Genomic DNA, 576,716 nt, shown 5'->3' on the forward strand with positions numbered 1-576,716 from the left:
AATCCCGGGTCGGGAATTCCCGACCAGAAACTCTAGTTCGCACACATTCTTCTTTCGACATACAGAAACAGGCTGTTAATATATCCCGTTCGGCAATGTTTAATCTTTACAAAGTTTTTCACAGTTTTGAATAAATCAAGCAGGAATTCTATGACAGTCAAACTTACTCAAATATAATAAATTCCAATATGTTGCATATTATCAGGCGCTATTATTATTTGATACATATTAAGTACTCACGAACGGTGTTGCCAGCTGCATGTCACAACATTGGTGTTTGTTTAGCAACTGCTTAATGTTGACGTGGCTTGTTATTCACGATTTAGTTACTCTCAGACTTTTGTGTGGTTCTTTTCTAGCAGTTGTTTTGCCGTCGGTTCTGTTAAAAATAGTTGTTAAGCTTCTTAAAGTAATAATATAAGAAAAAGGTATGTTAAAACACTCACAACAATATAAGAATAATAACGTATATAATTTTAAGTAAAGCAATGCAATTAAATTTGATATTTGTTATACAGACGAAAAAATTGTCTTTGTATAAATGCTGGGGCGGTACGAGAGAAGATGGCTACATGTTGATAGAATGAAACTGATGTTATAGGAAAGAAAGAAAAAATAATGACAGGGGTTGCCAAGTCATCTTCTATAAGGAACGATCAGAGATGCAGTTTTCTCTAAAATGGAACACTTTTTTAAATTGCAATCAGGGCTACTAGATGATTTTTTATAAAAATCGTCATATCTATTTAAAACAAGTGAGCCAAGGCTATAGTCGGGTCGGGGCCGACTATGTGATACCCTGCACCACTACCCCTGTGCATAAGCTTTTGACTAGTAAAATTCAAAATATTATAATTGGGATAGATTATCGCTTTCGCTCTGAATGTCTTCATTAATACAGGTCAAATAAAAAAATGGAAAAGTGGGATGTACGCCAACCATCAATTCAAGAAAGATATTTCTTTTATAAATAAATATGTAAATAAGCATTTCGACATTTATTAAATCATTAATTTTGTATTTAAATATTGGACTTTATAATTTTCAACATGGCGGAATTATGGGAAAGGAACGAAAATTAATGGCAGGGGTTGTTAAGTCGTTTTTTTTAAATAATAAGTAGTGCGATTCTCTAACTCATTTTTTGAATTACCGACAATTGTCGGTAAAATTAAAATGATTCTGATTTCGGTAATGAACGATATTTTTCGGTAAGTTGGCGACCAAGAGAAAGTAGTCGTAAAGTTCTACCGATAGCAAAAGTGTTGTCAACTTTTATTTGAACTTTTCATTCATAATTTTGTGTTTTAATTTTACCGACATTTGTCGTTAACTGAAAAAATGAGTTAGTGAATCGCACTACAGATATGCAATTTTGTCCAAAATGGAAAAACTTTTAAATTGTAGTCAGGGCTGCCAAATGACTTTTTATGAAAATTTTTCCCAATGAAATAAAATAGAAATCGTCAAATTCATTTTTTACAAATAAATGTGTGAATAAACATTTCGTCATTAATGAAATCATCAATTTTGTAAATAAATATTGGGGGTTATCGTTTTTATCAAGTCAGGTTTCTCCAGTTATCTGTTATTTCTTTCACTCACCACTTTTGTACCCCCCACGAAGACTGAGTACCAAATTTCAGCTATTTCGGTTGGATATTTAGGCCACAAACTTCGAAATACCAAAAATCCGGACATATATAAGTTTATGACGCTGAAACCGAATACAGAAAATATGAGGCTATAAGAAGAAGTGAACGTATAACGACACATTTCTGCTGGAAAGTTTTATATAGCCATCGAAGACTAAATACAAAATTTCAGCCATTTCGGTGGGATATTGAGAGTACAACCATAGACTAATGAAAACATAGACGACGGAATGCTCTCACCGAGTATGTTCGAATTGAGTGTGCTGAAAAAGAAACTCAAAATAAAATGCCAAAAAACACAAGTTAATAAATATTTTGTTCCGGCAAAAGGCTACATGGGGTTAGTTTTTGATGGGAACAATATCCTTAGACAAAAATATCCAAGAAAATATTGTAATTTTCCCCAAAAAACGTCTTCGAACTTTTTTGAGTTTTCGGATTTGAGTAGCGCAACAGCGGCAACATTGAGTATTTCTTCGTCTATAAATTTATTTGTCTACAACCTCCAAAATGCCGAAAATCGGGAGGGCTATATAAAGACATATATACAGTTAAATTTCTGGTGGAAAGTTTTATACATCCAACGAAGACTAAATCCCAATTCGTTGGGATATTGAGGGCTATAAGAAGACGTGGGACGATATAGCATATTTTCAATACCATATATCCTAGGAGTAATAGAAACTTCTATACAAAATTTTAAAGCTCTATCTTAAATATAGAGAGCTGTATTTTAATTTCAAAATCAGACGGACGGATAGACGGACATGGTTATACGGGCTTAGAATTTTTGCTGATCAAAAATATATATGTATATACTTTATAGGGCCTCCGACGTATATTTTGATGTTTGATATTATGAAAGGCATAAAACGATATAAATAAAAATTGTGAACATTTTTTCGGTAACACACGAGACAGAACTTTTAAATGGAGTAGTGTCAATTTTGAAATCTAAACTGGTGATGGAAACGCAATATAAAAATTTTTTTGAATGAGAAATCAAAATCAGGTGCTCTTGTTCAAAATGGAGAGCGGAGGAAGTAAAATCAGTTGTGATTTAATGGACACTTCATAATTTGTGCTATGTAATAAAATTTTCAATATTCCTTGTTATACAAATAATATATAAATTTTATTTATTCTGGGATATTTTGCAATACCTTTCATTTTTATTGCTTCTAAAGGCTGATTAAAAATACATTCCGAAGAATGCCTTTAATTACAATCCAAAGCACCACATCAAAAAAGACGAGCTGGGGATACAAAAGGACTCCATTCTTGTTGCGTGCTTTGGAAGCAAAATGGAAAGAAAACTAGCCGTGCGCTCTCTTTTAAAATTCCTTAGTGAATTCGTAGAATAACCCCCATTATTATAAGTCTTCTTTTGTTATAATTTGGTTTTACCGAACAGATTTATAGCGTTTCCGTTAACTTAAAGTTGAAAGTGATCATTAAATTTCATGGAGGACCTTTTAGGCATTAACTTTTAACTTTATATATTTAAGTCCTCCAAATTGGTTTATTTTGCATTTTAAAATCTATCCGATAGTAAAAGAACACATATAATAATGGCCCTAAGATGTATTGCAGCGGTACTTGTACTAGAGATTAAACTGCATGGTTGCAAACTTTTTGCTGGGTATAGTTTGTTAAAATGTTATTCTGTTGCTTCAACAATAAGGGGTTGCATAACTTAAGGTGCTAAACTAATTGTATACATGTTTAGTATTGAACAATGAAGTTTGCCAGCATGAAACTATTATATGTTGCCACATCCAAGTTAAAATGTATAGGCAACATTTTGGTTATTCTTTATTCAGTAGCTCTCATACTGTCGTGTGTTAATCGTATCGTTGAACTTTATTTTAACATCGTTTGTTCGTTTTGTTTCTGCGAGCTTTATCAAAGTAATAACATAAGAGAAGACGGTTCGTATGTAAATAAGACACATATAAATAACAAATATGTATACGAATATGATATATAAAAAGTACATATGTAATATTAGATCAATGTACATTTCTATGCAACACATATTGAATCATTTACTCAACAAACAGGGTGGGTGGCACGAAAAGAGATAACAAAGAAATAAACAAATATGAGAAAGAGAAGAAGCATTAAAAGACAGTGTTGCCACGTCTATAATTAACAATTCAACAGAGGTGTCATTATTTAAAGAAATAACTTTGGTTACATACAAGACAAGAGCTGTAATGGTATCTCTTTTTGGAAGGCGGTTTGTTCAGTCTATACTCTAAGTGTTATGGCTAATAATATGGACAACAAATATAGTCTACATTTTTATGGAAATCCAAGTACATATATAGTTCTATTTCCTATTCCTAATAAACAAAATTAAATGCAACAAAAGTTTATTGCGTAATACAAACAACGGTAAATTCTATAAAAATTAAAAAAATAATAGGGAAAAAATGTACATGCACCCCAGGGACATATGGATATTACTATAAACTTTATGGAATAAACAATAAAAATTTTATATTTTATTGTTTTGGCGAATGTCCCGGGTTGTCCATGAAATTTTTCTTTTTAAAAAATGTGCGTTAGTAAAGTTTAAATTCTAAATTTAGTCAACGATTTTATAAATATTTGAGTTACGGTAATTTTGAATTTTAATTTAGAAAATTTTATATTTTTTGCTCATATATTAATTAAATAAATGATAAAAGAATAAATAAATGATAATAAAAACATATTTGTTGGTTAATTGTCGCTATTTAAGTTCACACTTTGCTGATAGCTCGTTAAGTGGACCCTTGCAGATTTCTTTGAGTTTTTCTAAAAAACACAGTGAATCTGAAGATTTTGATATCCAACAGCGCTTTGAAGAATCCTTGTGAAGTATATATTCTCCTTCTCTACATGTACGATTTCCTGAGTTTTCCCTAAAGGAAACACGTGTATTACAGCGTGTTCTTGTAAAAAGTTTTTGCCCATTCGTTCGTCGATTTCATGAACGAAGACACAATTTGGTTTTCATATCGGTTGACGTTTGTATTCGTGTGGCAAACAAATGAAAGCTTTTTATTTTCGTAATTTTTTGGTTTTCGTAACAAAATCAGATGAACGAATACGTCAAAAATAAACGAATGGAAAAGACCCATCGTTTTGAATGAAAATTAATTAATTTGAGTAATAAATGGCACAAAACACACGAAAACTGGAAGGGAATGCAATTTTATTAATTTCCATAGAAGCACACGCGTATATGTACATCCGTTTCTTCATATTATTACAATTATTTTTGAACAAATTTGATTACATTTTTTTCTTATTTTTTGTTTGTCATCTGTTTATCGGGGTTGCCATCAAGTAACACATTTTACGTGCAGATGGCTATGCAAAATTCACAAAATGAGTATCATGGAAACCCTGAAATATAAAAGCTTTTATGAAATAGACGAAAGCTTTTAGATAAAAACGAATGGTTCGTAAAATTTTACAAGAACCCAAATTTTGAACGTATACGTTTTAGTACGAACGGTTCGTGTGACAGGCAAGGATTTTTACAAAAACACGCTGTTATTTTTAATTAACAGTAGAGTTGATTTTAAATTACATTGCCCAAGGTCAATTTTGAGTAATTGATGTATCTTACCTGTGACCATTTATGGTATGACGAGGTCTAATGTTATACCGAGGTATGACAATAATCAAAATAATCGATTAAAAAGTACCAAATTGTTCTCTCATTAGTGTCCCTTTGTAGGCAATTTTTCGGGGATAGCTATTCTCAATGTTTAGATCTACATATCTTGTTTAATCATCTTTCTCACATTTAAGGTTAATTTAAAGTAAAAATAGTACCATGCTCACAGATGGACATACCGAAAATATTATTATCTATGTATCTACGCAAATAACATCGAAAACGTAATTGAGCGATCACAAATGTCTTAAAAATTCTAAACCACCCCTCCTCTATTTTTTTCCAGACTAGTTTTGAGCTTATTACCTCGATCATGAAATTATTATGCATATAATATAAAATAACCAACTCTTTTAAATATATTTCTTAATATACTGAAGTGTAAAAATGATGTAAAAATTTTTTAAATCAGAGATTAATGGAATTAAAAACAATTAATAAAAAAACAATAATTATTCTGTATGTTTAATTAGTATAGAATCAATGTAGCGCGCCTTAATACTTTGCGTCATGTCTGCATTTAAGCTTTTTAGAGGGTTAACCCACTTTATGAGGATCTATTTGAAGTATACGCAATGAATCCGCTGGGTCAGTTTTGAATAAATCAAGCCGGAATTCTATGACAGTCAAACATACTCAAATATAAATACCAATATGTTGCATATTATCAGGCGCATTCATTATTTGATACATGTTGAGTATTCACGAACGGTGTTGCCAGTTGCATGTCACCACAATTGTATGTTGTTTAACAACCGCTTAATGTTGACATGGCTTGTTATTCACGATTTAGTTACTCTCAGACTTTTGTGTGGTTGTTTTCCGGCAGTTCTTTCGCCGTCGGTTGTGTTAAAAAATTGTTAAGCTTGTTGAAGTAATAATATACGAAAGAGGTATGTTAAAACATTTTTAACAATATAAGAATAATAATAACGTATATAATTTTAAGTAAAGCAATGCAATTGAATTTGATATGTGTTATACAGACGAAAAAATTGTCTTCATATAAATGCTAGGAAGGCAAGAGAGAGAATGGCAACATTTTGATAGAATGAAACAGATGTTATAGGAAAGAAAGAAAGAAAAAATAATGACAGGGGTTGCCAAGTAATTTTCTTTTATGAATGATGGGAGATCATGGAACATTTGTTAAATTGTAGTCAGAGATGATTATAAATATATACACTCTGTTTCATGTCAATAGCACATTTCAAATTGCGTTTTATTTCCAGGCCGAATTCAGTCACACATTCCAAATATCATTGAAATCGAACTTATATATCGTGTTTGGAGCAGAAAATACACGAAATCGGCCGACAATATATATGGGTGCTATATCCAAATCTGAACCGATTTCGATATAATTTGGCACATTTATTTCTAGACTAAATTCAGTCACACATTCCAAATTTCATCGAAATCGGAAATATATAGCGTGTTTGGTACAGAAAATACGTGAAATCGGCCGTAAAAATATATGGGAGCTATATCCAAATCTGAACCGATTTTCAGCAAAAGCAATAGCGTTCTTCCTATGGCTAAAAAAGTTGTAGTCCCCAATTTTCAGCTGAATCGGACAAAAAATGCGACCTGTATGTTGCGAACAAAAACACATGGACAGACGGACATACAGACAGACGGACGGACACGCATAAATCGACTCAGAAAGTGATTATATGTATATCCCCAAAAGGAACTGTGGGCTATTTCGTTTCCTTTTGTATGTTACATACAAATGCACAAAGACATAATACCCCTTACCACTGTGTGGTGTAGGGTATAATAATTTGAGTAAAAATGTAAATTTTTAATGCTACTGTTACGATTCTTTAAAATTGGAATAAATAAAAGCTATTTCAAGTTTAAAACGCTAAAATTGATCGAACTATGACTTTAATACCAGGGAAATAAGACCTTATGAAAGCTGTGGACTTTAATTGTCTATAATACGTTAAGAATTTGGCATAAATTGACAGTTTCTTCTTAGTTTTATAAAAAACTAGCAGACCCCGGTCCGCGTTGCTGGCCCGTCGTAATGAGTTTTACTGACAACTTTTTATCGACTTTATGTTTGACAATTCAAAAATAGGTATTTTCTACCTCGCTTCTTCGTCGATTGTCAAACCGAGAAGGATTTTTATCAACAGATTTTGTCTGTAAACTTTCTTTTCTTTTACGGACTTTGTCGGATTTTTTCGCCAATTTGTGCCTTTTAGGATTTATTATCGTCCATGTCCCTGTCTTTATCCTAAAGCGATCTAATTATAAAAGTTAAAAAAATAAATGGACTTATATGTTTTATCTTTTCATGGCTGATGGACCGTTGAACCTCACCATTTAAGTACATTTGTAAATATATAGTTTTTCTTGATCGGGGGAGCTACCACCGTTGTCTCGAAAACTAATTTGCAACCTGATGCACTCGGACCACGGGACATTCCTGAACATTTTCTGAAAATTAGGTTCAGTAGTTTTGGAAAAAATAATGTTTTGAAAAGAGTGGGCCTGGTCCGGTATTTTGTCTCCTAGGGTGCACACAACTTCATTGCCTACCAAGATGCATGCCGAAATCGATATAATCATAAGTTTGGCTAATACAAATAGCGTTTAACAGAAAGGCATGGGGAAGGTACCCCACCTCTTCCGAAAATCATAAAATATACATAACGACGGCAAACTTTGAGCGTTTATGGAAATTTTATGGAAATCCCTTCAGTAGTATTGGAGTTATGACCTATTAAAAAAACAGGCGTGGTCGGGCCTATAGGCCCCCAAGAAGTACCTAGATTGTAGATTAATCCGTAAATTTTTAATCCGATACTTACATAATTTTTGCAATTGTAACGTTTTTTTTTAAAGTATCGCATAGGGGAGGTACCCCGCCCCCTCTGGAATTCAATAAAATATGTAACATGTTTTCGGGGCGTGGTAAACTTTTTTTTCCAAAAAACCTAAGGTGGGTTATGACAGCATTTGATTTTCATTCATAAAGGTTAAGCGTTTTTTTTTTTTAAATATGCCCCATTCAAAATTCAAGACAATATGCCCGTAGATTCCCTGACATTTTCAGGAAAATCGGTTCAGTAGTTTTGTAGATGTAAGTTATTTTAAAAAGTGGGTGTGGTGAAGTATTTGGTTCCTAAAAAAGTAGGTAAGGTCGGAGACACAACCACAATTTTCTCGCAAATTAACTTCCAAATAGATACATTCGTAATTATTGTAAATATAGGGTATAGGGGAAGTACCCCACCCTTTCCGAAATTCAACTGAATTTGTAGCCTATTTTTAGCGGGGGCCATCTCTGTACATTCCCTGGCAGTTTGAGGAAAATCGGTTCAGTATTTTTTGTAGAAATGATAAAAATTGTAAAAAAAAATTGTGGGCGTAAAAGTGGGCATGGTCAAATTTTCTTTGCATAAAAACCCAAGTCGAAATCGGTCCAGCCGTCCTCAACTGATGCCATTACCAACGAACGATATTTGATTTTCATTTATAAAGATTTAAAAGTTTAGACAAATCGCGATTTTCTTGAAAATCCCTTTAGTAGTTTTGTAGTTCGCGTGGTCGGATCTTAAGTCCCAAAATAAGTACGTAAGGTTGGAGACACAATCGCCATTGACTCGCAAATAAATTCCCAAACCGATACATTCGTATTTGTTGCAAATATTGCATTTTTACAAAAATAGGGCATAGGGGAGGTACCCACCCGATCCGAAAGTCAAAAAATATGTAGCCTATTTTTATCGGGGACCAACCCTGTACATTCGCTGAAAGTTTCAGGAAAATCGATTCAGTAGTTTCGTAGATATAACATATTTAAAAAAGTGGGCGTTGTCCAGTCTTAATGCCCCAAATAAGCACGCAAGGGCGGAGACGCAATAGCCATTGACTTGGAAATTAATTTTCAAAGCGATACATTTGTTATTGTTGCAAATATTGCATTTTTACAAAAATAGGGCATGGGGGAGGTACCCCGCCCGATCCGAAATTCAACCAAATATGTAGCCTATTTCAACCGGGGGCATCACTCTACGTTCCCTGAAAATTTCAGGAAAATCTATTGAGCAGCTTCGTAGATATAACATATTTATAAAAGTGGGCGGAAAAGTGGGCGTGGCCAATTTTTCTTTGCATAAAAACCTAAACTGGACTATGACTAACATTTTCACAAAAAATTATCCAAATCGCTCCAGCCGTTTTCAACTGATTCAATTACCAACAAACGACAATTGAGTTTTATATATAAAGACTAAAGAAAAACGAAGGAATGAAAAGAGATGGTGTCTATGTATAAACTTTAAATTCTACTGAAAATTGGGTATTTATGATCGAGAAACTTCAAATTCCTACGACTTCTATTCCATAATACAGGGCAATGATGGCATTAAGATAAATTAATCATTAAAATATCAGGTGATTGTTATTGCTCTGAGTCTGAGCCAACTTACTATAAAGAAAAAACGAGATCCTTCCCATACACAGAGAGAAAATAGGTTAAATTTCTTACACAGACATAAACTGGAGATAACCTTAAATTTTGTACCGCAATGTTTTGTACTTTCCGATTGCATGAGGCGGTCACCTCGGCAATACAGATGGTCTATTAAGTTCTTCTCTTCCAGGAGAACCAGGAAGTGAAAGTTTCTGCCATCGAGAACCTGCAAATAATGTTATTTTGCCTCGGGAAATGTCTAGTGGTTTTTCCTTATAATATTCATTATACCTGCCACAGAAATTCCACCTATTTTCTTTCTGTGTATGGGAAGGATCTCGTTTTTTCTTTATAATATGTTGGCTCAAACTCAGAGCAATAACAATCACCTGATATTTTAATGATTAACTGATATTTTAAAGAATCGTAACAGTAGCATTCAAAATTTACATTTTTACACAAGTTATTAAAAAATGTGCTATTCCGATGAAACAATTTAAACCGTACAACTTTTGGCATTTTTGAAAGAAACTTAAAAAAAATTATAACGGTACGTTATCGAAGCCAAACTTTCTGTTGAAAGATACTTCATAAAATTACAATCCAAGATATATGTATATACTTTCCCGAGGTTATTCCACGGATATCGACTAAACTGAAGTAACAAAAATCAATTTGAAATGTGCTATTGACATGAAACAGAGTTTATTTTTATTGAAAGAAACATAAACAGATACTCAAGTTGGTAAACATGTTTTTACTTCAAATAAGCATTTCGACATTTATTAAATCATTCATTTTGTATATAAATATTGGTGTTTATAATTTATAACAAGTCGGGTTTATGGGAAAGAAACGAATATGAATGACAGGAGTTGATAAGTCATTTTCTTTTAGGAATCATCAGATATGCAATTTTCTCAAAAAATGTAATATTTTTTTTAATTTATAGTCAGGACTGCCAGAACGGGAGGTACAGTTCTATGAGGGCTATATGAAGACGTGGGCCGATATAGCATATTTTCAATACCATATATCCTAGGAGTAATAGAAACTTCTATACAAAATTGTAAAGCTCTATCTTAAATATAGAGAACTGTATTTTAATTTCAAAGACAGACGGACGGATAGATAGACATGGTTATATCGGTTTAGAATTTTTTGCTGATCAGAAATATATATATATATATGTATATACTCCTATATATGTATATATCCTCCGACGAATATAATTATGTTTGATATTATGAAGGGTATAAAACGATATAAATAAAAACACACGAGACAGAACTTTTAATCTGAACTGGTGATGGAAACGCAATATAAAAAATCTTTTGAATGATAAATCAAAATCAGGTGCGCTTATACAAAATGGAGATCGGAGGAAGAAAAATCAGTTGTGATTTAATGGAAACTTCATAATTTGTGCTGTGTAATAAAGTTCTCAATATTCCTATTTATACAAATAATAAATTAATTTTATTTTTTCTGGGATATTTTGCAATGGCTTGCATTTTTATTGCATCTATAGGCACATTCCGAAGAATGCTTTTAAATACAATCCAAAGCACCACATCAAAATAGGTGCTGTGGATACAAAAGGACTCCATTCTGGTTGCGTGCTTTGGAAGCAAAATGGTAAGAAAAGAAGCCGCGCGCTCTCTTTTAAAATGCCTCAGTGAATTCATAGAATAAGATATATTGCAGCGGTACTTGTACTAGGGATTAAACTGCATATATCGTTGCAAACTTTTTGCTGGATATAGTTTGTTAAAATGTAATTCTGTTGCTTCAACAATAAGGTGTTGCATAACTTAAGGTGCCAGATTAAATATATACATGTTGAGTATTGTACAATAATGTTGCCAGCTGCAAATTATTTTTTGTTGTCGCATCCAAATTAAAATGTATAGGCAACATTTTGGTTATTCTTCATTCAGTAGCTCTCATACTGTCGTGTGTTAATCGTGTCGTCGGATTTTATTGTAACATCGTTTGTTCGTTTTGATTCACATATAAATAACAAATAGGTATACGACAGAGCTGAGCAAAATCGAGAGAAAGGCAAATTTAAGGAAGAATTAATATTTAATTTTTCTTGATGTTTCATTACTTATTTCAAAATTTTTTAAACATTAATGTTGTCTAAAATCGTCCACAATGCAAATTGTTAAAAAATATAAATAAAAAATTGCATTAACATTTAATTGTTTATGGTTCACAAAAAACTAAGAGTACGTTTTCACAATTTGCCTGTGTGCTAGCACATAGGCGAGCTCACCCTAGTATACGAATATGATATATAAAAAATACATATGTAATATTAGATCAATGTACATTTTTATACAACACATCTTTAATCATTTACTCAAAAAACAGGGTGGGTGGCACGAAAAGAGATAAAATAAAGAAATAAAAAAATATGAGAAAGAGAAGAAGCATTGACAGACAGTGTTGCCACGTCTATAATTAACAATTCAACAGAGTTGTCATTATTTCAAAAAATAACTTTGGTAACTTACAACATTGGTGCTCGCTTCCTTACGGTAGCGTAAAAACAAACCACACGTATTCTCCCTTTATTTCTGATTTGCCATTGCTTAGCAATGGGGAGAGTGTCTTACCACTACTAATATACAAACTAATCTGAGCACCCCTGACTTACAAGACAAGAGCTGTAATGGTATCTCTTTTTGGAAGGCGTTTGTTCAGTCCATATTCTTAGTGTTATAGTACGTTTATATATAACCGGATTTAACAAACCCACTGGGTTTCAAATGTCAATTCCATTGCTCATATTTCAAATGAATCCTCATAAAGAAGGTTAACCCTGCAAAAGGCTATAATATAAACATGGCCTTATGGCTAATAATAATATGGACAACAAATATAGTCTACATTTTTATGGAAATCCAAGTACATAGTTCTATTTCATAGGGATAAAATTAAATACAACAAAAGTTTATTGCATAATACAACCAACTGTAAATTCTATAAAAATTAAAAAAATAATAGGGAAAAAATTTTCATGCACCCCAGTGACATATGCACACAGATAAAATGGTCTCTCTAACAAACAAATAAAAATTTGGGTGCAAACAAATTAAATTGTGGGTGCAATCAAATTATATGTTTGGGTGCAAACAAATACAAACCCAAAAGCAAAAAAAAAAAAAAACAAACACATGCACCAGTGGGCGCTTTCTGAGAGCAAGTGAGCGTAAATGTCAATGTGAAACACATTGAAATGTATGCACTTATTTTTGTATAGATGGTTTTTGTTAATAGTTTTCCTTCAGACACATTAAGATGTATTATATGTATAGCTGCCTTTTTAATTTTGTTAATATAATGCTTTAGATATCGACGCCTCCAAACAATAGTATGCTAAGTCGACTTAGCATGTTTTCAAGTTCTTTACATTTTTACATTTTACGTCCTTTAACCTAAATTCTGTCAAATTTTGGTAATGATCGGTCAATCCGAACAGAACTTATAAACAAATGTTTACTCAGAATAGTAGTGACGGTCAAAGAAAACTGTAAACTTTGAGAGCTTCTCCTGCAAAACTCACTTTTCAGACTTAGCATACTATTATTTGGAGGTGTCGATATAAGGCATCGCCACATCTGTGCAATGATGTATAGAATATAAGACGAATTGTACAAATAATAACTATTTAATAAAGAATGAATGAATGAAAATGTATGCACTTGCTCTCAGCACATTTATAAATGGTGGTGTTTCATTGAAAGGCATAGATAAAACAAAAGCACAGCAGACACATAGGTACATTAAAAATTCCAAAGAAAGACAAAACAGAATTTAATAAAAGCAAAAAAAAAATGAATGAAATAACTTATAAAAAGTCGCGCTTTTAAAAAGAAAAAAATTTATAAAAACATCGTTGAACGCTTCTCTTTACTTGTGATATAAAACACATTTTCTTCAAAGTTCAAATCATCAGCGGAAAATCGGCATTTGGAATCAAATGATTCTATAATGTAATAAATAGGTACATCCATATCCAAATATACATATGTATGTATATGAAAAATGTATTAATGTAATTACCAATATTAAATACGATTTCTTCCTTGCCCAATACAATATTTCCATTCACCTTTTTGATTCAATTATAAAATGTATTGAACATTTAATTTACTAAAAATCACAATTTCATTAAGAAAAGACAAAACACTGATTTATTCACTGACTTCACCGTCTTTAATCAACGATTGTCTCTAGAACACTGAAGAAAAAAGATTAATACCATTTTTTTCTTTTCCTCTTCGCTTGCTACGTTGGTTAACAACAACAAAGCACGAAACATACGTGTTTGGCCACATCGTCTCCTATTACACCATGCACATAGCTCTTTATTATAAAACAGCATTCCGCAGTCGCGAGAGCCCTGGTGTTACTCTCTTTGACAAACATCCTCTCTCCACCCATGAAAAATATGTTCGAATATAAAAAATATGTGGGTACCCAAACATACATAAGTATTTTGACATAAGTATTTTGACAAGTCATAATTTTGTTAATTTTGGTACTTAATCGTACCTTTTGGTACCGAAATGATTTGCTTTAGCTAAATTATTAACATTTAAGTAAAAACATACTTGACAGTACTAGATTTTAAATTAAAATAGGGAATGCTGGTGTCAAATGTTGTAACGAAATTTAAAATTACAGTTTCGGTGATAAATGTATGTAATATTTAGATATTGTTGCAGTTATCTGTTTGTTTTGTAAGGAATAAATATCAAAATACTAAAAGCGTTGTAAATATGCACGATCTTGGCAGAAAATGTGAAATTACAGAAGTTACTCTACGCTAAATAAAGCAGATTTACAAATCTAATCTTATTTATGCACACAAATCGTCATCTTCTGAGCAATTTAAATGTCAAAATAAATTCTCTGTTAAGACTAGAACCTCTAGACATTAGAACTAATATTAATTTGAAGTCATATTTTGATATTCCACTCGGTTCATAAGGCATAGATACAAGCATTTTCAATTAGATTTTCAATAAAAATCATTTACCCCCCATAATCATTGTGGCAGAGCATATTGTGGACTGATAAAAAAGGTTTAAACATAATTCATCTTAAAATACCCTTTTCACATACCCACAAAAAAGTTGGGTATCTTTGTGAAATAAATGTAATTGTGATGCTATTTCCGTGTCCAAATGCTGCCAGGCATCAGAATAGTCTAATCCACCGTTTAAAATACTGCGATATTTAATTTTTATCGTTAATGATGTGGACTATAATTAATATTTTGGCATTTTGAACCATCTTTCATAACAACATGGTAGAAAACTGATCGAAATGTTATGTATTCATTGACAGAACACTGCTACTTGGTTAGGCTGGATTTTGTGGAGCACGTTTGGAGCGCATATTCTTACTCTCATAAAAAGGTCAAAATCCGCAAAATATTCCGAGAAAGCCATCGAAAATATTGTTTAATGATAAATCTCTTAAATATCCCTTTATCCTTGAAATATAGATCCGTAAATGGGTCCACAATGGTACAGATGTGTGTGAAATATATTAACCCAGATAAAGCCACTGGTCGTTTAAACGCCACAAAAAATGGTTGCAAAATTTACGTAAAACTCTGGTTTTTTCGAATATTTTTGTGGGGGTTTTTGCATTTTGTTATAGTATTGTCTGTTATCTGTCATTTCACGCTTATAACGCTTCATTTGACCTACGCATTTCCAAGCAATCGACCTAAAACCCAAGCTATTCAAAAAAATCGACTTTTTTGTAATTTTCGACTTTTGATGAAAAATTTAAATATGCGATAAAAATTTAAACATAAATGTTAGAATTATATAGGGTCAGGGATTTGTTAGGAATATAGTAAGAGTACTTTCTCAATCAAAAACCAAGGGATTGGCATGTAAGGATACACCAATATCACCCTCCAAAGTTTTTGGCACTTTTAAAAGAAGGCCCGATTGCAGAAAAACTTTACGTTTTAGAGAAAAAAGTTATTTAATAAAAAATGCTTAAAAAGTCTCGAAAATAAAATTTTCATAAACAATTTCAAGTTTTCTCGGAAAAAAATTCTCGGCGCTAAGTGGGTTAATTTTACTGTTACTAATAATCAAAAATATAGATAAGACATTTTTAATTTTTGAGGTCTAAAAATCAATAGAACAATTTTGTCAAAATACTTATGCCACGCAGTGTAATTTTATTTCCATTTCAAAAGTGGAAGGGTATATTTGAATTGATTAAATTTATTACTGATTTTAAGAACTCTAGTAAAGGATTAGCCAGAATATTTTTCATATTTTTGTAGAAGACTAATAGGGCAAAAAAAAAACAAACACATTTTTTTTTCAAACTTGTCAAAATAATTATACCAGGCATTGTATAAAAAAGGAAATGACGTTAGTTACTACGCCAATTCGGAATGGTATCATAGCAGAAAAGGATAAAACCTAAAAAAAAAACTCGAAAATCTGCCAAAAAATTGCAAAAATAAGGTTGAAGGCGGTTTCCATCGTTTTGAGGAAAAGTACAAAATCCACAAAAAGATATCCCCACTGAAAAGAGTATGAATTCAATCAGTTTAGTTCCCGCAGAGCTGGAAGTCAATTACAACTGGCCAAATACATACATATGTATGTATATGTATCGAAAAAGTATGATTCAAAATTGGAAAGAAAAAGCAAGAAATTGGAGGTACTGGAGTGTTTTTGGTCGAATTATGTGTCAAATGTTCTGTATCGGGCGACATAAGGAAGTAAATACCTTTTAAACGATAATTAGTTTGTGATATTAATCTGACTATGTTATTTACACTTCTGCGAGCCAGAAGTTTTTTTTTTTTTTTGCACAAAAGCCGTAGTGTAACATGAACTCGATATTAAATACAGTGTGGTCAAGTAATCGCATTAGAACAGTAACATGTTAGTGTGACCAGACTTCAAGCATCTCCTTGTTACTGGTACTGGATTGTGCAGTCTCATTGAAAATACAATTACCGCAGTTGTCCGTGTTACCAGAGCAAACTCAAATTTAAATGAGACCCAACCCAAAAAATTACACATTTTCTCTTTCATTGCTTTTTGCTACTTACATGATATGTTTTTTACATATATTTTGTCACTTTTACATATGTGTTATCACATATACACAAAGTGACGACACATATATAATTTTCTATACATAGCGATTATGAATCTTCACGTAGGGAGCTACTCACAAGTGAGTTGCAGTTCACTTTCACCAGTAGTGCGATTCTCTATCTCATTTTTTTAGTTACCGACAATTGTCGGTAAAATTAAAATGCTTATAATTACGGTAATTAACGATGTTTGTCGGTAAGTTAACGACGAATAAATAGTAGTCGTAAAGTTCTACCGATAGCAAGAGTGTTGTCAACTTTTATTTGAACTTTTAATTTATAATTTTGCGTTTTAATTTTACCGATTTTTGTCGGTAACTCAAAAAATGGGTTAGAGAATCGCACTACTGCTCGAGCTATTACGATTGGGCAGGGAGGAGCACAAAAAGTGAACAAGGGTTGACAAGTCGGAAAATGGAAAATAATGGCGCGACTTGTGAACCCTTGAAATAATAATTTGTGTTACCATACCGTCATTTTTTGCACAAATAACTTTGGGATTATTAAATTCTTATTTTTTGCATAAAAAGTAAATAAATTTTCAAATTAATAAACATTTCTAGCAAGAAAAATGTCGGTTATTAAAAATCCACAGTAAAAGAACATGAATATTGGTAAAAGAAAATACAACATTGAAACAACATGGCAACATCTGTAACAGCTGTACTTTTGTTTTGACAGATAAGTGAAAATTGTTTATTTACACTGAAGAATTCGTGAAATTTATTGGAAAATCGTAAAAAAGTGAACAAATGTCGTTTAAAAACGTCATTAAATGGCTACAATAAGTAAATAATAAGTAAATGTTTAATGTTGCATTTTGGGTGATAACAGAAATGGCAAGTTCTGAGGAATACCAAGGAAATGGAGTGGAAGCTGTACCAGCGATGTTAGGACATCACAGGAGATCAATGATTGGTTCAAATGAGGTTCAGCATTTAGCCAATTCCAAGAATTGTAAATACAATTCGTGAAACATCCGATATTATCTCCAGTATAAGAACCAATTCTGTGAATGCTAAGTATAATTCCTAATGCTTTCTTCAACACTTAAACCAATTTAATGAATTTTAAATACAATTTCAATAAATTTCAATTGTAATTCCAATTTTTTTTGTTCATGTCATATAACAACCGGTACTTAAAATACTATTCCAGGAAATTGCTTGGTGTAGATACCATTCCACTGGGTTATCGACGATGACGTGATTAAGATCTCAAAATGGTTTGGATCTTTTTGGGGCAACGGTCTGGACTTATATTCCATCAAAATATTTGATTCTATTCAAGCTTGAGGGCAAGTTATTGGACATGTCATCTTTTTAGCACCAGCACCCATTTTTTCCAAGACTGCGACCCCAAAAGTTCCAAATCGTGTACATTACTCTCTCTAGGAACAACAATCGCAGACATGGGTTGCTCCAGATTGGGTCCTTGTATATTTGTGAACCGCTTTATACAGTATGCACCTTTTTGACCTGTCCACACCTGAAAACGGGGAATGCTTTAGTTACAGTACTTGCTTGGGCGTTACCGTGAGAGCCATCCCAATCACCATCTAGTAGGTTGGCCCGACACACTAGGTCCATCAAGAATGATCTTCACTTTCTAGAGAGGAAAGCCCAACGATACAGGAGAGAACCCCTTGCTCAACAAGCATTTCAAGTAGGTTTGTATAGCTTTCACATAGTCGCAGTTTCTAATGTAAACAAATATAGTGTGAATAAAGTCCACCACAAACCAGAGTAGTTTTTGCTCAACTATACTCGGGATATTGCAGTCGTCTAAATTCTTATAGGGCAAATGTTGATAGCACCATGCATAGCACTCTTCGTCTTTTAAAGGTGCGATGCCAAACCTAGTCATTTAACTTCAGTGGATAGTTACATCCCATTCTTGGAACTGAAGTTAGACCCAATTTTCCAAATTCTGAAAGAATTCAGAGATTCAGACCGAATTCGTAAAGAACTCTGAAAAAATGTTAGCGGTAAATGTCCTAATATTTGTTTTTGTCGAAAACATATTGCGATTAAAAATATAAAGAAACTCTTATCACAATAAGGTAGAATCTATTCCATTTCCAATATTTCAACCATCTTTGATGGTCATCCTCAGGGATTGGCTTTCAAAAACAAGAACATTTGTTTTATGCAACTATAAACAATATGGTAGAAATTTATAATAACAATGATATTTCTTTCTTTTTATAAGAATAAAAACAAAAAAATTTTAATTCTTAAGTTGACCTCAAGCCAAAATTAAAACCAAAGAAAAGAGCGTCCAAAGGTCAACAATAACCTCAAACAAGTAAAAAAGAATCAGTCGGCTTTGCCGACAGAGATATACCCTCAACCTATGTGAATGTAAATATTAATCTACGTACAGATCGAATGTATTTCGGGTCTTTTTAGAATTTTGTGGCCATTTTGTACCTTTGAACTTGCCGACGATAATGTGGATTAGGATTAAAGTTTTGCGGAGGGGCTACTTAAATGAATAGACGACATAGGAAGTGGATAAGATTTTGAGAGGCATATCTTTTTGATATATATTGATCACACTAGTTATTTCAGTGCATCATCTTATAACTTTTGGACCAGTATGCCAGGAAGCATGGACTTGTCCACGGAAAACATAATATGACTGTTAACAGCAGGACCACAATGAACAGCATCGGCATTCATTTCCAAAGCATCTTCGAAAAGACCCTAAACTGCATTTCGACACGAATGTTGAACTTTTGTGGGGGAGGTACCTTAAGGAGAAGAAGAAGTTTTCGTGTTCTCCAGCGACTACACATAGGGGTTTTTACACCTTTCGGGCTGTTTCCTCAAGAAGTACGGACTTGCCCCTGAAAAAAGATTTATCGTCGTAATTGTAGTAGCGAATGCAAGTTGCTTCAACAGAAATCAAAGTGTCTCGAGAGCAGGTCTTAAAGTGAACCTATCCGAAATCTTGTGTCGGAGGTACCCGAGGGAGTGGACAAATATAGTCCATATTTAAACCTGATCTATATCTGGTAGATGTATTAAGATGTGTAAAGTATGGACCAAATCGTTCACTCCCTTCAAGAGTTATCGTGCGCACAATTTTTCCGATCATTTATGAACTTTTGTGGGGGAGGTACCTGAAGGAATGGACCAATTTGGATTATCTTCGAACATAAACTATGTTTGGACAAAATATTACGAAAGCCAAATTTTGTACTGAATCGGCAGATCCGTTCGAGAGTTATTTGCGCTCAAACCATTACATACGGTGTCATAAGGGTTTTTGCACCTTTCAGGCTATTTTCTCAGGAAACATGGACTTCCTCCAGATGAAACTTGCACCGTCGTATAAAGGGCACTGAATATAAGTTGCTACAACCAAAATCAAAGCGATTCAAGACCAGGCCCTAAACCGAACTTTTCCGAAATTTTGTGTGGGAGGTACCCGACGGAGTGAACCTATTGAGACCATATTGGAACCTCATATTACCCTGGTAGAAAGTTTACGCTATACAAAGTATGGACCAAATCGGTCTCTTCCTTCAAGAGTTATCGTGTGCACAAACTTTCCGAACAATTTCGAACTTTTGTGGGGTAGGTACCGGAAGGAGTGGACCGATATAACCCATCTTCGAACTTAAATTAAGTTTGGGCAAAATATTACGAAAGCCAAAATTTGAACCGAATCGGTTCATCCGTTCGAGAGTTATCGTGCGCTCCAGCCAGCAGGACAGACAGACAGACGGACGGACATGGCTAGATCGACTCCAAATTGTCTGAATCACATTTCGTCCAAACATACTTGGGGTCTAAAACCATTATTTCGATGAGGCACATTTTCATCGTATCAAAGTGTATATACCCTCCTTAGCCTAAAGGCTGAGGGTATAAACATAAAAAATTTCTAATTATTTTTTGTTGCTTTCAACCTAAAATACAATTAATTATCATTACAGATACAAAATATTCGTATTTTTTTAAATAAATGACCACACTTAAATTTTTTGGTTCAACTCACTTTGATTTCGGTAGTGAGAAATTTCAGCACAAATTTGCCTCTTTTTCTCACTTTTTTTACATTTGTAATAGCTAATTTTTTCACGAACGTGAGTTTTGCTTACCCTCTTGTTGTTTATAATAAGGGAAGAGTGAGAACATAACAGCACTCACGGCGATATGATGTTTGTAATAGGGGAGGAGGCGAGAAAGAGAAAACTCACGGTGAGATGCCGTTCATAATTGGGCTGATAATTTTTATCACAATAATAAATTATCAAATTATAAGAAATCATCAACTGACTTAAATTGGAGAAGGCATTGCAAATTATGATTGACGCAAATTTAACTTAAACAACATCAATTTAGTTCTTCATCTTCTTTAGATTATAGAAAATTTTTGATTCAAAAACTTTAAATGACACAATCTAATACAACGCTTTTCGAATTTAACCAATTCGCTCATTCCTTTCTTCATATTCAATTGCTTGAGTGGTGAAAACGAGGATTTCAGAAAACCATCGATTAGGGAACGAATAGAAGAGTTATGATATTAGCTGTGTTCCTTTACTTACCTGAGGTTACCATTTGTTACCATTTTTAACCTGCAAAGCGTTCCTTAACCCCGGCAAAACTGGAAGCAATTTTTAAGAGAGTGAGAGAGTCAAAATGGCTTTCTCTTCTACCACAGGCTACCAGACAAATTTCTGCAGTTAAAAAATGCCAGAACTGACTTTTGTTTGAGGATTATTTCACAATGAAGAAGAAAATGGACGAAAAACAGAAGAAAAAGTCGAACGCTGACAAAACTAAATTAAAAACTGTGAAATAAAAGACGAAAATTAATTTTTTTTTTATGTTTCTTTTTGACATTGCGGCCAGATCTACCATTTTTCCGTTCCTTTACTTTTCTGGTAACAATGTTCATGAGAATTTTGTGCAATTTTGACACTTTTCTCTTTTACCACTCTTACCATTAAAAAAGTAAAGGAACAAAGCTATTACTTAGCTTCAACTGTGTTACCGAATATTTTATTTACATCGCAAAATGTGTTATTTGCTTAAAAAACGTCTTAGTCCCTATTAACATTGCCTAATTTTCTCGCGGATTTTATCAGTTTATAGTATGGAGAGAGTCGAAGAAAATAGAAACACTTTGCCTCTCAGCACCCTCTCTCAATGACAAACTGAAATTGGTATAATATGTGTACATTTGCTTCAAAGATCGTCCTAACCAGTTCAAAACAAAGAAATATTTGCAATTGAACTCTACAAGGTGATAGCAATAATAGTATTATAGGTTTGAACCAAATACATCAAGTTCAGTACCTAACAGAGTGCGAGACGAAGTTCGCCGGGACCCCTAGTATAATATATAATAACTAACTCTTTTACATATATTTCTTAATATACTGAAGTGATCTTTCATTATTTAAAATTTTTTTAAATCAGGGATTAATGGAATTAAAAACAATTAATAAAAAAACTAATAATTGTTTTGTATGTTTAATTAGTATAGAATCAATGTAGCGCGCCTTAATACTTTGACGTCATGTTTGCACTTAAGCTTTTTGGAGGGTTAACCCACTTTATGAGGATCTATTTGAAGTATACGCAATGAATCCGCTGGGTCAGTTTTGAATAAATCAAGCCGGAATTCTATGACAGTCAAAAATATACTCAAACATAAATACCAATATGTTGCATATTATCAGGCGCATTCATTATTTGATACATGTTGAGTATTCACGAACGGCGTTGCCAGTTGCATGTCACCACAATTGTATGTTGTTTAACAATCGCTTAATGTTGACATGGCTTGTTATTCACGATTTAGTTACTCTCAAACTTTTGTGGGGTTCTTTTCTAGCACTGCTTTCGCCGTCGGTTGTGTTAAAAAATTGTTGAGCTTGTTAAAGTAATAATATACGAAAAAGGTATGTTAAAACATTTTCAACAATATAAGAATAATAATAACGTATATAATTTTAAGTAAAGCAATGCAATTGAATTTGATATTTTTTATACAGACGAAAACATTTCCTTCGTATAAATGCTAGGAAGGCAAGAGAGAGAGAATGACAACATTTTGATAGAATGAAACAGATGTTATAGGAAAGAAACAAAAGGGGTTGCCAAGTCATTTTCTTTTAGGAATGATCAGAGACGCATTTTTCTCCCAAATGGAACATTTGTTAAATTGTAGTCAGGGATGCCAGATGATTTTTATGAAAAATCGTCAAATTTATTTAAAAAAAAAAAAAATTATTGCAATAACAAAATAACATAATTATTTTCGTATTAGTAAAATAACTAAAAAATACGCATATGTTTAAAAATATATTTTTATTAAAAGAAACATAAAATAGATGCTCAAGTTATCAAACAAGTTTTAACTTCAAATAAGTAAATTAAACAAAAAGTTATTTCTTTTATAAATAAGTATGTAAATAAGCATTTCGGCTTTACCCTTTTCAAGAAGGTGGGTTTATGGGAAAGGAACGAAAATGAATGGCAGGGGTTCATAAGTCCTTTTCTTTTAGGAATGATCAGAGATGCAATTTTTTTCTAAAATGGAATATTTTCTTATTCTAGTCAGGGCTGCCATATGATTTTTTATGAACAATTTTCACAATGACGATAAATAAAATAGAAATCGTCAAATCCATCTATTACAAATAAAAGTATGAGTAAACATTTTGTCATTAATTAAATCATCAAATTTGTATAAATATTGGAGTTTATAATTTTTATCGAGTCACTCGCCACTTTTATACGCCCGACGAAGACTAAATACCAAATTTCAGCCATTTCGGTTGGATATTAATGCCGGACGTATCTTTATATGAGACTATATGAAAACGTGCACTTATACTGATAACTCTTTTCTGGAATGTTCAATATCAGCATTAATGAAATACCGAAATTCCGGACGTATCTTTATATGAGACTATATGAAAACGTGCACTTATACTGATAACTCTTTTCTGGAATGTTTAATATCAGCATTAATGACTAAATACCAAATTTCATCAATTTCGATTTGATGACGCTATAACCAAATACAGAAAATATGAAACAAAATACAGAAAATATGAGGGCTATAAGAAGACTTGAACCTATACCGACAAATTTCTTGTGGAAAGTCTTATATCCCCAACGAAGACTAAATACTAAATTTCAGCCATTTTGGTGGGATATTGGGGCCACAACCTCCAAAATGCCGAAAATCGGGAGAGGCCGTTTTCTGGGAGGGCTATATGAAGATGTGGGCCTATACAGATAAATTTCTGGTGGAAAGTTTTAAACATCCAACGAAGACTAAATACCAAATCGGTTGGATATTGAACCACAACCTTAAAGATACCGAAAATCGGGATGTACAGTTCTATGAGAGCTATACGAAGACGTGGGCCGATATAGCATATTTTCAATACCATATATCGTAGGAGTAATAGAAACTTCTATACAAAATTGTAAAGCGATATCTTAAATATAGAGAGCTCTATCTCAATTTCATAGACAGACGGACCGATAGACAGACATGGTTTAGAATTTTTGCTGATCAAAAAAAAAATATATGTATATATGTATATTTATATATTAGGCCGGGGCGATTTGAAAACCTTAATGAGCCCTTCGCGTTTCTGATTCCTGGGATTGAAATGAGCAAAAAAGTCCACTGGACCATATATCTACCGTGAAAATCGAGCCTCCCGATTTTGACTTTAAGTTTTTTATTGACGTTTTTTGGATATTTTGGCATATAACAGCCAAACCATTGAGATTTTCGATTCAACACAATGACAAAAATTGTAGCCAAGACAGTAATTGAAAACTATCTAATACATCGCAAAAGACTAAGTTATAGTGGTTTAGGTCTGAAAACCCCCTAAAAAACTATAACTGAATTTCTCATAATTTTCAAAAATATAATGTTTTTTGTTTTGTTCAATAATTATTTTCAAAATTATGAGAAATTCAATTATAGTTTTTTGAGGGGGTTTTCAGACTTAAACCACTATAACTTAGCCATTTGTTAACCGATTTAAACAAATAATAACTTGTTCCAAAGATATTATTCACTCCTTTAAAAGGAAGAAGGATCACTAGAAATCCGTTGTGAAAAAAGAAGATATATCCGTTTAAATTTGAAAATGTAACAAACCCAGATTTTCACTACTTTCACCGTTATAAAAAATAAAACGAAGTGACCCCAACGAACTAAAGGCATTGTCGTTGTCCATGGATCCCAACACGATATAATTTTGCATCAGAACACTTGAATATTTTTCTGGTCAACTTTTGTAGCACAGTGTCATTTATCGACATTTTTCAAAAACTTTGCACCTTCTCAAAGCCAAAACTGCCTGGTTTGGCTGTTATATGCCAACATATCCAAAAAACGTCAATAAAAAACTTAAATCGGTAGGCTCGATTTTCACGGTAGATATATGGTCCAGTGGACTTTTTTGCTCAGTTCAATCCCAAGAATCAGAAACGCGAAGGGCTCATTAAGGTTTTTTCCTTCCACACAAATCGCCCCACCCTAATATATATATATATATTGTAGTATAGTGTATTACTCTCTAAGTCATCTCTGCTAGCACACAGCCAGATTGTGAAAACGTACTCTTAGTTTTTTGTGAACCATAAACAATTAAAAGTTTATGAAATTTTTTATTTATATTTATACCCTCAGCATTTATGCTAACGAGGGTATATACACTTTCATACGGGCAAAATGTGCCTCATCGAAATAATGGTTTTAGACCCCAAGTATGTTTGGACGAAACGTGTTTCAGACAATTTGGAGTCGATCTAGCAATGTCCGTCCGTCTGTCTGTCTGTCTGGCTGGTGCGCACGATAACTCTCGAACGGGTGAACCGATTCGGTTCAAATTTTGGCTTTCGTGATATTTTGTCCAAACTTAGTTTAAGTTCGAAGATGAGCTATATCGGTCCACTCCTTCCGGTATCTCCCCCACAAAAGTTCCAAAATGTTCGGAAAATTTGTGGGCATGATAACTCTTGAAGGGAGTAACCGATTTGGGCCATACTTTGCACATCGTGAAATTTCTACCAGACTTAGAAGAGGTTCCAATATGGACTCAATCGGCCCACTCCTTCGGATACCTCCCACGCAAAATTTCGGATAAGTTCAGTTTAGGACCTGCTCTCGAATCGCTTTGATTTTTGTTGCAACAACTTGTATTCACTTCCCCCCATACGACGGTATAAGTTTCATCAGGGGTAAGTCCATGCTTCCTGAGAAAATGGCCGGAAAGTTGCAAAAAGCCCCTAGGACACCTTGTGTAGTGGTTGAAGCGCAAGATAAATCTCGAACGGATCTGTCGATGCGGTCCAAATTTTGGACTTCGTAATATTTTATCAAAACATAGTTTAAATTCGAAGATGGGCTCTATCGGTCCACTCCTTCAGGTACCTCCCCCAAAAAACTTCAAAAATGTTCGGAAAAATTCTGCGCACGATAACTCTTGAAGGGAATGACCGATGATTTTTGTTGAAGCGATTTTCATTCGCTAACTCCATTACGACGGTAAATGTTTTTTCAGCTGCAAGTCCATATTTCTTGGGGAAACAGCCCGAATGTTGTAAAAAACCCCTATGGCACAATATGTAGTGGCTGGAGAGCTCGAACCGAATACTGTGTTCGTTCACGCTTTGGATATTGTAATATTTCTTCGAATATTAGATGAAATTCGAAGGAGGTGCATATAGGTCCGCTCCTTTCGGTACCTCCCCCACAAAAGTTCGAAAATATTCGCTAAAATGATAGGTCGATTTCTCATAGACGTAGCAACCGATTTGGTCCAAACTTTGGATCTCTAAATATTGTCGAAACTTAGTTTATGTTCAAATTTGGGCCCTATCTGTCCAATCCTTGTGGTACCACCCACACAAATGTTCAAAATGTTTGTGTTGTTCGAGGATCCTTTGAACATTTTTACCGAAGCTGTTTACAGCGATATTCAGCTTTTCGTAGGCTAGTGTGATAAAAAATATCCCCCTAAATACATAAGTTTTTTGGGGAAAAAAGTATTTCAATTCACACAGGCTGAGGGTATATCTCTGTCGGCAAAGCCGACTGATGCTTTTTTACTTGTTTTTAATAATTTTGCCACCGCTGAAAAATGTTTGATGTTCCCTGGCCGGGGAATCGAACCCACGACCTTCAGCGTGCAAGGCGGGTGTGCATACCATTGCACCACGGTGGCACCCTAAATTAATAAAATACAGAATAATATGGAAATCAACTGCTTCTGTGTTTTATTTATTACAACAAATAGAGACGCCAGTCGTTTCTACTACAATATGTATATACTTTATAGGGTCTCCCACGAATATTTTGGTGTTTGATATTATGAAGGGTATACAACGATATAAATAAAATTGCGAACATTTTTTCGGTAACACACGAGACAGAAGTTTTTAATGGAGTAGAGTCAATTTAGAAATCTGAACTGGTGATGGAAACGCAATGTAAAATATCTTTTGAATGACAAATCAAAATCCAGTTGTGATTTAATGGACACTTCATAATTTGTGATATGTAATAAAGTTTTCAATATTCCTTGTTATACAAATAATAAATAAATTTTATTTATTCTGGGATATTTTGCAATACCTTTCATTTTTATTGCTTCTAAAGGCTGATTAAAAATACATTCCGAAGAATGCCTTTAATTACAATCCAAAGCACCACATCAAAAAAGACGTGCTGTGGATACAAAAGGACTCAATTCTTGCTGCGTGCTTTGGAAGCAAAATAGAAAGAAAAATAGCCGCGCACTCTCTTTTAAAATGCCTTAGTGAATTCATAGAATAACCCCCATTATTATAAGTCTTCTTTTGTTATAATTTGGTTTTACCGAACAGATTTATAGCGTTTCCGTTAACTTAAAGTTAAAAGTGATCATTAAATTTCATGGAGGACCTTTTAGGCATTAACTTTTAACTTTATATTTTTAATTCCTCCAAATTGGTTTATTTTGCGTTTTAAAATCCATCCGATAGTAAAAGAACATATATATATATATATATATATATATATATATATATATATATATATATATATTTATTTATATATAATAATGGCCCTAAGATGTATTGCATACATGGTTGCAAACATTTTGCTGGGTATAGTTTGTTAAAATGTTATTCTGTTGCTTCAACAATAAGGTGTTGCATAACTTAAGGTGCTACACTAATTGTATACATGTTGAGTATTGTACAATAATGTTGCCAGTTGGAAATTATTATTTGTTGCACATCCAAATTAAAATGTATAGGCAACATTTTGGTTATTCTTCATTCAGTAGCTTTCATACTGTCGTGTGTTAATCGTATCATCGGGTTTTATTTTAACATCGTTTGTTCGTTTTGTTTCTTCGAGCGTCATCAAAGTAATAACATAAGAGAAGAAGGTTCGTATGTAAATAAGACACATATAAATAACAAATATGTATACGAATATGATATATAAAATATACATATGTAATATTAGATCAATGTACATTTCTATGCAACACATATTGAATCATTTACTCAACAAACAGTGTGGGTGGCATGAAAAGAGATAACATAAAGAAATTAAGTGCTGTTTTACATTTAAGCGACTTGTCTTACGATTTTTTGTCTCCTCTTTGTGGTGGTTATTCTTGTTAGGCAGAGTTGCAAAACATAGTAAGAGAAATTGAAACAAAATTTAGTTTTGCAATGAATTTTGTGCATAAAAAATCATTTAAAGCATAAAATGATTTTTTGTTATAAGCATTTTAAAATTTGTATAACATATTTTTATAAAATACCTTCTTTTTACATTAAGTATTTTTAACAAAATGTACACTTGGTACCATGTTACAAAAAAATGCAACCCTGTGTGTGAAATTTACGAAGATGAGCAAAGAGGAGACAAAAAATCGTAAGACAAGTCGCTTAAATGTAAAACAGCACTAAAAAAATATATGAGAAAGAAAAAACATTAAAAGTCAGTGTTGCCACGTCTATAATTAACAATTCAACAGAGACTAGAGTTGTACAATCTAGTTCATTTGAAAGATCTAGTTCAATAGTTCAGCTCTTTTAACTGAACTAGTTCAGTAATCTAGTTCATAGTTCACTATCCAGTTCATTCATTCGGATCATAACCGTTCAATCAAACGCATACATACACCAAATAGAAACAAACAATAGCAAAAATCTTATGTTGTGTGTGTGTAGAAACTGTCAATGCGAAAAAGCTTTGGCACAAGGCACATTCAATATGGGAATATGTGGAATTTGTTGTGTTTTTGAAGAAATCTTCATTTTCGAACAGCTATTCATTGTACCTTGATTCAAAACGTAAACAAACTCATCACATTACGAAGGCATCACTTAACACTGACGACGGCGTAACTTTATGTATATGTGAACGACGTGTTGAACTAGATTGTGAATCGTTCGTTCGTTTATCGTACGGTCGCCGACTGATTATAGTTCACTGAACTATTGAACTGTAATGAACTATATCGACTGATCTAGTTCATACGCTCTATTCAATGAATCGTTCAATTGAACTAGTTCGTTCATGAACTATACAACTCTAACAGAGACGTCATTGTGTGTGTTCGTTTACTCAAAATTTTTACAAATTGTTACTGGATGTTGTTCGTTTACTCTACAGCAAGTATCGGCACCATTACAAATGCATTGTTTGCGGCCTCACGCATACGACTCTCTCTAGCTCTCTCCACAAACCGCGTGTGCGTTAATGCATTGCTAAAATTAAAAATCATTGAAACAACCGATAACAGAACCTTCTTCATTGACTTCTGAACGAAGACTGAGTGGTGGTTGTTCTGTTGTTATTCTCATCAAGGGCACGTGTGCCCCTTTTTGCCGGATGCTGCTCTACAGTACAATGCAAAAGAGCTTAGCCGATTACAAGAAGTTACTGAACTTGTACAAATTGTTGAGTAAACGAACACACCTATTATTTAAAGCAGGGCTGAGCTCGCATGTGTGCTAGGTTAGAGCTGGCAAAAAATGTATAGCACTATCGATAATATCGATTATTTTTTAAAAACACAATATCGATAGATAGTTTTGTCTATCGATATTATCGGATTAAAAACCTTTAACCTAAAATTCATTGAAATTAATAGAAATTCGCGGCTTTTCGGTTTTGTGGATGTAAGAAAGTACACGTACACGTACAAATTTTTCGAAAAAGTAAAATGTATTTTTATCAAATAAAAGCAATTGTTTTCTTTTCTCCTTTTTGATTTCTGTCAACTATTTGTGCAAAATGTCAACAAAAGCGCAGACATTTCCGCCATTTTCATTTCCAAATTAATGGTGGTGACAAATTAACGATAATATCGATAGCAATAGATTTTTTAAACTATTATATCGAAAATATCTAATGTTGGGAATATCGATGGTTTGCCAGCTCTAGTGCTAGCACACGCCGAATTATGGAAACGTACTCTTAACTTTTGTGAACCATGAATAATTAAATATTTATGCAATTTTTTTATGTATATATTTTAATAATTTGCATTGTGGACGATTTTAGACAGCATTAATGTTTAAAAAATGTTGAAATAAGCAATGAAACATCAAGAAAAAATAAATATTAATTCTCCCAAAAAATTTCCCTCTCTCTCCATTTTGCTCAGCCCTGATTTAAAGAAATAACCTTGTAACATGGTAATTTTATTATCTTCGTGCCATTACATTAGAACTGTTTACCGAGCTAAACTCCTGTCTGAGGATTTATTTCACCTATATGCAATGTAATTGACAATTGAACCTCACTGGATTTACTAAATCCAGTACAATGTACAACAAATTGCGTTCATACGTTTATCTTATAAAATTATACCATGATTATTGGTCTGTTCCAGAACTGCAAGAATCTACTAATTTTTACTATTTTTCCGATAACATGAAGGACAAAATGTTATCGTAGTAAATAATAGTAACTTCTTGCAGGTTCTGGAACAGAGCATGCAGTGAGTGTCAAAAATATTCGGTTTTCAATTTTAATAATAATAACACCTCAGTATTTTAGAAGTCCACACCCAATAACCAAAAAACAAAATACTTAAAAAAAATTTGTTCCTGTGGCAATTAAAAAAAGTATATAACATGGATCCATGGCAACTCTATAAGCGAGAATAACTTGTAACTTTTGTTAAATATTTTGCCAAATACAATCAGTATCGAACTTTTTCTGCAATATTAGTATGCATTTTAATAATTGCGAACCGAATCTTTGTTCCTGTGTGTAAAAATATTATATTTTATAGCAAACTATATAAATTTAGCGCTAACTATATAAAAAAAGCTATCCTACACGGAGGAAAAAAGGGCTATCTAACATATCGCACCTGTTCAACAAAAGGGTAGTAACTCAAAAATTTTGAAATTTTCACTTTTCATCAAAAAACGATACACAATAATAAACTCCACATACTGTAAAAATCACCTACTGTTTTATCTACTCTTTCATCAAAAAATACCATTAAGTAACTCTTCAGGTCTTCAGAGCAAAGACATAGAACATAAAGACTAGAAAAGATGCATAATGCAAAAATGTTTATGAAACAATGTATATAAGCATTTTATCAATAACAGGGGTATGTTAATGTTAAAACCCCCATTAAAGTGCAATTCGGCTCATACAAATTGTAGGTAAGCAAAGATTTGGGCTCTGGATTTTATTCCATAGCAGTTTCCAGTTCATTGAGTATGAACTTAGTGGTTAAAATCGCCTGAAGTGGTGAACTACTTAACAAATGTTGTTATGATATCATAACAACAGAGCTTAACGCCATCTATTGACAAATGTTAACAATTGAGTTTTCCAATCTTAATGTATTTAAGTTTAGAACACAGTCAGATCTTAGCTTAATTTGCCTGCTTAGCTTATTTCTTCACTAGGCCGCTTATTTCTTGGTATCACACATCGAAGCGTAGAATTCATGAGCGCTATAAACATAATTATTTCAATATATCAAATAAAATTCAATTTTTTAATATGAATTCTTCGTAAATAATTAGTACCGATCATAACAATTACAGCCAAATTCTATTTTTCAGATTGAACACGTGTTTATATCAAATTGAATGTCGAAACGAAATGTCAAAAATGAAGCCAGGCGAAGAATTCAAAAGTTGAACAAATTTTAACTTTGTGGCCTGAAGCCTCGCTTCATTGTGGCCTTTCCTATTGAAAACAGTACAATTTCACATTTGCGCTTTGAACGAGGCCGAAAAAATAAGCAACAAAAATCCATTGTGTTCTCACCTTTACATCTTTGTTCAGAGTAACTTCTGTGTGTCAACAAAAGAGACGTATTTCTAGTTGCGCCTACGTGTTTCAGGCATTTACATCGCCATTTTTTTCAACAAAAGAGTAGTATTTCGAATTGTTCCCTCTTTCTGTTATCAATCGACGCCAATTTTTTCAGTTAAAAGGGCGTAAGTCGAAATAATATCTCTACTAAAACAAAGAATTTCATCAACAAAATGGTAGTAACTCGAAAAATTGTTAGAAATATAACAAAAAACTTAACGAAAAAAAAAGAAATCCAGTGCTGTAGTGTAGTGGATAATATATCTTTACTATGGCATAGATTTTTTTGTATAATATGTATACCTTTAACATTAATATAAAAATTGTTTTGCCTCTACTGAAAAATAAGAAATTTTGAGTTACTACCCTTTTGTTGAACAGGTGCGATATGTCTCAAACAATTTTGCAGTTTGCAACCAGTCCCAAACATAACATATTTTTGGGTCCTGCAAACAACTATATGTTTGGGCGCAAACAAATATTTGTTTAGATGAAATATTAATACAAACCCAAAATCCACAAAAACACATACACGAGAGCAAGGCAATGGGTCTCCGGTGAGCGTAAATTTACTCTCGCTCACAACCTGTGTAGACTCTAACTCAGTCCTCGGCATACCAATACATACATCTTTTGTAATTGAGTTTGTTTCAAAAAAAAACAAAAATATTTATAGTTACCTAACACACCTTTCATGTCTAATTAATGAAAATAGCAAAAATAATATTTATAAGTTCCTTCTATAGATACAAGGATCGCTTAGAATAATAGTACACATTTAAAATTTTTCAAATGGTCGCGTTTCCATTGTTCTACATTTGTTTCAAAAGCATTTAAAAACTTTTTATAATATTTTCTCATGTAATTTTGGTACGTTGGGTTGTCATTTGTCAAAGAATGAGTAAACAAATTTGTTTATTCTCTTCGTTTATTATATTTGTATTGTATATTTTCACACATATTACTACAAAAGGGGCTCCCATCGCCTAGGCCTGCTCTAACTGGTTGTGACCGAGAGTAAATTTACGCTCACCGGAGACCCATTGTCTTACTCCGACATACACACATTTATAAACGGTGGTGGTTTTTTATTGCAATGTATAGAAATACCAAACACAAAGCAACAACAGATGTGTAGATACATAAAAAATTGTCACAATTTTAGAAAGTAAAACAAATAAAAACAGTTAGTTATAAAATATAGAAACATCGTGGAACGCGTCTCGTTAGTTGTATTACGAGGACAGTTCGGAAACTTCTTAGCCTAACACAAAAAGCGCGGTATAAACAGAAAAAAGTTAAGTGTTTTGGAAACTTCCATCTCTGTTATGAACACATGTTAAATTTTGTTTCGATCTGGCAACTCCTTCATATAGAAACAGGTGTTCAAAAAAGACGCATCCGCAATTTTTTTACAATGGAAAAATTAGAAATGCGTGCTGTCATTAAAATTTACATAAAAAAGGTTTATCGGGACAAGAAATTCATAATGATATGGTGAATGTGTGAGGTGAAAGTGCTCCTTCATATGCAACAGTAAAAAATTGGGTTGCTGAATTTAAAAGTGGTCGTACAAGCATTGAAGATGAACCACGTAATGGACGTCCAAAAATAGCAACACAACAGAAATTGTAGCCAAAGTGCATGATATGGTATGTATTAAATGATCGACGAATAAAAGTGCGTGAAATTGCTAATATCATGGGCATCTCAAATGATCGAGCCCATTTAATTTTGCATGAAGAACTACAGATGAAAAAGCTTTCTGCAAGATGGGTGCCGCATTTGTTAACAGTCGATCAATAACGCATAAGAATGAACATTTCTCAAGCTTGTTTGGATCGTTTTAAGCGAAATAAAATGAATTTTAAGCGTCGTTTCATAACTGTTGATGAGACATGGATCCACCACTATACTCCAGAGACAAAAGAACAATCCAAACAATGGACTGAAGCTGAAGGAAGTGTCCCAAAGAAGACAAAAACAATTCAATCGGCTGGTAAGGTTATTGCAACGGTTTTTGGGACTTTAAAGGTATTTTATTGATTGAATATCTGCAAAAGGGTAAAACAATAAATTCAGAGTGCTATTTGGATCAATTAAATGTACAAATTCGAGAAAAACGTCCTGGCTTACAACAAAAAAAATAATTTTTCAACAAGACAACGCACCAGCGCACAAGAGTGTTTTAACAATGGCTAAAATCAACGAATTAAAGTACGAGTTGCTTGACCACCCACCTTATTCTCCTGATTTAGCTCCCAGTGACTTTTACTTGTTCCCAAATCTAAAAAAATTACTTGCTGGCAAGCGTATATGCATGTATATTAAAAATTTATTAATGTTATTACCAATATTAAATGCGATTTCTTCCTTGTCCAATAAAATATTTCCATTCACCTTTTTGATTCAATTATAAAATTTCCAATTATAAAATGTATTGAGCATTTAACTTACTAAAAAGCGCAATTTCTTTAATAAAACACAAAACACTGATTTATTCACTCACTTTACCGTCTTTACTCAACGATTTTATTTAGAAAACTGAGGAAAAAAGAACAGCATAATTCATACCATTTTCATAGACTAATGAAAACATAGACGAAGGAATACTCAATTTTGCGCCGTCAAGCTACTCAAACTCAAAAAAGTTCGAAGACGATTTTTGCAGAAAATGGCAATATTTTGATGGATATTTTTGTCTGAGGATATTGTTCCCATCAAAAACTAACCCCAAGTTGCCTTTTGCCAGAACAAAATATTTATTAACTTGTATTTTTTGGCATTTTATTTTGAGTTGCTTTTTCAGCACACTCAATTCAAACATACTCGGTGAGAGCATTCCGTCGTCTATCTTTCCATTAGTCTATGCCATTTTTTTTTCCCCTTCGCTTGCTACGTTGGTTAACAATTTTAGAAAGTAAAACAAATAAAAACAGTTAGTTATAAAATATAGAAACATCGTGGAACGCGTCTCGTTAGTTGTATTACGAGGACAGTTCGGAAACTTCTTAGCCTAACACAAAAAGCGCGGTATAAACAGAAAAAAGTTAAGTGTTTTGGAAACTTCCATCTCTGTTATGAACACATGTTAAATTTTGTTTCGATCTGGCAACTCCTTCATATAGAAACAGGTGTTCAAAAAAGACGCATCCGCAATTTTTTTACAATGGAAAAATTAGAAATGCGTGCTGTCATTAAATATTTACATAAAAAAGGTTTATCGGGACAAGAAATTCATAATGATATGGTGAATGTGTGAGGTGAAAGTGCTCCTTCATATGCAACAGTAAAAAATTGGGTTGCTGAATTTAAAAGTGGTCGTACAAGCATTGAAGATGAACCACGTAATGGACGTCCAAAAATAGCAACACAACAGAAATTGTAGCCAAAGTGCATGATATGGTATGTATTAAATGATCGACGAATAAAAGTGCGTGAAATTGCTAATATCATGGGCATCTCAAATGATCGAGCCCATTTAATTTTGCATGAAGAACTACAGATGAAAAAGCTTTCTGCAAGATGGGTGCCGCATTTGTTAACAGTCGATCAATAACGCATAAGAATGAACATTTCTCAAGCTTGTTTGGATCGTTTTAAGCGAAATAAAATGAATTTTAAGCGTCGTTTCATAACTGTTGATGAGACATGGATCCACCACTATACTCCAGAGACAAAAGAACAATCCAAACAATGGACTGAAGCTGAAGGAAGTGTCCCAAAGAAGACAAAAACAATTCAATCGGCTGGTAAGGTTATTGCAACGGTTTTTGGGACTTTAAAGGTATTTTATTGATTGAATATCTGCAAAAGGGTAAAACAATAAATTCAGAGTGCTATTTGGATCAATTAAATGTACAAATTCGAGAAAAACGTCCTGGCTTACAACAAAAAAAATAATTTTTCAACAAGACAACGCACCAGCGCACAAGAGTGTTTTAACAATGGCTAAAATCAACGAATTAAAGTACGAGTTGCTTGACCACCCACCTTATTCTCCTGATTTAGCTCCCAGTGACTTTTACTTGTTCCCAAATCTAAAAAAATTACTTGCTGGCAAGCGTATATGCATGTATATTAAAAATTTATTAATGTTATTACCAATATTAAATGCGATTTCTTCCTTGTCCAATAAAATATTTCCATTCACCTTTTTGATTCAATTATAAAATTTCCAATTATAAAATGTATTGAGCATTTAACTTACTAAAAAGCGCAATTTCTTTAATAAAACACAAAACACTGATTTATTCACTCACTTTACCGTCTTTACTCAACGATTGTATTTAGAAAACTGAGGAAAAAAGAACAGCATAATTCATACCATTTTCATAGACTAATGAAAACATAGACGAAGGAATACTCAATTTTGCGCCGTCAAGCTACTCAAACTCAAAAAAGTTCGAAGACGATTTTTGCAGAAAATGACAATATTTTGATGGATATTTTTGTCTGAGGATATTGTTCCCATCAAAAACTAACCCCAAGTTGCCTTTTGCCAGAACAAAATATTTATTAACTTGTATTTTTTGGCATTTTATTTTGAGTTGCTTTTTCAGCACACTCAATTCGAACATACTCGGTGAGAGCATTCCGTCGTCTATCTTTCCATTAGTCTATGCCATTTTTTTCTTTTCCCCTTCGCTTGCTACGTTGGTTAACAACAACAAAGCACGAAACACTCGTGTTTGGCCGCATACACACAGCCAAAGCTCTGAACTAGCAAAGTTTTTTACCTTCCCTTCATCGCTTCTGCATCGTCTATTACACCATACACACAGCTCTTTATTATAAAACAGCATTCCGCAGCCGCGAGAGCCCTGTTGTTACTCACTTCTACAAAAATCCTCTCACCTCCCATAAAAAATATGTTCCAACATAAAATACCCGAACAAATAAAATTGAGATATGTTACAAAATGTTGCAAACATATATTTTTTAAGTATTTGGTTTTTGGATTATTGGATATGATTTTCTAAATTAAATTTGAAAACCGAACATGAACAAAAACAAAATATGTGAACGGAAAACAAAAAAGAAATCGTTGATTTTCATTCATAATTTTACAACTGTTTTTGCAGTTGTCGGGACGCCTACGTCACACAGGCAAGTTTTGGGATTTTGAAAATCAATACATGAACTCAACTGTCCTGTCATGTGTAAACGCAGGGTTATTCACCGCACAAGTTGAATACATGTATTTCATATAACAGCCATACCTAACATACGACGCGACTTATTGTACGTTCATTCATCTTCCTTCAAAATACTTGAAATCGAGGGATTGCGTTATATGGGGGCTATACCACAACATGGTTCTATACAATCCACCTTCGAACTTGTTCTGCGAATTGAAATTTGACTTCCCAACTTAAAAAAATATTACACCAAAAATAAAATAACTATTTGGACCATATTTTGCAAAGAGCTAGTCAATTACCAAAGTTAAATTTCTTTGCAAGATCAAGCATGACTTGAAGTGTTTTAGTGCTTCATAAACTCAAAAATCTTTTTTGTTTAATTATGCCAAACCCGTAGTAAATGAGCTGTAACTAGTTGAGTTTTAGAAATATCAGCATGGAAATTTGTATTAGAAAAAATAGAAATTGCTAACTCAGAAAACGCATTTTTTTATTTATGCCACTCTTTGAGTGAACGAGCGATATGATTTGTTTTTAATGTCAACTTTTTGTGGATTTAACTTTGTTCTTATTTTGAGTTCGCGAATCATGTTTTATTTGCTAAATCCAGCCAAAATCTACCAGATTTCCCATACAAAAATAAATCCTCGTATTGAGTGGATTTGTTTTAAATCTGACATAAATCCTCGTATACAACTCTGTTTTTGCAGCATGTTGCTAGAAAATACAAAAAGTTGCAAGCTGGCACAAGATACAAGGTAGATGCATCGGTGAATTGCTACACTACAAATAATTTAAAATGTACAAATTTGTAAACAAGGCGGAAAAATTAAATTTGTTTTGTTGTACAAAGTTGATTTTAATCAACCAAGACTAATATTTACGATTGCTCTGTTCCAGAACCTGCAAGAAGCTACTACTTTTTACTACGATAACATTTTTTCCTTTATGTTATCGGAAAATATAGTAAAAATTAGTAGATTCTTGCAGTACTGGAACAGACCAGATGTCTAAAGATAAAATAATTCATTTATTTATTTTAGATGGGCAAACGGCGATAAAATAATTCTTTATTTGCTCTTTAGTTAGCATTAGTAGCATAATGTGCTAACATTTTCAGTATTAAACAATAAATTTGTAATTTGACGTATGTTTTTTGAGACGAATTCAATTGAGACGAATCCAAATGTATATCTAAATCAATGGTGAGCAAAATAGGAAAAGAGAAAATTTAAGAGAGAATTAATATTAAATTTTTCTTATTGTTTCATTACATCTTTAGACATTTTTAAGCACTAATGTTACCTAAAATCGTGCTACAAATGAATTATTAAAGAATTATTACTAGAAATACTTAAACGCCCACGTGTTGTTGAATTAATTAAATTAAGAGTATTTTACAGAAACCACCAGTGGATGGCCGTGCACACCATTGATCTAAATGCAATGAGATTTGTACTGGATTTATTAAATCCAGTCGAGGATTTATGACTAGTCTAAATAAGCTATAATGGCATAAGAATGATAAACATCACTGCAGCAAAAAATGTATCAGATTTAAAAATTGACGAGGGTGTCTGGGATAACCTAAACTTATACAAGATCAACCTATTTAAGAACATTTAAATGTGTTTTATATTGAAATTTACGCTCACTTGCTCTCAGTAAGCGCCCACTGGATATCTCTGCATTTGAGGTACTTTTCAGTCATATGTGTTTTTGTATGGTGAATGCCGTAAAATTCATTGAGTTTAAGCAAATAAATGACGCAACCGTCCTAAAACCCAATTTTTTTATTTAAAGTACTTATATTATAGTCCAGTCAAAATAGACATTGAAATGGCAAAAATTCCCACAAAGCTGAATTTTGGTGGAGAGCTAGGGTTTGCCATTAGAAGCAATGTCCTAAAAGTCCCCATCGATCCCATGTGTGCAAAAAAAATTATTCTGGGTCAAAGGTCAAAATTTAAGGGTTTTTAGGTTTTCGGATTTATTTTTTGAAAACGGTTGATCTAATCAAAAAGTGACTAAAGTAAATATTGTAGACAGAAAAATTATTTAAATTACAATTACAATTAAATTACAAGTTTGACCCTTACAATTTTTTTCTTATAAGGAACCATTCTTGAGATATAGCGGTTCTAAAAACAAAATCGGAGTCTGTTTAGTAGAGTTATTCAATGTTAGAGTCATTTTATGCAAAAATAGCCCATTTAACCCACATGTATAATCGAAAGCCCAACGGGAACGACCCCAACGAAAACTCTCCGATTTTTTTCAAGTTTTGTCCGAAGATAGGGTTTGTTGAGCTGATTACGGAAATGTATAATTTTCAACGGTTGCGGATCCGGTTCGCCGGTTATTAGACCCGAAAGGCCAAATTTAAAAACCGGGTTAGACCCGGTTCTACTGAACCGATTACTGTAAAGTGGATATCGTTTGAAAGCTTGCGGAAGTATCTAACACATAGTGTCGTTACTTTAACCGGTTCGCCTCATAATGTACTTACGCGGCTAATTTTTTATTTGACCTTTAGATCGAGATATCTCGAAAATGGTAAGTCTTTTTTAAGAATCATAAAGACCAATCTTGTAGACAATTATTGAATGTACAACTTTTACTTTAGCGGGCTTTTGCTAAGTATTACCGTTTTTGAGAAAAATTAAAAAAACTGAATAATGCCTCAAAAAATGACTTTTGACCCCGAATAACTTGTTTTGCACACATGGGATCGATGGGGACTTTTAGGACGTTGCTTCTAATGGCCAACCCTAGCTCTCCACTAAAATTCAGCTTTGTAGGAATTTTTGCTATTTCCCCCTTATACGCATGTCTATTTTGACCGGACTATTAGCAATATCTATTATTGGACAACCTTATTTTCATAACATTTGCAAGATCGACGTTGTCTATTAATTAAGGCCTTTTATTAAGGTTTTTACTATCTTCTAATACATATGAACTCAACTCTTATGTATTTCATAAAATGTTGCGCAGCTATAGGCGCTAGAATGATTTATACATGCTGACTATGAACGATGTTGCCAGGTGGAAATTACGATTTTATTCAATGTTGATGTTGCTTAAAATGTTGCTGTCCATTTTGGTATTGACTTATTTACTCTCAGACTATCGTGTCGCTCTTTTGTTAGTATTTTAACACTGCCTGTTCATTTTTTGGGAGCTTCATTATATTAATTAATAAGATATTTAAAAAGGTATGCTGAACACATTAGAATAAATAAAAAATTATTTTAATATTAGTTAAATATATCGGTGTCATTATTTTTATTTATACAATCTCATTTCCACATGCATACATGCATATACAAGCTCATTTACTGAATCATTTAAAAGGGGGTGGGTCGGTGGGTTTTACGACAAGAGATAACAAACAGAATAAAACAAATGAAATGAGATTGAGAAAAATTTAAAAGAAAGTGTTACCGTGTCTACTAAGTCAGGAGTGCTCAGAATAGTTGGTGTATTAGTAGTGGTAAGACACTCTCCCCATTGCTAAGCAATGGCAAATCAGAAATAAAGAGAGAACACGTGTGGTTTGTTTTTACGCTACCGTAAGGAAGCGAGTACTAAGTGTCAATTCCCCAGTGTTACCATTTCTTTATGAAAATACATTTGTTTTGCAATAACTAATATTACGTTTAGATTTTTAGAAATCCACTCGATTTCAAATGTCAATTCCATAACGTATATGTTAAATAAATCCTAGCTATAATCCACAGGATTGTATTTGACGTTTCTATGGAATTATTATTTGAAATCGAGTGGATTTCGTAGCAAATTAGACTAAAGTGGGGTACACACGATCAGTTTTGACTGTCAGTTTTGCTCAAATAATCGGTTGCTTGTCAGTGTGGTCAGTCATCAGGCAACCACAAAATATTTTGTGGTTGCTGGACAGTTTGACATTTATCTATATTTCCGAAAAATCGAAAGTCAAAACTGATCGTGTGTACCCCGCTTAACAGCGTGTTTTTGTAAAAATGATTGCCTGTCACATGTCTATTTTATAAAAGCTTTTATATTTCAGGGTTTCCATGATACTTATTTTGTGAATTTTGCATAGGCATCTGCACGTAAAATGTGTTATTTGATGGCAACCTCGATAAACAGATGACAAACAAAAAGTAAGAAAAAAAAAATGTAATCTGAGTCCATATTTACATTAGGCAATTTTCCTTGCGGCAATTGTCAGTTTGTCGGTGAGAGAGGGTATTGAGGGGCAAAGGGTTACCATATGCCTCACCTCTCTCTCCAACAGACTGACAATTGCCGCAAGGAAAATTGCCTAATGTAAATATGGACAAATTTGTCCAAAAATAAAAAAATAATTGTGATAATAGGTCTGTTCGATAACTTCGCAAGTAAAAAGTATTCGTAAGTACTTGCAACTACTTCTGGTTTCTCTTTTATTGAACAAGTTTGTTATCGAACAGCATTTTTTAAAAGTCTGTACAAATTTGTACAAACTTTTGTGTTATCGAACAGACCTAATATGAAGAAACGGATGTACATATACGCGTGTGCTTCTATGGAAATAAATAAAATTGCATTCCCTTCCAGTTTTTGTGTGTTTTGTGCCATTTATTATTCAAGTTATTTAATTTCCATTCAAAACGATGGGTCTTTTCCATTCGTTTACTTTTGACGTATTCGTTCGTCTGATTTTGATACGAAAACCAAAAAAATTACGGAAATAAAAAGCTTTCATTTGTTTGTCACACGAATACAAACGTCAACCGCTATGAAAACCAAATTGTGTCTTCGTTCATGAAATCGACGAACGAAAAACAAAAACAGGCTGTAACTAAGTCGATGGTCAGACTAGCAAGGTTTCTTGAAACCAATTTCGTTAAAGTTTCTTTTCACGTTTCGTTAGTGTCCACACACGTTAACGTGAAATTAAAGATTTTTGCGTGTCCTCTTTATTTTACCATTCGCGTTTGTTGTGTTTCTCATACCAATAAAAACAAAACAAAAATAAATAAACTAAAAAACAACACAAAATAATTGACATTAATATTTAAATTAATAGTTAAATTTTCACTATTTCGTTAATTAAATGTTTTTATTAAATAATTTTATGCAAGAAAAAATCTTGCAACGAATGACAAGAAGAGGCAACACAACAAACACAGAAAACAATGTACATGGGTTTCACTACTTCATACCCCTCACCTATAAACTTGAGGTCGCCATGTTGAAATCGTGCTAGTCTGAAAATCGACTAATGAACAAATTAAGAATTATTTTAGCTCTGTTCCAGAACTAAAAACTTTTTACAATTTTTACCACTTTTACACATTTTGCGTTCCCGTACACAAAATTTATATGAAAATCGTTTACGACTTTTACAACTTTTACGACTTTTACCACTTTATAAAGTACGGGAACAGGCCATTTATTATTTGATTAGAATCCAAAGCAGGCCTCGGCATTTTTCTATGATAACATTTTTTTCTTTATTGGTCTGTTCCAGTACTGCAAGAATCTACTATTTTCTACTATTTTTGCCGATAACATAAGGGAAAAAATGTTATCGTACTAAAAAATAGTAGCTTCTTGCAGGTTCTGGAACAGAGCATGTGTTATCGGAAAAAATAGTAAAAATTAGTAGATTCTTGCAGTACTGGAACAGACCATGTGTTTGTTTCAAAGTTTCAGCCAAAAGACAAAAAACTAATTGATATGAACCTAAAAAATATTTGTCCTTCTAACAGATATCTATTCAATATTAAATTATATAATTTTCATTCATGTTTTGTATTTCTTCTCAAAAATTTGGTGTTTTCAGTAAAAGCCTGTTCCAGAACCTGCAAGAATCTACAATTTTTACTACGATAACATTTTTCCTCTATGTTTTCGAATAAATTAGTAAAAATTAGTAGATGCTTGCAGTAATGGAACAGACCATATATTTTCAAATTTGTCTATTTTACAGCTATACCTAACTTACGTCGTGACGTACAAATATATTCACCTACCTACCACAACAATGCTCTCTGAGCGTCCGTATTACCCAAATACGTTGAATCCGAAATCCCATTTAAAACATAAAAACCGCGACAGAAGCTTTTTAAATGTTTTCATTCGTAAAACAAACAATTTTCCTTTGAAATAAATTGTAGCTCTGTTCCTTTACGTTCAAGAATCTTAAAGTTTTACCACTTTTTACTCGAAAAGCGTTCCTTTACTTCAGACACCATACAATTCATATCGGAGCAGTTTACAACTTTTGCTACTTTTGCCGGTTTTGCCATTTTCAAAAGTAAAGGAACAGACCATGTATTTCATGTTTTGCTGGGCTTTTGTTTTCAAAATACAAAACACACACATACATACATACATACATACAATAACATATCGTACGTTCTGTCAAAGTTGAATTTTTTCAACTTGAAATAAAATACGCTCGACGTATTTCGGTAGCATTCGTAAGAATACATGTGTGCAGTGAAAGACAAGACAAAAAATTTGCTATGATTTGAATGTATACTAGTAGTTAAACAGTTTACTTTTCATTCTTATTTTGCAGTTTTTCTAAAAAGGTTTGGATTTTTAATACATTTTTAATTTTTTATTTTTCCTGTCATAATTAGTTTATTTCGAGAAATTCTCTCATTTGTTAGAGATGGGAGAGTTATTTAAATTAAACAATGTTGTTCGTTCTCAAAATTTTGTATGGGAAATGAAGTCATTATAAAGTAATTTGGGTTCGAACAACGAATATAGAGCGAATTAGCCTTAGTATGCACAAGGCATAAGAATATTCTACAATAATAGCCCGTTTCCACGGTACGTCGTTCGTTCTCTATTCGTTATTCGACCAATAACTACGAATAAATTACTTACATTTTTCCCCACACAAAATTCTATGAACGAACGACGATTTTTCTACGTTGTTCGATTAGAAATACTCTCTGAACGACGAATAAGTATGTCCCATCCCTAACAAATGAGAGAATTTATCGAAAAAATTAATTATGACATGTCTAAATTCAAAATTGAAAAATTTGTTGAAAACACAAAAATGATTAGAAAAAAGGAAAAAGATGAATGAAAATTAATGAACTAATCATTTTATATAGATGCAGAAGGAAGATGGTTGCGTTTCCTTCTTAATTCCACACACATTTCTTGTCCATTAGTTCAAAATCGCGTAAAAAATCAGAAACAAAAAGGAAGAAAATAACTGAAAGTCTGTATACACAAACATAGTTTTGTGATGTGTCTCTCTCTCTTTAATTTTGAAAATAGAAACATATAAAAATATATTGAAATACAGAATTATTCAGAATTTATGGAAAAAATGAATGAAATGTGTGTAGTTAAATATAGCAGATATATTTGAAGGAAAGTCTATTGCTTTTCCCATTCATTTAATGTATATTTTATGTGTTTTCGGTTCAAATTTTCGTGAAAACGAGGAAACAAAAATTATGGAAAAAATATGGAAAGTCTATTGCTTTTCCTATTCATTTAATGTATATTTTATGTGTTTTCGGTTCAAATTTTCGTGAAAACAAGGAAACAAAAATTATGGAAATTTTGTTTATGTTTCTGTTAATTACGAATGGTGTCGTGGAAACTGGTTAATTCGTGTACGTCGTTCGACATGCGAACAACGTAATTGAAACGCTAGTATGAACATGACATAATGGTATATTGAGTTTGTTTTTCAGGACAAAACCTAAAACTTTGCGTGTTGCGTGTGCGTTAAAAAAAAAAGAAAATACATGTATTTCAAATTGAAATACATACGTGTATTTTGTTTTTTATATACACATGCAACACGCAAAGTTGTAGGGCTTGGCCATAGACTAATGAAAACAGACGACGGAATACTCTCACGGAGTATGTTCGAATTGATTGTGCTAAAAAAGAAACTCAAAATAAAATGCCAAAAAACAAAAGTTAATAAAAATTTCGTCTATAAATTTATTTGTCTATGGCTTGGCCTAAAAAAAAATAAATAAAAATGAATTCATTGTTTGAAAATTACATTTGGGAAACAAACGTTCTCTTTTTTATTGTCGGTGTGAAAAATGTTTACATACACTACTACAAAAGGGGGCTCCATCGCCGAGGCCTGACTCAAAGTGATTTATATAAGAAAGCGATTTTTTTAATTTGTTTACAAATTTTGACGTTTGCAATTACTTTCTGTTGTAGCAGTTCGCTGATTCATCTCCCATGGTAATTATAGCATGGACCGGACATTTAATGATAAAATATTTGGTCTGTTCCTTTATGTGCAAGAATTTTCAAGTTGTACCACTTTATACCATAAAAGCGTTCCATTACTTCAGATACCATACGATTCATATGAGTGCTGTTCACAACTTTTACTACAGGAAGGACCAATTATAAGGAAGTTGGTGGGTTTCCCACTTCTTGTGGTGATTTTTGACGTACAAATGCCACTGTTTAAACAGGGAAGCGATTTTTACCACGGAACAGTTGACATCCCTAGTTTATACCATTATGTTTTATTCAAATATAGGTCACAAATGTAAATAAAAGTTGTGTTCCTTTACGTGTCTGAGGCTACGATTTTGACCATTTTTAACGTTTTTTTAACTCCAAAAAATGGCAACACTGGAAGAAATTTTTAAGAGAGAGAGAGAGGGAACCTTCTGCCAGAGGATACCAGACAAATTTCTCCGGATAGAAAAGGTAGAGTTGTGTAGTATCCGAAACTGGAACGACGACGTACGAGCCTTTCAACACAACTGTACCCAAATCATTTAAAATACAAAACAGGATGGCAACCCTACACATGGAAAAATCCCTAACTTAAAAATGGCAAATCTGCAGTCTTGTCTAACAAAATAAGCTACTCGTGGCCATTGAGTATTTTTTCTCTCTACAATATCTTAATTACTGGCAATCCTGCAGATTATAAAACCTATTAAAGCATAACGGCAACCCTTCGTATAATTTTATATTCAACACAACTGTACTCAAGTAATTAAAACTTCAATAAATAGCTATGGCAACCCTAGACACTTGTTCCTACATCGCAAAGTATTCCAAGAAAAAAATCCAATGTTAAGAATGGCAATACTACAGCTCTCACCTAACAAAATAAGTTACTCGCGATTATTGAGTATCTCTTTTTTCTCTACCTGATGTTTTGCATCCGAATTCTATGTGTGCGTGTGCACGTTTGTATTCTCTAAATATGTTGCTTGAACATGTTGCGGATACATCCAACAGAATTGCCATATAAAACTAAAACACATTGCCCTGTTATACTCAATGCCAACACTCAGTGAGTTCGCTCACCTTCAGTTACTCTCCATCGGCTGCGTCGTTTGGTTGTGTGTTAATAACATTCCTATTTAGTTTATGCGGCTACTTTATTTTTCATACGACATAAACAACAACAGCAACAAAGACGATCCATTGAAATAATTATACAGTGAATAGTGGTGGAATAGTTGAAAACAACAATAAAAGTGCGCCAAAAAATTTGTGAAATAAAAAGTTACAAAAATATCTACAAATGTAAGTTGTGGTTAATGCAAATGCTGTCATTTTTTAGTTGTGTTAACATTTGCTTCTTTGTTTGATGGTCTGCTTACGAAAGTGTAGCACAAAACGTAAACGAGAATAACAGCAACAACTGTTAGGTATTATAACAACTGAACGAGAGCTTGTGTGTGTATGTGAAACATATGAGAGGGAAAATGAAATTAAGGGAGGGAATAATAAATGTGTAGCATACGGACGGATGAATGAATAATGAAGGAGAGTACGAGAAAGGTTTTTGTCTTTGAAATAATGATAAATAAGAGTTGCCACTTTGGGGCCATAGTTAAGGTTTGTGCATGAAATATTTTTTTTATGAAATAATGAATGTGATAACTGATTTTATGATGAGAAAGAGATAGGCATAATGATTCTTGTGGGGGGAGGGGGTGTGGGATTGAGCTGATTGTACTTGGTTTATTGTTGTTATAACCTCGATTATTTTTTATCATAGGTTCTAAATTGACTTCGCACAATTAAGAACTATTATTATAAGCTTCCGGAGTTTAAATGAAGGGCGATCTCGGATTATTTATAGGTATTTAACTTAATTGTCAAAATCTAAACCAACATTTTTTTCTATTTCATAGCAATTTCTATTTACTTTAGTTAACTGTGTGAGAGAGATAGAGCAAGTGTGTGCGTTAAACATATGAGAGCGTAAAAATGAAGGATAGAAAATGTAAAATGAACATGTGAATTATAACAAGTTTTAAGGTATGAATTTTAAATAATAAGTTGCCATTCTGGCTGTCACTATTCCGTACTTAAAAACTTGGAAAACTTTTCAAATGTCGAAAATAGTAGGGTTTGGAACAGACAAATTATTGTTTGTATATGAAACGTTTTTGAAACAATGAAATGGAAAATAGAAGAAAGAAAATTTTTAAAAATTTTGGGTATTGTTTTTACAGAGATATCAAATTCGATTTCAAATGTTTTTAACGACTATTTATTTAAAATGTAATCCTAAGTAATATTTTTATAATTTTTGTTTTGTTTTTTATGCTTATATGTGCAGTGCTGCTCAAAACATTTGCAACTGACATTGGTATACACCGCACATTTTTTGCTATACTGAAAAAAGGTATAAACCAAATGTTTTTTTGTGATTTTTATTCTTTATTAATCCATTTTTCAAAATTAAAAGTAATAATTCATATATGCACATTGGTCTTTAATATATAAGGAAAAATAGTAAAAAAGTCACATTTTGTCATGCTCAAAACATATTCAACTACTGCCAATTATATAATAAACTTGTTTTCATATTTTTCTCAATATTGTATGCTTAAATTTTTTTCAAATTACATCTCAAAATCTTTTTTGAGCATCGACTGTATTAAATTATCAATTGTATCATTTGTAATCTTGTGTCACTGCTCCTGCAGGGCCAAGTAGAAATCCGCAAGTTTTGCGAACATTTTTTTTCTTTTCGTTTGAGAATTTCCCAGAGGTTCTCTATCGGGTTTAAATCGAGAGACTGGGGCGGCCAATCATGTAAACGCAAATATTGGCATTTTGTCCATCCCTTTTCCACCTTAGGCGTGTGTTTGGGGTCATTATCGTGTTTACACAATTAATCCGGAGATGCGTGTGGTAGCATAACAGAACTCAAAACGTTTTTGTAGTCATCGGTCTTCATAATTCCTTCGATCTTTTGTATTGGACCGATTGTGTATCCAGAAAAACACACCCATACCATAATGTTTTACTGTAGCTTTTGTATATCGAGAGTGTGGACTTTCTCCCTTTGGCCTTCACAAAAACATCGTCCTTCCTAGCATGAAGTATGAATGAATGTGTTTTTTCAGAAAATACCCTCTAGAAATTTGCATTTCCTGTGTTGCACAGTGTAATTAAACGGAATAGTTCTTGGCCGTCAATGAAGGCTAGACTAAAATTATCAGAAAGAGAGAATTTCGGTTAAAAAATGCTACCAATAAAGTGAGCTATTTCTCTCACCTAATGAAATGGTTGATGATTTGCTGCCTGCGAAATTTTCAGTACCATGTCTATAACGAAATTGGAACAATCCTGCTTATTGAGCTGTTGGACATTAAACTCAATCACTTGAACGATTTATGATCTATTGTCCGATCGCGTATTTCCTCTCTGGCACAAAATTTTATTTTCAAAGACGCCATTTCGATTGGGTTTAACATTGGCGAATATATCGGTAAAATCCTCAAATTACACCAGCTCGATTCTACAATTACTTTGGTGTCTTGTCTTTTATGAATTTTTGCATTGTCCATGATTAAAAATGAATTTTCTAAAACGCCTTCAATAAGGGCTTTAAATTAAAAGGTATTGACTGTGGAATTAGAAATAATCTTATGACATACAAACCCTCCGTTGTTAATTGGCGCTATGAGGTCACCCTCGGTCTCTAACGGTAGGCAAAATTATTTTGGCTCTTGTGCCATGCGTGATCGTGCTTGTGTTCTACGTAGGTGGAGATTGAATCTGCACTCATCGATGAAAATTAATTTTCCCCTTTGTTGAGGTCCACATCAGCAGTCAACTCTAAGCCCCAGAATCTGTAATGTTTTAGAACATTGAAACATTCTACTACATGTTTGAAACATTCTACTTTAGGGACGACGGTTTTGGCTTCTAGTATGGATGTGGTCTTGACCGTTTAGATTCATTGACGTGGAGCTCATACTCAGGGTGGAGCTGTCGGATCTCTTTGGACTGATCCTGGATATTTTGCCATATTTATCTAGCTTAATATGCTCTTTTATATCGGACAGAGCGTGTGGAATTCTAGATTACGCCTCTACCGGTGGAACCACCGTTGTAATTTGAATGTGTAACTCCTTATTCAAATCCGGTTTGCCTCATAGCTTCTTCCTCTTCCAAATTTTTAAACGCATGTATCTCGTTTATTTTTTTAATGTTATTCCTTTCGAGCCAAAAACCTTCCATTTGAAGATGAAATTGGGATATTCTTTAGTGGGCAGCGATACGTTTTGTGTTTTAGTAAGCCAAATTCGTGAACTAAATTGGTAAACATTTTTACTGAATGTCGTTCGATAACAAAATTGTTCAGTAGAAAAGAGCGATCAATTCAGAGAATAAAATTCAATCCCACAGCGGCGGATTCTTTTATACAGGATTGGCCCAAGACCATTTTGTTTCGCCAGCGGCTGCCAACCCAGCATCAATCCTATGCTTCTACGCATGTAGGTTTCATGCTACTAGAACTAATACTACTACAACAACTGAAGTTTACTGAGTAAATGACTGCGGGGAAAGTTATCGTACATACATATGTACATACCTAATGTTTCGCATCTTAAAACGAAGCAGTTTTTGTTTTTACGGGAAGTCATTTTTCGACAATATCTTGAATATTTTCTCATTGTTCTTTTGATATCGTTTGTCATTTATATTGAATACGCTATATATAATATCCCTGACTGTCGATGATAAAATTGGATGCTTCGTAAAAAATATATTAGAAATTCCAATACATTCCCACTTAAGAATTACTGTATGTTTGTTGGTTTGCATGCCGTCCATTAGATCAGAATCATCTGCAGCAGCAACAAGAGATTAGCTAGCAGCAGCGCTTTGAGCTCCGAATGGCTGGTGGTTGTTTATGGCGCAGATTTACAACAACTGTTACTGTAAAAGAGAAGAGAGGCAAACAGCCAACATGTTTGATTGAATGTGTGTTTAAATCAGGGACGAGCTTCTTTGCTTAGATCGTATAGTGAGGGCGCCCACTGAGTTGTTTTTGCATTTGCCTCTCTCTCTCACGTACAGTGTAAATTAATGAAAACAAACAAAAACATAATGTGGTTGTTGCTTTTTTCACTCATACGTTCATACATGTCTTCGCTTTGGTTGTATTTCTGTGGTCATCGCTGGTTTAAATCGTTATATTAAGTACCTGCCACCATTTGGAAGTGAGTTTTTCACTCCCTCGCCTAGGAAGTCACTCCGGAGTCACGCCAAGGAAGATCGTTGGTGAATTACACAATTTCAATAGTCTTATTGTGATTACCTTTTATCGCGTTTGCCGATACTTCGGAGTGACTTCAATGGCGATTGTTTACATTTAGTTAATGATTCAACACATTTGAACAAATATAGAAGATTTTTCTATCTGATGATTATATCAGCGGTGCAGTGGTAAGCATACTCGCATTGCACTCTGAATGTCCGGGTTCGCTTCCCAACTCAGGCAACAAAACATCACATTTTTAAAATGACAAAATTAATGTAGGCGGAAATTGCAAAGAATAATTTCTCTAAAACAGAAGAGAAATAAAAGTAGAAAAATAAATAAAAATAAAAAATTTAAATAAAATACATAAATAGAAAAAAAATATTGTTTTTTAATTCCAAGAACTATCGCGGAAATGATCTTCTAGAAGTGTCGCTGGAGTGACTTCCAAGACGACACGCCGGCGTGGTTTATTTCTACACAACGGACTACAGGGTGGCTTCCGCGACTGTTTTCATCGCCCTGGGCGAAACGCCTAAGTCACTTCCGCGATAGTTTTTGCTTGCAGGGGTATAAAATGTAAGCGGATAGGCGGTTACAACTTGTTGCTAAACAAAGCATATGGCGTTCTTTTCATTTGCTTTTGCAGATATTCTGTATGCTTATTTCTAAGGAATTGCCAAACTGAAATCTATTAGTTCGTCATATGTGATGATGACAGTGTTGCCAAAGTGTAACTATTGTTAAAAATGAGAAAATGATAATTATGCTAATTTCAGATGCAATAATTTGAAACTGAAATAAACACTTTTTCTTGGAATTAGAATTTAACATGAATGGTGTAGACCTGTTAATTTTCCAATTGTAACTCCTGAAATTCATTTCTAAATTGCCATATTCCATTTGACAATCCAATTATTCCATATGTAATTCGAATTTTTCCATTAAAAATAGAATTTTTCGTCTCGAAGTAACACCACAATGACGTTATAGTTACAGACGAATTTAATTCGAATGTACTTGTCAATCATTCATTGGTAAATAATTTATGAATCCTAACCATAGACAAATAAATTTATAGACGAAGAAATACTCAATGTTGCCGCTGTCAAGTTACTCAAATCCGAAAACTCAAAAAAGTTCGAAGACGTTTTTTGGGGAAAATGACAATATTTTCTTGGATATTTTTATCTGAGGATATTTTCCCATCAAAAACTGTTTTTGGCATTTTATTTTGAGTTTCTTTTTCAGCACACTCAATTCGAACATACTCGGTGAGAGCATTCCGTTGTCTATGGTTTCATTAGTCTATGATCCTAACCATATCTCTCTCATCCACTATGTACAATAAAGATGTTTGCCTTGTACAATTTTTAGGCAGCAACTCATTAGTGTTTAGCAGAAGTTAGTTTTTTTACATTTTTTGTAATGGGTTATTTGGCTCATGTGGCTCCAAATTCTTGCAATATAGTCCGAAAACGAAACCTGAACTTATGAGAAACCAATTTAAAATAGGAGAAGAATTAAACTCATTTGAGAGCAGAGAAAACAAATCGAGATGGAAGAATTATTGGACGTTCCTATGGAAAAGCTGACGACCAAGCCGTGATTATTAACCAAGTTCGTGGACGATATGCATATTTAGCATAATCAGAAAATCTAAAATACATTAAAGATATTGAACTCATTCGACAAGAACATCCTTATTCAAACACATGAAATAGATAAACATAATAAGCTACCATACTTAGACGAGATGGTAATACGACGAGTCAACGGACTTAAACAGATGAAGAGTAAAGGTTTTAAATATAAGTGACAAGCAATTCCACTAATTATTCAAAACCCAGACAAATAATAGTAACGGATGATCTATTATATATATAAAAATGGTGTAAAAAATGTATAGTAATTCATAAAATGAGAACGGCTAGGCCGATTTCTGTAAATTTTTTTGTCAGTTATTCGTATTTTCGAGGAGAAGGTCTTTACGGAAGACAATTTTGGAAAATCTCTCTGGAAAAGTCGGAAAATTGGAAAAATCGAAAATTGAGTTTTTGTATGAAATTTTATTCCTTAATAGCGAGACGTAGGGGATGGAAGATACCAAGGAACGGTCCTGACCGGTTTTAACATGGCAAAGCCCAGGATTTATCTTGGTCCCTCTTTCATCCCAAGTGGACACTGACCTCCCCGTGGTGTCACCTGGGGAACTGCCTTTAACACCCGTTAAAGGTAGTGAGCTAACATGTGCCGCGCGTTCACCCATAAGAACGTTAAAAACTTGGGTTTGGGCGTCGGGTTAGTAACCCTCCCCTAGAAAAAACAGCCTACTATGAAAAAACGAAAGAAAAGAAAAACAAACCCCTCTAAAGTTGACGAACCCCGCAAACGTTTTAAGGACCATGATCTGCGAATCTGCACCTGGAATGTTCGCACTCTTTATAGAGAAGGTGCAGTCTTCGCATTGGCAGACGTACTTGAAAAGTACAAGACCGATATTACTGCCATACAGGAAATACGATGGATTGGGAAAGGCGTCACAACAACACCTAAAGGTGACGCACTGTATTATAGCTGCCATGACGTAAAGCATGAGTTTGGTTGTGGATTCGTAGTTAGTCGGAGACTAAAACATCTTGTATCCAGCTTCACTCCTGTGAATGAAAGACTTGCTGCAATTCGAATAAAAGCTAAATTCTTCAACATCAGCTTTATTTGCGCTCATGCTCCCACTGAAGAAAAGGACGAACAGACCAAAGATATATTTTACGAGTGCTTAGAAGAAACATATGACCGTTGCCCTGCCCATGACATTAAAATCATTCTAGGCGATTTTAATGCCAAAATTGGAAAGGAGAATATCTTTGGCCCAACAGTCGGGAAATTCAGTCTCCACAGTGAAACATCTGACAATGGTATGAGACTGATAGACTTTGCAGCTGCAAAAAACATGGTAGTTAGCAGTACCAGATTTAATCATCTCGATATTCATAAGGGCACCTGGCTGTCTCCAGATCAGAAAACAAGAAACCAAATTGATCATGTTGTGATAGATGGAAGACATTCATCGAGCGTGTTGGATGTACGATCGTTCCGAGGCGCAAACATTGATTCGGACCACTACCTTGTTGCAGCAAAGGTACGCACCCGCTTAAACGTAGCAAACAAAGTACGAGCAGACACAACACGAAAGTTAGACATCGGTAAGCTGCAATCACAACAGATAGCCACAGCATATTCCACTCAACTAGCCCAATTGCTTAATCAAAGCCCTCCTCATCCCGATAACATATCAGCGCAATGGCAAAGCATTGCCCACTCCATGCAAACAGCCGCAAAATCCATACTTGGATACCAGAGACCTCCACCAAGGAATCCATGGTATGATGAGGAGTGTCGTGCTGCCACCGAAGAGAAAAATGCGGCATATAAGGCTACTTTACAATCCGTAGCAACGCGTAGCGCACGAGAGAGATACAGGGAGAAAAGGAGAGAGGAGAAACGTCTTTTCCGCAGGAAAAAGAGAGAGATGGAAAAGCGGGAGTGTGAAAAAATCGAGATGTACAGGAGCCAGAATGAAGTCCGAAAATTCTACCAAAGAGTCAAGCATCAAACTGATGGCTTTGGTACAGGCACATCCTCCTGTAGAGACCAGCAAGGTAATTTGGTAACTGATACAGATAGTATACTCAGGATATGGAAAGAACATTTTTCAAATCTGTTGGTATCCAATAGCAGCGAAGAAGACGAAGATACCACAGTCCCAATCCCAGAAGATGGTATTGAATGTATACTGCCCAGCCAAGATGAGGTAAAGACAGCAATAAATCGGCTGAAGAATAATAAGGCAGCAGGGGCCGATGGCTTACCAGCCGAGCTGTTCAAAACCGGAGGCGACACGCTGATAAGGTGTATTCATCAGCTAGTTAGCACCATCTGGCAGGAAGAACGAGTACCCGACGATTGGAACCTGAGTATCCTGTGCCCCGTCCACAAGAAGGGAGATAAGACTGTATGCTCTAACTATAGGGGCATAAGTCTACTCCCTATTGCCTACAAGATCGTGTCAGGGATATTGTGCGAACGACTAAAGCCAATGGTCAACGAGATTATTGGACCATACCAATGCGGCTTTAGACCTGGCAAGTCCACCATTGACCAGATATTTACCCTGCGGCAAATCCTGGAGAAGACCCAAGAGATGCAGATCGACACCTACCACCTTTTTGTCGATTATAAAGCAGCCTTCGACAGTCCGCTGCGCTCAAAGGTATTCCAAGCCATGTCTGAATTTGGTATTCCCGCAAAGCTCATCCGGCTTTGTAAAATGACTTTAACTGACACGAGGTCCTCAGTTAAAATAGGAAAGAACCTCTCCGAAGAGTTTGGTACCAAAAGAGGTTTCAGACAAGGAGACAGCCTTTCGTGTGACCTCTTCAACATCCTGCTAGAAAAGGTTATACGAGAGGCAAACGTCAAAAGAAGTGGCACAATCTACACCAATAGTCACATGTTACTTGCTTATGCTGATGATATAGACATCATGGGTCGATCAGTAAAAGAAGTAACTGATACCTTTATAAAGGTCGAAGGAGAATCTGCTAAAGTGGGTCTGGCGGTAAACGGTGAGAAGACCAAGTTGATGGTGTCGACGCGCAATGCGTCCATTGAGCTCGGACCGACTGTGGAAGTTGGTTCCTATAATATTGAGGTAGTAAAAGACTTCGTCTACCTCGGCACCTCCGTCAACACAACAAACGACATCAGTTGTGAAATAAAAAGAAGAATTGTATTGGCCAACAGATGCTACTTTGGATTAAGTAAGCAGTTTAAAAACAAAGCCACATCTCGTCAAACAAAAATAACGCTCTACAAAACACTGATACTACCCGTGCTGATGTATGGCTCCGAAGCCTGGGTACTTGCGCAAGCAGACATGGCAGTGCTTGGTGTGTTTGAGAGAAAAATTCTTCGAAAGATCTACGGACCAATCTGCGTTGACGGTGAATATCGACGTCGCATGAACCACGAGCTGTATCTGCTATACAACGACATGAATATTGTTAAACGTATCGAGATGCAGCGATTGCGTTGGCTAGGCCATATCATAAGAATGAGCGATGATGAACCCGCTAAAAAGGCGTATGAATACATGCCACATGGCGGTGCACGCAGAATTGGCAGGCCAAGGAATAGATGGCGCAAACAAGTGGATGTTGAGATGAAAAGGCGCGGTATTCCAGAGAGCAAAGCAACAAATAGAGAGGAATGGAGATCTCTTCTTAGTTCGGCCTATAGAACAAATGTTCTGTAATGGGCCAGCTAAGTAAGTAAGTAAGTAAGCGAGACGAAGTTCGCCGGGTCCGCTAGTTTTTCATAATTATAACTGACGAACTATTAAAACGTACCAAAAAAAAAAAAAACTTCTCAAATTGGAAATTCTTCTCTTATATAAAGCTGTAACATATATCAGGATTTTCAGAGAGATTTTATAGTTTGGACGATTATTATAAAGACAAAAATCAGCTAGCTTTATGAACCAATAATAATTTTGACAATATGTTTAGCAAAACAAAATCTAAGACAAAAAAAGAAGACAAATGCAATGTTATTTATGCCATAGCTTGTAACGGCAATGAAAACAATGTATGCCAAGAGGTATATATTGGCACGACAAAAACCAACTGTCTTGTAAGAGTAAGGGTTATCGGAGTAGTCTTAATTTTCGTATCACAAGGCTATACACTTTAAAGTCTCGTATTGATTCCGCCTCACAGGAAATCCAGACGGACCAACTGGGAGGAATACCTGAACCTCATACAGCGCACAAAGTTGACAAACAAGTTGAAGATCTCACAGGTGTTGCTATTAACATATCCATGTAGGGGACATCAACCAGTTTGGTGGAAAGAACTGGCAATCCTCAGAAAGGTCAGGAGGAGGAGGGTCGTGTTATACACACAGATTGGGAGCTTTACAATGATAGTTTCAATAAGTAGGTAGGTGTGGGTGGCGTCATTCTGACGATGCCTCAAAACACACCGCCTGTCTTCATCAACATACTAAAGGAAATTTTTAGGGCTTGTCTGATATTGATGCCCGTAGAGCTACTATGCAAAGAGGTATCTTCCCAAGGCTCTAAAGACCTGCGTACATAAGCTTCCTTGCCTGATTGCCTTACTTTCCTGCTTCATTTCTGACATAACAAAAATAAAAGAGTAAAGAGGGCCGAGCAAATTTCGAACTGGGTTGCCTTTTTATTTCTTTTTTATTCTTTTATCAGAAGCAAGCAAGGTAAGCAGGCAAGGCAGCTTATGTACGCACCCCTTATAGGCAAGTCACTGATTATCGAAGGACTAACATGTTTTCTACTGAAAACATTAGAAAGGGTGTTTGACTAGGAAATACAAAATTCGCAACATGTTTACGTCAAGGGGAAATCAAAAGAAACAGCGTTACAAGAGGTTATAAGCTGTATAGAAGAGAGTATGGATGACTCAAATTGTACCTGGACTAACAATATGAAACCCGAGCCCATATATTCGGCCCTAGAGCTAGTGATTGTTCTCTATATTCTAACTAACTGGATTGATGGAATGCTGGAAAATTAGCCACCAGGACCCCACAGTGAGGAGTTGTATCGACTTTGCTTTGGCTTATAGTAGTGAACGGGATACTCAAGGATTTTAACACGTAATCATTATAAACAGTGGGAAATTGTTGTGTGCGCTGTCTGAACTGATGCAGTAGTAAAGCTCTCTCGCTGGGCTCATCATAATGGCTTCGGTGTGAATCCAGCAAAAGCAGAGCTGTTGCAATTCAGCAGGAAAGATAAGCTACTATATAACGAGCCGAGTCAGTTCTCACTACCGTTCTACTGCGGGTAGGTTCCTGATTGGGCCAAGTGACAGGGCGGTCAACATACAACATTTAGCAAACTCCGGTACTGTGAAGAACTGAACATCAGACGCTAGTGTAAAGTTAAGGGCGTCTGCATAGTTTTTCGGGCAGAAGTCTGCAATGTTGGGAACCTTAGAACTTCAAGTGTGAATTGTGTTAAGCTACCGCATTGCTTCTCAAACTCGGTATGCTCTTTACAGAGAAAACCATAAAAATTTAGCAAGACGTACTTTGTTGTAAGGTATCGAAGTCGATCTGGCCCGCAATCTCAGTACCTAGAACTGCGTTCCTTATGTCAATTCTCAAATCAGAGATCAGACTTTGTATGTGGTCAAGCAAGCGTTCTACAGTGGATAGGTTCCAGATTGGACTAGGTGAGAGGGCGGTGAAACCGACTACATTTCTGGCCTTTAACACAGCTGAGGTAGAAATTCCCGATATGGGATAGACCACGCCACTTCCTAATAGTCTACCCATCTTCACTGACAGCAAATTTAACGCAACTGCAATGTTTTTCTGGCATAAGTCTTTGCAGTGCTGAAAGCCTTGGAACTACTAGTGGAAAAGTCAGACTTTGCAGATAGAATAGTTAGTCAGAACTTAATAAGCTCTACGCAGAGAAATCCGTAAAGATATGGAAGGACAGACCTGAATGCAAGGTATCGAAAGTCGATCTGGCCGCCAATCTCAGGTCGAAGAACTGTGTCCCTTATCTCACTTCGCAAATCAGAGATCAGACTTGTAACTGGTCATTGCGGCTGTTTGGAGTCCATGACATTGTATCTCCCTCTCTTACTTCTCTTCCATAGATCCTGTGACCCTGTTCACATATTGCAGGACCCTTAAGTGGATATGGAGCAGGTCATCCTAGATTCAATAAGTTCAATTAATCTCATTTATCCTCCTTACCTATCTGTTTTATCACCTCCCACCTTTCTCTTGTCCTCCCCCTCCTATACATTTTATCTCTTGAGAATTAGCACAATTACTAATAGCACCGCTTACTAATCTTCGAGTGCTGCTTACATGTCGGGTTCAGCCTATTCTTTTCATTGAAATTTAAATGAATCAGTACATAAGCAATTTATTTAATTTTGTCTTAATATTCAAGACTTAATAGAAGCAGGATTTTCCAACGAGTAATTAAAATTAATTTGTATGGTTATCTTGTGTTGAAAAGTTGTTGTATAGTGGCTCCTAATTTCGATTCAAATTAACATTTTCTGTTTTATAATTTTATCTTTTAGATGGATTGTATTGTCCTGGACGAAGATGATGAAGTTATGATAGCTGAAACTGAAACTTCTAACAAGGACGACGATAAAGAAAAATCCTCAAAATTATTTGAAAAACGGCTAATACGACAAGTTCGGAAACATCGCATACTCTATGATAACAGAAATAAATTATTTTCGAATTTGGAGAAAAAGGAGGCTGTTTGGCAAGGAATTGCCAAAAAATTAAAAAGTGATGGTAAGTGAAAAAACAAAGAGTTTCGAGAGGTCTACCATGCGATATAACATAAACAACTTTCCCTCTCTTTTGATTGCAGTTGATACATGTAAAACAACATGGATTGAGTTGCGTCACAAATATCAAAGTTATGTTCGACGTTTGCGCAAGTACTTTGTTAACGGTGCAAAAAAGAATGGCGCCAGACCCACCATGGAATTCGATTCTGATTTAATATATCTTTTTCGTTTTATTGAGAATCGTAAATACTGTGACATACCATATGATATTCCTGAACCTATTCGCAAAACGGAAAAATCAAAAACACAACAAACTAAAATCGATGATGATTTGATATTAATTGAACAGCCGGTAGAGTTGATTGTCATTGATGAGGATGATGACGCTAGACAGGGTGAAAAGCAATTCAAAGTGACAAATGAAATGCGTAATTTGATTGCTGAAATTAAAAAATATCCTGAGCTGTATGATACAACACGTAGTGATTTCAACGATTACACACGGAAGAGTGTGTTGTGGAATTCCATTGCGGTACAGCTGGGAGACAAAGGTAGGGATGAAGATGAAAACTGGTAAGAGCATTAATTAATCGTATTTTTATTTAGCCACCAAATTAATGAAGTGCTGGATCTTAATGGTAACCCGTTATGAATGGGAAATTTCGAAGACACCACAAGGTACGGATGTGGCCAAATGTCAAACTGAATTACAAAAGGAAATGGAATTTTTTGAACCCTATATTTTAACAAAGTATGTGAAAATTCGTTAATCTATGATACGTATTTCTAGTAAATTCTTAAAACTGCCTACTTTTTTATTTCCAGTCCCGAAACTGTGTATAAACATTCATATTATTTGAAAAAATGTTGGTGTGAACCCATGGATTACTTTAAAGAGATCTACACATTTATACTGCGTTTGAAGAAAATACCCGATGTTGTCTTTTTAACCGATACCCTATTGAAGAATCCCGAAAAGACGAAACAATTTTTCACCTTATGGGGTGATGTGTCTAAAATGAAAGGTAAGTGTGGGATTGGAATGAAATGAAGTTATGTCAATTAAGTGACCCAATATCGTGGTACCGTTGTACAATGCTCATATCACCATTTGGACTCGGTGACAAAAAACAGTTCCATATCATTGAGTTAAGAATAAAATCGAAAAGTCTTCTTGTCTCTTCTGGCATAATGGTAAATTGCTATAATCGCACAATCCCATGGCGGGCGGTTCGGTGCACCGGATTGACTCGGAGTAATCTTCGTATATTTTTTCACCATGGCATCGGCAATATATCCCGGAATGCCTGCTCCGAGCTCTTTTGGTCCGTGCCGGAACTATGGATCTGTTCCGTTTGCCGTGGGACCACACGGAAGTTTCTTAAAATTTGTACACCGAAACTCGTGGCGATTCTTAGAGGTACTAAAGATAAAGTCATGTGGCAAGTTCAGAAACAGGAAAACAGAATTATCTCTCAGGGAGTTTGTGATTGGAGCAGACTTTTCACATCATATTATTTCATCCAGTCATGATCAGGTTGGAATATGGGCTATGGTCCACTCCTTCGTGTACCTCCCACACAAAATTCGAAAAAGTGAAATTTAAGAGCTCCTTTCGCATCGTTTAGATTCTTTTTTCAGTAGGTTGTTCTAGCGGCCTCATTTTAAACGGTACAATCTTTTTCCGGAATAAGTCAATACTTCGTGAGATAATGGTCCAAGCTCCAAAACCCTGCCGATACATACTCAAGTAGCTATCGTGCAATATAACTCTTGAACTTTTTCAAAATGTCTTCCCAACTTTGTCTAATGTATTTTAATATCTCGAGGCCTTTATGAAGAAATTTGGTTACTAAAAATGTTTGGTATGTCAATGATTTGGTATAGCCCCACATTACGTTACATACAGATTTTAAAGCAAACTCGTGATACAAAATCAATATATATGTGTTTGGTTTTGTTTTTTAGTTTGGGTCAGTAGCTGAGGGTATATTTCTGTCAGCACAGTTGACTGATACTTTCTCACTTGTGTGGAACATAATCTATTTTTTATTTCTAGGTAATTCACCCGGAGAATGTGAGACCACATGGCTAATAATGCGTTTATTCTATTGGGAGTTGATGAATATGCGGCAACACAGCTATCAATTGACCGATAAATGGTATTTCGAAGTGATTATTACGGAACTCTATGAAATGGCCAAGGTTTCGCCATTGGCCAAACAAGCAGAACAACAAAAGCGTCAAGAAGCACAAAAACAAACTGCTCAACAACAACCACAACAACAGAAGACAAATCAAAGTCACAATAATGCTCCCGCAAACGCTTCAAAGGCTGCTGCAAATACATCAGCCACAAATACAGTAATGCCAGCAACAAGTCCTCAAATGCCACCACAATCAACGCCAGCAGCAGCAGCACATCAAGCACCGTTGCCAAAAATAACATCGGCAATAAGTTTAGCGCCACAAGTTCTTCAAGGAAGTGGCCTTAATTCTGGATTGCAAATTCGACCCATTGGGACACCACTGGTTTCGAATGCCGCCGCCTCCACAATATTGCCACCCAAACCTGCTACAGTATTAAATGGATCTTTAATTCCTGGAAATAGTATACAATTAGCCTATAGCTTGCCGGAGAGTACACAGGTGTCAACAATTAATAAATCTTCCTTGGTTAGTTCCACACCGAATACAATTCTAAACGGTCAAATGTCAAGTATGCGAACAGCAATGTCAAATGCTGCCAACAACGTAAACACAGCGAATTTCAATAATCATTTGGTTAACCCTTCGTGTCAAGTTGATTTGGCTCCCATGGTTCGTATAAATACAGCTATAAAATCCACTACGGTTAGCTCTGTCAACAATTATAAAACGGCAAAAACTCCACCAGCTCCCAATGCTGACACTATGAAAACCATTACCACAAAACAAATGACTCTACCCACAACACCAGTTGCCGCCATATCGACACCACCACCATCACAAACAGCCGCAGGACCATTGCCTAAAATTAGTAATGCCGTCTCATTGCTTAATCCAAATGAAATTCTAATCGAATTAATATCTTCTCCCAATGGTAACCTGTTGGTAATAAATGGAGCATCTTTGAGTGAAAAATATCAATTGACAATGCCCACTGCTGCCAAATTTATACGTGAAGTCATGGCCATACCGTTACTGCACTATAAGAAAGCACATACTCAACATAATCTTGTATATTCTTATTGGGAATATATATCCAATACATTCAATATGCCAAGTAAGTAGAGGCTTTTTGCGGGTCGTATGTGTATACGGATTGAACTAATGTGGATTTTTGTTGTTTACTTCTAGCACACATTTGCAAAGCATGCTGGCATTTCTTGCTGGAAAATTTCAATCATTTTCCACAAATTGCACCTTTAGAAGACCTAATGAAACCATTCACAACTTCAATTCGGGTATGGACAGAAACTACGGCACTCTTTGATTTATTCGATAAGGAAGCTAGTAAGTGATTTTCATTGTTCAAAATGTTTTAATTTTTTTTAAATGTAATATAGTTTATAACATGCGAATTGTTGTTGTAGAAGCATGAAACCTACATAGGGAAGCTTTCCTCAATAACGTCCATATTATGGGAGGGAATAATTAACTTTGTCATTCCGTAATATTCTTGATCAGCATAAAATTCTAAGTCGTTATAACCATCTATGCCTGTCCATACGGTATAGAAATTTATTCTACTTCTAGGATGTTTAGTATTAAAAATGTGCTATATCGATCCACGTTTTGATATAGTCTTCATAGATCGGTACCTTCCGACTTTCGGTATTTTAAAGGTTTCAGCAACATTATCTTACCAAAATTGCTGAACTTTTGTATTTATTCTTCTTTGGTGCTACGAAACTTTCTCCCCGGTATTTGTCAGTATAGGTCCACGTGTTGATATAGCCCCCATAGAACGGTATCCCCGATATCAGACCTAATTGACTGAAATTGGTATTTAGTCTTCGTTGGGGTTATAACATTTTTTGAAGGTTTTAGCCTCATTGTCTTACCGAAGCGGCTGAAATTTTGAAATTTGGTGTTTGATATTATTTGGAACTACAAAACTATCCTCCAAATATTTGTCAGTATAGATCAGTGTTCACCAGCGAGCTGCTACTGAGAGAAAATTATCGTAACTTTCAATCCAAAACACACGGTAATGTATGCTCAGTTGCTCTCAGTACGGGCTCGCTGGTGAACACTGGTATAGATCATTGATGGGCAAAAACACACATTTGCAGATTATACATTGCGATGTGTGAGTATAAAACAAGTAAAAAAGCATTAAGTTCGGCCGGGCCGAACTTTTCATACCCTACACCATAAAATATTCTGAACTAAAATGGAATAATTACTTTTCATTCCTGTCCCCAACTTTAAGTGGATACGTTAAAATGTCAGATAATGTTTATGTACATTTATGCTTCATTCGGGAGGCCCTTTTTTATGGTGCCTATATCTAACTATGTATGTTGACAATTTTTGGTGTGCTAGAAATTGGGAGGTACTGTTATATAGAAGTTATAATAAAACATGGACCTATGTTGACAGTTTTTGATGGGAGCCTATAATGTCAAATAACTCCTAATTCGGTTAAAAAATTTAGCTAGAATCTTCAAAATATCGAAAATCGGTACATAAAGTGGGAACTTCAAATGTCATTAACAGCTAGTTCGGAGGTATCTGGGCTATACGAAAATATGAACTTAAATGAACCGTTATATTGGGGCTATAACAAAACGTGGACCTATGTCCACAAGTTTTGTCAAATAAGTTTATTGACATTTAAGAACTTTAAATGTCAAATTATAGCTACATCGGTCTGAAAATGTAGCTACAAACGTCAAAACACCGCAAATCGGGGGTACCGTTAAATGGGGGCTATACCAAAACGTGGACCTATGTCCACAACTTTTGTTATATAAGTTTATTGACATTTAAGAACCCTAAATGTCAAATTATAGCTACATCGGTCTGAAAATGTAGCTAAAAACGTCAAAATACCGCAAATCGGAGGGTACCGTTATATGGGGGCTATACCAAAACGTGGACCCATGTCCACAACTTTTGTTATATAAGTTTATTGACACTTAAGAACCCTAAATGTCAAATTATAGCTATATCGGTCTGAAAATGTAGCTAAAAACATCAAAACACCGTAAATCGGGGGGCACCGTTATATGGGGGCTATACCAAAACGGGGACCTATGTCCACAACTTTTGTTATGTAAGTTTATTGACACTTAAGAACCCTAAATGTTAAATTATAGCTACATCGTTCTGAAAATGTAGCTAAAAACGTCAAAATACCGTAAATTGGGGGGTACCGTTATATGGGGGCTATACCAAAACGTGGACCTATGTCCACAACTTTTGTTATATAAGTTTATTGATACTTAAGAACCCTAAATGTCAAGTTATAGCTAAATCGGTCTGAAAATGTAGCTAGAAACGTCAAAATACCGCAAATCGGGGGGTACCGTTATATGGGGGCTATACCAAAACGTGGACCTATGTCCACAAGTTTTGTTATATATGTTTATTGACACTTAAGAACCCTAAATGTCAAATTATAGCCAAATCGGTCCGAAAATGTAGCTGAAAACGTCAAAATACCGTAAATCGGGGGGTACCGTTATATGGGGGCTATACCAAAACGTGGACCGATATATCCCATCTTCGAACTTGATCTTCCGACGGCTAAAAAAATGGTATTCCCCAATTTTCAGCGAAATCGGTCAACAAATGCGACCTGTATGTTGCGAACGGACGGACGGACGGACGGACATGCATAAATCGACTCAGAAAGTGATTCTATGTATATCCCTAGAAGGAACTATGGGTCTATCTCGCTTCCTTTTGTATGTTACATACAAATGCACTAACACATAATACCCCTTACCACATAGTGGTGTAGGGTATAAAAAATCCGAACGACCAACATTAGTATTACACTAACAAACCAACGTTCTTCTCATTGACTGATTTGCTAAATGTGAACAACACACCATCCTAACGAAGATTTTTACTCTATACGTGTGAGTACGATCACTTTGCCTATGCCCGCCGACATAGGACATTTTTTGTTGCTGTCCATCTCTGGTATAGATCCACTTGTTGATATAGCCCCCATAGAACCAACCGATTTCAGTATTTTGAGTGTTTCGACATAAAACCAAAATGGGAACAAAAAAAATTGGTGGTTGGTCTTCTTTGGGGCTATAGAATTATCCTCCAAAAATTTGTCAGTATAGGTGCACGTTTTGATATGGCCACTTAGAACTGTACCTTCCCAATTTTTGGTATTTTGAAGGTTTTAGCCGCCATATCCTACATGAATGAGTAAAATGAGTTGGGTATTGTGCCATCAATTCGGGCCCAATATGAATTGAAGAGGCTGCATTGTCTGGGCTAAAAATCACTTGTGTTTGCCTTGGCGTTCTTCCGCTTCGATGGATGATAAGTGATGGACTGTACCTTTGTACTGCCTGCGCAACTGCATTAGTATGAATGCTATTCAAGACTGCCTGATTGACTCGTTGTTCTAGAGATTCTCATTTCTACTTTTGAACCTCTATCTTCAGATAATGAAGATGTCTCCTGACGTGCCTGGGTGGGGGCCTGTCCACTAGATCGTGAAAGGAATGCTCAAGGCGGTAACACTCAAGCAGGTACTGCATCGGCAACATCTTGTTGTGTTAATGTACCGGTGAAATCGTCGTCTCCTCAGGAGGGGGCACCCTCTTGCAGTCCTTATGGCGGCATTCTGTAGTGGGATTCTCTAAGGCATTTTTTGGTTATTTATAAAAATCGGTAAATTTAAAACATAAAATTATGCATGAAAATTACCAATAAAAGTTGACAACACTGTTACTATCGGTAGTACCTAGCGACTACTTTATTTTGGTCGCTAACTTACTGGCAAATTTCGTTAATTACCGAAATTGTAAGCATTTTATTAATTCTCTTTCGAGTTGATCTGTAATTTTATCGTTTTAATTTTATCGATTTTTGTCGGTAATCAAAAAATGCGTTAGAGAATCCCACTCCTGGCAGGTTTGAATATTCAACCATTGCGTGGCGCTAACATTTGCATACCACACTGGCGCGACATGGCTTACCACAGACCGGCCCTATTACTTTATAAGCGGGCAACAAGGTTTCTTTGCCAGCACCCAAAGTGCTGTCGGCTATCGACTTGAAAACCTTGTTCTTATTTCTGATCTTGCCGCAAATAGTTGCGGCTTACGCGAAGGACTTAAACATGCTGTCGGAACCTTACACGCAATATCTTGGGATAGTTAGTGATCGGAATCAGACACCATCTACCAATAAGTGGGAGCCTCATTTCAACAGTCCAGGTGGTGAACATTGTAGCAGTGGAATTGGCGGTGGGTATTTTCATATTCCTCGGATGGAAGAACTGCACTATGTCAGCTATGTAGATATTTAACCTTTCACATGCACACATATGTCATCGACGATACGACCCGGCGACAAGATCGTACAGTCATCCGCATACATTTCGATCTCCATGCCGTCTGAAAAGTGTGGAATATCAGTAAGGTAGAGGTTAAACAGTTCCGGAGATATCACACCGCCCTAGGGAACTCCCTGTTTCACTCTAGGTTTCTTGGACATCTTATTTCTGAATTTTACAACCGACTGGCGTCCACACATATAGTTGATTATCCAAGGTTTCAAACACGGCTGGAAGTTTTCTCATCGGCATGATTGACGGTATTAAAGGCCTTCAATAAGTCAAGAGCCACCATAACTGTTCAGTCGCACGACCTGTTCTGGTTTAGCCGTCGACTGATATGTGTGGATATGACGCGTAATGCTAATGCTGTGTATTTTCCGGGAACCATGCACGGTGCGCCTTAACTAAATTTAAATGGGGCCACACAGTCAGTACATTGTCCCAATTTTAACTTCTATATCTCAAAAATGGTAAAACCTACGAAAATATCATTGAAGTCAATCTTGTGGAGAATTTTCATTGCTACAACATTTCCTTCCAAGCAAAATTGTGAAAACCTTAAAAGGCCCTAAAAATGTGAACTTTGATCGCGATTTATTTGAAAATCCCTCCGCCGATTTTTTGATTTTTCTCATATGTATATGAACATTGTAGTTTCGGAATCCGCAAAAACTTCCCAGGTGTAAGCACCTTTCATTTAAATTTAGTTAAGGCGCACCGTGCATGCTGATGCTGGGCAACTGGGAAACTTCTTCTTATCATGGGGAGAAGTAGTATCTCTAGAATCTTGACTTAATTCGAGACAATCCGTTATAGAGAGACAAAAGACAATCTTTTACAGAGAGTTATTTGTTATGGGGACTTCGTTATAGAGAAGTTCGTCGGTATTACTTAAACCAGATAAAGCCACTGGTCGTTTAAACGCCACAAAAAAATGGTTGCAAAAATTGACGAAAAACTCTGTTTTTCGAATATTTTTGTGGGTTTTTTGCATTTTGTTATAGTATTGTCTGTTATGTCATTTCACGCTTAGAAGGCTCCATTTTCCTTACGCGTTTCCACGCAATTGGCCTTAAACCCAAGCTATTGAAAAAAATCGACTTATTTTTAATTTTCGACTTATGATGAAAAACTTACATATGCGATAAAAGTCATAAATGTTAGAATCGTATAAAGTCGGGGATTAGTTAGGAATATATTAAGAGTATTTTCTCAATCAAAAACTAAGAGATTGACATATGAGAATACACCTATATTACGCTCCAAATTTTTGGCACTTTTAAAATAAGGTCCGATTGCAGGAAAGCTATACTTTTAGAGAAAATGTTATTTATTAAAAAATGCTTAAACAAAAACAATTCTAAGTTTAATGTTAGAATCGTATAAAGTCGGGGATTAGTTAGGAATATATTAAGAGTATTTTCTCAATCAAAAACTAAGAGATTGACATATGAGAATACACCGATATTACGCTCCAAATTTTTGGCACTTTTAAAATAAGGTCCGATTGCAGGAAAGCTATACTTTTAGAGAAAAAGTTATTTATTAAAAAATGCTTAAACAAAAACAATTCTAAGTTTTCTCGCAAAAAAAATTCTCGGCGTTAAGTGGGTTAATTAAATTGTTGTTCTAAAAATTTCAACATACCCTTAACAATTTCTGTTTCTTTTTCGTTTTCATTGCAGCTGCCAATGGCTGGTTAGCCTACAGTTCCACTCTTCCTGAAATTGTTGATTCCATTGGTACATATAATCAACTTTATAAAGATGTAATTCAAAGTGGCAAAGACTCAATGCCAGCATCATATAATGACATGGAGGCTTTATGTGTATATCGTACCCTTAATTTAAGATTTCCGAATATAAGTAAGTATAAATCCCAGCGCCTCGCTATAATTTTTTATTCGATTTGTAATCTTCCGCTTTTATTGCAGAAAATATCAATTCCATATGGGAAGCATTGAAGAAAGCCTTTTGCCAATATATGGAAAATATTGAAATGGGTATTCATAACAGATGGCATCTAAACTGGTGGCGTATTTTAGCTCGAATGAAATTTCTGGTTGAGGCACGATATTCGACAAAAGAACCCTATTATTATATTGTTAGCAATAAAATGATGGAAGAAATAGATCGTTGTGCGACGATTGAAATGAGAGCTCGTATTGTCAAGATGGGTAGGTGTAGAATTTTTAGTATGCAATTGTATTATCAACAAACAGCGATTTATGCATTACTTTTACAGCAGAGGCGAAAGCATCCACATCGAAGGGACCATTTGAAACGTTAAGCGATACTCCCAGAAAACATGTGGAAACCGTGACCCTACTGACTGCCATAGAAAAATATCCAATAATTTATGGGAAAGGGGATTGTCTGAGCAAATTAGAGGCTTGGGAAAATGTTGCAAAGGATTTACAAATGGATCGTAAGTATAAAAACAAAAAAAATCTTGTGTAAAGATAAACTCAAAAACTATCGTAACATCCCTTTTAATCTCTATTTTACACAGTCACCGTTTGTCTACTGGCCTTTAGACGTGCCTGTCAAAAATACTGTCACTTCAAGAAGCAGGACACCTTAAGTCGTTGCCACTTAAATTTCAAATATTACAATCGTTTCGAAAACATATTTCGTAATGTCAAATCGAATAATCTTCGTAAAATCAACATTAGAACACCATCGGAATTAAATCAAAGTCTTGACGAAGAGAACAATAAAAATTTTAAAAATTTTGTTTTTCCCGAACGCTATATAAGCGATATAAATATGTCCACATGTGAGAGTGATTTAGTTGTCAAGAATTGGATATATGCATTTGGAAATCTTTCGCCATCAGTTGCCGAAGAATGCCATAACAAATTGGAAGCTATTTTAGAAAAATATATTCCATCATAAAGCACAAAATCACAAAATAATAATACTAAGTATTGTTGTGTGGTGTTTGTTAGTCTTAGCGATATTTATTTTAAGAGTTTTAGCTATATTAGATTTTAAATTAATACATACATTTTTGAAATAAGTCCTCATTGTTATTCAATATTTTTTTTTATTTAGGCATTTTTTATTTGAGTAAAAATAAACTTAATATACAATGCATGTTTGAAGATATATTTTGTGCTTAATTAAATGTTCTAAAGCTAATTTCAACAAACGCATGGTTTGATTCAAGTGCTGGCTTGTAGAGTTATGTCAATCCAGTTTAATTGAAAGCTCTTGCTCATTACGTAGTTCCAATCGATCGCATCGTTTGTTTGAAAATAGGACAGTGAACAAGGAAGTAGATTGCCCAACTCTACTGGCAATAATTATAATTGAATTTGAATACGTTTAGGAACTAGGACAGTTAACTAGGAACTAGATTGCCCAACTCTACTGGCTATAAATATAATTCAATTTGAAACTTGAAGAGTAACGTTTAAAGTGAAACCAGTGATAAGATAATTTCAAAGTTCGTGGGTGGCGTCGGAGAATTCAACATTAGGGCTATAACAGAAAAATACCACTCCAGTAACGATTTGCTATCAAAATAGAAGAACTAATAGAAATAACTGCAATGGAAAAATTGAATGCAATCGGTGTGGAAACTTTGTTGACGGTAGAGAAAAATTGATAACGCATTTATTTATATATTATTTTTTATTTATTTTTTGATATTTGAAAAAAAAATGGAAAAATGTTATAACCCTAATGTGCATATTTGAAACAGCACTAATCGTCTTTATGCCTCGCCAGCCTAACTTAGTTGGCCTTCTATAGGATATTTGTCCATTACGACGAACTCGTTCTTATAACATGGCCTAGTCAACGCAATCGTTGTAACTTGATACGTTTAAATATACACCTATTCTGAACATTCCCATGGGATCAAAATTTCCCATTCCCACGATTTCCATATTCTCAACGACGTGGGAGCAGCAAAACATGGGAGAAAATTTTTCAGAATTAGTTAACACAAATTATTATAGCATACTTTTGGGGGTGGAACTTTGTTTTACAATACAAAATGCATATTTGCATTGAATGCACGGTTTTTGAATTAGCTAAGCAAACGCACAACAACCGTGCATTAATTTATGGATTTTTAAGTCAAACGTGAATTTTTTAATTGTTAAGCAACAAAAAATTTTGTGAAGATTGTATCTATATATATAAAAATGGTGTAAAAAATGTATAGTAATTCATAAAATGAGAACGGCTAGGCCGATTTCTGTAAAATTTTTTGTCAGTTATTCGTATTTTCGAGGAGAAGGTCTTTACGGAAGAAAATTTTGGAAAATCTCTCTGGAAAAGTCGCAAAATTGGAAAAATCAAAAATTGAGTTTTTGTATGAAATTTTATTCCTTAATAGCGAGACGAAGTTCGCCGGGTCCGCTAGTATATTATAGTTATTTTGCAATATATTTTAATAATTATTGCTTAAAATTCTTTTGAAATTGATTTGTTTTTATTTGCTGTGCTGTGTTTATAGAAATAGCCATGACACTTTTTTGTATATCAGTGCATAAAAAACAAATGGGCTGACTTCCGTATCATCATTTGCTTTGTGTTGTTTAAACTTCGTCAAAATATTTCAGTTGCACACTCATGAATTGTTCCTCTAAAATGCAACTAAATGCATCAGAAGTAAAAATGATACATGTTTGCATTTTACCTGCGTTAAAAAAGTGTGTTTTTGAAGTTTTGAAACACGTTGCTTCGCAGTTGTTAAGTACTATGGCATTAAAAAACATACAGGGCAATCATGAATAAAATATTGATTTTAAAAGAATTTCACTTTTTAAAATTATTTTCCGTGCGGAAAATTCCGAGGAATATATTCATGATTGCCCTGATAATAACCCGCACATTTGAAGACATTTGTTAAGCGACGGACGATACGGAAATCAGCCATGCTCTTTTTAACCCAAGAAATCCGTCCATTTCCATCTAATAAGAATATGCAAAATCCGAAGTCTACTATTGACATTTTTAGAGTACATTTCTATGATTTTATTAAGCAAAAGCATGTCGTTTATAAATATTTGCAATAATTTTGTAGATGTCTTAAATATGAAATTTCATAAGAATATAAAATTTCTTGAAACATTTTTTTCAAACTCCCATGCTGTTTGCTGGGGAGATTTTTCCCACAAAAAGACACCAAATTCTCCCACAATTCAATATAGAGAATGCATCCTTTTTCCCATGGGAACAAATTCCCAATTCGAATTTCATTCAGAATGAGAGGAGATGGGAAATGAGAAAAAACTCCCACAAAAATTTTATTCAGAATACGAAAATGTGGGAATGGGAAAAAATTCCCAACTCCCATGAGTTCAGAATAGGGCTGATAATTATGTCGTTGTATGGCCAATACAGCTCGTGGTTCCTACGATGTCGATATTCACGTCAACGTATATTGGCGTGTAGATCTTTCGAAGATTTTTATACCCTCCACCATAGTATGGAGGGTATATTAATGGGCCGATTCCGTACAGCGAGGCGAGTCATGTCGCGTCGTCTATCGTCTCTGTGACAAAATTTAAAAAATGCACTACGTACAGCGATAGAAAATAATCGTCGATAACAAGTTATTTTTATTTTTTTTTTATTTTATTTTTATTCGTTAGTAAAAATGTATGGCGACAGCTAATTTGTTGTCGCCGGAAAATGAACATTTCGGCGACAAAATTTGACGACGTCAGGCGATATTGCCATACGGAATCGAAAAATTGCATTTGACAACGCGACACGACTCGCCTCGCTGTACGGAATCGGCCCATAAGTTTGTTTTTCCGTTTGTAACGCATTGAAATACTCATTTGCGACCCTATAAAGTATATATATACTTGATCAGGGTAAAATTCTGAGTCGATCTGTGCATGTCCGTCCGTCCGTCTGTGGTAATCACTCTAGCATCCACAAAAATGGAGTTAGAACGCTGAAATTTTGGGAAAATGCCTCTTTTGTTTGCAGGCAGGTCAAGTTCGATGATGGGCTATATCGGTCCACGTTTTGGTATAGCCCCCATATAACGGTACCCCCCGATTTACGGTATTTTGACGGTTTTAGCTACATTTTTAGACCGATTCAGCTATAATTTGACATTTAGGGTTCCTAATTGTCAATAAACCTATATAACAAAACTTATGGACATAGGTCCACGTTTTGGTGTAGCTCCCATATAACGGTACCCCCCGATTTACGGTATTTTGACGTTTTTAGCTAAATTTTCAGACCGATTCAGCTATAATTTGACATTTAGGGTTCCTAAGTGTCAATAAACTTATATAACAAAACTTGTGGACATAGGTCCACGTTTTGGTGTAGCCCCCATATAACGGTACCCCCCGATTTACGGTATTTTGACGTTTTTAGCTAAATTTTCAGACCGATGCAGCTATAATTTGACATTTAGGGTTCTTAAGTGTCAATAAACTTATATAACAAAAGTTGTGGACATGGGTCCACGTTTTGGTATAGCCCCCATATAACGGTACCCCCCGATTTACGGTATTTTGACGTTTTTAGCTAAAATTTCAGACCGATTCAGCTATAATTTGGCATTTAGGGTTCCTAAGTGTCAATAAACTTATATAACAAAACTTGTGGACATAGGTCCACGTTTTGGTATAACCCCCGTATAACGGTACCCCCTGATTTACGGTATTTTGACGTTTTTAGCTACATTTTCAGACCGATTCAGCTATAATTTGACATTTAGGGTTCCTAAGTGTCAATAAACTGATATAACAAAACTTGTGGACATAAGAGTCCACGTTTTGGTATAGCCCCCATATAACGGTACCCCCGATTTACGGTATTTTGACGTTTTTAGCTACATTTTCAGACCGATTCAGGTATAATTTGACATTTAGGGTTCCTAAGTGTCAATAAACTTATAAAACAAAACTTGTGGACATAGGTCCACCTTTTGGTATAGCCTTCATATAACGGTACGTTTTAAGTCACATTTGTAGACCGAATTAACTATAATTTGATATTGAGAGTTCTTAGTGACCAAAAAACTTATATTCGAAAAAATTATGAACATAGGTCCATGTTTTGGTATAGCCCCATATAACGGTAACTCCCGATTTTCGGTATTTTGAGAATTTCAGCTGTAACTTGAACATTTGACATTTGAAGTTCTTAGTGGTCACCACACCTCTCCACCAACAATTGTCATGAAAGGTCCATGTATGGATAAAGCCCCCATATAACGGTACCTCCCGATTTTCAGTAATTTGATGATTTTAACTACAATATTAAACCGAACTAGCAGTAATTTGACATTAGAAGTTCTTGGTGGTCAAAACACCTCTCCATCAAAAATTGTCAACATAGGTCCATGTTTGCATATAGTTCCCATATAAAGGTACCTCCCGATGTTCAGTAATTTGGCAATTTTAGCTACAATTTTGAACCGAACTAACTGTAACTTGACATTTGAAGGTTGTAGTGGTCACCACACATCTGCATCAACAATTTTCAACATATCCCCAAGATAACGATACCTGCCGATTTTCGGTACTTTGAGGATTTTACTTAAAATGTTTAACCGAACGTAGGTCCATGTTTTGGTATAGCCCCAAAACAAACCTCCCGATTTTCCGTACCTCGGCTTTAGTTTTTGGACGAACTTTCTGTAATTTGAAATTTAAGAGCCAACAAGAATTCTGCAACAAAAATTGTTCATTTAAGTTCATATTTTTGTATAACTCACATATAGGGGTACCTCCGAACTAGCTGTTAATGACATTTGAAGTTCCCAGTTATGTGCCGTTTTTCGGTATTTTGAGGATTTTAGCTACAATATTTAACCGAATTAGGAGTTATTTGACTTTAAAGGCTCCCATCAAAAACTGTCAACATAGGTCCATGTTTTATTATAACCCCTATATAACGGTATCTCCCAATTTCTAGCCCACCAAAAATTGTCAACATATTTAGTTAGATATAGGCACCATAAAAAAGGGCCTCCCGAATGAAGCATTTTATGTACATTATCTGACATTTTAAGTTATTCCATTTTAGTTCAGAATATTTTATGGTGGAGGGTATGAAAAGTTCGGCCCGGCCGAACTTAACGCTTTTTTACTTGTTTTCTCTCAAACACTAGCTCACTTTCGAAACGCCAGTTGCTTTGTTGTTATGAAATAAATCTCATGAAATTAGGTGTTCTTAAATTGGGTTCCATACTAGAGTAATTTTATGAAATTGCAGTAGTGGGGAACTCGATCTAAGAACGCCTAATTTCGTGAGATTTGTTTCATGACAAAGCAACTGACCTTTCAGAAGTCAACCACACCAAGCACTGGCTTCGGAACCATAAATTAACAAGGGTAGTATACCCATGAGAAGCTGAACTGAGTTATGGGAGACCGGGAAGCATTCAATCTGAAAGAAGCTCTCGCTGAGTCATAAAACCAAATCAACATATGTGCACTGAGGTGGCAGAGAGTTAACTCAAACTGATGTAGTGTGTGATTGATGGTGCAAGGATGATACCGAGCAAAACATCTGCCCAGCATGCGGTACACGTCCATAAGACACACTGCGCCTTTCCAACTGTCCGTCCAAACCTACTCAACTTACTCCAGTAGTTTTGTGCTTACAACACATCGACAACAACAATCAAATTAACATAATTCCTCTATTTGCTATCCATATGCAGAGTTGCGAAAGGATAGCATAGTCAAAGTTGCAGCATAAGGAAAGGCGGCCAAACCCGATTTTTTGATTTTCTTGGAGGTCAATAGATAACTAAAGTCTATAACAGGACACAAACCCCCTGACATCATATCCTCTGACAGACGTTTGCATTTCAAAGCAGTTTATCGGGTATGTTCTGGCATTCACCTCTACACCATCTACGTGTATCGAACACACCTAAAGCTGTTCTGCAACACACTTTACACGTAGTTAGGGTGTATTTCTCACACTGAAATTTTAATGGCGAGAGCTGAGTGAATCCCTATTTTTTAAAGAAAATAATTGAAAATTTCTACAAAAACTGCATAGAACTAAAATACAATTTGTTTTCTATGAGCATTTAAAAAAATATTTAAGTTTCTTAACAAAATATGATTTAAAAATGTATTTTTTTCTTGAAGTACTAAATTCAACATGTACGCGCTCTTGTAAGAGTTCATTTCTTTGTTTACGTCTCTTTAGTAAACAATCAAAAGAATAATGCGTACATACCCACACACGCATGTGTATTCGTTGATGCGCCAACACAGACTGATATTTTTCATTGTTAATGATAAAATTTAAAAGCTCTAATAAAGTTTTCCAAAGTTCTTTCGTGAAATATAATAGCTCTTTTCACGTGAAATACAGAACAGCAATGGCTTTCACAAGTTTTTTTTTTTTTTTTTTTTTTTTTATTTATTCTTTTTATTTGCAATCTATTTACAAGAAACATTCAGCAAATTTAATAATTACTACAATATAACAGAATTGTTAAACCCCAGTGGATTTAACAATAAATACATATTACAATTTTAATTTCAGATTACATATTTTATGAAACTCATTAAATAAATGGGAGGTCTAAAACATGTCTTCGTTTTAGTCTTCTAATTTCATCTGTGTCATCTAATAGATTAATTGCTAACACATTCGAATGGTTACTTAATCTGTTAAGATACGTAGTACTAATTTTTTTAATTTCATCTGTAATTTTATTTATGTTTAAATCTCTATGAATCGCGTTATTATTAAGAAACCAAGGAGCACCCGTAATCAATCTAAGCGTCTTTGATTGATATCGTTGAAGTATCTCAATATTAGAATTGCTGGCTGTTCCCCATAGTTGTACTCCATATGTCCAAATAGGCTTTAGAATGGTCTTATACAGTAGTAATTTGTTATTCAGGCTCAGTTTTGATTTTGGACCAAGAAGCCAGAACATTCTTTTAGTCTTCAGATCTAGTTGCTGTCTCTTATATGTTATATGATTTTTCCAGTTAAGTTTTCTATCAAGGTGCAGACCGAGATATTTAACACAATCCGCAGAAGGAATTGTAAGTCCATTCAATTTTGGAGAAGGACAGTTTCCTTTCCTTAAGGAAAATGTAACATGCACAGATTTTTCAGTATTGACTCCAATATTCCAGTTATTAAACCATTTCTCGATATCATTCAGATGTGTTTGGAGTAAGTCAGTAGCTGAAGAAGGATCATCTTTAATAGCAAGAACGGCAGTATCATCTGCATAAGTAGCAATCATAGTCTCATTTCTTACGGGCATATCTGCTGTATAAAGCGTATATAAAACAGGACCTAAAACACTACCTTGTGGTACACCAGCTTTAATGACGCCAAAATTAGATTCTTTATCATTGATGTGTACATAAAATGTTCTTCCATTCAGATATGAATTTAAAAGTAAATAAATAGGAGCAGGTAATAACATTTTTAGTTTATATAACAAGCCTTGATGCCAAACCCTATCAAACGCCTGTTTGATATCCAGAAAGGCTGCAGAACAGAACTGCTTACATTCCAAACAATCTCTTATAACCTTCACCAGTCTATGACACTGCTCAGGTGTTCCGTGATTTTCTCTGAATCCAAACTGATGATCTGGCATAATATTTATATTATTTAAAATCGGAAGAAGTCGCTTTCGAAACAATTTTTCGAACAGTTTAGAAAATATGGATAATAAACTTATAGGCCTATACGATGATAACAGGTTTTCAGGTTTGCCAGGTTTTGGTATCATAATTATTTTAGCACATTTCCATTGCACTGGAAAATGGGACAGCCTCATAATAGAATTATAAATTGTCGTTAGGAACACCAAACCCTTCTTTGGAAGCAATCTTATGACTTTGTGATCAACTAAGTCTGACCCTGGTGTTTTTTTCTTTAGATTTTTAATTTCCTTACAAACTTCACTAAACGTAAAATGTTTAATAGGGCGACTCATTTGGCATGGAACATCCAAAAAATCGGAAATTAATTTATTTTGTTGGGGACTACATAAATCAAAAGGTGTAAAGGAATTCACCAAGTGGTCTTTAAACGCCTCAGCTTTGTCCTTGTTTGACCTACACCAATTTCCATTTGAATGTTTTATAGGCACATTTCTCTTTTGAGGTCTCTTAAGATATTTTGTTGCTCTCCATAAACTGTGCTCGTTACTTTCATCTGGGCTTAAATTACTTAAGAAGCTTCCAATTGATTGGTTTTTGTAGTCACTTAGAAGGGTTTTAAGCCGATTTGAAGCTCTGTTTAAATTTGTTTTGTCCATTGGGTGTCTCGAATTTTGCCAAATTCTGCGCAATCGTCTCTTTTCTCTTATCATTGATCGTATTTCAGCCGTAACATAAAAGTTTGTGGAATTTAGATCAATTTTATCGGGAGTGTATAGATTTGTAGCATTGTGTATGACTTGTGTTAAATGTTCTATAGCATTTTCCAATTCCTTTCCGGATTTAATCGGGATATTTAAATTTAGGTGTTGTTCAATGTGATGTTGTACCATAGGTATATTGGTTTTTGATGTAATTAATGTTTTATGTTTATGTTTATGAACATTTCTTGTACTAAAGTTAAGAATAATTGGACTGTGATCTGAGTCTAAATCATAACATGCGTTTATACTTAGCATTGACTGGCATATTCCTGAGTAGATGAAAAAATCTATTAGATCGGGAATTTTATTTGGGTCTGCAGGCCAATATGTAGGACTACCAGTTGACAAAACTTCGTAATGGTTTAAAGCGATGCATTTATACAGTTCTCTTCCTTTGGGGTTTGATAGCCGAGATCCCCACCAAGTATGTTTGGCATTGAAATCGCCACCGACGATGAATTTGTTTCCAAGATTTTTGAAGAAATTTTCATATTGTATACATTTTAAATTAAATCGAGGAGGAAGATAAACGGAGTAAATAGATACTTTTGAATTTTCGCATATTATATTAACACCAGCTGCCTGCATAAAAGATTCTAAGATTGGCTCCGCTTCTTCGTATATAATTTTAGATTTAATAATTATAGCTGCACCTCCATGGGCTCGGTTATCTGGATGATTCGCTGTTATAATGTCATAATCTTTAATTCTGAAGTATGATTTGCTTGTAAAATGAGTTTCAGAAATAAGTAGAATATCTATAAAATTTTTATGAAGGAATAATTCTATTTCATTTCTATGATTTGAAATGCCATTGGCATTCCACTCAGCAATGATCAAATCTACTTGCATAATTTTGACATTAGCAATGTCATCATATTCATTAAAGAATTTGTCATTTCTATTTGTTTCGTTAGCAAAGATTCTATCTTGCTTAACAAATTTATTTCTCCCGTGCTTTGACCTTTTACGGCTTGGGCATATGACACAAAGTTATCTGAAGTCTGGTTGGGCATGGTGTTATCTTCATAAGCAGTTTCGTTACGTTTAGAATACACGGGAGCAGACTTCTTTTGAACCAGTTTTTGGTAAATCGGGCATCCTTTGTAACTAGCTGTATGGGTGTTCAAGCAGTGCAAACATTTAGGTGCGGTATTTTCTGGTTTATTACATTCTAATGTGGGATGACCTAAACCACATTTAACGCACCTAAAAGGTTTACGGCAGTATGATTTTGTGTGTCCAAATTCTTGACATCTAAAGCATTGCACTAAGTCGTCAAATTTTCTTGGGGGTTCAATAGTAACAATGTTATTGAATATGCCAGTAATATTATAAATCTCTTTATTGTTACTTTTGGGGTCCAAATCAACGAAGAACATGGGTAAAGGCTCCTTGGTTTTTCTGCTAATTACGTTACGTACGCTCCTTACATCGTGACCTTTACTCATTAAAAAGGCTTTTATATCCGATACATCGGTGGTGTAATGTAAATTTTTAATTACTACCCTGTAAGCTCTTTCCGTTTTCAGTTGATAAGTATGATAGCATATATTGTTACTATCAAAGTGCTTAATTACTTTTCTGTACGAATCAACATTTTTTATCATTAGACGAACTTCACCTTTCAGAAGAGATTTAAAATTAAAATCTTCAACTGGAATCATTTTATTTATACTATCCAACATTTTAGTAACATTCTTGACGTCCGGAATAAAAATTGGTGGCGGTTTTGGTACAGCTTGATTTGGTTCTGGTTGATTCGGTTCAGCTTGATCTGCTTCATTTTCCATAGTTGATAACACACTAAATCTGTTGGATGTGGACGGCTGGTTGTCATCAACCACTTGCTTCCTTTTTGGCGAATTACCTAAAGGTGGGGACATAGTTATTTTTCTTTTAGTCGACACTTCCTGCCACTTTTCTTCTTGATGATCAATGCAATCAGTTGCATTACTTTTTGTTGTAACACTCATTGCGGCTATTTTTTTAATTATTGTTATTTTTTGCGTTGTGGTTAATTCAGGTTTTGCAAGCAATGCAATTAATGCACGCATGCAAAAAATTGGAACACTGCAAGACAGTGCACTGTCTCTTTTTTTTTTTAAATTAAAGAACAAAAAAATAAATAAACCGTTGCAATTTTTTATGAAATTGTTGTTAACGAAATATTGCCGTTTTAAGCAGTAACACGTCTGTCTAGTAGCAAAGTTAAACAACGACTATGCTTTCACAAGTTAAGTACATGTGTGATGTGAAATGGATGATGAATTCCAGAACATGCCTGTATAGTTAGGGACCGATGAGGCAGGAAGACGTAAAAGAGCCCTGCCCGGAGTTGAGTATTTAACAAGCGTCCTCATCTCACCTCATACTGAAACCAGACAATGATTCCCCTTCTGTCACCGGTAGGGAAGATATTTGAGACATTACTCCTCCCCATGATGAGAAGCAGTTCCCTATTTGTCCCTATGGAATCTGTGAAGTTCTGTCGTTCATGACATTTTTGATAGGTTAATTGTCTACATATGTGACGCCCCCTGAACAAATAGCTAGATGGCGCCCAAGTTGTGATCACGTTCGACAGATGTCAACATCGGTCATATGTAATGGATGTAGGAATGGGCGCACTTACGAGACTTCCCTGGACTTAGCCGCTCTCAGGACTACTGCAATATGATTTTGCTTGCTGCGCAGAAAATCTCCCAGCGTCTCCCAAAACAAAAAAAAAAACAGTATCTAAAACCACATGTTGCATCGTTCCTGCAATTCTGTTGCAACGGCCTCCCCAACAAAGTCAGCGAAACTGCAGACTTTATGAGTCGGTGAAACATTATGGTCGCCGCGATCCAGGAAACAAATGTGCCTCGCGATATATTCCTGATATTAGTTCACCGTCTGGTGCTGGGAGCCTTTAATGCTCATCATGAGCTTTGGCATTCTATCCTAGGCAATGACCAGAGGGGTGCAGCGCTGGTGCCGCTACTGAAGCCAAGCAAGAATGCCAGCAAAGGCGAATCGTACAGGCCGATCTGCCTCTTGTCGCTAGTAACAAAGATTCTAGAGGCACTACTCCTTTTCCCATTTGCCTAACATCAGCATGGATTCCGGAAAATGCACAGCATCACAACAGCATTAAACGCAATATCCACACATATCAGTTGAGGACTGAAATGGAACGGGCCTTCGATACCGTCAGCAATGAATGTAAACAAACAAAACGATTCCCGTACCAATCACACAACGCCACAAACTGTTCAGCTTCTCTGAATCGTTTCATTCTCACAACAAAAACAAAACCACAAACTTTTCAATGTAAAAATATGAAAACCGTACGATTCCTCAAATGTACTTCGGCTATGCTTTGCCGAGTTGTTTCATTCACCACCGAAACAAAAAGATTTTTTGGCAAACGTTTGCCGTGCGTTATGGCAATGACACACACAGGCACACACACACATGTGATTGCATAACAACCCTATAAACCAACATCAACATACCACAGTGAATATTTTATCAACCATCAAACGTTCTTGATTTATTCACATGTGTTTAGTACTATTTAGTTTTTTATCTGCTCTTGTGGAGTTGAGTACTTTTCGCTAATCGTTTTGTTCGCACTCGCGAATGTAAACAAAACGAAACTAAACAGCGAACTCCGCCAGCGTGGGTTATGTTTCGTTTTGTATTGTTCCTATGGAAACGAATGGAAATGTCATTTAAAGTATTTTTACGTACGCTGACCGTCAGCCATGCCAATCTGTTCGAAGAGGACTTTCCTCTAGCATTCTGAAATTCCACATCCTCCAGACGGCATAGATATCGTGATGTATGCGGCTAGTTGTACGATCTTGGTATCGGGTCCTATCGTCGATGACGTAAGTAATATGTTAAATACCTACATATCGGACGTGCAGCTATTCCATCTGAAGAATGTGAAAATATCTGCCGCTTAATCCACTGCTACACTGTTAACAACTTCGACGAGGCCCCCTGAACATATTTGTCAATTCATATTGGGTGTAACGTTCGACAGAATGTTTAAGTCGTCCGCGCAATTCACAGTTATTTGCGACAAGAACGGAAGTAGGAACAAGGTTCTCAAGTCGCTGGCTTGCAGCACTTCGGTTGCTGACAAAGAAGCTTAGTTGACTAAGCAAATAGGTAGTATGTTATTTTGTCGATGCATTTCCTGGTTGAGTGTTATCGCCGTGAGCATCCCTGTCACGATCTAAGAGACGGACTTCCTACCCCCAAGCACGTCTTCAAGATCAGGAGAGAGAGGTCCAAATGTACGAGCGAGAACCTCCATTTATAGTCCGGTCAAAATAGACATGCGTATAAGGGGGAAATAGCAAAAATTCCCACAAAGCTGAATTTTGGTGGAGAGCTAGGGTTGACCATTAGAAGCAACGTCCTAAAAGTCCGCATCGATCCCATGTGTGCAAAAGAAGTTATTCGGGGTCAAAGGTCATTTTTGGAGGCATTATTCAGTTTTTTTAATTTTTCTCAAAAACGGTAATACTTAGCAAAAGCCCGCTAAAGTAAAAGTTGTAGATTAAATAATTGACTACAAGATTGGTCCTTATGCTTTTTAAAAAAGACTTACCGTTTTCGAGATATCTCGATCTAAAGGTCAAATAAAAAATTAGTCGCGTAAGTACATTATGAGGCGAACCGGTTAAAGTAACGACACTATGTGTTAGATACTTCCGCAAGCTTTCAAACGATATCCACTTTACAGTAATCGGTTCAGTAGAACCGGGTCTAACCCGGTTTTTAAATTTGGCCTTTCGGATCTAATAATCGGCGAACCGGATCCGCAACCGTTGAAAATTATACATTTCCGTAATCAGCGCAACAAACCCTACCTTCGGACAAAACTTGAAAAAAATCGGAGAGTTTTCGTTGGGGTCGTTCCCGTTGGGCTTTCGATTATACATGTGGGTTAAATGGGCTATTTTTGCATAAAATGACTCTAACATTGAATAACTCTACTAAACAGACTCCGATTTTGTTGGAATTTTTTTTAAAAGATAGCTATAATTTCGCTCTTCAAGAAAATATATATATTTTTGGGGGACAGACCCGATTACTTCGCTTATTTTAGCCGGTTCGTCTGAATATGTGCATATTTCCCTTATAAGTGCATAAAAATCATGTGTTTTTTAGAACAGCTATATCTCAAGAATGGTTCCTTATAAGAAAAAAATTGTAAGGGTCAAACTTGTAGATAATTTTTCTGTCTACAATATTTACTTTAGTCACTTTTTGATTAGATCAACCGTTTTCAAAAAATAAATCCGAAAACCTAAAAACCCTTAAATTTTGACCTTTGACCCAGAATAATTTTTTTTGCACACATGGGATCGATGGGGACTTTTAGGACGTTGCTTCTAATGGCAAACCCTAGCTCTCCACCAAAATTCAGCTTTGTGGGAATTTTTGCTATTTCAATGTCTATTTTGACCGGACTACAGGCTTGATGATACTCCTGAACATATAGCTCGATGGCGCCTAAGTTGTGATCACGTTCGACAGCTTATATAAGTCATCCACGGAAGACTTAAGTGGCTGAAGTCGCTAACCGGCAGAATTTGGGAAACTGACGACAATGTAGTGAGAGCAATACTGTAGAATAATTTTCAAACTGGCCAGAACGTCGCAAAATGTACTGTAACATGGTGCCTTAAACCCAAGGCGGTCGGTTCTATGCATCGGATTGACTCGATGGAATCTTCGACAAGGAGACTTATCTCAACAATTTGATCAATAAATTCCCAAATGCCTGGTCCGAGTTTTTTTTACCGTGCCGGGATATAGAAGAACCCCGTGTCAACATCGGTGAGATGTAATCGATGTACGAAATGGGCCATTCCCGTGGCAGCACTGGTTACAGAACATCTCTCAGTGTGTCTCCAACATTATCGTTGAAATACGAGACACCTCCGGGGTCTCCCCAACAACAATAAACGCAGCATCTTATTCCACATATTGCTGTTCAGCGCCCCGGAAATGCATCGTTCCTGTAAAATGGAATAATGCAAAATCGCCATGTTATATACCGTGAGATAGAGGCATCCTTGGGCATTTCACCAACCAACTAAGATTTGATATTGCATGAACACCTCGCTAGATCTAGCAAAATTGGTCAATCGCTCAAAAAAGGCTTTGTGGATTTGTGCAAAAAAATGTGAACAAAAACAATCGCGGTGCTTCATACGACATTTATAAGATCGTCACAGACGAATATTGGATCTATGCTTATGAGCCCGAACAAAACAAGAATCGACCATGTGGCGACTATACGGCTTGAGAAATGTAGAACGGTTAATTCTGAGTATTACACTACAATTTGTTTGCCTGAAGGCTCCTGAGGAATTCGAAAAACGAATAAGAGAAGACGAATCGTTCTGCATCATGACAATGCGAGCTCTCACACATCGATTCAAATCAGCGCGTATTTGACCAGACAAAACGTGGAATTGATGGGTTATGCGCCGTACAGCCCTGACTGGGAATCCAATGATTTCATTTGATTGCAGCACATCAAGAAAAAAGGCATGGTCAACAATTTTCGTCGCCTGAAGATGCTGTAAAAGCGTTCAAAAACTATGTTTTGGAGGTGTGTCAATCAAGCTACTGAAAACAACCCAACACATGGTCACATGTCAAACTGTCCTGAGTACTCTTATGCTATAAACTGTCAAACTTTCCAAAACAAATGTCAAAAGACGCCTGGCGACACCGCATGTTGCCTAGGCTAGAAGGTTTTCTAGTGCCCCTCGTAGTTGCTTAATTTGTACATACCGCGGATGAATATCTGTTCCTTGGGTTATATGGCCGATAAAAGTTTACTATTGGAGGCCAGTAACCTGTCAGTTGCTAGGGGACTTCAAGGAGCATCAAGAGCTTTGACATTCCGACCTAGGTAATGACCAGTAGTGGGATTCTTTAACGCATTTTTTTGTTATCGACAAAAATTGGTAAAATTAAACTGCTTATAGTTTCGGTAATAACCGATATTATTCGGTAAGTTAGCGACCAATAAAAAGTAGCCGCAAAGTTCTACCGATAGCAACAGTGATGTCAACTTTTATTTGAACTTTTCATTCATAATTTTGCGTTTTAATTTATCCGATTTTTGTCGGTAATCAAAAAATGCCCTAGATAATCCCACTACAGAGGGATACAGCGCTGGCCGAGCAAATTGACAGCTCCACATTTTGTGAATGGAGATGCTCCTAGGAGGATAAGAAGGAGATTGCCACTGTTCGCCAGACATCACCATTGTGGCACCCGGTCTGATAAATGACATGACTTGGCAAACGTAATTTCCCTTGGCTCAGACCACCTTCTTATCATCGTCTCCGTAAACAGACCACTCGACTTCATAACCTTTCACCCAGTACTTTTCTGAACCATGGAAAATCTGATTAGCAAGGATTCAGAGAATTGACCAATCACCGCTTCAAAGAGATACCCATACCCTCAGACCCTCGGAAAGCTGCAGCCGCTAGCTACATATGTACCTGCTGGTCAAATACCCTAAATCAAACCAAATTTCCCAGCAGAGCCGACGTGACTAGCAAATGAGCGTGATGAGCTTTGTCGTACGAACCCTGAAGACTCAATGGTTAGGGGAGATAATCTAGAAGTCAACGGGCTAGTAGACTAGAACAGGCGGAAAATGGCTAGACCATCTGAAGCAATGCAACATTGGAATAGGATTACGTAAGTTGTGAGCAACGGTTAAATCACTCTGGAATCCGGGAATGAAGGATGATAGAACGACTGTTACTTTCGAAGGCGTGACAGTAACATAGAGGTGCGCGTGTTATTTTAATCGGTAGCTTATATTATAATGCTAAAGCCACTGGACGAACCCGGGGTTGAGTACTTAACAAGTGTCCTCAATCTAAAGCTACAGAAGCCAGACTAGGATGCCAGTAAAGGTGAATCGTACAGACGGATCTCCCTCTTGTCGCCAGTACCAAAGATTACATAGATTACATTACACGCCATATCCACACATATCAGTTGAGGACTGAACCAGAGCAGACCGTGCGACCGAACAGTTGTGGTGGCTCTTGACGTCTCGAAGCCATCGATAGCACCAACCGTGCCTAGCTATTCCAAGGCATAGGCGTGCTTGAATCGTTGGATAACCAACTATATGCGTGGATGCCAGTTGTTCCCCAAGGCAGGATGATATCTCCGGAACTGATGAATATGAAAATATCCGCCGCTAAATCCACAGCCACTCTGTTCATCACCTGGACGACTGAAATGAGACTCCCTCTGATACCTACCACTAACTACTCAAAGATATTGGGTATAATGTTCGTCATTATGTTCAAGTCGTTCGCGCAAGCCACAGATATTTGAGACACTGTCACTGGCTGGCAGCACTTGGGGTGCTGACAAAGAAACCATGTTGACCTCTTATAGAGCAATAGGCTGGTCTGTCGTAAACTATGAGGTGCCAGTGTGGTCATGGGGAGACGAAGATTTTACCGGTACATCAACACAACAAGATGTTGTCGATGCAGCACCTGTCGAGTTTTTCAGAATCGTTTTTCCTGGTCAAAACTCTGTAACTTTTGAACGGATAGAGATATTTTCATGATTTTTTTGTTCGACATACAACTCTAACAGGTTTGCGATGCATGATACTCTGTCTAGTAGTTGCAGAGGAATTCAAGGTCAAAGTCGAATTTTTGTATTTTTTCAGATTTTGCATTAAAATATGAATGCTTTGAGTTTTTTATATGTTCCAATCTATTAAAAAAGGTCGAACACCAATAAACAAACCATAAAAATAAAATTTTTACATAACTTTTTCAAAAAATGTTTTCAAAAAAATTTAAATTTTTTAAAAAAAATTAAAAAAGCTCATTGTTTCCTTGGTTTCCTTTACTATCGCATCCCATATAGAAATTAACAATCGGTGACGACAAAAATTGAGATTTTGCCAACGAGAATCGATTTCTGAACCACTGTGCGCCGTGAACATCCCTGCTAATATCTAGTGGAAAGGTTTAACCCATCCAGGCACGTCAAGAGAGCTCTTCATGACCAGGGTTTCGGAGTCGAGGTATTTTGGGCTCGACTCCGACTCCACACGATTTTTTTACGACTCCGGCTCCGAGTCCGACTCCGGGTCGACTCTAAGAGTGAATTCCTACACCAATAAAAATTAATAAAATGTGCACAAATTTTTAGGTTTTTCCTATATTATGGCCTATATAGGCTAATGTGTTAGTTTTTCCTTACATATTCATTAGAAAGGACATTCTTTCGAATACATTGAAATATATCAATATTGTTTCTGCCGAATCTTACATTGAAAAATAGGAAATTCAGAAAGTTTTTGTCGGTTTTCCTTTTTTTACTCGACGGAATTCTTCTACGTGAGATAATCTTTAAGCTTTCAAAGGGCAAAGGAACAATACAAATTACAAGTACTACTACATACAAGCCAACAATTTAGTGTGCTTAGGAGGAGACCCCTACACGCAGAAAAATTTATGTTAGAAATATGTTTGGATCCAAACAAATATATGTTTGGGACCGGTTGCAAACAAATTAATGTTTGGATCCAAACATAATATGTTTGGGTCCAAACAAATATATGTTTGCAACATTTTGTAACATATCTCAATTTGATATGTTTGGGTACCAACATATTTTTTATGTTAGAACATTTTTTTCATGGGTGGAGAGAGGATGTTTGTCAACGAGAGTAATAACTAGACATCGGATTTTTGCATGTTTTTTATTTCTCAACTGATTGGACTCAAATTTTGGATATAGGCGTTTTAAGGGTCAACTTTTCGATATTTGGGGTCATATCAAAAACATGCAAAAAATATGCAAAAAATATGCAAAATATATGCAAAAAAAATGCCAAAAAATATGCAAAATATGCAAAAAATATGCAAAATATGCAAAAAATATGCAAAATATGCAAAAAATATGCAAAATATGCAAAAAATATGCAGAATATGCAAAAAATATGCAAAATATGCAAACAGTTTTTGAGCGAAAATCGTCATAAAAGTCGTAAAATTTACAATTAAAGTTGGAAAGAATCATCAAAAACACTTTAAAGTGTCCTAAATTAAGACTGTTGGCCATTTAACGTCGATTTTTTGCAGATTATTATGTTATTGATACCTCTTACGACGGTGTGGTGTAGGGTATATGGTATTGTAATACTATTTTTTATTGTTAAACTATGCAAAAATATAAAATTTGATAAAATATCAATCATTTTATGTAAATTCAATATTTTCTTTGTCTTAATTTGTAGCTTTAGGCTGGTTTTAACTCAAAGGGGAGAAATCGATGTGGGATTTTTTTAGGCGGGGGTGCCGCCTAAACTGTTTACTTAGATTAGATTTTAGATAGATTTAAGATTAAGATTGCCAATTGAGCACCATTGGAATAAGTTAACAACACGTGCTACTGGAGCCTCGAAGTTATGAAAATCTCGTCTCTCTCGGCGACCCATATCTGTGGAACGGTTAAAGCTATTTGCCCGTATTATTCATTAAATTAAAAGCCATTCTGTTTATTTTATATTCAAAAACAAAATACGTAAGTATTACTGAATTCGAGATAGAAAGCCAGTGTCCCGATTATCGTGACCACGTACGCCTTAGGGCGAAAATGGAGCCTATCTTGGTATAGCCGACTACTTGGAGAACGCATTGTTTTAGTTGTTAGTCCTTTGTAATTAATTGGTTGTAATCTGTGGTGAGCTCGACTCGGAGTTAATGTGATTTTTTATGAATTTCGAACAGTTGTTCTTTCGTAAGTTTGGGTCGAATATTTCCGGAGAAGTATCCATCTTCGCTTTGTTAAGATTTTTGTCGCCATTTGACTCTTTACGGTGTTTTGCACTGTCAGATCAAACAATACCAAGCCAACAAGTTCAGGACTAAGATACCACAGGTGATTTATCATCCTTTTTCTGTCTATGTTTTCGTATTTCAATGGATTTTCAGTGAGGTCTAGGTCTTCTTTTGGTGCTAAACGCTTCGTAGAATCTGAAGAACCATCTGTCCCGAAAATAATCAAGCGCAGCTTCAACAAAAACTCCTAACCATGAAATTGTCATTGCTGCTGGATCCCTGTAAAGTGTCCTATAGGAACGTTAGTCGTATCATTTTATCTACAGTAGAAGCTCTCGGAGATGACCCCAACAAATATATGATCTTTAGAAGCTTTATCCGTTTATTACGGAGAATAAACAGTGAAAAATACTAGCAACAACTTCAAGGAAGATACCCTAAAACAAGGCTATTTGCGTGCACTGGCATGGAAAACTATTACCAGGTATTCCCAAAACAGTGCAGGAAGAACGGGTTGCTGTTCTGGTATCATCTGGTATGGGGGTAAAGAACAACTCCTGGGCGTTCCTGAAACTGACAGTAGCTCAGGGGAGAAACAAGACTTAGCAGTGTACGGATGCCTAGAATAATGGGGTCTTACCAGCTTGAGCAGATGTTAAGTCGAGAGCTTCTGTACCTGCGTACATATTTTTAAGAAGTATTGTTGAGAGGGATTTTTGACTGCAAGTTTGGCAGCACATCCGGACATCAACCAAACATGTTCACGCGATTTCTATAAGAATAGTCTGCGACAAATCCAAGTTCGATGTAGGCGAGAATGTTTTAAAACTACTTCCCAGCACTTTGTGTTTTCATATTTCGAGCCTGGTTTAACGCGCCCAGAACGTTTCTTATTTTAGCATTGAAGATTTATTAAAATACGAAACCAATATCAGATAAAGGAAATAACAAATCATCTGTGGTATCTTAGTCCTGAACTTGTTGGCCTGACCTGATAGTTCAAACCACCATAAAGAGCCAAATGCGACAAAAATCTTAACAAAGCAAGCAGAAGAAGATGGAAAAAACCAAACTAATAGTACGGTTACACTAGAGTTTTTTTGCCGGGTTAACCCACTTCGAGAGGATTTAGTTGACGTTTGCGCTATGGAATTGACATTTGAAATCCAAACCCACTGGGTTAATCCGGCTAAGTGTAACCGGGGTATAACAAAAGAACAACTGCCGCAATTTCCAGAAAAAGTCTACAAGGCGTAATTACCGAGTATACTTACTTGTTGTTAAAGAGATTAAGCATTAACTCCGAATTTCTTGAAAAACATGCAGTAACTTGACCGCAGAACATTAATTACCAGGAAGGGTAAAGGATGTTAAACAACTTGAAAGTTGTGAACGACATAGCAGAACAAGGAGTCGAGTTTATCACCAAGTAGTCATCTTTACCCAGATGTCTCCAAAATCACATTATGTCAGTCACTAAAATAAATTTAAATATGAACAAAATGTAAAAGACATTTGTTTTCATTCCCAAAAATTGATAATATGAGAAGAAATAAAAAATAATTTAAAAAATTAAGTTACAATATTTTATTTATTAAAACACTTAAAACTAGAACATAATTTTTAACGATGGATTCCCTCAAATAAAACCCTGGTGGCCGTTTAATATTGCCACAATTTTTAATTCAAATGCAAGCGTTTTGTTTGAGAGATTTAATCATTAAAATTATTTTCTAGTTTTATGTGCTTTTGTAAATAAAACACTGTAACTTATTTTTTTTAACTATTTTTTATTTTTAACTTTTCAGCATTTAATTTTTTTGACCAGTGGGAACCTCATAACAAAATTATAGCCAATTTAGGCCGAAAATTTAGATAAAAACTTTAAAATACCTGAAATCGTGTTGTACCGCTATATAGGGGCTATACCAAAACCTTGACCTCAGTCCAACATTTTTAGTGAGGAAGTTTCTGTACCATTGGGAACCCCAAATGCCAAGTTATAGCCAATTCGGCTTAAAAATTTAAACAGAATCCTTAAAATACTTTAAATCGGGTGGTACCGCTATATGGGGGCTCTAAGAAAAAATGGACCCATATTGGTTTTGGTTTCATATTCATGTATTGTCATCCAAGTCTGAAAAGTATGCAAAGTTTTAGTTCGAGTGGTCAACTACAACTATGTGGAAAATAAGTTACTACATTTGAACTAAACAGACACAAAAGCAAGTAAAATTAAACACTGTAAAAAGGGTTTTTTCACAATAGACTCCATTTTCACCCTAAGGAGTTTTCGGGTCATTGGCTTTATTATCTTGAATTCAGTACTACTTACGCATTTTGTTGTTCGACAAGAAATATTAAGAATATTATGGCATTTAATTTAATGCATAACACGGGCAAATAGTTTTAACCGTTTCATAGATATGGGTAGCTGAAGTCGTCAAATAGCCAAAATATCGAGATTTTCATAACTACGAGGACCCAGTGGCATGTGTTAACATATTCCAATTGTGCTCAAACTTTAACAATCTTAAAATCTAACCAAACTAAACACTTTAGGGGAGTGCCGCATAAAAAATCCGATATCGATGTTTTCCCTTTGAGTTAAAACCAGACTAATACAACAAATTAAGACAAAGAAAATATTGAATTTTAAATAAAATATTTGATAATTTAACAAATTTTATATTTTTTAATAGGTAAATAATAAAAAAATTGTATTACAATATACATATAACCATATTTTTATATCCACACTGTGTTTAAGGCATAATAATCTGCTAAAAAGCGACGTTAAACGGCCAACAAGTTTAATTTAGGACACTTTGATGATTTTTCCCAACTTTAATTGTCAATTCTACGACTTTTATGACGATTTTCGTCCAAAAACTGTTTGCATATTTTGCATATTTTTTGCATATTCTGCATATTTTTTGCATATTTTGCATATTTTTTGCATATTTTGCATATTTTTTGCATATTTTGCATATTTTTTGCATATTTTGTGCATATGCAAAATATACAAATATGCAAAATAAATACAAAATATGACCCTGCCATTGAATTTAGATTTCTTTGAAACGAATTTTGGTCCAATCAGAATCTTAGTATCTTTAATATTAAAAAATATGCAAATATGCAAAATCCGATGTCTAGTAATAACAGTGCTCTCGCGGCTGTGGATTGCTGTTTTATAATGAAGAGTTGTGTGTATTGTATAATAGAAGACGTAGATGCGAAGAAAGGGGCTTTGGTGGCGTGTATGCTACAAACTCGTGTGTTTCTTGTTTTGTTGTTGTTAACCAACTTAGGAGGAGAAGAAGAAAAGAAGAAATGATATGAATTATATTTTATTTCTTTCTTCAGTGTTTTAGATGCCTTTGTAGAGTCAAGACGGTAAAGTGAGTGAATAAATCAGTGTTTTGTGTTTTCTTAAAGAAATTGTGCTTTTTAGTAAATTAAATGCCCAATACATTTTATAATTGAATCGGAAAGTTGAATGGAATTATTTTATTGGACAAGGAAGAAATCGCAGTTAATATTGGTAATTACATACATACTAATGTGTATCTGAAATATGGCATATCCATATTTATTTATTACATTACATATTCATATGTTTGGGACTGTTGCAAACATATATATGTTTGCTGCAAAATATGTTTGGGACATATGTTAGAGAGGCCGATTTTTTTTTGCGTGTAGTTGTAAAGCTCAATACCCATTTTTTATGATTTTTTTTTCGTGGAAACTGTGTAACTTTTTGGCAGATTTTGTCTTTATGAGAAAGAGAAAAATATTAAGAAGTTTTGAGCTCGTCTACGAAACTCTGTTTTTATTAAAGCACTTTGCGATGCCAACTCCAGCTCGAAAACCAATAAACCGATTGTCATATATTTTTGTAGCCGATTTCGAGAAAAACACAGTTTATATGCTGCATACAAAATAAAATAAGTTGTTCCCATCCAACGCACATACTAAGGCTATTGTTCCTTAAAAATTTTACCACATACTCTATGCTTTATTATACTTACTACTTTTTTCTGAAATTTATAAGTAGGGATCACCCCTTAAACTAAAACTCAACGCTCACATTTCGAACTTTGGTGTGGTGTGTTTTATATAGGTAATCTATTAATTATATATGAAATTCGGATGGTTACGCTTCTGAATTACGGCATCATAAATTCGTTGTTGGTCAAAGACAGATTCATCCCGCCATAATTCAGAAGTCTGACAAACGGCGAATCTTTTTTCTAGGATTCATTATATACTCAATGAGGGATTTGATGTAGACATTCAAATAACCGGATCTGTCCGCCAGAAACAGATATAATTCATGTGTATCCGAGCACGAAATTTACCGAAATACATAAACATACGTTTTTTTTTTTTGAGAAAGTAACGGGTAAAACTGATAAATGACGATGAAAACGTGACAATATCGATTTCTTCTTCGATGGAAGATTTTTGTAGAAAATTTCATTTTGTTTTACTTTTTCAATTCAAGAACAAAAAGGACATGGAAGGAACTGTGCTAGAAGGGCAGCATATTCGACAGAAAGGTCCCTCATTATATTTAACTGAAAACATGTCATCTAAAATTGATGAAACTATATCTCCAAACAGAGATATATCAATGATTGATGGGGGTCAATCAAAAATTCAAACTCAGAAATTGCAGCTATGGGATCCTTTGGGTTCTCGATTGGGGCTTTCATTCTGAAAAGGAATTTTTCCACCCCCACGATCTTGACTTCCATTTTGTATCACATGGTATTCAGTAAGATTTCCCATAGAGACCACAATGTCTTTAATATAAGACAACGATGACTTCTCATAAAAAATATGAGAATACTAATAGACCTTTGTGAGAAGACTAGTGGTCGTTCTGACGAAAGACGTTAAACGTCCAATCATAATTCGATTATCATAGAACTTTACTTTTGTTTGCAAAAATTTAAAGAATCACTTCAGAGGATAGTAAATATCCTGTGACTTGTCCTTTAACTTAGTATACAGTTCGCATATATGTTTTATTATTAAAATATAATAATAAATAATGATTTTAAAAAAATGTTCTTGTTCCAAATTTAATGTTATATTTCTATAACGTGGAAAAAATTTTGCCCGGGGTCGGAGTCGAGTTATTTTTTTCGACTCAGACTCCGACTCCAGCAAAATTGCTCGACTCCGACTCGTAGACTCCGACTCCGAAACCCTGTTCATGACACAGTATTTGGGGTTCATCTTCCCATCCATCGTAGCAGAAGAACTCCAGCTACCAAGGCAGCTGCCAGTATTAGCCCAGTTAAGAGCCGCCTAAAAACGTCTTTTCCCCAGGAAAAAGGGAGAAGTGGAAAAGTTGGAGTGTGAAAGTATCGAGATGTACAGAAGGCAGCATGAAGTCCGAAAATTATACCAATGAGTGAAACATCATTCTGAAGGCTTTGATACGGGTACATCCTCCTGTAGAAACGAGCAAGGTATAGGATATAGAATGAGCATTTTACCTAACTGTTGGTATCGAATACTACTACCACAGATCAAATCCCAGAAGATATTGAATGAATACCGCCCAGCCAAGATGATGTAAAGACAGCAATAAACCGACTTCAAAATCGGAGCCGTAAGCATCTTATGTCCCGCCCACAAGAAAGGAAATAAGACTGTGTACTCAAATTATAGAGGCATAAGTCTGCTCCCTATTGCTTATAAGAGAGGGTCAGGGATAATTGGTAATAATTGGGCCATACCGATGCGACTTTACACCTGGCAAATCCAGCTTTAACCAGATATTTACCCTGCGGCAAGCCTTGGAAAATATCAAAGAGATGCAGATCGACACTTTCCATCTTTTGTTCGATTATAGAGGAGCCTTCGACAGCTCCATACATTGAAAGATATTCCAATCCATCTCTGTATTTGGTATCCCCACAAAACTCATTCGGCTTTGTAAGATGACTCTAACTGATACTCGGTCCTTAGTTAAAATAGGAAAGAACCTCTTCGAACAGTTCAGTACCAAAAGAGGTTTTAGATAATGCGACAGTCATTCGTGTGACCTATTCAACATTCTGGTGGAAAAGGTTATAAGAAATGCAAAAGTAAAAGGAAGAAGAATAGTATTGTATATAGCACCAAATACCTCAAATCGGGAGAAAATATATATAGAAGCTATATCCAAATCAGAACCGATTTCAATTTCAGTATTGATAATGGCTAAATCGATCCTTCGACCCTTATATTTGATGCTGTCAATATTGATTAATAATATCCCAAGATTATAAATATCATTTCTCAAAAAGTGTAAGTATATAAACGTTGGGTCCCACATAGATATCCATCTCCTAATGTATTAACTAAATACCAACGTTTCAAACTCTGCTGGATGGCAGTTAAAAGAAGTTTGGATGTAAAAATCATCATTCGTTAGTTGTCTTTTGCTTAATTTTATGACCGTTTAAAGGTAATTGTTATTCCAAGTGCAACACCAACCACAATCACAAATGCAGCAGCATTTCACTTTACTGACTGCTGTTTCTGTGACTGTTGTTTCTTGCAACAACTACTGGTCATCCGTCCATTCCTCCATCCATACACCAGAATAAGAAAACATCAGCTCACCACAATAACTCTGTGTCAGTGTTAGTGCCAATCGATCTTTGATGACTTTTCGTGATAAATATTTTCCATTTCTGTCTGTAGTTTTTGGAGGCTTGGAGAAGAGAAGCTTCTGATATCTGAGCCTTCTTCTTTTTCTTCTTCGTTTGTGGCATGAATGCTTTATGTTCTGGTATCATTTGGTTAAATATTTCTGTGTCGTCGCTACCTTTTTGGATGCGTGATTGGTGGAAAATTTATCACCATTCATTAGAATTCTGTGGCCATCCTTCGTCAATTCAAGATGGTCACGAAAGGTAATGTCAGTTAGTTAGCCTTTGTAAACATTTCGTCTCTCTCTCTTGAATTGAAAGAATGAAAAGAAAGGAAGGTTAAATTGTGAGGCATCGATCACGAGTTGATTTTTTGTTTTGTTTGGTGGGTATAGATTTAAAAGTATGTGAAATATGGAATTTATGTTGCGGATCTTATGTAAGATGCGAAGCATGACATGATTTAAGAAAAATATAAATAAAATATAAGTAATAAAATATAAGTAATAAAATCTAACAATGAAACCAAACCTTTATAAAAGAGTTGGGATGTGTCTGTTATGCAAAACAAAAAAAAAAAATTGCACATTTTTTTTAATTAAGGACAATGTGCAACGAAATATGGAGTTATATTTTGAAATATTTTTTCAAAGGATCCCTTGTAGATACTAAGTAACACTATTTGTGTATATTGTTTCATTGCTTTAAACTTTTGGATATCGCATAACCTTTTACAAAGAGATGTTGAAAATGTCACACAAAAAGCTCTCTCCTTGTCTGAATCCCATGATGACTCAGGACCTGGTATCAGTTATTGTCATCTTACAAAGCCTAATAAGCTTTGCGACAATACCAAATTCGAAGGCTGCTTTATAACACTGTGCAACATTGTTAAGGTGATCTTGTGCAAACAATTCAAACTGAGGATTTTTTGAAAGTACAGAACCAAACGACAAGAAACCCTAGTTTGGTTTTGTTGTGTCAGATCCAGCTCGGATTTTATGGCCCCATCTAAACACGTTTAAATATTGAGTTTTTAAAGAAATTCGGGGATATGTCTCTGAATTCAATGCGAATCTTCTTTTGACCTCTGAAGCAAATTTGTAGATAAGGACAAGAATAATATATTTGGAGAAATAATGAACTCGAAAAACCACATTTATTGCCTCAAATTTCAAAATATATGCAAAAATTCCACAATTTTTATACATTTCGCACCGTATCTCCAAAACCGTTAATTTTTTCTTTGGGAAAAATATTCCCCAGAATGTAATACACAACTCTTCAGAACATGTCATTGTTGTAAAATGCCTCTATGCCGTTGTTGTCAGTAAATTTTTCAACGACGATTTATTAAAAATGTCAATAATGTAGTGAAATCCGAAATGCGAGAAAAAACTGTTGGTGTGAGCTGAAACAACATGAAGTAAGCATTTTAGAGTTTCAAAATGTTCTAAAAAATTTTTGAGAACTTTATTTGGAACATTTTTACAAAAGGTTAGTTTAATTAAAATTGTCTATATTTTATAGATTTTGATGCCCTATATGGAGTTTTTCTTATGTGGGTTTTTCAAAAGATAAGTTCTACTAGTTTAGGTCTACAATATTGTTAAAGACAGCAAGGCCAAATTCCTATTCGTTTCTGAGATAAAGGCCTGATAAATTCAAAAAAGTGTAGATTTAGCCCGGTTTAGATGAGGCCATAAAATCCGAACTGGATCTGACAGGACAAAACCCTACTAGGGTTTTTGTAGTCTAAATATGTACTTTCAAAAAATGCATACTAGGAGTTGTTTGCATTTTCAGTGTTGCATAGTGTAATCGACAAAAAGAAGTTAGGTGTCGATCTGTAAATAACTGATCAATGGTGGATTTACCAGGTCTAAAGCCGCACAGGTATAGCCCTATTATTTAATTGGCTATATTTCTGAGTCTAGATTCAGGGATTCTCCCAAGCAGGCACTGCATCGACAACATCTTCTTGTGCAGATGCCGTTAAAAATCTTTGTTTCACTATAGAGATGGTCCATTGGTGCCATGAGGAGGCGCCTTATCTCAGTCTTCAGGGCGGCATTCTGGTAGGTTTGAATATTGTTCTACTGCGTAGCGCTAACATTTGCATATCACACTGGCGTCACATACGTTACCACAGACCGGCCTATTTATTTCTAAGAGCTCAACAAGGTTTTGGTGTCATATTTAACCTATCACAAATAGGACCCAACGCGAAGGTCGTACAATCATCCGCATACATTACGATCTCTATGCCATCTGGAGGGTATGGAAATGCAAAAATATAGAGGTTAAACCGTTCCGGAGATATCACAACGCCTTAGGGAATTCCACAAGCGACTGGTGTCCACACATACATATGTATGTAGTTGACGCGGCTAGGGGGAGGCCCGGACCTCTCACGAAATGGTAATTTTTAGATTTTTTTTTGTATATTTTACTCACAAAACATCAAATTTTGTCGCCTCTGTTGACACCCTTGTCTGGCTTCAGTAGCGGGCCACCCTGCCAATTTTTCAGACTTCTATTGCATTCTATCTATGGGTGGCTAACGAAAAATTGAGGATACTTGTTTGTTCATTCAGTTTCTTAAGCATTACCACATCTGCAACATCGCTCATCGTAAATTGGGGTGGTACCTCCTACTGACCAAAATATTGAAAGTTCATGTTAGCAACCATTTCATATTTAGCTATAATGTAAACCTTATTTTATACTTATACTAGCTGACCCGGTTCCGCGTTGCTGGCCCATTTTTTGGGTCTCCATGTTAGCCTTAGTAATCTATCTACAATGTATGTATCTAATTTTCCTCTAGATTTTCGAATCAAATAGGCTATAAATCAGGTCCTTAATCAATGGAATCTTCAGATGAAAGATAAGATGAAAGTATAAGATGAAAGTATAAATAACTTTATGATTCTGTTTGTAACACTTCGGATTATTCGTCGGAGAACCTATGAAGTATATTTACATTCGTGATCAACATAAAAAATAAGTTGATATAAAGATGTCCGTCTACCTGTTGAAGTGAAGATAAGGCTCGCGATATTTCAAAATGAGCTTTTCAATGTGGTACAGTAGTTTCTATTTATTACTTTGTTATTGAAAATTAGTTATATCAGTCCACATTTTGATATAGCCCCATAGAACTGACTGACGCTGGAATATCCAAGCGAATTTACAATAATTTAGTATTTAGTCTATCTTAGAGGTACAAAGCATTTTAGCAAAGAATTATTGGATGTGAACTTACGTTTTGATAGAGCTACTATAGAACAGTACCTCCCGCGATTCGATATTTTGGAGGTTTCAGATTCATTATCCCACCGAAAACATAGTATTTCACGTTTATAGCCACATTATTCATACGAAATGGCTATAATTGGTACTTAGTCTTCCTTGGGGATATAAAACATTACTGCAGAGAATTATCGGCATAGGGTCACGTTCTCATACAGCTACCATGGGGCGGTAAATCCCGAGTTTCGATATTTTCGAAGTTTTAGTCTTATCATCCCAACGAAATAGCTGCAATTTGGCATATCTTCATTGTGGATATAAAACATTTCCGCATAGAATATGCGATAGAAGTTTTATTTGTAGCCTCCATTGAACGATACTTCCGATTTTCTGTATTTTCAAGGTTTTAGCGGCGTTATTCAATTTAAATGGCTATATTTGGTATTTAGTCCACCTTGGAGATATCAAATATTTTAGCAGACAATTGTGGGCATAAATCAACGCGTTCATGTAGCCCCGCATAAAACGATACCTACGATTTTTGGGGATGAAGTCCTACACGATTCTCGCCTTGACGGCTTTAAGCATGGTGCACCATATACAAATGATACAATGCGCCGGCCATCGCCCCTTTGGAATTACCCAGAGTTCTCTTCGAGAGTGGTAGCTCTCCACAAAGTCCCCAAGTCTATCCTGCAGGTACCGATTCGAACATCCACAATTGTGAGCTTCACTTCCCTCTTGGTAAGGAGTTGGGGCCTATCTTACACCTCCGCTGCTCTATGGGTCACATCACCCGGTTGATAATGCAACTCCACATGGAGCCGAAGCTCTACGTGCTATTTGGGTCCAAGCCAAAACCACCGCGTTGCAACCAATGGATGTCTCTCCATAGTCAGGCTAGATCAACAGATCTAAGGGCTCCTGACTACCGCGGTTTCAGAGGATATTTTGTGGATTTTGAATGTTTTAGCACATTATTGAACCGAAATAGCTGAATAGCTGATTTCGGGCCGGTGGAAGTTAACGTCGTTTTAACTTGTTGTTAACAAAGTGCTGTTTCATTGAACACGTTATTATTTTATTCAATAAAGTGGTCTTAATCGAATTATTCCAACCACTGAAGTCAATGTTCTTGGCGTGTTTGCTGTCCCACCTACTAAATTTGTAAATTCAATCGGTAAGAATAAAGTTTTCAAAAATTGGACATAATCGCGGTATTCTGCTTCCAAAACACCCATTAATGACAGAAGCCACAATTGCTAATAATCTAATCTAATAATAATCTCTGAGATTTCGCGATTTGTTAAAAAGCGTTGTGGGGAGGTCCCCAACCCAATCCATTTTCGGTATTCTCCCACCTTATTAATCTACACACAAAATTTCAAATCCTCTTATTGAAGCCAGTGTTTAGGTGTCTTTGTAGTCACGCCTATTAAAATTAAAGACATTATCTAAACTTATACATTCTTGAAAAATTGGGCTGACCGCGATATTCCACATTCGAGATGACCATTTAGGATCAAGACATTTATTACCATAGTATGGCAAGCATTTCAAATTGCTTGCCATACTATGGTAATAACTATACAATACGTTCAAAAATATCTCTGATCTCTGATGCGGGGAGGTACCGTGGTCACTCCATTGACCAAGCTAAAAACCTACTCATAGACCTAAAAACTCCAAATACCAAATTTCGATCGATTTTTGGAATTTTGGTGAAGCGACATTATCGAGGTTGTACTGTATTCCAAAATGTGGGGTTGATAGCGCTTTCCCACTTATTGAAGCCAGTATTTATAGCGTTTTTGTTCTCAAGCTTACTAAAATTAAGGATATTATCTATAATAATACATTTTTGAAAAATTGGGCTGACCGCGATATTCCACATCCGAGATGACCATTCAGGATCTAGGCAGTATTTACCATAGTATTGCAAGAAAATTTTAAACAATACATTCAAAAATATCCTTAATTTAACGTTTTCTTAAAAAATTTTGTGGGGGAGGTACCCTGGTCACTACACTGACCAGTATAAAAAATAGCTAAAAACCTATTCTCAGACCTAAAAACTCCACATACAAAATTTTATCGAATTCGGTCCAGCCGTTTCGGAGGAGTTTAATTTCGAACATCATGGCAGACTCGAAGAATTTTATATATATATAGATAATACATTTTTGAAAAATTGGGCTGACCGTGATATTCCACTTCAGAGATGACCATTCAGGATCGAGGCAGTATTTACCATAGTATTGCAAGTAATTTTTAAACAATACGTTCAAAAAATCCTTAATTTCACGTTTTCTTAAAAAATTTTGTGGGGGAGGTACCCTGGTCACTCCACTGACCAGTATGAAAAATAGCTAAAAACCTATTCTCAGACCTAAAAACTCCACATACAAAATTTCATCGAATTCAGTCCAGCCGTTTCGGAGGAGTTTAATTTCGAACATCATGGCAGACTCGAAGAATTTTATATATATATAGATTACTGATGAAATAATTTTCCTTACTATTTTTTAATTAAAATGACGTAAGACTTCTTGGCCAATTTCCCCTTGTTTTCAGAACATGTTTGACAACATATCAGAGTTAATTTATGTTCAAACAATAGATATATAAATAGTCGCATATACTTTCGGGTGTATCATTTCTCAAATAACTCACAACTACAGTGAATGTTATGTAATTCAGTGATATCACTTTGGTAAGACCAAAAGAAAGAATGTACAACCGGAAAACCTTAGAAATATCTTAACCTTTCCTTTTATCAGGCTGCGGTGTCAGAATAGGGTCAGTTTTTCAATTTCGGAAATTCAGGTGTCCAATCTTTGTTAATGTTACTGTCATTGAAGTTATTCCCTAAAGATATTTTGGTGTCCAATCGTAGATCTTATCACAAAGAATTTCTGAAGGCCGATATTGGTTTTCTTGATAGACAACTAATGCTGAGCAATAGTGAGTCATATCCATGATGAACTTCTAGCACCCAATCGTGGGTATGTAATGACAAATTCTGTCGCCCAATCGGACATCTGTCAATAGACTATTTTGGCGTCCAATCGTCGGACTTCACACATAGAAATTCTTGTTTCCTATCGTGGATTTTCTCAAAAATTGATCAGGAACCAAGAAAACTCTAGTCTTGGCAGTCTTGAATACTTTTAAAATGAAATTCGGGAGCCCAGAATTTTAGTAAAAATCCATGAACACAATTTTTCCCAATCTACATTTTTTATACTCTGAGCCTTTAGTCAAAATGTGCCTCATCGAAATAATGGTTTTAGGGCCAAAGTGTGTTTGGAAGAAATCTGTTTCAGAAAATTTGGAGTCGACTTAGCTATGTTCGTCTGGTTGGGTGGCTGTAATGCTTCCTCCAAATCTATATATCACCAATATTTTTGAAAATTTAACATAGTTGAAGCCAAGGTTTACCCTTTTAGAACACGCGACTTGTGATTGTATATTATAAAAATTAAATATTTTTGGATAAAATGAAATGTTTTTGGACGTGGCAAAAAAATATTGGCCTTAAAAAATAATTTGCGTGGAAGCTGTGGCTATATTTATGTTAAAAAATGGGTAAAAATGGGTTGAAGCCAACATGTCTTTTTTGTTTTCTCTCGATTTTTGAGTAAACCACACTTCTCTCGATTTTCTTGTCAAAGTAGAGGTAGAAGCAAACTAAATAAGGATCATCTCACTAATGTATTACTTTTCAAAATTTAAAGTGCTTCTACCATTAAATGATGCTGATATTTTGAAGCCAGATTTACAGTGTTTTTTGAAATTCTCTTCTAATTTCATTCCGCAAACAGGGTTTTCAAAAAATCATATATAGGATTGTAGCACTTGCGATTCTGAGTTATTTGATACGCATATTGTGAATGTAGTCTGCACAGGTTCATAGAAATCTGCATCCAAATGCGGAAATTTTGTGCGAACATTTTTCTAAAAATCATATTTTTCGGGTCTAATATTTGCAATTGTCTCTAGAATACCTCGTACTCCATTGTACATTTTAGTTTTTTACGTTCCGGATCCAATAAATCATTCCTCGTGAAAATCCATCTACTAAAACGCGAGTTACGATAAATTCCAATACGACAAATTCCAAAAATCACCTAAAATTGTTTTTGAAAATATCGCATATTTTATCGCGTTTTCTGCGGATCGTTTTCACTGCAATGAAAAAAACTAGTGCAGCATCTTCGTTTTAGCAGAAACAGAGATTTGAAAACTTCACTGATAAGGAAGCTACATTCATTTTATCCAAAAAAAAGTGTGTGATGATACATCCACGGTTCTTGATTGATCGCCTTCAAATAGATACATATATCGATGTAGATTTTCATGGTGGACACTGAAATCGGATGCGGACAGAAATTGTATTGACTTTGCGCAAGTTAGCGATATTTTATAGGCTTTTTAATGCTAAGATGCAGCCGATGCTACATCTTAGAGTCCAAATTATATTTCGAAAAATATATACTCGTACAACTTAATAGATATGGTCTTGCTGTACATGAAAATCACATGCGGACAAAATGATTTTGATAATTACGAGATTTACACGTATTTTAAAATGCATATAAATTAAAATGCGTTATTTGACCTCTATTTCCATTTCAGAAGCTTTGAGATATATCCTCATCAACACCATTACCTTTCCTAATGGGAAAGCTTTAATATGAATGTTTAATAAAGCAAAATACGTTTTATTATATATTTGTACAATATTTTCTACTACATAATGCATGTGAAAAAATATTTTTTCAAACAAAAAATTCTTTTTTTGACCAAAATATTTGTTTATTTTGGCTGTAGCATCGAAACTATAACTCCAATCTGTATGATTGTAGTCTCATTCGATTCGCCGTGAAGTTTTGATCCACAACAAATTTTTATGTAATTTTATGACCACTAAATGGGCCTTAATTTTGAAAAATTTTTAATTTATTAATTTTATGTACATTCCATGAATTCTTTGTAACATTTGGCAGGTATTATGCAATCTACTCGCTGAAGTCCCTTCGAGAGAACTTTTTTGTAACAATTGTGCTCATAAAAATAATTAGCGTTTTTATAATATTTTCTTTCTTAAAAAGCGAAATAAAAGCGCCATAACTTTTGTCCGCATCAACCAAAAATTGGCTCGCGACCAAATTCGTCATGGGAATTTTTTTCTTAACCGTTGATGTATCGCGAAAAAACCTATCCTTTTTTCTGAAATGGAATATGAAATAATTGACAATATTTGTGATATACATACATACATATATATAAAGTAGAAAAATGTTTGTACATTTGTTTGGTTTTTTTAAGTTTATGGGCTCAAAAACTGCTGAAAATTTCCTGAAAATTTCAGAGCATATCAATCACTACATGCCCTGAAAGTAACATAGGCTATAAAAATTTCTGAAATTCCGCGTTGATCCGGAAATTGGAAGTACCTCCAACAAATATCTATAGAATAGTAACAGATAATGTCTCCAAATTTTAGATGTGTGAAGGAATTTGGTCTAGAAATAAATTTTTCAAATTATATTGAAGATGGTTCAGATTTGGATGTAGCTCCCATATATATTTTCGGTAGATTTCATGTACTTTTTTTTAATTAAACACGCTATGTATGTCCAATTTCAATGAAAATTGGAGGGTGTGACGGAATTGGACCTAGAAATAAATTTGCCAAAATATAAATATATTGAAATCGGTTCAGATTTGGATATAGCTTCCATATATATTTTCGTCCGATTTCATGTATTTGATGCACCAAACACGCTATATATGTATACCCGATTTTAATGAAAGTTGGAATGTGTGACGAAAATTGGCCTACAAATCTTTTTCTTATATATAAGACAATGTGTGTATGTTAGTATGTTTGTATGTTCCGTATAGACTCAAAAACGGCTGAACCGATTTTCTTGAAAATTTCATAGAATGTACAGGGAGCACCGGTGGTGAAAATAGGCTACATATTTTTTTGTATTTCGGATGGGGGCGGGGTACCTCCCCTATGCCCTATTTTTTAAAAACGCTATTTTAGCAAAACTGAACAACGTATCGGAGAGAAAATTTATTTGCGAGACAATGGTTGTTGTTTCTACGATCCTAGGTACTAATTTGTGGCCTTAAGACCCAATCACGCCCACTTTTTTAAATAGCTTAGATATCAAAAACTGCTTAACCGATTTTCTTGAAAATTTCAGAGAATCTACTGAGAGGACCCGTGGTGAAAATAGGGTATATATTTTGTTGAATTTCGGAGGCGGTGGGAACCTCCACCATGCCCTATTTTTTAAAAGCGATATTTTAACAAAATTGACGAACGTATCGAAAAGAAAATTAATTTTCGAGACAATGGTTTTTGTGTCTCCGACCCTAGGTACTGATGTGGGGCCTAAAGACCAGACCACGCCCACTTTTTAAATAGCTTATATATCAAAAACTGCTTAACCGATTTTCTTAAAAATTTCAGAGAACCTACTGGGAGGACCCGTGGCGAAAAAAGATTATACATATATTTTGTTGAATTACTATTTCTTTGAAAACGATAATTTAACAAAACTGAAGAATGTTTCGGAGAGAAAATTAATTTGGGAGACAATGGTTGCTGTGTCTCCGACCCTAGGTACTATTTGGGACCTAAATACCCGACCACGCCCACTTTTTTAAATAGCTTATATATCAAAAACTGCTTAACCGATTTTCTTGAAAATTTCAGAGAACCTACTGGGAGGACCCATGGGGGGGCTGGGAACCTCCCAATTCCCAAGAAGCTTTAGAACGATTCCCAAAGGATTTAAGAGCAATTCACGTTTAGATTTCAGACAAACCATGCCATTTATACTATTCCAGCAGATGAAATAAATGCAAGCCTCAAGGCATCAGTTAACATACCACCAAAATTTCATATAGACACCAACATTTTTGAAGATGTCTTATTTATAGTCACTTGCAGTTCCCGACTATTTTGCGACACAAGAAAAATATAATTTACTTAAGAAAAGGTAACATAACACTGTTTCTCCGACCCTAGGTACTGATGTGGGGCCTAAAGACCAGACCACGCCCACTTTTTAAATAGCTTATATATCAAAAACTGCTTAACCGATTTTCCCGTGGCGAAAAAAGATTATACATATATTTTGTTGAATTACTATTTCTTTGAAAACGATAATTTAACAAAACTGAAGAATGTTTCGGAGAGAAAATTAATTTGGGAGACAATGGTTGCTGTGTCTCCGACCCTAGGTACTATTTGGGACCTAAATACCCGACCACGCCCACTTTTTTAAATAGCTTATATATCAAAAACTGCTTAACCGATTTTCTTGAAAATTTCAGAGAACCTACTGGGAGGACCCATGGGGAGCTTTAGAACGATTCCCAAAGGATTTAAGAGCAATTCACGTTTAGATTTCAGACAAACCATGCCATTTATACTATTCCAGCAGATGAAATAAATGCAAGCCTCAAGGCATCAGTTAACATACCACCAAAATTTCATATAGACACCAACATTTTTGAAGATGTCTTATTTATAGTCACTTGCAGTTCCCGACTATTTTGCGACACAAGAAAAATATAATTTACTTAAGAAAAGGTAACATAACACTGTTTCAAGGGCCAGCAACGTGGACCGGGCCGGCTAGTTCTTATATAAAAACAATGTATGTATGTTAGTATGTTTGTTTGTTTGTATGTTCCGTATAGACTCAAAAACGGCTGAACCCGTGGTGAAAATAGGCTATATATATATTTTGTTGAATTTTGGAGAGGGCGAGGTACCTTCTCCTCTGCCTTGTTTTTATACCCTCCACCATATGGAGGGTATAATTAAATTTGTCATTCCGTTTGTAACACATCGAAATATTCGTCGGAGACCCTATAAAGTATATATATTATTGATCAGCATAAAATTCTATGTCGATTTGACCATGTCCGTCTGTCCGTCCGTCCGTCAGTCCGTCCGTCTGTCTGTTGAAATCAAGATACAGCTCGCAATTTTAAAGATAGAGAGTCAAAATTTGGTACAGAAATTTTTATTACTTGCAGGATGGTTGGTATTGAAAATGGGATATATCGGTCCACGTTTTGATATAGCCCCCATAGAACGGTACCTCCCGATTTTCGGTATTTTTAAGGTTTTAGCTTCAGTATCCTACCAAAATGGCTGAAATTTGGTACGTTGTCTTCTTTGGGGGTATAAAACTTACCTCCAGAATTTTGTTGGTATCGGTCCACACCTTCATATAACCCCCATAGAACGGTACCTCCCGATTTTCGGTATTTTTAAGGTTTTAGCTTCAGTATCCTACCAAAATGGCTGAAATTTGGTACGTTGTCTTCTTTGGGGGTATAAAACTTTCCTCCAGAATTTTGTTGGTATCGGTCCACACCTTCATATAACCCCCATAGAACGGTACCTCCCGATTTTCGGTATTTTTAAGGTTTTAGCTTCATTATCCTACCAAAATGGCTGAAATTTGGTACGTTGTCTTCTTTGGAAGTATAAAACTTTCCCCCAGAATTTTGTCGGTATCGGTCCACACCTTCATATAGCCCCCATAGAACGGTACCTCCCGATTTTCGGTATTTTGAAGGTTTCAGATTCATTATCACATCGAAATGGCTGAAATTTGGTACTTAGTCTACGTTGGTGGTATAAAACTTTCCCCCAGAACTTTGTCGGTATCGGTCCATGCCTTCATATAGCCCCCATAGAACGGTACCTCCCGATTTTCGGTATTTTTAAGGTTTTAGCTTCAGTATCCTACCAAAATGGCTGAAATTTGGTACGTTGTCTTCTTTGGGGGTATAAAACTTTCCCCCAGAATTTTGTTGGTATCGGTCCACACCTTCATATAACCCCCATAGAAAGGTACCTCCCGATTTTCGGTATTTTGAAGGTTTTAGCTTCATTATCACACCGAAATGGCTGAAATTTGGTACTTAGTCTACGTTGGTGGTATAAAACTTTCCCCCAGAACTTTGTCGGTATCGGTCCATGCCTTCATATAGCCCCCATAGAACGGTACCTCCCGATTTTCGGTATTTTGAAAGTTTCAGATTCATTATCACACCGAAATGGCTGAAATTTGGTACTTAATCTACGTTGGTGGTATAAAACTTTCCCCCAGAACTTTGTCGGTATCGGTCCATGCCTTCATATAGCCCCCATAGAACGGTACCTCCCGATTTTCGGTATTTTGAACGTTCTAGCCTCAATATTCCACCGAAATATAAAATATTCCAGAAGAGTATTATCAGTATAGGTCCACGTCTTTCTATATCCCCAAAGAAGAGTACTTCTTGATTTTCGGTATTTTTTAAGTTTTAGCCACATTCTCTTACCGAAATATAGGAAATTTGGTATTTAGTCCTCTTTGAGCCTAAAAACTTTCCGTCAGAAATTTGTCGGTATAGATCGACGTTTTGAAATAGCCCCCATAGAATGGTGCCTCACATTGTTTTACCGAAATTGCTGAAATTTAGTATGAAGTCTTCTTCATACACGAAAGGAAACAAATTATTCCATTTTACTTCAATACAACTTGTGGTGGAGGGTATAACAAGTTCGGCCCGGCCGAACTTAACGCCGTTCTTACTTGTTTAAAAACGCTATTTTAGCACGCCCACAGTTAATTTGCGAGGCAATAGTGGTTATGTCTCCGACCCTAGGTACTCTTTTTGGGGCATAAAGGCACGACAACGGCCACTTTTTTAATATGTTATATCTTTGAAACTACTGAGCCGATTTTCATAAAACTTTCAGAGAATGTAGCGGGATATTCCTGGTGAAAATAGGCTGCATATATATCCCCTGATGACAATAAGCTATATAATTTGGGGAATTTCGGCGGAGCGGGGTTTGAAAATTAATTCGATATTCAATGGTGGTTGTGTCTCCGAACCGAGGCACTTATTTGTGGCCTTAAGACTCGACCACGCCCACTTTTTTAAATATGTTATATCTTTAAAACTACTAAACCCATTTCCATGTCATTTTCAGATGGTGTCATCCCTTGGTGGAAAAAGACTATATATTTTGTTCAATTTCGGAGGTGCGGGTTATGCCCTATTTTGTAAAATGCGCAACATATTTAAAACTTACGAACCATAAGACCAACCGCTCCCACTTTCTTAAATATGTTACAAATCATTGAAAATACCAGATGTTCTTCAGAACGATGCTTTGGTCTTTTTGGAAAGCAAATATTTAAATTGGAAGGCAACATATCGATAGATATAGATAGCTTCATCGCTGTACAGTCATTTGAATGAAGGGCACACATGCAATATTAAATAGAAGTTATCATCTGAAACGAATGTACGATGGCACAAACAAATTCCCTAGAAGCTTTAGATCGATTCTTGAAGGATTTAAGAAGCAAATCACGTTTAGATTTCAGACAAGCACTTCCAGTTATACTATTGCAGCGGATCAGTTTTTGGTGGTATGTTAAAATTGCATATCGACACCAACATTTCTGAAAATTTTTTATTTATAGTCTCTAATTAGCGATGCAATAAAAATATAATTGATGATTTAATAAAAGGTAACATAAAACATGGGCCAGCAACGCGGACCGGGTCTGCTAGTAAATTTATAAAAATATATTTTTTTGTTTAAAGAGTAGTGAACATTTTACACATTGTTTGTGTACGGGAACGGATTTTCGGGTAAAATGTGTAAAAGTGGTAAAAATCGTAAAAACTTTTTAGTTCTGGAACAATGCTATAGTTATAATCATCACCAAATAACCAGAGGTTTCAGAGCAAGAGGCCTTTTTCACATTGCAATTAATCGCCGGATTAATTAATCATTAACATTGACATGGCGAATCACGATTTGTATGATGCCTGTCATTATATCTGCTTTCTCCAAAATCCACAAATGGCGAACCTTTAAAAGTTTCAATAATTTCTGACTTACCGACCAAAGAATCAGCAGACAATTAATTCGTTAATTCAAGTGATTTCTTCTCCTACTACTTATGCCGATTTAACGATCATCATCACATCATGCAGTATCATGATGAATTTTTAATAAGTTTCCACATAAAAATCTTTGTGTCTTTGGCCTAAACTCTGGCGGGCGGACAGTGTTCACCGTCTATGTTGTCAGTCAGCATATTGTGTGAAGGCAGGCGGCCCATTATGATTAAATTGGTTGGACGGATGGATAGATGAGTGGACAACGACGAGACGATGGTTAAGTAGCCGCTGCCAAAGAGACATGCTGGAATGTCTTCGTCATACTTTCATATAAACGGTACAAAATAGGTACGCACATATTTGGTGTCTCTCATCCGTTTGTTCGATGTCGTTTTTTGTCCAATTTTTTGGATGGGTTTCAATCAAATCTATGTTTGTTTACTTTTTTCTGTTTTGTTTTGCGATGGATAGACAAACTATTGCTGATTTCTCCAAAAAATGCTAATTAATTACATGAATGAATGTTTAATACAAAGTTGTTAACGCATCTCATAATGATATGTAGTCTTCTTCAACAGGGGTCTCCTCGATATTCAATTTGCCAGTCATCCTCCATTGTTTACCACGACTGAACATCAGAAGTCACATTTGATCGATTTTATTGTGAAATATGATTGCAAGTGACAACTATGCGTCTATCACGTCCATTTTAGCTATTATAGTTACACTGTGAGGTATAATTGATCGTAATTTCAAACTATTTGCAGTTCTCTATAATCTATGGACACATTGAATGACGGCTACGCAATAGAGCTGGCAAACTATCTATAGTCAGATTATTGTTTTGATCACTGCCGTAAAGCTTTGTTTATATCGAACACCTAGGCAATTATGTTTTAAATAATTCCCGAAAAATAACCCAATTTTGAACAATTTAACATTTTCAATAATTTTTCTGAAAAATCAAGGTGCCAATTGCTTTTTGGTTAGCCATTCAGTATAAGAAACGGTAACACATATGGGAAGAACGTATTAGACGGATTTTGCGTGATTCCTCCAATTCAATGGATACTCCAAATGATAGATATGTAAGAAAAGGTAGATGAAATTTTCGTTTTAATATGGAGATACTTTCAGCTTTGTAGGATACTATAAACTAAACAAGTAAGAAAGGGCTATAGTCGGACGCTGCCGATCATGAGATACCCTACACCACTGCACCATGAGGCTGAGGCAAACTACTTTACAAAAATGCACGTTATGATAAGATGACTTGGGAATCGTTTGTAAATGTTATGGATCGGAAAATACATTACAGCATTCAAATGTCAAACTCTGTAAGAACCACCCATGAAAATTTAAGATATTTTTCCTGGCAAGACCTTTAGTGAATATGGTGTCCTAAGTAAGTCACTGAAGCTATGCAATACGTTAGTTATAAGTTATGCTGGTTATTAGAATAATACTAATGTCATTATTTATCTGTAGTGGAATTCTGTAAATCATTTTTTGAGTTACCGACAAAAATCGGTAACTCAATCGAAATTAAAATGCTTAATTTTGAATGAAAAGTATCAATAAAGGTGGACAACACTGTTGCTATAGGTAGAATTTAGCTACAACTTTATTTTGTTTGCTAACTTAACAAAAAATTTTAATAATTTTAATCTTAACGATTTTTGTCGTTTATACGAAAAATGAGTTACAGAATTCCACTACCGTTGTTTGGTTTATTTATTAATTTTTTTAAATGATGTTTATTATGATATTGACCAGATCAAAAGAATCCAATATGATAGACAGCGACATTACCAAACACAAAATCGTATATTCTCATTGTACACCAACATTGGAATCATAATAATTACTTTAGGTTGTTGCTATGCAAATGTTGGCCACAAATCTTGGATGTGGTACTGTACCGTTATATGTGGGAGATCGGTGGAGCATACAGTCGGTTCTCGATAACTACAAGTTGCTTTATTGCAAATTGTTGGATAAATGCAAATTACTATGCAAAACAATAAAGTCATATCGAATATTAATAATATTGGTTAATTTATATATTAGGCACTGATTTGGTTTTTGTAAGCCGACTTGTTTAATGAATTTAAAAACAATTTTTTTTTTCATTTCATAGATATAATAGATACTATTTTCTTAAATTTGTGTGAAGTTTGTATTCTATACAAAGAAATATTTATCCGCATTATTCTTAAAAAATTACAAAGTTAAATTGATTTTGTTAAAAAATATTAAATGGTTTTCAATTAAGCGGATTTGACTGTACTGGGGAACACTAAGTACAGATCAGGTCAGTTTGCATTTTGCAGTGAAAGTGTAAAGTAGTATAAAAAGTGATAATGATTCTGTTTAATTAAAAAAGCAATAAGATGCCGAGAACCTCGAGACAGAGCAATTCCCGACGACGAGAACTTGTTAGAAATAGAGTTCGACATTTAAGATCTAATGAGAACAGAGACCCACTTAAAGGTGCTGTGAACAGGGAAATTGAAAGGGGTAATAATGCTCGGCCAGCTTATAATTCTCAATGTAGAGCTCGCCGACGTCAAAATGCTGAGTTTCGCTCCCAGGAGCGTGAAAACGGTTCAACTAGTCAACGTGAGCAAACCGAAAATACAAGAGCCCACAGATGGAGGCGTTTAAATGAGGTAACGCGAACCAATGAACGAATGCGTGATAGGTCCCAACATAAGAGAAGACGGACAAGTATCCAGTATCGTCGAGTGGAACAAATAAGGAACAATACTGAACATCAGAGAAGGCGCTCAAACCGTTTGAATCGGCAGGTAGATCAGGCTAGGAATACTGAAGAACACCGAGATAGACGCGAACATTTAGTATATAGATTATATGAACAGGTAAGAAATACAAGAGAGCACCAACGTAGGCGTACTCGATCATCATACCGACAGCGGGAGCAATTTCGAAATACAGTACAACACCAACGAAGACGTGGTGAAAATATAATAGATCGGAGAGAAGAGCAGAACAGAAACACATCGACGTAGGCGTAGAGATTAATCGTATCGTGTTGAGGAGTGACAAGGAATAGTAGAGAACATAGAAGAAGAAATACCATATATGGCATGGTAGAATAAGAAAAGGTAGCAGCAATACACAGCTGACTGAACTGGGTTGTAACGTTAGTGTCAAATTTCATATGACATTTTATACATTTATTTCCATTTCGATGTACATTAGGGACATATATTTTTTGAGAAAAAAAAATATATCATTCGGAAAAAAACATTTCCCAGAAAGACTTCTTCATATCAATGATATGTAACCTACTCCAAGTTCGAACGATAAGCTGCGCAGTAAATCCCCGCTTGTAGAGGCGATACAAAATTTGTTAATATGTGAGGTATTTTGTTAAAATTTAAACAAAACAAAGCCCTAATAAACATGTGCTTCTTTGATTTCTAAAATAAAACATTGAAACAGCTTCTCCTTTTTCTATGAATTTCCAGCGACCCCAAACTTTTCTGCAAGAATTCTACTTTCTGCGAGAATTTATGCATTTAGTGGAATGATGTGGAAACATAAAAATTGAAAATGTAACGAATTTTCATTCATGTTTTCCAAAATATTCAACCAAATGTGAAAAATTATTAGTTTTTTAAATTCCAATAATTTATAGACATTTCCTTGTTTTGTTTACAAATACAACTGGCAGTAACGTTACAAACAAAAACAAATTCCTTTGTGATTGTTGTTCGAGTTGTATTTGTTGTAGTATTAACTTTACCTTATATTTGTTCTACCACGCATATATGGGGCCATAGAACAGTCTAGAAATACACGTAAACGCCAACAAAGGCGACAAGATTCATTGAGTCGGGAAAATGAACAGGACAGGAATACTATCTGACGTGCTGAAAGGCGTTCTGATATATCACACCGCAACGAAGAACAAGGTAGAAATACTTCTGTTCGCCGTCGAAGAAGACAAAATCCACAAATCAGGAAAAGACCAATTGCCGACAGATAGAAATTAGATAATTAAGTATAAGGAGGCTATAAAGAAGGGGCCCAACAATAATATGCATTTGTTGTGGTGGGTTATGGTTTCCGCACCAAGTTGAAAACATCAATAAAAACCAAATAAATGCAAGTTCTGACTACATATCGGAAGTTTTTTGTCTGGTAGATACATTTCCTAGCTCGGATAATGAATACCAGTTTTGTCGAACGTGTAGCAGAGCTATAAAAAACACAAGAAAACCAAACATTCGTTTAACAAATGGTCTACAATTTCCTAATATCCCTGATAGTTTGATTGACTTAACATCTATTGAAGAAAGACTGGTAACTGCCAGATTACCATTTATGTTCAGCATTTCACTGGGTTTCGAAAGACAAAGCGCCTTAGGATGCGCTGTATTAAATGTGACTATTAGTGCGAATGACACTGTAAATTCGCTCGCCAAGACGTTTGATCGGCTCTGGTTATACATCTTCATTTAAAACGGCGAATGTCGTATCAGCACGATTACATGACAGAGACTATAAGACCTGCTAGGGTATTGGAAGCAGCTAGGTATCTCGTTACCACAGATCTGTATAGGAAACATGCAATTAATATTGATGAATCTTGGTTGAATCATTTACATTTAATCACAAGAAGACGTGCCGTTTATTGCAGATAAGCAAGATACAGATGGAATAAAAGGTATATTTAACGCCCAAACAATAAGGAACGGCAATAATAATATTGAAGAAGATGTAGGCTATAATGATAGTAATATTGAATCCTAGAGGACATGAGACATTATTAGTAAACGTTCCACTAGTGAATCAACCCTTAGAAAGAATCGTCATATCACCCGGCGAAGGTCAACGTCCTCTTCACATGATACGAGACAAAGATTCGGAAGAGCTTTCGTTTGCCTCAATATATTGTGGAGTAAAACGGACATGTCCAGAAACATATAGCAAAATTATTCGATCGGAACTTCGTCGATATGACAGGAGAGCATGTAGAATCGATAAAATTTTGTATAGTTATAAGTAGACAGCGGAATTTTATGCAACCCCTATATTTGGTCCGATTAATGTCAAATTTTGCAATCGAAACATATGACATATGCAAAATGCATACATTTTTGCATATACAAAATTTATGCATTTTACATATTTTCTTATGCAACAAATGTTTGTGTGTACAATATATCTGTTTAAAATTCTCTTCATACAACACGCAGAGAAAAAAATATGATTGATCCAACAATATTCGAAGAGCAAAATATGTATTGTGAAGATATTGTTAAATTCCAAATGTAGTATTGTGATTCCAACAATTGGGTTTTGTTAAATCCAAAAAGAGTTTTTGTCAACTGGACAATAGTTCTCTCTTTTCTTCGACAATTTTTTCTCTTCTCTCGCTATACGATGCCGTGTTGAAAAAAACAATTATGGTGAGTTTTGTTTGTATGACAGATGCCTTTATCTTTGTTTTTGTGTGTATGTATACGAACAATGGGACTCTTGTTTTTATTTGTTTCTGTTTTGTTTCATTCTTCTATCTTCATTGTGCTTTGAGGTTTGGTGTTATACCGGAGTTTGTTATGGTGTTTAATTATTCCTTATGTTGTGGTGGGTGCTTGTGGCTTTTTGTTTGTCTTTGTTGTCAGCCAATGCAGCAAACCATGTATTGTGTTCATCAATGATTGCAATATTATACGCGACATTTACATATATCCAAGTTATGTGAAAAGTGTATATGAGAAGTATATACACTCAAATCAAAAATTTCTGGGCTGGTTTTCTGGGTTGACAATACTTTTTGTAAACAAAATTAGATTATGATAGTTCCTACAATCGGTACTGTTAACGATTTTTACAATATTGCGGAAATTCGAAAGTTGTTTTTGTTTTCTATGTTTGGAACAAAAGATGGTATTTTTGGATTTGGATTACAATGTTTGAACAAAACAAATACATTTTTGGAACCAAAACAAATATTTTTGTTCCAACAAAAGCGACAAATATTTTTTCTCTGTGTGAAGTCAATAAAATAGGGGCTATATGAAGGCCTGAACCTAAACCAGTGGTGTGCACGGCCATCCACTTGTGGTTTCTGTAAAATACTCTTAATTTAATTACTTCAACAACACTTGGGCGTTTAACCCCCTGTTTTTGTAAAAGTTTTTATTCTTCTCACACGAATTGTCAAATTTTGTAGATCGATTTACTCGCCTCAGCGCTAATGTAGAGCTCTGATTTTTAAAAGAGGAATTCTTAACTATATATGGAACGCGTCTACGAAAAATTAGGTCCGTGTGTCATCTGGCGGCTGAGCTATGGATGCCTAAATTATTACGAATGTAGACGAACGAACAGAAAATAGTTACAAAAACTGGGGGTAAGTATTTTTAGTAATAATTCATTTGTAGCACGATTTTAGGTAACATTAGTGCTTAAAAATGTTTAAATATGTAATGAAACAACAAGAAAAATTAAATATTAATTCTCCCTTAAATTTTCTGTTTTCCTATTTTGCTCACCATTGACCTAAACCGACAAATTTCAGGTGGAAAGTTTACTACCCCAACGAAGACTTAATACCAAATTTCAGCCATTTCTGAGGGATATTGAGGACACAAACTTCAAAATACCAGAAATCCGGAGGTACCGTTCTATGGGAGTTATATGAAGACGTGGACCTATACCGACAAATTTCAGGTTGAATGTTTTATACCCACAACGAAGACAAAATGCCAAATTTCAGTCACTTCGGTGGGATATTGAGGCCACAACCTTCAAAATACCGAAAATCTGGAGGGACCATTCTATGGGGGCTATATGAAGATGTGGACCTATACCGACAAATTTGAGGTGGAAAGTTTTATACCCACAACGAAGACAAAATGCCAAAATTCGGTCATTTTGGTGGGATATTGAGGCCACAACCTTCAAAATACCGAAAATCGGGAGGTACCATTCAATGGTGGCTATATGAAGAAGTGGACCTATGCCGACAAATTTCAGGCGGAAGACTAAGTACCAATTGTCAGTCATTTCGGTGGGATATTGAGGCTACAACTTTCAAAATACCGTATATCGGTAGGTACCGTTCTATGGGGGCTATGTGGAAACGTGGACCTATGCGGATAAATTTCAGTTGTAAAGTTGCATACCCCTAATGAAGACTTAATACCAAATTTCAGCCATTTCGGTAGACCACAAATCTTTGAATATTTGTTTGCATATGCTCATTTTATGCAGATATGTAAAAATATGCACGATATACAAAATATGCAAAAATTTCTGGGCCTAATTCGTTTTATTTCGTAATAAAACGAGTTTCTGTATAATCAGATTTTCTCTACGACCATCCTAACCATATATGCATTTGCATAGGATTCCGCTATCTAGTTATAAGAAATTGGAGCTTATACCAATAAGAAATGCAACATCAATTGCATTAAGAAAGCATTAAAGAAATAGAAGTGTCACTGTTACTAATGCATTAAATGACAATTCTATAAACAATAGAATAAAGCACGACGATGGTTTTAAAATTCTAAGAGGTGTTCATTCTTCTCCTGCCCATTGGGAAGCAGAGAAGAAAAAAGTTGTGGCTATGATTAGGCAATTTGGACTCCCGACTTTATTTTTAACATTTTCGGCGGCAGAAACTAGATGGCCAGAGCTATTGGAAATTTTGTCAAAAACAGTTGATAATTTGGAAATATCTAAAGAGTAAGCGTCCAATTTATCATTTTCTGAAAATGCTAGACTCATAAGAAAGGATTCCGTAAAATGTGCAAGCTATTTTGATTATAGGTTTAGGCAGTTGTTTTCTCTATTAAGAATAGAAAATGGAATTTTTGATAACCACAACGTAGAAAAGTATTATTGGAGGGTAGAATTCCAATAAAGGGGATCACCACATGTACACGGAATGTACTGGCTGAAGAACGCACCTCGTATAGATTTAAATGATCCTTGAACTTTCCCTCCAGTAATAGACATCATAGATAAGTATATATGTAGTACAGAAAGCACAAATCAACATGTTTCAGAATACATAAGTTATCAATTTCACAATCATAATCGCTCGTGTATTAGAGAACATAAAAGGGAAAAATTTTGTCGATACGGAATGCCATACCCCCCTATCCTCCAAACGAAAATTCTTCTACCTTTTACAGAAGATATGGGAGACGTATCATTACATAAATCTGCGTATGATCGCATTCTAAGCGTTTTAACATTTTACATCAAATGACGACATTTTATATCAAATGGACAATTTTCAAACATTGTTGAGCAGTGAAAATATCAATATGACTTACGATAAATATATGTTAGCTTTAAGGTCGTCAATAAAAAACCAAAGATATTTTTGCGAAGAAATTTTTCGGATCAAATGGTAAATGCTTTTAATCCGAACATATTAGAATTGCACAGAGCTAATATGGATATCCAGTACATGTTGAACGCATGTGCTTGCTGTAGCTATGTTACAAATTATATAAATAAATCGAGTAGAGGTGTTTCAAGAATTTTAAGAGATGCTGCCGAGGAAATTACGGCAGGAAATTATACTTTAAAACAAAAGTTACAGCACATAGGACATACATTTATTTCCGGATCAGCTCAAGAGGCTGTGTATTGTTGTCTGGGAATGCATCTCTCCGAAGGTAGTAACTCTGATGTATTCATTAATACTGGTAGATCCGAGGAAAGGGTTTCAATTCTAAAACCTCGAGAACAGTTATTGGCTTTACCTTCTAATTCAACTGACATTTTTACATCCGGCTTGTTGGGTTATTATATACAAAGACCAGATGAGTTAGAAGAGTTATGTCTTGTCAATTATAGTCGATCTTCTCGAAGACATATTAGTGAAAATGCCTACGATGAACGGGAGGAAGATGACCTTGAATTGCCGGGAAACGTACTTATACTGAAGAACAATTCGGGGTTCATTAGAAAGCGAAGAACGCCCCTTGTTATTAGAATTAGAAGGTACAATGTAAACACCCACCGGAATGACTTCCTTAGGCACATTTTCGAAAGTAATAATGCGCTTCAGTTACTTCAAGAGCTATGTGTCACAGTGAAATCGAAGAAGAAATGGACTTATGGAAAAATTTAATGAATCACCGACTATTGCGTTATCTCTGTTTTTACCGCATACGCCAACCTGTAAATGTGAGATTTTCTACTTTTATTGTCAGCATTTGCTTTTGGAAGGAAACCAGACAAAGCTGTGATATTTGTCATTACAATGAAATCCAAACAATGAAAACTTGGGCTGGATTAGCGACTATTGCGATATCTCCGTTGTTTGACCACCGACGCTAACCCACTTGACATTGTTGTAACGCTGAAGTTTCCCCACCTTCTTTATCAGGCTTTGCTAATAGAAGCGGAAATATTCATATTAGTATAAAACCTTGACTTTTTGTCCACATACGTTTTTTGCCCATTTCAACCACTGAATATGATCTGACAATTACCAAAATCGATGGACGTCTTCACCTCCGGTAAGCCCATTAACCACTAAAATTTCGTGACGAGCAGATCTAATTCAACTGACATTTTTACATCCGGCTTGTTGGGTTATTATATACAAAGACCAGATGAGTTAGAAGAGTTATGTCTTGTCAATTATAGTCGATCTTCTCGAAGACATATTAGTGAAAATGCCTACGATGAACGGGAGGAAGATGACCTTGAATTGCCGGGAAACGTACTTATACTGAAGAACAATTCGGGGTTCATTAGAAAGCGAAGAACGCCCCTTGTTATTAGAATTAGAAGGTACAATGTAAACACCCACCGGAATGACTTCCTTAGGCACATTTTCGAAAGTAATAATGCGCTTCAGTTACTTCAAGAGCTATGTGTCACAGTGAAATCGAAGAAGAAATGGACTTATGGAAAAATTTAATGAATCACCGACTATTGCGTTATCTCTGTTTTTACCGCATACGCCAACCTGTAAATGTGAGATTTTCTACTTTTATTGTCAGCATTTGCTTTTGGAAGGAAACCAGACAAAGCTGTGATATTTGTCATTACAATGAAATCCATACAATGAAAACTTGGGCTGGATTAGCGACTATTGCGATATCTCCGTTGTTTGACCACCGACGCTAACCCACTTGACATTGTTGTAACGCTGAAGTTTCCCCACCTTCTTTATCAGGCTTTGCTAATAGAAGCGGAAATATTCATATTAGTATAAAACCTTGACTTTTTGTCCACATACGTTTTTTGCCCATTTCAACCACTGAATATGATCTGACAATTACCAAAATCGATGGACGTCTTCACCTCCGGTAAGCCCATTAACCACTAAAATTTCGTGACGATCAGATCAAAATTGTGATCTGTAGCATGATTACAAAAAAGGAAAATGGGATGCATTACCGACTATTACGATATATTCGTTGTTTGACCATCTACGATAACCTACTTTATATCGTTAGAAAGGTGATATTTTCTACTTTCACTGCTTATAGACACTGAGATATTTGCTTTGGAATAAAACCTTGACTTTTTCTCCTAATAAGTTTTTTGACCATTCCGACCCATGAATATTTTCTGGCCATCACCAAAATCGGTAATCTTCTTCCCCTCTGGGACCCCCATTAACGCCCAAAATTTCGTGACGATCCGATCAAAATTGCGACCTGTAGCGTGATTTCAAAAATATGGAAAAATTGGATGTATTACCGACTATTGCGATATCTCCGTTGTTTGCCACCTACGCCAACCCACTTTGCATCATTGTAAGAATGACATTTTCTACTTTTACAGCCAGGTTTTGCTTTTGGAAAGTCCCCAAGCAAATCTGTGATATTCGTCATTATAATTAAAATCGCAAAACTCAAAAGCTGGCATTTATTTGCGAGTATTGTAATATCTTTGTTGTTTGAGCACCTACGACAATCTACTTTACATGGTTAGATAGGCGATATTTTCTACTTTCATTGATATTTTCTACTTTCATTTTTGGTATACCCTTTATAGAAGATGAGATATTCGCTTTGGAAAAAACGTTGAATTTTTGCCCAAATAAGTTTTTGTCCATTCCGACACCCTAATATTTTCCGACCATCACCAAAATCCGGGACACCCATCAACACCCAGAATTTGGTGACGATCCGATTTGGACAGACGGAGGAAGAAAACACAAAGCCAGATCGACCATTATTATTTCGATGCCTTAAAAACTTTTTGGCCAAAACCAACATATAATACCCTACCCACATACTGGTGTATGGTATGTATAATATGGAAAGGCTGTCATGATTCATACTACAAAGAATTGTATAATTGTCGAGGTAACTGATGGTTTCTTGGTAATAGATGCGGATTAGATGACACCTTATAGAAACCACAAGTCAAGTACCAATCAACATCGATTGTAGAAACGACACAGTTCAGCTCGAAGTAATATAGAAAAGACTATAGGCAATTTGAAAAACCGTTTCAGATGTTTGCAAATGACACTTCTTTATGAACTAGTCAAGGTATCCAAAATAGCTAATATATGCTGCGGTTTGCATATAATTATAATATTTGCATAATATTATAATAATTGTTCCACAAACATTCCATGCGGGACAAGGGAGACTTCTCTCATATCAAAGAGTGTACCCCGATTCATATTAGCTCAATGATACGGATCCTACTATTTATTGCTGAGTCCTAACGGCGTGTCTTAAGACACCACTTGTAGAGAAGTTTTACATGGCTGAAATACTCAGGAAATGTCGCCAACATTACTTAGGGTTATTTTTCCACCGTTCAAATTTTTTATGTTGCCTGGCCGGGGAATCGAACCCACGACCTTCAATGTGCAAGGCGGGTGTGCATACCATTGCACCACGGTGGCGCCCACCGCTCTGCATAATATTTAAAAAAATTCAATTTGCACATGGATGTGCAAGTTCTACCATCACCAGACGAATCTAAAGAAATACAAACAGTGTCGATAGAGCTAGAGTAAGAGATACAATTTGTCGCTCATCATAACAAAACAAAATTTCGCTTTTATTAATAAAAAAATGTAAGTACAATGGTTAAAAACTAAAATGTATGTATGTATGTATGTATATTTATTGTGTGTATAAATTCATAGTGTACAATAATTTAACATTTCTATGTAAGAGTTTAGTTTTTACAAACTTTTCTTCTTAATCATATAAACGAATAATAATAAAAAAATACATGAGTATAACAATTACAGTTAAAGGGAAAAATTTACAAAAAAACCCGTAAATTACCTAACACTAGAGTTGTCTTTTTTTTAAAAACGTAAATCCTAAGGATATAGATTACGAATATGTTCAAAGGATGAATTGGAACATTTATCAATAAATTTTTCGGTTATAAAATTAACTTTATCTTTAACTAAAGGTAACATAAAGAGCAAGTGTAAACTTGATGTTGAAAAGCGATACGGCAAATTACCCATCATTTTCAAAACTTTATTTTGTTTAGTTTGCAGACGTTTGATATGTGAATTTGCAACTTCGTGCCAGACCGGAGCGGCATAAAATATAATTGCTTGAAAGATTACTTTAAAGAGGATTAATTTATTATCCATGTTTAGTTCCGATTTCCTATTGATAAAAGGATATACAATTTTGGTGGTAATATTGACTTTGTTTATGATATAACTTATGTGCATATTAAAAAGCATTTTTTTGTCGAGTATAACGCCCAAATATTTTACGTTTTCTTCCCAAGGAATACTCACGCCGTTAAATATTAAATTTGATGATGGTAAGAAACATTGTTTGCGCTTCCTGGAAAAGTAGATGGCTTGTGTTTTGTTAGAGTTTATTAAAATTTTCCACTTCACGAAATAATTAAGTACAACATCCAAAGAGTGTTGAAGATTGGAAATAACATTTTGTGAAAGTGTATGAGTACTTAATATAGCTGTGTCATCCGCGAAAATTGAAGAATCACAACCCTCTAAAATTGGAAAATCATAAGTGTAAATGTTATACAATATAGGTGACAGGCATGAGCCTTGGGGACAGCCTGCTGGTATGTTGAAAATATTTGAGACATCTTGACCAACATGAACACGGTATGTTCTGTTTGACAAAAAACTGTTTATTAATTTAACTGTTGCAGTATCTAAGCCAATAGTAACTAATTTATATATAAGTCCCTTATGCCAAACGGAATCGAACGCGGATTTGACATCTAACAAAACCATAGCAGTAGATTTGCCCTCGTTAAAGAACTTTGTAACCAAATTCTTTATGCGAATGAGAGGCTGTACAGTATTATGTTCGGCACGAAAACCGAATTGCTGGATCGGTAATACGTTTTTATCATTAATGTAGGTAACGACTTTGTCCTTAATTACTTTTTCTAATACTTTACTCATGCTACACAATAAGCTAATTGGCCTATAAGAACATGGATCTGAAGGATCCTTTCCCGGTTTTGAAATTGGAATAATTTTAGAACTTTTCCAAGACAATGGAAAATAACAGAATTTAATGCATGCATTGTAAATATTAGTTAATAACTGTAAACCAACTTGGGGGAGGGCTTTTAAGCATTTATTAGATATTTTGTCAGAGCCAGAACTCTTTTTATTCTTTAGTGACATTATTATTGATTTAACATTTTCGAAAGTTGTCAATTGCGAAGTAAATTGCTGTTCATTGCTGAAAGAATCGTACACACCAGACACTAAATCCATTGTGTGCTGATCACTTAAATTGTTGGATAAGTGGTGGTTTGCATAAAATTTCTGACTCAGTAACTCAGCTTTTTCAAAATTTGAAGTAAATAGCTTGTCGTTTTCTTTAAGACATGGGATATGATTCTTCTTTTTCTTCAAAATTTTAGAAATATTCCAAAAAGTTGAAGAAGATTTTCTTAAAGACTTTAAAGTATTAGACCAAGTTTTGTTTCTATGTTGTACTATAGCATCGTTAACTAATCTATTAAGAAACTTGACTTCATGCTTAAAATGAGGCAAACGATACCTTATCCAATTTCTTCTGCTGCTATTTCGTAATGTGATTAAATTCATAATGCGTCTAGGGAGACGTTTTACATAGTCAGTGTTAGTGGCTTTTTTTGGGATCGATTCTTCCATAGCATCCAAAATTAAAGTAGTGGTATTCTCTACAAGTCTATCAATATCGCTAATGTTGTTTATTGGGGCATTTAAGAGGGATGCGCTATTCTGAGTAATGAAACGTCGAAATACATTCCAATTGGCGTTTTTGAAGTCAAACATCAGATTTTCAGATAGTATAGGGTTTTTGTTAAAAGTGGTTAACACCGGAAGGTGATCCGAGCCTAAATTATTTTGAGTTAAAGCCGCAGATAGATTCTGAGGTACATTTGTAATAAAAAAATCGAGAGTAGATGGATTGCAGTTACTATTAGTTGGCACCAAGGTTGGTTCTGGAGGATAGATAATTTGAAACGTATTCGACGACAGCAAATCTAAAATAATATTTCCCCAGCAATTAGAGCGGAGGCAACCCCATTCACGACTTCTTGAGTTAAAGTCGCCGCCTAAAATGAAGTTACCCTGTATCCTAGAGAGTTTTCTCAGATCATTTTTAAAAAGTTGTTTGCGAATATTTGAAGGCCCTGCGGAACCTCCAGGAAAGTAGCAACTGAAAAAGATTATATCAAAACCATCACTTAAAAATACTTTGACGCCAATATTTTCAATTAAAGAGCAATCAACCTTAGGAATTACAGCGTGGGAAATGTTATTTTTTAACACAATGGCCACTCCTCCTCCTCTGCTGGAGGTTCTATCGCAACGATAACAACAAAATTTAGGGTGGTTCATTCTAATATCGCTTTTCAGCCACGTTTCATTTATCATTGCAATATCTATATCCTTACGAATTAAGAAATCAAAAAATTCAACCAATTTGTTGCGAATTCCTCTAGAATTCCATATCATAATTTTCAAGTTGCAGATATTCATGATAAGAATTTTAATGCTAATGCAGTAATTACATTAAATTGTTCGGTCTTGTTTTTGCAAGACTTAAGGTTATTGATCAATTCTACAGAAATCGACATTAACTCTTCAGCAGAAAAAAGATCATTGCTAGTAATATTTTGAGAGTTTATATTATTATGAATATTATTATTGTTGAATAGTGGGTTTGTCCAACTATTTTGTGTTTCTGTTGATGGTCGAGCATGCGACACATGATGAACAGCTCTGGGCAGCGCTTTCGGCTTCATATATCGGCTCTTAATTTGTAGATATGCCATTCTACTTGGGCAATTTAAATCAGTGGAAGAGGCAAACGATACCTTATCCAATTTCTTCTGCTGCTATTTCGTAATGTGATTAAATTCATAATGCGTCTAGGGAGACGTTTTACATAGTCAGTGTTAGTGGCTTTTTTTGGGATCGATTCTTCCATAGCATCCAAAATTAAAGTAGTGGTATTCTCTACAAGTCTATCAATATCGCTAATGTTGTTTATTGGGGCATTTAAGAGGGATGCGCTATTCTGAGTAATGAAACGTCGAAATACATTCCAATTGGCGTTTTTGAAGTCAAACATCAGATTTTCAGATAGTATAGGGTTTTTGTTAAAAGTGGTTAACACCGGAAGGTGATCCGAGCCTAAATTATTTTGAGTTAAAGCCGCAGATAGATTCTGAGGTACATTTGTAATAAAAAAATCGAGAGTAGATGGATTGCAGTTACTATTAGTTGGCACCAAGGTTGGTTCTGGAGGATAGATAATTTGAAACGTATTCGACGACAGCAAATCTAAAATAATATTTCCCCAGCAATTAGAGCGGAGGCAACCCCATTCACGACTTCTTGAGTTAAAGTCGCCGCCTAAAATGAAGTTACCCTGTATCCTAGAGAGTTTTCTCAGATCATTTTTAAAAAGTTGTTTGCGAATATTTGAAGGCCCTGCGGAACCTCCAGGAAAGTAGCAACTGAAAAAGTTTATATCAAAACCATCACTTAAAAATACTTTGACGCCAATATTTTCAATTAAAGAGCAATCAACCTTAGGAATTACAGCGTGGGAAATGTTATTTTTTAACACAATGGCCACTCCTCCTCCTCTGCTGGAGGTTCTATCGCAACGATAACAACAAAATTTAGGGTGGTTCATTCTAATATCGCTTTTCAGCCACGTTTCATTTATCATTGCAATATCTATATCCTTACGAATTAAGAAATCAAAAAATTCAACCAATTTGTTGCGAATTCCTCTAGAATTCCATATCATAATTTTCAAGTTGCAGATATTCATGATAAGAATTTTAATGCTAATGCAGTAATTACATTAAATTGTTCGGTCTTGTTTTTGCAAGACTTAAGGTTATTGATCAATTCTACAGAAATCGACATTAACTCTTCAGCAGAAAAAAGATCATTGCTAGTAATATTTTGAGAGTTTATATTATTATGAATATTATTATTGTTGAATAGTGGGTTTGTCCAACTATTTTGTGTTTCTGTTGATGGTCGAGCATGCGACACATGATGAACAGCTCTGGGCAGCGCTTTCGGCTTCATATATCGGCTCTTAATTTGTAGATATGCCATTCTACTTGGGCAATTTAAATCAGTAGAAGTGTGAGTACCATTGCAGTTTGCACACTTAACATCGCTAGATTTACATTCTGCTGTGAGATGAGGTCCCGAACATTTGGAACAAAAGGTTTTTACGTTGCAGTATTCAGATCCATGGCCATACATCTGACACTTGTAACATTGAGTGACTTTGTTAGTTCTCTTTGATTGATAATTCCATTTAGCTCGTACTGAGTTAACATAGCGGTATTTTTCTCTTAAATCTTGAAGAGTTATTGTGCCTTTCTTTAGGTATACGATGTAGAGTATAATTTCTCTATTAAATTGGCCTTTTTTAAATACAGGCTTAATATTTAGGACTTGAAGACCAGCCATCTGAAGTTCAGATTTAAGAGCGTTGACGTCAACTTTGTCGAGACCAGAGAGGACGACTTTATAAGGTCTGTTATTTTTTGATGAAAAAGAGAAGAACTCAAAATTGCTCTTTTTCAAATAATCAATCATAGAATTGTAATCATACTCAATCTCACAAAAGAGTTTATGACCAATCGAAATTTTAGTTATTCCGTATTTTGTAACTAAAGCTTCTTTACATGCTTTATGAATCGCATCCGTAGTAGATTTCAATATTGTTATTGGTGGAATATGCTTCTTAACAGGTGTTGTTGGATTTTCACTATCCATATCATCATTCTGCTCTCCGTCGTTGATCAGAGATTGCAGTGGTTGGAAACATGGCTGCCAGATTTGACGATTTATCGTCATTTTGACGATTTTTTGGTCAAAAAATGGTAAATGACGATTTGACGATTTTTACCCAAAAAATGACGATTTTTGGATATTGTGCTAATGCGGTCATAAAATATGAATTTGTAAAAACTTAGTTGATTTTAAAAAATAATTGTTAAACAATAATCACAATAATCGTTATTTTTCAACGTAGAAGATTGAAATTTTGCTAGAACAAGTATTTTAGCTTTATGTATCAGATTTCATCAATGGTGACGATATGTTTGGGTGCATATGCAAATGAATTTTTAACTAGAACCAAACTGAATTCAATGGAAACAAGCAAAATATATAATTGCACTACTCCAGAACCTGCAACAATCTCCTATTTTTTGGTAAATTTATAAAGGAACAAAAAGTCAAAAGCTTTGTGCAGAAGTTTTAAAACATTAATAGATTTGATCTTGAAAATAGTTTAATTGATTTTTCAACATCCTTAACAAATTTTCACATTTTGTCAACAAGAAGGAAAAGCAACAGAATTTCGTGAACTAAAGCTTTTGGACTTTGAGGAAATGTTTGAAAATAATGAAACGGATTTATTTCGTTCATATGTTCATATGTTTTTCCTATAATAACAACATTTTAAAAGAAAATAATGATAGGTTTTGCCACATTCGCCAGCAAATATTAAACGTGTTTTCAGCCAAGTTAATCTTCACAAAACGAAATATGTATCGAAATTCTTTTCATAAGGATTCAATGTAGAGTATACTTAACAAAAAAATTGTTTGCACATTGATTAAACACGACTTGTTAAGAATGCTAACTCAAATATTTATTTACAAAATCGTTTAATTAATCATTTAATTTAATACTAATTTGAAGTAAAAATATGTTTACTAACTCGAATAGCCATTTAATGTTTATTTTAATTAAAAATATATTTAAATATAACTAAATATTACCATTTTAATTTTTGACGATTTTGTAAAATAGATTTGACGATTTTAATTTTAAAAATCGTCATTTTGACGATTTTCCATAAAAATAATCTGGCAGCCCTGGTTGGAAATAATTTGTGGATGATTGCTTCACCGGTCCAACATTATCTTTTACTTCTTCCACTATTTTTCGTTTTTTCACTTTCGCATTCATGTTTGGAGGAGAGCAAAAGTCTCACTCCCCGATTTATGAGTGCAATGCACAGACGAAAAACAAATATGTTTTAATATATTGTTGTTGCAGATTTTAACGGTGCATACGTTGTTTATGAACAAAGTACGAATGAACAAAAACTCCGCTGTTATGTGTTGACACTCTGAATGCACGACAGAGACTGAAAAAAAAACTAAAAATATTTCATAAAAATTAATTTTATTTATTTATTCGGTACTTGGATATTTCTTGAGATCAGGTGATACAAACACATTTTGTTTAATTTCTGGCAGCCAATATATCGATTTTATGTTGCTAGAACTAAATTGCTTTTAACTTCAACTTATTTCTTGTTAGTAAATCTTTCTCAATTTGAAAATTGTGTCTTCCCGTATTTCTTCCTTTTTCAATGACACTAATTGGTCAAGCTTATTTTCTATTTTTTGCAGACACAGTGGAATGTCCATCAAATACTTTCGATCAGTCACTGCTTCCCCGCGAAGGCTTATTATTTCCTTAGCAACACTTTTCAAATGTTTGCCTTCTTCTTGCATTAAAAATGCTACATCCAGACCAGTTTTCTTCTTTTTTGGAGTGGGTATTTCCAAGTTAACGGACGACGATATTGATTGATTCGACGTTGGTGAATTACGTTGCTCTAAAAACAATCTCTGCCGACCATTTTGCAGCAGACCTGGAAGATGTACAATCATCTTTCGTCGTTTCACTTAGCGAGTTTGGCGAAAGTTCTTCAATATTTTCTTTTTGGAATTTCCAAAAGTTGTACTGTTTATACCTCCCACAGTGGAGTATAGCCCACAAAGAGCGAAATTGTGTTCCTCCTGTAGGGTGATAAAATATTTGATATGTTGTCTCCTTTCGTTGTTTTACATTCTAGTTTGTTGTGTGCAAGTTTGTTCTTCACATAACGTCTCCAATCGGTCAGCTGTTTTGAACAAGTGCGAACATATTTAACAGAATTAAAGTACTTCAAAGAAAATAGATTTTTTATACAAAATTTACTTATTTTTGATAATGTAAATATATGTATATAAGAAGATATGTTTTGCTATAGATGGATTCTACCCGGTATTTGCCCAAAACATGGGAAAATACCAGGTAAATACCCGTTAAATTTGTTTTTTGGGTGATTATTTGGATAAATAAAATTTTATTTTGAAATCAAACAGAATACCAGATAAAAGGTATAACCACGCGGAGTAAACGTTTTATATGTCAAATCGGTTGTTGGAGTTGCTTGTGCGAAAAATTTAACGAGGAATGCAAAAATTATAGCTTTGTCGAGGAGGACTTAAATCTCAAGATAATCCACTGAAATCGTGGCTTAATCCATCTGATATATTATAAAGTTTGGATCTCGATCCAGCGTTTATGTTTTTTTTCCTCATGGACAACTACAACAAAGCGCTCTAAAAGCTCCCAAATGTCAAAAATAAGCTGTGACAATATACATATGAGAGATTTAGCAAAATATGGACAAAAATTGGCCATATTTTAACTTGCTTCGTATCCAAAAAAGGTAATTTTACTCACAGCCAGTTAAAATTTGGTAAAACACTGCGTTTTCGCATCTCATTGGATGATTTTAGTTTCTGTAGTTTATACCCATATATTGGGTAAATACCTGGGTATTTACCCATTTGTACCCATTTAAATGTGTATTTACCATTTGGGTATTTACCCATTTCCCATCCCTAGGCTTTGTCGTATGTTTTTGTGGCTGCTTCCTTTAGGGTACTCTAGAATTGTTTCCATAAGTCCTCAAGATTTTGGACTGGTTCTGTTTTCGGGGATCGTTCTGTCCATTGCTACAAGATAGTGGTCACTACCTATTTCCGGTACTCTCATTGCCTTTGCATCCCAACATCTTTGGAAGTCCTGTCGCCTTACAATTATGTAGTCTATCACCGACATTTCTTTCCTTTTTGGTTCCTCTCTGGTAAAGCGGTGAATATTCTTGTGAGGGAACATTGTATTGGTTACAACTAAGTCGTTGTAGAAGTCTTATGCCGTTATCGATTATGCATTCTTCAACGTATTGTCCTATTGTTCGTTTAAAACATCTCGCGGTTTATTCCCAACTCTTCCATTTAGGTGTCCAAGAATTATCATACTGATGGCGTCAACTGTGGCCTGAAGCTTTTCAAAAAACTCATTTTAGGTTTCAGTGTTCTCATTGTCATTTGGTGCATATGTTGCAACGAGAACTACATTATTTTCAGAATCTTTTATAGTCAGGGTCATTCTTCTTTCGTTAATGAACTCCCAATCTATGACATTTGCTACTTCTTCCTTACGTATCCAAAAACCTACTCCTGCTCTTAGGTCTCTTGATACTCCAGAATTTCACAGCATCGATCCATCGTTCAGTTCTTCTTTATTTTGTTTTTTTTTTCTTGGTTTCTGTTATTGCTAGATGTTTCACTTTTGTTTTCATTATCTCCTCCTTGAGTTCGACTTCCTTTCCGTTTAAGCTACGTACGTTCCATGTTGCGTAAATCATTGCCCTATTTCTTCGCCAGGTCTTTGATCGAGTTAGATTGTTTGGGTTTTTCCTTTGCATTGTTTCACATTTAATCTATAAGTTTCAGGAATATGAGTGATTGACCCATGGGTTTGCCTCCTTAGGGTTTCCTGGCCAACTCCTCTGCCGCCGATTCAGGATACGACGAAAACACATTGTGTAGCGAAACGCTTGATTCTCGCTGTGTAATCGCCGTTTGTGAGCTGGGCTCTTGCGCCGATTGTGTTTTCTATGGTTGTCGTACCGGTTGATTCAGCCTCCGCCATCCAATGATATTAAGAAGCCAGCTGCCGCTCCTTATGCTAAGATTTTGGTCACCCCAGGTATTTTATTTCCCTGGTACCCTACTTATTTGTTAAAATAAGTCGAGTTTCCCCAATTCGCCAATGGGAGGGTTGCGATGGGGGATCTAGCTTAACCCCGCACGGGTATTTTTAAGAAAATTATTAAAATGCAGCTTCCTGCCACAAAATCTTTAAGTATTGCCGGTGTTACTAGGGTTCAATATCAAAGTGCATTAGCGCAAAATACTGATGCCGATTCAATCCTTATTATATTACATTTCGGAAGACGACCTGTATTCTGTAACTCATTTTTGCTGTTACCGGCAAAAATCGGTAAAATTAAATCGCAAAATTATGAACTAAAAATATAAAGAAAAGTTGGCATCACTGTTTGTGTCGGTAGAGGCTAGCGACTTCTTTTTATTTATCGTTAACTTACCGAAAATTTTCGTTAATTATCGAAATTATAAGCATTTTAAAAATGAGTTACAGAAGCCCACTACTGGATGCCAAAAAGTTGACACATTCACATTAGCCAGAGCGGTTTCCACCACCAAAGGTCCTGTCTTCCGTCTAATACATTATTCATTATTGTATTTATAACATTCCCTTATTACCGTTGCCGTGTCATTTTATTAATGTCATCAAAATTTTCGAGAAATTAGACTCGCTTGTATTTTCTGATTCATATACTCTCTCCATTTGCTAACTACAGCTTCATATTCCACATTTTTTTTACAAGCTTTACACTTCTTCCTCCGGATACCTCTTTCATGTGCCACACACGTGTGCTATTTACTATAAGATGAACAAGAAGTTTTCATCAAAATTGTGGTGAAATAATTATTACTTCTGAGGTGATTATTGATGTTAGCTCACTTTTAACCACAGCATTTTCGCCCATCAGTGTACAAAACGTGCGTAGTGTCATACTGAGAATGCTAATCAAAAAATCATTCAAAAACCTAAGAAATGAAATTTAGGGTCTCTTTGATGTGATATTTGTCGCATGCGTGAATATTTATGGTAATGAGAAGTGCTGCTTTATTCAAACTCCGTCTGTCCGATCGACGCTGATTGTTCGTTTATCCAACCGATGTTTTTCGTCTCCCTTTAATAGTTTCTTGTTATTGTTTGTCACAAAAATATTTTGTTTTTTTTTGTGGCTATTTTATTAAAGTGTTTTGTTGTTGTTGTAATTTTATTGTAACATTATATTTTCGTTAATTCGTTGTGTGCTGAATTGTTAATGTCTGCGGCTGGCGAGCGTTTAACATTTGCTATTTTCTTGATTTGGATTGTCACATTAAGTGGTTTTGTTGTTGCTTTTCGTTCTCTGCAAAAGATATTCAACGATTGTCATCATAATTTGCAATTAATGTCAAATTGAGTTAATGGCGTAAATGATGTAAATAAAAACATTGACTGCTACTTGAAATTCGGTGTTAAGGTGCTACCGAACGATGGAATACATTACGAATCATTGTCTCTGTATATGCATGAATCGTCTAAAGATTTACATCACCAATATAGCCAATGGTTTCACAGCACTGTTACATGTCGCTTTGTATGCGACTTTGAGGTTATTCTGAGAAGTACACAAGGTTTCTTATTTGTTGGCTCAGTTCACATATGTGACTCAAGATCAATTTACTTAATGAGTTTTGGGAGCTCCATAATCTACATAACGCAATGTTTCACTTATTCGTGTTAGAAATTTTATATTTCACACACATTAGAAAAGTGGTCTTAAGTTCGATCACGAGAAATGTTTGGATACATTTTAAATCGAGTGGATTTGAGTGGCTAAGCCAGAGCGAATTCAACGTTGGAAGATGACGTTGGCTGGTACACGATTCGTAGGAGGTATCTGCAAGATTTATCTTGGAGCTTAATGTATGTTTGGAAGTAATAGTATGATGCCCGAAATCTAAAAATTGGGCTGGGTGATCCCGTTGCTTAAGTCAGGACAAGGATGACAGCAATGGTGAATCGCACGCCAAGTATGATTATATGACAAATTTTGAAATTGCACACTCTGCTGACAGCAATATGTATGTTCTTTTAATTAAAATTTCTACAAATTGTTGCTGGATTGTGTTCCTTTCCTCTATAGTACAATGCATAAGACCTTTGTCATTTAAAATAAGTTACTGGACTCTTCTGGTGGTAACAAATAGGTGGTAACAAATTGTCAAAAATCTAAGCCGCTGCTTATTGGCAATGTTGAACCCAACCTCAAGCTTACAAGTTCTTCCCGAATTTATATTTTTTTGATGCAGTATTTCGTTTGAACATAGAAAGTTATTCAGAACAATCAATTCATCTATTTTTATAAAATCTGTAAATTAGTCCAACTTTTGATGAAATTGCATACTCGCGCACATGTAATATTTTCTTCTCATTGATTCCATACTTACTCTTTATAAGGGCACGTTAATTTATTCCGTCCGGTCAAATAATTGTTCAGCTTCACTTTCTTGTACTGTTTTTCATCGACCGAAACATCCATTCCACACGGTCGGTCGAAAATGAACACCTAAAATACCCAGCAAAAAAGTTTGGAAGTTGTGCATGTGGAGTTATGATTTCACAACATCCTTCGATGCAGTCCACACGGAGTTATGAAAAATGCACTCCGTTGGATACAATTTATAAGCAGTTGCTTTAGAGATCCCTACAAACAAAAACAGTTGGTTGATCCCTACCCGCCGCTGGCGAATACATTTATTCTAAAAATAAGAGAGAGTGTATACATTTCTAAGAATTTGTTATAAAATAAAGAAATAAAAATTTAAGTCTCGAACATTTTTGCTGTAATTCACGAGACGGAAATTTTTAATGGAGTGGAGTCCAGTTGGAGTCCATGTCGAAAGCTGAACTAGTGCTGGCAACATAAAAAACCTTTAGGATGATGAAGCGAAATCAGATGCGCTTGGATTAAATGGAGAACGGAGGAAGTAAACTCACAGCAGAACATTGCACAACTTGCACTCCATACAATCCTTGAATACAGCGGCTGGATTCTTGTTCTATGAAAATTTTAAATAAAAAATATTTTCTTTGTAATTTGACATTTCTTTCCTTTATAATTTTTGTTCATTTCACATTTTCATAAAACAAGAATTGATACCTAGATTTGGTTTTTACTTGTTTAAATCTTTCTTTTCCAATTTTTTTACGACAAGTGTAATTTTTCTTGCAAAATTCTTTACCAGCAAAAAGACATTTAAATATTTCCCTCAAGATTCAATTTCAAGTGATTTACATAATCTTTATTATCGACCAATAATTGGATGTCTAATATAAATAAAGAATATTTTAAAAACTTTAGTTCATGGGTTTGCTCTGTTTGAAATAGTTTTAAAACCCCCCATGATCTCTTCACGAAGTTAGAAAAATCTTTAAAGGCAGCGACCTTTACAGATTCATCTAACTTTCGTGCAGAGTAACAAATATCCGTATTGAGCGTTTATTTCATCCAAAAATTTACGGTGATTCAAAGAGTTATGACCACCACGGATTTTGTTGATAATTTTAACTACAGCTTCCATTTTATTCACCATCTGGGTTTTTTGTTGGTGAATGGCGCAGTGAAATATCATGACATTAAATATATGTATTTTTGAGTAAGTCGAAGGTCACACTAGAGTGTTTCATTTAAACAATTTCATGAAAACAAGGGCTCCTAGGTCGAGTTTCACAGTAGGGTGATATCATAAAGTTGCTGTAGTGGGGAACTCGATCTATAAATACCTAAAAGTTTCAATGAAATCACTCTAGTGTGACCTTCGACTCAGTGTCCAATAGAACCATTCTTATGATCTGTTATGAAGTTTGCCTGGAAAATGTATACGCAGACAAATTTGTTTTTGTCGGCAAAATCAAAAATCACATCTTGGACAAAGGTGTAAACACATGGTCTGTTCCAGTACTGCAAGAATCTACTAATTTTTACTATTTTTTCCGATAACATAAAGGAAAAAATTATATCGTAGTAAAAAATAGTAGCTTCTTGCAGGTTCTGGAACAGGCATACAGTCTATACAGTCGGACAATAAGCCCAGCTGATTGTTATGTTTGTTGTCAAAAACATTAGGTCTGTACGATAACCCAAAAATTTGTACAAATTCGTACAAATTTTTACTGAATGCTGTTCGATAACAAAATTCTGTGACTGAGAACTTGCAAATTTTTGCTGGGAAAATTTGTCTCGCAAAATTTTAGGTGTGTACGATAACTTTCCCAGCAATAATTACTCAGTCAGTTCCAGCAACCTCTCTCAGTGAACTTTAATTTCTCAAGCAAGAAAAATTGCAGAAAATTATCGAACAACATTTTTCAAAAACTTGCAAGAAAGTCAGCTGTTTCCGAAAATGTATGAAATTTGTTGTTGTTTCTTTTGATATTTTAAAACAAACGGAACAAAAACATACATTTTAAAATTGCATTTTACTTATTTAATGCTTTAATACTATCCACAATGCTTTAGAATCTAAAAAGTTGCAATTGTGAAATTTTCTTGGTCAAAAAAGTTAAAATTTTGAGTTGTTTACATTGAACAGGTGATTAAAAGTCAGCTGATCAGACTTGCAAATTTTTGCAGGACAAATTTTCCCAGCAAAAATTTGCAAGTTCTTAGTCACAAAACTCTCCAAAAATCTTTCCAAACTCGCTCTCTCGCTATTTTTTCCGATAACATAAAGGAAAAAAATGCTATCGTAGTAAAAAATAGTAGCTTCTCGCAGGTTCTGGGAACAGAGCATAAGTTAATAAATTGTGTATAAAAAAGGGTTATGACTTTTCGACTTTGTTATCAAAATTGTTTTCCTCTAGCAGGAATGAATGAACTATATTTTTTAGCATTCAAAATGCTTTTCTAGCAGAAATATGTGAGTGGTTTTGCCATGTTAAAGACAATTCCAAGGCTTTTGACTTATTTTACAACTACCACGATATTGTGTGGTTTTTCTAAATTATGTCATTTTGCACTAATCATTGGGTGTTCTTCATTTTGCTTATTATTCATCGCGGATGGGTAAAACAATAATCCATTACTTTTCGCCGAGGAGTGAACATTTCCCAATTCTGCATTAAGCGGTTGTATGCGTACAATATATATCGATATTATAAAATTATGTATTTTAGTGCATTAAACTAAAACCATGTCATCAATATTAAAGCGGCAGTTAAAGCATTTTTCCAAAGAAGCGTTCTGACCACAAATAACAAAAATTGCCAATTTATGCCTCTATATACTGAATAAAGGACTAAACACTATAAAATATATTCAAATATAATATGAGGATATTCAAAACGTATACTTCTAATTATACACCATTTTCAACTGTAATTCAGAAAATACCAGTTGTAATTCAGACATTTTATTTGAAATTCAGATGTTTTATTTGTAATTCAGACATTCTATTTGTAATTCAGATATTCGGTTTCAAATTCAGAATACTTCATTTGAATTTCAGATTTTCCATTTGAATATCAGAAATTACATTTGAAATTCAGAATAGTGCAATTGATATTCAGATATTCCATTTGAAATTCGGAATTTCCATTTGATATTCAGAATTTTTCTATTGATATTCCGAATTTCCATTTGAAATTCAGGAATTCCATTTAAAATTCAGATATTCCATTTTAAATTCAGAACACGTCAATTGAAATTCAGATTTTTCATTTGAAATTCAGAAATTCCATTTGAAATTCAGAATACATCAATTGAAATTCAGAAATTTTCAATTGAAATTCAGAAATATTCAATTGAAATTCAGAAAATAATCTATTAAACATATTTTTAATAATATATTGAGTTTTATTTACATTAACAAGAAAAACAGCGAACGACTAAAGTGATGATAAGATTATAAATAAAATGGCGGAAAATTAAGAATGCATAACAATGACAATACAACGCATATAATCAATATACTATGTAAATACATAGTGTTAACAGTTAAAAACAAATATTAAATAATCTATCGTCCCACCGGTATATCTTCCAGAGATAGGGCTTCTTCGCGGAATGTTGAGGAGTGTTGAATGGCTCGACTGCAGTCGCCGACACTATTAGTTAACAAAGCTTCGTCTATTGCAGATTCCAAATATTGCAACCTCTGCTGACCGATGTTTGTTGGTGTCACGGTTGCAATGACCAAATTCCCTTTAACATAAGTTTATATTTTACCCCATATAATTTCGATTAGGTTTAATTGAGGAGAATAAGGGGGATTGCAAAAATATTTCCTCCAATCTATTGCGACATGGAGCGCAAGAACGAGTTCCGACAATTGGTTCCCCATTTCCACCCACTTGGACAAAACCGACTGGACCCACTCTTTTGCATCGTTTCCTCTGAATGCTCCATGGCGTCGATCGATTTTTATTATGCCGCACGCGCCTATTGCTCCAATGAGATGAACATTTGGACCTCTGGACGTTGGGAGAATTTGCACTGCCTTAGTACCAGTGCGTGACCATCCGTGGCTCCTTTTGCAAAAAAGGTTAAAATTGGTTTCGTCCATAAAAATTACCTGCTTTCCCTCTCGTATATATTCATTTATGTACTTTTCATCGACTTCTGCTCCTGATAGTATATTTGGTTTTTTACCACCACGTGGTTTTGGCTCTTCATACATTCGAAGACTAAAAATCCTATGGACACTATGTTCTTAGGAATTATGTGAAGTTAATTTTAATTTGTTATTAGTATTCTGAATTGTAAATGAAATGTTCTGAATTTCAATTGAAATATTCTGAATTTCAAATGGAATATCTGAATTTCAAATGAAAATTCTGAATTTCAATTGACGTGTTCTGAATTTAAAATGGATATTCTGAATTTCAACTGATATTTTCTGAATTTAAAGTGGAAACTCCGAATTTCAATTGATATTTTCTGAATTTAAAGTGGAAAATCTGAATTTCAAATGGAATTTATGAATATCAATTGAAATTTTCTGAAATTTAAATGAATTATCTGAATTTAAAATGGAATTTCTGAATTTAAATTGACGAGTTCCGAATTTCAAATACAATTTCTGAATTTCAAATGGAATATCTGAATTCCAAATATAATGTCTGAATTACAAATAAAACATCTGAATTTCAAATAAAATGTCTGAATTACAACTGGTATTTTCTGAATTACAGTTGAAAATGGTGTAGTTATATTCCAGAACCTGGAATCGTAAATGGTACTCTAGTACTTTTTCCCATTTTGTGCTAAAAACGAACCCTTTTTCCAAAAACTAGAAAACTTGCGCTTTTATCTAAACAAAAATAGCGATGACTAACTCTAGCTCCTTTGTTTTTCTGCTAGACAATTTTGGCCGATTAGAAACTATCACCATATTTGGACAAGTTGATTTTGACATTTCTGATTGAGTTTTTGAAATTTTTCCATTATCTGTCTACATTTGTAAAGGAAATTACAAATTATGTTGTAATAGGAATGCTGGGTTATTTGACATTTTCTCACCTTATGAAAACTGATTTGAGTCTTATTAGTGCAGATTTATTGCTGAGGCGGAATATGTGGAGTCTCAATAACATTATAATCTGCACAAAACGGCGTTAAACGAAAAAACTTAATTTAGAACGCTTTTTGATGATTTTCCAAATTTAATTGACGATTTTCGTCAAAAAAAACCTAGCATATGTAGCATATGTTTTGCATATTTACCATATTGTTTGCATATTTTGTGCAAATGGATGGAGCTTAAACCTGGGAAGTTTTTGCGGATTCTGAAACTACGATGTTCATAGATGGGAAAAACCAAAAAAACAAAACAAAAATCGCAGGAGGGATTTTTAAATATGTAAATCGCGATCATAGTTCGCATTTTTAGGATTTCACAATTTTGCTTGGAAACCGCAAGTCTGATCGAAATGAGATTAAAGAAAATGTTGTAGCAGTGAAAATTCTCTACAAGATTAACCTTCAAGATATTCTCGTAGGTTTTACCGTTTTTGAGATATTGAAGTTCAAATTGGGACAATGCACTGACTGTATCGCCTCCTTAAGTACAGTACACATTGTCAGTTTTGAATGAAGATTTTTTGCAATTATCGATAACTGTCCAAACACAATATTTTGTGGTTGCATGATGAATGACAAAAATGAACGGCCACACTAGCAAGCAACAACAAAGCTGTCATTCAAAACTGACAATGTGTACCCAGCTTTATAAAACAATGTCATGCAGGGTGCGCCTTAACTAACTTTTAATGAAAATCGCTTACACCTGGTAAATTTTGTTTATTTTGGTAATCTTCATTTATTTCCTAATGAAACGTTTGAAGGGCCTAATATTTGCTGGATTTTAATTCGCCACTAAATACTTAAAAAAGTTAAATTTGTACCTTATGGGTATAATATCTCTATGTCGGTGTAATAATGCAATCAAAAAAACTTTGAGAGGTGTAAACTTTATTTTGACGGTCACTGTATGTTTTGGGTAAACAAAAAGGTTTTTTTAATTTAAAATGAAAATAAGCAATAGAGTTGTTAAATCTAGTGAACTAGTTCAGTACTATAGTTCGTTTGCGTATGATTTATTTCATTAAAACAAAGAGATAATATAACTCATTCGCAGTTCGTTCATGGAAACAACCGGTGTCCACTGAACTATATTTTGAACTAGGTCGTTCAAACGAACTAGATTTTAACAACTCTAATAAGCAAGTCACCGCCAATTATTAGGTGTGTTCGTTTACTCAATAATTTGAACAAATTTGTACAAGTCCAGTAACTTCTTGCAAACGACTAAGGTCTTTTGCATTGTACTGTAGAATAAACGAACAACATCCAGTGACAATTTGTATAAATTATGAGTAAACGAACACACCAATTGTTGTTAAAATTGATTGTGTTGTGTCAAATGAACTGTCAAAATGAAATGTCAAATATCCAAAATTAAACAATTTTTAACTTCGGCGCCTGAAATCTAGCTTCGTTGTGGGCTGTTCTATTGAAAACAGTATAATTTCTCGCTTTCACGCCAAGCAAGTGGAGCAAGCAACAAAAATCCACTGTATTTCTAGCTTTACTTTCTATAAAATTTGTTATGGGAGAGCAATTTTATTTTTGCTACTTTTGTCATTAACAAAGCAAAGAAACACAGATATTTATTCTAGCATTACCTTAATTTTGGCGTTACAATCATGAGAATTTCACTGCCGCATGTTGATTCTTTTCTTACTACGATAACAATTTTTCCTTTTTGTTATCGAAAAAATAGCAAATATTAGTAGATTCTTGCAGTTCTGGAACATACCATATGTATTGGTCTATTCCTTTATTTTAAAAAATGGTAACAGTGTCAAAAAATGGTAAAAGTGGTGAACTGGTCTCATATCAATTGTATGCTTGTTAAAGTAAAGGAACGCTTTGCAGGTTACAAATGGTAAGAAATGGTAACCTCAGGCAGGTAAAGGAACAAAGCTTATGTTAGTTAAATTTACAGTCGACATTCATTGGTTTTTGATTCGAAACTCAGTAGTTTAGTTTTTGCCAATTTATTTTAATTTTACTTTTTATTTAAAATATATTTTTTCGATGAATCAATTGAGTTGAAACCCCCGCTTAAATTAAGGGTAGGGGTGTCTTACTGTTATTCAAATGGACCAAATAACAAAACAAAGACTAAAAAGTTGCGGTAAGATCTAACGACACACTTTTAGAGTCTGCAAATTTTAATTCCTGCAAATAATAGCTATATTACATTACGTGTATTTCATGTGTATGTTTTGAATTTGTTTGTCCTCGTGTAATTCTTTGTGTGTGCGAAAAATTACATTTTACATATGATTTATAATTTTTGCTATTACACCAGTATATGTTTTTTTGTGTGACATAACCTATAAATGTAAACAAATTCTTTATCAAATCGATTTATTTAAGTTTTTTTAAGAAATTATTTCTTTAAGCAAATTTTGCAAATTTCTGCTTTCATCAAAACAAACAAAACAGCTGTTTTCTATTTATTGTACATACAAAAATAGTCCATATTTACATTAGGCGATTTTCCTTGCGGCAATTGTCAGTTTGTCGGTGAGAGTGGGTGTTGAGAGGCAGAGGGTTACCATATGCCTCACCTCTCTCTCCTACAAATTGACAATTGCCGCAAGGAAAATTGCCTAATGTAAATATGGACATAGGAAGGGCTCTAAAACGAAAAGTTACACATGGGTTCACACATCATTATGATAGATGAAATTTTTTATATGGATCACACTATGTGTACAACATTAGATGTAAAAAATGCAAAACATACACATAAAATACACGTAATGTAATATAGCTATAATGAAAGTAACAAAATTGACGAACTGCTCTAGAATTATGCCGCTATTTGGAGAAATTTTTGAGGATTCTTACTCGTAATAGATCAAACAAACTAAGTACAGGAAGACAGTTCACGAGTAAAGTACCTCAACTTATTTCGAAAAAACACCTGTTTTCTTGGTGATCTTTTGCGAATTCATACATATTTAACGAATTTAAAAAATTCAGAATGTTAACATGATGTTGGATCTTCTCGTTTCGAAGAATTTATAATTTATGTATTTATTATACATCTACAGCCGCTAGCGAATGTGCAAAATAAATTTTGCAAATTTTAAATGAAATTGAAAATTAAGTTATTCTGCTTTCACTCTACGAATGAATTTCAAATATTTTTAATTTTTTTTTTGACTGACGTTTACATCTGCCATTTGCTTATAACTAATGCCAGTTGGTTATTTTTACAGACACTATTTTTTGTAAATATTAATTAAGTATTACTGGTCACTTTCAGTTTCTATGTTCCAAGTAAACCATTAACGGACAGAAGATGGTTGACCTTTAAAGTGACGCAAAGAAACAGCTTTTAGTAAATACGCCACAATGTTTCTAATTTTAGTAAATACTTTAATATGTAGTGTTACAAAGTTCGAGGAACATAATTTAGCAACAGTATGTAACAGTAGTAAAAGATATGTATGCAAAAAATCTTTTTTAATGATTTTTCCATTTGAATTTTCTACAGTAAATTCTGGATATTTCTTACACTTTCTCCCATTTATGAAATAAAGAAAACCGTCAGCATCATCATCTACGTCTAAGCATGTAATTATGTTTTTGGGCAACCAATTTAATAATTATCTGATTTGTTATTAACATAACTTCACGACTAATGACTTTGGGGGTCTATCAACAAATGAAATGGAATCAAAAATTTCGATTTCACGTGAGCTTGAAAGATGATATTTGAAAACATCCCGCTTCTTTGTTTGGCGAAAAAAATTAATATGTTTGCTTTATCTTTAATCCGGCCCTTTGCGGTACTTTACACACGGATTTGTTTATTAGTGCTATTTTTTTGGTTTTGAATCAAAATACCTATCACTATTGTTATTATAATTTATATCACCACAAAAAGGTCAGAGAAAATAATAGGAACACTGAATAGCATTTAAATTAATGTTGTTCATATTTAAAGAATTATTCCGGAAAGGTTAACTTATTGTGTACGGGATGGTGAGAAGTAAATTTAATGCAAAATATTCGAACAAAATGTTAACCTATTTTGTTATTTGAAACAGTGGATCAAAAAACGAAAAAAAGAAGAAGAAAATAAAATTGTATTTTAACATTTCTACTATCAACATATGTACAGCATGGTACACCTCTAAAAAATTAATAAAATCGTTATTAATTCCATATTTGATATGCAAATACGAAACAATTGATGGGGATTACTATAACGATGAAAGATTTAAAAATAGCCAAACAAATTTTTAATTTTTTTCGTCATTTAGGTATAGATGGCGCATATGTTGGTGGCAAAATTCGTATTCGTACACATAGAAATACTATATATTTGTTTTATTAAAGGATTTTAAGCAGAATACCACCAAATTTTGTTATTTGTTTGCTATTTAGTTTTCGAGCTAAAGTTGGCACCGCAAAACCCTTTAATAAAAACTGGTAGACGGTCAATTGCCACAAAACAACTTAATATTTTTCAACAAGAAAAATTCAGAAAGTAGTTTAAGATGTGTTCTGTTCTCTGTTGGGGTCACCTCTTAAGGGACATTAACTTGGAAACTTTTTCACGAACATAATAATAAATATTGGACATTTACCTCACAAGATAAAAGTAGCAATTTAAATGACAAATGAGAAATTATGATTAGGTAATTCTTTGAATATTCCGAAAGTAGTTTTAAAGTTAAATTTTGAATGTTTGAACGTTGCTGAAATGACAAGGTAGAGAATTCCACAACTTTTTTCACCGAATCGACTTAAAACCACGTTTTAGTTATCAGGATAAAATTCCTTACATGGTGCTGCTCTGGTACTGGTCAGGTATTTTTTTGGTTACAACCCTAATACACATGTTTATATTTGTATCGTTTTTTTTTTGGTTATAACCCTAATACACATGTTTATATTTGTATCGTTTTTCAGTGTTAGGAGCAGCATATCCTGCTCCGGATTATTTTGTTCCGTGCCGGGCGGAGAAAACCCCAGGACCAATTTATTTGGGCTCAGTTTGTCACATCCGCATCAACCACACTCAAATTTCGGTGAAATGCAATAGATGTCGGGAGTGGGTGCATCTCAGGGGTTGTTATTTACTCGTCCATACGAGGAACTATGTGTTGCCGCGTGATCACAATCCCCAGTGAGTCGTCGTTATTAGAAGGCGTGACACCACCGCCCCCCCAACTGTAGCCGCATGCGCACTTAACACCAGTCGTTTTGTTCCAATCACTGAAAGTGCACCCTTTTGACAATTTAATTGCAATGGTCTCCGAGGTAAGATCTTGGAAATAGTGGATTCCATGAGTCGGACGAATATCAAGGTCGCAGCGGTGCAGGAAACCAAGCTCAACAACAACTGCAGCTTAGAGCGTTCTGGTGGTTACAACGTACAGAGGAGGGATCACACCAGAGGAGGGATGCACCAGTCCGTTCAATACATACCTATCTCGCTTGAGCCTAGCTCTAATGACCCGTACATGGAATGTGTGGGGGTAGCAGTCGGATGTGGAACTGGCATTCGGTCCTAGGTAATGACCAGAAGGGTTTAGCGCTGGCTGAGCAGATTGATAGCTCAACGTTTTCCACCGTCAATTTCGACGGCCCTACCATATCACCTGATCTGACAAATGACGTCAACTGGCAACCCGTTGTTTCTATGGGATCATACCATCTCCCCATAATTTCCTCCATCAGCAGACCCCCCGGTTTCAACACCTCGCAACGCCACACTTTCATCAATAATGGGAAAGCCAATTGACCGAGTTTCAAAGAATTCACTAGGCACCGCTTCAGAGACCTGTCTAACCCTTTTGATGTTCGGGAAGCATGCAGCCGCTTGCCATATACCTTCTGGTCGAATACCCGAAGTGAGACCAAACTTCCGGCTGAGGCGACGAGATTAGAAAATGAGCGTAATGAGCTTCGTCGTACCAACCCCAGTAACCCCTGAGTCAGGGAGCTGACAGTGGAACTTAACAGGTTGGTCGGTGAGCATAAACGGAACAAGTGGTTAAATCATCTGAAGAGTTGTAACATCGGAGCCGGAATAAGAGAATTGTGGACAACGGTTAAGTCATTCTCAAACCCTGGAAAGAAGAAAGATAGGGCCGCAGTCATGTTTGGCGATGTTACACTGACTAATAAGAAGAGGTGCGCAAGTTTTTTCAATCGACAGTTTGTCGAGCACCCTGGGAGTGAGAGGGCGAGGAGAAGTGGACTACGTCGCCTTTGATACTGTTCCACAAGGTGGGGGTGAATGTCATGGTCGAGGGTAGCAGAATTCTGACCACAAACTACCCCGAAATTCTAGGGGTCACATTCGACAGCATGTTCATGCCTCCGCGCATGCCACAGCTATCTGCGACAAGCTGAGATGTAGGAACAGAGTCCTCAAGTACCTAGATAAGATACCTAGATAAAGAAACCTTGTTGGCCACATATAACGCGATAGATCGTCTGTGATAAGCTATGCGGTGCATGTTTGATCCGCGTATATGTATAAGTACAACACGATGGAAAAATATTCAAACCTGTCACAATGCTGCCATGAGAACAATGGCATGACTACGGTGCAGTACTTGCTCGGGTGTTACCGCGAGAACCATCCTATGAACCCCACACTCAGGCATGTCAGGATAATCTTCATGCAGTCACAGATGCCATAAACAGCTATCGTGTGAATGCGGTCCTCGGAGAACATCCCCCATCTATCGCAGCTGAGGAGCCTAGGCTGCCACGACAAACTAGATTAGTTATGTATTAATTTCTCGTTGATGTCGATCTTAATGACCTATGATTTTTTGCAAGTGAAAAAAGAAAACCGAAGATTCGAACCTACACAACCACCATTATGTGACCGGTTTCGCTGTTGGTAGCAATTCGTCAGACATATCGGCTGTGGAGTGGCTTTTCTGTCATCGAACTTTTTCATTCCTCAACCTGTATGGAAAAAGCTCATCAATAAACTGTGAAAAAACAACTTGCATTTAGGAAATGAAAATGTTCGATGACAGAGATGCCACTCTACAGCCGATATGTCTGATGAGCGAAACCGGTGGTTATGTGGGTTTTTCACTTGTAAAACATCTTAGGTCATTAAGCTCGACTCCAACGAGAAATTAATTAAAATTAGTATTAATATGATCTTCGCCCTAAGAGCAAAATTTTCAAATTAATTAAGTTTGGTTCAGCTACGCTCGGGATAGTGCAGCCGTCTGAACTCCTATAGGGCAAGGATCGATGACACCGTGCAAGGGAAAATAAAAAATGTTGTTCTTTTTTCTTCAGTTTCCTAAATACAAAATTTGATTATCGTTGAGGAAAGACGGTGAAGTGAGTGAATAAATCAGTGTTTTGTGTTTTCTTTAAGAAATGGTGCTATTTGGTAAATTAAATGGCCAATACATTGTATAATTGGAAATTTTATAATTGAATCAAAAAGGTGAATGGGAATATTTTATTTGACAAGGAAGAAATCGCATTTAATATTGGTAATTACATAAATATATTTTTCATATACATACATGTGTATATTTGAAATATGGGTGTACCTATTTATTACAATATATAATCATTTGATTCCACTTTTTAAAATTTTTTGTAGGATTACTTGTTTAGCCACTACAAAGAACTGGTAAACTGTTTTTATCCATTGGCCTGTAGAGCGATTTCTTTAAAATTCGACTTTGCCCCATACAAATTTGTATGGGACCAAAGGCGAATTTTCACAAAATCAATTTACATACCACATTTATTGTCCAATCGATGAAAAAGGTTTACCAGTTCATTGTAGTGGCTAAACAACAAGTAAGCCTACAAAAATGTTGAAAATCGGGTCAGATTTTAATATTAGCTATGTAAACATGTTAACATATTCCGATTGAGCTCAAATTTTGGCAATCTTAATTTTTAACAAAACTAGGAGGGTGCCGCATAAAAAAATCCGACATCGATTTTTTAAAACCACTCTAGTGTATAAGTTGGAGATAGCCAGTGAGCGCTTACTGTGAGCAAGTGAGCATACATTTCAATGTGTTTTACATTGAAATTTACGCTCCCTTGCTCTCAGTAAGCGCCCACTGGTGCGTGTGTTTTTTTGGTTGCTTTTGCGTTTGTATTTATATTATATCTAAACAAATATTTGTTTGCACCCAAACATAAATTTGATTGCACCCAAACAAATATTTGTTTTTCACCCAAACAAAAATTTGTATTGGAACTGATTGCAAACAAATATATGTTTGTTACAAAATATGTTTGGGACATATGTTAGAGAGGCCTTTTATTCTCCATGCATTTAAAAACTTGTTTGTATATTTTACTCGGAAAAAAATTCAAAGCGGGCTCCCCGAAATGGTTTCGAGATATATTTCTAGGTGCATCGGTGGTGTAAACAATCTACATCAATTTGGCTATAGTTCTGACCATTGAGCAGATACACGGAGGACAAAAAGGCCTCTCTAACATCAGCAATGAGTCCCAAACATAACATATTTTTGGGTCCTGCAAACAAATTTATGTTTGGGCGCAAACAAATATTAGTTTGGGTGCAAACAAATTTATGTTTGGGTGCCAACAAATATTTGTTTAGATATAATATAAATACAAACCCAAAAGCCACAAAAAAAACAAACACATGCACCAGTGGGCGCTTTGTTTGGACGCAAACAAATTATGTTTTGATCCAAACATATATAGGTCTGTAATCAGTCCCAAACAAATATTTGTTTGGATCCAAACATATTTCTAACATATATTTTTCTGCGTGTACTTATTTAGCTATACGTTCAAAGGTATTCCAATCCATACGAAAAATTGGCATTCCCGAAAAGCTTTGAAAGATGACAATTGAAGACCGGGTAATTAAAACTGCATCGTTTAGTGCCAAAAGCTGACTGAGACAAAAATACACCTTTTCGTATAATTGTTCAACAGCCTGCTGGAAAAGGTTACATGAGTTGCAAAAGTTAAAATGCGGAATAAAAGAAGTTACAGATATTTTAAAAGAAGTCGAAACAGAATCGGATCAATTGTGGACGTTTGTAATTAAAATTTTGGTGACATTTGGCATTCGTTAATTTCCATTGTATCCTCCACCTGAATATAGCTTTGCAAAGGGTTTTGTTTTGTTTTCGAAACACACATTATGTATTGAATTAAATATAAACATACAAATCTGTGTCATAGGTTGTTGGTCGCTAAAAGGTTGACCCATGTCGGCAACTGGCAAGTGATGTTTTTGGTGTTGTTGGTTGGAGATGGCACACATCTAATCTATTCATCAATGGCCAAATATAGTGACTGCGGATGCTTTCTCGTACACAAACACTTTAGAATGAAATTATCATAACCAGTTTTTTAGGAATAATTTTGCTTGTTAGCCAAATTTAGTTTGTTGTTGTTGACTTTTATTCATAACCTTTGTTTGGCCGTTAACCCAAAGAAACATGAGCAGTGGCAACCGCAGATCGATTTTGAGAGTTCGTTTGTAAATTCTTGTGAAGAAGAAAGTTAGATGTGTTTTTTTGATTTGGAAGTTATGAATTGTTGTTGTTGCTGTTTTGGTGATAGTTGTGTTTTGTTGTTGTTTCCTCTTTATAATGAATTAACTCGTTAAGACATACGATCTTCAATTTGTGGAAGATTCTATTTTGTTTCGGGTCACGGAAATTAACAACAACAAATATTTGCAAATTTATGCTGATGTTTAACTTTTGCCGTTTTAAATTATGCTGCCATCCGAAGCCATAAAAGATGGGTCATCAGCTATATCGCCGTTTAGTTTGTTTTCTAAGTTCAAGAGTTAAGATCTATTTTCCACTCCGAAGCTGCCGTACAAATCGAGTGGATAAAAAAGAATGGGCAGGAAGTTTTTGTTGCTGTTCCTGGCCTTGTGTCTGGCCATAGTATTTGTGAAATGTAATTAAAACTACTTTAAATGAATAGAGACACTGAGAAAAAGAAAATTGACAAACTGTAATGAGAATCATGTTACCTATTCAAATATAGAAAGTGTTGTGTCGAAATGATTATTAAAATAAAAAAATGGCTGGTGTTACATACAAAATTTTAAAATTTACATATTTCGAATAAATAGTGCCAGTTTGTTTTTATGGAGCTAAAGTCGAAAATTGACAAAGCTGGAATATTTCTTCGTGTATGATCAGTTAAATCTGTGCAAATTGAGCGGTCACACCATAAATCTTTGCATAAACTTGAAGCTATAAAGGCGACATCAACATTTTTATTGTTAAAAATTGAGTTTAAATATGAAATCGCGAAAATTGCATACAACGCCACTGTGCAAAATTTTTTCATATTTTTGTTATATAGCTGATAAAACAACAAAAAATACAAAAAATATTTTTTCAATTTGGACCAATATTGAAGGGTATTTCTTTGCATATAGTTTTTACAGAATTCAAACTACTGTTGTAGTTATTGTAACAGTTTGTTAATGTTTGTTTGGATCTGGGTCTACCTTCAGTTCTAGGAATGTGGCTGCTTCGATGGGCTGTAAGCACAGATCTATTGGAGTTAGTTGAGTAGATTGACAGACTGTTGAAAAGATGGAGTGTCTCCAGTGGGCCTGTGCCGCACGGTGTAATCGACCATTGCATTTTACTACTCTGGTTTGTCATGTCAGCTGACGCTCCTCTGCAATTCAGCTTGTCGCAGATAGTTGTGGCATGCGCGGACGACATGAACATGCTGTGACCTCTAAAATCTTGGGGTAGTTGGTGGTCGGAATTCGGCTGCCATTGACCAGGAAATTCAGCTCTGTGCTCACCTGTGAAGTTCATGTTGTGAACAGAGTGGCCGTAGATTTAGTGGCAGATATCCACATATTCCTCTCGTAGAAAAAAGTGATATTAGCAGTCAGGGGCGTAGGCGGAAATGCATCTCGACACCATTTCGGGGGTGGGGGTGTCCAGCTAACAAAATGTGAACTTTTGCATGAAAAACGACAAAAAATTACAATTTCGGCCTACCTCGGTGAGATCAGTCAGTCAGGTACCTGACGCCAAGATCGTACAATGGCAATGTCATCTGGAGGAGGTGGAATACAGGAGAAGTAAAGGTGAAACATTTCCGAAAATATCAACCAACCTTGGGGAAGTTCCGGCTTCACTCTACAGGGCTTCGACTTCTTGTTCCTAAATTCCTGTAGTGCGATTCTCTAACTCATTGAGTTACCGACAAAAGCCGGCAAAAGTAAAATGCTTATAATTTCGGTAATTAACGATATTAGGCCATGCTTATATTATAGCTTTTTGCAGGGTTAACCTTATTTTAAGAGGATTTATTTGAAATATAAGCAATGAAATTGACATTTGAAACCCAGTCGGTTTGTTAAATCCAGTTATATATAGACGTACTATTATTCGGTAAGTTAGCGACCAATATAAAATAGACTTCGGGTACGATTTGGGTGATTAGTGACAGATTGAGAACTCGGTTGAGAGATATTAAACACCCGGCTCATCCAGCTGTTTCATCATTACTATTGAGATTCCATCAGGGTTCAACGCTCAGTATTCCTGATGGCATTCGAAAAATGATCCACTGTAATTTGTGGCAGTTCATCCCAGGGTGGGTTTGTTAAATCCATTTATATATAGACGTACTATTATTCGGTAAGTTAGCGACCAATATAAAATAGACTTCGGGTACGATTTGGGTGGTTAGTGACAGATTGAGAACTCGGTTGAGAGATATTAAACACCCGGCTCATCCAGCTGTTTCATCATTACAATTGAAATTCCATCAGGGTCCAATGCTCAGTATTCCTGATGGCATTCGCAACATGATCCACTGTAAATTGTGGCAGTTCATCCCAGGGTGATCGACAAATTGTTAATTGAAGTATGCAACTCTTCAGATAATTTTGCCAGTTGTTCCGTTAATGCTCACCGACCAACCCATTAATCCCGGCGTCTCTGCTGGGAAATTTGGATTCAATTCGGGTCTCGGAACGTCCTCTCTGAAGTGGTGATTAGTGAACTCTCTGAAACTAGGTCAATTAGCTGATTAGAAAGTGCCGCGTCCAGAGGTGATGGAAACGGGAGGTCTGCTGATGGAGACAATTATGGGAGATGGCCTGACCCATTAAAAACGACGGGTTGTCGGGTGACGTCCTTTCTCATACCAGGCGAACCTCATTAACCGTGCAAAACGTATAGCTATAAATCTGATCAGCCAGCATTGGCCGTGCAAAACGTAGAGCAATCAATCTGCACAATACCCCTGGTCATTGCCGAATGCCAGAACTTATGATGAGCATTAAAGTCCCCCAAGACCAGTCGGCTATGACCTTCCAAAAGCGGACTAATGTTGGTCCTATAACCTGGAGTATAGCTATTTATCTGTATGTACTCGTATACGTTAAGCAACTCAACGTCGGCAGTTACACACTTGGCTGCTACCCCCATACATTCCATGAACAAGTTATTAAAGCCAGGCTAAAGAATTGAACAGACCGGTGCAATAGGAAAGCTAATCCCCCACCTCCACATCTGGTGCGATGTTTCCTCAGTACGTCGTAACCATCACAACGCTGTAAGTTGCAGTTGTTGTTGATATTCTTCCGTCTCATAAAATCCACGATTTCCTCGATCTAACCTCGGAGTCCAATGCAATTAAATTGCAAAAAGGTTGCATTTTCAGGGATTGGAGCAACAACGGCAGACTTACCCAGTTGGAAATTGAATCTGCGATGACCATTTCATCAACGAAAAATTTCAAAATTGTCTTTAAGCAAGGTGGTGTCACCGAATTTGTCACTCTTCCATGTGCGATGCGTGACGTTCTGAACGAAAATGTCTTGCAATGTGCCTTGGTACAAGTTAATGTTCATTCTATCGTCCGTGAAGACTACTTCGCTTACCTTGTCACTCAACTGGTCGTACACGAGTTTTGCGACATTTGTGTGAAAATGTCGTCGATGATCGCAAAGGGCTGTCATCGAGCCGTCTTCAATGGATTGGGGACAACTTTGAAGACACATAGCAGACAACTTCCAACTGGGTATGTGCCTAAAGCAGGCATGAACGCATCTTTACGAAAAAGTTAACTAAAACACATACGAACACTTACGCATAGTTGTTTAGTCGTTGTTGAGAAGGCAACGGTTTAACATGCACAAGGATGTACACATTATTTGCTTTGATATTTATTAAAATTACTGCTTTTCATTAAAATTACAACTTTTAACAAATAGTTTTTTATTTAAATTACATTGTTGGACCTTTCAGTATTTATTTAACAATGAAAAAACTAATAAAAACCATAACTTAAAATATTTTAATTACTCTTAGAAAAATTCGGTTCTCTTTCCCATGTAATTACCCAGAATAGCATTCTCTTCGTGTGCACCCCTGGCCTAAAGTTACAAGTGAATGAGAATTTCACGGTACATTGTAAAACAATTCTCTTTGGGTTTAAACCAGCGACCAAATGATGTTTTTGTTTGTTTTTGTTCACGCACAGTGTACGTGAAGGAGAAAAGCAAATTCAAAGACAACGCAGTGGGATCGCTGAGTATACTATCTTTGCAAAAGAAGAGCATCTCTGTTTTAAAACTTTCTATAAAATAATATTTAACTCTTCATTAATTTCTTTCTTTTCCAAATTTCAGCTGAATCATGGACAGAAGTCGACGAAAATGGTGATGAATATGAATTGAAAAAGTTCACCATTCAGGGAAGACAATTGGATGGTGGCCGCTCACAGTGTGTTGTGACGCGGCGCAAAAGAGCCGCAGTTGCAGTACTCCCTGTAGAAGCGCGAGACCAAGAAGATGACGATGATGAGGAGGATGAAGATGTTAGCGAAAATAAAGGCTATGCTGCCGGTTCAGCGATGCAGCAACATGCTGTACTTTTCTACTCCCCTCCAACCGATGATGATGACGACGATGATATGGATGGTAATCCAGAAGATGAAGATGGCAATGAATATGAGAATTTAGATAATAATGGCAACGCTATGGCCCACGTTGTCGTTAAAGCCGATACAGTAATTGTGGCCACAGATGCTAATCAAAATGGAAGTGTTAATCACAACAACAAGGCGCAGGATAACGATGATGAAGATGAAGACGATGTAGATATGGCAGATGCACCTGCGGATACTATTGAGTTGGTACATGTACCACAGGTACCCATAATTGGCCAACTTCAAAGTGAAGGCCAATCATTGGCTGCCATTGCTGCAACTGCCCCAGCTGCTGTTCTCAATGAAACAGAGAGCGATAGTGCTGTTATTGTAGAGGCTGAAAAGCCACCAAAGGTCGATCCAAATACTCATGCGGTTTTTGAATTGGTGCCCGTCAAACCAAGCAACAGCGACGAAGACGTAGATGATGATGAGGAAGGTGATGATTTGGAGCTGAAAGGTGATGGTTCCATTCAGGTGGCTCAGATTGGCCATGTAGCAAATGGTGTTCATATCATTAACCTCGGTGAATTGGAGGGTGATGATGAAGATGATGAAGATTTCCATTACAATGAGGAATTAAGTCCTGTCACCACAACTGCTATTTGGTCCACAGGTGCTGATGATGATATTTCCCAACTTTTGCAAATTAAAAACCCCCAACAGGCGAATAAAAACAAAAAGAATCGCCGTAAGAATCAAGTTGGCAATAGAAGACCAATTCGCCGCAACAAATACAAGAATAAAAATAAACTTTCCCAAGTCAGTGGAAATAAGAGAAGGCCCTTGAGAAGACCCAATCGGGGTGAGGTCAGCACTTACACCAATAAGAACAAAGAAAAGGATACAAAGAAGAAAACAACTGTAAAGAGAACCGGAACAAAGAAAACTACCAAAACCAAGAAAAAGAAGACTTCAAGCAAAAAGAAGGTAACGACAAAGAAGAAGACTTCCACCAAAAAGAAGACTAGCAGCAAAAAGAAGAAAACTTCAGTAAAGAAGAAGAAGACTTCAAGCAAAAAGAAGACCAAGAAAACCAAGAGCAAAAACAAGAAGACGAAGAAGAGCAAAAAATCTAAGAACAAGAAGACCGGCGTGAAGGGGTCCAACAAAGACAAGAAGAAGAACAAGACCCCCATTGTTCATTCACCAACAACAAGTTCGGAATATTCACCAACTTCTTATAGTTCACCCACCACCACTAGTACAACTCCCACTCGTTTGTCTTTGAAAGATGGAAAACAAAAGAAAAAGAACAAGAACCGTAGAAACCGTAGAAAAAACAAAGGCAATTCTCAACGCCAATTCAACAACAACGACAACAAGATAAAGGGTACTGCTGATGAGGACATTTACAGCCAAACAGTAACAGAAACTGATGAACCCGACAACGGTTTAGTCAACTGCATTTACATACGCAAGGATACACCAACAACTACAACTACCACACCCAGACCCTTCTGGAATCTCTTGGGTCGCATTGCTGGAACTCGGGCGCCCCAAGCATCAGGACGTTATGGCATGCGTAAGCGTGTCAATAATTTACGTCGCTTAGCCTAAGATTAGTATTATAGATATGTATTAACCAAAAACGAAACAAAAACAAGAAATATAATATTACAAGAATTATTTATTAAATCTGCAGTATTTTACTTAAGGGGACCTTTTATAGATTTTGGGTTCTAGTTCACAAAATCAAACACATTGTCAAGTAAAGAAAAAAGGAAATTTTGGTTAGTGAAATGTAAAGAGCGAACTAGTAAGAAAGTATCAGCCAGCTGTGCTGACGGAGATACACCCTCAGCCACTAAAATCTGCAGGTACCGTAATGTGGGTCTATACCAAATCGACATATAACAAACATTTTTTGTAACCAAACTTCTTCATAAGGGACTCGAAATATTAAATTACGCTGCCTTTCAAACCTTTCAAAAATTTTGAAAAATTATACTGTTATACAAAAGTTGAAAAAAAAATGTTGCAGATGATCTGATGTATCATTTTTATACCCTACACTACTATGTGGGGAGGGTATTATAAGTTGGTTTTCACCAAAAAGTTTGTAACGCATCGAAATACTGGTCGTAGACCCATACTTATATATACCAAAATGAATGTCTTGACGAGCTGAGTCGATCTGGCTATGTGTGTCCGTCCGTCCTTCCGTCTGTCCGCCTAAACCTTGTAATCACGCTACAGGTCGCAGTTTTGATCGGATCGCCACCAAATTTGTGGTGTTGATGAGGTTCCAGGAGGGGAAGAAGCCTATTGATTTTGGTGATGGTCGGATAATATTCAGGGGTCGGAATGTACAAAAAACTTATTTGGATAAAAAGTCAACGTTTTCTCAGAGCAGATATCTCTGATTCCATAAGGGGTATACCAAAGCAACCGGACAATGAAAGTAGAAAATATCACCTTTCTAACGATGTAAAGTAGGTTGTCGTAGGTGGTCAAACAACGAAGATGTCGTAATAGTCGCTAATACAACCAAACTTTTCATTTTTGCGATTTTAGTAATAATGACGAATATCACAGCTTTGGTTGGGAAGCTTCCAAAAGCAAAGCCTGACTATGAAAGTAGAATATCCCACCTTTACAATGATGCAAAGTAGGTTGGCGTAGGCGGCTAAATAACGAAGATATAGCAACAGTCGGTAATACATCCAAGTTTTCAATTTTTTCGAAATCGTGCTACCGGTCGCAATTTTCAATCATTAACGCCCATAAAATTTCGGGTTCGGAATGGGCAAAAACTTATTTGGAGGAAAGGTCAACGTTTTATTTCAAAGCCAATAGCTCTGCTTCTTTAAGAGGTATATCAAAAGAAAAACCTGGCAAGGAAAGTAGAAAATATCACCTTTACAACGATGTAAATTAGGCTGTCATAGGTAGAGTTACTGGTCGGGAATTCCCGGCCCGGAATTTCCCGGGAATTCCCGAAATTTTTTGAACGGGATTTTCCGGGAAATTTTTTTTGAAATTCTGAAATTCGCCTTCATATAGCCCCCATAGAACGGTTCCTCCTGATTTTCGTAATTCTGAATGTTGTGACGTCAATATCCCACCGAAATGACTGACATTTGTTATTTAGTCTTCTCTGGGGTTATAAAATATTCCAGAAAAGAATTATTAGTATTGGTCCACGTCTTCCTATATCCCCCATGGAAGCATACCTCTTGATTTTTGGTATTTTTTAGGTTTTAGCCATATTATCTTACAGAAATATTGGTATTTATCTTCTTCATATACCAAAGGAAACTAATTGTTCCATTTTGCTTCAATACAACTCGTGGTGGAGGGTATAACAAGTTCGCCCAGCCGAACTTAACGCCGTTCTTACTTGTTTGCCTTATAGTTATTTAATATTGGCAATATAGAGGAGTCGCGATAATTCGTGCCCCGAAATCGCGGTAATTCGTATAAAATATATACATTTTGCTCCTCTCGATAATTGGTGTTTTTCTTTGGAATTCGAACCTCACATAATTCTATATTTTTAGTTGATTTCGACAAAGAATAGAAGCATTCTGAACTTTTTGAAGCCATTTCCTTGTCGTTCTAGTCTATATTTTTATTGATGGCGTTCTTGAAGGATATTAATTTGCTAAGATACGAGTATAAAAGCTGTGATCTGCTGTATTCTCCAACATTATTGTATGCAATATTAAAAACTGTATAATCCCAGCGAAAAGTTTGCCTCCAAAGAGGCAGTTAAATGATATGTACAAGTGATTTGGAAGTGCATCAAATTATGCATTTTCACTCATGATTTTTACAAGGGAGTGACCCCGGAAAGAGGCACTCCATTGCACCGCATTTTACTGACCCTTTGGCATTGCATTTTAACTGAACCTTTGGCACTGCATTTTAACTGACCCTTTGGCATTGCATTTTAACTGACCCTTTGGGGTAGAATAGGAGGCAGTCCAGAGCACGTGTTTTGAATAACAAAATAAAATGCATTTATTATTTGTGTAAAACAAAAATATTAATAACTTTATTAAATTAACAAAAATTATGAAAATTCTCCATTGAATTCAATCGCAAACATGTGTGTTTCCTCCGCTCATCATTTAATCCAAGCTTAAGTGCTTTTGCTTCATCTGCTAAATAGGTTTCATATTGTCTTCCTATCACAAGTTAAGATTTCGACATGTACTCCAACAGCACTCCATTGGGAAATTTTCTTCTCGTGAGTTACCGGAAAAATGTTCACAAATTAAATATTATTTAGTTTGTATGAACAAATGTTTGGAAATGTTAATACGATTATCTCTTTTTGGAAATGTATTCCGCTGCCTGTAGAGATGTACAAACTGATTTATGTACATGTAGGGATCTCTAACAACTGCTAATAAAATGTAGTGAACAGAGTGCCTTTTTCACGACGCCGTTTGCACTGCATCCGGATGCTGTTAAATTGTGAGGAATTGGAGTGCCTTTTTCACGACTCCGTTGAACTGCCTCCGGATGTTGTTAAAATGTGACAAATGGATGTGATTCTTTGGATTGCATCCAAATGCGGTAAAAATGTGAGGAATGGAGTGCCTTTTTCACGACTCCGTTTGAACTGCATAAAAACATGCCGTGAAAGAACTAGTCTACATTGCACTACTTCCAATTTATTTTGCTGGGATGTTTAAGTGGCGAATGGAGAATATTGTGATTGGAAGCCAGTAACAACTTTGGTATGAATGTTCATATAAGTACGCCTCTAATCATTGGTGCCACCGTGTAGCAATTGTGAAGTCGTGTACTCAAAAGGTCAGCCGTATAAAAATTCGCTATAAACGGATTTTTTCTATGATTAACACGATGTTCGAACCATAAGAACAACATACCATATCGTTGACTTTAAAAATATAATCGGATAGCACTCTTTGATATCAAGGAAGCTTTGCTAGGATGGTAGTGCGAAACATATATTTTATATAACCTCCGCAAATTAGTCAGGAATAATTGGATTTTGATATTTAACAGCTGCCATATACCGCATATGATTCGTTGGTTCTTTCAATTTTTCCATTTTTTGTAATCACGCTACAGGTTGGAATTTTGATTTTGGTGATAGTCGGATAATATTTAAGGGTCGGAATGGGGAAAAACTCATATGGAGACAAATTCAAAGTTTTATTTTTTGTGAATATAACGTTTTCTAGTATGGGTATTTCAACGGCAAGGCCTGCCAATGGAAGAAGAAAATATTACCTTTAAATTGGTGTAAAGTATGTTGGCGAAGGTGGTCAAATAAGGGAAATACCACGATAGTCGGTAATGCATCCAATTATTCCATTTTTTTGCAATCACGCTAACGGTCGCAATTTTGATCGGATGGTCACGAAATTTTGGTTGCTTAAGGGGGTCCCAGAGAGAAAGAGGCATATTATGTTTGGAGGTAGTCGGATTGTATTCCCTAAAAAATGTTTACCAGTGAAAAGCTTATGTACAGGGGTAGTGGTGTAGGGTATCACATGGTCGGCCCCGTCCCGACTATAGCCTTTGCTCACTTGTTAATAAACTACGTTTAAACGTTTCGTCCGCCGTTGTTTACCAAAAGGAAATACTCTCTCAGGGAGGCTAATGCAAAAAACACCAAATTCTTATCATTCAATGTATTGTTCAACAAATTCCACAAATATTAACTTTTTTCATTCATAGTTTTGTTTTTTTAGTTTTTGGTTTCAAATAAACACATTTTTTTGGCATCTACCCATGGTGTAAGAAAGAAGGTGATACAATAATAGCAACCTATGTCTTCATTTGCTGTCAAAACATATTTTTAATCAAAAATAAATAACAAATATTTCGCTTCTATAAAAAATATCTGTGTACAACATCTTTGTTTAAGCTTCTTCTTCTTCTTCTAACTTTTGTGGATATTTCACGCAAAAAAATTTGACAGCAAATGAAGACTACAACCTAACGTCAACTATTGGATCACCTTGTTAAATTCGCCTTGGCATCTACCTTTATAATATTCCCTAAAGAACACATAGGTTTTCATGCTCCGCGAAAAATGGCCCCAAAAGGCATTGTGAAAAATGACCCCAAATTTGGGGTGAAACTGTATAATGAATTTTGACCCCAATATACCTCGAACAATTTCGCCCCAAAATAATGCAATATTGCCCCAACAATAAAATGAAAAATTGCCCCAAGTTTGGGGTAATTTTGCCTAATGAAGTTTTAGCCCAAAATAAAAAATGCAATTTCGGCCCAAAAATTTTATAATTTTTATTGTAAGATAAAAACAACTCACCATAGTAGCGTTTACTATGCAGTAAGGACAAAGAAAATGTTTCGATTTAGCCAATGTTGAACAACACTTTAAGTGTTTGCAAGAAAGCATCACAATAATTTAACAATTGTCTTTTATAATAAAAATCTCGAAATCTAAATATATCGAACAATTAAAACATATACAAATGAAATAACTTGTAAGTAACTGGAAAAGTAGAATCTATTTAAATATAAAATAATTAAGCGGGGGAAAGATTGTATGATTAATAAATCGAAGAAGCCACTAGAGAAAATTAAAAAGTTTTCCCATAGTTATTTCACATAAAACAGATTTAATACACTATTTGAACTCGATTTGTATTTGTAATACTTGTGAAGGAGCAGTGGTGAAATTGTTTTAAAAATTTTTGTTTTAAAAAATGATTTCAAACTTGTGAATGAGCATTGGCGAGATTGTTTTAAAAATCTCGCGATTTTTTAAACAATCTCACCAATGCTCATTCAAAGTATTACAAATAAAAATCGGGTTCAAACAGTTATAAGCATCGCGCGATTTTTTAAACAATCTCACCAATGCTCCTTCACAAGTATTACAAAGAAAAATCGATTTTAAACAGTTCATATTATTTGATTTATTTTGTTTTTAAAATTGATTTCAAACTTGTGAATGAGCATTGGCGAGATTGTTTTAAAAATCGCGCGATTTTTTAAACAATCTCACCAATGCACATTCACAAGTTTGAAATGGATTTTTATTTGTAATACTTTTGAAGTAGCACTGGTGAGAAAAAATCGCGCGATTTTTAAAACAATCTCACCAATGCTTCTTTACAAGTATTACAAAGAATTGAATTGAATTTTAATTGATTTCAAATTTGTGAACGAGCATTGGCGAGATTGTTTTAAAAATCGCGCGATTTTTTAAACAATCTCACCAGTGCTACTTCAAAAGTATTACAAATAAAAATCCATTTCAAACTTGTGAATGTGCATTGGTGAGATTGTTTAAAAAATCGCGCGATTTTTAAAACAATCTCACCAATGCACATTCACAAGTTTGAAATCAATTTTTAAACAAAATAAAACAAATATTATGAACTTTTTAAAATCGATTTTTCTTTGTAATACTTGTGAAGGAGCATTGTTGAGATTGTTTTAAAAATCGCGCGATTTTTTAAACAATCTCACCAATGCTTATCAACTGTTTGAACTCGATTTTTATTTGTAATACTTTTGAAGGAGCACTGGTGAGATTGTTTAAAAAATCGCGCGATTTTTAAAACAATCTCGCCAATGCTCATTCACAAGTTTGAAATCTATTTTAAAAACAAAATAAATCAAATAGTATGAACTGTTTAAAACCGATTTTTATTTGTAATACTTGTGAAGGGGCATTGGTGAGATTGTTTTAAAAATCGCGCGATTTTTTAAACAATCTCACCAATGCTCATTCACAAGATTGAAATCGAAGAAGCATTGGTGAAAATGTTTGAAGTCGATATTTATTTGAAATACTTGTGAATGAGACTGTTTTAGAAATCGCGCGATTTTTAAAACAGTCTCACCAATTCTTCTTCACAAGTATTACAAATAAAAATCGATTTCAAACAGATCATAATATCTGTTTTTTATTATATTTCAGTTGTTTTATAAACATACTAACATCTATTGCTCTCCAGTACGCACTCTATAGTTTTTCTTTCATTTCTTAATTACAAATTCGAACTTCTTACGACTTCCACAGAACATCTAAGAATGAATGGTTTGAAAAGTTGATTATTTTGCGACGGAGTAACACGTAAATTGCTATTGTACTATTATATAAAACAAATTTAGTAAAATTTAATTTTCATTTTTGAAATAATCTCAGAAAAGCAAAATGCCCCAAACATCGACAGAAAATAATTTTGGGGCTTTTTCGCATTTTTAATGTTTGGGGTCATGTTTCATTTTTATTGAAATGCAATTATACCCCAATTTTTTGGTGCAAAAATACCCCAAAAATTTGTGAAAAATTGCCCCAAATTGCGTGTTGTTGTAATGTACACAATTTTTTGGGGTCATTTTGCACATTTGCTTTGGGGCAATTTTGCATTGGGGTCATTTTTCGCGGAGCCAGGTTTTCATAGTTCGATTACCGGTTACTCTCGAAACATTCGATCAACGATTTCGATCGAATCTCGTTATGCCGCTTTTTTAATGTGTCGAAATCTTTTTCACGAGCAAATACTCGTTCGAATCGAATCACGTAATTAGGCCCTAGAATTTCCCAAATATTCTTTATGGGGTAACAAATGATTATTTCAAGGTGTTACAAACGGAAAAACAAACTTTATATACCCTCTATACTATGGTGGAGGGTATAAAAATTCCAATAATGAGGTACACCTAGATTTAAAGAGCATTTATTAAAACGATTAGCTTCTAAAAAAGTTTCATTGTTGTCAAATCGTCGGTGTCATGCTTAAGTGTTCCATACGCCATTTGCCTGATTCGAGAAAAACACAAGTTAATGTTTAAGGCCATACAGGATAAAAATGGTGCAATACTTTAAGAGCTCAGTTCTACTTAACTAAACTCATAGAATATATCAGTAGTTTATTTTAGTCAGATATATGTGATAGTCTAGAAGTTATGGCCAATTGTAATAATTGCAAAAAGTTGCTAAATTGTTCCATGGAATCTTTTTTTCATGTTTTTGGCAGTTTGTGTCACATGGAACATGTTTTGTCACATTTCAACCAAAGCACTTTTTGTCAATCATGTTCCAACTCCTTTATATGAAGTGCTACTGTGGAGTTGAAAAATCAGGACTTTAATGAAACATTTATTTTTCTCATATAAATACAGTAAGGACCATTATTATAGGTTTCCTTAACATTTATTTAAGGTATTGCCTCCACTTATCACTATTGTTTTGTGGTAAAAATTTCGAACGGATTGATTTTTTGAATTTCTAAGGTAACATAAAACATTTTTCCTTATAATAACATTTTTGTAGTCGGTTTCCATACTAGCTTCAAGTCGAATGAATGTTTTTGCGTATATTTTTGTAGACTTACATCAAAATTTTGTCTTTAAACTAGGGATATTTTGTTTAAATGATTGAGTAATTTTCGTTTTCATATAACAATACAATATTCAAAAATATTTGGATTTAGAAACTATAATTCTTCAGTTTTTAAACCAAGTCCTTTAAAACAATTTGTTCCATACGCCACATTATTCGTAACTTGGCAAAAATGGGCAATTTTTTGTTCCAAACGCCATCATTTTTGGTGCGGAACAATTCGTTATTGTCTCTTTTTGTTCCATACGCCAAACGACATGGATATGGAACTAAAAAGTTCAAAGTTGTTTTGTTCCATACGCCAGGCTTTATGGATATGGAACAAAACGACAAGATTTTTTGAGTCACAAAGCGGATATGGAACAAATTGGCATCTGAATATCTCAGAAACTATAAGAGATAGAGAAAAACCGACCAAAACATCTGAAAGAGCATGGTTCAAAACCTTGTAAGGTACCTTTATCTCAAAATGTCAAAAATTGCGTATGGAACACTTAAGCATGACACCGACGAAATATGTTATAATGTGTAATGAACACCATACACCGCCATCTATTGTTATATATTCACATTAGATCTTACCTAATTAGAATTATGAGATCACACCAGCATTTAATAACATAGTGTCGATAAATACCACCAGATGGTGTTATCAAGAAACTTAGATTAGTTAGATTAATCATATTAACGTATGTTTACAGACGTTTATTTGACATATTGATAACTGATATGGAGAGTTTTACTAAAACCAATTGGATGTAAACATGATCTTTTATAAAACGAGTTTTAGTAAAACTAGTCATTTAAATTGCCCATTCCATTCAATACATCAAATTAAATGAATTTTGCTAAATCAAATGTTTTAGACTCCGCTGTAAACGTAGCTTTACCATTCAAGAAAAAAAAACAGCTGCACGAAAATAAGAGCAACCAACCACTACCCCAAAGAAAATACGGATTACAAAAAAATATATTTTATATCCTTAAAGTCGTCAAAATGATCGACTTTCTAATTGACCACATTTCACCCCATAAAACATAATTCCACCCATACCTGTGGTTGAAGGAAGTTCGGAAATATGGCTGGTAGAATAATTAAAATTAATAAGGACCGCATTTCCTTGCCCTTTTTCTATGTGAAGAGTAGGCACGTGGTTGAATTGTGTGGTTTTATGTCAAAAAGAATGCCATCTTTCACCACCACCTTCAACCAAAAAGATCCTTATATTCTTATGCAAGTTGCCTTATGACATTTGTTCTGAAGTAATTTTTCTATTTACTTCGTGCATTTTCTTCATGCAAGGTTGACAACTCAAAGGAACACCTTCTTATTTTTTTTTTTGTCGCTAAGAAAACATCTTTGACAGTGCACATTAGGGGAGGGGAAATGTGACTTGTGTTGCAAATTGCACACATGCACACACCACATATCCTTTGGTCCCCTGCATGACCTGTCTCCTGCCAGTCACAATGCAATTTCATTGCATAAACGATCTATAAATTTCCCTCAAAGAAAAACAACTGCAGCAATAAACAACTGGAAGTGCAATTCACTGCCTTTTGATCGTGACATCTACAATCCATCAAACTTCATTAGTTTACAACTCTGCAGATGCAACTGCAATTAGCTCGTGCTACAATAAACTAACCAGGCCAGACCCTGTTTTTATTATGGGTCAATGTAAGTGCCTCAAATAACGACATTGCACTTTTTTTCTTAAGAAAATGAACAAGAAGAGGGTGCTACCCGACTTATGTCTGAATATTGATGTAATGCATGAGTGGTGATTCTTACGATTTGTGTACGGAAGACAATTGCAGTTGGGATGACAGTTGTAAGAAAAAAAAAACTGGTAACAAAAAACATTTACTGACGGCAGATGTACTTTGTCCGAATATACTTTGTTTATAATTACGATCCTAAATTAGATCGATTTGAAGAAAATGAAAATTGCGTTTTTTGTAATTATAGGAACCTATGAAACCATTTGAGGTCCTACTTTAAGACCATAGGTCATTATTACATGTTGATTGTTGCTATTGGTTGAATTATAAGAAAATAAAAAACATAATAAACACATTTGATCAGAATATCCTCAAATATTACTTTAACACACTTTAATTGACTAGCCGAAAAGTCTAGAAAAAAAGAAAATGTATAATTTACCCCGAATGTTGACAATACACGCGTCTATGTCTCAACCGAAAACAAATCATCTGATCGAAGGCAATTTTACGAGCGCTTTTCAAGGATATTTTAATGCAAAAATGGAAAGGAGGAAATCTTTGGCTCAACTGTCCTAAAATTTAGCCATCGCACATCAAACAACGGAATTAGGCGGCAACATACAGACATCGCTAGCACTGCTAGATTTAAAAACCTCGATATACACTTAGCAGTCACCATATAAGCCCACATATTGGCAATTCGATCATCTTCGACGTGTTGGACGTACAATATATTCAATGAGAAATTCATGCACATTCACATTTCTTATAAAGTTTTCATATCTGCATTTTCATTAAAAAATATTAACTTCAAATTCGATGACATTCTCACGTTGATAAACAATATTTAAATAGAATTTTTATCAAAGCCCTCATTGTGAAGTACAAATCTTCCCAGGCTCAAATGTTAATGGCAACTTCAGTGCTACTTTCTTTTCACATTCGAAAATAATTTTTAATTTCCCAACAAATTTACAACTTGAACGTCTGTCTGCTCTAATCAAAGTGTTTAACGAAGCTTAACGACTGACTGATAAAGACATTGGTGGTGGCATTTGTCGCTTAAAAGTTGAAACAACTGTCAAATAGGCTCCTACTAGGAAGCACATAAGAAAACGTTACAACAATTTTGCGATAAAAGCCAAACCAAACCGAAAATGGCACAAGACCGATATAAGCCATATGCGACGTATTCGTAGCAAGTCAAGCATGCGCAACCCTTCCTTCATGTGTGGCAATAAATGTTGAAGGTGTTGTTGATATGACGAGGTACACTACCTTCTGCTCTTCTTCTTCTTCTTATGGTAAATATTCCGCCAACGTTTTTCATTACAGAGTTACTTTTTTCTTATCACTGCCAAGTAACAACATGCTGTGTGGCCCAGCTGGTGTAAGAGGTCGATGGGAACGTACGTTTGTTGACATGGTAGCATGGCGTTGTCTTTATACAACATCTTTACATAGTGCTTTATCTCCTACCATGGAGAATTTCGACGCTGGTCTGAAATGTAGAACTCGTATTAATATGTCCCATACACCAGTAATGAAAGTATGTACTTTGTTCAACTTCCACGTCAAGGTTTATCCCTTGGAGGAGTCAAACTGTGATACTACACTAGTTACTACACTAACCCCCTGTTTTTATACCAGGGACGTACTCAGGGGTGGGGGGGGCACGGGGTGCCCGGGCCCCCCCCCCCCCGAAATGGTTTGGTCGAACAAAATTTGTTAAGCTACTGTAACTACTTATTATATTTTTTTCTCATAAAAATGTTTGTATGTTTGAAGATTTCAAATTAAAATTTATACTTTGCTTAAGTTTCTGAACAGAAAATGTTCATCATTAACAAGTTTTGTAAGAAAATATTTGAAAATGTTTTGTTTGTATGCTGTTTTTGAGAGAAACTTCCAATGAATTATGCGAATTCCATAATGAATATACTCCAACTTTATGTCATATTCGAACTATATATAGCTCTCGAAGCTTAAAACTCATTCTGTAACAACAAAAATAACGAGTTGAGTATTGTGGGAATGGAAGTGTATGAAAAAATTTCTATTTGATAAAATGTATGAAGAGTCGGTCCTTCGTGGACTACATCATGAAAGCCATTTAGAAATTTGTTTTACTAGCATCACCAAAATTTTGTTATCCTATTTTAGACAAATTAGCTGCTAAACAGTATGTGAAAATAATGAAGACAAATGAATTTTTGTGCGTCACTTCATTTTTTTCTTTATCATCACCGAAGTATAATTGTAGCCTCAGACTTTAAGGTTATGAGATTATATACACTAGGATACGAAACAAATAGGTCTCATCAAAATAATGATTTTAGACTCCACATATGTTTGGACGATATTCGTTTCAGACAAGATGGAAGTACTTACCACCGTCCGTCCGTCTGTATCTCTGTTTGTCTGGCAGGTTGGAACTCATGATAACTCTCGAACGGATCAACCGATTTGGTCCAAGATATGGATCTCGTAATGTTTTGTCCAAATTAAATTTAAGTTATATCGGTACCTCTGCCATAAAAGTTAAAAAATTTTAACTTAAATGGTCGAAGGGACTAACCGATTCAGTCTAAAATCGAACCTGGTATGGACTACCTAGTTCCACTCGCAAATTAACTTCCAAAAGTACATCATGTTTCAAGAGAATTTTTTGACAACATCTTCAGGTCCCTCATACAAGTCTAACATAATTGCAGTTTAAAGACTGTTCGAGGATCCTTTGGACATTTTGTAGTCTTGTTTACACGATATCCTATTTTTCGTGGACAAGTTCATGCTTCCTAACAAAAATGTAAATACTACGGTGACCAACTAAAATAGCTTATGGGCGCGGTAACTATCGAGTCTCTCAAAATAAAATCCGTTTCCAAAATTAATTATCTTATTATAAGCGAATAATTATGTGGGGTTCAATAATGATCGATTGTTATTTGTCAAAACTATATAGAACTAAGTCCATCAAAGTATTTGTCATCGAGTCCAAAACTTTTAATCGTACAATTAAGAAGAACAAAATTATAACGCTTCTTTTGTAACATTATATTAAAAGTAACACGTGAGAAAAGGCTGTAGTCGGTACGGGGCCGACTATGTGATACCCTACACCACTACCTCTGTGAATAATCTTTTCACTCGAAAACATTTCTTTTATGGAGATACGAAAGTTTTCACCTATCTGGCTTTTATACCAAATGACTTAAGGCGAACTGAACCAAAATAATTAATATTTAATTTTATATTTGACTACTGTCGACATCACCAACATCAATAGGCTTCTATGTCTGTGAGAAAATTTCGTGATGATCCGATCAAAATTCCGACCTGTAGTGTGATTGCAGAAAAGGTGGAAAAAAGGGATGCATTAACGACTATTGCGATATCTCTATTATTTGACTACCTACGCCAACTCGGGGCTATGAAAATCTTCTTCTGACTTCTGAAGCAAATTTGTAGATAAGGGCCAGACCAAGGCAAATTTATATAAGGTATATGGAAGAATTACAACAACTAAAAAATTTACAAAAACAACATTTTTGTTATTGAAAATTAATTGTTAAAAATAAATATTGAATGATAGGGTCGTTCCAAAATTTTTTTCAGGAAAGACATAAATACATTTTGAAAATCCTCTAAAATTGAACACATTTGAATCAAAATGTAAATATAAAGCATACAGAACTGTCGTAATTCATTGTTATTACACGTTTACGGTGAAAAGAATAATTTTATGGTAGCCAATTTCGAAGTTTCAAAATTCATGAGTAGACCCTATTACATTTTGAAAACTAAATTTACAAAAAAAGTAAGAATACAGCAGGTTGTCACTTCTACCTTGTATAAATATGCCCAGGGCCAGACTAAAATATTTGGAGAAATAATGAACTGGAAGTACATTTATTGCCTCAAATGTTATACTATATCTAAAAATAATTTGTATACATTTCGCACCATATTTCCAAAACTGTTAAATTTTTCTTAATGTTTTCATTTGGAAACATATCAACGACAGACGATATTCTTAAAAATTAAGCTAAGATCATCGAAATAGTGAAAATCTTGCTATAGCAGAGATAACGGCAATTCTTTGTGTTTGTATGATTATATTCTATTTTCAATTCTAAATATCCTACTCTGTAAATATTTAAAATTGTATCCTAAATATTATGAACTCTTTCTATTTAATTTATATGCTATGTATCAATATTTCATATAAAATTCGAAAAATCTAATTTTTTTGGCTCAATTTAAAGTACATGTAGAATAGAATATGGGTCAAAATCTCCAGTCCATCGGACAAAAATTTACCGAGATATGAGATTTCGATGGGAAACATTTATTGTGTTTTGTATCTAGCATGGAAACTAAAAAAGTCTTTTCCTCGAAGAGGCACTATTGAAAGCGGTGCCCACTGTAGCTCGAAAACGGATGCTCCGGTCTTTATATGTTTTTGTAGGACTATTACACACATAAAGCATGTGATTAACCGATAGAGTCTTTAAAAAACTGCTGACGGAGTCCAACAAAAATATAAAATTTTTACAGTTTTTTATTTTTGTTAAAATCGAAATTTCGATTTTAACTTTTCAAAATTTTTAAAAATTGTTTTTTTTTTTTTAATTCCATTTCGATAATGGACAAGATTATTAGGTTCGTAATGATCCCACAAAAATATATGCTGATCGGTTTATTTCTCTTCAAACTACAGTGGGTACCGTGAACTGCTTTAGTAAAAACAGTGCTTTATAGGCGGGCATTTGTCAGAAAGATTTTTTCAAAAAAATAAAAAATAAAAAAATAGAAGTTAACTCAAGGTTTAATAGATTTCTTAAACAAATGCATGAAAATGGATTCTTATAAGTGGCCATAACCCATTAAAAGGTACACAACATTTTTTAATTTCATGATTTTTGGTCAAGTTGGGCCCCCCCCCGAAATGAAATCCTGCGTATGTCCCTGTTTTATACCCACACCACACAGTGGTAAGGGGTATTATGTTTTTGTGCATTTGTATGTAACATACAAAAGGAAACGAAATAGACCCATAGTTCCCTTTGGGGAATTTATACATGTCCGTCGATTTATGCATGTCCGTCCGTCTGTCCATGTATTTTTGTTCGCAACGTACAGGTCGCATTTTTTGTCCGATTCAGCTGAAAATTGGGGACTATAATTTTTTCAGCCATAGGAAGAACGCTATTGCTTTTGGTGAAAATCGGTTCAGTTTTGGATATAGCTCCCATATATATTTTCACCCCATTTCACGTATTTGCTGCACCAAACACGATATATACGTCTCATTTTGATGAAATTGTTAGTGTGTGACTCAATTCGGTCTAGAAATAAGTGTGTCAAATTATATCGAAATCGGTTCAGATTTGGATATAGCTCCCATATATATTTTCGGCCGATTTCACGTATTTTCTGTACCAAACACGCTATATATGTCCGATTTCAATGAAATTTGGAATGTTTGACTGAATTTGGTCTAGAAATAAATGTGCCAAATTATATCGAAATCGGTTCAGATTTGGATATAGCTCCCATATATATTTTCAGCCGATTTCGCGTATTTGCTGCACCAAACACGCTATATAAGCCCGATTTCAATGATTTTTGGAATGTCCGGTCCGGAAATAAATGTGCGAAATTATATCGAATATATTTATTTTATTTTACATATTCACAGTGGAGTAGGGTATCATATAGTCGGCCCCGTCCGACTTTGATCCTTTCCTTACTGGTTGTAACTTATTTTTGTTCGTTCGTCTATATTCATAATAATTTAGGCATCCACAGCTCAGTCTCCAGATGACATACTGACCTAATTTTTCGTAGACGCGTTCCATATATAGTTAAGAATTCCTCTTTTGCAAATCAGAGCTCTACATATGCGCTAAGGCGAGTAAATCGATCTATAAAATTTGACAATTCGTGTGAGAAAAACAAATATTTTTACAAAAACAGGGGGTAAGTAACATTTGGTTCAATATGTATGTTCCGATTATTTATACTTATAACGTTATTGTCATAAAATATTCCGACATAGCCTGTTTGGATCTATAAATATATACGAGACGTATATCCGAATCCGAACTGATTTCAATATAATTTTGAAAACTATTTATAGACCACATTCTGTCACATGCCATTACATCCTGGAAAGGTTTGAATATGACGGTAGGAATATTCCAAGGTTATTCCTTTTTGAATTGAGGATAAAGATGAAGAAGTTTCCGGGATATTGCAAGTTGAGTGGTTATTTTATGATAGGTGCTTGGGAAAGTATCTATCGCGTATCTACCCAGTCGGTGTCTTTTTGTGTGCTACAAGGAGTACCTGCAAAGTGGATGTTCGACTCCCTACGTCTTCACATAATCTACAGTAATCGATGCCACTGCCCTTCTATCTTGACGTTAGATACATAACTCTACAATGACCCATAATAAGTTCCACAATGATTCTATTTCCTCATTCATCTAGTGGGAGAAGTGAGGTGTTCAACGTTTAGAGATCACAGGTTAGATGGTTTTGGATGTCCTGCATCCACCGATCAACTTACTCGTACGGTAACACATGCGAGGTTATATGCTTTTAAGTTCCCCTTTATATCGCTATGACCTGAAACTCAGCAAAGTTTACCGATATTTCGTGTATCATGCAGGGCCTTTCTGCAATCAAGGACAGTTCGAGAGTTTATGGTCCGTGACTTGCAAGCCTTAAGGACTGATTTCAAGTACTTTAATTCAGCTTCTTTCATGATAGCTATCATTAAGTTTAAATGAGTGCTTGATTAATTGGGGGAAGTCTACCATAGGCTATGATGGACCGAACCAAGGTTACATACAGCCAATAAGACCGTTCTTCGACCGCCCCTCAGTAATACTTTTCCATGTCAATCGATGCCCCGGGTCATTTAGCTTCTGGAAAAAGCTCCGTACGAGTTTCTATGTTCTCCGCGTTGACTCCAAGACTATTGTTATGGGCCTAGTTGTACCAGAGTACCTTACATAATAACCCAGTCAAAATAGATATGCGTATAAGCGGAGCTAGGGTTTGCCATTATAAGTAATATCCCGAAAGTCCCCATTGATCCAACTAGTGCAAAAACAGTTATTCGGTTACAAAGGTCAATTTTTGAGGTCTTATTGAAATGCAGCTATAGTGAAGGTTGCGGGTTTAAAAATTGTCTACTACAATGGTCTTAATGGCTTTCAGAAAGCAGCTAACAATATTGAGATATCACGCTCGAAGGGTCAAATAACACAGTTAGAAAAATAAGAGGGAAACCGCCTAAAATAACCACGGTAGTCTCCCAAAAAATATATGTCCCCATATTAAAAAATCCATACTCCCCTTATAGGTGCATATAAATAATAGCTTTGTTCCTTTACTTTTTTAATGGTAAGAGTGGTAAAAGAGAAAAGTGTCAAAATTGTTCAAAATTGCTCTCTCATGAACATTTTTACCAGAAAAGTAAAGGAACGGAATAATGGTAGATCCGGCAGCAATGTCAGAAAAAAACACAAAAAAATCAATTTTCGTCTTTTATTATTATTTTATTTTATTTTATTAATAGATTGTATTACATTATATCTTAATTAAAATCTTAATAATAACATAAATGTATATTAATGTACATCTATAATTGGCATAGCTATTTTGCTGTTAGCCATTTTATACGTAGACATATTATAAAATGTTTTATAATTTATGTAAATTCATTTACTATGAGATTTCTGTATTTAACACAGGATGTTATATATTTAAACAATGAAAGATAATTCGTACCATTTAAAGCATCAATTACTTCACTTTCTGAGAGGGTATGTTTTCCAAAGTATATACTCCTAAATTCTGCATAAATAGGGCATACTCCAATGAGATGGAAAGTATTTTCTTGTTCGTTCATATTGCAAATTGTACATAACATATTACTACTACTGTTTCTTACAAAAGGATTGGAATTCAAATGAAGTAAGCCACCTCTAGCTTTAATAATCCAACTCGTAGCATATGCTGACAAATTTTGTGTAAGATTATAAGTTTGATTGTACTCTAAGCGTGGATATAGGTCGTGAACTGGGAATTCAGAGCAGTGCTGAAAAAGTTAGTTCGCTCTGTGTTATTCAATGCATCAATAATGTCCTTCCAATAATTACTTTTAGGTATGTTATTATTGGAGGGAAAAAATTGTACCCTTTCGCATATATTTGACCACTCTTTTGCCCAATAAATTTCCTTTTCAATTACTTTTTCTGCTAAAATTTTCGGTAGTCTGTTTGGGTTCAGACGCAATACCCGGTTTATGTAGGAAAAGTGCATTCTTAGAGTATGGGAGTATAATGTAGGAAGCCCAGTTTCTATGTGTAGCATATAATTTGGTGTATTGTTAGGAAGGTATAACATTTTTTTAACAAAAAATCTAAATAATTTTTCAACCGATTCGTACTTTTCGAACCCCCATATTTGCGCAGCATAGAACATAATGGACTTAGAGCAAGCATTGAAGATTTTTAATTTATTAAATTTAGATATTTTAGGGTGATTTAAGTACTTAGACCATGTTGAGTTTACAGCCATTTTCGAAGAGCTGAGTTTTTTCTTTAGGTGACTATTGAAAGATAAATTATATGTTAATTCGACTCCAAGGTATGTGTAACTGTTAACTATTTCGATTTCTTGGTTTTCGTAATACCATTTTAGATTTGCAGATATTCTACCAGATTTGCGAAAAACCATTACTTTTGATTTGGACAAATTGACTTTAAGACGCCACTTAAAACAATAAATTTGTAAAGAATTGATCATTTTCTGTAAGCCGGAAGACGAATCTGAAAGTATGACGATATCATCGGCATAGAGTAAAACTTTTATATTTGTATCCGCTACAACGATTCCACCTGGTAATTCATCCGGTAAATCATTTATATATAACGAAAAAAGTGTAGGGCTTAATATACAACCCTGTTTGACGCCAGAATTCACAGAGAAGGATTTTGAATAGCTGTTGCCATCCCAGACTTTAGTTGTTGTATTTTCGTATATACCTTCCAATATTCTTATCAACTTGGTTGATAGGCCCATACTAGAAAGTTTATAGAATAAACTATTTCGTGGGATCAAATCAAATGCAGTTGAAAAATCAACAAAAAAGGCATATGTGTGCATGCCATTAGTTCTATTAAGGGTGATGGCATTAGTAAGATTGAATATGTTGTCAACCGTTGAATAATCTTTTCTAAAGCCAGCCTGAAATTCATTGAGAACATTTTTTCGTGTTAGCCAGTGAGTAATGCGGTTTAACAAAATACTATTGAAAATTTTGGATATTGTGTCCATAAGTGATAAGCCTCTAACGAGTGATTTGTTAAGAGCTTGATAACTTTTTTTTAAAAAAAAACGCATAAAATTTGCAAAATCTCATCGGTTCTTTATTTGAAACGTTAGATTGGTCCATGACATTTACTTTTTGAAGATAATTTCATTTAAATGTTGACCGCGGCTGCGTCTTAGGTGGTCCATTCGGAAAGTCCAATTTTGGGCAACTTTTTCGAGCATTTCGGCCGGAATAGCCCGAATTTCTTCGGAAATGTTGTCTTCCAAAGCTGGAATAGTTGCTGGCTTATTTCTGTAGACTTTAGACTTGACGTAGCCCCACAAAAAATAGTCTAAAGGCGTCAAATCGCATGATCTTGGTGGCCAACTTACCGGTCCATTTCTTGAGATGAATTGTTCTCCGAAGTTTTCCCTCAAAATGGCCATAGAATCGCGAGCTGTGTGGCATGTAGCGACATCTTGTTGAAACCACATGTCAACCAAGTTCAGTTCTTCCATTTTTGGCAACAAAAAGTTTGTTAGCATCGAACGATAGCGATCGCCATTCACCGTAACGTTGCGTCCAACAGCATCTTTGAAAAAATACGGTCCAATGATTCCACCAGCGTACAAACCACACCAAACAGTGCATTTTTCGGGATGCATGGGCAGTTCTTGAACGGCTTCTGGTTGCTCTTCACTCCAAATGCGGCAATTTTGCTTATTTACGTAGCCATTCAACCAGAAATGAGCCTCATCGCTGAACAAAAAGCGCGAAACACATTTCGAACCGAACACTGATTTTGGTAATAAAATTCAATGATTTGCAAGCGTTGCTCGTTAGTAAGTCTATTCATGATGAAATGTCAAAGCATACTGAGCATCTTTCTCTTTGACACCATGTCTGAAATCCCACGTGATCTGTCAAATACTAATGCATGAAAATCCTAACCTCAAAAAAATCACCCGTTATAATTTGCCGCAATGTTCGGGTCACCTTTTTTGTACAAAGGTATCAAAATAGACTGTGTAAAACACGTTGGAATTTTTTCAGTTAAAAATATTGTATTAAAGACACGCAAAATCTGTTTCAAAAAAATTTGGGGAGCATTTTTATAAAATTCGTACGAAATACCATCTTGACCTGGAGATTTATTGGTCTTTAGTTTGTTTAGAACATTCTTTAATTCAAAAAATTCGAAAGGCGAATCTAGAAAAGGATCTACTAAATAAGGTTTACACCAACTAATGTATAGATCGTCTAGATTGGATTGCATATACTCAAAATGTTTTCTGAACTGTTCTGCAGGTAGATTGCCTCTGTGCGGTTGAACTCGTTTTTTTTTAAAGATTTTGATATTGACCACCAATCTTTACTGCATTTAATAGTATCTAGTTTCTTAAGATTGGCACTAAACAAAGCCAGTTTCTTCCGTGAGCACAACGATCTAAATTTTGCTCGTGATAAGAAATAACGATTTTTATTTATTAGCGTATGCGATTTTCTGTACTTTTTTAAGTGTCTCATCATGTTTGATCTAGAACGGTAGCATTGCCAATCAAACCATTTTTGTTTTGGTTCAAAAACAGCTTTGTTACACCTTATGTCGTTGGCTTGCTTTATTTTCATTATGATTGATTCTATCATAGCATCTACTGAAGAGTTTTGTGAAAAGTAAGATGTTGAAAGTGTGGACAAATTTCGTGTATATTGACTCTTGTATTCGTTTTTCCAGTGAAGTTTTTGCATCGATGGCTGACTATTTTCGTCACTTTTCCCACAACTACTCGGAACTTTGAGTTGCAAGTGAAGTGGCATATGGTCTGAGAAGGCTTTCAGATCTACACTTAGATTAGAAACAAACTGTAAAAAGCTATACGAACATATACAATAGTCAATTACGGAATTTCCCATTACGCCACAAAATGTGTAATTACCCAGTGTATCACCTGTTGTTCTACCATTCAGAACAATACCACCAATATCTTCAACAATGTTTAATAACTTTCTACCATTTGTGTTAATAGATTTATCTTTAGATTGACGGATTTCGCTTATAACTGAAAAGTCTTGTGTAATGCTCTCATCTAGAAACTGTTCTTCTCCAATCCTTGCATTTAAATCACCCAAAATGCAGAAATTTTCCGGCGACAATTCTTTTAAAAAGTGTTCAAAATGTTCAGCATCTGTCTTCCATTTAGTGCAATTTAAATACGAAGGAATCATGTAGAAAATACATCCATTCAAATTGGAGGATAAAATTGTAGAGTTGTTTATATTAATGAATTCTAATTTCAACTTGTTAACAATGCATTTTTTAAAGCCATAAAGGCAACCGCCAATAGCACGGCCGGCTCTATTTGTTTTTGTAGCCTCTATCCACTGTAGATTGTAATTTTTAAAGAAGCAAGAGAAGTTTGGTATCTTATTGTATTCCACATGTGTTTCGAATAAAAAGAAAATATCAAATTCGTTTATGTATTTTAAAAAATTGCCAAAATTAATTGAATTTTGTAGATTTGCAACATTGTATGACAATAAATGGTACGTTTCAAATTGCTATTGTGATGCAGGGAAATTAGTACTATTAGGTTTATTGTAATTAGCTTTAGGAACAATTTCATATAAATTGCCAGCGATTTGGCTTAAAAATATGGCGTCAGCCTGCGTTTGAGCGATTATTTTACCATGGGACCAATAGAATCGCTTATCGTTGATGTAAATTGCAAATTCTGCCATACGAACACTGACATCACTCCTTTTCTTCAAAATTTCATTCTTGAGTTTGCGGATATTGAATCTTATACTCTGCTCTGTCTCCGTATAGTCGCGTTGAACAAAAATATTCTTTCCATATAAACTCCTCTTTGCTGTCAGAATTCTTTGTGCTTGACTACATGATCCCAAACTAAACACACAGAGTCTTCCCGAAGCGATCATTCTGGTGCCAATAATATCTGCATCCACTTTTAAAACATTGGTACATAAGTTTATAAACTCGTTTTTGGCTGCAGTAGATGAAGTAGTAGACAATCCGCTTACGACAACATTAGATGATCGGGATTTTCGATCTACAATCTCCAAACGGGATGTTAACTTTTGTATGTCGTCTTTCAACTTTTCATTTTCTTGTTTTAAATCCGCAATTTCAGTTCTCATTTTCTCTATGTCCTCTTTTTTAGCGACATCGTTTAACTTTTCATCAAGCAATTCGCGTAATTTGTTCCATGAAAAGACGTCTTGGGTAGATGGATTCATTTTGAATTGTTGTATACGCTTCTGTCGAGTGTTATCTGTTAATTCAGGCGATGTTGCTGTTAGATTTCGTTTTGCACTCATTTGCTCAGAAGTCTTAGCATACTTTTAGGCATAACTTATATTCGACCCCAGGGTTGTAGCACGTACCGTGAGTTAATCGATAACACAGTTTTTATACTCAGCTGTTCGAAGTGTTATCGATGTATCGTATCGTCTTTTATTTCACAGTTTTTAATTTAGTGTTGTCAGTGTTCGACTTTTTCTTCGGTTTTTCGTCCATTTTGTGAAATAATGGTCAAACAAAAGTCGAAAAATCAGTTCTGCCATTTTCTACCTGCAGAAATTTTGCTGGTAGCCTGTGGTAGAAGAAAGCTCTCTCTCCCCTCTCACTCTCTTAAAAATTGCTTCCAGTTTTGCCACTTTTCGGGGTTAAGGAACGCTTTGCAGGTTAAAAATGGTAACAAATGGTTAAAATGGTAACCTCAGTTAAGTAAAGGAACACAGCTAATGGGTCTTTTGGAACAGCTATAACTCAAGAATGGTTCGTTCTAGAAAAAATCGTGATGGCCAAACTTGTAGAGAATATTTCCGTCTACAACATTTTCTCCATACTTTTGAAGAAAAAATCCGAAACCCTTAAAAATTTACTCCGAATAACTTTTTTGCACTCATAGGATCGATGGAAACTTTTAGGACATTGCTTCTAATGGCAAACCCTATGTCAATTTTGTAGTAATACTAAACTCAGACCTGGTTTGAAACACCTTGGATCTTATTGGGCTATCGAAGGCTGCTTTATAGTCGACCTTCTTTAGGATTTTGCGTAGAGTGAAGAGTTGCTATACTGTAGATTTCCCAGGCCTAAAACCACATTGGTATGACCCGATTATTCCATTGACCATATGTTTTTGCCTTTCACACAATACCCTCGACAGCACTTTATATGCGATGAGTGACTTATTCCTCTGTAGTTGGCACAACTGTCTTGTCTCCTTTCATGTGCAAGGGGCATACATAACAAGCTGAAGTTCCGGGTATATATTCCCCCCAGCCATACCCCTTATCAGTATGTCGCAACCGTTCTTAAACAGTTCGGCAGGCAGCCCATAAGCTCCTGCTGCATTATTGTTTTCCAGCTGTCGAGACCTCATTTTGGCAAAAACATGTTTTGTGGAAGCCCTTGGTTGGTAGGTATAAGTGGTGGCTTTGATCTTCATAACCTCAATTAGTATGTAAAAATACCGTTTTGAAGAACCACGCCACTCGTACACTGATTGCTGTTTCGTTGTAGTGTATTTGCAATTAAAACCAGACTGATATACCTGAAGAAATGGATCGACATAGTCCATTTTGTGAAGTGGATCTTATTTTAGGAGTATTTTATTTTCGTATAATTCAGAGCTTTTGGATCACTATGTCAGGAAGCATGGACTTGCCCACGAAAAACATAATATCGCTGTAAACGGGACCACAACGAACAGCATCAATATACATTTCCAAAGGATCTTCGAACAGACCCTAAACTGCACATAGGCACAAATGTTGAACTTTTGTATGGGAGATACCCTAAGGAGAAGATCGATATTGGCCATGTTAGAAGTTAAACTAAATTTTGACAAAATATTAGGAAATCCAAAGGTGGGACAAATTTGTTGCCTCTTCAAGAGAAACTGTGCATACCATTTTAGTGACATTTTTAAATATTGAGGGGAAGAACTGGAAGTTGTTGCCCATCTTCGAACTGAAACTTAGTTTGGACAAAATACGACGAAGGCCAAATTTGGACCAAATATATTGATCAGTTCGAGAGTTATCGTGCTCTCCAGACACTACATATGGTGTCATAGCTGTTTTCTCAAAAACTTTTACCGTCGTAATTGAGGCTGCGAATGCTAGTTGCTTCAACAAAAACCAACGTGATTCGAGAGCAGGTCTTAAAGTGAATTTATCCGAAATGTTGTGTGGGATGTGTTGTGTACATAGTATAGTCCATATTCGAACTTAATCTATATCTGGTAGATATATTAAGATGTGTAAAGTATGGACCATATCGATCACTCCCTTCAAGACTTGCCGTGCTCCCAATTCTTCCGAATATGTTTGAAATTTTGTGGGGGAAGTACCTGAAGGAGTGAACCGATATGACTTATACTCGAACTTAAACTAAGTTTGGACAAAATATTACGAAGGCCAAATTTTGGACCGAATCGGCAGTTCCGTTCCAGAGTTATCTTGCGCTCCAACCATTACACAGAGTGTCATAGGGGTTTTTTTGCAACTTTTTGGCTTTTTTCTCAGCATGTATGGATTTGCCCCTGATGAAACTTGTATAAACGGTTCGAGAGCAGTTCTTAAACTGAACTTTTCCGAAATTTTGTGTGAGAGGTACCCGAAAGTGTGGACTGATTGAGTCCATATTGAAACCTCATTTAAGTCTCGTAGAAATTTCACGATATGCAAAGTATGGATCAAATCGGTTGCTCCCTTCAAGAGTTATTGTGCGCACAAATTTTTCGAACATTTTCGAACTTTTGTGGGGGGGGTACCGGAAGGAGTGGACCGATATTACCCATCTTCGAACTTAAACTAAGTTTGGACAACATATTACGAAAGCCAAATTTTGGACCGAATCGGTTGATCCCTTCGAGAGTTATCGTGTGCTCCAGCCAGCCAGACAGACAGACGGACGGACATGGTTAAATCAACTCCAAATTGTCTGAAACGGGTCTAAAACCATTATTTCGATGAGGCACATTTTGCCCGTATGAAAGTGTGTCTACCCTCATTAGCATAAATGCTGAGGGTATAAAAATCCTTCGACGGCCAACAAAAATGGCTGGTTGGCACAATTACTGTCGAAAGGGATGACTCCCAAATTTCGAGCCAGTTGGACTATGTTGGTCCATTGCTTCAGATAACTCCTCCGAAAAATTAAACGCTTTTGTGTTTTAATTCAGTTTAATGCTACTTTTCGTGTTGAAATGTTAATAGCGGGTAGTCGATGCGATCGCGACTACTACAATTTTTTCCGAATATTGCTGATATATGGGCCCCAAAATGACTCAAAATTTGAGGACACTCCTTAATATACATTGGGTACCTTAACAATTACACACAATACGTCCCCGATTACTTGGGTTTCTTTTCTATCAGGTACTAACCTGTATCTCACTTTTGGATTAGACCGACATTTAATTCCCTTTGAACATAAAAATTATCAAGAAGTATTTGTTTGTGTGTTTTAAATTTATTACATTTATTTAATATTTTTATACCCGCTGACGATCACCCCGTTTCTGTTCTTCATAGTGAATCATCCATCACATTCACCTTCGAAATAGAATTCGCAAATAATCCACTATGATAATAATTCCACTATGAAGTATGCCCCATCATAAAATTAAATTTCGCAATCAATGATTTCCTTTGTTTTTCTTCATAAAAATCTACAGTGTGGTTCCCGTAATTGCATTGTTAATTATTAACCTTCGTTCTGCTTCAAAAGTGATTGTGGACAAACAAATTCTATGTTATTTACCAAAATGACACCTTACACAACTTATGAGTCATTGACCAGAGCAACAAAACAACCAAACCCACAAAAAACAAGTATTGAAATTCGATTAGAAGATCTTCAAGGCAGCAGGTGCGATTGATGTTCAAATTAAAGATCTCTTGTCTGTAGCATCTTCACGGGCAACAACAAAACGGCACCAGACACACATCCTTGCAACAATAGTCAGCAGCACAACACATGTCACTTCATCAAGATCTTCTCCTGTTTATACATTGTCTGGATGCATGCGGCATGGCACTTGCCATCGAGATGAAAAATGAATCCCCAAAGGATAACCAACAATAAAACGGTTTCATTTGTTTTCATGTTGTGTTTTCGCTTTCGTTCCTTTTTTTCTTAAATTCTCTCTTCACTGTTTTGACGATTACCGAACAATTATCCAAAGGTAGCAAACTCAGGCTAAATAAACATCGTCTTGTGCAGATCATGCCGTTGAGATAAATTCCCTATTGCGCAAAAACTTTATACACGCGCTCCCATTTGAATGATGTGGTGATGGAACACAACGAAAGCCAGCCGTCAGGTATCTGAAAATAACAGTCCTCTTAAATACTGTTCAGCGTCAATAAAACATTTCAAATTACCCGCTAAGGCTGTGCAAGCTGCATTTGTCGGCGCATCATCGAAGAAGCCAAAGAAAAAGAAAACAATGCATTTCATTTGAGGGGGGACATTATCCTTGGGCTACGGGGCGATTACGGTGCGAGAGTGCGACTGTGCGAGAGAGATCAACGGTTTATGCTGCAGTTGCTGTAGTCATCAGTTATGTTGTTTAAAGGACACGAGCCAAATACGTCAATTTAGAAAATACATTAATTAAATTGCTGTATTTTTGTGTTGTTGCTGATTAAGATTAAGGATGTTGCGAACAATTGGCTGGGATGGGCAACATTAATAACCGAATCTTTCTGGAGAGTACTCGGAAACATTTTTCCCTAGATAATCTTGACTTATTGGGAACGATGGTCCGTGCCGGGACCGAGGAAAACACAGGACTAATTTGGATATGCTCGGTTTGTCACATCCACATCCATCATGCTCAAACTTCACATTATAGGCCCAATGGCAAGTTACTGAGGCAAAAAGTCTATTTTTCAAGTCATATATTTTATTTAATAAGGTAGTAACGGGATAGATTCTTGACACTTTTAACCACTTAATAAGGAAACATTTCAACCTGACAACGCTTCATGATCACATACAGGACTTTCAAAGATATTACATCTAATATTGTAAAATTTCATAATATTTAATCAAAAGAAGAACAATTAAACACAGTTAACATAATTAATGCTTTTTTAAAATGAAAAATACGTGGAAACGTGAGCTAGTAAGATTGTGATTAAGAATTAGAAAAAGTTAGACGCGATAAAGGATTGTTGGCGTAGACATGTGAGTAGTTTTTATTGTAGTTTATATGTTCTGTTTTTCAAATTTATATGTTCTTTGGACTAGAACTCACGGTATCGCCGCGTATCCGCGAAACCATATATTTGCGGTAGAAGGTAATGGTGAGTACTACATGAGTAGAAAAATTTATCCGCGTATGGCCGCCTAAACTTATAGAAACGTATTTATAGATAGTGTGACACATACAAATTTGAATATGATACAAGTAGCCAAATTTGATAGTTATCTTAATCGAGTTATACCAAGCATTCAAATTTTTATGTTCAAGATCTCTTAATTTAGTAACTGGGACTATAAACACCTACTAAATTTAAAAATCTTAAGCTGTAATTATAAAGTTTTCAAAAAATCGGACGCGATCGCTGTATTTTGCTTCCAAATCATCTATTAATGAAGGAGGTCACAATTACTATTGTTTTGTATACCAATACGTCTAATAATCTCTGAGATTTCGCATTTGGCTAAAACCCGTTGTTGGGGAGTCCCCCGCCCCTCCATTTTTCGGTATAAAAACTACCGTACGATCTTTTCTAAGACCTAAAGAATCTACAGTCAAAGTTTTATCAAATTCGGTCCAGCCATTGCAGAGGATTTATATTTCGAACATCATGGCAGACCTGAAAAATTTTCTATATATATCTAGATATATATGTATACCTGAACCGATCAGAACCAATTTTTCCGGACGTGATTCTAAATTGAACAGGATTAACCATATCAAATTTTAAAGCGATCGGATGCAAATTGTGACCTTACTGCCGCTTAAATATAAAATCGGTTGAAACATATATAAGCTATATCTATATCTGAACTGATTCCTTCCAAATTTTGCATATGTATTTTTATGCTCATTATAAACATCGGGACGAAATTTTAAAGGTCCAGCAGCAGTGACTTGTTGCCTCAGAAACCTGTCTTTGGGCCCATAGTGTTTCGGTAAGATACAATAGATGTCGGGAGTGGGTGCATTTCTGTGGTTGCTCGGGTCTCGTCCATGTGAAGGACTACAACAAGGACTGTTGCTGCATGCAAAATTAGACCTATTTCACTTGGGGTTGGCTCTAATGACCCCTAAATGGTATATGGGTAGCAGTAATATGTGAAACAGCCGAGGTAGAGTTGCTTAATGTATACATCCAGCCGATTAATATATCGAGGTTATAGGCCCAACATTAACCCCCTTTTGGAAGGTCATAACTGACTGGTCTTAGGGAAAGTTAATGCTCATTATGAGTTGTGTCATTCATATAGCACTGTTTCAGCAGATTAATAGCTCTACGTTTACACGGTCAATGAGGATGCTTCTACCAGAATTAACGAAGAGTGCCATAGTTCGCCAGACATAACCACCGTGTCACCTGGTCTGACAAATGACTGGCATCCAGTCGTTTCCTTCGGTCAGAGCAGCAACATTGGGACCGGAATTATTGAGTTGTGGGAAAAGGTCATGTCATTTTCGAGCCCTGGAAAGATGTAAAATTGGACCTCCGTAACGTTTGGCAACGTTACGCCGACTGAAGACGTGTGCAAGTCATTTTAATCAACAATTTTCGAGCATCCCGTGAGTGACGGGGCGAAGAGTACTGCGTCGCATTAAATCTCTTCCTGCCGAAGAGGAACCGCCACAATTGGCCAGTCTGTCGTAAGCTAAGCGGCACCAGAGTGGTTCGCAAACATAAGTGCAACGCGATGGAATAGTTTCAAACCTGTCAGAACGGCGTCCTGAGAACTGTAGAAGTGTGTCTCCTCATTTCATCTGTAAAACATCTACATGAGGCGTCGAAGATTTTTTCCAGTACGGCAACAAAATGGCATCCTCATGTTGCAGTAGTTCCTCTGGAGTTAATGTGAAAGTCATCCTAAACACCATATGATGCATAGGACTTTCCCACTCAGGCATTCCAGGAAGGATCTTCATTAAATAGTGATTTGTGGTCAATGGTTAAGTCACTCTCGAACCCTGGAAAGAAGAAAGAAAGGAGCTCGGTCAAGGTTAGCGACGTTACGCAGACTGGACCAAACAGGTGCGCAAGTTATTTTAACCGACAATTTGTATAGCACCCCGGGAGTGATAGGGAGAAGAGCATATCTCTTAATGCCGAGGAGGAGCCACCACAATTTACAATGGATTAAGTTGAAAATTCCGCTATATAATCATCAGAATTGAGAATGTTTTTACCTTTTGCTAGCCACCCACATCGTGCTCGAAGTCTGAATAATGGACAGGTGGTCCCGCTCCTTAAGCTAGGCAAACACGCCAGCAAAGGAGAATCGTGCAGACCGATTTCGCCCATGCCAAAGTCTCCTAAGGCTTTACTCCTTCCTAACTTCAGAAATATCAATCCATATTCGCATCATCAGCACAGCACTACAACAGCGTTGTACGCCATCTTTCAACGTATTAGTCCAGGACTCAAATAGAACAAGCCTTGCGATAGGACAGTGTTGGTGGCGCTGGACTTATGAAAAGCCTTTGATGCTATCACTAGCACTCCACGCTGTTCAATAACATCGAGCATACTACCCTCCCGTCAAATGTGAAACGTCGAATAATCAGTTATATGTGGAATTCAGGAAGAAAAAGTCGAAGCTCCGTAAAGTGATAAAGCGATTTCCCCAAGGTGGGGTGATATCTCCGGAACTGCTTAAACTCTTCCATTCCTGTATACGGTCACTCTCGTCACCACATGGACTTTGGAGATGAATGTCCTGGTCGATGGGAGCTGCACCCAGGCATGTCACGAAAGATATTCATGATCTAGAGCAGCGTCGCCCAAGAATTTCCACCAATGTTTCAGTATTTGTGTATGTATGAGTGAAGAAAACAACAACCACATGATGTTTTTTGTTTGTTAAAATCCACTCAGTGGGCGCCCTCACTAGAGAGATAGAGGCCCAACGATATAGTAGAGAATCCCGTCAGATTTTGAATTCCGTCCTCGGAGTACACCTATCTGTCGCAGCTGAACAACGTCAGCTGCCACGACAAACCAGAGTAATTTTGGCTCAACTACGTTCAGGATAGTGCAGCCGTCTAAATTTATATAGGGAAGGATTGATAACACCGCGCCAAACATCTGCCCGGCATGCGACACAGGCCCGCAATGCAAACTGTATCTTTTGCCAAATCTACGCAACCAACTCCAGTAGCTCTATGGCAGAAACCGATTTATGCAGTCACATTTCTAGACCTGTATAGTAGCAAATCTTAAAAAATCTACCAAACCTACATCAAATTCAAAGAAGGTCAATATCGGATAACACCTACTGGTACCTTCCTTACAAAAGTTCGAAATTTTCTCGAAAGTGCAGTTTATGTATATATACCCTTAGTCTTTAGGCTACATGGGGTGTATGCTAGGGTTATAACCAAAAAAATACCACGCCAGTACCATGTGCCGAATACTGTCCTGATAACGAAAACGCGTGTTTTAGTTCTATTCGGTGAAAAAAGTTTCCGCACCGACTGCGATTACTAAAGACCTTTTGATATTGTTTTTCATTTAAAAATTTAAATTTGCTTTGTTTGAATAAACATATACAATTCTCACAGGCAAATTCATTAAAAACAGTCTGTAACTTTCGCGAATTCATTGCAAATGACCACATATTCTCTTGTCCGATAGTTACAATATTTATAAACATAAATTTATAAAGAAAAACAAAAAATTTCAATATTGTCAAAAGTGCATTAAATGCTTAATAAGTTAATACGAAAAGCGTATATCAGCAAAAATGTCTAAAATCGTCTTTTCCATTTCAAAAAAATCAAAAAAAAATTTTGATACTACATCTATGATTTTCGGTACATAGATTAAGAAAAAATTCGTCATTCCAAATCTGTTTTCGTTACCAACTTTGATTGTTGCGCGCAAAAGAAATGACCGTTTTAATTATGCTAATTAGAAAAAAATCTAAAAAAATCGCGGCTTAATATAGTAAGCTGTTATATCCAATTGTCGTTAACTGAATTCGCACCCTTTGAGAATATGCAAAAAAAAAATTCAAAAAGTTTCAATGGATTCGCGAAAAATTAAATTTGTTAAATAATTTCACGTATTTACAAACATATTTTTGAAACAATAGCGCTTATACTTACAAAAAAATATATAAAAAAATTATAGCAGCATCCAGACATTGTGAGGAATAAAATGAAACCTAAGTCGTGAAGTTTGGAGCTATAGTATTCGTGTTATTTGCAAAAATACAATGGAAATGTGACGAAAAAAATAAAAATTATGTTATTCTAATTTTATTTTTTTATTGTTTTATAGGAAATGCTGAAGAAAAAATGATTGAGTTCTTCGTCATTTTCGTCCAAATTTCACGCAATAATGAAGATATTCCGTTGCAACAACTTTTTCACTTATAGTTTTCCTATTGGCGAATATTTTTAGAACATTATATTAAATCACAAGGAATTCCAATTGTGGCATAACATTAAAATAATGTTATATTGAATATTACAATATTTGAAACTCATAGAAACCGCGTAATAGTGGAAATCACAAGATGCGCATCCGATTTTCAAAAACAGCGAATCAATCCCTCTTATTTGATATACACTTTGTGAAATTCCATTTGACGACCACGATGTAGCATCAGTTGCATGTTAGGGTGCAAAAAACAGTAAAATGCACATAATTTCCACGAAGTACATTTGCATTTTATGCACATCCGATTTCAATGATCACCATTAAAAAATACATCATCCTATGTCATTTCAATGCGATCCATCAAGAACCGTGGATGTAGCATCGCACTCAGTTTTTAGAAAAAATCTATTATATCTCCGGATTCGCGAACGTTTTTCAAAATCTGTTTTCGCACATTTTAAATATGCGTTTCGCTCTATTTATCTAAGTAGGAATAACACATCTGAAACGCGTCTAAATACGCGATATTTTCAAAAATATTTTTTGCATATTTTCGAAATTTGAGGGGTATCATATCCGCCGATCTAGTGGATGGATTTAGACGCGCAAAGGCTTGTTAGATTCAGAACGTAAAATTCACGCGGGTTTCCACTGAAATCGAAAGGCATTTGTAAGTTTTGAATCCAAAAAACTGGTTTTTAAAAAAAAAATTACGCACAAAAATTTCGACATTAAGCTGAGATTGTTGTGAACCTTCGAAGGCTACACGCCCGAGTTATACATCAAAAAAATGCGTAATCGCGAGTACTACAATCTCATAATCAGTTTTTAAACGAGTACAGTTGCGCGTTCCGATTAGAGCAAAAATTCAAAAAACCCAATTTTTCAGTCTTCAATATGTCAGCATCCGTTTGAGATTGATGCGGTGGTTATATTAAAAAATCATACATTAGAAACTTCATCTCTGAAGTGTATTCTTTAACTTCTTCTTTGAACATTATACTCTACATTGTATTGTAAAGCCACTAATTGAAAATTGACTTAAAAAAAACTCGTTTCCTTCAACGATTTTTTTCTATTTTTTTACATTAATATGACCACAGCTTCCGCTCAAATTATAATTTTAAGAAATCCATCGGTGAATCGTGCTAAAACAGATTATTTTACCTAAATGCGTTCAAAAGTTATGGTATATTACAACAATTCGCGAGATACAATACCCCATACCTCAGTTTCACCAGAAGTAAATTTTCTACAAAAAGGCCGATATGTCATTATAACAAATACAATTAAATAATGCATTACTGAACTTCAATGCATTTGGTGCGGAAACTTTCTTCGCGATAGAGAAAAAATTATTCAGCATTTTACAGTAGTTTTTCTTGCTCTACCCGGCTATGCGGTGGTATTTTTGATATTTGCAAAAAAGTTACCCTAGTGTATACACTTTCATACGGTTAAAATGTGCATCATCAAAGTACCTGTTCTAGACCCCAAGTATGTTTGGAAGAAATCCGTTGCAGACAACTTGGATTTGATTTCGCAATGTCCGTCCGCCTGTCTTTCTGGCTGGAGCGCACGATAAGGGATCAACCTATTCGGTCCAAAATTTGGCCATAGTAATATCGAAGATGGGCCATATCGGCCCACTTTTTCCGGTACCTCCCCCACAAAAGTTAAAAAATTGTCGCTAAAATGGTACGCACGATAACTATATGAGACAATAACCGATTTGGTCCAAATGCCCAGTGTTAGCCATAATATTAGGGTCGATAAAGTAGAAAGGTCATTGAAAATATTTTGTGTTTTGGCTAATGTTTCATTATCATGTCGTAAAAGTCGTTTTTACGTTATTTATCGTCGATAGACATTTTTCCAGGCCGATTTTCGAGATTTTGTGATACATGTGGTGAACTGTGGTGCAGTTATGAGCATGATAATGAAACATAAGCCAAAACACCAAATATTTTGGCCTTTGTACTTTATCGACCCTAATATTATGGCTAGTACTTGGTATTTGCTCTCAGATAATTTTAGAAGGTCTTACGAAATCTAAAAGTCATTTAAAGTGGGTTTATAAAAACTTTTTGTTGAAATATTTCTTTATTTTATATGAAAGATCATGGTAACTTTTTTAGGTTGAAATTTTACTAAATTAAAGCAAAAAAATGGGAAACATTTTTTCAATTTTATTTTGAGCACTTTTTTGGTACATTTTTATTATAACAGGGATATTTTCCGAATATATGGAACATCGTTATGATGTTTCTGGCATAGTATAGGACTCTCAAAACAATATAGTACGGATCTGTAATCAAAACACAGCTTAAGATACCTTAACATATACAAAGATAAGGATAAGGTCTACCCGGTATTGCCCACTTTTATGAAATTCGATGTTTCGTTTTTGTCAAATTTCGTAACCGATATGGCTGTATTTTAATATTGTGAATTGCCAGAGGATACAAAAGCTCAATTCGGAAAATTAATAATATTGGTCCATGTTTTGGAAAGAACAACGATGACGGCCCATTATGACTCAGCACCTTTCCTTTCGTCTTACGCCGACCTTACTTATCTAAATATATTTTTGTTGGCAAGTTCATACGTCCAAAACGGGCCACAAAATCTGAAAACACCCTAATACGTAATTATTGGGGAAAAGTATTTCGGTTGCGTAGCAGGTATTCGATATTGTCAAAGCGTGAAAGTTTCAATTTACACAGACTGCGAGTATATGTATTTGATATTTTTTATTTGTTTTTAAACAAAAAAAAAAAAAAAACATTGTTCCACAACATCCCATACGGGACGAGGGAGACTTCTCTCATATCAATGAGTGCACCCCGATTCATATTTAGCTCAATGATATGGGACCTACTGTTTATCGCCGAGTCCGAACGGCGTGTCCTAAGACACCACTTATAGAGAAGTTTTTCAAGGCTGAAATACTCAGGAAATGTCGCCAACATTACTGAGGGGTATTTTGCCACCGTTGAAAAATGTTTGGTGTTGCCTGGCCGGGGAATCGAACCACCGACCTTCTGCGTGCAAGGCGGGCGTGCATACCATTGCACCACGGTGGCACCCTATTTGTTTTTAGGTTTAAAAATGTCTGGCAACAGCGATGTGGAATCGAAATTAATTCGAAGAACCGAAGTGAATTATTGAATTGAACAACGAAGCAGCTGGATATAGTTCCGTTAGATCATTTCTCTATTTCTAGTGCAGGTGCCAACTTCAGCACAGACCGGAAACAAAGCAATTGCCAGACAATAAGGGAGCATCTTAGCTCGTGCCACATTGCCGCTGTTGTCTGTTATTACGTTACTTTTAATTGGGATGCCGACGAAAGGATGTTGTTGTGCGGCCATAGGGATGCCTAACAAGTGTATCACATGGTCATGTTGGTGTGCAGCAGTAGCTGATGTAACAATAACAGTTGGTAAATGAAGGAAAAAGGCGCGAAGATAAAGTGGTATCTTTATAAAAATTAAAAGAAAAGAATAAAATAACTTATGAGATGTAAATTTTTCTTTGATTTTATTTCAAATCAATAAATATTTCATTACAAAATGTTTATTTCTTCCTTTAAATTTCGAATATTACCTTTTGCCTTCTTTTAGGTGGTGGTATCAACATCTGACTAACAGCTGATTAAAAGACATAAAAAAGACTTCAGCCATCGTTTTTTTATCCTTAAATGATATTTACGACTTTACATCGCTCATATGTTGCTTGAACCCTACGCGTTCGAAATGAACAGAAGAAGAAAAAAATAATGATGAGCCTGTGCATTCCTGTATCATCTGACATTGATCTTTGAACGAGAAGGACCAAGTGTTACTGTTAACGTTTGTTACTTCTTTTGTAGTGTTGCTGTTGCATATGAGCGTAAAAAAAGAAAACGGCGCCGTTATCCCTATCAAAGAAAAGACGTAACAGGGAATCTACAGTTGAATGAACGGTCAATGGCATGTGCCACACAATATGATATGTGGCAATATGGACAAAAGATTTTGTGCGCGAATTTTGTGTCGAGTCATTGTTTCAGTTTATCTTGAACTAACGTCTTTATTTTTAGCAAGGGCTAAGGAACATTGCAGTAATCTTTTTAAAAACTTCCAATCGGAAGGCAATGTTATATAGAGTCTTCACATCTAAGAACGTGTATTTAGATTGACAATTTTCTGGATGTAAACTCACTAGAATAATAGCCTAGACAGACGGCAGTCTTAATTTGCATTAACAGTCTTAATTCAAATTAATTTGAACATTATCCCCAATTTTATACCCTCAGCATTTATGCTAACGAGGGTATATGAAGCGCTCAGCGCCAAAACGGCCTAACTTACATGCCCAAAAAAATCAAATAGACTATAAAGATCTAACCAGAATGTTTTGAAATAACTACTAAAAAATTCCATACCGCATTGAATAACACTAGGTAATAAATACTACTTCCTAAAATAATGCAATATGGAATTTTCTAAAATTTATTTCAAAAGGTTTCAGTTAAATCTTTACAGTCAGTTTGAGGCAAAATGTGCCTCATCGAAATAATGGTTTTAGATCCCAAGTATGTTTGGACGAAATGTGTTTCAGAAAATTGGAGTTGATTAAGCCATGTCCGTCCGTCTGTCTGGCTGGAGCGCAGGATAACTGCCGAACGGATCAACCGATTCGGTCCTAAATTTGGCTTTCGTAATATTTCGTCCAAACTTAGTTTAAGTTCGGAGATGGGTTATTTCGGTCCACTCCTTGAAGGGAGTAACCGATTTGGTCCCTATTTTGCACATCTTGAAATTTCTACTAGACTTAGATGAGGTTCCAATATGGACCCAATCCGTCCACTTCTTCGGGTACCTCCCACACAAAATTTCGGAAAAGTTTAGTTTAGGACCTGCTCTCGAATCGCTTTGATTTTTGTTGTAGCAACTTCTATTCACTGTCCTCTATACGACAGTACAAGTTTCATCAGGGGCAAGCCCATACTTCCTGAAGAAAATAGCGTGAAAGTTGCTAAAAACCCCTATGACATAGTGTCTAGTGGTTGGAGCGCAAGATAAATCTTGAACGGATCTGCCGATTCGGTCCGAAATTTGGCCTTCGAAATATTGTGTCCAAATTTAGTATAAGTTTGAAGATAAGCCATATTAGTCCACTCCTTCAGGTACCTTCCCCCCAAGAGTTCAAAAATGTTCGGAAAAATTGTGCGCATGATAACTCTTGATGGTAGTGACCGATTTGGTCCATACTTTACACATCCCAATATATCTACCAAATATATATCGAATATTCGAATATGGAGTATATGTATAAGAAAATAAACATTTCTTTCCTATTTTGTCTTCTTAATGTTGGTTTACTATAAGACAATTTGATGAAAGTGAGAAATTTCCACTAATGTATTACTTGCCTATGGGTTGGTAGCATGCTAAATCACTTGCACCCATGTTCGAATAGAACGTTTGGCATTGAACATTTGCTGGGTATCGGCCAACTTCTTCGGGTAGCTCCCACACAACATTTCTAAGAATTAAGGACACGTCTCAAATCTTTCGTGGGTTCTCCACGAGCTCCTGTATACCGGTACAATATTTTCGGGGCAAGTCCATATATCCTGTAACAATGAAAGAAATGCTTTTAAAAATCTTTGCCGGCACTAACTAAAATGACAACGATAACTTACGAGAAAAGTTTACAAAGATATAAAGTTTTTAATGGCAAGTACAGGCATCCTGACATAATTGTCCGAAAGGAGTGACTGACTTATTTCTCATACACACAGCCGTTGTTAAATATATTTAAGCATATTTAAAAGCGGACAAGGGACAAATTGAAAACTCACCAAGCTGTCGGAATTATCTGTAATTTGAACCTGGGCTAGATACTTTCCTCCTGATTACAAAAATGTAAAGTTCTTTGGGGGAAGTCCAAACTTCCCGAGATATAGGCTTTTGAATTTTCGAAATTTCCATTGTTTATTACTTCGCCATTTGTGAACGGATAATGATAATATGTATACCATTCTAAAGCTTACGGAGTTCACTATCATATATATGAAGAAAAGACAAAATTTTTTAGTTTTTCATCGAAAAAAAATTAAAAAATTTTTTTAAAGCTACATGAATGATTTTTGGTACACGGCTTGAAAAAAAATTCCCATTCTCAAATCTGTTCGAGATACTAATTTCGGTTATTGCGCGCAAAAGTTATGGCGGTTTCAATTTTGATAATAAGAAAAAAATCTTTAAAAATCACTACTCATTATATTGAGAAAAACTGTTAACTAATGGCTTCCTACGTACTATATGATTATTGAAGTGCTATAACATTAGTAAAAATTGTTTGTTTTGTTTTAGTTGAAGATTCAATCATATGATTGTCTAAGTCTGGAGTTTCCCCCATTGGCTTAACTTCATCACTTTCCTCTTTGCAGAGAAAAATGTTTACAAAAACGCACTGACAGCTTGCAAAATGTTTACTGATCGCTACCAATATCATGATTTCATCCCGGCGAAAGGAATTATCAATTGGCTTTTCAGTTTTTGAAATGATGATTTTTTAGTGAAAACCTGAACTCTTTAAGCATCGAGTATTCTCATGTTAATGAGAATGATGCTCACTTTTCGGCTTTCCCAAAAAACACCAGAACAAAATATTTGCAAGCTGACAGCACGATTCAACTAAGAAATCATCGATTTCTGTTAAGTTGAAATAACATCAACACAGTTACCTGTGAGTATGTCGGTGGAATTTTATTTACAAAATTCCGTTTTGCGCGAGCCTTCGCTGTTTTTTGTTTGTTTTGTTTTAGTTGAAGATTCAATCATATGATTGTCTAAGTCTGGAGTTTCCCCCATTGGCTTAACTTCATCACTTTCCTCTTTGCAGAGAAAAATGTTTACAAAAACGCACTGACAGCTTGCAAAATGTTTACTGACCGCTACCAATATCATGATTTCATCCCGGCGAAAGGAATTATCAATTGGCTTTTCAGTTTTTGAAATGATGATTTTTTAGTGAAAACCTGAACTCTTTAAGCATCGAGTATTCTCATGTTAATGAGAATGATGCTCACTTTTCGGCTTTCCCAAAAAACACCAGAACAAAATATTTGCAAGCTGACAGCACGATTCAACTAAGAAATCATCGATTTCTGTTAAGTTGAAATAACATCAACACAGTTACCTGTGAGTATGTCGGTGGAATTTTATTTACAAAATTCCGTTTTGCGCGAGCCTTCGCTGTTTTTTGTTTGTTTTGATGAAGTTAAGCCAATGGGGGAAACTCCAGACTTAGACAATCATATGATTGAATCTTCAACTAAAACAAAACAAACAAAAAACAGCGAAGGCTCGCGCAAAACGGAATTTTGTAAATAAAATTCCACCGACATACTCACAGGTAACTGTGTTGATGTTATTTCAACTTAACAGAAATCGATGATTTCTTAGTTGAATCGTGCTGTCAGCTTGCAAATATTTTGTTCTGGTGTTTTTTGGGAAAGCCGAAAAGTGAGCATCATTCTCATTAACATGAGAATACTCGATGCTTAAAGAGTTCAGGGGCTCAATTCTGTTTCTATGAAAATATGAAATGAAAACTTTTATAAAGGAAACAACTGCCAAATGAAAAAAATTATAAAGGAAATATTTTTCATTAAAATTTTTCATAGAACAAGAATCCAGCCCCAGGTTTTCACTAAAAAATCATCATTTCAAAAACTGAAAAGCCAATTGATAATTCCTTTCGCCGGGATGAAATCATGATATTGGTAGCGATCAGTAAACATTTTGCAAGCTGTCAGTGCGTTTTTGTAAACATTTTTCTCTGCAAAGAGGAAAGTGATGAAGTTAAGCCAATGGGGGAAACTCCAGACTTAGACAATCATATGATTGAATCTTCAACTAAAACAAAACAAACAAAAAACAGCGAAGGCTCGCGCAAAACGGAATTTTGTAAATAAAATTCCACCGACATACTCACAGGTAACTGTGTTGATGTTATTTCAACTTAACAGAAATCGATGATTTCTTAGTTGAATCGTGCTGTCAGCTTGCAAATATTTTGTTCTGGTGTTTTTTGGGAAAGCCGAAAAGTGAGCATCATTCTCATTAACATGAGAATACTCGATGCTTAAAGAGTTCAGGTTTTCACTAAAAAATCATCATTTCAAAAACTGAAAAGCCAATTGATAATTCCTTTCGCCGGGATGAAATCATGATATTGGTAGCGATCAGTAAACATTTTGCAAGCTGTCAGTGCGTTTTTGTAAACATTTTTCTCTGCAAAGAGGAAAGTGATGAAGTTAAGCCAATGGGGGAAACTCCAGACTTAGACAATCATATGATTGAATCTTCAACTAAAACAAAACAAACAAAAAACAGCGAAGGCTCGCGCAAAACGGAATTTTGTAAATAAAATTCCACCGACATACTCACAGGTAACTGTGTTGATGTTATTTCAACTTAACAGAAATCGATGATTTCTTAGTTGAATCGTGCTGTCAGCTTGCAAATATTTTGTTCTGGTGTTTTTTGGGAAAGCCGAAAAGTGAGCATCATTCTCATTAACATGAGAATACTCGATGCTTAAAGAGTTCAGGTTTTCACTAAAAAATCATCATTTCAAAAACTGAAAAGCCAATTGATAATTCCTTTCGCCGGGATGAAATCATGATATTGGTAGCGATCAGTAAACATTTTGCAAGCTGTCAGTGCGTTTTTGTAAACATTTTTCTCTGCAAAGAGGAAAGTGATGAAGTTAAGCCAATGGGGGAAACTCCAGACTTAGACAATCATTAGTAAAAATTTTGTAAATTTTCGCGGAAAATAAGAAAGAATTAAAAAAAATTTAGTTTGCAATATGTTTTAATAGAATTCAAGCTGTTTATGCATCCTAAAAATATTTTAAAAATATGTGCGTAATGTAAACATCACGAGTATTCAAATGAAACCAAAACTTTACAAATTTATTTAGCGGTTCGCATATTATAACAAAAACAAAAATTATATTGAGCAAATTCAAAAAAGAAAAAAATATTTTTCAAATTTATTTTATGAAATAGTTGAAGAAAATATAGGAAAAATAGGTTGGAGTTCTTTATCTATTTTAGGTACAATTCACGCGAAAAGGCACATTTATTATTGTAATCACTTCAGTACACACGCTTACACCTTGAGGAAGATATGGAAGACCTTCAAATAAATGATGGGTTCCCTTAAATAGGGAATAATTTTGAAGGAAAACTGTATCAGGTAATATACATTTTGAAATGCGTGAAAATAGCGAAATCCTCAAAATTAGTTGATGCGCATGCGGTTTCCCGATACAAGGAATTGTTTTCTTTTCGTTTGTATACTTTTAACAAGATTTACTTTGGCGGCTGCGATGTAGCATCGTCTACAGTTTAGTGTGCCAAAAACTGTATAATGCTCATAATTTGCACAAAGTGCATACACTTTTTATGCGCATCCGATTTCACTATCAACCGTGAAAAAATACATCGATCTAAACATATTTCAATAAAATCCATCAAGAAGCGTGGATGTAGCATCACACAGTATTTTTTGGATAAATCGGATACAGCTCCCATGCCACTAAATTTTTTAAGCCGCTGTTTTCGAACAAACGCGAGTGATGATTCAGTTTCTTCATTGAAATGGAAACGGTCCACATAAAACGCGAATTAGTCAGCAATATTTTGAAAAACATTTTTCGCAAATTTTTCAATTTTTGCAGTAGCCATTTCCGCCGTTCTAGTAGATGGATTTTTACGATCTGTGATTCATATGATCCGGATCGTCGAAAAACTAAAATATCGCGGGGTACCAGCACACTCAAAACGATATTGTAAATACTGTACCCAAAAAATAAGTTTTTTAGAAAAAATATCGCACTCAATTTTGGCCTTTGGCAGTAGATTACTCTGCTGCTGTGTGGGCTACATACTCAATATACATATCAGATTATGCGAAATCGCGAGTTCTTTAATCCTATTATTGGTTTTTCGAAATATCCGAATGCGCGTCCCAGTTACATAAATAATACAAAAAACACCTGAAATCCGGCTTCAAAATGTCAGCATCCATAAAAGGTGGATGCAGTGGAAATTTTGAAAAGTGATACATTAGAAGTGTAATCTTCATTTTGTATACTCCTACTTTTACTTTGGACAGATGTCCGTCATTTGAATGGTTTAATCAGAAATCGAATAGCAACGTAAAAAACCAGTTTGGCTTCAACGTGTTTTTACCTATGTTTTTTCCTTTACGCGGTCGTAACTACCACGTAAATCAATTTTTTTTGCTAAATTTTTGAGCTTTGTACAAAAACATCTAACTTAATCCAGTAATAGTCATAGTTACTGGTAAACTACAATAGTTCGCGTATTATAATAGTGCAAACCTTGGCTTCATGGAAACTAAAAAATTTTGACTTTTCCTCATATATATATACAACGTATCTCTTAATAGACGGCCTTAATAGACGGCCTTCGGCGGCCTTTTATATTGTCAATTTTTTCCAGGTTTTCGGGAACTTCACAGGACCATATCTCGGGAAGTATGAACTTCTTTATATTTATATTTTTGTAATCAGGACGAAAAGATCTCCGAAAAGATTTGAATTTTGCGAAAACACATATTTTATTCGTTGAAAATTAAAAACACTTATTTAGAAATTGTCATCATATATGTAAGTTTGTTTACATACACAATACACATACATACATACAAGGTGTGTCGAAATCGTTTTGACAATGAAGTTACGTCAAGGCTTAGTCTAAAAACTGTCAAACTTTAAAAAAAATGTCAAATGACACCTGGCGACACCGCTTGTGGCCTAGGCCAGAAAGTTTTCTAGTTCCTCTCGTATGTATAGAAAGCGACTGCTAAACCCGGAATTTAATTACAGTAAACCGAACATTTGCAGAGTCGAGCAGTTCTTTAAAGCAATGATTAGTGAGCTCTCCGAAGCTAGGGCAATTAGCTTTCCCATAAAAGTGAGACGTTCAGAGGTGATGAAGTCTGGCGGTCAGCTGATGGAGACGAACTGTGGTACCTTCCTCTTATTTTTGTAGGGACGTCCTCGTTTACCGTGCAAAACGTGGAGGTATACCCCTCTTGTCATTTCGCCTAAGACCAGACTTTCCAAAAGGGGGGCTAATATTGGGCAAATAACCCTGCGTACAGCTATTTATCGGTGGAGGTATACCTTAAGCAGCACTACCTCGGCAGTTCCCCATCTGACTGCTACCACATATGTACATACCATGTACGGGTCATTAGAGACTACACCCTTTTCTGATTTAATTCGAAACATTTTAGTTGTAATTCGTAACATTTCATTTGTAATTCGAGAATTATATTTGTAATTCGTAATATTTCATTTGTAATTCGAATTATTCCATTTGAAATTCGAATTATTCCATTTGTAATTCGAATTCTTCCATTAGTAATTCGAATTATTTTATTTGAAATTACACATGAAATCATTGGAATTACAAATGGAATAATTCGAATTTCAAATGAAATAATTCAAATTTCAAATGGAATAATTCAAATTACAAATGGAATATTTCGAATTACAAATGAAATAATTCGAATTACAAATGGAATAATTCGAATTACATCTGAAAAAGGTGTAGTAAACACCATCACTTCTGGTGCGACCCTTCTTCAGTACCAGCACAACGCTGTAAGATGTATTTGTTGTCGAGCATGGTTTCATGTACGGGCACAAGTGAGATGGGTCTGTATTTAATATTGCAAAGGGAAAGCTATTCCCCCACCACCACTTTTGGTAATTCCTCACATGGAAGACTACAGAGCTACCCCTGAAATGCTCCGGCTCCCTACATCTATTGCATCTCACCTAAGCTTGAGCGTGGAGGATGCGGATGTGACAAACCGAACACATACATATTGGTTTTGGTTTCCCTCTGCCCCGGCACGGACCAGAAAAATCCGAGGTAACATTAGGGGATACGCTACAGAGAAAAGGTACTGTACTGTGGCCCCCACATTACGGAACCCCGTGAATTCAAGAATTTGGATGGTTATGGAAAGTGGAAGTTAAAGAGGGACAGCATCCACTACCACGGAAGCGGCGATGAGGATTAGATTTTACGAAGAACAAAACACTGCTAAACTATCTAAGAATAAAAAGAGCCTCCCACATTCAAATGTGCCGTCATCCTACACTGAGGATGCTGTCCCGAATATTCTTTAGAGAGCGACAAAGTGAACTCGGACGTCAAATAGGGTGAGCCCGACCACTGAATCTTCTGAATAAAAAAAAATTTTGACTTTTCCTCATATATATATACAACGTATCTCTTAATAGACGGCCTTCGGCGGCCTTTTATATTGTCAATTTTTTCCAGGTTTTCGGGAACTTCACAGGACCATATCTCGGGAAGTATGGACTTCTTTATATTTATATTTTTGTAATCAGGACGAAAAGATCTCCGAAAAGATTTGAATTTTGCGAAAACACATATTTTATTCGTTGAAAATTAAAAACACTTATTTAGAAATTGTCATCATATATGTAAGTTTGTTTACATACACAATACACATACATACATACAAGGTGTGTCGAAATCGTTTTGACAATGAAGTTACGTCAAGGCTTAGTCTAAAAACTGTCAAACTTTAAAAAAAATGTCAAATGACACCTGGCGACACCGCGTGTGGCCTAGGCCAGAAAGTTTTCTAGTTCCCCTCGTATGTATAGAAAGCGACTGCTAAACCCGGAATTTAATTACAGTAAACCGAACATTTGCAGAGTCGAGCAGTTCTTTAAAGCAATGATTAGTGAGCTCTCCGAAGCTAGGGCAATTAGCTTTCCCATAAAAGTGAGACGTTCAGAGGTGATGAAGTCTGGCGGTCAGCTGATGGAGACGAACTGTGGTACCTTCCTCTTATTTTTGTAGGGACGTCCTCGTTTACCGTGCAAAACGTGGAGGTATACCCCTCTTGTCATTTCGCCTAAGACCAGACTTTCCAAAAGGGGGGCTAATATTAGGCAAATAACCCTGCGTACAGCTATTTATCGGTGGAGGTATACCTTAAGCAGCACTACCTCGGCAGTTCCCCATCTGACTGCTACCACATATGTACATACCATGTACGGGTCATTAGAGACTACACCCTTTTCTGATTTAATTCGAAACATTTTAGCTGTAATTCGTAACATTTCATTTGTAATTCGAGAATTATATTTGTAATTCGTAACATTTCATTTGTAATTCGAATTATTCCATTTGAAATTCGAATTATTCCATTTGTAATTCGAATTCTTCCATTTGTAATTCGAATTATTTTATTTGAAATTACACATGAAATCATTCGAATTACAAATGGAATAATTCGAATTTCAAATGAAATAATTCAAATTTCAAATGGAATAATTCAAATTACAAATGGAATATTTCGAATTGCAAATGAAATAATTCGAATTACAAATGGAATAATTCGAATTACATCTGAAAAAGGTGTAGTAAACACCATCACTTCTGGTGCGACCCTTCTTCAGTACCAGCACAACGCCGTAAGATGTATTTGTTGTCGAGCATGGTTTCATGTACGGGCACAAGTGAGATGGGTCTGTATTTAATATTGCAAAAGGAAAGCTATTCCCCCACCACCACTTTTGGTAATTCCTCACATGGAAGACTACAGAGCTACCCCTGAAATGCTCCAGCTCCCTACATCTATTGCATCTCACCTAAGCTTGAGCGTGGAGGATGCGGATGTGACAAACCGAACACATACATATTGGTTTTGGTTTCCCTCTGCCCCGGCACGGACCAGAAAAATCCGAGGTAACATTAGGGGATACGCTACAGAGAAAAGGTACTGTACTGTGGCCCCCACATTACGGAACCCCGTGAATTCAAGAATTTGGATGGTTATGGAAAGTGGAAGTTAAAGAGGGACAGCATCCACTACCACGGAAGCGGCGATGAGGATTAGATTTTACGAAGAACAAAACACTGCTAAACTATCTAAGAATAAAAAGAGCCTCCCACATTCAAATGTGCCGTCATCCTACACTGAGGATGCTGTCCCGAATATTCTTTAGAGAGCGACAAAGTGAACTCGGACGTCAAATAGGGTGAGCCCGACCACTGAATCTTCTGAATAAAGTAGGGACTTCGAAAGGAAATCCTTCTAGAAGAGGATGATGGCCGTGGAGACTAGAAAGGAACCGCCATCAACTTAATTTAAAGTAGCCAAAAGGTACTACAGGGACGAGCTGTGCTATGCGGTGATCGATACCAGTACAGGGTCCAGGAGGCTACCCAAAGATCATCAGGAAGCCAACGAAAAAATTGTCAACGACAAATTGTTGGATAACATCTTTCAAGGGCTTTGACCAACAAAAGTAGTCAGCAGTATAGCAACTCGTTGGGAAGTTGGCAATCTGAAGTTGGTGAGGAGTACGAAATCCCTCTCATGGTTCCATTTAGGTCATCTGAATAAACCTCCATCGGAGTGAGAGTAAAGAAAAAAGTCTTTGGACTAAACCATATAACTGCCACTAAAACTTATGCTTTCTCTTCTTTCCAGAGTTGTTAACGTCGGACGCCACTATTGGTTGATTTACGTAGTGGTTATAAACTTCATAGCCCCAAATAGTAGTGTACGAGTACCGTTTTGAAAACATCGCCACCAGGGACGTACGCAGGGGGGGGGGCATCATTAACAAGTTTTGTAAGAAAATATTTGAAAATGTTTTGTTTGTATGCTGTTTTTGAGAGAAACTTCCAATGAAATCTGAATTACTTCTTCATGTCATATCATTCCACTATCAAATGCGAATTCCATAATGAATATACTCCAACTTTATGTCATATTCGAACTATATATAGCTCTCGAAGCTTAAAACTCATTCTGTAACAACAAAAATAACGAGTTGAGTATTGTGGGAATGGAAGTGTATGAAAATATTTCTATTTGATAAAATGTATGAAGAGTCGGTCCTTCGTGGACTACATCATGAAAGCCATTTAGAAATTTGTTTTACTAGCATCGCCAAAATTTTGTTATCCTATTTTAGACAAATTAGCTGCTAAACAGTATGTGAAAATAATGAAGACAAATGAATTTTTGTGCGTCACTTCATTTTTTTTCTTTATCATCACCGAAGTATAATTGTAGCCTCAGACTTTAAGGTTATGAGATTATATACACTAGGATACGAAACAAATAGGTCTCATCAAAATAATGATTTTAGACTCCACATATGTTTGGACGATATTCGTTTCAGACAAGATGGAAGTACTTACCACCGTCCGTCCGTCTGTATCTCTGTTTGTCTGGCAGGTTGGAACTCATGATAACTCTCGAACGGATCAACCGATTTGGTCCAAGATATGGATCTCGTAATGTTTTGTCCAAATTAAATTTAAGTTATATCGGTACCTCTGCCATAAAAGTTAAAAAATTTTAACTTAAATGGTCGAAGGGACTAACCGATTCAGTCTAAAATCGAACCTGGTATGGACTACCTAGTTCCACTCGCAAATTAACTTCCAAAAGTACATCATGTTTCAAGAGAATTTTTTGACAACATCTTCAGGTCCCTCATACAAGTCTAACATAATTGCAGTTTAAAGACTGTTCGAGGATCCTTTGGACATTTTGTAGTCTTGTTTACACGATATCCTATTTTTCGTGGACAAGTTCATGCTTCCTAACAAAAATGTAAATACTACGGTGACCAACTAAAATAGCTTATGGGCGCGGTAACTATCGAGTCTCTCAAAATAAAATCCGTTTCCAAAATTAATTATCTTATTATAAGCGAATAATTATGTGGGGTTCAATAATGATCGATTGTTATTTGTCAAAACTATATAGAACTAAGTCCATCAAAGTATTTGTCATCGAGTCCAAAACTTTTAATCGTACAATTAAGAAGAACAAAATTATAACGCTTCTTTTGTAACATTATATTAAAAGTAACACGTGAGAAAAGGCTGTAGTCGGTACGGGGCCGACTATGTGATACCCTACACCACTACCTCTGTGAATAATCTTTTCACTCGAAAACATTTCTTTTATGGAGATACGAAAGTTTTCACCTATCTGGCTTTTATACCAAATGACTTAAGGCGAACTGAACCAAAATAATTAATATTTAATTTTATATTTGACTACTGTCGACATCACCAACATCAATAGGCTTCTATCTCTGTGAGAAAATTTCGTGATGATCCGATCAAAATTCCGACCTGTAGTGTGATTGCAGAAAAGGTGGAAAAAAGGGATGCATTAACGACTATTGCGATATCTCTATTATTTGACTACCTACGCCAACCCGGGGCTATGAAAATTTTCTTCTGACTTCTGAAGCAAATTTGTAGATAAGGGCCAGACCAAGGCAAATTTATATAAGGTATATGGAAGAATTACAACAACTAAAAAAATTACAAAAACAACATTGTTGTTATTGAAAATTAATTGTTAAAAATAAATATTGAATGATAGGGTCGTTCCAAAATTTTTTTCAGGAAAGACATAAATACATTTTGAAAATCCTCTAAAATTGAACACATTTGAATCAAAATGTAAATATAAAGCATACAGAACTGTCGTAATTCATTGTTATTACACGTTTACGGTGAAAAGAATAATTTTATGGTAGCCAATTTCGAAGTTTCAAAATTCATGAGTAGACCCTATTACATTTTGAAAACTAAATTTACAAAAAAAGTAAGAATACAGCAGGTTGTCACTTCTACCTTGTATAAATATGCCTAGGGCCAGACTAAAATATTTGGAGAAATAATGAACTGGAAGTACATTTATTGCCTCAAATGTTATACTATATCTAAAAATAATTTATATACATTTCGCACCATATTTCCAAAACTGTTAAATTTTTCTTAATGTTTTCATTTGGAAACATATCAACGACAGACGATATTCTTAAAAATTAAGCTAAGATCATCGAAATAGTGAAAATCTTGCTATAGCAGAGATAACGGCAATTCTTTGTGTTTGTATGATTATATTCTATTTTCAATTCTAAATATCCTACTCTGTAAATATTTAAAATTGTATCCTAAATATTATGAACTCTTTCTATTTAATTTATATGCTATGTATCAATATTTCATATAAAATTCGAAAAATCTAATTTTTTTGGCTCAATTTAAAGTACATGTAGAATAGAATATGGGTCAAAATCTCCAGTCCATCGGACAAAAATTTACCGAGATATGAGATTTCGATGGGAAACATTTATTGTGTTTTGTATCTAGCATGGAAACTAAAAAAGTCTTTTCCTCGAAGAGGCACTATTGAAAGCGGTGCCCACTGTAGCTCGAAAACGGATGCTCCGGTCTTTATATGTTTTTGTAGGACTATTACACACATAAAGCATGTGATTAACCGATAGAGTCTTTAAAAAACTGCTGACGGAGTCCAACAAAAATATAAAATTTTTACAGTTTTTTATTTTTGTTAAAATCGAAATTTCGATTTTAACTTTTCAAAATTTTTAAAAATTGTTTTTTTTTTTTAATTCCATTTCGATAATGGACAAGATTATTAGGTTCGTAATGATCCCACAAAAATATATGCTGATCGGTTTATTTCTCTTCAAACTACAGTGGGTACCGTGAACGGCTTTAGTAAAAACAGTGCTTTATAGGCGGGCATTTGTCAGAAAGATTTTTTCAAAAAAATAAAAAATAAAAAAATAGAAGTTAACTCAAGGTTTAATAGATTTCTTAAACAAATGCATGAAAATGGATTCTTATAAGTGGCCATAACCCATTAAAATGACTTTACGTAACGGTACACAACATTTTTTAATTTCATGATTTTTGGTCAAGTTGGGCCCCCCCCGAAATGAAATCCTGCGTACGTCCCTGATCGCCACTATACTCAAACAAGGGAATGTGAACATACATGGTATATTTGGCAGCATAAGTTTGAGATTTAAAACAGATGTATTCTGATATGCTCCAAACACTTTTTACGTATTTTTAAAATCGGTTCGTTATGTGGATATCAACCCAGCAAACACAACGTCGGACGTCCGACGCGTCTTCTCAAAGTCGGAAGTTGTTTCCGACGCGTCTGACCGACTTCGGTCCGAACTCTGTCCGGTTAGTCTGACGAACTTTTTTCTCTCTCTCTCTCTCTCTCTCTCTCTTTGAAGGGATTTTTTCTATTTTCTCTTGTGCTGCTTTGGCAATATTCATTATAAATAAGCAGAGAGAAAAGAATTGTACATGTTTTGCGCTCGCACATTGTGGACAAATTGTAAATGTGTAACTGCCCAGCAAAATGTTCGATGCCAAGGATGGTATTGAATCATGGGTGCAAGTGATCTGGCATGTCTTCTTTTTAGCATTTTTACTCATGAATTTTATATGAGCGTGGCCACCATAAGATGACATTCATTTTCTGATCTTAAGATGACATTCATTGTCGGATCCTAAGCATGTCATTTTGACCAATGCTTTAACATGTCATTTTCACCAACCCTTTGGCATGACATTTTCATGTCTTGTTTGGAAAATGGAAAATTCTGTATTGAAATATGATTTTCATGACAAACCAAACTCGTTATTATTTCAAACTAATTCATGAAATAACTAGAACTAATTTATCATCATAAAATTTACACCCAAAATTACAATTTAATCACCGCCGCTGCACCGCAACAGAGTTTACTTCGTCCACTCTCAGCCACTGATTTTGTTTCATCTTACAAAAGCTTTTCTATTATCTTCTCATCACCAGTTCAGATTTCGACATGGACTCCAACAGCACTCCTTTAAGAAATTCTAGTTCGTGAACATACATTTAGTTTGTAATTTTGTTATTCTATAACAAAAATGTTGGAAATATATACTCTTTTGTTTTGCTAAGAAATGATAACGCTACTTGTAGAGATGTATAAATCGACTTGTATGTTTGTAGTGATCTGTACAAATGATTCAAATACTGATGAAAAGATCAGATGTTTCACGACTTCCTTTGAATGGGTTTAAATGCTAATGAAAAGATCGGATCTTTCACGACTTGCTTTGAACCAATGCGAAAGATGCCATGAAGTAAAGATTTTCTTCGTCAAGCTTCAACACTTCCGTGAAAAGTCATATGTTTTATATATATTGCCAAAGTTAAGTTTCTTAATACTTTTATTATTAATAACAATTGTTTTACATATTTAACAGATCCTGTTGATGAATTTTTTGTTTACCACCGTTGGTTTTTTCTAAGTGGCGCACGAAAATTTAACAGCCTAAGTGATATTAAAACCTTTAATATTAAAACCTTTAATATGTGAAAAACATTTACCTTTTTTGTTTTAGCATTTTTAGATAATAAAAACCAATTCTGTTCGAATGCTGGTAAGTAAATCAGAAATTCATACGATAGTTCATCAGACTTTGGACCGAATTCGATCCGAAATTCGTCCAAAACTTCCGAATTTCATAAGATTTTACTTCCGAATTCGGACCGACATCTGTCCGAACGTCGGTTAATAAATCAGAAATTCATACGATAGTTCATCAGAATTCGGTCCGAAAGTCTGCAAAAACGTCCGATTTTCATCCGAATTTCGGTCAGAGAACACGTCAACCACGCCATATGACTTTCGGTCAGAGTTCGAACCGAACTCGCATCCGAACTCGGATGTTTCCTTCGACTTTGGTTTGCTGGGAAGGTGTCAATGTTCCTTAAGTATTCACAATATATGGGTTGCTCTGACTAGCCGTTAGCTTTCACAAAGGTGAACTCATACGCTGTATGTGTGCTTCATCGTTTGTTACCTTAGCAATGAAATGCTCTTGAAATCGAGGGCAGATTGTTTTTTATTTCTCTCTGCTGTTGCTGCTGCTGTTATTTTTCTGTGTTGGTGGCAGATGTTTTGTTGCTCTCGTTTTCATTGCTGTTGTGTTGTTGTAGTTTTGTATCTGCTGATTATCCTTTGCCAGGAGAGAAGCACCAGCAACGTTACGCAATGATTTAAAGTATTTTTCGTCGGGTTGTTTTTTATATTTGTTGTGTGTTAGTGTGTTTTTGCTGTCCGTGGTAAAGGCGTGGGCGCGTTACTATGGCACGCTTCGTAGTTAATGGGGGGGAGAGGGTAGCATTTGTCGGTGTTTTTGTCTGTTTCGTTGCGGTTATAGGTGTGTCCGTATTTGTTCTTAATTGTCTGGCTTGTCTTAGACGTTAAATATCCACATCATCTTTTTAACCAACGAAACGAAAGGTGTTGAAAGCCGACTGTTTAAAAAAAGAAGATTGAGGTAGAAGGAGCGAAAAGTCCATTTAATTGTATGTTTTGATATGGTCAACAACATCTGGACCATATTTCAATTAGGGCATGTCAAAAAGATGTTTATTAAGCAGCGTTTATACAGTTGTATGGATAATTTGTAGAGATAAGGTGGAAATAATTGAATTTAATAGCCATTTGATTGAGATTCTTTAAAAGAGTGGAGTCTTAATTAGGGTTCTTGAGTTGTTGATATCCTAAATTAAATTTGTTTTGAACTGTGTAACTCTCGAATGGAGTACCTGGTTTTTATCCACAATGTACACATGTCAAATTTGCATAATATTCAAAGATGGGTTATATCATCAGTCCATTCAATCTGGTACTCCTCCCACGAACGTAAAAATTGTGCTTGAATAGATTTAAAGGCAATTTTTCTTAAAATGTTTAGAACAGTTGCTGTTGTCGTAGTAACAATATTTGATATCACTGTGCAACACGAAAATTATTAACCCTATTCTGACACCGCAGCGTGATAAAATACCAAAAAAGAGAGGACACGTGTCTCGCCGTTTTTTCGTATCTCATCAACTTTCGCGGTTATAGGTCTCCAAAAGTTTGAGGCTTTGATGTAAAAAGGGTCATTTAGTCAGGACTATATCTTCCAAACCGTTAGGAAATTTTAATTCATCTCAGAGGCAAAGTTGTAGCTCTTGTGTTAAAGAACAAAAATTGTGAACACATATAATCCACCAAACTTCATCTGCAAGGTCAAAATCGCCATGGTCAAATTTCTTTTAAAATTTTGTCTCATGTTTTGTTATACAGTTATCAAACCGATCAAACTTGAAGCAATTAACCAACTACAAAAAAACATCATTCAAGAAAACAATCAACCACAATATTGTAGCAAAGGCATCAATAAACAACTTTCTGGAACATACGAAATGTCTATGAACGGTTCATAATGGTAAAAATACCAAAATCTTTTGAAAATATCCAATTTTTATACTTTTTTCTCTGACTCTGGTCCAAAGATACGCAACCGCCCAAAAATTAAGGATACAGTCAACTACAAACATGTACCTTAGATTTCAACAAACAAGTTTCTAGAACAAATGAACCAATGAACAATGGCACCATTTGTAGTGGCTGGAGAGCACGATAACTCTCGAACTGATCAACTAATTTGGTCCAAAATTTGGCCTTCGTCATATCTTGTCCAAACTTTGTTTCAGTTCGAATGCTGGTCGACAACTTCCAGTACTTCCTCCCAATATTTAAGAAATTTCACTAAAATGGTATGCACGATATCTCTTGAATGGGGCAACTAATTTGGTCCAAACTTTGGATCTCCTAATATTTTGACCAAATTTAGTTTAACTTCTAAAATGGCCCACATCGATCCTCTCCTTAGGTACCTCACCCACAAAAGTTCAACATTTGTGTCTAAGTGCAGATTAGGGTCTGTTGGAAGATCCTTTGGAAATGTATACTGATGCTGTTCGTTGTGGTCCTGTTTACAGCGATATTGTGTTTTACGTGGACAGGTCCATGCTTCCTGGCGTACCGATCCAAAAGTTATACTATACCCACAGAAATAACTTGTGGGCGCGATATCTATTGAAAAGATATGACGCCTAAAATAAGATCCACTTCCTTAATGGAATATGTCGGTCTATTCCTTTAAGTACCTCCTCCGCAACACTTTTGAACTTTAATCCTAATCCACAATTTTGTCGGCAAGTTCAAATATCCAAAAAGGGCCACACAATTCTGAAAATACCGTAAATACATTCGATCTGTGCGTAGATGAAAGTTTCATTCACATTGGCTGAGGGTATATCTCTGTCGGCAAAGACGACTGACAATTTTTTTACTTCCCAGCAAAAATTTGGTAAGCACATGTCATTACTTTCTGCATTACCAGGTAATGAGTACTTATTACCCTCCGCATGATCAGACAGTACATATATAACAGTTAACACATAACTAGTTACATCCTTAATTACTACTTACTTACTAAGGAATAAGTACGGTGCACAGGGCTAGTGTGTCTGACTACAAATCCTAGGTTTGTGTGTTCACAGCACACCGTTGGCATGGGAGATTTTTGTTGACAAAATTACGAAGAAATGTTGATGTACATGGATGCTTTTAAATAACCTTTACTATTTGTATGGGTGGCCTAGTATGTATTGTGTTTGACTACAAATCAGAAGTTCGTGTGTTCGACATACATATGATAAAAATCGAACATATGCTTTTTAGCTTTTTTCGACTGCCGGTATGTGGTTAAGTATGTACTTAAAAAACATATTTAAGGAAGTACTTCCTTCCTATGACATCCCCATGTAAAAATAATGACTTTTACGGTCAATTAGTAAGTAGTTACAACTGCCAAATTTTACTGAATATAGTGATTACTTGGTAATGACTTTTTTTGCAGGGTTGTTATCTTTTTCTTTCATAGACAGATGATATATTTTTGTCGACAATAATCGATTGACCATCTTTAGTTGTTTTACTTATTTCCAATAGTTTCAATATTGCTCTCAATAATTATAAATGATGTTTTTTGTTGATGCCTTAGAAAGTATATAATTAATGTTCAAATGTGTGAAAATATGTTATGATTGATTTTCTTCTACTTTGATAGTTTATAGGAGAAAATGACAGCCCCTCAGCCGGCACTAATGACGCTACACTTTAATAAATCAAATAAAACTACACTAATAAACATCAGTTAAATATGTATGTGGGTGGAGGCATAACTTGTCAAATGGAAAAGAAATCCGAATACATCATAAAAAGGAAATATGTTAACCATCAGCGAAAGCATATTCTGTAGCTGTTACATACATAGATAATATGTATGTATGTGCCAAGCCATGAAATGAGGCCACAAACAAATCACCTTTCTAACACACACACATGCAGACAGAAACCCATACACACATTCCACCCCCTCAAATGTAAAAATAAGGATTTGGGTGGAGGTAAGTGACACTGGTGACAAGAAATAAGGATTCACGTCTGACGCCTAAACAATCTCCTCATTTGTCTATCCTGTTGTCGTCATCGTCAGTCATCAGGATGAAAGGTAAACTAAATGAGTGTTGGGTTGGAGGGTCATATGTACATTTTTTCTTTATGTGGTATGGGGAGGGGTATACCCACAAGTTTATGTACATATGCATGCTTTTTCTTATCCTCAGGAGACATGTAATGCTCTCGTAAAGTTCACAAATAAAACAGAAAAAAACTTTACAGGGATAAAAACTGGGTGGTAGTTTTTTTTATTGTTGGTTTGTGTATACATATGAATGTAAGCGTTGTTGGGGTACTACAACAACGAATGAAGCCAAAGCAAATCCCAAATGCAGGTGAGATACATAGTGAGATAAAATACAAAAACTAATGTGTATATTAGGGTTATGACTTTTTGACATTTTTCCTCAAAAATGATTTCCTGTAGCAGGGATGAATGAACTTTTGCCTATTAATCACTATGCTATCGTTTATTCCATTGAAATATAAAAAAAGTTCACGCACAAATCGATTTAAAAAAAAATAATTTTTTGAAAAAAATATATGAAATGAAAACAAATGTCTTCAAAAAATTATTTTTTGTTGCACGAATGAATAAATATAAGCCTACTAATAACTATAATAACGTTTATTTCATTCAAATATTAAAAAAGTCGCGAAAAAAGTCACTTTGACAAAATTTAAAATTTTTTGTTTTTTTTTTGTTAAAAAATTGTATTTTTGAATAAAAGCGTTTACGACATTTTTACGATTCTCAGAATTGAAGAAAAATAGTGAGAAATAAATTGTATGTCATTTTAATTATCTCATGTGGCTCTAAAGTTTATTTTCAATTATATATCTGTTTTCAGTGACTTCAAAAAATTGTCCATAATTTTGATAATTTTAAAATCATTTTGTGCGTGAGGTTTTTTCGCCGAATCACCTTATAATTAAGATTTTATTTAATCTTATGGCAAAGCTCATCACGCTATGATACAGGGATATGAGGTTGTAAAAAAGTCATAACCCTTGTGTATATGTGGGATATATCCTACTTTAACAATAACCTACGTATACATACATGTAGGTATGTAACTTTTATATGTGTGTATTTATTTCATATTCGCATAAATGTAAATGATGGGAAACACTAAAGTTGTATAGAATAGCAATTCTTAGAAAATAAATGTCGAAGATTTTAAAGAGCGAATACGTATCGGAAAGCACCAAAGTCATCATGAGTTTCCCACGATACAATGCTTTACTTCTGAGGGAAATTTACTATAATTCGTCCAGGCGCTCTTAATTAAACGCTTGATTTATACTCGCTTACATTTCAATGGCCTGGCAGGAGGCAACACTATTTTCAAACCCGGCAAGGCAAGTTACGCAGTATCAAAATCTTATCGCGCAATAAGTTTACCCTCATTCTTACTCATGACTAGACAGCGGATTTTAGCATGTTTTTTATTTCTTATCCGATTGGACTCAAATTTTGTATCTAGGCGTTTTGAGGGTCAATTTTTCGATATTTGGGGTCATATCAAAAATATGCAAAAAATATGCAAAATATATGCAAAAAATATGCAAAATATGCAAAAAATATGCTAAATATGCAAGTGTTTTTTTGACAAAAATCGTCAATTAAATTTGGAAAATCATCAAAAAAGCATTCTAAATTAAGTTTTTTGACATTTCACATAGTTTTTTGCAGATTATTATGTTATTGAGACTCTCCAGATTTTCCGCCACAGCAATAAATCTAGACTAACAAGACTTAAATCAGTTTTCACAAGGTGAGAAAATGTCAAATAACCCAGCATTCCTATTGCAACATAAAATGTCAAATAACCCAGCATTCCTATTGCAACATAATTTGTAATTTCCTTTACAAATGTAGACAGATAATGGAAAAATTTCAAAAACTCAATCAGAAATGTCAAAATCAACTTGTCCAAATATGGTGATAGTTTCTAATCGGCCAAAATTGTCTAGCAGAAAAACAAAGGAGCTAGAGTTAGTCATCGCTATTTTTGTTTAGATAAAAGCGCAATTTTTTCTAGTTTTTGGAAAAGGGCAAAATTGGAAAAAGTACTAAAGTACCATTTACGATTCCAGGTTCTCGAATATAACTATAATTAGAAGTATACGGTTTGAATATCTACATATTAGATTTGAATATATTTTATAGTGTTTAGTCCTTTATTCAGTATATACATAAATTAGCAATTTTTGTTCTTTGTGGTCAAAAAGCTTCTTTGGAAAAATCCTCTACCTGCCGCTTTAATATTGATGACATGGTTTTAGTTTAATGCACTAAAAATACATAATTTTATAATATCGATATATTCCAATTCTGCATTAAGCGGTTGGATGCGTACAATAAACAACCGCTTAATGTAGAATTGGAAAATGTTCACTCCTCGGCGAAAAGTAATGCATTATTGTTATACCCATCCACGATGAATAATAAGCAAAATGAAGAACGCCCAATGATTAGTGCAAAATGACATCACTTAGAAAAACCACACAATAGAGTGGTAGTGGTAAAATAAGTCAAAAACCTTGGAATTGACTTTAAAATGGCAAAACCACTCACATATTTCTGCTAGAAAAGTATTTGGAATGCTAAAAATATAGTTCATTCATTCCTGCTACAGGAAAACAATTTTGATAACACAGTCGAAAAGTCATAACCCTTTTGTATACACAATTGTTTAATTTATACCTGTCCGTGTACTCGATAATTTGTACTAATTATAACCAATGCTTCGAATTTTGACAGTTGTTTAATGGAGAAGTTGGTAAAAAATTGTTTCAGCAACATTTAGCAAAAATTATCGAGTACAAGGACAAACCTTTCATGACACATTAGTCTTGTTGTATAGGATATAAATAAATATATTAAGAAAAAAATTCGCCGCAATATTGTCATTAAAGTTGCCAAATGCACTATACACCCAAAAGGCAAAGATTTCAAGGAATATTTATTTACAAAACGATGAAATTCCACATCTGTCTCTAGGTTTGCTTATGGGTACTTTACACGATATGTTTTTTACATATGGGTTTTCACTTTGCATATACATTTTGTATTTAAAAAGTGACAATCCATATGTTAAAAACATATCGTGTAAAGTACCCATTACATCCTGATGTAAACTTTAAAAACGCTAGAAATATGGCGCTACTTTCACAATCTGATTGGTCTTTTCTTTTTCTTTTTCCGGATTGTCAAGTAGAAAAATCTCACTATTTTTTACCCGTAGAGCACTTTCATTTTAGTGTTCGTTATTAGCAATTACAATTTAGTATTATTATATAACTTCCACGAGTGATTTAATCATATAAAATAATTTATTTTCCTTACAATTCGTCAATCCGAACAATTTGATAATTCGGACACCGCCGAAACCTGTGGTGTATGGATTATTAATCCGAATGTACTGTATATATGGGAGCAATATCCAAATCTGAATCGATTCTTACCAAAATAGGGATCGCCCTAGGGCCTAAAAATCTCCAATTTTTATGCGAATTGGTCTATAAATGTGACCTGTGCTTTGTTTTCAAAAAGACATGGCCAGATGGATAAGTGCGAATCTATGCAGATCATCAAAAGGAACTGTGGGTCTATTTCGTTTCATTTTGCATTTTGCAAACTCATTCACTAAGACATAGTGCCCTTAGGGTATTAAAATATAGCTATCATTGCAATCATGAATAAAAATTCCGTGCAGAATTTGTTTCCTTCCAATTTACAATTTTTGATTTCCATATTTATGTCCAAAAAGGGAATATTTTTGTCGATTCGACTAGAATACGGCATAATGAAGCGAATCTAGTAGTTTTCAACTTTTAACAAATATTGATTTTAAAAGAATTTCACTTTTTAAAATTATTTTCCGTGTGGAAAATTCAGAGGGAAATATTCATGATGGCACCGTATATATTTTTTATATGCATTTAATAAAATATGAAAGATTTATGTAATATTCAATATTTTCTTAGTCTTAATTTCTAGCTCATTTGTTATTCTGTCAGACAATTTTGGCCGAGCAGAAACTATCAACATATTTGAATACGTACATTTTGACAATTCTGATTGAGTTTTTGAACAAATTTGTATTAGAAAGCAACTTATGTTGTAATAAGAAGGCTGGGTTATAAGAATTTTTTCAGTCTTTTAGTCCAGATTTATTGCTGTGGCGGAATAATAATTAATAACATCATAATCGACGTTTAACGGCAATAAACTTAATTTAGAACACTTTTTGATGACTTTTCAAATTTAATTTGATGATTTTTGTCAAAAAAAATTACTTGCATATTTTGCATATTTTTTGCATATTCTGCATATTTTTTGCATATTTTGCATATTTTGTATATTTTTTGCATATTTTGTGCATATTTTGTGCATATGCAAAATATGCAAATATGCAAAAAAATAAAAAATATGAGCCTATCATTGCATTCAGTTTTCTTCAAAACGAATTTTGGTCCAATCAGAATTTTCGTATCTTTATTAATAAAAAACATGCAAATATGCAAAATCCGATGTCTACTCATGACAATAGAACGCACAGTCGACACCTCCGGCTCCGACTCCAGAACAATTTTTAGCTTTGTAAGCCAACATTTTTGAGTTATTCGAGAGACTCAGGGTGTGCGGTGACCCCAGTTGAAAAGCCCAATAAAATTTTTTTCATGCATTTTGTCCAAGAATGCAACAAAACTTTTGTGATAGATTTTTTCCTTCATCTGAAAGAGAATAATATTATCTGCTTTCAAAATTTTTTGCTGAAAAATATTAAGAAGTTTTGTGGGAAATGACCGTCTACGAAACACTGTTTTTATTAAAGCGTTTTGTGGTGCCAACTCTACCTCGAAAACTAAAAATCCTAAACTTAAAAACCTAGGACGTTAAAACCTATCAAGGACAATAAAACCTAGTTGATTTTACGGAAGTGATGGACAGAAAAAATTAATATTTAAATTTTTGTCTTAAAAAAATGGCGTTTATGGTCATAAAATGTTTTTTGCCCATTTTATGACTAATTAGAAAAATAAAATCGATCGATGAATTATTAGATGATGTTGTTACTAAAATTTTCGAAGGAACATTTTTGTAGGATTTTTTCATGTAGAAAATCTGATCTTGTGTTACTTTTTCAGTTCATGAACACAAAAGACATGGACGGAACTGAGCTAGAAGGACAAAGTAATCTACAAAAATATTCTTCATTCTATTTACCTGAAAACATGGACCCTTAAAATGATGAAGCAATATCGCCAAACAAAGATATAAAGCTATTTTTTCAAGCATTATTGGGATCAATCAAAAAACATTACATAATTACATAGAAACTTCAGCTATGGGATCCTTTGGAGTTCTTAATATACCCAATAGGGGCTTTCATTACCAAAGGGAATTTTTCTTTAATAGGAGTCCAACGGGTCTTTTTATAGAAGGCAGAGCTCACAAAAGACAAGCTGAGAAGACTAGTAAACCTTTGTGAGAAGACCAGTAAGTAGCGCTTATATAGAAAACGTTATGTGTCCAATTATAATTCGATAGTGATAAAACATTTCTTTTGCTTGCAAAAAAAATAAAGGATCAATTGGACCAAAAAATATTCTGGACATACATAGACTTTAAAGGATAGTAAAAATTGGTGTCTTGAATTGAATGTTATATTTATATTTTGCACTATGGGCCCAATTACAGTTTTTTGATGTCTCGAATTGAATATTATATTTATATATTGCACTTTGGGCCCAATGACAGTTTTTTGAGGCAATAAATCACTGGAAGCGGCTGGACCTTTTAAAATTTCGCCCCGATGTTTATAATGAGAATAAAAATTAATTTTCAACATTTGGAAGTAATCGGTTCAGATATAGATATAGGTTTCATATATATGTTACAACCGATTTTATCCGATTTTATATTTAAGCCGGTCACAATTTGCATCCGATCGTCTTAAAGTTTGTTATGATAAATCCTGTTCAATTTAGAGTCACGTCCGCAAAATTTGGTTCTGATCGGTTCAGGTATATACATATATCTACATATTTATGTATAGAAAATTATTCAGGTCTGCCTGATGTTCGAAATAAAATCCTCTGAAATGGCTGGACCGAATTTGGATAAACTTTGACTGTAGTATCATTAGGTCTTAGAATAGATGGTAAGGTAGTTTTTATACCGAAAAATGAAGGGGGCGGGGAACTTCCACCACAACGGGTTTTAGCCAAATGCGAAATCTCAGAGATTATTAGACGTATTGGCATACAATACATTAGTAATTGTGACCTCCATCATTAATTGATGATTTGGAATGCTGCAATCTCGTCCGATTTTGGAATACTTTATAATTCCAGGTTAAGATTTTTAAATTTAGAAGGTGTTTGTAGTCCCAGTTTGATAGGTTTCTATAAGTTTACGCGACCATACGCGGATAAATTTTTCTACACATGTAGTACCCACTATTACCTTCTACCACATATATATGGTTTCGCGGATACGTCGCGATACCGAGAGTTCTACTCCGAAGAACATATAAACTACAATAAAACCTACCCAAAAAACTCATCCCATGTCTACGACACATAGAGCGCACATTCGACAATAACTTCAGCATTGAAACGCTGATCCAATCCCTAGACGAATTTCAGATTGACCGGAACCCGAGCAATTAGAAAAACCATATGTTAAGGATTAAAAGGATAAACTGCACGCTACATCACGTAACAATAAGAGACAAAGTTGGCCAAGGGACGCCACAAGGGGGATCTTATCACCTCTACTGTGGGTTACTTACCCACTTAGTTGGCCCTCTACAGAACATTTGTTCTATAATACCCTAGACAGACGGCAGAGTTAATTTGCATTAAAAATTTCTTAATTTGAATTAATTTTTCACCCTGACAGACGATAGTTTCTGCATTTATGAAACAGCTGTTTGTGTTGTTTGTTTGTACCCAGCAGACCATTTCATAAAGCTTTACAAAAGTTCGCCAAAATATGCGAAACAAATACACTTTCTACTATTGACATTTTTACCACGATGAGGCAAAAATAAATTTAATTTATTCGCGATATTTTTGAGTCTTTTTAATATTATAAAAATATTGCAAAACTTTAAAAAACATTTGAAGAAGATATAATTTTCGATAGAATTGGTATGGTGGGCAATGAAATTTTTTGTGAAAATAAAAATTTTAAAAAGAAATTTGTTAGAAGGTTTTAAAAACTATTAGCTGCTATTCTACTGGCGAAAGACCACTACTTATTTTGAAGAAACGCGAAAATTATTGATTTGCTTTCCTTTTTTATTTTCTTAAACATGGAAATTTGACAAAAGACAATTGATTTTCAACAGCATTGCCATATTGAAATTGCTAAATTCGGTTTAAATTTCCTTTGATTTTGTGCATTAAGAATGTGGATAATGCACAAATTAATTTGAATTAAGGCAGTTAATGCAAATTAACGCTGCCGTCTGTCTAGGGTATAAGGCAAACTTAAAATAGATTTCCATTCCTCTCATCGAATCTTTGACCTTCAAGTTCTGTTGCTACCGCCACGCGGCCCTTATTTTTGCGCATTTATAGTTTGTTCATCGTCGCTCATTCTTATGATATGGCCTAGCCAACGCAATCGTTATATCTCGTTATATATGGTCAATTGCGGATTTGCCAGGTATAAAACCGCATGGGTATGACTCATTTATTTCGTTGACCAAAGTCTTTAGTCGTTCAAACAATATGCCTGACACTATTTTATAAGTAATAGGGAGCAGACTTATGCCTCTATAGGTAGAGCACACAGCTTTATCTAATTTCTTGTGGACGGGGAACTGAATGCTCAGGTTCCAATCCTCGGGTACGCATTCTTCTTCCCAGTTGGTGCTAACTAACTACATCCACCTTATCAGAGTGTCGCCTCCGATTTTAAACAGTTCGGCTTGTAAGCCATCGGCTCCTGCTGCATTTTTATTCTTCAGCCGGTTTACTGCTGTAATTTCTCCCTTTTTCTGTCGAAAGGACTCCTCTCCCCTTTTCGCCCGATAACTCTCTCGATCATACCATGGGTTCCTTGGTGGAGGTCTCTGGTATCCATGTATGGATTATGCGGTTGTTTGCATAGAGTGGGCAATACTTTGCCACTGTGTAGATACATACGTTATCGGAACTAGGAGTGCCAGTTGAGTGGAATATCTGTGGATATCTGTTGTGATTGCAGCTTACAGATGTCCAACTTTCGTGTTGTGTCTATTCACTCTTTATTTGCCATGTTTATTCGGGTACCTTTGTTTTTTCATATCATGTTGCTTTATTGATGGATGGGTTACTAGCCCAACCAAAGTTTTTAACGTTCTTGTGGGTGAACGGGGGTTAAAATAAGTCCTGGTCTTTGCCATGTTAAACCGGTCAGGCCCGTTGCGGATATGTTTCATCCCTACGTAGGTATTTCCATATGGTTGTATCAGAACGCCGCCATATGCTTATTGAATCCAATCCTTGCTTTAAGAATCAAGTTCTACATTATCGCTCACAGCTGTGTTTCCAAACGAAACACACAGCAATGAACTTTTTTCCAACATACAAAAGGAGCTGCAGAAGACTCAATCGGAAATATGACGCTGTATACGTTGTTTTCTTACGGGATATATTGAGTAAACAAAGTATCCTTTGCTTTCTAGAGCTTTGATACAAAATAAGGGCGGATGGTAGTAAAATTTGGTTGTTAGCAAACTTCAACATGATGAATAGGTGACAAACAAAAATACACACGAAAAACTTTTCGTAAAGAAATCAAACAATATAAACCCGACAAACATAAAACTCAGTCTAATACATGTGCGAGCAGTATATGTCAGCATTTTATCCACGTTAGGATATACAATATTACTAACATTATAATGGGTAAAATCCTAACGAAAACTACAATGAAACGGAAATACTGCAGAGGCACACATCAAACGGATGCCACAAACATCATACGAAATGATCTCACCTTAGTATAAACCAAACTTTTGGGAATGATGTAGGATATAAGAAATTACCCCCAAAATTTCATAAAATTTGTTTCAAAGCTATTTCATAATTCTTATATCACGGTGCGCCTTAACTAACTTTAAATGAAAGGTGCTTACACCTGGGAAATTTTTATGGATTATGTAGTGCGATTCTCTAACACATTTTTTGAGTTACCGACAAATGTCGGTAGTACTGAAATGCTTATAATTTCGGCAATTAACGACATTTTTCGTTAAGTTAAGAACCAAAAGTAAGTTGTTGCTAAGTCCTACCGAAAACAACAGTGTTGTTCATTCATAATTTTGCGTTTTTGTTTTACAGATTTGTATCGGTAACTCAGTAAATCAGTTATAGAATTCCACTACTGAAACTACAATGTTCATAGATGGGAAAAATCAAAATAAAAAAATCGCTGGAAGTATTTTTTAAGTAAATCGCGGTCAAAGTTCACATTGTTGGGGCTTGTTTATGTTTTCACGATTTTGCGTAGAAACCGCAAGTCTTATCGGAATAAGATTAAACAAAATTGAAAATTCTCTACAAGTTTGACCTTTATGATATTTTTGTAGGTCTTATCATTTTTGAGATAAAGAAGTTCAAATTGGGACAATGCACTGACTGTATCGCATCCTCATAAAACATGAAAACCGCTTACACCTGGGAAATGAAACAGCAATTTTCATAGATGAGAAAAATCCTAAAACAAGAAAAAATCGCCGGAGAGCTGTTTAAATAAATCGCGGTTAAAGTTCACATCTTTAGAGTTTTTTTTTCGGTTTTCATGATTTTGCTTTGAAACGGCAAGTCTTATCAAAATGGGACTAAAGAAAATATTGTAGAGCATCTTTACTGCGACAACATTTTCTTCGTTCCCATTTCGATAGAATTTGCGGTTTCCAAGCAAAATCATGAAAACTTAAAAAAACTCTAAACATGTGAACTTTGACCGCGATTTTTTAAAAGCGCTCCAGCGATTGTTTTGTTTTTGAATTTTTCTCATCTATGAACATTGTAGTTTCAGAATCCGAAAAAAACTTCCCAGGTGTAAGCACATTTCATTTAAAGTTAGTTAATGCGCACCGTGATATATTTTCATAGGAGTTTTTCTGCCCAAAAATTGGATATAAAATTTTAAGATGTCCTAGATATTGCTCTCTTTTCAAAATGAACCTTTAGTAAGTTCTTATTAAAATAATTATACTCTCAGCTTTTAGCCAGTTAAAGTTAGTTAATGCGCACCGTGATATATTTTCATAGGAGTTTTTCTGCCCAAAAATTGGATATAAATTTTCAAGATGTCCTAGATATTGCTCTTTTCAAAATGAACCTTTAGTAAGTTCTTATTGAAATAATTGTACTCTCAGCCTTTAGCCAGAATGTGCCTCATCGAAATAACGCCTTTTGACCCCAAGTATGTTTGGACGAAATTTGTTTCAGACAATTTGAAGTCGATTTAGCCATTTCCGTCCGTCTGTCTGGCTGGCTGGTGCGCACGATAACTCTCGAATGGATCAACCGATTTGAACCAAATTTTGGGTATGGTAATAGTTTGTCCAAACTTAGTTTAAGTTCGAAGATGGGCCATATCGGTCCTTCCGGTACCTCCCTCAAAGAAGTTCAAAATTTTTCTGTAAAATGGTGTGAACGATAACTCTCGAAGGGAGCAATCGATTTGGTCCAAACTTTGCAGATCGTATTATTCCTTCCAGATATAGATCGGGTTCCAATATGGATTTCCATCGGGTACCTCCCACACAAAATTTGGATAAAGTGAAGTTTAGAAACTCCTCTCGGATCGTTTCGAAATTTTTCAGTAGGTTGTCCTTGCGGATCCCCTTACGACGGTACAATTTTTTTCTTGCGCAAGTCCATACTTCCTGAGATATTGGCCTCCGAGAAACCCTGACGGCACCAACCAAAATCCAACAAATCCGCAAGATAATTCTCACAGGTAGTTTCTGATTGGTGCAGACTTTGCACATCGTATTATTTCATCCAGTTATATATCAGGTTAGAATACAGATAGGGTTTTGGGTTGGGAAATCCCGCACCGGGAATTCCCGGGAATTCTCGTTTTTTTGGTTACGGGATTTTCCCGGGAAATCGGGAAATATATTTTTACGTTTATCACAACTAGTATTGAATGAATGAATAAACTAGAATCAGAATTTGATTAGATTTTACAGACAAACAGTTATTAGAGCCGCACCAAAAACATAGACTATAACGACGGATTTTTATTACGTTCCATTTTAGTGCGAAATGATATTTTCGGTTTTAAAGTCACATTTTTATACCCTCAGTCATTGGGCTAAAGAGGGTCCGGCTGGCTGGCTGGTGCGCACGATAACTCTCGAACGACGCCACCGTCAGGTCAAAAATTGGCATTCGAGATTTTTTTCAAACTTAGTTTAGGCTCGAAGATGGACCATATCGGTGGTCCACTACTTCCGGTACCTTCCCCACAAAAGTTCAACAATTATCACTAAAATGGTGCGCACGACTACACTCGAAGGGAGTAACAGAATCGGTCATAATTTTGCATATGGTAATATTAGTTCCAGGCATAGAACAAGTTTCACACAAAATTCGGAAAAAGTGAAGTTTAAGAGCTCCTCTCGGATCGATTTGGCATTTTTTCAGCAGTTTGTCTTTACGGCCCCCTTTACGACGGTACACATTTTGCAGGGGGCAAGTCCATACTTCCTGAGATAATGTCGTAAAAGCTCCAAGAAACCTTAACGGCAGCAACTAAAATGGAAAATTGGCAAGATAACTCCCGCAGGAAGTTGGTTCAAACTTTGCGCATCGTATTATTTCATCTAGTCATGTATCAGGTTGGAATATGGATATAGACAGCATGGTGCCCTTGTTGAATGATGATTGAGATGTTTTATTCTGGTGCTGCTAACTACCATGTTTTTTGGCGCTTTCGAATCTATCAGGCCCACCCATTCCATTGTCAGACGTTTTCCTGCGGAGACTGAATTTCACGGCCGTTGGGCCAAATATTTTCTCCTTTATTATTGGCATTAAAATCGCCATTGGGCAGGGTTTCGGAGTCGAGCAATTGTTGAATCGACTCCGAGTCCAGACTCCGGAGTCGTTATTCTTCCGACTTTTTTTTTGTAATTTGTTCCTATATGTTTGTTAGAATATAATACTCAACCACATTGTTTCTGCTTTATCTTACAGCGAAAGGATCAAAACTTACAAATTAGAATTTTTCAGTCATTAATTTGATAAATTTAAAATTGTCTGCCCTGAGTCGGAGTCGAGTTATTTTTTCGACTCAGACTTAAGGCCTGCGTACATAAGCTACCTTGCCTGATTGCCTTGCTTTGCTGCTTCATTTCTGACATAATAAAAATAAAAGAATAAATAAGGCCGAGCAAATTTCGAACTGGGTTGCCCTTTTCTTTTTTATTCTTTTATCAAAAGTAAGCAAGGTAAGCAGGCAAGGCAGCTTATGTACGCCGGCCTTTAGCTTTTATCGCAATTGTAGCAAGTGTTTCATTTACTGGGGTGAAGGTGGAGAGCAGATGTTTTAATTTCCGACTAATTACAAATTAGCTACCAAACTAGTAATATGTGTCTACCGATAATATCGATAGTGTTATCGATTGTTTGCAATCTCTAGCACACGTTCCAATCATTGGGTATTTCTATATTCTGCCAGAAGTTGCTAACTAGCTGATACACATTGCAAGCGTGTCCCCTCCTGTCTTGAACAGCCGTTTTCCTGGATTGGATCTGTGGTATTTTCGTCGTTTTCGTCAGCATTTCATACAATTTGGAAAAATATTCTTACCAAAACCTGATCATGCTCTTCGTAGCTGTTACCAGATTTCATTCTTCGTCTCTACTTTTCTTCCCATACCACTCGTTGATTCTGATTGTAGAGTCGCCATATATGCCGCATTCTTTTCTTCGGCAACAGCACAACTCTCCTGGTCATATCATGGGTTCTTTGGTGGGGGCCACTGTGCTGATATGTTATCGGAACGAGGATGGCTTTCGTTAAGAAATTGGGCCAGTTGAATAGAATATGTCGTGATTGCATCTTACCGATGTAAAACTTCCGTGTTGTATTTGTATGAACTTTAATTGCTGCGCTTAACAGAGTACACATGTACCATTGCAGCAATAAGACAGGTGTTGTTGTAACAGCGTTTATTATTATGTTTGTATGTTCATTCTTCTGCTCACTCTGGCTCTGGGTCTATCTCCAGTTCCAGGAAAGTGGCTGCTTCAATGGGATGTAAACACAGATCCACTGGAGTTAGATGAGTAGGTTTGGCGGGACCTAAGCTGCGATAGATGGAGGATGTACACCGAGAATTTTATTCACACCATATTTGCTTATGACCTTAGCAACTGCATCCGTGTGAATACTATTTAAACCTGCTTGAAATGCCTGTTGATTTAGGGGTTCTCTCCTATATTGTTGGACCTCCCTCTCTAGAGCATGAATATTCTTCCTGAAATGCCTCAATGTGTCAGGCCTAGCCAGCAGATGGTAATTGGGATGGCTTTCACGGTAACACCCAAGAAGGTACTGCAACGAAAGCATCTCATTGTGTTGCTTTACTGGAAGAATCTTTGCCTCCTCGTGTATATGGTCCACTGAAGACTTAAGGAGGCACCCTGTTGCTGTTCTCAGTGCGGCATTCCGACAGGTTTGAATCTTTTTCCTATTCGTATCACATAATCCCTGGGACCAAACTGGCGCCACACAGCTTACTACATACCGACCTATCGCGTTATATGTGGTCAACAAGGTTTCTTTATCTGCACCCCAAGTTCTGCCGGTTATGAACTTGAGGACCTTGTTCCTACTTTTCAGTTTGTCGCAGATGTGGCTTGAAAGTAGTGTCGAATGTGACCCCTACGGCCTGTACGATTCACTTTTGCTGGCATCCTTGTCTGCCTTTCGTAGCGGGACCACCCTGCCCATTTTCCAGACTTCGGGAATAATGAGGGTTGCTAGCGACAAGTTGAGAACTTTAGTGAGATACTCCACTCCCAGCTCATCCAGCTGCTTCAGCATTACCATGGAGATTCCATCAGGACACAACGCTTTGGATGGTTTAGCGTTCCTGATGGCATTCGCAACATCATCCATTGTAAACTGTGGTGGTTCATCCTCGGCAGGGAGAGATCTGATGCCACATAATACTCTCCTCTTCGCTCTGTCACTCTCGCGGTGCTCGACAAACTGTCGATTGAAATAAAATGCGCGCGTAACTTCGTCAAACGGGACAGAGGTTCTATCTTCCTTCTTTCAAGGGTTCGAGAGTGACGTAATTGTTGCTCACAATACACTTATTCCGGCTCCAATGTTGCAACTATTCAGATGATTTAACCATTTGTTCCGCTTGTGCTCACCGACCAGCCTGTTAACTTCCAGTGTTAGCTCCCTGACTCTGGGGTCGCCTTTGCTGGTCGGGTATTCGACCAGCAGGTATATGGTGTCTCGAAACGTCCTTTTTGCTACCCGAGCATCAGAAGGTTTAAGGAGGTCTTTCAAGCGGTGATTGGTGAACTCTCTGAAACTCTGCCAATCAGCTTTCCTATGATTGACGAAGTGCGGCGTTCAGAGGTGATGAAATCGGGAGGTCTGCTGATGGAGACAACTATGAGGAGATGGGCTGACTTAGGGGACGTGATTTGTCAGACCAGCTCACACGTCTTTGACACTCTCCACTAAATCTGGTAGGGGCGTCCTCATTGACCGTGCAATACGTGGGGCTACCAATTTATTGCGGGGGAGTTTCATAATCAGACGACGAGGGAGTTTCGTAATCTGATGACGACTCACTGGGAACTGTGTCCACGTAGCATGCAGCAACATAGTCCCTGTCGTCGTCCCTCATGTGGACAAGTCCAGAGCAACCCCTTAGATGCACCCACTCCTGACATCTATTGCATCTCACCGAAGGTTGCATATGGTGATGCGAATGTGACAAACTGAGCACAAATAAATTGGTCCTGGGTTTTTCTCCGTCTCGGCACGGACCAAAAGAATCCGGAGCAGGCATTCCGGGACATGCTGCTCCCAACACAGAAAAACGAAACAAATACAAACACATGTACACTGAAGTGGCAGCCGCTGGCCGGAACGCTGATGTTGTGTGGTTCCGGGTCAACCCGGTACGGAAGAACCCAATGCCGTGGGATACAATAAGATAGTGATGCGAGTCGATGTTGTATACTGATTAAGATTCCTAAATAATTCCGACACATGTTAGCTCGCTGCCTTTAAGGGGTGTTAAAGCCAACTCCTCAGAGGACACCACAAGGAGATCATTGTTCACATGAGATGAAAGAGCAACTAGGATAAGTCATGTGGTTTGCTATATTAAAGTCGGTCAGGACCGTTTTTTGGTAACGTTCATCCCCTACGTCATCCAAGTGGCTTCAAGAACAGATGTTCTAAAATTTTAATTCAAATCACCGAAAGACCAAACTCAACATTTTCGAAGGATATATAAACGGAATATTATAACGTATTACCTACCATATAATATAGTTTTCTCCGATGTTGTTAGTCTGCAATTTCTTAGCTGGTTATAATAATTTTCCCTTAATCTTCAACGGCTTGACATTTATTCGAGGAAAATAGCAGATAATGTGTGAGTGAATTTCATTTCATAATTTAATTACTTAATTTCACGCACAATACTCCAAAGTCATCCACAGCGCCGGCAGCAGCGTTATCCACACCTTTAGAACAGTTAACTGAAATTCTATTTGCTTTGCAGTCTCTTTTGGACTCTTTGTTTACCTTTTGATGGCAGCAGGATAATCATCACCACGAGACTAAAAATGAGTTTGACTTTCATCATCACCATCATCATCGTCAGCGATGTGGCACGCATCCAATGCTAACAATGCGTAACAAATGGCTGGCGAGGACCACTCCTGTTTTTTTTTTCAAATGGGGGAGGAAAAAAAGAAATCTATTAAAAAAGCGAAGAACAAAACTGGGTGAGGCTTTATCCTCTCGGTGCAAAGGTGTTGTTTGCTACATTGCGGGCGATGGTTATGGTGATGGTTGATACAATTTCTGTCGTGTATCCTTGTGGCCACAGCAATATTTTAAGTTGTTCGTGTAAATGTGTTTGTTCACGAAGTTCAGCATCATCATCATCACCAACGTCGTCGTTTGCTAAGAAAGTTAGCAAACAAATGGTCTCAAATTGACTCATTCTAAGGTTGATGTTCGTAATGGGGGAGTTTTCTATGGCTTTTACGTCAGATAAAAAATAAGGTGTGCCATTTTGTGTGATAAATACAAGGGATGCCTTATTGTTTAGCTGCTAGGTGTACTCCCTGTGGTAGTGGCATTTAAAGATACCATAACTTGTTTTGTTATTTGGTGCTATTTTATATTCATCTTAAAATGACATTTAACATATTACATCTTAAAGGGCTTTTTGAAATTATATATCATGTTTTGAAACTTTAAACTTGTATTTCTAAAGAAAAGTGATTAGGGAAGAGGGGAGGATAAAGGAAAGACAAATTACATTTTATTTTTGTGAAGTATATATCAGTGAATTGCAGCATTATGGAATTGCAAAAGTATGGATTACCTCTGTTGTGCACTCATTACTTTTTAGTTTTTCTATTTATTTATAAAAAAACTATATCGATTGGATTTAACATGGAAACGCCCAGGACCTATTCAAATTCGCTATCGTCTTACTGAAACAGGTCAGTAGTTCCACGAAGATCTGTATCGGACAACACCTTCTGCTACCTTCCACATAACAGTTCAATATTAAACTTAAGTGGAGTTTTAAGAATGTTCGTGGATCGTTTTAAAATGTGTATCGAAATTAAACATTGTGGTCCTGTTTAAAGCAATATAATATGTGTCCATGCGTTGTGACAATTTTTTTTTTAACTTTTGGGCACTGTCGAAAAGAGTCACTGAAATTGGTCCATATTTTCACATTTAATTCTGGTAAGGGCGTCCTCATTGATCGTGCAGAATGTAGAGCTATTAATCTGTTCAGTCAGCGCTATACTCCTTCAGTCATTATCTTAGATGGAATGTCACAACTCATGATGAGCATTAAAGACCACTAAGACCAGCCGCTTATGACATTCCAAAAGCGGGCTAATGTTGGGTCTCGGCAGTTCTACACCCGACTGCTAACTTCATACATACAATGCTAGTGTCATTAGAGCTAGGCTCTAGTGAGATAGGTCTGCATTGAACAGACTGGTGCAATAGGAAAGCTAAAGCTAAATCAAGTTTGAAGATGGACTATACAATTCACAAAAGTTTAACATTTTCTCATTAGTGCTGTTTAAGAACTGTTCGTGTTTTTATAATCTCCGCCATAGTATCGAGGGTATATTAACTTTGTTTTTTTGTTTGTAATGCATTGAAGTAATAACTCTGAGTCGATATAGCCCTGTCCGTCTGTTCTTCTGTTGTAATCACTTTTAGTGTCCACAATAATTGAACTAGAACTCTCTATTTTGTTGCAATATTTTTGCCACAGGCAGGTCAAGTTCAAAGATGAGCTATATCGGCCCATGTTTTGATGTAGCCTCCATATAACGGTGCCTCCCGGTTTTCCGTATTTTTTTAACCAAACTAGCTGTAATTTGGCATTGAAGGTTCTTAGTGGTCACAACATATCTCCACCAGTAATTGTCTGTATAAATTTATGTTTTTGGTACAAAACTTCTCCACCAAAAATCGTCAACATAGTTCCATTATATAACAGTACCTCCCGATTTTCGGTATTTCGAGGATTTTAGCTAAAATTTTTAGCCGAACTAGCTGTAATTTGACTTTTGAGGTTCTTAGTGGTGACAAAACTTCTTCACTAAAAATAGTCAGCATTATTCCATTTTTAGTATAGCCCCCATATAACTGTACCTCCAAATTTTCGGTACGTTGCACAGTGCGAAATTTGGGAAGTTTAGTGGAACTTTAAGGGATTTTCAAAGAAATGAAATTAATTAAACTTTTATTGAATTCGTTAGCTAAGTACTCCACTGCAAATGGTCCATACTCAGTTTGCCGATTTACTCCACGAAACGACTTAAAAATGCACTTAAAGCTGAACTTTTGTTAAATATTTTTTTTGTAAGAAATGTATTTTTGATTCATTAAAAAAATGGAGTGGCGCGGACAAATGGTAAGTCAGTATGCCATGATTTATTTTTCTTAATATTTTACAAAAAAATTATGATATTTTACACTTTAAACAAATGCAAAAAATCCTTATTATTTTCGTGCAATTTTAGTCGGAAAGAAGTGATTTTTATAAGTTTTCAAAATTATAATTTTTTATTTTCCCTGGACATTTCAAATGTGAGTTCCGTACATTCACGTATTGAGATATATATAATCTGAAAGATTGGATTCAAGATTTTCTAAAAAAACTCCGGTAATTTCATTCTTTTGCATTTTGCAAAAGTGGAAGGTAAACGCGACAATGAACGCCATTGTTGACTGTGTTTTGAAGAAATGGACTCACTAACAATGATAATTTCTGTAAAATTAAGAAACCTCTCGCAATTTTTCACAGTTTTGACCTCTAAATATTGGCGATTTACATATAGTGCAACATTTTTAGATGCTGCGGTGCATATACCAAAATACGTTAAAAATTGTAATGAATTGCAGACCTGAACTTGATCAGAAAGACATTATTAATAAAATTAATGGTGCAGTCCTGCTGAATGGTCCAATAAACATTATAGATACAAATGAAAACAATAAATATTGACATTTTACTCCTTAATAGATGTGTAGGGTTGTGGGGCTTCACCCAGAAGTGGACCTATGTTGACAGCTTTTGTGTGAGGAGGTTTTTTTTTTCTTTAACCTTTAAAATACCCAATATGAGGGAATCCGGCATGTGGGGCCTATTCCAAAACGCGAACCTATATTGAAAATATTTTGTACATAAGTTTTCTATCCGCTGAAATCTCAATATGTATACCAATTTGCATCAAAATCGATTGAAAAATGAATGTAAAACGTAAAAACGGCAGCCACCGTTACATGAGCGCTACAGGAAACCGCGGGCCCAATTTGAGCCCCACACTGTCCACTAATATAAGAAACATTTGTGCAAAATTTTAGGAATCTACACCTTTTCCTTTAAAAGTTATTAGCAAAGTTCCGCTAAAGTGTTCGTATTTTGCGCTGTGGGTTGAGGTTTTTAGCTATAATTTGTAACCGAACTATCTGTAATTTTACATTCTCTGTGGTCACGACAGTTATCAACCAAAAATCACCAATATAGAGGTCCATGTTTTAATATAGCCCCCATATAACGGTACCTCCTGATTTTCGGTATTTTGAGGTCTTTAGCTTAATTTTTACCGAACTAGCTCTAATTTGACATTTGAGGTTCTCAATGGTCACAAAACTTCTTCACAAAGAATCGTGAACATAGGTCCATATTTTGGTATAGCCCCCATATAACGGTACCTCCCAATTTTCAGTATTTTGAGGATTTTAGCTAAATTTTTAACCGAACTAGCTGTAATTTGACATGTGAGGTTCTCAGTGGTGACGAAACTACTTCAATAAAAATAGTCAGAATAGATCCATGTTTTGGTATAGCCCCCATATAACAGTATCTCCCGATTTTCGGTATCCTGAGGGTTTTAGCTAAAATGTTTAACCGAACTAGCTTTAATTTGACATTTGAGGTTCTCAATGGTTAAAAAATTCTTCACTAAAATCGTCAACATAGGTCCTTGTTTTGGTGTAGCCCCCATATAGCTGTACCTCCGGATTTTCGGTATTTTGAGGATTTTAGCTAAAATATTTAAGCGAACTTACTGTAATTTGACGTTTTAGGTTCTCAGTGCACAGTGGTCGCTGCCATTGGCCAAAATTAAAAAAAATGAAAGTCCAATTTTTGGTACCAAATGTGTTCATATTTACCCCTAACATGTTAAATTTCTCTAAAATAAATTTGTTAGGGATTAGTTCTTACTGTACTCCTTGAGAATACCAGCAAAAAAGACAAATTTTAACAGGTTGGATTTCGAGGTGAATTTAATGCAAAAGTTAGGGGAAAGTAAAATATTAATATCAAACTAAATTAACTCTATATTGACCAAATTTAATTCGCATATTGAAAAACAATGTATTAACCTGATTTTTATGTAGTTTTTTGTTTGTTAATTTTTGGGATTCATTATTGAATACGCGTGTTGACGGAAGGACTTTTGTAATGTAATTTTTCAGTCTAACTAAATTTCATGTTAAGTTTTAGTTATGTTCCCCCTCTTTCCCCTCAACGAATTTTTTTTAAAAGATGAGTGTTAGTCTAAATATTCTATTTTCAAAATATCAGCTGCATCTTTTTGCACCTTTGGAACTTGTTCACAATATACCAAGGGTACCTTTCAGGGTGTTTTTGTCATTTTTTCAAATGTTCAGGTGATATATTTCAGTTTTTTAAATATATTGAAGAGACATTGTGCGGTTATATTATATGAAGGATACGTCAAAATGTAGTCCTCAATGTAAAATTTGGAAAATCAGCCATTTTGATTGATTATTACGGCTAGAACACTAAAACTACCGAATATTGGGCGATACCTATTTATGGGGACAACATCAAAGGGACCTACATTAATCGACAATTTTCTGGGGGTAACCTACCCCCAGGAAAGATTAAGTGGCATTTGGCCATTTCGAATTAATAACTTATATAAAATCTTCAAAATTCCGAAAATCGGGCGGTACCATTATATGTGGACCCTATCAAAACGTGGACCCAATTCAAATATTTTTTGCATGAAGGTTTTCTAACAGGGAATAGCCATATCCAGATTGTAGCCAATTTCATTGAAAGATGTGGTCAAGACCCCCAAAATGCCAGAAATCAGGGGGTATCGTTCTATGGGGGCTATACCTAAATTTGGACCTATGTTGAATTTTTTTTGCTTCGTTTTATTTGTGTTGCTAAACTAGCCTTTACTGAAATTTTCGTGTTGATATCTGCTCAGGAAGTATTTTTGGCCGCTCTTCCCATACAAGTTCGACCACAGTGCAGTGGTGACGAAACTTCTTCACTAAAAATCGTCAACATAGATCCATGTTTTGGTATAGTTCCCATATAACGGTACCTCCACATGTTTGGTATTTTGAGGGTTTTAGTTAGCTACATTTTTGGACGGAATTACCACATAACGGCTCATTCTGATTTTCGGTACGTTGAGGTTTTTAGCTAGAATTTTTAACCGAACTAGCTGTAATTTTACATTCTCTGTGGTTACGACAGTTATCAACCAAAAATCACCAATATACTTCCATGTTTTAATATAGCCCCCATATAACGGTACCTCCCGATTTTCTGTATTTTGAGGACTATCTGTAATATGACATTTGAGGTTAGAAAATTTTTCCATTAAAAATTGTAAGTCCATTTGATTGAATACATTTTTATACCCTACACCACTATGTGGGGAGGGTATTATAAGTTGGTTTTGGCCATAAAGTTTGTAACGCATCGAAATAATGGTCATAGACCCATACATATGTATACCAAAATGAATGTCTCGACTATGGCTATGTGTGTCCGTCCGTCTGTCCATCTAAACCTTGGAATCACGCTACAGGTCGCAATTTTAATCAGAATGTTACCAAATTTTGGTTGTTGATGAAGGTCCCGGAGGAGAAGAAGCCTTTTAGTGATGGTCGGAAAATATTCAAGGGCCGGAATGGGAAAAAAACGTATTTGGAGAAAAATTCAAAATTTTATTTCAAAGCAAATATCTCCGCTTCTATATGGGGTATATCAGAAGCAATACCTGCTAATGAAAGTAGAAAATATCACCTTTTCAAAGATATAACGGATGTTGTCGTAGGTTGTCAAACAACGAAGATATCGCAATAGGCGCTAATAGAACCCAAATTTTCATTTTTGCGATTTTAATAATACTGACGAATATCACAGCTTTGGTTGGAGTCCTTCCAAAAACAAAGTCTGACTATGAAAGTTGAAAATCCCATCTTTACAATGATGCAAAGTAGGTTGGCATAGGTGGCCAAATGACGGAGATATCGCAATAGACGGTAATACATCCCATCTTACCATTTTTTGTAATCACGCTACAGGTCGCAATTTTGATCGGATCACCTATTGATTTTGGTGATGGTCGAGTAATATTCAAGGTCCGGAATGGTCAAAAAACTTTATTTCAAAGCGAATATCTCCGTTTCTATAAAGGGTATATCAAAAGCAAAATCTGCTAATGTAAGTAGAAAATATCACCTTTACAACGCTGTAAAGTAGGTTTTCGTAGAGGATTAAGCAACGGCGATATCGCAATAGTCGGTTATGCATCCAATTTTTCCATTTTTTTTAAATCACAATACATACAGTAGGGCTATAACCAAAAAAATACCACCACATAGCCGTGTAGAGCATGAAAAACTATTATGAAATGTGGTGTCAATTTTTCTCTACCGCGAAAAAAGTTTCCGCACCAAATGCATTGAAGTTCTGTAATGCATTTTTTAATTTTATCTGTGATAACAACATATTTGCTTTTCATTAAAATTTTTATTTTTTTGTAATCTAATTTAAAATCATTATCAAAGCGTTCTGGACTAATTTGTTCTAAAATCGCGCCATTTCGGACCATATTAAGATTTTTTGACACTATTGCAATTTTTTGTTTTTCTTTATAAACTCGTGAATTTTATGTTTCTATTTTTTTCACATATCGGACCAGGGAATATGGGGTCATTTGCAACGAATTCGCGAAAGTTACAGGCTGTTTTTGTTGACTTTGCTTGTGAGAATCGTATTGGTTTTCTACAAAAATACAACACCAGTACCATGTGGGAAATTTTGTCCTAATAATGAAAACGCGTTTCTAAGATCGATTCGGTGAAAAAGTCTCCGCACCAACTTTGATTACTAAAACCCTTTTGATGCTTTTTCTACTTATAATTTTAAATTTGCTTTGTTTGAATAAATATTTATAGAAAAAAATACAATTCTCACAGGCAAAGTCAACAAAAACAGCCTGTAACTTTCACGATTTAGTTGCAAATGACTCCATATTCTCTTGTCCGATAGGTTAAAAAAATATAAACATAAAATTCACGAGTTTATAAAGAAAAACCAAAAATTGCAATAGTGTCAAAAAATCTTAATATGGTCCGAAATGGCGCGATTTTAGAACAAATTGGTCCAGAACGCTTTGATAATGATTTTAAATTAGATTACAAAAAAATAAAAATTTTAATGAAAGGCAAATATGTTGTTATCACAGATAAAATTAAAAAATGCATTACAGAACTTCAATGCATTTGGTGCGGAAACTTTTTTCGCGGTAGAGAAAAAATTACACCTTATTTCATAATAGTTTTTCATGCTCTACACGGCTATGTGGTGGTATTTTTGATATTTGCAAAAAAGTGCAAAAAGTTATATCCCTAACATACAGGTCGCAATTTGGATCGCCATGAAATTTTGAGAGTTGATACGGTTCCCACAGAGGAAGAATCCCTATGTTTGGTGATGGTCAGATAATATTCAGGGGTCGGAATGGGCAAAATACTTATGTTGGGAAAATTCAACGTCTTATTCTTATGCGAATATATCAGCTTCTAGTAGGAGTATTCCAACGGCAAAGCCTGTAAATGGATTAAAGTAAAATAGGCAGGTGAAGGTGGTCAAACAATGGAGCTATCACAATAGTCGTTAATGCATTCAATTTTTCCATTTTTTGTAATCACGCTACAGGTTGCAATTTTGATCGTATCGTCAGGGAATTTTGTTGGTTAATGGGGGACCCAGAGAGGAATGAGCATATTGAGTTTGGTGGTAGTCAGATAATGTTCCGTAAAAGAAATGTTTACCAGTGAAAATCATATGCATAGGGGTAGTGGTGTAGGGTATCACATAGTCGGCTCCGTCCCGACTATAGCCTTTGCTCACTTGTTTAGATTAGATTAGATAATTTAGGCATCTGGGTATCCGTGGTCGAAAAATGTAGGGTATAACAAGTAATTATTTAATTTTAGGTCAGAATATGGTAGAGGGTATTAAAAGTTCGGCCCGGTAGACCTTAATGTTTGCTTTACTTGTTAAAAATACTGCAGCAAATTCAGTTCTATGACAGTATAAAAACATTTTCTATTTCCAATACCTTCAAATCTTTGTCAATCTAATCGTTTCACTCTGTTGATATTTGCATCACATCATTCCATAACTGTTTAAATTAATTTTTCGCACATTATATATTAAATTTAAATTTTATAACTTATATCCAATTCCCTTTGCTTTGTTTTGAATGCTATATCCACACAATTGACAAAATAGATTGCTCACCTGAATAAATATTGTCGGCGGCAAATATTACAAAGGCAAGGAAATCGAAAGTGACGTTTTACCAGTTATAGCGTCATTTATTCATGTTAAGTGTATCTGACTGCGATTATCGAGTGGCGGGAGGGGTCAAGTATTCATTATTTCATTGTTAATGGTGGAAAAACAAACGTGGTAGACGACAGACAATATACGAGTATTGTACAACAACAAAACACAGAAAAATAAAAGCGAAAAACGTAAAATATTCGCACATTTATAATATTGGATATTAAGGTGGGTGGTGGGGAGATATGTTGTTGAGATATGACATTTCATGGTTACTGCAATAAGTCTGATATTTTTGAAAGACTCACTTATTTAGCTAGGTATTGTTTAAATAACATCCAAGATTAATAACCAATACATTTCGATTTTCGATCGATAACTCTATTTTAATGTTTTCTTGAATTTCACGGATAAAAGGAAGTCTTTTGTCCAGTTTCAATGAGATATCTACCAAACTTCTGTTATTGAAACATCTTAAAAAACATTTTATATCCTATATGTGCTTTGGAAAATACTCTTGTTAACCCCCACCCTTCCTAAGCTGCTTTTAATTAACTTTACTTTTTCCTTTAAAAACCATTTCCCCTTTTTAGAAATTGCCAATATTTTTATTCTTTGCCCACTCTATTATATGCAAACACACATATGAATGCACTCGCGCCAATTAAATAAACAATTTTGTATTTGAGTAGCATTTTTAAAGCGCGCCTTTTCTTGAATTCTCACAAAGCAAAATACTTGGCTAATAACTGTAATTACCAACACGTTATAAATGCTAACACACACAATAATGTCTCTACCCCCCTCTACTCCTTTAGTTCCAAAAACAACGAATAGCAACATTTTGAATCGAAAAAAGCTTCTGTTTCTGCTTCTACAAACAGATGAAGACAAATCATCAGCTGTTGATGGAACTGAACAAAAAACTACAGAGGGAAATGCTACAACAGTTAATAAAAATTATTTAATATTTTGTAATAATACTCTGTTGTGGTTTTCTAATTTTTGAGAGGTAACCATAAATCTTTTATATTACTTGTAGTGTTACACAAATCTTTGCACAGTGGAATGAGATAATAATAGTAAGTTTTTTTAAAGAATCTAAATGATATTTTAGTATAACCTCCATCACAATATGGAGGGTATAATTAAATTTGTCATTCCATTTGTAACACATCGAAATCGTCATCGAAGACCCTGTAAAGTATATATATTCTTGATCAGCGTAAAATTCTAAGTCGATATAACCATGTCTGTCTTTCCGTCCGTCTGTTGATATCAAGATAAAGCAAATCAAGATACATTTTTAAGATAGAGCTTTGTAATTTGGTATAGAAATTTATATTATGTACTACTAGGTTGTTTAGTATTGCAAATGGGCTATATAGGTCCACGTGTTGATATAACCCCCATAGAACGGTACCACCCGATTTTCGGTATTTTTAAAGTTTGATACTTAGTCTTCGGTAGGGGTATAAAACTCTCCCCCAGAAATGTTTCCGTATAGGTCCACACCTTCCGATTTGTGGTATTTTGAAGGCTGTGGCCACAATAACCCACCGAAATGGCTGACATTTGGTATTTCGTCTTCATTTGGGATATAAAACTTTAAACGAATCTCATATCGTCGGGATAGGTCCATGCATTCATATAGCCTCTATAGAACGGTACCCCTCGATTTTCGGTATTTTGAAGGTTGTAGCCTCAATATTCCTCCGAAATGGCTGAAATTTGGAATTTAGTCTTCCTTGGGGGTATTCAACTTTCTTCCCTACATTTTCGGTACAGGTCGACGCCTTCATATAGCCCCCATAGAAAGGTACCTACCAATTTTCGATATTTTGAAGGTTGTGGCCTCAATGGCTAAAGAACGGCAGATTCGAATATGCGCCCAGGTTATTTTATAGACAATTTGTCGAACCACCACAATATATAATAGATGATGTTGCGAATGCAAAATCATCCAAAGCGTTAGGACCTGATGAAACTTCCAAGGTAATCCTAAACAAGTAAGAACGGCGTTAAGTTCGGCCGGGTCGAACTTGTTATACCCTCCACCACAAGTTGTATTGAAGTAAAATGGAATAATTAGTTTCCTTTCGTGTATGAAGAAGACTTAATACTAAATTTCAGCAATTTCGGTAAAACATTGTGAGGCACAATTCTATGGGGGCTATTTCAAAACGTCGATCTATACCGACAAATTTCTGACGGAAAGTTTTTAGGCTCAAAGAAGACTAAATACCAAATTTCCTATATTTCGGTAAGAGAATGTGGCTAAAACTTAAAAAATACCGAAAATCAAGAAGTACGCTTCTATGGGGATAGAGAAAGACGTGGACCTATACTGATAATACTCTTCTGGAATATTTTATAACACTTGGAAGACGAAATAACGAACTTCAGCCATTTCGGTCGGGAGGTACCGTTCTATGGGGGCTATATCGAAACGTGGACCTATACCGACGAATTTTAGTCAGAAATGGGGCAATATGAAAGCGTGGACCTGTGCAGACAAATTTAAAGGGGATGTTTGAATACCCCCAACGAAGTCTAAATACCAAATTGCAGCCATTTCGGTGGAATATTGAGGGCACAACGTTCAAAATACCGAAAATCGGGAGGTACCGTTCTATGGGGGCTATATGAAGGCATGGACCGATACCGACAATGTTCTGGGGGAAAGTTTTATACCACCAACGTAGACTAAGTTCCAAATTTCAGCCATTTTGGTAGGATAATGAAGCTAAAACCTTCGAAATACCGAAAATCGGGAGGTACCGTTCTATGGGGGCTATATGAACTTGTGGACCGATACCGACAAAATTCTGGGGCAAAGTTTTACACCCCTAAAGAAGACTACGTACCAAATTTCAGCCATTTTGGTAGGATAATGAAGCTAAAACCTTCAAAATACCGAAAATCGGGAGGTACCGTTCTATGGGGGCTATATGAAGTTGTGGACCGATACCGACAAAATTCTGGGGCAAAGTTTTATACCCCTAAAGAAGACTACGTACCAAATTTCAGCCATTTTGGTAGGGTAATGAAGCTAAAACCTTAAAAATACCGAAAATCGGAAGGTACCGTTCTATGGGGGCTATATGAAGGTGTGGACCGATGCCGACCAAATTCTGGGGGAAAGTTTTATACCCCTAAGTAAGACTTTGTACCAAATTTCAGCCATTTTGGTAGGATTATGAAGCTAACACCTTAAAAATACCGAAAATCGGGAGGTACCGTTCTATGGGGGCTATATCAAAACGTGGACCGATATATCCCATTTTCAATACCAACCATCCTGCAAGTAATAAAAACTTCTGTACCAATTTGTGACTCTCTATCTTTAAAATTACGAGCTGTATCTTGATTTCAACAGACAGACAGACGGACGGACGGACGGACAGACGGACATGGTCAAATCGACATAGAATTTTATGCTGATCAATAATATATATACTTTATAGGGTCTCCGACGAATATTTCGATGTGTTACAAACGGAATGACAAATTTAATTATACCCTCCATATGGTGGAGGGTATAAAAATGGATGAGCCTGAGGTTGAGTATCTCACCGAAGTTATCAACCTGTTGCTAGCCATTCACATCGTACCCGTAGTCTTAAAAATGGGCAGGGTAGTCAGACCGAGTTAGCTTTTGTCGCCCGTAGCAAAGACTCGTGAGGTTTTACTCCTCCCCAGTATCAGAAATAGAAAAACAGCACAGCTCTACATCAACGCTGCACACCAGCTCCACACATATTAGTCTAGGAGGGAGGACAGTGTTGGTGGAGCTCGTCTTATCAAAAACCGTTGATACTGTCAAGCACTCCAAACTCTTTGAGGACATTGAGCAGATTCGTCTAAACTTGAAACGTTAGATAATCAATTATATGTATGTGTGGACGCCAGTCGTACGTGGAATTCAGGAACAAGAAGTCCAAGCCCCGTAGAGTAAACTAGGGAGTTTTCCAAGGAGGGGTGATATCTCCGGAACTGTTTAACCTCTACCTCTACTGTATTCTACACCTTCCAGACGGCATTGAGATTGTAATGTATGCTGATGATTGCACGATCTTGGCTTTAGGCACTTTTCCTGATGTCATTTGTGAAAGGCTGAACACATACTTTACTGATCTTACCACATTTTCTACGCGAGGAATATGCAAATATACGCCACAAAATCTACGGCCACTCTGTTCACCAAACGGACTTCGGACAAAGCTGTCAAAATTTCGGGACTTCATAATGACATGTTCTTTTGGTAGTATTTGCTCGGGTGTTACTTTGAGAGCCATCCAAATGACCATATGGACGATGATCTAGAAAGGGAGGTCCAACGGTGCAAGAGAGAACTCCTAGATCAGAAAGCCCTGAATGGCATTCACAGCGATACAGATGCGATATTCAACTATCGTGTGAATGCGGTCCTTGGAGTACATCCCCCATCTATCGCAGCTGAGGAGCATTAGCTTCTCCAAAAAACTATGGTAGTATGCAGCCATCTAAATTCCTAAAAGGCAGGCCCGCACGATTCACTCCATCTTTTCAACTACCCTGTCAAACCTACTCAACTTATTTCAGTAGTTTTGTGGTTACATACGATGGAAGCAGTCACATCCCTAGAACTGGAGATAGACCCGCCCAAAGCCAGGTAAGGAGAAATGCTGATCCCAATGGTCATCCATCCAATCACCAAACGAACATCAGTATAATTAAAATACACGAGAGAGAGAGAGAGAGAGTTCCAAGCTGCCGGTCTTTCTTTTAGACAGCCCATCAATGGTATACTTGAAAACGAGTGAATAACGTAGAAATCGGCACTCCTGACAGACTATAGTCTGTCTTTCCGCAATCAGTCAACACCATCGTGGAAAGGATTGCAAATCACATGTCTACGGATTTTTTTTCGATAAATGATGGGGCTCTATGGCATGATGACGGGTTACCTGATCCAGAGATGGTCGGATCATCTATTCCAAGGCGGATATCGCTAATGAAAGCAGTAGACATCGTCATTCTTTTTCTCACTGTCCTGTTTAAAAACAGCCTTGAAAGAAGCACTAGCGGTACTAATCCTGAAGCCTGTGTGGAAGCCAATTTCCTTAGCAGGTCGTCGAGACAACGGTGATTCTGATTTTGAATTTTAAGATAAACACTCAACAACCCATTTAGTAACAGCCTTCTCCGCTTACGTAACCGAGGGACTTAAAACGAAAATGAGGACCTTCGATACGTTATGGCAGCACGGCATTTTAAACATAAAATACAATCATTTGGATTCGACAGGCAAACATGTCGCGTGTTGGCGAGGTTTGGAGACTCGAGCCTTTCGCGTGAGAGTTGACGATAAGATGTCAGAGCAACTCCCGGCCAAGGTAGGAGAGCCTCGACTGCATTTAATATACCGATGATGCACTGCTGGCGCTACAAGGTCGCTTTTGAATCAATGTAGAGAGAAAGTGGATACACTTCATAACTATTTCAACAAATGCGGACCCAAACTAAATGTTGGGAAAGTGGGTAGCGGTTGTTTCCAAGGGCAATCCCAAGTTCACAGCGTAGATCTTCCGAAGATACATTCTCACCATCAAAGTTGGTGATGAGATAATTGGATTATCAGACAGAACGAAGTACCAGAGCACGGTAGAACACATTAAGGTTAGCAAAAATTAGGTCCATTGTGAGAGTGGCGGGTGAAAGTAGAGGGTGAATTAGAAGAATTTGTTCTACAGTGTTATCTTACATGACAAAATTCGACTTATGCAGTCACATGAACTACATGTTGGAGAAAGCCAAAAATATGAACATTCTTTTCAAACGGTTCACTTAATGAAGTTGGGATTTTCGTTTTTGTTTACATTGTTTCACACCATAGAAAACTCAAACATTTTATTAAAATAAATCTTAAGACATTAAACCACTGTACAATCTTAAAAAAAACAAATAAACTGCAATTGATATTACATTGAATGGCATCACACTTCTGATAACCTCTCTCCCCCACTCTATAGAAACATAAATATTACCCAAAAAATTCAAAAGTTAACACATCACAAAGCGTAACTCACATCAGATACAAGCGTAATTCTGCCGGTCTAAATTTCATATCTTTTTTGGATGCAATTGCATCGTAAATTCCGTAACAAGGTAAAATCGTTCGCTCACTCGCCTCCATGCAATAACCATCATCCATCCAAGTTGCAACTGCAGCCAGTCAACGATAAATCATAATTGTTTACATTTGCAATGTACACAACACTTTAAAATCGAGTTGTATTGTTGCAGATTTTGTTGTTGCTGTTGTTTTTTCTTCTTCTTCAGAATGATTTTCAGCCAACCAGCAAAGACTGAAGAAACCAAGATACAATGTGCAAAAAAGCACGCTCCTCGAATCAAGACAAACAGCAGCCAGCCATTATTCGATTACACGATCAACAGACCACAATACTGATGATGATGATGACTGCACACGATCACAACAATCGAATATCGGATTGGATCATTTAACATCAGAAGCAAAAAATACATACAGTTAGTCAACTTAATTATTGCAAAACCAAAATTATTACAAAATTTTAAATAAAACATAATTTTATTGGTATAAATAAATATCATTATTAATATTTTTGTTAACAATACAATTCTTACACATGTTTATTAATATAATAAAATAAAAAGTAGCTAAATTTCACTAAACATTTTCTTAAAATTAACAAAAATGAGTACAACTCATTATTTGCACTGTCAACTAAAGAATTGCAAAATTCACAATTTTTCAGTCTTTCAAGGTATTTTTCGAAAAGTTGGTTCTATTATTTCGTATGCCCACATTTGGCATCAAAAACAGCTTGTAAACGTATCTGAATTTAATAAATAAGTTTCGGAATGTCATATTCCAATGATATTTTTAGCCATTTTTCTTTATTGCATTTTATTTAGTCCCCCAGGTTAGTGGGCGACCTATTCCCGACTTTTTCCTTGAGGTTTACCTATGAATTTTCGATGGGGTTAATATCTAGACACTGGAACGGGGTGTAAATGACTTTGGTACAGTTGTATAACATCCAAGTCCTACATAAATTAGATTCATGCTTAGGGTCGTTGTCTTGGTAGTACTCACATTGTAATTTGTTTGAATTTTCACGGCCAACAGGCCCAAATTTCTTGACGCTTTTGGTTAAATCTTTTCTTAAAACATCTAAATAAACCTCCTATGTCATTGTTTCTTCCAAAATCAGGATTTTACCAACGCCACTGCTTGGTATACAACCCCATACCATTACTGACAATTTTCCGAACTTTACGGTATGTATTAAATTTTTGTTTTCCATGAATTTCAAGGGTTTTCCCAATACCTTTTGAGTTCCATTGTGATAGTACAACATAATTTTAGTCTCATCAGAAAATATAACGCCATCCCAATACTAAAGGTGGCGTGAAAAGTTGTCTATAACAAGTCTGAATAGTCTCTATATATTGTGATTGCAGGGCAATGGTTTTGACCTAGTTACTCGTGATGAGTGCTTGTTATTATGTAGCACTTTTCTGACTTTCCCATGTGACACACTTACTCCAAAATCATTTTTAATTAGAAAAAGCAATTTTCTGGTGCTGCTTTGGGCTATTCCGTTAATTTCTTTAATCATTCTACAGTCAATTCGTGTGGTTACTATTTTGGACCTACCATGTAACGCCCTCAGTTTGAGCCTGGCTTCTTTCTTGGTGCGGTATATGATGTTTTATATACTTCTCAGCTTACGAGAGGTGATTTTAGGCATTTCTCTTTCGGATTTACCATTATAATAATTGGAATAGACTAAAAGTAGCATATTTTCCAAAACCGTTTATCTGACTTTCTCTTTTTCTGAATATACCGTCTATGTTACACACATAAAAATTAATTTATGATCAAAAATTATGGATCTACATGTCCATTCCTTAAATGCAATAAAATCGCGGGGGAAACCACACGATTTTTTTGCAAATTAATTAATTTTGCAATTATTTAGTTGACACCACAAAAACCAGGTACCCATCATTATTGAAAGAATTTCTTGTAGTAACTCATCGTTTGCAATAATATAGTTGACTAACTGTAACACTCATGGCGGTGACGAACACTCATGGCGGGTAATGTACATATATAGGGATGTATCGATTTAAATTCTATGTTATACTGATTTATACAAATGGATAGATTGATTCGACCACAGTGAAGACTTGGGAATCCGAATTACCGTGTGGATTCATACAGGGAAAAGGATGTCTTCACTTATATGTATATTGCCAAACATGACAGCACATCTAAAGAGGAACAGATTTTACCTTAAAAAATGTAAACAAATGTTCACGTTAAGTCTGACTTTGTGATGTATCATTTATTGTTGTGTCGTGTAAAAGATTTTTTATTTTGTTCTAACATCAATACTGAAAATCTATTCAATTTAAAAATCGATATAACCTTGTGCACAATTGGTGTGCATGAATGCATTTGGAATGGCTGCATACGGGCATCCATTTGCCAATTACAAATCGTTTCATAATACTTATCACGTCTGCTCGAGGTCAAACACACAGAAGCTCATTCGCCAATTGGCTTTCATATTGTCACTGAGCTCAGTAAATATGATTGTTTGAATGAGAGGAATAAATAAATCACTTCTGCGGTTTCAGTTTTTCTTTAATGATGTACGCTTCAGATTTAATATATGGAAAACTGTAAAATTGGGTCTTTTCATATTTTTTATGAAAACTGCTTTAGCGGATATATGAGAGATATGAGGGAGGGTGTCAAAATGCAGGCCGAAATTCTACTAAAGAGGAAAAGATCAAACATTATCTCAAGAAGTAAGGACTTGTCCCCGAAAAGCATGTACCGTCGTAATGGGAAAAGAGAATACAATTTGTTACAACGGAAATCAAAAGGATTCGTTTAGACCGAGTCGGCTGATCCATTCGAGGGTATCGTGCGCTCCAGCCGCTACACATGGTGTCATAGGGGTTTTTACAGCTATCGGACCATTTTTTCAGAAGTAATGGGCGCAGCAAATGCAAATTGCTACAAAAAGAACCAAAATGATCCGAGAGCAGGCCTTAAACTGCACTTTTCCCAATTTTTGTGTGGGAGGTACTCGAAGGAGTGAACCTCTATAGTCCATGTTCGAGCCTGATCCATGCTCCGTATGGATATTACGATATGAATAGTAAGGTCCAAATCGGTTACTGCCGTTGAGAGTTGTCGTGCGCACCAATTAACCGAAAAGTTTTGAACTTCAGTGGACCGATATGGCTTATCTGCGAACTTAAAATAAGTTTGTACACAATATTACGAAGGCCAAACTTTGGACCGAATCGGCAGATCCGTTCGAGAGTTATATTGCACTCCAACCATTACACACGGTGTCATAGGGTTTTTTTTGCAACTTTCTGGCTATTTTCTCAGGAAGTATGGAAGTATGAAATTTGTACCGTCGTATGGGGGCAGCGAATTCAAGTTGCTACAACAAAAATCAAAGCGATTCGAGATCAGGTCCTAAACTTAACTTTTCCGAAATTTTGTGTGGGAGGTAACGAAAGGAGTAGACTGATTAAGTCCATATTGGAACCTTATCTAAGTCTGGTAGAAATTTCACGGTTACTACCTTAAAAGTTATCATGCGCATAAAATTTCCGACAATTTTTGAACTTTTGTGGGGGAGGTACCGGAAGGAGTGGACCCATATAATCCATCTTCGAACTTCAACTAAGTTTGGACAAAATATTACGAAAGCCAAATTTTGGATCGAATCGGTTGATCCGTTCGAGAGTTATCGGAGCGCACGATAGCCGGCCAGACGGACAGACAGATGGACGAACAGGGCTAAATCAACTCCAAATTGTCTGAAACGGATTTCGTCAAAACATATTTGGGGTCTAAAACCATTATTTCGATGAGGCACATTTTGCCCGTTTGAAAGTGTATATACCCTCGTTAGCATAAATGCTGAGGGTACACGCAGAAAAATATATGTATGTTAGAAATATGTTTGGGTCCAAAAAAATATTTGTTTGAGACTGGTTGCAAACAAATATATGTTTGGATCAAAACATAATTTGTTTTTGTCCAAACAAATATATGTTTGCAACAATTTGTAACATATCTCAATTTTATTTGTTAGGGTACCAACATATTTTTTACGTTAGAACATATTTTTATGGGTGGAGAGAGGATTTTTGTCAAAGAGAGTAACAACAGGGCTCTCGCGGTTGCGGAATGCTGTTTTATAACAAAGAGCTGTGTTTATGGCGGTGATGTTCAACATATTTTGTGCATTAGTCTCTCTGAGCGAGTCTTTCCTTTGCTAAACCACGATAGATGAGAATAAAGAGAACATATGTTGTTGTTGCAGTAACGTTAACGTATATGGGTGATCTTGGCTGGTGTGTGGTGTAATAGGAGACGCAGAAGCTTCGGCCAACCACAAATGTTCGTGCTTTGTTGTTGTTAACCAACGTAGCAAGCGAAGAGGAAAAGACAAAAATTAATTATGTTGTTCTTTTTTTCAGTTGTCTAAATAAAATCGTTGAGTAAACACGGTAATATGAGTGAATAAATCAGTGTTTTCTTAAAGAAATGGTGCTTTTTAGTAAATTAAGTGCCCAATACATTTTATAATTTGACATTTTATAATTGAATCAAAAAGGTAAATGGAAATATTTTATTGGACAAGGAAATCGCATTTATATTGGTAATTACATCAATACATTTTTCATATACATACATATGTATGTTTGAAATATGGATGAACCTATTTATTACATTTATAATCATTTAATTCCAGATGCCGATATCCCACTGATGATTTCAACTTTTAGGAAATTGTGTTTTATTTCACAACTAAAGAGAAGCGTTCATCGATGTTTCTATATACTTATTTCTTTTTAAAAGTGTAACTTTTTATAAATTATTTCATTCCGTTTTTCTTTTATTAAAGTCTGTTATGTATTTCTTTGGAATTTTTTATGTACCTATGTGTCTGTTGTTGCTTATTTCCAAGCGTTTCAATAAACAACCACCATTTTTTATAAATGTGTGTATATGTTACCATGGCATAATAAGAAAGGTAAAGTCAGGCAAACATATGATTACAATTTTTTTAAAAATTTGTCTTTGACAACACTCAACTTTCAAATGAAATGAAAACATGCAATTGTCAAATGTGGCAAATAGTATTTATGTATACATACTTTTATGACAGTTACCTTTAAAATTAATTTGAATTTACAAATTGTGATTTCAAACGAAATATTTTCAATTTTTCAAAATGAGATCCTGCTTTCTGTGTGAAAAAAAGGACTGTGGAAGAAATAGTTCCTTCTTCCACATCCCAACAGATGAGGTAATGCGCTTGAAGTGGTCAGAAGCATGTGGGATTAATTTCAGTGGTAAAGAATTTATATGCGGAGACCACTTTTTGCCATCTGATATTTTAAAGATTTCCAGAGGATGTTATTTATTACCAACTGCCGTACCATTTGTTGTTACATCCGGATATGACGTGCTTGAGTAAGATTACAAATATTTCAAGAAAAGAAATAATTAAACGAGAATTTTTTGGTATTAGTGAATGTCTTATGGCCGTAGATGAAGAACGTGAAATCTTGGAAAGTACTGAAAATTTTATGGGCTCAGATGATGAACTTGAATTCTTGGAAAATACGGAATGTTTTATGGGTATGAATGGGGAACGTGAATTCTTGGAAAATAATGATGCCGTTGACTCAATTGAAAATGGGTAAATATTTATTTAAAACATGATTATTTAAGTCGATGACATTGTCTTCATCGAAACAAACTAAGTCACTATGGCGTATACTAAAATTATATTTCTGCGACTAGTCTTTATTATTTGTTTTCATACCCTCCACCATAGTATGGAGGGTATATTAAAGCTCTGTTCCTTTACGTGCAAGAATCTTCAAGTTTTACAACTTTTTACTCGAAAAGCGTTCCTTTACTTCAGACACCATACAATTCATATGGAAGCAGATTACAACTTTTGCTACTTTTGCCGGTTTTACCACTTTCAAAAGTAAAGGAACAGACCATAAGTTTGTTTTTCCGTTTGTAACGCATTGAAATATTCATTTGCGACCCTATAAAATTAATTTATGTACGTCCGTCTGTGGTAATCACTCTAGCATCCTCAAAAATGGAGATAGGACGCTGAAATTTTGGGAAAATGTCTCTTTTGTTTGCAGGCAGGTCAAGTTCGATGAGGGGTTTTTTCGGTCCACGTTTTGGTATAGCCCCCATATAACGGTATCTCACGATTTTCGGTATTTTGAGGATTTAACTACAATTTTTAACCAAACGTTCTGTAATTTTCAGTATTTTGAGAATTTCAGCCACAATTTTGTCTATTCAAAAATAATCGTCAATATAGGTACATGTTTTGGTATATCCCCCATATAACCGTACCTTCGTCAACATGGGTCCATTTTCGAGGGTCTACATTATTTTGATGAAGCTACCCTCAATTTGACTCTTGATGTTCCCTGCAACTATAAAACTTTTCCGCCAAAAATATTAAAGATAGGTTTACTCTTTTATGTAGCCCCTTAGGTGTCACCTTTCGCCTAGCTGAACACATTTTTTAGATTAGATTAGTTAACACTGTCCAACAAAATGGAGGTAAACGTGGGGGGCACGGAAAATTATTGGGGAAAAAAGACCGTGGTGAGTATATTACGAACCCCGAAGGACAGATCCGCCTTGTGGCGAACTTCCAAATTATTCCATTTTAATTAAGACTATTTTATGGTGGAGGGTATAAAAAGTTTGGCCCAGCCGAACTTAACGACTTTTTACTTGTTTTTTTTTCAATTTGGTGAATGTTACAGAAACTGACATTACAATCAATTGAGATGCATATTGTATATGCAGCTGTTGTGAAAAGTGACTGGAAATAAACACACTGAACATTGATGGTAATGTTAGACTCTCAAAATCACCATACATGTACGTTAAAATGTGATCCCTTTGAAATGCACGTGGGTCATTCAAAACATTACAATATGCACTTTAAATCGGGACCACAAAGCCTTTACTCTGTACAAATCTGTGATATTTAAGGATGTATATTAGAAGTATAGCTGTAGTGTTTTAATTTGTCGGTATCGACGACTTAATCAAATAGTCTCTATTTCTGCTCTTGAATAACATTCATATATTTATGTTTGCGATTGATTATTTTCAGATTATTTCAATATGAAATAAAAGTAGAGAACAAAGAAGTTCAAACAGAGTAAGATAAGTAACGTTAATTATAGATATGACATTAAAATTATTTTTTTAGACCTATACAACTTTATTGTGAAATGCAAAAAGAACTGAAGAAATATAAAGAACTTAGCAAGAAGTTACAGCAAGAACTAACAGAAGTAAAAATTCAATTGGAACAAGCGAATAAAGTAGTGCAATGCATGAGATCAGTATTTACCGAAGGTCAAATAAATAACTTCGCCAAAAGGCGTTCACTGGACACTGAATGATATATCACATGCCATTTGTTTGCATGCCGCCGGGCCACGCGCCTATAATCACATGTATGCTAAGGGGTTCCCTTTACCTTCAATATCCACTTTGCAACGCTGGTGTGGTAAAATAGAAATCAATGATGGTGTGATACATGTTGCGATTAATTTCTTGAAGCATGCTACAAATATGTCCAAAGAAGACAAAATATGCATTTTGGCATTCGATGAGATGAGTGTGTGTCAAATGCACGAGTACGATAATTGCGGAGATTTTGTAAGGGAACCAGCGAAACATGTCCAACTTGTAATGGCTAGAGGGCTATGGAAATCTTGGAAGGAACCAATCTATTACGGCTTTGACAGCCCCATGACCCCTACCATATTACATTCTTTAATAGAAGAACTAGACAACGCTGGCTACATTGTAGTTGGCATAGTTAGCGACATGGGTGGAACAAATCGGGCGCTATGGAAGCAATTACGCGTCACTCCAGGTTTGATCTGTATATAACTAATGTATAGCTCGTAATTACGCTGATGATCAATATTTTTACATAAAGATAAGTTTTTAGTGAAAGTTTATTATTTTATTATATATGTAACACTGTGAACCGAAATTTTGGGGGTGGAAAATTAATTTTGGGGATGAAAACCCTTGGTGAGTATGTATAGAATCCAGAAGGACAGATCCGCCGTGAGTCGAACTTTTAAGATATGGCGTGATGAATGTTTTGCTGAAAACCTTATATATTAGCGTTATATCTTTTTTCGCTGTTGTTTTATCTTATTTCTGATATGACATGTCTTCAGTCAAATCGAATGAGGATTATTTTCGTAGGGCACTTCGACCCTCTAACTCGCTTCCTTCAATGTCCTTTTCGTCCTTTATTTCAAGAACTGCATTGAAAGTATCACAAGATGACATTTTTCAGCTCCAGAATATTCTGCAAAAATGTCGCTCAAGAAATTTTAGGTAGGGCTCTAATTGACAACTAATCGATTTTGTCGCGTAAACAAAGATATAACGCTAATTCCTGATACCTCACAGAGTCTCTAGCAAAAACTTCATCACGCCATACCGCGGAAGTTCGACTCACGGCGGATCTGTCCTTCTGGGTTCTGTATATACTCACCAAGGGCTTTCATCTCCAAAAGGAATTTTTCACCCCCCAGACTTCGAGCTCCATTTTGCTGCACAGTGTAATACCCTGCAAAATGTTGGAAGCCAAACATAAGTCAAGTAAAATGGAATGCATATCGCCAGCCATTTTAAATGGTTGCCATAATATTTAGAGAAAACATAGACGTAGCGCCGAAAAGGTGTACCACGTAATAGGGACTCGAGAACAAAACAATTGAGATTTGTCTTTAAATTATATTTTTACCAAAAATTGTGTGTGGGAGGTGCCCGAAAGTGATATGGTAAAGTTTGGACCAAATCGGTTCGTTCGAGAGTTACCGTGCATTCCAGACGAAAAACGCACTTCAAATTCAATTCCAAATTACTTGAAACAGATTTCGTCATATGTGGGCTATTATTTCGATAAGGTACATTTTATATACCCAGGTTAGCTTTAAGGAGGAGGATATAATGAACTTTAACCATTTGTTACTTTTTACTTTTATATGTTGTTATATGTTTTTAAATAGAGCTTATTTATTCTTCAGAACGGCCTTGGTTTCAAAACCCTATACATTCAGATGACAAGGTGTTTGTATTTGCTGATGCTCCCCATCTTTTAAAGTTAGTAAGGAATCATTATTTAGACTCTGGGTTTATAATCAAGGATAGCCACATAACAACCAGAACTATAGCTGATTTATTACAACACATATCTAAAAGTGATATGTCGATTGCCCACAAAATTACCATCGAACACATAACCCTGTCCGGTCCCGGTATGTAAAGTGATGCTGTTGTTAAGTTTAGTTATTAATGCTATGCAAACACTCTACAAATGAGCCTTACTATGTCATTCTTAGTCGCTATTACTGATTCGAAGTTGCAGATTTTTCATTCGCTGGTACCGTTATTGTTTCGTCAAAATTGAATCTGTTAAAATGTTACAAGGATAGTGACTAAGTCCCGGTCCACACTAGAGCGATTTCAATGAAATCATTTAATGAAATTAGTCGTTCATAGATCGAGTTTCAGACTAAAGTCAATTTATGAAATTGCTGGAGTGGGGAACTCTATCTATTAACGACTAGTTTCATTAAATTTTCTAATGAAATTCGCGCTAGTCTGGACCGGAAATAAGAAGCAACAGTAATAAGGCTGGTTAAATCAATTGACAACGACTATGATAACAGTAATAACATTTATAAAACTTCTTGTAGCACGTCAAAAAGTTAAAACAGCAGCACAATTATTTTCCAAGACCGTAGCAAATGCAATAAGGCGTTGCAGTGAACATGGATTTGATATATATAATCCTGAGGAGACGGCGGAATTTATCGAACTGGTTAATGATTGGTTCGATATTTTCAATTCAAATATGAATACATACAATTATCAAGGAAAGGTAATCACCATGGTACAATCATTACAAGGTAGGACACAGCGAACATATGATTACAATTTTTTCTTGAGGTCCGCCTATTGTGTCAAAACAGTTTTGACAAAGGTTGACAAACAACAAAATAAATGTATTGAATTCAAATATTTATTGAATTTATGTAAACAGATTTTGTTGTTTTTATATAAAACTTGATAATTCACAAACTAAATTCAATGCTTTATCTCCACTTGGTGGGAAAAATACATTTGTCGTGTGTTTTATATCCGAGCTATGGCAAACGTAAAGTTTGAAAAAATGTTTTGGACGAATCCAGTGCCACAATTTTAGATGTCTTGGAGGAAGAATATGCTGCTTTATTAGGAGCATCTGACGAAAAGGAATGCACCTATACACAGTGTGCCGTTAAAGGACAAGCATTGTATTCATGTCTGACTTGCTGCCCAAAAAAGCCGTGATGATTTGTCCAAATGTGCTGGTGTCAGCTTGGCATGTACTTATCAATGCCACAAAAACCTTGAATTGGGTTGAATTATATACCAAAATAAATTTTCGCTGCGATTGTATAACTGAACCTATGGGTAACTCTAACAGATGTATATAAATCCTAGCGTGAAACAGGTTGTGGCAGCAAATCGTAATAATTTGTATAATTAATATTTCCAGGAACTTTATTGCAATTGTCATAAACCCTACACAGATCCAGATCGTACATCAGAAGGAATTGTGTTGCAATGTGGAATTTGCAACAATTGGTTTCATTTCAATGATGATGAAATACTTTATAGTGGGTGCATGGCCAAACACGAATTCCTCATGAATTATTCAAAACTTTCCTTGACATCAGTGTATAAATTGAACTAGTCAATGACCGATGGAAATGTAACCATCGCTGGCAAAGTATCATTGTATGAGGATGATGATAAGTTGAAAAGTGATCTTGACAAGTGCATTTCGGAAATAATGAGTATGGGAGAATGTGATGGCAAGCCGGCTGCTGAGAGCCCTGATTCAAAAAAGCCTAAACTGGACAATGATAATAACGAACCAAAGTCGAAATGTACTGAAAAGGGGACCTACGTTAAAGGGCCAACATTTTGGGATGCAGATTGGAGAAATTCACTTTGTCATTGTCCATCTTACATATTGATTTATAAACAAGTAAGAAAGTATCAGTCGGCTTTGCCGACAGAGATATACCCTCAGCCTGTGTATACTGAAACAAATTTTTTCCAAAATACGTATGTATTTAGGGGGTTTTAAAAATTTTGGGCGTTTGAACCGACGAAAATGTTGATTAGGATTAAAGATCAAAAGCTTTGCGAAGGAGATACTAAAAGGAATGGATCGACATTGACCGTTATGGAAGTGGATCTCCAGCCACAACATGTGGTGCCATAGGGGGTTTTTACGCTCTTCGGGCTGTTTGCTCAAGAAGTATGGACTTGCCACTAAAAAAACTTTTGCCATCGTAATTGAGGCAGCGAATGCAAGTAGCTTGAACAAAAATCGAAGTGATTCGATATCAGTTCTTAAAGTGAACTTATCCGAAATTTTGTGTGGGAGGTACCTGAAGGAGTGGACCTATTGAGACCATATTGGAAGCTCATATTGTTCTGGTAGAAAGTTTACGCTATACAAAGTATGCACCAAATCGGTCACTCCCTTCAAGAGTAATCGTGCGCACAAAATTTTCGAACATTTTCGAACTTTTGTAGGGGAGGTACCGGAAGGAGTGGACCGATGTAGCTCATCTTCCAACTTAAACTAAGTTTGGGCAAAATATTACGAAAGCCAAAATTTTAACCGAAACGGTTCATCCGTTCGAGAGTTATCGTGCGCTCCAGCCAGCAGGACAGACAGACGGACGGACATGGCTAGATCGACTCCAAATTGTCTGAAACACATTTCGTCCAAACATACTTGGGGTCTAAAACCATTATTTCGATGAGGCACATTTTCATCGTATCAAAGTGTATATACCCTCCTTAGCCTAAAGGCTGAGGGTATAAAAAGAAGAAAGTTCGATATCTTCTCGATTCCGAGGATTTGGCTAAAAGTTGCGAAGAACGTAGAATGCAAAAAACATGAACATCCGAATACAACCGGATGAAGGATAGACTAAATGACTACTTGTAGACAATTATTCCTAGTAAAAAATTACATAAATAAATGGCTTCCAATCTGGTTGATTGGACAGGCGAAACCACAAAAGACTTTGTCTATGTCTTCATAAATGCTTTAACCTGGTTTACCAACTACATCGCATTCATGCCATTATCACAGCACTATACTAGGCAATCCTTATATATGTCAATCGTCTGTTCATCTTTCTCTTCGGTCGGGCCTTATATCTCCAACAGATATAGGTACCGAGATACCAAATTTTACCCATTTCTCTTGAATGATGAACCTTAAAAACACCGAGGTACGGGAGGTACGGCTCTATGGGGGCTATATCAAAACGCAAACCGATATAACCATTTTTAAGGGCAAACATGAGTGGTGAAAATGAGTGGTTCCCATTTTAACAGCCAATCGCTCCCAGTCACAATCGCCTTCTTCAGAGTGCGAAGCATGTTTTGCTCTCAAGTCCAAAGGTGTTACAAAGACATTTCAATGGAACCAACACCAGGAACCTGACGTGGTTCAATTACCAAGTTACGTGCGACATACAATGCTTAGATGTACCTTTCAACAGAATGGTACACATCTTGGGACTTCATCTACACTTGGTAATGTAGCTGAAGTATTCATAACCAACATTCTTATTTTCAAATAGACCAGCCTGAGAAAGAGACCAAAGAGAGAGAGAGCCTGCGGTACTGAGACTCGGAAAATATATATGTATTTAAATCATTAGTCTTACGCAAGTGTCTAATGACAATAACATATTAACCCCCTGTTTTTGTAACTATTTTTTGTTTGTTCTTCTATATTTGTAATAATTTGGGCATTCATAGCTCAGCCCCTCGATGACATACAGATCTAATTCTTCGTATACACGTTCTATATATAGTTAAGAATTCCTCATTCAAAAATCAGCGATCCACATTTGAGCTTAGGCGAGTAAATCGATCTACAAATTTTGACAATTCGTGTGAGAACATAATTTTTTTTACAAAAACAGGGGGTAAGTCAAACAAAATAAAATAAACAAAATATAAACAATACAAACTTTGACAACATTTCAAATGAACAACACTTGTTGCATTTGTTATTATTAATTTTGAAGTTTTAAGCAAACTGGCTTCAGAGTTGTTTTCTAAAAATTTTATCAACCTGCCCAACCTTCTAATAATTGAACCATGGGTAATCACAACATCTTGTACAACGACACATTTTATAATATCTACTTTCAGGAACCGTTTGGGAGAAATATTTCATACCAAAAGGATATTTTAGCAAAAATGAAAAATATAATGAGAGGACGTATTTTGCCCAATAAAAATTCACTTGAATGTTTCCAAAAGGGAATCATTATGTCATGCAATGCCCTTGAAATGATGTATTCATATATGAAAGAAAGATTCAACATGCAATATATATGTACTTACCGATTAAATCAAGATGTAATAGAGAATTTCTTTAGCGCTATACGTAGCAAAGGTGGTTTTAATGACCATCCTTCTCCTAAAGAATTTAAGTACAGGCTACGGAAATATATCCTAGGCAAGTTCTGATGCTTACATTTAACTCCACTGTTAGTCATACCCTGCACCACTACTTGGAGAGTATGTTTTAGGACCCATATTCATAAGCAACTCGTAGTTACTGAACTACATACATCTAATAGTGTTAGACTTGGCTCTATGATTTCACGACTTCATAAATAATCGTTTTATGTAAAAGAAGACATGAAATAATGGTCCATAGTGGTGTAGGTTATCAAATAATCGGCCCGCCTGATTGTGTACCATTACACTTGTTTATTATAATACATCATTCGTCATTTATTATTCCAGCTCGAAATACAGAAATTCTTCAAGAAACTAAAAATGTTAAAAATGACCCCACTGAATTTATGGTTTTAGGATCCAATGATCAGATCAACCAGAGTATAATGAATTCCTCTAATTTGAAAGAGCCTGAAAACGAAGGCGTGGTTTTATCTTCAAATAATCAGGTCAATCCGATTGCAATTGATCCCTTGAATTTCGAAGAGGTTGAAAATGAAGATGTTGCTTTATGTTTCAATGATCAGATGAATACTAGTGAAATTGATCCCTTGCTTTGTGAAAGTTCTGAAAACGAGCTGGTGGCTTTAGAATCCAATGTTCAGATCAATCCCAGTACAGTTGATCCATTTATTTTCGAAGGTATTGAAAACGAAATGTTGGGCTTTGAAGATGTACAAAGAGAACCAGTTGAAGATGTCGGGCAACTCCAGGGAGACGCTCTCGAAAAAATGGCTGGGTACGTTATTTGGAAACTGAATTTGAATGATCATGGGTGGATCAAATTTCTTTGGGCTTCCTTAAAAAACCTAATCAAGAGTTCTTAAAATATATTACAAGTCTTGAATACGTCTTTGCATCTATTAATGGCTCAAAAATAGATCATAATAACAATTTACAGCGTAGACTTTTGCAACTTAGCAATCAAGTAAATTTACCAGAGAAGGTAAAAAAATTCTTTTTTAAATGCCGAATGCATTTTAGAATTAGACATTTAAATAACAATTTAGGAATAGTGAAAGCAAAAAGCAAATTGAAAGGATATTCAAAATTGGCAAAAATGAAACTATAATCGTTATTAAATTTATCTTCAAACTACTAAAACTTTTCAAATGTACGGTTTAGGATTTTAAGTTGTCATCTAACGCATAAACTATACAAATATCCGATATGAAATACTGTTGAAAATTAAATAAAAATATATTGTTCTAAAATGTTATATGTACATAAAAAACAAAAATTTTTCTGTTGGTATTCATTTTAAAATAATCTAAGAAGAGGTACGTGCGTTTGATAATGGTGTCACGCGGTATTAATTTTAAATACATGTATTTTGTCGAATTTTCATCTACCAAGAAATATTCAGACTTCCATTTACACCATACATGTTCGGACATATGGCCTACAGACGTTCTATACCCCCACCATTGAATTAAACTAGTTCTACGAAGATATTTTTATTGAAGTCTCATATAACAGCATATCCATGACAATACCTTGTGTCAAATGTGATTTAAATTTTCAACGTATCGCTCATTCACTCAGTGAGTTTCTTATTTGAAGGTTTTCGAAAATCATCATAAAGAATCGTCAAACAATGCTTAATCTTCTATATATTTAGCACTCATGTCTATTTAGTTGTATGCCATTGATGGCCTGAGTTTGTAAAAGCGAAGTTGTTGTGTACATTAAAACTATAACAAAATACTCTTTCTAGCTCGTTTTCACGTTACCGACATAAACTGGTAAAATTAAACGCTTATAACTACGGTAATTGAGCAAATTCAATACTCTCCAGCTGGAGCTTTTCATCCTAATTACAAAAATATAAAGTTCGTCGAATGAAATAATCCCATGCTTCCCGGGATATGGGCCTTTCAAGTTCAGAAAATTCTCTTGTTTATAACTTCGCAATTTTTCAATGGATCGTGATAATATGATTACCATCGTAAACTTTAAGGAATATCATACACAGTATAATGTATATCTATATTGTCGGGCTTCGGTCCGGGATGTAAGACTTTCTCCTATGGACAGGTGCAAATCTGGGACATGAGAACAAACTTTTCTATTCCAAGTAAACAACGGAATTTTCGGAACTTCAGAGGCACATATCTCGGGACGTATGGATGGAGTTTTTTATTGTTTCATTGTCGCAGTTATCAACCCAATAGAGCTACAAACGAAATTATTAAAAATTCAGACTTAAATGCACTAGATTGACTTCAATTACAAACATCTTACCCCCTAAATAGGTAGAATACCAGAATACCACACATTGCTCATTGTTTATCGCCAAACTTATTCGGTGCAAAAATATCTTTGTTTGTTGCAAAAAAAAATTTACTTTCAACGTTATATGACTTGAGCCCCAACAATTTTTATTATTACACACCATTGAAGTACTTGGAGCCAATTTCATACATGATTACATTAGAAATTATTTCTGCCAGTATTTTGTTTATTTACAATTGGATGTTGTTTTTGTCATTTCTTGTCATATCTGAAAACGATGACGCATATACGCATGGCTGTATTTGTATTTTTTTTGATTGATGAGTTACAGATTTACAGAGTTGTATTGTCATTATTCTAATGACTTTACCTATATTATTATGCCATGATATGTTACAGATATCCAGTGAGCGCTTATTGAAAGCAAGTGAGCATACATTTCAATATGTTTTACATAGAAATTTACGCTCCCTTGCTCTCAGTAAGCGCCCACTGGTGCATGTGTTTGTTTTTTTTTGTGGCTTTTTGATTTGTAATTGTTTGCACCCAAACATATATTTGTTTGCAGGACCCAAACATATGTTATGTTTGGGACTGGTTGCAAACAAATATATGTTTGCTGCAAAATATGTTTGGGACATATGTTAGAGAGGCCATTTTTCTGTGTGTATAAAAATTAAATACTAAAAATTCCTTGAAACATCCAGCGTTTTTTTTTCAAATTATTTATGTAGTGCAACACTTCCCGAAATTTTAAAATCCTAGCTTTGTAAGATATTTTTTAATAAATATATACATGAAATTCTTCAAAAAAAAAAAAAAAAAAAAAAATCCTAAATATATCACTGTGCGGCTGGAACAAAATCAAAAAAAAAAAACACATACAAACCATATTCTGACAACGCAGCTTTATAAAAGACCAAAATGTATTTTCAAACCGAATTAAGTATAATTTGCATTTTTGGGGTTACTACTGATCACAAAATTTATCTACAAAAATTTGTGAAATAGAACCCAGGTTTTTGTATATTCCCCATATAACGGTACCTCTTGATTTCATGTAATTTAACGTTTTTAACTACATTTTCAGACCGATTATATCTACATTTTCAGACCGAAGTAGCTATAATTTGGAATAGCCCCATATCGAGAGTTTTTGATCGGAAATAGTCAAAAACAAAAAATATATATAAAATATACAACCCACAGCAATAAATCTAACCCAAACTCACTTAAATACAGCTTTCAGAAGATGATAATTATGCCTAAGGTTATCGAGCTTGCAGTAATGCGCAAGGTAAAGCTGGGTACTCTTTGTCAATTTTGAATGACAGTTTATAGCTCAAATACCGCTTGTTTGACAGTGTGACCGTCCATGTTTGTCGGTACACGTATATTTTAGTTGCTGGACAGTCGGAAATCGCTTAAATACAGCTTTCAGAAGATGATAATTTTCCCTAAGGTTATCGAGTTTGCAGTAATGCGGCAAGGTAAAGCTGGGTACTCTTTGCCAATTTTGATTGACAGTTTATAGCTCAAATACCGCTTGTTTGACAGTGTGACCGTCCATGTTTGTCACTACACGTATATTTTAGTTGTTTGACAGTCGGAAATCGATAAAAACTGTCATTCAAAACTGACTTACCGCTTTAAGGGGGCATTAGTAGGAAGTATTTTATCTTGAAAACTTTTCAAGGAAGATTTTCATCCATTAATAATCCTAAACCCATAAAACGGTACCCCCGACGCTCAGTTTTTGCCTGTAAAGAGTTCCTTTACTGAAAAAGCATACAATTTATATGAAAACAGTTCACCACTTCTACCATTTTTTAAAACTGTTACCATTTTTAAAAGTAAAGCAATCGACCCCTAAAAATTTGGTGTTCGGGGTTTCCAGTTGTCAAAAACGCATCCCTCTAAAGTTATGGGCATTAGTACTTTAGTAATTTAATATATCAAGGAAAAACATGTTATGTTGGTCGATCTTAACTTTGTTTTTCGACAACAATCAAAACTAGTTGTCATACTGCAACCGAGGGACTTTGTTTTAGAGCTTGATTGTTTAATTGGTATTTTTAAAAGTGTATGTCAAAGGTTTATAGCCTGTTTCTATATGTCGAAACGAAAATCTGTGCGAATGAAATACATGACAATCCCTTGGGTTTTGATTGGGAAAATAGTCTTCCTACATTCCTAACAAATCCCTGAATTTATATGAATGTAACAATTATGATTAAATTTACATTGCATTTTTAAATTTTTCATCAAAAGTCAAAAATTAGGCCAAATTAAACTTTATAAGTGTAGAATTAAAGATAACAGACAATACTATAAAAAACTGAAAGAGATTTATGTCAATTTTTGCAACCACTTTTTTGTGGCGTTTAAACGTCCAGTTGGTTAATGTGGAATAGTCAGTAACCCTCCTCTTTTCTTAGTCGGGCTTGGTACCGGCTACGACGGAGTTAAAAAACTGACATTATATCAATAACTTTTTATTATTTCGGTTGCAATATTTCCAATTTAATGTTCTAAAAGTTGTACACACATACTTGATCAACTATTCATGAGGAGGGGGGCATAATTTCGTGATTAAGCAAAATTTACCATGATTTCGCACACAAAAGTGAAATCATCTCATTTTGTGATTTCAGCAAAATTAACATTGAAATCACTACACTCAAGATATACAACGCTGTTTTTGGTTAAAAAAGTACCAAAAGTTGCAACACTTTTCACGTAGCACAATAAAAAAACGAAGATGGTGAATTGCTACAACAAAGAAATTTTAATATCAAAATTTGTAAATTTCTAAATTCATTGTTCATAAATTCATTATACCCTCAGCATTTATGCTAACGAGGGTATATGGTAATATTCAAAAAAGTTTTTGAAGTTGAGGTTCACCATTTAATAAGTCGCGAACTGTTAATATATTTTATAAAATATGAATATATTTATATTAATTGAAGCTGCGTTGGTGGTAATATAAAAAAATGGGAAAAATGTGTTGAAGTAAACAAGTTTTTTTGTGTTCTTTCTTGATTTCTGGCCAAACCACGCAAAACTCAAACCTGTGCTTAAAGAGAGAACTAAAGAATACCCCTTGGGCAACAAATAATATCGATGCTGACATTTTGAAGTTTTGATTTCAGTGTTTTTCGAATTTTTCTTATAATTAGAGGGTGCAACTAGATAATAATCGAAACTAGTATATAGGATTGTAGAACTCGCGATTCCACGTCGTTCGATGTATATCTCATGAGTGTGATCCGTACAGCTTCCTAGTAATAGGAGTCCACAGGCGAAAATTTGGTGCGTAAATTTTCTGAAAAAACTATTTTTTGGCTTTAAAATGTACAACTGTCGTACAGGTACCCCTGAACCCCGCGTGATTTTAGTTTTTTTACGTGCCGGATCTAATAAGCCCTTCCGCGTTCGAATCCACCCACTAAAACGCCGGATATAGATACCTTGAAAGTAGGAAAATGTGCAAAAATATATATTGACAATTCCGCGAATTGAACCACGATTTTCTTTGATTATTTTTACATAAATGTAATCCTTTATACGCGATTATTGTATTTGCCAAAAAGGTGTGTCACAAATTACAAAGATTCGGGAGTAATATCCTTATCTTCTTGACGAATCTGTCTAAAATAATTTATATTGACGTATTTTTAACAGACGGCCATTGAAATCGGATGCACCTTATAATCATATGCACATCGCGTAATTTTTGCCCACTTGAAGGTTTTTTGAATAGTAAGATGCAACTGATGGCACACTTTGGCCGCTGAATAAAACATGGGAAAATCCATGCATATTGATAGACATGGACTCCCTGTATCCGAAAAGCACGTGCACCTCAACTGATTTAAAACTAATAACTCCCAAAAATATTTCTCCAATTTTTCGCATTAAACCAAAATATATATTTTTGAAATAAATTTCAACAATAAGTTTTCGTCTTTTGTTGCTGCTGTAATATGCATGCAATGAACCCAATCTTTATAATTTTGGTCTCACATTTGTCTATGCGTTGTCTAGATTCTGTACGTATTTTTAATTTATTTTTTAGATAGGACTCTGAATTAGAATAAATAAAATTTACCCCAAGATTTCTTCATTATTTTTTATTTTCCGCGAAAATAAAAATAAATTTTGCAAATATTTTAGCATCTACGGATAGATATCAAATTCTGTTAACGATTTATGTATACATTTTTTTCTTAACGTAAGTACCAAAAATCGCTGAAGTGCTCGCAAAAAAAAATTAAATTTTTTATTCAATGGTATTGAAAAGGAAATTTGAAATTTACCATATACACTTTCATACGGGCATGTCCGTCCGTCTGTCTGGCTGGCTGGAGCGCACGATAACTCTCGAACGGATCAACCGATTCGGTCCAAATTTTGGCTTTCGTAATATTTTGTATAAACTTAGTTTAAGTTCGAAGATGGGTTATATCGGTCCACTCTTTCCGTTACTTCCCCCACAAAAGTTCGAAAATGTTGGGAAAATTTGTGCGTACTATAACTCTTGAAGGGAGTAACCGATGTGGTCCATACTTTGCACATCATGAAATTTCTTCTAGACTTAGATAAGGTTCCAATATGGACTCAATCGGTCCACTCTTTCAGGTACCTCCCACAGAAAATTTCGGATAAGTTCAGTGCAGGACCTGCTCTAGAATCACATTGATTTTTGTTGTAACAACATGTTTTTACTGCTTCCCATTCGACGGGGCAAGTCCATAATTCCTGAGAAAATAGCCTGAAATGTGCAAAAAACCCTAGGACACCGTGTTTAGTGGTTGGAGCGCAAGATAACTCTCGAACGGATCTGCTGATTCCATTCAAAATTTGGCATTCGAAATATTTTTTCCAAACTTACTTTAAGTTTAAACAAAAGCCATATCGGTCCAGTCCTTCAGGTACCTCCCCCACAAAAGTTCAAAAATGTTGGGAAAATTTGTGCGTACGATAACTCTTGAAGTTAGTAACCGATTTGGTCCATACTTTACACATCCTAATATATCTAGCAGATGTATATCAGGTTTAAATATAGACTATATTTGTCCACTCCTTCGGGTACCTCCCACACAAAATTTCGGAAAAGTTCAGTTTAGGACCTGCTCTCGAATCGCTTTGATTTTGTTGTAACAACTTCTATTGGCCGCCTTCATTACGGCAGTACAACCTTTATCAGGGGCAACTCCACATACTTCCTGAGGAAATCGCCCGAATTTGTAAAAATCCCCTATGGCACCAAGTGTTGTATTTGGAGCACACGACAACTCTCGAACGGGTCTGCAGATTGGGAACAAAATTTGTTCATCGTAATAATTTAAGTTCGAAGATAAGGCACATCTGTCCACTCCTTTAGGTACCTCCCCCACAAAAGTTTAAAACTTTTCACTAAAATGATGCACACGATAACTTTCGAATTAGTAACCGATTTAGTCCATACTTTGCACTTCATTATATTTCTACGAGACATAGATCAGGTTCAAAACTCGGCTATATATGTCAAATCCTTCGGGTACCTCTCACACAAAATTTCGCAACAATGCAATTTAAGGCCTGCTGTCGAATCGCTTTGATCTTTGTTGTAACAACTTTTATTCGCTGCCATTACGACGGTACAAGTTTTTTCAGGGGCAAGTCCATACTTCCTGAGAAAATAGACCGAAAGCTGTAAAAACGCTCGATATTATGTTTTCCGTGGGCAAGTCCACGCTTTCATAGCAACTGAAATGTCTGGTGGGCAAAATATCTATCAAAAATAATGACTCCCCAAACAAACTTCCAAAATGGACTATGTCGGTCCATCCCTTCAAGTACATCCTCCGCAACACTTTTGAGTTTCAAACCAAATATATTTTTTATCAGTAAATTCCAAAAAGGGCCATAAAATCCGTAATCCGTAGGTTCTCTATTGTCAATAGATGGACGTTTCAATTGACACAGGCTGAGGGTATATATGTGTCGGCAAAGCCGACTGATACTTTTTTACTTGTTTTTCATTGGGTTTCTGTTAGGTTAGGTTGAAAAGAGGGGCGCAAGTCGCCACATGTCCAATGGACATACACTTAAGCCAGAATAGGCCTGTTGTGCGCTCTAGACTAATTGAAGAAAGGGTCGTATTTGGTCTCTTAATTATTTTAGGAATTCTGTGCCCTTAACAAAATCCCTTAACTGTTTAACATCATTTACCGTTATCTGATTAAGTCCCGGTATAGTGTCGGTCCCTAAAGACTGGGACCTGATAATTGCGAAAGCTGGGCATAGGCAAAGAAAGTGTTCCAACGTTTCGTCGTCCTCTCATTGCATGCCCTGCATAAGCTGTTATCTGCGCATTTAATTTTATGCAGATGAGCTTGTAGGCACAAGTGACCAGTAAGGATACCTGCTAGCCTACTAATGTCTGCCTTACCTAATAATAGTAAGTTTTTAGTTTTATCCTCGTTTGGGTCCCCCCAGAGAATCTTAGTGGTTTTCCCTATCTCCTCTCTATTCCATAGGGATGTATGGGCCTGTTTTGCCCAATTTTTTAACTCTAGACGTGACGCATTTAGAGGCTTTGCGCTGTCTAAGTTTATTGTTGCTAATTCCCTGCCATTTTTTGCCAGAGAATTTGCTCTTTCATTACCTTTAATCCCCGCATGGCCTGGTACCCATATAATGCGCACTGTTCCTTGCTGGCAATAATTGTTTATCGTATTTATGCAGTCCAGTACAGTTTTCGATTTTACTGTCTTGGATGTTATTGCATTCCAGGAGGCTTTTCAGCTAGAGTCCCGCCGATCCACGAATCTTTGTTAGGTATTAATGTTTCACACGAGGTAACTACAATCGTTTCAGGTATACGGTCCGAATTAACGTTATCCATTGATTCCCCCGTTGTTACCTGTAGAATTTTTTGATGGTATGTTACGTGGTCCTTTGCGATCAACTCGTCTGTCGCCTTCAGCCTTATGGCTGCGACGGCAGCTTCATACCTTATCTGAATTTCTATTGGGTGTACGTATAGAATAGTTTCTAGTGCCCTCGTTGGTGTTGTCCTCATAGCACCACTTACTCCTAGGCAGCACATTCTTTGAACTTTTTGTAAAATTTTTATATTACATTTTTTATCCATCGCTGTCCACCAGACTACTGACGCGTATGTTAGGATAGGTCTAACTACGCTTTTGTATAGCCAGTGTGTCATCTTTGGATTGAGACCCCATTTAAAGCCTATGGCTCTTCTACAGGTTGATCAACATCTGTATGCTTTGTTGGCTCGTTCTTGGATATGATCCTTCCATTTAAGTTTCCTATCCAGGATTACTCCCAGATATTTGACCTTATTGGAAATCTTAATAGTCTTGGTAAGGAAAACAGGTTCCTCGATGTGACCCAGTTTTGTTTTCCTAGTGAAAAGACATATTTCTGCTTTTTCCGGGTTTACGTTTAGACCTCTTGGTCTAGCCCAGTTATATGCAAGTTTTAGAGCCGATTCGGCCCTTCTGCATAACAAATTAGGGTTCTTTCCCCTAACATAACAGACTGGTTAAAATCCCTCTTTGGTTAAAGTCCTTAGTAGGCTATTTATGGTAGTAACCCACAGGAGAGGTGACAAAATCCCCCCTTGTGGCGTTCCCTGACCAACTTTATCCCGTTTCTTATCCACCTATTCCTTAGCGTATTGCTTACCAAGTTCCTAAGGGATTGGATAAGGGTTTCAGTGCTGACGTTATTGAAAGCACCCTCGATGCCAATACATACTGCCAGTGTATACATCTTCTTGTCGAAGGTGTTTTCGATGTGGTGTACTACCTCTTGTAAAGCGGTTTCCACTGATCTGCCTTAAACGTATGAATGTTGTTTATATTTAAGCATATCGTTTGGGATCTTGCTCTTAATCATGGTATCGACTATACGTTCCATGGTTTTGAGTAAGAAAGAAGTTAGACTTATCGGGTGATAAGACTTAGGAATAGCGTAGCTAGCCTTTCCAGGTTTGGGGATAAACACTACCCTCGCCTCATGCCAGGCTTTAGGGGTATACGCAAATTTTAAACATGCGTTGAAGATACCAGCTAATTTACTTTTGGAGTATGGCCGGAAAGACCTGGTCTGGTCCCGCTGCTTTAAAAGGTTTGAAACTGTTGATGGCATCTTTAACCATTGTTTCATCAATGTTTGGTGCTTCGTCCGTAGCATTTTCCCCATCTGCCGATATCCCTACATTTGCGTAGTGCTCGGCAGGAAATGCGTATTCATCAAAAGCCCCAACGTGTCCTCATTGTTTCCATCTTATTATTCAAGTAATCTAAAAGGGCTTGGCCCCTTTTGTTAGTATTAGTACTTCCCCACTTGACGTGGTGTGAGTTAACGTCGCTACCCGCTTGTTCCAAGGACTAGTTACGAACTAGCTATTTCTCTGGTCTTTTGGTAACCACCACTAGTTACCCTCAAATCTACTCGCAATGCTTTGAACTGTAGAATTTAACATGGGGATGTCATTGGAGGTAGACAATTGTCTACTCTCTGCATTACCAATAGCCCGACGTAGCATACCACATAACTAGAATTTTGTGATAGGTGAAATATCTAGTCCGAAGTATCATTCTAAATAACTAGTGAGCAGTATCCAGTAAAATAACTACTTACGTGTATGTAGTGAAATTTATAGTCCATTTTTTAGATTTATAATATGGATACATAGTATACTTTTTATATTTATAAAACTAAATTGTAATAATAATAAAAGTAAATAATTTCATGTTCAGTTTGGTTACCTAAAAATATTAATTCATTTTGAAAAAAGGATTAACAAACATTTTAATTTTTGTTTGCTGATTTTTAAACACTATTTCTTTTGAATACACGCTTCTTTTGCCTCTGCATTGATTTGCGTATTTGGTCTTCCCCAGAACCACTCGAGTTTTCATGCCGCGAAACAACTTCTCAAATGGAATATGTAAACATTAAAAGATTTTTTATTATGTAGTAAAAATTGAATTTCAATGATATGAACTTACCTAATATGACATCGTAAATGTTCTGAAGTTGTTTTAAACTTTTTTTGCCATGTATCCCATCGACATTATATTCCGAGAAACTCTATGTTTAATACTCCACTCTTTTTATTTCACAAACCATTTCTTCCGAATCGTCCACATTTATTTTTTCTGCAGTTTTCACATTTGTTGTTTGAAAAACAACATTTTCTTCGCTTTGTGGCATATTATACAGGTTCTCGGGCGAGACCCTGTATTAGCATAAAAAAGTTGGTAATTTATATGCTTTAGTCCAGAGACCTTGTTCAGAATAGTCCATGGTTCCTGGATCAAACCGATGTGTACTTTACCTGTGTTAATTTGCTCCATCAGTGCATTGTTTGCAAACAAATAGCAGAAATGTCAAAATCAACGTATCAGCCAATCAGATGCTAGCGAACATACTGCTAAACGGGTAGCTACACTTTGATACGGCCAAAAATGTGCCTCATCGAAATAACAGTATGTTTGGACGAAATTCGTTTCAGACAATTTGGAGTCGATTTAGCCATGTTCTTCCGTCTGTCCGTCTGTGTGGCTGGTGCACACGATAACTCTCGAACAGATCAACTGATTCGGACCAAATTTTGGGTATCGTAATATTTTGTCCAAACTTAGTTAAAGTTCCAAGATGGGCCATATCGGTCCACTTCTTCGGGTACCTTCGCCACAAAAGTTCAAAATTTGTCTGTAGAATGGTGTGAACGATAACTCTCAAAAGGAGCAATCGATTTGGTCCAAACTTTGCACATCGTATTATTCATTCTAGATGTAGATCGGGTTCGAATATGGAGTATATTGGTCCACTGCTTGGGGTACCTCCCACACAAAATTCGGTTAAAGTGAAGTTTAAGAGCTTCTTTCGCATCGTTTATATTCTTTTTGCGCTGTTCTGGCATCGTTTAGATTCTTTTCAGTGGGTTGTTCTAGTGGCGTCATTTAAAACGGAAAAAAAGTCAATAATTCCTAGCTCCAAAACCCTGCCGATAAATACTCAAATAGCTAACGTGCAAGATAACTCTAAAACTTTTTCAAAAATTTCTTCCAAACTTAGTTTAACGTAATTTAATATTTCGAGTTCTTTATGAAGAAGTTTGGTTACTAAAAATGTTTGGTATATATCAATGATTTGGTATAGCCCCACATTACGGTACATAAAGTTTTTGAAACATAATTATTGTGTTTGGTTTTGTTTTATACCCTCCACCATAATATGGAGGGTATAATTAAATTTGTCATTCCGTTTGTAACACATCGAAATATTCATCAGAGACCCTATAAAGTATATATTCTTGATCAGGGTAAAATTCTAAGTAGATCGAACCATGCCCGTCAGTCCGTCTGTTGAAATCAAGATAATTTTTAAGATAGAGTTTTGTATTACGGTGAGTTTGTGCATTAAGAATGTGGATAATACCCTAGACAGACGGCAGCGTTAATTTGCATTAATTAATGCATTAATTAATTCGTGCATTATCCACATTCTTAAAGCACAAACTCAAACAGAATTTAAAGGACTTTTAGGTATTTCAATATGGCAATACCGTAGAAGAGAACCCATATTCATATGAGGGAGAGAGCATATTCATGCTCTGAGACACAAGGAAAACAAAAAATACAGTGCAAACAACAACAAAACAGCAATCAGCTGTTTCGTAAATGCAGAAACTGTCGTCTGTCAGGCTAAAATTAAATGCATATCTTAATGCAAATTAACGCTGCCGTCTGTCTGGGGTATAATGTACGAATTAATTTGAATTAAGGCAGTTAATGCAAATTAACTGTGCCGTCTGTCTAGGGTATTATCCACTAACATCTTCCCTTTGCTTTATATCTTTGATAAAGATGTTTATATAAAATTTAATTTTGTTCGGTATTAATTTTGTAATTTTATTTTTTTTTTTTGCAGTAAAATATTTGTCTGTTATTAGCAAATGCATTTATAGGTATGTTCAGACATTTGCCCGGTTTGCCCTAATTTACTCTCTTTCTGTGTGCCAAAAGAGGAAATCATTGTTGGGGAAAGAAAATATGCTTGCATCGCTTGTTTAAACACCCCACTAACATGAAGTGTTTTTTCTGCAGATAAGGAAATGGGAAATGAATTCACTTGAAACACTCACACGAGAGGGATTAAAATGCTTTTGAAATGCCGTTGTGTTTATAAATGAATTTTGCACTTCACCACAGTGCTGAACATTTTAAGATTTTTTGAATGACTTTGTATTTACTTCATTGGAGAAAAATCAAAAAACCTTTTGAATGGCAATTTAATGATAGAAAGTCATGACTTGGCTGCGGGTTATTATCAAATACTTTTTATATAATAACAGAACAAAATCACGTGTGTAAAATAAAGTTATAACAGCCATACCTATTGGTCTTGGAGAAAACGTTCCAGAATATAAATTGTCAAATATATTACGGACACCCAATAGGCCGAATGTGACTTGTTATTGTTAGATTGTAAAAAATAAGTATTGGAATATTTGTTTGAGCATTTTCCTATCTCTATAATTATGGCAATATATATTTAATAACTTCATTACTTCTAGTATCCAGGTGTTAATGGGTCATAAGCGATTTCATTTACCTTGTGATAAAATCTAGAAAGGTGCTATCATTGTCCGTGTTTTCATCCCAATTGCATTTGTTCCATTCCCCAAGATAAAATTAAATCAATATTGATTTAAAAGCAAGGCGACATGTTTTCATATCCCAATACGTATTATTGTCACTGTGAATATCTGAATCTCAACATTTTCACTTAATGTTTGGACGTTTATTTTTCTTATCTCTCGCTAACACAAATCAATCATAAAGAGTTGATGAGCATGATACCATCACACCATCCCATCTTCAGCGACGGGGATCCTGAGTCACATATCCTCTTGCTAGCAACAGCACGTCGCAACATAGCCTCCCAAACAAATCACACAAAAAATTCCCAAGTCCATATGACACACATACTCATACTCGTTCGTTCTATGTAAACACAACACTCTAATAAACAATTCGAATACGTATCATATTTTTTGTTGTGATCTTTAAGCAATTAAATAAAACAAACTGAACAGAACCGAACGAAATGCGGAATATCTGCTGTTGGGGAATAACTCTTGACTTACTCTCGTAGGGGCATCGCAGCACGTAGGCAGGCACTCAATCCATTTCTAGAGTAAATGATTCAGCCAATATCTGTGAGTTATCTACAAGTATCTGTGCCGTAACCATTATTACCTACTTGACTCAGATATCATCATCGATGCTTGGATTTACGTGCAATCGAGTTTAAGCATTGAGAAGAGTACAGTGGGCATATACAGGGCAGGAATGATAGCTCTTTTGGGAAGAAAATATAGCTGAAACATTCAAAATATCTGGACTTATAACTTACAGTAAAGGCGTTTAATATTTTGCTTAACGTTCTGCTCAGTAGGTTAGAACCGGGCTTTAAATACAGGTGTAGGTAGGAGACATATTGGTTGTACTTTGTATTCATAGGTACCACGAAAAGAACCAGACGGATAAAATAGTTCAGGAAAAGGTCAAATAGTTCAAGGAAAAGGTTCTTTAAGACATAGCTTAAGTAGTCGTAAGTACCTATAAATAGAACATAATATCCGCATTTATTCCACTGTACCTCCTCTAACATATTGAATGATGTTGTTATACGATTTACAATCAACTCACAATAAACATCTTCATTGACGGACCTGGTTTGAATTTGTTTTTGAAGTGTATCAACTTACGAGAATGGTGGGTATCGGTCGGTGGAGCCTCTTAGCGATTGCAGTTGCAACCAATCTGTTGGCTGGTTCACTATGAGATAAATAAATATTAGATGTTATAAATACTTTACCATTACCCAACCTTAGGTTTCCTGGTGATCGGCTTTATCTTATCAATTTGCCATAATATGCATTTATGGATGTTAAACACATCTGTTCTCTCACAGGCCTGGTGGGCTGAGCAAAAAAGGTGGAAAGGAACGAAAACCAATGACAAATATTTAATCATATATTTTTTTCAAAAGGTGAGATTCCCATGATAAATCACACACACATATAAGCATATTTATATTTCTAATCTAAGATATTTCAGATCGAAGTTGTTGTGTGAAGAGTTGATTTTTTGTTGTGTTTTGTTTTTTGAGCTAAAAAGTGTTGCTGTACATGCCGTTTTGTTTACAATCATAGAAAAAAGGGTTGTCAATTACATCGTTTGTTATTGTCATTTTGTGATGACTTCATTACATTGGCATCTTTCCATCCATGCCATGCAAAGAAAGACCCCCGGACACAGACGTCACTCAATGGGCAGACAGAAAGCTAACCATAGATAAAAGTGTCTTGCAAATTTGTCTTCCGTGTCTGCATGGTTTTTTGTTGGTTAGTTACATAGCTGGATTGAAGGTATTGGTTTCATAAAAATATTGGAAAAGTTTTTGCTGTTCTCAGGGGATAAGGTAGTCTAATATCTCAGAGGTATCAGGAGGTTGTATATTTATAAAAAAAAACAACGTTGTTTCGATTAACGGATGAAGAAGGCTGTGGAAAGTGGAATTACTAGTAACAAGTAAAGAAGTACCAGTCGGCTTGGCCGATCGGATGTAAAGAAGAGAAGTAACACACAATACTTCTGACGTTTATATAAACGATATACAACATTTGGACCAAATAGGTTTCTCTCTTCGAGGGTTATTTTTCGTAGTACTCAGTATAGTTGGTGCCGGAAGGCTTTTTGAAGCTTTTGGGCTATTATCTCAAGAAGTAACGACTTGCCCTGAAAGAACATGTACCGACGTAATGGGGAAAGCAAATACTAGTTGTTACAACAAAAACCAAAGGGATTCGAAGTCCAAATTTTGGACCGATTCGGTGCCATGGTGCCATACAGATTTTTTTACAGCTTTCGGACTATTTACCCAGGAAGTATGGAGGCAGCGAATACAAGTGGTCACAAAAAGAAGCAAAACGATTCGATAGCAGGACTTAAACTGCACTTTTTCCAAATTTTGTGTGGGAGGTAGTCGAAGAAGTGGACCTATATAGTCCATATTCGAACCTAATCTATGTCCCGTAGAGATATCACGATATGAAAAGTATGGACTAAATCGGTTACTGCTTTCGAGAATTATCGTGGGGAGGTACCGGTAGGAGTGGACCGATATGATACATCTTCGAGCTTAAACTAAATTTGGACAAAATCGCCAAAATTTGGACCAAATCGCCTTATCCGTTCGAAAATTATCGTGCGCTCCAACCACCACACATGGTGCCATAAGGTTTTTTAACCTTTCGGACTATTTTCTCGGGAAGCATGGTCTTGCCCCTGATAAAACTTGTACCATCGTAAGGGGACAGCGAATATAACTTGTTACAACAAAAAACAAACTGAATTTTTGTGTGGGAGGTTCCCAAAGGAGTTGACCTATAGAGTCCATATTAGAACCTCATCTATGTCTGCTAGAAATGTCACGATGACCAAAATATATACCAAATCGGTTTCTTCCTTCAAGAGTTATAGTGCGCACAATTTTTCCGAACATTTTCTTTTGTGGGTGAGGTACTTGAAGGTGTGGACCGATATGGCTCATCTTCGAACTTAAACTAAGTTTGGAAAAAATATTACGAAAGCCAAATTTTGGACGAAATCGGATCATCCGTTCGAGAGTTATCTTGCACACAAGCTAGCCAGACGGACGGACATTGCTAAATCGACTGCAAATTGTCTAAAACGGACTTCGTCCAAACATACTTAGGGTCTAAAACCATTATTTAGATGAGGCATATTTCGCCCGTATGAAAGTGTATATCACGAATATTGTCAATTATTTCATATTCCATTTACAAAAAGTTGAATTTTTTCACGCTACATCAAAGATTTTTGGTACATAGGTTAAGAAAAAATTCCCCAGTACGAATCTGCTCGCGAGCCAATTTTTGGTTGTTGCGGACAAAAGTTACGACGTTTTTATTTCATCTTTTAAGAAAAAAATATTATAAAACCGCTAATTATTTTTGTGAGCACAATTGTTACTAAAAATTTCTCTCGAAGTGGCTTCATCGATTAGATTCCATAATAAATGTAAAATGTTACACAGAAATCGCGGAATGTACATAAAATTGATAACTCATTGTTTTATTATAACCTTAAAAATAATATTTTTCTAATATAATACTACATTATAAACGATAGTTGCTTTTATCTATTTTTTTATACCCTCCACCAAAGGATGGGGTATATTAAGTTTGTCATTCTGTTTGTAACTACTCGAAATAATCATTGTAGACCCCACAAAGTTTATATATTCTTGATCAGTGTGCAATTCTACATCGATATAGCCATGTCCGTCCTTCTGTGGAAATCACTCTAGCGTCCGAACGGATTGACGTAGGTGGATAAAATTTTGGGAAAATCTATTATTTGTACGTGGGAATTTTGGTAATGAAAGCGGGCTATGTTGGTCCACGCGTTCGTATAGCCCCCGTACAAAATGACGCGTCGTCGTTTTAAGGAATTTTTAAGATATTTGTCCCATTTTACCACCGAATTGGTTGTAATTTGGTATTTTGTGTCTCCAGAGGCCAAAAAACATTCCTACCAAAGTTGGTTTATATAGGTCCACGTTTTGGTATACGCGTCAGTACGCGTCATTTTAATATATTTTGAATGTATTCGTTCCATTTGACAACAGAATCGGTTGTAACTTTGTATTTTGTGTTTCCAGAGGCTAAGAAATATTTCTACCATAAAATGTTTATGTAGGTCCTCGTTTTGATATAGCCCCCATAGGATGACATCTCCCGATTTTCGGTATTTTGAAGGTTTTGGCCTCATTATCACACCGAGATGGCTGAAATTTGGTATTAAGTCTTCGTTGGGGGTATAGAACTTTCCCCCAGAAATTTGTAGGTATAGGTCCACGCCATCATATAGCCCCCATAGAACGGTACCTTCCGATTTTCGGTATTTTGAAGGTTGTGGCCACATTAATCCACCGAAATGGCTGAAATTTGTGGTGGAGGGTATAAAAAGTTCGGCCCGACCGAACTTAACGCTTTTCCTACTTGTTCAAATATAGTATGGCTTAAAACAACGAATTTATAGTTGTTTTTATATACATACATACAGTGGCGTGCACAAATGAATACATGTTTACTACTTTTAACGTATTTTGTAAATAATAACACAGTGAAACACGAACAAATTAACCATATTCTGACACTGCAACGTGATAGATGGCTAAAAAAGAGAAGATATGTTTTTGATTTTCTCTCAAAGGCAAAAAGTTGCCTCTTGCCATTGTTTATTGATACTTTACGAACATTTTTTTACTTTGTTGTATCATTTAATTTTGAATTTTGTACAATTTGGTATCTATAGATCAAAACCAAAAGAAACAATTATGAAACAAAAGTATAATACCCTAGACAGGCGGCAGAGTTAATTTGCATTAAAAATTCTTTAATTTTAATTAATTTTTCACCCTGACAGGCAGACCACTACATAAAGTTTTACAAAAGTTCGCCAAAATATGCGAAACAAATATACTTTCTACCATTGACTTTTTCACCACGATAACGCAAAAATAAATTTAATTTATTCGCGATATTTAATATTATAAAAATGTCGCAAAACTGAAAAGAAACATTTGAAGAAGATATTATTTTCGATAGTATTGGTATGGTAGGTAATGAAATGTTTGTGAAAATAAAAATGTTAAAAAATAGATTTTATGGAAGGCGGGAAAAACGATTACCTATTCGCGAAAGACCACCACTTATTTGAAAGAATCGCGAAAATTGCTGATTTGTTTTCCTTTTTTATTTTCATAAAAATGGACATTTGACAAAAGACGATTGATTTACAACAGCATTGCCATATTCATATTGCTAAATTCAATATAAATTCAAATGAGGATAATGTTTAAATTAATTTGAATTAAGGCTGTTAATGCAAATTAAGACTGTCCGTCCGTCTAGGCTATAAGTATGACTTTCGAAGCATTGCACGAGAAGCCACTCCACAGCCGATATGTCTAATGAGCTGCCTAACTAACAGCGAAACCAGTCACATTATTTAATCGCTGTGTGGGTTCGAATCTTCGACGTTCCTTTTTCACTTGCAAAAAAAAAAAAACTACGATCATTCAGCTCAACTCCAGCGTGAAATTAATTAAAAACAAATATGAGATTTTTGTTCTTTATGGCAAGAGCTACAACTATGCATTTAAGAGTAAATCGAAATTCTTAATGGGTTGAAAATAATATTCCTCTTGATATCAAGGCCTCAAGTCTTTCGGGGCCAACAAAAAGTTTTAAATTTCAAAAAATTACTTTTTTTTGGATATTATATGTTCGCAATTTTTGTTCTTTATGCCATTGAGCGTTACAAATAAATAGGGTATAATAAATATTCTTTTGATAAATGTAGAAAAAAGTTTTTCCTGGCAAAGATTTACTCTTGTATGAGTGACGGCTATACCGGAACTTTGGCCTATGTCGACCTATTTTTGAAAAGGTGGTTTAATAGGAACTGGGAGCCATATTTACCAAAATACAGGTGATTTGGTTGGAAATGTGGTTAAAAGTGGTTAAAATTTTCAATGTTTTTATATAAAGTACTAGCAAACCCGGGTCCAAGTTGCTGGCCCGTCGTTTTGTTTTTCAATGGCAATTTTTATGCATTTTATACTTTACAAATCAAAAATACATATTTTCTACATTATTTCTTCGAGTCCATTGCCAAATCACGTTTTTCATTGAGTATTTGAAATTTAACGAATTTTATCTGTAATATTTCCCATCTCTAACGTACTTTGTTGGATTTTTCGGCCCAATGCATTGCAATGATGCTGTTTAGAATTGATAACACTGGTCAACAAAATTAAAAAAATTGAATGTTTTTTTTTATTTTTATTTTTTTTTGTGTTTCCAACTGAAATCGGCGAGTTATTTTTGAATCCGGTCACGGTTTTTCTCCATCGGCTCTTGTTTTTGAGAGATATAGCTCAAAATCGTTTTTTATACCCTCCACCATAGTATGGGGGGTATATTAAGTTTGTTTTTCCGTTTGTAACGTATTGAAATAATAATTTGCGACCCTATGAAGTATATATATATATATATATGTTCTTTAGTCGATCTAGCTATGTATGTCTGTTGTAATTAGACCATATTTATATTAGGCAATTTTGAATGAGAGAGAGGTGAGGCATATGGTAACCCTTTGCCTCTCAACACCCTCTCTCATCGACAAACTGAAAATAACCGCAAGCAAAATTGCCTAATGTAAATATGGACTTACTCTAGCGTCCGCAAAAATTGAGCTAGAGCGCTAGATTTATACACCCAACTATCTTTTTTCGGTATTTTGAGGGTTTTAGCTACGATTCTTAACCGAACTAGCTGTAATTTGCCATTTAAGGTTTTTAGGTGTCACAACACTATTTCACCAACAATTTTCAACATACGTCCATGTTTAGGTATAGCCTCTATATAACGGTACCTCCCGATTTTCGGTATTTTGAGGATTTTGGCTAAAATTGTTATCCAAACTAGCTATAATTTCACATTTGAGGTTCTTAGGCGTCACATCACTTCTTCGCCAAAAATTGTCAACATGAGTTCATGATTAGTTGTAGCCCCCATATAACGGTACCTCCAGATCTTCGGTATTTTCAGGGTTTTAGCTACATGTATTGACTGAATTATCCGTAACTTGACATTTGAGATTCCCTGCGTCCACGAAATTTCTTCACCAAAAATTGTCAACATTGCTCAATGGTTTGGAATAGCCCCCATATAACCGTACGTACCGATTTTTGGAATTTATAGGGTTTAGCTAAAATTTTTAGCCGAACTAACTGTAATTTGACATTTGAGGTTCTTAGGGGTCACAACACATCTTCATCAAAAATTGTCAACATAGGTCCAAGTTTAGTTGTAGCCCCATATAACGGTACCTCACGATTTTCGGTATTTCCAGGGTTTTAGCTACATTTTTCTGACTAAATCTGACATTTGAGCTTTCCTGCAGTCAAGAATCTTCTCCACTTAAAATTGTCGACAGTAGTTTAGTAGATGTAGCATATTTAAAAAATGGGCGTGGTCAAATTTTCTTTCCGTGTAAACCTATGTGGGAATATATTTCAAATAAAAAAGAAGACATATTTAATTATTATTACCAACGAACATTAGATTTTTATTTATAAAGACTGGCAGACCCCGTTCACGGTTGCTGGCCCGTCGTAATGAATTTTAATGAAAACTTTTTATGGACTTTATGCTTGACAATTCAAAAATAGGTATTTTCTACCTCACTTCATCGGTCCGTTTTCAAACCGGGGAGGATTTTAAATTTATCAACAGATTTTGTCCGTAACATTTCATTTCTCTTACGGACTTTGTCGGATTTTTTCGCTCATTGATGCTGTTTAGGATTTATTATAGTCAATGTCTTTATCCCAGCAAAATAAATTGGAAGTAGTGCAATGTGGACTAGTTCTGTCACGGCATGTTTTGATGCAGTTCAACCGGAGTCGTGAAAAAGGCACTCCAGTCCTCACATTTTAACCGCATTTGGATGCAATCCAAAGAATCACATGCACTTGTCACATTTTAACAACATCCGGATGCAGTTCAGCGGAGTCGTGAAAAAGGCACTCCAATTCCTCATAATTTAACAGCATCCGGATGCAGTCCAAACGGAGTCGTGAAAAAGGCACTCCGTTCGCTACATATTATTAGCTGTTGTTAGAGATTCCTACATGTACATTAATCAGTTTGTACATCTCTACAGGCAGGGGTATACATTTTCCAATAAGAGATAAGCGTGTTAACATTTTCAAACTAAATAATATTTCATTTGTGAACATTTTTCCGGTAACTCAAGAGAAGAAAATTTCCGAATGGAGTGCTGTTGGAGTACATGTCGAAATCTTAACTGGTGATGGGAAGACAATCCATTTAGCAAATGAAGCAAAAACAGTTCAGCTTGGAACAAATGGAGAGCGGAGGAAACAAGCATGTTTGCGATTAAATTCAATGGAGGATTTTCATAATTTGTGTTAATGTAATAAAGTTCTTAATATTTTTGTTTTACACAAATAATGCATTTTATTTGTTCTGACATATTTTGTAATGGCTTGCACAATTTCCGCAGAATGCCTGTATCAAAACCCGTGCTTTGGACTGCCTCCTATTCTACCCCAAAAGGTTAGTTAAAATGCAATGACAAAGGGTCAGTTAAAATGCAGTGCCAGAGGGTCAGTTAAAATGCAGTGCCAAAGGGTCAGTTAAAATGCAGTGCAATGGAGTGTCTCTTTCCGTAGTCACGCTCTTGTAAAAATCATGAGTGAAAATGCATAATTTGATGCACTTCCTGATCACTTGTACATATCATTTAACTGCCTCTTTGGAGGCAAACTTTTTGCTGGGATCCTAAAGCGATCTAAATATAAATGTTAAAAATATGGTCGAATTCTCCCGCTTATTGAGATTTATATGTTTTAGTTTTTCATGGCTGATGGACGGTTGAATCTCACCATTTAATTTTCTTGATCAGGGCGCAACCACCGTTGTTAAGTTTATCAAATATAGCGATTATAAAACAATAGGCCCCCGAAATTCGCCTACAAATATATAGCATTTTGGACCTGAACATTTTCTGAAAATTGCATGAAATTAGGTTCAGTAGTATTGGAAAAACAATGTATGTTTAAACAAGTAAGAAAGTATCGTGCTGACAGAGATATACCCTCAGCCACTAACCCAAAAAACACAAAACAAAAAACAAAACCAAACACAATAATTATGCCGTATATCAAATATATTGATTTTGTTTAACGAGTTTGCTTTGAAATCTGTATGTACCGTAATGTGGGCCTATACCAGATCTTTGACATATAGGAAACATTTTTGGTATCCAAACTTCTTCATAAAGGACTCGAAATAATAAATTACGTTAAAATAAATTTGGAAGAAATGTTTGAAAAAGTTTTAGAGTTATCTTGCACGATAGCTGTTTGAGTATGTACCGGCAGGGTTTTGGAGCTTGGACCATTATCTCAGGAATTATTAACTTATTCCGAAAAAAATTGAACCGTTTTAAATTAGGCCGCTAGAACAACCTACTGAAAAAAGAATCTAAACAATGCGAGAGGAGCTCTTAAACTTCACTTTTTTCGAATTTTGTGTGGGAGTACCCGAAGGAGTGGACCATAGCCCATATTCCAACCTGATACATGACCGGATGAAATAATATGATGTGTGTCTTTAGGCCCCAAAGAAGTACCGGAATTGTAGATTAATTCGTAAATTTTTAAACCGATACATTCGTAATATTTGTAAATATAGCGTTTTTCAAAATATCGCATAGCCTGTTTCGGGGGCCATCCCTGTACATTCCCTGACAATTTCAAGAAAATCGGTTCAGTGTTTTGGGAGATGTAACATATATTAAAACGTGGGCGTGGTCAAATAAGTAGGTAAGGTCGGAGACACAACCACAATTGTCTCGCAAATGAATTTCCAAACCGATACATTCAAAATTTCTGTAAATATTATCATTTTTTAGGATATAGGGTATAGCTCCCCCTCCGAAATTCAACTAATTATGTAGAATATTTTCACCCGGGCTATCTCTGTACATTCCCTGACAAATTCAGGAAAATCAGTTCAGTAGTTTATTAGAAAAGATTAAAATTGAAAATTAAAAAAACGGGCGTGTTAAAAGTTTCTTTCCATAAAAACGTTGGGTTATAACGAACAACTCAACTTTTTATTTATAAAGATTTATTATTTGTTTGTTTGTATAATGTTTGAAATACAAACGGAAAGTTGGAATGTTAACATTTCTGGTAGATCTTCTATGTATTTAGGACTTCTAACTATAGAAAGACAATAGATCGAAGTTCTTCTAGTTTCATATTTGAACCCATATAAGCTTTATTATCTATAATTTGACAATAAAATGTCGTTTATTTATGATAGCAAATCTTCTCGATTTAGAAGACTTATTTTCCATAGTTCGTCATCATAAATATTCTCAATCTTTAAACACTTCAGCAACTTATTTGTTCTACATATTAAATTAATTTAAAACATTCCGTTATGTGAAGCTTATAAAAAATAATAATTAATAAAATTTATACATAAATATAAAACGTTGATTTCTTATCATATACCCCTGACATCAATGTTTGATTGCTCTTTTGACAGCTAATGTATGAAAGAAAAAACCTTCATTGCATGTTTCTGTTGCTGGTAAAGTATGGAGCCCAAGTGCAATGGAACATCCTGTTAATGTTAGTTGTCGATGGCGGCCAATGTCAAAGAAATCTATGGCCATGATAGATATTAACAACCTCGAACACCCACCGTCTTTGGTGACCCTGGTTGGTAATTAAGATGTATTTAGACTGTGCGTGTCTGCGTTTTTTTCATAATTGCTCATAAATGAGTCGCTAATGCCATCGTGTTTGGTTGGTAGTGCTTAGAGCAGTTATTGGCTTCAAATCAATGTTGCAACTATTAGACCGCTTAATTAACAGCGTGTTCACCTTTTTCAGCCAATTGAAGTCATTGCTAAACGGTTAGAATGCATGTTAAATCAATGTCAGAAAATCAGAAATCCATCCAATTGAAGAAGTACATCAATGTATGGCAATTTGAACTGTAATATGGAATGACGCGAACCGGAATTGGTAACAACAAACCAAAGAATTATCTAAAGTATATTCGTATTTCTGTTGTCTTAGTATTAATATTATTGTAACAGATTTATTTTGTTAATAACGAATTCCAATACTTATTTCAATTCATTTGATTTACTTTAAAACAACCACTTCAGGTCACATACGCATAAATTAGCTTCCTCAAAATATGTGTTACAGCCACAAATGCACACAATTCTATTACCACAAAGTGATTGTAACTGAGAAGGCACTACTAGTAAAAAGTGTTTCCTGTTTACAATGGAGTAGTGTACAGTTGATTTGACCTCAAAGACGTTTTACTATTTGTCATTTGGTTTTTAGTGGGGAAATGACATGTTCTCCTCCCTCGCATAGACACAACACAAAGAGCTGTCCATCGCTTGTTTAGCTGCACTTATCATGCATCCAACAAACTATCCATTCAGCCATTCTCTTCCGTCTCCGTCGCAAAGCGATTCTTGGGTTTATGCATCCGTCGTCCCCATTCAATCAGTTGATCAGAGGAGACTCATAAACATGGCTTCAATGAATTTGTAAGCGCACAACGTCGAGTACAAAATTATTATCCAGGTTTTTTCTTTGACTTCGTTTATTCTTGCGGAGTTCTGGTGACACCTCTTCATTTCATTTGTTTTTATTTCTTTAGATTTTTTCTTCGTCTTTCTCAATTTCTTTAATATCAGAATATGTGTTTGGCATAACAATGACGATTTGAATTTCAAACCACACCACCATCATAGTTTGTTCCGTTTGCTGGGTCAAACTGTTGCATTATCGTCAATACAGTGTCCAACCAAAACTTTTAACTTATTAAACAGTTTCCAGTAATGGCTGATTCGATCTTTATGACATCCTTGATGTGATTTTTTTTATAAAAACAGTAGACTTTCTCAATAGTCCTTCAAAAGGTCTTCTCTTAGAAGACAATTAAATACTATGGTCTCTTAAGACCATTTTTTAAAAGAAAGAAATCCAGTAGGTTTTCTCATAGGAAATCCAAATTGCTTCTATATATGACCATCGCACAGTGGTTCAGAATCGTTTTTTCGTGGTAAAATTTCTGTAATTTTTGAACAGATAGATTTATTTCATGTTTCTTCCTTTTTGTTGGACAGATAACACAATCAGCTTTCAGGTGCATAAAAACCAGTCGAATTAGGTCTAGTAGTTGGAGAGGAATTCAAGGCCAAAGTGAAACTTTTGACATTTTTAACTATTTTTCATCAAAATATGAGTGTTTTGTGTTTTTTATACTTTCCTATATTTTAACAGGTAAAAAACGATAAGTGCGGCCAGGCCGAACTTTTTATACCCTCCACCATAAAATAATCTTAAATAAAATCGAATAATTAGTTTTCTTTCACAATTTTTGGTGGAAACATTTTTCGACCATGGATACCCCAAATGCCTAAATTATCTAATCTAAAAAATGTGTTCAGCCAGGCGAAAAGTACCACCTATCTACCTACCTTTACAATTTTGGTGGAAAAGTTTTATTACTGCAGTCAAATTACGAGTAGTTCCGTCAAACAATGTAAAATACCGAAAATCGGGAAGGTACCATTCTATGGCAGCTATACCCAAATATGGACATATGTTCAAATGTCAAATTACGGCTAGTTCGATTTTCGATGGAGAAGTTTCGTGATTACTGAGAACCTCAAATGTCAAATTACAGCTAGTTTCGTTAAAAATTGCAGCTAAAATCCTAAAAATACCGAAAATTGGGAGGTACCGTTATATAGGGGCTATACCAAAACATGGACCCATGTTGAAGACTTTTGGTGGAGAAGTTTCGAGGCTACTGACAGCCTCAAATGTCAGATTATAGCTAGTTGGGTTAAAACTAGTAGCTAAAATTCTCAAAATACCGAAAATCGGGAGGTATCGTTATATGGGGGCTATACCAAAACATGGACCTATGCCATACATTTTTGAAATATAAGTATGTTGATCACTAGGAACCCTAAATGTCAAATTAAAGCTCATTCGGGTTGAAAATGTGACTAAAACGTCAAAAAACCTGAAATCGTGTGGTACCGTTATATTGGGGCTATACCAAAACGTGGACCGATATAGCTCATCATCGAACTTGTCCTGCCAGCAAACAAAAGACGCATCTTTCCAAAATGTCAGCGTCCTATCTTCATTTTTGACGGACGGACGGACATGCACAGATCGACTCTGAACTTTACCCTAAAACGTGGATATATATCGACCATTTTCAGCGGGGATATGTTGTACCCCCCCAACGACGACTAAAAGCCAAATTTCAGCCAATACCGAAAATCGGGAGGTACCGTTCTAATGGTGCCTATATCAAAACGTGGAAATGTACAGACAAATTTCTGGAGAAACATTTTGTAGCCCCAAGAAGACTAAATACTAAATTGCAGGCATTTCTGTAGGATAATGCGGCTGAAACCTTTAAAATACCGAAAATCGGAAGGTACTGTTCTATGGGGGTTATATTAAAACGTGGTGGACCTGTCTCTGACAAATGTTTGGTTAAAAGTTTTGTAACCCCAAATAAGATTAAATACTAAGTTTCAACAATTTCGATGCGATAATGAGGCTAGAACCTACAAAATGCCGAAAATCGGGAGGTACCTTTATATGGAGGCTACATCAAAACGTGAACCGATATAGCCCATTTGCAATACCAAACATCTTGGCTTATCGACTTTGAATTTCATGCTGATCTAAAATATATGGGGATTTCTAAGTGAAATCGAAAATTTTTTCAAAATGAAGTTTTTGATTACCTTTTCGCGCGTTGAAAAAGTCGAATTCTGGAAAAAAACTATAAAGAAAAAAAATACTCATAACTTTTTCAATATTGGTCCAATTTGAAAAACTCTTTTTGTATGTTTTGTTGTTTTACCAGCTACTTAGTCCATATTTACATTAGGCAATTTACCTTGCGGCAATTGCCAGTTTGTAGGTGAGAGAGGGTGTTGAGAGGGTGTTGTGTGCCTCACCTCTCTCTCTATCAAACTGACAATTGCCGCAATGAAAATTGTATAATTTAATATGGACTTAATAAAAAATAGGAAAAAAATTTTGCACAGTGAGCTGGGATGCAATTCTCGCGATTTAATATTTAAAATCAATTTTTAACAATGATTGTACTCTTCGATTTTCTTGATTTTTTTTTTTTTGTATTAAACTACGATCGATTACAAAAACTGTAAGTCCTATTTGGTAGTGGGATTCGAATGATTACAATTTTTTCTACATTTTTTTAAAGTTTGTCAATACAATATTTCCTTTATACGAGTGTGAAAAATGTGTTATTTTACCAAAAAATACAAAAATAATTTTTTTAGCATTTGTTTTGTTGTTTTATTTAGGAATTGTCCCCGGGATTATGTGATACGAATTGAAAAAAGATTCAAACCTGTCAGAATGCCGCCCTGAGAACAGTAACAGGGTGCCTTCTCAAGTCTTCAGTGGACCATCTACATGAGGAGGCAAAGATTCTTCCAGTAAAGCAACACAATCATATGCTTTCGTTGCAGTACATGCTTGGGTGTTACCGTGAGAGCCATCCCAATTACCATCTGCTGGCTAGGCCCGACACATTCAGGCATATCAGGAAGGATATTCATGCTCTAGAGAGGGAGGTCCAATAATATAGGAGAGAACCCCTAGATCAACAGGCATATCAAGCAGATTTAAATAGTATTCACACGGATGCAGTTGCTAAGGCCATAAGCAAATATAGTGTGAATAAAGTCATCGGAGTACATCCCCCATCTATTGCAGCTGAGGAGCGTCAGCTGCCACAACAAACCAGAGTAGTTTTGACTCAACTACGATCGGAATATTGCAGTCGCCTTAAATTCTTATTGGGCGGAAATCGACCGCGCCGTGCAAGACATCTACCCAGTATGAGGCATGGGCCCGCACGACAAAAAACACCTTTTCAACTGCCTTGCCAAACCTACTCATCTCTCCAGTGGATCTGTGGTTACATCCCATCGAAGCAGCCACTTTCCTGGAACTGGATATAGACCCAAAGCCAGATTGAACAGAAGAACGAACATACAAACATAATAATAAACACTGTTACAACAACAACCTATAAAATACTCCAAGACCAGACGGTTCTGACTTTCCAAAAGCGGGCTAATGTTGGGCCTATAAACTGGTGTACAACACCTTTATAAAAAGCTGTATATTCTGTATATACTCCGGGGCTGTCGCCCTCAAAAGGAATTTTCCACGACCCAGAGCTTGAGCTCCATTTTGTTGCACAGTGTTATCGGCGGGATGTATATGTTCAGCAACTCTACCTCGGCAGTTCCACACCTGACTGCTACCCCCATACGGGTCATTCGATTCTGGCCTGACCGTGATAGGTCTGCATTGAAGAAACTGGAGCAATGGGAAAGTAATTTACCACCTCCACTTCTGATACCTTGTAACAAATACAACAGCGTAGAATGCAGTTTTTGTTGAGCTGCACCGCCGCGACCCTGATATTCATCCGACTCATAATGTTCACTATTTCCTCGATGTTACTTCGGAGTTCATTGCATTTTCAGGGATTGGAACAGTAACGACTAGTGTTAAGGGCTGCGTGTGCGGCTGCTTTTGAGGGGACTGCGGGGAGTCGCTTATTCTGTTGACGACGACCCACAGGGGGCTGTGTTCAGGCAGCAACATGGTCCCTGTCGTAGTCCCTCGCATGAACGAGTCCAGAACAACCCCTGAGATGCACCCACTCCGGATATCTATTGCATCTCACCGAAGTTTGAGTGTGGTGGCCCTGGATTTTCCTCTGTGGCCCTGGATTTTCCTCCGTCACGGCACGGACAAATAGAATCCGGAGCAGTTATTCCCGGATATTCTGCTCCCAACACAAAAAAACTATACAACTACAAACATGTGTCCACTGAGGTGGCAGTCGCTAGACGTATCACGGGTGTTGTTTGGTTCCAGGTCAATCCGGTACGAAAGAGCACGCTGCCGTTCGAGAGTAGTTGTGTGCTCCAGCCAGCTGGCTGGCGAACGAGTAATTTAGTTCCGTATTTGTGGTCGAAATATTTTCAAACCGCAGATTAATACAACACTTCACATCTTTTTTCAAGAAACAAATTTTTAGCAGGGAAGAGGAGGTAAACCTGTAATTGTCAGAGGTAAGGACCGTTTCAAATTGCTTGAAAGGGGTAGCAATTAACCCATTAATGCCCATTGGCAACCAAATGACATCTTCCTCTTTGCTATACTCTGAGAAAGTACTGGGAATTGGGAATAGAAAAGTAACTTTACTATAATTAAGTAGACACATGCTATTTTTAATTTTCGTTTACTTCATGTCAATTGCTTTTCGTGTTTGCATTTTAAAAGCTGCTAATTTTTGACCTGTTTCAAAAATCCTACTTCATATGAAACTGCTGTTTTAAAATGAAAATTTTTCTATTATAGTAACTAATTTTATAGCAAAGTGTGTTTGTATATGGGGATTTCTGAGTGAAATCGGACACTTTTTCAAGGTGAGGTTTTTGATTTCCTTTATTTTTTGCTGTGGCGATGCTGCTGATTAACAAAACATTTTAGTATATTTTCAAGTTTTTTTTTGACTAACGGTTCCAGAGATATCGCGCCTTGAAAAAGTCAAATTCTGTAAAAACTACATGCAAAGAAATACTCATAACTTCTTTAATATTGGTCCAAATGGGACCATCTTTTTTTGATTTGTTTGTTTTTTATCAGCTATCGAAAGAAATATTTAAAAGAAAAATGCACAGTGGGCTTCAATGCAATTTTCGGGATTTAATATTTAAAATCAATTTTTAAACATGATTGCACCCTTCGATTTTTTCAAAAAAAATTTATGTTAAACTACGATCAATTACAAAAATTTTAAGCCCTATGTGGTAATGGGATTCGGAAGATTACTATTTTTTCTGAATTTTTTAAAATTTGTCAATACAAATTTTCCTTATTACCTTTGTCCAAAATTTGTATTTCCTGTATTTTTGAAGCTAAGAGTACATATTTATCATTATATATTATATATTTATCATAAAAAATAGAAAAAAATCCACAGTGGACTTTAATGGAATTTTCGCTGATGCATTTTCAAAATCGAAAAATGACGCAGTTTTAAGATGTTTGAGATAAATTCATAAATATAAAATCAAAACAAATATTTATAAATGAAATTTTTAATTTTTTTAATAAAATAATAAATTTTGGACAAAGGTATAAAGGAAAAATTGTATTGACAAATTTTAAAAAATTCAGAAAAAAGAGTAATCTTCCGAATCCCATTACCACATAGGGCTTAAAATTTTTGTAATTGATCGTAGTTTAACATAAAATTTTTTTGAAAAAATCGAAGGGTGCAATCATGTTTAAAAATTGATTTTAAATATTAAATCCCGAAAATTGCATTGAATCCCACTGTGCATTTTTCTTTTAAATATTTCTTTCGATAGCTGATAAAAAAAACAAACAAATCAAAAAAAAGATGGTCCCATTTGGACCAATATTAAAGAAGTTATGAGTATTTCTTTGCATGTAGTTTTTACAGAATTTGACTTTTTCAAGGCGCGATATCTCTGGAACCGTTAGTAAAAAAAACTTGAAAATATACTAAAATGTTTTGTTAATCAGCAGCATCGCCACAGCAAAAATAAAGGAAATCAAAAACCTCACCTTGAAAAAGTGTCCGATTTCACTCAGAAATCCCCATATATAGAAATATATCTTAATTTTGTTTTAGATCAAAAATATGTAGAATTACTGTTTTATACTTAGAGATATAATGTGACCACGGGCATCAAATTTCAGGCAAAACTCCAACAAAAAAATCTGGGCATTAATGGTTTAAGAAAATAAATCTAGTTGAAAGTCTCAATTCACCTAAGCTGGGGGTATATCTCTGTCGGCAAAGCCGACTGATACTATTTTACTATTTTTATTATTGTTTTTTTTCAGCATCAGCCATTGGACAAAATCTGACTATTTAACGTTTTCTTACAAGCTTCACCCTGTGTACTTATAGCTGTAAATTCCTTACAATCATATAACTCCAGTTGTGTTTCCTACCAAAAACATTTCACTTCATTCATTTGACCTAACTAATAACTGGGACCGGATACTGTAATCGTTCACCAAAGTACGTGTGATGTAAAAGTATGAATATTATATTATGAGCGTTTAGCGAACACTTCGTGCATTTCATATGAGTGCTTTCATTTGAGCTGACAATTATACAATTGAATATAATTTTTCTTCTTCTGCTGTTGCTGCTTCTTATGATGGACTTTCCAGTCTGTCCATCTTCAAGACACCAAACGGGAAGTGATAATGCTAAAGTAACGGTTTTCATCGATCAAGAAGAAAGAAAAAAACACAATTCACTTCTTCTGCCGATCACTCGATTGACGACTGTCTATTAAAATGAATTGTGGGAGATTGAGACATAGGCTTGGTGGTATTATGCTGGTTTATGGTAATCCATCCCAACGGTTATGGTGTGGAAGAGTTAGGCGGTCAGCTAAGTATGGTCATGTTTATAATAGAATTTCCGTTAAATCTCAGTCATTGGTTGATTGGTTAGTGAATTCGGAAAAGGTGGGGCGTTTGTTTCTTTGTGTCCATGCTTCCGCTTTTCTCTGTTGGTAATCTAACAGTTATCCGCTTGTATAGCGGATCATTAATAAATCTCTTTTGGTTTTCTTTGCTTACCCAATCAATTCATAACATCTTACAATGGCGTTTCGCGTTACTTGACGTTATGGTGTTTTTTTTCTGTGAAGTTTGGTTTAATTTTTGTTTCTCTCTCTTGAAGGAAGTTGAAACATTTTTCCTATTGCCTTGATTTTTAGTCATGCTCCAATATTGTCGGTTTTGTTGATTTAGTCTGTTTTTCGGTTATGAACATTTACGCACAGCAAACTTCCTGAATCTGGAAAACAGCTTTTCATTTCGTTTGGATTTGAACGTTATGTAGCATGTTTTGTTCCGCTTAGAGTTTTCCTGCAACACATCGATAGAAGAAAATGAAGAAAATATGGATTAGTCTTTTTAATGGGTTTCTTCATCACATTTTTCGTGGGGCACCCTACACATGGTAACTGCGGTTGGTTGTTTCACAATGAGCAAGATGTTATAAATATATTTCCTAAGTAGAAAATAATATGCAAAGCGCAAAGCGGGATCGAAAAGAATGAACAATTCGTCTGTCAAAATAGGTTATTGAATGTGACTTAGTTTCCGCTACTTTTAAATAGCCGTAATATATTTTGACAATCAACTTACAAGTCCGTTGGGTTTCCTGGTTGAGCTGACTCTCATTGTTTAGTACCCTTAATTTAAATGTATTATAATTCAAATTTTGAAAAGAATCTGCAAGTGCAGCTTTGGTTACTTTTTTCGAAACATAGAGAACATTGAATATCTCCATTACCTCTTCATTAACTTCCAACTCTTTATGTCTGTAGATACTTTAAAACTATGAAACATAATCTTCCACAGACCAGAAGACTATACAACCAAAGGAGAAGAGACCTAGCAACGGGTTTGAAATACAAAAATCCAACAACAAAATTAAAGTAAAAAAACCAACAACATTTCCATCCAACCACAAGAAATTTCAGTGAACAATTATCACGTGCAATCATGAAACTGGTACAAAATCCAACACCTCCACCAGCCGCAACACGATCTGTAGTTTTAGTCAGTCTGTCAGTCCGCACCATTCCACCATAAAATGTTACTAAAATCTACTAACTTTCGTTTTCCTTAAGAAAATTACAGAAGAGCCAAAACAATTGGAGAAAAAACAAACATAACATTTTGCAATAATTACAAAAACAATCATTACAAATTATGAAAACTTATTCATATTCATTCATTCGTATGTAATTGGCTGCAGATATGTTTCCACATGGAAACATGTTTGTAGGTCTTAATGTTTAATGGGTTGGTGCTTAGTGGGTAGGTTTTCATAATAATTAACTATTATATCGCTATAATATTCAAAGATACGTATAGTGGTTAGTGTGACAACTTCTATGGCATTATTTTTTATTTCGCAAAAGTCTTCTTATCATTCAGCTGATCTCGAAAAACAAATAAGAACTTAAAATTCAATCACATGATCATCACAGCCTCAAAAGGCAAACAAAAATCAGTAACGAAAGGATCAAAGGACCCAAAAATTCTGTCATAGCCGACTGATATTTTTTACTTGATTGGTATTTAAAGTTCAAAATGGTCAAAAAAATTCTACACTTAAAATTGTGTACATAGATCGACGTTTTGGAATAGTCCCCATATATGGTACCACCTGATTTAGAGTATTTTTACTTTTTTAGTTATATTTTTAGACCGAATTTAATATAATTTAGTACTAGCAAAGTGCCCGCTACTTCGTATGCGTTAAATATACAAAACAAATAAACAATATATAATATAGAATGGTGAGCATGGAAACATTTTGTGTACTAATACGTACCACTTTAGTTCACACAAATAACAAATTGTACCAAATCCTGTGCCATTTAGAACTTTTCGTATATTTATGGCACATATTTCTTAAATCGGACGTTATAAGCAAATGATAATAGTAATCTTAATTCCAAATCTCACGAATACAGATCTATCCGTTCATCCAATACAAAATTGTACCATACATGGAACCATTTCGTACCCCTAAGTGTACCTAATTCCAAATTTTAAGATTCGAGGGCTATAATTTCACCCAAATCCTAATTGTACAAAATGTAGTACTTTTTGTAAGCATAAGTACGCATTTCCAAAACTAACCCCAACTGTAATATTAACTCCAAATTTCTTGATTCCAGCTCTACCCGTTCGCTCAAATCCAAGTTATACCAAATTTAGTACCGTTTAGTACTTTTCGTACATATAAGTACGAATTTCCAAACTTCCTCAATTCTACACCCCAACAGTAATCTTAATTCCAAACTTCAAGATTCCAGCTCTAGCCGTTCGCTCAAATCCAAATTGTACCAAATTTAGCACTTTTCGTACTCATAAGTACGAATTTCCAAAACTACTTCCATATCTCAATCCTACACTCCAACAGTAATCTTAATTCCACCCAGCAAAAAAAGTCCTCCCAAAATCATGGGTTTTGTAAGGGATTTTTGGCAGCCGTAACTACTCGCAAACCCCCTTTCTTCCCCATTATTTTTACAAGGGCATGTCGCACTCAGTTTGTAGTTATTTTATGACCACTAGAATAACTAGTTATTCTGTGGCCACTAGAAGTTGAAAAGTAAGTTGAAAAAAATTCTATTTTTAGAACAGTTGATGTAGAGATTTTTTTTAATTTCATCACACTTCTTACTTTTATTTTACTTTATTTTATTTCGCTCGCTGTGCGAGTTGAACCCTCTGATTTCTAGCCAAAGACACTACATACTATGCCAAGCACACGAACATTAAGGGTTGCTTAAGAACTTAAATGTGCAGTACACATGTGCACCACGAACTGTTATTTTTTAATTAAAAAAAAAACTCGCGTGCCGACAATGAGCGTTGAACACACAACCCTAGGATTTATAGTCGGACACGCACTCATTGTGCCATCCCAGCAAAAAGTTTGCCTCCAAAGAGGCAGTTAAATGATATGTACAAGTGATCTGGAAGTGCATCAAATTATGCATTTTCACTCATGATTTTTACAAGAGCGTGACTACTGAAAGAGGTACTCCATTGCACTGCATTTTAACTGACCCTTTGGCACTGCATTTTAACTGACCCTTTGGTACTGCATTTTAACTGACCCTTTGGCACTGCATTTTAACTGACCCTTTGGCACTGCATTTTAACTGACCCTTTGGCACTGCATTTTAACTGACTCTTTGCATTGCATTTTAACTAACCCTTTGGGGTAGAATAGGAGGCAGTAGAAAGCACGTGTTTTGATACAGGCATTCTGCGGAAATTGTGCAAGCCATTACAAAATATGCCAGAACAAATAAAATGCATTTTTTATTTGTGTAAAACAAAAATATTAAGAACTTTATTACATCAACACAAATTATGAAAATTCTCCAATGAATTCAATCGCAAACATGCGTGTTTCCTACTCTCTTCATTTGTTCCACGCTAAACTGTTTTTACTTCATTTGCTAAATGGGTTGTCTTCCCATCACCAGTTAAGATTTCGACATGTACTCCAACATCGCTCCACTCGGAAATTTTTTTCTCGTGAGTTACCGGAAAAATGTTCACAAATTAAATATTATTTAGTTTGTATTAACAAATGTTTGGAAATGTTAACACGCTTATCTCTTCTTGGAAAATTTATGCCGCTGCCTGTAGAGATGTACAAACTGATTTATGTATATGTAGGGATCTCTAACAACTGCTAATAAAATGGAGCGAACGGAGTGCCTTTTTCACGACTCCGTTTGGACTGCATCCGGATGCTGTTAAATTGTGAGGAATTGGAGTGCCTTTTTCACGAATCCGCTGAACTGCATCCGGATGTTGTTAAAATGTGACAAGTGGATGTGATTCTTTGGATTGCATCCAAATGCGGTTAAAATGTGAGGACTGGAGTGCCTTTTTCACGACTCCGGTTGAACTGCATCCAAACATGCCGTGACAGAACTAGTCCACATTGCACTACTTCCAATTTATTTTGCTGGGATACTCCTCATTACTTAGTGAGGAGCAAAGTAAGTAGGTTTGCCTTGTAATTTTTTAAGAAGTATCCCATTACTTTTCAGATTACTTGTAATGGGAAAAGAAGCTTGTTTACATTACTTTGTAATGGGTTACGTAATGACTAATGGATCCGAATTTTTGCTGGGCAGCTCTATCCATTGGCTCAAATCCAAATTGTACCAAATTTATAACTACAAATTTCCAAAACTTTATCAATTCTACACTCAAACAGTACTCCTTATTGCGAATCTCGGGATTCCAGCTTTATCTGTTCACCCAAATTTAAATTGTACCAGATTTGGTACCATTTAGTACTTTTCGTACACATAAGTACAAATTTTCAAAACTACCTCAATGCTATGTTGAAACAATAAGCTTAATTCCGAATTTCAGGATTCCAGATACATCCGATAACTCAAATCCAAATTTGGTACCATTTAGTACTATTCGTATCCAAAGAACGAATGTCCAAACCTACCTCTATCAACACTCCAACAGCAATTTTAGTTCCGAATTTCACGATTCCAAATGTATCCTTTCACTGAAATCTAAAGTGTACCTAATTTTGTACTACCCATAACTAAAAATTTCCAAAACTTTATCAATCCTACACTCCAATAGTACTCCTTATTCCAAATCTTGGAATTTCAGTTATATCCGTTCACCGTACCCATGAGTACGAATGTCCACAACAACCTCAATCCTACACGCCAACAGTAATCTTAATTCCAAATTTCAGAATTACAGCTGCATCCGACCACCGTAATCCAAATTGTACCAAATTTAGTACTTTTTGTTCCCATAGGTCCGAATTTTCAAACCTACCTCTATCCAACACTCCAAACGTAATCTTTATTTCGAATTTCAGGATTCCAAATGTATCCGATCACCCAAATCCAAATTGTACCAAATTTGGTACCATTTAGTACTTTTCGTTGTCATAAGTACGAACTTCCAAAAGTATCCCCATCCCACACTCCAATAGTAATCTTAATTCCAAATTTCACTATTCCAGCTCTATCCGATCACTTAAATTCATATTGTACCAAATTTGGTACCATTTAGTACTTTTCGTACCCAAAAGTACGAATTTCCAAAATACCTCTATCCTACACCCCGACTGTAATCCTATTTCTAAATTTCAGGATTCCAGCCCCATTCGTTCCCCCAAATCCAAATTGTACCTTATTTGGTACTATTTAATACCTTTCGTACCCATATGTGCGAATTTCGAGAACTACCTCCATATCTCAAACCTACGCTCCAACAGTAATAGTAATTCCAACTTTCAGAATTCCAACTTTATCGGTTCGCCCAAATTCAAATTGTAGCAAATTTAGTACCATTTAGTACTATTCGTACGCATGAGTACACATTTTCAAAACCACCTCCTTATATCAACTCATCTTCTAAACCTTGGCTTTCATTCCAAATTTCAAGATTTTAGCTCTATCCGTTCACGTAATACCAAATAGTACTAAAATTAGTACTTTTCGTACACTTATAGTTCGAATTTCCAAAAACCATTTGGTTATAACTCTCCATCAGTGAACCTCATTCCAAATTTCAGAATTCTAGCTCTTCGCGTTTGCCTAATACATAGGGTACCATATTTAGTACCTTTTAGTACAGATCTAGTTCGAATTTCCAAAAACCCAGCCTTATCTGACACCTTCGGACGAAGAGTGACCCACACCCAAAATTTCAAGATTCTAGCTTTAGCCGTTTAGTCTGGGCGTTGATTATCAGTCAGTCAGTCAGTCAGTGAGTCATCATTACTGAACTCTTTTATAAGTATAAAGATTTAAGGTTCGAAATGGCAAAAACGTATCTACAAATAATTTTAAGACCGAATTAACTGTCAGTTAGCATTTGTCGTTTGGATAGTGGTCAGAGAACTTCTCCACTTAAAATTTTTGTCTCCACTTTGTCTGTCAAAGTTGTGCTAAATAGGGTACCCTTTGTATTGGGCAAACACGAAGAGCTAGAATTTGGAAAGGTGGTCACTGATGGAGAGTTAGACAGATGTACCAAAGGGTTTTTGGAAATTGGTCCTATAAGTGTACCAAAAGTACTAAAAGTTACTAAATTTAGTATCAATTGCATATATCTGAATGGATATACATAGCTAGAATTTCGAAATTTGGTACTGGAATCAATGTTGGGAAGTAGTGTTGATATCACAGTTTATACAGTTGGCCATTCAGAGTTCTGTTAACAACATTTGACAACAAACATAATAGATTGTTCATTATTGTGATTTGATTTCCTTTGTATTTTATCTATTTGACAGCAAACTAAATAGTCAGGGCTAACTAGTTTGGGCTGAATGGCCAACTGTATAAACTGTGGTTGATATAAGGAAATGTTTTTGGAGATTTTATGAATGTATTTATGTATGTGTACGGAAAGTATTAAATGGTACTAAATTTGGTAAAATTTGAATTTGGGCGAACAGATAAAGCTGGAAACCTGAAATTTCCGTTGGGGGATAGTGGTATGGAGGTAGTTTTGGAAATTCCTATTTATGTGCACTAAATGGTACTAAATTTGATATTTTTTGAATTGGTGTGAACGGATAGATCTGTAATACTGAAATTTGGAATTAAGTGTGGGATTGAGATATGGAGGTAGTTTCGGAATTTTGTACTAATTTAAAAAAATCGAGTTACAGTGTTTTATTTATAAATGCACTGAAAACTAGAAAATAATTTGTCGCTTAGCTTCAATATGTATATTCTTCTTCATGATGGAATCTCCCAAATAAAACGCTTGCCGTTTAATTTTGTCACCATTTTTAATTTAAACTCAAGCGTTTTACTTGAGAGATTCCATCATGAAGAATATACATATTGAAGCTAAGCGAAAAATTATTTTCCAATTTTCAGTGTATTTATAAATAAAACACTGTAACTTACCCCCAGTTTTTGTAAAAATTTTTATTTTTCTCACACGAATTGTCAAATATTGTAGATCGATTTACTCGCTTTAGCGCAAATGTAGAGCGCTGATTTTTAAGTGAGGAATCCTTAACGATATGTGGAACGGTTATACGAAAAATTAGATGTGTATGTCATCTGGGGGCTGAGCTATGAATGCCTAAATTATTACGAATATAGACGAACGAACAAAAATAAGTTACAAAAACTGGGGGTTAATTTTCTTAAATTGTTTTTATTTTAAACTTTTTAGTAAAGACATTTTTTGACCACTGAGAACCCCATAACCAAATTCAGGCCGAAAATTTGGCTACAAACTTTAAAATGTCTGAAATCGGGTGGTACAGTTAGAAGTGGCTATACCAAAACCTGGACCTATGTCCAAAATTTTTGGTGGGGAAGTTTCTGTCTATATACCGTCAACTAATTACAAATCCACAGAAAAACTCATGGTTTTTTATGTCAGGTATAATACGGTTCGTTACATTTAGGGTTTGTTATGTCGTCTTTCCCCTCCATTACACTTCATCCTTATAATCATTACTTAAAAATTAAATGGATTCACTTGCTGACATCTCGATTCTGTCCTTTTCTTAAAGTTTTAAAGTATTTTTCCCCATGCACGTTTTGACCTAATTATGTTTTATTGTCACTTAAATATCAAATTCATCATTCACATACAACGATCAGTTGCTTAGATTAACACAAATCTTCTTGACCATGGTCAGTTTTTCTGCCGCTGCTCTTAGTTTATTTATTTTTAGCTTAAAATAAATGAGAAAAATCTGCGGTTTCTTCCTCAAAAACACGCTGCTTCCTTGGTGTGACAAATTTGAGATGTATTTCAATTCTCCCATAATGTGGATAGATGTTGTTGTTGTTGCGGTTTATAAAGAATACATTGCAATTTTAGAACTTTTGCGGAAATCATCAAAATCAGCAAAATGTGTTTAAGCAAGCTCGGATAAAACTGTTATTAAATACCGTGGGTAATTTGTGTGAATAAACCAAATGCTTTATTCCCTAAAGAAGCACTAGGCGTCAGTGGCTGAGAAATTTTGAGAAAAAAAAGAGTGGTGGCTGAATATTCATGCACGCTGATTTATATTTCTTTTTTTTTGCAGACGAGTCTTTATACTCCCAGTAGGATGTCTTTTAAAGAGCTTTTTACGAACTAAAGTTCTTATCATAATTGTGGATTTTTAATGTAACGATGAAGAAAGACGAAATATGTATGTATGTATAAGGAAGTTTTAGATGCCATCTATGACAATCTCTTTTTTTGGGAAATGCACTTTGTTCAGTGTGTAATCTAAGGCATACTTAAGATTGTCATTACATATTAACTTTCAATATAAGAAGGATGGATGGCCACACAGTGGTGCCATTTTCACACCATCACTAGAATGTGACACCGCCAACAATGATTAGGAGTTAAAAAGGGCTAAGCCTAAAACAACAAAAAACTGAGGTTAATTCGAATTGCATCTACATTTTATTAAATGATGGGAATTTTCACGGATTCGAATGGCGAAGCGCCTACCCTCAAAGACATTCCCAACACTTAGAGAAATAGAAACATATGACATTGATAATAGTGTTTTTATAGAAAATATTAAATAAATATTTTGGTGTTGGTTTGTTTTTAACAACAACATTCACTTGCTTAGGTTGTGCGGTGTGGCTTTATGCTACAGGTCCCAACAATATTCACACTCTCACAAATGACGATAACAAAATTATCACTAGATTTGAAAAACTACGTTTTTCGAAATAAAATCACAAGTTATTGCTTGGTGGTGAGTGGGGTGCGGTTCTCAAGTGTTTAATAACATTGTTTTTTTTTGTATGGTTTTGGCTAGATTTAATTTTTTGACATGCATAGACATGTTAAATGGATTTCTGTGCGACCAAATAATTTGCTGAGAAAATGTTAAATGATGCGGTTTTCTTATGGTATCTCCCTCAAATCATAATCTGCAACCAGCAGCCGGCCACAGTACTTAATGTATTGTGAGAAATTTACAATTGCGGTCAAGCTCCATGCGACACGGAGCAATGTTCATGTTTTGTTTTATTTCGCATTTAATATTGGAGGTGTGGTGAGAATTATTTCCTTGTTTATATCATAGAATCAACCATTATCGGTGTCAAAAACCACAGTTTGTTTTGTTTTTTAATGGTCTTAGTGTGATGAGAAAAAATAAAAGCTACATATATACATACAGGGCTGGTCATAACATTTACAACTGAAATACTTCATTCAGTATTAATGGAATTCTGCAATTAATTTTTGTTGGTTACCGACAAAAATCGGCAAAATTAAAAACAAGTTAACAACACTTTTGCTATCGGTCGAACTAAACATAAAGTTGTCGCTTAGTTCTACCGATTTGCTGCTAACTTACCGACAAATTTTGTTCATTACCGAAATTATAAACATATTACTTTTACCGTTTTTTGTTGTGAACAACGCACAGTAGTGCCGCTCCTTTGTAAACGTGGACAAAAATAGAAAGAGTTGACCTAGGATGATGATTTTTTGTACAAGTACTTATGAGATCATAGAAATGAAAAATACCAACTTTGGTCCATATCGGTTCGGATTTGGATATAGCCCCCATATATATCTTTTCCCGATATTGCAATTACTCGGTCAATTTTAGGTGAATTTAATATGCGATGTTTTCTTAGGTCTTTGATCAGTTTTATCGATTTTGACAAAAATCGGTCCAGATTTTGATATAGTCCATATATATCATTCTCCGATTTTGCTATAACTCAGTCAATTTTAATGTAATAGCCTTCGAATTTAATGTGCGATTTTTTGCTTCAATTTTTTCAGATTTGGATGAAGTCCCTACATATAATGGTACTTTTGTTTTTAATATTCCCTCTTTAACAAACTTCCTGGAGTTGCCACATAGTTCGTTTAAATTTGAAATAAAATTAATTGAAACTATAGTCTATCTCGATTTATTTGACGTAAAATGTCCGAAAACACATGCCAACTAAATCAAGATAGATCCATTATCATAACAATGACAATTTTTTTAAAGGCCAATGGCCACTCTTTATTTCCCAACTCAAAAGTTGTAATGTACTCTATGTCTTAAATTTGAACGTTTGTAGTTTGAATTTATCATACGTATAACAACAATATCCCACTCCTATCAAAATAGTGGCATTAACTATTGGCAAAATTATTTCAGATTCGAGCTTTTTTAAGTGTTTTCGACAACGTATTAACAAAAATAACAGGAGGCAGTCAAATAAAGAGAATTGGTAAACTGAGGCAAAATCAGGAAACTTGCATTTGTCGTACACACTGTTTATGAAAATGTGGTTGTGTCTCAAGGAATCGGATTTTGTTGGATGTAACTTTTGCATAATTTTACTCGAAATGGATGTCTGTTATGTACCAAATGGCCGAAGCTTCAATTCGCTGCAATTTTTAGATACACTCCATGAAAGAAGCGAAATTCGTGAGTAATGTATAACATGCTATTGCTTCAATCAACATAACGGTACTTTATATATAAACATTTTATGTTAACTTTTTTGTTCACAAAAAGGAAGGATATTGGCCACTCTTTAATTCCCAATTCAAAAGTTTTAATATTTCTAATAACATTTTTAAATACAGTTCCATGAATATGTGGTCCTTTTTGTATAAATTTCAATATAAGCTAACTACGGAAAATGTTCTATGTTTGAGGAGCTATAACTTTATAGTAACACCATATATCGACAAAATTCTTTCACGGTTGTCCTATTTGAAGTGTTCTCTATAAAATAAAACCATAAAATTATAAAAAAGTCGACAACACATTTTTCGATTTTTGTCCACTGAGGCACACTGAGGCACCATTGTGCAACGTAGGTATAATCTTTTCAAATTGTTAATAAAAAGACGATTACATTAGCAGTCCAAACAAGTACAAACGGCATTAAGTTATACCCTCCACCATAAATTATACTGGAACCAGATTTTAACCATTTCGTTTGGATTATGTGGCTAAAATTTTAAAACAACGAAAATCGGGCGGTACCTTATTACAGGGGCTTTACTAAAACCTGTACCTACCATTCTCAATGGGAATGTTTTAATATCCCCAAATCTATATAAATAAAAATCAAATGTCGTTCGTTGGTAATGGCATCAGTTGAGAACAGCTGGATCGATTTGGATAATTCTTTCTGTGAAGTGTTCGCCATAACCCCACATAGGGTTTTATGCAAAGAAAAATTTACCACACACACTTTTACGCCCACTTTTTTTCATTATTTTTCTTTTCTACAAAAACTACTGAACCGATTTTGTTGAAATTGTCAGGGAATGCACAGGGATGGCCTTCGGTTAAAATAGGCTACAAATTCAGTTGAATTTCGGAAGGGGCGGGGCTCTTCCCCTATACCCTGTTTTTTAAAAATGTTATATTTACAATAATTACGAATGTATCTATTTGGAAGTTAATTTGCGAGACATTTGTGGTTGTGTCTCCGACCTTACCAAAACTACTGAACCGATTCTCCTGAAAATTTCAGGGAATGTACAGGGATGGCCATCGGTGAAAATAGTATGCATAGTTTCTTGAATTTTGAACGGGGCTTTTTATAAAAAACGCCTTATCTTTATGAATAAAAATCAAGTCGTCGGTGTCATGCTTAAGTGTTCCATACGCCATTATTGACATTTTGAGATAAAGGTACCTTGCAAGGTTTTGAACCATGCTCCTTCAGATTTTCTGGTCGGGGTTTCTCTATCTCTTATAGTTTCTGAGATATACAAATGCCAGAATGTTCCATATCCGCATTGTGACCCAAAAAAATCTTGTCGTTTTGTTCCATATCCATAAAGCCTGGCGTATGGAACAAAACAACTTTGAACTTTTTAGTTCCATGTCCATGTCGTTTGGCGTATGAAACAAAAAGAGACAAAAACGAATTGTTCCGCACCAAAAATGATGGCGTTTGGAACAAAAAATTGTCAATTTTTGCCAAGTTACGAATAATGTGGCGTATGGAACAAATTGTTTTAAAGGACTTGGTTCAAAAACTGAAGAATAATAGTTTCTAAATCCAAATATTTTTAAATATTGTATTGTTATTTAAAAACGAAAATTTATCAATCGTTTAAACAAAAAATCCCTTGTTTAAAGACAAAATTTTGATGTAAGTGCACAAAAATATACGCAAAAACGTCCATTCGACTTGAGGCTAGTGTGGACACCGACTACAAAAATTGTATTATAAGAAAAATGCGTTTAAATGTTTTATGTTACCTTAGAAATGCAAAATATCAATCCGTTTTGTCCAATCGATATTTTTACCACAAAAAAATAGAGATAAGAGGAGGTAATCCCTTAAATAAATGTTAAGGAAACCTATAATAATGGTCCTTATTGTATTTATATGAGAAAAATAAATGTTTCATTTAAAGTCCTTATTTTTAAACTTCACAATAGCACTTCATATAAGGGAGGTGGAACACGATTGATAAAAAGTGTTTTGGTTGAAATGTGACAAAACGTTGGAACACGTTTGACACAAACTGCCAAAAACACAAAAAAAAAGATTCCATGGAACAGTTCAACAACTTTTTGCAATTATAAAAATTGGCCTTCTAGGCTATCACGGCTATCTGACTAAAATAAACTACTCATATATTCTATGAGTTTAGTTAAGTAGAACTGAGCTCTTAAAGTATTGGATAATTGCACCATTTTTATCCTGTATGGCCTTAAACATTAACTTGAGTTTTTCTCGAATCAGGCAAATGGCGTATGGAACACTTAAGCATGACACCGACGAAATGCTGTCATAATCCAAACTTAGGTTTTTATGGAAAGAAAAGTTTACCACGCCCAATTTTCAATTTAAATTTTTTCTGCAAAAACTACTGAAATTGTCAGGGAATATACAATTTGCAGCAAAAGCTCAATGTTTGCCGTTGTTATGTATATTTTATGAATTTCGGAAGAGGTGGGCTACCTTCCCCATGCCTTTCTTTTAAACGCTATATGTATAAGCCAAACTTGTGATTATATCGGTTTCAGCATACATTTTGGTAGGCAATGAAGTTGTGTGCACCCTAGGCACATATTTGGAGCAAAAATACCGAACCACGCCCACTCTTTTCAAAACATAATTTTTCCAAAACTACTGAACCTAATTTTCAGAAAATATTCAGGAATGTCCCGTGGTCCAAAGTGCTATATATTTGTAGACTAATTTCGGGGCCTATTGCTTTATAATCGCTATATTTGCTAAACTTATGAGTGCATCGGGTTGCAAATTAATTTTCGAGACAACGGTGGTTGCGGCCCCGATCACGAAAAACTATATGATCACAAATTTGCTTAAATGGTTAGGTTCAGCGGTCCATCAGCCATGAACAACTAAAATATATATGTAAGTCTCAATAAGCGGGAGAATTCGACCTAACCATTTTTTAACTTTTACAATTAGATAGCTTTAGGATAAAGACAGGGACATGCACGATAATAAATGCTAAACAGCATAAATTGGCGAAAAAATCCGACAAAGTTCGTAAGAGAAAAGAAAGGTTATAGACCAAATCTGTTGATAAATTTAAAATTCTTCCCCGGTTTTTGAATTGTCAAGCATAAAGTCGATAAAAAGTTGTCATTAAAACTCATTACGACGGGCCAGCAACGCGGACCGGGGTCTGTTAGTTTCAAATATTTTTATCAAAATGTGCAAAAATATTTTATTCCCCACAACAATGTCTAGGTTCCAAATATTAACCACTATACCAATATTGCACCGTGGTGCAATGGTATGCACACCCGCCTTGCACGCAGAAGGTCGTGGGCTCGATTCCCCGACTAGGCAACATCAAATTTTCAACGGTGGCAAAATACCCCTCAGTAACCTGAGTATTTCAGCCATGTAAAACTTCTCTACAAAAGTGGTGTCTTAGACACGCCGTTCGGACTCGGCGATAAACTGTAGGTCCCATATCATTGAGCTAATATGAATCGGGGTGCACTCATTGATATGAGAGAAGTCTCCCTTGTCCCGTATGGGATGTTGTGGAACAATGTTTTTTGTTTACCAATATATCGAAATCCGAATCGATTTTCACCAAAAGCGATAACGTTCTTCCTATGGCAAAAAACATGATTTTCCCAATTTTTTACTGACTCGGACATAAATGCGACCTGTATTTTGATCACAAAAATACATGGACAGACGGACTGACATGTATAAATCGACTCAGAAAGTGATTTTATGTATATTAGGGCGACCCAAAAAACGACAAAATGGTATTGGAAATTTGTACTTACATATGTGCACGAAAAGTACTAAATGTAGTACTACAACTTGGATTGGAGTTGACGTAGAGAGCTGGAATTCTGACATTTGGAATTAAGGTTACTATTGAAATGTAGAATAGAGTAAAGTGGGTAGTTTACTAAGTACTAAATTGTGCTAAAATTGGTACAATTTGGATTTGCTTAAACGGAAATTACTGTTGGAGTGTGGGATTGGGGGAGTTGTGGAAATTCGTAATTATGGTACGAAAGTACTCAATTTGGTAAAATTTGGGTGAACGGATAGATCTGGAATCCTAAAATTTGGATCTAAGATTACTTTGGGAGTGTAGGATTGAAGTAGTTTTAGAAATTCGTACTTATGGGCACAGAATGTACTAAATTGTACTAAATTTGGTACACTTTGGATTTGAGTGAAAGGATAGAGCTAGAATTCTGAAAATTGGATTTAAGATTACTCTGGGAGTGTAGGATTGAGGTAGTTTGGAAATTCGTACTTATAGGCACGGAAAGTACTAAATGGTACTAAATTTAGTACAATTTGAAATCGGATGAACGGATAAAGCTGCAATCCTGAACTTTGGAATTAAGATTACTGTTGGAGTGTAGGATTGAGGGGTTGTGAAAATTCGTATTTATGTTTGCGAAAAGTACTAAATGGTACATAATGCCAGTTTACAGTTGATATATTGGTTGTCGAAATACGTACCATAAGTATACGAAAATTACTAAATGGTACTCAATTTGTTATTGGGTGTAGGGACAAAGCTGAAATCTGAGGGTAGGAGGGGTAATTGTGATGGTCGGATAATATATAGGGGTCGAAATGGGCAAAAAACTTATTTAGAGAAAAAGACAATGTTTTTTTGCAAAGAAAATATCTCAGCTTCTATGAGGGGTATACCAAAAGAAAACCTGCCAATGAAAATAGAAAATGTCAAATTTTTAACGTGTAAAGTAGGTTATCGTAGGTAGTCAAACAACGAAGATATCGCAATAGTCGCAAATAAAGCACAACTTTTCTTTTTTCTCGATTTTAATAATAATGACGAATATCACAGCTTTGGTTGGGAACTTTCCAAAAGCACAGCCTGACTATGAAAGTAGAAAATCCCATCTTTACAATGATGCAAAGTAGGTTGGCAGGTTGGAGTAGGTGGCCAATTAACGGAGATATCGAAATAGTCGGTAATACATACCATTTTCAATTTTTTTGGAAATCACGCTACAGGTTCGCGCAGGTTGCAGAGATATGCAACTTTTTCAGAAATGCATTGTATTCTATTATATTGGTTTTTATATGCATCTTGGTTTGTTATTGATCTTATAAATATGAATAATTATTAAATTTAATTTTAAGGCAATTTAACTGTTTATGTAATATTTAGGGGCTCACAGGTAATATTTAGAGTTCTGATGTATTCTATATATAGTGAAATTCGATCTCATTTTAAATGAGATTTAAAACGTTTTTGTAAAAAGGGACCAAAAAGACTCTTTTAATGACCCACCTGAGGGTTAAATTTTAGAACATACCAAATTGTTGACAGTAATATTGCCAAAGACACTATGTGTCTAAAATGCAAGAATTCCAAGGAATCCTAAATCGAATATTTCCAATAAAGTACAAATAGGGGGAAACTTCCCACACGCATTTAGGATACTTCCCGACTTAAACTTTCAAAATGCCGATACACCTGTCTTCTCTTTTTGGGCCCTCTTTCATAATATGTGCGAGTACGAAGTAAGAGTATGTACCACGCCTTGTCTTGGAGCTTTTGTCCCGTTATCTCTGGAAATATGGACTTCCACCGGAAAAAATTGTACCATCTAATAGGGACCGAGAAAATAACCTTTTTGAACTTTTGAATATAATGAAGTGCAAAATTTGGTTCGAATCGGTTGATACGTTCGAGAGTTATCGTGCGCATCAGCCAACCTGACAGACAAACAGACGGATGGACGGGGCTAAATAAACTCTAAATTGTCTGAAATGAATTTCCTCTAAACACACTTAGGTTTAAAACCATTATTCCAATGAGGCATATTTTTGGTCGTATCAAAGTGTATATTATACACTGTATATATGTACATACCCTCGTGAAAGTAAAGGCTGAGGGTATAAACACGAACTGAGTAATTTCACAAAATGTTTTTTAAATTCCTTAAGGGGAGTACACACTAACAGTCAAAACTGACAGTCAACGTACTTTAAGGACAATTTGCCGGCAAATAACAAATTTTATTTAGCTAAAAACGTTTGAAATACAATATTTACGGTATTATTTAGAGATTATAAAAGAAATTTTTCAATTAGGCTTTGCTATTCACGAAATAAACCTCGATGACTGTCAGTTTTGCTTGTCAATGTGTACTATACTTTACAACAAAATATTTTGCATTGGAAAATGTATAACTGAGTAAATATAGAGGGGAAAATAGTACAACTTAAGTTTTAGCTAGCACAGATTTGGTAATCGACACAATAAAAAACTCTCGCTGTTTTGCTGTTAGATCAGTGATTTTGACCATGGTGGTATCGAACAAATGACCTTCCGTGTGCTAGGCCATCATGGCCACCATCGGAACTCCTTCTTGTAAAGAATGGCCAATATTGGTCGAAATTTAGGTATAACTTCCATACGACTATATCACCTGATTTGATATTGTTGGCGTTTTTTATTATTTTATTTATTATTTATTTGATATTTTAATGAACTTTTCCCATAGTGCAACGTGTCAAAAGATATGACAAATCTAGATTCGGTTTTTAATTTTTTTCATAAGGTTTCGTTACCACAATATAGACAAAATATTGAAAATGTGACGGGCATAATTTTCCCACATACGCAGTTTTCCTCGAAGCCCAAAAATATGAAATATAATCCCAACAATGATCGCCAGCCAGGCATTGTCAATCAATATTTTGTTAATGATTTTGATTAATGCTGTTAAAGATTTTTTTACCCAATGCGATTTCATAGAAAAGGACACGACCGTTGACCGTTACAAAACCATAGCCAAAAGAAAGGGCCAAGCCAACAAACAAATCAAATGTCAAACATAGTGATGGGAAAGTTCATTTATAGCCTCCCTAATTGTTGTTGAACAATATAAGGATGCAAATATCCCTTTAGGGATACGAAGAAAAGAGGTCATTGCATGCTTTGCTCTACATTTCACCACCAACAACAATAGTAGTGGCAGCAGCAGCTTAGGTTTTGTATTTGTGAGTGGACAGTTAAAGGATAGAAATATCCTTTTGCTAAGAAAACAATAAAAGATTGAAAAGAGGTCACTGACTGACTGAGGAAAGAAAACACAATGACTGTGCGTTTGGAGAAAGAGCAAAGGCCTTTGTCCCTTAACCGGACACATTGCATTATGATGATGACGATGAAGCGAGGGAAATCAAGCCAACCAATGTTGATGCCTTAGAAATTAGATCAGCGGTCAAGAATGAAATGCCAATGGTCTTTTCTTCTTTAAAAAATGCAAACTTTTCTAACGGTCAGCAGCTATTGTTTTCATTGTTTTGTTGATGTTGTTGTGTATTTTGCTACAAGCGATTTCATTGAGAAAATGACCAGTTGCTCTGGTTGAACTGGTCGTTTCGTCATTGTTTGACACGTCTGAAGTTTGGCCTTTGTTCTACTTTTTTGCTTTTCTATTTGCTTGACCAATGTCCAGTATTTGTTGTTGTTGTTAAATTTAGATTTTTTTTTAATTTTTATGTAGATCAAATTCTGAACCAGGACATAGTTTTAACGAACTTTTTCTCTTTGTGTGTGTCTGTTGGGAAGGAAAAAAATTGGCGGCAAACTAAAATGAATTTGATTAACATATTTGGCGCCAAAACTCAAAACATCTTTGGTAGGCTGGGATAAATGCTTGATATATTGAAGATTCACGTTTGCCATATGAACTTATCGGGAAGGAATTCTCATTTTTTTACACCCAGCTTTCTTCCTTTCTTTCCATTATTATCATTTGGGGAGTGGGGAGTCTTCATTTATTGAATGCTGAGAAGTCCAAGAGATAACAGAGGATTGAGAGCTGGGGAAACAATGCATTGAAGTCACTCTTAAATATTTTCAGATTTGTCCCCTTAAAATATTTTCACATTATGTCCAATTGTGTGATAATATCTCGGACCAATAAAATCTAATAAATCGTCATATTCTGTGAACCAATTATTTAACCACTCCTCCCCTTATCACACTTATATAGACAAACACTCACAACACACAATTGACCTCTTTCATTTTAGCTATAGCTAAGATATAATATGGCTGATTGACCATCATTTATCATTACTTTTTCTCCCCAAAAACATCACCATTTTCAAGTTCAAAATGATGCCATTATAAGTTCAAAGTTGTTTGACTTACACATCTTTAAACATCAACCCATGACAATTGGTCAACCCCATCGTCGGCTCAAACATTGGTCATGAGGCTGCCCTTTAAAATAAACATTTAGAAAATCTCATAAAAATTCATTAAATTTACCCTCAAAATGAAGAGGATATTGATGCCATTGCACCTCAACCCTGGACAAAGATCAACATTTACAATTAACTCTCAATTTCATGGCCGTTTTTCTTGGAGATTTCCTCCCATAATTTATCATTAAACTGAGGAGAATTTCTATTTTGAGGAGATTCCACCCTTAAAATTGCCCATCATTTTAATATAAAATTGAAATCAAAAGATATTTAAGGTGGAAAGTTCATCTGAATTCATCACCGTGCGCACACACGCACACACTCTGCAACAATTAGCCAAAGGACTTTGGGTACAAAGATCAAAGATAACAACCCCCTTTTTAGCGATAACACTCAAAGGACATAACCTAACTATCTCTTTGGCAAATAGCCAGATGACATCTTTGCTTCTACGAATAGAAGGGTAACTTAAGAAGTTCAACAACTATACATAAATGTCCTTCGGAGTTTTGTCTTCTAAGAAAACACAAAAACCGGTTTGACCAACTGACCGTTAGAATCGCAATTCCCGCCCTTTTGTCCCCCTTGGCTTTACATGATTTATGAGTTCAATCAAATTCGTTGAATATTAAAACAAAAATTGTTGATTTTATTTGCATCCTTGCATAGCTTTGCTTGCAAGCGGAACTGCACTTTTACTGTTTATCCTTTTTTGTTTGACAAATGATTTCATCGTTGTCATCGGCCTGATTGCATCTTTGTTGTTGTTGTTACACCATTAAAGGAAAGGGGTTGTTGGGATGCTGCTTTGCTTGTTTTGTCTTAGAAAATAGGCTGCGTGTCAAAAGCAATGATTATGGGCAAAGGATTATCATCTTTGTTTAAGATATCCCAGCATCCTTTGGCTTGAGGGCAATCTAACAACATCCTGCTGAGTATCAATTTACCTTTTAATGTTTGTAAGATGTGGTAGGGTAGTCTTTAGCCTAATTTGCATAACAAGGCGTTCACCTTGACCAACCTAAATATTGATACAAATGATTATGCTGGGTTTTGATGTGAACCGAATTTGTTTATAGATAGTTATCCCCAAATGATAAAAAAACTGCCCATAAAAACATCTGTTTGTAAGAAATTGAAAATGTTCAAAACATCAATCATGTCCACATTTTTATATGGACGTCGGAGTTGGCTAACATAAAAAGTCTGCCCAAAAGGTAGAATTGAATATTGTCTATACTGATCCACGTTTTGGAATATGGTATTTTGAGAAAAGGTCCAATTTCTTTTTACAGCCGTTACACAATTACATAATTTTGAATATGATTTTTGTGTAAAAATATTACCAATAACCATAACTTATAAATACGAGGGCAGTTTGGAAACTTCTTAGTCTTAGAAACTTCCATCTCTGTTATGAACACATGTTAAATTTTGTTTTGATCTGGCAACACCTTCATATAGAAACAGGTGTTTAAAAAAGACGCATCCGCAATTTTTTTACAATGGAAAAATTAGAAATGCGTGCTGTCATTAAATATTTACATAAAAAAGGTTTATCGGGACAAGAAATTCATAATGATATGGTGAATGTGTTAGGTGAAAGTGCTCCTTCATATGCAACAGTAAAAAATTGGGTTGCTGAATTTAAACGTGGTCGTACAAGCATTGAAGATGAACCACGTAGTGGACGTCCAAAAACAGCAACAACAACAGAAATTGTAGCAAAGTGCATGATATGGTATTAAATGATCGACGAATAAAAGTGCGTGAAATTGCTAATATCATGGGCATCTCAAATGATCGAGTCCATTTAATTTTGCATGAAGAACTACAGATGAAAAAGCTTTCTAACAGTCGATCAAAAACGCATAAGAATGAACATTTCTCAAGCTTGTTTGGATCGTTTTAATCGAAATAAAATGTATTTTAAGCGTCGTTCCATAACTGTTGATGAGACATGGATCCACCACTATACTCTAGAGACAAAAGAACAATCCAAACAATGCACGATGGGGCCAATGGCAGGTTTTTGAGGCAAAAAGTCATTTTTCAAGTCAGCGATTGATATCAAATAATAACGGAATTATATTCTTAACACTTTCAAACCTCCAAAACCAAAAAATTACAACCAAGGCGACATGCCAAGCTGTCAAAGATGTCATAATTATAATTCCGTTTTTCTGACATTCAGTCGTAATTAAACAATTTAAGTATTTTGGCACCAAAACCTGATCTGTTGATATTTATACCCTCAGCCTTTAGGCTAGAAAGGGTATATGGTAAATAACAAAAATGTTTTGCAATCGATGAATCCGAGTTTCACCCTTTCAGAATTCGCGAACTGTTAACATATTCTATAAAGTATGACAACAATTCTTTAAAATGAACTGTTTTAGGAGGGATCCCATAATGTCGACCATTAAAATTAATTTTCGTGGAAGCTGTGTTGGCATCAATGTAGAAAAATGGGTAAAAATGGGTTGAAGCCAACAATTTTTTTATGTTCCCATGCGATTTCTGGCTTAACCTTACATTTTATAGACCTGTTCCCAAAGAATGAATCACAGAATACACCATGGGCAATAAGATAGCAGTGTATGGTTTTTCGATATATCCACTGCATCCACCTAAAATTGATGCTGACATTTTGAAGCCGGAATTTCGGGGTTTTTTGAATTTTTTTTAATAATCCGGACGCGCAAGAAGATTATATTCCAAACTCATTTGGTGCATATCTCATAAGTGTGTTCCTTACAGCATCCTAGTAATTGGAGTCGAAAGGCCAAAATTTCATGCGTGAATTTTCTTACAAAACATAGTTTTTGCGTGTAAAATTTACAACTGTCATTCAATTTCCTTTGAAACCCGCGTGAATTTAGTTTTTTACGCGACGGTTCTAATGAAGCCTTCCGCGATCGAATTCATCTACTAAAACCGCGGATATAGATACCTTGAAAATCGGAAAATCAGCAAAAATATATTTTGACAAATCCGCGTACTAAACCGCGATTTTCTTTGAAAATTTTTACACAAATGAAATCTTTTACTCGCGATTATAATATTTGCGATAAAACGTGTCATAAAAAAACAGAGATACGCGAGTAATATGGGTATTTCGCCAAAAATTGAATGTGGAGGCACATCCGCGGTTTTTGAAGAATCTATTTGAAATAGGTGTATATTGACGTATTTTTCATGGGCGCTGATGAAACCGGATGCGCATCAAAATCGTATGCACATTGCGCTACTTTTACCAACTTTAAGGTTTTTTGCAGTGCATGATGCAACTGGCGGCACACAATGGCCGCTGACTGAAACTTCGAAATATGCATAAATATTGAAAGAGATTGATCCAAAATCGGATGCGCATCAACCGACTTTAACTAATTCGCGAGTTACAGGCTTTTTAAATTTCATATCTTTTAAATGATAGTAATTTCAATATTACTCTTAATTTCCTATCCTTATAAGTAATCACAGTAAGCAGTTAAGCTTTCACGATGGTAAACCATATATTTTGATAAAGTTTTAGCAGAATACTTTAATTTATGTATTAGATTTTAGCGAAATAGTTGGATAACTCTCAAATATTTTTTCTAATTTTTCGAAACAAACCAAAAAATATATTTGTGGCAATATTTTGTATAATTTAAATTTATTGCCAGATTTTTTTAATTTTTTTGATTTTCCGCGAAAATAAAAACACATTTTGGAAATTTTGGTGCATCTACGGATGGATATCAAATGCTGTTACTGATATATGCTTACATTTTCTCAATACAAAAAATAAGAAATTTTAAAATATTTTTTCTTTATAAGAAGATAAAAACCGCTATAACTTTTGCGCGCATCGGCCAATTTCGTGAACGCGAGCTGATTTGAAACCAGATTTTTTTCCTTTAACTCTATACCAAAAATCGTAGATGTGCTCGCGAAAAATTTTTTTGATTTTTTTCAAATGGAATTGCAAAGGAATTTTGTTATTTGCCATATACACTTTCATACGGGCAAAATGTGCCTCATCGAAATAATGGTTTTAGACCCCAAGTATGTTTGGACGAAATGTGTTTCAGACAATTTGGAGTTGGTTTAACAATGTCCGTCCGTCTGTCTGTCTGTCCGTCTGTCTGGCTGGCTGGTGCGCACGATAACTCTCGAACGAATGAACCGATTCGGTTCAAATTTTGGCTTTCGTAATATTTTGTCCAAGCTTAGTTTAAGTTTGAAGATGAGCTATATCGGTCCACACCTTCCGGTACCTCCCCCACAAAAGTTCCAAAATGTTCGGAAAATGTGGGGGCATGATAACTCTTGAAGGGAGTAACCGATTTGGTCCATACTTTGCACATCGTTAAATTTTTACCAGACTTAGATAAGGTTCCAATATGGACTCAATCGGCCCACTCATTCGGGTACCTCCCACACAAAATTTCGGATAAGCTCAGTTTAGGACCTGCTCTCGAATCGCTTTGATTTTTGTTGCAGCAACTTGTATTCACTTCCCCCCATACAACAGTACAAGTTTCATCAGGTGCAAGTCCATACCTCCTGACAAAATGGCCGGAAAGTTGCAAAAAGCCCCTATGACACCTTGTGTAGTGGTTGGAGCGCAAGATAACTCTTGAACGGATCTGTCGATTCGGTCCAAAATTTGGCCTTCGTAATATTTTATCAAAACATAGTTTAAATTCGAAGATGGGCTATATCGGTCCACTCCTTCAGGTACCTCCCCCACAAAACTTCAAAAATGTTCCGAAAAATTTTGCGCACTATAACTCTTGAAGGGAGTGACCGATGTAATCTATACTTTGCACATCCTATTATATCTACCAGATATAGATCAGGTTCGAAAATGGACTATATTTGTCTACTCCTTCTGGTACCTCTCACACAAAATTTCGGATAAGTTCACTTTAAGACCTGCTTTCGGATCACTTTGATTTTTGTTGAAGCGATTTGCATTGGATACCTCCATTACGACGGTAACAGTTTTCTTGGGAAAACAGCCCGAAAGGTGTTAAAAACCCCTATGTCACCATATGTGGCGGTCGAACTGTTCAACCGATCTGGTCCAACATTTGGTCTTCGTCTTATTATATGCAGTTAGCTTCATGGGCAATACCGGTCCACAACTTTCGGTACTTCTCCCCAATATTTAAAAAATTTCACTAAAATGCTAGGATGATATCACTTGAATGAGGCAACCAATTTGGTCCAAACTTTGGATATTTGGAATATTTTACAAAATTTAGTTTAACTTTTAAAATGGTTCAACATTTGTGTCTTAGTGCAGTTAATTCCTAATCCACATTTTTGCGGCAAGTTCAAATGTCCAAAAAGGGCCACAGAATTCTGAAGAGGCATTAAATACATTCGATCTGACAAGTTTCGCTTCACATTGGCTGAGGGTATATATCTGTCGGCAAAGCCGATTGACACTGTTTTACTAGTATCTATTTTTAAAAAATGGAAAATACGGGTAATGGTATGTAAATTAATATTATTATTAAATGTGTAAATGTTATATTAGATATGGTCAATAATTTGTTGTGTCAGTAAGTGATGGTTTTTGATGTAGTCTGTGGTATCGTCCATGTGTTCTTTAGAGTATAACTTTCGGCTTCACGGTGCATTCTCGTAAAATTATGTATCTGGTGAAAGGTGACAATGACGGCTAACAGATTTTGAAAAGAATTTTCGCGTATACTTGCGAATAAAAAAATTATCAACTTCCAGATTTCGTAAAACTTAAAAATTTGGACATTTTTAATTTTTGGTTGGAAAATCAGCGAAAACCTAATGAATGGATTTCTGCAAAATTTAATCGAGGTGTCAAAGACTACTTCATGACGGAAGTTAAAAAGCAAATTTATAACCAAAAATGGATAAAAAATTGGAGGTAAAAAAGTCGTGTATTACAATTTGAAAGCTTATGGTTAGCTAGCGACACAATATTTACGCTAGAACAAGGTAATGATAAAAAGAAGAGAGGGCGCCCTAATGTGGATTATAGTGAAGGAAGAAAACTTGCTTCGGAAGTCTGCTATGAACACGGCAACAATACCAAACCCTTGATTCATGCCGCCTCTGTTTCGGCCAATTGTCAAAAGAAAAATATGTATACTATGTTCTCAAGGAAGTTCGGTATCAACCAACTAAATTGAGAAAACAAGTAACTTCGACAGAGAAAATTTATGAATATATATGGGAGCTATATCCAAATCTGAACCGATGTCAATATAATATGGCAAACATATTTCTAGACCAAATCTTCTCAAACGTTTCAAATTTCTTCGAAATTGGACAGAAATTGCGTATTTGTTGCACGAAATACCTCGGGCGAAAATATATAAGGGAGCTATATCCAAATCTGAACTGATTTCAAAATAACTTGGCAAACTTATTTCCAGTCCGAATCCCGCCATATATTCCAAATATCATCATAATTAGACAGAATTTTTGTGTTTGGTCCATCAATTGCTCGAAATCGGGCGAACATATATATGAGAGCTATATCTATATATGAACCGATATCAACCAAATTCGGCAGATTAGCTTCTAGGCCGATTATAAACATCTGCACGAAATTTTGAAGGTCTGTGATTTTTTGCATCAAAAACATATCATTGGCCCCATCGTGCAATGGACTGAAGCTGGAGGAAGTGCCCCAAAGAAGTCAAAAACAATTCAATCGGCTGGTAAGGTTATGGCAACGGTTTTTTGGGACTTCAAAGGTATTTTATTGATTGACTATCTGCAAAAGGGTAAAACAATAAATTCAGAGTACTATTGCAACCTTTTGGATCAATTAAATGTACAAATTCGAGAAAAACGTCCTGGCTTACAACACAAAAAAATAATTTTTCGTCAAGACAACGCACCGGCGCACAAGAGTGTTTTAACAATGGCTAAGATCAACGAATTAAAGTACGAGTTGCTTGACCACCCACCTGATTTAGCTCCCAGCGACTTTTACTTGTTCCCAAATCTAAAAAAATTCCTTGCTGACAAGCGTTTTACCTCAAATGAAGATGCAATTACAGTTGTAAACCACTATTTTGAAGACCTTGAGGAAAACTATTTTAATCAGATGATAGAATTGCTAGAAAAGCGTTGGACTAAGTGTATTGAAGTTTCAGGAGATTATATTGAAAAATAAAAATATTTTTGAAAAACTAACTATTCTCTTTAATTGATAGGCTAAGAAGTTTCCGAACCGCTCTCGTAACTGTAACTTTGCTTGTTGTACGACTATATCATATGAAATTATCAACTTTTTCAGCTTAATTTTGCAAGCTTCTAGCATGATTTGAAAGAAAATAATACTGAAACAAGAAAATGGGGACTGAACCGATATGGATCAAAATTTGAATTTTCTGTTCCTCTGTCCTATTTGTACTTGTTCCAGATTTCATTAACTTCTTCCGTTTTCGTCCACTTTTACAAAACGCGCGTAAAAACCTTAGCTGTTACCACTATCCGCTGTGGGGATATATAATGTTTGGCGAAAGCCAAATAACTGAGATATTTCACACTCTGAAAAGAAAAATTTAAACCAATTCTGTTGCCAAATCCCTAAAAATACCTTTAAGTAGGAGGTAACGTAAAGTGGGTATACACCAAAGCGTGAAACAATATCCCATTTACAATATCTAATATCATTTATCTTAAATATTGTGATCTTTATCTTAATGTCAGTTCGTTTCCCATTATAGTACTATGTTCTGGATCCCAGCAAATTTTAAATTTTATATCATACAGAGCTTTCCTGTATTTAAGGATAGCTGACCATAAATCGTGAAATTTTAAAATGTCGTGTAGAGTTACGTAAATCTATTTTACAAATTATTTAATAGAGAGATTTCACAATATTTAAGTTACAATTTGGAATTAGGTCCAGAGTATAATGTATTAGCCCTTGGACATTTAAAATTGAAAATGCATCATATCAGACTAATTTCGATATACACCTTTTTCAGATGTAATTCAAAACATTTTAGTTGTAATTCGTAACTTTCTATTTGTAATTCGAGAGTTCTATTTGTAATTCGTAAATATCAATTTGTAATTCGAATTATTCCATTTGTAATTCGAATTATTCTATTCGAAATTCGAATGGTTCCATGTGTTATTCGAATTATTCCATTTGAAATTCGAATTATTCCATTATTCCATCCATTACAAATGGAATAATTCGAATTACAAATGGAATATTTCGAATTACAAATGGAATAATTCGAATTACAAATGGAATAGTTCGAATTACAAATGGAATTCTCGAATTACAAATGAAATGTTACGAATTATAAATAGAGTTCTCGAATTACAATTAAAATAATTTGAATTACATATGGAAAAGGTGTAGTCGCCATACAAAATTTCAGCCCGTTTTTCATTTTTTTGGAGTTTTTAACCACAAACGTCATCGTTTTGGCATATCCCTCCACCATATGGAGGGTATAATTAATTTGTCATTCCGTTTGTAACAAAAATTACAAAATCAAATATTGCGATCTATTGTAAAAGCTCCTTGGTATATACGCAATAGTGATCTCCACAGAGATCTTGGTGTAAAGTTGGTCACAGAGGAAATAAGTAAGCAAGCTCAGACATATGCCACAAAAATTCGCTATCATAAAAATAATGATATGAGGAATATCTATAATGAACACGTGGAAGGAAATATCAGAAGATTAAGAAGAACACGGCCAATGGATTTAGCCTAGATATACCGCTTATTCTTTAGAGTATAATTATTGAATTATTTACTCACCACAAATGCCATTCCGTTTGTAACATATCGAAATATTCGTCGGAGACCCTATAAAGTATATATATTATTGATCAGCATAAAATTCTATGTCGATTTTACCATGTCCGTCTGTCTGTTGAAATCAAGATACAGCTCGCAATTTTAAAGATAGAGAGTCAAAATTTGGTACAGAAGTTTTTATAACTTGCAGGATGGTTGGTATTGAAAATGGGATATATCGGTCCATGTTTTGATATAGCCCCCATAGAACGGTACCTCCCGATTTTCGGTATTTTTAAGGTTTTAGCTTCATTATCCTACTAAAATGGATGAAATTTGGTACGTAGTCTTCTTTAGGGGTGCAAAACTTTCCTCCAGAATTTTGTCGGTATCGGTCCACACCTTCATATAGCCCCCATAGAACGGTACCTCCCGCTTTTCGGTATTTTGAAGGTTTTAGCTTCATTATCACACCGAAATGGCTGAAATTTGGTACTTAGTCTACGTTGGTGGTATAAAACTTTCCCCCAGAACTTTGTCGGTATCGGTCCTTGTCTTCATGAATATATCCCCCATAGAACGGTACCTCCCGATTTTCGGTATTTTGAACTTTGGGGCCTCAATATTCCACCGAAATGGCTGAAATTTGGTATTTAGACTTCGTTGGGGGTACTCAAACTTGCCCTTTAAATTTGTCGGTATAGGTCCACGCCTTCATATAGCCCCATGGAAAGGTATTTTGAAGGTTCCGTCTTCAATATTCCACCAAAATGGCTGAAATTTGGTATTTAGTCTTCAATGTGATATAAGATTGTTCACCAGAAATATGTCTGTACAGGTCCACGCTTTCATATTGCCCCATTTCTTACTAAAATTTGTCGGTATAGGTCCACGTTTCGATATAGCCCCCATAGAACGGTACCTCCCGATTTTCATAATACTGAAGATTGTGACGTCAATATCCAACCGAAATGGCTGAAATTCGTTATTTCGTCTTCCAAGAGTTATAAAATATTCCAGAAGAGTATTATCAGTATAGGTCCACCTCTTCCAATATCCCCATAGAAACGTACTTCTTGATTTTCGGTATTTTTTAAGTTTTAGCCACATTCTCTTACCGAAATATAGGAAATATGGTATTTAGTCTTCTTTGAGCCTAAAAACTTTCCGTCAGAAATTTGTCGGTATAGATCGACGTTTTGAAATAGCCCCATAGAATGGTGCCTCACATTGTTTTACCGAAATTGCTGAAATTTAGTATTAAGTCTTCTTCATACACGAAAGGAAGCTAATTATACCATTTTACTTCAACACTACTTGTGGTGGAGGGTATAACAAGTTCGGCCCAGCCGAACTTAACGCCGTTCTTACTTGTTTGGCATATATGTGGAGGGTATAAAAAGTTCAATTATTTGTTTTTTGAATTATTGTAAGAATATCGACTTAATACTTATTTTCGGATTTTTTGTTGGATAACCTCCAAGCCTAAAGTGGTAGGTAGGGGTAGAGAATTCTCTCAGCTAGAATATATTCATTAGTCATATTTCGAAAGGATTTGCAGTTTTCAAGCTAAATCCTGAAGACCTAAAAAAATCTGAAAGTTTGATCTGAACCTCTATATCTCAAAAGTGGTACAACATTTTCTTTAGTCTCATATCAATAAGACTTGCGGTTTCCAAGCAAAATCGTGAGAACCTAAAAACAACCTAAAAATGTGAACTTTGATCGCGATTTATTAAAAAATCCATGCCGCGATTTTTTCTTGTTTTTGGATTTTTCATCTGTAAACATTGCTGTTTCAGAATCCGCAAAAACTTCCCTGGTATAAGCGGGTTTCATTTAAAGTTGGTTAAGATGCACTGTGTATAACATTGTATTGGAGGCGATACAGTCAATCCATTGTCCTAATTTGAACTTCTATATCTCAATAACGGTAAAAACTACGAAGATGTCATAAAAGTCAATCTTGTAGAGAATTTTCATAGCTATACAATTTTTTAGTCCCATTTCGATAGGACTTGCGGTTTACAAGCAAAATCGTGAAAACCTAAAAAACCCTAAAAAATTTCAACTTGATAAAAATAATAAAACCTCATAAAGGCGGTTAACCCAGTGAAAATCACTAATGCAAACTGCTTTTTAGATAGTATCTTGCGAAACCTGGACGCTTCATCTACCACCAGATACAACCGCCAAGTTACTGTCTTCCCAAAATCAGCCAATGCAATTAATGTTTTCATAAGAAAATCCACCGATTCATTATTTTCGCAGTTAATGACCTTGAATCCTTTGTTCAAGGCTGGCTGAACGACCTAACGTTGTTCTAATCCACAGCGGTAATCCGCAGCGTCTGATATGCCTATGACCCTCGACCGACCTTGTCAACGGGGTTGACGAGCACGGTATCTATAAAGGCCCACAGACTAAAGTGATTTGGTCTCTCCTGTAGTGATCTTCTCAGTAACTTTCATCGTCACCGAGTAATACTTATCGACTTCTTCGCGGCAGGCTGCCGTTTCTCAGACGACCTCATCTTTTTCACAACCACTTGTTGTGATTTCGAGTGGTCGACGCTGTCACAGACCCATCACTGCTTCGTCTGCTACAGTTGTCTCATCTCCATCGCCCAGGTGTGGGGTTTGGCAAGTGCGGCAGAAACGTGGAAGTTTTCGGCTTTTATTGGTTTCTTTGCAAATGTTTGTGACTTAGCCTCCATGGTGGAATTTTGCACCGTTTGCCAAAAAAGATATCAAAACTTTCTGAACTTTTATCGGTTGAGGCGAAGTTGTCACCTTAGCATTCCCCTTTGAAGCGGATGGGTTAGCCAACGACCTGTATACCTCCTCAGTTATTCCAATTTGGGAATTTGCCAATACCGTATGGCCACCAGTAGTGGAATTCTGTAACACATTTTTCGAGTTACCGACAAAAATCGGTAAAATTAAAACGCAAAATTATGAATGAAAATTTCCAATAAAAGTTGACAACAGTTTTGCTATCGGTAGGACTTTGCGACAACTTTAGTTTGGGTGTCAACTTACCGAAAAAATCGTTAATTAACGAAATAGAAACTCGAAAAATGTGTTACAGAATTCCACTAATGAACAAGAGGTTTCCACAGTCATCACCTCCATAGGGGTCTCGACAAATAGCAATAGTGTAAAACCGTTTATGTTTATTGTCAAAGTCGTCTTATTGTCTGTCCTTGGTTTGTACCATGGCCAATTGAACTGATACACCCTTTCATTAATTTTGGCATAATGTTTATACACTCAGCATTTATGCTATCGAGGGTATATACTAGGCTTATTACTTTTCAACATTTTTTCTCAAAAATTATTTCCTGAAATATAAAAAATTCACGCACAAATCGATTTTAAAAAAATATTTATTTATTTATTTTTTTTTTGAAATGGAAAAAAATTCTCAAAAATTATTTCCTGCGCACGAATGAATAAACGTATGCCTACTAAAAACTAGAATAACGTCTATTCCATTCAAATATTGAAAAAGGGGCATGCACAAACCGCTTTGAAAAAATGTTTGATTTTTTTGTTAACAAAATTATATCTTTGAATAAAGCGTTTACGACATTCTTGTGGTTCTCAGAATTAAAGAAAATTAGTGAGAAACTAATGGTATGTCAGTTATCTCATATGGCTCTAAAATTTATTATCAACTATATATCTGCCTGCAGTGACTTCAAAAAATTGCCCATAATTCTGATAAATTCAAAATTTAAAATAATTATAAAAAAAGTTATAACCCTTGTACATACACTTTCATAGGGGCAAAATGTGTCCCATCGAAATAATGTTTTTAGACCCCAAGCCTGTTTGAACGAAATCCGTTTCAGACAATCTGGAGTCGATTTAGCCATGTCCGTCCGTTTGACTGAAGCACACGATAACTCTCAAACGGATCAACGGATTGGTTCCAAAATTTGACCTTCCTAACTATTTGTCCAAAATTATTTTAAGTTCGAAGATGGGTCATATCGGTCCACTCCTTCGGATACGTCCCCAACAAAAGTTCAACACTTTTCGCTAAAATTGTGCTCGCGATAACTCACGAAGGCAGTAACCGAGTTAGTCCATACTTTGCACTTTGTAAAATTTCTACCAGACAGACACCGATGTGGTTCCATTTGGACTTTATCGGCCCACTCCATATTTCCTGAGAAAATGGCCTGAAAACAGTGAAAAGTGGTCCTAACTGTGGATATTCTGATATTTTGTCCAAATTTAGTTTAACTTGGAAAATGGTACATATCGGCCTACTCCTTGGGTACCTCCCCCAAAAAGTTCAACATTTTAGTTTAAGTGCAATTTAGGATCTGTTAGAAGGTTCTATGGAAATTTATACCGATGCTACTCCTTGTCGCCCTGTTTACAGCGATATTATATTTTTCGTGGGCAAGTATATGCTTCCTGAGATAGGGGCCCAAAAGAATTTATACGGTGACCAACTGAAATGACTGTTGAGTGCAATATCGATCTCAAAGAAATGTCTCCCAAAATAAGATCCACTTGCAAATTGGACTATGTTGATCCAGTCCTTCAGTCCTTCAGCTTTAATCCAAAAAAATATATTTTTGTCGGCAAGTTCATACGTCCGAAAGGGGCCTCAAAATATATAATTATTGGGGAAAAGGTTTTTGGTTGCGTAGCCGGTATTCGATTCGATACTGTCAATATATGGATGTTTCAGTTCACACATGCTGAGGGTATACATCTGTCGGCCGACTGATACATCAAATACCTAAAATCGGTCGAAAATTTATTTATGAGCTGTATCCAAATCAGGTGGGTGCTACCGTGGTGGAATGGTAATGGTAAAACCCCTCAGTATATTGTTGGAGACATTTCCTGATTATTTCAGTCGTGTACAACATCTCTACTAGTGGTGTCTTAAGACACGCCGTTCGGACTCGGCGATAAACAGTAGGTCCCATATCAATCAGTAATATAAATCGGGCTGCGCTTCCCTTTTCCATTCTGGGACGTTTGTGGAACAAATATATATTATTTTATTCAAATCAGAACCGATTTTAATATAATTTGACAAACATATTTCTAGACCAAATTTAGTCACATTTTTTCAAATCTCATCAAGTTTTGAAAGATATAGCGTGCTTGGTGCATCAAAAACCTAAAATAGAAAGCCTTCGACCTTTGAACTTTCTGATCGTAGACATATAAACTAAACATAAAGAGACGCTGTGAACCGTTTCTACTGCCGGCTACAAAACAATTGTTCTATAGCTAAAATTTTCGCATTCGTCTAAAAAGCTTTTATATAAATGATTTACGGCAAATTATGAATTATGGAATCATTTGCATACCACACAGCTTCCCAAACAATTTTACGCTAGTCTCCTTTTTTAATTTTCAATTCCCAACATAAATCTTAAGAAGTAATGGCCGAAACAAAATTTAAATTACGCGCCAAATAAAAAATAGTATCCCATTCTAGGCAGACCATTGCTGACCAACACATGCAGTAAAAATTGTGTGTTATCCTGTTTCTTCTTAAAGGCCACGAATGAAATATGAGTTCATGACCATGGGATGCAATGCTAAACATTTGTAAGACGCTTGCTTAGCAGTTGGAAACCCTCTTCAAGGTATTTAGAGCACAAAAATAATGGTCAAGCATGAATGCTTAAAAGATGTGTAAATGTTGCATCGTTGCCAAAGGCTATACCCTGCTAAACCTTATTCTGCACATAGTTCTTTAGGTTAAGAAAGTTTAACAATTCATTTTCGTTATGGTCACCATCCTGATAGAATACAACATCCATATTCAAATTAGGATGACCATTACTGGTTGAACCCCTTAACCGTTCGTCGTGGACACATTTTAATTAAGCCTAAAGGAAGAGCACCAAAGGTCCATCCAGGCAAAGGATCACACTCATTATAAGGAGAGCAAACGTTTAAATGATAAGATATGAGCGGCAAAAACCTTGGCCAACTGTTACAGAGGATCAATGTACGTTGGTATTAGTTTAGTGCAGGAAGGAAAAGGAAAACAACCCCCTTCCCAGTTGTGCAAAGAAAGGAAAGAAGCATATTTGTGCTAGAGCAAAGATCAAGTTTTGTTACTTAAGGGTGTACTCCTTGGGATTCATTCATTCACTTAATCTTATAGAGGGTTCCGTTTTTAACATAGAAACAGTGGCATGAACCGGGATGACTAGATGGATGGACAATGGTCAAGCGAGATTAACATTCAAATGAAAATTAATTCAATTGTCATTTGTCCCAAACCGTAGTTCAGCAGCAATGAACTCGTAATTCTTTCATTCTACATTGGGATATTTACTAGTTTGGTCTCTTGTTGTTATTTTCCCCTTTCTCTGTCTGCCTTTGGTCAGTTCTGCTCTGCTTTTGATTGTTTAAATGGATGTAACGTCCCCTTGCCCTGCTTTGGGATTGGCTTTTAATTTGCATCAAAGGGTCAGTCATTTGCACGGGAATATTATTTCGTCTTCTCGGTTTAATTTTATGGCTGTCCGGCAGTAGTACCCGTAGTCTCTAATTTGCATTTCATTTAATATTCCCATTCCTTGTTTTTTACTTTTCTTTTGTCATTTTCTTTTATTTATGTGTCCAGTTTTTTTCGTTTCTTATAAATTCGATCGGCTGGCAATGCAATGTCTTGCAGAATGTTGTTGTTTTTGTTATTTTAATAGAAGTATGTGTCATGTTCATAAACAGAATAAATTTTATCTTTTGTATTGGGCAGCTTTTACTTATCTGTCCAGAATCGGTAATGCTTTAGAATGTGAGGATAACTTTGGATTTATCTTGTTTTTAAGGAAATTTACATTTGTATGTCATGGTCTTACTATTCTTAGACTAGTGATGTGCTTCCAAAAACTAAAATGTATCCTGCTGCTTCTGATGTGGTTAACGTATGTGATAACGTCAGTTCACAAGGGAGAATAGTTAAACCGACTTCTTTATAGCCACGAAATTTTTCATAATCAATGATCGATGCACTCTTGCCGTGATTATCCACGTCGAAAGTTGTGAAAATGATCGGACGAAAATGTTCACAAGTAAATTCTATTTTTTGCAAAGAGATTTTTTTAAGTCACTGTAAACAACACACAATACATGATCGTATGCCCAAAATGTCCTTTGTACGTTAAAGCTAAAAACTGTCAAACTTTAAAAAAAAAAATAAATAAAAATAAAATTCAAATGCTTTCGGCTAGAAAATTGGTCAAAATAAATTAAATAAGCTCAAGTTGGGAATGCTGCTTAATGGAGGCTATACCAAAACGTGGACAATGAGGGAACTCGATTATCTTAGCTTGGTACGATCAAACATGTTCCTCAGCGAAAAAAATGGTTTTAAACCCAACATATGTTTGGGCGAAATCCTTTTCAGACAATTTGGGTCGTTTGGATGTTGTCGTTGCAGCAATGTAAATATTTTCATTCGTGTATGTTTATATCTGGTTCTTCTTTGTCCAGATTCAACTTAGATACATAGCATGATTTGATCCCCGGACATTGTTGGATATCGTGTTGGTCGTTCGTGTTTGCCTTGACAGCTGGAGCTCGTCTATACCTATAAAATGCTGCTGATAGGCAAGTTGGTATAGAGGTTCCCGTTTGTATTTATGGACCTCTCTCTAGATCATGAAGACCTCTACTAACGTTCCTGGGTGGAGGAAGCCTGTAAACAAGATTGCGGCAGGGTTGCTCACGGTGGTACATCCCGGCAGGTACTGCATCTACAAGTACTGCCGGTCAGCGACTGGATGACCTTGCTCCTACTTCTGATCTTGTCGCAAATTGCAGTGGCTTGCGCGGACGACATAAACTTGTTATCGAACATTACACCCAATACCAAAACGTTCAGGTGGGACCTTAGGTATGTAGAGATTTGACCTATCACATTTGTCATCGACGATAGCACCCTACGCCAAGATTGCACAAGAATTTGCACACTAGGGTTATGACTTTTTTACAACCTCATATCCCTATATCATAGCGTGATGAGATTTGCCATAAGATTGCATAAAATCATAATTATAAGGTGATTCGGTGGAAAAAAAAATGATTTTAAAATTTGAATTTATCAAAATTATGGACAATTTTTCGAAGTCACTGTAAGCAGATATACAATTGAAAATAAACTTTAGAGTCACATGAGATAATTAAACTGGCATAATATTTATTTCTCACTAATTTATTTATTTATTTATTCAATACAAATTTTCTTCAATTCTGAGAATCGTAAAAATGTCGTAAACGCTTTTATTTTAAGATATATTTTTTTAAGAAAAAACTAAAAATTTAAAATTTTTCAAAGTGGTTTGTGCATGACTTTTTTTCAATATTTGAATGAAATAAACATTATTATAGTTATTAGTAGGCTTATATTTATTCATTCGTGCAACAAAAATTAATTTTTGAAATTTTTTTTTCATTTCATAAATTTCTTAAAAAAATATATATTTTTAAAATCGATGAGTGCGCGAACTTTTTTATATTTCAATGGAAAAAAACGATAGCATGATTATTAGGCAAAAGTTCATTCATCCCTGCTACAGGAAATCATTTTTGAGAAAAAAAAATTCAAAAAGTCATAACCCTATTGCACACATTACGATCTTTCCCGGATTCGAGAGTGATTTATACATTGCTCACAATTTATTCAATCCTGGTGCTATAGCCAATTTGTCTACTAATGCTCGCCCACTAGACTGTTGACTGCAAGAGTAAATTCCCTAACTCTCTTAATATGGATCACTAGCAAAGTACCCGCTACTTCGTACGCGGAAAGGATATACAAAACAAATAAAAATATATAATATAGAACGGTGAATATAGAAATTTTTTTACTAATACCTATTTTAATTGATATTTACTTTCATGTACATAAGTACGTAAGTCCTATTTTCCTCACGCCAACACAAAGCCATAATTGTTGAGATATTTTAATTGGGGTGCTCAGCGCCAAGACGGCTTAACCCACCAACCGCGATCCTCATTTCCAGCTCTATCTCAAAATCTATCTATTTCAAAATTCTCTTTACACAATAACAAATTGTACCAAATCCTGTACCATATATTACAATTCGTATATTTATGGTACATATTTCCTAAATCTGACGTTATTACCAAATAACAACAGTAACCTTAATTAAAAATCTCACGAATCCAGGTCTATTCGTTAGTCCAATACAAAATTGTACCATGCATTGAACCATCTTCGCATCCCTAAGACTACCAAATCCTAATTGTACCAAATTTAGTACTTTTTGTAAACATAAGTACGAATTTCCAAAACAAACTCCAACAGTAATCTCAATTCCAAATTTCAAGATTACAGCTCTAGCCGTTCGCTCAAATCCAATTTGTACCAAATTTGGTACCATTTAGTACTTTTCGCACCCATAACCAAAATTTCCAAAACTACCTCAATCCTACACTTCCACAGGTATTTTAATTCCAAATTTGAGGATTGCAGCTGCATCAGATCACCGAAATCCAAATTGTACCAAGGTTAGTACTTTTCGTACCCATAATTACAAATTTTCAAAACTACCTCAGTGCTAAGTTCAATCAATAAGCTTAATTCCGAATTTCAGGATTCCAGATATATCCGATCACTCAAATCCAAATTTGATACCATTTAGTACTATTCGTATCCAAAGTACGAATTTCTAAACCTACCTCTATCAGCACTCCAACATCAATTTTAATTCCGAATTTCACGATTCCAGATGTATCCTATCACTGAAATCCAAATTGTACCAAATTTTGTACCATTTAGTACTTTTCCTACCCATAACTAAAAATTTCCAAAACTTTATCAACCCTGCGCTCCAAGAGTACTTCTTATTCCAAATCTCGGGATTCCAGCTGTATCCGTTCACCCAAATCCAAATTGTACCAAATTTGGTACTATTTAGTACTTCAACCCTACACGCCAGCAGTAATCTTAATTCCAAATTTCAGGATTACAGCGGCATCTGATCACCGTAATCCACATTGTACCAAATTTAGTACCATTTAGTACTTTTTGTTCCCACAGGTCCCAATTTCCAAACCTACCTCTATCAAACACTCCAACAGTAATCTTAATTCCAAATTTCAGAATTCCTGCTATATCCGTTCACCCAAATGCAAATTGTACCAAATTTGGTACTATTTACTACTATTCGTACCCATGAGTACGAATTTCCACAACTACCTCAACCCTACACACCAACAGTAATCTTAATTCCAAATTTCAGGATTACAGCTGCATCCGATCACCGTAATCCAAATTGTACCAAATTTAGTACTTTTTGTTCCCATAGGTCCGAATTTCCAAACTTACCTCTATCCAACACTCCAACAGTAATCTTAATTTCGAATTTCAGGATTCCAAATGTATCCGATCACCCAAATTCAAATTGTACCAAATTTGGTACCATTTAGTACGAATTTTCAAAAGTATCCCAATCCCACACTCCAATAGTAATCATAATTTCAAATTTCAGTATTGCTGCTCTATCCGATCACTCAAATCCAAATTGTACAAGATTTGGTACCATTTAGTACTTTTCGTACCCATAACCAAAAATTTCCAAAACTACCTCTATCCTACACTCCAATAGTAATCTTAATTCCAAATTTCAGAATTCCTGCTATATCCGTTCACCCAAATCCAAATTATACAAAATTTAGTACCACTCAGTACTCTTTGTACCCACAAGTACGAATTTAGTACTTTTCGTTGCCATAAGTACGAATTTCCAAAAGTATCCCAATCCCACACTCCAATAGTAATCTTAATTCCAAATGTCACCATTCCAGCTCTATCCGATCACTTAAATTCATATTGTACCAAATTTGGTACCATTTAGTACTTTTCGTACCCAAAAGTACGAATTTCCAAAATACGTCTATCCTACACTCCGACAGTTATCCTAATTCTAAATTTCAGGATTTCAGCTCCATCCGTTCCCCCAAATCCAAATTATACCTTATTTGGTACTATTTAGTACCTTTCGTACCCATATGTACGAATTTCGAAAACTACCTCCATATCTCAAACCTACACTCCAACAGTAATAGTAATTCAAATTTCAGAATCGTTTCCCCCAAATTCAAATTTTACCAAATTTAGTACCATTTAGTACTATTCGTACACATGAGTACACATTTTCAAAACCACCTCCTTATATCAATTCATCTTCTAAACCTTGATTTTCATTCCGAATTTTAAGATTTTAGCTCTATCCGTTCACGTAATAGCAAATGGTACTAAATTTAGTAACTTTTAGTACTTTTCGTACACTTATAGTTCGAATTTCCAAAAACCCTTTGGTACACCTTTCTAACTCTCCATTAGTGAACCTCATTCCAAATTTCAGAATTCTAGCTCTTCGCGTTTGCCTAATACTAAAGGTACCATATTTAGTACCTTTTAGTACATTTCGTACCGTTCTAGTTCGAATTTCCAAAAATCCAGCCTTATCTGACACTTTGGGACCAAGAGTGACACTCCCTCAAAATTTCAAGATTTAAGCTCCAACCGTTTAGCCTGGGCGTTGATTATGAATCAGTCAGTGAGTCATCATTACTCAACTCTTTTATAAGTATAGATATCGGTCCACTCCTTAGGGTACATATAGGTACATATAGAATAGTTTTAAAATTTTAACAGTTGGTAGTTTTCGCGGCTCGTATTTTGAGGGTTTTTATGGTTATTTTTACAGTTCTCTGTGGGCAGGAAAACTCCACACCAATAATTTTTGGGCAAAAAAATGGGTGGTGTAGCCGATATTCGGTCATATAATACATAAAAGTCTCCCTCTCATAACATCTTGCACTAAACATTTCACGATTACTTTTACAAATACTGACTCAACTTCAACCTTGGATAATGCTTAACTGTAGTTTCATGGAAAAGTCCACCTGGAAGTCCCTTGAATTTCTATGGAATTATCCACCCAAAAAAACTTCTCTTTACCACTTCGGGGCAAACCCGAACAAAAATTTAACTTTTTAGAGCAAAGTATAGAAGAAATTTCTAAAAAAATGTAGCAATACAGTGGGGGTGGGGTGGTTAGATCCGAACCCTAGGCCATCCTCCAGGTTACCCCTGTTCCGTCGTCCAACAATTGCATCTAGAACGCCACTTATTTCATCCGGTCCGATGTTTTACAATAAGGACTAACTATTTGAACGTCTTTGGGTTCATCATCTTCGGCGTCGGTACTAGTGGATACCAGGTTACAGGATACAGGTTAAGAAAGTGACATACATAACCTCAAGGTCCATTCATTAGTCAGAACTTTGGATTACATTTTCGGGGTTTGCGGCATTTCCCTGTCTCCTCTCTGTCTGTAGTTGTTTATTCAGATTGAATATTTTCGATGGTTTTAATTTCAGTTTCAACATTGTATTAAATTTGAGGGGAGTACACTGTACTCAGCCAAAGCATAATGTCACGCACACTCAGAACTCTTCTGATTCCCTGTCGGACTTTTATTAACCAGTTGATCAAATGATTGATAATAGATCGATAATTTTTAAACTGACTAAAAACTGCCTGAAAAGTTATCTAGAGATGAACCACTTTGAACAGAAAAAATTTTCGGCAATTGTCCATGTCTAGATAACTTTTCGACCAATAAAAAGTTAGTCGAAAAGTTATCTAGAGATTAACCACTCTGAAAACAGAAACATGTACCGTCTGCAAAGTATTTGTGTTTGTCGAAGAAATTAGGCACAAATGTATAAATAATTCGCACTTGCTTTTTCTTAATATTCTTCGTATAAATGCAGCATCCAGTTATAGAATACAGTGTTGATGGACTGAACATATTCGTACATATTACTCGTGTTATTCTGGAATTAAAAAGGAACACAAAGGAAATATACAAATTTGCCCCATCTTCTCTCTAACAAAAAGAGAGAGACAAAGAGAGGGAGAGAGAGAATATGAAAAGTCAAAAATAAAAAACACACAGAAACAAAAATTGTTTTTTTTCACATTATGTTTTAAACTGACTAAAAATAGGCAAAAAAAAAGTTAGTTTATTATCAGTCGAAAAGTTATCTGGCGTTGGACAATACTGACCACTCAGGCGCTCATCGCCTTGTAAAATTAGTCAGTTGGCATAAGGCAAAATTATCGATAAAATGCCACTTATGTTTAAAAAAAAGCCAACCTTAAGTGAGCTTTAAATTGGCCACAGTCCCTACAGGGTTGTTCCTGAGAATACTTGCAACAACAAAGATGGCAACAGTGCAATGATTCCCATTCAAAGCCATCGTCATCATCATGATCATCCACGTCCAAAACGACACTCGCCTCATCAGGGAAACGATTAAAGTCGCGTACCGAACATTCATCTCCCGTTTAAGTACTCCATCCAATTTGTTGCATTTCCTTTGGTTTATGAGCCTGGCGTGGTCACCAGACCAGAATACTAATGTCGAAGATTCAATGATGATCGCCAACATGCCAACATCATGGCCGTTGTCGTTGTCCTCCTCATCATCTCCTTTTTGATATTTGTCATCGTCATCAGAAAGTTAGTGAGGGAGGGTCATCGATAAATAAAACTGTAGGAAACAAAGATGAAGATGAATTGTTCAAAGATTTTCAACAATGTAAACGTGAGCCCGTGAAAAAAACCAAGTACATTTTTTCGTTTTTTGTTCGGTTTTAATTTAATTTCAAATAAACCTCTCCTTGCAAATGCTTCTTTATACCCTACACCACTATGTGGAGAGGGTATTATAAGTTGGTTTTGGCCAAAAAGTTTGTAACGCATCGAAATAATGGTCGTAGACCCATACTTGTATATACCAAAATGAATGTCTCGACGAGCTGAGTCGATCTGGCTATGTGTGTCCGTCCCTCTGTCCGTCTGTCCGTCTGTCCATCTAAACCTTGTAATCACGCTACAGGTCGCGATTTTGATCGAATCGTCATGAAATTTTGGATGTTGATGGGGGTCCCGGAGGTAGAGTTTCTGGTCGGGAATTCCCGACCCGGGATTTCCCGGGAATTCTCGATTTTTTTCGGACGGGATTTCCCGGGAATTTTTTTTGAAATTTATTTGTATTTGTATTTTTCATATATAAGTCTTATATTATTTGTCTTATAGTTATTTAATGTTGAAAATATAGTGGAATAGCGATTATTCATGTCCTGATAATTCGTAATACCCGATCATTTATAACAAACTTAGGGTCCATAGTATAAATCGCGATAATTCGTGTAAAGTACATACATTTTGGTCCTCTTATTAATTATTGTTTTTTTCTGGAATTCGAAGTCTGTATAACCTCACATAATTCTGAACTTTTTGGAGTCATTTCCTTGTTGTTCTAGTCCATATTTTTATTAATGGCATTCTTGAAGTATATTAATTTGCTAAGATATAAATTCTGTGATCGATTCGAATTGTTGTTTTCTCCAAAATTATTGTATTTAATATTAAAAACTGTAAATTGTGCTAGTGGCAAATCGTGTATATTAGGAATGGAAGTCAGTAATAACTATAGTATGTATGTTCATATAAGTGCGCCTCTATATCTTTGGTGCCACCGTGGTGCAATTGTGAAGGTTTGTACACAAAAGGTCAACCTTGTAAAAATACTTTATCAACGGATTTATTCTATGATCGATACGCCCTTCGAACCATAAAAAGAACTCCCCATATCATATCACCTGAAAATAGTCGCACAGCAATCTTTGATAAGAAGGAAGGCTTTGCGAGGATGGTCGTGGGAAACAGCATTTTATATAAGCTTTGTTTCTTTACGTTAAAGTTTCTTCAAGTCTTAACATTTTTATCTCGGAAAGCGTTCCTTACCCACAAAAAGTTGAAAACTGGAAGCAATTTTTAAGAGATTGAGAGAGGGGAGAGATCCAAAATGGCTTTCTCTTTTACTACTTTCGGTTCGACAAATTTCATTGTGTAAAAAGTGGAAAATCCGTCAAACTGCTGATTTGACACTTATTTGACAATTAAGGCAAAAGGAAAAAAGAAAACTACGCGCTTTGTCAAAGCAAAATAAAAATAAATAAAATAAAATGATAAAAATGTAAACCAGGGAAATCAAAAATAAAAAACAGTGAAATTTATTTTGTTTGTTATTTTTTTAAGCAGCCATATATGTTTTTTGACAATGCTGCCAGATCTACTATTTTTCCGTTTCTTTACTTTTGTGCAAAACTTGTTATATGAGAGCAATTTTCACAGTTTTCTGAGAGAAGAGAGAACTTCTCTCTTTTGCTACTTTTACTATTAAAAAAGTAAAGGAACAAAGCTATAATCTCCGCAAATTGGTCAGGAAGAATTGGTTTGCTTGAAGAGCTGCCATATATGATGTATTGGTACTTTCAAGATTTTGGCGTATCGTCGTTAATATTGTTCCATATTGTTCCAAAGAGATAACTAATGATACAACTATACATATAAGGAGTATTTATTTCCTTTATGTTTGCTCTCTGTCACATCTACGCCCCACAAACTCGATTTCTCATAGTCCCGGGAATTCCCGGGTTCCCGCGAATGAGAAATTTGTATTCCCGATTTCCCGGGAATGAAAAAAAGTCGGGAATTCCCAAACTCTACCCGGAGGGGAACAAGCCTATTGATTTTGGTGATGGTCGGATTATATTTAGGGGTCGGAAAGGGCAAAAAAACTTAGGTGGATAAAAAGACAACGTTTTTTTCCAAAGCGAATATCTCAGCTTCTATATGGGGTATACCAAAAGCAAAACCTGAAACCTGAAAGTAAAAAATATCACCTTTCGAATGATGTAAAGTAGGTGCTCGTAGGTGATCAAACAACGAAGATATCACAATAGTAGCAAATAAAACCCCAATTTTAATTTTTGCCATTTTAATTATATTGACGAATATCACAGCTTCGTTTGAAAATTTTCCAAAAGCAAAGCCTGACTATGAAAGTAGAAGGTCCCGTCTTTACAATGATGCAAACTAGGTCGGCGTAGGTAACCAAATAACGGAGATATCGCAATAGTCGGTAATACATCCCATTTGTCTATTTTTTTGGAAATCACCCTATAGGTCGCAATTTTGATCGGGTCGGAATGGGCCAACACTTATTTGGAGAAAAGTCAACATTTTATTTCAAAGCCAATATCTCTGTTTCTTTAAGATGTATATCAAAAGCAAAACCCGGCCAGGAAAGTAGAAAATATCATTGTCGTAGGTGGTCAAATAGCAGAGATATGGCAATAGTCGATAATGCATCCCATTTTCCGATTTTTTTTTAATCACGCTACAGGTCGCAATTTTGATAGGATCGTTGGGGGTTAATGGGGGTCCCAAAGGGAAAGAAGCCTATTGATTTTGATGATGGTCGGATAATATTCAGGGGTCGGAATGGGCAAAAACTCATTTGGAGACAAATTCAAAGTTTTATTCTTTGTGAATATATTGGCTTTTAGTAGGGGTATTTCAACGGCAAAACCTGTCAATGGAAGAAGAAAATATTACCTTTACATTGGCGTAAAGCAGGTTGGCGAAGGTGGTCAAACAAGGGAGATACCACAATAGTCGGTAATGCATCCAATTCTTCCATTTTTTGCAATCAGGCTACAGGTCGTAATTTTGATCGTATGGCCACGAAAGTTTGGTTGCTTATGGGGGTCCCAGACAGAAAGAGGCATATTATTTTTGGTGGTAGTCGGATTATATTCCCTAAAAGAAATGTTTACCAGTGAAAACCTTATGCACAGGGGTAGTGGTAGTGGTCGGCCCCGTCCCGACTATAGCCTTTGCTCACTTGTTTTTGTTTGAATCTGAGATTTGTTGAAAAATAACAGTGGCACAAGTTAAGAGAGACTGACGTTGTGAGAAAATGAAGGAAGTCTGGCTAAGCCGTTGACTATACTGCAAATGACCGTCTTATTTTTCAAACATTTCTTGTCTTGACCTGTGCAGTTAATTTTATACATTCTAAAATTCTTGCTTTCCAGAACAATTTTGAGGGACTGCTATGTGTACCTCTTGCTGATTCCGCCAATGACCAAGCATTGCATTTGGGAATAAAAACTTCTATTGATGCGATATTTGGAATCTAAACATCGTTTGCCCAACAGTTCAATGCCTCGTTTGAGTATGCTATGATGCTACCAAGTTTTGATCATTCTAACTAATATTTTCAACCTCGACATTCCAATATTTCAAAATTTTTACTATTCAAAGATATGCCATGGTGGTAATGCATTTTATTGCCGTTAAGGTCTTGCATACTAAGTGACAATGGAAAATAATTTCTATTATCAAAATATACTTCTTAATATGTTTCCTCTCTATTTTCCATTACGCATTCACACAGTGGAGGTACTCAAGAAACCAAAGAAGGAGAAGAGACGAAGAAGGTCTTTGAAATTGGTACATGATTGCCGGCTGCTACGACTTTTAGGTTTTTTTCATGTCGCATCAACTCAAGTAGCAATGGCCGTTTTCTGTTTGCCGTGATTTTATGAAATGATTTGCATATTTTTTTAATGAACGAACATCCAGCAATGCGTCTGCGCTGTCCATTCATGCTCATGGCGAACATGGTCTATGTACTGTTGTAGTAATATGATGGAACCGATGCTAAGAATACTAATTGCCCAAAATGAGGGTTATGCGACAAAGTTGGCTGTTACTTTTTTGTCTTTTTTGTTTTGGCTCAAATCACCATCACCACCACCAGCCTGAGAGACATCAATGCTGTGTGTCTCGTTATGTGGACGTTGTGTGACAAATTACCCGCTTGATATTGAGAAAATGCTAAAAGAGATCAGGATGATCTTGGGGAATTTTGGACTTGAAGTGAAGTGAATGTGAACATCAACAAATATACAAAACGATTTCAACATCATTTGTACCCACACCTACATATATACGATTACCGGCGGCTTTGCAATTGTGGTACACCACTTCTTCTTCTTCTTGTCCCATCATGGTTTGGATCACATGAAAATGTCGTGCAGATAATTTACCCATGATGCGTAATGTGACATATCTGTCAGTCAGTGATTGGTTAAGAAACTTTGTAGATTGTTGGCTTCTCATTTGTATGTAAGTTTGTCTGTTTTGTATTTGTCTCTGTCCATGTTTGTGTGGGAATTTTAAATCCAAATATTTATAAAATCCAAAATAAAATACCAAATTTTATGTGCAAAACGTGAGGATGCCTCATTGTGGACAATGTGAATGAAATGTGAATTTATTTCTGTTCACGCACCGAAATAAATTCAATTTGTTATTTTTTTTCAGATTATTTTCGTATTGAGAGTGATATGACCTGATAGCTGTATGATTTTTGAATGCCACTGACTGAACAGTGGTTTAGTTTAAGATTCATTGGATGCCAAATAAATATATTGATGCGCTTTAACATAACATGATTTACTTAGACGCAGTATTTTTGCCTGTATAACAGACATATTTTTTATATTAAATCCTACAGCATTCAATCCTTTGATTATTTATTGATTGAATCAATTGATCGTAAATGGGGGTGATGTAAGTAGTGATAGATACCAAGCAACGGTCCTGATAGGTCTTAACATAGCAGAGTGCAGAATTTATAGCAAGATGTTTACTAGGATTATGACTTTTTTACAACCTCATATTCCTGTATCATAGCGTGATGAGTTTCTATATAAGATTACATGAAATCTTAATTATAAAGTGATTCGATAGAAAAGCAACGGTCCTGCTAGGTTTTAACATAGCAGAGTGCAGAATTTATAGCAAGATGTTTACTAGGGTTATGACATTTTTTCAACCTCATATCCCTGTATCATAGCGTGATGCGTTTCTATATATATATATATATATATATATATATATATATATATATATATAAAATTGAAATTTGTTTGTCTGTTTGTTTGTTTGTTTGAGCCTTATAGACTCGAAAACCGCTGAACAGATCTTACTGAAATGTTAAGGGTACATTGCTACATGGCCTGGAATGAAAATAGGCTATATCATTTTTTGAAATTTCGCATTGATCTGGAGATATAGCATCAAAACCGGAGGTACCTCCAAAAAAATTAGCTTTTGTATGCAAATATCTTTAGAACTATTACAGATACAATATCCAAATTTTGTATGTGTGACGGAATTTGGTGTAGAAACAAATTAACTAAATTTTATTCAAATGGGTTCAGATTTGGATATAGCTCCCACATACATATATTTTCGGCCGATTTCCTTATTTTATGTACCAAAAATGCTATTTATGTCCAATTTCAATGAAATTTGGAATGTGTGGCGGAATTTGTTTTAGAAATAAATGTGCCAAATTATATCGAGTTTGGTTCAGATTTGGATATAGCTCCCATATACATATATTTTCGGCCGATTTCTTTTTTATGCACCAAATACGCTATATATGTCCAATTTCGCTGAAATTTAGAATGTGTGATGGATATTGGACTAGATTTGGATATAGCTCCTATATATATTTTTTGCCGATTTCACGTATTTGATGCACCAAACACACTATATATGTCCAAATTCACTGAAATTTGGAATATGTTACAGAACTTGATCTAGAAATAAATGTGCCAAATTATATTGAAATGGGTTCAGATTTGGATATAGCTCCCATATATATTTTCGGCAGATTTTCTGCATTTGATGCACCAAACACGCTATATATGTCCAATTTCGCTGCAATTTGGAGGGTCTGACGGAATTTGTTCTAGAAATAAATGTGCTAAATTATATCGAGATCGGTTCAAATTTGAATATAGCTCCCATATATATTTTCGGCCGATTTCCTATATTTTATGCGTCAAGCACGCTATATATATCTAATTGCGCTGAAATTTGAAATGTGTGATGGACATTGGCCTAGAAATATATGTGCCAATTTATATCGAAATCGGTTTAGATTTGGATATAGCTCCTATATACATTTTCTGCCGATTTCATGTATTTGAGGCACCAAACACGGTATTTATGTCCAACTTCAATAATATTTTGAACGTGTGACTTAACTTTGTCTAGAAATACATGTGCCAAATTATATCGAAATCGGTTCAGATTTGGATATTGCTCCTATATATATTTTTGGCCGATTTCCTTATTTTATGAACCAAACACGCTATATATGTCTAATTTCGCTGAAATTTAGAATGTGTGATGGAAATTGGCCTAGAAATATATGTGCCAAATTATATCGAAATCGGTTCAGATATGGATATAGCTTCCATATATATTTTCGGCCGAATTTCCTCATTTGATGCACCAAACACGCTATATATGTTAAATTTCGCTGAAATTTGGAATGTGTTTTAGAACTTGATCTAGAAATACATGTGCCAAATTATATCGAAATCGGATCAGATTTGAATGTAGCTCCCATATATATTTTCGGGCGATTTTCCGCATTTGATGCACCAAACACGCTACATATACCCAAATTCGCTGATATTTGGAATGTGTTACAGAACTTGGTCTAGAAATAAATGTGCCAAATTATATCGAAATCGGTTCAGATATGGATATAGCTTCCATATATATTTTCGGCCGATTTTCCGCATTTGATGCACCAAACACGCTATATATATCCAAATTCGCTGAAATTTGGAATGTGTTACAGAATTTGGTCTAGAAGTAAATGTGCCGAATTATATCGAAATCGGTTCAGATTTGGATATAGCTCCAATATATATTTTCGGCCGATTTTCCACATTTGATGCACCAAACATGCTATATATGCCCAATTTCGCTGAAATTTGGAGGGTCTGACGGAATTTGTTCTAGAAATAAATGTGCTAAATTATATCGAGATCGGTTCAGATTTAGATATAGCTCCTATATATATTTTCTGCCGATTTCATGTATTTGAGGCACCAAACACGCTATTTATATCTAATTTCAATAACATTTGGAACGTGTGACTGAACTTGGTCTAGAAATACATGTGCCAAATTATATCGAAATGGGTTCAGATTTGGTTGTAGCTCCCATATATATTTTCGGCCGATTTTCCACATTTGATGCACCAAACACGCTATATATTTTCAAATTCGCTGAAATTTAGAATTTGTTACAGAACTTTGTCTAGAAATAAATGAACCAAACTATATCGAAATCGGTTCAGATTTGGATATAGCTCCCATATATATTTTCGACCGATTTTCCGCACTTGATGCTCCAAACACGCTATATATGTCCAATTTCGCTGAAATTTGGAATGTGTAACGGAATATGGTCTAGACATAAATGTGCCGAGTTATATCGAAATCGGTTCAGATTTGGATATAGCTCCAATATATATTTGCAGCCGATTTGCCACGTTTGATGCCCCAAACACGCTATATATGTCCAATTTCGCTGAAATTTGGAGCTTCTGACGGAATTTGTTCTAGAAATAAATGTGCTAAATTATATCGAGATCGGTTCAGATTTTAATTTAGCTCCAATATATATTTTCGGCCGATTTCCTGTATTTTATGCAATAAGCACGCTATATATATCCAATTTCGCTGAAATTTGGAATGTGTTACAAAACTTGGTCTAGAAATAAATATGCCAAATTAGATCGAAATCGGTTCAGATTTGGATATAGCTACTGCATATATTTTCGGCCGATTTCCTGTATTTTATGCACCAAACTCGATATATATATATCCAATTTCACTGAAATTTGGAATGCGTAACGGGATTTGGTCTAGACATAAAAGTGGCAAATTTTGTCTAAATCGGTTCAGATTTGGATATTGCTCCTATATATATTTTCGGCCGTTTTCCTGTATTTGATGCATCAAACACGCTTTATGTGTGCAATGTCGTTAAAATTTGGGATGTCTGACGGAATTTGTGCGAAAAATAAATGTGCCAAATTATATGGAGACCGGTTCAGATTTGGACACACTATATATGTATGTCCAATTTCACTGAAATTTGGAAAGCGTGACGAAATTCGTTCTAGAAATAAATGGGACAAATAATATCGAAGTCGGTTCAGATTTAAATGTAGCTCCCATATACATATTTTCGGCTAATTTTCTGTATTTTACGCACAAAACACGCTATGTGTGTTCAATTTCAATGAAATTTGGAATGTGAGACGGGATTTGGTCTAAAAATAAGTTTGAAAAATTATATCGAGATCGGTTCATATGGGAATATAGCTCCCATATATATTTTCGGTCGATTTCATGTTTTTGTTACGTATGTTAAATTTCAATAAAATTTTGAAGACGTAGCAGTCAGTAGAAGTCATCATTATTTACACAAGTACTTATGTTGGGAAGGAATTGACCAAGGCTACAGCTAATAAGTATCATATCTTTGAGAGACTTCTTAAGATTTATGTTTTATTATGATATATCTAAATCATTTGGAATACTTATAGGCGGAAAGGCTTTCGGAGGAGTATTACCTCCTGAAACATACAAAAATACCATAGTAACTCCATAATAACCCTGAATAGGTATATAACGCCTTCATATCTCCTATATGTATTCGTTAAAATATTAAAAACTTTAATATAATTATGGCATTCCAATATATTTTATCGTAGTCGGGGCAGCAAAGCGCACCGGGTTCAGCTAGTATATATATATATATATATATTCGATAAAAAAAGCTTCCGCACAAAAAGTTTTTAAAGTTTATATTTTTCAGAATTGATCCAACTGCACGATCAAAAAGCTGGAATATGAGCGCATTTTCTGATCATAAAATACACTTTTGTCGAGAGAAAAACGTAACCTCGGGCGAGTCTTCTTAACAAATCACATACATATGTATGAGTCTTCCTCTGCATTAGTTTACAGTCATTTTCGACCATTTTCTGATGATATATAAAGTCTTTCTCGAGTCGTATTTTAATCATTTATTGAAGATTTGTTAATTAGTTTGTGACTCTTTTTCGAGTCTTTTTTGAGTCATGTTTATAATCGTTTATGAGTCTTTAGTGAGTCGTTAGAAGAAAATATGAAGAAAAATTAAAAGAATTTTATTTTTTATTTTTTGTTTCTTTTATTTGTTTTCTTTTTTATTTGTTTATATGTTTTGTTTTCTTTTCTGCTTTGTTGTGATTTTTAATTATTCGTTTATGTTGGGGTTGGTGGTTAGTACACTGTTTCTTCACTCACTTTCTTCATTTCACTTGGCAAAACCTGGAAATGTGTTGTGTTTGTCAATACTCTTAATATTATACGTGCCATTTAAGTCCAAGTTATGTAGAAAGTGTATATGAGAATTATATACAACCAAACCATTATGCTCAGAAAAAAACAAAACAATCAGTGTTTAATCACCTATCAGTTGAAAATATGGTGAGAAGACACATAATTACAATCACTTTTCAAACACATGTATGATCTTTTTCTGATAAAATATTTTTCAATCTTCAGATGATCAACAGTTAATAGCGAAAATAAAAATCACATTTTAAACGCCTCAACTTTTTATTGCTATAGTTTTTTATTGTATTTTAAATCACTAGAGGGAGTCACTTTCGAGTCCATTTTTGATCATACAAGTGTCAGCGTTAAGTTTTTGATCACCACAAGGACTCTAAAAATACTCCGCTATGTGATTTTTGACAGAAAAATCTTCCAAATGCTGGCTGGGATCTTATTTGTATTACAAACACCAGAGTACTATCACTCCTGTTTTCGATTAAGGCATGGAATCAGATAAGGCTATAGTTGAAGAATAAGGCATAATTTCGATTCCCTTCACCCGGAAACTACTGGAGACAAGATTTGTGAGTTGCGGTAAACTACAAACCCATAGGCACAGTGCTTCACCTTTAGGTGTTGTTCGCATTTTACGTTTGGGCAAAATATGACGAAGGCCACATATTCGACCGAATCGGCTTATCCGTTCGAGAGTTATCGTGCCCTCCAGCCACTACACATGGTGGTTTTTACACATTTCGGGCTATTTTCTCAGAAAGTATGGACCTGAAAAAGTTGTACCGTTGTAATGGGAGCAGCGAATGCAAGTTGTTACAACAAAGATTAAACCGATTCGGGAGCAGGGCTTAAACTGAACTTTTCCCAAATTTTGTGTGGAAAGTACCCGAAGTAGTGAACCGAACCATTCTGCTACGTTTTGCGGGTGGTTATGACCGATGATCGGACTTAACCACCCGTGAAACGTAGCAGAATGGTTGGATGATGTGTGGGATTTCGGTAGACTCCTAATTTTTCAATGTATCCTTACTTCATAACAGCTCAACTCGAAAGAGAATTAATTAAATAAAATCACTATAAACCTTCGCCTTAATAAGGAACAAATAAAAATGATTTCAGCATGGGCTGGGATTCGAACCTGGGTCCCCGACAACCGAGTGTCAAGGTTGCCAGCGTCTTAGCGCTCTGAGCCACCATCAACTTGTCAAAACTTTAGTAGACAATAATTGATCATAACATATGATATAGAAGAGCAATTACAAATGACGTAGGAATAAAACTTACCATCGTATTTGGGAATATTGAAAAATGGGATTACCAAGTTGGACTATAGGAAAAGTTTGGATTTAAATTTGCATTTATCAAAGTGAATTGCATATATATATATACCAGTTACCATGCTTAGCCTTCGTCTGCCACAAAAACAAAATCCTAATATGCCTGATGATCGGACTTAACCCTCCGCAAAACGTAGCAGACTGTTTGGATGATGTGTGGGACTTCGGTAGACTCATAATTTTTCAATGTAATATAACAGTTCAACTCTTAAGTCATAACAGATCAACTCAAGAAAATCGAAAATTGCATTCAAGGCCACAGTGCCAATTTTTTTATTTCAAGTTTTTATTAGCTGATAAAACAAAAAAAAAAAAAATGCAGAAAAATATGTCTTCTACTTTCTTATAATACGCTTTCAAAAAGCTTTCTTCTTTTGTGGTTGCTGTAATTAATATGCAAGTTATAAATCCAATCTTAATAATTTTGGATTGTTTTTTAGGGTTTAATATTGGACTCTGAGTTAGAATAAATTATATTTATGTCCGTCTGTTGTAATCACTCTAGCGTCCGCAATAATTTTTGCACCCGAGTGTCTTTCTTGCATAGGCAGATCATGCTCGAAGATGATCCCCGTTTTGGTATAGCCCCCATATAACAGTACCCCCCGTCTGCACCAAAATTGGTGGAGATAAACAAAAAACTTCTCGGCCAAAAATCTCTAACATGGGTCCTTGTTTTGGTATAGCCCCCATACAACGGTAGCTGGTTTGGTCCGATAAAATTTTTGAGCTACTATAACATATTATTACGTTTTTCACTAAAATAGTTTTTATTTTGGAAATTTCAAATGAAAACATAAACGTATAGCTTGAGCCCGGCTGCCCTGGCTGAGACTTGACCCTGGGTCCTCTCCAACAAACAGACAATGTTGTCGAGGTCTTAGCGTTCTAAGCCACTGGCAAACTATCAAGCTTCCGAAGTGGAAGGCATTACAATTCATGAAGGAAAAAAATCTTCGATTGTATATGTGTGTGTAATGAAGAAGGATTCTACGAAGGCTGACTTGATTGTAAAAAGGCTTCAAAAATACTTCACAACTGCAAATTTGCAATAAGTTTAGTATATATACAAGTTTTCAAACTCTAGCCTTTGTCTAGCACCACATCTAAATAGGCCTGATGAGCAGCTGAATTAAACCACCAGCGAAACGATCGTAGCATATTGGTTGGATGTGTGTGGACTTAGCTAGATATCACTTTTTCAATACAAAACACCTTAGGTTATGATAGCTCAATTAATTCAATTAAAGAAAACTTATATTTTTCTGAAGTTTCTGCAGAAATATTTAAAAATTTGTTGTTTAAGTTCTCTTTTTGAGAGAAACTTCCAGTAAAATCTGAATTACTTCTTTATGCAATTTCATTTCATTATCAAATAATAAACGGCCACGGAATTCTGTAATGAATATAAAGGTCTTGAGGCTTTAAACTCATTCTGTATTCAAAAACTAGTTCAGTATTGTGTGGATTAAAAGTACATAAAATGACATGTCTATTGGTCAAAATGTACGATATAGCAAGGGTTCTTCCATGGAGAATATCTCGAAAACCAATTAGAAAATTAGAAGAAGTCTTCTTTACCAAAAGGCGAAACATATCATGTCACATAGTGGTGGGTGGGTGTGTGGGTTCGAGTCATCGGCTTTCCTTTTTCAGATGCATTATCGATCATAAAACTCGATTTCCAACGAGAAATTAATTAAAAATTAATACTAAAAATGATCTTCGCCTTAAAATGGCAAAATTTTCAAATAAATTAGAAAATTGTTTTAATAATATCTGCTATAAGTAGCGTACCCACCTGATTTTTTTCTTATCATTAACAAAGTTGTAGCTAAAAACAACGGTAAACGAATTAATGTTCAAACATCGGTTATATGGTATTTAAATCTGCTGTAATTTGTATTGTATATTGCATCCTCAGCCTTTAAGCCTACGATAAAAATGTATCTCATCGAAATAATGGTCTTACACTTCTCATATGTTTTAACGAAATCCGCTTCAAGCAATTTGGAGTCAATTTTGTCCAGTTTGTCCGCCTGTCTGGCTCGAGCGCATAATAACACTCGGACGGATCAACCCATTTGTTTCAAATGTTGGATCTCGCAATGCTTTGTCCAGAAGAGAATATATGAGAAATGTGAAAAGGAAATGGGAGAAACTCAATTTGGTTTTAAGGAAGGAAAGGGAACCCGTGAGGCTTTATTCTGCATACAAATACTCGTTCAAAAATGTAGAAATGTCCACAAAGACGTATTTTTATGCTTTATAGATTACGAAAAAGCATTCGACACTGTACAGCATGATAAGCTCATGGAAATTCTCACAGCAATTGGAATCGATGAGAAAGAGATAAGGTGTATTAAAAGCTTGTACTGGCACCAGACCGCCCAAGTCAACATAAATGGAGATTTAACTGAAGATGTAGCAATATCTAAAGGAGTTCGACAAGGATGCATTTTATCCCCACTACTCTTCAATATTTACTCCCAAAAAATTTTTCACGAAGCAGTAGATGGCATCCAAGAAGGTATATTGATAAACAACAATTACATAAATAATATCAGATATGCTGATGACACTACATTAATATCCGACAGCATATCAGGCCTACAAAATCTTGTTGATAGACTAACATCAAGTAGTGAGTTGTATGGGCTAAAAATAAACACCCTCAAAACAAAATTTATGATAATAAGTAAGAACAACGCTCACAACGGGTTGATTTTAAAAATACAAAATTTCCATATTGAGAGGGTACAAAGTTTCAAATATCTGGGAGTTTTGCTAAATGATCAATGGGACTACTCAAAAGAAATCAAATGTCGCATAGAAATGGCAAGAGATGCATTTCATAAATATAAAAAAGTCCTAATAAGCCATGATATAAATGTTGCAACAAAATCTCTTTTCATAAAAGCGTATATATGGTCAGTCTTGTTATATTCAGTCGAGGTGTGGACGTTAAAAGCGGCAGATATCAAACGACTCGAAGCATTTGAGATGTGGGTGTTCCGTCGAGCACTAAAAATACCATGGGTCCTGCATGTACCAAATATTGAAGTATTGCGAAGAATGAATACATCAAGAGAATTATTAAACAACATAAAGAAACGGAAAACGGCTTATCTAGGGCACATTATGCGAAACCGTAAATACATTATTCTCCAGGAAATACTGCAAGCAAACATAGAAGGAAGACGTACCAGAGGAAGAAAAGAGATGTCATGGATTCAAAATATCCAATAATGGACAGAATTCCAGAACGTCGAAAATTTAATAAGCATAGCGAGAAATAGAGATATATTTTCCTATTTTGTTAATAATTTATTAAAAACATAAATATTTAATTTTTTTGACAATTGTAATATGATCGCTAACATTCGAACATCGAATAAGCAATAAAGAAGAAGAAGAATGCTTTGTCCAAACTTTGAGTCATATCGGTCCACTCCTTAGGGCAATTCCCCACAAGACTTCAAAAAGTTTCGCTAAAATGATGCGCGCAATAACTATGGAAGGTCCAAATCGATTTCTTCTAGACATAGATTAGGTTTGAATATGGAAACCGTGAACATCATACAATTACTTCCAGACATATATAAATTAAGTACCAAAAGGGTCTATATGGGACAACATCTTCGGATACCGCCCTCACAAAAGTTCAACATAAGTGCCGCTTCGAGTTTCGAGGATCAATTATACATTTTGACCAATGGTACTCCTTGAGGTCTTGTTTACAGCGACATTCTATTTTTCGTCGGTCAGTCCATGCTTCCTGATATAATGGTAAAAAAGCTCTAAATCTAACGGTGACCAACTAAAATGACGGTTTGACACGATATCTATCAAACGGAATGACTTCCAAAATTAGGTCCCATTCTAAAATGGACTAAAGTGCAAAACTTTTGCATTTTCATCGAAGTCAAATTTATAAGCACAACATAAGCATTTTTTCGCTACGCCCACATTCATGAAGTTATATACCCCAAATGTTTTGATATTTTTGTCATAATGTTTATACCTCGAAAAAAGGACACGAAATTCTGAAACTCCCTGACAGTACAATTTTTAGGAAAAAAATTTTGGTTATGTAGCCCGTATTCGATCTCTCTATAGATAAAAGTCGCAACTCACACAGTTTGAGGGTATATCTTTGTCGGCATAGCTGACTGATACTTTTCTACTTGTTTTCCAGAAAACGAAAGTTATGAATTTTCATAAGTTTGCCTCCGCTGCACGGTAGTCGAAGCACTGATCTAGCGGGGCGAAATTAATAACTTGCAAACGAATTGAGATACGTCACTGAAATTTGGCACAAACTCAGCTTGAACCTGTGGGTAATATTGGGCCAAATATGAACAATATCGGCTGATGTTTTGGTATAGCCCCCATATAACGGTACCTTAAGATTTTCGGTATTTTGGGGATTTAAGCCACAATTTCGTAGCAAATTACCTGTAATTTGGTACTTAGGGTTCCAAGTATTTTCACCAAAAATTATGGACATAGGTGCACGTTTTGATATAGCCCCCATGTAACCGTACCTCCCAATTTAAGGTATTTTGAATATCATGACCACATTTTTAAACCAACTTGGCTGTAATTTTGCATTCCGTGACAATGACAAAACCCCATGATATCACAATAATACAGGGGGATTTTAATGCGAAAGTTGGAAAGGAAGAAACAACTGATGTTACAGGTAAATTTGGATTAGGCCAACGTAACAAAAGAGGAGAAATGCTAATCCAATTTTGCCAAGAACATAAGTTTAAAATTAGTAATACTATGTTTAGTCTCCATCCGAGACGATTATATACTTGGAAGTCGCCACAAGACAATAATAATAACATAGTCAGAAATCAAATTGACTACATATTAATAAATAAGCGATATTCCTCGTGTGTGAGTAGATGTTCCACATATCCCGGGGCTGACGTTCCCTCAGATCACATCCTTCTAATTTGTAAAATACGTTTAAAACTGGCGATAACACGCAAGAGAAATCCCCAGAAGAAAATCAATTTTGAAAGGCTTAGAGACCCTTCTGCGTGGCAAACAATGAAAAATCAAATAAACGACAGTCTAAACATCGTTGGAAATACCATTGAACAGCAATGGAACAGTTTAAAAGAATCCATCAACAACGTGTCAAAAGTTGTATTAGGTACAACAACAACTAGACGTAAGAAGAACGACTGGATAACTGAAGAAATACGGGCACTTCGCGAAGAACGAAGCAAATATAAAAATATTAACTTTGAAAAATATTGGGAATTGAATCAAGAAATCAAAACCGCAACCCGTGCCGCAAAAAATGCACAAATAAACAAGGAATGCCAGGAAATTGAAAGATTACAACTAATTCACGACGATTTCAATCTCCACAAAAAAATGAAAGAGACATCCGGTACTTACACAAAAAGAACGTCCACATTTATTTGCGATGATAATAACGTAGCCCACTACGAACGTCAGGATAAGAAAAAAGTATGGGAAATATATATCAGAACTTTATTCACAGACGAAAGTCGAACTCAGCTCCTAAACAATACTCACCAAATCGGCTTTCCAGAAAGACTAATCAATGAGGAAGAATTAGAATCGATAATAAAATCTATGAAAGACAAAAAGGCCCCGGGCCCTGATGATATACCTGTCGAAATACTCAAACTAATAGAAGGCAACAATAAACAACTGTTATTGAAGTTGTTTAACCAAATTTATGTTACAGGGGAATATCCGCAAGATTGGCTCCAATCAACGTTTATACCAATACCCAAGAAAAATAATGCGAAGGCGTGTGGTGACTTCAGATTAATTAGTTTAATGAGTCATGCCCTGAAAATATTTCTAAAACTAATACATAGAAGAATATACCCACTATGTGAGGCACATATGGGCCAGACGCAATTTGGATTCAATGAAGCCATGGGAACTCGTGAAGCATTACTTGGACTGAACGTTTTAATACAAAAATGTCGCGAAGTTCAAAAGGACGTATTTCTTTGCTTCGTGGATTATGAGAAGGCGTTTGATACGGTGAAGCATGACAAACTGATGAATATCTTGACTTCTATTGGGCTGGACGAATGGGATATAAGATGCATCAAAAATTTATATTGGAATCAGTTATCAAATATTAAAGTGGGTGATGAGACAACTGACAATGTTCAAATTTCAAAGGGAGTAAGACAAGGATGCGTTCTGTCTCCCCTTTTATTCAATATATATTCAGAACAAATATTTGCAGAATCCATACCTAAAAAGAACATTGGTATTGCTGTAAACAACACGCTTATTAATAACATTCGTTACGCCGACGATACAACATTATTAGCAAGTAGTTTTGCGGGGCTACAACGATTATTGGATGCACTCACGAAAACAAGTGAGGAATATGGACTACGTATTAACATAAAAAAGACCAAATTTATGATTGCAAACAGAAAGAATGTGGAAACAAATGCACCTATGTTAATAAATAATACGGAAATAGAAACAGTAAAAACATTTAAGTACCTTGGTGTCCAGATTAACGATAAGTGGGATATGTCAAAAGAAATAAAGTGCAGAATTGAAATGGCACGAAATTCATTTTTTAAATACAAAAAAAAACGCTTATCAGTCACGATATAAGCTTACCAACAAAAATGCGTTTTGTTAAATGTTACATATGGCCAGTAATACTTTATTCAGCCGAAACCTGGACCATAAAGGCATCAGATCAAAAAAGAATAAATTCGCTTGAAATGTGGATATATCGTCGCATTTTAAAAATTCGCTGGACAGATCGTGTCTCAAATGAGGAAGTGCTTAGACGCATGAATGCCGAACTCCAAGTTGCACGTACGATAAAGACCAGAAAAACATCCTATTTGGGTCATGTAATGAGAAATGAAAAATATAAGCCTCTCCAAACCATTATTCAATCTAATATCGAAGGAAAAAGACCCAGAGGAAGGAAAGAAACAGCATGGATAAATAACATTAAAGAATGGACGGGTCCGCAAGAAGAACGAAGTCTTCTGAATGCCGCCAGAAACCGAAGCCTTTTGATAATTGAATAAAACATGTCATTTAATTGTATAATCATATAAACAATTAGTTAAGTTAAATGTGGTAACACAAAATTGTAATTGTATGATCGCTAACGTCCGAATACGGATTGGCAAATAAAGAAGAAGAAGTTCTCACTGCGTATAAAATCTTCTTACAAAACATTTTCAACACGGATTTATGTTTCGATGTAGCCCCTTTTATGGTACCCCCGATTCGTTGAATTTTTACTTGTTATCCCATATTTAATAACATATTTAGCTATAATATGGTAATATAGTGTATCCGGGGTTAGAAATCCTCCTTGTAAACATTTCTCAAGATAGGTCCATATTTTGATTTAGCTCCCATACAAATGCACAGCTAAATTTTTATGAATTTCATGCAAAATCCCTTATTTTAAAAGTGCAGTCATCAAAAGATTTGCAAATATTTGCAGCCCTAATGTGGTTATTCCGTATCCAGAGAGTCCAATTTCATTCCCCAAAAAATAATCGAACCTAAGTTCGGCCAAGTTTACAAGATGCACTCTATGGAACAAGCGCGTACAACCCATAAAAACACCAAAAAAATTAAATATTTTGAAAATTTATTGCTAAATAACTAAGTACCTCCAGATCCCAAAATATTTTTTTAAAATAAATCTCACCCTCTGCTATTAATTGAATATAAATCTTGTCCAGTTTCATTACGAATGCATTTAACATTTAAACAAATATGAAGTTAATTTTTTTGCAACAATTTTTTAAAATCTGATGCAACAAAAACTCTTGTATTTGATAGTGAATAACTGAGTGAATATTTACAACAACAAAAATTAAAAAAAAAACAAAATCTTTGTCTGCAAAGTGTCTGTAATCGATACAATGGAAAATATTTCGCAATTTGATAGTTCGATTTTTTGACTTTCGCGCCGCTAGATCAGTGGTTTCGACCAGTGTGCGCTGTGCCGACAGAAGTGATTAATCTTTGGGCATAGTCCTTGAAAGTTTTTAATGTCTCCGAGTAAATAAACATCTACTCGTACAATTAAGATAGAAATACCGAAACAAGAACCATTGGGGTATCAGATACAGCTTTTTAGACTTAACCTATTTTGTTAAGACTTAGTTAAAATGTTGACGAGTTTTTTAGAGATATTTTTCAGCCATTTTTTGCAAAGCCCAAATATGGGTTTCGTAGTCTCAAACAGTACTGCGAGTAGGATTCGAAGTCTTTGAGTCATAGTTTTTATCGCTCGTCTCCCGATAAGAATTTTTCTTCTTCATGTAATTTTCTGGATTTTTTAGTTGGCTTGCATGGATTCTATCACTTCTGGTAAAATAGTAAAGTTATGGTGTTTTTGTGACATAAAAGAATATTATTATCTCACAATAACTGGATATTCATCCAGTTTGGAAAAAAAGAGTCGTAGAAAATTTTTGATTGGAAATATTTGATACAAGCCTAATCTGGACTCGGTTTGAGTTATTCTTCTTTTTTGAGGTATTTATTTCAGTTATCAATTATTAATTAATTGATATTCAAAAAAAACATTAAAAGGTTTTTAAGATAGATTTTCTTGTCAGAATCAGTCCTCGTGGTCAAAAATGTATTCAATTGAAAACTTAATAATGATATATCTTGACCCTTTTCTGCATGGAGATTCTCCCACCAAAAGTATTTCCAAAATCCATATTATATACGATTCTCTGCGGGAATTAGAACCCAAAATGCCAAATAATGTGGTTGAAATTTCTGGGATACACCGAAACGTAAACCTATGTGGTTAATATTCATTTGAAATATTTTTTAGTTATTGAGGCAATTCTGTTAGATAATTTGGTTAAAAACTTCAAAATATCGGGCGGAACTTTTGAATGGGGACTATACCGAACGTGGTCGGATAGGGTTCATTTTCAATTCTTAACATCCAAGGACTAATATATTATACACTTTTCCAAATCACAAAATTGTATCTAAAATTTTGTGGGCTCTACCTATTGAATTTGTATACTTTGTGTCAATATTGCGCATAAAATCAACTTAAAAACCAAGAAAATAGCTTTACGTAACGCTACACAACATCTTTAACTTTCATGATTTTTGGTGATGGTTACGAAGTGGAAAATTTGGTTCGAATCGGTTAATCCGTTCGAGAGCTATCGTTAGCACCAGCCAGACAGACAGACGGGCGTATATGGCTAAGTCGATTCCAAATTGTCTGAAACAGATTTCGTCCAAACATACTTGGGGTCTAAAACCGATATTTCGATTATGCACATTTTTGGTCGTATTAAAGTGTATATACTCTAGTTTGCCTAAAGGCTGAGGGTATAAAATTTTTTCAATGGAATTGTAAAAGAAATTTAATATTTAGCCTAAAGACGGAGGTATAACAAACAAGTAAAGAGCGTTGATTTAGGCCGAGCCGAACTTTGTATACCCTCTACTAATATGGAATAATTGTATTGACCGCTAAGAACCCCAACCATTTTAATTGCTTTAAATGCAGGTAACAAATTACGTAAAGCAAATTATGTACTAAAAATCGAACGGGGTCGTTATTATATGGCTTTACCTAAAGTTGGGAGGTATGGTTATAGGGTTGCTATACCAAAACATGGACACAAATATGGCCTCGATTGGGAATATCGCATTTAACTTTATGGGGTCGCAAATGATTATTATCTAAAGCGCACAACAGGTCTACTATGGTTCAAGTGTACATATGTATGTCCGCAAGGTTATGTGGGGATATCTCGTTCATCTTCTCGACATAACCTAATTTCTAGCCTTTGCCAAAACAATTCTTATAGAATATTCCATGGGGACATACTCTGCTTACTGTCTTTCAATTACTCTTCTGCAAATTCATAAGATAATAAATAAAATCTCCCTTAGGGATTCCAAGTACTAAATACGTTTTCCTATTGTTTCGTTTTCAATAAATCATAATCATAATTTTTTCACAGCATCACAAATAATAATTCATATTTTTACCTATTTCTAATAATTTTCCATTTTATTACTAAAAATTCCATGAACTGCAAGGACAAGTGCATCGTCCTATTTAAAAAAATCGAATTTCCTAATATTGGAAACAATTACAGAGACCCGTCCATAACGATGTGAAATTGCTGCAGAAACCACTGTCTCGACATGTAACCATGTTTTTACAGTTCATTTCGTTTGAAATGCAATTCAATTCAATTATTATTCCGATTGTGTATTTAGCTCTGCATGCAGACGCTTCATCAGACACTCAGACAAACTCAACTCAAGTGCGTATGATGCAATAAACCACGATCACAATAGCAACAACAACAACAATTAAAAGTAATAAACAGTCCGCCAGCCAGCTAGCCATCAGCAATGGATGAATTTAACTAAAATGTCAGACGGAGGCAATGTCCCAAACAATGGTAAGTAATAGTGGTAGGAGGAGGTGGTTGGTGGTGGTGATGAACCAGAGATTCATAGTGATTGCAACTAACTTAAATACGCGCCTTATCCATGCGCATGCGTATGTCTCTCGGTTGGTTTGTGTGAGTGTGTTTGGCTTCTTTTGGCCATAAAATATTGTATCTTCGGTGCTATCGTCGCCACTTTTGCTGCTGTTGATTTGTTGTTGTTATTGTTCTTTGGTCGAATGTCGAAGCCAAAAACCTGACAAACAAAAAGACTGAGAGACGGACGGACGGACATGGCCCATCAACTACTTGGATGGACATCCTGAAAGAGGTCAAAGCAAAAAATCTTCATTGTGTTTTCTCATCAGGTGCGCACTTTTGTTAAGAAGAAGAAGCAAACAACAACAACAACCGAGATGACACCAACAAAAGAGAAAGAAAAACACACTTAAGGACAGACAACAAGATCTTCAGGTTAGTGTGTGTGTGTGCGAGAAATATGAAACCTCTTGTGAATTTTTGATGACAATGATCATCATTCAGTTGATCCACACAAATCCTGGCTATTGACACTTTGGTATCTCATACACAGTTCTTGCTTTAGGCCTAATGCGCTACACACAAACAAGTGTCAGTATCACCAAGTATTGCCAACGTACGACCAGAGATGTGGGTTTGAAGATCCTGTAATCGACCACCACCACCATCATCATCGTCGTTGACTTGTATAGCTGTCTTTTTATGAGCATCCTGAGGAAGTCAGGTGTTTAATTGTTTCCTCTTAACATTAATACATTTTGTTTGTGGTTGTTGTTGAACTTTTTTTCATTTAGAGATCCACGTTTTGTTTTTTGTCTCTCTGTTGGCATCGTTTCACTTGTTTTGTCTTCTTGACTTCTGATTCTTCTACTGTTCAACCCATTGTTGTCGTTGTTGTTATGGGTTTTTATTACTTTTGTGGTTACATTTTGTTTTTGTTTAACACTTGATCTTCGGTTGGGATATGCCAGCCAATTTATTGTTTTCTAGGCTCCCCATGAAGTGAATCTTATCTCGATTTGATAATCAATCTCAAGTCAATAGGATTTGTGTTCATTCTTTTGGCTACATGAGCAAAATTTTAATTATTTCATTTCATTTATTTTGAGAATTGAACATCTCTATTTTGTAAAGGATATTGGTCTACTAACGGAAATCAAATCATTCAATTCAATGAATTTTGGAAATCTCAATACTGTTATGTTCGTGGAAATGAGTTCGGTCACGCGTTTTCCAATCCTGTCATTCGCACGTAAAACGTAAAAATTTGTCTCGTGAAATAGTTTCGTTTATTTGTTTTCAAAGAAAATCTTTTGCGGGATAGCTGGAAATTGACAAAACTTAGATTATGTTGGAAGAAGAAGAAGTTGTGCCGAACAATTGAACAATAATTCGAAATTGGCTTCATATGAAGTTTTATTGACTCTATAAGTTTTACGTCGATGTAATTAATGGAGACGTGGGGATGGATGGTGCATATCAAGCAATGGTTTTGATTAGCTTAAACATTGGGCAGACGAGTCTCGAATGGTCTCCATTGTATCTCAGTTGTGGACAATGACCTCGTCTTTGGCTTATTACCTCTAAAATTACCGAGCGAGCCACTCATAAAAGTGATCAAATACCTGGGTTGAGGCATTAGAGTAAAGGTTTAATATGTAATTAAAAAATTAACGATAAGAAGATACCCGATGAAGTTGCCCGAATGGTACAATCAATTCCTAAATTATCGTGCCCTTCAGTTATTTTGGAGTTTTAAAACTTTTAGACGATTATCTCTTGAAGTATGGGAATATCCGGTGTAGTTCACGTTCGATTGATGATATTTTCGCTGAAAGAAATCAGACAAACATGAAATATTATTCACTGTATTATAGCTGTCATGATACGACATGATCCAGGTGTCGGAGGACAAAAGATATTGACTCCCGATTTATTGCAGTCGATGAAAGAATCACAGAAATCGGAATAAAAGCAAAGTTTATCTACATCAGTCTAATCTGCGCCAATGCCCCGACCGAGGAGACAGATGAAGGGACCAAATATTCATCACTCCATAACTTAGATCTGCCTTCGGGGTTCTGTATATACTCACCAAGGGCTTTCATTCCCAAAAGGAAGTTTGCAACCCCCAGACTTTGAGCTCCATTTTGTTGCACAGTGTGACCAGTGTGAAGAAGGGAATCTGATAATTGATATTTCTGTCTGAAGAAGGGAATCTGATAATTGATAGGAAAGAGATTTTCAGCAAAGTTTTGTTAAAAAATCTGGGCGAAGATGAAGATACTCCAGAGCCAATTTCAAACGAAGGTTTTAAATGTATATCCCCTAGACAGGGACGTAGCCAGGATTTCATTTCGGGGGGGGGGGGGGGGGCCACCTGACCAAAATTTTGAAAGTTCATGTTAGCGAAAATGTCTTATTTAGCTAAGATGTAAACCTTATTTTAGACTTATTTTACTGATGAAATAATTTTCATTACTATTGTTTAATTCAAATGTTGTAAGACTTCTTGGCCAATTGTATCTAGTTTTTAGACATTTTTTGACAATATGTGATAGTTCATATAGGGTCAAAACAATGAATATATTAATGACATATATTTTTGGGCGTATCGTTTATTAAATAATTCACAACTACAGTAAAAGAAAGCGAATACAATCGGAAACCCTTAGAAATATCATAACATTTAATTTTCAAATATATGCAAAAATTCTAAGTCTACTTATCACAAAGAATTTCTTAAGGCCGAGAACTAATGCTTAGCAATAGTTAGTCTATCCATCAAGAAATTCTAGCACCTAATCACGGTTATGTAAATGACAAATTCTGTCGCCAAATCGTGCATCTGTCAATAGACTAATTTTGGCGTCCAATCGTCGGACTTCACTTATAGAAATTCTGGTTTCCTATCCTGGATCTTCTCATAAATTGATCAGGAACAAGGGAAACTCTGGAATCCAGTCTCAAATTCTTTTAAAATTAAATTATGTTGCCCAATCCAAGGTCTATACCTTTATACATTCTTTTAGCAAAAATCCACAAACACAATTTTTCCTACTCTACATTTTTTATACTCTCAACCTTTAGCCAAAATGTGTTTCATCGAAATAATGGTTTTAGGGCCAAAGTGTGTTTTGAAGAAATCTGTTTAGAAAACTTGGAATCGATTTAGCTTTGTCCGTTCGTCTGGGTAGCTGCACGATAAATCTCAAACAGATCAACCGATTCGGTCCAACATTTGGCCTTCGTGATATTTTGATCAACTTCGAAGATGGCCATATCGATCTACTTTTTCGGCAAACTTCCGCAGATTATTTCAAAAATTTTCAGAGAAATGCAGTTTAAGACCTCCCTGGATAAGCTGTGTAAGTTTAAGACCTCAATGGTCATGGCTTCACTTTATGCTAATGATTTAGTTATAAGTAAAAATATGAAATAAATAAATTAATAAATAAAAAGAACTCTCTAGCAACGCTTTGCTTTTTTGCAACAAGTTTTTAGGTGTAAAGAACACCTAAGGCAATCATGTGTAGTGACTAGTGCGCACGACAACTTTCGAACCAGATACTACATTGGTCCAAACTTTGTTTATCGCAATATTTCGGTCTATTTCTTTCAGCTATTTTCCCCCCAAATTTCAAGAATTTTAGCTAAAGTTTTCATGAACGGAGCAACAGATTTGGTCTGAACCTTGGATTTAGTAATATTTTTTCCAAACTTAGTTTTTGCTCAAAAATGGGCCATACTGGGGTACCTCCCTCACAAACCTTCAAAATAGTGGTTTAAGGGCATTTTAAGGTCTATTTGAGGATCTTTAGAAATATTTACTGAAGGCATTCCTTGTGTTTGAAGCGGTATTATGTTTTTCGTGGGCAAGTCCATATTTCCTGACATAAGGGTCGAATGGTGAAAATTATAATGTGGCGAACTGAAATATATATTTTAAAAGGAATGACTCCCAAAATAAGATCTTCTCCCAAAATGAACTATGTCGATCCGGTCCATTTCTCCATACCTGCTCCGCAACACTTGTGATCAATGATACAAATCCATATTTTGTTTGCAAGTTCATACTCCGAAAATGGCTACAAATTTCTGAAATTCCGCGTTGATCCGGAGATATAACATCAGAATCGGAGGTACCTCCAAAAAATTTAGATTATTTATGCAAATATCTATAGAATGGTAACAGTTAATGTCTAGAAATAAATTTTCCAAATTATATTGAAATCGGTTCAGATTTGAATATAGCTTCAATATATATTTTTGTCCGATTTTATGTATTTGATGCACCAAACACGCTTTATATACCCGATTTTAATGAAAGTTGGAATGAGTGACGAACATTGGTCTACAAAAAATTTTGTCAAAAAATATTTTACCTTATTCGGGATAACAAAGCGCACCGGGTTCAGCTAGTAAAATATAAACATTGACCTCAAGCTCAATTATATTAACATTCGAAAGGTCGAACAGAATATAAAAATTCGACAGAAAAATCCTTTTGTCCAATAGACATTTACGGCACTGCGGTGGAACAGAAATTATATCATAAAAAAAATGAAAATATACAAACACTAAAAACCACAAAGATTAAGCAAAGGTTTTATCTTTTATTGTTGAATTGCTCTTATAAAAAAATGTCAAAAACAAAATATCGCAAAAATGTTTTTTCATTTCTAAGCCAAAGTATTGGACGTAATATGTTACAAACGTTCAATAAATACAAATAAACTTTTTGTGCTTAACTCAGTAACACTTACAGTCAGCCTAAAATTCCGATTGAACGTTTAAACAACACCTTAAAACTTAACAAGAACTTTGCATAAAATTGTTCAAAAAGCCTACGACGAACAAGTTATATTTATATTTTAAAATATATTGGATACCAATTGAGTTAAATAATTCTCTGCAATACTTCCAACTACTTTACATATTTCTTGAACAATTTAAAACAGTTTAAAATTTTACTCACAAATTAAAAAATGTGTAACATAAGCTAATATCCTATGGGAACTAAAATCATTTCGCTACGTCGGCGCCCCATTGGCTACGTCGGTGCCCCTAGACAAAATGAAACAACAATAAATCGGCTGCCGAATAATCAGGCAGGAGGTGTTGATGGAATGCCAGCTGAACTGTTCAAGTCCAGTTACGACATGCTGATACTAAATATGCATCAGCTAATAAGCAAAATGTGTCTGGAGGAAAATATTCCTTCAGATTGGACCCTCAGTCTGTTAGGTTTTGTGCACAAGAATGGTGACAAGTATGAGCGGTTAACACTTACGGTTGACAAAATAATGGGAACTGCCTTCAACACCCATTAAAGGTATTGAGCTGACAGCTGCCATATGCTTGCAAATGTACTTACAAAGTACAAAGCCCATTTAACTGTCATACAGAAAATACTACGGTTTGGGAAAGACGATACAAGAACACCTAAAGGTCAAGCACTGTACTATAGCTCCAATGATATAGAGCACGAATTTGGTTGCGGATTTTTAGCTAGTCGGAGGTTAAAACATCTGGTTTTCAGTTTCACATTTGTGCGTGAAAGACCTCTGCAGTTCGGATGACATCTAAATTCTTTAATATCAGTCTCATCTGTGCCCTTAGCCCACCGAAGACAAGAACGATCAGACCAAAGATATGTTAAGATATATTTTACGAGCGCTTAGAAGAGACATATTACCGTTGTCCTGTCCATGACATTACAATTATTCTAGGCGATTTTATTGCCAAAGTGGAAAGGGCGGATGGTAGAAACCAGCATAAGATTTAAGCATCTTTACATTCATAAAGGCACGGGGGTGTCACCAGACCAAAAGCACAAAAAACCAATTTGATGTTGAGCAGGGTGGATGTACGATCATTCCGAGGACCAAACATAGACTCGGCAACTCGATTAAAAGTAGCAAAAAATGTACGAACAAACACAACAGGGAAGTTGGACATCGGTAAACTGCAATTACAACAGATAGCCACAGCATATTCCACTTAACCGACCCAAATGTTTAAACACAACACTCCTCGTCTCGATAACATATTAGCGCAGTGATAAAGTATAGGTCATATATACATACTTACAATATACCAGAAGCCTTCACCAGGGAACCCATAATATGGCCAGGAGTGTCGTGGTGCCACCAAAGCCAAGAATGCAGTATATATGGCTACTCTACAAACGGTGGCAATACGATGCCCACGATAGAGGTATCGGTAGAAAAGCAGAGTGGAGAAATGTCTTGAATGAAAAACGAGAGTGTGAAAAAATTCAGATGTACAGGAGCCAGAATGAAATCCGAAAATTCTACCAAAGAATGAAACATCAAACTGATGGCATAGGTACATCCTCCTATAGAGCAAGGTAATCTTGTAACCGATAACTATAGCGTGATAAGGTTATAGAAAGAGAATTTTGCAATACTTTGGAAACAAATGCAAACGGAAAGACAATAATAAACCGGCTGAAGAACAATAAGGCTGGAGAAGCCGATGGTTTACTAGCCGAGCTGCTTAAAACCGGAGGCGACACGTTAGAACCATCTGACAGTGGGAACAAGTACCCGAGTCTAAATTATAGAGGCATAAGTCTACTTCTTGTCAATGATATAATTGAGCCATACCAGTGAGGGGTTAGAACTGACATCATGGGCCGAATAGTATCAGAAATAACTTATACCTTTAAACAAGGTCGTAAGAGAATCTGGCAGTAAACGACGATAAGACCAAACACGGCTGGAGCGAAGTCTTCTATATAACCACGAACAGCTTGACATGGTTGACGGTATCAATGGCCTTCGATAGGTCAAAAGCCACTAAGACTCTTCGTTCGCACTGCCAGTTCTGGATCAGTCCTCTACTGGTATGTGTAGATATGCTGTTGTAGTACTATGCATTTTCCGGAAATTATGTTGATGTTGGCCAAATGAGAAATAGCTTCTCATCATAGGGAAGAATTGTGCGGCACCATCTTGCCAACTTTCCAGGCTTCTGGTACAATATGGGTGGCCAACGATAGTTTGAGAACTTAACTGCGGGTTCATCCAGTTGCTTAAGCATTAATATTGATATTCCGTGTGGACCGAACGCTTTGGATGATTTCTCGTTTCGAATGACTTCTGCAACATCTACCATTGTAAATTGTGGTGGTACCTCCTCGCGTAGGTGGGCTATTCTGACACGACGTAGCACACTCCACTTCGCCCTATCACTCTCGGGTGCTCTATAAATTGCAGGTTAAAATAAGCTGCGCACCTCTTTGGGTCAGCTACGCCGCACAGTGGTTCAGAATCGTTTTTTCCTGGTAAAAAATGTGTAACTTTTGAGCGGATAGAGATATATTCATTTTTTGTTAAACAGATAAAACAATCAGCTTTCAGATAAATTACAAGCGGTCAAATTCGGTCTGGTAGTTGCAGAGAAACTCAAGGTCAAAGTTTAACTTTTGAATTTTCTTTTACTATTTTCATAAAAATATTAGTGTTTTTGTGTTTTTTATATCTTCTTATATATTAAAGATGGTCAAACGTCAATAGATAAACTATAGAAATACAAAAAAAAACTAAAAAAATTCGAAAAACATTTGTTCAAAAATTAAAAAAAAATTACAACAAATTTTAATTTTTTCAAAAATTAAAAAAAATATTCCTGGAGTTTTCACAAAACTTATATCACTAGTATAAAAAATCAAATATTTAAAGAATGTCCATTTGTGTAAAAAAGCTGTAATTCATATTGGAAACGGTATGAAAAAAACACAAATTTTTACCCGTATAATTTCAAAAAATTTAAAAAAGTGTTAAACGATCGGAACTGGACGGGTACAAAAGTATATATGCACTGTGAAAACGGAAATGTTCAATTTCATAAAATTTAGTACCTGAGGAAAAATAAAATAACTCATGTAGTGTAAAAGCTACGGTATTTTATTAACATGATTTTTAAAGGCCACAATCCTACTTACCTTACAAAAAATTAATGAAAACAATACCTGTTATGGTTTCCGAGAGATAGCTGCTTCTTTCTTTTTGGTTTCCTTAGTTTTAATATGTTTACTATCGAATCCCATATAGAAATTAAATATCTTTTGATTTTTGGCCAGGAAAATCAATTTCTGAACCACCGTGCGCCGTTAAAAGTAACAGCCGTTCTATCATCCTTCTATCCCGGATTCGAGTGTGATTTAACCGTTGACCACAATTTAGTTAATCCTGTTGACCAATGTTGCATTGCTTCAGGCGGTCTAGCCACTTTTTCCGATTATGTTCGCCTACTAGTCTGTTGACTTCAAGAATAAGTTCTCCAACTTTTGGATCTTCAGTAAGACGCCCAATTGCTAGTCCTGTCGCTTCTGCTGGGAAATTTGGTCTAATTTCGAATATTCGAACATCAGGTATATAGTGAGCGACTGCTGCAGTAATGATGTCTCGGAAAGTTCTTTCATCTACCCAAGGATCTGAGGGAGTGGGCAGATTTCTGAAGCGGTGATTGGTAAATTCTTAAACCCTTGCTAATCAGCTTTTCCATGGTTCCGAAATGTACGGCGTTCAGAGGTTATGAAGTCGGGTTGTCTCTTTACGGGACCATTATAGGAGGATGGCCTGAGCCAAGGGAAATGGCGGGTTACCAGGATACGTAATTTATCAGGCATGGTGCCACAATGGTGATATCTGGCGAGCTGTGGAGGTCCTCCTTACGCAGAACGTTGTAACCATTGCAACGCTTCAAGCTACAGGTGACAGTGAGCTTTGCATCGCGGCGACCATGATGTTTTTTCGAATCATAAAGTACATGGGGTGGCTAAGGCCAGAGCGGATCTGACAAACGGTAGAGATCCATATTGGTCCGGTATATGAACACTCCGAACACAAACATCTAATTGTTGAGGTGACGGCCCCTAGTCGAAGATTCTTCCGAGTCGATCCGATGCAAAGAACTGGTCGCCATGGGACTGATTATGTGGAAGTGTTATGCTTCTTTGTTGTTTTCGGCAATGCATCGTCTTTATATGTATAGCGATACCTTCACCGTTACAATAACTTCCTGTATTGATCCCTTGATAACATTGTGCAACAAAATTCAATTTTTTTCAAAATGATGGGAAAAACTGATTAGATTATGAAAGTAGAGCTAAAAATGTGAGACACGTGTATTGGCATTTTTAATGTTTACATAGTGAAGTAATTTCTTGTTTTTTCGAAATATTCGACTTAAGATATCTTGCATTTTTGGTATATAGTATCTTTAGCAACTTTACAGAGGAGGATGTGGTGAATATTTTTGTTAAAAATAAAATTTTACTATAGGTCTCTGAATACGCCAAATCTTTAAACCTTATCTAATCGCCAGGATTCTCCAAAAATAAAAAACGCGTTTTAGGGTTAAATTCGGACTCCATCCAAATTTATTCAAAACTGTCCCACAAAACATAATTTTAGAGAGATGACGTAAAAGACCAAAATATTCTCCGTCAAATTTCAATATGGGTCACGAAAGAAATGAAATGTCTGTTTACATTATGTATCATGAAAATATCAGTATCAATTTTGCTAAAAAAAAAACATGAAAATATTTCCCAATTTTTATACCGTCAGCCTTTAGGCTAAAGAGGGTATTTACACTTTGATACGGCCAAAAATGTGCCTCATCGAAATAATGGTTTTAGATCCCAAGTATGTTTGTACGATATCCGTTTCAGACAATTTTGAGTCGATCTAGCAATGTCCGTCCGTCTGTCTGTCTGGCTGGTGCACACGATAACTCTCGAACGGATCAATCGATTCGATTCAAATTTTGTGTATCGAAATACATATTTTGTCTAGATTTGATTTAAGTTTGAAGATGGGCCATATCGGTCCACTCCTTCAGGTACCTTCCCCACAAAAGTTCAAAAATGTTCGGAAAATTGTCCGCACGATAACTCTTGAAGGAGTAACCGAATTAGTCCACATCGTGACATTTCTACCAGACATAGATGAGGTTCCAATATGGACCCTATTGGTCTACACTTTCGGGTACCTCCCACACAACATTTTGCTTAATTGCAGTTTAAGGCCTGCTCTCGAACGGATCAACACATTTGGTTCCAATTTTGGGTCCTTCAATATTTTGTCCAAACTTAGTGTAAGTTGGAAGATAGACCATATCGGTCTACTCCTTCCGGTACCTCCCCTACACGTACATAGGATTTCATTTTCGGGGGGGGGGGGGGGGGTGGTGGTTGCACTTTTTTTCAAAAATCATGAAATTAAAAAATTTTGTGTAGCGTTACATAAAGCTATTTTAAAGGGTTTTTAGTTGATTTTATATGAAATATTGACACAAAGTATATAATTTCAATAGAGAGCGTTTACAATATTATATATGTATATATATATATATGTTTCAAATTTGGAACAGAGTAAAATGGAGCATATCATAATACGTTCAGTATAGTCCCCATACAAAAGTTTCGCCTGGTATTTTGAAGTTTTTAACCAAATTCTCCAACAGAATTGAAGCAATAAATAAAAAAAATCTTTCAAATGAATATTACACATGTAGGTTTACGTATTGGTGTATCCCAGAATTTTAACCTCAGTAGCTCTTATTTGGCAATTTCGATTCTATTTCAAAGATTTTCAGTATTTCTTATCCTTTTAAGTACGTATATCACACATTAACTTCAGCTCCATTTAAAAAGTTTTGTGTTACTTTTGCCTTATTAAGTTATAGCATTTCCAAATTAAATGAAACCTTTTCCAAATTGAATGAAACCTTTTCCAAATTGAATGAAACCTTTTCCAAATTAAATGAAACCTTTTCCAAACCAAATGAAACTTTTTCCAAATCAAATGAAACCTTTTCCAAATCAAATGAAACCTTTTCCAAATTGAATGAAACCTATATTTTTAGCGAAAGAAAAAAGCCAGAATATTTTGAAAGGAGAAAGAAATAAAAAAATATATGGGGTTTACTTAAATTCTAATCTTAAGTAATGACATACAAGTGCAACTCGCTGCATGTTTTGCTTCCTTGAACTTAAACATTTTATAATTTTTGGGCATTAATTAAGGTTATAGCGAAATAATGCTAAAGAGAGAATTAAGGTTTAAAAAATTGCTAATAATAAGAGGGGCTAATTGTTTTACCTAATGAAGTGGTTCACGATTTGCTGCTTGTGGAATTTTCAATGGACATACTCATTACATAATTGGAGCAGTCCTGTTTATAGAGCTGTTGGTTGCTATGCTCAATCATCGATCATCGATCTATTGTCTGATCGCGTAGTACCACTCTGGTACACAATTTTATTTTTGAAAATTGGGTTCAACATTGCTGAATATGACATTGAAATTTTAAAATTGCACCGGTTTAATTCTATCATTATGTGTATTCGTTTACCTATTAAGTTATTGCATAAAAATTATTGCGAAAAACAAACTTTCAAAAATAAAATTGTGTGCCAGAGTCGTACTACACGATCGGACAATAGATCGTAATACCGTTGACGTGATTGAGCATTGTATCGAACAGCTCAATCAACAGACTATGAAACCGCGACAAAATCGATTAGTTGTCAATTAGGGTCGTACCTAACATTTGCTGAGCGACATTTTTGAAGAACATTTCGAAGATGAAAAACTTCATCATGTGGTACTTTTATAGCGGTTCTTGAAATAAGGGACGAAAAGGACATTGAAGAAAGCAAGTTAGAAGGCCGAAATGCTCTACGAAAATAATCCTCATTCGATTTGACTGAAGACAAGTCAGTTCATAAATAAGCTAAAAGAACTGTTAGCAAAGATATAACGTTAATTTCAGATGCCTTATATGGTCTTCAGCAGAAACTTAATCAAGTAATAATTCGGAACTTCGACTCACGGCGGATCTGTCCTTCGGGATTCTTAATATACTCACCAAGGGCTTTCATCCCCAAAAGGAATTATCTCTGCCCCAGATTTCACCTCCATTTTGTGTCACAGTGTTATTAGGAATTTTTTAAACCTAAATTCTCTCTTTAGGATTATTTCGCATTAACCTTAATTGATGCCCAAAAATTATGAAATGTTTATGTTCAAGGAGGCAAAACATGCAGCGAGTTACACTTTTATGTCATTACTTAAGATTAGAATTTAAGTAAAAAATCGTTGAAAACCCATATAATTTTTTACTTCTTTCCCTTTTCACAATATTCTGGATTTTTTCTTTGAATAAAAGTAAAGGTTTCATTCAATTTGGAAAAGGTTTCATTCGATTTGGAAAAGGTTTCATTTGATTTGGAAAAGGTTTCATTTGATTTGGAAAAGGTTTCATTTGGTTTGGAAAAGGTTTCATTTAATTTGGAAAAGGTTTCATTTAATTTGGAAAAGGTTTCATTCAATTTGGAAAAAGTTTCATTCAATTTGGAAAAGGTTTCATTTAATATGGAAATGCTATATCAATTGGACACATTTTTACCGCCAGGACTGATGCTGATAAGAAGATCTATCAAAAAACCTATTAATGTTATTTTTATACCATTAATTAATTGAAATAAATAACTCGAATCCCCGAGTGCAGATTAGACTTGTACCGAACATTCCCAATCAAACATTGCCAGCTATTTTAAGAAAATAATATTCTTCTATGTCATAAAAACACGAAAACCTTACTATTTATGCCCTCAGCCTTTAGGCTAAGGAGGGTATATACACTAGGGTTATGACTTTTTTACAACCTCATATCCCTGTATCATAGCGTGATGAGTTTTGCCATAAGATTACATAAAATCTTAATTATAAGGTGATTCGGTTAAAAAACTTCACGCACAAAATGATTTAAAAATTTGAATTTATCAAAATTATGGACAATTTTTTGAAGTCACTGAAAACAGATATATAATTGAAAATAACCTTTAGAGTCACATGTGATAATTAAAATGACATAGAATTTATTTCTCACTATTTTTTTTCAATTCTGAGAATCGTAAAAATGTCGTAAACGCTTTTATTCAAAAATATAATTTTTTAACAAAAAACAACAAATTTAAAATTTTTTCAAAGTGACTTTTTTCGCGTCTTTTTTAATATTTGAATGAAATAAACGTTATTATAGTTATTAGTAGGCTTATATTTATTCATTCGTGCAACAAAAAATAATTTTTTGAAAACTATTTTTTTTTTCATTTCATATATTTTTTAAAAAAAAAAATATTTTTTTTAAATCGATTTGTGCGTGAACTTTTTTTATATTTCAATGGAATAAACGATTGCATAGTGATTAATAGGCAAAAGTTCATTCATCCCTACTACAGGAAATCATTTTTGAGGAAAAATGTCAAAAAGTCATAACCCTAATATACACTTTGATACGATGAAAATGTGCCTCATCGAAATAATGGTTTTAGACCCCAAGTATGTTTGGACGAAATGTGTTTCAGACAATTTGGATTCGATCTAGCCATGTCCGTCCGTCCGTCTGTCTGTCTGTCCTGCTGGCTGGAGCGCACGATAACTCTCGAACGGATGAACCGATTCGGTTCAAATTTGGCTTTCGTAATATTTTGCCCAAACTTAGTTTTAGTTCGAAGATGGGCTACATCGGTCCACTCCTTCTGGTACCTCCCCCACAAAAGTTCGAAAATGTTCGGAAAATGTGTGCGCACGATAACTTTTGAAGGGGTAACCGATTTGGTTTATACTTTGCCCATTGTGAAATATGTACCAGACTTAGATGAGGTTCCAATATGGACTCAATAGGTCTACTCCTTCGGGCACCTCCCACACAAAATTTCGGATAAGTTCAGTTTAGGACCTGCTCTCGAATCGCTTTGATTTTTATTTTAGCAACTTGTATTCACTGCTCCCCATACGACGGTACAAGTTTTATCCGGGGCAAGTCCAAACTTCTTGAGAAAATAGCCTGAAAGTTTCACAAAACCCCTATGACACCGTGTGAGGTGGTTGGAGCGCAAGATAACTCTCCAACGGATCTGCTGATTGGGTCCAAAATTTGGCCTTTGTATTATTTTTCCAAACATAGTTTAAGTTGGAACATAAGCCATATCGGTCCACTCCTTCAGGTACCTCCCCCACAAAATTTCAAAAATGTTCGGAAAAATTGTTCGAACGGTAACTTTTGAAGGGAGAGGAGGATGTGCCATAATGCTACAATATTTGCCGGTGACTCAAATGTTGATCAGTTTACATCACAAGCCTATTCAGATATTTTTTCAGCTATATCATGTGTGAACTTTGTATCATGCCACGAACTAGTAACACGACAAAAGAGTAATACATCAATTGATCATGTATATGCTAATATTCCGGATAGACTAGAAATAAACTCTGTCGAATGTAAAATGTCGGACCACAACATTTTATGGTGCCGAATTGGAAGTGCGCTCAAAAATATTCAAGTAACCAAGACAACAATTAAATGCTATAATTACAAGAATATAACTAATAAAATTCAAAACTACCTTACCACCTTCAACAGTTCTACCAACCCTTCAGCAGATATAGCTAACATTATCCATACTTTTAAAAATGTCACAAATAATAATACAAAAATAGAAGAAGTTGAAGTGCAATCTAAAGCAATGTTAGTGCCATGGGAAAATGATCAGCTACAGTCACTCCGAAAATACAAGGATAAACTATTAGCGATGAGGAGGAAGCATGGCAGAGATCAGAAAACTGAATATGTTCTTAAAAATATTAGCAGAGTCATAAAAATCGCCAGCAAATGTTGTATGAATTCATATGTTAGCTGGAAAATGGGACAATTAAATCAAAACCCACGAAAATGTTGGAGTTTTCTCAATGAGTGTTTGGGAAGGAAAGATGAAAAAAGAATAATATTGAAAAATGATATTAATCAACTAATTGACGATGACTTGGCCAAATGTAATATGTTTAACGAATATTTTTTGAATATCCCAAAAATAATTAAAGAGAAAATAATCTGTAAAGAAGGTGATGACATTGAGAATCTCAATCGTCTATCTCACTGCAAATCGACATTTAGTTTTGAGGATGTTAGTAGAGAAGAGATGGCTGACTTAATTTCAAAGATTGATAAAAGTAAAAGTCGTGGACGTGATGAAATGTCAGGCAAAGTACTGGTAATGGTGAAAGATTTTATTAGTGGGCACCTGGCCTCAATTTTCAATACGATGATAAATGTATCAACTTACCCGGAAGATTTGAAAATCGCTAAAATTGTACCAATTCCTAAAATTAGGAATTCTTTTAAAATATGTGACTTCAGGCCAATTGCATTGCTGCCGGCAATAGATAAATTGTTTGAAAAATTAATTTACAAGCAGATTTCAACATTTCTGGAACATACAGAACAAATGTATCCACTGCAATTTGGATTCAGGAAAGGTAGTGGAACGCAGGATGCTATTGTTAATGTTGTAAACCTTATTTGTGACGGTCTTGATGCAAGCTTCGGCGGAGTTGGTGCAGCATTCTATGACCTGTCGAAGGCTTTTGACATTGTTGACCATAGGATACTACTCGCAAAACTCCCCTATTATGGTGTGCGGCAAAAAGAATTAACGTTACTGCAAAGTTATATTCAAAACAGGAAGCAGTTTGTGGAGATCGGTGGCGTAAGAAGTAGCATTGAAATAGTAGAACACGGCGTGCCCCAAGGAAGTGTTTTGGGTCCACTTTTATTCAGCATATACGTAAATGATTTATCCAAACTACATCTTATTGGGAAATTAGTAATGTACGCTGATGACATTGCGTTGATTTATCCATACAATCATGACATAATATTAAAATACCAGATGGAACACGATGCTGAATTAATAATGGAGTATTGCAGACTAAATAAATTGGTATTAAACTCAGAAAAGACAAAAGTTATTCGATTTCGACCTCGATGTCCCCAAAATGATATTTCATTCAGCATTACGATCGGAGATACCCATATTTATGAATGCCAGTCCTTAAAGTATTTAGGAATAACTCTGCAGCATAATTTATCATGGACTATGCATATTGACGAAGTAAAAAGGAAAGTGGCTCCTGCCATTGGATTATTATACAAATTCAAGAATATTTTTAGTATGGAAACTAAACTACTTCTATACAATTCATTAATACAAAGCCATTTTAGCTATATGGCAATGGTTTATGTGTACAAAATATGTGAACATTTAAAATCCCTACAAAGATCACAAAATAAAGCGTTGAAACTTGTTTTTAATTTGCCGAGATTGTACCCTACACAGGACTTGTATATGAATCCAAATAATAATATTCTACCCTTGTACGGAATATACAAATTGCAACTTCTGACGTATATGTATAAGGTTTTGCATAATGTTGGTCCAAGAACAATAACGTTTGAAGTTAACCAAACTGCGATTAATACAAGGAACAGTTCAAACTTACGGGTCAAGAGATGCCGCTTGGAATTGTCAAAACAAAGAATTGAATATAATGGTTGTCTAGAATTTAATCATATACCAGACAGTATTAAAAACTGCCCAATAATATCGTCCTTTAAAAGGGAAATTCTTCTGATGTAAAGTAAACATTATCATAATTAACACAATTGTTATTTGCATATTGCAAAACACGTCCACTTAAACTGAAATTGTAATTAAAGAGTTCGCCCCATTAATGCCTCTAAGGCGCTGGGGCACAATTTGAACATTGTACATAAATAACATTGAATAAATTGAAAAAAAAGTTGCCAAAGACACTATATACTTAAAATGCAAGGAATCCAAGATATCGTAACTCGAAAATTAAAAAAAAAAATCGAAATGGGCGGAACTTGCTTTTCGGTGTAAAGTTTAATATATATATATATATATATATATATATATATATATATATATATATATATATATATATATATATATATATATATATATATATATATATATATATATATATATGTATATATATGTATATATGTATATATATTCTGGATATTGCAATGTTACGAACCCGGCTTTAAAAATATTTCTAAAAACATTTCTTGTTCCAGCGATTTCGAGTTGAAATTCTTGGTGTTTAATTTCAAATATTGTTCGATTTATAAGAAAAAAAGTACATTTAAGACAATGGTGGGCAAATTGCGAGAGACTCATGTATTTTTTACACTTTTGTGTGTGAGGCAGAGCATTTCTGCCCATCAGTGATTTAAGACATTATGACAATGTGTATGTATGAACATAAGTTCCTCATAGCGGTATATCTCATACATATATAATAATATAACAATGCAATATCACTCTTGGGTGCATAAGTGTCAAATAGTTCTTGTGTATGTGTCAATTTGTAGAGCCAGGAAATATGACCCTTTTGCTAAGATTTTTTTGTAATTCCATAGAATGATTTACGAGTATGCCCCTCTTTGTTGCCTTCTTAAGATAAAGCTTGCAAACTAATAAGTTATCTCTATTCCGAAATGAAACTTGCCCCTGTTTTTGTTAATTTCTTTTGAACGGTGTGACGGGCAGGGGTTGGGCCATCATACACTCATATCTTAAGTCATACAAGTTTGAGCTTTTTTTATGGTGACATATGAGAATGTCAGTATTAAACTCTATACTTGTCTATGGTCTTGTTATGTTTGTATGTAAAATGAGTTACTATGTATGCCGTTTTGTGTACACTCGAGTCGTATCTAAATATTCGTAAATGTTTGATGTGGTTTTGTTGTAATGCCTCTTTAACTGAAGTTTGTCAAGCCGTGGGAATTTTTAAGATTAACACGATTCTTTCTTATTGCTCATTGCTCGCTTTTTAATTATCCACAATAAAGTCTGATGATATCGTTTATTATTTGTTAATTGCTCTGGCTGGCTGGCTTCTTTTCTCGTTTGCTCGCTCGCTCGTCATGCTTTTGAATTGAATTTTGGTTTCTGGTTTCTCGGTTAATTCGAAAACAAGGTTTTGTAGATAGAGCCGCTAAAATAAACCACTGTCGACGCTCTAATTAATTTGTTACTTACACAAATTAGAATATTTATCAAAATGAGGTTAGGGCTGTTGTGAAATGATAAACATATCAAATTTATTTGGTTTTCCAACTTGTAACGTGGATTTGACAGGGTATTCGTTTGCTTTTGTGGATTTATAGTAGAAGTTGAGAATTGAAATACCTACAAATTACTACATAAAATATGGAGAATTTTAAGTTATGGAAAATTATTTTATTGGAAATATTAATCAGCAAGAACCAATGGAAAGAAGTCATGAAAATCATACCCTATTGTTGAGAAAGTATTTTCCAGTATACGAAACCCTTTGAAATACTTCTTAAATTTTCATTATTTTATTTATCAACTCAATGCTTTTGATCTGTGGATATGAGTGAATCAACTTTAGCCGCACAGCATTTAAAATGACAGAAATTTATGCAAATTAAGCGATGACTGAGCCACTTCACCTTTTGTGACACCGCATTTACACTATGCGAATGACAAAATTAATACAAGAGGGTCTCGAAGAAGAGAGCAATACAGTCAGTCATCCTTATATCGAGCAATCTACCACTTGTTTTGAACAATTATTGGAGGTATGACCACAATTTATTATGATTTCAATAAACTAAATGCGTTCACAATAACCATGCTCAACTGTTAAATAAAATACTGTGGTATTTGCTATTTAATATAATATTCTCTCATACTTTAGTTTACTAAGGTCCCCCCAAACAAAACAAGAAGCGACAACAACGTTTAGGGGCCTTCATTAATATTCCACAGCGAGTAATCATCTATACTTGCTCCAAATGCATTTTTATATTCAATAAAACGGAAAACGGTAAACAGTTTTATTTTTAAAATTTCGATTTTAATTGAAATGCATTCAGAGTTGCTGCTGCAGTTGCACTTCGATTCGGTTACCGCGCTTAACGGGTGAAATGTAAACAAACCAAGATAAGCCATTTGCATAACAGCTGATGAAATTAAATTAATTAATTATGAGGAGTTTCGACCACAATGTTGTTGTTTATTGTTGTGTCACTGTTGTGGTTAAAAGAAGGTAACATAGATAAGGGCAAGTTATTCGCGCCGTGTTTCAAAATAAGTCAGAGATAATTTTTATTTAAATTAGACCTATCCATACTATAAATTGTACCGTGTGAAATAGGTTCTGGCTAATCCTATGGACAATGTTGTTGTATTTGTTTGTAATGTCTGATCTCTGATGAAATAACAATAGGACTAGAATTATTTAATATTTCTCTAAAGGCAAAATGGAACAGGCCAAGAATACATTGTACCGCCGCATAATTTGGAGTATGGAAACTTTTGTGGAACTTAAAATCTGACTGTCGTAAAGGAATGAAAAATAAAATGTAATTATTGTTAAAATATTTTCTTACCACTTACATACAGCCTGTTTCTGTATGTCGAAAGAGGATTGTGTGCGAAAGAAACACGTCCAAACTCTTGTGTGTTTTTCAAATTTGTTTTTTGTTTGAAGCAAAAGCAAAGGTAAAATTATTTCGAAAACTAAAGTTCGGGCGTGTTTCATTCGCACACATTCTTCTTTCGACATACAGAAACTGGCTGATAATGATTGTTAATTGTTCTTTTGTTAAATCAAAGTCCCTGATCATGACCTTCGGACAGAGTCGAAATGTTGTAATAATAAACAAATAAAAAAAACAAAACCTATTGTTTTTATTTTCTGACCTAAAGCAAACAAAAATCAAGAAGTTAATACAGTCCAAAGGCCAAGCAACAATAATTCTAGCAAATACATCATGCTCAGTATCTAGAAATAGGCTTAGCAGGGGCAATTTGTTTGTCCAGTACAGTATTAGATTTGAAGGAAAAAATACTACCACAAGGCAGTATCCGAAAGAGTGATGTATATGACGTAATATTTTGACATCGAAAACGTCATATACTTATCCAAAATCAATTTATATGTTTTAAAACTGTTGGAAACGAGGAATTAATCTAATCCCAAGTATTTGGAAAGGTCTCTAAGATTATGAGAGGGTATCACGACCGCAAAAAGGAAAACTGTGCCTTGTTCGTCAGAATCCTATGTTGCTACTCAATATGCTAGTACAATACTCCCAGCTAGCTTTCATTAATTTACATTTTATCCTATGTGCAAGAACTCTTTAGCGTGGCCACATTCATTTCGGCATATAACAGCCAAGCCCTTGAGATTTTCGATCGAACACAAGAACAAAAAATGTATCCAAGACAGTAATTAAGAATTCTCTAATACATCGCAAAAACTTTGAAATGCCCCTTCAGGCAGTTTTGGCCTTTTCGAAAAATGTCGAAAAATGTGCTACAAAAAGACTAAAAAGACTAATTACCAAATTTCAACCCTTTTGATGGGATAAAGAAGCTAAAACCTCCAAAATACCGAATATCGGGAGGTATTGTTCTATGGGGGCTATATGAATGCGTGGACTTATACCAACAAATTTCAGGTGGAATGTTTTATACATCCAATGATAACTAAATACCAAATTTCAGCCATTTTGGTAGGATATTGAAGCTAAAACCTTAAAAATACCGAAAATCGAGAGGTACCGTTCTATGGGGGCTATATCAAAATGTGGACCGATATATCCCATTTTCAATACCAACCATCCTGCAAGTAATAAAAATTTCTGTACCAAATATTGACTCTCTATCTTTAAAATTGCGAGCTGTATCTTGATTTCAACAGACACACGGACGGACGGGCATGGTTAAATCGACATAGAATTTTATGCTGATCAATAATATATATCCTTTATGGGGACTCCGACGAATATTTCGATGTGTTACAACGGAATGACAAATTTAATTATACCCTTTTTTTGGAAAGGAATATGAAATAATTGACAATATTTGTGATATACACATGTAAATATATATTTACCTTATTTTTCACTCATATACATATTATTTTACATAATTTAATTATCTTTATTATAATTATAATAAATATTTTGTTTTTAAATAAATACAAATAAAAAAGAAGTCTATGGATGTTGGTGATGGTCAGATAATATTGTGGGTTCGGAATGGGCAAAAATCTTATGTGAAGAACATTCAACGTTTCATTCATATGCGAATATCTCACTTCTAATAGACATATTCCAAAATGAATACCTCAATGGAAGAATATACGATTTCCTTTACATTGTTGCAAAGTAGGTTGGAGAAGGTGGTCAAAAGTTGGTAATGCATCCCATTTTCCATTTTTTTGTACCCCTATCATTTTTGTCGGCAAGTTTAAATGTTCACAAAGGGCCACAAAATTCTGAAAAGACCCCAGATATAGGCTGAGGGAATATCTCTGTCGGCAAAGTCGACTGATACTTTTTTACTAATTTTATTTGAATTTTGCTGACGAGTGTCTCAGTTTTGGTTGGATACGTTTCAGCCATTAAGACATTCTGAACTTTAAAATATTCCCAATTGCGTTACCAAAATTGGTTAAATGCTTGTGATGTTGAAAAAGATTCTGGGATATCCCAATTTCCAATTTATGGAATTTTATTTCCATGTTAGATTATTCTTCTTTTGTTGGACATATTCCAAAGAGAGAACTTGGTAATAGGGGCATCACATATTCGACCTGTTTTCCTTTCGTTTTTGTAGTATGCTGTTACTAACCCGACGCCCAACCCAAGTTTTTATCGTTCTTATTTCTAACGTGCATTAAAGACCGTTTCCTAGATAAGACCACGGGTAAGGAGGGACTAAGATAAGTGCTGAGCTTTGCAATGTTAAAGCTGAACCTTTGTTTGTTATATTTTATACTCCGCGTCACCTAAAAATTACATATCCACTATGTAAAAAATCGAAAATATATTTATATTTTAAATCTAAATTTTCCGTTTGCGGAACGCTCTTCTGATTCTGATTCCATACCATTTGCAATATATAAGCCAGAATAAATTAACACATCTTTTTGAGAGTTTTATACACTTTTAGATTATTTTACTTCCAAAAAGTCATATTTGGTCTAGTGGTAATTTTTTATAAGCTCCTTTGAACTTGAAGAGGATAGTTGATCGATGCTGTTCTACAAGCTTATGTGCCTCTTCTTCTTCAAAAGCCCCTAAGCCAATGTTCTTCAAGAAAATCCACTCAATCTAAAAAAAGTGCTGACTTCTTATTTTATATTCAAATTCGGAAGAATTATTGCCAAAGATTTATGAAGATCTTTCAAATGAAATAAAAAAATGTTCGAATTACTCGTCAGATACATTGGAAGTAACAACAACACGTAGAACTCATTGAAATTAATTGCCGTGTTAATCATAAATATTGCAATACATTTAATAGTCTCAGTCACCTTAAATAATAAATGCAAGAAGAACAACAAAAAAAAAAAAAAACAAATTCAACAGCAACAACAACTATTAAACGTATTGCTAAACAGCAAAATATAAATAAATAAAAACAAAAACAATTAGTATTGGATGGCAAGAGGAAGACGGAATAAGCAAATAATCACCATTGGCAGGGGCAGAAGCAGTAGCAAACAAAACAAGTCTCAAAACAAGATCAAACCTCCATTAAGGCGAACAAATCATTAACTCAGACCTGATCACTTATTAACTGACTGACTGACACCCAGCACTTGCATGAAGTTTAAAACCAATAGCAGTGGTTATTGGCCAAACAACAACAATACCAACCAAGTTATACCCGCAGCAGCAGCAGCCAAATCAAAACAACGATTTCCAGACGAGTTTAATTCAACGAAATATCAGTGGCGAAGCACAAAGTTTCGAAATCCAATAACAACAACAACTACAGAAAACAAAATGATGGGATGGGGTTGTGTTGAGGTGATATGATTTGAGAAGTGACGAATACAGAAAAAGTTCAACGGAATTTCTAAGCCACCATCAACTTGTCAAAACTTGAGTAGACAATAATTGATGATCAAATCAAAAATAAAAAATCTTCTGATATAGAAGAGCAATTACTAATGATGTAGGAATAAAACTTACCATAGTATTTGTGAACATTGAAAAATGAGATTACCAAGCAGGACTATAGGAAAAGTTTGGAGTTTCAATTAACTGACATAATTTCGCATATACATTTATCTAATGAAGTGCGATGTATATACTAGTTTCCAAGCTTTGCCTTCGTCTGCCACAAAAACAACATCCTAATACACCTGAAGATCGGCTTTACCACCCGTGAAACGTAGTGTAATGGTTGGATGCGTGGGACTTCGGTAGACTCCTAATTTTTCAATGTATCTCTAAAGGCCTAACAGCTCAACTCGAAAGAGAATTAATTAAATATCACTTTAAATGGCCTTCGCCTTAATAAGGCAAAAATCAAAAAAAGGAATTTGTTTTTGATAACTAACAATTCAAAATTAGCCCAAAAATCTGTAAAACAGTCCTAAAGAAATTAAATTACACTCTTCAAAGGACGCTGTTTCACAGAAGTGGTCAGGGGCATTCCTAGAGTCCTGAGTCCTCCTCCATAAATGATCATTTTCGCAAAATGCGAATTTTGTAAATTAGTGACTCCAGAAGTGGTTTCGAGATGTATTTCAGATTACGTCCTGCAAAGTCCAATAATATTTTTAGTTAATCGAAAAGAGACCTTCTTCATATAATCACCAAGTTCAAACGTATCAGGACTAATCCAATATCACTTCTATGGCTGAAATACCCTCTATGGGAAAAGTGAACAGCATTACTCAGCTGATATGTTTTCCACTAATTATATGTAATTGGCATTGATGCGCCCACAAGCTACCCTATATTGTATTAAACTATAGATCCATTACTTTGTCTTTGTCTTCACCTTCTCGATTGATCTTTGTACAATGATCGCGTTTTCTAGAACCCGTGTCTTGTCTTTATAGACAATTATACTTGGATCGCTGCTACTACTCTTTGATGAGCTTAGTAGTCAACTGTAATTAATTTATGTACATGTGATCAAATGCGAATTATCGAGTGATCAGTTCAGAGTTATGTCCGACGTTTCTTTGTTTTTGTTGCTTAGTGGGTTGGTTTGTTGGTGTTGATTATATTTTTGTCAGTGAAGAAATCAATTGCTGATTTATGCAAATATTTGCTGGCCTATGTAGCCGCCATCAGACATTTACATGATACCTTCAGAACAACAAAGTGAATTAAGTGACAATAACAACAAGAACGGCCGGTAGGCCAACTATAGCAATAATAACAATTCGCAGCGTAATAAAAAGCCATTGAACGATCGGTGGATCGAATTGAATGTGGTGCTCATCAAATCACGGGCTATGGCATAGCAATTGTGATTTAAAAGAAATAAGACGACAAAAAATATTTAATTTTAATTAGCCTCAGGTGTGTCTGGCGGAGACGGACGTATATTTTCTAAAGTTCATAATAATATGATTTGCAACTTATCATCCATGCACAGGCAGAAATCTGTTTTAATTATCGAATCGATCGAGTAAATAATAAGCGAAAACAACCGTTTAATTATTAGCCAGAGCACTTTCACAGATTCTCATTACATTTTTAAGATTTACTACGTTATTATTGGGTGACGTAGGGTATGAAAAATACCAAACAACGGTTTTGACCAGCATTAATATGACAAATACTCAGGACCTATCTCGGTCCTCCTTCATCTCAAGTGGACACTGACCTCCCCGTGTTGTCATCTCAGCTGCCATTAACACCCGATAAAATCTTCGGTTGTTCGCCTTGTTAGTAACCCACCCCTATATAAAACGTCTTACCATGAAATAAAAAAGAATATAAAATTCTCTAAAGTTGATGACACCCGCAAACGTTTTAAGGACCTTGAACTGCCAATTTTTATCTGGAATTTTCGGACTCTTTATCGAGAAAGTGGGGTTTAGGTATACTTGCAAAGTTTTTTTTGTCTTATAGAAAATACTATGGATTGCGAAAGGCGTGGCAACACCTAAAGGTGACGTACTGTATTGTAGATGCCATGATATAAAGCAGTTTAGTTGAGGATTTGTAGTTAGTCGGAGGAAAAAACCCCTTGTCTTCAGTTTCAACACGGTGGATGCAAGTCTTGCTATATTAGCAAAAATGCTTCCTTCGAAAACAAGGACAAGCACATCAAAAATACATTTGACGAACATAGTCTCGGACCATCATCTTGTTTCTGTTAAGGTACGTACCCGATTAAACGTAGCAACACGGAAAGTTGGACATCGGTATACTGCAATCACAACAGATATTCCACTCTACTTGTCCAATTTCTTAATGATAGCACTCTTCGTTCGGATGAAATATCTACAAAGTGGCAAAGCATTACCCACTCCATGCAAACACCCGCAAAATCCACACTTGGATACCAGAGACCTCCACCAAGGAACCCATGTTATGGCCATGTAAAGAAAGTAACTGATACCTTTGAACAAGTCGAAAGGGAATCTGCAAAAGTCGATCAGGCAGTAAACGGCAATAAAACCTTGATGGTATCGATGAGTAATACGTTCACAGATCTCGCACCAAATGTGAATGTTGGTACCTAGACTTCGTCTACCTCGGCACCGTCATAAGCACAACAAAAAAACATTCTTACGTTTTTTTGCGTTTTTCATAGTAGGCTGCCTTTTCTATGGAGGATTACTAACCCGACGCCCAAACCCATGTTATTAACGTTCTTATGGGTGAACGCGCGGCACATGTTAGCTCACTACCTTTAACGGTTAAAGGCAGTTCCCCAGGTGACACCACGGGGAGGTCAGTGTCCACTTGAGATGAAAGAGGGACCAAGATAAATCCTGCCATGTTAAAGCCGGGCAGGACCGTTCCTTGGTATCTTCTATCCACTACGTCACCCACAAAAAAACATTAGTTGTAAAATAAAAAGATTTGTGCTGCTTTGATGCTATTTTGGGCTAAGTAAGAAGTTTAAACATAACGCCCACATCTCGTCAAACAAAAATAACACTTTACAAAACACTTATACTGGCAGTGCTAATGTATGGTTCCGAAGCATGGGTACTTGCGCAAGCTGAGAAGGCAGTGCTTGGGTTGTTCGAGAGAAAACTTCTTGGAAAGATCTACGGGTCAATCTGCGCTAACGGTGAATATCGACGTTGTATGAACAACGAGCTGTATCAACTAAACAACGACTTCAGTATAGTTGAACGAATCGAGACGCAAGTTAATCGAATCGAGTCCATGCTTCCCGATATAAAGGTCCAAAATCTCTAAATCGATAACTGTCAAAAGGAATGACTTCCAAAATTAGGTCCACTTCCAAAATGGGCTGTATCGTTCCATTTTTCATGTGTCTTCTCCACAAAACCGCAAAAATTTACTTTTTATCGAAGTAAAATTTGTGAGCACAACATATGCATTTGTTCTCAACGTTTCGATATTTTTTTATACGTCCAGAAAAGGCCACGAAATTCCGAAACTCGCTGAATAACAAAATTTTTAGAAAAACGATTTTGGTTATATAGCCCGTATTCGATCTGTCTATGGACAATAGGCAAATCAGACTAATACTTTTTACCTGCTTTCAAGAAAACAAAGCTATGAATTTTCCGCTTTCTGCTGCGCCGACATAGTCGGTTTTAAAAAGTTCGGCTTTAGCAAGAGTAAACGTGCGGTGGACGCGTGGTTGCATGTTTAGAATAGTCTGAGCGCGTCAAGTGCCAAATATGTTTTTGCCATGAGGGCGCATTTGAATTCCTTTCGTGGGATGGGTGGGTTAAGTTGTCTCAGATTAGGTGTCTGGAGTTTGTTCCCAGCCCCCCTATTCTGTAACTTTTTAACAACTTTACTCATTGTTTATTTTACAACAATTTCATTTGTTTGTTTTGTAGTTGTTACAAAAACAAAAGAAATTTTAACAACTTTTTAATCGATAAAAGTTACATAATTCCTATACTGTTGGCCTATTCTGTAACTTTTATTGATTGAAAAGTTGTTAAAATTTCTTTTGTTTTTGTAATAACTACAAAACAAACAAATGAAATTGTTGTAAAATAAACAATGAGTAAAGTTGTTAAAAAGTTACTGAATAGGGGGGCTGGTCATGTTATTTTAGGGAAAGTAGGTCACATTCGAATTGGTGAACATAGCATACAGTATGTTATGTTGTCAAGCATAGCTATGGCTCAGAGGATGAATTTCCGGCAACATTTTGATCATTTGAAGGATAGGTTGACAGCTATGACTGATGTAGTCAGATTGCGATATGTGCGTAATTAAATGACGCACCTCTATGGTATGCCGCTGAGTCTGTTTTGGGTCAGAGAGAGTTCTTGTAGTGTCAAAGTGTAGACATATTAGCATGTCTATCTGTGTCGGCGCGCTGTCCTTTGATCTCGAAGCGAGATATTGAGCTATGCTATATAATTTGAAGGAAGGGTGACATACGAGGGACATGGCTCTCTATATCAGCGTCAGGCAAGAGAGCGCCCACGGGCAAACATTGAACGTTGCTCTCTGCACACACATAATTCAACAATTGAAAAAACATGCACTCACACAATAACACCCCGTAAAGTATGCAATAGAAAATGATGGTGCCTGACCCTGCTCTAAATGCATTTTGCACGTAATAGACTTCTGCGGGACAGATTTATGTGGTTGTGGGATAACTGGTACTGCGGTGAATGATATATGGTAGCTATATCCTAATGTGAACCGATTTTTGCCAACATCGGCGAAACTATTCACTTATAAAATTTGAAGGCTTTTCGTTTAAAATTGACCGAGTTATAGCAAAATCGGCAAAAAATATATATAGGGGATATATCCAAATCTGAATTGATTGTTGCAAAAATCGGTGTAGCTACTCAGGGGCCTAGGAAAATAACACATATTAAATTTTAAAGGTATTCGATCAAAATTGAACGAGTTGTAGCAAAATCGGGAAATGATATATATGAGGGCTATATCTCAGAAGGTTGCATGGATGGGCAGAATGTTTTTACACATTTCGCTTCGGAAGAGGTGTCCAATTAACGTAGATCAGTAGAACTGATCAGGGGCCTAAGCAAATATCGCATATTAATTTTCAAGGCTATTAAATTAAAATTTAACGAGTTATAGTAAAATCAGTGAAAGATATATGTATACGGTGGCAATATCCAAATCTGAACCGTTCTATCCCAGAAGGTTGCAGGGATGGGCAAAATGTTTTTACACATTTCGCTTCGAAAGAGATGTCCAATTAATCAAAGGTTATACTCTACGAAATATTAAACATTTATATTTTTGTAATCAAATTTAAATTTTTAATTCTTAATAACGGTACTTTGCTCATGTCCAGTTGATGTCAAATTATTGTACCAAAATTTTATATTTATAGCCCACCCATCGAAACCCCATACAAAACTTTTAATATTATCAACAACATTTTCAGAAATAGTTATTTTAGTGGTCGTCTAATTTGCATATGATTATCGCTTTAGATTACCTGGGAAATATTTTTCATATTTAAAGAGTTATAACTTCGTTATGGATGCACATATCGACGAAATTCTTTCAGATTCATCGTATCTGATGTGTTTACTGTAAGAAAGAAACGTAAACATATCGTCGGTGTCATGCTTAAGTGTTCCATACGCCATTTGCCCGTTTTGAGATAATCGCACTTTAATGTTTTGCCTCACTAAAGAAAATATATTGACTAAATATATTGCTGACTAAAGAAAATATATTTATATTTTTGACTTGAAATATTAGTAATAGTATATAGAACATATTTGCAAAAATATTGAGGAATATGTAGTAGAATATAAAAGTTAGAGAGATTTTTTTAAGAAAATAATTTTTATCAATTTGTTCCATATCCACACTTATGACACAAATGTGAAATATTGTAAATCACATGGAACTAAGTGACAAACAATTTGTCCATCTTTGCCGCAATAAATTAAATACTTCTAAATCGAAAATTAAAGTTCTGATTTTTGAAATGTGTTTGTAAACTTGTAAGTTTTTAAAATATTAATTTCATAACTGAAAAAAGTTTAAGCTTTCGCGTCGATGCTTGGATATCTCGGAAACTAGAGCAGATGGAACTAAGTGACAAACAATTTTTCCATCTTTGCCTCAATAAATTAAATACTTCTAAATTGAAAATTAAAGTTCTGATTTTTGAAATGTGTTTGTAAACTTGTTTTTAAAATAATAATTTCATAACTGAAAAAAGTTTAAGCTTTCGCTTTCAAAATGGAGTATGGAACACTTAAGCATGACACCGACGATATGTATATAAAAGTTAACATCACATTTTTCGATTATTGTCCAATGCCGCAACATCGCACAGTGTTAAGAGCACTGTGAGATAGACTGATCACATTAAATACTTCGACGTAAGAAATTCTAGTAACAGAAAATATCTACCGAGAACTTCCGAGATATTTGCATGACATCTTGCAGATGGCTCAATATCTTAAATCCAATTTCCCACTAGAGGTGATGGCATTAACGAATGAGTGTGATGCGATTCGTCGTTTCTTCTCTGGTGAACCCTAATTGAGATAGCTGTCATCGAAACGAGTGGCTACATCATCTGAAGTGCAGCTTTGGAACTAGTAATGCAAACAGAGAAAACTAGGGTAATTTAAAAACAAGCCTATGTGATACCCTACACCACTACCCCTGTGCAGAAGCTGTTGACTGGTAAAATTCAAAATATTAAAATTGGGATAGATTAGCGCCTTTAGGTTAGGTTAGGTTGAGAAGAGGGGTGATTCAAGATCACCACATGTCCTTAAAAAGAAAGAGCATACACTTAAGCCAGAAGAGGCCTGTTGTGCGTTCTAATTTTATGTGTCCTGGAAGTTGTTGTCAGTTTAGGAGTTCCGTCCCATTGACATAGTCCCTCGAGTTTTTGAACCCGATGTCCTTGATATGGTCGAGTCCTGTAATTATGTCGTTTCCCATTAGTTGAGTTCTCAAGTTTGTAACAGCCTGGCAGTGGCAGAGATAGTGTTCCAACGTTTCGTTGTCCTCGCCACATGCCCTGCATTTACTATTCTCTGCACAGCCTATCCCATGCAGATGCGCTTGTAGTCCTAGATGCCCTGTGAAGACACCGATCAGTCTACTGATATCCTTTTTACTCATCACTAGGAGGTCACTTGTTTTGTCCTGGTCTGGGTTTCCCCATAGGATTTTTGTAGATTTTCCCTTTTCCTGGTTATTCCATAGGGATACATGAGCATTCTTTGCCCAAGCTTTTAGTTCTATACGCGCCGCCTTTAAAGGTTTGGCATTGTCTAGACTTACTGTAGGTAGCTCCCTGGCTTGTTTTGCTAAAGAGTTTGCTACTTCGTTTCCCGTAATCCCTATGTGTCCTGGTACCCATATAATGTTTACCGAGCATTAAGGGAATAGTCGTTAATTGAATTTTTTTAACTGTGAGTGGCCTTGTATTTGTTTTAAACCAGTTTAGACATTCTGTGATCGCTCGGATTTCGGCCTGGAGGATCGTGTTATGATCCGGCAGACGAAGGGAGATCCTCGTTTCCGTGTCTACGATATAAAGACCCAGTCCCGTTCTCCCCCCTAACATAGCCCGTCCGTAAACCCGCAGCTTTCAGCGGGAATCTGTGCAAGGGTTCCATCGATCCACATATCTCTGTCCGGTATTAGAACTTCACACAGAGCTACTTCACTTGATTCTGGTATCCGGTCCGATACTATTAGATTTATAGATTCACCCGTTGTGAACCGTAATATGCATTGGTGGTATGTTTGGTGGTCTCTTTCGATCCACTCGCTCATCGCTTTCAGTCTTATAGCCATAGCTGCTTCATACCTTACCTGTATTTCTATCGGGTGGACAAATAGAATTGTCTCTAAAGTACTAGTTGGTGTAGTCCTCATCGCCCCGCTAATGCCTAGGCACCACATTCTTTGGACTTTTTGCAATGTTTCCACATTGTACTTTTTGTCCATAGCTGTCCACCATACAACAGATGCGTAAGTAAGAATCGGTCTTATTACGCTTCTGTATAGCCAGTGTATCATTCTAGGATTAAAACCCCATTTTGAGCCTATAGCCCTTCTACAAGTTGACCAACATCTGTTTGCTTTGGCAGCCCTTTCCTGAATATGGTCTTTCCATTTGAGTTTCCTATCTAGGATTACCCCCAGATATTTAACTGTTGGAGATATAGTTAATGTCTTATTCAGGAAAACTGGTTCCTCGACGGAGCCCAATTTCGTTTTCCTAGTGAAAAGACATAATTCTGTTTTTTTCCGGGTTAACATTAAGACCTCTTGGTCTAGCCCAGTTTTAAGCTATATTTAGAGCCTCTTCGGCTCTGCTGCAAAGTAAATTTGGATTCTTTCCCCTTAGAAGTATTATAACGTCGTCTGCATAACAGACTGATTCAAATCCTTCCTTGGTTAAGTACCTTAGTAGACTATTTATGTGGTGTTCCCTGCCCCACTTTGTCTCTTCTTGTTACGTCATGTAGCGCGCAGCTTATCCATCTGTTCCTTAGCATGTCGTCTATCCAGTTCCTCAGCGTTCTGTCTACACGAAATTCGTCTAAGGAGTGGATCAGCGTTTCCGTGCTTACGTTGTTGAAAGCACCTTCTATGTCGATGCAAACTGCGAGTGTGTACATCTTCATTTCGAAGGTCCTCTCTATGTGGTGTCACGTATGCATGTTGTTTATATTTCAACATGTCGTTGGGGATTTGGCTCTTGATCATGGTATCGACTGTCCGTTCCATTGTCTTGAGTAAAAAAGATGTTAAACTTATCTGGCGATAAGATTTTGGTACTGCGTAACTTGCCTTACCTGGTTTGGGTATAAAAACCACCCGTGCCTCCTGCCAGGCTATGGGAGTATACGCTAATTATAAGCACGCGTTGAAAATTTTGACCAGCTTGGACGAAATGTAGTCCACTTCCCTTTGAAGTAAGGCCGGGAAGATCTGGTCAGGTCCTGCTGCTTTGTTTGGTGAGAAGCTCATTATGGCTTGCTTAACCATAGAGCTGTCTATTTTTGGTACTTCTTCTGATGTGTGGACATTTTCCGTCAAAAGCACTGTTTGGGCCGCAGTGCTTGAAGGAAAGTGTGTTCTCATCAGAAGGCCTAAGGTTTCTTCGCTTGTTTCCATCTTCCTTCCCATTTCATCAACCATTAGCTCGGCTTGTGTATGGGTTTTGGATAGAAACTTTTTAATTTTTGATACGTCGTTTACACTATGTACCTGTTCGCAGAAAAGTTTCCAGGAGTTGCGTTTGGCGTTCCTTGTCAGCTTGTTGTATTCTTTTAGTTTTGATTTGTAGTTGTCCCAGAATACAGCTAATTTTTTTCGTTTTGCCCTATTGTAAAGTATACGGACCTCTTTGCCTTTGTTACGAATTTCCCATGTCATCCAGGGTTTTTCGTAGGCAGACTTTCTTTCTCGTAGGGGACAACTATCCTCGAAAGACTTTACCAGGGCTTCGGATAATTTGTTGACTTTACTGTCAATGTCCTCTTTACTTAGGCATTCCTCATCTTCTCCTTGCCCTAGTCTGTACCTTAATTTAATTCCGAACTTGGTCCAGTTTGTTTTGGATTTCTTACGGAATGTTCTCGGGTTTGGCGGTGGCCTTGATATTTTGAACCTAATATACCTGTGGTCAGAGAAGGAGTGGTCATCTGAGACCCTCCAGTCATGTACCTCGTTTATTAGGTTTTCTGAACATATTGTTATATCTAGTACTTCCTCCCTAATTCTGTTAACAAAAGTAGGTTTATTTCCTACGTTAAGAGTTATTAGGTCGTTAGTATTCAAATAATCTAGAAGGGCTTGACCCCTTTTGTTAATGTCGGGGAGTCGAACGGTAGATATATAGACGCTAGGTATATATTACCATTCCCTTGCTTCAATACCGTGGCGTCCGACGATGACAACTCTGGAGAGAAAAAAAAGCTTAAATTTTTATGGACTATAACACAGGTCCTCGGGCGGGTACCTGTACTAGCGTAGAAAAGTTGTTAATTTATATGGTTCAATCCAGAGACCTTGTTCTTCACTGTCCAAGGTTCCTGGATTAGACCTATATGTATATTACCTTTGTTCATTTTCTCCATCAGCGCATGAGTTGCCGTTTCGCTCCGATGGAGGTTGATCTGGCTGACCTCAATCATTGGTCGTCCAGTAGACGGTTTTCTTGGGAGGCGCTGATGGGTTCGTCTCCCTCTGTGTATTCGCTCGGTAGGTTTTTCTACCGGCTAGGTGGTTGGGCATCTTCCTCCTCTCCGACTCTTGCCCTCCCAGTCTTGAAGGTGACTGCGTTGCAGATATAGAACGCCCTGCCCTTCGTCTTTGAGAGACTGGCTAGTGAGAGGTCGTCAATTCCCACCACAAGGAGAGTGCCATCTTCTTTCTCCTCCCTGTGGAAGACTTCCCACCTCTTCACTTCCAAAGTCTCATTTTGTTTTCCAAAGACTTCGAGCATGCGCTCTGTCTCCAACTTGCAGCCATAACCTTTTACGAAGACTGCCGCTTTAGTCAGGTGAGGTACGTTCTCCTTCCTCACCAGCTTCACTTTACCGCCTTCCCAAGGGGTGGTTACTCCACTTATAACCTCCTCGAGAACGGTCGGTTTTGCTTTTGGGCCCAAGTAGAACCACAGGAAGTCCCCCTTGAGCTCGATGTTTATTGGACCACTTCTCAGGATGTGATCCAATATTTTGTCGCCGATCGTTTTTTCGATGACCTCCTGGTGTTCTTTTGGCAATCTGCCGGACCCTCCACAGGCGTCGATCACTGCATAGCACTGTTCGTCCCTGTAGTACTTCCTAGGTACCTTGGAGTAAGAAGTTGGCGGCTCCGCTCCGTTTTCTGCGACCATCTTCCTCTTCTGGAAGGTCTTGGACTTCCTAATTGAGTCACCGGGTCTTCCAGAAGATTCTGCAGTCGCACTCACACCCTTCATGTCTGAGCTCACTTCTTCGCCCTCCTTCGAAGGGTTCTTTGGGCAGTCTCCTTCGTGTGGGTTTTGAATTGGTTTGCTCGGGGCATTCGAGTATGGGAAGCTCTTTTTCTTCTTACTCGGCTTAGCGGTGTTCTGTTCCTCGGGAGACCCTGTCCTCTTCGCCGCTTCCGAGGAAGTGGAGGGAGTATCATTGGTCTCTTTTGGAGCATCCCGTTGTTTTTTGTTAAGCCGCGCCTGGTTCTTCTTATACCTTCGTCTTTGAGCCCGTGTCCACCGCACTTTATTTGTTGTAAGTTTAGCGATGTTATCGCTTATTTCTTCTACCATCTTTTGGACCTCCTCTTTATTTGGGTTTTCCACGACGGTAGTATTGTTTTTGCTGTTGCTGTCGGATTCGGGGTCAGGGTCGCTCCCATACTCTGATGGTTGGGTCAAGTTTAATCTATCCCTAGGCTTCCCTGTCACTTCCTCCATTTTACCTTTAGGTTGTGTGCTTGTAGCCGTACCTTCGACCACAGATGCCAAAGCACCCACATCTGTGGGAGATGTTTGCTCACGATCGCTTGATGACGACGAGGTGTGACTCGCAGGCAGATCACTGGTCCCCGCCGGTACTGGGTTATTTAGGCCCTGCACCGTAACTTTTATCTCATTTTCAACATCCATATTTGTTTTTTGTTTTAGGGGAACACCCCCGTAGTCAGTTTTTTGTCCGCGGGAAACTCGAAGTTTCCAGAGGTAGGTGATCGTACCACTCTACCTCAGACAGTCAGTAGTGATTTCCTAGTTTGGGGTAGAGTGATACGATCATCCACCTCCCCCTATCCGCCGGTAGGGGCGCGCCCGGTAGGAGAACTGACAAACACCCTCGGGCTTAGTGCCTTTGCTCTGAATATCTTCATTAATACAGGTCAATTTTGTTGAAACGCATTTAAGTGCATCGTCAGTACAAAGGGGAAAGGGGGATGTACGCCAACCATCAATCGGCTTCTTTCTCTGTGAGACCCCCATCAACCCCCAAAATTTCGTGAGGATCCGAACAAAATTCCGACCTGTAGTGTGATTGCACAAAAATTGGAAAAAGCGATGTATTACCGACTATTGCGATATCCCTTTTTTTTGACCACCTATGACGACCTACTTTACATCGTTGTAAAGGTGATATTTTCTACTTTCCTTGCCAGGTTTTGTTTTCGATATACCTCTTACAGAAGAGAGATATTCGCTTTTTTACATTCCGACCCCTGAATGATATCCGACCATTACAAAATCAATAGGTTTTTTCCTCTGTGGGACCTCCATTAACACCCAAAATTTCGTGACGATTACAAAGTTAGATGGACAGACAACGGGCGGACACACATAGGCAGTTCGACTCAGATCGTCGAGACATTCATTTTGGTATAACTGGTATAACCAACTTATAATACCCTCCCCACATAGTGGTGTAGGGTATAATTATGATTGCTTCCACAATATCACTTCTCTTTCTGTAGTAAACACAACAGCTTTGCATCCTATTGCTTTTATATACATACATATATACATAAATAGAGTGCTCATGATATGTGGAATTCGGAAATAAGAAGCCGGAAACCCATAGATTTAAGCTGGGACGCGTTGATGGTCATGGCCTTAGATGACATTTGTGGTCGATTGTGATCTCAACTACTAAGTCAACGGCCATATTGTCCTTGCTATATGTTTTCAAATTGCTGCAGAATCAAAAGAGCTAAAAAAATAATTCGACATACTGGACATCTTTGTCCAGTTAGAAAAAGTCACAAGAAAAGAAAAGGGGGTGTATTTATTGTGTGCTGAGGATCTAGAATAGTTAGCTTTTGCTATGAAATATTAGCGGTGTGATGATACATAAAAAACAACTCCACCTAATCAGGACATCAATTAATAATAATAATAATTGTTCCACAAACATCCCATAAGGGACAAGGGGGACTTCTCTCATATCAATGAGTGCACCCCGATTAATATTACCTCAATGATATGGGAACTACAGTTTATCGCCGAGTCCGAACGGCGTGTCTAAGACACCACTTTTGCAGAGAAGTTTTACATGGCTGAAATACTCATTAAATGTCGCCAACATTACTGAGGGGTTGATGTTGCCTGGCCGGGGAATCAAACCCACGACCTTATGTGTGCAAGGCGGGTGTGCATACCATTGCACCACGGTGACACCCAATTAATTCACTAAATAATATAAAGCAAGCTGAAGACGGACTTCCACGCGAACTGTTCAAGGCCAGTAGCGATATGCTGATAAATATTATTCATCGGATAACTGGAACAATACGAATGCTATAGAGAGTATTGCGTGAACGACTAAAGCCTATGGTCAATGAAATAATTGCGTAATACCAATGCGGTTTTTACCGAACCCCTGTTTTACAGCTGTACTCATATGTAAGCCCATCCAACAGATCTCCCCATACCACATCGGACATATTTTTAACAACGATAATAAAATCCACTTACGGCATGTTTATGGAGATTAACTAAAGCAGCCAGCACCTTATAGGTCAATTATATTCAGGCTGATTAAATGCGTTCTTAGATCAAGGAGAAGTCATCACATGAGCATTGACGTGATATACAAGAACAATAATACCTAACAACAAAGACAAAAGAAATATTTCAATAAAAGACACAGCCATAGCGCTGAGAGAGGAAGATTGAAAGTGAAGAAGAACAGCACATTAAATATTCAAGTTTGTACTTTTGTGTAATAATGCTACGAATACAACAAGCATTTCATCCGAACAGCGGGAATTGTTAAACATTTTGGGATAGTTTAAAACTTAGACTTCCGCTGTAGAGTTCCGTGTTGTAGGAAGCTAAGTTTCCCCCACCCAACCAACCTCCGTAGATAAACACTACGTACAGTGTGTTGTTGTTGATCATGTTTTGTGGTAATTTATGAAACATTTCCTTCATTGAATTTTTCGTCTTCTTTGGTCGATAGTGGTGGAGATGAGTCAGTCACCAAGGGGATGTAGTGAAAATCTTTTGTGAAAAATCCTCATCAGAGCAACCAAGTTGTTAAACGCATATTAACGACTTGAATTTCAATTTAATGGCTAAACATTTAAAACGCTCTTCAATGATTTCATGGGTTTTTTGTTGGTATTTTTCATTTGATTTTCCATTGAAAGCCAATTGGTATGTGCAAGATTGACTTACCTGTGGAACACGTACCCATTCAGCCAGCCAACCAGACAGACATTGGTGGTATCTGTGGCCTGGAAAATCTTACTTTGAGTGTTATGAAGTTAAAAGAAAGATAGAAAAAAAAAACGATTAAGTGTTTGAGGGAGGGAGAAATGTTTTGTTGTTTTAATGATTTGTTTTGATTGTTTTGTAAGATTTTATCTTTGATTCTATGTACTTTCCTAACTTCCGGTCATTTTTGGGAGATGTACAGAATTTGTTTTTGTGGTAGAAGGACACTGATATCGATAATTGTGTAATAGGCAAAGTGGTTTTGAATTGACATGTCAAATTTGAAAATTTTTCTTTTTTTGCAATTAGAAAGTAAATGAGTCATAGGTTAGGAAAACATCAACTTGATTTCAATTTGTTATCTAATTTTCAAAATAATTAGCATCTCGAAGAAATGTACGGAACAAAATCAATTCAATTTGATGACGTAATTTGAAAAGCATGTAATGGAATTAAAAATCTGTTGTCAAAATAGAATTTTATTTGAAACAGAATTATTTGAGGTTTTGTCAGAACTGTATCAGCGGTTTCTGAGCCAAACCAATCGTTTTCTTGTTCAAAGGAAAATAATGACCAAGAAAAACTCGAGATGCACAGCAACCGGTATGAAGTACAAACGTATTAACTGACTGATTTATTCCCCTGCAAAGATGAGTGAGGGAATTTGGTAATTTATAAGGTTTGATATAAAATTTTGGCGACAATAAGGACACCGCTGCACAATGTGATCCAATTCAATACTTGGCACGGAAATTCGTTGATTTTCCTGGTATAATTCAAAAATATTTTGCAATCTATAAAGCTGAAGTTCACCATTTAATAGCTCGGGAACTGTTAATACGTTTTATATATAACTAGCTGAACCCGGTGCGCTTCGCTACCGATTTCATTGAAATCGGTCATATTTAGCGTGTTTGGGACATCAAATACTTGACATCGGACGAAAATATATATGGGAGCTATATCCAAATCTGAACCGATTTCGATATATTTTGGCACATTTAGTTATAGGCCAAATTCCGTCACACATTCCAAATTCCATTGAAATCGGATATATATAGCATTTTTGGCGCATCCAATACTGGAAGTCGGACGAAAATATATATGTGGGCTATATCCAAATCTGAACCGATTTCGATATATTTTGGCACATTTAGTTACAGGCCAAATTCCGTCACACATTCCAAATTTCATTGAAATCGGACATATTTAGCGTGTTTGGGACATCAAATACTTGACATCGGACGAAAATATATTTGGGAGCTATATCCAAATCTGAACCGATTTCGATATATTTTGGCACATTTAGTTATAGGCCAAATTCCGTCACACATTCCAAATTTGGATACTGCATCTTTAACCGTTCTATAGATATTTGCAAACAAAGTTTACATTTTTTGGAGGAACCTCCTATTCTGATGCTCTATCTCCGGATCAGAGCGGAATTAAAAAACTTTTTATAGCCTATTTTACTTTCAGGCGATGTAGTAATACACCCTGAAAATTTCAGCAAGATCGCTTCAGCGTTTTTTGAGTCCATAAATTTCAAACAAACACAAACATTTTTCTACTTGATATATAGATGGATAATTCTATTAACCCACATAGCGCCGAGAATTTGTTTTGCGAGAAAACTTAAAATTTTTTATGAAAATTATTACATTATTTGAGACTTTTTAAAAAAATTGTAAATAACTGTTTCTCTAAAACGTGTAGTTTTCCTGAATTGGGCCTTCTTTTAAAAATTTCGTCACACAGGTGTGCTCTTACATGTCAATCCCTTGGTTTTTAATTGAGAAAATAATCTTATACATTCCTAATAACCCATTTCCACGACACAATTTTTAATTAAGAGAAACTAAATTTATTTTTCCTTACTTTTTTCTCGTTTTTATGGGAATTTGAACACATAACACGTCTAACATACAGTTAGACAACAAAAGTATTGCAAAGGCCAACATTGTTAAAAATTTCATATTAATTGTTCGTTTATGGCAAGAAATTATGTAAAAACTATACGGTTTGTTTGCAAATCTCTTGCTATTGGTCCCCAAAACAATATTCCATCAAAATATGAAAAGTTTATTTGCGATTTATAAAAATACGGTCAAAATAAAAATTAACTACTGGTTGGAGGTGACAATAAATGTATTGCAAAAATTATCAAATCTACGTTTTTTTGGAGAATTTCCAAAGTTATGTTCCTTAATGAGTTGTCTATCAACTTTGGACATTCATTGGAGCAGTAATGAGCTTAGTTAAACCAAAATTTAAAGCTCGGCATGTTACACCATAAGGGTACTGGTTCCCCAATTTTTATTAAATCTTGATCTTTCGTTGGAGGACTTTTTTTCGATTTTTTTTCATAAATTGGACCCAACAAATTTATAAGGGTTGATATCAGGACTTTGGATCGCGGTATTTATCTGTTTAATTTTGTTATATTACATTGGCAACTTACACAAATAAGATTAATATGTCATGATCTGGCCTTTGGAATGGTGGTATTTGAACGTGTTTGAGCTTTTTGTACCCGTTTTACCGACTTTCAGAATAATGACTGTTAAATATTTCCTAATGATGTCAGTGGGGATGTCTTCCCAATCATTATTATTTCCGTGAACCCGATTTTGCATACTTTTTTGCCAAATTATATAGAAATAGGTTAAGGTTTGGATATAGCTCCCATATATGTATAATTTCGACCGATTTAAGGTATTTTATGCACGAAATGAAATTTGGAACGCGTGATGGAATTTAGTCTAGAAATAAATGTGCTAAATTAGATAGAAATCGGTTCAGATTTGTATATGGCTCCCATATGTAATCTCGGCCGATTTTAGGAATTAGGTGCACGAAACACGCAAATTCTGTCAATTCAATAAAATTTGGCACATGTGTCGGGATTTGGCATAGAAATAAGTGTGCCAAATTATATCGAAATCGGTTCAGATTTGTATATAGCCCCCATATATATTTTAGGACGATTTGAGGTATTTGTGGCACGAAACACGCTATATATGTATGTCCGATTTTAATGAAATTTGGAATATGTGACGGTGATTAGTAGTATAAGTATATTATGGGCCGATTTTAGATATTTGATGCACTAAACACGCTATATATGTCCAATTATGATGAAATTTAGAATATGTGACGGAATTTGGACTAGAAATAGATATGCCAAATTATATGGAAATCTGTTCAGATTTGGATTTAGCTCCCATATATATTTTACATATTCACAGTGGTGTAGGGTATTATATAGTCAGCCCGACTTTGAGCCTTCCTTACTGGTTTTGGCTTTAAAATTTAAAACTAGTACATGTACCTTTGAATCCCGCGTATGTACCTTTGAATCCATTCATCCATGCCTTGTAATGCACCCTCCCACTTGAGGATTTTAAGTGCACTAAGATGCAACTGACATCACACTTTGTCCACTGGATGAAACATGAAGAAATCTATACACACACTTGCGCCTCTGATTTGTCATCTTTTTTTGATTGATTGTAATTTTAATATTACTATTTTTCAAATAATTTTACAACAATAAGTTTTTTTTGCTTCTGCTGCAGTATGCAAGTTATCGCGTCAATTATTCCCAATAAAAATACTCATTAAAAAAAACTCTACTAACCCATTATTTTAACAAGCACATGTCGCTCGAAATCTGAAAGTATTTTTGGCCACTAAAATAAATAGTCGCGATATTTAGTAACTACTTCTCTAAGTGAAAAAGTAACTATTTATTTCACGTGATATGTTCTTGTTAAAATAATAGGTAAGGAGGGGGTTTTGTAATGAGTATTTTTACTGTATGTGTTTTTAATTACTTATTTTTTTGTTTTGAAGTTTATTCGGGCTCTGATGTAGGATAATTTAGATTTACTCTCAGGCTTCTTTATAATTCATTTAATATTTTTCCTTGAAAAATTAAATATTTTTAAATATAAAAATGAAGTATTAAAATAATTTTTCTTTATAAGATAATAAAAACCGGCGCACCGTGGTCAAAACTCTTTATCTTTTGAACGGATAAAAATATTTTCATATTTTTTTGTTTTTACATATATTTTCTCATTACAACAAAAATGAAGTATTAAAATGATTTTTCTTTATCTATAATCTATATATATAAAAGAGCTCAGTGAGTGAGTGACTGAGTGACTGACATATCATCGCCCAGACGAAACCGCTGAAGCTAGAATCTTGAAATTTTGGGTGTTTGTTGCTGTTGGTGTGTAGGCGTGAGATAAGGCTGGGTTTTTGGAAATTCGATATAGAAGGGTTCGAAAAGTACTAAAAGGTACTAAATATGGTACCCTTTGAATTAGGCAAACGGGAAGAGCTAGAATTCTGTAATTTGGAATGAAGGTAACTGATTGAGAGTTAGAAAGACGTGGTTTTTTGAAATTCGACCTATAAGTGTACGAAAAGTACTAAAATTTACAACAATTTAGTACAAATTGTACATTTTGAACGGATTTAGTTAGAATCATGGAATTTGGTATGGAAATCAAGGTTAAGAAGTGGTGCTTCAAAAAGGAGATGGTTTGGAAAATTCATACTAATGTGTACGAAAAGTACTAAATGGTACTAAATTTGGTACAATGGGGATTTGGTGAACGGATAGAGCTGGGATCTCGAAATGTGGAATTGAGATTACTGGTGGAGTGTAGGATTGAGGTAGTTTTGGAAATTCGTACTTATGGGAACGAAAAGTACTAAATGGTACTAAATTTGGTACAATTTGGATTTGGGTGAACGGATAGAGCTGGAAACCTGAAATTTGGAATTAAGATTACTATTAAAGTGTGGAATTGAGATATGAGGGTAGTTTTGTAAATTCGTACTTATGTGTAAGAAAAGTACTAAATTTGGTACAATAGGGATTTGGGTGAACGGATAGAGCTTGAATCCTGAAATTTGGAATTGAGATTACTGTTGGAGTGTGTGATTGGGGATGTTTAAAAATTCGTACTTATGTGTATGAAAAGTACTAAATGGTACTAAATTTGGTACAATGGGGATTTCGGTGAACGGATAGAGCTGGAATCTCGAAACTTGGAATTGAGATTACTGGTGGAGTTTAGGATTGTGGAAGTTTTGGAAATGCGTAGTTATGGGTTCGAAAAGTACTAAATGGTACTAAATTTAGTACAGTTTGGATTTGGGTGAACGGATAGAGCTCGATTCCTCAAATTTGGACAGAGGGTCACTGATGAAGAGTAAGAGACATGTACTAAAGGGTTTTTGGAAACTGTGAGTGTACGAAAAGTACTAAATGGTACTAAGTTTGGCACAATGGGGATTTGGGTAAACGGATAGAGCTGGAATCTCCAAATTTGGAATTGAGATTACTGGTGGAGTTTAGGATTGTGTAATTTTTGGAAATTCATACTTATGGGTACGATGGTACTAAATTTAGAACAGTTTGGATTTATGTGAATGGATAGAGTGAGAGAGATATACTAAAGGGTTTTTGGAAACTATTAGTGTACGAAAAGTACTAAATGGTACTCAATTTGGTATAATGGGGATTTGGGTGAACGGATAAAGCTGGAATCCTGAAATGTGGAATTGAGATTTCTGTTGGAGTGAAGGATTGAAGTAGTTTTGGAAAATCGTACTTATGGGAACGAAAAGATATAAATGGTACTAAATTTGGTACAATGGGGATTTGTGTGAGCGGATAGAGCTGGAATACTGAAATTTGGATAACTGGTGGAGTGTAGGATTGAGGTAGTTTTGAAAATTTGCTCTTATGTACTAAATGGTACTACATTTGGTACAATATTGATTTGGGTGAACGGATAGAGCTGAAATCCTTAAATTTGGAATTGAGATTACTGTTGGAGTGTACGATTGCGGAAGTTTGGAAAATTCTTACTTATGTATATGAAAAGTACTAAATGGTACAAAATTCGTTGCAATGGGGATTTGGGTAAACGGATAGAGCTGGAATCCCGAAATTTGGAATTGAGATTAGTGGTAGAGTTTAGGATTGTGGAAGTTTTGGAAATTCGTACTTATGGGTACGAAAAGTACTGAATAGTACTAAATTTAGTACAGTTTGGATTTGGGTGAATGGATAGAGTAAGAGAGATGTACTAAAGGGTTTTTGGAAACTATGAGTGTTCGAAAGGTACTAAATGGTACTCAATTTGGTACAATGGGGATTTGGGTGAACGGATAAAGCTGGAATCCTGAAATGTGGAATTGAGATTTCTGTTGGAGTGTAGAATTGAAGTAGTTTTGGAATATCGTACTTATGGGAACGAAATGTTATAAATGGTACTAAATTTGGTACAACTTGGATTTGGATGAATTAATAAAGCTGGAATCTTGAAAATTGGAATTACGATTACAGTCGAAGAGTAGGATCCAGGTAGTTTTGAAAAATCGTACTTATGGGTACGAAAAGCACTAAATTTGGTACTATTGGATTTAGGTGAACGGATAGCGGTGGAATCCTGCAATTTGAAATTATAATTATTGCATCCCTGTTCCATTGAGGAAGTTTTAAAAAATCGTACTTATGGGTACGAAAGTTCTAAATTGTTCCAAATTTGGTAAAATTTGGATTTGGTTTAACGGATAGAGCTGGAATCCTGAAATTTGGAATTAAGATTACTGTTAAAGTGAAGGATTGAGGTAGTTTTGGAAAATCTTACTTGTGGATACGAAGAGTGCCAAATAATAATATATTTGGTACAATTAGGAATTGGACTAACGGATACAGCTGGAATCTTGATATTTAGAATTACGATTACTGTAATTATTTTATACTTAAAGTACTTAATGGTACTCAGTTTGTTTTTGGGTGTAGGGACAGTGCTGGAATCTGTATTTTTTGGAGTAAAAGTGAGTATTGGTGTGCAACGTTGATCTCGCTGTTAATGTGTAAGGTTGTGATACGGTTGACCTTTTTGAGAATCGAACTAAAGGGGTACGTACAGTACTAAAATTAATATTGATTAAAATTGGTATTAGTGCACCAACATTTTCAGTGTTTGCAATTTCCATATTATATATTGTTTATATTTTTTATATCCTTTCCGCATACGAAATTGCGGGCACTTTGTTAGTAAGATAATAAAAACCGCCGCACAGTGGTTTAAAATCTTTTTTCTGGTCAAAACTCTGTAAATTTTGAACGGATAAAAATATTTTAATATTTTTTTGTTCGACAAATTCGGTGATGAAGTATTTTTGATGCAAAATATGAGTGTTTTTGTGTTTTTATACGCTTTAATCTATTCAAAAAGGTCAAACCCCAATGAATAAACTATAAGAAATGTTTAAACAATTTTCTACAAACGTATATCACAAATGTTGTCAAATATTTCATATTCCATTTCAAAAAAACATGTTAAATTTTTTCGCGCTACATCAAAGATTTTTGGTACATAGGTTAAGAAACAAATTCCCAATACGAATCCGCTCGCGAGTTTTTTGTTGATGCGAACAAAAGTTATGGCGGTTTTATTTTCGTTTTAAAGAAAAAATTATTATAAAAACGCTAATTATTTTGCCGTGAGCAATTGCTACTAAAAAGTTATCTGGAATTGGCTTGAGTTAGTAGATTGCATAATATTTGTTAAATGTTATTCAGTACTCGCGAAATGTATAATAAATTGATAAATTATTGAATGTAAGTCAACTTTTTTCAAAATAAAAATTCGTATGGAAGCAAAACTTCACGGCGAATCAAATGAGACTAAAATCATACGGATTGGTATTATAGTTTCGATGTCACAGCCAAAATAAACACATATTTTGGTTAAAAAAATAATTTTCTGTTTGAAAAAATATCTTTTCACATTAATTATGTAGTATACAATTTTGGAAAAATCTATAGGAATACTTCCTTCATCTTGCTTAAATCTCCGATTAAAATATACGGATTTAGCTTTATAGACATTCATATAAAAGCTTTCCTATTTAGAAAGATAATTGGGTTGCTGAGGATCTATCTCAAGGCTTCTGAAATGGAAATAGAGGTCACATAACCCATTTTAATTTATATGCATTTTAAAATACGTGTAAATCGCGTAATTATCAAAATCATTTTATCCGCATTTGATTTTCATGTACGGAAAGACCATATCTTTTATGTTGTATATATTTTTCGAAATTTAATTTGGAGGCTTAGATGTAGCATCGGCTGCATCTTAGCACTAAAAAACTTAAAAAATATCGCTAATTTGCGCAAAGTGAATACAATTTTTGTCCGCATCCGATTTCAATGTTCACCATCAAAATCTAAATCGATATATATATTTCAAGGCGATCAATCAAGAACCGTGGATGTAGCATCCCACACTATTTTTTGGGATAAAACGAAGATGCTGTACTAGTTGTATCATCGCAGTGGAAATGAACCGCGATATTTTCAAAAACATTTTTAGGTGATTTTTCTACTTTGGAATTTCTCGTAACTCGCGTTTTAGTAGATGGATTTTCACGGGGAATTATTTATTGGATCCGGAACGTAAAAAACTAAAATGTACAATCAAGTACGAGGAATTCGAATGTTAATTGTAAAAATTAGGCCCGAAAAATATGATTTTTAGAAAAATGTTCGCACAAAATGTCCGTATTTGGATGCAGATTTCTATGAAGCTGTGTAGACTACATTCACAACACATATGGCAAATAACTCAGAATCGAGAGTTCTACAATCCGATATACGATTTTTTGAAAAACCTGTTTGCGGAATAAAATTAGAAGAAAATGTCAAAAAACACTGTAAATCTGGCTTCAAAATGTCAGCATCATTTAATGGTAGAAGCAGATCAAATGTTGAAAAGTAATACATTAGTGAGATAATCCCTATTTAGTTTGCTTCTACTTTTACTTTGACAGGAAAATCGGGAAAAGTTTGGTTAATTCAAAAATCAATAGAAAACAAAAAAGACACGTTGGCTTCAACCCATTTTTACCTATTTTTTAACATAAATATAGCCACAGCTTCCAAGCAAATTAACTTTCCTATCGAAATGGGACTAAAAAAATGTTGTAGCTATGAAAATTCTCTACATGATTGACCCATATGATAATTTCGTAGGTATTACGGTTTTCGAGATATAGAAGTTAAAATTGGGACAATTCACTGACTGTATCGCCTCCTGATAAAACAATATCATGACTGCAATTTCCCAACTTAAACTTATATATCTCGAAAATGGTACAATTTGGAAAAAGTTGCGAAAGCCAATCTTGTAGAGAATTTTCAAAGCTAAAAGATTCTGTCTAGTCCCATTCCGATATGACTTATCGTTTTCAAGCAAATCGTGAATAACTAACAAAAATTCTAAAAGATCTTCTATATCTCAAAAATGGTACAACCTAGGAGCAAACCATTACGGTCAATCCTCTAGAGAATTTTCACAGCAATAACATTTTCCTTAGCCCCATTTCGATAGGACTTGCGATTTCCATGCGAAAACCTAAAAATGTGAATTTTGACCGCGATTTATTTAAAAATCCCTCCATCCCGATTTTTTCTTGTTTTTGGATTTTTCACACCTATGAACATTGCTGTTTCAATATCCGCAAAAACTTTGCAGGTGTAAGCGGTTTTCACTTCAAGTTAGTTAAGGCGCACCATGTATGAACTCGTTTAATACGGTAGCGATACAGTCAATGCATTGTCCCAATTTGAACTTCTATATCTCAATAACGGTAAAACCTATGAAATTTTCATAAAAGTCAATCTTGTAGAGAATTTTCATAGCTACAACATTTTTTTTTGTCCCATTTCTATAGGACTTGCGGTCTCCAAGCAAAATCGTAAAAACCTAAAAAAACCCTAAAAATGTCAACTTGAATCGCGATTTATTTAAAAAGCTCTCCGGCAATTTTTTTATTTTTTGATTTTTCTCATCTATGAACATTGTAGTTTCCCAATCCGCAAAAACTTCCCAGGTGTAAGCAGCTTCCATTTAAAGTTGCTTCAAGAGCACCGTGCTCTGTGTAAATGCTACTGTGATTTATAAAACCTGCAAAACAAAAAAAGTGACACAATATATAGAAATTTGCAAAAATTACACATTTTCCATAAAGGGGAAACAATTTAGGAGCACGTTGCGCCCGCACCTGCTAATATCTTGGCCTATGATTTTGGTTTCAATTTTTTCAATATACATATTTACTATCAAATACTATGTAGAAATTAACAATTGGTAATGACAAAAAATTGGGGTTTTGGCCAGGAAATTGATTCCTGAACCATTGTGCGCCGTTTAATGCCGCAGCCACTTTAGCAGATTATGCTTTAACATTTTTAAAGGTGTAAGTAACTTTTTTATTAGCCCATGATGTCAGTGTCGGCATAAGCAAGTAACGCTTTGTGATTTGTGTATATTGTGACATTTCTTTGTCTGAAACCTTTTTATGTATTAAACGGTTCGGAGAGGTTCTTTCCTTTTTAACTGAGGAGCGTGTATCAGTTAATGTCATCTTATAAAGCCGAATGAGCTTTGCGGGAATACTAATACAGAAATGGCTTGGAACGTATGGGGCTGTTGTAGGGTCAGTGTCGATCTGTATATATTGGGTCTTTTCCAGGATCTGACTCAAGGTAAATAAAACCGCATTGATATTGACAAATTATTTAATTTTATTTTCCCATAGGCTTTAAGGCCTGGGTACATAAGCTGCCTCGCCCGGTTGCCTTGCTTTCCTGCTTCATTTCTGACATACATAATAAAAATAATAGAATAAAGAAGGCCGAGCAAATTTCGAACTGGGTCGCCCTTTTCTCTTTTATTCTTTTATCAGAAGCAAGCAAGTCGTTCACACAATATACTTATCACTACCTTATAGACAGACTTATTTATGTATGTCTTGTTTTGTAAATAGGACATTTAATGCTCACTTTTCAATTATCTTATCAGCGTGTCTCCTTCGTCCTTGAACAGCTCGCTTGGTGAACATTCGGCCGATGCGACCTTATTATTTTTCATCCGACTTATTGGTGGGCCATTCCGGGCGGTACACACTCAAAATTCATAAGATGGTTTCCAACAGTCTGGAAAAATGTTCTTTCCATAACCTGTTAACAGATTGCCTTGCTCATCTTTACAGATGGGCTTGTCTGTGCCAAAACTATCGGTTTGATTTTTTTTTTTTGATACGTCACCCGGTATTTTCGGTTCTGCGCCTCAAATTGTGGGCTTTGGTACTTTCGTAAGAAAACTAATTATTCTATAAAGGTTAAGAATGTTTAATGGTGGTGGGTATAAAGAACTTTTCATGGTTGTCCATACAAAATCTTAGTTTGCTTTGCTTCGCTTAGAGTCGTGTTTTTTGGATTGTATCTACGACGCAAAGCGGAGTCTGGATGTTTATGAATTTTTTAGCATTCGAAAACATAAAATAAGTCACTGGACATTTTCTGACATTAACCATATTTAATCACACATTCCCTGAAGGAATAAGTCAGAAGAATATCAAGCAAGTAAATTTGGAAGAGGTGATATACGTCAATGTTACGGGCATGAAAGCAATCATTTCCCAAAAACGATTCATTTGTTGCCACAAGTCCCAACAGCCCGGATTCACAAACTTTATTTTGAGGGTAAGGGGAAATTGCTAGTTAAATACTATAGAAAGGGTTAAGGTTTCCCTATATAATTTCCAACGTGTTACAAACTAAAGGACAGATACGCAGAATTCTGTCTTCTTCCGTTTCAGCTTCTTATTTCCCAAAAACCCCAATGTTTCTTCAATGTAGATGTGACATCATTATTTGTTTAGGGGAAAGTGTCTTTTAATTCGTAAAACACATTTCAAAATAAGATCTTAAAATTCTGTGAACATCACTAGTTTCGGATAAACGGATGTACGTCAGCTGACTGAATGATGGCCAACCTTGAAGATGAAGAGATAAAAACAAAAACAGTGAAAACAAGAGCAAACAACCAACAACAGATCTTGTTAAGACAATGAATGGAGACATTCAATCATTCAGATTAGTCAAGTTAATGATTAATACAAGTAGTCAGCCAGACAGGCGGCAGCGGCTACCTATACAAACCGCCATGCAGCACTAGCAGAGTGACCTCCCAGGTTACTTACTACTTACCAACATCGTCGTTGTTTTGCCAGCCAAAAATAAAGATGCTATAAAACAAGACCATTTGCAGTTCCCATAAACCCACAAAGAAATACGGAAAGAGAGCAAACCAAGAAAACGGAACAAAGACTACGAGACGAGACAAGATTGCTTAAGATCTTGTTACATTTTATGTCCAACATAGGTGGCAATTAAAACCAAAATTCGGATATAAAGCAACAAGTAGCAGTACCATTCGGCCAAACTTTGCTAACATGCTGTTTGACATGCGCGCTTGAAAACAGAAAAACAAAGTGCTCATGAGAAATGAACTGTGTCCAAAATCTTTGTGACCCACAAAACTACATGCATAACAAAAACAATGCCATCCACAGGGAAAACAGATCACACATTTCAGATATTCCCACCAAAAATTCAGAAGAAGCAGCAGCATTGAGGTGATCTCTTTGGCCAGTAGCTGGCAGGCTGGTTGGTTGGTTGGCTGGTTGACCACCTATCATGAGAAGCCATTTATCTAGCAAAAAGACCAAAGCCATTGACAGTGGTACCACACAACAAGTTTTTATGATCCCAAGTTGTAATCATATCTCGGCAATAACCAAACAACTTGTCATAATTAAATTGAAGACATTAACATCGCAGGTTGTTGCTGATTGTTGTTTAAATAAACGTATGTACGTATTTACAGAAGAAAATCAAGACATCAAAACAAAACCACCACCACGAGCACCATCACCATCGAATGCGAACGAGTACCACCCAAAACAAGTTGTGATTATGGCCATATTCTACATTGTATCTGGTCAAAGCCGAAAAGAAAAAGCGGACATCTCAATAAAAAAGTGTCCCAAAATAAGAGGTCATTAAACGGTCTTAAACGGCAGAACATTGGAGAGCCGAAACGAAAGAACAGTAGTAGTGTCGTTATGATTTGTCTCAAAAGAACACAGCCAACCAAAGTGATAGAGTTGTGAAGAGCCGCCAACGGGCGAGCGGGTGGTCAAGCGGTCGGTTTTCTTGTGATCTTTGGAAAACGGTAGCAAGAAAACATTTCGGCATAAGTGTATATTTTTCGTTTTTAACTTGTTTGTTTATAGCGTTTTAAATGCTCAACTCAACTTGTAAGAGGTGTCATTCCGTAACCCAATGAAACTTCTTATCACTTTGATGTTTTGAGATTTGAAAAAAAAACGGAAGTGATGTCAGGAAGTACCAAAACATTGTAGTCGATAAACATAACATCTCTCTTTGAAAAAAATCAATAGAGCCCAACAATTTGGGTGGCATTAAGAACTTAACTATTATTATTACTACTTGGTATATCGGAAAGGATATAACGACCTAATGGGAGGCTTCTTTGACCAACTAGGAACTGAAAATAAGGAACATGAAAATATGTATATTGTAATTATACTCTCAGCATTTATGCTACCGAGTTTATATACACTTTCATATGGGCAAAATGTGCCTGATCGAAATAATCGTTTTAGACCCCAAGTATGTTTGGACGAAATCCGTTTCAGACAATTTGGAGTTGATTTTGCCATGTCCGTCTATATGTCTGTCTGTCTGGCTGGAGCGCACGTTAATTCTCGAACGGATCAACCGGTTCGGTCCAAAATTTGGCTTTCGTAATATATTATCCAAACTTAGTTTATGTTCGAAGATGGGTTATATCGGTCCACTTCTTCTGGTACCTCCCACACAAAAGTTCGAAAATGTACGGAAATTTGTGTGCACCATAACTCTTGATGGGATTTGGGGATTTGGTCCATGCTTTGCACATCGTAAAATTTTTACAAGACTTAGATGAGGTTCCAATAGGGTTCACTCCTTCGGGAACCTCCCACACAAAACTTCAGAGAAATGACCTGAGAAAATGTCCTGAAAGATACAAAAAAAACCAATATAACCGTGTGTAGTTGTTGGAGCGCAAGATAATTCTCGAGCAGATCTGTCGATTCGGTCCAAAATTTGGCCTTCGTAATATTTGGCCCAAACTTACGACGTTAAAGTTTTTTTAGGGCAATATCATACTTTTTGAAAAAGGTGTAAACACCCTATAGCACCATGCGTTGGAGATAACTCTCGAACTGATCAACCGATTTGGTCCAAAATTTGGCCTTCGTCATATTTTGTGCAAATTTAGTTTCAGTTCGATTGAAACTACCGGTCCACAACTTCCGGTAGTTTCAATTCGAAGATGGGCAATACCGGTCCACAACTGCCGGTGCTCCACCCAGTATTTATAAAAGGCCACTAAAATGGTATGCACGATATCTCTTGAACGGGCCAATCAATTTGGTTCAAACTTGGGATCTCCTAATATTTAGTCCAAATTTAGTTTAACTTCTAAGTTCAAAGGCAAGTTCAAATGTCCAAAAATGGCCACAAAATTCTGAAAAGACCCTAAATACATTCGATCTGTCCTGTGTTGAAAGTTTCCATTCACATAGGCTGAGGGTATATCTCTGTCGGCAAAGCCGATTGATACTTTTTTACTTGTTTTATTCCATATTAGCAGAACCGGGTCCGCGTTGCTGACCAGTCGTATTTCGTTTTAATGACAACTTTTTATGGACTTTATGCTTTACAATTCAAAAATTGGTATTTTCTACCTCATTTCTTCGGGTCCATTGTCAAACCGAGTTATTTATTAAGCATTTTAAATTTATCAGCAAATTTTGTCTGCAACTTTTCTTTTCTCTTACGGACTTTGTCGGATTTTTTCGCCCATTGATGCTGTTTAGGATTTATTATCGCCCTAAAGCGATCAAATAATAAAAGTTAAAAAAATGGTTAAGTCAAATACTCCCGCTTATTGAGACGTATATGTTTTTAGTTTTTCATGGCTGATGGACCGTTAAACCTCACCATTTAAGGAAATTTGTTAATATGTCGTTTTTCTTAATAGGGGAGATACCGTGCCACCTTCTAAATTCATGCCTATATGTACCACGGCACATTCCACAAAATTTCGTCAAAATCGGTTGGCTAGTTTTCGAGATAAAACATACTTAAAACTTCGGTCACCAAGAAAGAATATTTGATCGGCGGCGCAACCAATGTTGTCTCGAAAATTAATTTGCAAGCCAATGCAACAGGCTCCCGAAATTCATCAACAAATATATAGCATTTTGTACCAAGGGTCATTCCTGAACATTTTCTGAAAATTTCATGAAATTATGTTCAACAGTTTTGAAAAAATGTATTGAAAAGAGTGGGCGTGGTCATCAGTTTTCAAGACATAACATATTAAAAAAGTGAGCGTGGTCCGGTATTTTGGCTATAAATATGTACCTAAGGTCGGAGACACAACCCCGTTGTCTCCCAAAATTAATGCTGAAACCGATATAGTCATAAGTTTGGCATATACATATAGCGTTTGAAAGAAATGCGTGGGATGGTACCCCACCTCCTGTGAACTGCATAAAGTACACATTGCCACAGCAGATCTTGACCATTGCTGCAAATTTCATGGAAATCGGTTCAGTATTTTGGAGATATGACATTTTTAAAAAAGTAGACGTAGTCGGGTCTTTAAGCCCAAACAAAGTACCTAGATTCGTAAATTTTTAAACCGATAAATTCGTTATTATTGCATATGTACCGTTTTTTAAATATCAAACAAAATATACAGCCTATTTTCACCGGGAGCCATCCCTGCACATCCCTGAAAATTTCAGTAAAGTCGGTTCCGTAGTTTTGTAGATATAACATATTTTAAAAGATGGGCGTTGTCAAGTCTTTGAGTCCCAAATAAGTACGTAAGGTTGGAGACACAACCACAATTGTCTAGCAAAGTAATTTCACAACCGATACATTCGCATTATTGTAAATATAGAATTTTTTTAAAAATAGGGTATAGGGGATGTTCCCCGTTCCTTCTGAAATTCAACAAAATATGTAGCCTATTTTCACCGCGGGCCATCGCTGTACATTCCCTGACAATTTCAGGAAAATCAGTTCAGTAGTTTTTGTAGAAAAGATTAAAATTGAAAATTGAAAAAAGTGGGCGTGGTCAAATTTTCTTTGCATAAAAACCAAAATTGGGTTATGACGAACATTTCAAGAAATTATCCAAATCGGTTCAGCCGTTCTCAACTGATGCCATTACCAACGAAAGACATTTAATTTTTATTTATTTAGATTTTCCGTAGTTGTCTTAAAAATGGATGGTCCTTCTACTTTGCTCCGAACTAGGGAAATCACTTGTGATTGCACCTGAGTTTATAAGTAACATGAAAAGGAGCATTGCTTGACCGATCACTATCTAAGTGGGTAGCTAAGAGGTCCTTAAATCACTTAAGTACCCCTCTTTGAAATCTCTAGCGGTTTTGGACTGCAGGAACACCTTGGAAGCGTTGAAATCATGTTTTGGGTCCAGGGTCATTGCAGCGTCGAAGTAAATTATATAGCGAATGAACTGGTGTATTGCAGATCAGAGTCAACCGATATTGAAGCGACAACTCCATTCAACCACCCTTGGGCTATTTCATGCGGCAGTTTGAACAAAGATATCCGGACCAAGGCTAGCCAGTTTTGGCACAACTAACCTAGCTATAAGGTGTCCAAGGCAATCTGGCCCATTCTCTCCAAGCGAAATACCACATCTCTGTTTTCCATGAAGTCCAACCTGAAATTCACGGTGGGAATAATCACGGGTCACTGTAGAATACGATCACTGTGCGGAAAATGGGAAAGATATGAATCTTTTAACTACTGCAGGTTATGCGAACATGAAGATGAAACAGAGACAATCGAACACTTATTATGTCGCTGTCCAATGCTCACATTCCGGAGACTGCGAATCATGGGTGAACACACAATCACAATCTTCTGCCAAACCGAGCCAACAAGTCTACTTTTTCATGCCAAGGGTTTGAAGTGGCTTCAACAAAATATTGTGCCATAAAAAATGACAAACTCTTTCTCTTCTCTGCAATATCTCTCCCAAACCTCTGTTATATAAGTCACCTGAAATTCAGGTGACGGTATATTCTTTCATCTTTCCACGGCACCTATTTTTCTCTATAATTTTATTTTTCCGACCTTAATAAGGATGAACATAGTGGACCACTAGGAGGAGTGAATTACCTGTGTGTCTTAACCTAACCATACTTTTGACCCAATCATCAGAGAATGGGAATGGCTCTGACTCCGAATCCTACAGCTACAGCAATGCAAACACAACCGTCGTGGACTAATGAGGATGTCCACAATATAGTGGACGAAGAAGTATGCTCCCTAGGAGACCGAAAACACTCTCACCATTTCCTCGTCAGCGGCGAAAACGTAAGATCTGCTGAAGAACAGAACTCTGCGAAACCATCGAAGAAGAAAAGTGGCTTTTCACCCTCAAATGCCCCCAGTAAAACCAGTCAAGACCCATACAGAGGAGACTCACGATTCCTTTGGTAGAGGGCAATACAGTGAACAGGGACAGAAAGAAGTGACATGACATGAAGATGACCACTAAATCTTCTAGAAAGACTTGTGATTCTGAAAGGAAATCCCGGAAATGCCAGTAGACGGTCTAGCAGGCTACATAAGGATCATTAGCAGTATTGTAACTCCTTAGGAAGGTGGCAAATCAAAAATGAAATACCTACCGGGCCTAAGCAGTAGTGTACATCAATGGCATGCTCGAAATCTTTGGCAAACAAAACCAGACCTTGGATGGGAAGACATGGAAGGTCTTGCACAGGGAGGAGAAAGAAGATAGAACTCTCCTTATGGTGGGACTTGACTATCTCACACCGGTCAGTCTGAGAAAGACTGAAGGTATGACGTATTACGTCTTAAATGCCGTTTATTTAAAAGTTAGCAAGGATCGGCGAGGAACACCTAGGGCTGTCGAAGACCCCTTTGCAATCGACAATCGATCTGAATCTATTTGGTCTTTTCCAGTATTTGCCGCATGTCTGGTCACTGACGAATTTGCCAGGTCTCAAGCCTTATTAATTCATTGACCATAGGCTTTAGTCGTTCACACAATGTAATGGATATTATCTTATAGGGAATCGGGAGCAGAATTATTAAGTCCCTGTTATTTAATTTCGCTCCGGTCTTTGTACCTTTGGCTTTATAATTCTTCAGCCGGTTTATTGCTGCCTTTACCACATCCTGGTCGGGCGCTATACACTCACGGTACCTCGCTGGTGCGCTGCGCATTGCTACTGCAGAGTATCCCTATATACCATGGGTTCCTTGGTGCAGGCCTCTGGTATCCAAGTATGGATTTTGCGGCAAACTGCATGAAGTGGACAATTCTTTGCCACTGTGCTAAGGAGTGCTTTCATTAAGCAATTTGGCAAGTTGAGTGGAATATGCAGTGGCTATCTGTTGTGATTGGAGGGTTCAACTTCTGTTGTTGTTACGGTATATGATGTGACTGTATATGCGTTTTCCTGCTAAATCCGGCTCTGGCTCTATTTCCAAGTCTAGGAATGTGGCTACTTCGATGGGTTGTAAACACAAAGCTACTGGAGTTAGTTGAGCAGGTTTAGCAAGGCAGTTGTAAAGGTGCAGTGTGATGTGTGGTTTGTACCGCATACTTGGCTGATTAATATAGGAATTTAGACGACTTCACCATCCCGAACGTAGATGAGCCAAAACTGCACTGGTTTGTCGTGGCAGCTGATGTTCTTCAGCTGCGGTAATTGGGGAATGCACTCCGAGAACCGCATTTCCACGATAGTTGTTTATGACATCTGTGACTGCATCTGTGTGATAGGCTTGCTTATCTGGGGGTTTCTCTTATATCGTGGAGTTCTATCCACCATACGGTGATAAGAATGAATCTTACGGCAACACCTGTGGAAACACAACAAGAGGATGCAATTGTGTTGTCGTATTGGAAGAATCTGCGTCTCCTTATGCAGATAGTACACCGATTAGGCACTCTATTGCAGTTCTAAGGGCGGCGTTCTGGAAGGTTTATTATTGTTCCATCGTGTTGCACTTATATTTGCGGACCAATCGTGTTATATGTGGCCAACAAGGTTTCCTTGTCTGCATCTCAAGTGCTTCCGACTAATGACTTGATCAACTTGTTCCTAAAACGCAGCTTGTCGCAGATAGATGTGCTATGATCGAAATCCTGTTACCATCGACCAGGACATTTAAGACTGTGCTGATCTCCGCAGTCCATGTGGTAAACGGGGTGGCATATTCCTCGCCCGGAAAAAGGTACCATCAAACAAGTAGGAGTTCACACTCACAAGTGTCATTAAGCAAGGCATCCGCATACGTAACGATCTTAGTGCCGGCTTTAGGGGATAGGGTACTTTGGGTACTGCCTGTTTCACTCTACGGGGATTCAACATCCACACATATATAACTGATTATCCAACGTTTCAAACTTGGCCGGGTAGGTCTGCTAGATGCCCTCAAACAGTGTGGAGTGCTTGATAGTATCAAGTAAGATAAGTTGAGAGTCACCAACGCTGTCCTATCGTAGGGCTTGTTCTGGTTGAGTCCTCCACTAATATGTGCGCAGATGACGTGTAGTGCTCTTGTAGTGCAGTGCTGCTTACAGAACCCATGTTGATGATCGGCAATTGTATAGCAATTTCTGATGCTGGGGTTGAGCAAAACTTTTAAAAACATTTGCTGTGGGCGATAAAAGTGAAATTGGTCTGCAAGATTCACGTTTGCTGTCATCGTTGTCTGGCTTCAGTAGCAACACACTCTGTCCATTTTCCAGACTTCGGTCATGATGTGAGCAGCTAGCGAGAGGTTGAGACCTTTCGTGATATATTCAACTTCCGGCTTATCCAGCTGTTTCAGGTTGACAATGGAGATAACGTCAGGTCCTAATGCTTTGGATGATTTAGGGTTGCTAATGATATTTGCAACATCATCTCTTGTAAATTGTGGTGCTTTCTGCTCGACGGGAAGAGATCTAACGCAAAGTAGTAAACTTCTCTTCGTCCTGTCCCTACCGGCGTGCTCGACAAATTGTCGATTAAAATAACTTGTACACCTCTTTGGATCAGTAAAGTCGCCAAACGTAACTGAGGTCCTATCTTCAATTTTTTTCCGAGGTTGCTCATAATTCATTAATTCCGTCTCCAATATTTCATCCCTTTAGATGATCAAGACACTTTTTCTGCTCACTGGCCAACCTATTATCCTCTAATGTAAACTACCTAACTCTGAGGTCACTAGGATTGGCTCATTTCAGGCTCATCTGTTTGTTCGTCTGGGGGGAATTGTGGTGTCACTTCGGGTATTCAACTAGTAGGTACAGTAGCGGCTGCAGTTGAGGTGATGCAATGGAAAATCCTTTCGGCTACCAGAATATCAGAAGGGTTGGACAGTTATCTGAAGCGGTGATTGGTGAACTCTGAAAGTAGGCCAATTAGCTTTTCATTGATTGATGAAAATGTTGTGCCGAGGAGATGAAGTCGGCCGGTCTGCTGATGGAGACGATTATAGGAAGATGGTCTGAACCAAGGGAAACGACGTGTTGATGGGTGACGTTATTTGTTAGACATGGTGACACGATAGTTATGTCTGGCGAACTATGACACGCTCCGTGATTCAGGTAGAAGCCTCCTCATTGACCATACAAAACTTATCAATCTGTTCAGCCACCGCTATACCTCTCTGGTAATTACCTAGGATCGAATGCCACAACTCATGATGTGCTCTGGGAGTCTCATGATATGATAATGACGATGACTGGTGGCTGTGTTTTCTCAGCATGCAGTAATACAGTCCCTCACGTGGACGAGTCCAGAATAACCCCTGAGAAGCACCCACACCCGACATAAATTGCATCTTGCCGAACTTTGAGGTGGATGTGACAAACCGAACACATCCGAATTGGTCCTGGGTTTTCCTTCGTTCCGGCACGGACATACGAATCCGGAGCAGGCATTCCGGGATATGCTGCTCCCGACAAAAAAAGATACAAATCCGGGACAAACCGGAATCGATGAACACGCCGGCATGGGATACAACTTCCGGGCTTATGCTTTTTCTCAGCGCTCCTAAAGTATATATTTAGTACGCTCGTCATGGAATTCGGTGGAGATATTGACGGAAATTTGACTTATGCTTAGCTTTTATTTGAAATTAGCAAGATTTTCATCCACCGGGGTGACACTGGAGACAAGTAGTGCGATTCTCTAACTCATTTTTCGAGTTACCGACAAAAATTTGCAAAATCATAACGAGTAAAATAAAAAAGCATTTGTCGTGGAAGCCTTGCAGGTTCAATAGGAAAAATCACTTCAAAATTTTCAGCAATTATCGTTATTGTTCGGTAAGTTACCAACAAATAAAAAGTAGTCGCCTCCGTCCGGTGGAGGGAATAAATATTAAAACATACTTCTTTGCTGGGTTTCTCAAAAAATCATATGAACCAAATTAATGGTCATACATACCTATGTATGTATGTATGTATGTTTACGATGTTATGGTAGTCTCATAATAGCAATACATTAAAGTAAATCATAAAGATAAACTGAAACTTGAGGAGAAAACTTACCAAGAAGAAGAGAACACCGAATGCGAAACAACAGCCAGCGGATGCGAGTCAATAAAATAAGAACATAGCGCATGTCAAAAAAGGTGCGTCTTCCACAGTACTCCAGTACTCCTCAAAGTCCCCCTTTTACCTAACACAACACATAACAAGAACATTTATTTAAGTAAGCGCGAGATTTAACGCTTAAGTCATGTTCAAACATTATTCTTTCTTCCGCTCCCCTTGGATCGCAATGTGCACATATTGTATTCTGCGTTTACTGACACTTGTGTCAACCAACGGCTTAATGTTGCGGTTGATATTGGCCAACTTGTTAACTTTTTGTCATTCTTTTCGTTTAATTTTTGCTCGATCAGTCTGCTGTTGTTGATGTTGGGGTTTTCGTTGCTTTATTTAAACTAGAGTAAGCGGCTTGTTTTATTTCATCTTAACGTTTTTATTATCAGCATTTATGCTCCGCTTGCCTTTGTTGATCTCTCTCTATCGGTTTCAGGCTCTTTCGATCTATGGACTTGCTTTACTTTGAAGTGTGAATCAGTTGTGGCATGCGTACGACGTACATCACACCCGAAAGTTCGACATCAAGGCATCCATTGTCATCATCTTCAATGCCCCCGCCGCCACAATCATCTTCAGTGACAGTCAGCATTGCTATGAATGCTGATGTCGATGGTCATGACGTTTATCTCACCGGAACTTGTTGTGTGTGTGTCTTTGTTTATTCTGCGAAGATTTTTATGCGTTTTATGCGGCATTGTTCCTGTTTACCTTTAGCAAACAAACATTGTTTCAAGTTGCAGCTCTACGACAACAAAAAAGAGTTGAATAGTGGGTGAGGTCGGAGATGAATGAAAACAGAATTTGATGTCAGCGATATTTGCATTTGAAATTCCAGCAAAACATTGCTACGATAGTGTTGCCTAGATACGTTAATGTCGGATGTTGACTTTGTACCGTATGTATGTGGGTTTGGAATGCAACAACTGCTAAGTATCATTTAACAGGCGTATATAATGACATTTCTGTTGTTGTTCGGAACAACTAAGATGCGTCGCAAAGAACCTAAATTAATGATAGCATCATAATTTGTACAACAACTCGGCGAACAAATCAGTTGCATAGTTTGGAAGAGGGTACAATCATACACTAAGAACTATAAAAATGTGGTTTGAGCAGTTAGATTTGCTATCATTACATGCTTAGGTGGCTCTCTACCGAACATCTGTTCTAAAAGCCGAACTAACAATAGATTTACACACCTCTCTATTTGTTGCATTTCTTTCCGAATTTGAAAACCCGTTTTTTATCTCGTCCTGCACTTGTTTACTCTATTTCATACTTGGTCTTTCGTTATAACCTTTTTAGTGGATTCATTTTTATAATCGGTCATTCTGTTGACCTGGCCTAGCCATCGCAATCTCTGTATATTGATACGTTTAAATAAGCTAATGTCGTACTATTGCCGATATAGACCATTGTTCATACATTGACGATATTCAACATCAACGCAAATTCCACGACGATGGGTTTCCGATACCTTATTGACCCGCAACTACACAACACCCGTGTTCTGGCCAGCGGCCGCCACCTCAGAGTACACATGTTTGTATTTGTATCGTTTTTCTGTGTTGGGACCAGCCGGGACGTAGGAAAACACAGGACCAATATGGAAGTGATCGATTTGTCACTGCACTCGTCCATGTGAGGGACCACGATAGGACGATATTAATGTCCCAATCCCTGGAAGTGCATATTGCAACGGCCTTCGAGGTAAGATCGAGGAAATAGTGGATTTTATGAGTGGGATGGTTACTGAGGAAGGATCTGTTCAGTATAGACCTATCTCCCTTTAGCTTGACTCTAGTGCTGCCTTAACCACTACGGCGCCCGATTGTTTTCTTTGTTTTCTAACAAGAATTAAACAGGCAGTGGCTGTTGAGAGTGAGCGAATCAATCTGGTGCATGTTACTCAAACAGACAGAGCGGCTGCATTTGTAGTGCTTTGCTATCGCTGCTCTATTCACACAGAGTTTGGAATTGCCGCCGATAAATACCTATTATCCAGGTTATAGGCTCAACGTTACCCGCTTTGGGAAATTCGTTCTCATCATGAGTTGTGACATTCGGTCCTCGGCAATGACCAAAGGTATAATACTGGCTGAACAGATTGATAGCTCTATCTTTGGACGGTCCTTCCAGAATTAGCGGAGAGTGTCACAGGTCGCATTATATAACGATAGTGTCACTTGCTCTGACAAATGACGCCACCTGAGAACCAGTCGTTTTTCTTGGGTCAGGTGCAGGAAACCAAGCTGAACAATAACTACAGCTTACACCAGTGTGATGGTTACAACGCACCGAAGGGGGGGTAGGGGACTAACTCTCCTGTATTGCACCCGTCTGTTCAATACTAGGTCTGTATTTCGCTTGAGCTTGGCTCTAATGAACAGGTACATGGAATGTACTGCTACCCCCTGTCAGGTGTGGAACTGTCGAGGTAGAGTTTTTAAACATATGCATTCCGCCAGGTTAAAGACCCCACATTATCTCTTTTTTGGAAGGTTACCAGACCAGCAGGTTGGTCTTAGGGAACTTTAATGTTCATCATTAGTTGTTGACCAGTTGACCAGAGGGTCAACGGGCTGTCTGAGTAGATTGATAGCTCTACGTTTAGCATGGTTAATGAGGACGCCCTTACCAGAATTAGCGGGTAGTGTCACAATTCGCCAGACATAACTATCGTGTCACCAGGTCTGACAAATAACGTCACCAGTCAATCAGTCGTTTCTCTTGGGTCATAGAAGGCTTCTGAACGCCGCATGATTGATGAAAGAATAATGGGAAAGCCAATTGCTTCGAGTAGCAGAAAGGATGATCCGGGACATCATCACCGCTACAGCCGCTCGTTATATACCTGCGAATTGAGAACAAATTTCCCAGGAGAAGCCGGACTAGCAAATGAGCGTGATGAGCTTAATCGAACCAATCCTAGCGACTGCAGAGTTAAGGAGCTGACACTGAAAGTTAATAGGTTGGTTGGTGAGAACTAGCGAAACAAGTGGCTAGATCATCGGAAGACTTGCAACATTGGAGCCAGAATTAGAAAACTGTGGGCACTTTTGAACCTTGGAAAGAGGGAAAATAGGACCTCAGTCACGTTTGGCGACGTTACGCTGACAGATCCGAAAAGCTGTGCATGTTACTTTTTCGACAATTTTTAGAGCACCCCGGGTGCGAGACGGCGAAAAGGAGGGTACTGTGTTGCATTAGATCTCCTCCTGCCTAGGAGAAATAACCCTAACTTACAATGGATGATGCTCTAAATGCCATAAGTAACGCTAAATCACCCAAAGCGTTAGGCCCTGACGGTATCTTCATTGTAATGCCCGACTGAGGCGCGAGTTGTTTATCTTACGAAAGTTCTAATCCTGTGGCTAGCCATCCACTTCGTGCCCTAAGTCTAGAAAATGGGTAGAGTGGTCCCGCTACTGAAGCCAGGATGCCAGCAAAGGTGAATCGTGCAGGCCGATTTCGCTTTTGTCGCCAAAGGAAAGACCCTTGAGGGTTTACTACTCAGAAATGGCTATCCCGTTGCCGATCATCAGCATGGGTTCCGTAAGAAGTGCAGCACGACAACAGCGATGGATGCCATCTCCACGCCTATTAGTCGAAGACTCAACCAGAACAAGCCGTGCGATAGGACAATATTGGTGGTGCTCGACTCATCGAAAGCCTTTGATATTGTCTAGCACTGTACATTGTTTAAGAATATCGATCAGAGTACCCTCCGGCCAAGTTTGAAACGTTGGATAATCAATAATATGTGTGACAATACGGCTGTCCTATGTGGAATTCTGGAAAAAGAAGTCAAAGCCCCGTAGGGTGAAATAGGGAATTCCCCCCAGTGCGGTGATATTTCCGAAACTGTTTAATGTCTATCTTTCTGGCATTCCACGTCCTCTGGCAGTGAGATCGTTACGTATGAGGTTGATTGCTCGATCTTGACGTTGCGTACCATACCTGTGAAAGGAAAGGTTGAACTCCTACTCGTTCCATCTTAAAACTTTTTTCCGAGCGAGGAATGGCGTTTATTTGCATAACGCCACTCTGTTCACCACACAGACCTTGTAGATGTCCTGGTCGAGGGTAGAATTCTGCAGAATTCCCATCTGTAACTACGCCAAGATCATAGTGTAACGTTCTACAGCATGTTCACGTCGTCTAAACATAATATCGCTATCTGCGGCAACCTGAGTTTTAGGAACAAAGTTCTCAAATCCCTAGCCGGCTACAAAAGTTCAACGCAATGGAACAGTAGTCAGACTTGTTAGAACGCCACCCTGAGAATTTCAACAAGGTGCCTCCTCATGTCATCAGTGAACCATCTACATGAGTAATCCAGTGATGGCCACCAACAACAACTTTCCTATGCCCGCGGGCATACAACACATACGTACACTGTAAACACATTCGTTCGGTTAACGCATTGTTTACGTTTCCACTCACACTAGCGCATGTTATAATCTGCAAATGTGAGATTTTGGCTATCACTGGAGTAATCAAAGATCCTTCCAGTATGGCAACACAATTGCGTGCTCTATTTGCAGTACTTGCTCGGGTGTTACCGTGAGAGCCGTCTATATCTCCATATGATGGATAGTACTCTCTCACCCAGGCATGATAGATAGAGATGACTAACGATGTAGCAGAGACCTTAATTAAAAAGCCTATCATGCACGTTTGGATAGCAATCGCAGAGATTCCGTCGCAGATGCCTTTAATAACTACCGTGGTAATGCGGGCCTTGGAATACAACACCCATCATCGCAGCTGAGGAACGTAAGCTGCCACGACAAACCAGTGTAGTTTTGGTTCAACTACGTTCAGGATGGTGCTGTCGTCTAAATTATAATAGGTTAAGGATGAATAGCGCAATGCGGTACAGGCCGCACGACCCATTGTCCCTTTTCAGCTGTCCTGCCAAATTTACTGAACAAACTGTATTTTTGTGTGTACAACCAATCGAAGCAGTCACATTCCTAGATCTGGAGAAAGAGCCAGAGCTGAATTAAAATGGAAAGCAAACATACAATGATATCATATGCTGTTGTTTAAGAGAATAATTATTCGACGTATATGTGGGTCAATCAGGTATTCAATTTGTTTACCGGTAATATGGCTGTGCTAAGTGTAGGACCTCAGATGGATAATATTTGTCCATAATGAAAAATGAGGTCATGATCATGAGCAGGTGAGTGTAGAATTTCACAAAGGTAGGCGATTGACAATTCCAACTATACCAACCTTCTTTGGGAAATCCTTGTTTAGCTTTCCTGAACACAGTAATTCCGAAGGGTATTTTACTGGCCACAATTCTGTAATTTCTGAATCGATAGAGATTTGCATGTATTTCAATATTTTTCATAAATTGACAACATACAATCATGCTTGGTTCTAAAACAATTACCTATTCTGAAAAAATGTCGGCGTTGCATCCTGTTTTATGACCTTGTTTCTTCTCATGCTTCACCTTATAACATTGAGCTTTTTCTCGATTGTTGTGACCTATCCGATATGGTTATGTGAGGGTTTTCTTGTTGGTGCAAATTAAGCCTGAGTCTCCAGCTGTGGCTGAGGTCTGGATTCTGATAGCTACAATCACTATATCTTCCTGCTATCTCTATTTTGCGGTCATTGCATTTCCTTCAGCTGCCAAAAAACACATAGGATAAAAGGCCTAATTTATTTTTGGGAGTTGATACCACTTCTTAGTAGAGTTTTCCTAAGGGAACTCCGTGGAAAACATTAAATGGTTACTGCTCTTCCTAGCTTCCCACAAAGCTTCATAAAGCTTGAAGATCTTCTTTAAAATTTCAAACTTAATCAATAACTCTCGATTGGAAATTCTTTTACCATGCCACCACAGTTTAAAAGACAACTTTTCTTCCAAATCTATCATCAAAGTCGTAAAAAACTCCATAATTAATAATAATTTTTGGGACCATCTATGTGGGTCAGCACAAAAATGAAAAGGTGACTTTCTCAAAAACCAATGACCAAATAAAAAGACGCCGTCCGCGACATACGAGTATGTACTTCCATGAACAAGAAGATCTCCCGTTGAAAGTTCAATGACTGTCGGACAACGACGCTGTTCGTTCATATGTCCATATAATGGCCACTACTCACCAATAAATTTCTCTAAATCATAATTTTTTTTTAATTTATCCATAGAAGATCTACCAAAAGAAAGAAAGAAGTGTACGTGTGCGCGGAACTCTCACCTCCACTACTGGCCACCGACCAATGAACAATATATTTTTTTATTTCGATTTTTTAATGTTTCTTTAATATGGCGGTGATGAAGTGATGGCATGACAATAAATTTCTTTTCACAACGGTGTACCACGTCTTTCCTCCAATAGTTTTGTTTTTCTATAGATGGCTTTTGGTATCTTTGAGTCGGTTGGTGCGTGGATTGGTGGCAGTTTACTTAGTTTATGATCAAAAACCGACGACATGATTTCCAAATATGTTGAAGTGTTATTAGCATATGAGTTAAAGTACACAAAACAAAATAAAAAACAACAACAAAATAATGTCGCGCATGCTCATAACTGAGGTATTGTTCATTCATCCGTTCAAAGCAGTCATTCATTCACTTATTTGTATCTAACGCTTGAATGAATGACGACCGTTTGGTAATGATCAATAAGTTTTAGCCATGGTATGAAGTGTTTTTTAATTTAAATTGAATTGAGAATTGAAGAGACCAAAGGTGATCATCCCTTTGGTCTCTTCAATTCTCAATTCAATTTAAATGTAAAATAACATCTACATCTACCTTATATATTATAATATAATAATTGTTCCACAAACATCCCATACGGAACAAAGAAGACTTCTCCTTATATATTAATGGTTAGGAAATAGTGAACGTAATATTGAATCAAGGCCTCAGCGTTGTGTCATCTGACGAACTGCCTTTAACAGAAGTTAAAGGTAGTGAGCTAGCATGAGCCGCGAGTTCGCAAAGAAAAACTTAGGTTGGGTAACTCAACCCTATAAAAACATTCTACTATTAAAAAAATCAAAAAAGACTGATGTTGAATAATTTACACGGTGCTCTTGAAACAAATTTAAATGAAAAGTGCTTACACCTGGGAAGTTTCTGAAACTACAATGTTCATAGATTAATTAATTGTTCCACAAACATCCCAGATGGAACAAGGGAGACTTCTCTCATATCAGTGAGCCAATGAGAGCACCCCGATTCATATTAGCTCAATGATATGGTACCTACTGTTTATTGCCGAGTCCGAACGAAGACACCACTTGTAGAGAAGTTTTACATGGCTGAAATACTCAGGAAATGTCGCCAACATCACTGAGGGGTATTTTGCCACCGTTGAACCTTTTGAATCGAACCCACGACCTTTAGCATGCATGGCGGGTGTGCATACCATTGCACCACGGTACACTGTGCATAACATTGTAATATAAGAAGGCGATACAGTCAATCCATTGTACTAATTTGAACTTCTATATATCAATATGCCACCGTGGTGCAATGGTATGCACGCTAGCCTTGCACGCAGAAGGTCGGGGGTTCGATTCCCCGGCCAGGCAACATCAAACATTTTTCAACGGTGGCAAAATACCCCTCAGTAATGTTGGCGACATTTCCTGAGTATTTCAGCCTTGAAAAACTTCTCCACAAGTGGTGTCTTAAGACACGCCGTTCGGACTCGGCGATAAACAGTAGGTCCCATATCATTGAGCTAAATATGAATCGGGTTGCACTCATTGATATGAGAGAAGTCTCCCTTGTCCCGTATGGGATGTTGTGGAACAATGTTTTTTGTTATATATCAATAACGGTAAAAACTATGAACATTGTAGTTTCAGAATCCGCGAAAACGTCCAAAGTATATGCAGCTTCCATTTAAATTTGTTTCAAGAGCACCGTGTTTAGTCATATCAGCGCCCATGCACCCACTAAAGAAAAGTACTAGTATATCAATCAAAGGACTTTGATACCTTCAAGCACTCCAAGTTGTTTGAGGACATCGCAGACTACCCTCCGGCTATGTTTGAAATGATGCCTAATAAATGTTATGTGTCAAATCTCCATACAGCGAAACAGGGAGTTTCCCAAGATGGCGGGTGATATCTCCAGAATGATTTAACGTATCCCTTTTCTGTATTCCCTCACTCCAGCAAAATTGAGATAATTACTTTACTGTACAATCTTGGCGTGGGGTCAACTCTCTTATGTAACTTGTGAATGGCGCGACAAATATGCAAATATACGCCACCAAATCTACGGCCTGCATTAGCTTTTTTGTAAATTCGTAATATAACTGAACTACATTTATTTTTAATTGATAGCGGAGGGTGTAATTTAAATTATAAAAAATAGTTTGGTGTCTGAAGGTACATAGTTATATAGCAATAAATTTTCAAAAAATTCAATTTTTATAGTGTTTTATGGGTTCGATTATTTTTTGGCGAATTAAATTGGACCGTCTGGATACGGAATAACCACATTTTGGCTGCAAATATTTACAAATCTTCTGATAACTGCACTTTTAAAATATGGTATTTTGCTTGAAATTAATACAAATTTAGCTGTGCGTTTGTATGGAAACCATGTCGAATTATGGACCTATCTTGAGAAATTTTTGCAAGGAGGAGTTCTACCCCCGGAGACTCTAAAATACCATATTATAGCTAAATCTGTTAATAAATATGGGATAACAAGTAAAAATTCAACGAATCCGGGGGTATCAAAAAGGGGGCTACATCGAAACATAAATCCGTATTGAAAATGTTTTGTAAGAAGATTTTACACGCAGTGATAACACGGAATGTAAAATTACAGCCAAGTCGGTTGAAAAATAGGGTCATGATATTCAAAGTACCTTAAATCCGCAGGTACGGTTAGATGGGGACTATATCAAAACGTGCACATATATCCGTAATTTTTGGTGGAAATGTTTTGTTACCACTAGGAACCTTAAGTACCAAATTACAGCTAATTTGCTACGAAATGTGGCTTAAATCCTTAAAATACCGAAAATCGGAAGGTACCGTTATATGAGGGCTATACCAAAACATTAGCCGACATTGCTCATATCTGACCCATTATTACCCACAGACACAGGCAGAGTTTGTGCAAAATTTCAGTATCATATCTCAATTCGTTTGCAAGAGAATTGCAACAGTATGTTTTCCTATGCCATCAGTGGACCATCTGCATCACGAGACAATACTTCTAGTTCAGCTACACAATGGCATACTCTCTTCGCATTATTTACTGGAGTGTTATTCTGAAAGTCATCATAATCACCATATGGTGGATAGGATCTGCAAGTATGCCAAGTATCATCTTCATGATCTAGAAAGAAAGGTCGAACGTTACAAGAGAGAACTCCTAAATCAGCAGTTGCAGATTCCGTAATTAACTGTCGTTTAAGTCCTAAGAGTAAATACCCCATCAAACGAATCTGTAGAACGCCAGCAGCCACGACAAACCCAAGTAGTTTGAGCTCAACTACGTTCAGAATGTCCAGCATGCGGTACAGTCCCGCCGTCCAATTGCAACTTTTCAACTGCCCTACCAAACCCACTAAACTAACTCCAGTAGCTTTGTGCTTATAACACATCGACGCAGCTACATTCTTAGATCTGGAGATAGATCTAGCGACCGATGAACAACGAAAAAGTCTTTTCCGCCCGAAATTGAGAGAAATAGAAAGGCGAGTCAGGTAATTTCGCAACAGATATAGATAGCGTGCCCAGGATATACATAGAATATTTTGCCAAACTGTTGGTGTTCAACACTAACAAAGACGACGAAGATACTACCGCCCAGCCAGGATAAGATAAAGACAGCAATAATTCGGCTGAAGAATAGTAAAGTCGCTGACAAGAAAGAAGATAAGATGTGTACACAAATTTTAGGGGAATATTGTATGAACCGCCAACGTCTGTGGTCTATGAAATATTTGGACCATATCAATACGGTTTTATAAACTTGGAGCGATGCGGCATTTTTTTATTTTAAGGACAATTGTGAGTGAACTAAAGGCTACCAGGCAGTGATTTCCACCTAAAAAAGATCCCCTTACATCGTGGATGTGGACCATACAATTTTAAATAAAAAAACAAACCATAAAAACCTCTATGGCGATTGCAGCAACGGGCAAGCAGCACTCAGTGCAAATACTGCAATTTTTTGGTTGGGGACGAGCACCCCACTAACTACAGACAATGTTAATGTCGTAATTCATATGCTCGATCTCGAGTGCCACTCTAGGTCTGAGTTGCGAAACTTCTGCAGTGAGCAAGTGTGATGACATCCCTCTGTCCAAGACTGCCAGAGGGCAACTCTGCCAAGGGGTGAAGTGTCGGTTGTTACGCACGCTTTGGTAGATGAGGCTGTGAAATAAGAAATGGATCATTTTTCTCCATTTCCAACCACCAGGCCCGACAAGCACGCCTATTAGAGAGCTGTGGGTTATTGTAATAAATTCGTCGAAAGTCCCTATGTGATGTCTCACAGGCGGGATTCTCGGAGATAGGGTTGAAGCCTTGATTCGTGAGGCGCTACGAGAAAAAGTACCCTTATGTTGAGAATTTTCAACTTATCGAAAAGATTCCACCACTCTAAACACCGCGATGACTACACCGGATCCAGGCAACTTTATCCTTCCAAATTTTTAGAATTTTGCAGTTTTTATCTACATTGAGCTCATCAATAACTAATAAAATTCGTTATGACCAAGAAATAAAAAAAAAATATCAAAGTATGGTCAATAGGCTGGCACAACTGAACTTAGTGGTGTGACGATGTGCAGATGTATTTTCAAACATCTACATATACCACTGACTAAAACCTCTCAATGTATTGACAAATATTTTAAGAGTAGCCATGCCATAGTAGTTGACTAGTTCATGAATGTCTATTTCACTATTCTTTGAGGATGGCAGAGGATGATTGTCTGATTCGTTAGTTGGTCATGTCATTTTGGCCCGCCGATTGAGTATTGTGCTGTGCCGTGCTGTTTCGTTTTTGTTGTTCTTGCATTGTTGGCCGCTAATCAATATTCATTAAAGATTCATCAGGTGTCTGCAACAATAACTAATACCACTACAACAACGACTCAACGACACACCATCATCATCGCAATGGGCAACAACTGTGGTTAATGTTTACCACAGCTAAAATAACTAGCTCTACACTACCCAAGCCTTTGCTACCAATGGCAATGTTGTGATGTCGGAAACAGTGGTTAAGTTGGTCAATGATTTCAAAAAACAAGTAAAAAAGTAGTCGCTTTACCAACCCTTCCCGAAAGAAAGGATAGACCCTTTCTGAATAACAGGATGCTTCCGAAGACCCTCTCTGAAAGACCGGGTGCTTCTATAGACTCTTTCTGAAAGACAGGGTGCTTCTGTAGACCCTTTCTGAAAAAAAGACCCTTTGTGAAAGAAATAGTGCTTCAATAGACCCTTTCTGAAAGAAATGTTGCTTCTATAAACCCTTTCTGAAAGAAATGGTGCTTCCATAAACACTTCTGGAAGACAGGCGCTTCTATAGACCCTTCTGAAAGCCACGGCGCTTCATAGAACCTTTCTCAAAGACAGGGTGCTTCTGTAGAACCTTTCTGAAAGACAGGGTGCTTCTGTAGACCCTTTCTGAAAGAAAATGTGCTTATATAGACCCTCTCTGAAAGAAAAGGGTGCTTATATAGAGGAGGTAAATTTTTAATCATATCAGCCTAAAGACTGAGGTAATAAATATAGCTACATACATATGTGACAGTTTCCTCAATTCTGAAAACTAGAATCCTTGCTAATCTAACCTTCCTTAACTCTGTTGATACTTAGTTGACACTAAAACCACAGTGCGGTCTTGACAATCTCACCTCCAATTATGGGGGTGATAGCGGCGGATGAAGACAAAAAGACAATACGCACATACCTCAGCATAATATTGCTGAGACCATAGATGGGATGGACAAAAAAAAAAAAAAAAAAAGACAAAAATTGGTCGTTCGATTGAACAACGATGTTGTCGCATCGTTATTGACCATTTTCTTTACTTCTATGGTGGATGTCTTGGTGGAAGAGGGGGGAAGTGTCGAGCATGAGCAATCCGTGCATACTTTTATGTTGTTTGCCTTATATTTGTCTTTTATTTTTATCCAAAAGAGGAGGTCTAACTGACACTCTGCTGCTCCGTTGTGGTGGATGTGGATGTTTGACTTTCTTTTCCAATGAAAACTGTAAACACGTTCAGAAGAAGAAGAAACAAGTTTCAAACCAATAACCCTCCGCCTCCCAAGTACTTGTTCATATTTGACCAATCGGTATGGTCGGTCGATTGAACAATCGATGGCTGGACGGATGGATGGTGCTTCAATCAATTGAAGGTTTAAATGCTGCTGCTGCATTCATTGTTACTGCTGCTGTGTGGTGGTGGTATTTCTGATGGGGTCTGCTCAATGCCATAAAGTCATGTATGTAGCTGCTGGTTGTCTCCTCTACCCTTTTCCGCTACAAGTTCCATTCATAAGCCATTCTCTTTCGTACATATGCTATGACACTTTGACTTGATTCGAAACAATGATCGTGTGCCATTCGTCTTTAGAAGGGGGAGTAACGGACAAATCAATCTATGTATGCTTGTATGACTGTCTGTAATGTTTGGATGTTCTTCGTATGCTGCTGGCCTTAAATGCCTGCCTGTCTGTCTGTCCGCAAGCTTACAGTCAATACAAAATGGGGTTATTAAAATGCTGTACCATACCCCACACCCGTCACACAAGTCGTACGCAATTTTATGACTTAGCTCTGTTTATGTTTTTCGTGTTATGAGATTTCTTCAAATTTACTGATGTTTATTTGTTTATTAGAAACAATAACAATAGCAAAATTTATAGAAAATGAAAATAAATTTTCAATAAATTATTGATTCTTAGAAAATTTGACCTACATCTTAGGAAGTGAATAAATAAATCAAAATGTTAATAAAGAACATTGTTAAAAGGAGTTAACCTCCTATAACCACAGAGGTAACCAACAATTGTTTATTTAAAAAAAATATAAAAAAGATCTCTCATTCCATCACCAAACTTATCGAACAAGATTAAATGCAAAGGCTGACTTACATTTCATACTGTATAGTTTAGTGCTAGGAAATTATCCACCATCAATTCCACCAATGCGAATCCTCCGAGGGTCTGAATTCAAACATGTTCAGCTTTTTCCAATTAAGAATAAAAACCACTTGCATGGTAACCATTAAAGAGTTCGTTCTATTGTTCAGTCTTCCAAGGCAGTAGTTCTAGGAGGGAACGTAATAACTAGATTGACAGATCCCCTCAGGAGCAATTGACATGACACTGCACTGTTATAGCAAGGATGCTAACATGGAGAGGGGACCAATCAAAAGGATTCTCTCTTCATACCGATGGAGGCCAAGTCATTGTCAGTACCTCGACATGAATAAAACATTGCAAGTTCAAGATTGCTGGGAAGCAAAACAGTCCATAAGCAACCGTGGTTTCTATGAGTAAAGTCTTCTTCTACCCGCAATCTGGGGAAAAGGAGTCCTCTGGGGCTCCAAGTAAAAGAAAGGATAGAGGAGGAAGCAAACAGACGAACTAGCAGCCTAAGATGCAATTAACCTCATACAAGGGATAAAGCGCAGAAAAATATATGTTAGAAATATATTTGGTTCCAAACAAATATTTGTTTGGGACTGGTTGCAAACAAATATCACGGTGCGTCTGAACTAAATTTAAATGAAAGGTGCTTACGCCTGGGAAGTTTTGGCGGATTCTGGAACTTCAATGTTAATAGATGAGAAAAATCAAAAAACTAAAAAAATCGCTGGTGGGCTTTTTAAATAAATCGCGGTCAAAGTTCACATTTTTAGGGTTTTTTAGGTTTTAACGGTTTTGCGTGGAAACCGCAAGTCTTATGGAAATGCGACTGAAGGTAGCAGTGAAAATTTTCTACAAGATTGGCCTTTATGATATTTTCGTAGGTTTTCTCGTTTTAGAGATATTGAAATTCAAATTGGGACAATGCACTGCACTAAAAAAATTGCCCAAGGGATTTTTAGATAAATTGCGGTCAAAGTTCACATTTTGTAGGTTTACTTCAGGTTTTCGCGATTTTGCTTGGAAACCGCAAGTCCTAGGGAAATGGGACTAAAGAAAATGTTGTAGCTGTGAAAATTCCCTAGAGGAATTATTGATTAATTTGTTCCTAGGTTTTACCATTTTTGAGATATAGAAGTTCAGGTCACATTTTTATGTTTTTTGTTAGGTCTTCACAATTTTGCTTGGAAACCGCAAATTCTATCGAAATTCGGCTAACATTTTCCTAAGTTACCCATTTTTGAAATATATAAGTTTAAGATGGCATTATATTATAAGGTGGCGATACATTCAGTGCATTGCCCAAATTTCAACTTCTCTGTCTCAGAAACTGTAAAACCTACGAATATATCATAAAGGCCAATCTTGTAGAGAATTTTCACTGCTGCAACATTTTCTTTAGTCCCATTTCCATAATACTTGCGGTTTCCAAGCAAAACCGTGAAAAACTAAAAAACCCCTAAAAATGTGAACTTTGAGAGCGATTTATTTAAAAAGTCCTCCGGCGATTTTTTGTGGTGTGGGTTTTGGGCTGGAGGAATCATTTGACCGTTTTTATGAAAATCAGGCAGGTCAAGTACAAACAGTCAATGGTGTTCTGTATCGTGAAATGATAACCAGTTTTTTCTTGCCTAGAATTGAAGAAATGAATGTGGAGGGCATGTGGTTTCAACAAGACGGCGCCACATGTCATACAGCCAGAGAAACAATTCTATTGCTACATCAGTCATTTCCCGGTCGTGTTATTTCGGGTTTTGGAGACCAGAATTTGCCACCTAGATCGTGCGATTTAACACCTTTAGATTTTTTATTTGGGGTTTTTTGAAGTCGGTGGTTTACGGGAATAAGGCGACGACGACTCAAGCCTTAAAAGAGGAAATTTGACGCTGCATTAATGAAATACCGCAGCATTTATGCTAAAATTTCATTAAAAGATCGCGTGTGTGCCAGAAAAGCCGCGGCGGCCATCTGTACGATATCTTGTTCCATACATAACCTCATTCTGTCTACTTTACGATATAATAAAGTTTCATGAATTTTTTAAATATCTGTGTCTTATTTAAAATTTAAAAATTGCGTTCTACTTGGGACATCCTTTAATTGTCAATCCAACGTTTTAAACTTGGCCGGAGGGTAGTCTGCTCGATGTCCTCACACTTAGGGAAGATACTGCGAAATGCTTGACAATATCAAAGGCTTTTAATAAGTCGAGCTCCACCAACACTGTTCTATGTCACGGCTTATTCTGGTTGAGTCCTCAAAAAATATGTGTGGAGATGGCGTGCAGTGCTGCATACGGAACCCATGCTGATGATCGGCAACTAACTACTTGCTGTCATTGGATTGACCAATTTATTAGCTTTCTAATGATATACATATTCGGTTAATCGGTCACTTAAAACCGGTTCCAAAATCGGTTTTAATATGAGAATATCCGGTTCAAAAATTTAGATAACCGGATCTGTCCTCCAATAAAATTTGTTAATAACGTGTTCGTCATTACAAGAGCTATTTATGGTAATTATTTCCGAAGCACCACAGACCAATAACGAATATGCATAAAAACAAAGCATAGTTTTCTGAACAAAAACCGGTAAAATGTCAAAAAGGACCAAGAAAACGGGGAAATATCGATTGGTCATCAATGAGAACCGTACCTAAAATTTTTGTAGAATATTTGTATGCTGTAAAATCTCGCCTTGTGGTACTTTTACTACTGTTCAAAAAATAAAGGACGAAAAGGACATGAAAGGAATTGAATTAGAGGGGTGAAATATTCTACAAAAAGATTCACCATTCGATTTGACTGAAGACATGTAATGTCAAAATGAAGCTACAATAACGCTTTAGAGAGATATAAAGCTATTTGATCACAAATTAAGGGGCCAAAATTAAACCACTAATCACGCAATATCTCGGAAACTTGACCTATGGTGAAAATTTCCTTTTGGGTTCTCAGTACACTCACCAAGGGCTTTTATCTCCAAAAGAAATGTTTGAGTTCCATTTTGTAGCACATTGTCGTTTATCGATATTTTCCGAAACATGTGCACCTTCTCGAGGCCATAACTACCTGAAGGAGCGTTCCAATGCTTTTGCGATGTACTAAAGAGTTCTTTATTATTGTCTTGGCTACAATTGTTGTCTTTGTGTTGGATCGAAAATCTCAGTGGTTTGGTTGTTATATGCCAAAATATCCAAAAATCCTTGAAAAAAAACTTCAAGTCAAAATCCGGGGGCTCGATTTTCACCGTAGACATATGGTCTAGTTGACTTTTTTGCTCAGTACAATCCCAAGAATCAGAATCTTCAGGCGCCCGATAACACTTTTTTCCTTCCATACAAATCGCCCCGGCCTAATGAGGGCGTCGAATATACCTCTCCAATCCCTCAATTTGCACCAAAATTGTATTCCGTTATATTGATTGAAGTGTAAAAATTCGAAAAATATTAACATTAGATCACTCAAATGCTTCCCTGAATTTATCTTCGTTTTTGTAATCTTGCCCCAAAGTACACTGAATGCAAGGGAATAAAAAAAATCGACACTATTTCTAAGGTGCTCGACAAACTGTCGACTAAAATAACTTGCACACCTCTTCGAATCAGTTGGTGCAACATCGCCAAACGTGACTTATTAGGCCATATCTTCCTTCTTCTTAGGGTTCGAGACTTAACCGTTACCCACAATTATATAACTGTTGACTTCCACTGTCAACTCCCTTACTATGAGGTCGCGGGCGTTGGCTCGACAAAGCTAAGAGGGTTCACTCCGCTAATTCTGATAAGGGCGTCCTCATTGATCGTTCAAAACGTAGAGTTATCAATATGCTCAGCCAGCACTATACCACTTTGGTCATTGCCAAGGACCGACAACTCATGATGAACATTAAAGTCCCATAACGAGTCCCAGAAATGTACCCACTCACAACATCTATTGCATCCCCCCGAATTTGTGTGTGGCCGAAGCCGATGTAACCAGCTGAACATATCGATATTAGTCGTTTTCCACCATCCCCTCATGGACCAAAAGAATCCTGGGCAGACATTCCAACACAGAAAAACGACACAAATGCAAACTTACATACACATCACAGCCAAGGGCCAGAACGCAGATGTTGATCATGATCAATTCGATGTCAAAGAACGCGCTCCATTGGGAATGTCATGTCCATCTGTCTGTCTTTTTGATGCGCACGATAACCGATCCAAACTTCAAAGGCGGACTATATCAGTCAACTCCATCTGATACCTCTCCCTTAAAAGTGTAACAATCTTCGGTTAAATGCAGTTTAAGGGCTGCTCTCTCTGGTCGTTTTGAAATTTTTAATGTAGTTAGTCCTTATACTCCGATATAATTTTTATAGCCTTCACCATAATACGAAGGGTATAATTAAATTTGTCATTCCGTTTGTAAGACATCGAAATATTCATCGAAAACCCTATAACGTATATATATTCTTGATCAGGGTAAAATTCTAAGTCGATATAACCATGTCCGTCTGTCCGTCCGTCTGTGAAATCAAAATACAGCTCGCAATTTTTAAGATAGCGCTTTGTAATTTGGTATAGAAGTTTCTATTATTGGCTATATCGGCCCACGTTTGGATATAGCCCCCATAGAACGCTACCACCCGATTTTCGGTATTTTTAAGGTCTTAGCTTCATTATCACTCGGAAATGGCTAAAATTTGGTACTGAGTCTTCGTTGGGGGTATAAAACTTTCCCCCAGAAATTTTTCGATATAATTCCACGCATTCTTATATCCCCACGAACGGTACCTCCGGATTTTCGGTATTTTGAAGGTTGTGGCCACAATAATCCACCAAAATGACTGAAATTTGGTATTTAGTCTTCCCTGGGGGTATAAAACTTTCCTACAGAAATTTGTTGGTACAGGTCCATGCCTTAATACAACCCCCATAGAAACGGTACCTCCCGATTTTCGGTATTTTCAAGCTTTTAGCATTATTATCACACCGAAATGTCTAAAATTTGGTATTTAGTCTTTCTTGGGGTATAAAACTTCCCATACGAAAGTTGTCGGTATAGGTCCAGGCTTTCATATAGCCACCATAGAAAGGTACCTCCCGATTTTCAACATTTTGTAGGTTGTGGCTACAGTAATCAATCGAAATGGCTCAAATTTGGTATTTTGTCTTTTTTGGGGGTACAAAACTTCCATATGAAATTTGTCGGTATATTTCCACGCCTTAATATAGCCACCGTAGAACAGTACCTCCCGATTTTCGGTATTTTGAAGGTTGTGACCTCAATATTCCACCGAAATAGCTGAAATTTGGTACTTAGTCTTCGTTGGTGGTATAAAACTTCCCCCATAAATTTGTCGGTACAGGTCCACGCCTGCATATAGCCCACATAGAACGGTACCTCCCGATTTTCGGTATTTTGAAGATTGTGGTCACAATTGCCCACCGAAATGGCAGAAATTTGGTATTTAGTCTTCGTTGGTGGTATACAATTTTCCCCCAGAAATTTGTCGGTACAGGTCCAAGCTTGCATTTAGCCCCCATAGAACGGTACCTCCCGATTTTCGCTATTTTGAAGGTTGTGGCCACAACAACCCACCGAAATGGTTGAAATTCGTCGGTATAGGCCCTCGCTTATATATAAGTCCCATAGAACGGTTCTTCCCGATTTTCGTAATTCTGAATGTTTTGTCGTCAATATCCCGCCGAAAAACTGAAATTTGTTATTTAGTCTTCCATGGGGTTATAAAATATTCCAGAAGATAATAATCAGTATATATCTACGTCTTCCTATATCCCTATAGAAGCGTACCTCTTAATTTTCGGTATTTTGAAGGTTTTAGCCACATTATCTTACCGAAATATAGGAAACTTGGTATTTAGTCTTCTTTGAGTCTAAAAACTTTCCGCCAGAAGTGTGTAGGTATAGATCGATGTTTTGATATAGCTCCCATAAAAAGATACCTCCCAAATTTCGGTATTTTAAAGGTTAGCCACATTGTTTTACCGAAATTGCTGAAATTTGGTATTTAGTCTTCTTCGTAAACGAAAAGAAACTAGTTGTTCCATTTTACTTCCATACAACTCGTGGTGGAGGGTATAACAAGTTCGGCCCGGCCGAACTTAACGCCGTTCTTACTTGTTTTGTGTAAATCCGTACTTCCGCAACGCCTACAGTAATAATATTTTCATTTCGGGGGTTTCGGGTTCCCTGAGACGACCTATATTTGACAATAACATAGTTAAATTTAAAAAATTGCAAACACTTGCGCCATGGTGTGAGAATGTACAAGGGCGTTGCAGCTCAAGTCATTTCAATTGGATGTTGCTAACGTATGACCTATTTAAGAGATGAACTATGATAACGATAGGCGGCAGAACAGCAAAGGTCTTGCAAGTTCGACAGCAGTAAATAAATGTGTTATTATGTATAGACACCGGCATAAGTAAACGGAACTATTTCTCCAAACACATTTATTATCTCAAAACCAGTTATACTGGTTATGCATTTTCAAATTAACTACATAACCAGCGGTTGTATGAGGAACCTTACTTTGTTTTCACCAGTCATTATGGGACTTTAAAAATCCAGCTAAATGGCCTATTGTCAGAAGACAACTATTCATTTGCTCTAAATATGTATCTTTAACCCGTTCAGTTATCCCTTTATCTTCTGCCCAACATTTCTGCAGTACAAACGTTCATCGTGATATTCGATACCTCTAACTTATCCAAATAAACAAAAAATACACTAAAGATACATCAATATTTATTGATTTGCCTTTTATGTTTCCTTCCTTCTTTTTACCATTTTTTATAAAGCTTCCTTTTAAAAAAAGAAACAATAACAAAATATGTTGATACCAGCAAAACCAATGATGGAGAAAAACAAATGAAACACATGAAGAAGAAAAAAAGCGAATGAGAAACTAACCAAGCATTAACTACCATTTCCGACTTCCGATAAAGGACTTGAATTACATCGAGAACTTTGATGAAACCACACCACACATAAACTGTGTCATCAAACAATATTTGTTATCATTGTTGTTGTTGTTGCTGCAGCTTTTGTTGCTGCTGGTGTCGTCTCTCTGGTTACAGACATAAAAAATTCAAACTGGGGGCTGGTCATGGTGCAACTTTTCAGTTAAGACATTATGAGTGATGAGGAAACTGTTTGATAGCCATGTAGACATGTGGTACATTGGGGTATATTTTTATAAAAAGCAAAACATAATTTTGAATGCAGAACAGGTAAGTGAAAGAAAGAAGTTATAAGAAAGTTATTCTTACAAATTTTGATAATACTCGTAAATTATCAGTATCTTCGGCGATATTGTTATCAGTCTGTTCGAACTGTACCTCCCTGGCCATTAATAAGGACGAGGTACCACCGTTTGCGATGAGAGAGGATCGGCGGTATGCATGTACTCATTAAAGGTCTCTACCTCAGCAAACGAAATAAAGGAAATTGGATATCGCAGGTTTTTGTTATAAAGACATTGCTCCTGATCTTGATGCACTGAGACTTGATGGTAGATCTTATCAGAAAGAATTTCTGAAGGTCGACAGCGGTTTTCTTGATAGAGAACTAATGCTGAGCAATAGTGAGTCTATCCATCATGAAATTCTAGCGGGTATGTAAATGACAAATTCTGTCGCCCAATCATGCATCTGTCAATAGACTAATTTAGGCTTCCAATCTGGTTAAAAATTCTGGTTTCTTATGGTGGATCTTCTCATAAATTGATCAGAAACAAGGAAATCTCTCGCAACCAGTCTTGAATTCGTTCAAAATGAACTTCTGGCGTCATAGGCATACATTATTTTAGCAAAAATCCATAAACACAATTTTTCCCAATCTACATTTTTTATACTCTCAGCCTTTAGTCAAAATGTGCTAATTTTACGTACTTATTTTAGGACCAAAGTGTGTTTGGAAGAAATCTGTTTCAGAAAACTTGGAGTCGACTTAGCTATCTTCGTCCATCTGGATGGCTGCCTGGAGAGCACGATAATTCTCAAACAGATCAACCGATTCGGTCCAAAATTTGGCCTTCGTAATATTTTGTCCAAATTTTGATGAACTTCGAAGATGGACCATACCGATCCACTCTTTCAGTAACCTTCCACTGAGTATTTCAAAAAATTTCAGAGGAGTGTAGTTTAAGGCCTCTCTGGATAATTTTGAAATATACCTGTGAAAGCTTAAGACCTCAGTAGTCATGGCTTCATTTCATTTATTCTAATAACACTGTACAAAATTTTTAAGGTGATCTTGTGCAAACAATTCGAACTGAGGATTTTTTGAAAGTACAGATCCAAATGACAAGAAACCCTAGTTGGGTTCTGTTGTGTCAGATCCAGCTAGGATTTTATGGCCCCATCTAAACATTGTTAAATATTGAGTTTTTAAAGAATTCGGGGCTATATCTCTGAGGGTATAACTGAGACTTGATGGTGTGCTTGACTTCCCCTTTGCGCCTGGGAGTATTTTAACAAATATATTTGGTTGTCAAGCATACTATTAAAAATTTCACAATTATAGATCTAAACATCCTTAGAAACACAAGGATTTTCACAACAATGAAAAAATTAACCCATTTCGTCCCGAGACAATTTTTATACCCTCCATAAATTTGTCATTCCGTTTGTAACACATCGAAATATTCGTCGGAGACCCTATAAAGTATATATATTATTGATCAGCATAAAATTCTATGTCGATTTAGCCATGTCTGTCCATCCGTCTGTCTGTCTGTTGAAATCAAGATACAACTCGCAATTTTAAAGATAGAGAGTCAATATTTGGTACAGAAGTTTTTATTACTTGCAGGATGGTTGGTATTGAAAATGGGATATATCGGTCCACGTTTTGATATAGACTCCATAGAATGGTACCTCCCGATTTTCGGTATTTTGAAGGTTTTAGCTTCATTATCACACCGAAATGGCTGAAATTTGGTACGTAGGCTTCTCTATGGGTTTTAAACTTTCCCCCAGGACTTTGTCGGTATCGGTCCACGCCTTCATATAGCCCAGATAGAACGGTACCTCCGGATTTTCGGTATTTTGAAGGTTTTAGCTTCATTATCACACCGAAATGGCTGAAATTTGGTATTTAGACTTCGTGGGGTGTACTCAAACTTGCCCTTTAAATTTGTCGGTATAGGTCCACGCCTTCATATAGCCCCCATGGAAAGGTACCTCCCGATTTTCGGTTTTTTGAAGGTTCTGGCTTCAATATTCCACCAAAATGGGTGAAATTTGGTATTTAGTCTTGAATGTGATATAAAACTGTTTGCCAGAAATTTTTCTGTACAGGTCCACGCTTTCATATTGCCCTATTTTCAACTAACATTCGTTGGTATAGGTCCACGTTTTGATAAAGCCCTCTTAGAACGGTACTTCCCGATTTTCGTAATACTGAAGAATGTGACGTCAATATCCCACCGAAATGGCTGAAATTCGTTATTTAGTCTTCCAAGATTTATAAAATATTCCAGAAGAGTATTATCCACGTCTTCCTATATCCCCATAGAATCCTACTCCTTGATTTTAAGTATTTTTTTAAGTTTTAGCCACATTCTCTTACCGAAATATAGGAAATTTGGTATTTAGTCTTCTTTGAGTCTAAAAACTTTCCGTCAGAAATTTGTCGGTATAAATCGACGTTTTGAAATAGCCCCCATAGAACGGTGCCTCACATTGTTTTACCGAAATTGCTGAAATTCAGTATTAAGTCTCCTTCATACACGAAAGGAAACTAATTATTCCATTTTACTTCAATACAACTTGTGGCCGGGCCGAACTTAACGCCGCACAATGGTTCAGGAATCGATTTTCCTGGCCAAAAATCAAAATTTTGTTTTGTAACAGATATTTAATTTCTATATGGGATTCGATAGTAAACATATTGAAACTAAGGAAACCAAAAAATTAGGTCAAAATATTGGAAGGTGCGGGCGTGGGGTGCCCCTAAAGACGAACATTTTTCCAATTTTTGAGAAATACGTAATTTTTGAAAACTTCTGGAGAAAGAAATAGCTATTTCTCGGAAACTATAACATAAATTGCGTTCGCTGTTTTTTTGTTAGGTAGGTAGGATTGTGGCCTTTAAAAATAAATTAAACAAATTACCGTGGTGTTTACACAAAATGCACTATTTTATTTTTCCTCAGGTACTAAATTTTATGAAAATCCAAATTTAGTGGACTAGAACTTTTGTGGAACAACATGGAACAATGTTCTGTTTCCACAGAAATATGCCCGAAAGTCTCCTCTTTTAGCCCATATATACTTTTGTTCCCGTCCCGTCCCGTTCCGTCCGTTTAACACTTTTTTAAATTTATTGAAATTACATGGGTAAAAATGTGTGTTTTTCCATACCAATTCCCATATCAATTACAGCTTTTTTACACAAATTAAAATTTGTTGGTGTATATGAGTTTTCATATGAGTTATATAAGTTTTATGAACACCCAAGGAGCATTTTATTTTAATTTTTGAAAAGATTTAAATTTTTTGAATTTTTTAATGTGAAAAATTTGTGAAAATTTTTTTTTTAATTTTTTTTTCGAAAAATTTTTTTAATTTTTTTTTTGGCATTTTTTTAGTTTATTTATTGGCGTTTGACCATCTTTAATATACATATAAGAAGATATAAAAACACAAAAGCACTGATATTTTGATGAAAAATAGTAAAAAAAATTAAAAAGTTTAACTTTCACATTGAATTCCTCTGCAACTACCAGACCGAAGTTGACCGCTTATAATTCACCAGAAAGCTGATTGTGTTATCTGTCTAACAAAAAAAGAATTGTGAAAATATCTCTATCCGTTCAAAAGTTACAGAATTTTGACCAGGAAAAAACGATTCTGAACCACTGTGCGCCGTTCTTACTTGTTTTATTTATTTTTTAAAAACTAAATAATTTTTAGGGTAATTAGGACCCACTGATATCAAAAATCTACCTACAAAACATTTCCCCGAAATGTGTCAGCTCTGGTCCACGTTTTGGATTGCCCCCACATAGAACGATACCGCCCGATTTTCGGGGGTTTTCAGGGATTTAGCTGCATTATCCTACATAAATGGATGTAATTTAATACATATTTAGTCTTCCTTGGGGCTACGAAACTTTCCTCCAGAAATTTGTCAGTACAGGTCCACGTTTTATGTAGTCTCCGTAGAACTGTACTTCCCGATTTTAGGGTATTTCAGGGTTTTAGCAGCACTATCCTTTAGAGAAGGCTGACATTTTATATTTAGTATTCTATGGGGCTATAATAACTTTTCCCCACAATTTGTCAGTACATTTCCACGTTTTGATATAGCCACCGATATGTAGGATAGGCACCAGGGTTCGAAATTTCGGACAGTCAACTTTGCACATATGTAAAATAGCGCTTGCGCATGTAAAGCATGTTCTTTAGATTTTTGGAAACGGTTACACATATTGGCAATAAGTCCCCATGATTACTTTTTTAATTTCATTTTTTATAATTTTTTAAAATTAATTTAAAAAGTATCCAAAAATATAGGTTTCAAAAATGTACCCCTACCATCGGGGGAAGGGGGTGTTTCAAGGGAATATTTTTTTATTTGCTAACAGATGTGACTTGCTATATACCAAAACTTGTTTAAAATTTTTCATTTTTCATACATAAATATTTTTTTGAAAAAAAGTGATTTTACTGTTCGAAAAATCGAACACCAACATTTTTGAAAAATATCTCCCACTGTGCCAGTTGTTTGATACACAAAATTTCCAGTTGATTAAGCACTTTTATTCAGATCATACGAAGAACAAGAGTATTAAATTCCAACTACGGAGGTACTTTGTTATGAGTAAATTGACGGGGGGTTTCCCCTTTGCATGCCACCACCGCTACCCTTGTCTCTGCTGATGGTGCTTTTGTTTCTATGCTGCATTTTTTTTTTGTTACCATAATGAGAAGAGTCATTTTACTCTTCAGGTGTATATGACCAAGCACCATGCGAATAAACTTGTCCTCTGTCCCTCCTCTATTCCACTTGCATGATTGCTTACGTGTGACTTGAAAACAGCGAAAGAAGAAGGAGAAAAAACAACTGGGGATGCAATTTGTTGGAATGAAATTTGATGCATGAAAGTGATCCTCAAAGTGATCACACACCACCACCACCCGTCTTAACTGATGCAGTTCGTCTTCGTCTTGGGCGATGTTTCATAACTGGGTCTAGTTGCGGTTTGACCTTTTTTCCATAACTTGTTACTGAGAAGAACAACAAAAAAAAAAAAAAAAAAAAAAACGGCGTAACATTGAAAAAATGTTACACTTTATGGACAGGTGTTCAATGATGGACGGATGTTAACCTTCTGCCTAAGACCTGCTGGTCAAATGTTGATGCAATTGCTATGGATGCACCACCCTGATGCATCATTCGTTTTCATATGCTGATGATATCCTTCCAATGTTTTTTTGATGGGGGTTGAATTTATGTCTTTTATTTTTTCTCTAAATTAATTTCTTTTGAATGTCTGTTTGTAGAAACTGCTGTGCCTTTCCTGTTCAGTTTTTTAAGCTAGAACTAAAGGGTATTCAACTCTTATGTTGGACAGTTTTTGTGATGAGGAAATGTTAATGAGACAGGACGTTTGAATAGATCATTGATCTCGTTTATTTTTAACAAGAGCATATTCTTGTGACACAGCATATGGGTACAATGAACTTTGTTGAAATTGTGTGAAGATCTATAGCATAGGCGAACAGATACAGTACTGAGGGATGCAAGTGCATACGCCCTATGCTCCCCTTTGGATACAAAGGAATAAATAATAACAATAAAAGGAGTTTTCTTTCGCTACTATTGGATACCAACAGTTTGGAAAAATATTCTTTCCATATCCTTTCTGTATCAGTTACCCAATTACCTTCCTGGTCTCTACAGGAGGATGTGCCTGTACCAATGTCATCAGTTTGATGTTTCACTGTTTGGTATAACTTTCGGACTTCATTGTGGCTCCTGTAGATCTCGACTTTTTCACACTCCCGCTTTTCTATTTCCCTCTTTTTCTTTGCGATACGCGTTGCTACTGATTGTAGACTAGCCTTATATCCCGCATTTTTCTCTTCGGTAGCAGCACGATAATCCAGGTCATGGCATGGGTTCCTTGGTGAAGGTCTCTGGTATCCAAGTATTTGCGGCTGTTTGCCACTGTGTCTGATATGCCATCGGAACGAGGAGTTTCTTTGTTGAGCAATTGGGCCAGTTTGGTGGAATATGCTGTGGCTATCATTTCTGATTACAGTTCGAACTTGGTTTGCTACGTTTAATCTGGTACGTACCGAGTCTATGTTTGCTCCTCGGAACGATCGTACATCTAACATGCTCGATGAATGTCTTGCATCTATCACAACGTGATCGATTTGATGTATTGTTCTTTGATCTGGAGACAGCCAATGCGTAAACTGCACCTTCTCTATAAAGAATGCGAACATTCCAGGCGCAGATTCGCAGATCATGGTCCTAAAATGTTTGTGGGGTCGTTTTTTGTTTTGTTTTTCTTTTCTTTTTTCATAGTAGGATGTTTTTTTCTGGGATTGGGTTACTAAACCGACGCCCAAATCCAAGTTTATATCCTTCTTATGGGTGAACACGCGGCACATGTTAGCTCACTACATTTAACGGGTGTTAAAGGAGGTTCCCCAGGTGACACCATTTGGAGGCCAATGTCCACTTGAGATGAGGGAGGCACCAAGATAAGTCCTGGGCTATGCTATGTTAAAGCCGGTAAAGACCGTTGCTTTCATCCCCTACGTCTGATATACATACAAGGTGGCGCAAAAGTAATCTTCCGAAGCTTTTTGTTTATTGTCTTTTGAGCCCTTTTTATGCCATTTTCCATCACTTTGGCCAAAACTTCCGGCGATAGGTCCTCACATTCTTGTCGGATATTGTCTTTAAGAGCTCAAAGAGTATGAGGCTTGTTGACATAAACCGGCGACTTCAAAAAGCCCCACAAAAATAAGTCTGGAGCGCCTCATCACTCAGGATTATTTTTGATGAAAAATCATCTTCCTGTTGGTGGTGATTAAGGATGGCTTGATCGTATGTTAGACGCGATTGGCGGTCAGCATCTAACAGCTGATGCACCGTCTGGACTTTGTACGGAAACATCTTCAAATCTTGTACCAAAATTCGCTGTAAAGACCGTCAACTGATACCCATTAGCGTGGCACGTCATCTGGCCTATGTCGACGGCGCTTCCGTCTCTCTCTGCAGAACGGATACTCCGGGGTCTGCCATGCATGGCAGCAGTTGTGCCAGTCTCTTCGAGGCTAAACGTCTGCGACGAAATTCACGTTGTGCCAAAGTCACCGACCGATTATTGGTCGAATAAATAATCACCAATATTTCCGCGTTCTGGAGCAGTGTAGCGTAACATTGTTTATTAACGTGTATTTTACATGTGTTTACTACACAAATGTCAAAACAGAACTGACATTAGGGGCCAATCGCAAAAATTATAGCATTTTCTGATAGGAAGATTACTTTTGCGCCACCTTGTACATATATACAGTGCTGCTCAAAACATTTGCAACTCAGATGCCTATATCACATTTAGACTATTTTTAAGGACATTTTATGTTTTGAAATATATTTATTTTTGCAATTTGATTCTTTATTGACCCTACATTCAAGATTTTAAAATGATTATTCAGTTCTTAACACGTATGTTACAGAAATGTGTGAAATGTCGGAGGATCACGTGTTTTAGCCTGCTCAAAACATATGCAACTCCGTGGTTCGAATATTTATTAGCTAATTTTTGTTGAGTTTTTTGTATTGATTGGCATTTGATGGGTTTTAGTCAGAAGATGGGGGCAAAAAGCTTTCATGAGGAATATATTTTTTGCCGCCTATGTTTAATTTTGACAGACAAGTTTGCCGAAAACAAGATATTTCTAATTTTTTAATAAAAACAAAAGTTATGGTCCGAAATTTGTATCAAAGATATGAAAAATGTTTATTTCTGAAAATTGTGGATCCAACGCAGTCCAGAAATAAATATAAGAACATGACAATATTTAATATTGAGCTGTATACTGCGTAACAAGTACTAAAATTGCGATATGATGGGAAGGAGGTGAATGTACAACTAGATCTACTGCAGGGGATAATCAAATAATGATGCGAAGTATTAATCAGATCCTTCAGATGTCAGCAACAGACGTTAAATAAACGCTTTATATAGATAAATCTATACAAAAACCTCTGATACATACCATAGATACCGGTGTACCAATATGGGCAAATTTTAGGAAAACAGTAATTTCCAGGAAACGTTCAATTCTTCATATTAATGTTGCCAAAATTTTTTGGAATTGATTTTGGAGTAATAAAATCGAGTATTTTTCGTCGACTTAAATCAATATTTGAGTTATATGACTTGAAAAAATGTACTTGATCACCAAATCGAATGATAATCGAATTTGTCTCCTTATACAAAAAAGTTGACCCAAAACGAAGACGGTGTTTTATATTGACCTGGAGGTATTTTTATGGACAGAGATGGTACTAGAGGCATGAGGTCGAGATATTTGTTGGATTTAAAAACTAACCAGACATATAATATGTCGAGACCGCACCACGTACATACCACAGATGTCGTATAAGAGGGTTTTTTGGCATAATACCCAAACAAAACGTATGTATAACCACGTAAAAGTAGCAATTTTTTGCAAATATTTTTTGTGTTCTTATCGGACCCGATCAGCTTAAGTGATCTGAATTCATATAAAAGGCTCCGGGACCCTAAAATGGAATATACACTATTAAATATCTAATACAACTTTTGTATTTAATAATTATCCTTAGAGACAGGATTCAAAAGGATATATTAATTTATTTAGTTGCCTGGGTACCTTCATGATGTGTCCAGATAATAAATAAAAGGTTAAACACAAAAAATATCTTCAGATTTTGAATCAAATTTTCTAAGTTGCAAATGTTTTGAGCAGGACCGAAAGTGAGTCCGAGCTTTGTTTCGTGTATTTTTGTAAAAGAAGTGCAATTATTGCCAATTCTTTTTTAAATTTTTAAAAAGGGGTTAATAAACAATCAACCTACAACAATATTAGCATTTCAAATCCATAAATTACCTCAGAACTATATAAAAAGTGAAGTAGTCATTCCAGTTGCAAATGTTTTGAGAAGCACTGTATGTGGAAATGGCACACAGTGCTGTTGTGTTACTTTCAGAATCCGTCACTGGATAACACTCTCCAAGAGTCTTCGCTACATACATAGTGAAAACTTCCTAAAATAAACAAGGGATAGTACAACCCGATTCATGTGCATATCATTGCACCACGTTGGCACCAAAAAGTCTTTGTGACCAGCCACAAACGTGAGATCACCTTTAATGATTCAGCTTTGCTGCCTTACTTAGCTAGCTTGTTAATTTTCCAAACCTTGTTAATTTTCCAAACTTCGGAAACTAACAGGGGTTGCTAAAGACAAACTGAGGACTTTAGTCAAGTACTCGACTCCTGGTTCACCTAGCTGTTTCAACATCGCCATTGTAACTGAGTCACATACAAGCGCTTTTGATGACTTTGCAACATCACGCTGCGCAAACTATGGTGGAAACTGCTCGGCTGGAAGTGGCCACAAACGACCTAAAATTCTTCACTTCGCCTGGTTAAATTATTGGAATCCACTTAATCATGATTGGAACCCACTTAATAATTGTCCATAGCTTGCTGGTACCGGTTTCTATGTTACAGCGCTGTAGATGGTCTCGCAAAATATTCCGATTTTGTTCAACGGCTAAGCTATTGACTACCTATCGCTAAGCTGATAATACTGTCGCCTCTGCTAAAAAGTTAGGCCTAACTTCGGGTATTCGATCTGCAGGAATATAGCGGGCTATTGCAGCCTTGATGACGTCTCCGATATGTTTTTTACCCAAACATCAAAAGAATAGTTCTCTTAAGCATTAAATTATGAATTCTGTGAAATGTTGTCAATGTACATCCCCACGGTTTGCTAAATCAATTCATTCTTCCAAGAATGTGACACGATTGATATGATAGTGGCAGTTTCTTTTAATCCACGTTTAGCTCTGTTAGCGCTACACCCCTCTGGTGCATTGAATACTTCTATCGCCAAACATTTATAGCCTTTAAAAGCGACCTAACGTTAGGCGAATGTAACGAGATACATCTATTAATAGGTGGGATATACAGATTAATAGACATCGGATTTTTGCATGTTTTTTATTTCTCATCCGATTGGACTCAAATTTGGGATCTAGGTGTTTTAAGGGTAAATTTTTCGATATTTGGGGTCATATCAAAAACATGCAAAAAATATGCAAAATATATCCAAAAAATATGCAAAAAATATGCCAAAAAATATGCAAAATATGCAAAAAAATATGAAAAATATGCAAAAAATATGCAAAATATGCAAAAATATGCAAAATATGCAAAAAAAATATGCAGAATATGCAAAAAATATGCAAACAGATTTTGGCCGAAAATCGTCATAAAAGTCGTAAAATTGTCATTTAAAGTTGGAAAAATACATAACAGTGTTCTAAACTAAGACTGTTGACCGTTTAATGTCGATTTTTTCAGCAGATTATTACGTTATTGAGACCATTTTCGACAGTTTGATGTAGGGCATAAAAATATGGTATCGTAATACCATTTTTTTTATTATTAAACTATGTAAAAATGGCATATTTGATAAAATATCAAACGTTCTATGTAAAATTCAATATTTTCTTTGTCATAATTTGTAGCATTGCGCTGGTAATTGTTCAAAAGGAACAAATCGATGTCGGATTTTTTAAGGCGGCACCCGCATACAGTTTTTAATTTGGTCAGATTTTAAGACTGTCACAGTTTGAGCACAATTGGAATATGTTAACACGTGCCACTGGGGCCTCGAAGTTATGAAAATCTAGATTTTTTGCTATTTGGCGACTTCGACGACCCATATATGTGGAACGGTTTAAGCTATTTGCCCGTATTATGCATTCAATTAAAGGCCATTCTGTTCTTAACATTTCTTGCTGAACAACAAACTAGGTAAGTGTTACTGAATTCGATATATTAAAGCCAATGTCCCGAAAAAACGTGACTATGTACGCCTTTGCGAGAAAATGGAGTCTATTAAAAAGACATCTTCCTTTTTATCAATTTTTGGAATGAAAGCAAATGTCTTTTACATTTTGTTATAATTTAAATTTATTCAAGAGTCAGACATCATGTGGTTTTGGAGCTATCTGGGTACAACTGACTACTTGAAGAACGCTCTGCTATGTAGTTTGGATACCACAGATTATTAATCATGTTGTTATTTCCTTTTTCTGAAGTTTGTGCGTCAATGTTTTCATATTTCAATACATTTTCAATGAGGTCTCAGTCTTGTTTTGATGCTAAACGTATCGTAGAATCTGAAGAACCATCTGCCCGAAAACAATGAAGCGTGGCTTCAAGAAAATCGTAACTATAAAATTGTCATTGGTGCTGGACGCCTGTAAGGTGTATAGGAACGTTACTAGTATCATTTTGGCTACAGTAGAAGCTATCGGAGAGGATCCCTACAAAAATAAGATCTCTAGAAGCTTTATCCGTGAACAGCGGAGAATAAACCGTGAAAAATACACACAACAGCTTCAAGGAACGAGGTTATTTGCGTGCACTGGCATGGAAATCTATTACCAGATGTTAAAAAAAATAGAAAAAAACGGGTTGCAGTTCTGGTATCACATGGAAGTAAAGAACAACTCCTAGGCGTTCCTGAAACTGACAGTAGATCATGGGAGAAACAAGAACTAGCAGTGTACAGATGCCTAGAATAATAGGGTCTCAACAGCTCAAGCAGATATTAGGTCGAGAGCTTCTGTACCACTGTACAAACTTGTTAGAAAAATTGTTGAAAGGGATTTTTGACTGCAAGTTTGGAAGCACATCCGGATATCAACCAAACATATTCAAGCGATTTCTGTAAGAATAGTCTGCGATTGACAAATCCAAGTTCGAAGTAAGCGAGAGTGTTTTAAAACTACTGCCCAGCTCACTTTCCAAGAACAAGAGGCCGTAGAAGCAACTTGCGTTTAAATCGTTCGAGACTGGTTTAACGTCCCCAGAATGTTTTTTCTATTTTATTTATTTATTTGGTATCCCACACGACAGCAACTGAGTGTTATAAGTGAGAGTTTGGGTTACTGATTTTACAAAACGTATAATGAACAAGATAATGTTTATATAGATATAATATAGGATATATTTGGTAAACACTATCAATAGGTTGTAAAGAAATAGAGACAATAGATTGAGTTTAATAGAAAAAATATTGAAGACGATAATCAGAAATATTTTTTAGCTCCAAAACAAGACCTAAACCGGATTGAAGATTTACTTAATACGAAAGGCATTCACAAACAAATATCAGATATAGGAAATAATAAAATGATAAAACATGCATTGTTTGATCTAATAGTGCAAAACACCGTAAAGATCCAAAAGACGACAAAAATTTTAACAAAGCAAAAATAGAAATTTCTCCAGAAATATTCGATCCAAACTTACAAAAATCAACTGCCAAAATTCCTAGAAAAATTTTTACCAGGCATAATTACAAGTGAGACTTAATTGTTGTTCAAGAGATTAAACTTTAACTCAGAATTTCTTGAAAAATATTCTGCAACTTGACCACAGAACATCAATTACCAGGAGGGGTAAAGGATGGTAAACAATTTGAAAATTGTGAGCGACATAGCAAGGAGTCGAGTTTATCAACAAGTTGTCGTCTGTACCCAGATGGCTCCAAAACCACATTATGTCAGTCCCTTATGTAAATTTAAATATGTATTAACAAAATGTAAGCGTTTGCCATTGAAGCCATACAATGAATGTACAAATGTCCATCTTTGTAAAAACAAAATTACATTTGAAAAAGGATATGTTTGATGGATAGCGAAGCGATTCCACGGCCGATATGTCTGATGAGTCTGTACAAAAGGCGAAACATGTCACATAATGGTGGTTGTGTGGGTTCGAATCTTCGGCTTTCCTTTTTCACTTGAAAACATCATCGGCCATTAAGCTCGACTCCAACGAGAAATTAATTAAAATTAATATTAAAATAGATCTTCGCCCTAATAGGCAACATTTTCAAATAAAGTAAAATAAATTCGTGTTCATTCCCAAAAATTGATAATATAGGAAGAAAAAAGTTTTTTTTTTTAAATAGACTCCATTTTTGCCCTAAGGTGTCCCGAAAAAGACATTGGCTTTATTATCTCGAATTCAGTTACACTTACGTACTTTGTTGTTCAGCAAGAAATGTTAAGAACAGAATGGCCTTTAATTGAATGCATAATACGGGCAAATAGCTTTAACCGTTCCACATATATGGGTCGTCGAAGTCGCCAAATAGCAAAAAAAATCTAGATTTTCAGAACATCGAGGCCCCACGTGTTAACATATCCGAATTGTGCTCAAAATTTAGCAATCTTAAAATCTAACAATACTAAAAGGTTTAGGCGGCTCCCCGGCTAAAAAAATGGGATTTGGTTCTTTGGGTTAAAACCATCCCAATTCTACAAATTAGGACAAAGAAAATATTGAATTTTACATAAAACGTTTTATATTTTATTAAATTTTATATTTTTTACATAGTTTAATAATAAAAAATGGTATTACGATACCATATTTTTATACCCTACTCCACACTGTCGTAAATGGTCTCAATAACATAATAATCTGCCGAAAAAATCGACGTTAAACGTTCAGCAGTCTTACTTTAGAACACTATTATGTACTTTTTATGGTTTTTCCAACTTTAAATGATAATTTCACGACTTTTATGACGATTTTCGGTCAAAATCTGTTTGCATATTTTTTGCATATTTTGCATATTTTTTGCATATTTTGCATATTTTGTGCATATGCAAAATATGCAAATATGCAAAATAAATACGAAATATGACCCTGTCATTGAATTTAGATTTCTTTGAAACGAATTTTGGTCCAATCAGAATCTTCGTATTTTTAATATTAAAAAATATGCAAATATGCAAAATCCGATGTCTACAGATTAATTATCCTACCTCCGGGATTTTACACAAGGGTAAATAGAGCCAATCTCAAGCGAGATAGTTACGTAATGAGCAGACTGTTGCAAAAGAATTCTATCTAAATCACATCCAGTTCTTGTACTACCGTATCCACCACCATTCTGTAAAATTCAGGCGTTGTTCAGTGTCGTTTCCTGCAACGCTAATAACATATTTCTATTTGATATTTCCACGTAGAGCATCGCAAGTATTGGGAATTGGTTCAGCAATAATACGTGCCAATGTCTGCGGCTGGAACTGAACTGTTGTCTAGGAGATTGCGGGAAGTTTCATACTCTGACGATATTGACGAAGACTCTCATGGGCTTGACGGGCCAATTTAATCCATGTCGCTGTAATCCCCCAGGCATACAGAAACGGTTAGAAAATATACGGGACTGTGGTTGACAGCCCTTGGTCGTTTCTATGAGTCCTTGAGTAAATACGGAACATAGAACTGGCCCCCGCGATATATCGGCAAGTATTCAATTTGGGATACCAAATAAGTAATACCCGAAATTGGTATAGTCAGAATTAGGTCAGAAGAATAATAAGAAAGAAGAATATTATGCACAGTGGTCCCACTTGAATGGGAATGTGCGACTAAAATATTTTTAATCGTTTCAGTAAATGCTTAAAATAAGCAAAAACTTCTTTAGCCAAAAAAGTAATCAGTATGGGTCTAGTTCTTCATATAGCCCACATATAGTGGTTCCACCCGATTTCAAGCTTTATCTAGATCTTCCGTCTAAATTGTCGGTAATTTGGTATTTGAAGTTCCCAGTAGTCAGAAATCTTATGTACTAAAAATTTTAAACAAAGGTCCAGTTTTTGGTTTAGCACCTATATAACTCAACCTCCCGATTTCCGGTATTATGAAGTTGTTATCTACATTTTCGGCTCGAGTGGACGGGAAATTTCCCACCAAAAAGTATGGACATAGGTCCAGGTAGTGGAAAAGCCTCCCATATAAAAAAACTGTTTTGAACTGTTTATCTACATTTTCGGTCTACATCGGCTGTAATTTGGTTACGGGGCTGTCAGTTGAGAAAAAACGTCTCCGCCTTAAGGCGGAAGGGAAACTAATTATTTCATATTAGGCCAGAATATTTCATGGCAGTCAAAGGTATTCCAATTCAAGTCTGAGTTTTGTATTACTAAGGAAGGACCTCTCAGTTTTTTACAAAAACAGATTTCAGAGGAGGAACCATCCTACTGTGTGATCATTTCAGCATCCCCCGAGCAAGGTTGTCAAGCCGCAAATAGGTTTGGAGCAGACACACTATACACAAAAGAACTCGTATACTCGCTTTTTCAACTTTAGAACTCTTGAACTACTCACCGTTGCCTTTCAAAAGTCGAGAAAAACCTGCTTATATGGCTGTGGCGGCCAATATGTAGTATATTAAATTTGTCAGGAGAGTATATTATGTTTTTTCCTAACTCGTCGAAATAATGGTTTTAGACCCAACGAACTTCTTGCAATTAAGTTATTTTTAAGCTATTTAATTATGCGACTCTTTACATCTGTCCACCTGTGGAAATCACTCTAGCTTTCAAAGCAATATCCTTAAATATCCGATAATAAAATTGCTTAAAAATAACTTAAAATTTCACCAAGTTCTTGGAAGGTATTATATATTATAGTTTCGATTACTAATGTAAATATGTATGTGTCATTATAAATTCCATAATTTCATTCTGAGGTTACTCTTACCTTACCCCGTTTCCCAAATTAACACACATGAGTAACAATTGCACAAGCATCGATCAACATGTTTCACATTTTCATATGTTAAATTTTTTATTTGAATAAATATTGATTTAATAACGCACACAGAAGAGAATCGGGAAAAACGCATCTGGTCTCTACGTGAACCAGGCACATTGAACAAACAACCCAACACCGAGATTAGGAATACTTAAATTGCATCATAAATTTTTAGTTGAGGTTGGAGATAACAAAAAAGTAATGAAAGGTTGAATTAGAATATCATCCCTAAGAGCGCAGTGTGACAATATTTACCTTCGAAAACAAAAATGTACGATATCAGACAACAAAATAAGTAAACAATTAGGAACAACAAATCCATCTATCCCAATCATGCAGTCAGTCGTTCGTTCATCGATCGTGAAACACGTCTATTATTTACGACACTACCTACATACAGACAGACGTACAATATTTAGTACATGTGTCTCTTGTGTACCGACATATGCTCCGATAATTAGAAGAAGTATTTGAACTGATTATTGAGTTAGTCAAGACACCAGGCAAGGTGACTGCTGTGACTGGTTTATCTATCACAGACTAAGAAGAGTAACACCTTTAGAATCAATCTTTGGATGAAGTCACGGGAAATTTCGTCAAACCACCAACCAACACCTTTCAAATTGTCGTCGAGGTTGTGATATCGATAGAGAGTGTGATTTGTTTTTGCTGATGTTGTTGTTTACTTTTTTGTTTTTCTCGATGGTGGTATGAAAAGATTTCTGGGTGCGTCTTGTTTGGTTGAAAATTGGATTTTTTACTCGCTTTTTTGTCTTGAACTGTGAGATAAGTTTCAATGACATTTCATTATCTTGGAAGATTATTTGTTGATTGACGTCCCACCTTATTTCACAAAATATCCCATTATCGACGAGTCATGCGTCATAAAACCCACCCGGCCCAGAAGTAAAAGAAGAACAGCAACAACAAAGGAAAGAGTTAAGCAGAAGGTTTTCAATTCGTTGGGGATGAAAAACTCATGACCTCTTGAAATTTTGGGGGGTACGTGTGATTAAGATTGTGGTTGTTTTTACCTAAAGTTAATAATCGACCTTTAACAAAAATCCAAAGAGGTCTAGAGTGCTTCACTACATTTATAAAATGTTACTCGTTAATTTGTGGAGAACATTCCAATTTGATTTTGTTTTAGACACATGGCCTGTTTCGCTAACACGATTCGAAAACAAATTCGTTCAAACTACTACCAAACTTCTGTTTTTGAAAAATATTTGAATTGGTTTTATTTTCAATCAAACATAAATTTCCTACGAAAACAGGAGTTTGGTAGTAATTCGAAATAATTTGAATTCGAATCGTCTTAGAAAAACATGCCAAAAATCTTTTTGTACGGTTTGTTTCACGGTCACTTCATGACTTTAAACGTCAATGGTACTCAGAGATTCTGTGCTTTTAAGGTGAGAACCTGGATGCGACAAGTCGTATGACGTTTGTATGTATTTCACATACCTCTGCGTTAATTGATTAATTTCCTATGACTTATGACTATGAAAACTCTAATTTCTTTTTCCTTCCTGAAACGTTTTTACCTTGGGCTACCTCATCTAATCATTTCGACTTCATTAAGGTTCAAGTTACCCTTCAAGGAGTTCGACATATTTAGGGAGTTTATCGTCAATAATTGTGAAATAATATTTTGGATGTCATCTCGTAATACCCGAAGTCCTTAAGACGGTGGATATGTTACCTCCACGAACTGTCCGAAAAACAACACATTTATTTACAGCTAGATAGAGTTGGGTAATCTAGTTCCTAGTTCCTTGTACTAGTTCCAAAACGTATGAGCAACATCATGAAATATAACGTGTGATAGTAAGTATACGCAATTTTTTCAAAGAAAAAATGTGGGCCATTGGTACTGCGAAGTGAACTAGATAGTTCCATATAGTTCCTTTGGCACAACTCTACAGCTAGACACTGACCGTTGCAATTCAGGCGCATTTTTAACGACGAAAGGAAATAAGTTCAGATGTGATCAGCATATTTCGCTGTATGTCATGTGGCAACCATGCTGGGCAGATGTTTTGCACTGTGTCATCAATCCTAGACCTTTAGGAATTCAGACTGCATCACAATCGCGAGCGTATTTCAGCCAAAACTACCCGTGGCAGCTGACGCTTCTTAGGTGCAATAGATCTCAGAGGACCGTGTTCATAAGATAGTTGTTTGTGGCATCTGCGACTCTAGCTGTGTTAATGCTATTATCAGTCAGCGTAAAGTCACCAAATGTGAATGAGATCCCATCTTCCTTCTTTCCAGGGTTCGATAGTGACTTAACCGTTGCACACAATTCGTTTATTCCGGCTCCAATGTTGCAACTCTTCAGATGATTTAACCACCTGTTTCGCTTATGCTCACCGACCAACCTGTTAACTTCCAGTGTCAGCACCCTGACTCTGGAGTCACTGGTGTTGGCGCAACGAAGCTTATCACACTTATTTGTTAATACCGCATCCGAAGCTGGGAAATTTGGTCTCACTTTGGGTATTCTGCCCGCACGTATATAGCAGCTGTGAAGATTTCCCGGAACATTCTTTCTGCTAACCGAACATTAGAAGGGTTGGGCAGATCTCTGAAACGATGATTAGTGAACTCTCGGGAACTGGGTAAATTAGATTTCCCAAGATTGATAAATGTGCGGTGCTCATAGGTAATGAAATCGATCGTATAGCTGTCAATTATAGGTAGATGATCTGACTCAAGAGAAACTACGGGTTGCCAGTTAACGTCATTTGTCAGACATGGTTTTGTTTGGCGAAATGTGATACTCTCCGCTAATTCTGGTAGAGGCGTTCTCAAATGGCGCTCTCAACACCGAGCTGGTTACTAGCAACCAACTACCAACTGCGTTCAGGTGTTTGGCCGTGTTCAGCAGCTTGGTTTGGTGCTGAGCACTGTCTAAAACTCCTGTCTTTTTTAGGCGCAGACAGCAGGCAGAGAATGCTACCCCATCCGAGCTCTTCGAACTCTTCTAGTGAACTTGGGCAACCACAACCACCACGATACACCCCGAAGGGCCGCACCTCTTACAGGCCCCAGTCCGAGACTGCATTCCCGAAGGAGAGTGCTGCAAGGGCCAGGGGGCTTACCTCGTAACCACGAAGACTACTACCAGTTGGTCCCCAAACGGAGCCGGGACTGGTGGTCCGGCTTCAAACGTAGAGTAATCAATCTGCTTAGACAGCACTGTACCTCCCCGGCCAACACTAGGCTGTAAGCTGCAGTTCCTGTTGAGCTTGATTTCCTGCACTGCTGCGTGAGCGGCTGCTGCTGGGGGGACTGCGGGGGAGTCGCTTAATGTGCAAACAACGACACTGGGGGCTGTGTTCACGCAACATGCAACAACATAGTCCATGTCGTAGTCCCTGGTATGAACGTGAGATATCCTGAGATATACCTCTTCCGACATCTATTGCATCTCACCGAAGTTTGAGTGTGGTGGATGCGGATGTGACAAACCGATCACAAATATATCCTAACTCTAACTCCTAACTAATATAGGCCAGGTAACAGAACAGTAGTAATAGACTTTGACCTATTAACAACCTCTGTAGTGCGATTCTCTAACTCATTTTTTGAGTTACCGACAAAAATCGGTAACATTAAAACGCAAAATTATGAATGAAAAGTTCAAATAAAAGTTGACAACACTGTTGCTATCGGTAGAACTTAACGATTACTTTTTATAGGTCGTTAACTTACCGAAAAATATCGTTAATTAATGAAATTATAATTGTTTTTATTTTACCGATAATTGTCGGTAAGTCAAAAAATGAGTTAGAGAATCGCACTCCTGGTACGATAAACGACGGCACTTCTTTCGATGATCTCGAACGTTGTTTTGAAAGGTTATGTCACAAGCAATATGTGCGGATTTCAATACGTCGGATTCAGGAATAACAAATAAAAAATAGTGAAGTTCGTCCGGTCCGAACTTTTTATACCCATAGTTCGACCAACAAATGTAGCCAACCTCTTCAACACACCTAAAATCGGGGAGTAACTTTATATGGGGGCTATACTAGAAACATGGACATTGACATTGACAATTCTCAGTGGAGAGGTGTTGTGACCTCTATGAACCTCAAATGACAAAAAAGAGAAAATTCGGTTTAAAAATGTAGCTAATATCTTCAAAATATCGGTAACTGGGACGTAGCGTTATAGGACATGGACCCATATTGACAATGTTGGGTGGATATATTTTGTGACCACAGGCAATCTTAAAAGTTAAAGTTCGGTTAAAAAATTTAGTGAAATCCTCAAAAAATACCGAAAATCGAAAGGTACCGATGTATGGGGGCTATACCAAAACATGGACACAGGGAACCTCAAATGTCAAATCACTGATAGTTGGTCAACGAATGTAGTTAAATACTCAAATCCCATTATATGGGGACTATACCTCCCTTGCCCCTTCGGGGATGTTGTGGGAACATATGTATATGTATGTATGTATACCAAAAGTTGGACATTTGTTGACAATTATTGGTGGAGACGTTTTGTGGCAACAGCGAACCGCAAATGTTAAATTACAGGTAGTTCGGGCAAAAAATGTAGTTAAAATCCTCAAAATACCGAAAATCGGGTGTTACTGTCATATGCGGGCTATACCAAAACGTAGACCTATGTTGACAATTTTTGGTGGAGGTATTTTGTGGCCACTAGGAGCCTCTACTGTCAAATTACAGGTAGTTCGGTTAATAATTTTTGCTAAAATCCTCAAAATACAGAAAATCGGAAGGTACCGTTGTATGGGGGTTATATCAAAACGTTGACCCATTATGACAATTTTTGGCGGAGATATTTTGTGACCACAGGGAACCTCAAATGTTAAATTACAGGTAGTTAGGTCAGAAATTGTAGCTAAAATCCTAAAAATACCGAAAATCGGAGGGTACCTTTATATGGAGGCTATACCAAAAGATGGTCCTATGTTGACGATTTTTGGTGGGGAAGTTTCCTATATTTTTTTTGATGTAAGTTTGTTGATCGCTTGGGACCGTAAATGTCAAATTATAGCTAATTCGGTTTGAAAATTTGACTAACTTCAAAATACCTGGCCGATATAACCCGTCTTCGAACTTGACCTGCCTATGGAAAAAAAACACTCTGGTGCAAAAATTTAGCGCTCTCTCTCAATTATTGTGGAGGCTAGAGTGATTACAAGGGTCGCAAATGTACAAACGTTACAAACGGAAAACAATCTTGATATACCCACCATACTATGGTGGAGGGTGTAAAAATTACAAACCACCAAGGAGGAATGGAATTCACACGAAATTACATACATACATATGTATATTGTTTTATTAACATAAGAAGTACGACCTGCTATAAAAATATCGAATGACCCGAAAGAAGTCTTTAAACTGAATTTAGGCTAGCAATTTAAATCATTCGTAGGGGAGGTATTGGGAGTGGTGGGCCAATCTTTGAATTTGATCTGTGTTCGGAAAAGTGTTGAGATATAGACATTTTGAACTTAATTGGATACAATGTTTGTAAGTTATCGTGCTATAAGCCAGACAGACACACTGACGGATATACGCACTTCGCTAATTCTAACTAACTGTTAATGTTAAGGTTACCAACAACGTTGTCAACATAATTTCCACGCATACTCCTATGGAGGATTTGCTCCGACCGCTCCAAAAGTTTAATTTATTATTTTATTAGAAATTCTTCTAAATTTAATGCTCAATTATTTTTCTCCGCAGATGCATAAAAGAAACCAAACTTTCATTTGCCGCAACTATTGAAAACGAATTTTTGATTAGTTTTGGTTTTTGTAACTTTTACATAACTAAATCCGCGGTACATAAGCCTAAAAAGTACATAGAATTGTTGGTGTAGCGCGTTCATGGACATCCATAGAAGAAGAGCCGAAATCAGCCATCAGCGAACATATGGGCATCTATGGACACGTGACTGGATTATGGAATTGGAAATAAAAATAACTGATAAAAAAGAAAGACTTGCTACTGCTGCTCCCAAGGCAGAGCAGTGCAGAGTAATGATTGCTGTTTGTTGTTGCTGTTTTGTCAAATGTTTTCTGTTTTTGGTCTTTAATAAAACGAAAAACACAAAACAAAACAACACACAGCGTAATGACCAAGATAGGCCTACTTTCATAGACGGACGTCTCAATCACCTTTGCTGTTGTTGTTGCTGTTGTGGCAGAGTGTCTCCGACAATAGACTAACGACAGAAAATTTGTTGGTAGTTATCTTCGATTACGGACATTGGTGAAACCAGCCAAAGACTTGACATACTCGCGCAGTACGCATGTCTGTCCGTATGGGGGTAAATTGTCGATACCTATGTGTTCCACCATCCGTTTGACGTTTAGTCTCTGTGTCTGTCTTTACATTCTTCACTCAAAATATTGTACATCAATCCATCCATCTATCTATCCAGCCAACCAACCATCCATCCATCCAGTGTCAGTCGTGTTGTCCATTTGGTTGCTTTGGTAGGTTGTTATGGACGTTGTTGCTGTTGGTGTTCATGTGAATGCACAGATAGTGTGAGAGTGAGATACATGGACGTATGCCACCGCTCCATGCGTATACGGTGGTGGGCTCTAAATGTGGACACGGGGAATTATCAGCATTTGAGGTAAACCTCAAAAACAACATTAGCTTTAACAGAAGAAAAGGCGATAAAAGAAAACCTCCAAACATTTCATATCTGTAATGATTTTGCTTTGCTTTGCCTTAGCTGCGGTGACATTAAAATTTATGCCCAAAAAAAAAAAAAATTTTTTATTAAAATTTCTTCTTCTTCTCGATTGGCTATAAAAACAATTATTGGAATATATTCATTATGGAAAAGCAGGCAGGCACACAACTTCTTAAAAGCCAACATCGAATGATGGTTTGCATAAATAAACAGATTTTCTCTTCTGCCTTTGATCGACCGGTCGGTCGTTTGTTCGATTGGTCGAAACAAAATGGATGACATGGAAATTTCTCAATGAATTTCTTATTAGCGCTGGCCATCGCCATTGTCACACTCCACTCCACCTCCAATCACACCATCACCACAACTAATCTAATGAAGATGGATGGTACGATTGGGGCTGTGTGCTCAAAACTAACACTGTAGATGGAGGCCATCACGGTGTGCTTCGTTACTTTGAAATTTTACCGAGAAAGATTTATTTATAAAACTGTGGCTAGAATTTTTTGTTGATAACTTTTTGTTTAAAGAAATTAACGTGTCCACATTACAAAAAAGAAAAACTTATGGCAAACCAATGACTATTAGAAGTAAATAGAAATCGAAGGATTGGTGTGAGTGTGTGCCTCTATTTGAGGTCAATGGGTTATCTATAGACAGCGGAATTTTATGCAACCCCTATTTTTGATCCGATTAATATCAACTTTTGGGACTGGGGTATTTTTGGCTTCTGATTTAATTGCAATCGAAACCTATCACATATGCCAAAATATGCAAAATGCATAAATTTTGCATATGAAAATTTTATTTTTTGCATATGCAGAATTTATGCATTTTACATATTTTCGTATGCAACAAATATTTCAAAAATATCTTCAAAAATGTTTATGTGTACATTTTTTCTGTTTAAAATTCACTTCAGAGAAGTCAATAAAATAATGAAATGTATAACCAAAGCAACAGCCTTCAAAATACCGGAAATCGGGAGGTACTTTTCTATGGGGTCGATATGAAGACGTGTACCTATACCGACAAATTTCAGGTCGAAAATTTTATACCCCCAACGAAGACTAAATACCGAATTTCAGTCATTTCAGTGGGATTTTGAGGCCACAACCTTCAAAATACCGAAAATCTATCTAAATCAATAACGACAAATTTCAGGTGGAAAGTTGTATACCCCAAACGAAGACGTAATAAAAATTTCAGCCATTTCAGTAGGATATTGAGTCCACAACCTTCAAAATACTGATAGTCGGGAGGTACAGTTCTATGGGGGCTATATATAGACTTGGACCTTTGGCAACAAATTTCAGGTGGAAAGTTTTATACCCCCAACGAAGACCAAATACCAAATTTTAGTCATTTCGATGGGATATTAAGACTACAACCTTCAAAATATCGAATGTCGGGAGGTACCGCTCTATGGGTGCTATATGTAGACTTGGACCTTTGCCAACAAATTTCGGGTGGAAAGTTGTATACCCCCAACGAAGACCTAATACCAAATTTCAGCTATTTCGGTGGGGTGTTCAGGCCAAAAATCTTTGCATATGGTAATTTTATGCAAAAATTTCTGGGCCTAATTCGTTTTATTTTGTGATAAAACGAGTTTCTGTCTAAACAGATTTTCTCTACGAAAATCCTAACCATATACGCATTTGCATAGGATTCCGCTGTGTAGTTGTCTATGATAGATGGGTGGACACCTCTTCTGTGGTTTGCTAACATAGTCTATTGATGACCTTATTCGACGAGGGATTTGAACCGGTCTGCTATGTTGATGACGTTATAATACTTCTAAGGTAAAACAATCCTAATCTGCTTTGTATGAGGGCCGAAATGGATCTTTAAATAGCTTACAACTGGACCAGACCGAGATGTCTAAATGTTAATGTTATGTCTATTCACTAGGACAGAACTGGTTCTCTATATCAAAGAACCGGAAACAAGAATCTCCTTCCGCGTGCCAGATCCAAACACGGTCAGTGTGATTACAGAATGTCTGAATCGCACCCATAAGACTGTGGGCGCGGTTGAGTGGATCGATGCGCAGAGAAGCCACACAACCTCCGATATGCCTGATGAGTTGCTTAATCTACAATGAAACCACCTACCTCCTTCGTGTACCTCCCACACAAAATTTTGAAATTTTTTACAACAAGTTCTTCTTGCGGGTTCTGTTACGACGGCGAAATTTCTTTCGGAAGCAAATCCATATTTCCTGAGACGTTGGCCCAAAAAGCCTCCCTCTACCATCGTATTATTTCTTACAGACTCGGATTATGTCCGAATATTGACTACATCCGACCACTCTTTCCGCTACCTTCCACACGAAGTTTGGAAAGATTGCAATTTAGGGATTCACCTGGGACCGTTTTTAAATTTTTGGCAACATGTTAAGTATGGGACTCTAGTCACGACGGTAAAATTTTTTCCATACTTCTTGAGAAATTGGCACAAAAAATTTAAAAAGCCACTATAGACGTCAGAAATATTATGTATGTGTGTTGAGAGCAGAATATCTCGAAATGCCTGATTCGGATTATTTTGATACGTACCAGGACGGAGAATCACATTCAAAGGATCACATTCCAACTTCGGTTAAATATAATAATTGTAGTGAGTGGATAGATCTCAGGGGTTGCTCTGGACTCGTCTATGTAAGGGTATGCGTAATATTTTAAATTTAATTGCAATGGACTTCGACGTTAGATCGGGGAAATCGTGGACGTCAACAACAATTGTAACTAGCATTCCGCAGCTGCGAGAGCCCTGTTGTTACTCTCTTTGACCAAAATCCTCTCCACCCATAAAAAATATGTTCTAACATAAAAAATATGTTGGTACCCAAACATATTAAATTGAGATATGTTACAAAATGTTGCAAACATACATTTGTTTGGACACAAACAAATTATGTTTGGATCCAAACATATATTTTTTGCAATCAGTCCCAAACAAATATTTGTTTGGATCAAAACATATTTCTAACATATATTTTTCTGCGTGTAGATGAGATTCCAATATGGACTCTATCGGCCCCCCTCCTTCCGGTACATCCCACACAAAATTTCGAAAAAAGTTCAATTTAGGACCTGCTCTCGAACCGCTTTGATTTTTGTTGTAATAACTTGTTTTCGCTGCTGCTATAACGACGGTACAAGTTTTATCAGGGGCAAGTCTAGAGTTGGGCAATCTAGTTCCCGGAGCGGATCGATATTTCTAGTTCCTTTTCCCAAAAGGAACTAGTTCCTTAAAGTAGTTCCATAGTTCTGACATCGATATAGTTCAACGAATTTTTCTCTTTCATCGTTCTTTTCATTCCAAATAGTTCCGAGACCGAAATAGTTCAACGAATCTTTCTCTTTCATCGATCTTTTCGTTCCAAATAGTTCCGAGACCGAAATAGTTCCACGAATCTTTCTCTTTCGTCGTTTTTTTGTTTTTTTTTTTTCGTTCCAAAGAGTTCCGAGACCGAAATGTTTTCATTGTTTGGTGGATGAATTGACATAAAAATAAATAAATTGAAAGATCGACGTAGAAGTTAAATTGAAGGAACGAGAAAAACAAAAGGAACTATATAAACGCAAGAGCTGGATTTAGTTCCAATAGTTCCTTGTCCAGAATAGTTCTTTGGAACTAGATCGTTCCGGAACTACACAACTCTAGACAAGTCCATACTTCCTGAGAAAACAGTCCGAAAGTTTCAAAATACCCCTTGGCACGGATTAGCCGATTAGATCTAAAATTTGGCGTACATAATATTTTGTCCAAACTTAGTTTAAGTTCGAAGATAGATCCTCTCGGTCCACTCCTTCAGGCACCTCCCCCACAAAAGTTTGAAAATGTTCGGAAAAATTGTACGCACGATAATTCTTGAAGGGAACAACCGATTTGGTCCATACTTTTCGTATCGTAATATCTCTACGGGTCATAGATCAGATTCGAATATGGACTATATAGGTCCACTACTTCGAGTGGTTCCATCACAAAATGTATGAAGAGTGCAGTTTAAGGCCTGCTCTCAAATCGTTTTGCTTCCTTTTGTAAGACAATACGCGTTTTTTCTGGGAAAGGTCCATACTTTCTGAGAAAATAGTTCGAAAGTTTTAAAATACCCCTTAGCTCTATGTGTAGTGGCTGGAGCGCACGATAACTCTCGAACGGATCAGCCAAATCTGTCCAAAATTTGGACTTCGAATTCCTTTGGTGTTTGTTGTAACAACTTGTATTTCCTCATCCCTATACATATATATATATATATTAATACATGTCCACAAATCCACGAAAGGTATTTCTTGTGAATAAGACTCGGGTACATATTATATATTATATATTCTGCGAACACTTAAAAATATTTTTTCTTGGAAGCTATCGAATTCAAACGGTCGAACAAATAAAGAAAGATCTCGCGTATAGAGATTATAACCACCTTACAACAACAAAATGTAAAAAACAACCAAGTTCTTGAAACAAATAATAACAATGATTATATGGAGCACAAACAAAAGCAATCCCCCATTACACCCCACACTAAACCATGATTTCTCAACAGCAAATATTACGATGAGTAACCAAACAAACGTTAAGAACCCTCACACCCCTTTGGCAAATAAAATGGATAAAAATGATGTTTGAAAAAAGCGGCTAAAGCAACAACAACCAGAACGAGTCAGAATTCCAATCAATAACGCAAAGTCATTGAATAATTTATCATTACAGACAGAGGCCGCTATTCGCTGCTCCACAATGGTACCTACCAACAGCGAAAGAAAAACCCATAAAACATCCAATACAACCTGACTAACTGCCTATCTACAGCCTGATTACTTTTTACAGCCACAACACCATACCAACCATCCATCCATTCACCACCCTCCGATGCTCGTTATTCTCCAGAGCAGATACTAACGCAAAATGTATCCCAAAATGATATACCATCAACTAAAGCGCAGCCTACGGGGAGAGCAGAAACAAGAGCAAAGGAAGGCACAACACAAAAAAACCCCAAGAACCTCCGTTTAGACCAAGTTTTATTGCCACGTAGTTGAGTATCTGACTCGCAGCCTGGCTAGTTGTTTGGTGGTGGTAGATACACGACTTGTTTTTTTTTGTTTTTGTGGCACTGCTGACTCTGTAGGTGTAGATACTGCTGGTTGCTTGGTTACGGCAGCGAATGATACCAGCAATGCTATGGAAAATACGTTAAAAAGCGCTGCAACGCTGTTTTCCACTGGCAATGAGGGCCAATACGGCAAACAATAGCAAAAAAACAAGGTAATGCACAAACACACACAAATGTACCATTGCAAAAGGTAAGCATTGGCAAAGAGTACGATGAGCTTGGAAAAATCAACAAAGGCCAAAAAATAAACTAACATCGATGTTGGCCAGCAACAACAGAGACGGCAGCAATAACCTGCAACCCGCACAACCCCTAAAACCAATGAAGGAAACTGTTGTTGGCCTCTCCGTTGTTTTTCTTTTTGTACCTTTTATTTTCTAGATGAAATCATAGAGAAACGACGCCAAATTGACGTCGTCGAACCAAATGATGATGGTATAGAGTAACCAGCTCAGGGCATCCATCCGTGGTTAGAATAGCAAACAGACAATAATAGCACACCTTACCTTCCACTTCCCCCCACCATCAAATAAATAAAAAATCGATAAAATTCTAAAAATGAAACAGAACTTGGATAAGAGATGAATCCAATCAATGGAGGTTGGTAGTATATATCCATACATACATATATGTACATACATATGTATATTGAAGGCCATACATGCAAGAAAATCCTCTTTAATACACACACATACATACATACATACATATGTACATACATACACACAGATATATATTCATATGTACGTATTTTCAGAAAAATAATCTCCACATGCAAATAAGCAAAATTATAATTGCAAACTATTTATATATTTTGGCGGAAAATGTTGCTAAAATTCTGTTAGGCTTGAATGTAATTAGAATTCTATCTGCTTCGAAGAATTTGTATATTATAAAACCACAAAGTTTGCTTGATCGTAAAAGGTTGTTTTTTGTCCAATATTGCAATTTGTCCATGTTGCAATTTGGTCTCGAATAGCCTTATGGCTACAGTGGGTGTGTTTCATCAACATAGTGGGGTTATTCCTAACTAAATTCCTAACTATTTTGAAAAATCTAAATTCATTTTAGACAATTTGAAAACAACGATTAAACCTTAATATTTCGAAAAGCAAACTAGAAGTCGTCATCCTAAATAAAAAACAAGAAGCATGGTATAAAACCTAGTAAGGTAACACTTAAGAATGACACCGACGAAATGGTAACAAATGTATTTTTTATTTATTTTTTGTAAAATAACAAATTTTTCACACTAGTATAAAGGAAAAATTGTATTGACAAATTTTCCAAAATTAAGAAAAAATTGTAAACATTTGAGAATCCCATTACCAAATATTACATATGGCCTGTTTCACTAAGACGAATTTGAATTCGATTCGTCTTAGAGAAAATATACTGAAATGTTTTGCTGATGAGCATTACATTTTTGGGATTTTTTTTCAGTGTATAGTAATTTTCAAAAAATGTTCAAAGTGGTTTGTGCGTGACATTTGTATACCCTACACCACCACTGTGGTAAGGGGTATTATGTCTCTGTGTCTCTATGTGACATGCACAAGGAAACGAGATATACCCATACCATAGTTCCTTTTGGGGATATACATAGAATCACTTTCTGAGTCGATTTATGCATGTCCGTCCGTCCGTTCGTTCGCAACGTACAGGTCGCATTTATTGTCCGATTCAGCTAAAAATTGGGGAATATAATTTTTTACCCATAGAAAGAACGCTATTGCTTTTGGCGAAAATCGGTACAGATTTGGATATAGCTCCCATATATATTTTCGCCCAATTTCGCTCCAATCACGCTATATACATATGTATGCCCGATTTCGATAAAATTTTGAATGTGTGACTGAATTCGGTCTAGAAATGAATGTGCTAAATTAAGTCAAAATCGGTCCAGATTTGGATATATATTTTCGTCCGATTTCACGTATTTGCTGCCTACCAAACACACTAAATATATATGTCTGATTTCGATGAAATTTGGAATGTGTGACTGAGTTCGGCCTAGAAATAAATGTGCCAAATTTTATCGAAATCGGTTTTGATTTAGATGTAGCTCCCATATATATTTTCGTCCGATTTCACATATTTGCTGCACCAAACACACTATTCCATCTAGAAATAAATGTGCAAAATTGTATCGAAATCGTTTTAGATTTGTTTATAAGTCCCATATGGTAAAAATCGAATTTCCTTTACAATTCCATTTGAAAAAAAAATTGTGAGCACATCTACGATTTTTGTTGTAAAGGTTAAGAAAAAAATTCTGCTTTCAGTTCGTGTTCACAAAATTGGACGATGCGCTCAAAAGTTATAGTGGTTTTTAATCTCTTATAAAGAAATTTATTATTTGTTGTAGTGAGAAAATGTAGGCACATTTCAGTAACAGCATTTGACATCCATCCGTAGATGCACCATAACTTCTAAAATTTGTTTTTATTTTCGCGGAAAATCAAAAAAATGTTGGAGCAAATCTATATTGTACTACCTCAGAGTCCGTATAAACCTCTAAAAAATAAATTAAAAATACGAACAGAATCTAGACAACGCATAAAACAGTATGAAACCAAAATTATAAACATTGGCTTTATAAATTGCATATTATAGCAACAACAAAAGAGAAAAAACTTCTTGTTAAATAAAATGTTATACCAAATATATTTTTTGGTTCGATTAGAAATATTAGAAAAAAATATTTGGGAGCATGGTATAAGTAAAGAGGTAGATTTAAATGAAAAAAAAAATCTATAGAACCCTTGTTTTTCTTAATTCCTAAAACTTCAAAAAAAAAAAAGCAAGAAGTGGGTTTGTTTACAATGCATTTTTTGAGCATTTTATAAAAAAACGCGAAAAATGAATGAAGAGTTAAGTTTTCTCCACATAATCGAGTTGTGAATATGATAAATTGATTGTTTCAATGCAAATCCCACCAATTTCTTCCATACAAATGGTCTAAAAACAATTTTAAAAATCATTGAATTCGATTGCTTTTAAAATTGTTTGGCAACTCAGCTAGCATTTGGAAGACTGTTTTTTCAAAAATCACATTGAGGAGTCTTTTTAGCGTCCTTTTGGTGATCAAAAACTGATTAAGTCGCTTGTATGATCAGAAAGGGACTCGAAAGTGACTCCCTGAAGTGATTAAAAAGAGTTCAATTGAAAATACAACTATAAATGTGTAGCAATCACAAATTAGTCATTGAAGTGTTTAAAATGTGACCATTTTTTGTTATTTATTGTGACATTTTGATCATCTGGAAGATTGAAAAGTGCTTAATCAAAAAAGGGTCATGCAGGTGTTTGAAAAGTGATTATAATTATGTATCTTCTGATCATATTTTGAACAGTTAGGTGATTAAAAACTGATTGCTTTGTTTTATTTTTGTTTGGTAGTAAATAAAAAAATAAAATTCTCATATACACTTTCTACAAAACTTTAATATAAATATAACGTATGATATTAAGTGTATAGACAAACACAACACATGTTCAGGTTTTGCCAAGTGAAATGAAGAAGCAGTATACTCACCGCCCAACATAAAGGATAATTAAAAGTCATAACAAAGCAGAAAAGAAAACAAAACAAAGGAAAGAAAAAGAGAATAAAGGGAAATTCTTTTAATTTATTTCGTTTAATAAAAATACTCATAAATGACTCCCTAAAGATTCATAAACGATTTTAAACATGACCCAAAAAAGACTCGAAAAAGAAGCGAATCAGGTAAAGTCGGTTGATGCGCATCCGATTTTGGATACAGCGAATCAATCCCTTTCAATATCTATGCATACTTCGATGTTTCGCTCAGAGGCCATTGTGTGCCGTCATTTGCATCTCACAATGCCAAAAATCTAAAAGTGGGTAAAAGTCGCGCAATGTGCATACGATTTTGATGCGCATCCGGTTTCATTAGCGCCCATCAAATATACTACGTCAATATACACCTATTTCAAATAGATCCTTCAAGAACCGCGGATGTGCCTCCACATTTTTTTTTTGATCCGTCGCCTAAAAAACTAAATTCACGCGGGATACAAAGGAAATTGAATGACACTTGTACATTTTAAACGCCAAAAATAGGTTTTTAAGAATATTTACGCATGAAATTTTTGTCCTTCAGACTCCAATTACTAGGATACTGTAAGCAGCACACTCATTAAACGACGTAAAATCGCGAGTTCTATAACCCTATTATGAGTTTGGAATACTAAATTGTTGCGCGTCCGGATTATTAAAAAATTTCAAAAAAACCCGAAATTCCGCTCTCAAAATGTCAGCATCAATTTTAGGTGGATGCAGTGGATATATCGAAAAATCATACACTAGTATCTTGTTGCCCATGGAGTATTCTGGCATTCTTTCTTTGGGAATAGGTCTATAAGATGTAAGATTAATTTCGAAATCGGATGGGAACATAAAAAACTTGTTGGATTCAACACATTTTTACCCATTTTTCCACATTGATGCCAAAACAACTATCATTTTAAACAACTTCAGTCATACTATATACATATGTTAGCAGCTCGCGAATTCTGAATGTGTGAAACTCGGTTTCATCGATTGTAAAACATTTTTGGTTTTTACCATATACATATGTATATGTATTTGCAGCACGAAACACCCTCTATCTGTCCAAATTTGATGCAATTTGGAATGTGTGACGGTATTTGGTCTAGAACCATATTATATCCAAATCGGTTCAGATTTAGATATAGCTCCCATTTATTCACAGTGGTGTAGGGTATCATATAATCGGCCCCGCACGACCTTGATCCTTTCCTTACTGGTTTAATACATAAACGTTTCTTTAGTCATTATTAGGCAAGAGTAAATTCATTCTTGCTACAGGAAATCATTTTTGATAAAAAAAAAGTAATAACCCTAGTGTTCATACCATTGGGTGGCACCCAAAAGCACAGTGAGAAAAAATACCAATCTATGTAGTGTGCAGAAAATCAAAAAATGGACTTGACATAAACTATGAAACGGTACATTTAAAATAGATATTTTTTAGATTGTGTAGACGTGTTCGTTATGTGAATAGATTATTGCGGAATCTGTTATATATTTTTTTTTTTTAATTAAATATGTTGGTATTAAATTAATTGAAATAGTTTTATAACTCATGTTATGTTAATGTAGATCAATGATGAACAACACAGTACTCTAGCGTCGATTACTCTTAATCGCAGCCTTAATTGGCACAAGTACAATCAAAAATATACACATTGTTTTATAAATATTTTTAAACAAGATGCAACTTTTAGTATTTTAGAATACAAATAAAGATTTAAAACATAAAAAATTAAGAAATGCCAACAAAAATGCAGTGTGAAATATTTAAGAGAAAATGTATCAGATTCTCTTTGTGCATCCCTGATGTAGATGTTTCGGGCCAAATATATGTAAGGACCATGTTTTGTAATTTCTTCGATTAAAATCGGGGTTTAGTATGGAAATCCATCCAGTTCCGTTTCGATTTTTTTTAATTCTTTATGTATGTATCTTATATTTTTACGTGCGACTTTTTGCTACTTTCGGTTTTAGCAATTTTTAAGTAATATGCCAATTCGGAAAGGAAGTCTTTTTAGGGGAATTAATGCAGTAATGCGTCTCCAAATATACAATATATCGTCACCATAAATGCCCGAAGACGTAACCACATGAAAATCGAAATTCGTTTTTTGATGGAATCTGATACATAAAGCTAAAATACATGCTCTGGCAAAATTTCAAGCTTCTACGTTAAAAAATAAGGGTCCTATTGAAGAAATGGCTTTTCGGAAAATGGGATAAAATTGCAGATGTTGTTGTAATGACGGATCCCAAAACTAAGCATTTTCGCGGTTTTAGTTTCATTACGTATTCCCTTCGTACATGATTGATAAAACTCCAAATACTCGCCATCATAAGATTGATGTTCTATAAAATAGTTTTTCATTTCATAACGTTTTTTGCTTCTCCTTTAAAGTTTTGATTTTATGGGTTACGTCTTCGGGCATTTATAGTGACGATATATACAACCTTCAAAATTAGAAAATTACATAAAACGGGAGGACATACCCAAATCGATTGCTCCCTTCGAGAGATATCGTTCATGTTATTTTACAAAAATTTTTTAACTTTTGTGGGGGAGTTACCCGAAGGAGTGGACCGCTATGGCCCATCTTCGATCTTAAGCTAAGTATGGACAAAATATTACGATACCCAAAATTTGGTTCGAATCGGTTGATCCGTTCGAGAGTTATCTTGCGCACTTGAGTGGTTTTAAACAAGTATGGAAAGGATCAAAGTCGGGCGGGGCCGACTAGTTGATACCCTACACCTGTGAATATGTAGAATGTACAAGTTATTATTACAAAAATCTAATACATAATTATATCCTCCTTCATAAATTTTATATATATTTTGGTTTGATTACATGCGTAAAATTTTAAGAATACCGAAAATCGGGCTGTGCCATTCTATGGAGGCTATTTGAAAAAGTTGACCTGTACCGACAATTCTCTGCTGGAAAATTGTATACCACCAACGAAAAACGCGAGGTATCGTTCTATGGGAGTCATACCAAAAAATATATCAACAAGAAAGAAAGTATCAGTCAGCTGTGCTTACGGAGATAAAACCTCAGACACTGACCAAAAAAAAAAAAGAAAAGACGCTTATAACTCAAGAACGGCTGAACAGATTTTGACAATTCTCACCAATTCGGAATGGTGTCATGACAGAAAAGGATAAAACCTAAAAAAATGCGAAAATTTGCGAAAAATTTGCAAAAATATTTTTTCAAGAATGTCAATTTTCCACAAATTTCTATAGAGCTTCGCGTTTGGAGTTTACCTTGACACTTATTTGGACAGTTTTTGGCGAAAATTGTATATGCACCAACTGTGAGGGTCCATCGTACGCCTCTGTTTCGTCAATTTTTGAAAGTTGTACAAAATTTTTTATTCACAATCAAACCGATTTTCATTTATTTTCAAGAGTCTTTTTGGGAAATTAACTCGAAAGCAGAGTTTGTAAAGATTAGTGCTGGTTTCGGTAAGATTCCAATTGAAAAGATGAATATAATATCGCCGAAAGTGGTTTCCACAGTTTTGAGGAAAAAGGTACAAATCCACAAACATGGTGGGTTATTTGAAAAATCAAGAGCACCGAGGTAATTTTATTCGAAGTGAGGTTGTGGCATATATGTATACTTTTAAACTGTAATTAAAAACATCTCCGAAAGATCAACATCCGATTTATGCGGTATACAATTTAAGCTGTACCAGATATATATTGTTACCAGATATATAATGATGTCCCCACTGAAAAGGAGTATGAATTCAATCAGTTTAGTTCCCGCAGAGCTGGAAGGCAATTACAAATGGCCAAATACATATGTACACTGATACTGTTGGTACACTGTATGTATGTACACCGAAAAAGGAGGATATTCAAAATTGGAAAGAAAAAAACATGAAATCGGAGGTACTGGAGATTTTTGGTCGAATTATCTGACAAATATTCTTTATCGGGCGACATAAGTACGTAAATATCTATTAAACGTTAATTAGTTTGTGATATTAATTTGACTATGTTATTTACGTCGAAATTAAATATAGGTTGACCAAGTAATCGACAACAGTAACGTGTTAGTGTGACAAGACTTCAAGCATCCGAAACACACAAAGAACGTCAACTAATAGAATAGCTCAAGGATCAATGTACCAAGTACTGGATTGTACAGTCTCAGTCAAAATTCAATTACTGCATTCGTCAGTGTTACCAGAGCCATTGCATCTAATTCCAAACTTGCAATGCAATTAGAATTCGGAAGATCACGTTAAACAGAGAAGTCAGAAAAAAAGCAGACGAAGGTGGTTACTTGATAACGATCGGATGCCTCTGCTCAAAATAGGTTAATTGATTAAAACGCAAATTTTAATAAGCACTATATTCAGCATTAAATTCAAGTTCCTACGATCGCATTCCTTCCTTCGCATTCAATTGCTTGAGTGAAATATCGTCTTCATTGGTGAAAACAATAATTGCAGAAAACCATCGATTATGGAACGAATACGGGCGTTATAATATTATTTGGCTTCAACTGTGCTACCAAATATTTTTATTTATATAGCAAAACGTTTTATTTGTTTAAAATATATACCTTAGTCCCGATTTACAGTTGCCTATTTTTTCGCGACTATTGTCAGTTTATATGAGAGAGAGTCGAGTACCTTCTCTCTTCGTCAAACTGACAATTGTCGAAAGTACAATTGTCTAATGTGCATCTGTGTCAAAGATCGTCCTTAACAGTTCAAAACAAAGAAATATATGCATTGAACAAGGTGATAGCAATAATCGTATTATATGTTTGAACCAAAGTCATCAAGTTCTGTACCTAACAAACTGCGAGACGAAGTTCGCCGGGTCCCCTAGTTGAGATATAAACAAACATTTTTAGTAACCAAACTTCTTCATAAAGGATTCGAAATATTAAATTACGTTAAACTAAGTTTTGAAGAAATTTTTGAAAAAGTTTTATGGTTACCTTGCACAATAGCCATTTTAGTATATTCCGGCATGGTTTTGGTGCCTTTGGGCCATTATCTCTGGAAGTAATGATTTACTCCGGAAAAAATTGTACCGTTGTAAATGAGGCCTCTAGATAAATCTACGGAAAAAAGAATCAAACCGATGCGAGAGGAGCTCTTAAATTTCACTCTTTCCGAATTTTGCGTGGGAGGTACCCAAAGGATTGGACGAATATAGTCCATATTCCAACCTGATACATGACTGGATGATATAATGTGCAAAGTCTGCACCAATCAGGAACTACCGAGAATTATATTGCGGATTTGCCATTTTGGTTGGTGCCGTCAGGGTTTCTTGGAGCTTTTAGGTCAATATCTCAGGAAGTATGAACTTGCGGAAGAAAACAATTGTATCGTCGTAAAGGGAGCCACAAGACAAACTACTGAAAAAATTCAAAACGATCCGTTCGGAACCCTAAAACTTCATTTTATCCGAATTTTGTGTGGGAGGTACCCGAAGGAGTGGACCGATATAGTATTCGTACCCGATCTATATCTGGAAGAAATAATACGATGTGCAAAGTTTGACGAAATCGCTTTCTCGTTTTGAGAGTTATCGTTCACGCCATTTTGCACAAAAATTTAAAATCTTTTGGGGGAGGTACCGGAAGGGGTGGACCGATATCGTCTATCTTCTAACTTAAATTAAGTTTGGACAACGATACCCAAAATTTGAACCCAATCCTTTGATCCGTTCCAGAGTTATCGTGCGCACCAGCCAGGCAGACAGACGGACGGACGGACGGACATGTCCAAATCAACTCCAAATTGTCTGAAACGGGATCTAAAACCATTATTTTGATGAGGCACAATTTTGGCCATATCTTTAGTCTATAGGCTGAGGGTATAAAAACACCTAAAGATTATTGTTGAGAGACCAATAATAACAAAAATCTGTTAAAAATCTTTAAATAGAACCCTGAGCTATATCTCAAATACATGTACTGATTGAGAAAAACTGCTTTCGGATGTGAAAATAACTCTCCAATTTGAGTAAGCAAAGCAGATGAAACAACCAATTTTTTCATTTTGTTGAGCAGTGTAATGTAACATTTAAAGAAAATCAAATTGTGGCTGCCCACCTAATATTTCTCAACAACAGCTTGCAGGATTTTTAAGCTTAGATGTAAAATATTAAAATATACCTATGGATCGGTTCAAAATTGTAGACTCTTGACCCGTATAAAAAGATTCTGAATGTGTACCTCCTATGACTCCTTTATTTCTGAAATCCAAATTCTTTAAAGCCTCGATACATAAACGGCATGACATTCGTTTTTAAGTCATTTTTGGTAAAAGAATAAAGAACGGCCAAACCGCTTGTATACTCGGCTCGGCTTATAATCTCTTCCGCATGAAAATTCGTTGAATTCTGAGCAATTACTTAAATTATGTTCATAATCTCAATATGTACATTGTATACAATTGTGAATTTAATCAAGGACAATCTAAAAAAAGTCATTAAACCTAAAAAGTATTCTTCCATAAGCCATCCATTTTCGTTTTCCTCCCTCCTCCTAATGCTAATAAAACAAGTTTAATGTTGAAGGGAAAAACTCTATCACTAAACATAAACTCAACAAAACCATAAAGCAGGTACTAACTCACAAATTAATGGGGGACCGACCATTGAACACCTACATTCCTTCAAGGATAAAGGAGGAGGTAGAGAACAACAAAACTTCACAACGTATCCATTCTATGAAACAAACATAGGTACACATTTATCAAAAACATTTGTCGTACCCCACTTCACAATTGTAATGAACCGCCTGACTCATCCATCCATCTATCCTTCCACTTGCCACCAACATTAACATAACCTCAATACACAATATCAACAAAAATAACAATAACGGAAAAAACTATCTCTGCAGAGTTTATCATCAGTAAAAAGGAAAAACTATGCCAGAAAGGGATGGCAATAGTATGGTTTTCTCTGTACGAAAATCTCCTGTTTGCTAACACTACAAGAAGAAACAACAACAACTTGTCATCTTCCAATAGCAGCTCTTCCTGCATCAGATTTAAAAATGAGATGTTGTTCTGTTGTTGTCATTGTACAAAAAAGGGTATTTTTGTTGGCCTGGCCAGCAAACAAAAATAATGGCGGCACTACATTAATGCCAAACCCATAAAGAAAAAGAGATGAACATCTCTGAGACATCTGATGAACTCTTCTTCACAAGCGCACTCACCAAAAAATTATCCAACATCTCCTGAGCAGAGGCGTTAGCTTCAGAACAAGCAGAATTATTGATTATGAGGCGTTGACGTTAACTGCGCTGCTCTGTTGCCACCTTAGTAGCAGCAACATCTTTCTCCCAATTCAACGTAATCCGAACGAATGTCTACATCTCTCAGATCCCGTAGCATAATGTATGTGTTATTCGCTTGTCCAACGGACACATTTTTTGGAGTACGTGATGTGAGCACCACTACCAACCAATTACGGAGCGTTACTTTATCAGTTGTTGTTGCTGCACTAGCTTAAATGTTCCTATGAGCGGGTTTGTTATTGTTTGACAAGATGCTTGAATTCAATTTTATTCAATATAATGGGGAGAAAATAAATAAAAAAATAAACAAATGTTTTGGTTACTCTCTGAGTTAAGAGCTGACTCTCTCTCATATACATGAGTATCTGTGTGAAGTATCTATGTGACTTTGAGTTAGTATGAGTGTGTATTTCCGATGTTATGTTGTTCTCTCTCAGTTTTCATTCACTGAGAGTCGTGTGGTGGATGTGAGTTGATGAGTAATAAAAATATATTAGTCTTTGCATTCGCATCTCTGGAGATAATATACTAGCTAGGCAGCTATGTACTCAAATCTATTTACAAAATAATGTGTTTGTGCGTGAGTATGTACAATATGTACACGCGACCATTTCATTTACATATTGACAAAAGTATACATCAGAGACTTTTGGTACGCAAAGGTACATTTTCATTATGTATCTGCATGTGTGCGTGGTGCTGCTGTTGGTTGTTGTACATTCATAATTATGTTTGTGGCTGGCTTCTGGGGGCAAGCCAGGTGAATACTTTATAGAGATATCGACCCAAAATGGGAGATAGAAAAAAATGAGGAGTGTTCATTTAAAATTATTTTTTTTTTTGGATTGAGAAATTTTTATTAAAATTTGAAATTTATTTACCATAAATTTACAATTTATGTAACTACAAAGTTATGGGAGGCTTTAACGCAAATGTTAGGTAGGGAAAGAAGCACCAACAAGAATGACTGTAAAATATTGGGAAAAATATATTAGAGGGATGGGAGGCTCATTCAATTCTGCCAAGAACTCAAAATGAAGAGGACACTGTACCGCTATTTAGAAGACTCTTTCAGTCATTGATTATGGACTTTTACTGTCCACTCCTTCGGGTACCTATCACACAATTTCCGTCTTATGTTTTTTTTGGAAAATTCGGGCCGTTACGGTGTTGTGCGATATATAAATGTATGTAGCCCTTCTTTGAATTTTACGATGAATATTACTATCTGCAAAGTTTCAGAAAGTTTGTGCTATCAGTAATATTAGTTGGTTCCGGCAGGGTTTTTGTAGAGCTTTTGGGCCATTAAATATCTCAGGAATTACGGACCTGCCCCCGCAAAAAATTTGCAGTTAAAATAGGGGCAGCGAATGCAACATGCTGCAATAAATTTTGAAAAAAAAAAAACAATCCGAGACAGACTGTCGTTAAACTTTTGCGAATATTTTGTGTGAGAGGTATCGGAAGGAGTTGTTCATTAAGTTTAAGAGAAATATTACGATGACTTAAGGTTGGACTAATATCAGTCAATCACCCATGGAATTTTAGAAAGCATAAACGGAAAAAGTCGTATTTACCCCCGACCTTCCGCTTTTGTACTTTCAAGGCCCATATCTCGGGTTGTATGGACTTACCCCAATTAAAAAATATATTTTTAACCCCTGGCCGCGCCTTAAACCCACTTAAACCCAACATTTTCTTAAAAATTGGAATATTTCCCTAATAGGAGGTGTCCACTTTACCAATTGAGGAAGTTTAGAACTAGAATTTTCCCAGCCTTTCGATATTTTTAAGAATTTATCCATATTATCCGAAGAAAATGGCTGATGCTTTTCGAGACTACGGCAGGGTTATCAAATATTTCTTTCGATAATTGCCAGCATTGGCCCACGTTTTAATATATAGGGAGGGTATACTATATAGAGTTATTCTGATTGCAATCTCCCATAGATGTGGGTACCTTTGTATCAGTTGTCGAATGGGCGAGAGTATCGCAAAGGTCACAACGAAAAGGAAGCAGTTGTCAGGGATTCAACGACGAAAGAGTGGTCCTTCTACACGCGGCTTACAAAAAATAGCAGGAGTCGCTTAAGGAGATCAAAATCACTCCCTCCACCTATACTGAAGCGGTGAAGAGCATTAGATCTTGCAAAGAACAGAACACTGCTAAACTATCTTCAAGAGTGCTTGTCAAGACCCACGCAGAAGAGACTGTCCCAAATCCCTCTTAAGCGGGCGACCTCGACCACTGCATCTTTTGAATATAATGGGGACTCCGAACGAAACTCCCGGACCTTCCAGTAGAGGAAGATGGCCGTGGAGACTGGAAAGCAGCCGCCAACAACTTACGCTAAGGTAGCCAAAAGGCACTACAATGACGAGCTGTGCTATGCGATCGACCCTAGTAGAGGCCGACTACCAAATGATCATGAGGAAGCCATCGAAATAAATGGCCAACGACAAATTGTTGGAACACATTCTTCAAGGGCATGGACCAATAAAAATAACCAGTTGTGAGCTTAAGGGGGACCTCTTAATGTACCAATTGGGCTTGCATACGAACTCGGGAGGTAGTCAGCAGTTTAGGAACTCTTTGAGTAGGGGGCAAACAGAAGCTGGCTGAGGGCATACATACATGTTCAAAAACCTAAGGTAATCACACCTCGACGACATCAAGCTATAGTGAGAAACAATCTCCCACGGACGTGGGTGCCTTGGCATCTGTGATCCAAGGAGCGAATATCGCAAAGCTCACAACGAAAAGGAAGCAATTTCAGTTGTTCAACATCCCGGAAGCGGCGAACTGGATTAGATCTCCTAAAGAACAGAAAGCTGCCATCGGAAAGAAAATAACTTCCCACCTTTAAATCTTCTGAAAATACGGAAATCCCGAACCCTCCCTTCAGAACTCCATCGAAAAAAATGGCCAACGAGAAATTGTTGGAACCCAGCCTCCAAGGACATGGGCCAATTTTTTATTGCAGCATTGAGCCTAACGGAGAACTCTTAATGCACCACTTCGGTCTGCATGCGAACTCGGCCGATCTCGGGGAGGTAGTCAGCAGTGTTGCAACTCTTTGGAAAGGTAGCAAACTGAAACTGAGGGCATACGAGTTCAAAAACTTAAGGGATTTTGTCAACGGCACGTACCTTGACATTATTCTGGTCCACCAATTAAGGTGGATACGGAATGTCGAGGAAAGGCCTAGCAGCCCGATATTGACAATAATTGAGGGCTGAAACCACAGATCATTCATTCGATCTTCACGACCATTGCACCCACTTCTTACCTATGGTTCTCTGTTATGGTGGATTGTTTCAGTAAGATATCGTAATTTCACGAGACAAAATCACTTAGGTCCCACACTATCATGTCTATGGCGGTTATAAACTCCAAGAACGCCTTTGACACGCTAAAATCAATCGTTACCTTCTATTGGGCCCCGCATCATTGGAACATCAAAGGAAATGAAATATGGGATGAACTGGCGCATAGAGGATCGGACTCAACCGATATTGAAGTCGGCATCTCAATCAAACAACCCTTGTGCCATATTATGCGGCATCCAAGGATATCTGGTCAATCCTCTCCAAACGAAGAACTACATCTCTGCTTTCCATGAAGATGTCCGACCTCAAACTAACAGTGGGAATAATCACGGGTTACTGCAGAATAATATCAATGTCCTGCAAATGGAAAGGAGATGTTATTGCTGACTACTGCATGTTAGAAGAGTGAAGATGAAACAATCGAGCACTTATGATGTCGCATTCTATTGCTCATCAGGATGAACACTCCAACTGAAGTAGCTACCTGCTACGACAGCTACGTGTCCTTTATCCTAACGTTGTCAACGGCACAACGTGTAATACGTGAGTGCTCTTGTTTATTTAGGCACGACAAAGCACGCCATCAAAAAATAAAAAAGTAAAAAGTCGTTAAGTTCGGCCGGGACGAACTTTTAATACTCTCAACCATAAAATATTCTTAACTAAACTAAAGTAATAATTTTCCAGTCCTGTCCATAATTTTAGGTGCAAGAATTGTTTAATCACAGATACCCCAAATGCCTAAATTATCTAATCAATGTGTGGACATATCGTGACAATTTTTGGTTGAAAAGTTTTGTAACTGCAGAGAACCGCAAATGTCAAACAATGTAGCTAAAACCATAGACTATTAAACGTATAGACAGAGAAATTGCAATATGCTTGTTTTTTTGTAGGTGTCGCCCTTACGGAAACTTCGCAGCGTTGTCACTCAACTGCACACTCTTTTGGGGTAAATTGCAATATTTTTTGAATATTTTTATATGAGGATGTAGATGCGGCCAAGATTACCCACATACTGTCTTTTACCAGAATAAATAGTTTAAAAATGTATAGTTATTGCCATTTTAAAAATTGAGTGCATATTAAACTGACTCAATTCACACTCATTGAGAGAATTTAGGTTAGAGGATTACTTTGTCTATACTTTTGTTAGTCTATGATAAAATCATCAAAATACCGATTTTTAGTGGAGAAATCTCGCGACTACTGAGAAACTCAAATATCAAATTACAGTTAGTTCGGTTAAAAGGTGTAGTTAAAATCCTTAAAATACCGACAATTGGAAGGTACCGTTATATGGGTGCTATACCAAAACATGGACTTATGTTGTCGATTTTTGGCGAAGAAGTTTTGTGACCCTCAAATGTCAAATTACAGCTAGTTCGGATAAAAATTGTAAATATAATCCTCAATATACCGAAAATCCGAAGGTACCGTTATATGGGGGGCTATACCAAAGCATGGACGTTTTTAGTGAAGTAGTTTCGTAACTACTAAGAACCTCAATTGTCATATTACAATTATAATAATTGTTCCACAAACATCCCAAGCGGGACAAGGATTTTTGTGAAATATTTGAATTTTGCTATCGGTTATAACGTCGAACCATACAAGGAAGAACAATTTCCCTCAATATGTTGTTGTATGTATTTTTTCAAACTCCTAAACAACAAAATACCAAATATATTCATAACATATTCGAAGATGCTGCTGATTGTTAGATGAAGCCTGGATGAATTTAACGTCTCCTGTCATTGCTAATTGTTTTCATTATGTGGAATAAATGGTCCTTTGAACGATTCTGAAGACATTTGAGACATTTTACCAACTCCTAGAAGACATTGATGCATTAATTGCCATGGATGACAATATTTTCAAATCTGCCATGTATAATGACGACATAATATTGGAAGTTTTAGATGAAGGTAGTTCTAACGAATTGAAGATACTACAGGGCCAGGATTTTAATTACCTTCAGCGTCAGATGTGTGCCTAGCTGTAGAAACTCTTCAAAAATGTATTTACGAAGATGATGTTACAACAAAGAATGTGTTTCAGAAAAGCTTTCAAAACTCAGATCTAAGTCAAATTTAAAACTTATGAATTTCAAAACAGCCAAAACTAAAATTACAGAATATTTTAAATGAAACCGTATCCTATATTAACGTAATATATCTGCTGAAGAATGAATTTAATGTCGTTATTTTTTATTATTTTATTTTCAAGTCTTTTATACGTATGTATATTAGGGTTATGACTTTTTGACATTTTTCCTCAAAAATGATTTCCTGTAGCAGGGATGAATGAACTTTTGCCTATTAATCACTATGCTATCGTTTATTCCATTGAAATATACAAAAATTTCACGCACAAATCGATTTAAAAAAAAAAAATAATTTTTTGAAAAAATATATGAAATGAAAAAAAAATTTTTTTTCAAAAAATTATTTTTTGTTGCACGAATGAATAAATATAAGCCTACTAATAACTATAATAACGTTTATTTCATTCAAATATTAAAAAAGTCGCGAAAAAAGTCACTTTGAAAAAATTTTACATTTTTTGTTTTTTGTTAAAAAATTGTATTTTTTAATAAAAGCGTTTACGACATTTTTACGATTCTCAGAATAGAAGAAAAATAGCGAGAAATAAATTTTATGTCATTTTAATTATCTCATGTGGCTCTAAAGTTTATTTTCAATTATATATCAGTTTTCAGTGACTTCAAAAAATTGTCCATAATTTTGATAAATTCAAATTTTAAAATCATTTTGTGCGTGAGGTTTTTTCACCGAATCACCTTGTAATTAAGATTTTATGTAATCTCATGGCAAAACTCGAATCACGCTTTGATACAGGGATATGAGGTTGTAAAAAAGTCATAACCCTAATGTATATAGACTGAAAAAGTTCAAAATTGAATTGAATTTATTTTTTTTACTCAACAAAACAACTTATGTATTTATGTATACCCAAAATTCACTATACATAATATAATTTCGCCTTTTTATACCCTACACCACTATGTGGAAAGGGTATTATAAGTTTGTTTTGGGAAAAATTCATGTAACACCGCGAAATATTCGTCGGAGACCCCCAATGTGGTATACCAATCTTCATATCTCGGCGAGATAAAGCGATTTTGAGATGTGTGTCCGTCCGTCCGTCCGTGTGTCCGTCTGTCCATTATAAATTGTAATCAAACTCCAGGCCGCAATTATGGACCGATCGTCACGAAATTTGGTATGGAGGTCGGTTTCACATCAGAATAGACCGCTATCTTAATTGGTGATGATCGTGAAATATTTAGCGGTTGAAATGGACCAAAAACATAATTTTTATCCGATTTTCTAGCTGCTCTGTAGGTCGCAATAATAGTCCGATCGCCTCGAAATTCTAAATAAGGTAAGAGTATATGACAAAGAAGAAGTTTGCAGTATGAGATGGCGATCAGATAATATTTAGAGGGTTAAATGGACCACAACTTTTGTGTGAAAATTGTGAAAATTTTTAATAAACAGCCTATATCTTTGTTCCGGAAAGACACATTCCCCACTCGTGAGTTATATTTGGAAGACGATCTCTTGACCTTTCAATTTATGTCAATTATGTCTATGTACGTGATCAGATAACACAGTTACAGCCTAATATATCTAGTTTTTTGTTTGTAGTGTAATCATAAACCCGCTAGAGGTCGCAATTATAGGTCAATAGTCTCGAAATTTTGCACGAGGTAAGAGTTTAGGTTGAAGAAAATGCCTATAAATTTGCATGATGATCTGATATTATTTAGCGGTTGACATACACCATAACTTTTGTATGAAAAATATACAAATTTTATTTTTGGTCCATATTTTCATTCCTGGAGGTGTTTTGTGTAGAGAACCACAATTTCCTCCCATGCTACAAATTGTCTCTATCATGACAGATAAATTTTCAGTTCAGTTGTCAAATTGGACTTTTACACAAATATTGCAACATGGGGTCGCATCGCCACCTATTTTATACCTCAGGATATAGGGTAAAGGTGAACAAAATACGACCAAAGATATTTCTCATCGAAATATTGTTTAGACCCCAAGTATATTTTGACGAAATTCGTTTCAGGCAATTTGGAGTCTATTTAGCGCTGCTGTCCGTTCATCTGTCTCTCTTAATGTCTAGCTGGCTGGTGCGCACGATAACTCTCGAACGGATCTACCGATTAGAACCAAATTTTATACAACGTAATATTTTGCCCAAACTTTGTTTAAGTTCGAATGTAGGCTATGTCGGCCCACACTTCCCCCAAAAAAGTTCAAAATTGTTTTCGAAAAATTGTTTGAACTGGCGAAGTGAGGAATCGATTTGCTCCAAACTTTCCATATATTATTATTCCTTCCAGATATAGATCGGATAAGACTATATCGGTCCTTAGGGTACCCCCCACACAAAATTCAGAAAAGGGAAATTTAAGAGTCCTCTCGAATTGTTCTGATTTTTTTTTCAAATTGCATGGTATATACATTTATTTATTTTAGGTGTATTCCAAAAAGGAACCTGATATTCAAAGACAATTTGAAGATGTAGGAGGAGGGGCTAATCAATGTGAATTTTCCAATTTTCGAATATTATTTAGAAATGTATAAATTATATATTTTTCCACAAAAATCCCAGTAAAGACATGGGATGCTTCTCTTATATCAATGGATTCATATTATGTTATTGATATGTGACCTAGTTTTTATCGCCGAGTCCGAACGGCGTGTCCTAAGTTGCCACTTGTAGAGACGTTATTCATGGCTGAAATACTCAGGAAATATCACCAACATTACTAAGGGGTATTTTGCCACCGTAGACAATTTGATGGGAATCGAACCCGGACATTCAGCGTGCAAGGCGGTTGCACATAGCTAATTCCTACAGATTGTGGTGTAGGGTATCACATGGTCGGCCCCGTCCGACTATAGCCTTTGCTTACTTGTTTATTAATATCGTTTATAACGACTATCGCTTATAGCGTCCAAATTTGTTGGGTCCCTTGACCGACGTTATACGCGATTTCGACTGTATTTATATTTGATTAATATTATTATTAAACGTTGCAAAATCGACTTTTTGCCTCAAAAACTGGGCAAAATTACCTATAGTGCTATGGTGGAGGGTACAAAAAAGGCACGAAACACTGTATGTGCAATGCCCTCTTCTGCTATTTGGTTTGCTTCTACCACCGATCCTTGAAAAAGGTGCTAGCGACCATCTATTTTTGTACACTGTTGACCACACCAGCCTTTATTAAACATGAAATAAAGTGTCGATAAAAGTTTATTTATGATCGTGGCGACTGTGTATGAAGATGGTAAAATTTTTCTTGGAATTTCGAAGTCTTCCGGTGAATAAGTTTTTAAGTCGATTCCCCAAAGATTGTTTTCATTCACCTAACGTTTCTAATATAGATATGACACATGGTTATTTATTAATCTCACCTATTATTATCACATCGTATTTGTTGGTAAACACCTGAAATACAAACAGTAATCATTCAGATTCTGATCATTGATATTTCTAGCGAAATTAATGAACAAAGTTTTATAACTGTTTTCGTTTCCTTTCGCATACGCCAGGGTGGTAAAATCCCCCTCGATGATATTTGCAGAATTTTACAATTGAAGATTTTTCAATATTTCCCTCTTTTTAATAAAAAAGACATTGCAAAAGAAATTGGTATAGAGTTGGATGGCGACGAATGTAAAATGAGCTAACGAAGACACAACTTTTTTATTGCTGTCTTATTAAGACGAAGGTCATAATACCAACCAATATGTTTCGATCGTTTTGCTGGTGGTTATTCAGCTCATCAGGCGTTTCAGATGTGAGTGGCTATTTATACGACCATTACTGCAAATTTGTAGATATAATTTAATTTAGCAGGCTTTTTTCTATTAAAGTCAACCTATTTTTTTTCAATCGGATCGTATGTGTAATTTGCCGAAAAACATCGCCGCCAGTGTTTGAATCAAAATTTGGTGCAGTGATATATCTAACGATTATCTTTTATGATTCGGTGGTATCCCTCTCCACGAGTAGAATTGAAGCGAATCTATAATGACCAGTTGTAGGGTATACAGTACACCTACCCCCTTTTGCGAAAGGTGATTAGATAAGAATACGTCGTACGGCGGCTCACATTTACGGCGTCACAATAAATTCATCGAACGGGCACAATTGACAAATAACCACCAATAAACATGAAATAATCTTTGCTAAATACCTTTGCCATTCGGTGGGGGAGTTAAAAATCGATCAAGATGTGTCTGGGACAAAATCCTGAACAAAGAATACATCAGCCAGCCAGCAAGAACAATCAGTTAGTCACAAGATCCACACGAAGGCTGGGTGTGTATGAATGAAGTAAATTATATGATCACAGTACAATTGGCCAAGACTTTTTTAAATAAAATGTTAACGTAATTGTGATAAGGTGAGGTGATGGAACCATACATACAGCAAGTAGGAAATGTATTTACAACAAAATTTGCGTAATGGACATTTACAGTTACCATCGAGTGATTTTTTACACATATTGATACTGAAGACTTATTGTGCTGAAATGTATATATGTAGATTGCTACATAGGGTTATTGTTAATATTAATAATAAGTATCTGCATTCCCAAAAAAAGAAATGAATTAATTTAAAAATCCTACAAATTGATTGATTTGTTTACCCAATTAAAACAAACAGCTGAAGTTTCTTGATGGAATATTGTGGTTGAATATTTGCTGAACTCTATGAATCACTTCAAAACGTGAATTTCCACATGACTTCAGTTGTTGCTGAGATAAGGCGCAATGATATGCAAAAATGAAACCATTGAAATTTTTTTTTCCAAAAATCTTGTTAGTTTTAACAGAATCTGTTTTGATGATTTGTTTATTAATTTTTTTAAATTCGCTATCCAATAACAAAAGAAAATGTTTATTGTCCTAATACTTTCACATGAAATATCTACATATTTAATTTTATAAACGAATGTCGAAAATATTGTGATCTTCAGCTTGAGTATAAGGTACACGAGTAAATTGACTTGGAAATTGGCCGTACGTCCATATTTACATTTGGCAATTTTCCTTGCGGCAATTGTCAGTTTGTCGGTGAGAGAGGGTGCTGAGAGGCAAAGGGTTACCATATGCCCCACTTCTCTCTCCTTCAAATTGACAATTGCCGCAAGGAAAATTGCCTAATGTAAATATGGACTATACATTCTAAATTACTCCATCAGTCTTAACTGTATCTTTAATCGGTCGCCCATGCCCTCACTGAAGACATGAGATATATTGTACAAACGCCCAGAAAGAGTCTAAAATTACTACCTCCACCACAAAAGTTCATTTTTTTCGCAAAAATTATGCACACGACAACTCTCGAAGGGCCTAACCGATTTGGCCCATACTTTGCAAATTGTAATATTTCTACCAGACATAGATCAAGTTCAAATATGAACTATATCGGTTCACTCCTTCCTTCCACATAAAATTTCGGAAAAGTGCAGTTTAAAACTTCCTCTCGAATCCTTTCATTTTTATTGTAGAAACTTCTATTCGCTGCCCCCATTCCCACGATGCAAGTTTTTTCAGGAGCAAGTCCAAACTTCCTGAGAAAATGGCCTGAAAGCTTTAAAAATCCCTATGGCACAATGTGTTGTGGATGGGGCGCGCGGTAACTCTCGAACGGACAAACCGATTCGATCCAACATTTTGCAATCGTAATATTTTGCCCAAAGTTAAATCAATCTCTAAGATGGACCTTATCAGTCAACTCCTTAGGGTATATCCCCCACAAAAGTTCAAAACTTTTCTCTAAAATGGTGCCCACGATAACTCTCAAAGGCAATAACCGATTTGGTCCATACTTTGGGCATAGTCAAATTTCTACCATACATACATATATCGGTCCACTCATTCGGGTACCTCCCACACAAAATTTCGGAAAAGTGCAGTTTAAGACCTCCTCTCGAATCGTTTTGATTTTTGTTGTAACAAAAATTACCCGAAAGCTGTAAAAACCCACTAAGGCACCATGTACATATAGTGGATGCAGCGTACGATGACTCTCCAACGGATAAACCAATTCGATCCAAAATTTGGCGGTCGTAATAGTTTGCGCAAACTTAAATCAAATTCTAAGATGGGCCATAGCGGCCCCTCTTTAGGTACCTCCCCACAACAGTTTAAACCATTTCGCTAAAAAACTGCAATAGAAAACTTGCATGCAATGTGCGCAAACTTTTTTAACGGTCGGCGAAAAGTGATGACGCATTTCTTTATAATTTTGGGCTCTAAGCTGCTTAGAAGAATACAATATAAGTATTTATTATTACGAAAAATTACGATAATTAATTAAGTTAAAAACAATAAAATCTTTTAAAAAATAGTTGGTTTGTCCCAAAGTTTTGTAACACATCGAAATAGTCCTAGACCTATACTTACATATACCAGATATAATATCTCGACGAGCTGAGTCGATCTGGCTATGTGTGTCCGTCTTTCACTCTGTCCGTCCATCTTATTTTATTTATTTTTTATTCAGGTGTGGGGATGGACAAAAAATTATTTGGAGAAAAAGGGTATACTGAAAACAAAGAAAGTAGAAGATATCACATTTACAATGATGTACTCGTAAATTAGGTTGTCGTAGGTGTTCAAACAACGAAGAGTAGTTGCCATCATTAGAGTATTTAGGACCATGCAAAAACCATGGATGTTAGGACTCGTATGTCAGATATATATTCACTATCCCCGCATTTTTACATACAATATCAGGAACCTATGACATATCCTGATGACGTTATTTTAGTTTATAGTACTAAAATACGTAATTTTTCGAAGTCCGATCTGGGTTATCATTATTTTCCCTATATATATTCACCATAAATATTTCAAAAATAGTTTGGAGCGAGCACACATAACCTTCTGAAAGAATTAATTATCAAAAATGTGAATAGAAACGGTAGAATAGGTCCTAAATCATATATAAAAAGCGAAAGCTTCTTGAGATGTTAAATATTATAGCTACAAATTTCTTTTGTTCAGAGACTCATCATGAAATTTGATTTGGAACATTTCTTCTTTTGACACAGCCCCCAAAAAGTGAGGTATTTTAGGAGATTTTGACTCAGTATGGAATAAATTTTAATTAAGAGTCTAAAAGTTTAACAAATAATTTCTACCTATAATACCTAATTTTATAACGTCATTTTCTTAACGAAGTATTTTACTTAGATATCTAGTTTGTTCTGGGACTTACAGTCAAATTTTGTGTAGATTATTTTTTCTTTTAACACATTTCGTCTAGAACTAAATATCATGTTACTTTCATGCATCAACTCGAAAAAAGAACAAAACAAATTTATAAAAAAAATTTTTTGTTGTTTTGTTGGCAAAATTGATGTATATGGGGAATTCCAAGTGAAATCGGACAGTTCGGAGAAAAGTAATTTTTGATTTCAATTGTTTTTGGTTCAATTTATGCTCCTAGCCAACAGAACATTTTAGAATATTTTAAAATTATTTTTTGACCAACGGTACAGAGATATCGCCTACTGAAATTATCGCATTTTTAAAGAACTATGTTCAAATAACTACTCATAACTTCTTTAATATTGGTCCAAATGAGACCATCTTTTTTTTGATTTGTTTATTTTTTTATCAGCTATCGAAAGAAATAGCTAAAAAAAAAATGCACAGTGGGCTTCAATGCAATTTTCGGGATTTAATATTTAAAATCAATTTTTAAACATGATTGCACCCTTCGATTTTTTCAAAAAAAATTTTATGTTTAACTACGTTCAATTACAAAAATTTTAAGCCCTATGTGGTAATGGGATTCGGACGATTACTATTTTTTCTGAATTTTTTAAAATTTGTCAATACAATTTTTCCTTAATACCTTTGTCCAAAATTTGTATTTCCTGTATTTTTGAAGCTAAGAGTACATATTTATCATTATATACTATATATTTATCATAAAAAATAGAAAAAAATCCACAGTGCACTTTAATGGAATTTTCGTTGATGCATTTTCAAAATCGAAAAAATGACGCAGTTTTTAAGATGTTTGAGATAAATTCATAAATATAAAATCAAAACAAATATTTATAAATGAAACTTTTAATTTTTTTAATAAAATAATAAATTTTGGACAAAGGTATAAAGGAAAAATTGTATCGACAAATTTTAAAAAATTCAGAAAAAATAGTAATCGTCCGAATCCCATTACCACATAGGGCTTAAATTTTTTGTAATTGAACGTAGTTTAACATAAAATATTTTTGAAAAAATCGAAGGGTGCAATCATGTTTAAAAATTGATTTTAAATAATAAATCCCGAAAATTGCATTGAAGCCCACTGTGCATTTTTCTTTTAAAAATTTCTTTCGATAGCTGATAAAAAAACAAACAAATCAAAAAAAAAAAGATGTTACCATTTGGACCAATATTAAAGAAGTTATGAGTATTTCTTTGCATGTAGTTTTTACAGAATTTGACTTTTTCAAGGCGCGATATTTCTGGAACCGTTAGTCAAAAAAATTTGAAAATATACTAAAATGTTTTGTTAATCAGCAGCATCGCCACAGCAAAAAATAAAGGAAATCAAAAACCTCATCTTGAAAAAATGTCTGATTTCACTCAGAAATCCCCATATATTTTCTTGACATATATTACAAATACATATTTCATTAATTCGGCGACTTACATTGAAATTTGATGGAGATTATTTTTGTCTTTGACGTCTTCTATCTAGAATGAAGTTTTGTGGCACAAAACTTAATAAACTCGGATAAAGTACAACAATAACCCTAAAACGTGATTTAACTTTGGGCAGATTCCTGGCGTTTAGGTACGATTTAGAGTTTTAGTGTATTCGGGTACCTATAGTAAAATTTTATGACAAATAATTTTGTATCTGATACGATCACATTTTAAAGGAGTTATTAAACGTTTTTGAAAAAAAGGGGCCAAAAAAACCCTTTAGTGACTCGCATGAGGGTTAATTTTTTTCATAAAAAGATATCCCGCATTGTTGTCAGCAATATTGTTAAAGACACTTTATACCTAAAATGCAATGATTCCAAGGAATCTGATGTCGAATATTTCAAAACCTGTAGAAATGGACGGCACATGCCACGCCTATTTAGGTTACTTCCCAACGTAAACCTTCAAAACGGTCGAATTATCTTGTAATTATATTTTGTGTTGTACAGTGTAATCAATTGGTCCAACATTGGTCAAACACTAACAATGTAGAAAGAGACGATCAAAATATACCAATTTTCAATTCGTAGAATTTTATTTCGATGGCGGATATTTCTGCTTCTGTTGGACATATTTCAAGAGCTTGATAATGAAACTAGACTATCCAAGCTTTAAACTAATACCAAATGTGACATTGGTGGTAAATGTCAGGGTTATTGCAAAAGGCGCTAAGCTATTCCATCTTTAATATTTTGATGTTTTTATTTTAATTATGGTTCTATTTGATGTATTTAAAACATATAAAATGCTAATCAAGAAGACCAGCAAAGCTTTCAATCAGGCGATTGGTCATAAATACAACAAGGTCCGGCTGAAACTTTATATACACCCCACCATGAAATACTCTGAGCTAATAGGAATTATTAGTTTTCTTTCTGTTGCAAAAGTACAAGTATTCACACAATTTTAGCTGGAGAAGTCACTTGACCACTAGAAAAACAAACAATAAACATGGTTCCTCATATCAATGAGTGCACCCGATTCATATTTAGTTCAATGATATGGGACCTACTGTTTATCGCCGAGTCCGAACGGCGTGTCATAAGACTCCACTTGTGGAGAAGTTTTTCAAGGCTGAAATACTCAGGAAATGTCGCCAACATTACTGAGGGGTATTTTGCCACCGTTGAAAAATGTTTGATGTTGCCTGGCCGGGGAATCGAACCCCCGACCTTCTACGTGCAAGGCGGGCGTACATACCATTGCACCACGGTGGCACCCACTAGAGACCCTAAATGCAAATTAGAGCCAATTCGGCCAGAACATGTAACTAAAAACAACGAAATACCGGAAATCGGACGGTACCGGTATAGAAAACGTGGACCCATAATTTCTGGTTTTAAAATGAAGCTCAAAGCGTCACAATAGCTGAAATCGGGTGGTACCGCTATATGGGGGCTGTACCAAAGCGTGGACATATGACCATAACTTTTGGTGGAGAAGTTTATTGATCACTTAGAACCCTAAATGCCAAACTATAGATAATTCGGCAAGAACATGTAGCTAAAAACGTAAAAATACCGGAAATCGGGCGGTACCGCTATATGGGGGCTATAAGAAAACGTGCGCATATGTCCATAATTTTTGATGGAGAAGTTTCTCGCTCACTGAGAACCCTAAATGTCAAATTATAGCTAATTCGGTCTGAAAATGTGGCTAAAAACGTCAAAATATCTGAAATCGGGCGGTACCGTTATATGGGGGCTATGCCAAATCGTAGACCGATATAGCCCATCTTCGAACTTGATCTGCGTTCAGACCAAAAACACATGTGTACACAATTTCAGCTCATTCGGCAAATAGCGTGATTACCACAGACGGACGGACATGTCTAAATCGACTTAGAATTTTACGCTGATCAAGAATATATATACCTTATAGGGTCACAAATAATTATTTCGATGAGTTACAAACGGAATGCCAAACTTAATATACCCTCCATATTATAGTGGAGGGTATAAAAATAAATAGTAATTATTTTAGTTTAGTTCGTCCTCAGTAATTTGGTATAAAAGCCAGATAGGTGAACAATTTAGTATCTCCATAAGATAAATGTGTACCAGTGAAAAGCTTATGCACAGGTGTAGTGGTGTAGGGTATCACATAACCGGTCCCGTCCCTACTATAGGCTTTGCTCACTTGTTTAGTAATATTTTGTATGTCTTAACATTGGAAAACCTGTTCGTATGATTCTTATTATTCCAACAATCATACGCCATTTATAACCTCAGGTATTAAAATTGTTGGGGATTTAAAAAAAACCAAAACTATTATTTTCCCTGAAAAGGAGCTTATTGTCTTTTAATGCTTTAGAAATCTTCGAATCCATTGGCAGTAAAATTTAATATGATAAAGGTAATCCGCAGAATCTCCTGCAGAGCCTCAATATTTTTTTAGAGAAATACTGCCTACTTCTATGAGTGAGTTCAAGAAAAACAGAAATATCGCCATGAAAACAAAATTCCACAAATTGGAAATTGGTATAGCTGAGCGTCGTATTCTATATTTCAATTGCACTTTTGGTAATACAATTGGTACCAATTTGAAGCTCATAAAGTTTTAATACTGGAAATGAACCCAACCATAGCAAGTATTTTCGTCACTACAATTAAAACCAAGAAAATGGAAAAATTGGACCGATTGGACCTATTGCGACATCTCCGCCAAACTAATTTACATCATTTTATAGGTGAAATTTTCTACTTTCTTTGTGAGACTTTTTTGTAAATCCCTTTGAAAACCCCTTATATATAATTCTGCGTGAATATAAAGTTAACTGTTTCCTCTACAGAAATATTATCTGACTATCACCAAAATCAGCTTTTCCCTACTGTGACCCCCATCTACATACATAGTATATATACTATATATAATTTAGTATAGAGTCTCGGTAAAGTCCACAATTTGATAATTTTAGTTTCGACTTTTAATTCCGATTAATGTGATTAATATTTATTAAAAAATACCTTCAAAGTGAATTCAATTCAGTTCCCTCTATCATCCCCTATTTTTTATTCTGCCTATTAAGCGGCAATTATTGTGACTACAGCTGGTTGCTGTCGTTGGTGGTGTTAATGGCATTGTTCTGTTGCTTTTTGTAACAACAACAATAACAGCAAGTTCGATCCATAACGACCAAATGATTATGCTGATAATGGTCGTCGGGCCAATACTATGCTATTTTACTTTTGTTTTGGATAAAGTGCGTCTGTTGCATATTTAAATGTCAATAACCCAGAGAGAGAAAAAGAATTACAAAACAAAAACAATATTGCCCATACGTACATTGATATATATTTATATGTATATACTCGTATGTATGTGCGTATTGTATATAAACAATGTAGATGAATGAGCAAAAAATGAAAACAAACAAAAGTTGAGACAAAATACTGTAAAATTCACCCCTACACACCAGACCTACAGTGAAGGATAAAAATCCTATTTAGAGGTAAGCAATGAACAAACTTCTATGAAGCTCAATCCTGGCAAACTGGGGTTTTCTTATCTATTTCAAGTAAAATTCTTACTCAAGATCAGAGATTATGTGGAAGAAATATAAACGACTATAATGAATGAACTGTAGTGCGATTCTGTAACTCTTTTTTTGAGTTATCGACAAAATCGGTCAAATTAAAATACAAAAATATGAATTAAATATTTAAATAAAAGTTGACAGCACACTTGTTATCGGTAGAACTTTACGACTACTTTTTATTGGTCGCTAAATTACCGAAGATATTGTATAATCATATAAATTTTTCCGAATTTTGTCGTTAACTCCTTGAGTGGACATAAATCCCAAACGCGATTCTGCTTCTGGAAGAGTATTTAGATATTAAGAATGTGAATACTCTGATGCATCGATATACGTTGTTACCAAAATTTTACTTAATGTTAAACTGTCTCCTCTTTTTGTCCCTCACTGTATATACTATTCACATGATGGCTCAGTGACTCGAGAGGAATGACTGCCTCCGCCATATGATGAAATTGAAACAAAAAACGGGAACCATTGCAAACTGATGATAAGACAACTCTGTGAAATAGCTATATCGTCGGTGTCATGCTTAAGTGTTCCATACGCCATTTTTAACATTTTGAGATAAAGGTAACTCACAAGGTTTTGAACCATGCTCTTTCAGATTTTTTGGTCGGTTTTTCTCTATCTCCTATAGTTTCTGAGATATTCAGATGCCTGTATGTTCCATATCCGCTTTGTGACCCAAAAAATCTTGTCGTTTTGTTCCATATCCATAAAGCCTGGAGTATGGAACAAAACAACTTTGAACTTTTTAGTTCCATATCCATGTCGTTTGGCGTATGGAACAAAAAGAGACAAAAACGAATTGTTCCGCCAAAAATGATGGCGTTTGGAACAAAAAATTGCCCATTTTTGCCAAGTTACGGAAAAGTGTGGCGTATGGAACAAATTGTTTTGAAGGACTTGGTTTAAAAACTGAAGAATAATAGTTTCTAAATCCAAATATTTTTGAATATTGTATTGTTATATGAAAACGAAAATTTATCAATCGGTTAAACAAAAAATCCATAGTTTAAAGACAAAATTTTGATGTAAGTCCACAAAATATAAGCAAAAACGTCCATTCGACTTGAAGCTAACCGACTACAAAAATGGTATTATAAGAAAATCGCTTTTAAATGTTTTATGTTACACTAGAAATGCAAAATATCAATCCCTTTTGTCCGATCGAAATTTTTACCACAAAAAATCCCTTAAATAAATGTTAAGGAAACCTATAATAATGGTCCTTATTGTATTTATATGAGAAAAATAAATGTTTCATTTAAAGTCCTGATTTTTAAACTCCCCAGTAGTACTTCATATAAGGGAGGTGGAACACGATTGATAAAAAGTGTTTTGGTTGAAATGTGACAAAACGTGTTCCATGTGACACAAACTGCCAAAAACATGAAAAAAAGATTCCATGGAACAATTCAGCAACTTTTTGCAATTGTAAAAATTTGCCATAACTTCTAGACTATCACAGATATCTGACTAAAATATACTACTGATATATTCTATGAGTTTAGATAAGTAGAACTGATCTCTTAAAGTATTGGATTATTGCACCGTTTTTATCCTGTATGGCCTTAAACATTAACTTGAGTTTTTCTCGAATCAGGCAAATGGCGTATAAAACACTTAAGCATGACACCGACGATATGTAAATGTATTTTGATCATTATAAAGTTTAATAGTGGATTGAGATTCAATAACCGATAAGAAAGAAATAATACTAAGACATGCGTAAAAGATAAAGAAAGTAATTGGGAAGGTGGAGATAATCTGCATAGAGGCTGCGGCTAAATGGCATCAAAGTTTAGTAAACCTATGTTCAAGACATGTTACTTAATGTGCATGAGACATTTAAATTTAGGCCTTTTGTACCTTCTTGTAAAACAATTATTGCAAAGATTAACGTTTTTAAATTGACTTACTAAAATGTTCAGAGTAAAAAAAAAAACAATTTTGTTGAAAAGGTAATTTACGTTTGACTATTTGATGTCAGTGAATTATTTAGACACCACCTTCGCGTTAACGTAAAACAAATAGTACACTATTTAGTACAATTTTCAAAGTCCAGGACTTTAACCATTTTGTATTTTTCGTGTAGGCATTTTCATTTCCTCCATATCTAATTTCAAAACGTGTATGTACTTTAAAAACTCCTTATCCACCCTGAACCTAATACAAAACTTGGAAATTCCATCTCTATACCATTGTGCAATGCTAAAAAGTATGAAATTTAGTTAATATAGTAGGTATAACCCCCTGTTTTTGTAACTTATTTTTGTTCGTTCGTCTATATTCGTAATAATTTAGGCATCCATAGTACAGCCCCCAGAAGACATACACATATAATTTTTCTTATACCCGTTCCATATATCGTTAAGAATAACTCATCTAAAAATCAGCGCTCTACATTTGCGCTAAAGCGAGTAAATCAATCCACAAAATTTGACAATTCGTGTGAGAAGAATAAAATTTTTTACAAAAACTGGGGGTAAGTTTCAAAAATGACATCCCTATATCACAGCCGAGAGTATATATAAGGAAATTCGTCCTCCTTATTTTCACTCTAAACGCCGTTTGTTATCCTAATACCGAATTGCACAATTTCTTTATCTATATTCTACACACCAACAGTGATCCTAGTACCAAAGTAAACAATTCCAGTTTTACCAAAAAATACGTAATTTTGTACAATTTATCACTTTTCGTATAAATAAGTAAGAATTCTAGAACTACCTTCATATCTCAATTCTACAAATTAAACAATATTTGGTACGATTTAGTACACATAAGTACGAATTTCCAAAACTACCTCAACCCTGCACTCTAACAGTAATCTTAATTCCAATCTTCAGGATTCCAAACTTATCGGTTCATCTAATTCAAATTGTACCAAATTTGGTACAATTTTATACACATAAGTGTAAATCTCCAAAACTACATCCATATCTCTATCCTATAATACAACAGTAATGTTATTTCCACATTTCAGGATTCCAGGTATATTTGTTCACCCAAATCTAAATTGTACCAAATTTAGTATTATTTAGTACTATTCGTACACATACGTATTCATTATCAGAACTCCCTCCATATCTCAACAATACACTCTAACAGTAATCTTAATTCCAAATTTCAAGATTCCACCTATATCCATTCATCCAAATCCAATTTGTACCAAATTTAGTACTTTTCGTACACATATGTACGAATTTCCAAAACTACGTCCATACCTCAACCCTGCACTCTAACAGTAGTCCTTATTCCAAATTTCAAGATTCCAGCTATATCCATTTACCCAAATCCAAATTGTACAATATTTAGTACCATTTAGAACTTTTCATACAAAAACATATGTAAGAACAAATTTCCAAAACACCCTACATATCTCAACCCTACACTCTGACAGTAATCTTAATTCTAGCTCTATCATTCACCCAAATCCAAATTGTACCAAATTTAGTACCATTTAGTACTTTTCTTCACATACATAAATTCCCTCCAAATCTCAATCCCACACTCTAACAGTAATCATATTTCCAAATTTCAGGATTTCAGCTCTATCCGTTCGCCTAAATCCAAATTGTACTAAATTTAGTACTTTTAGTACACATAAGTACGAATTTCCAAAACAATTTCCATATATCAAAAAAACTTCCCAACCTTGATTCCCATACCAAATTTCAAGATTCGATATATATCTGTTCAAAATATACAATTGGTACCAAATTTAGTAACTTTCAGTACTTTTCGTACACTTGTAGTTCTAATTTCCAAAAACCCGTTGGTACATCTTTCTAGCTCTCCATCAGTGACCCTCATTATAAATTTCAGAATTCTAGCTCTTTCCGTGTGCCTAATACAAAGGGTGCCTTATTTTGTACATTTTAGTACTTTTCGTACCCTTCCAGTTTGAATTTCCAAAAACCCAGCCTTATCTCACCCCTACACACCAACAGCACCCGACACTCAAAATTTCAAGTTTCTAGATTCAGCCGTTTCGCCTGGGCTTTGATGAATCAGTCAGTCACTCACTCACCTCACTGCTCTTTTATATATATGTACATATATGTGCATATATATAGATAAGCTTACCAACATGAGCCTTAAGCTTATAAAACACTTGACTTATTTTATATTTTTGTTTGTTTTGGTTGAAGTTTCAATCTCATTTGATTGCTTTTAAGTCTGGAGTATTACCCCAATGGGTATTTTTATGAAAATTAAGTTCACTAGTAGTTCAATTTTATATCATTAAATAATTGAATTCTATATTTACATTTGTAGTTTTTATGTTTGTTTCGCATCGACTATACGACTTTTATCGAACTGAATGTTTGGGTCCAACGTGTCCACAGCTGCATCTATGAAAAGTAGAAATTTTGTTATAATTTGTTTAGTTAATTTCTAAATTGAACTTAATTTCTATGCAAAATTTGGTGCCTTGGCAGTTATCATAAACCGAATTACACAAAAAATCTGTCAAGCACTCCTCCAGTCCATAGTGCACACATTCCCCACCTGCAAGCGGGACACTTTTTAATGCTCTCGTATCCTATGGTAGATTTAACACTATCTTAATAATTAAATTTTTAGCAAAAACATGGGGTGCAAATGCGCGCTATTACACACATACAGTTAGTCAACTAATGTTTTGCAAAAACCAAAATTTTAACAAATTGCATATTAATTATTAATTTATGACTTGATTTATCATTTGTTATAATTACAAATTTGTCTTTATTACATATTCTATTTCAAAATCTTTTTATATATTATTTTTAACACAACATGGATTCATTTCAGCTTCATCACATACAAATTGCAAAAAAAGAACATGTTTTCATGAAAACAAATTTATCAGATCTCTCAGAAAAACCAGTATTTTTTTCTGCTTGCAAACAAATATATGTTTGCTGCAAAATATGTTTGGGGCATATGTTAGGGAGGCCATTTTTTCTGTGTGTACTTTCTAGCCGCATAAAGGTCTGTTCGTTTATGTCTTTAGTGTTGAAAGGGGTACAGGAAAGACTGATGTCGAAGATGCCTCACTTGAAACTAACCTAAAAATGTCTAAAAATTCCAAAATTCATCGTCTCCTCATGTTTTGTTCAAAATTTATTGCGCACCGTTTTTTTCTTTATTTTCTCTTTTTTTCTGGCCAGTCAATATTTTATTTAATCTGAAATCAGATGATTTCAGCATTTATTTACATTGACACCTGATGTCAATGATTTGCAATCATTTTCAGCGAACAGAGCGGCAGCAGCAAGTGTGATGATAGCGTATTCCGCCACCTCTTCTTACTCCCTCTTCTGCTCGGGGCATTCACAATTTTATATGCCATTGTTTTTGTATTGAAATGGATTCGAATGGATTGGTTTAAATTTGTTTCGTTTCTGTTTTTATGGCAGCAGACACTTATCCGATCAATTTCTTTCTCACTTGATACTTAAAGAATTTTGCAATATGATTTATGAGCGTTTTATGCGACAGCGAAAAAAAGTGCAAACAAAAAGGAAAAATAAAATAACAACACACACACACAAATCTGCCATAAATTGAGATATTATATTGGAGATACACATGTGATTTGAGTGTTATTTCTTAGTTGGCCTGATTCTTTTTCCCACTGTCTAGATGAATTGATTGAATAATAAATATGTATGAATTAGGAGTTCCGAAAGTGGGTTTAATGGAAGCTAATCAAATACGCAAGTAAAACTCCTCTTGAGAGTTTAAGAAAACCCCAGAGTTCGAGCTCATATTACAGCACTCGTTTTAAAGAGTATTAAAAGTTTTGGTCAAATTTATAGAAATTTGGGATTTCGGCCTCCAAACACATTTTTATTATGTTTGTCATTCGGTTGGAACTACTCGAAGTAATAATTTTAGACCCTACAAACTATATATTCTTGATCAGCGTGCAATTCTATACCGATATACATACATAGCCACGTCCGTCCGTCTGTGGAAATCACTCTAGCGCCCGAGCGGATTAAAGTATGTGAATGAAATTTAGGTATAATCTATTTTATGTACGTAGGAGTTTTGGTATTGAAAATGGGCTATGTAGGCCCACGTTTCGGTGTAGCCCCCATAAAAAGCGACGCGTGGCGCATCATCGTTTTAAGGAATTTTAAAGATATTTGTCCCATTTGACCACCGAATTGGGTGTAATTTGGTATTTTGTGTCTCTAGAGGCTAAAAAACATTTCTACCACAAATTGTTTATATAGGTGCACGTTTTGGTATAGCCCCAACATAACGTCCTACGAGTATATATAGTACGCGTCACTTCAAGATATTTTGAATGTGTTAGTCCCATTTAACCACAGAATCGGTTGTTATTTGGTATTTTGTATTTGCAGAGACTAAGAAACATTTCTACCAAAAAATGTTTATATAGGTCCACGTTTTAATATAGCCCCCATAGGACGGTAACTCCCGATTTTCGGTTTTTTGAACGTTTTGGCCTCATTATCACACCGAAATTGCTAAAATACTTAGTCTTGTGTGAGACTATAAAACTTTCTACCAAAAATTTGTCGGTATCGGTCCACGTTTTGATATAGCCGTCATAGAACGGTACTTCCCGATTTTAGGTATTTTGAAGGTTTTAGCCTTATTATTTCACCGAATTGGTTGAAATTTGGTATTTAGTCTTTTTCGGGGCTACAAAACTTTCCCTCAGAAACTTGTCGGTATAGATCCACGGTTTGATATACCCCCATAGAACGGTACATCCCGATTTTCGGTATTTCGAAGGTTTTACACTCATTATTACACCGAATCGATTGAAATTTGGTATTTAGTCTTTTTCAGGGCTACAAAACTTTCCCTCAGAAATTTGTCGGTATAGGTCCACGGTTTGATGTACCCCCCATAGCCTCATTATCACACCGAAATTGCTAAAATTTGGTATTAAGTCTTGTGTGGGACTATAAAACTTTCTACAAACAATTTGTTTTGATATAGCCCCCATAGAACGGTACCTCCTGATTTTCGGAATTTTGAAGGTTTTAGCCTCATTTTAACACCGAAATGGCAGAACTTTGGTAGTTAGTCTTCTTTAGGGGTACAAAACTTTCCAACTGATATTTGTCGGTATAGGTCCAGGGTTGTGTCCTCAATGACTGACATTTGGTAGTTAGCCTTCGTTGGGGGTATAAAACATTCCACTTTAAATTTGTCGGTGTAGGTCCACGCCTTCATATAGCCCCCATGAGCGTTACCTCCCTATTTTCTGTATTCTGAAGGTTGTGGCCTATAAGAAGATTATAGAAGATTTCCACCTGAAATTTGTCGGTATAGGGTGACGTCCTCAGATAGCCACATAGAACAGTACCTCCCGATATTCTGTATTTTGAAAGTTGTGGCCTCACATAGCCCCCATAGAACCGTACATATCGGTTTTCGGTATTTTAAAAGTTGTGGCCTCAATATACGACCGATCAAGACTTTGCGAAAGAGAATTATCAGTGTAAGCACATGTCTTCAAATAGCCCCCATACACGCGTACTTCCCGATTTTCGGTATTTTAAATGTTGTGCCATTAATATCCCACCGAAATGGAAACGGTCCCTCCAAATTTTCGGTATTTTCATAGTTTTAGCCACATTGTTCAACCGGAATAACTGAAATTTGGTATTTAGTCTTCGCTGGAGTTACGAAACTTTCCTCCAGAAATTTATCGGTACATGTCAAGGTTTCATACAGCTTCCATAGAACGTTAACTATACAAATCCAGAATATCCAGGTTTTGGTCTTGCCGGTATTACCCAATTTTATGTATTTCGCTCAATTCGAGAAATTGTAAATACTGGCCCATGTTTTGGAAAGAAAAACGATGACGCCCCATATGAGCTGGGAGTATGTATTATCAATTGGGATATATGTACTACTCCTGCAGTAAGAGGAAGAGTTTAATACGTACATAAACGTTCCTACACTTCAATACAGTTCGAGGTGGAGGGTATAAAAAATTCGGCACGGCCGAACTTAGCGTCTTTCTTACTTGTTCTACTTAGCCTGCCTATATAAATAAATCCCGTTTTCCAGTTATATTGACAATATTTGTATGTCCGGCTATTCCTAATGTGTTATCATTTGCTGCACTTATTTTCACATTGATTTGTGATTTGAATTGTTTAGATTAAAGTTAAATATTTCCAATACCGCATAAAACACATTCGCTACTTTGACATCTCTGTGATGAGGTTTTTGGCTTTGGTCTTTGATGATTACCTGAAAATGATGCCAAGACGCTAATGGTGTGAATGTCGTCCAATAACAATTTTCAATACATGTTTAGCTAACATTGACAGCAACAGCGATAAATTAAACATCAAATTAACACAGAGATCTCAAACAGTGGCTTCCAAGTGCCAGTTTGTTAAAAATGCCAAGAAATTGTCATAAAGTCATTGGTATTCCACTGTGCAACATCATGTAAAACTAGTGAGCGAACATACAAAACTATTTACCTTAATCCAACCATTCATCCATCCATCTATCTAAGTATTTATCCATCACAGCCAACCTTCCATCCATCTAACCATCCATGCCACATGACCAGTAATCGGGAATTTAATATTCGTTGCACGTCATTTACTGAGAAATGTTTGGTCTGCAATGATTTCAAATATGTTGCCTGGTTTTTTGTTGTTTGACTCTTCTCTTTAAAGGTTTTTTCTTCTTCTTCTCTGACTTATGCTGCTGTTGCTGTTGACTACAAAAACCGTTGATATTACTTTTGGCCACAAAACATTATGGGATTGTCCATGTCTCTGAGATCTCAAGACTTGAATGTATTCAAACGTTATAATTTGCATATTATGTCCAGCACTTAGCCTCAAACAATCAGATAAATGTTGCCTCAAAAAACAACAATCGACAGATCTCATATCGCCAGAAGAAAAGACCAGAAGACAAATCAAACCATTTGTCTTAAATCCAACCACAATTTGTCTCATTTATCAGCTGCCATTAAATTGAAAACTTTAAAAAATAAATAACATTCAATGACAGCAGCTCAGAAAATTTATTTGAAAAATATGTACACAGTAGGAAAAAACTGTTAACCACTAACCAAAAATTTAAGTTCAATTTTAAAAACCACAATTATTGGTTTTTCGCAAAAGAGTGATTATGGTTTTCATTGTATTGACTTTTGTCAATCTTGTTAGCGTTTTCACATCTTATTGGTACTCTACACTTGCTTTTGTAGGTACATGTTGTTGGATTGGCGTGTAAACTCATAAATGATTTTCGATCCCATGTTTCAAATAGATCGTCCTTGCCCATTGTTTATTTACATTTTAAGTCAGCCGATGACTCAGCGAAAATTCCCTACTGCTTATTTGTGTCATCCACTTTAATACGACCAAACATGTGCCTCATCGAAATAATGGATTTAGACCCTAAGTATGTTTGGTCGAATTCATTATACCCTCAGTATTTATGCTAAAGAGGGAATATACACTTTCTTACCGGCAAAATGTGCCTCATAGCAATAATGGTTTTAGACCCCAAGTATGTTTGGACGAAATCCGTTTCAGACAATTTGGAGTGGATTTAGCCATGTCCGTTCGTCCGTCTGTCTGGCTGGAGCGCACGATAACTATCAAACGGATCAACCGATTCGGTACAAAATTTGGCTTTCGTAGTATTTGGTCCAAGCTTAGTTTAAGTTCGAAGATGAGTTATCTCGGTCCACTCTCTCTGGTACCTCCCCTATAGAAGTTCGGAAATGTTCGGAAAAATTGTGCGAAGGATAACTCTTAAAGCTAGTAACCGATTTGGTCCACAATTTACACATCGTGAAGTTTCTACCAGACATAAATGATGTTCCAATATGGACTCAATCGGTCCACTCCTTCGGGTACCTCCCACACAACATTTTGAAAAAGTTCAGTTTAGGAACAGCTCTCGAATCGCGTTGATTTTTGTTGTAACAACTTGTATTTGCCGCCCCCATTACGGTAGTACAAGTTTTATCAGGGGCAAGTCCATACATCCTGAGGAAATAGCCCGAAGTTAAAAAAAAACGCTTTCGCCCCAAGTGTAGTGGTTGAAGCGCACGATAACGCCATATCGGTCCGCTCCTTTAGGTACCTCCCCCAAAAAAGTTCAAAACTTTTCACTAAATTGGTGCACACGATAACTCTCGAAGGTAGTAACCGATTTGGTCCATACTTTGCACATCGTTATACTTCTACGAGACATATACCATGTTTGAAAATCAACTATATATGTCAACTCCTTCGGGTACCTCCCACAAAAAATGTTGCACAAGTTCAGTTTAGGACCAGCTCTCGAATCGCATTGATTGTTGTTGTAACAACTTGTATTTGCTGTCCCCATTACGACAGTACAAGTTTTTTTTCAGGGGCAAGTCCATACTTCCTGAGAAAATAACCCAAAAGATCAGGACCAATTGAAATTACTGGGGGCACTAAAGAGTGACTCCCAAAATAAGATCCACTTCCATAGTGGACTATGTCGATCCATTCCTTCAAGTACATCTTCCGCAACACTTTTGGGCTTTAAACCAAATTTATTTTTGTCGACAAATTCCAAAAAAGGCGACAAAATCCGTAATCCGAAGATTTAATACTGTCATTAGATGGACGTTTCAATTTACACAGGCTGAGGGTATATCTCTGTCGGCAAAGCCGACTGATCTTTTTTACTTGTTTTCAGACAATTTGGAGTCGATTTAAATATGTTCGTCCGTCTGTCTGGCTGCCTGGTGCGCACGATAACTCTCAAACGAAGCAATCGGTCGGGTCCAAAATTTGGCATTCTTAATATGTTGTCCACACGTAGTTTAAGTTGAAAGATAGACACTCCAGGTCCATACCATGCTGAATCTCCCCCCCCCAAAAAATTAAAAAATGTTACTAAAATGGTACGCGCTATATCTGTTGAACGGAGTAATCGATTGGATCCAAACTTTCGATCTCCTAATAGTTTGTCCAAATGTAGTTTAACTTAAACAAGTAAAAAAGTATCAGTCGGCTTTGCGGACAGAGATATACCCTCAGCCTATGTGAATTGAAACATTCATCTCGGACAAATCGAATGTATTTAGGGTATTTTCAGCATTTTCTGGACATTTAAACTTGCCGACAAAAATGTGGATTAGGATTAAAGTTCAAAAGTGTTGCGGAAGAGGTACTTAAAGGAATGGAAATATGACCAAGGCAAACTTTGGACCAAATCGGTTGATCAGTTCCGAGTTATCGTGCTCTCCAGCCACTTCATATGGTGCCATAAGGGTTTTTTTACACCTTTCGGGCTGTTTTCTCAAGAAGTATGGATTTGCCCCTGGAAAAAATTTTGTGTGGGAGGTACATGAAGGAGTGGACAAATATAGACTATAGTTGAACCTGACCTATACCTGGTAGATATGTTAGGATGAGTAAAGTATCGACCAAATCGACCACTCAACATTTTTGAACTTTTGTGGGGGAGGTACTTGAAGGAGTAGGCAGATAGAGCTTATTTTCGAACTGAAACTAAGTTTGAACAAAATATTACGAAAGTCAAATTTTGGACCGAATCGGCAGATCAGTTCGTGAGTTATCTTGCGCTCCAACCACTACACACGGTGTCATAGGTTGAGTCCAAATTGAAACCTCATCTAAGACTGGTAGACATTTCACGATGTGCAAAGTATGGACCAAATCAGTTACTCCGTTCAAAAGTTATAGTACGCACAAATTTTCCGAACATTTTCGAACTTTTGTGGGGGATGTACCGGAAGGAGTGGACCGATATAACCCATCTTCGAACTTAAACTAAGTTTGGTCAAAATATTACGAAAGACAAATTTTGGACCGAATCGGTTATTCCGTTCGAGAGTTATCGTGCGCTTCAGTCAGCCAGACAGACAGAGGGACATGGCTAAATCGACTCCAAATTGTCTGACACGTATTTCGTCCAAGCGTACTTGGGGTCTAAAACCATTATTTCGATGAGGCACATTTTGCCCGTATGAAAGTGGATATACCCTCGTTAGCATAAATGCTGAGGGTATAAAAATGATGCATGTGGGTCTTCTCCTTAGGGAGAGTTTTTTGTTTGAGTGAAGTTTGGGATCTGTTCGAAGATCCGTTGGAAAAATATACAGATGCTACTCCTTGTGATCCTGTTCACAGCGATATCATGTTTTTCTTGGGTAAGTACATGCTTCCTGACATAGGCTAACTGGCCAAAATAAAATCCACCTCCAAAATGGGCTATGTCGGTCCACTCCCTCAAATACCGCAACACTTTTAACCATTAATCCAAATATTTTTTTCAGCAAGTTCAACGTCTAAAAAGGACTACAACATGTGAAAACCTACTAAATACATAATTACTGTGGAAAAAGATTTTAGTTGCGTAGCCGGTATTCGATTCGATATTATCAATGGATGAAAGTTTAAATTCACACAGACTAAAGGTATATCTCTGTCGGCAAAGCCGACTAATACTTTTCACTAATGGATGCTGAAAGACAGATTGCATCTGCAAAGGTTTACAATCCGCCAGGGATTATGTTTACAAATTTTGGAAGGACTACCCATTGTGGCGGTCATATCAATATATTGCCATAGGGACTTAGGTTGTCTGTCCCACATAGAGACCACGATTGCCTGTCCCATACGGAGACTTCGGTCTCCTGTATCATACACAAACTTCGATTTTCTGACCCCACAGAGAGTTCGGTCTCCTGTCTTAAAAAGGATCTTCGATGATCAAAACCTTCTGATACAGAAGGACAAATATAAATAAAGGTGTAAAAAAGCTGCCATAGTATTTGTAATAAAGCATTGAAAAATATGGTTACCAGCCAAGACGGACTATAGGAAAGGTTTGGAATTAAATAACTAAAGCTTTGTTTATATTATAGCTTTTTGCAGGGTTAACCTTCTTTGCGAGGATTTATTTGATATATAAACAATGACATTGACATTTGAAAGCCAATGGGTTTGTTAAATTCGGTTAAATATAAACCTACTATAACATTAAAATAAATAAATAATTCGAATATACAACTTTCGAATGATATAAATGCTAGTTTCCAAGCTTAGCCATCGTCCACCCACTAAAATAACATTCTAATATGCCTGATGATCGGTCTAACCACACGTGAAACGTACAATAATGGTTAAATGTGTGGGGCTTCAGTGGATTCCCAATTTTTCAATGTACCTCTTAGGTCATAACAGCTCAACTCGAAAGAGAATTAATTCAAATTACTGGCGTTAGTTGAGTATGTTTGGCAGGGCAGTTCAAAAGGTGCAGTGTTTCGTACGGGCCTGTACCGCATGCTGGGCAGATCTTTTGCACGGTTTCATTAATCCTTGCCCTATAGGAATAAAGACGGCTGCACCATCCCGAGCGTGGTTGAGCAAAAACTACTCAGGTTTTTCGTGGCAGTTGACGCTCCTCAGCTGCGATAGATGGGGGATGTTCTTCGAGGACCGCATTCACACGATGGTTGTTTATGGCATCAGCTAATGCATATGTGTTAAAGCTACTCATACCAGATTGATAAGCTGCTGATCTGCAACGAAAGCATGCTATTTTGTTGCTGTACTGGAAGAAATTTTGTATCCTCATGTATGTCGATGGTTCACTGAAGACATGAGGAGTTACACTGTTGCAAATCTCAGTGCGGCATTCTGATATGTTTGACACCGTATAACTTACCACAGACCGACCTATCGTGTTATATGTGGTCGACACAGTTTCTTTGTCTGCACCCAAGCTCTTCCGGCTAGGTACTAGAGGACCTTGATCCTACATCTGAGCTTGTCGCATATTTCTCTGGCAGGCGTGGAAGACATGCCGTCGAATGTGACCATTGACCTTGGCATTCTACTCAGTTGTCACCTCTGCCGTCCATGTGGTAAGATCAGCCAAATAGGAGTTCAGCCTTTCACAAATGACATCAGGTAAGGTACCTGACGACAAGATCGTACAATCACACGATACGATTTCAATGCCATCTGGAGGCGAAACAATAGGAAATCAAATACCCCTCCTCCAATACTGGTGTCACCCTTTCTCAGTACATTGTAACCATCACAACGCTGTAAGGTGCAGTTGTTGTTGAGCTTGCACCGTCACGACCGTGATATTCTTCCGTCTCATGAAGTTCACTATTTCCTCGATCTTACCTCCGAGTCCATTGCAATTAGATTGCAAAAAGGATACATTTTCAGGGATTGGAACAACAACGGTGTTATGTGCTGCGTGTGTGGCTGCTGTTGGGGGACTGCAAAGGAGTGGCGTATTCTGATGACGACGACTCACTACGCATCCCGGCATATATTGCATCCCACCGAAGATTGAGTTCGGTGGAACACAGAAATATTAATCATGGGCGCGGTACAAAAGAATCCAAATCAGGCATTGCGGGATACGCTGCTCCCAACACAGAAAAAACGATACAAATACAAATATATCCGTGTTCGTTAGTGGTGAAGGATAGTGATGAAAGATGGGATAAGATATGTCATGGATGTTTCGATTTAAGCTCAATGAGTTCCTTCAGGGTCTATTAACCTCTAGATCACCCCTTACCTTTAATATTCAAATTATGCTATGGACTTAGTAGTACAGGTATTTTTAAGACGTTTTACGATACCATCCGAAAACAAGCTCCACTTCCCCCCAACCTTCTACAAAGTGAGTCATTGTTGTCGACTTCGACCATGCGTAACAAAAGTTGTCATAATTTAGTTAAAACAAATTATTATGCTGTCGTGTTGTATTAACATTACAACAATTTACAAGCAACAACAACAACACAATAACAATAATGATGCTGCACTTGCATCATCAACATCATCCATCCATCCACCTCGTTTTCAATTCAATTTGACTGTAATTTTGTACATGGCATCAATTCCAGCAAACAGATGTCGTTTTACAAAAAAGAAAAAAAAAAACATTTTAGCCTTTGTAACAACAATGATGCTCAATAATAATTGCATGTTTAGAGAATTAGGGTTGTTGCTGGTTGGAGCTAATATACTGCTGATGCCGACTAACAATGCTGCTGGAGTTTGTTATCACACAACCATAACCATTTTTTTGTAAAAGTTTTTTCTTGCTTTCGTGTTTTTGGCTTCTTTAGTCCGCTTAAAAACACACCAGTTACCACTGTCACAACTGCCAGTGTTTCTGAGCTGTAGCTGGTGGTGGTCGGTCATACTCTCAACTGTTAACGCTTGGAAGCCCCAGAATCATTGGCAACGTATCAGCTGTTCATTTGGTTTAGCTTGGTTCGGTTTTAGAGTTCATTCTCCGCTTTTGCGTTTTTTTCTTCTTCGTCTCGTTTTGTCTGATACCGGTGCTGCGGCTGTTGTTTTTGTTGTTGCGTTAACCACGTTAAGATCGTTTAATGACCCCATTCTCTTTGCCGGTAACCGGTGATGTTTATAACGATATTGTTTTTTTGTTTTTGTTTTTTTAGTACTGGTGGTGGTTGTTGGTACTTTTGCTGGTGCTGCTGCTGTTGTTGTTATAGTTTGTGATCTGTTACTGTCTAGCGCCCTGAACAGGTGTATTATATTCAGTCGCATGAATTGTGAACTCTTTTGTTGTTGATTATCTTTTTGCCCTCGTGCCATGTGTCTGTCTGTCCGTTAGACTGTCAGTTAATTTTGGATGCTATATCAAGTATTGAAAATAATGTAAATAAACTGTATTGAAAACAAATTCGAAAGCGAAAATTGTGTTGGAGATTGATAAGAAAGACAAATGTCTGTTCATCTGTTGTAATCACTTTAACGTTCGCAATAATACGGGTTATATCGGTCCACGTTTTGATATAGCCCACATATAAAGGCACCTCAAGGTTATAGGTATTTTGAGGATTTTAGATAAATTTTTGACTGAATTTGGCATTTGTGATTCCTAGTGGTCACAAAACATCTCCACCGAAAACTGCCAAGGTAGGTCCGTGTTTTGGTGTAACCCCCATATAACGGTACCACCCGTATTTTTGGTATTTTCAGGATTTTAGATACTTTTTTGACCGAACCAACTGTACCTTGGCACTTGAGGTTCCAAGTGCTTACAAAATATCTCCACCAAAAATTGTCAACGTAGGTCCATGTTTTGGCATAGCTCCCATATAACCTCCCGATTTTCGGTATTTTGAGGGCTTTAGCTGCGTTTCTTTCAAAATCACATGGAATTTACCATTTGAGGTTCCCAGGTCCACCAAAAATGTTGAAATAGGTCCCTGTTTCGGTATAGCCTCCACATATAACGGTACCTCCAGATTTTAGGTATTTTGGGGATTTTTAGCTGCATTTATTTGTCCGAACTAGCTGTAATTTGTCACTTGAGGTTGACAGTGGTCACAAAACTTTTCCACCAAAAAGTGTCAACATGGGTCCATGTTTTTGTATAACCCCCATATAATGTATCTTCCGACTTTACGTATTTTAAAGAAATAAGCATAATTTTTTGACCGAACTACCTGTATTTTGACATTTGAGGTTCCCAGTGTTCACAAAACTTCTTCGCCAAAAATTGTCACCATCCATGGTCCATGTAATTATACAACACCCAACGATACCACCGATTTCAGTTGTTTTAAGTATTTTGATGAAGAAGTTTTTAACCACTCGGAACCATAAATACCAACGGAATTTAATCTTGCATTCAAATGTATTCAAGATTGGATTACTTTGGCATTTATAGTTCCCAGCGGTTTAAAAATTTTTCCAACAAAAATTTTGGAAATATGCCCTCTTTGTGGTATAGCACCCATATAACAGTATATCACTATTTTTGGTTTTTAGCTGACCGGAAAAAACTTCAAACTCCACCTAAAAATGTGGGCTTTGAATAGTACGTAACAGGACGAAAATTATTTATTCCACATAAGTGCAGAATATTTCATTGTGGATGGTATAAAAAGTTCTGCCCTTCCGAACATAATGCCTTTTTACTTGTTTGTTGTGTTTATGACGGACGGTGCCTAAGAAGACGAAGTCTTTAATTGCCTCAGGTTCGTTTTAAAGGTATAAGTTACTTCTTTTAATTCCTTTAACGTTTGCATATCGTATGACCTTTTATCGCACGAAACTTTTTTGGAGCTACACTGTTTGGAGAGATTTTTTTCTATTTTAACTGAGGACCTGCTATCTTAGTCCATATCCAATAATAATCTATGCCTCGAAGAAATATTACTGTGTATGTTGAAAGTTTGAACCAAATCGGATACTCCCTTCGAAAATGATGGGCACCGATATGACCCATCTTTAAACTTGATCTAAGTTTGAATAAAATATTAGAAGAACAACGGGCTATGGATCTGCTCCGTTTGCCAGATCCGCTCCACCACATGCCAACATTGGATGTAAGAAACGTGTGTACTTCCGCCTCCAGGACTACTGCGATAGGAGTTATTTTCCTGCATGCAGCTCCAAAACGTCTCCCAGAGTGTCTCTACCTTCGTCGTTGTATTTACCGCCGTAGTCAAAAACTCCAGTAGGCTCCTCAGCAGCATCTTACACCGCACGTTACTGGTCAGTGTCCTGGAAATGAATCCAAAGTCTGCAAAATTGAAGCCTTTATGATTTGGAAAAACATCAGCGAAAAAACCTCACCGTCACCTGTAGCTTGCAACGTGTTTCGGGAGGATTTTCCAAGAAGCAGAGAAGGACCTATCTCACTTTGGCTTAACTCCAGTGACCATACATGGAATACATGGGGTAAGCTGTAAAGAGTGGGATTGTAGAACTAGAGGAGCTTAAGGTGTACCTTCCGTCGATGAATAGGTATTTCCTGTCTGATGTACCTGATATTAGAACGCTTAAGTAAGGCAATCAATGTATGGTTCTAGGGGATTTTAATTATCATCACAAGCTTTGAAATTTCGTCGTAGAAAATGCCCAGCACTGTACAGCACTGGGCAAGAAAATTTATAGATTCACATTGTGCACGGTGAAAGAAGACACTCTTACGAGGTTAAGAAGAGATTGCCACAACTCGCCAGACATCACCTTTGTGACACCCGGTCTGATAAATGATGTGTCCTGGCATATCGTCATTTCAATTGGTTCTGACCACCTTCCTATCAGCGTCTTTGTTAACAGATTAAGCGACTTCATAAACTCGCCGTACTGATTGGAGGGGTTCAGAACATTTTTCAATCCACCTGTCTAGTCCCTCAGATCCTCGCGTAGCTGAAAAATTGACATCATCGGATACCTAAAATTAGACCAAAATTCCAAGCATAGGCGACGGGACTAGCAAATGAGCGTGATAAGCTTTGTGGTACCAGCTATGAGCGAATAAGAGTTAAGGAGATTACTCTTGAAATCAACAGGCTAGTAGACGAGTATAAGCAGTAAAAATGGCTAGACCAGCAGTTCTTCCATCTTACGAATATGAAAATATCCGCCGCTAAATCCACTGTCACATTGTTTACCACTTGGACGGCTAAAATGAGACTCCCACTGAACATATTGTTCGATTATGTACTGATTCCGACCACTAACTGCCTCATGTCAGATAGAGCGCTCTAACGGTATAAAGGATAACCTTTCTATCAATGAGCCTATCAGACAAGTTTGTATAGCATTCTCACTGATGCAATTGCCCAAACAGTACAGTGTAAATGCCGTACTCAACCCAACCCGTAGACCAACCCAATCCAACTGCCGAGGTAAAAATGGGAGTTTTTAGGCTAATAAAGATCCAAACTGTGCAACTGCCTCACTTCGTATTGGTCCCGAAGTGAAAGCGCGATAACCAACACATGTTCTCTGCATTTATTTAACTGTCCGGATAAACCCATTCACCTAATGATTATTTATAGGCCCAGTCAGTCGTGGCTGTAGAATATTTGAATCTGGAGACAGACTTACCAGAACTAGATAACTGAAAATGATATATGAAAGAACACATTTCCGTAGGTGCAACAACAACAGTAATACGTTCACAATTTTAGAATGAAATAGCGTTGAAAACTTAAGTTTCCAGAGTGTATTTTTAGACGTTTTGGGGAGGCATAGTTATTCTACCGACAGATCCACTAAACACCGTTTTTCACAAAAACCACTTGGGTGGGGTTTTTTTGAACATTTGGGCATTGCAGTAGGGACGACAAAGACTACCTGCAGTGAAAACCTTGTCTTTACCGCATTTTTGAGGGGAATATGTATGTAGAATGGTCCTAATTATTGGGATATTTCGAGGCCCATATCTCAGGAAGTATTTTTTTGTAATCGTGCTGTTTTTGTAAAACAATCCGAGTGTTGCCTTAAACTGTATTAAAGCAAACAAGTAAGAAATTATCAGTCTCTGACCAGAAGAAATATATAGAAATACATTCAAAATACGTGAAATTTGTAGGTACCGTAATGTGGTTCTATACCATATACCAAAATTTGTCTGATTCAGAGATAACTCGAAATATTAAATTTCGTTTAACTAAGTTTCTTGGAAATTTTTAAAAAAGTTTGAGAGCTATTTTTCACCCTAGCCATTTAAGTATGATCCGGCGGTGTTTTATTGGGCTTTTGGGCCTTTATTTCAGGAAGTATGGACATACTACGAAAAAAATGTTACCATTGTAAAGTGAGCCGCTAGGACAACCTAGTGAAAACATTTCAACATGATTCGAGAGGAGCTCTTAAACTTCACTTCCGAATTTTGTGTGGGAAGTACCCGAAGGAGTGGACCGATGTAGTCCATATTCCAAACTGATACATAACTTGGTGAAATAATACAATTGCGAAGTTTGGACCAATCAAAAAGTCCCTGCTAGTGTTATTTTACAGATTTCCATTTTATTTCGTGCGGTCCGGGTTTCTTGGAGAGTTTAGGCCATTATCTCCGAAAGTTTGGACTTGCACCTGAAAAAAATTTTACCGTCGTAAAGAGAGGTGCAAGGACAACCTGCTGAAAAATATTTCAAAGCAATCCGAGAGGCGCTCTTAAACTTCACTTATACCGAATTTTGTGTGTGAGGTACCTGAAGTAGTGGACCGATAAGGCCCATCTTCGAACTTAAACTAAGTTTGGGCAAAATATTACGAAGTGCAAATTTTGGTTCGAAGACAGAGAGACGGACATGGCTAATTCGACTCCAAATTGTCTGAAACGAAATTCGTCCAAACATACTTGGGGTCTAAAACCGTTATTTCAATGAGGCACATTTTTGGTCGTATCAAAGTGTATATACCCTCGTTATATTAATTTTGTGGAGGAGGTACATGAGATAATGGACCAACATAGTCCTTCTTGGAACTGAATTTCCGTTTGGGAGTTATACCTGCTTTTTTTAGTTGGTCACTGTAGGATTTTTTAAAGTAGTTGGATCATTATGTCCGAAGGCATGGACAGGACTACAAGAAGTACCTTGGGAAACATTTCCAAAACGATCCTCAACATCCCCTAAACTGCTGTCCAATATAAACCTTCTTGGAATGTGATGTATGTCTGGTAGAATTTTTACGACGTTTTACCAGAAGCCCGACAAACTGGCATACGGATAGGGTTAAATCGACTCAAAATTATCTGAAAGGGATTTCGTCCAAACATACTTGAGGTCCAAAGCCATTATTTCTATGAGGCACATTTTTTGATCGTATCACCAAGCCTAAAGGCTAAGAGTAAAAAAAAAATATGTTTAATGTGGCCCTATCTCCGAATCGACCAATGCTACCAATCTTAACCTTTTTCTTCTTATATCTTACTACATCACTTACCCTCAAGACCTTCTATTATTTTCATTAATTATTTCCTATGAAGTAGAAAGAATTCCACCACTTTTCCTCAAGATAGCCTCCACTCCTTTAACTTGGTTAGAACTTCCAGTTTTACAATTGAAAAGAAAACAAACAAAAACAAACCCCTTTTCTACTTCTTCTTGATTCCTTCCCATTGTCAATTGACGCTTAACGTTTGGAATGCCAGAATTATTCCCCGTAATTATCTTCGAAGACATTAATTCGTTTTACTTCATTAATCATGAGTGAGTGAGTGAAGTGGTTGGCGGATGGATGATTGGTTAGATGGATGTACTGTTGTTCCTATTGTTGTTTGTCGATTTGGATGCATTTATTCGAAACAAAAGTGCAGACGTTACTGCAAATGGTGTGAAAACAGAATGAGGCACATGCCACAAATGCAGATACATGGCAAAACCATTAGATGCACTGCATTGCACCTTCTTCTATTGTAGCTGCTGCTGGTGTTTCAACGCTGCAACATGCAAGCTATTGTTTGAGGGCATAGTGCCGAGGAAGTGCAGTAGAGCTGTGGTCTTTATGACCATAGAAACATAAACAACTGACGATGGCAATGTAGCCAACTAACAGACAATTAAAACACCTGCCTACATCTGTTCATCATCATAACATGAAATGATGAACATGATCACGATGATGTTGTTGAAGATGATGACGATATCGATGATAATTATGATGAAAATGGGAATGAATAATCATTATGATGTGGTTTTGGGCCTTTGAGAAAAGCAGCTGCTCTATCATGAAGAATTGTATCGGTAAAACACAATAGTGGAATAGGAAGTAAGGGAGGGAAATTATGAAAATTGATATCTATTTGTTGAGGGGAGAAGAAGATGAAACAAAACAAAAAAAGTATCAGTTAAAAAACATCATATTCACACGCCCAAAAAGAGTTACTACTCAGAGAGCGGCATTCAATTCCCAAGAATTTTTATTTGTCAATTGTAAACAAAGGCCAACAAACATTGGCGAACTATGCACGCGCCACAATATTTTTTTCTATTTTTTATCGAGATATGCAGTTTAGGAGGGCTAAAAACACAAGCTATAGATTCCCACCACATATATATATGGATTCGTGGGAGGAAAATGCGGTGTAACTTGAAGCAAAGTTGTCTGTATGGCACAGTGGATCGTTTTATGGAGTTCCGTAAATGTTTTGCAATGTCCCCCATTTAGTTTAATTCCCATATTCTTGATTTACGATAAAACTCTGGAAAGGAAAAAAGAGTAGTTTTTGTATCATATGAGTCATTCAGTGCACACATCTATTAACTCCACATTGTGAAAAATCTTAAATTTAAGCGTCAAAGCCCTTGATATGGTTATAACTTTTATATTAAAAAATAACTTTCCTGAATAATAAAGATTAGTGCCTTTAAATTACAAATAAACAATGGCAAATATACAGACATAAAATGGCAAGCTTAAATTTCATTCACACATTTCTCAACTTTTCGTTTTATGGAGTTAATCGACGTGTGCACTGGGCGGCCCATATAATACAGGTCCTCGTCCGAATTCCCGTACTAACATAAAAAAGTTGACAATTTTTATGGTGTAAACCAGACTCCTAGTTCTTTATGATCCAAGTTTCCTAGTTTGAGTCAATATTAATATCACCTTTATTTATTTTTAACATCAGGGCTTGAGTTGACGTTTCAATCCGATGGTGGTTTATCTGAACGACCTCGATCATGAGCCTCTAACAAGCGGGTTTCTGAGGAGTTGCTGATTGACTCGGTTCCTTCTTGTGTTTGGCTCGGATGTTTGACCTCCTAACTGTTCTTTTGGCATCCTCCTTCTCACCGATCCTTGCCCTTCCAATTTTGAAGTGTACTGCATTTGAGACATAGTACGCCATGTCCTTTATCTTTGTCAGACTGGCCAGCGAGATATTGCCAAGTCGCACCACTAGGAGAGTGTCAACCTTTGTTTCCTTCCTGTGGAAGACTTACCATCTCTTCAGTTTTAAAGTCTTATTTTGTTTTCCAAAGAACTCTAGCATGTGTTCCGTCTCGAGTTTGCAGCCATACCTCTTGCTGTTTTCCGATGCTTTGGTCAGGTGAGGGATTTTGTCCTTCTCACCAGCTTCAATTTTTCACATTCCCAAGGAGTTTTTCTACTGCTGATTACCTCCCGGAGATCTTACCTTAGGAGGTCCTCGTTGAGCCCACTGAAAGGATGTGGTCTAAAAATTTGTCGTGTACCATCTTCTGGACGGCTTCCTGGTGATCTTCGTGCAGCCAATCAGCTCGTCACTGTGCATTGGGCTCACTCCGTCGCTCACAGCCGAAGCATACTCTGGATGGTCTTCCCTGCGTGGGTCTTGACGAGGGTTTCTTTGCACATTTTAAGGTTGAAAGCTCCTCATGAGTGCCTCCTTCACTTTGCAGCCACACCCCTTGACCTATACCATCGTTATGGTCTGGTGAGGTATTTTATCCTCCTCACCGCTTCAATTTTCTATCTTCTCATAGAGTTGCTATACTGCTGACTATAGCCCCGAGAGTGGCAGGTTTCGTGTGTTGACCCAATCGATACATTAGGAGGTCCCTTTGAGCTCATTGGATGGATGTGGTCCAACTATTTGTCGTTTACCATCTTCTCCATGGGATCCCAGTGACCCTACTACAACCTCTCCTAGTTCAGACCGCATAACGTCCCTGTAATGCTTTTTGGTTACCTTGGCGTACGAAGATAACGGTTCCGCTTTTGTTCACAGCCAAATTTCTCTTCTGGAATATCCGGGAAGTCTTTTCGGTGTCCCCAGTAGTTCCAGAAGACTTTTTGGTCGGTCTCAACCTTTTCATGACCGAGCTCACATTCATCTTGACGATGTTTACACTGGACATTTGAATGTGGGAAGCTCTTTTTCTTCGACGGTTTATCAGAATTCTGTTTGTCAGAAGATATTATCCTCTTCGCCCCATCTGAAGAAGTGGAGGGAGTATTATTGATCTCCATTAGAGCATACCGCCCTTTGTATTTGTCCGATTGGTCAGAGTGTCATTCTGTTTCTCTTCCCTGTGGAAGGCTTCTCATCTCTTCACTTCCAAAGTCTCTTTTATTTCCCACAGACCTCGAACATGCGTTCCGTCTCAAGTTTGCAGCAATACGCCTTGACGTATCAGCTTCAATTTTCCACCTCCCAAAGAAGTTGCTATGCCGCTGACTACCTCCTCGAGATCTGCAGGTTTCTCGTGTTAGACCAATTAGGAGGTCCCCTTTGAGTACACGGCTGATATTTTTTTTTTTTGGTTTACTTATGAGTAAGAAGATTGCGGATCCGCTCTATCTTCACGGCCAACTTTCTCTTCTGGAAGATCTGGGATTTCTTTTCGGGGTGTCCAGTAGTTCAAGAAGAAGCTGTGGTCGATCTCACCCTCTTCATGTTCGAGCTCACTTTGTCATCCACTGCCAAATAAACACTGGACGATATTTGCTCGGTACATTTGAAGGTAGGAAGCTCTTCTTCTTCTTGAAAGGTCTGAAAAAGATATCATATCCTCTTCGCCGATTCTGAAAAGTTAGATCGAGTATTATGGATCTCTTTGAGGTATCCTTTCCTTAGTCTTGGTCAGACTGGATAGCGAGAGATCGTCAAGTCCCAACACAAGGAGAGTGCCATCCTCATTCTCCTCCCTGTGCAAGACTTCCCATCTCTTCTCTTTCAAAATCTCGAGTGGCAGCAATTCGCCTTGGCGTATACCACTTCAATTTTCCACCTTCCCAAAGAGTTGATACCTTATGATTACCTTATTCCATTGCTTAGCAGAGTTTGGTTCTTCGGAAAATATAATGCTCTTCGCCGTTTCCGTGGAAGTGGAGGGAGTATTGTTGATCTGTTCTTTATTTAGTCGCGCCTGGTTCTTCATAAACTTTTGTCATTGAACCCGTGACCGCTACACCTCTTCCATTAATGTGTTTTGTTCAGGGTTTAAAATGCTAACGCCATATTAGCAAAAGCACCGAATATTTGCAGCTTTGCCTGCTAAAATTTCTTCGAAATATGTTTAGCAACAATGAACAACGGCAACGTGTAGCAACAAATTTCACAAAAATATTGCTAGCGATGCTGATGCTATTTGATATTGTTGCTTTAATAAAAAAGCGTCGGGCACGCATACTCATATTTTGCAGCACACATGATCAACACATATCAGAAAACAGAATAAGCAACAAAGTTTCAACGGCTTAGCCATGTTTTTAGCAAACAATTGTTTTTGAGATCAGGGTTACCAGTGTAATGCATTAAAAATCACAATATAATTAATTCCACTTTTTCGTTCAAAGGACATGTGACTTTTTGGTGAAGCCGTTCAAAATATATTTTTTTCCCCATATGATGGGAGCATTTTGACTTTAAATGACATCTTTTTTATTACTGCGTTGGCAACTCTAATGACAAAAAACACCCTCTCTGGCTAATTCGCTGCGACGAATGGTCAGTAGGGTCATGACTTTTTTACAACCTCATATCCCTGTATCATAGCGTGATGAGTTTTGCCATAAGATTACATAAAATCTTAATTATAAGGTGATTCGGTTAAAAAACCTCACGCACAAAATGATTTTAAAATTTGAATTTATCAAAATTGTGGACAATTTTTTGAAGTCACTGAAAATAGATATATAATTGAAAATAAACTTTAGAGCCACATGAGATAATTAAAATGACATAAAATTTATTTCTCACTATTTTTCTTCAATTCTGAGAATTGTAAAAATGTCATAAACGCTTTTATTCAAAAATATAATTAAAAAAAAAAAAAACAAAAAATTTAAAATTTTTTCAAAGTGACTTTTTTCGTGACTTTTTTAATATTTGAATGAAATAAACGTTATTATAGTTATTAGTAGGCTTATATTTATTCATTCGTGCAACAAAAATAATTTTTTGAGAAAAAAAATTTTTTCATTTCATATACTTTTTCAAAAAATTATTTTTTTAAAATCGATTTGTGCGTGAACTTTTTTTATATTTCAATGGAATAAACGATAGCATAGTGATTAATAGGCAAAAGTTCATTCATCCCTGCTACAGGAAATCATTTTTGAGGAAAAATGTCAAAAAGTCATAACACTAATGGTCAGCCGAGTGCTAAATATGTAGCGTGGTTGCCGATTATGCCTAACGAAAAAAAGATTAGGCGTACAAAACGAAATAAGCAAAAATGTACAAAAATAAATATGCGTTCGGTTGCTTATTTAGCCGTGTGTGTGAATATTGTGTAGCAGTTGAAGTGTACAGCTAATGCTAATGTTTTTAGATGCTGGCTTTTAAACCCTGGTTTTGTTTTAAGTAAACACTCCCGTAGTTAGTTTTTGTCCGCGGAAACTGAGGAGGTGATCATACCACTCTACCCAAGACTATCCACATCCCTCTATCCGCCGCCCCTATCGCATTACAATTACTGAGGTAGATGTTAAATTTAATGATGCCCAGCCATCTAAAAGTGTGGGTGACTGCTTCACTCGGCTTCTCTTTGTTTACCACCTGACTCGCTTCCATCATCCTTTTGTGGGGTTTTGGATTTGAAACATTTACGGAATCAAGGGAAGCCTTACCGCTGGATTTGGACACCTTCATTGCCTTTTTGGCTTCTTCTAAGCCTTTATTGAAAGCTGCTACTTAGCCGCTTTAGAACAAGAGGTTTCACCGTCTTCACCTTCTTAGGCGTTTCGATGGGGGTTTCTCCTGTTCTTGAAGTAGAAATTTCCTGAGAAAAAGTTCCTTCATAGTTGTTTGAGGATATTTCCTCTCGAACTTCCTCACAAACTTGAGTGTAGATTTATCAGCTGGAATTCCCTTACGCAGTAATTGACTGCCCTTCGACATGCTCTTATGTCCATTGCTTATTTGCTTTTTTGTCTGAAACAAAGATTTGTCAGACGCTAAAACTGCCAAGGCATCCACAACTACATCAGTGGAAGATTTATTTTACATTTTTTGGGTTTTAGTGAAAGTTCGTTTATCCATAAGACACTGATTAATGGAGAGATTAAGGTGGGCCGCAACATAGCCACTTACCTCGGCAAGGACTTTACAACTAAGCCTAATACTCGCTGAGGCGCCCAGGTATCAACGACGCTGCGTTGAAATACAGTTGGTACCACACTGCAAATCTTGAAATCTTAGGAGGTCTGTTTTAGGGTAGGAGATTACTACCTGATATACTCGTATGTATATGTCACTCGTCCCAGAGATGTATTGTGGAATAGTCAATTCACCTCATTGGTATAAGTATGTTCTCAATCAAATATAAAATTGTTCGAACCACTGTGCTTCCTTTACTCAACCACATCATCATTGTCACCACACTCATCTTCCACATTGAAGCTTTCATGGTTTCTTTCACTTTGGTTGAGTCACAGTGTCAATGTCAGTGAGTGAGTGTTTCTGTGTAAAGAAGCGATAGTGTAACTTTATGATGTTCGGATGCATTTAATCGATCACTTTTGTTTTTTTATTTAATGATTTTTTACACACACAATTTGGCGTGACTTTTTTTAATTCAGTTTCGTTCTTCGTTTTTTTTTTTTTTTGCCCATAGACAGACGTTTGAAATGATGATATGCAAACAACAGCAACAAACAGAGAGTGTAATCGCTTCCTCCGCACCTTATCACTTTGTGTGGCAAAGTAGTAACGACTCTCTGTATCATATCTTTTTAGGCAGGGGAATATCATATTTCATTTTTTCTAAACAAAAACAACAAATGCTGGGAATTCTCAACCGGACAGAGGCTAGAGTCTTTTAGTCATCATCATCATCGTGGATGGTGTTACGGATAGCACTAAAAAAATAAACTCATTTTTTATACATATACATACATACGTTTGTATATCGTGTATTTTTTCGTGTAAATTTGATGAGATGCGCGGGAAAATTATTCTTGGATTATGTAACCAAAGTGCGGTACGCAAACGATGCAATCAATTTTTGTTTTATAATTACTTCTCAATATTATGTCTATATTAAACCACATGATATAATTAATTTTAACAGTTAATTCACAAAGATATGAATATAGTTGTAATAAAAAGTTACTTTTTTATTAACTGAAGTTTATTAAAAAGTAAAAAATAATGCAAAACGGTTTGTTGAGTGTGATATCAGTTTACTAAACGTCTTAAATTCCCAAATTAATGTGTCTGTTTTTCTGCTCTTATATATGTATGTACATACACAACTTTTTCTTTCTGTTGTTATTTATAAACCAGCTTCTTGTGTATTATGATATTCACTTAATGTATTTTATTTTATGTATTTTATTTCCGTCTTACAAGCCATATCTGGGAAGCAATCCCTTATCCGCCACCTTGGGACGCGTCCAATAGGGGTTACAGGTTCCCCGAAGGAGGACTTTAGCTTCGTTCCAGAACTAAAAAGTTTTTACACATTTAACATATTTTGCACATTTTAACCCGAAATGCGTTCCCGTACACCTAAAAAGTTACAAAATGTTCACTTCTCTTTAAACAAAAATGGCGCTGAATAGCTTTCTCTTTAGAAACTTTTTACACGACAAATTTGAGCGAGCAAAAATGTGCAACATGTTTGCCGCCTTCTGGTTGGCTGACATGCCGACTTTGACATTTGTTCCAGATTTTATGACGTTTCTGCCATTTTTCCGTTCCCGTACGTTTTGGAAAAATGTGTGCGTTGAACTCATTTTATTTTAAAAACTAAACATAGAAAACGCAAAAAATAATTATTTAGGGCGTTTTACGAATTTTATCTGGAAGTATGAATATGTCGAAAAAATACAGCTTTTTTGGAAAATTTGGGAACATTATCTTGACAATTGTGGGCTTTCCGTATAAATGTGGACCTTAGCAAAGAGATGGTAATAGGATATTTAGGAAACCCGATATGCCCAATTGCAGATAATACGATTAGAAAAAGTGTCAAAAATCTTTTAGTACCTGAATCCACTAAATACGGTCAAACATATTTGCTGTCATAATAAATTATGGACCAATAACAACAATATTTTGAGAGGTGATTTCACTAGAGTGATTTCATTGAAAAAATTTATGAAATTATGCGTTCTTAGATCGAGTAATTATATGAAATTGCTGTAGTGGGGAACTCAAACTAAGAACGCCTAAATTCATGAAATTATTTAATTTAAATCACTCTAGTGGGGACTGGGACACAGAGATGTCTGAACGCTGAATTGGAAACCAATTCCAGTTGCTGTTTTATGTCCGAGGGTGTTTTTTGAGTCACCAACCGGACGTGTCACCAACAGCGGAGAGGTAGGTGGTAATACTAATCTCCATCTAACGAGGGAAATCACTTTGTGACATCACCAGTCTGGGATTGAGTGGTGAAATCACCTACCTCTGTCAACCTTGTGTTTCCCGCGGACTATAAAACCGACTACAGCGGTGTTCTCCTAAAACTAGAAACAGAGATGGAAAAAGGAAAAATGGAGAAAAGTTACTGTGCAGGGCCTAAATAATCCGGGACAAGTGATTTGCTTGGGAGTCGCAAATAATCGTGAGAAAACATCTGCCACAGATGTGGGTAACTTGCCATCTGTAGTCGAAGGTGCTGCTACAAGGAAAAATGAAGTAGGGGCAGGAAGCTTGGAGAGGAGTTTGGACCAACCATCGGGGACTGACTCCGAATCCGGCACGATGCAGTGGACTGGAGCTTAGCGACAAAAGTTTAAGAAGAAACAAGCCGATTAAATAAAGAACAGTGGGTTGCTCCAAAGTAGATCAATAATACTCCCTTCACTTGTTCCGAACGGAAGGTAAACCAGAACAAAACACCTCAAACCTTAAAAAAAACAAGTAAGAAAGTATCAGTCAGAGATATACCATCAGCCTACAAAACCATATTCTAGGCATGGTGCCATAGGGATTTTTTTACAACTTTCAGGCTATTTTCTCAAGAAGTATGGACTTACCCTTAAACAACTTGTACCCTCGTAAGGGGACAGTGAGTACAAGTTGTCACCACAAAAACCACAGCAATTCGAGAGAAGGTCTTAAACTGAACTTATACGAAATTTTGTGTGGGAGGAAAGCGAAGAAGTGGTTCGATAGAGTCCGTACTGAAACGATGTTCAAAGTATGGTCCAAATCGGCTACTCCCTTCAAGAATTATCGTGCGCACAATTTTTCCGAACATTTTTCAACTTCTGTGGAGAGGTACCTGAAGGAGTGGACGGATATGACCCATCTTCGAACTGAAACTAAGTTTGGACAAAATATTACAAAGGGTATATTTTGGACCCAATCGGTTGATCTGTCCGAGAGTCCTCGATAGCATAAATGCTGAAGGTATAAAAAGAGCTTCCCACCTTTAAATGTCACGAGAAAACCTCATCAAAATCCACGCAGAGGAGAGTCCAGATATCCGTTGGCAATGGGGTACAAGGTGAGCTCAGACATTAAGAGGGTGAGCCAGGACACAGAATTTTCTGGAACTACTTTAGCCTTAGAAAATAAATGCCAGACCTTCCAAAGAGAAAATCAGCCGTGGAGACAGTAGCGGATCTGGCATCTATTCCCGCCAAGGTAACCAAAAAATTACAGCTGTATTATGCGGTGATCAACGCCTGCAAAGGTTCTGGGAGGCTACACAATGATCACCAGGAAGCCATCGAGAAGATCGTAGAGGACAAATTGCTGGACCACATTCTTCAAGGGCTTGGACTAATAAAAATATTTAGCAGTGAGCTCAAAGAGGACCTCCCTCCTGATGTACCAATTGTACCTAACATTCGCAGCTGAAATATGGTGGACAGCTATGAGCAAAAAATGCAATGTGAAAATATTGCAAAAACTCCAAAGAATGTGTTGCTTAAGTATTGGCGGCCCAAAGAGGATTACACCAACTAGGCCTTCTACAGACAATTTTGTTTGTCCACCCCATAGAAATTCAAGGAAAGTATGAACCAGTCACCGCAGCTATAAGACTTACGTCGATTAGCGAAAGAGATCACCAAAACATAACCCCTGAAAATACCGAAAATCGGCAGGTACTCTTATACGGGGCGGTACTTAAACATGGGCCTATGATCGCAATTTTTGGTGAAGAAGTGTTGTGACCCCTATAAGGGGTTTGGACATCTTGTTCCTGAATTCCTCGTACGACTGGCGTCCAGTCTGTTCAATGGCAAACAAACAGCGTGGAGTGACTGACAGTATCAAAGTCTTTTATAAGTCAAGCGCCATCCTGGTTGAGTCCTCGACTTCGGGAACAATGATCGCGACAGGTTGAGAACTTTAGTGAGATACTCCACTCCCGGCTCATCCAGCTGTTTCAGCATTACCATGGAGATTCCATCTTCTCTTCGCCCTGTTACTCCTGGAATAACTTGGACACCTATTCGGGTCAGTCAACGTAACGTCGCCAAACGTGACTAAGGCCCTATCTTCCCTCCTTCCGAGGTTCGAGTGTGACTTAACCGTTGCCAACAATTCACTTAAACGGCACCAATGTTGCAACTCTTCAGATGATTTGAAAACTTGTTCCGCTTATGCTCGCCGATCAGCCCGTTAATTTCCAGTGTCAGCTACCTGACTCTGGGTCACTGGGGTTGGCTCGACGAAGCTCATCACGCTCATTTGCTAATCCCCTCGCCACTGTTGGGAAGTGTGGTATCACTCTGGGTATTCGACCAGCAGGTATTAGACGAGCGGCTGCAGCAGTGATGATGTCGCGGAACGTCCTTTCCGCTATCCGAACATCAGAAGAATTGGCTAATCCGCTTTCTTATAATTGAGGTTATGAAATCGGATGGTCTGCTTATGGAGACAATTATGGTGAGATGGTCTGATCCAAGGTTTCTTGCACCGCAGCGACCTTGATCTTCATCCGATTCATAAATTCCACTATTTCCTCGATCTTATCTCGGAGTCCATTTCAATTAAATTGCAAAAAGGATACATTTTCTGGGATTTTGACAACAACGGTCTGGTGTTAAATGCTGCATGTGCGGTTGCTGCCGAGGGGACTGCGGGGCAGTTTTGTAATCAGATGATGAGGGAGTTTCGTAATCTGGTAACTTACTGGGGACTGTATTCACGCAGCATGCAGCAACCTAGTCTTTGTCGCAGTCCCTCACGTGGACAAGTCCATCTATTGCATCTCACCGAAGTTTGGATATGGGTGATGATGCGGATGTTACAAACCGATCACAAATATATTGCAAAAGAATCCGGAGCGGGCATTCCGGGATATGCTGCTCCCAACACAGAAAAACGAAACAAATACAAACATATGTGTACTGAGGTGGCAGCCGCTGGACGAAACGCTGATGTTGCGTGGTTCCGGGTCAATCCGGTACGAAAGAACCCGCCGCCGTGGTATTGTTTCGTGGGACATTCCAGTGCAGTGATCTCAGGCACTCAGACTTTATCTCCTTGATTCGTCGATCTGTCCGCTATTGCCTGTTTAACACCCATATATACTACGGACGGAATATTTCAAATATACTCTCAGTTAAACATCCATTAAAATTTTTTCACAGACGTTTTTCTTCGATATTATCTTCAGCATTCGGTTTTTAGTTCAACTTCTTTGTGTATTTTGTTCGTTTAACTTTGGCAACATAACTTCCATCCACCTTCTTCTTTTTCTTCTTATTCTGACTGTCAGAAAATGTAATTATCCCAGTTCCAGGTTTTAGTCTTAATTCTATACAATAAACACATACCTGCCCCCTTATATACCAAAATACGTACATACATATGTTACATACATATATTGCATAGATGGATACAGGTATGAATGTATGTTTCGTCACCATAAATGCCCGAAGACGTAACCAACATGAAAATAGAAATTCGTTTTTTGACGTAATCTAATACATTTAGCTAAAATACATGCTCTGGGAAAATTTCAAGCTTCCACGTTCAAAAACAACGATCCTATTCAAGAAATGGCATTTGGAAAATGGTATAATATTGCAGATTTTGTTGTAATGGAGGATCTCAAAACTAAGCAATTCAGAGGTTTTGGTTTCACTTTTTATTCCCCTTGGTATATGATCGATAACATCCCATATACTCGCCTTCATAAGATTAATATTCCGTAAAACAGTTTTTAATTTTATAACGTTTTTTGCTTCTCCTGTAAAGTTTTGGTTTTGTGGGTTACGTCTTCGCGCATTTATGGTGACGGTATGTTTCTTTGTTATATCCGTAATACTCATGTACAACTACCAATTACATAAATACACAGAAACACAGAACCGGCATCTGTGTAAGTCATTCTTCTACTTGGCTTATGTACAACTCTGGTGGCAGTCACAGAAGTTTCCGAAAGGAAGAAGCCTCACAAACGTTATGCATGACTTCCTTTAACGTCTTTTAGAGAGAAACACAAAAAAATTGTTACTGAATGCAAAGGAAACAGAAAACGGACAAAGGTAGAAACTGAAATTGTGGTGGTGGTGATGATGTCGTCCTCATACGGTGGCAAAGTGAAAATTGTCTCTTTGATGTCTCATCATTCTTCCATCATCATCATCTGGTGGATTTAGTTGGTGGTGGACAATGAGTGCAGCTCATGCAGATACAGAAAACATTTTACATGTCACATTTAATTATTTTTTCAGAAACCGAAGAAACAGAAATACCTTCTTGACAAAGGTAAGAAAGTTATGTCAGCAGAATTTGATAATTATCTTTTGGGGTCTTTTGCTGTTTTGGAGGGTGAGTCATGCGACAGAAATGTTTCAAAGAACACATTTGAATGAATGTGGAAATAATTTCAGGTTTCAGAGGAAAATCTAAAATGAAGTCGGTGCAAAAATATATTTCAAGGACATACGCCCACTACATTGAAGGCCATCAGGGAATAGATTCCTATGGAGGACAACTATGTTGAAAACTACCATAAATAAATGTGAGTCATGCGACAGAAATGTTTCAAAGAACACATTTGAATGAATGTGGAAATAATTTCAGGTTTCAGAGGAAAATCTAAAATGAAGTCGGTGCAAAAATATATTTCAAGGACATACGCCCACTACATTGAATACCATCAGGGAATTGATTCCTATGGAGGACAACTATGTTGAAAACTACCATAAACAGTCCGAATTCAGACAAAGGAAATGATAAATGGAAATTTTTGAGAGCGGAAAACATTAACTCGAAAATTTGTACATGGAATGCCTTACTTAGGACTAACGGTCGCCATATAACCACAGTCAACTTCAGAAATTAATTTAGGAAAAGACCCTCTACATAATCTCTTTCCACAATGTGATCGAGTTCTGAAAACATATTTTATTTTATTTTATTTTTTTTTTTTGTCAATATTCTTTCTTTTACCGTAGATAACTATTTTCATCTCCCATTTAACGTTGTTAACATCATTGGGGCGTAACAAACTCTTGTAGCTGCACGAAAAGGGGTCACCGATGTCTGTTACGTTTAACTCTAGTCAAAGATTATCTCTAGCGTGACAATGTGAAGATGAACTGTGTGTGTTTGTCACAACTAAGGGGTTTGCTCTAACATCTGGCGATCTGAATACACATCATTATAACCATTATCATCATCATCATCATCATCGGCGTTGTCATTACAATGATTGAGAAAATGAATTGGACCAATAAATTTTTCTTCAAGCTACCTTCAGCTATTCATTCATGCCGATAGAGCGAACTACTCTGCAATAGTATGTTAGAGCATCTGCTGCTGGTAAATGACACAATCAGGGGCCAAATGACATGCAACAAAAGTGATCGAGTATAGAACTAATGTTAGTTATGATAGAATATAATTTACTAACATTTTATTGAAAAGTGAGGGAAATTGAGAGAAGTTATGATAAAAGGGGCAACAACAATAAAATAGATGGAAATATTTATTTATATACCATTTCCAACTAAAAGTTTAAAGTTGAGGAAAAAAACATCATCATAATGTATGTATATTAGGGTCATGACTTTTTTACAACCTCATATCCCTGTATCATAGCGTGATGAGTTTTGCCATAAGATTACATAAAATCTTAATTATAAGGTGATTCGGTTAAAAAACCTCACGCACAAAATGATTTTAAAATTTGAATTTATCAAAATTGTGGACAATTTTTTGAAGTCACTGAAAATAGATATATAATTGAAAATAAACTTTAGAGCCACATGAGATAATTAAAATGACATAAAATTTATTTCTCACTATTTTTCTTCAATTCTGAGAATTGTAAAAATGTCATAAACGCTTTTATTCAAAAATATAATTAAAAAAAAAAAACAAAAAATTTAAAATTTTTTCAAAGTGACTTTTTTCGTGACTTTTTTAATATTTGAATGAAATAAACGTTATTATAGTTATTAGTAGGCTTATATTTATTCATTCGTGCAACAAAAATAATTTTTTGAGAAAAAAATTTTTTTCATTTCATATACTTTTTCAAAAAATTATTTTTTTAAAATCGATTTGTGCGTGAACTTTTTTTATATTTCAATGGAATAAACGATAGCATAGTGATTAATAGGCAAAAGTTCATTCATCCCTGCTACAGGAAATCATTTTTGAGGAAAAATGTCAAAAAGTCATAACACTAATGTATATCAGACGATGTTGGGTCAGTAGTAGTAAGAGCACAAATACTCGGGCTGATGAAAAACAAATTATCTAAAACTGTGATTTGAGCGACTTATGCTGCAATCCCAAGACGTGTGATTCTTTGTACAGGAATGATCCCAAGCCTCTATTACACTTCTTTCGGGATCTGCTACTTTAAGTAGTTATACTTGTTCATCTTAGAATGGGGAACATCTGTTCTATAACATTGTATTGGAAGCTACATATAACATTATATTGGTACAGTGACCAAAAATGAAAACAAACCTAGAACCCTGCAAAGGGGCATACCAGGATGCACAACAAACATTGTTCCACAACATCCCATACGGGACAAGGGAAACTTCTCTCATATCAATGAGTGCACCCCGATACATATTTAGCTCAATGATATGGGACCTACTGTTTATCGCCGAGTCCGAATGGCGTGTCTTAAGACACCACTTATGGAGAAGTTTTTCAAGGCTGAAATACTCAGGAAATGTCGCCAACATTACTGAGAGGTATTTTGCCACCGTTGAAAAATGTTTGATGTTGCCTGGCCGGGGAATCGAACCCCCGACCTTCTGCGTGCAAGGCGGGCGTGCATACCATTGCACCACGGTGGCACCCAGGATGCACAATAAGTCTATTATTAACATTAGGATTGGTATGTTTTTTCTTTGAATTACAAATCACAGTAATATATTTTGACTGAGAACTTAGTAATCAGCTATACTTATCGGACAACCTTCGACGTAGTCACGGGGGCATTTCTGGTTACGTCCCTGCGGTCAACCTTGTATAGACCTTCAACTCTACGAATTTAAGAAGTTTAAGTTTGTTACAAGTCTACATACATATATGAAGCATATTGGTAAGCTGTGGTTTGTCTAATTGTAGAAATAACGTAATTTTTTTGAGGGAAAAACGTCCCAATATTCCAACGTTCTTGGTCCTAACTGATCACTAGGTTATTGATAACCAAACAAAGCCTTTATGTCTACCATAATATGACCACTACTGAAGTTGAGCACCTCTTCCGTCCCTGTACTTTCCGGAATATTGCGGTGTTATTACTCAATGGTATACACTGGAAAAGAGAGCGGGTAGGAAAAAAAGACAGTAGTTAGCTGTTTTTTGCCAAGCCATGAAACGTTTTTGGCAAATTTAAACAGGTTAATGGGATCTATGTGTGATAAAAAGGTGGGAGAATTCTTTTGTGTAGAAAGAGACACCTGCAAAGTAGATGGTCTAATGTCTCCAACTCTTCTGCATCTCGAGATAATCTACAGTAGTCGACCTTGAAGATAGAGGTCGAACCTTACTGTGATCCGTAATAACTCCCACAGTGATCTCCATACCTACCTTATCGAGTGTGAGAAGGGAAAATATTTTACGCTACGAGATCGCCAGATTGCTTTGGATATCCTACAACCCAGGTTCTATAAGCCATCTGTGATACGCCATCTGAAGATAGATCTCATATCGGTGGACTCATCAATTGATAAATCGATCGACTTAGAGCCACCCTGAACCACATGAAACAAGTGTGCCTATAATTCGGATTACTATTCCTGGAATCCTTTAAAATTTGACTACATTTCGGGAGAGTTACCTCCAGCCCAAATGTCTCTGCTTGTACATCAAGTTTTGTACACCAAGGCCAAACTTGAACTAGATTATTGGTTAGGTAAATAAGCCGATGCACAGAGGGGAAATGTGTGTTAAAAGTTGATCAAAAGCCCTAGAAAGCTCATTTATAGTCGGATTGATATAAAATTTTGCACAAAGCATATCTTCTGTACAAGGATTAATCCTATAGAAAATAATGAAAATCGGTCCAGATTTGGATGCAGCTTCCATATATATTCGCATCTGATATGAGATAAAAATGCACCAAAATCACTGAAATTTGACACATGAAACCTGAAGTAGCCTAAAAAAACATTGAGCCAATTTTCAAACAAATCGGTACAGATGTATATGTAGTCCCATATATATATATTTCATTCCAAATTTTATTTTTTGAAACTTACTTAAATTAAATTTTTCTCAATTCACGTGAGAAAAGCCGTGAATGTTTCTAAATAATGCAAACATATTTGATAGATGTTGGTTTAGTCTGATAAATACGAGTGTGAGTAAACCATGCAATTCCATATAAAAATATTTCACATTTTAGTTGAGAAAAATTAGATTTTTTCGGAATGGCGCAAATATGCGCAATTTTTTATGATTGAATCTGATATTTGAGACTCAAGCGAAAAAAACATTAGAAGAAACTATGGTCGGGAAACGACGGGGAAATAGACTTTTTCACTATTGAAATTTTAGTAATCTTAAAAATTATCATTAAAAATGTTCATAAAGAGGATATGTGTCACCATTATTAAAGAGCAAAGATGTATAACCAATCTAAAAATTTTAAATGCTAATCTTGTTCGGAGACTGTACAAAAACAATAAATCTTGAAAAATATAAATTTTCGCGAAAATAATGTCGTTTTAATGTTCACCTAATTTCTTAGTTTTCGAAAATTTACTTTTTGTTTTCAGTATGGCTGAGTTCAATCGACTGCTGCATTGGATTGGTTAATCTTACAAAGTCGAGGATGGTTATAGCAAATGTAGAAAAGAGTCTGGTTGCCGTTTATCAACATTTTTTTCATAATAAAACGATTTTCATATTTTGAGTTTTGAGCAACTTTAGGCATATGTTTCCCCTCTGTGCGATGGTTTGTTATGTGTTACAAGGTTTTTTATTGGAATGTAAGTGAATATTTTTTATCTTCTGAAAGTCATTTAGGACTCTGTGACCAATTTCAAGAAGATTTAGGGGCAATTAGCCATAGTTTTGCAGGAGATTCCTCTACCTTCACTCCCAGTCCTTTGTTTTTGGCTGGATTGTGTGTTTCACGAAATCTATTATTTCTATATTCGTGACTATTGCACTATATTCGACTAAATATTCAAAAATAAGCAAAATTGCCTCTTATTTCTGTCGTTCTTATAATGAAATATAACCAGTTTTCTCTTTTCTACACGCAGACAAATATATGTTAGAAATATGTTTGGATCCAAGCAAATTTATGTTTGGGTCTGGTTGAAAACATAATATGTTTGGGTTTTATTTGTTTGGGTACCAACATATCTTTTATGTTAGAACATATTTTTATGGGTGGAGAGAGGATTTTTGTCGAGGAGAGTAACAACAGGGCTCTGGCGGCTACGGAATGCTGTTTTATAATAAAGAGCTGTGTGTATGGTGTAGTAGACGACGCAGAAGCGAAGAAGGGAAGGTAAAAAAGTTTGTTTTTTAGTGCTTTGGTTGTGTGTATGACGCCAAACACGTGTGTTTCGTAGAGTTGGGTAATCTAGTTCCTAGTTCCTTGTACCAGTTCCAAAACGTATGAGTAACATCATGAAATATAACATGTGATGTTAAGTATACACAGTTTGTTCAAAGAAAAAATGTGGGCCATTGGAACTGCGAAGTGAACTAGTGAAATAGTTCCATATAGTTCCTTTGGCACAACTCTAGTGTTTCGTGCTTTATTGTTGTTAACCAACGTATCAAGCGAAGAGGAAAAGAAAACATGATATTATGTTGTTCTTTTTTCTTCAGTTTTATAAATACAATAGTTGAGTAAAGTCGGTAAAGTGAGTGAATAAATCAGTGTTTTGTGTTTTCTTAAAGAAATGGCGCTTTTTAGTAAATTAAATGTTCAATATATTTTATAATTGGAAATTTTATAATTGAATCAAAAAGGTAAATGGAAATATTTTATTGGACAAGGAAGAAATCGCATTTAATATTGGTAAATACATCAATACATTTTTCATATACATACCCAGTTGTTCGGGTAACTAGGGAATAACTAGCAATTTTGCTGGCTACTGGTAAACACCCCTAGTTACCTCCCAATCTACTCGCAATGTTATAGACTGGTGAATTTAACGTGGGGATGTCATAGGAAGGGGTCTATTGTCCCCTCACTGCATTACCAGTAACCACCCAATTCGATAGTCATGTGAAGGCAATTGTCCCCTCACTGCATTACCAGTAACCACCCAATTCGATAGTCATGAGAAGGCAATATGCCCTCAGTGCATTACGAGTAACCAGTCAATTCGGTAGTCAGAAATGATAGCCAAAAATACTAGTAACTTGAAGTCAGATAAATCGGTTAATGCATATATGCATTAGCCACACTTTATTTTAATACATGGAGTGCAAAGGACACTATAATCTTGTATACATATAGATCTTGATGCTGGAACTAGTGTGTGGCTACTTGATACAGCGATTTATCTTTATTTGGTCCTTGAAATGTTTTTCGTGGGTCCTTCAGATCATTCAAAAGTTCCTGAAATAAAATGTATAGAAGTTTAATGAAATGACGCGATAATGAATTGTGTCAAGATATGTATCAATACTTACCATATATATTATATTCTTCTTAAATTATTCATCCTTCTTATGATTTAGCTGGTAACACGTTCTTTTTTTCACAACAAACGCATCAATAGTTTTTTAATTATGAATAAACAAACAAAATGACAGAATATTTTTTTCTAGTTTTATTAAAAAAAAAGAAATAATATTGAAAAGAGATTAAAAGAGAGAAACATTGTCTATTACACTATCCATCGGTAGTCTATAAAATAGTCAATATATTACATGCCGCATTACCTGTAACTAGTGAATTGACATGATAGGCAAAGAATCCCATTTCAAATGACAAAAGTGGGCTATAGGCTATTTTGTGTCCCATTTTTGGGTGTAAAGTAACTAGGATCAATGAGTAACTAGTTACATGCCTATGTCTAGGTAGACAATTGCTATTTATTGAACAACTGGGTACATACATACATACATATGTATATTTAAAATATGGATGTACCTATTTATTACATTGTATAATCATTTGATTTCAGATGCCGATTTCCGGTTGATGATTTAAATTTTGAGGCATGTAAGGCCTGGGTACATATGCTGCCTCGCCTAAATGCCTTGCTTGCTTCTGATAAAAGAATAAAAAAGGCAGGCCTTCTTTATTCTTTTATTTGTGTTATATCGGAAATTAAACAGGAAAGCAAGGCAACCAAGGCGAGGCAGCTTATGTACCCAGGCCTTAATACAACAAACGAGGCGCGTTCAACGATGTTTCTATATTTTATAATTAACCCCTTGGGTTATCGAAAGGTTTTTTGGTTATTTTGCTAATTAAGTCATAATTAATTTTGTAAAACACGATGTTCTAAAAACTGCTCAAATATTCTCAGTTGATTTTAATAACTAATTCTTAGACAATAATAAAATATATGTATGTATCTGTTTATACAAAGGAATTGTTAATGACTCGTTTTCCCCACTTTAGATAAGTATGCCAGTATTATATATTTTCAAGAAGCACGGACAGGCCTTAAAAATCTCCGTCAAAATTATCATAGCTGGTATTATACCGTCCGGTCCTAGCGATTTGCAAGGCTGGAAGCTATTAATCTAGGTTAATATATCTATCAGCCCTTCATCCTCTTCAGTGCGGGATTAACTGTGATTTGCTGTATGCAGGTCATCAGCAAAATCCATGCAACCGGGAAAGTGACCACTGAAGGATTACGTACCGTTTCTCCGCTACATATTATCTGTGGATACGGGATCCTATAATAGCTTGCGAAGCCTAAATCATTCGTAATGCGATTTCTGTGGGGACGTACTCTGTTTGAAAAGTATCATCCTGCGATCTGAAAAAGAATACTTTTCACATACACTCTAATAGGAAATATCGGAATCGTATATATCCATCTAACACAACGTGTCAGGTGTGCTTATATATGTATATGTATGTATATAACGAGATTTGTGAATCTGGTACTATCAGCCTCATTTCATATTCGGATATTTTATTGTGTAGGATAAATTTTGCAAAGTTGGGCTTAATAAATTAAAATGCCATGATTAGGGCAGCGATCAAATCCTCGAAAAATGTATATCCGTGAATACAGATAAAGTTGACGTTAAATAATTCAGCTTTGTTGCGGGTCGAGAAGGACGAATCAGGGAAGGATGATTTAGAATCTTAACATTGAACGCTGTTAGGACAGCTTTCCCGTCACACCTTCTGAAAGCAGTGGATCGAATTAATCCATCTTCCAATTTGATCTGAGATTGGAACAAAGATTCGTCTGCTTCTTTCGAGGTTTATCGTACTCGCCAGTGATCATATTTAGTTGGTAAGCGAAGGTTTTTTTTTAGATATTTCACACCACTATTTCAGGAAAAAATATACATATATCGCAGTTATCAGGACCACAAGGATTGCATACCATGAAAAATTCATACCTAGACTGCACTAAGTAAAGTTTTAACTCTTGTTGGGGATGTGTAATTTGTATTGGGTAGGCATGTCCATCTTTGAAGTTAATGTAAGTTTGGAAGAAATATTACGAGGTGCAATGGTTTGAACACAGTTATTATTACGTTTGTCTAATGTTGGAGGTTACAAAAAGTTCGGCTCAGCTAAATTTAATTTAAAATTTTCTATTTTTATTTTTCTTTCTAAAACAGTGTAACATTTATACCAAACAAAACCTTTTATCCTCAAACCCCCTTTCTCCAAAAGAAGACGAAGAAGCCAACAACAAAAAGCCTACAATTGATGCTAAAAGCTTGTTACACGAAACCAATCAGACGTCTATTAAAGTATCTATTGTAATTTTCAATGAAAAAAAAACCTCGCCACAGTTGAAAGAAGAGCTGCTGCAGATAATACCCCATAATTTCGTGACGAAACAATGATCTCTTCACAACAAAGTACTGTGATTTAGCTCTTGATGATGTCGAATGGATGGATGTTGGGGGATGGATGGCAGTGGTTGATTGTGCTGCTGCTGTTGCTGGCTTTTGCCAACATTTTCTCTTAACAGACCTTGAAACAGTTCAAAACAGTAAACGGTTCACTGATCATTGAATGCGTTGTTGTTGACTACCAAAACAATGATGTTGTTGGTATAGACTCTACAACACTATACTAACTATTGAGTCGTAGTTAGCGTTTCTTTTGTCATTCTCTTCTAAAAGAACGGATATAGCTTCAGAAGAAATAAAATCAACTGAATAAAATGAAATCTTCTTTAAAGGAGCTTTAAGATCAATTGAACCATAAGGAACGGGTTATCCGGATGAATATTTCTAGAATCTTCTGTTCAATACTTGGGCGTTTGGAAAAACTTTATATGTGCTTTCGTTAAAAAAAACACTTATATGTGCTTTCGTTAAAAAAAAAACACTTGCAAAGAGAAGATCTACATACGTTTAAGAGAAGTGTTTGTATAATGACACGATCGCGGAAATTTGGATTTTGCCAGACTTCTAATTGGACCTAGAGTTTGTTTGCAAAAGGAATTAAAAAGGATATACATTTCGCTTTTAATCGAAGAGTGGAGGAGGATGTCAAAGTGGAATATGGTTTCAGATAAGAGAAAAGCAATGTGATACATTGTAGATGATAGTGGTTTTTAACGGCAGGAGATTATTCCATTTGATCTCACCATTGCCTAGTGACTGAAGAGTAGCTTAAATCATAAGTGGACCAACATTTATTATTTTGAATAATTCTTACCACATTTAGGGTGTTCCGATAAATATAAAAGACGTTTTATCTTTACCGTACATATATTTTATTTATTGATTCATCTCTTTTATCATTTAAATTGAGGAAAAGGAGGATTGTAATAAATAAACACTTCCCCTATACATAATCTACAAGATATATAAATTGTATATACATATGTATGTGTATGCGGATGTTATCATCTGATGGAGGTAATACCACGTATGTGTTGTTATTTTATTATTGTTATTATTTTATATTATGGACATGGACGGGAGTAGTTTTCTCATTTCGTATTTTTTCTCGTTCAACCATGAAGACTTAAATTCATGATCACCGTCATCATCGTCGTCGTCGTCATCATCATCAGCCGCAGTGGCAACAACTGTGGCAAACATTAACAGCAACATATAACCATTCTACCGGCAACATCATTGCCATTGGGATCATCGTCATCTGAGTTGTTTGCCGCTATAAAACAGACATCATCGTAATGTTTTAGCTGCGGCATAGGGGGTTCCAAACGATGCTTATGGTTGATGGCATTGGACAGACTGTGACATCGTTGCTAGATGGTACCATGTTTGACTGTAGTTGGTAGGTTGGTTGCTGCTCTTACACACTTGGGATGTTACCACAAACAGAGTCCAGAGAAAATTAATGCAAATACTCGGGAAATACTTTGTTCTAAAAAAACGAATGAAAACATTTTTAAAACGCATTTCTGTTCCGCTTGACTTCATTTTTTGGGATTAAACATTTCAAAGCAGTTGAGTCATAGTGAATGAATTTAAAGATTATTTTGAAAATGAGTTTTTGGTTCAAGAGGTGTTGAGTAAATTAAAAGTTCTTCCACAATGTTCGGCAATAAAGATCAATATTTTGCGTGTTTTCGATTTTGTGAGTGCGCAGAAATTCTTCCCCAACTATAATTCTGGATATAAACAAGTAAAAAGGTATTAGACGGCTTTGCCGCCAGTGATATACTCATACCTCAGCCTGTGTGAAGTGAAACATTCATCTACGGACAGATCGAAAACCGGCAACACAACCAAGATCTTTTTCCATAAAAATTAAAAATTATTAAAATTATTTATGGGGTTTCCAAAACTTGACGACAAAAATAGGGATTTGTATTAAAACCCAAAAATGTTGCGGAGGAGGTACCTGAAGAAATGGACCACATTGTCCATTTGGGAAGTGCATCTTATTTTGAAGTTATTCCTTTCGACAGATATCGCCCTCACCACTAATTTCAGTTGATCACCGTATAATTTAGAGCTTTTGGGCCATTATATCAGGAAACATGGACTTGCCCACGAAAAGCATAATATCGCTCTAAACAGGACCACAAGTAATACCTTCCGTAAAAATATTCAAATAATCCTCGAGCACACTTTAAACTGCAATTAAACAAAAATTTAAAATTTTTGTGAGTGAGGTACACTAAGATGTGTACCCGTTTTCGAACTTAACTAAATTCGGATATAATAGTACGAAATTCAAATTTGGACCAAATCCATAATCGATCCATGTTTCGTAAAAATATTACGATGTGCAAAGTATGAACCAAATCGGTTACCGGCCTCGAGCGAACTATTTTTTGCGAAAATGTTTGAACTTTTGTGGGGGAGGTACCCGAAAGAGTGGGTAAGGTACCCGAAAGATATGGCCCATCCCGGAACTTAAACTAAGTTTGGATAAAATATTACTAGGCCAACAACTTGAACCAAATCGATTGATCCGTTTGAGAGTCAGTCAGACAGATGGACTGACATGGCTAAATCGATTCCAATTGTCTGCTAACTTTGCATACTTATTGCCTGAGTCAGAATCCCAGGGCAAAGATTAACTCTTTGTAAATGACATCGATGTCTAATTTGTTCTAATTTGTTCAAAGGTATAATTTATGAATGTGTATTAGGAGTAACACGCCAACATTTCAGAATTCTATAAGGGAGGAAGTAATTGATATAACTCTCACTAACAGAGACGATTCCCATATATACGATAGGAGGGTAACTGAAAAGTGTTCCTTGTAGGATCACAAGATGATACTCTTCCAAATTTCTTTACTGAGTCTGCGTCTCCCGATAGGAATCCCAGGCGAAGGGACAGTCGAAAATTTAAAGCCCTGACGACTTCAAAACTTTGTGGAAAGAAGGAAGTAAAGGGAGATGTGCATTCCCTAACCAGTACTCTGCTGACTTGCTATGAGAACCCCTGTCCAATCATCTATCCTGGCAGGAAATCTCAACCGGTTTGGTGCTGATGATGTGGTAGTGGTGAATAATGAGAAATGTTTACCAACAATGTCTGAACTTGTGCAAAGTGCTCTGAGACAATTGGCAAGCTGGGTCCATGATAATGGTATTGAAGTCAACCCAGAAACGGAACTTCTACTATTCACCAGGAAACTTAGAATTCCGATTACCAGTCTAGGGTTTCGACGGATTTTCATAGGTAGAAAAAGACCTCGATATACATACTTCTGGACCATGGAAAAGTAATATCGAGGAGCGGAAGAAGAAAGGATTTATTACACTCTACTCAAGCAAAAATTATTTTGGGAAAAAGTTGGCGACTGAAACCAGAATTTATACAATGGCTGTATGTAACCGTTGTCCCATCTTAACCTACATTTGTTGTTGTAACAGTATATCATATGCTTGTAAGTTCATTTTCCTGCCTAGTCTGGCACCTGGTCTATCTCCGATTTTAGAAATGAAGCTGTTCTAACCACAAAGCTACTGGAGATGTTTTGCACGGTGTCATTGACCCTTGTCCCATAGGAATTTAGACGGCTGCACCATCCTAGGCTGCACCATGTAGAGGTTAAACAGTTCCGAAGATATCACCCACCCTTAGGGACCTGCCTGTTTAACTCTACGGGGACTGGACTTCTTGTTCCTGAATTCCATGTACGACTGGCATCCGCACATATAATTGATTATCCAACGTTTTAAACTTGAGATTCCATCAAGGCCCAACGCTTTGGATGAGTTAGCCTTCCTTATGAGATTTCAACATTTTCCATTGGAAATTGTGGTACTTCATACTCGGCAGGAAGATATCTAAAGCGATGTAGTACTCTCAGTTTGATATAACTTGCGCACCTCTTCGGATCTGTCAGCGTAACGTCGCCAAACGAGACTGAGGTCCTATCTTCCTTCTTTCCAGGGGCCGTTATTGCGGCTCCAATGTTTCAACTCTTCAGATCATTTAACCACTTGTTCTGCTTGCCGACCAACCTGTTAACTTCCAGCGACAGCTCCCTGACTCTGGGGTTGGTACGACGAAGTTCATTACGCTCATTTGATAATCTCGTCACCTCTGCTGAAAAGTTTTGTTTCATTTCGGATATTCGACCAGCAGGTATATGCAGGAGTGGTGATATTTCGAACCGACCTTTCTGCTACCCTAACATTAGAAGGGTGGGCAGATATCTGAAGCGGTGATTAGTGAAGTCTCTGATGAAAGTGCGACGTTCAGAGGTGATGATATCGGGTGGTATTCTGATGGAGACTGTTGTTGTGGAGCTTGGTTTCCTCGGGGCTTCGGTAAAATAACAAATATTGGTATAAAGGAAAAATTGTCTTGACAAATTTTAAAAAATTAAGAAAAAATAGTAGTTGTTCGAAACCCACTACCAAATAGAACATAACATTTTTGTAATTAATAGTAGATTAATACAAAAAAATTTTAAGAATATCGAAGAGTACAATAATCGATAAAAATTTATACTTGTTGTGTACTTATTTCAGCTAAAGTCCATATTTTGTTGCTTCAATATTTGAAGAAACAAAATGTTTAACAGTGGGCAATGAAATTGATTACTACGAGCGGAGGCAGAGAAGACTATAGTTTCGGAAGCAGCCAAACTTCCTCATCAGTTCTCTTAACCGCTGACTCGGTGTCGATAAACAGGTCAATAAGAGTGACCAGAAAATTAAACAGAACGAGAAATTTTCTGTATCCTCCTAAATCTGTTGACCGCACAATTGAGTCAGAATAATCAAAATCATATACCCACTACTGTTTTTATGCTGTCTTTGCATCGCAAAGAAGACAAGCATAAGTAGTGTTGTTTGCAGTAAGCAGAGATCACAACAAAATGTTGTTTTTGCTTTATGCGTAGTCAACAAGTAAGACCGTGCTGATTGCCTGTTATTGTTGTTGGCTTTGTATTGTTGGACTGCAAAATTTAGCTGAAATAAATACACAACAAGTATTATTTTGCAGTCCAACAATACAAAGCCAACAACGATAAAAATTTATTTTAAATAAAAAATCGCAAAAATTGCATTCGAGCCTACCGTGCAAAAATTTGTTCTATTTTTTATTAGATGGCTGATAAAAAAATAAAAAATAAAAAACAAGATTTTTTCTATTTGGACCAATATTAAAGAAATTATGAGTATTTTATTGAATATAGTTTATACAGAATTCGACTTTTTCAAGGCGCGATATTTCTGGAAAAATCTGAAAATATACCAAAATGTTTTGCTGATGAGCAGCATCACCACAGCAAAAAATAAAGGTAATCGAAACCCTAATTTTAAAAAAGTGTCCGATTCCACTCAGAAATCCCCATATGTATATAAACTTTCATATTGCTCATTTACTCAAAAAGTGGCATAAATCAAAAAATGCGTTTTCTGTGTTAGCAATTTCTTTTTTTTTCTACGACTTCTGCTTTATCTTCGGTCAAATTTGGGTCGTTTACTAGAATTTTGACATAATTCAACAAAAAAGTTCTTTGAGTTTATTAAGCACTAAAAAACACTTCAGCCCTCCTATTCAGTAACTTTTTAACAACTTTACTCATTACTTATTTTACAACAATTTCATTTGTTTGTTTTGTAGTTGTTACAAAAACAAAAGAAATTTTAACAATTTTTCAATCGATAAAAGTTACGGAATAGGCCTACAGATCATGTTTGATCTTGCACAGATCAAATATTGTGTAATAATCTCGTTTTTCTCGAAACTCGGTTTTTTGAGAGGTGTCACTCTTTGAGTAAATGCGACATGGGCAAAAATGTGTCTCATCGAAATAACGGTTTTAGACCCGAAGTATGTTTGGACGAAATCCGTTTCAGACAATTTGTAGTTGATTTAGTCCCTCTGTCTGTCTGGCTGCAGCGCACGATAACACTCGAATGGATCCGCTGATTCGATCCAAAATTTGGCCTTCGTAATATTTTGACCAAAGATAAGCCATATCGCTCCACTCCTTCGGGTAACACCCCCACAAAAGTTCAAAAATGATCGGAATAATTGTGGGCACAATAACTCTAAAATGGTATGCACGATATTTCTTGAATCATCATATCATATTTCTTGACAATCAATTTGGTCCAAACTTTTGATCTCCTAATACTGTGCCCAATTTTAGTTTAACTTCTAAAATGGCCCATATCGGTCTTCTCCGTAGGGAACCTCCCCCACAAAAGTTCCACATTTGAGTCTAAATAATTCCCAATTTTTTTGGGAGCTATGTCCGACCCCCCTTGCGGACATAAGCCCCAATGGGAGTTATGTCCGTTTTTAAAATTTAAGTAATTTTTATTTAAATTCTATTTTTATCTCAAAAGTATAAGAAAATTCAATATTAATTTAAGTTAATATACATTTTTCATTTCATAATATATTTTAAACGAAAAATTCTGCCTTTAGGAGAATAAAAAGTTTTTGTTAAAATTTACCAATACTTTCTACAAAACGAAATATGAAAAAATCGCACGATTTTTTGCAAAAATAGTTGCACAATTTAAGAACATAAAATGTTTTTGTAAAAATATTCAGATACCTGTTGAAAAACAAAAGCGCCGCAGGCTAAAATATTTTTGAAAAAATCGCGCGTTTTTTTACAAAAATATTTTCACTATTTAAGAAATACCGTAGTATGGTAAAGCTTCTCCGAACAGCTACTTACATAATTTGTGGCATAATTTCTGAAATCAGGAGGATATTGTGGTTACCTCGGAATTGGTTGGCACTTAGGCCTACTCAAATATATAATTCCGCTTACATTCTAACTTTTACCCTAAAATGTATAAAAGATTCTATAACTATAATTTTCAAAATTAGGCAAATAAATTATTTTGAAAATAAGAAAAAAATCGTTGGGAGTTATGTCCACGATTTTTTGGGTGTTATGTCCGCTGCGCTTTGCGGACATAACTCCCAAAATCATTTTGGGAGTTATGTCCGGGCACCTTCAAAAGATATGACTCCCTAAATAAGATCCACTTCCATAATGGACTATGTCGGTACATTCCTTTAAGTACCTCCTCCGCAATACTTTTTAACTTTAATCCTAATCCACATTTTTGTCGGCAAGTTCTAATGTCCAAAAAGGCCACAAAAATCTGAAAACATTCTAAAATACATTCGATCTAACCGTAGATAAAAGTTTCAATTCACATAGGCTGAGGGTATATCTCTGTCGGCAAAGCCGACTGATAACTTTTTAATTGTTGTCTTTTGCCCATATACTTTTTGACCAAAGGTTTAGGGTATACAATTCACTGTGGCACTTATTATGGATCTCTAACTTGTGTCGACTACTGTAGAATATGTGAAGATGAAGAAGAGATAAAGGGCACAATGTATCAAAGGACTCCGAGTGGAGTAGCCGCTGTTTTTGTTGCTTGCGCGTCCTTAAACGTCACCCAACATAACGTAACCAAATAATATTTATCGTTGGGCAATCATAGCCGGTTTTATTTTTAATGTTATATCGGTTATATATTTAATGGGAGTCCCCTGATGCGCCCCATGCGTACGTCAACTTTTATTACCTCAACAAATTTGAAGGCATATGGCAGACGATTTAAAGACCAAGGAGTTCTAACTTGGATGCAATACTCTTCTTCTATATTCAAGAAAATATTTATTAACATACACAAGTAACACTTTTCTACTTCGGCATACGTACATACATATGTCAGCATCCGTATATCAAAAAGTACTTACTTTCTTTATTTCCTTCCCACACCTGCTTACAAATGACTAGGGTATACTACCACTACTTCGCTATCGGCCGGTGATAGTTGACAAAATGAGCGATATACTGTGTGAGTGAATCTGCGAACCTAAAGTGATTCTCTGAGATTGAATAGTGCCTTATTTTGATCCCAACGATGTGTTTTAGAATAACTTATAATACGCCAACCAATTTGCAGGTCTAGAGCAGGCTATTTAAAGACCAAAGAGTTCTAACTTGGATGCATTTCTCATCTTCAATCTTCAAGAAAATAATTATTAACATACACAAGTAACACTTATCTACTTCGACATACTCATATGTAATCATATATCATCATCCACATCATACATCACCCCATATACAGGCACAGCCATAATTCTCCTCCATTCATAGATGAGAAAAAACATGTATGTACGTACATATGCATGTATTTTAACATCCAATCATTCACCCATATATGACTACCTTCAACATATCACATCACCCGATATACACAGCCATGATTCTCCTCCATCCATACAAAAAATAAATGACAAACGACATTTTCTTTATTCGAATCAACTCAGACAAAAAACCAAAACCCCCTATCAAATCCCCATACAAATCAAAGACAATCGAAATAAGATGCAGAGTCAACGTTCCACCATATTGAACGTTCCATGTATTAAATCAGCAATAACAACAACAGCAAAACTAAAATGAAATGAAGATGGAATCATCTTAAAAAAAGCTAAAAATAAATTCAACAAAAAACAACAACAGCAACCACGATGATGAAAATCACAGACATGAACAATGTCTACACCCATCGAACAATCATCTCAAGTTATAGCTTCCAACAATTCATCCAAACATAGACTAACAGATAGACAGGCAGACAGATCTGCTCTGTACACAAAGATTCATATACCCATGCATATATGGGGATGTGTATCCATCCATCCAGCAACCAGCAGCAGCCAGAGCAACAAAAACAACGACAACAAATCTACAATTAATAGTTGATATCGTGGTTGATCATCAACAGTAGTTGGGGGGTATTACCAGCTATGATCATGGTGCTGCTGCAGTGTCTGGGCTTAAATGACGTTGTTGGTTTTTTGTTGCTTGCGGAGAATACTAAAGATCATTATGGCAAAGATGACGGTTTGTGGGGCCACACATTTATTCAATGATGGATACAGCAGCAGAAAGAGCAACAAAAAGAAAAATTTAACAGATTCCAATGACGACAAACAAACGATCAGCGAGCACCCATTCGTTTAATTCACTCACTTGCTCGCTCACACATATGGTATGTTTGGATGGTGGATTTCTCCCACTCCCCCTCCAGTCCATCATCCATCCCATACAGAAGCAGTTTTTTTTATTTTTGTTTTGTTAAATCTCTGTACATTCAGCCATTTAAACATCTCGTCCCGCATGAGGTGGAGCGTAAAGATTTTTACGAATTTATTTTTTGTTTGCTGCTGGTCTGTCTGTTGGGTGCTGGGGACCCCTGGTGCTGTTCAGTTGTTTTATTGTCCATGGTTGCGTTTTTTCTTCTTCTGTTTCTTCTCATTTTGGCGGTAGATGAATGGTGGCGATGATGATGATGATGTCGTTGTTGCGGTTGTTGCCATTGCTGCTGGGTTCTTCTTAAACGAATGAGGGGGAATTCAGGGAGAAAGATCAGCAACAATTCAATGGATGACTTGGCTGGATGGCTGGCTGGTGGGATACATAAACCTGCTGCCATGTTGTTGTGTTCGGTTGTTTTTTTATCTTCTCCTGACTGTCATTCTGTTTGTCTGTCTGACGTTTCGTTGCTATAAATAGCCATTACCATCCATAGGCTATTAAATACAGGGGGAAATTCGCCAGACCGACACGATCGTCATAGCCATCAGCAGTTAGTGGACTTTTGGTGTTTTTGTGAGTTTTGCTTACCATTCTTCTCCGGTAGTACAGTCTCCTCACAGAGATGATGAAGTTTTGTATTCTGCTGTGGCTTTTGTGATGGGATACATTGAAATGTCATTTGGTATGTAATTTTCGGATTCGTGAGAGGTTTTATTTTTGTATTTGGGAGACTGCTGCTTTGAGAATGGCTATTTGAAGTCGCATGAACTTGAACATGTTGAAGGCCAAACTTGTTTAGAGTGGGGGGTATTGAAAATAGATGAGTTCGGAAGACAACATATAAAGAATGCCTCCACCTTTTGCTACTTGGAGATCATCTTAATAACATAATTTGTCGAAATAGCATTTTTTGCATAAGGCATATATGAAGATCTAACTACATACAAGCAAATTACTTCTGTAGTAGAACCCTGCGGTATTTTCTTTTCTTCTATTCCTGCCACCAAAACGGTTGTCTTCTATTCTATAAGAGACCCCTAAGGTGGACTTCGAATTATTATAAGACCACTACGGTGTCTTTTATTCTACCCCTGCGGTGCTCTACTTTTTTAGAAAACAACTACAGCGGTATGGGTTTTCTCTAAAAGATCCCTACGGTGGTATTCTTTTCTATAGAAGGACCCTACGATGGTCTATTCCATAGAAGACCCTACCGAGGTATCATATTCTATAGAGGACTCCTACCGAGTCTTCTATTCTGTCTAAAACTCCTACTGAGGTCTTCTATTCTATAGAAGAAACCTATCGAGGTCTCCTATTCTATAAAAGATCCCTATCGAGGTCTCCTATTCTATAAAAGACCCGTACCGAGGTCGTCTATTCTGTAGAAGACTCCTACCGAAGTCTTATATTCTATAGAAGACCCCTACCGAAGTCTTATATTCTATAGAAGACCCCTATCGAGGTATTCTATTCTATAGTAGACCCCTATCGAGGTCTTCTATTCTATTGGAGACCCCTATCGAGGTATTCTATTCTATAGAAGACCCCCTATCGAGGTCTTCTATTCTATAGAAGACACCTATCGAGGTCTTCTATTCTATAGAAGACACCTATCGAGGTCTTCTATTCTATAGAAGACCCCTATCGAGGTCTTCTATTCTATAGAAGACCCCTATTGAGGTCTTCTATTCTATAGAAGACCCCTATCGAGGTCTTCTATTCTATAGAAGACCCCTATCGAGGTCTTCTATTCTATAGAAGACCCCTATCGAGGTCTTCTATTCTATAGAAGACCCCTATCGAGGTCTTCTATTCTATAGAAGACCCCTATCGAGGTCTTCTATTCTATAGAAGACCCCTATCGAGGTCTTCTATTCTATAGAAGACCCCTATTGAGGTCTTCTATTCTATAGAAGACCCCTATCGAGGTCTTCTATTCTATAGAAGACCCCTATCGAGGTCTTCTATTCTATAGAAGACCCCTATCGAGGTCTTCTATTCTATAGAAGACCCCTATCGAGGTCTTCTATTCTATAGAAGACCCCTATCGAGGTCTTCTATTCTATAGAAGACCCCTATTGAGGTCTTCTATTCTATAGGAGACCCCTATCGAGGTCTTCTATTCTATAGAAGACCCCTATCGAGGTCTTCTATTCTATAGGAGACCCCTATCGAGGTCTTCTATTCTATAGGAGACCCCTATCGAGGTCTTCTATTCTATAGAAGTCCACTATCGAGGTCTTCTATTCTATAGAAGACCCCTATCGAGGTCTTCTATTCTATAGAAGACCCCTATAGAGGTCTTCTATTCTATAGAAGACCCCTATCGAGGTCTTCTATTCTATAGAAGACCCCTATCGAGGTCTTCTATCCTATAGAAGACCCCTATTGAGGTCTTCTATTCTATAGAAGACCCCTATTGAGGTCTTCTATTCTATAGAAGACCCCTATCGAGGTCTTCTATTCTATAGAAGACCCCTTTTTTTTTTTTTTTTTTTTTGGTCGGGGAAAAAATCATCGAAAGACTTGGCTACCTGGTTTATGGTTTCGCCAGGTGTGCGAGACTTTAAGATGCTAAAATAACCCCGTTACTCTGATCCACCATCCCTGCGGTACCGCCGTACAGGCATTTCGTCGCAGGGGGGAATGTTCTATAGAACACTGCTATTTCTTATTCTTCTTCGAATATCGTCTTCCCTCCGTAATTCCAATATTATTGTCTTTACGTACTCACATACATACTCCCAATTGCTTAAAGACACCATCATAATTTCGATTATGTTTTCTACACATATTTCACTACCAACTTGCCGCTCTAAATTTGTCCTCTCTTCTCTGAATCGCGGGCACAAAAAGAAAACGTGGTGTGGGTCTTCTACATGTTCCACGCAGCAGGGACAATCAGGGGAGCAGTCAAGTCCAAAACGGTATAAATAGGACCTGAAACAGCCATGTCCGGAGAGAAATTGGGTGAGATAGAAGTTGAGATCTCCATGTCGCCTATTTGACCAAGTCTCCACATTTCGTATCAGCGAATACGTCCATCTTCCTTTTGTTGAAGCTGACCACTTGCTTTGCCATTCGATTGTGCTACGTCTTCTTGCGACGTCGGGATTTATATCGGTTTCCTGCGAATTCCGTAAATTGAATAATAATTCAGCTTCTCTTGCTAAGACATCAATAGGTATCATACCAGCGATAACATAGGCTGCATCGTCAGACACAGTTCTATATGCGCAGCATACCCGTAGTGCTGCTAGTCTATAAACTGAACCAATCTTTGCATAGTACGTTGCGTACTTCATGGATTGTGCCCATATTGGTGCTGCATAGAGAATAATATTTTTTATAACTCCTGCTAGTATTTTTCTTCTTAGGTATCCAGGTCCCCTTGTGTTTGGCATAATACGACACAGCGCTCTACATGTTTTTTCAGCTTTTTCCTTTACGTAATCTAAATGATTCTTAAAAGACAGGCGATTGTCTATCATAACGCCTAGATATTTAAGGCTTTCCGCTGTTGTGATTATACAGTCTCCAATTTTAATATTTATTCTTTCTACAACTCTACGACTTGTGATTAAGACAGCTTCCGTTTTTTGATCGGCTAATGCCAGGCCCTGTGAAAACAGTCATGATTTAACCAAATGTATGCTGACTTCTGAGACTGTTCTTGCCTCTTCGATTGTTTTTGCAACTACAACTACCGCAATATCGTCCGCAAACCCAATGATATTAGCTTTCTCTGGAAGTTGTAGCCTTAGAACACCATCGTACATTACATTCCATAGCAGCGGTCCAAGAACAGAACCTTGTGGTACTCCTCCTGTTATTTTGTACTCCTTCATACCTTCTTCAGTCTCATACATCAGGATTCTGTTGCGGAAGTAGTCCTGGAGTATAGCAACAAGGTATGCCGGGACATTTAACCGTCGAAGAGCGTTTAAAATATTCTCCCAATTAGCTGTGTTGAAAGCATTTTTAACATCTAGTGTTATAACCACACAATATTCTTTCGTCCCTTTTTTCCAGCTTTGACCATGTACTGCTACCTTTGCGATGTCGGTTACCATTTTTATAGCATCAATCGTAGATCTCTTTTTTCTGAAGCCAAATTGACTTTCTGACAAACCTTCTGCGCGCTCGATGCACTCTTCGAGTCTATCGCGGATAATACTCTCAAGGAGTTTTCCGCATGTATCGATCATACATAGTGGGCGGTATGATGAGGGGTTTTCCAGAGGCTTGCCTTTTTTAGGCAGTAGCACTAACCTTTGCCTCTTCCATATCGATGGAAAAGATCCATATTCCAAACATGCGTTAAGCATTCTGAGCATCTGTTCACCACAGCATTCCACAATCTCCTTTAGGACATAGTTGGGAATTCCATCTAGGCCAGGCGCTTTAGAGTCATCGAATTTCGAGACTGCACGATTTATCTCCGCTGGTGTAACCCGGGGGTAAATAAAATGGCCACCAGGATCCCATGTTTCCCATGATGTTGCCGCTTGGTGAGGAAAGAGGTGGTTCACAATGTTATTTAGTGTGCTAGCATCTGTAGGAGTGCTTGAGCCGAAGCATTTCAATTTCTTAGTTACAATTTTGTACGCTAGTCCAAACGGCTGGTTTTCTAAATCATCGCAAATAGAGAGAAAACATGCTCTTTTGCTTCTTTGTATGGCTTTTTTAAGGGCTTTCTTCTTCATCTTTAGATCTTGTCTATGAACTTCATTGTCTTCTCTATCACGAGTTCTTACAAAACGTCTTCTAGCACGAAGGCACTCTTTGCGTAGGTGGGCTATTTCAGCGTTCCACCAATGTACTGGGGCTTTGTTGACTCCTCGCTTCCTTTTTTGCATCGATGCATTGCATGCTTGTGTTGCCCGGAGAATGAGCTCTTCTGCCATATTTTCGGGAGTTCCTTGTAGATTTGTACCTTCCATACATACGGTGAATATATCTTTATCAAACGAGCCTCTTTTCCAACCAGATATTTCAGGCGTTCGAACCGATCTTCTTGATGTTGTGGTCTCATTTTGGGTAATGAGTATTGCATTATGATCACTATAGGTGAATATGTCACTGACTTGCCAGTTAAATTGGGTATAATTGTTTGTACTGACAAACGCGATGTCGATTATGGAACTAGCGCCATTTCTGCTGAATGTTGGATTACTACCAGTGTTTAAAAGCTCCACGTCTAGTTGAGCAAACGATTCCAATAGTATTCGACCCCTTTCGTTTGTTCTTGGGCAGCCCCATTCTGTAGCCCAAGCATTAAAGTCGCCTGCTATCAAGATTGGCCTTCTGGATGCAGCATCATTTGCTAGATTGGTAATAATACTTTTGTACACTTCAATATCATATCTCGGGGGTACGTAACTGCTGTAGATTGTTAATCCGGCGACAGTAGCGCGTACAAATCCGGGTTCAGAATTCAAAACATTTTGTGCTGGTCTGTGTATAGACCAGATCGAGGATGTGCCAGACGTATCACATAACCAATTTGGTGAGCTGATGTTCTTGTATGGCTCGCTAATAATTGCTACATCCACCTCTTGTTCTCGAACCGTCTGTTTTAATAAATCTTGAGCAGCTTCACAATGATTTAAATTAATTTGTAATAATTTCATAGAGATCATCTAAGTTGGCGTAGAGCTTCCTTGTATCTCGGGCACACAGTCGATCCAGTGATGTGACTACGGTCTAATGGATCCTTACATAGCATGCACTTCGGAGGGTTTTTACAAGTAGCAACCCTGTGACCAGCTTCTCCACAGCAAATGCAGCGACCTGAATTGTCGTTCGGGTTTTTACATCTAGCTGCCGTGTGTCCAAAGTCTAGGCATTTATAACACCTTCTTGGTATCAACTTTTCACGTATTCGACAGTCCGCCCATCCAATCCGTACTATTCTTTTCTCTAAAAGAATATTAGCAAGCGGGGAGCTTAAGAAAACTGTAGCAGTTTGTGTACCTCTGTAGGCCTTTCTTAAAGACTTTATTGCATGTGGTTGAAATTCTTTGAACTCGTCCGAAATGCCGCTAATAGCTTGTAGAATATCCTCTTTAGTAGACACGCCATCTATATCTTTAATTTCTATCGGTACTTCCTGGGTTAAGGCACGCACTTCAGCAGCTGGGCCTAACACATTTTCAATGGCTTCCCTAAACTCATTTGTGTTCTGGTGTGCTGGTTTATTTAGCTCCAACAATAGCTCACCCTTCTCTGTCTTCCTAATTGCTTTCACATTTTGACCTAGGACAGCCAGCTTTGCTTCACTCTTCACTTGCTTCAGAATGTCTGAATATGAGGAATCTCCACATGTTTTTATTATTAATGCATCTGGTTTATTGGACTTCCTTTTCTTTCTTGACCTTGGTTGGACTTTATTCCAATCAGCTGCCTTGTGTATGGTGTCAGATCTTCCCACGTTCTCATTGGTCACTTCTTCCGCTGTTTTTATTTCCTGCTCATTAGTTTTCGGTGCGACTTCTTTCTTCTTTTTTGTCTTATTCTCTTTAGGGCTCTGAGTTTTTGGACCTCTTTTCAACGCAGGTGTTGTTGGCGTACTTGGTTGTTTTGGTTTAATCCATGCTTCTGTTTGGGTCTGCTTATTGTCTATCTGACCCATTTTACGTATGTCAGCTTCTTTGTTCAGATCGTCAGCTACTTTTAAATATATCGCCTGTATCTCTCTCATCATGGACTGAATATCCTTGTGGATGTTATTTTTCGATTTAACGAAATCATCCAACTGGGCTATTTTTCTTCCGAGCCTCTTCAGATTTTCGCTTCCAGAAAATTTATTTTTAGGCATGCCTTCACCTGCATTGTTAGATGTCGCCATCACAATTACCGAAGTTCTTCCTAATGGGGAATCTGCACCTCCCATATTTTCAACTCGTGGACCCGAGCATCTTCCCAGTGGGGTTTCTTCAACCTCTATGTTCGTTCTTTTGGTTTCTTGGTTTTCTTCGTTCATTTTAGGTTTCGTGGTCCCAACTCAAAGCCGCTATCTCCGCTCGCAAAATGTGCAGTCACGTTAAGATCCCATGGGTCCCTATTTCTAGGTCCATGCGAGGGTTGACGGGAGACCCTCATGAGATCTCCCGTTCAGAGCCAGATCCGTGTTAATCGGGAATGTACATCCGAACCTACACTGCCAACTTAATGGGACGAGCATTGAACGTACTTTGAGACTTGCCAGGTTTTAACGGGACGGAGGCAGCTGTGGCATTAGCCTGAAAGCCATTTCTGTAAGGTTCCACCCCGACATACTCAGGTTCCAGAATACCACAGCCGTCAGCCCAGGGTTCATCAATTCCAAATCGTAGTCCAGTAATGCCATAATCAAGATCGTGCTGGCTTGATCTTGATGCCTTTCGGCTGGATTCCATTTTCTTCCATGTATAGGGTTTGACTGGGGATAACCACGGAGTCGTCACCTCCTTTCCAAACCTCTCTTGAGGCGGTCCCCTACGGTGGAATACATAATTGTGGGCGGTATTCACTCGCCCCGACACAGGGTTTCTCAGAGCACTTGCACCATTTTGGTACGCTCTCCACACCTGCCAAAACTAGGGTCCGCGGGGTCGTTACTCCCGTTATCCTCTCCTGAGGATACCCTTGCGGGAGGTCTTCTATTCTATCGAGGTCTTCTATTCTATAGAAGACCCCTATCGAGGTCTTCTATTCTATAGGAGACCCCTATCGAGGTCTTCTATTCTATAGAAGTCCCCTATCGAGGTCTTCTATCCTATAGAAGACCCCTATCGAGGTCTTCTATTCTATAGAAGACCCCTACGGTGGTCTCCTATTCTATAGAAGACCCCTACGGTGGTCTCCTATTCTATAGAAGACCCCTACGGTGGTCTCCTATTCTATAGAAGACCCCTACGGTGGTCTCCTATTCTATAGAAGACCCCTACGGTGGTCTCCTATTCTATAGATGACCCTTACGGGGTCTCCTTTTCTATAGTAGACCCCTACGATGGTCTCTTATTCTATGGAAGGCTCCTGTGGTGGTCTCCTATTCTAAAGTCGATCTCTACGGTGGTCTCATATTCTATCGGAGACCCTATAGTCTCCTATTCTATACAAAACTCTTGTGTCGGGCTTCCATTCTATGGAAGTCCCCTACGGTGATCTCCTGTTCTACAGAACACTCCAACGGTTTTAATCTATTTTATATTTCTATAGTAGACTTCTACGGCGGGGTATAGGCACCCCCATATTGGTCTCCTCTTCTGTGGAAACACCAACGGTGGTTTCTATTCTTCCGAAAACCCATATGGTGGTCTCCTATTGTAAAGAAGACCCTTACGGTGGTCTCCGATTCTATAGAAGACCCCTACAGTGGTCTCCTATTCTATAAAAGACCCCTGCTGTTGTCTCGTAGTCTATAGAAGACCTCTACGATGGTCTCCTATTCTATAGAAGACCCCTACGATGGTCTCCTATTCTATAGAAGAACCCTACGGTGTTATCCTATTCTACAGTTGATCTCTACGGTGGTCATCTATTCTATCGGAGACCCTATAGTCTCCTATTCTGTACAAAACTCTTGTGGTGGGCTTCCATTCTATAGAAGTCCCCTACGGGAACTCCTCTTCTACGGAAGACCCCAACGGTTTAATTCTACTTTACATTTCTATAGAAGACTTCTACGGCGGTCCATAGAAGGGTCCCATATTGGTCTCCTCTTCTGGGGAAACACCATCGGTGGTTTCTATTCTTCCGAAGGCCCATATGGCAGTCTCCTATTCTATAGAAGTCCCCTACGGCGGTCTCCTATTCTATATAAGACCCCTACGGCGGTCTCCTATTCTATAAAAGGCCCTACGGTTGTCTCCTATTCTATAGAAGAACCCCACGGAGCTCTCCTATTCTATAGAAGACCCCTATGGTGGTCTCCTATTCTATTGAAGATCTCTACGGTGGTCCTCTATTCTATCGGATACCCTATAGTATCCTTTTCTATACAAATCTCTTATGGTGGTCTTCCATGCCCATAGGGTGGTCTCCTATGCTATAGAAGACCACTACGGTGATCTTCTATTACAAAGAAGACCACTACGGAGATCTTTTTCCATAGAATACCCCTACTGGTGTCTTCCATTTCATAGCAGGCCTTCCATTCCACAGGAGACCTCGTTCAACTATATTTACATTATTCTGTATGAGGAGGGAAACCATTTTTATATATTTTTTTAATAGTACTTCCAGCCACGAATGCAACATTCTGTAAAACGATGGTTGGATGAGCATGTATTGTGGATGTCTGAAGTTGTGTGTCGTAAATGATCTTCACAATCTTCAAAACCTGTATCCCATTAACCATGCATTTCACGCACACACCATCATGTTTACCTTCTTTTTGTTCATTGATCTCGCGAGCGTTGCTACTTCTTCTCAAATATATTCTTCTTCTTCGGGATACAGTTGCTGGTGGCACTGAAGTAAGTCCACACCACACAATGTGGGTGTTGTGCATAATTTGCAACTCGTAAAATAACCCTTTTCCGCAGTAAAATGCAGTGTTGTTGTTGCTTCTGATGTAAATGATTATAATCATCTACAAGCGTATTGGTGACTCTGTGTGCAGCTCTTCCCCTGTTTATCTCCTGTCGCATTTATGGCCATTCATTCAGCCAACCATGAATTTCGTTTGATTTGCACGTGTACAGATGTCCTCAGTGAATGGTCGGTTGATCGGGTAAACTACACACATCTACATAGTATGTAGCCATCTCTGGCATGCATGTCTTCTTATATATTTTTTATTGTCATTAGACAGTATAATGACGGAGACATTAGGGGTTAAATTTCCACATATTTTACTTGAAAACCCATGATATGCCTCTCTTTACCCACTGTGCAGATGAGGTATCATTTATGATTATTTTGATCTTGAATTTGAATGTTTCTAAGCTGAGTGAGCGCGAGTTACGTTTTCGTATTTTTTGCATTGGACGTTTTGTGTATTGGACGTGCGAATATGTCTTTCTTTCACCGCCCTTCTCTCACCCACCTCACCTTCCCTGCTGACTGCAATAAAAAACCCAAAAGAAAATAAATGATTTTAAAGCTCTGGGCGGATGTAAGCTGAACAAGCCCCCTACTGTCTGTGTTGGCTCTTGTTTTTATGGGCTATTTGTGGTAAAGACGAACAAAAATAAAACCGACTCAGACTCTGAAAAAAATACCGGCATCATTACGAATAAAACTCCAGAAAAGAACGCGAACAAAAAAGCCAACCGGCAAATAAAAAACAGATAAACAATTGCTATGACTTTGTGGCGTTGAGAAGATGATGATCATTATCTTCATCAGCTACAGCTCTACGTACGTTCAGCGAATGTAGATGTGTCGGAGGTGCTGATGATGACGACGACTGGCGCTGCTGTTGATCATGAAATGTTAATTTATTCATACGTGCGAGTAAAATGATCATAAAATTGAATTACAGTCTCGTAAAATTGTCTTGATTAATAAACAGATTTTGTCTCATTATCTCAACCAAGAATTCGCAATGTCAGGAAAAAAGTCCACAAGAATGTATTTATATGGGGAGTTGTCTATAGGCTATTCATTTAATTCTCACAGAATTGTATCTATAGATTTTTTCGTTTAATTTATGGTGGGACGGAACTCTGATGTTGTGGAGTTTTATTTGGAAATGATACTATGGTATTTTGATAAATTTTGACAGCCACCGGCAGATTTCCTAAACCGCAGTTAAATGATCGAGATCTAAAAAAGTCAGAAAAAATTCCACGCTGAAATAATGCGCAAGCATTACAGACATAAAAAATTCCTGTTTGAAGGTACATAAGCGAATGATACCTGTGTCCAGCAAAAATTTGGTAGCAACATAGCCGAGTAACACATTACAAAATAATGTAAACAATCCATCTTCTGCATTGCCAGTTGGCTAACAAATAATAGGTTAAATGCACTTCAGCAAAAAGTCGTGTTGGTGATCGCTAAAAAAAACTTAGAAAGAGTGGCAGGAATGGGTTTGGCAATAAAACACTGCCATAAATATACAAAGCGTCCAGAAGATTCTAAATATGTGGAGATTTGAAAAAAATATATACATATATTTAAGGTATTAGTGACATGATTCCGTATAGGACCACCTTACTGGTCCGTTCGTACATGGCAATATAAAGGAGTTATCTAAAAATAGAATCGGACATCATATAAGAATTGCCCCTCCTCTTCTCGATGAATTAAATTCATTTTTGGAAAGCGATAAAGGGTCAAATGGTGAGAATTTGCGTCCAAATGCTCCTGCAAGACCTTGCCTGGTGGTTCAGGGTCGTCGTACGGCATGTAGATTGGGGACAATATCAAAAGCATGCTACGCCTTCCTTCCATCCGTACCTTAATGATGTTACCTCTTCTGTAATTAGACAGAAGAATTAAATTAAGGTTCTTTTCAGCAACTATCGATTATCTCCATTTGTCCCCATTCGAAGCGAAAAACACAATATAGGTCTTTCCCCTTAGTCCGCTCACCTTATTTTTATACGACAAAGGTTCCTTTATTAGGGCGATGACGATGTTCAAGGTCGAGAGAGTTTGCAGAGGTTGAGCAGCAGCAGCTTTCCAAAAGTTCAGATTTATCTTCACAGATTTGAGCTTTTGCTGTTTCCGTTATACTGGTGCTTCGGAGGGATTCGGAAGAATAACCTTCCTAACCCAAAGTGTAGCACCCCCACTTGACTTCTTAGGTAATCTTCTAAAGACTAGTGGTAAACTTAATGACGGTCCCGACGTTCTTCTGAAAGTAGTATAGAATTCTCCATTTTACATTTGAAGACCGACCATCTTATTCTCGACTAATTTCAGAGACGTTTCCAACGTTATCATTTCGCTTGAAATTTTAGAAGCAGGTAAAGCAGCCAGGTGACTGCCTCCCCAATGTGAGACAATGTCATTATCTGCCAAAATAATAAAATCTACGGATTTCTTATTCTCACAGCTAATGATCTTAACTCCCTTGTAACAGGGTGTCTGATCCACAACGCAGATGAGAATGACCCTAAAATGACATTCACTGATGCGCCCATTGGGGTCAGACTTTTCCGCGATTCCTAGATGGAGATAATTTGGAATAATTCGTTGTGCAGCATTGTCAACATGCTTCGGGTTAGACGATCATGGTTTCTGCGAATCGCTTTATCCTTTCAGACGTACAAGATTTTGACCATGTAGCACTGACCATGACCATGTTTCACTATCCAGTAGTGGTCTTCTCACTAATATTCTTCGCCATTGAGGAATACTACGCAGGCAGAATACTGCTTCTTCGCGGCAGGAGGCTAAGACCTCATCATATTCACAGCCGCTGGTTGCAATTTTGGATTGGTCCGCTGGACAGGATCAGCGACATTTGACGTAGTTGGTGCTGTCACAAACCCATCATACCGATTGCAGTATGTAAATCCCCTGCGATACGTTTTCTTGTCCACTGCTTTCTTTTTGGATGTCTGCGGTATAAGTGAATCATCCGTCTTATTGATAGGAGATTCTCCCTTACCACTTTCTTCCTCTAATGCTTTTGCCAAAAAGTAAATGGTTTGTCGGATTTGTCCGACGCTGCCTGCCCATTGGGACAGGTTGATTCAGTTTCCCTCCCAACAGATCGAGGTGCTGTATCATGACTGACGTTGTAAACATGGATCACTGTCGTGTCTAGGACTTCATCTTCCTCTGTCAATGATACATTTTCCCAAATGTCGTCCGGTACGCTCTCTTCCCTGAGATTTAGGGGGACCCTTTCTTTCATGAGATTGAGAAATACAATTTTATTAATATTTAGACGGTGGTTGAAGGGATATTATCCCCGCTCTTAGCTTCATTCCGTTTCCTTATCATATCTGAGCTTGAGTTCGTGACCACAGTAGTGAGGTGTTCGCTTCATATTTGTAATAGTCAGGGGAGTAAAATTGATGAATTTATAAAGTGAAGAAGACTAACTACCAAATGTCAGTCATTTCGATGGGATATCGAGCACACAACCTTCAGCATACAGAAAATCGTGAGCTACCGATCTATGGGGGGTCTATTCCGACAATTTCAGGTGGAAAATTTTGCACCTCCAGTTAACAGTGAATACCAAATTTCACACATTTCTGTGGGATATTGAGGTCACGACCTTCAAAATACCGAAAATCGGGAGGTACCGTTCTATCACAACGTTGACCTATACCGACAAATTTCCGAGGGAAATTTTTGTAGCCCAGAAAAACACTAAATACCAAATTTCAGCCATTTCGGTGTTATAATGAGGCTAAACCTTTCAAAATACCAAAAATTGGTTTGTTCCGTTCTATGGCGTGTACATCAAAAAGTGGACCGATACCGATAAATTTCTGGGAGAAAGTTTTGTATCCCAAAGGAGGACTACATATCAAATTTCAGCCATTTTGGTACGATAATACAGCTAAAACCTTCAAAATACTGAAAATCGGAAGATGTCGCCCTATGGGGGCTATATCAAAACGTGGACCTACATATACATATATAAATTTTTTGGTAGAAACGTTTCTTAGACTCTAGAAACACAAAAAATACAATCGACTGGGACTAATACATTAAAAATATCTTAAAGCGTACTATATGTATATGAGGCGTTATATGGGGGCTATACCAAAACGTGGACCCATATAAACAAACACTGGTAGAAATGTTTTTTAGCCTCTGGAGACACAAAATACCAAATTGCAACCAATTCGGTGGTCAAATGGTATAAATATCTTAAAAGTTCCTTAAATAGATGACGTCCCTTTGTATGGGGGCTATACGAAAACGCGGACCTACATAGCCCGTCTTCAATACCAAAAGCCCTACGTAAATACAATAGATTTTACCAATATTTCATCCACCTACTTCAATCCGTTCGTACGCTAGAGTGATTTTCACAGACGGGCGGACATGGCAATATCGATATAGAATTGCACGCTGTAGTGCCTAAAATTATTATTATTTCGAGTAGTTACAAACGGAATCACAAACTTAATAGTATGGTGGAGGGTATAAAAATTCAGAAACGTTTAACAATTCCTGAAACTTAAATTGTCCCCATTTTCAAAATTTAGACCCAATCTATTTTTTCTCTAAAGACATTACATATCTCACACTCTGAATATTTTAACATTCAAATGATGGGTCACACGGAACATTTGCATTTGTCCAAAAGTTAGAATACCACCTCCCCACTTTCCTCCCACAATTCATTATGAATTCATCATTCAACTTTATGTCATTACAAGACACTGCACATTTTTAGGAATATTGATTGGCAATTTGAATTCTTCGCTTGGTGCACCACTCACACACACATACCTATACACACAAATGTGCATCTAAAAGGGAACTACGTAGTTTTTCAGAAATGCAAATATTTTGCATAAAAAATTCCCCCTTAAGTGCTAAGACATTTCAAAATAAGGAGGAAAACCAGAAATCAAATATCAACCAAAAACTGCATTTCAGAAGCCGTAGAGACAGACAGACGTTCTCGTTCGCGTTGAAATGAAATGAATGCAGCCAAGAAATGACAAACGTCAAACGAGCAACAACAACAAGAACACCAATCACATCAGCATTGCGATAAAAGACAAAGAAGCGACAACTTCAAGGATTTGGCAAAAATTCAACGATAGAACGGAACCATTTTATCTGCAAGGATTCATGAAATGAATGGAAAATGAAGCGAGTTGAAGAACTGAAGAAAAATGTCAACTCAAGCCATAAATTTTCATTTTCTGCGACAATTTTCTTAGTTTTGTCGTTTTTTGTTTTTTTTTTCTATTTAGCTCCCGTGTCTCATGGGGCCAAACTGGCGGCATTTTCTAACTTTCATCCATGAGGTGTTTTTAAGAAGTTTCTGTGTGTGAGTGCGCGCACGGACGTTTGAATAAAAGGATGTGTTTATGTTGTTGATATGGGTGTGTCAGTCACTGTGTGCGCGAGAAATGAAACGAAATGCATTGCAATCATTGTTGGCTAAATATGCGACTGCTGTTGGATGGCTAACTGGTTGTTGGGTTGTGTGTGTGGTTCTTTCTGGCGTTCTTTTGATAGCTCTGAATATTCGCCAGTGGATGGATGGTGTTTCCTCTTCGTTTGGTTTTTTTTGTTTGTTTTTTATTTCTTTCCAAATAGAAAATTGCAGCAGCAATAAATTCTCAAAAGTATGTGTATCTTTGAAGTTAAGTTTCCAACAACTTTTTTTTATTGCCACACAGTGGTTCCATGATTTTTCAGAGGCAAGAAACGTGTATGTCTTCGCAAGAGTGCAATAGTAGCGTTCACACAATGCTACAATACTAGAAGTCCAGAAAATTGACTTAACATTGAAAATATCCGAAAATTAATGTACATTAGGGTGGTTTTATCTCAAAGGGAAAAAATCTATGTCGATGAAAATCTTTCATTTTGTGAGATTTTAAGATTGTCAAAGTTTGAGCACAATTGGTAGATGTCACATTGTTCCACTGGGGGCTCAAAGTTTCCACAGTAATTTGTAGGGGCCAAAGGTGAATTTTCCCAAAACTGCTTAAAGGCCACAATTATTGACTAATCAATGAGAAAATTTTACCAGTTCATTATTGCTGTGGTTAAAAAACCTAATCCTACAAAAAATTGCGAAAATTGGTTCGGATTTTAATACTAGTTGTATATAGGCCCAAATTACCTAAAATTGTACAAATATGATATTGGTGCAATATGTGACTCGATTTTCATAATTTTTTTGTGGTCTGTAGAGCGATTTCGTGAAAATTCGCATTTGTCCCCATACAAATTACTGTGAAAACTTTGAGGCCCCAGTGGCATGTGTTAACTTCTTCCAACTGTGCTCAAACTTTAGCAATCTTAAAATTTAATAAAATCAAATATTTATTTTTTTAAAACCACCCTAATTTACATGTAACCTGCCGAGGAGGTACCACCACAATTTAGGATTTGCGATGTTGCAAATGTCATCCGGAACGCTAAATCATCATAAGCGTTGGTAATGCATAAGCAACTGGATGAACCCGGAGTTCAGTATTTAACATGTGTCCGCAACCTATCGGTAGATCCTAAAGGCACTACTGCTCCCCACGATGAGAAGCTGCTTTCCAGTTGTCCAACATCAACATGGATTTCGGAAAATGTATAGTACTACAACAGCATTAGACGCCATATCCACACATACCAGTAGAGGATTAAACCAGAACGGGCCGTACTAGCGAACAGTCATGGTGGCTCTTGACCTATCGAAGGCCTTCGATACCATCAGCCATGCCAGGCTGTTCGAGGATATAGAGAAGACTACTCTGTAGCCAAGTTTGAAACTTTGGTAATAAGCTATATGTGCTGACGCCAGTCGTTTGTGGAATTCAGAAACCAAAACCCGTAGAGTGTAACAGGGAGTTCCCCAAGGTGGGGTGATATCTACGGAACTGAACCTCTACCTTTCTGAAATTCCACACACTCTAGATGGCATAGATATCGTAATGTATGTGGGTGATTGTACTATCTTGGCGTCGGGTCCTATCGTCGATAACATACATACATATGTGTTAGGTTAAATGTCTACATAACTGACCTAATGCAGTTCTTCCATCTGAGGAATATAAAAATATTCACTTGGACGGCTGAAATGAGGCTCCCACTGATTCCGAACACTAACTACCCGAAAATATTGGGTGTAACGTTCGATAGAAGGTTTAAGTTGTCTGCGCAAGCCACAGCTATTTGCGATAAGATCACAAGTAGGAACAAGGTCCTCAAGTGGCTGGCCGGCAGCACTTGGTGTGCTGACAAAGAAACCTTGTTGACCTTTTACAAAGCAATAGGCCGACTAGTGGTAAGATATGCGTCATCTTGCGTCAAGAATATTCAAACCTGCCCGAATGCCGGCCTGAGGACTGAACAGGGTGCCTCCTCATGACACCTGTGGACAATCTTCATGAGGAGACGAAGATTTTACAAGTGCATCATTATCGCCCTGAGCATAATTGTCACGATTTAATGGACAGGCTTAATGAAAAGTGCTTACATCTGGGAAGTTTTTGCGGATTTTGATACAGCAATGTTCATTGATGAGGAAAATCAAAAAACTAAAAACATCGACCACTGATGGAAAGGTCAATTCCACGGCTTCGGGTTCTTGGGTACCGGTTTGACCCGGAACCACACAACACCTGTTTGTACACATGTTTGTATTTGTATCGTTTTTCTGTGTTGCGTGCAGCATATCCCTCCGGGTATGCCTGCTCCGGATTCTTTTAGTCCATGCCCGGACGGAGCAAAACCCAGGACCAATTTAGATGTGCATAGTTAGTCACATTCGCATCAATCAAACTCAAACTTCTGTGAAATGCAATAGATGCAGGGAGTGGGTGCATCCCAGTGGTTGTTCTGGACTCGTCCATGCGAGGGACTATGTTGCCCCCAGTGCGTCGTCATCATCAGAACAACAACAACAGCAGCCGCACACGCACCATCCATTGTTGTTCCAATCCCGGAAAAGATATTTTATTGCAATGGACTTCGAGGTAAGATCGAGATCAGGAGTCTGAAAAATATCATGGTCCCGGTGGTGCAAGAAACCAAGCTCAACAACAGTTACCGCTTAACCCCACGACATTGGGTTCTTTTGTACCGGATTGACCCGAAACCAAAAGTGTTTTGGACAGCTGCTGCCAACCCAGCATCATATGCTGCTACAAGAACAACTAAAGATTAAAGCGTTGTGATGGTTACAACGTACTAAGGAAGAATCGCACCCGAAGTGGAGGTAGGGGATTAACTTTCCTATCCACCAGTCTGTTCAATACAGACCTATCTCGCTTGAGCCTGACTCTAATGACCCGTACTTGGAATGAATGGGGGTAGCAGTCAGGTGTGAAAGTGCCGAGGTAGAATTGCTGAACGTATACATTTTCCGTTCCCGCTTGCTTTTGGACGGTCATAACCGTCTGGTCTTGGGGAACTTCAATGCTCATCGAAAGTTGTGGCATTCGGTACTCTGCAATGACCAGAGGGGTATAGCGCTGTCTTAGCAGAGTGAATGCTTCACGTTTTCTACGGTCAACGAGTATGCCCCTAACATCAGCAGACCGTGCAGTTTTATCAATCTCTGTTCAGCCGTAATTAACTTCGTCGTGCCAACCCCTGTGGCCCAGAGTCAGGGATCTGACACTGGAAGTTAACAGGTTGTTCGGTGAGGATAAGCGGAACTAGTGGTTAAATCATTTGAAGAGTTGCAAAATTGGAGCCGGAATAAGTGAATTATTGGCAACGGTTAAGTCACTCCCGAACCTTGGTAAGAAGGAAAATTCCGACCAAAAACTACCCAAATTTCTAGGGGTCACATTCAACAGCATGTTCAGGTCGCCCGCACATGCCACAGCTATCTGAGACAAGCTGAGATGTAGAAAAAAGGTCCTCATGTCCCTAGCCGACAGCACTTGGGGTGGAGATAAAGAAACCTTTTTGACCACATATAATGCGATTGGTCGGTCTGTGGTAAGCTATGCGGAGCCCGACTAAAAAGGCTAAACTCCTACTTGACTGATCCTACCACACTTTCCACGCGAGAAATATGCAAATATTCGCCACTTAATCTTCGGCAGAATTCCGACCTCACAAGCTATGCGGCGCGATGGTAAAATATTCAAACCTGTCAGGAAGCCGCACAGAGAACTGCATGAACTCATGTCTTCGGTGGACCATCTACATGAAGGGACAAAGAATCTTCCTGTACAGGAACACAATGGCATGCTTTTGTTGCAGTACTTGCCCGGGTGTTATCGTGAGAGCCATCCTAATCACCATATAGTGGATGGGAACCCCCCACCCAGGCATGTCAAGAGGGATCTTCATGATATAAAAGGTACCACTAGATTCAGTCGGTCTAAGTATTATTCACACAGATGCAGCATGCAGCATAGGCTTCACTACACACTGCAACTTTTCAACTATCCCGCCAAACCTACTCAACTAGCTTTGTGGATACAACTCATCGAAGTAGTCACATTTCTAGGCCTGGAGATAGATCCAGAGCCAGATTAAGCAGAAAAGCGAAAGTACAACCATTTCATATACTGTTGCATCCACAATCATAGCTAAAAATAGGTAGATTCACGTTTACATACACTGGTTGTATGACTTGTGGTCTGGTTCCAAAACTTTTGCCAATGGAGTTCTTGCAGCAGTAGAGTGCAATAAGACCTCTGTTTGTTTGCTCTTCGATATTCCTTTTCCATGCCAAGCAATGGTTTAGGATTGTACCGAGATATTCAACTTCAATGGAATGTTCTAGTGCAATTCCATCCAAAACTGGTGGCTAGAAATCGGAGAGTGGGTTCGCTCCAAGACCTTAGTCATTGGCCCAGCCTTACGGATGTACCAAAGCACCTTGCCTTATGGTAACAGTTTTGCCCGTCCCTGTATGCGAAAGCCCCTTCAAAATTCAAAAAAAAGTAATGTTTGAATTTTCCATTTTCTTTCAATCACCTCATGCAATCCAGCAATTTCCGGATCCATGTACCGGATTGACCCGATGAAACACCATCACGGCCAGAGTTCGTCACCCTAGCAACTGAAAGTTCATATTCGTCTTTATTTTTATTTTGGAAGCGGTATGTGCCACAATTCCTGCACCGGATTCTTCTGGTCAGTGTCGGGACAGAAAGTAACGCCGGACAATTGTTTCGCTCCGTTTGTAATTCACCATGGATCGGTGCCAGTGAGATGCAACGGATGCCATGAATGGATACATTTAAGGTATTTTTCAGGCCTAACCTTGCTGACGTGCTTCGTCGATTTGATGCCCAGTGCGTCTTCGTAGTCTTCATCAGATTATAAAATTCCTCCTCAATAGCAATACTAGCCGCAGTTATAATCGAACTTGACCTGCTTATGGAATAAGATACTCGGTCAAAATATAGTGGTCAATTGTTCGTCGGTGTCATGCTTAAGTGTTCCATATGCCATTTGCCTGATTCGAGAAAAACTCAAGTTAATGTTGAAGGTCATACAGGATAAAAATGGTGCAATAATCCAATACATTAAGAGCTCAGTTCTACTTAACTAAACTCATAGAATATATCAGTAGTTTATTTTAGTCAGATATCTGTGATAGTCTAGAAGTTATGGCCAATTTTTATACCCTATACCACAATGTGGAAAAGGGTATAATAAGTTTGTTTTCCCAAAAATTCATGTAACGCCGCGAAATATTCGTCGTAGACCCCTCATGTGGTATACCAAACTTCATATCTCGACGAGATAAAGCGATTTAGCGATGTGTGTCCGTCCGTCCGTCCGTCCGTCTGTCCGTCCATTAAAAATTGTAATCAAGCTAGAGGCCGCAATTATGGACCGATTGTCACGAAATTTAGTATGGAGGTCGGGTTTGGACCAGAATAGAACTGATTAGTTTTTGGCGATGATCGTGAAATGTTAAAGGGATGAAATGGACCAAAAACAAAATTTTTGCTCGATTTTGTAGCCGCTCTGTAGGTCGCAATAATAGTCCGATCGGCGCGAAATTTTAAACGTAGTTTTGGTTTGAGATGAAGAAGTAGCGTGCAAGTCAACGGTATGATCGGATAATATTTAGCGGGTTAAATTGATCAAAACTTTTGTGTATACATTTAAATAAAAGTTATCATTTATCAAAAGCTAGCCCGGAAAGCTAGTGCACAGGGATAGTGGTATAGGGTATCACATGGTCGGCCCCGTCCGACTATAGTCTGTTCTTACTTGTTATAATTGCAAAAAGTTGCTGAATTGTTCCATGGAATCTTTTTTTCATGTTTTTGGCAGTTTGTGTCACATGGAACACGTTTTGTCACATTTCAACCAAAACACTTTTTATCAATAGTGTTCCACCTCCCTTATATGAAGTGCTACGGTGGGGTTTAAAAATCAGGACTTTAAATGAAACATTTATTTTTCTCATATAAATACAATAAGGACCATTATTAAGGTTTCCTTAACATTTATTTATCACTATTTTTTGTGGTAAAAATTTCGATCGGACTTAACGGATTGATATTTTGCATTTCTAAGGTAACATAAAACATTTAAACGCGATTTTCTTATAATACCATTTTTGTAGTAGGTAAGCTTCAAGTCGAATGGACGTTTTTGCGTATATTTTTGTGGACTTACATCAAAATTTTGTCTTTAAACTAGGGATTTTTGGTTTAAACGATTGATAAATTTTCATTTTCATATAACAATACAATATTCAAAAATATTTGGATTTAGAAACTATTATTCGTTAGTTTTTAAACCAAGTCCTTTAAAACAATTTGTTCCATACGCCACACTTTTCTGTAACTTGGCAAAAATGTGCAATTTTTTGTTCCAAACGCCATCATTTTTGGTGCGGAACAATTCGTTTTTGTCTCTTTTTGTTCCATACGCCAAACGACATGGATATGGAACTAAAAAGTTCAAAGTTGTTTTGTTCCATACGCCAGGCTCCATGCATATGGAACAAAACGACAAGATTTTTTGGGTCACAAATTGGCTATGGAACATACTGGCATCTGAATATCTCAGAAACTATAAGAGATAGAGAAAAACCGACCAAAAAATCTGAAAGAGCATGGTTGAAAACCTTGCAAGGTACCTTTATCTCAAAATGTCAAAAATGGCGTATGGAACACTTAAGCATGGCACCGACGTGTTGTGGACGCTAGGGTGATTACTAGTTTTATGCAACACCTATTTTTGGTCCGATTCACGTAAAATTTTGGGACTGGCACATTTTTGGCTTCTGACTAAATTGCAATCGAAGCATATGACATATGCAAAATTATGCAATATGCACAAATTTTTGCAAATGCAAAATTTATGCATTTTACATATTTTCTTATGCAACAAATACTTCAATAATAGGTACAAAAATTGTTCTGTTCCAGAACCTGCAAGAAGCTACTACTTTTTACTACGATAACATTTTTTCCTTTATGTTATCGAAAGAAATAGTAAAAATTAGTAGATTTTTGCAGTACTGGAACAGACCAAATGTTTTTATGTAAAATGTTTCTGTTTAAAATTCTTTTCAGACAAGTCAATAAAAAAGAGAAATTTATAACCACAGCCTCAATCTTCAAAATACCTAAAATCGGAAGGTATCGTTCTATGGGGGCTATATGAAGGCCTGAACCTAAACCCACAAATATTAAGTGGAAAGTTGTTTACCCCCAAGGAAGACTTAATACCAAATTTCAGCCATTTTGGCGGGATATTGAGGCCACAACCTTCCAAATACCGGAAATTGGGATGTACCGTACTTTGGGGGCTATATGAAGACGTGGACCTATACCGACCAATTTCAAGTGGAAAGTTTTATACCCCCAAGGAAGACATAATACCAAATTTCAGCCATTTCTGAGAGATATTGAGACCATAACCTTCAAAATACCAGAAATCCGGAAGTGCCGTTCTATGGGGGCTATATGAAAACGTGGACCTATATCGAGAAATTTCAGTTGGAAAGTTGTATACCTGACTGAAATTTGGCATTTAGTCTTCGATGGGGGTATAAAACTTTCCACCTGAAATTTCTCAGTATAGGTTCACGTCTTCATATAGCTCCCATAGAACGGTCCCTCCGGATTTCTGGTATTTTGAAGGTTGTGGCCTCAATATCTCCGAAATGGCTGAAAATTGGTATCAAAGCTTTCTTGGGGGTATACAACTTTCCACTTGAAATTTCTCGATATAGGTCCACGTCTTCATTAGCCCCCATAGAACGGTACCTCCAGATTTCTAGTATTTTGAAGGTTGTGACCTCAATATCACTCCGAAATGGCTGAAATTTGGTATTAAGTCTACCCCCAAGGAAGTCTTCTTAGTCTTCGATGGGGGTATAAAACTTTCCACCTGAAATTTCTCAGTATAGGTTCACGTCTTCATATAGCTCCCATAGAACGGTCCCTACGGATTTCTGGTATTTTGAAGGTTGTGGCCTCAATATCTCCAAAATGGCTGAAAATTGGTATTAAAGCTTCCTGAGAAATTTCAGGTGGAAAGTTTTATACCCCCATCGAAGACTAAATGCCAAATTTCAGTCATTTCGGTGGGATATTGAGGCCACAACCTTCTAAATACCGAAAATCGGGAGTTACCGTTCTATGGGGCTATATGAAGACGTGGACCTATACTGACAAATTTCAGGTGGAAAGTTTTATACTTCCAACGAAGACTTTATACAAAATGTCGGTCATTTAAGTGTTATGTTGAGGCTACAACCTTCAAAATATCGGAAATCGGGAGGTACCGTTCTATGGGGGCTATATGAAGACGTGGACCCATGCGGACAAATTTCAGGTGTAAAGTTTCATACCCCTAACGAAGACTTAATACCACATTTCAGCCATTTCGGTGCGACTTTTAGACCACAAATCCTTGTATATATTTTTGCATATGGTTTGCATATGCACATTTTATGCAAATATGTAAAAATATGCACGATATGCAAAATATGCAAAAAATTGTGGGCCTAATTCGTTTTATATTTTTAAGTTTTGCCTTTTAGGGCGAAGGGCATTATTTGTGAGGCTTTTTTAATTCATTTAATTAATCGAGCTATATGGCCTAAGGAGAATTACATTGAAATATTGATATCTAGCGAAGTCCTACACACACATCAACCGCTATGCGACGATCGTTTCGTTTACTGGTTAGGTTAACATCCTCAGGCATATTAGATGTTGTTGTTGCCAGACAATTTTCGCCATTTGGAGCTCCTATTTCAATGTAATTCTTCTTATACCCCGGTTACACTTAACCGGATTAACCCAGTGGGATTGGGTTTCAAATGTCAATTCCATAGCGTAAACGTCAAATAAATCCACATGAAGTGGGTTAACCCGGCAAAAAGCTCTAGTGTAACCGTGCTATTAGGCCATATAGCTCGATTAATTAAATGAATTAAAAAAACCTCAAAAATAATGGTCTTCGCCCTAAAAATGCAAAACTTAAAAATAAAAAAAGTCAGCTGAGCCTGGCTGGGATTCGAAGCTGGGTCGTCGCCAACTAACAGACAATGTTACTGACGTCTTAGCGTTCTGAAACACAATTAACTTAAATCTTTCAGAAAACGAGTTTCTGTCTAATCAGATTTTCTCTACGACCATCCTAACCATATAGTCATTTGCATAGGATTCCGCTGTCTAGTGATTACAATAGACGGACATGGGTAGATCGACACAGGATTTTATCCAGATCAAGACTATTTTATCCAGATCAGACTATTTTGAAAAAAAAAAAAAAACAAAATTGCAAACGCTATCCCAAAAAAAACGCCACAATGTTTCCAGATCAAGAATATATAAACTTACTAGTGTCGCAAATGATTATTTCAATGCATTAGAAACGAAAAAACTAATTTAATGTACACTCCATATTATGGTATACAGGTGTAGTAGCTGCTACAACAATAACCTCATGTAAGGCGGTTTTACTGACTCGTCCTTGATGTAAGCGTGCTGAGATTTGCTAATCTTTCTGAAATCCAAATTTTCACAAATGTCCACCAATAGTCCACGCACCGTCGCTTCCCATAATCTATATCTCGACTTCTTTTACTGCGTGCAAACCATTGCATCCAAGGATGTGCATGAAGCCTTCATCCTCCACCATACCATAAAAGTTAAAACCTGCACCATACCATAAAATTTAATTCACTAACCCATTTGTGAAAAAGTTCCACCTGGCATCCTGAATTTTCCAATTAAAACAACCTGCATCTATTACCCCCAGCAACCCCTGTGCCATGTCACAGATACATTGCACGATTTGAATAGCAACGTTTTTTTTTTTTTTTGTTTACTGCTGCTGTAAATTGTGATGTTGTTTTTACGGAAAACTTTGCCTAACATTTACACGGACAAAACCTCTAAAATGTGAATAGCAAATGAGAAATAAGCAGAACGAGAACAAGAATAAAACTCAGTCAGTCAGAGACACAGCACAGCAGAAACAATCAGCAATGAAGAACAGAAACAAAAAAGAAGGATATCAATGGCGTGTAAGGAATGCATTTTTTGGTGCAGTGCAGCAAATGCAGAGAACTTTTTTTTGAAAAAAGAAGAGAAAAAACACAAAAAGTCTGAAAACTGAAAGAAAATCAAACAGCCAGCCAACCTGCAAGCCAACAACCAAAGAGTTTCAAGTTGCATTTGCAACAAAAGTTTGGTCAAAATGCCAATCATGAATACTCAAGTAGAGTGGCTGTAGCGGGCGGTGTGGTGAGAGAGATTCATTTTCCATGTTAGTGCATATCCGTTTCAGTTTTCGATATGCAGAACAGAAAGACACAAAAAAAACAGGACGAACAAAGTTTTTCGTTCACATATTTGCTGATGGGGAGGTTTTTATAAGTAGATTCTTAAAAATTCAGTTCCGAACTATTCTGTTGTATTCTTCGTCTTCTTCAGCCTGTGTGCTGTGCTCGCTCCCTCGATGTGCATACGTAATGCGAATATCCTTTATACGTATCAAAAATACGTAAGGACATACATATGTTTGGATATTGTATCTATATGTACAGCCAAACAAACACACTTGTATGTGTGTGTGAATGTGTGTTCTGGCGTACATAAATTCAGGTGAACGCGTTTATATGTACGTATGTGTGTGCGAAGGAAGTCTTGTACATATCTTTCTCTAGATACAGTTACACATTGAAGTTTACGAGGACGATAACGGCGACTACGACCACGAGTCAACATCTAAATGTGCTCTGTGGTGGCCATAAAACAAAAACAAGGACACAACTTTTTAAGACCAAAAACTGTCTACAGTGTGGGACAAAATATTCGGTTTGCTCACGCAAGTGGGAGTTATATTTCGCAATAGAAATTGATTTGTTCAAACATCTCGCCACAGTTATTCATAAAGCAAAATTCTCCCGCAACCATTTGACCGATTTTATGACATTCAGATTGAAGGAGGTGTTAAGATGATACTCAGAAAGTTTCCAATCATGTACAATAGAGTGGTTTTAAAACATCGATGTCGGATTTTTGTATGCGGCACCCTCCTAAAAATGTTTAGTGTTGTTAAAAATTAGGATTGCCAAAGTTTGAGCACAATCGGAATATGTTAACACATTGCCACTGGGCCCATCACCAAAATCAACAGGGTTCTTCCCCTCCGGGACCCCATTGACACCCAAAAATTGGTGACGATCCGATAAAAAATGCGATCTGTAGCGTGATTACAAGGTTTAGATGGACACACATAGCCAGATCGACTCACCTCTTGGTATGTATAAGTATTGGTCTACGATGCGTTACGAACCTATTGGCCAAAACCAACTTATAATACCCTCCCACATACTGGTATAGGGTATAATGAATGTCACGACGAACTGAGTCGATCTCTCTATGTGTGTCCGTATGTCCGTCTAAACCTTGTAATCACGCTACAGGTCGCAATTTTGATCGGATCGTCGTCACCCAATTTTTGGGTGTTAATGGAGATCGCGGAGGCAAAGAAGACTACTGATTTTGATGATGGCCGAATAATATTCAGAGGTCGGAATGGGTAAAAACCTTATGTGGAGAACATTCAATGTTTTATTCATATGCGAATATCTCCGTTTCTAGTAGGCGTATTCCAAAAGGAAAGCCCGTCAATGGAAGAAGATAAGATTTCCTTTATATTGTTGCAAAGTAGGTTGGCGTAAGTGGTTAAACAACGGATCCCATTTTTCAATTTTTGTAATCACGAAAAATCGACGCCTCCAAACAATAGTATGCTAAGTCGACTTAGCATGTTTTCAAGTTCTTTACATTTTTATATTTAACGTCCTTTAACTTAAATTCTGTCAAATTTTGGTAATAATCGGACAATCCGAACAGAAGTTATAAACAAATATTTACTTAGCATAGTAATGAAGGTCAAAGAAATGTCCAAACTTTTAGAGCTTGTCCTGCAAAACTCACTGTTCAGAATTAGCAAACTATTATTTGGAGGTGTCGAACGTCCTTTAACTTAAATTCCGTCAAATTTTGGTAATTATCGGTCAATCCGAACAGAAGTTATAAACAAATATTGACTTAGCATAGTACTGAAGTTCAAAAAAATGTCCACACTTTGAGAGCTTCTCCTGCAAAACTCACTTTTTAGACTTAGCATACTATTATTTGGAGGCGTCGAAATGTCGCAATTTTGTTAGATCGTCACAAAATTTTGGTGGTTAATAGCGCTCACAGGGAAGAAGAAGCATATTAAATGTGGTGATATCTCCGTTTTTAGTAGTCGTATTTCAATCAATCAAATCAATGGATGAGGAAAATATCATATTTATTATGCTGCAAAATAGGTTGGTGCACATCTCACTTTCCCATTTTTTATTTGAATTGTACTGAAGAGTATATCAGTTTTGGTTGGATGCGCTTCAACAACGAAGACATTCTGAGCTTTAAAATGTTCCCAATTGCGTTACCAAAATTGGTGAAATGCTTGCGATGTTGAAAAAGATTTATGGAATGTTATTTCCATGTCAGATATTTCTGCTTCTATTGGACCTATTCCAAGGAGAGAGCTTCATAATGAGACTATTCCAACTGAGCTTTAAAAAATTAATACAAAATGTGGCATAAAAAATTAGAGTTATTGCAAAAGCAGCTATGCTATAACAATATTAATATTTTGAAGGTTTTACATTAATGACATATACCTATGCTTTTATTTTGTGTATTAAAGACATGTAAAATGCTAATTAAGAAGACCAGCAAAGCTTTCAATCAGTACCAAGTATATGTCGACATAGTGAAATATAAAATTGAGTATTAATTATTTTGGTTCAGTTCGCCTTCAAAGCCAGATATGTGAAAACTTTAGTATCTTTCTAAAAGAAATGTTTACGAGTGAAAAGCTTATGTACAGGCGCAGTATCACATAGTAGGCCCCGTTCCGACTATAGCCTTTGCTCACTTGTTATCTATATTTTCAGCCTAACTCGCATTTATTATTCTCAGTTGTTAAAAACTTGTGCACCAAAAATTGTGGACATAGGTCAAGGTTTTCATAAAAACCCCATAGAACGGTGCCTTCCGATTTTTGATATTTTTAGTTATAGTCTCATTATCTCATGGATGACGAAATTTGGTATTTAGTCTTCGCGTGAGCTACAAAACTTTTCCCCAGAAGTTTGTCGGAGGAGATCAACGTTTTAATATGGAGCCGTTCTCCCCGGTTTTGGTATTTTTTAAGGTTTTATCTGCATTATCCAACCAAAATGGCGGATATTTGGTATTTAGTCTTTGCTTCGGCTACAAAACTAACTGAATGTATTTGGGTGTCGATGACTGCTTTAATACACTATGCAAACTGAAAATCCAAACAACTTCTAATATGCATTTTTTGAAAGTACTACAAAAACCATAGTAGGGTTTTGTCCTGTCAGATCTAGTTCGGATTTTATGGCCTCATCTAAACCGGGCTACAACTACAGTTTTTTGCATTTATCGGCCCTTTATCTCAGAAACGATTATGAATTTAGCCTTGCTGTCTTTGGCAATATTGTAGCCCTAAACTAGTAGAACTTATCTTTTGAACAGATTACATAAGAAAACTCCGTCTTGGGCATCAAAATCGGTAAACTATAGAAAATTTTACATAAGTGCTGAAATTCTGGTCAGTATCGGCTAAACTATTGGGAGTTGAACCAAGTATTTTTTGCAAAAATCTTCCAAATAATGTTCTCAAAAATTCTTCAGAAAATTCTGAAACTCTTTTCAGCGGTCTTTTTCATCATATCACGTATTTCAAACACAGCCCACACCAACAGTTTATTCTCGCATTTCGGATTTCAGCACATCATTGACATATTTATTAAATCCTCCTAGAAAAATGTACTGAAAACAAGGTGATAGAGGCATTTTACAGCAATGACATGATCTGAAGAGTTATGTATTACATTCCAACAAATATTTTTTCCAAAAGAAAATATTCAGAAAAAATAAAATTATGGACATTTTCGATATTTTATAAATGTAGTTTTTCGAGTTCATTATTTCTCTAAATATTTTTCACTTGCTTTATCTAAAATTTTGCTTCAGAGGTCAGATGAAGATTCACATAGGTTTCAGAGATATAGCCCAGAATTGCTTTAAAAAGTCAATATTTAACCAATTTTAAATGGGGCCATAAAATCCAAGCTGGATCTGACACAACAAAACCCAAATAGTGTTTTCGTATTTTGGGTCTGTATTTTCAAAAAATCCTTAGCTAAAATTGTTTGCACAAGATCATCTTAAAAATGTTGCACAGTGTTATCGACAAAAATATTTTTTGTTAATGGTGGATTTGGCAGGTCTAAAGCCGCATTGATATTGCCAAATATTACACTAAACTATATGCTATAGGGAGCAGATTTAATCCTATAAAATTTGAACACATAGTTTTATCTCTTTTTTTGTGGACGTGATAAAAAATGCTCATGTCCCAACCATCAGATACACGTTTCTCGCCAGATAGCGCTAGCTATCTGATGCATACGCCACATCAGCGAATCGCATCCAGTTTTGAACAGCTCGGCTCCTACAGCCTTATTATTCTTCAGTCGGTTATTGGTTATTATATTGCAGAGTAACAATATATGCCGCGTTTTTCACTTTAGTAGCAGCGACACTTTAGTATAAACGACACTCCTGATTATACCACGTCTTCCTAGGTGTAGGTCTCTGGTATTCAAGTGTTGATATTGTGGCTGTTTGCATGGTGTTGGCAATACTTTGCCAACGAGTACACGCAAAAAAATATATCCTAGAAATATGTTTGGATCCAAACAAATATTTGTTTGGGACTGATTGCAAACAAATATATGTTTGGATCCAAGCATAATTGGTTTGTGTCCAAACAAAGATATGTTTGCATCATTTTGTAATATATCTCAATTTTATTTGTTTGGGTACCAACATACTTTTTATGTTAGAACATATTTTTTATGGGTTGAGAGAGGATTTTTGGAGTAACAACAGGGCTCTCGGGGCTGCGAAATGCTGTTTTTTAACCAACGTAGCAAACGAAGAGGAAAGGAAAAAATGGTATTAATTATGTTGTTCTTTTTTTCTGTTTCTAAATACAATCGTTGAGTAAAGACGGTAAAGTGAGTGAATAAATCAGAGTTTTGTGTTTTCTTAAAGAAATGGTGCTTTTAGTAAATTACATGCCCAATACATTTTATAATTGGAAATTTTATAATTTAATCAAGAAGTTGAATGGAAATATTTTATTGGACAAGGAAGAAATCACATTTAATATTGGTAATTACATCAATACATTTGCCATATACGTTCATACCCCTTAGAAAATCGAGTCTTCGAAGACATATTCGTGCACGATTCGTTAACGAAATTTCCGAAATTGTCATGAACGACAAGTTGAATGACAATGTCTTGCAGTGTGTCTTGGCAAAGAACCCAAGAAATTTTTCAAAAAAGCGAACTTTTAAATTTATTACCACTTTTATGACGAATAGGTGACAATTTGCAAGACATTGTCTTGCAATGTGTCGTGCAAAACAAAAAAACGATACCAATTCAAAACTGTATGAAAGCAGCATGCTATGCAATATTAATAGAAAATTAAAACTATTTTTTTTGTTATTTTCAATTCGGTTCTTGCCTTCAAATAAGCTATTGAATATACATATTAAACGCGTGTTTATATTAATAAAAGTGAATAAATATACAGATTATAAAAGAACGTAAGTAAAACTAAATAATATTTACAACATTTCATTATGTCATCTAAAAGATCTTTGCGGCGAGAAATTTCTCGAAAAAGTCTGGATTATTTTTTCGAAGTATATTTTTAGTTCATCTGTTGCAACATATATGCCTGCTGTATTGCAATCACTCCTTATTTCTTTAGCAAGCTTCCACCAGTCTTTGCTGTCTTGAATGATATCTAATTTCTTATCTAAAGCAATATAATATTTCTGTTTTGCTTTGTAGCATATCTCTTTGTAGAGTCGATTACTTTCATTGTATTTCATCTTGTTCTCATTTGTACTATGCTTTCTAAATTCATTAAGACACTTAAAGGTTTTTTTCCTCGCATTATGGCATTTTAAGTTAAACCATCTTTCTTTTTTCTCAAATACTGGGGGATTCCCAAAACATTCTTTCGTGGCTTTGTTTATTATATCAGCTATATTGGAAAAGCTTAAGACACCTTGTGTGTTTCTTCTTTCTAGCAATTCCGTCACTTTAGAATGATATGCATGCTTTTTGTTCATGTTCCATCTTAATTTTGGCAGGAGGGAGTTTGTACTATCAGTTTTAATGTTTGTTTTGGCTATCAAAGACAGTATTACAGGCATATGGTCAGACCAGATCTGGTTTTCTACTGTAAATTTATGTATGTGAGTAAGAACATTCTGTGAGACAGCACATATATCATTTACAGATGTTCCAATTGAGCTAACAAACGTAAATTCTCCATATTCGTCTCCTTTAGTCATTCCATTTGTTATCACTAGTCCGTGGTCATGACAAAATTCAAGGAAATTCTTTCCCCTCGGATTTGTTTGAGTGTCCTTTGACTTTCTTTCTTCCAATCCCGCGGAAAACATCGATCTATGCACTTCTCCAATTTCCACCTGCATTAGTCCGATTCTGATATTTAGGTCTCCGATTATTATAGGGTTTTCAATATCATTTTCCTTTAGAAATATGTCTAGCTTTTCAAAGTCTTCTACCCAGGTAGACTGTCTGAGGTAAAGTGGTATAATATTGACGATAATGCTATTTTCCATTTCCATGTGTATATAGTTTATGTCAGATTTATTTTCATATGTGTGTTTGAAACCAATGGTTTTTAGCGAAGTTTTGACCCCAATAAGCATACCACCGATTCCTCTTCCAAATCGACTGTTTCTTAATGCTGATTGCCAGTATAAAGTGTATCCATTAAAATATTTTTGAAACTTCTCGAATTTTTCTCGACTTATATGGGTTTCCAGTAAAGCAAATACATCAAATTCACATATATATTTAAAAAATTCAGGGAATAACATTTTATTTTCGAGCCCGTGGACATTGTATGAAAGGATTTTTAATATATGTTCTTCTTGTGAGGGGTTGCTTCTACATACATTGCTACAAATTAGTTTTTTTGATTGATATGGTTTAACAAATAAGCATAATCCATTTGTATATTATCTAATTTGTTACAATTCTTTTATTACTGATTCAGCTTTGTTTTTACTCGACATCAGCTCTCTGGTTTTTGAGAAGTGCATCCATTTGGTGCCAATTTTGATGCTATCGTTCTTCACGAAGATCTTATGTGTTTTGTCTATTTGAAGAATCGCTGATTTCAACTCCATTAGTACCTTTCGGTCTTGCTGTTTTTCTTCACTTAAGTCTCTTTCCAGTTTAATGCCTGTTCCCGCAAGATGTTTTGCATTTCTAAAGATTGTCGTGACCATATCTTCGGCTTGCAATTCAGCCACTACACCCATCTTTCCATTATTTCTATATAATACTCTAGCTGTTATGACTTTCACATTGCCCAGTTTGAGTACATTGTTACATATATCCTCTACTGCTTTCTTTGGGGAGCCTTTATCAGCAATTGCCTTAAATATGATGTTTTTGCGCTTACTTTGTTCGATCAGATAACGAATTTTGTCATGATCTCTACTGCGTTCCGCTCTGAGATTATCGATCTCATGTCGTAATGTCTGATTCTCCGTCTTCAATTCTTCACATTTCTTATCGATATTTGAAATGTGGGTTCTTATATTTTCTATATCGTCTTTAGTCGAGACGTTTTTTAATTTATCTTCCATTATCGACTCCATGGATTTTTGCATCATCATCATTAGATCAGATACTTCTACGTTTCCAACTAATTTTTTCGAAGAACACGGCATTTCATCAGGTGACGTTTCTGTCAACGTTCTTTTTGCCGACTGGAACGTAAAATTCGATTTTGAAGTGAGTGGTGTTTGAGACATCCCGGACAGTCCTTATTTTAGTTATGTTGGGGATGGCAATGCCTTTTAACTGCAATAAAATTAATTGTGATGTGGTACTGCCTGCAAAACAGGTTCAGATGGCAACACCGTAGACCAAAAGGCTGATCAGCTGTGAACTGTTGTTGAGATTGTGGGAACTCTATCACTTACAACCAGTATTATTATTAAAAGAGATCAGCTGGTTGTGTTTTTGTTCGAACTCTTTGAGTGAAATTTGTGATTTTATATTTCCAATAATTTTTGTATAAAATGTAAAATAATTTTTGATTAATATATTTTACTTCACCATGTAATCCTTGGTTGGCGATTCTCACTGTGTGCCGCAGTTTTAGTGCCTTGTTTGGAATGTGCTTTCGTATTCACCGGACTTTTGTAAGTGTTGTTATTAATGTTTTTTATCGGAGCCGTAACTAAACGCGTGTGTTTTCTTCAAAACTTTCCAAGATGACTATCTTGGATTATCTGGATTATTTGAAAAGACTTCGAGGAAAACAATTTAATCAAAAATACTTCTATCAGGCAGAGGACAATAATAATGTTGAAGTTTTGCCAGTTTACAACGAAAATTCCCAGTTTGAACCATTCCTTGAAGATTTGCCTGTTTGTGACGAAAGTTCCCAATTCCAGCCAACACTGCGTGATAAATTGAGGGATGTTTTTTTGAAGCACAACGTATCTAGAAGTTTGGGAGATGATATATTGGCAATTCTGAGGGAAGAAAACTTAAATGTTCCCAGCACTTCCATCCAACTTTTAAATTACGATAAACAGAAAACAAAAATTGAAAAATATTTCCAATTTTATAATTATTACTATTTGTTTTAATTTTTATTATAACTATGTTATCATTTTAATTATTTTTAATTATATACTCTTTGAAAAATACAATGTTTGAATTTACTTTATTTACTTTAATTATATATGCATTATTATATATTCAAAAAAACTGTTTCTTTTCTTTTTAAATGGGGTTATTGGAGGAACTGCGGTTATTTATCACTGAAGAGAAAATAGATGGCATTGAAAGGCATTACGTCGTCAACGAATCATTGCATGACAGTGTCTTTAAAACTGTCGTCAACGACTTATTGCAAGACAGTGTCTGTAAAGTTGTCATCAACGACTATCTGCAAGACAGTGTCTTTAAAACTGTCATCAACGACTATCTGCAAGACAGTGTCATGTACATTGTCACCGACGACAACTTCGCTTACCTTGTCGCCCAAGTTGTCGTGCATGAATAGGCGGACACTTGTGTGAAAATGTCGTCAACAATCCCAAAGGGCTGTCTGCAAAGAGTCGTGAACCAATTGGGTATGTCGTGCACGATTCATCAATGTTGTCTCGAAGACACTTTCTATTGGGTACCCAATAGAAAATCGAGCCTTCGATGACATTTTCGTCGACGATTCGTTGACGAATGTTTCGAAATTGTCATGCACGACAATTTGCATGACCATGCCTTGCATTGTGTCTTTACAACAAACCGAAAAATGCTCAAAAGTGTGCTTTGAAACAATTGTACATATACTTATTCAAATATACAATTTTTGATTTGTAATAAATGTAAAATTATAAAGCCACAAAAATCTGAAACCGCGTTACTGATTAAACAATTGTTATTTATACAAACTGAATTATATAGAAAAGGGTAAGTTAGAATAATTCTATTTAAATACTTTAAAATTAATTGTAGTTATTTCTGAATGGGTACATTTAGGTTGAATAACATTGAAAATTCCAGCGACTGTAAAATACAACGCCTGTGGTTATGGTAAGATTTTAGAATATTTAGGGGATATTCACAATATTCATTAAAAATCATTTCTTTTTACAGAATCCAAAAATAAAGGGAGGTCGCTTTTCGGTCGGCTGTGGTAAGAAGTGTAAGGCGTGGTAAAGCTGGAAGAAAATGGTGGAAATGGTGGCGTGGTAAAGCTGGAAGAAAATGGTGGAGTGCAAAACATACGGGGGCTAAGTATTATTAATTACTTAACTAATTTCTTTGGTAAAAATTATATATTTTATAATTAAATAAAAAATTGACTCACAACAGCATAAACGAAATTGTCTTTAGTTGGGTCATCGATGACTAGTAGCAAGACAGGGTCGGTGAAACAGTCGTCGACGAAATACGGGGATTTTAGTCATCTAGATCGTCGTCGACGACAACTTCGCTTACCCTGTCGCCCAAGTTGTCGTGCATGAATACTGGGACACTTGTGTGAAAATGTCGTCAACGATTCCGAAGGGCTGTCTGCAAAGAGTCGTGAACGAATTGGAAATGTCGTGCACGAGTCATCAATGTTGTCTTGAAGACACTTTCTATTGGGTACATATGTATGTATTTGTATTTGTATGTATACTTTGAGGAAAATGTGTTTTATTTCACAACTAAGGATAGGCGTTCAACGATGTTTGTATATAATTTGTTCTTTTTAAAAGTGCGACTTTTATAAATTATTTAATTTAGTTTTTCTTTTATTAAAGTCTGTTATGTATTTCTTTGGAATTTTTTATGTACCTATGTGTCTGTTGTTGCTTTTGCTTTTTTTCTATGCCTTTCAATAAATTACCACCATTTATAAATGTGTGTATATGTTTGAGATAGCCAGTGAGCGTTTAATGAGAGCAAGAGAGCATACATTTCAATGTGTTTCACATTGAAATTTACGCTCCCTTGCTCTCAGAAAGCGCCCACTGGTGCATGTGTTTGTTTTTTTTTTTTTTGTGGCTTTTGGGTTTGTATTTGTTTGCACCCAAACATATAATTTTTTTGCACTTAAACATATATTTGTTTGCAGGATCCAAACATATGTTATGTTTGGGACTGGTTGCAAACAAATATATGTTCGCGGCAAAATATGTTTGGAACATATCGCTCATTTACTCAAAGAGTGGCATAACTCAAAAAAACCGCGGTTTCTGAGTCAGCAACTTCTATTTTTTTACGACTTTTATTTAATCTTGTGTCAAATTTTCCTGCAGATATCTCTCAAATGCGATGAGTTACTGCTCATTTACCACGAGTTTCGCATAATTCAACACAAAAGTTGAGTTGAGTGTATGAAGCACTAAAACACTGCAAATCATGTTGATGTTGCACAGAAATTTAGCACTGATATCTGGCTAGCTGTTTGCAAAATATGGTCCAAGTAGTTATTTCATTATTTGTGTAACAATCTTTTTAAGTTGGGAAGTCAAAACTGGGTTTTTTTAGATGTGCCAATCTTTGAGTAAATGAGCGACATGAGAGAGAGCAGTTTTTTTCCTCCGTGTAGTACTTTAAGTAAAGCTAGGGTCACATTAGGCAAATATTTGCTCTAGCGACCGGCAGTGTGCGCTTTCTGAGAGCAAATGAGCGTAAATAATGCATTGAAATGTATGCTCACTTGCTCTCAGTAAACACACACTCCCTGTCGCTGGAGCAAATATTTGCCTAGTGTGACCCTAGCTTAAGCTATTGAAAAAACTGGGTAGAGTCGGACGTATCTATCTGTTGTGATTGCAGCTTTAATATGTCCTACTTCTAGGTTGTGTTTGTTCCTACATTATTTCCCACTTTTAATACCTCTTATGTTCCAACAAAGGAATGATCCGAGTCCCTGTTTGCTCCTCGGATCGTTCGATGAATATCACAACGTGATCAATTTGGTTTCTTGTTTTTTTCTGGTGACAGCCATTCTATGTTCATTGCCGCTGCACAGTGTGTCCAAAATGGATTTTTTTGTGTCAAAAATCTATATTTTCCAAACGCATAAAGATAGAGCACTGAAATTTGGAGGAGATGTTTATTAGACATAGATCGTTTATTCCATGTATCTACAAGCTATTCGATCAACGTCTCCTATAGAATTTTATTGAATAAAAAAAGGTTTTTCGAAATTTTAAAGTTTGTGTTATATAGAAACATTTAAGTAAGATTCGATAATTTCTTAGAGTTATTTAAAATACGTTCTGGAAACGTAGAAACATAAAACGTTATATTCTCAAATATAGACTTGTGTTTTTACAACATAAACTATTAATTAATATTAATCAATTAATATGTATACTATAAAAAAACAAACAAATTAAATTCATGGATGAATACTTACTTAGCCATTTTTACGCTATTTCGCTGTTTAAATTATGTTTTTTTTAGTTTTTGAGTTCTTTCTTAAACTACAAATAAATGGGTCAGATGATGTGGCCTTTCTGGAAATCTTTCGGGTAAAGTTCTGGCGGTATTTCCGTGTACCCTTAAGTCGTGATTCTCGTGCCTCCTCCAATAGTTGCCCAATAGGAAGTATACATGATTCTATTATAGCTTTTTCATGAAATAACACCTTATGAACAGTGGCTGGCATATTATACCAACTATAATTGTCTAAATAAACCTTACACGTTTCTTGTGCGTATTTATCAAATTTGTCTGAATGTATTGATTTACCAGACAGCAGACATACCAAAATCGAAATCTCGTTATTAATTCCATACGTTGTTTATTTTGTTAAATATTAGCAAATTATATTTGTCAATATTAAACAATATATAATTCGGTCGGAACATGTATCTTTGAACACCAAAATACCTAAAATCGGGGGTACCGTTACATGAAAGTTCTATAAAAAAGTGGACCTATGCCCACAATTTTTGTGTGCAAGGTTTTTGACCACTAGGAACCCTAAATGCAAAATTGTAGCCACTTCGTTCCAAAAATGTATTAAAAAACTTTAAAATACCTGAAATCGGTCAGTACCGTTATATGGGGGCTACATCAAAACGTGGACCTATATATACAATTTTTGGTAAGGAGATAGTTTACTCGTATAAAACGTTATATTTAAATTTTTAGCTATATCGGTAGATTATTGTAGGTGAAATCCTGAAAATACATAATATCGGGTGGTACTGTTATAGGGCGCCTATTTCCCGGCGTCGCACTTGGTCGCAATTACACTATTGAGAAATTGATAGTTCGAGAGCTCCTCTATATTTGAGTACCATTACAACAGTGGAACCCCGTGGAACTTTTTAGTTATATCCTATTAAAAAAGAACTAATTAAAAATATACACGTGAAAAATGTTCAACACAAGACTGGGTACTCTACAGAACAGGAAAGCAAATATATTTACTTCTAAGCTCAGTTTAATACGTCAGGTTTCGTATTATCGGATAGCAAAAAGAACCATTAACAAATTCCAATAACTCGTGATAATATCGTCCACACAAAATCGACGAATTTCCTTGCGATTCTTAGTATTTTTTTAACGAAAATAAGGTCATGTTGTAGGTACCGTTACTTCAATTATAACGGTACAACCAACTAAATTTTTGTTTTTCTCTCTTAGCCAGCATGTTTTCTACCCCTTCATGTAAAATTTTTGGGAATTTTCGGCATTTTGTTTTTTGCATTTTTGGCACAAATTATTGAATTTGGACACACTGTGCGCTGCAAAGTCAATCAGCTTAATTTCACTCCCAGACGATACACTGTGAAGATAAAACTTTTCGACTGTAGGGCCAAAAATATTTGCCTTTCTAATATTATTATTAAAATCGACTGAAATAATGTTGATGTTATGAGCAGGACACCTGGCTGGAACGCACGATAACTCTCGAACGGATCAACCGATTCGGGGCAAAATTTGGCTTTCGTAATATTTTGTCCAAACTTAGTTTAAGTTCCAAGATGGGTTATATCGGTCCACTCCTTTCGGTACCTCCCCCACAAAAGTTCGGAAATGGTTGGAAAATTTGTGCGCACGATAACTCTTGAAGAAAGTATCCAATTTGGTCCATGCTTTGTACATCGTGAAATTTCTACCGGACTTAGATTAGGTCCCAATATGGACTCAATCGTTCAACTTCTTCGGGTACCTCCCACACAAAATTTCGGAAAAGTCCAGTTTAGGACCTGCTCTCGACGGTATAAGTTTTATCAGGGGCAAGTCCATACTTCCTGAGAAAATAGCCTGAAAGGTACAAAAAAAAACCCCTATGACACCGAGTGTAGTGGTTGGAGCGCAAGATAGAGGATCCTTTGGACATTTTTACCGAAGGTTTTCTTAGTGGCCCTGTTTACAGCGATATTATGTTCTTCGTAGGCTAGTGTGATAAAGAAGCCCTATCTATCGAAATCCCCACAACTTTTTGAGCTATGCATACTTTTGTCGGTTCATACGCCCAACATTTTGAAAACCCCCTAAACACATAAGTTTTTTTTTTTGAAAAAAAGTATTTCAGTCCACACAGGCTGATGGTATATATCTGTCGGCTGAATAATTTTTAAGTCATGGGCAGGACACCGGAAATCTTTTTTCTAAGCGCTCGAAGCGGTCTGCTCGCCCTTATCTTCGATGGGGTTAGGGGCTCAAATAAGACTAATGTTGAAAAATGTAACTTTTACCCGAATTGTAAAAAGTCTTTCCTTCACCGGGATAAAGCTGAAGACGAAATGTTTTAACCTCCGATCAACTACAAACTCGTGCTTTTTATTATGGCAGCTGTAATAAAGTTTGTCACCTTTAGCTGTTGGTCCTGCGGGATTCGTCAACTATAGAGAAGTTTGTTTTTCTTTGCTTTTTTCATAGTAGAATGTTTTTGATATAAGGTTTTATAATTCTTATGTATGAACGCACGGACTCTATCCGCCACTGCGTACGATGGTCCATACCCTTACTGCACACGCGCGGAAACAACATATGGAGAAAAATACATATTAAAAAATCAAATCGCAAAACAAAACACCTTGTTGATAGTCTAGAAAGTCTTCCCGGGATGACCTCTTAACATCTAGCCGGGAGCTGGTTGCTAGCCAACTAACTGCAGCCCACACTGGATTCGGACGCATTTCATCAGTAAATGCTAATAAGTAAGAAAGGCGATAAGTTCGGCCGGATCGAACTTTTTTTATACCCTCCACCACGACATGTATTGAAGTAAATGAAACAATTAGTTTCCTTTCGTTTATGAAGAAGACTAAATACAAAATTTCAAATATTTCGATAAGGTAATGTAGCTAAAGCTTTCAACTATATCGACAAATTTCAGGTGGAAAGTTTAATATCCCCAACGAAGACTAAATACCAAATTTCAGCCATTGCGGTGGAATATTGATGCCACAACCAGCAAAATACCGGAAATCGGGAGGTACGGTTATAGGGGGCCTATATGAAGGCGTGAACCTTTACCGACAAATTTCAGGTGGAAACTTTTATAACCCCAACGAAGACTAAATACTAACTTTTAGCCAGTTCGATGGAATATTGAGGCATAAACCTTCAAAATACCGAAAATCGGGAGGTACTGTTCTTTGGTGGCTATATCAAAAAGTGGACCATTATAGCCCATTTTCAATACCAAAACTTCCTAGCAATAGAAATTTCTATATCAAATTACAAAGCTCTATCTTAAAAATTGCGACCTGTATCTTGATTTCATCAGACGGACGGACGGACAGACGTACATTAGAGTTAGAATTTTAAGCTGATCAGGAATATACTTTATTGGGTCTCTGACGAATATTCGAATGTGTTACAAACGGAATGACAAAGTTGATTATACCCTCCATATTATGGTGGAGGGTATAAAAAAGCAACGACTCTGTCCGTCCCGAAATGCGGAAGTACGAAAGCAAAGAAAAGCCCGTTCGACGATGGCAAGCCCTGTACCAAAATTCAAAGTGCATTCTGCGCAAATGGGGTAAAGTAAAAACTATGTTGTCCTAATAAGTTAATAAAGAGATTCAAGGGATTCATAGGTATGCTCGGCGATGCTTGGGAAGACATCAGCCTAAAGCTGATCCCGGCCGATGAGACCTCGTGCCAGACTTTGGTTGCCCAAGATAGAGTCCGAAGGTCCCACCCTCCTAAAATGTATGCCGAAAATGAAACTTACGCGAAAATAGGGAGGTACCGTTATGTGAGGTCTATACGAAAACGGGGGCCGATAAACCCCATCTTCGAAGTAGACCTGCCTAAAGAAAAAAGACACTCGGGTGCAAAACATATAATGTTCTAGGTCAATTACAGCGAATACAACAGACAATCGTCTCAGAATATTATCCTGATCAAGAATATATATACTTTCTAGGGTCGCAAATGATTAGATCAATACCCAACAAACTGTTGGAGAGTATAAAAAATTTATCCAGCAGGTGCAAATTCAACCCATTTTGTCCTCAAGTGTATTTACACACAGGATGTACCACGAAACTAGAGAAACTAAAAACAACGCAAAGTACGCTATTGATGTTACTATTTTGTTGTAGTTGTTAGTTTTATTGGTATTGGTATAGTTGTTGTTATTCTTGTTACTGATGAGGATATGCTCACAAACAACAAACTTGGGTAATTCTGATTCAGGTGTTTACAATCTCCCCACCGTCCTTTTTTTTTTTTTTTTGTTCTTGTGATAACCTAAACTTTACCCTCATTTGGTTGGTTGCCATCAGCAACGTTGATTTAATAGATTTTTCCGCTTTGGTTACACCAAAAAAAGAAAAAATTAAGTTACGAAAACAACAACCAGAAGAGGAAACACAATTCGGTTTGATGCCTTGGAATAATGGGGAACGAAAGAAAGGGAGGGGAAATTGGGGGAGACAATGAAAGATGAGGGTGATATTCACAAATGTACTTTGGAAATTTATTACATGCAACATCCACCGCAATCGCACCAACTAGCCTTGGTAAGTCTGCACCACCCTTTCCAATGCAGTCTTATCAGTCATTTAGGACAAAATGCGTTTTTTGTTTCCTCTTTTCTTCCATGTTTCTGTGGACATTGTGATTTGTTGATTTAAATCGCGGTTATGTGTTTTTGTGCCATCCACCAACATTTCGAATCCTTGATATTCTCTCCTCCACATGTTGGTGGCTGGCTGTAGTGCGTTCATATGTGTAGCATTCTTTATTCCTTCCTCTGTTGTTCCATTTTGTGTTCTCATTATTTTGGCAATATGGCCACACCCTAATGTTGTTGATGATGGTGGATGTTTGTCGTAGTAGTCATCGTCATCGTCACCGTCGTCGTTTGTTGTTCCGCTCTATATAGAACCCATACAGATTTTTCTCTATCGGAAAATCTTGAATTGATGTCACCAACCAACTAACCAT

At 36.1% G+C, this 576,716-nt stretch overlaps 3 protein-coding genes and 1 pseudogene across 12 annotated transcripts; 3 read left to right on the forward strand and 1 right to left on the reverse strand.

The window, feature by feature from the left end:
* The first annotated feature begins 304 nt into the window (after positions 1-304).
* Hmr (Hybrid male rescue) lies at positions 305-69,938 on the forward strand. Of its 9 annotated transcripts, none has more exons than XM_073971821.1 (11): positions 305-428; positions 59,087-59,312; positions 59,392-59,862; positions 59,918-60,062; positions 60,137-60,336; positions 61,371-62,576; positions 62,651-62,806; positions 68,516-68,695; positions 68,764-69,006; positions 69,075-69,257; positions 69,342-69,938. In XM_073971821.1, exons 2-11 carry the CDS (start codon positions 59,087-59,089, stop codon positions 69,725-69,727), a joined length of 3,396 nt encoding a protein of 1,131 aa, XP_073827922.1. In that variant the 5' UTR covers positions 305-428; the 3' UTR covers positions 69,728-69,938. The 9 variants fall into 9 exon arrangements, with proteins under 9 accessions (XP_073827922.1, XP_073827929.1, XP_073827923.1 ...); XM_073971828.1 differs by having other exon boundaries at positions 325-428; positions 69,078-69,257; XM_073971822.1 differs by lacking the exon at positions 305-428 and adding an exon at positions 6,123-6,224.
* On the forward strand, positions 17,723-247,400 carry LOC141396394 (uncharacterized). Of its 2 annotated transcripts, XM_073971832.1 has the most exons (5): positions 17,723-17,879; positions 244,863-244,933; positions 244,992-245,162; positions 246,627-246,674; positions 246,726-247,400. In XM_073971832.1, the coding sequence occupies exons 3-5, from the start codon at positions 245,002-245,004 to the stop codon at positions 246,919-246,921; spliced, it is 405 nt and encodes a 134-aa protein (XP_073827933.1). In that variant the 5' UTR covers positions 17,723-17,879; positions 244,863-244,933; positions 244,992-245,001; the 3' UTR covers positions 246,922-247,400. The 2 variants fall into 2 exon arrangements, with proteins under 2 accessions (XP_073827933.1, XP_073827932.1); XM_073971831.1 differs by lacking the exon at positions 17,723-17,879 and having other exon boundaries at positions 244,598-244,933.
* On the reverse strand, positions 173,094-173,706 carry LOC141396819 (uncharacterized). The gene has a single exon (XM_073972482.1). It carries the CDS (start codon positions 173,704-173,706, stop codon positions 173,188-173,190), a length of 519 nt encoding a protein of 172 aa, XP_073828583.1. The 3' UTR covers positions 173,094-173,187.
* Positions 247,401-248,072: 672 nt separating the features above from the next.
* Positions 248,073-254,034, forward strand: LOC141398234 (uncharacterized; annotated as a pseudogene).
* Positions 254,035-576,716: the final 322,682 nt, after the last annotated feature.

Source organism: Musca autumnalis, unplaced genomic scaffold (genome assembly GCF_047663935.1).
Source record: "Musca autumnalis isolate F117 unplaced genomic scaffold, ASM4766393v1 scaffold_3, whole genome shotgun sequence".
Classification (NCBI taxonomy): Eukaryota; Metazoa; Arthropoda; class Insecta; order Diptera; family Muscidae; genus Musca; species Musca autumnalis.

Coding starts and splice junctions, on each gene's coding strand:
- LOC141396819 (XM_073972482.1), bottom strand. CDS start 173,706: ATGCATCCCGAAAAATGCACTGTTTGGTGTGGTTTGTACGCTGGTGGA.
- Hmr (XM_073971821.1), top strand. CDS start 59,087: ATGGATTGTATTGTCCTGGACGAAGATGATGAAGTTATGATAGCTGAA. Junction 59,313..59,391: donor CAAAAAATTAAAAAGTGATG/GTAAGTGAAAAA, acceptor TTTTGATTGCAG/TTGATACATGTAAAACAACA. Junction 68,696..68,763: donor TTTAAGATTTCCGAATATAA/GTAAGTATAAAT, acceptor CTTTTATTGCAG/AAAATATCAATTCCATATGG.
- LOC141396394 (XM_073971831.1), top strand. CDS start 244,692: ATGAGATCCTGCTTTCTGTGTGAAAAAAAGGACTGTGGAAGAAATAGT. Junction 244,934..244,991: donor TCCGGATATGACGTGCTTGA/GTAAGATTACAA, acceptor TTTTGGTATTAG/TGAATGTCTTATGGCCGTAG. Junction 245,163..246,626: donor GTTGACTCAATTGAAAATGG/GTAAATATTTAT, acceptor GATTATTTTCAG/ATTATTTCAATATGAAATAA.